Source organism: Hyaena hyaena, unplaced genomic scaffold (genome assembly GCF_003009895.1).
Source record: "Hyaena hyaena isolate Hyena2069 unplaced genomic scaffold, ASM300989v1 scaffold_86, whole genome shotgun sequence".
Taxonomy (NCBI): Eukaryota; Metazoa; Chordata; class Mammalia; order Carnivora; family Hyaenidae; genus Hyaena; species Hyaena hyaena.
The window spans coordinates 1,315,614-1,831,716 of record NW_024080721.1 but is presented as its reverse complement, the minus strand read 5'-3'; the positions used below and the strand labels follow the sequence as shown (position 1 = coordinate 1,831,716).

The 516,103-nt window shown below is 47.1% G+C and overlaps 8 protein-coding genes, 2 non-coding genes and 1 pseudogene across 15 annotated transcripts in view; 9 read left to right on the top strand and 2 right to left on the bottom strand.

Annotated features, from left to right (window-relative positions):
- Positions 1-26,625: 26,625 nt before the first annotated feature.
- Positions 26,626-30,862, bottom strand: NPPC (natriuretic peptide C). Its single transcript, XM_039234571.1, has 3 exons — positions 30,677-30,862; positions 29,944-30,239; positions 26,626-26,735 (listed from the first exon to the last, which is right to left on the bottom strand). Exons 1-2 carry the CDS (start codon positions 30,764-30,766, stop codon positions 29,964-29,966), a joined length of 366 nt encoding a protein of 121 aa, XP_039090502.1. The 5' UTR covers positions 30,767-30,862; the 3' UTR covers positions 26,626-26,735; positions 29,944-29,963.
- Positions 30,863-69,345: 38,483 nt separating this feature from the next.
- DIS3L2 (DIS3 like 3'-5' exoribonuclease 2) lies at positions 69,346-418,169 on the top strand. Its single transcript, XM_039234582.1, has 21 exons — positions 69,346-69,385; positions 124,345-124,493; positions 125,024-125,181; positions 133,049-133,102; positions 139,626-139,727; positions 195,121-195,355; positions 228,261-228,361; positions 233,107-233,354; positions 250,717-250,890; positions 281,577-281,656; positions 309,537-309,649; positions 322,715-322,822; positions 342,075-342,308; positions 375,395-375,474; positions 408,960-409,143; positions 409,721-409,807; positions 412,405-412,552; positions 412,905-413,035; positions 413,208-413,312; positions 414,686-414,787; positions 415,267-418,169. Exons 2-21 carry the CDS (start codon positions 124,442-124,444, stop codon positions 415,375-415,377), a joined length of 2,607 nt encoding a protein of 868 aa, XP_039090513.1. The 5' UTR covers positions 69,346-69,385; positions 124,345-124,441; the 3' UTR covers positions 415,378-418,169.
- LOC120233389 lies at positions 94,020-94,152 on the top strand (annotated as a pseudogene).
- LOC120233388 lies at positions 163,082-163,299 on the top strand. Its single transcript, XR_005528803.1, has one exon. It is a non-coding gene; the product is annotated as a small nucleolar RNA U3 (small nucleolar RNA).
- LOC120233397 lies at positions 272,929-273,031 on the top strand. Its single transcript, XR_005528809.1, has one exon. It is a non-coding gene; the product is annotated as a U6 spliceosomal RNA (small nuclear RNA).
- Positions 418,170-428,780: 10,611 nt separating the features above from the next.
- On the top strand, positions 428,781-431,661 carry ALPI (alkaline phosphatase, intestinal). Its single transcript, XM_039234562.1, has 11 exons — positions 428,781-428,850; positions 428,934-429,050; positions 429,142-429,257; positions 429,458-429,632; positions 429,711-429,883; positions 430,124-430,258; positions 430,345-430,417; positions 430,537-430,671; positions 430,744-430,935; positions 431,160-431,279; positions 431,390-431,661. The coding sequence occupies exons 1-11, from the start codon at positions 428,781-428,783 to the stop codon at positions 431,659-431,661; spliced, it is 1,578 nt and encodes a 525-aa protein (XP_039090493.1).
- Positions 431,662-441,764: 10,103 nt separating this feature from the next.
- Positions 441,765-450,621, bottom strand: ECEL1 (endothelin converting enzyme like 1). The gene is made up of 18 exons (XM_039234552.1): positions 450,601-450,621; positions 448,528-449,417; positions 447,860-447,928; positions 447,642-447,752; positions 447,471-447,563; positions 447,172-447,296; positions 446,263-446,485; positions 445,701-445,799; positions 445,403-445,477; positions 445,111-445,214; positions 444,745-444,803; positions 444,622-444,673; positions 443,773-443,840; positions 443,465-443,589; positions 443,108-443,173; positions 442,616-442,711; positions 442,313-442,389; positions 441,765-442,194 (listed from the first exon to the last, which is right to left on the bottom strand). Exons 2-18 carry the CDS (start codon positions 449,314-449,316, stop codon positions 442,095-442,097), a joined length of 2,331 nt encoding a protein of 776 aa, XP_039090483.1. The 5' UTR covers positions 449,317-449,417; positions 450,601-450,621; the 3' UTR covers positions 441,765-442,094.
- A 29,441-nt stretch (positions 450,622-480,062) lies between these two features.
- On the top strand, positions 480,063-485,202 carry PRSS56 (serine protease 56). Its single transcript, XM_039234570.1, has 13 exons — positions 480,063-480,171; positions 480,780-480,917; positions 481,323-481,370; positions 481,488-481,677; positions 482,026-482,125; positions 482,214-482,373; positions 482,618-482,760; positions 483,006-483,168; positions 483,354-483,530; positions 483,616-483,780; positions 483,863-483,925; positions 484,248-484,354; positions 484,738-485,202. Exons 1-13 carry the CDS (start codon positions 480,063-480,065, stop codon positions 485,020-485,022), a joined length of 1,848 nt encoding a protein of 615 aa, XP_039090501.1. The 3' UTR covers positions 485,023-485,202.
- Positions 485,203-485,733: 531 nt separating this feature from the next.
- Positions 485,734-492,137, top strand: CHRND (cholinergic receptor nicotinic delta subunit). Of its 4 annotated transcripts, XM_039234587.1 has the most exons (12): positions 485,734-485,785; positions 486,045-486,190; positions 486,489-486,533; positions 487,041-487,150; positions 487,257-487,412; positions 487,617-487,726; positions 488,660-488,860; positions 489,679-489,790; positions 489,925-490,039; positions 490,857-491,061; positions 491,153-491,271; positions 491,955-492,137. In XM_039234587.1, exons 1-12 carry the CDS (start codon positions 485,734-485,736, stop codon positions 492,135-492,137), a joined length of 1,554 nt encoding a protein of 517 aa, XP_039090518.1. The 4 variants fall into 4 exon arrangements, with proteins under 4 accessions (XP_039090518.1, XP_039090519.1, XP_039090520.1 ...); XM_039234588.1 differs by lacking the exon at positions 486,489-486,533; XM_039234589.1 differs by lacking the exons at positions 485,734-485,785; positions 486,045-486,190; positions 486,489-486,533 and having other exon boundaries at positions 487,069-487,136.
- A 4,952-nt stretch (positions 492,138-497,089) lies between these two features.
- On the top strand, positions 497,090-502,424 carry CHRNG (cholinergic receptor nicotinic gamma subunit). Its single transcript, XM_039234580.1, has 12 exons — positions 497,090-497,144; positions 497,342-497,481; positions 497,742-497,786; positions 497,948-498,057; positions 498,555-498,710; positions 499,506-499,603; positions 499,898-500,098; positions 500,282-500,396; positions 500,609-500,723; positions 501,441-501,657; positions 501,866-501,999; positions 502,251-502,424. Exons 1-12 carry the CDS (start codon positions 497,090-497,092, stop codon positions 502,422-502,424), a joined length of 1,560 nt encoding a protein of 519 aa, XP_039090511.1.
- Positions 502,425-504,278: 1,854 nt separating this feature from the next.
- EIF4E2 (eukaryotic translation initiation factor 4E family member 2) overlaps positions 504,279-516,103 on the top strand; it is a 29,543-nt gene continuing 17,718 nt past the window's right edge. For all 3 annotated transcript variants that reach the window (XR_005528791.1, XM_039234481.1, XM_039234480.1), the window contains exons 1-3: positions 504,279-504,375; positions 510,528-510,642; positions 511,923-512,057. Coding sequence is in view for 2 of the 3 variants with exons in the window: in XM_039234481.1 (XP_039090412.1) it covers positions 504,356-504,375; positions 510,528-510,642; positions 511,923-512,057 (270 nt within the window). In the remaining variant the exon portion in view is untranslated. The remainder of the gene's footprint in view (positions 504,376-510,527; positions 510,643-511,922; positions 512,058-516,103) is intronic.

Here is a 516,103-nt window from a genome sequence, read left to right as displayed (position 1 = left end):
GATTCGGAGCCTGGAGCTGCTTCAGATTCTGTGTCTCCCTCTCTCTCTGCTCCTCCCCCGCTCACGCTCTGTCCCTCTCTGCCTCTCCAAAATGAATAAGCGTTAAAAAAAAAAAAAGATGATCTGGGGCTTCCCTGCCAGGTTTCACCACTGCCTAAGGAGGCCCACCTGCTGTGATTTGCTTCTTAGTTTCTTTCTTTTTTTTTTTTTTAATGTTTATTCATTTTTGAGAGACAGAATATGAGCAAGGAAGGGGCAGCGAGAGAGGGAGGTACAGAATCAGAAGCAGGCTCCAGGCCCTGAGCTGTCAGCACAGAGCCCCACATGGGGCTTGAACTCGCCAACCGAGAGATCCCAGCCGAACACTCAACCTACTGAGTCACCCATACGCCCCTCTCAATTTAGGTGTCTGGAAGGGAATCTGACTGGCCTAATTCATTTCCACTCACCTTTCATGCCAGACATTCATAGGTCAGATGCCCACCCCAGCCAATCAGCTGTGGCCAGGGCAGTACAGAATACCACTACCTTAGGAAGGACAGAAGGGACAAAGGGGGTGGGTAGTCCCTGCTGCTCCTGGGATAGACCATGGGGTACCGTCCCCTATTTTGCCCAAAGTCATACAGCTGCATGTCAGAGGCAAGATACAAATCCAAGTCTGTTCATGCCAAAGCCACTTAACCATCACCCCTTTGTTCTACATTCACCTGTCAAAGGCAGAGGTGGGAGACGCAGGAAGGTGGGAAGGAATTCCTTGGCCAGGACTAAAATACACCCAGTGTGGTGGAAATGGAGCGATCCCTCCTACGGTAGATACATTTACAACCCTCCTATCAAGAACAGTTATCAAGCCCTTAAACCAAAAAACCCCTCACACGGCAGGATAATGCAAGAAAAGAAGCCAATAAATCATTACCCCAATTTTTGAAAAATGGCGTGAACTGCATATTAAAAAGTCAAGGGAATGGGGTGAGGTCATCTTCAAATGGCAGAGGGCTCCTCAGATGAGAGCCAGCTGTGCTTGGGCTCCACACCTGGCTGCACACACGGGCCAGTCCGCGTGACAGCAGACAAGCTGGGAACAGACTAGAATCCATCCCAGGAACCCACAGGAAATGCAAGTCCCTCGCCAGGTAGGAGCCGAAGTAGGAACGCGAGGACATTAGCAGCCGTTTCGACTCTCCACACGGTTCAACACTTCAGAGAAATCCTCCAGGGGTTTTAAAGCTTTCCACCCTTGTGTTTTATTTTAGGAATTTTAAAAACCGCCTTCTTCCACCCAGTCTCTTTCTCCTCCTCGGGCCTCATGATGACTTCCTGTTGCAGGCACCTGCAAAATAGCCCCAGTTTCCCCCCGATTAAGACCTCTATTTGTCCTGAGTCCCTCCCGCAAGCTCCGTACCCCGGGCATCCTCTCTGAAGGATGGTTCATGAAAGGATTAAATGATTCCAACGAAGACGACTCTACTCGGGTTTAGATCCTGATTCTAATTTTCACCCACCTAGTGAGCTAGCATCTATGCCTTGGTTTTCTCCTTTATAGAATGGGAATAAATACAGTAATCACCCAGTAAGGATTGTTGTGGGGATTATATGAGATGATTTATGTTAATTATTGGAAGAGTGCCCAGCACACAGTAACTGCTCTGTGAATATTAACTATTTTTACTCTGAAGTAGAAGATAGGAGAGGAGTTAAATGGCATTTTTTGGGATAACAAACCTTAGCCATATTGGCCATTCCAGAGAAAGGCACAGAAAGGAATGCCATGGGGCTACCTGCTCTGGGGCTTAGGCTGTCCACACCGGCATCCCTGTGTGGGTCTGGGTCCCCTCCAAACATCATGGCTGAGAGTCATTCTATGAACTGTTGTCTTTCTACCACTGCAATGATAGATTTTTCAGTGCCCTTCCGTCCATTTGTCATGGGTACTTGTTTATGGCCACCCCATATCCATTTCCCTTGATCTCTTTGGGGGGAGAACACCCCTGTCCCACTGGTGCAGTCTTTGGGAAGCAGTAGAGCAGGAAGTTCCCAAACGGATTGCTGGAGAAACCAACGAGGTCTTCAGATGCCATCACAGAACTCAGACTGCCCGTGACTCCTTGGGTCATAGGATCTGTGCTCCATCCATCAGACTCTCTGGGGCTCTGAGATACGAGGACAAGCAGAGGAGCCCAGGGCAGAAAAGAGTCAATGTTGGCTCATTGCAGGTGCACTGCCACCCTGCCCCCTGCTGTTTTCGAGCTTGTGTCTTTTGCTTTCCCATCAGCCTTCTGAGTTATCTGATAGCCTTCCTGTATGCTTCTTTCTGGCCAGACTCACAGACTCCCTTGTTTGCAGTCAGAGACCTCCAACACTCATTTGCTGAATTTCACTCATTGAGAGCTGTTCGGTTTCACAGCTCTGACAGATTGAAGGTATGAAGGCCACTATTGGTTTCAAAATAGCTCCTGACCCATGAATTGGAATCCAGATTGAAGGTTGGTGGAATGATAAAAAGGTCACAGAATTTAGTTTGTATTCTGATTCTTGTTAGTCTGCTCAGAATATGTAGCAGTGATCTCTCGGGCCTGCTCTCTTTCTAAAACGTTCCATATGTCACATAATCTTGGTTAGGAATCATTGGACCTGGGATTGGCATAGTGTAGAAAACTGGCCCATGGAACAGGAATCAAATGTACAACCTTGCTTATCAACACCAGAATCTCCTTACCACCTAGCTTTTTTCTTTCTTAACACTCTGCAAACTCACTCCCCCACCTTGCCACTCAAGGTCTGCCCTCCTATATGCTCGTCTCATGGTCTCCAGCCTCTGGTCTGCACCACTACCAAATCCATCATGCTTGTGGCTGTTGGAATCGTCTGAGCGTCGAAGACTCATGATGCCTGGAGCTGGAGAAGATCTTGAAAAGCAGCCAGAAAAACCATTTTATGTGGAAGAGGGGGGCATTGAGGGTCTTTAATACTAAATGCCTTGTAGATTTGGGGTTAGAGTCCAGGACCCCAGACCTTATTCATCACTCCTATTATACCACATGGCCACTTGTGAACCAGGAGCTAAAGTTGCTGAAGAAGTTAGTCGGTGCTGGTGGTAACCAAATCATTGTTTCCAGACTTACATCCATGCTCTTGCTTTGAGGTGCTGAGTTGCCTTCCACTAGAGTAAGCAAAGTGTATTTCTCCGCTCGGTGAATGTTGGGCTTGGCAAAGGGACCTGCTCTGACAATTGGAATCTGAGCAGAAGTGACAGGTATTCCAGTTCCAAAGAGCATGTGTGATGCTACCCACCTCTCTTACCCTTTCTGCTGTTCACCACAGGAAGAATATACATCAGGTGACCGTGTCAGGAGACACGGGAGGAAACTAAATGGAACCCAGAGCCTGAAGTAGAGCTGTTTCAGACAACCTGCAGATCTATGAATGTGAAATAGATGATTGCTGCTCTAAGCCACTTGGGTTTCTGAGTTCATTTGTTACCCAGCACGACTCACCAGGAACCTTCCTGATAAACTGTTCTCAAGCTCAAAGGATGAGCAGAGTGTGAAGAGCATGCATGGCTCCAGACAACTGTAAGCTGTTGCCCAAATAGACTTCTTGAGTTACCCCTGTTCCCCAGTGCCTGATAACGAAGTCCACTCTCCTTGGCTCGGCAGTGAAGGTTCTTCCCCCGCTGCAACCAATACTTCAACCCCATGTCCCTCTTCTTCCCTTCCACTTGGTTCCTTTCCCTAACCTTCCGTTCCACATGCACCCCATGCACATTCCTACCCCCAACTCCTCTACTCCACCTAGTTAAGTCCTAGACTTTATGAAGACACTCAACCCAGGACCATTATCCCTCCTCTCTCCCAACACAGATCATCAGCGACAGCAGAGAGCTCAGTGACGCGTCCGCACTCTCACCCACTCTCCCCCACCCTGGTGCCCCACCCTGGCCCCCTATCCTGTGTCTGCCCTCCGTCTGTGTTAGAAGTAGTGTCTGGCACAGCCCTACTTGCTCCTAACCCAGACTCTTTGACATGCGGTCCCGGTAGTCCCGTGTCACCCCCAAGCCACCTCCGGGCACTCTCCATGGTCCATCCTCATGCTAACAGGACCTAGGGGACTCTTGATACAGAGAAGAGGATAATGGAAGCCAAGGGAAAAAGACCTCACAGGGTGACTGAGACAAAGAGAAGAGACCAAGCAGCCATCGGGCTTTGGCAAGACTGACTTGGATGGCAGACCGTTTGTTAACTGAACCTGAGAACCTGCTGAAGAAAGCCTGATAAAGCCCCAGTAACCTTGACACCTGGGGCTGGCTTGAAGCTCATGAAGGCCCTTCCATCCCTGGCAGGTGGACCTCAAGAAGTCAGTGTGTTCAAAGGATGGGGGGGGGGGGGGCGGCGAGATAACCTGCCGGACAACAGCAAAAGAAAGTAGCCACCTGTGTTTTTTTGCCCAATGGTTCACTGAACATATTTTACCAACTGACACTTTTCCTAACTGGCAAGAGTGGTTTAGACGTGGATCACTCAAATCACGGAGGGAGTCCTTTCTGAGGCCAGTGCAGTTGCTGCTGCCCTGACTCAGAACCAAAACCACCACCGGAAAACCTGAACACGCAAGACCACGGTCTCCAATTTAGTTAAGAGAACCTGCAGCCCTCGGGGCCGAAGCCAGAGAATGTGCCGGAGGAGAGTTTTATTGCAGGGGCCTGAATTTAACCAGCTGGAGCTCTCTTTAAACAATCATCCTATTCATATATTTAAAATAAATTGTGCATCTTTTAGCAAGCCGTCAGCGTTTCATTATGAAGATGGAAGACGGAACAGAGTGTTCCTGGCCGGATTGTTCCCAGAGCCCTAGGCTCCTTTTCAGGACTTCTCAGCATGTGGTAAAGACATTTATTAAGGTAACTGTGCTTCAGGCCTGACAGATTGGAGGCCCACATACCTACACGGCAAGCATCTGCCAGCCAACAGAGTGGCGCAGAGTGAAACCTTTCCGAAGTGATGTCACATCTCCTGATGTTCTACCAGACTCCTGGAGGGAGCGACACAGTTAGAGACAGAAGGGAGGTGTCAGAACGCCCAATGGATTTACCAAAATCTCTTGCTAAGAGATACTAAGACACTGCCCAGAGCTACGGTAATTAAAATAGCGTGAAATGCGGGCTCCTGGGTGGCTCGGTTGGTTAAGTGTCCAACTCTTGATCTTGGCTCAGGTCACGGTCTCACGGTTCGTGGGATCAAACCCTGAGTCAGGCTCTGTGTTGACAGCACGGAGCCTGTTTGGGATTCTCTCTTTCTCCCTGAGCCCCTCCCCCACTCTCATGTGCTGCACTGTCTCTTGCACTATACTGTCTCTCAAAATAAATAAATAAACTTTAAAGTTAAATTAAAAAAATGAAATAGCATGAAATATTTAATAAAGAATTTCTCAAAAATAGATTTGGAGGTACATGGGACATCAACATATATTAAAGGGGGAAAAAGGAGCTCATTCCTTGAAAGGATCAACAGATGATGAAACTTTCTGGCAAGTTTTGCAAAGAAAAAGTGCATATAATTAGGCATGAATATGGAGGAATAACCCTTGAGGCAGCCCCTGCTACTAAAACCTGATAGATCAGCACAAAAAGATAATATGGATCAATCTCTCTTCTGAATGTTGATATAAAATCTTAAATAAAATATTAGCAAATCTGATTCATCAGCATTTCAAGTCAGTTCTATTACAGGAGTGCAATAGTATTTAAAAATTTTTGAAATTTGGTCTTGTAATTTATTACATTAATAGGATAAAAGTAAAAAAAACACCTTATACATAATTATTGCCAGTGCCTCTCAAACTTTAACACGTGTAAGAACTCCCTGAAGCCCCTGTAGAAATGCAGGTTCCAATTCAGTACGTGTGGGGTGGGGCTGAGTGAGTGCTTTTCTAACAAGCTCCTGGACGGCGCCCATGCTGGTGGTTTAAGGATGCACTTTTAGTACAAGAAACGTGGAATCTCAAGTTGCGGACTGCCTGAATCTCAATCTGCATTTTATTAAGATTACCTGGCGATTTTTATGCAGGTTAAAGTTTGAGAAGCAGGGGCACCTGGGTGGCTCAGTCGGTGAAGCCAGTGTGAAGCCAATACCGCGAGCCGCTGACCAAAGTAAATGCTGAAAAGACACCAGATATAATTCAACATCCATTTCTTACCAAAATGCTGGGAAGTCTAAAAACAGGAGTGTGAGTCCTTAGCATGGTTGAAAGTATTTATCAGAGACCAACAGCCAACCCTGTATTTTAAGGATAAAACAGAAGCGACCTCATTACATCAAGAACAAAACGGAAATGCTCTCTATCATAGCAACTATTCAAAAGCTCTAGATGTTTCAGATGATTAAATTTGGTTAAAAAAAGGAAGTTGAGGATAAATTGAAAGATAAAAGACAAACCATGATATGTCCAGATAATATGATTATCTACCTAAAAAATAAAATCAGCTTAACAGAATATTAAAACAATAAGAAACCGGGGCACCTGTTAATCTATGACAGATAGATTATGTACTTAAATATAAAAATAAATCTATCAAAAAAGGAAAGTATAGGTAAACTATTTCAAAATCTTAAAGTCAGAGAGCTCTCTTTAAGCACTGATCAAAAGCCAATGCATCCATATATATGTTTACATATATATATATATACCTTTATCAATATCTGTCTGTCTGTCTATCAATATATATAAGAAAAGATTGATAAGCTTGACCTAAATAAAAATCTAAAAATGTCTGCCTGGCAAATAAAATCACCTGGGAAAGATAACTACCGCCTACATGACAGATAAGGAATAAATATGTTAAATAGATAAGCAAAACTACTGAAAATCAATTAATAGGCAAATACCCAAAAGGAAAATAGACAAAGAGTAAGAAAAGATCATTCACCAAGGCAGAAATACAAACGACCGATAAATGTAAGCAGTGGGGTATAGGAAACACAAGTGATAATTAGCTATCTGAGCAACTTTTGCTTATCTGGTTGACTTTTTAAAAATTAAGATTTAAAAGTTAAGATACTCATAACCAGGTGCCCATACATATTTCTTAGGATAACGTAGTTTTGCATGGTGTTTTACAAAATGCTCTCATATGTGATCCCACTTGACCTTCCTGGCAACTGCGTGAAGCCAGAGGGTGAGATGTTATATTAATTTTACAAATGAAGAGTCCTGGGTTCAGTGAACTTTCTTTCTTGAGATCACAGAGATAATAAATGGTAAAATCAGGGGTTAACTTGTGTTTTTCTGAATTTTTATTACACCATGGTTTTCTTGGAGCCAATTTGGTTTGCTTTTTTCCCCTATGAATTTCCATCAGTTCAAAGGTTTCAGGATTATTAGTGCAAATATATTATGCCCTCATTTCAGGGAAGATAAATGTACTGCCATTGGGATCTCCAATTTTTTTTTTTTTTTTTTAGAGAGAGAGAGAGTGCACAAGCCAGGGAGGGGCAGAGGGAGACAGAGACTCTTAAGCAGGCTCCACACTGAGGCTCGGGACACAAGGGATTGATTCCACAACCCTGGGATCATGACCTGAGCCACAATCAAGAGTCAGATGCTCAACTGACTGAGCCATCCAGGCACCCCTCCAATCTTGTTTCTTTAAAAAAATTTTTTTAATGTTTATTTTTGAGAGAGATACAGAGCACCAGCAAGGGAGGAGCAGAGAGAGAGGGGGAGACACAGAATCTGAAGCAGGCTCCAGGCTCTGAGCTGTCAGCACAGAGTCCGATGCAGGGATCTAAACCACAAAGCAGGAGATCATGACCTGAGCTGAAGTCAGACGCTTAACCAACTGGGCCCCCCAGGTGCCCTTTGTTTCTTAATAAAACATTAAATCCATTTAAGGGAAGGCAAAATTGATAGATGAATTATCTTTAAAAGAATGTGGAAATGACTGCATTCTATTCTTCTTTAGTATTGTAAGGAAGGTGTGAGATGTATCACCAAAGGTATTTTAATGTATTTTAAAAATCTGTAAAAATGGATCAGTTAACTAGTTATTTCACTCCCTCCACAAATACGTAGTAAGTGGTTACTATGTGACAGGACATTCCTTGATTCTGGGAATGCAGGGACCAGCATGATGGGCAAAGAGCTGAAATTCTAAATTTATTTTTAATGTTTGATAAAATAATGTTTGTCCTAGTTCAAGTCTAAAATATAATGACTGTGCTGCTGATGTTTTAAATTACCCAAATAGCATAAAGGTACATAATTTAATAAACACACATTGCAGTTTAGAGTAACTACTGTCTTTGCCTGCAAATTAAATTTAGAATTATAGGAATGTCAGGGTACCGTGTTAGAGCCTAAGTTTGTATTTTGTTCCTCTTATTCTTAAGAAGCTGCCAGGAAAACCTCCATGGATTCGGTGACAGCGGTCCCTCCTCACCTTAGGAGAACGGGAAGGATGCCTGCCCCCCGCCTGAGTTTGTAAGGAGAGGGGCAATACAAGAGCGCTCTGATCTCGGACGAGGGAACGTGACAATGGGCAAAGTGGCCGTGACCAGACCCTCTTGTTACAAAGGTTAAAAGAAAAAATCCGACCAACCCCTTGGAGAACCCTGAGAGAAACTGAGGGCTTAGTTGTAGGGCTTCTGGGAGATCCGCTTCAGAACAACTCAGGGCCCCCTGGGTCGGCTCCTCGCCCCGCCCCCCGGGGGTGTGGTCACATTTGTGCCCCAGCCGGCGGCCTGCCTGGGGGTGGGGCGTGGGGCGGGGCAGAGTCGGTACTCGGTTCTTGCCCTCTGTGCCGGGTCCAGCCAGCAGGTCCCCGCCGCCCCCCCCTTCCCCCGCCCGCTGCTGGGGACAAGATGCTCCCCAAGCTCCCTGAACAGCAGCGGTCAGCCCAGATCATACCCTGGCGCTTAAGGGTTTGGGGGATCACACAGAGGAGACACACAGAGAGGGGTGGGGACCCCGACATCTGTCCCCAGCATGGGGGCATGGCAGGGAGCTGGGAGGAAGCTGGTCACCTCGTGATTTAAAATATCGTATTTTTGGGGGCGACTGTGTGGCTCAGTAGGTTAAGCCCCCGACTCCTGATTTCAGCTCAGGTCATGACCTCAGGACTTCCTGAGTTCGAGCCCCACATCTGGCTCTGTGCTGACAGTGCAGAACCTGCTTGGGATTCTCTTTCTCTCTCTCTCTCTGCCCCTCCCCTGCTCATGCTCGCTCTCTCTCTCTCTCAAAATTAATTAAGTCAATAAATAAAACTCAAAAAATAAAATAAATAAAAAAAGTTCACTTCACTTTTTGAAGTGAACACTATTTTTTGGCTCAAGTAAGGTGAAAAGCTGTGTGACACACCAAGAATTTGATAAACTTTTCCCACCCGTGTACAAGCACACACGAGCGTGGCACGTCCGCGTCAGGTGGGGGATGTCTCTCGGCCACCCTGGGGCCCTTGGCACGCCCTGGGCAGTCCTGCGTGGGACTCTGCAGCATCGAGCGCTTTCCCCAAGCCACTGCTGAGTGTGGACTCTGCTCTGGAGACCAGGATCAAAGTGTGCAGCTCAGGCCTTTAGCTTCCATCCCCCCAACGCCCACCCACAAGGAGGAGGATTTACATCTTAGCGAAAACAACTTCAAACGGACCCTTTGATGCAGATGGTGTAGGGGTCCCTCCTCCTCCTCCTCTGCTGGCTTGGCCGGCCCTCTGGCCCTGGGCCAATCCCCACCCCCAGCTTCTCTGGCCCTCTCTCTCCATCCTCTCTCTCGTTGTCTCCCTTGTCTCTGACCCACCAGCACAGCCAGCCCTGATGACTCAGTGTTTGTCCCCGTCCACGTTCTCGCCTCTCCCCGACCACATGTCAAGGTGTTTTTCTGCACAAAGATGGCTCCTCCCCCAAGAGGGTTTCTGCTGCCAGCTGGTAAGCCAAGACCAAGTTCACTTCCTCTCACCTCATGTTGAACCTCTGCGTCAGGAAGTGCAACCCGACAAGTCCGAGCTACTTGATATCAGTCATTTGTCTCATAGCCACTGATGAGACGCAAACTATTTTGCACAGCCCTCTGGAGATGCACTTGGAATTTTGCATGTGTGCTTTTAAAAGGATTTATTTTTAAGTGACCTCTACACCCAGCGTGGGGCTCGAAGTCACAACCCTGAAATCACCAGTTGCGTGCTCTACCGACTGAGCCAGCCAGGCACCCTTGGAGTTTGTTAATGATGGGTTACTTCAGAGGTTGTAAATCAAGAACAACAACAAACCCTTAAAATTCTATGGTGAACTGTGCACTTCAAGTGGAGAATTGCATGATATGTGAATTAAATCTCATAAAGCTGTTACAAAAACTTAAAAGTCCTGTGGCAGCTCTGAAATGTTCCCTCTCGGGCAGCCAGGCTGTCAAGGCGTATTAGTTTTCTAGTGCCGCTGGAACGAGTTACTGAAACTTTGTGGCTTAAAACCACACAGATTTACCGTTCAGCTCAGTAGAAGTCCCACATGGGTCTCACTGGGCTCCAATCAAAGTGTTGGCATGGTGGCCGTCCCTTCTGGAGGCTGCAGGCGAAAATCTGTTTCCTGGCTTTTCCAGCTTCTAGAAGATGGTGCCCACATTGTCCTTGACTCATGACCCCCTTCTGCCTTGAAAGCCCTCAGTGCTCACCTCTGTGCTTTTCCTGTGTGGTCATATCTCCCTCCGGGTGACTCGTCTCCCGCCCTCCTCCATCTTTAAGTCCCCTGGTGATGACACTGAGCACACCACATAACCCAGGATCATGTCCCCATTTCAAGGTCTGTACCCTTGAGGTGTGATGACATCTGCAAAGTCTCCTTTGCCTTCTAAGGTGAAAGGCTTCCAGGTTCTGGAGTTAGGACGTGGGCTTCTTTAAGGAGGTCACTGTTCTGCCTCCCAGACATGGTTAGATTGCTGAGCAAATCTGGAAATGATGGGAGAGTCTGGCACCGTCTATAACCACCACCACCCATCTCCAAAAGCAGCCTGTGGCATTTGAGACACAGATCTTGGTGAGGGCTTGTGAGTCATTTCACAGGCAAGTCCAGAGCTCTTCCAAGCAGATCTCACAGTTACCCGGGACACCTGGGGGCAGGCAGGGCCAGGCTTAGTGGCCCAACCCGGCCTGGGGGACAGTGAGGGTTTTCCGGGACCCACGAGGGGCATGCGGGCAATGGGCAAGCTCAGCCCCGGCCTCCTGATGTGCCCTCCAGTGCCCTAGGGGCTCATCTTGTGGGTCACTGGGCCCCAGCAGGAACCTGTGGGCAGGAACCATGTGCATAGGGAGGCTTTCAGCTGGTTGGCAGGGTTGGGGGGTGGCTGGACCCCACTCGCAGGGCTACTTGGCAAAGTCACCCAGTGCTCTACCTTCATGACTACTGTCTGGGGGGGAGGCCAGAACCTCCAGGTTTCTGGGCAGGAAAGCGCGCTGCTGGGATTGAGAACAGGGTGTCAGTCTGGGGCTGGCGCAGCCGGGGCAGGGCCCCAGCAGGTGAACCCGCTTTTACAGACTAGCCTCCTGGAGGCCCAGGGGTCTTCCCTGCCCTGGTCAGGGCCCGGCCCTCATCACCAGGAGGCCCACGTCTTGGGCATCAGCCAGTGCAGGACCCTCATCTCCCCAGTCTCAGTGGAAGGAGAGAGATTGTCTATGGTGTCCCGGTGAGAAGGTGGGGGATTGGAGAAAGTTCCATCAGTTGGCCACCTTGAGGCCCTCCAGTGGTTCCGTCCTCCAGGGGCACAGTCCCCGCTGCACTAGCACCTCCCTCTGGTCACGCAGTGTGGAGCACTCCGCAGTAGGTGCTGCCCCTTCTCAAGTGCCTCCAGCTGCTGCAGGAAGGGGCAGGCAGCCATGTGCAGAGCTCAGATGGGTTCTGTCTGCTGCAGCCCAAGGCAGAGCCAGCCACACGGAGCCTGACCATGGCAAGGCCCAACCCTGGGGACCCGGGGGAATTGTACCCCAGGCCCACCCAGCTGCTGGGACACTCCCTTTGTCTGCCCAGCCCCCACTGGGAGGGTGAATCCTGCCCCACGGCAACCAAGTGCAAGTGGTCCTCATGGGGATGGGATGCCAGCATCGCAAGACCCTGGACTCTAGCCACAGTCAGGGGGCCTGAGGTGGGTCCTTGACCCCAGCTAGGCCAAATGGGGTCCATCCCTGGGATTTTCCCTTCAGAGTGCTCCTTCGCCCCCCCCCCCCGCCCCCCAGTTCCTCTCTGATGGTAATGCTGGGAGGTGAGAGGTGTGAGAACTGCCAAGATCATGATTCTAGCGGGTTGGAGAGAAACTGGCCGACCCTTAGAGAAAGAGAGTTGATGCAGAGGAAGTGCCTATGGCCTTAGCAATGCTGATTCTACCCCACCCCCACAGCCTGTTTTTCCCCTGGTCCGGGAGGTCTCCCGAGTTCTTTCTGCAAAGCCAGAGGGAGCTGAGGGTCTGTTTCCTCATCTGCAGCCCCAAACCTAATCAATCAGCAGACAAGCAGGGCAGGGGCTGGGCCCAGGTCTCAAGAGCTCTTGGAAGAGCAGGGGGAGCAGATGAGAGCAACGGCCTGGGGTTGTAAGAGAAGAGGGGTCTGGAGCCCCCAGGCAGAGGATGAGATCACCAGCCTAGAGGGACAGGTGGCTCCTCCCGGACTCAAGCCTGTCTGGGGAGCCCCCACTGCAGGGTCCAGGCACAACCCTCCTGGTGGGGCCTTTGATGGAAGGCAATTAAAAAGGCAAAGAAGGGGGCACCTGGGTGGCTCGCGGTTCGTGGGTTCAAGCCCCGCGTTGGGCTCTGTGCTGACTGCCAGCTCAGAGCCTGGAGCCTGTTTCAGTCTGTGACTCCCTCTCTTTCTGACCCTCCCCAGCTCACGCTGTCTCTCTCTCTCTCCTAGAAATAATAAATAAATTAAAAAAAAATAAATAAAAAGGCAAAGAAGGGCCCAGGCTCTGAAGTGCCCAGTTCCAACTTTGCGGAAGTAGGCTTGCCTGCGTCTCTTGGGAGGGCACTGTGGCAACCGTTCTCCAACAACTCACGTGCTTTAGGTCTTTTGGTTTTGCTAAAAACAAACCCAAAAATTATAACCTCATTACAAAAATTTGGAACCAACAAAAAAGCCACCCATAAACTACTGTAGGAAAATGCTTGTTTTATTTATTTATTTTTTAAAAAATTTTTTAATGTTTTATTTATTTCTGAAAGAGAGAGAGAGAGACAGCATGAGCAGGGGAGGGTCAGAGAGAGAGGGAGACACAGAATCTGAAACAGGCTCCAGGCTCTGAGCTGTCAGCACAGAGCCCGATGCGGGGCCTGAACCCATGAACCGTGAGATCATGACCTGAGCCAAAGTCAGACGCTTAATCGACTGAGCCACCCAGACGCCCCAGAAAATGCTTGTTTTCATTAATAGGAAGTATGCGAGAAGCAAGGAGTTGGGGTGGACAAACCTAAACGGGTGATTCTCAGTGTGGCCCCAGGAGCAGCAGCCCCAGAGGCAGTAGCATCTGGGAAACGTGTTAGAAATGCTCATTCCCAGGCCCCACCTGGAACCTTCCACTTTAGAAACTGGGATGGGGGCCCAACCTGCCTTGTTAGTCCATCTCCTGAGCTGTAGTCTGGGAATCACTCACTGCAGCTTTGGCAACCCTATGCAGTCCTGCTACTTTCCCACCAGAGGGCACCAGTGGGCCGTGGTTTCCTTCTAGCCAGCTTTTCATTTCCTAAAGACCAAACTAGCAAGAATATTAAAGATCCCATCAGACTTTTTTTTTTTTTTTTAATAAAGAATGACTGAAGCTATGTCGGGAATTATTGGGTAACCTTAAGTGTCACCTTGTTTGGAGCAAATTGTACAGTCGTTCTACCCTTGCTTAACTGAGGACCCTGAGTATTTTGGTGGAGGTAGAACTTATTTGATAGTCTTGGTTTGCTTGGAACATTAAGACATATAAAAGCATGGGGGTCAGCACCAAAGATTACCTCTTAATAAAAGTTTACATTCTATAAAAAGCAGGACACAGCTGCACCATGGCCGGTTCCCTCCTTTTGCATCTCTTGCGGGCCCTGACTTCTTACCTCCACTGCAGGGTCTCCTGGGCTGAGCGCCTGGCTGTCACCTGGCCCTCCCCTCCCTCTGGTTACCTATTTTTTGGTCGTTTTCCACTCAGCTGTACTGAGGTACAGTTTACATAGAAGTGTACTCACTCGTTGGCGGTGTTCGATAGTTCAATGAATTTTGAAAAATATAGCCACCACCCTATTGATTTTTTTAAAAATGAAACTTACAGCAGACTTCATTATTTGCTTCTCCTTCCACTCCCCCTTCAAACACAGGGTTGGGCTGTGGCTTTAGCACCAAAGGGACTTTGAACTCACCTTCAGAACATTGCAATTCAGGCAGGGAAGGCTGTCTTGGTCATGTCCTGAGGGCCTTCCCGAAGGACAGGGGCCCAGGAACGACTCAGTGGATCCAGCTTCCTGCTGCCACTCTGGAGCGCTGGACTTTCTTCTTCATGGCCCTGAGTTCTGTTTTCTTCCTTCCTTCCTTTCTTTTTTTTTTTTTTTAACTTTTTTTTAAATGTTTATTTATTTTTGAGAGCAGAGAGACAGAGCGCAAGTTGGGGAGGGGCAGAGAGAGAGGCAGAATCAAAGCAGGCTCCAGTCTCTGAGCTGTCAGCACAGAACCCGATGCAGGGCTTGAACTCACCAACCCCTGAGATCATGACCTGAGCCGAAGTCAGACATGCAGCTGACTGAGCCACCCAGGTGCCCCTTGAGTTCCCTTTTCTGAGAGCAAGTCATACCTCAGCGGTCCCTTTGAGCACATTGGAAGGCCCTCAGATGCCTTCCTGGTAAAGCTGGGCTGCTCTCTCTGTTCACAGGGCTTTGTAGGGGGTTTAATAGGAGATACATTTTATTTATTTAAAGTTTTAAATTTAATTCCAGTTAGTAATATACAGTGTTATATTAGTTTCAAGTGTACAGTATAGTACATTCCATACATCACCCGGTGCTCATTACGACAAGCCTGTTCCTTAATCCCCATCACCCCTCCCTCCCCCATCCCCTTACCTCTGATAACTATCAGTTTGTCCTCTATAAATAAGAGTCTGTTTCTTGATTTGTCTCTCTCTCATTTTTTTCCTTTGCTTGTTTGCTTTGTTTCTTAAATTTCACATATAAGTGAAATCATATGTTATTTGTCTTTCTCTGACCGACTTATTTCACTTAACATTATACTCTCTAAGCTCCATCCATGTCATTGCAAATGGCAAGATTTCATTCTTTCTTATGGCTGAATAATATATGCATATATATATTTCACATCTTTTTAAAAAATGTTTTTAATGTTTATTTATTTTTGAGAGAGACAGACAGAACCTGAGTGGGGGAGAGACAGACTCCAGGCTCTGGGCTGTCAGCACTGAGTCCGACGTGGGGCTTCAACTCACAAACCATGAGATCATGACCTGAGCCAAAGTCGGATGCCTAATTGACTGAGCCACCCAGGTGCCCCTATTCCTCATCTTCTTTATCCATTCAGCTCTCGACGATGTGGGCTGCTTCCATATCTTGGCTGCTGTAAATAATCCTGCTATAAACACAGGGGTGCATGGATCCCTTTGAATTAGTGTTCTCGAATTCTTTGGGTAAATACCCAGTAGTGCAATTGCTGGATCATAAGGCAGTTCTGTTTTTTACTTTTTGAGGACCCTCCATGCTGTTTCCCACAGTGTCTGCACCAGGTTGCATTCCCACCAACAGTGCAGGCGGGTTCCTTTTTCTCCGCATTCTAGCTAACACTTGTTGTTTCTTGTGTGTTGTCGCTTTTAGCCATGCCGACAGGTGGGAGGTAATAGCTCATTGTAGTTTGCATAGGAGGTACATTTTAAAAGACAGATTGGATTTTCAGAACTGGCAAAAGCCATTTCCATTAACTTATGTGTTTTTTAAACTTGCTTATAACTGAGCAGTTATCCAGGGCTTGGCTGTAAACATGATGATTTATTCATTGGACAAATATTTATTGAGCACTTACCGTGTCTTAGAGTCTAGACGCTAGACTTTCGGTATAAACAAGACAAAATCTTGCCCTATGAAATTTACATCCTAGTGGGAAAAGCAAGCACTAAACAAAGACGCACGTAATATAAATGTCAGAGGCAGAACAAAGCAGGACACGAGGGTGGCCAGGGTGTGGGACACTATTGTGAAAGGTATTGCAGATAAGATGATCAGGGAAGGCCCATCTGAGCGGCTGGCATTTGAGCAGAGACCTGAGTAAGCGAACGCACCACGGACACCTGGGGCCACGGTATTCTGTCCAGACTGAGCAAACGACAGGTGCAGAGCCCTGGGGTGGGACTGGTTATCAGGCTTATACACGGAGAAGAGAGGGAGGGAACCAGCTGCATGGAGCCCCACTAGGATTCTCTGCTGACTGTGCGGTGTGAATGCAGATGGTGAGCAAGCTGGGAGCAGAAGTCTGGCCAGGTGTGGTCAGGGTGTTCCTGGAAGGCAGGGTTGCTAGAATTTGCTTCTGTGCTGGGCGAGTTAACACACCTCTGCCCAGATGATTTCAGGTGCCTTCTTTAAAATTCTGTTTCTATGTAATATGTGTTTGCTTACAATAATTACAACCCAGGGAAGACTATAGCTTTGCGGCGCCTGGTGGGCTCAGTTGGAAAAGCATGCAAGTCTTGATCTCAGCATTGTGAGATCGAGCCCCATGTTGGGTGTAGAGACCACTAAGAAAACAAGTACATAAAAACTTAGAAAGAAAAGAGTATAGCTTCAAATTCACCCCTGTATTCAATGCACTTTGCCAAAGGAGCCCATGCACATTTTATTGTTCTTCTTACCATTTATTATTAACTGTGCCAACAGCTAAGACATTATTAGGGCAATCAATCTTCTCCAGAGTCCCCTGAATTAGATATTATCCCCATTTAGCAGATAAGAAACTGAGGCTCAGAGGGGCAAAGAAATTTTTTAACCACACATATCCTAAGATGTTTGTCTTAACTGCAAAGGGTCAGAGAGACTTCCCTGTCACAGGAAAAGACCACAGAGTGGGAACATTGCCCGAGGACAGATGGAAGCAGTGAGCCAGGGAATATGGACTTTGTAGGATCATAAAGGAAGTCTTAAAACTTCAACGGTGGCAGTGTCACAGATTGAACAGCCATTTCTGTTGCTTTTGGGCAGAGATGTGCAGGGGGGAAGCCCAGGGCTGAGAAAGGGCACTTCCTAGGGGCATCTCTCCTTTCTCACTGCCTTAGATGAGAGTACTCACTGCCCGAGTACTCTGTTTCTGAGACCGTCCCACGGGTTACGACAAAAGCCAGCACCCCTGGGCCAGCCTCCCCAGTTTCACTTGCTGATAACAGAATGTGGCCTGTTCACGGCCCCCCTGGCCCTTCTGTGAGCAGCCCCCCAGAGTCACTCCAGGGGACTCACCCACAAGAGTTAGCCTACCTCCCATCCGCAGGGAGCAGTGCCCGAGCCTTCAGCTTGCCTTTGGCTTCCACAAACTTTGGTCAAGCATCTAGAACATTCCAGTAAGTGGACTAGATATTGGGAACATCAAAACAAGAAAGACCCCATGGTTGCCAAAGAACTTGCCATCACAGAGCATTTTGGCTCTGCCCAAATGGGATTACTTTTATGGACCTGGGAGCTGATGACCTCTCTGGTCATCTCGTATTAGAAGGTGACAAGAACGAATACCTTTGTTCTTTGCTGAACGAGGAAGAGAGAGTTTTGGGGGAGTGCAGAGGAGTTGGGTGGCTTGTAAGGATAAGAGATAAGGACAGACATACAGTGTGCTGAGGAAGGAGGTGGCCTGGGGACGTCTGCCACCCCCCACCTCTGCCCCTCCTCCACCCACGTGGACTGAGTTCAAGGCCCAGAGGCCAGAACGCCTTCCCGTAGCAGCCAAAAGAGCAGCGCATGGAGACGGTGGATTTGGCCCAGCAGCATCACTTAGGGACACGGAGCCCCCTCTAGAGTCCCCAGCTCTAGACACAGGCGCCCGGAGAGCACGTGTGCCCAGCAGAACAGCATCTCTGGGGGGACATCTCAGAAACCTTGAGATCATGACCTGAGATGAAATCAAGAGTCAAGACACCTAACAGACTGAGCCACCCAGGCGCCCCCAATCTTACAGTTCTGTTAATACGGAAGTGCTTGTATTTAATGCACAATAAGCACCACCTAAGTGTTCACTGCTGGGGTGCGTGAGCTCACAAGGAGGTGGACCCTGGGCAGCTCGCTCGGCAGCCGCCCTGCCGCACAGTGTCCCGCTCTGTGCCTCCAGGACGCTGCTGCTGCGCGTCGCAGGCCTCGCCACCGCGCACACCCAGAAGTCACGCCAGTCCTGGGTCTCCAGCGTCCTGGAAGCACGTGCAAACTGAGCCCACAGACCCAATGACCTGAGCACCAAGCCGGGAGAGGGGGTCCTGTTGTCCCTCCCGGGCCTCAGGGATCAAGGCGCGGCGGGGGTCCCATCTCACCCTGAGCACTCGAGCCTGGAGGCCGTGCCCAATCCGCACGGGCTGCACAGGGCACCTCGATGCCCCGCCCCTCTCGCCTGCGCTCTGCTCAGCCTTGTCCGCCTTCATCTCAAGGGAGCCCTTGATCTTTCCGGAGCTGTGGCGCCCCCTGGTGTCCACCCAGGTGCGGGGCGCCTTCTCTGACCACCGGGGCACCTGGAAGCTTGCGGTGTCCGGCGCGCATCCGAAGGCCTCGCGGGGCTGCCGGCGGATTAAACCAAGGGGGCGAAGGCCTCCGAGAGAGGCCTTGGCGAGCCGGCCAGCCCGGGAGATGACAAGTCTGTCCCGCTCCGGATCGGCAGTCCCTCGGCCAGGCGAGCGGGGCGCAGCGCGGGCCTGCAGGACGGGAAGGGGTGCAAACTCCGGGCCGAACGGCACCCTGTGCTGCCCGGAATGAGGCGCAAACCCCAAACCACCCTGCGCACGCGCACACACCCGCACCACAACGTACACACAGCAACACCCCCCAACAGACCTACACACACACACACACCACAGACACACAACATACACACCCCAACACCTCCCAACAGACCTAAACACACGCACCACATACACACACACACCATTCACCCACACACCAACACCCCCCAACAGACCTACACACACACCACATACACACACACACCATACAACCAACCCCCCAACAGATCAACATACGCACACCACACACACTACACACACACCCCCCCCATACACACACCCAACACCTCCAACATATAACACATACACAAACACACAGCACACATACTGCAGACACACACACCACACAACATACACACCACACCCCCCACCATACACTCCCCTAACATGCATACACACACACAACATGCACACACACCTAACAATCCCCCAACACATACACATAGCATACACATCACATGCTCCCCCATACCATACGCCCCCTAATACACACACACCATACACACACCCCACTCCCCACACTCCTCTTGCACAATATATGCCATACATTCTCGCAACATGCACACACACCACACACACACCATACACACACACACCACACCATACACACCCCAAATGCAATGTACATACACATGCCACACATACTGTATACACACCACACAGCACCCCCACGTGTACATACAGACACCATACACCCCCCCAGAAAATACACACACACACACACACCATACACACCATACATCTCCACGCACAATATACACACGCCATACGCACACTGCACAGACACAGACACACACCATACACATTATACACCTTCCCAAACAGCACACCATACATACCACACACAATGCCACACCCCACACACACAACATACACACACCATACACCCCTGCACAACATGCATACACCCACAACATACACACACACCACCACACACCACCACACACTACACACACACCAATGCACACCCCACACACATGCCATACACACCATATATGCACACCACACCCCCACCACACAACATACACACATATCATATACCCCCCACAGCACACACACGCACATACACTCCACACCCCACATGCAGCACACACACTCACCATACACACATGCGCACACACACTCACCATACACATATGCGCACATACACTCTGTACCCTGGGGCTGAAATTCAAACCACAGGCCTGCAGGAGGGGCCCCTGCCACAGCTGAAATGGGCCAGCAGTGGGCAGAGAAGCCAGCCCTGGGGGAAGAGATAGTGTGCAGTGCGACCCCAGCTGGGGAAGAGGGCTAGGGTCCAAGGTCTCAATATCTGATGGCAGTGGGCAGCAGACAAAAACCTGAAGGAATTTTGGAGAGAGGATGTTTTGGTGGTTTTAATGGTCCAGTTGAGGAAAGTGCTCTAAGACTATGTTAGTGGAGACCCAGAAAGGGCAGAGGAAGCCAGGGGAAAAGCAAATGGGCTAAATTCTTGGTCTCTCTTATGAAGGAGCCTCAAGTTATTGTTTGTGATTTTGATTTTGATAATAATATAAATGTGGGCTTAATAATTTTCATGAAAAACTAAATGGATCCACTAACAGAATTAAAAACAGGATGTCTGCTTTGCAAATCGTTGCAGAAGATAAAGGCAAGCACAACAATCTACAGAAAAAAAATTAAACATAAAGGAACAAAAAATTAAAGAACCTTAAAAACACAAAGTCAAAATCCAGATGAAGAGCTTGGCTCAAGAATAAGCCATACTGAGGGGCACCTGGGTGGCTTAGTCGGTTAAGCGTCCGACTTTCCCTTAGGTCATGATCTCGCGGTTCGTGGGTTCGGGCCCCGCGTCGGGCTCTGTGCTGACTGCCAGCTCAGAGCCTGGAGCCTGTTTCAGTCTGTGACTCCCTCTCTCTCTGACCCTCCCCTGCTCACGCTGTCTCTCTCTCCTGGAAATAAATAAAACATTAAAAAAAAAATTAAAAAAAAAAAAAGAATAAGCCATACTGACAGTGAATGTGAACAATCTTGTTTCTTTACGAAATGCAAGATGTCTCAAATTACAAATATTTAACCTAAAACTTGATGAACACACCTACATTAAAAAAAAATACACAGCGGGGCGCCTGGGTGGCTTAGTCGGTTAAGCGTCCGACTTTCGCTTAGGTCATGATCTCGCGGTTCGAGCCCCGCGTCGGGCTCTGTGCTGACTGCCAGCTCAGAGCCTGGAGCCAATTTCAGAGTCTATATCTCCCTCTCTCTCTGACCCTCCCCTGCTCACACTGTCTCTCTCTCTCTCCTAGAAATAAATAAAAAATATTAAAAAAATATATATACAGCATGGGAAAGAACCAAAGCTTGAGCAGAGATGTCAAGCATAAATTAAAATAAAGTAGGACATGGGGCGCCTGGGTGGCTCAGTCGGTTAAGTGTCCGACTTCAGCTCAGGTCATAATCTCCCAGTCCAGTGGGTTCGAGCCCCGCGTCGGGCTCTGTGCTGACAGTTCAGTGCCTGGAGCCTGCTTTGGATTCTGTGTCTCCCTCTTTCTCCGCCCCTCCCCTGCTTGTGCTCTCTCTTTCTCTCTCTCTCTTCCTCAAAAATAAACATTAAAATTAAAAAAAAAATAAAGTAGGACTGATGATGTTTCTATCAGATAAAACAATGTAGGAGGAAGTACAGGGCACACACGACGGAGCCCTTTACGGGGTGACCACTCGTGGTGCGAGCTCGCTCCTGGCCACAGCTGTGGGTCTCCTCCATTCTCCCATTCTCCGCACGAAGGAGGATCTTTGAAGTAAGGCATGGCTGCGGGACTTGCTTTGGCCAATTAAATGTGAATATAAGTTTCTAGCATCACCTCCTGGTAGCAGTCCTTGCTAGTGTGACCCCTAGCCAGCTGCTTGGGCCGCCTCTCCATGGAGGAAGCATGCCTGGATCTGGAGGGGCCCCCTCAGCTGCTGTTTGGTGAGGGGCTGCCCTGGAGGGCTGCCCGGACCCACAGCGGGCTTTGCACAAGCAGGAAATACATCTTTATTTTAAGCCGCTGAGATCTGGGGGTGGTTTGTTACCACAGCATAACCTCACATATCCTAACACATATCCTAATACTGAACCTTTTTTCACTAAATAAATAACAACTATTTAACTCTTAAAACCCCAGGATAAGGGGCGCCTGGGTGGCATAGTCCGTTAAGCTTCTGACTCCTGATTTTGGCTCAGGTCAGGAGCTCCTGGTTCAGGAGATTGAGCCCTGAGTAGGGCTCCGCGCTGATAGTGTGGAGACTGCTTGGGCTTCTCTCTCTCTCCCTCTCTCTGCTCCTCCTTTGTGCGCTCTCTCTTTCTCTCACACAAAATAAACTTTGAAAGAATCCTTAAGGATAAATAGAACAAACCCAATTACAGTGTATTTTCCCAGCATCATTATTAGTCTTCAGTAAATCAATAGGGGGTTAGAGGATTTGAATAGAGTAATATCAAAAGCAAATCAGACAATGGGTATCTGGGTGGCTCAGTTCATTAAGCCCAACTTTGGCTCAGGTCATGATCTTGATCTCATGGTTTGTGAGTCTGAGCCCTGTGTGGGGCTCTGTGCAGATGGCTCAGAGCAGAGCCTGGAGCCTGCTTCGGATTCTGTATCTCCCTCTCTCTCTCTGCCCCTCCCCTGGTCATGCTCTCTATCTCTCTCTCAGATAAACAAACAAACAAACAAACAAACATTTTTTAAAAAAAGCAAAATGGACTAAATGCTTACAGAATTTCAAATGGTGCAAACATATTCATCTTCGTAAAGTATTCATGAACTTTTACAAAATTGATTAAAACATAGGAATGAATAATTTAATAAACCAGAAAGTATATAAGCATGGAGTCTAGCCTCAATCAAACTAAAGTTAATATAAATTAAGGAAAAAATTAAATCCCACTTGGGATTATCAGGGGAAAAACATCAAGTCAACAGACTACAGAGAAGATAAAAGTAAGAATGACATATATCAAAATCTTGGGATATGAATGCAACCATACTCAGAAATAAATGTTCAATCACAAATTTAGAAAAGTACAGAGAAGTGTTAAGGAAACCAATATGAATAACATTATTAAGTAAAAAGTACACAAGCAAAAATATACAGACTCGAAAATAGCAAAAGGGGTGCCTGGGTGGCTTAGTTAAGCATCCGAATTTTGATTTCGGTTCAGGTCACGATCACACAGTTCATGGGTTTGAGCCCCTTGTTTGGCTCTGTGCTGATCATGTGGAGCTTGGGATTCTCTGTCTCCCTCTCTCTCTGCCTCTTCGTTTTCTCTCTCCCTCTCTCTCTCAAAAATAAATAAATTAAAAAAAAAAGAAAATAGCAAAATAATGGAATTAATTAAGAGCCTGCATCCTGGTCTCATGAAAAAGGGAAAAACATTAATGAAATAGATGACTTTCTGCTCCTCACAAATCGGAATACTTTGCTGGCAAACAGTTCCAGGCTCCAAAGCTCTTTCTGGGTGGGGGGAGGGGGCACAGGACTTACAGGAGGGTACAGACGACGACCCAGACTCACGGCAGGTCAAAGTGACTGCAGACGGTGTGATGCCAGAATCTGGAAGAATCAGGAAGGACTGATCTTAATAAGGTGCCAGAGAGAAACACTCCCCAGCCTCGGCCTAGGGACTGAGGCACCAGCAAGAGACGGGAGCGGGGAGGGGAGAGAGGAGTTGGGCTATTTCTCCCCTTATTTCTCCCTGTTTTGGCAACATGTCCTACACTGTGGCGCAGCTCCTGCACCCCTCCGCCCAGCTCCGGCGCGGGGACAGCTTCCCCCCTGCATCCCAGGGGAGAAACCGGCTTCCCAGTGGGTCTGTGGTGGCATCAGCCGCACCTCTGTGAACAGTCCCTTCAGTGAAATATCTTCGTGTGGACTGAGCTAGATTCCATTTCTTTAATTAGATAGATAGATAGAGAGAGAGAGAGAGAGAGAGAATCCCAAGCAGGCTCCATGCTCAGCACGGAGCCCGCCATGGGGCTGGATCCCACGACCCCGGGGTCATGACCTAAGCTGACATCAGGAGTCAGGTGCTCAGCTACTGAGCCACCCAGGTGCCCCATCAAATTCCATTTCTGATGGGACCCTCTGGCTGTGGCTCCCGCCTTCCTCAGACTGCCCCTGACCACCTGCCTGGGCTCTGAGCCTGTGCAGACGTTGTGGCCTCTCTGGTCACCCACAGACACGCCGCTGCTCCTGTGCAGCCCATTTTGGGCATCGCTGTCCCAGAAGGACCTCCCACGTCTTGCGTGGTGGTGGGGGGAGGGTAGACCCCTGGAACCACGTGCCTGGCAGAAGTCCAGCTTCCGTCACCTTCACCCCGCCCCAGCTGCCGTGCCAGCCCCGCGGGGGAGAGAAGCGCCAGGCTCCCCAGGCAGCGTGGGGCGTGATGTGCTCATGGCGAGGGAGGAGGCCGACACAAGACCAGAGGACTGGACGCTCTTGGGTAAAAACCACCTGAGGAATCTCTGAAAGTTTCCAAGCGTTTCCTGTTATTTGCGGAATACGCGTCAATTCTTCATGGTTTTTCAGCAGAAATTCCTTGCCAGGGTGACACGTCCTTGTCACTGCTGAGGAAGCAGCCACCGGACTTCAGGCTCGGATGGCAAAGGAGGACTGGCTCTCTAGCAACATCCGAAGCCAAAAGGTTGAGGCCCTGGCTTCCACCTGGTGGGGATTGACGTTGTCAAGAGTCGTGAGAATTAGCCGGCTAATTCATGGAGTCAGAGCTCCTTGGTAGGATAGCGTGCGTAGCTTGGGCTCGAGGGTCCTGGTGGCCCTGGGTTACTGGTACCCCACATACTCTCCCCGGGGAAGCCCTTTAGCTTGGTGACCCCCCTGAATTCCAGAAGGCCCCATCCTCACACCTTTGGGCTTTGGGGGGATGTGCCTGCCTCACCAGTGGCAGAGCCCGCAGCGTACCCCCTGCCTTCCTGCTCCCCTGCCTCTGCAGCCCCCTTCAGCGTCCCCTGGCATGGGTCTGCAGATGCGCAGTGAACTGAGGCACTGGTGACGCCCGAGTGCTGGGACCCCTCACGTCCCTGACATGGGCATCTGAGTTCTGAGCCACACAAGTCGATTCAGGCCAAGGAAGAAAGCCGTGCCCTGACCAGTGAGCCCAAGGAAGGGTTCCTCGCCGTCCCCTGGGGCAGAGGCGGAGGTTGAAGGCAGGTCCCCAGCTGGGATCTGTCTTAAAAGCAGTTTTCTCACGTGGGCGAGGTCACTGTGTGGGCCTGAGAACTTGTTGCTGGAGGGAAGAAAGGCCATGGAGCTCACAGGCCAGCAGAAAGGCCGGGTACCCTGGCCACCTTCCCCACATACCAGGCCTGCTGACCCCATGACCTCGGGGCCACACTGCTCCCGACTCCCCTAAGCAGGGTCCAGGCCACCTGGTGTAACCAGCCCGATAGGCTCTTTTTGTCCCTGCTTTCACCAGACAGGACAGAAGACAGACGGGGGCAAGTTGCACCAGAGTGCCACCATACCAAGGATGGGGTGAGATTCTCTGGGAATTACTTTACTTTCCTGCATGTTTCAGGAAAAAGATTCTAAATATTCATGCTTTAACATACAGGCTCCATGGGGCAGAGGGATCATAATTGTTAGCAGCTTCAAGTGAAAAGAAAAACCACACCCCCTGGCAAAGCACAGCTCGCCGTGCAGATAGGAGAGCTAACGCCTTCTGGTTCTCTCTGGGGGCCTTGGCCGCAGGTCTCTGTTGACCATGACATTCAATATGAGATAACAGCTATACACCGTATGCTTGCGTGCGCTCAGGTTCACGAGGTAACCTGAGCAATTCTGCAAGATATACGGAAACCTAAATGTCCCCAGAACAGAAGGGAAGTTTCCCGTTCTTTCTCTCCTGTGGTCACAGAAAGGAGGAGGAATAGAATTACAGGACCCTCGGTCAGCTAAATTCAATTTTAATTTAATTCATGGCATCTGACTTCCCAGCTGTGAAGTGCTCTGACCAGAGCTTCCCGTCTGGCTGACCTGCAAAGACAAAATCCACACAGCAAGTCCTATCCTGCCCGGGGGAGACTCAGAGTCAGGTGATCAGGGGGCCGGGGGCTGGCGGGGGGGAGAGGGGGACAGAAGTCTGTACTTTGAGCAAGGTCCCCAGGGGAATCTGATACAAATAAATCCGGAATCAGGAACCTGGCTGTTAGATCTATTTAGAGGCCAAAGCCTTGTCTTCACATCCTCCCTCTTAGACTAATTTCTGAAAAATAAATGTAGTAAGTAAATAAAGACAGTTTTCAAGACGTTCATGGAATGACTTTTTTTTTTATATTTTTCAACTAGTTAAGACAAAAACATTACAATGATTGACTTCTTTCATTTAGTTACATAAATAAAATTTTTATAAATATCTCTTTATAAACAATATAAATAGCTTTACAACATAAATACATTTATGCATGACATGAATTTACAAACAGCAATGTTTTACAGCTGGTTTTGTCAGTCTCTTAAAAACTGTCCCTTGTCATCACGTGGGTGTAGGTGTGTGTGTTTCATGTATATAATATATATATAATATATAACTTTTTATTTTTCATTTTCAAAAAAAAAACAAACAATAAAATCATACCCCTCTTCCCAAATAATAATAAAACAGCTGGTGTTGTGTATTCCCAGTACCAGGAAAAAAAAAAAAGAAAGGAAATGTAAAAGCCACATTGCGTTGGATGCTTCCAGATGCTGTGAGGCTGATGACCAAGAATGACCTCAGCAAAACGGAGCAAGTTCCCGATCCTGAAACACAGAGGGGACACGGGATGCTTAGTTCTGGCCCCTTAGCTGAGAAGGCCCAGGAGCCTGCAGGACAGTCCCTTTCCACAGCGTCATGAAGCAAGGTCAAGGCCGTCCTATGAAGGGAAAGGGGTCCCTCTCTGGCCCTCGCCTCCTGCTGTGTCCTTGGCACGTCCTGCCCCAGAATGTCTGCCAGCCCTCCTTCCCCCCAAGTCTACCTGCAGGCCTTACCCTTGGCACTGGTGAGACACAATGAGGGAAAGAGAGTGGAGATGCCCTTCTCCCTCTTCTGCTACAACACAAACCCTCAGTCAGGTGCCCGCCTCGGCTTTCTGTGTCTGCCTGACAGTGGTGGGGACGGGGAGACAGACATCTGAGGAGCTGGGAATTCTGGGCTCAAATCCCAACTCTGACATTCACTTCCTGGATGGCCCTGGAGAGCTTTGAGTATCGCTTTCCTCATCCATAAAATGGGATAATAGCCACCTCCCAGGGCCAGCTTTAAGATTCAACAGGGGGCCACACGTTGGGCACCGGCAGAGTGTCTGGATCACAGCTGCCACTCATTAAAGAGCACTTCCTTCTCCAGCTGGCTTCACCTCAGAAAAGGTCTGCTTCGGATGCAGAGGGAGCGGGGTGGGGGTGGGGGTTCTCATGCCAGTCCTGGGGCAATGAGTGGTTTGCCGGGCAGAGTCCTTTGAGGAGGGCTCTACCAGCTCTCAGCTAGTGGGCATGTAGGTGCTCTGGAGCCCGAGGGAGGAGCCCTCCTGAGGTGGTGCAGTGCCCTCCCACAGGACAGCACATGCAGAGGGACCCTGGGCTTCAACGCTTGATGAACTGTCCCTCCACTCCCGTCTCTGGCCGCCCCATGTGTTTAAACAGATGATAGATATCTGTGATGTCCCTGGGGCTCCTGGGCAAGGCGTTCATTCAGGCATCGGCCACACCCCATCTCTGTCATTAGAATTTCATAAACAAGACTATAACCATCAGCGACAGTCATTATGGAGGCTGCTTAGAGGCAAAGTCAACTCCTGGGTGCAGAAATGGCCACAGCTTGGGACGAGTTTTCATTAACATGAAAAATCTCAGCTGTCTTTCTCTTCTAAGTGGAGACAGTGAGACACTCTGAGCATCTCCACTAGGGGCTGCAGGCAACAGGCAGAATGCCTTCTCCTGAGGGTGTAGGGGGACAGTGGGGCTGAGAAGGTTAAGGGTGTTGGAGGTGGTTGTGCAGCTCAAGGACAGAACTTCAGGAGGTTGACACACTTCAGCCTAGTCATGGGGGCTAAGAAGTCCTAGCAATCTGGCCTCCTGCCCAGCACCTCCCCACCCACTGGGCCATCACCAGGTACCCCCCCCCCCGACAGCCACACCCAAGAACAAGGAGCCCAGGGGGAGGTGCTTCCCAGGCACTTTCCAGGCCCTCTTCCTCGTTTCGTCTCCTGCCAACCCACTGGATAACATCTGTTTAGATTTGAGAGTTTGAGCTTGGTGCTTAAATCACAATGTGAACTGAAAATGTGAGGCTTGTGGCTCCATGTCTTCCCTGTTTAGACAGGAAAGATGAGAGCAAAACCATTTCAGTGGAAGCTAGTAGAGGCTGGGCCCCAGGTGCTAGAATGATCTTTCCCTGTGCAGGGGGGAATCAAGACCTCAGACAAAAGAAGACCTTGCTGAAATGGGGAGGAGCACACAGCTCCGTCAAGTCCGGCCACACGGAAAGAAAACCCTGCTAAGACCCAGGGCAGGTGCAAGAGGAGTGGCCCCAAGCTGCGTGGGACATGATCTCTGGCCATTGACAAACATTTTTAAGAGACTCTTTGGGGGTGCTGTGGGTCCCAGATCACCTTAGGTTGGCACCTGGCTCTCAAGTTGCTCATGAGTTAATCTGGAAGAGGTAAATAGGTTCCTAAGCTACCATGTCTCAGGTGAAAAAGCGTTCTGTGCTGTGAAAATGGCTTAGGCAATGTGTTGGATGTTTTCAAAGAGGGGCGCTCTCGTTGCCCTTTGGAGGAAGACAGTGTGGACACTGACAAGGCTTCTTGGGTGAGAGAGCAGCCTCCCCATGGCTTGGAGTGGGGGGTGGGACAGACAGTTTGTGGGACCCGGAATGGTACCAGCCAGGCTGCAGGGAAAGGCTGGAAACCAGCAGGAGTAGATCCCAAAGTACTTGAATGTCAATTTCAGAGGCGGGCTCTGTTTTTCCCTGGGAACTGATGAGCAACAGGAAGCGGAGTGGGGAGAGGGAGAGGATCTCTGCAACATTGCCAGGATGCAGCACCAGGCAGGGGCTGAAGGTAGCACAGCGGGTTTCCAGCCCTAAAGAGGGGTAAGGACACAACGCCAGAAATGTTGGGGACGTGGGGAGGTTGGTGAGGAGCTCACTTTGGGACATGGGTTCAGATGGGGGCATCATCATCATAATAATTTTAGTCTTTTTCCCTGCTCTAAAATAGTGCCACAAACATTGAGTTTATTGAGTTTCCTTCCCGAAGTCACGCAGGCAGCAAGCAGCATCAGGACCCTGGACAGACCAGTTTGCTCACAGTCAGGCTTAGAGAAAGGACAAGAATCAGAACGCCCTGGGGTGAAAGGACGACCCGGTGATACCAACAGAGGACTATTCTGTCTACAGGCCTATAGGACCATATAGTCTGTCCTACTTTAGGGACAACGGTCCTAGGAAGCCGCCCTGACTCCTGGGCTGCCTGGTGCCTGAGCACCGTGGTACAGTGGCTGGCAGATAAACTTAACTCTGCGCTTGTGTGTCTGTCGTCTGCTCCCACAACCCCCTGACTCCCCTCAACGTGCCCAACGGCGAACTGGGTCCAGGGCTGCTGCTTTGCTTCGGGTCCCGGTGTGGCCAGGACCCCACCGAGCTGTCTCAGCTTCTCTAAAGGAAGCTAGAAGGGTTCATCCCGACCTGGCCAAAATGCCCTGACCACTTTATCCCTCACTTTTTTCACGTGTAAAATGGGACGATAAATAGGGGTGGGGGCAAACGCCTCGCGCGCGCGCGCGCACTGGATCTGGTGCCAGGATCGCCTGGCTCTCCTCCAAAGGTCGGCTGGGAGGCGGGCCGATCCCGGCGCCAGGGGATCGGAGAAGAACCCACCTGCGGGCGGGGGGTTCCGGCTGGGGTCTGGCGGGCGCCGCGGGGGAGCTGGGCGTGTACAAACTCCGGGCGCCCCGGGTGGGTGGTACTCACCGCCGCCAGGGGTCGCCGCACTAACATCCCAAGCCGCTCATGGAGCCGATCCGGTCCAGCTTGAGGCCGAAGCAGCCCCTGGACAGGATCTTCTTCTTGCCTCCCTTCTGTTTGCGCCCGTTGGAGCTCTCGCTCAGAAGGCGGACCAACACCGTCCGCGACCTGGTGTCCGCGCGCAGGTCCTGAAGTCGCGACCGGTTGGCGCCGCCACCGCCGGTAGTTTTGTCGCTCCTCCTCAGACCGCCGCCCGCAGCCTGGGACTCGGCCAGCTCTTCTCCCGGCGTAGTTCGCGGGACCTGTCCGAAGGGAAGGGCGGGCAGGTGAACGGCCGCCCGACGGCCGCGCGAGGTACGTTGCGCGACCCCTGAGGCCCCAGCCCCGCGGCGCGCCCGCCAGCGCGACTGGTCCCTTCGGAGCCCTGACGCGCCCGCATCCACCTGCCACGCAGCCGCCGCTGTCCGCTCCTGCCCGGAGCCCCTTGCCCTCCCCTCCTTTGCCCTCTGACCGACTGGCCACATTGGGGCAGGGGCTCGGCATCTGTCGAGGGTCTCCCGAAGCTGGGGACGTAGACCCCCTGAGTCGGTTTCGAGGGCTTTCCGGCACTCACCCACGCACGTCTCAGAGCAGAGGGCCGCTTTCCCACCCTCTGCTCCCCGCTGTGCTCCGCGTCCTCCGAGGGCCCCAGCCCTCCCGCGGTCCCTCACAGCCTCGATGGCCATGCACTAGCACCCACCTTCGCTGGCGCCCCGGGCTTGGCTTCAGAGGGCCGGAGCGAGAGTAGCGTGAGCAGCAGGGCGCAGGCCAGCAGCTGGGAGAGGTGCATGGTGCCGGCAGGGTCGAGCGGCGCAGACCCGCAGCAGCGAGGGCGCACGGGGCCGGCGGGCAGACGGGCAGGCGAGCGCCGAGCAGGCTGCGGCGTGGGCGCGAGTCCCAGTGCTGCGCGGCGCCGGCTGGGTGCGCTCTGAGCCCGCGGCTCCGCTCGCGCCTTTATAATCCAACCTGCCGCTGATGTCATCCTCCCGCCCACTCGGCCGCCCCGGCCAATGGCACGCGCGCCGAGGTCCGGGAGGGGGCCGCGGGGGCTCCCCCTTTGCCCCAACCTACATCCCACCCCCCGAGGGATCCCGCTGCACCGCCAGCCCTCTCCCGCTGCACCCGCGGCTGCAAAGCGGCGCGCACAGGGAACTCCATTTGCAGCGAGCGCGTGCCAGGCATGCCAAGCGTCGGCGCTCCCAGTGCCCTGCGCGCACGCTTGGACCTCAACACACGCGCTCTCCCTAGAAGGAATCAGTTTCCCTCTTTGCAGGTGGAGAGACAGGCTCAGAAGAATTAAGTCGTTCGTCCAAAGCCACAGTTCCCAGAAAGTGGGCACAGCCCGAAATCCACGCAGATCGATGTCTTGTTGCCAAACTCTTTCCTGGGCACCAGACAGGCTCAGGCCTGGGGCTGCGGCTCCACCTTTCGCCTACTCGGGAGTTCAGATTGCACCAAAGTCTTTTTCAAGTTGGGGAGGCAGAGGATGGGGCGGAGGTCGGGGCGGGAGGCGCAGGAAGAGCGAGGTTTGCCGGGGGCCGCAGGGGGGAGCGCAAGTCCTACACTGGACAGTGAGAGCTTTTTTTTTTTTTGCCTGAGGGTGTGTTTGAGAGTGAACCGCGAACGACGGTGGCTAAGAGGGCCGAGATACTGGTGCCGGCGTGCGCAAGTAGCATCCCTGTATCGGTCACCGTGGCTCTAAGCTCGCGCTTAGCGTGGGCCTGCCGCGCGGAACCGCCCGAAGTGTGACCCGGCGGAGAGCTTCCTTGTGCGCTCACGGGCGCGCACCTGGCGCTGTCTGCACCCACGCGAGGAACCGCAGGGCGAGCATGTTCTCTCGCTGTCCTGTGCACCTGCACCGGCTGGGGAGAGAGCTTAACTAGCCTGGAGCCCTGTCTGGCTTCCGTGAGCAGTGACAGTTGATTGTCTTTGCCTTTTCAGACTTCGTTAGGTCTCTGCCGAAGCTGTAGCGACAAAGCCATGTATACTCGCCGCTCAGAACTCCCTCTCCTTGGGGAGGGTGTGTTGGTTCCTCGGACTCTGAGGAATCCCTTTGGGATGAGCAGCAGAGGCAGGGAGCTGGGCACCTCAAGAACTGAGTGAAGCGTAGGACTGTATGATTCCCAAGCCACCCGCAGGACTCTGTTGGAGAGCAGAGAACAGGTGCGTGGGGGTTGTCCCTAGGCATGAAGACCACAGCCACATGCAGGTGCCTGGAGGAGTCTTTTCAGGGAGAGGAAACTGTGCCTCAGGCAGAGGGTGACGGCAGTTAGGAAGGGCAGGGGGAGGGGGTGCCTGGGTGACTCAGTCGGTTCAGCATCCGACTCTTGATTTTGGCTCAGGTCATGATTACCGGTTCATGAGTTTGAGCCCGGAATCAGGCTCTGCGCTGACAATGCAGAGCCTGCTTGAGGTTCTCTTTCCCTCTCTCTCTGACCCTCCCCTGCTCGCATTCTCTCTTTTAAAAATAAACATTAAAAAAATAATGAGGGCAGAGGGAAAATCCGGTGCCATGTGGATGGCTCCCAGAGTCCATCTTGTGCCTAGAGGCAGAGACAATAGCACCACCATTGTTTCAAGCTCCCCTTCCCACCTGGCACTCTGAAACTGCACACCCACTGAGCCCAAGTTCCCCTTGTTTAGGAAATAACTGACAATGGGCCCTGAGTTTGGGATAGCAGAATTTCTGAGTCTAAAAGAGGATCCAGATGTCCAATGACAGGACATCTTTTGGGAGTTCTGGTGAGTTGATTCACCACGTCCATGCAGGCCCCCACCCCCACCCCCTGCCGAGTGCTGCTCCGTGGTACCATAGAGTGGCACCACTCTTTCAGTCGAGGAGTAAGGAAGAGGAGCCGGAAGGAGGAAGAGGGAGGGATTTCCAGGTGAGTGATGGAAGTCCTCTCTCCTCTTTGGCAACTGATCAAAGTGTAATGTTACCAATCTGGAACTTGCTTCATTTATACATATTTAAGGAGCTGAGCAGATTGAGTCTAGAGCCAGTCACTGAGCTCATTTCCAGGGGACAGCAGCTACCTCCTCTGAAACCCCTTATTAAGGACAGGTTGGAAGCTTCTGGTGCGCCTTGGTCACCTCCTTCTGTCTGAATGTCTGTTCTTCAGGCTGCTTCTTCCTGTCTTTTGTGTCCCTTGGATGTACTTAGTGACAGCTGGGTAACTATCTAAGTCTCCCCACTCTTTGGGCATTGAGACTATTTTAAATAAATGGACCCCACCCAACCCCACCCCAGTGTGTACAGAGCCAACACCCTGGACTCTAATTCTCCTATTCAGAAGTGGAATCTTCTGGTGAGCCCTCACTTTTGACCGCTGGGGCAGACCAGATCCTGGAAGAGTTACCTGCAGAGTTAGGCTTCCCTGGGGTGGGCTGTGGAGCCGCTCCTGCTTAGCTGGGGTCTGGGAGGTGGCGTGGATAGAAGCTGGACGACTAGGCTGGAGAAACTTCAAGAAAGGAGGTAGTCAGCATGAGACTGCCTTGGGCTCCTCCCGCAGCAAGCTGCAGAGGACGCTCTCTCCCTCTTGGGTCTAGAATGGGGACTCAGGTCCCTCCTTCCTGCTTTTCCCTCATGAGGGTCTGCTTGTTTCTGCTCTGGCCCAGGGGCCAGGCCTGGGAAAGCTGGACAGCGAGCAGCTGAACGGGAGCTGTTGGTGGCAGTTTGTGGAATGCTCAGTGTGAAGACTCCTGATGGCGAAGGACAGAGAAAAAGCCACTGGGCCTTGGGAGTCTGAGGGTTCTGTAGGGAATCCTATCATGTGTCATTTATGCCCCCACGGATTCCCTAAGTGTCCACTGAGCACCCAGGTAGCCTGTGGATTTGCATCCCTGCAGGGAAGGAGTCCAGGAAACAGACACTAGGTTTGTAGGCTGAAAACGACCACGGTGGGGAGGGAGGGCAGCTCTGCCAGCTTGGGCTAGCTGGGTGGGCTTCCTGGAGGGGAACAGTCTGTGCAGAGCAGGTGGTGGCGGGGGGGATGGGGGAGACCCAGCAGGTAGGAGGACAGACAGGATAAGGAAGGAAACCTGCAAGGAGAGCAGCCCTTCAGGCTAACCATGTAGTGCGCCCATACTTAGAGGTATATAGCGACCTCGCCAAAGGGAGACAGGACAGCAGGAGGGCAGCCTGTGACCCCGCATGCCCAGACTGGGGGGGCGGGTGGAGGAGGGAGGGGACTTCAGGTAAGAGTATCCAGAGGAGACGGGCTTGGGAGAGAGGCAAGTCAGCCAAGGGAGGGGCTTGTCTGGCAAGGGTGAGGACGGAAAGCAAGCTTGGGGTGCATGAAAGGGGAGGCAGAGGGAGAGTGGTCAGTTGTGGGGAGGCACAGAGAGGGGGCAGGGGTTCGGGAACGCCAAACCCCAGGCATCAGAGAGTCACCCTCTCCTCCCTCCTGGGCCTCTGCAAGAAAGATGGGGAGAGGGAGAGAAAAGACTCCCTTCCTGTGGGCCCCTTTTTTCCTTTTTTTCCTCCACGAAGGCAAGGCGAGACCCTTGCACAGAGGGCGCCCTTCCTTGGAACGGTTGGTGTCCCCTCTGCTAGCAGGACCTGATGGAACATGAAAGGGGCCTTGATGAATATTCCTCCAGTGACACAGGCACACAAGGGCTTATTTGAGGCTGGGAAGGAGTGATTAAGACCAGATTGCCCAGGGGGTGGGAACTAGCTCCCTGCGGAACAGCGCCCCCTCCTGGCCCCCGGGGCAAAGCGGGAGGATTCTCAGGCACACAGAGGAAGGGAGGGATCCTCAGCAGCCCATCTGTTTTCTCTGCAGTTATTTCATCCCAGGGGCCTCCTTCCAGCTGCATAACTTCCCAGGGAGGACACTGAACAGGCGGCGAACAGATCTTACGGAGGCCGGGCAGGGAAATGTCAGCGGGACCCCGGCCAAGTCCCATCACTGCTCTGGGCCTTAAGTTTCACCACCTGTAATTGCAAAAAAGCCGTCCTTACCTCCTGGACGGGGGCAGAGTGAATCAGGAGGCCTGACTAGAGGCTTCCAACCGCGAGACAAAGGCAGGGCGAGTAGCTGGAGCAGAAGGGGAATCTGAATGTCACTTGCACTCCTGGGGAGGAGGCAGAGGACACTGTCCCTGAGATTCCTCAGAACCGTCTGGTGGGGGGACCCACAGAGGACAGACAGACCAAAGCTTGGCCCGGTCTTCTGGAGCTTCGTGCCTCTTCCAGGAGGCCTGCACCTAAAGGATCTGGCTTTAGGAGAAGAGCTGGAGGCCAAGGAAGAGTCATCCATCCTTCCTGGGCCAGAAATTCCAGGAAAGCTTAACCTAATGGTGCCATGAGGTCTTCGTCTGGCCCCAGGACACCCCCACCTGATGAGCCAGCTGCCCTCCTCCTTCTTTCCCAGGGGCCTTGCCAGCACCTGCTCCAGATGGCCTCCAAGCCCACTGTCCTACGCAAGCTCATGACGTCAAAGTTTATCCCTCCTTTTTTTTTTTCCCCTTTTCAAAAATAAAAGACAGATAGCCTCAAAAGAGAGGCTCAGTTCCCTTGGGGAGGGGGGACAACTGCTCCCCAAGTGGCTTTTAACAAGCAGGCGAGGGAGTAGAGGCTGAGGTCTAAACCCTGAGAAAGTGAGGAGGGAGATGAGGGCGAGGGGCCCTCTGAGCCGAAGGCGGTTCAGCATCCTGACCTCGGCATGGAGTGAGCACCAGATGTTTCCAGAGGGGACAGTTCTGCTGCCAGGCTCTGTGTCCTGGAGACCGGGCTTGTCTTGGCTGGGCTCTGGTAAAATGTTGATCACACAGAGCTTTGCCAAACAGTCAGAGCTCCTTGCTGCTGTGGGGGGTCCCTACAGTGAGCTCACCTTCTTGGGGTATGCCTGGAGGAGGCTGTCTACTGTCTGGTCTTGGAGATTGTGTTTCAGGTTTGTTGGAGTCCACAGTCTTCAGGGCCGGAGGCTTTTCCGTGTGGGTAGAAGGGGCCCCAGTGTCTTACAGAAGACTCTTGGCACCTTCACGAAGGGATTATGGGATTGGTCTATCAGGATTCAGGGCCACCAGTCAGCTCAGGGAGCCCCGTCTTTGGGTTTCCCGAGCCTGCAAGTCCTCTGTGGATTTCTGCCCCCAGAGTGTGTGATCATCAACCACTTTCTGGTGAGCAGTTTCTAAACTGCAAATGACCAGAAACACTAGTCAGAGAGAGACACGACCAAGCCAGATGCTAACGAGGGGTTGGAGGGAACATGCTTCTTGCAACCTGGCCCCCCTCCCCAGAGATTGGAAAATACTTTTAAGCTCAAGCCCCGCCACCCTAAAAAAGCCTGAAGTCCGGGGTGCCTGGGCAGCTCAGTCGGTTAAGTGTCCAATTTCAGCTCAGGTCATGATCTTGCAGTCTGTGAGTTTGAGTCCCACGTCGGGCTCTGTGCTGACAGCTCAGAGCCTGGAGCCTGCTTCAGATTCTGTGTCTCCCTCTCTCTCTGCCCCTCCCCAGCTCACACTCTGTCTCTCTCTCATTAATTTATTATTAATGTTTTAATAAATAAACATTAAGAATAATTAAAAAACCCCCAAAGCCCATACATTGGAAGCCACCCTTGTGCCTGTGTGAATTGTTTCTGGGCCCTGTGTGCAACAGCACATGACAAACCTTTTCTCCTGGATTGCCCAGCAGGGTCCCTCTGTCTCAGTGCAGGATGGGCAAGGAGAGGCTCCTTCCCCCCCAAATGAGGCCGGCTTTGCCTCATAGGTGAAATAGCAGAAGGGAGGAGGCTCTAGTGTAGAGTTAGGTAGGGTTCAGAACTTCCAATCAAACAGGTGATTCAGGATCTTGTGCTCCAAGGAGGTGGTAAGGAGGGGAGGCAGTCTCTGTGTACTGGACACATATCAGTGATATATCAGTGATTTTTGGCTGCCTGGTTTCTCGGCCTCCTGGGAGAAGCTGAAATCCCAAGTGCTTGTTTGCCTACTAGCAGGTGTACATGGGTGCATGACCTGGATGCCCTGGGTTTGAAATTGGGAGCCATCGTCTCAGAGAAGCCAACGCCATGCAGAATGCCCTTAGTCACACCCAAGAGGGCATGGTGGGTGGCGGCGATAGTATCCCCTGTCCTGTGTCAGGGTTGTAATTGACTCAGTGTTATCATAAAAGTTGATGGTCAGGAGCTTTGCAGAAGACCTCAACAGACCGACTGCAGCTTGACTGGTCCTGGATGAGCTGTTTCCAAAGTCTTCTCAGCCCGCCCAATGCCTTTAATCAATCCCTCTTCTTTACCTAGTCAGCCCATTTCTGTCACTTGCAAGAAAGCATCCTGATCAATCCCCAGGGCAACCCATGCCTTTGGCGCCCACTACTGGACCTCTGACCCTTCTTTCCTGGAATAAGCAGTCTGCCGGAGCCCTGCTGCTCCCAGACAGCCCCTGACGTGAGGGTGAGGACGTCTGGGGGCATCGGGTCTTCCTCATGCACCTTCAGCGATGGATAGAAAGACAAGGGGGACAATATTTGGAGAAGCAAACTGTGTGGGTGGACTGAGTGGTTCTTCTAAGGAAATAACAAAGCAAACCATCAGGACGATGTGCAAGGATTGGACCCAGGCTAACTGTGTTGGTCATGTTGTCTCGAAAAATCAGGTTGTGAATTACTGTAAGGGATGATTGAAAATATTACACTGACTTTGTAGAATGAGTTCCTGATCCTAGCTCACAGCCCACTGAGGGAGAGTTCAGTTTGGTAAAATGAAGGTGACATATCGCTCATACGTATTACTAAATTAAGCAAATCTTTTTAACTTCAGCACCTTCTTACCCCATTAAATCCAAATGTGTTTCGCAGGAAGAATAGGTTTCGCGGAACTAAGAGAAGCACGGTGTGGTGAGTGATGTGTGATGAGGAAATCCAGAAAGTTGGGTAGTAGCCGGGCCAGGAATGGAGGCAGAGGGGCTGGGAGACAGGGTGCCTGGCTTCAGAGAACAGTGCCCGGACCCAGCAGCCCAGACAGTGGGGTCCTGCCCCTTCCTATTAAGTTCCCTGAGGGAACTTGGACTTGGAGGGATTGGGCATCAGAGTCTGGACATCCTGGCCCCGCACCTCCAGCAACTAGACCCTCCCTGGATCTTGGCCACACCACCTTCTCTTTGTCTCCTTGAAGTTTCACGTAGTGTGGACCAGACTAGGGTGGCATGGCTGGGACTGCTCAGTGAGAACCTTCCGGGAGGTGAGCTCATAGAGAAGGGTGTGTGACAGTTGGGACTGGTTTCTGAGCCCTGCTGAGGCGCCAGAGGCTCCAGGGCAGGCTAGTTTCTAGTGGAAGGACCCGGCAGGATCTGAAACGACACGGGATGGCCTGGGACTCTTCTCGTGTGATGAACCTTCTGAGTGCGGGGGCTCTCCCGGGGCCTGTCAGTCCCCACAGACTTCTCTTCCGGTTCAGCTCAGTCAACAGGGTCCCAGCCTGAGTCCCGCGCCCCCTGCATCTGTCACTGTCACAGCCTTAATGCCACCATCTGTCAGCTTTGTGAGGAACTCCTGTGTCTACCTCAGTAGAATCTCAGTTCCTTGGCAGGAGCTTAATAAATGCACAGGGATGTAAGGCCAGCACTGTGCTCGGCCTGGCGGGGGACAGCAGGGACAGAGATAGCCTCTGCCTTCACAGCAGGAAGGTGCTGGCAAAGCTACCAGCAGCTTCTTCTTGTGGAGAGCGATGGGGCCCCCCACCGGCTGTGTGGCCTCCCGTCACCACCCTGCGGGCCCAGCAGGCCGCTCAGGCCTACAGGGTGAGTCATGAGGATCCCGCCTGGGAACGAGCGCCTCTGCCTCCTGCGACGACATCTGCTGAGGGGAACAGCTGTCTCCACCCCGTGCTGAGTGGGCTCCCGTGGGAATGTGGTGCGCAGCACACAGCCAAACGGACACAGGTCCTCGGCCACTCGTGGCCATTTTCTGTGTGTGTGTGTGGGGAGGGTGTTCAGAGTTCTAGAGCCTTTGTCTGTCAGCAGTCGTTTCTCTGGGACCACCCCGTCCCCTCATCGCATTCTTGCCTTCTTCAGTTTCAGGGAGGTCTGGAAAGGATGGGGCCAGGCTGGTTGGGGACACTGGTTTGGAGGTGTCGCAGCATCAGGAAACCAGACCCGTCCTCGGGGGAAGAGGGGACAGCATGGATTAGGTGGTCTGAGGCCTCAGCTGGCTGGGACGCGGTTCTGAAAGTGCAGGCGTGACGTTCACAGGAAAAAGTGGGTGGTCGTTCTCTTTTCAGTTGTCCCTGAGAGAAAGGCCGCGAAGGTCCCCTTGTACCCCCAGCAGCAGGAGGCTCGGTACACGGGGGGCCTTCATGTCTGAGGCTGAGTGTACGCACCAGCTCCCACTCACCTGAGAAAACTTCCCTCACCCCGGCAGGAGCCTCCGATTCTGCCTCTGGGTGGGGATCCTCACAGCTTCCGGCCTCCCCCCCCTTTCCTCTGGCTGACCCCCACCTGCGAGCCAGCGCCTGCGCCCGGGCTGCTGCTGAGTCTGGGACCCAGGCAGAAACAAGACAGTGGCTCAGACATGGGCAGGGCCTGGAGCCCAGGTGGGGTCTGTCTGGTCACAGTGGCTGAGCAGTTCCCAGACCAAGGCGAGGGGGGGACAGGGGCCGCGCCGGGGTGGGAGAGCTCCGTCAAGCCCCCCCCCCCCCCGACTTCTGCTGACCTCACACAATTCTCTGCTCTGTGTGGAACCACCGGGCGGGAGTCAGGGCAGCGCCCCGTCTCTCGGAGGCACAAAGCAGGGGCAGGGCAGGAGGCTGGGAAAGGAATTGTCTCTGGCAGTTATCTGACCCGGGGAGGACTTGCCCAGCAACGATGAGCTCATGGGCACAAGCACGGAGCGGGGTGGTGACAGGAAAGGAATGGCAAATGCTTGCTGGAGACCTGGAGGTGTGGGGCTTTCACATGAGCTCATGCGATAAGAGGCTCCCCAGGCCTCGCCAGGCCAGGACCCCGCCGGCAGCTGTGTCCCACGGGAGGCGCTCCTGTGGCTGGCCCCTCCGGCCTCTGCCCCCCGCACCGCCCCCCACCCCCCCCGCACCCATGCTCTCACTTGCTTGGAAACCTCAGGCTGAGGCCTAGGAATCAGGCCTCGAGGTGGCATGGGCAGCTTCGGGCTTAATTTGGGTGGAGTGACAAACATTCTCTTTTAAATCCATGTGTGTGTGTGTGAGTGTGTATAGTGTATTCACCCAATGTTGCAGCGCAAGAGCAACAGAAATGTCAAACCAACAGCAACATGTTTAAATACCTCACCATCTGCCTGGTGCTTTCCTGTTTTCAGATCCTCCTGGGAAAATGTGTGCCTAGTCGGAATCTAAGAGAACATATAATATCTTGTGATCAACTTTTTCATGCAACGTTATTTTGTATCACTTTTTCCCTGGAGCTGGAGAGCCTGCGTTGGAAGTCGGAATCGGTCACAGTCAGGATTTGGGCTGTTTAAGTGCTCAGTGTATGCAAATTATACAGGTAAAAACACCTCCAGGCAAATTGTTTTTCTCTTCCTTTCCTCTCTTCCTTCCCTCCTTTTTCTCTCTCCTTTCCTTCCTTCTGCCTCTCCCCTCCCAGCTCTCTCTCCCTTCTCTCTTCCCCTCCTCTTTTCTTTCTTTAATCAGAGGAATTGCTAGTTGGATTTGATGGTGTGAGTGATCTGTGGTTGGGTAGCTCTGGGTCAGCTCTGGGCCAGTGGTACGTACAGAGGGAATTCTTTTCCAGCTCTGCTGCTAATGCCGCAGCTTTGTATGTGCCCAAGACCCTCAGAGTTGCCTTACGTGGTCTTCCTCTAATTTCTAAGGGCTTTCAAAAATATTCTGATCAGTTGTTAAATATGTTTATGTGGTTATTACTTTTCCTTTATACCGTGAAGTGTTCTTTCACTCCATTGCTTTTCTTCATGGTTACATACAGATGTTTACAAATTTAAAAAATGTATTTTAAGGTTGTCTGGGTGGCTCAGTAGGTTGAGTGTCCGATTTTGGCTCAGGTGATGATCTCACAGTTTGTGGGTTCAAGCCCCACGTCGGGCTCTGTGCTGACAGCTCAGAGCCTGGAACCTGCTTCAGATTCTGTCTCTCTTTCTCTCTCTCCCCCTTCCCTGCTTATGCATGCATACGCATGCACACGCATGCTCTCTTTTAAAAATAAATAAACTTAAAAAAAATCTAAAAAATGTATTTTATTCTCATAGCTTCCCATACTTTTTGTTATTAAATGCTTGGGCGGTTCCTTCACTCAGATCTTTCTTCCCAGGGGCCATCTGTTCAGAAGGTGCCACAGTGCTCACCCAGTACCCAGCCTGGAAAAATCCACTGCAGAAGCTAAAAGTGGGCACCACAAAGTGGCTTTGAGTCCTGTGAATTTTTACCTACATCAGGTAGGAACACAGATAGGAAACTGAGCTCAGAGAGTCAAGCATTTGAGTAAGCACCTCAGGCGGACCGAAACTCAGAGGTCTGTCTGCTCTGAAACCCACACTCTGTCCTGACACCCGACACCCATGTCTCAGTAGATTGAGTGAGCCTACGCTTTTCTATTTTTCTGTTGTGGGTTTTTTTCTTTTTTTTTTTTTGGTCTTCAAGTGGTTGTGTGTGAATATGTGCCTGTGAATATCTAACTTTAACCTGTCTGGAATGTTCTGTGGTGAATGGTATGAGTAAGGATTTGCTATTCATGTGCCATTATTATCCTCCATTTCCCATATGGATGTAGTGATAATTACTTCTTTCCTCATTTAAAAATTTTCACTTGATTTGTCATATGTTATATTAAAATGTATTTGTTATAGATCAGATGTATGTATATTTGTTCAAAATATGTTCTACCATAAAGGTTTAAAAGTTTTTTTAAATGGTTATTTATTTTTGAGAGAGAGAGAGAGAGAGAGCACGTGCAAAAATGGGGGAGGGGCAGAGAGAGAAGGAGACACAGAATATGAGGCAGGCACTGAGCTGTCAGCCCTGTGAACTGTAAGACCGTGATCTGAGCCAAAGTCGGACACTTAACTGACTGAGCCACTCAGGTGCTCTTACCATAAAGTTTTGACAACTGCTATATATGTTCTGTAGACTGGTAGGTATTTTCCCGGTTTTGTCTTAAAATAAAGAAAGTTAGGGTGCCTGGGTGGCTCCAACGGTTAAGCGTCCAACTCTTGATCTCAGCTCAGGTCATGATCTCACAGTTCACGAGTTCGAGCTCTGCATTTGGCTCTGTGCTGATGGTGCAGAGCCTGCCTGGGTTTTTCTCTCCTTCTCTCTGCCCCTCCCCTCTTTGCGCTCTTTCTCAAAAAAAAAAAACCAAAAAAAAACCCTTAAAAATAAATAAGTAAATTTCCTGAACAATTGTTTTTCCATACAAGTGTTATTATTACTTTAAAACTTCTGTGAGATTAATTTTAATTTTAATTGGTTGTATTTTATTTTCATTAGAACTTTTCTTATGGATTTTTAATTTTATTGCTTTGTGATCCGAGAATAGAACTTCTATTTTTGGGATTTGGATTTTACTGAGATGTTCATTGTACCTGAATATATATTATTTTTATAAATATTTCGTGGGCCTTTAAAACTAGGGCTATTCTTTGTAAGATAAAGAATTTAATACGTGAAATTTTATTAACTAATTTTTCTGTGTACTTTTTATTTTTTGGCAACTGATTTGTAATATATAATAGAAGTAGATAAACCTCTCATTATTTGATAAATGTCTCATTTTTTAAAGTTTATTTATTTATTTTTGAGAGAATGAGAGAGAGAGAGAGAAGAAGGAGCAAAGAGAGAAGGAGAGCCATTATTCCAAGCAGGCTCCCCGCCATCAGCACGGAGCATGATACAGGGCTTGAACTCATGAACTGTGAGATCATGACCTGAGCTGAAATCAAGAGTTGGATGCCTTACTGACTGAGCCACCCAGGTGCCCTGAGAAATGATGTTTCAATACTCAATTTGCCATTACTGTTTGCTCTGCCCTGCTCAGTAGCCCCTTCTCTGGAGAACTCTCTTACACTCCAACCCTGTGGTTTTATTGGGGTGTGCCCATCTCAATGACCTATTTCTTTGATCATAGACATGGGCACATGTTTCAGATCTCACCAAACCGAGGCCCCTTAATCTGTTAATGGCAGAAACTCAACTCAAACTATGAGGAACCTTATCGTTTGCATAACTGGAAAGTGTAAAGAGGGGAATGCTATTGGCTGATCATAACCAGGTACGGTGATTCAAATGAGGGCAAGCCTATTTCTCCCATAACTCATCTCTGCCTCTGTGTAGAGAACATATTCTCCCCTACCGCAGGGCATCTTTCTCCACGTGTCAGGGGATGGAGGCGAGGAGGGGAATGCCCTCAGATATCTTCTTTCAATGTCTAGACAGGATCTTTTTTTAAATGTTTATTTATTTTTGAATTAAGAGAGAGAGAGAGAGAGCATGAGCAGAGGAGGTGCAGAGAGGGGGAGGGGAGACAGAGGATCTGAAGCAGGCTCTGCGGTGACAACAAAGAGCCCGATGTGGACCTTGAACTCACAAACCATGAGATCATGACCTGCACAGAAGTCAAAGGCTCAGCCGACTGAGCCACCCAGGCGTCCCTAGACTGGATCTTGCAGAAGGACCAGCTGGTCCTGTTTCATTTGTGTCCCCGGTCACTGTGGCCAGGAAGATGGTTTTTCATGGCTTGGCCAGTGTTAGTTCAAGTGCTTGTCTCTGGGATCTAGAGTTGAGCATGGGGACTGACAGCCTTAGTAGAACCTCAGGGAATGAGGACAGAACGGGCCTCCAGCAGCAATTACTGTTACCAGAGGGAGGAGAGAAAGGGGTTCTGGGAACTGAAGAACAGCAGTTGTCTGTAACACAGTGCATTTCCCTGGTCGTACGATTGATTCAGGGATCAGCACGTGACCCAAGTCAAGCCCAGGGATTTTTTTCCCCCCTACCTGGAACTGACAAGAAAGAAAACTCCTTCCCGTCGTACATCAGGTGGTCAGCCTAGAGCTGCCTGTGGGCACTCTCTGGGCTCTGTCACCGCAGCCAGGTGACCCCAGGAAGTAGCCGTGCAGAAAGCAATTCGGTGCCGTCCAACTCAGGGGCTGGGGCCGGATTGACTCCCCAGGGTCACATGCCTCTGAACGGTCCCCAAGCATTGTAATATTTTTTTGAAAATAAGAAAGTTTTTATTTTATTCCACCTTAGAAAAAGAAAATAGATTTTTTCTTTTTTTTTTTTTTTAAATTTTTTTGTGTTATTTATTTTTGAGACAGAGAGAGACAGAACATGAGTAGGGGAGAGACAGAGAAAGGGAAACACAGAATCTGAAACAGGCTCCAGGCTCTGAGCTGTCAGCACAGAACCCGATGTGGGGCTCAAACCCACAAGCGTGAGATCATGACCTGAGCTGAAGTCGAATGATTAACCAACTGAACCACCCAGGCGCCCCGAGAGTAGATTTTTTCTGAGTACTATGGACACTGTGCTGTATTACCAAGTCAATATGCCAAGATTTTTCATGTTAAGTAAGACAAGGTTGACCAGAAAATTCTTGAAATCTTTTTTCTTGTCCATTTCCTGAATTATTCAAAAAAATATAAAATATTACATGATGATTAAAACACAGACAATATAAAAGATACAAATGGATGTGAAGGAGAAGACCACCTCTAAGCCCACCACTTAGAGATATATGGAAATATATCCATCCATATATTTTTCTATGTATAGGAACACATAAAGGTATATATATATTTTAATAATAAAATGCTGGGGCGCCTGGTGGCTCAGTCAGTTGAGCGTCTGACTCTTGGTTTTGGCTCAGGTCATGATCTCACGGTTCATGGGTTCAAGCCCCACACCAGGTTCCTTGATGACAGTGAGGAGCTTGCTTGGGATTCTCTCTTCCTCTCTCTCTGCCCCTTCCCTGCTTTCTCTCCCTCTCTTTCTGTCAAAATAAATCAGTAAAAACCCCTAAAAAATAATAAAATGCTATTGGATTGTAACACAGCTTTGTAGCCTCTGTTTCTAGTTACCCGCAAGTCTTGAGTATTTTTTGTGTGCCTTGTGTTGTCCCGAACACCTTGCACAGATTGGCTCATGTGATCTTCCCACCCCTTCCTCCAGCACAACTATTTATAGGTTTGTGCCACCGTTTTCCATGGCGTGCTAGTGTATGGAGGTCTCATCATCTATGCAGTCACTTCTTTACTGATGGACTTGAAGGTTGTTTCCACTTTTTACTATTAAAAATGTAATAACAGGACCACAGATGAGCTTAGAGCTTGCAGTATATCGTAGTTATCTTAATGGGGCTGGAGAATCAGACCCCATTCCAGTAAGTGGGGGTGGCGGGGCTGCCCCTGCAGTGACTGGGAGTTTCCACTGTCAGCTGCCCTGGGGCAGGAAGTGAAGAAGAATGGAGAGGGTGGTGGAAAAACGTTCTCTCTCTGGAACTGATGGTTGGGTCAGTTGGGCCATAAGGAGAGGCCTAGGGTGGCTGCTGGGAGAGGTGATGATTGTCTCTGGCCAGAAGGAAGTAGGTGTTTCCCAGGGAGGGACCCTGGGCTGTTTATGCTCTGCTTGCCGGCCGGTCTCCAGCACCTGCGGAGAGCCTGGCCTTTGCTCTGCTGGGGGAATTAAGAGGATGTGCTGGTAACCATGTTCTGGATGGAGCAGCCAAGGGAGACGGTGGAGTCCCTTCCCTCAAGGCCAGATCAGGGGTAACAGGAGCATTGCTAAGTCAACAGGTATCCATTTATGAAGGCTTCTGAGACATATGGACAGACTGCTCTCCAAAAAGTGCTAGTGCTTGCACTCTTCCCACCCCCATGTGAGAAGCAGTGTGAGAGGCCTTACTCACACTGGGCGTTACAGCCTTTTTCACCTTGGCTCATCTAGTAGGTGAGGTGAGACACCCCATGGGTTCTGCGGTGACAGTGCTGTGTGTGTGTGGTTTGCTTTTTCCTCCTTTTTCCCTTTTCTTCTTTTTAAATATTTCCCTTGGTTACCAGTGAGGTTGAACATCCTCTCATGAGGTCACTGGCCACTTGCAAAGCTTGGGCAATCACCATTTCATCTCCATTGCACATTTTCTATGGGAGTATTCGTTTATTCTTAATTGGTTGGTGAGAGTTATTCATTCACTGGGAACATTATCCCTTGGCTTCTCACATGTCAAAATGCTGTTTCTCAGTTTCTGCTTTGACTTTTAAATCCATGTCAATAGTAGCATGTGGAAATATCACATTTTTATATAGTCAAACCCATCATATTTTTGAATGTTTTCTTGCTTTGGTGTCGTTTTTAGAAAGGCCTACCACTTCACTTCCCAAGATTGAATATGCATCGCCTATTTTTTTCCCCGAGGACTTTTATGGAGTTGTGTATGGGTTGGTACATGTGTACATTTTTTATAACTAGAATTCTATATTAAAATGTGAGGTGTTGAGGTAGAGGTCCAGCTTTATTTTCTTTAAGTTTATTTATTTATTTTTGAGTGAGAGAGAGAGAGAGAGAGAGAGAGAGAGAGGGAGAGGGAGCAGGGGAGAGGCAGAGAGAGAGAGGAAGAGAGAGAATCTCAAGTAGGCTCCATGCTTTCAGAGCAGAGCCTGACGCAGGGCTCAGTCTCATGAACCATGAGATCGTGACTCGAGCCAAAATCAAGAGTCGAATGCTTAACCGACTGAGCCACCCAGGTGCCCCTCAGCTTTATTTTTTAACATGAAAAAAAACTTAAAGCAGGTATTACCAATCACCTACTACAACCATTAATGCATTCAATCTGTGGGTTGCCTTTGGGAGATGTGAGTAACCAGCTTATCCAGAAAGTGATATCAAGTTATTAAAATACAACTTAATGAAAACAGAGGGAAGAATTCAATGGCTTTTTCCTACCTGAGCTTATCTGATCAACGAGTCCCTTTATAATCAAAACAGCCTGGACCAGGAAATGTAGAGTTAAGGCACCAACCTCAGATCTGTCTCAGAACTGTGCTCTTCCTTGAGCACATGGGGCTCAAACCTTCACTGATCCTGTTCCTGGAGCCCAAAGTCAAGGAGAAGATGATAAACAGTCTTATGCACCTTATGCACAGAGTGTTGAGGACTCTGAGTGGCCAAGTGATTTGAGAGCCCCATTGCTCACAGAGGTCCGAACTTGGGTAGCAGTGCGGATTTGCTCTGCCACGCTAACACACGAGAAATGCCGCAGTTTTCTATTTTTCTAAGTCAGATTAAATGTGACTCAGTCTTCAGCTGCCTTATTGGTAGGATGGTCAATATCATTTTGAGGAGCTACTTCTCTGCCCTAGAATTCCCCAAGAATCTTGGGGGGCAGTTGGAGTCAGGTTCATGGCAACTCAGAAGGATTTACCTGGGAGGATTTAGTGAAGACTACTGTCACAAGCACAGTGTGATGGCACACACACACACGCACACACGGGTTGTGTCTTTCTACAATGTCAGCCTTATTCAATCATAAAGCAAGGTTAACATGATCATAAGCAGGTTCAGGATTCTCAGCGCAAGGACTCTGTGTGTCACTTGGCTTCTTACACGTCACACAAAGCAAAGCCCAGTACAAAGTCATGCAACAAACATGATACAAGGGTCAGGAAGTTAACAAACCAAACTCAATGTCAGTCTGTGAGTGCGCTGTTGAGACGGGCCTCTCCCCTCTGGGTCAGCTCGGGTGAGTGCAGCTTATTCCAAGCAGCGGAGACTCTGTTCGGTTCAGAGACCAATCAGGCAGAGGCTTTGGCAGCCGTTTTGAGGTGGGCAGACGTGAAAGGGTGAGCATCTAGAAAGTCCTATGGTTTTCTGCAAAAACCCTCCCATTTTAAAGGAGTTTAATCAGTCCTGGGCCTTTGCACACCTCTTCTTGTTCCGGTGGTTATCAGTTTTGGGTGTCGTCAGTCTGTGCTGGTTTCCAAGATATCTGGTCTTAGGGGCAACGCCCTTGGCTGCTTGCATCACTGCTTGACACAAGTCGCCACCGTTTGATGTGAGCGACTCCATTTTGCTCTCTCCAACTAACCCCAAGGTAGGGATTGAGCACTGGGGCATGAAAGATGGGCTTTTCTTTCTTTCTTTCTTTTGAAGTTTATTTACTTGCTTTGAGAGAGAGAGAGAGAGAGAATGCACGCATGAGCAGGATCAGGGGAGGGGCAGAGAGAGAGGGGGACAGGGAATCCCAAGCCAGCTCTGCACTGTCAGCGCAGAGCCTGACACAGGGTTCGAACTCAAAAACCGTGAGATCCTGACCTGAGCTGAAACCAAGAGTCGGACACTTAACCAACAGAGCCACCCAGGCGCCCCCAAAAGATGTGCCTTTCAACAGTACTTTTGATGCAGTTTTGGAGCAGTGGGGTCCAGAGCTGACAGCCAAGAAAGCTTGAGACACCTTTGGTGCAAAAGGTTATTTTATTAAATCACAGGACAGGACCCGAGGGCAGAAAGCGCTGCACTGGGGTTATGTGGAGTGGCTGATTATATACTAAGGAGATGAGGGGAGGGGGTAAAGAAAAAGGGAGGTTTCCAAAAGGACTTTCATATGCTAAAAAGGACTCATAAGATACTGGAGGCCTTGCTATTGTTGAGCTAAATTTATCTTTCCCTCTAGAGAGACGTTAACATTAAGTCTGGACAGTTGGAGTCTCTGGGAGGAATGCTTTACTCCCCTGTCTCAAGTAGTTATCGATGGGCTGCAGGGCTTAAAGAAATGTAATATTACTTACATTTTCTTCTTGCCTTTGCTCCCCACATCACTATGGAGGGGAGGGTGATGTTAGGGCTCCAGAAAAGGGCCATAGGTTTCTGGAGATTGCCTTTTTCCTTGTAAATCATTACAACAGTTGCAAATTGATGGAAACTTCTGTCCTACAAGACTGTGATCTCTAAGAGTTAACCATTTGTTTTTCCCTTTCCTTTTTGCTTCCGCAACCGGGAGTGTCTGAGGAATGTCACACGGATCCCACCCCGGCGGCGGTGGGGGGTGGGGGGGTGGAGAAGTGGGGGGGGATGGATTGTTAGCTTGTGCTTTGTCCTCAGCTTGCCTTTGGGTCCCTCATCACCTTTGTTTTTTTTAAGTTTTAAAAAATGTTTTATTTATTTCTGAGAGAGAGAGAGAGAGAGTGAGCATGAGCAGGGGAGGGTCAGAGAGAGAGGGAGACCCAAAATCTGAAACAGGCTCCAGGTTCTGAGCTGGCAGTCAGCACAGAGCCCAAAGCGGGGCTCGAACCCACGAACCGTGAGATCATGACCTGAGCCCAAGTCGGAGGCTTAACCGACTGAGCCACCCAGGCGCTCCTCCCTCATCACCTTTAACCACTCAAAACAGCCACACTGGCACAACTATGGCCAAGTAGGGCAGAGAATAAGCAAAATGGATTTGGGGGGTGAGAGGACAGATGGCGGATAACCAGAATAGGGACTTACGGGCGTCCTGGAAGGAACCCCTAGGCTGTGGAAACACGGGCTTCCTGACCCCAGTCTAGGGAACTGAATACTCCGGGCAGGAGCTCACGCCCACCTGGTGATCAGCCAAGCCCGTGGGGACCACAGGCTGGCGTAGGGGGCATGGTCATGTGTGACCAGGCACTAACTCCACAGGAGCTGTGGTTCTGAGGCCCAGCCGGAGCTGTGCTGTGGCCCGACCTGCAGCTGTGATGCGGGGCTGGAGTGGTGGTATTCAGAGCTGACAGCCAAGAAAGAGTGCTTGTGACGTCTTTGGTGCAAGGAGGTGATTTTATTAAAGCATGGGCGCAGGGACAGGACCCCTGGGCAGAAAGAACTGCACTAGGGTTGTGATGGGTGACTCATTATACACCTTCTGGTTGGGAGGAGGTTAGGGACAGCGTAAGTCTCTAAGGTATTTTGGAAGCAAGGTTTCCACGACCTTGAAGGGCTGGCTGCTGTTAGGAAAAGGTCATTTACTAGTTTAGTGACACCTCAGTCATGATGAGATGCTTCAGATGTATAGCAGTGGGCCCTAAGCTTGGAGTATGATTGCCAGCCTATATCTTGGGGGTGGGGCGTAGGGATAAAGGACGTTTCCAAAGGAATTTTGATATGTTAAGGTAGCCTTACAGGACCCTGGAGGTTGGAATGTCATCGGAGAGGGAGCTGAGCTCCTAGAGGAATGTCACTCTGCCTGTTTTCAAGGATTTGTCAGTGGGCTGTAAACAGTGAGGAAAATTTTCATTCGCCTTTGTTTCCCGCATCAGCTACATCGTGGCCAGCAGAGCCACTGAGCTGGGTCTACTTCGGAAATCAGAGTAGCAGGGCTGGGGCCTGCAACACCAGCCAGGGAGGCCTCGGGGCAGGAGGCCCCAAATTGAGCAGCCTTCCTGCTGAAAAGGCAGGGACATCCCAGAGTCCAGAGTAGGGGTCACGGGCACAAATGTAAATGTGATCTGACTTGTTTGTCAAACAGGTGAAGTTTATGACTTTCCCATTACATTGCTTTTTTTTTAATCTTTTTTTTTTTTTTAGGTTTTATTTATTTCTGAGAGAGAGAGAGAGAGAGACACCATGAGCAGGGGAGGGTCAGAGAGAGAGGGAGATAAAGAATCTGAAACAGCCTCCAGGCTCTGAACTAGCTGTCAGCACAGAGCCCAATGTGGGGCTCAAACCCACGAGCCGTGAGATCATGACCTTAGGCAAAGTCGGAGGCTTAACCGACTGAGCCACACAGGCTCTCCTACATTGTTTTTGATATTGTGAAAAATAATCAGTGTTTCTCAGGGGAAGAAATAGGAATGGATTCATGAAATCTAAAAACTTACCTCCATTGAAATTAAAGAAAACCTGAGGAAGTGAAAGCCTTTAGAAAATTCACCTTATCTCTCTGAGAGCTGTGAGGTTAGCGAATTACAAGAGCCCTCCTCACGTTACTGTCCTTATGGTAAAGAGAGCTTCCATCCAGATTTGCATTAGAAGTCAATGCCTAGAAGGGCTTTCATTCCTGGAAGGGATAAATTCACTTGAAAGGTGGCAATATTTATTCAATAAAGAGCCTCGAGTTTGCTGAAAATGGTTTAATGCTTTCTTTCAAATCCCATAGTAAAGGCGAACATGAAAATAAATTTAGTGTCATGCTTATTCTAAGGATCTGACCTAAGGGTCAGTAAATACAATGGATTGAAGATTATAATAAATAAGCTTAAATACACAGGCAGTTGTTATCTGTTGGAAAGAGAGTAAGAGTTTTAAAACAGCTTTTTGAGATGTAATGTGTACATCAATCAATCCACCCATTTAAAATGTAGATTTCTGGGGCGTCTGGGTGGCTTAGTCGGTTAAGCGTCCGACCGTTCGCTTAGGTCATGATCTCGCGGTTCGTGGGTTCGAGCCCCGCGTCGGGCTCTGTGCTGACTGCCAGCTCAGAGCCTGGAGCCTGTTTCAGTCTGTGACTCCCTCTCTGTCTGACCCTCCCCTGCTCACGTTGTCTCTCTCTCTCTCTCCTAGAAATAAATAAAACATTAAAAAAATTAAAAAAAATAAAATAAAATGTAGATTTCTGGCACCTGGATGGCTCAGTTGGTTGAGTGTCCGACTCTTGATTTTGGTTCGGGTCATAATCTCATGGTTTGTGAGATTGAGACCTATGTTGGGCTCCACATTGACTGCATGGATCCTGCTTGGGATTCTCTCTCTCTCTCTCTCTCCCTCTCTCTCTGCCCCTCCCCCTGCTTGCTCTCTGTCTTTCTGTGTCTCTCTCTCAAAATAAGTAAATAAACAAATATGGAAAAAAATAAATAAAATGCAGAATCCAATGGCTTTTAGTATATTCAGAGCTGTGCTACCATCACCATAATCCATTTTAATACATTTCATCACCCTGAACCCCTCACTCCCGCCCTGAACCATCAACCTTCCATCCCTCTGTGCCCTCCAAGGCCAGGCAACCACCAAATTTTGTATCTGTAGATTGGCATTTTATATAAATGGAATCAGACAATACGTGGCCCTGTGTGTCTGCCTTCTTAACATAATGTTTTTAAGACTCAGTCATATTGTAGCATATATCAGTACTTTGGCTTTATTTTTTTTATAGCTACATAATATTCCATTGTATGTATACACCACATTTTGTTTATCCATTCATCGGTTGGTGGACATTTGGGTTGCTTCCATTTTTTTGGCTATTATGAATAATCCTACTATGAATATATGTGTATACATTTGGGCGTCAATATATGTTTTCATTTTCTTAAGTGTATACTTAGGAGTGGAATTGCTGGGTCATATGGTAACTCGATGTTTAACTTTTTGAGGAACTGGCAGGCAGTATTTCAAACCACTTGCAGCGTACATTCCCACCAACAGGGCTGAGGGCTCTGATTAACCCACATCATTACCAACACTTGTTATTGTCTGTCTTTTTAATTATTGCCATTCTAGTGGGTGTGAAGAAAGTAAGAGGTCTTTAAATAATACAAATCTTGTAAAAGCTAAACAGCGTTGTGGATGATATCAGATTATTTTTCATAATAATATATTTAACTGCAATTAGTGTAGCTATGTACATAGAATATGCCACCGTTAATAGTTTATTCCCTTGTAGGCTAAACATATTTTATTCTTTATATTTTCTCTATCTGTACTACAAGCAAACTATTAAGACTACAATTGTAAGCTTGCCCCAATTTAATAAAATATCATAAATTACACATAGTAGAATCTAAATGAGAGATTTTACCATGTGTAATTTCATGATGCTCTTTTATTATCACGTTTTACAGTGAAAATATCCCTACAGATCTTACAGAGGTCTCCAGTGCAGACACCAGTGAAGACTAAGGGTGGGGAGAACAGACGGAAGAGTTTGTCATATTGGATATTTATTTATTTATTTATTTTATTAAAAAAATTTTAATGTTTATTTTTCAGAGAGAGAGAGACAGAGACAGAGCATGAGTGGGGGAAGGGGCAGAGAGAGAGGGAGACGCAGAATCCAAAGCAGGCTCCAGGCTCTGAGCTGTCAGCACAGAGCCCAACGTGGGGCTCGAACCGTGAGCTGTGAGATCACGACCTGAGCCAAAGTCGGACATTTAACCAACTGAGCCACGTAGGCACCCCTATCGTATTGGATATTTAAACAAATAATGCTTATATAGAACAGGTACTGTTCCCAAAGACACCAGTGATTAACGCATACAGTAGCTATTTTCACCGCTTTTTCATAGATAAGGAAATTGAGACACTGCAAGGTTGAGTAACTTGTTCAGTGTCACAAAGCTAAGGATAACAGAACCAGGATCCAAATTCAGGATCTAGTTCCTGAGTTTGTACCCATTAATAAAATATCTGTCATGTATTTGGGAGGTTGACAAAGGAGTGTCAAATGTTTACTGAAACTATCTGGTAAACCAAGCCCTCTCATCAAACTGGGATAAGCAATCTTCCAAGGATCATCCAAAACCTGGCCAAACTGATGCTGAGGATACGCAATGGCGCCAATGAGACAGAGGAAGCAATCATGAGTTTAGAGCAAAAGTGAGACGGTGTCTGACTGCTTCCCACCCTGTTTTTTACATCTCTCCAGGAGCAGCTTGCCTGTTGGCTTGGGCTGCCTGGTAGCTTTTCAAGAACTTATCTTATATATTCAGATGAAAGAGTGTTTAATTTACCGTAGCCCATCTATTGGTAAGAGGTGAGAGATGAAATATCCCCCTTGAGTTGTGCCCAGAAGGGTCAGTTCCTAATAGAATTTGAAAGTAGTTTCACTTCTTCAGCCTCCCCTCTCACCAGTTCTGCCCCAAAGGTGGTTTGCAGTGAGGACAGCTCTGCCAAGGGTGGAAATGGACCTATGTGTTGTGGGGGAGAAAGGAGGAGCTTGGACCAGAGAACGATCATCAAGGATGTGGGAAGCAGGAGTGCCGAAGCATCAGAAAGTCAAGGATGCTCCCCCAGGATAGAAATAAGAGGGAAATCAGCTTTCCCCCTAAGCACCACCTCACGCCCAGACTTGTCCTCTACCATACCCTTCAGGACCATCCATTGTGCTTGCAATATTTTGCAAAGAATGGTTGATTATGATTAGTCTATCTGGATTTTGAAAAGCGTCCCGGAGTGTTCAGCGACTCTAATATAAGATCGCAGGAATATTTATGTGCTTTTTATTTCACTACATTCAACTTTTGAAAATTAACATGGTTGGTTTTTCTGGAATTTATTTGGGTTTAAAATGAAGAAAACAACTATTTTTCCCCAGTGGGTAGCCAGGTGCCCCAATACCATTACTGAGTTTGGTTGCACATTTGTGAAATTTTCCCCCCACCAAATTGTACTTCCATTTTTCTCATGCCGAATTCTCATATGTGGTTACAGAAGGTTTGGGGGTATTCTATTGTGTTGTCTGCTTATTTCTGACCATACTGTTTTAATTCACTATAGTTTTTAAATATGTTTTAATATTTAGTAGGGCATATCACTCTGAAGACACTCTTCTTTTTCAAGATTTTCTTTACCTCTTTTTTCATATTTATTTTCCAGAAGAACTTTAGAATATTTTATCCAAATTCCCCAATTATCCTGCTATGAGTTTATGGAGTTATATTGGATTTGCCCATAAATGTAAAAAAAAAAGTGCCATCTTTTCAATATTGAGTTTTCCTACCCAAGAATGAGGTACATCTTTCCATTTTCCATTAAAGTTTCCACATATAGGTCCTACACATCTTTATTAAGTTATTCCTGGATTTGTACAGGTTTTGTGGCTGTAATAAATGGAATTTTAAAAATGTTATTTCCTTACTGAGAATTTTTAAAAATTATTATATTTTATTGGTTTTTGTTGACACAGAAATAAAACTGTTAATGTTTACATATTAATTTAATTTTATTTATTTTTTAATATTTATTTTTGAGAGAGAGGGAGATTGCATGTGTGTACATGAGCGAACAGGGGAGGGGAAAAGAGTGGGAGACAGAATCTGAAACAGGCTCTGTGCTCATAGCAGGCAGCCCGACACGGGGCTTGAACTCACAACACGCAAGAGCGTGACCTGAACCAAAGTTGGACGCTTAACCAACTGAGCCTCCCAGGTGCCCCTGTTTATATATTAACTTTAAACTTGTACTAATAACTAGATATTCTTATTGAGTTCATACTTGTTAATTCTGAAACAGATTGTCTTGTTTGTTTTTAAATTTTGCGTTGTTTTGTTTTTTGTTTGTTTTTGAACGGCACCGCACCGCTCTTCAGAAGGTGCTCTCCCTTGAAAAGATAGTTGCAAATGACATATCAGATAAAGGGTTAATATCCAGAATCTATAAGGAACTCACCAAACTACACGCCCGAAAAACAAACAACTCAGTGAAGAAATGGGCAGAAGACATGAACAGACACTTCTCCAAAGAGGACATCCAGATGGCCAACAGACACATGAAACGATGCTCAGCATCCCTCCTCATCAGGGAAATACAAATCAAAACCACACTGAGATACCACCTCACGCCAGTCAGAGTGGCTAAAATGAGCAAATCAGAGAACTCTAGATGCTGGCGAGGATGTGGAGAAACGGGCACCCTCCTACACTGTTGGTGGGAATGTAAACTGGTACAGCCCCTCTGGAAAACAGTGTGGAGGTTCCTCAGGAAACTAACAATAGAACTCCCTTATGACCCAGCAATAGCACTGCTAGGAATTTACCCAAGGGATACAGAAATGCTGAGGCATAGGAGCACATGTACCCCAATGTTCATAGCAGCACTCTCCACAATAGCTAAAACATGGAAAGAGCCTAAGTGTCCATCAACAGATGAATGGATCAAGAAGATGTGGTTTATCTATACCATGGAATACTACATGGCAATGAGAAACAATGAAATCTGGCCATGTGTAGCAACATGGATGGACCTTGAGGGTGTTATGCTGAGCGAAATAAGTCAGGCAGAGAAGGACAAATATCATATGTTTGCACGTATAGGAGGATTAGGAGGAACTTGACGGAGGACCAAGGGGGAGAACAAGGGTGGAAATGGTGGGGGAAAGGGAGAGAGGCAAACCATGAGAGACTCTTGAATGCTGACAAAAACTGAGGACTGATGGATGTGGGGGGGAGGGGGGGATGGGCATGGAGGAGGGCACTTTGGGGATGAGCACTGAGTGTTATGTGGAAACTAATTTGACAATAAACTATTTGTAAAAAAAAAAATAAAAAAAAATAAAAAAAAATAAAAAACATGACTCTCATAAAAAAAAAAGAAGGTGCCCTCCCTTGAGTGTCCTTTGTGTGTTGTGTGTTGGGTTTTCATGGCATGCAGTAAATCACTGGTAAATAATGACAATTGGTCTCCTGTTTTCCAGTTCTTGTTATTGAGTTTAATGAAATGACCACTTAAAGGAAATATAAGAGTAGCCCTGTACCAAAAAAAAATTAAAAAAATTAAAACCAAATAGCTTCCTCTTGGCAAGTACCTGTAAAAATCCCATTAACAATAGCTGTGTAAAAAATTAAACAAAATTTAATGTTATGGGACAAAAAGAAGCACTTGACTAAATGTGAAGAGCTATACATGTGTCTCCATAGGAAGGTTTACTATGATAAAGACCTCGATTCTCCCCACAGTAGTTCATAAATTTGACATGATCCCGAACAAAATTTCAATGATCTTGGCTGCTGTTCCATTCTTGAACAGTAAACATTAATGAGGTAAAATGGACAGGAAATTGTTTACAGCAAGAATTACAGAAAACATTACTATTACACTTCAATAAGAGATCTTACAAATTATTTGGATTGAGGCTTTGTTAGAGTATTGGTTAAAGGCATGAAAAAACAACATATTCAGAAGGATATACATTTATAGCATACTTGAGAAGTCAAAACATCACCAGTAATCATAGAGATGTAGTTAAAACATAAATAAAGCACTATTTTCTTTTTTTTTAAGTTTATTTATTTATTTTGAGAGAGAAACAGAGTGTGTGAGTGGGGGAAGGGTAGGGGGCTCTGAGAGAGAGAGAGAGAGAGAGAGAGAGAGAGAAAATCCCAAACAGGCTCCGCACTGTCAGCCCAGAGCCTGACGCAGGGCTCAAACCCACTACCCATGAGATCATAATCTGAGCCGAAATCAAGAGTTGGAAGCTTAACTGACTAAGCTACCCAGGCAACTCTAAAGCACTGTTTTCAATCACTAAAATAGTTTTTCTTTAAAAGTATAATACCCAATTCTGACAAAGTTATAGTGAAATTGATATATATTGCTTTAGGGCAGCATTAGATTGAAAGAATATACATTTGGAGTATGTATTGGATATTTATCAATTGTCATAAAAATGTTTATAGTGTTTGGTTGAGGAATCTCAAGTTACTTAGTATATTTTGTCTAAGAAAATTATCCAAAAGGAGCATAACTAAACATACGAAAATGTTACTGCACCATTTATGATGCTTAAACGCTGAATAAAATTGTTGTACATAAACATATTCAAATTAATACAGTCTTTTAAATTAATAAAGATAATTTTTCAAAGAAATAATTTAACTCAGGTGCAGAGATTTAGTTGCATAGATGTTTATTAAACATCGTTTATGATAAAAGTTTGGAAATACTCTATATTTCTAACAGTATGGTGTAATTTTGGTCGAATACCTAATGGAAAATTCATAATGTTTATTTAAATTGTTCCTAGAGGATTATATGTGTCCACACACTGATACATATTTTCAAGTTTTTGAAGTGAAAAAGTTACAAGACAATTATAAAGTATTTTCCATTTGGAAGACTCATACTTTTCAATTTCAAAACTTACTATAAAGCTACAGTAATCACAACAGTCTGGCACTGGCTTGAATTTAGACTTATAGAGCAGTGGACTAGAATTGAGAGCCCAGAAACAAATCCATATGTCTATGGTCAATTGATTTTGACAAGGGTGCCAAGATCATTCAGTGAAAAAAGAACAGTATTTTTTTTTCTTAAACATTTTTAAAAAATGTTTTATTTATTTCTGAGAGAGAGAGAGAGAGTGAGAGAGAGAGAGAGAGAGAGAGAGAGAGACAGTGTGAGCAGGGGAGGGTCAGAGAGAGAGGGAGACACAGAATCTGAAGCAGGCTCCAGGCTCTGAGCTAGCTGTCAGCACAGAGCCCGATGTGGGGCTTGAACCCACGAAGTGTGAGATCATGACCTGAGCCGAAGTCGGCCGTTTAACCGACTGAGCCACCCAGGCGCCCCAAGAACAGTCTTTTTAACAAATGGTGCCGGGACACAGGATAACCACGGGCAAAAGAGTGAAGTTAGATCTCTATCTCACTCCATCTACAAAAATTGCCCTCAAATAGATCAAAGATTTACATGTGAGTGCTAAAACACAGAAGAAAACATATGTATAAATCTTTGTGACCTTGGATTAGGCACCAGTTTCAGACATATGACACCTATAGCACAAGCAACCAAAGAATAAATAGATAATTTGGACATCATCAAAATTAAAACATTTTTTTTTGCATCAGAGGTTATTAATAAAATAGTAAAAATCCAACCCACTACATGGGAGAAAATACTTGGAAATCACATATTTGATAGGGGCCTAGTATCCAGAATATATAAAGAATTCTTACAATTCAATGGTAAAAAAAAGACAAGCCAATTTAACAAAAAGGGCAACAGACTTGAATAGACATTTCTCTAAAAAGACATAAAAAAGGCCAATAGCACATGAAAATATGCTCACTGTCACTAGCTATTAGGGAAATGCAAATTAAAATTACAAGTACAATGAGACGCCATTTTACTAGATATCACTCCACTAGGGTGGGTGTAATAAAAACAAAAGTGGAAATATAAAATGACGTCAAGTTCGTAGAGAAATCTGAACCCTCATACATTGCTGGTGGGAATGTAGAATGGTGAAGTTACCACATAACGCAGCCCACATGACCCAGCAATTCCACTTCTATGTATATACCCCCAAACAATTGAAAACACGTTTGTGCAAAAACTTGAACTGGAATGTTCACAGCTGCATTTGTCATAATGGCCAAAATGTGGAAACAACCCAGGTGTTTATCAATTGCTGAACAGATAAACAAAATGTGGATATACATACAATGGGATATTATTTGTCCATAAAAAAGAATTAAGTACTAATTCGTGCTACAATACGCGTGAATCCAAAAACATGCTAAGTGAAAGCCAGTGACAAGGGACCAAAGGACATTCTTCTTATATGAAATATCCAGAATAGGGAAATCCATGGAGACAGAAAATTGGTAGTTACCTAGGGCTGGGAGGAGAGGAGGGAAATGGGCAGTGACAGCTAATCACTGGGGTTTCCTTCTGGTGTGATGAAATGTTCTAAACTGATTTTGGTGATGATTGAACAACATTGTTGTTCAATGGTACTAAAACCAGTGAACTATACACTTTAAAATGGTGAATTAGATGTTATTTGAATTACAGTTGACCTTTATTTTTTTTTAATGTTTTATTTATTCCTGACAAAGACAGACACAGGATGAGCGGGGGAGGGTCAGAGAGAGAGGGAGACACAGAATTTGAAGCAGGCTCCAGGCTCTGGGCTAGCTGTGAGCAGAGAGCCTGACATGGGGCTCGAACCCACAAACTGTGAGATCATGACCTGAGCCAAAGTCGGACGTTTAACTGACTGAGCCACCCAGGCGCCCCTACAGTTGACCTTTAAACAACATGGGTTTGAACTATGTGGGTCCACTTATACACAGATTTTTTTTTTTTATAAATGTAACACATATGTATGGTAAATGCATTTTTGCTTATGATTTTCTTAATAATCTTTTTTTCCCTCAGGGCACCTGGGTGGCTCAGGTGTTCAAGTATTCAACTTTTGATCTTGGCTCAGCTCATGATCTCATGGTTCATCAGCTGTTAGTGCAGAGCCTGCTTGGGATTCCCTCTCTCCCTCTCTTTCTATCTCTCCTGCACACACACACATACACATATGCTCTCTCTCTCTCTTTCAAAATAAATAAACTTAAAAAATAATTTTTCCTCTTACGTTACTGTAAGAATGCAGTATATAATGCATATGACCTACAAAAACCGTGTTAATTGACTGTTTATGTATTGGTAAGACATCTGGTTAAGAGTAGGCTGTTAGTAGTAAAATTTTGGGGGTGTCAAAAGTTACATGCAGATTTTCGACTGCATGAGGAATTAGTGCCCCAAGCTCCACGTTGTTCAAGGTCAATTGTCTATCTCATATTAAAAATTTCAAGAAAGAATATTCCAATTCAAATCCAAGTGTCTATCTACCTCTCTGTCTATCCCTAGGTGGTAGAATTACACATACATTTTTAGTTGCTTCTTCATAATCAAATATACTATCGGGGTGCCTGGGTGGGTCAGTAAGATGAGAGTCCGACTATTGAATTTGGCACAGGTCATGATCCCAGGGGTGTGGGATTGAGCCCTGAGACAGGCTCTGTGCTGAGTGTGGAGCCTGCTTAAGATTCTCTCTCTCACTCTCTCTCTCACTCTGCCCCTCTTCCCTGCTCTCATGTGCCTCTCTCTCTTAAAAAAGTGTTATCTAAGTTATTTCCAATGAACATTTATAATTTTTATAATAAAGTGAATAAGAGAAAACTCTAAAATAAACATGGAAAATAAAATAAAACTTATAAACGGAATGTGAATTAGTTGCACATTCTACAACTGCAATATGAGTATATAGCACTAGTCCTGAAAAATAGAATAAAATGAAAATAATTGTGCAAAAGTAAAATTATGTATGAAGTAAATTTTTTGTAAACTTTTTTCAGTATTTATAATCTTTATCTCTACAAATAGAGGGAAATGATCATATTTCCCTCACAAAATTAATTTGACTTTTATTTATTTGATATTGAAAGTGTTAATGACAACATTATCAACTAGTTTCTTTTTCTAAAGATTTACTTATTCATTCTATGATAAATTTTCCATGTTTCTTTTTTCTTAATAAAATTTCTACATGTTTATGTTTGAGAGACAGAGTGCAGGTGGGGGAAGAGCAGAGAGAGAGGGAGATACAGAATCCAAAGCAGGCTCCAGGCTCTGAGCTGTCAGCACAGAACTCAAAGAGGGGCTTGAATTCACGAGCCGTGAGATTAAAACCTGGGACGAAGTCAGACGCTTAACCAACTGAGCCACCCAGGGGCCCCAAATTTTCCATGTTTCTTCCTTGAACTTTCCCTTTTGCTAATCTTTCCCTGTTACTCTGAGTTTTCTTTCCTTCTTGTGTAAGTTGTATTCAAAATTGTAAACTTTCGGGGCACCTGGGTGGCTTAGTCGGTTAAGCGTCCGACTTTCGCTTGGGTCATGATCTCGCGGTTCGTGGGTTCGAGCCTCGCGTCGGGCTCTGTGCTGACTGCCAGCTCAGAGCCTGGAGCCTGTTTCAGTCTGTGACTCCCTCTCTNNNNGCGTCGGGCTCTGTGCTGACTGCCAGCTCAGAGCCTGGAGCCTGTTTCAGTCTGTGACTCCCTCTCTCTCTGACCCTCCCCTGCTCACGCTGTCTCTCTCTCTCTCCTAGAAATAAATAAAACATTAAAAAAAAATAAAAAAAAACAAAAACAAAAACAAAATTGTAAACTTCCTTTAATGTTTAAAACTCAATAGACTTTAACTTTGAAAAATATTTCCTAACAATTGAAACTTTTTGGTGTTTTCTCATTTTTGCATTTTGTTTCTCTTACATTTTCTTGGGTATTTAATTGGCTATCCAGTAGGATAGCCAAATATAGTCTGCAAATATATTTTGCAGAAATTAGTTAATTTCTTATCTCAGTGTTACAGAGTAAGCAGATACTCTCTTATTTTCTAATTTACTTGATTTCGTATTTATTGCTTTTCCCTTTTGAATTTGCTACCTATATCCTTAAAAAATTTAGGTGTAAATTTAGTTTATTTTTTCCTTTTTCCTTCTTATTTGCATAGGCATGAGAGATACAAAAGTTCTTCCAATACATCTTTAACTGTGTAAATGGTATCTTTTTTTTTTTTTTAAAGTAATGTCCCCATATTTGGCGTTGCTTTTTTCAACTCAGTTGATCCATCACAGAGTCTTTCTTCCATTCTTGCCTGGTCATGTGCATACAAGGCAGCGCATTGGCTTTTTCTTCAATTTTATTGTATGGAAGTCTGAGAAAATATGTGTAAAATCTTTGTGTATCTCTTGTGAATATCTTTATCTTCAAAATTACAATTAATTTTTGTGAAAGCTTAATGTACCTTTGAGAAAGCTTGCTACTTCCCAATTTTTCCTCTTTGGATCAGTGCCTCCAATCACCTCCTTCTGTAGAAGAAATGGAGGCCCCCGAGGTGCAGAGACTTGCCCATGATCTCTCAGTGGGGCTGGGGCAGAGCTTGTGTTAGCGGCCAATGAATGGAGCATTGTGGAGAGTTTATGCCAACGTGCTCCGACAACACCCTTCCCCTGCCGGTGCCCCATTCTGTGAAAAGCTACAGGGCAGGGCTGCCTGAGGCCAAGCGGCTTGTCTTGTGCGCATACCCTCTCCCTGCAGCCTCCCTTCCTTACACTGCATCATACTGACTTGTCGTTGGGCTTCTCTTTGGCCTTGCCTGAAGAGGGGATTGTTTCCTAGGATGCTGCCTTCTTATGGAAACAGACCTCCAGTGGGTCCGGCCATGGGTGTTCTGGGCATGCCCAGGTATGCCAGAATCCTGGGATGAACATAACTTAGTCAAGCTGGGACCCGCTACACTTGCTTTTGTGCAAGCATGATTTATCTGAGCCAGGCTCTTAAATTATTCTATCTCCCCTTTCTTTAAATGTATTTTTAAAAAAGATTCATAGGTGTGAATTTTGTCTTTTTAATCCAGTGTATGATGCTATTTTTTTAAATAGGAGAATTTAGTCCATTTACATGTAATCTTATAATTATCATAATTGTGTTATTCTGTATTTTTCTCAGTTAATAAAATTCTTTGTTTTCTCTTTAGTTTAATTAAGATTTCTATTGGAGGCCGTTTTTTATTCATTTAAGTGAGATGAGATTTTTCACAATTTTCTGAATAACCCAATGTCTTAGTGTTTTACTATGTTTTCACTTACCCAACAAAAAGCAGACTGTGCTCATTTCTTTTGTTCTAATTCAAAACTATTTTTTCTTAAAAAACCTGTTTTTCTTTCTTATAGAATTTTTTTTTTTTTTTTTTTGATCATTCACTCCCCTCCAAGTCCTCCTTAGTCAAATCCTCTTGCTTTGGTTTTGGCATTCTGAAATGTTTTACCTCCAGTTAAATATTTTTAATTAAAAAAACTTTTTAAAAATTTTAAATAGAGAGGGAGCATGAGCAGGGAAGAAGGATAGAGGGAGAGAGAAAGAATCTTAAGCAGACTCCATGCTCAGTATGGAGCCTAATGTGGGGCTGGGTCCCACCACCCTGGGATCATGACTTGAGCTGAAATCGAGAGTCCGATGCTCAATTGACTGAGCTACACTGGTGCCCCTCCAGTTAAATTATTTATTTATTTATGATTACTAATCTACTTTTATGAGAAAGAGAGAACAACCTGGGGAGGGAAGACAGAGAAGGAGAGAGAATTCCAAGTAGGCTCCATGCTGGTAGTGCAGAGCCCGATGCGGGGCTTGAACCCCATGAACTAGGAGATCATGACCTGAGCTGAAACCAAGAGTTGGAGGCTTAACTGACTGAGTCACCCAGGTGCCCCCAGTTAAATATTTTAAAATATGATTATCACATTTTATGAAAACTATACTTTATATCCCTGCTTTTCAGACTGGCTATATATCTGTGTAGATAGGCTATGCACTGCATAGGATTATCATTTCTCTCTGCCTATATATCCTTCATTGAAATTTGCCCCCCTTTCCTTCAATAAGTGGATCCCCCCGCACACACACTTACACTGATCCCCCTAAGGAAGGTATGGACCTGAATAGCCATAATTGTACTGAATAAGCCTTTTTCCCTGGGTCAGCTGATTGGCTCCCATGGACCCCAACCCAATTCATAGGCTGGCCTTAGCCAATCACCTGTTTTCTCTCTATACTTCTAAAATGAAGAGACCCATTCAACATTGGGCGCTGGCAAGGGTAAACAGACTTACCTTTCATTGCAATTGTTCCTCACCCACCCCAAACACACACACAAATGCAGAGCAAACCCATCCCTCCCCTCCAGCACATGACTCCTTGGAGGAGACATTATCTTGGAAAAAAAATTGGGTTCTGTTGAAAGAGAGAGTGCCAAAAGAGAAGTTTGGTAGGCTTCAGCATTTGCTACAGCAGGAAGAAATAAAGCTATCTCTGTCAGGACCATCATACACAAGATACTTAGTTGTTTTACCCTCCTAAGAGTGACTACTATTTAGGATAACCTCTTATCAAATGATAATATTAATGAACATGTATTTAGTATGTGCCAGGCAATGCTTTAAGTGCTTTACATGTATGGACTCATTTAAATTTCCTATCAACCTTATAAGGTGGTACTATAATTACTCACTTTCTAGAAGTAGGGAAACCTCAACGGAGAGCTTGAGTAACTTGCCTAAGGTCACATAGTGAGTAACTGAAGGAGTTGGATTTGAATCCAGCAGTTCGATTCCTGTTGTCTTAAGTGGTATGACGCACTGCTGTTGTAATGGAATTACCGGCTTCATGTGAGGCTGGTATCTGGCAGGGGGTGAGGTGCAGAAGAGTAAAGTATTGTCCTATAAAGCCCTCAGTCTGCAGTGAGTTCTCCAACAAAACAAAGGTATACACATTCTGGGTTTAATGAGTTTAAATGCCATTCTTTTTCTTTTAAAGTGTAATAATTGTTAGATGCCATTTATGGCTGCTGAGATAGATTTGTGATTAAAAGAGAGAGTTCAAAATTTGAAAAAAGATGGAAGATCAGAGAAAGAAAAGATCAAAATAGGAGGATGAGAGAGTATAAAAATTAAGACAAGTTTAAAGCTGAAGATGTGGGGAATAAAAACTTGGAATGAATAACACTGTAAACAAGAAGTTTCCAAAATTCACACTTTTTTTTTTAATGTTTATTATTTTTGAGAGAGAGAGAGGAAGGGAGAGAGAGAGAGAAAAGGCAGGGAAGGGGCAGAGAAAGAGAGGGAGACACAGAATCTGAAGCAGGCTCCGTGCTCTGTGCTGACAGCTCAGAGCCCAACGTGGGGCTCGAACCCATGAATCGTGAGATCATTGACCTGAGCCGAAGTCGGCTGCTTAACTGACTGAGCCCCCAGGTGCCTCTAAAATTCATACTTTTAGTAACATATGTTAAATAAAAAATAAAAGAGCAAAGAACTAGAAAATATAAAATAAATAAATCTAAAAAAGTTAAGAATAACATGTTGGTAAATCCTGATGAAGTAAAATGGTTAGAAGTGTCTGAAAAGATGAAATTTTAAACAGGGGCCAGAAGGTAAGAGAGAAATTAAGGTAAAGGCTAAGAGTCATAAGGCAACAAGTGGGAATGATCTAGAAGGATTTACATTTAAATAGTTAAGAGAAAAATAATGCCATATAGAGGGAAAAGAAAAATGTACTATTTTTTAAAACTAAGTTTAAAGCGAGGCAAGAACAAAAACAGATTTTAATCAGACAAGGATTGCAAGTGGGAGAGTGTAGTCTGGGCAGGGCTAATTGCTGGTATTGAGGAGGCCAAGATCAATTGATATGGTCAGGATGAGACATATTTTCTGTTCACCCATTATGCTCTCAGCTGGCAGTCTATTGTCTGCACAGATAAAGGTGAGGTTCGTGGCACATGATTCCATCCCATCAAGGAAGGACTTTTGGGTCCTTCCAAAGTCATACCCCCAGGCCAGCAAAGCCTTCTTCACTTTGGTCCTTGGAATATGTTCAATTCTACCTTAGTTTTTCCTCTAACATATTTAATAGTCTTTTTGTTATCTTTTAGTTCATTCAAGCTGAGATTCACATGTGAAAGGCAATCAAAGCAGGTTGTTGTTGAATGGATTTATTCCATCTTATTTCCTTGAAGTTCTTGTGGTGGTTGGTTATTATATTGTTTGTTCTCTCTCTCTCTCTCTCTCTCTCTCTCCCCCCCCCCCACACACACACACATCTTTATCACCTAGCTTCGTTTTTGATGTTCTAAATACTTCTTACTGATGCGAGTTGCTTTGTTATTTACTCCTTTCAGCATAATTGGTGGCAGTAGAATTAGGTGGGGGAACAAGACAATTTACAGGACTTATTCTTGGATTGGGCTATTAGGGTGAGGGTATGGTGGTGAGGGACAGTGGAGTCACAGATGATTCCTGGGTGTCTGGTATCTGCCTTTGTGACTGAGTGGATATTAGTACAGAAGAAGATCAAGTTGGGGATGGTGGTGGTTAAGAATCAGGGTCAGGCTCGATCTGGGAAACTCTGGGGCACTGTAGCTGCCTATAATTCCTGAACCCCCAGAAGGCTTGGATTTCATAATAGACCCAATCCCTCCCAATGCCAGCACGGGATTCTTCTGGAGGTAGCAGAAGGCTCACTTCATATACCAACAGGGCATGGTAACCCTGGTCCTTTGTTCATATTCTGGGCATTCCTGAAAGCATTTTGCTTCATTAATTGGCTATCCATCAGCCAGCGACCAAAGTCAGACAAAGCTCATCACCTGGAACCTTTCATGCCAACACCATTCTGGAAGTACAGGGTTCACCCACAACCTCCTGCAGTTCTCTAAAAATATTCCTTTCATAGCAATGATAAGTTTCCATCTCTTGAAGCACCACTGAAATCTCCTGGAGCCCCAGCCAGGTTGAGCCTGATGAATCACCTTGGACCTTCAACAGAATACAGTTCTTTAGAACTGATACTCTATTCAAGGCTGTCAGGAGAATACAGGAATAGATTTTATCTTTTATACTTTATGGATTTGGGGCTTTTTCTTTTTTTTTTTTTAAATTTTTTTAATGTTTTATTTATTTCTAGGAGAGAGAGAGAGACAGCGTGAGCAGGGGAGGGTCAGAGAGAGAGGGAGTCACAGACGGAAACAGGCTCCAGGCTCTGAGCTGGCAGTCAGCACAGAGCCCGATGCGGGGCTCGAACCCACAAACCGCGAGATCATGACCTAAGCGAAAGTCGGACGCTTAACCGACTAAGCCACCCAGGCGCCCCTAATTTGGGGCTTTTTCTATATCACAAGTTGACTTTATCCCTTCTGCTCACATAATAATGGATTTAGCTTCTTTTTATCAAATTGTAACCATTTTGTGGTCCTGCCTTGCTTATGTTACACCTAGTGTCCCTTGGCTGATATTTTGGGTGTTCCTAAACTTTTCAGCCACACATTTCAAATTTCATGGTTTACTTCCATGGATGGCTGGTCACATCCATTGTGGATAGACTTACAGTCTCTTCGAGAAGAATATTTCTCTTCTGGGTAAGCTTGTTGTAATACTTGATATAAAGAGAATGTACTGGTTCTGGACTGGAGGTATGCTTGTGGGGCAAGCCTTTCATCCTTTCCTTTGGCCCACGTGAGGAAGCCCAGAGCTCATTCTACCTAGATGATGGTCACCCAGCCCTGTAGACTTCACACAGGCTGATACCACACTTTCTGCCGGCTGTCCCCAAATGGGATCTGTCTGTGGAACTTATGTACAATAATTGTCCTTTGCCCTTGTCCTTGCTCTTCTATTTCTGCTTCTTCTTTTTTTAAATGTTTATTTATTTTTGAGAGAGAGAGAGAGCGTGCTAACAGGGGAGGGGCAGAGACAGAGGGAGACACAGAATCCAAAGCAGGCTCCAGGCTCTGAGCTGTCAGCACAGAGCACAGTGATGAGGCTCGAACCCACACACTCAAGAGATCATGATTTGAGCCAAAGTCAGATGCTTAACCGACTGAGCCACCCAGGCTGCTTCTAATATTTTTGGTTTCCTTGGCTTCATCTCCCATTTCTGGCTCTGAAACCACAGCTTTTACGTTATCAGTACTTTGTTCTTTTCCTTTTCTGGGTCTTCTCATCCCTGGCTCCATTGGGGCTCCTCCCACCCATTGAATCCTTTGCCATCCTCTGCTTCCTCCCCCTGCTGGGCTTCTTCCATCATCTACAGTTTGAATAGACAAGTTTCGCCTACATCACAGTTTGGTGGAGGATTCAGACCTGTGTGAACATTAAAATTCAAAGGCTCATGGGTTCACATTCTTTAAACAGTGATTGAGGGTTTTCTTTGTGGCGAGCACTGGAGACACAAGATTAAATTAATATTTCCCATCTTCAAGAACTTCAGGTATTAGAAGAATCCTGAAATTAACAAATACTTTAAAAACATTAAGGCATTCAGGAACAATTTAATGTATTTCTTTTCCTTGCCTTAATGTGGAGCATATGGTGGTGGACTCCTTCACCACCCAGTTTCAAGCCACTGTCACTTTGACACCCTATTCCTGAACTTTGACTTTTTATGGTCAACACTAGGCGCCTGATCTCCACAGCATCTGACACTGGTGTCCACCTCCTTACTGGAATTCTTTCCTCTCCCACGGTCTTCTCAGTAGTCCTTCAACCATTCTTTTTTAAAAAAAAAATATATTTTATTTCTAAGTAATCTCTACATCCAAAGTGGGGCTCAAACTTACAACCCCTAGATCAAGAGTCACACGCTCTGCGGACTAAGCCAGCTAGGTACCCCCTTCAAGGAACATTCTGAGTGCTCTTTGGAGGTTCCCTTTCTTTTGTTCACAACTACAATGTTGATGCTTTCTAGGCTCCATCCTTTCTTCTCTACACACTTCCCTGGGCAGGCCACACTGACCTTTCCGTCCGTTTCTCAACTGAGCCCACTCTTTTACCTGAAACACGCCTCGCTACCCTCGTACTTGTTTGAAGTCCGCTTTTCCCCACCCGTGCGGGGGTAGGCTCCCACAGCTTCGCATACTCCGCGCTCCCACCAGTCTGCATTCGAGGGGGGTTGAGGAGGCCGGCGGGGAGGGGGGTCAGGGACCGCGCCTGGATTGCCCACCTCTTCATCTCCAGTGTCAGCCCAGCCCCGGCCCGTGAGCAGGTGTCCAACAACCAAGAGTCTAGAAAATGAAAGAATGAGTGAAGCCCTGCGCCAGGAAAGGACGGCCGTGGCTCCATCCGGGGGGCCTAGAAGCAGGGCGAGAACCCGGGCTGGGGGTGGTGTGGGGGGTCCCGAGCAGGGGCGGGAGGGCGCCTGGAGGGGTCTGGCTCTGGAGAAGGGGGTCGAGGCCGCCAGGGTCGCCCAGCTAGAGCCACCAGCTACAGCTCATCGACCCCACGGGGCGGGGCCACAGAAGTCGCGTTGGCCCTTGGCCAACTCTGCCACCTCCGCCGCAGACGAACCACCGTCTCTGCCGCGCTCTCGCTGCGCGCGGCGCTCTTGGCCCCCTCCGGCCACCGTTGCTTTCTACACGGCGGCGCCCCTGACCCGGAAGAGCATTCTCCTTAGCAACTGCGGGACCGCGGCGGCGGCAGCCTCCCGGGAGCTACGGTGAGGCCTCCCCGCCCCCGCCCCGCGCGCCCCACCTTGACCCCTTCCCTGGACCGGCCCCGGGCCTGGCCTGCCAGGTGCCCGCAGCGCTTAGCGGAGCACTTGCGGCGGCGGCGGCCCCGGGCGAGCGCCCTCCGCCTCTGGCATCGCTCCCCGGCTGCGGGTCGCCCCTGCCCACCACACGCCCCCCGCTCCCGGCCGACCCGGCCTGTCAGGCCCGGCTCCTCGCGCCGGGTCCCGCCGGCCCTTCCTCGTAGCCCCTTTCGGGGCGCGGATGAGAAAACCAAAATTAAACAGAGCCTGTTGCCGTAGAGAGGACGCTCCCCCAGGCTCGGGTCACCTGTGGACGCGTTCTCCTGGGTCCACATACCGATGTTTGGGACTGGCAGGGATGGAACACTTGGGGAGCCTTGAATGGCAGCCACTTAATCAGAATGCTTGATGTTTGCCTGCTGCTTTGCGCTTTCCAAAGTCATGTCTTTTATCTGCTTGGTTGATCGTGGAGACTCATGTAATTGAACATTTTTCAACTGGTCGTTTCCCGGGGATTAGGGTTCCTGTTTTTAGTGATGTGCGGTTAGTATTATGTAGCTTAGATTTTGTGCCTTCCGATTTTCTCTCCCCGGGACTGATTAAGTTTGGGAAAAATTTCAAGGAATTTTGCTACGTTGAAGAAAGTAGGGGCAGGTGTTGTCAATACCTCTGATTTACATTTGAAAAGACACAGTGATACTGAGCACCTCCCTTTATTAAGTTTGTAGGTGTGGTTCTAAGAAAACTCTAAACCGTATTTGAACATTGTTGGGTAACTACTTTATATTGAATGATGATATGGGCGCCTGGGGTGGCTCAGTCGGTTTTGAGTGTCTGACGTCAGCTCAGGTCATGATCTCAAGGTTGGTGGGTTCGAGCCCCACATTCGCCTTTGTGCTGACAGGAACCTGGAGTCCGCTTCACATTCTGTGTCCCGTCTCTTTCTGCAACGCCCTCAAAAAGAAATAAACGTTAATGATGATAGAGTTAAAACAGGCACACGAACAATTTTTGGGAATGACATTTGGGAATAAAAGTGCAGGAATTTCTATACCAAAATCCATTAATCAATGCGCTATAGTAAGTATTTAACAAGTACCCACAGTGTTCTATGTACGTGAAAGGATGTAAACTAAGAGACTGCACATTAAATTGTTGGGAAAACTATAAAATAGCATTTGCTTAAATACAAAGTCAGAGGGAGGAGAATCAGTACGGGCTGGAGTTTTCTGTAATATGTTTATGGATTATATCTCTAAAATATAGATACAGTTTGTATTTGTATTGGAGGGGACAGGAAATCTTAAATAGTTTGTTATGTTAAGCATCTGGGAAATAGTCCCACGCGTGACATTTTGTAGTCCTTATTTAAAGCTCTATGGTCACTTAATTCTGTTTCACTCTTCGTACAAATCAGTATGGTATTTTTTTTTTTCTGTTTGAGATCTAAATGAATATGGTTACTTCCAGGAGGCTTTGCCACCTAAGGGATTCATTCCTTTGCTTCTGTGATGGTCTTACTTTTATATGAGACACCACAGTTTTCAGCCGAGTTAGTAACTAGTTCATATGTACTTAAGAGTCTTGTGAAATGTTGCTCTTAATATTTGACAGGTATTTCTAGAGTGCTTCCTATGCAGCAGGCACTGTATCAAAAAATACCAAAAACAGGTTATTCAACAAGGAGTAGTTCTGCTTTATCTATTCTGTGTGTGTGTGTGTGTGTGTGTGTGTGTGTGTGTTCATATGTTTTACCCATCAGCCTTTGGTGCTCAGCATTTGCCTAGGGATATAGAAGGGCCAGAGAAGGGGGCACCTGGTTGGCTCCGTCAGTTAAGCATCCGACTTCGGCTCGTCATGATCTCACAGTTCGTGGGTTCGAGCCCCACATTGGGCTCCGTGCTGAGCCTGGAGTCTGCTTCAGATTCTGTGTCTCCCTCTCTCTCTCTGACCCTCCCTTGCTCACGCTGTCTCTTTCTCTCAGAAATAAAGAAAACATTAAAAAAAAAAAAAAAAAGAAGGGCCAGAGAAGTTTATATAGGCACTGAATTAACTTTTTTTCCTCTTAAGAGTTGAGTAGGGATTTTAGGTTCAGTGCTTTGGACATCCTCCAAAGATTCATTAAGGAGACCTCTTACAGTGTTTCATTGCTTTCTTGTAGTATAGTTTCAGTGCCCATTTATTTACTTTTCTAACAAGTATTTGAGTGCCTATTTGGTATGTTGTGCTTGTGTTGGAAATGGGGGAGAGTAAATGCATCCGTGGCTCCTGTCTTCAGCAGATGATACCAAATAGTCACACGAATGTGAAACTGCAGCTATTTTTTTCTTTTTTCTTTTTTTGACTTAAGGCAGTCACAGGAACTACGTTTGAACTAAGATCTGAAGAATGCACAGGAAGGGAAGAGTGTTCCAGTCAGCGCAAACAGCTCGGGCAAAGATAGTAGAATTCATGGGGAGGCCTGGGAACTTGGGGGACAGCTCTATGTAGAGGACAGGAAGACTGTTGGAAGAATCTGACGGGAGAGGGGGCTGGAGAGGTGGGCCCCAGGGCCTAGTAAGCAGGTGGAGGACTTTTTCTTACCTTTGGAATAAAGAGAAGCCTCTATACAGTTTTACTTAGAGACTTTGCCTGGATTGCAGGTGGGGATGACTCTGTTAGATTGTGTTTCCACAGCCTGCTTTGTATTTCTATCTTTGCTTAGTATCTGTATTGTCTTCTCTTTCCTCATTTCCTCAGTGTGCTCCCTCAGCATCATTATTGTTGGAGAAGCTTCCATGTCCTACCGGAGAGATGTGTCCACTCTTTTTCCCCCTTAATTGGGAGAAAAGGAATTTTAGGGATTAGTATTGGACACTAGAAGTCAGTTGATTTGAAATATTTTTGCATCAGTATGACTCTTAGGGCACTAACTTCTGTGACCTGATTCTTTTTAATTGTAGCAATAAAAACATGTAATATAAAACTTACACTCTTAAACCATTTTTAAGTATACAGTTCAGTGATGTTAACTGTATTTACACTGTTGTGTAACAGGTCACTGGGGCTTTTTTATCTTGGAAAACTAAAACTCTGTACCCAATGAACATCTTCCTGTTTCTTCCCCCTGCACCCCCCCCCCCCCAAGCTCAAGGTACAATTGAGTTTTATTGCTCTAAATGTTTTTTGAAAGAATCATATTTGTACCACATTTTGTAGTGCTCATCTCAGAATGCCTTCAGATCAGTTGATTTTCAGTATTGGACTGGAAATAATTTTGAGACAGTTCCATATTTTAAGTACAGAAAAGCATAACTAAGCATTTTCTTGGGTGGAGGTTTGTAAACTTTTATTTGCCGTTTTCCCAGTTTACCCTAGACTTCATATTCGTGTAGTGTTGTATAACTAGGCTTATAGAATCCAGTTTTTAGAATGACCATTGAACCTTCAGAAAGTGTTTTTTTTTTTTTTTTTTACTTTAAATGGGAAGTTGCTGTGAAAAGTGAAGTTCATTTTCATTGAAATACTACTGAGCACATGCACAAAGCAGACGGTGGGCCTGGAATGGTTCTGTAGACCCTCTGAGGTCCAGCTGTCTGTGCGATTACTGGTGACATCAGGGAGACAGCCAGAATTCTTGTCATCTTTATTAGATGAGGGGTAGTGGTGGAACTGCAGAGAAGCTCCTTTTTTTCCACATCAGGGGAGATAGAAGGATTTGACGAGAACTTTTCAGATAGCATTTTATTTGAACCATAGCAAGAACTTGATGTCCCAGCATTGCAATTATGTGATTAACTCTCATGTTGAGACTGAAAATGGTTGGGTTTAGTCAACTGTTAGTCTGAAGAAACCTACTTTTCTATTTTTTTTTCCCTATGATGGTAAAATTTACTATCTTAACCATTTTTAAATGTTTGGTGGTATTAAATACATTCATAATGTACAAACATCACCACCATCCATCTCCATAACTGTATTTCATCTCATAAAACTGAAACTCTATTCCTGTTAAACGACTCCTTAGTTTTTCCTCTCTCCAGCCTCTGGCAACTACTATTCTACCTCTGTCTCTATGATTTTGGGCACTCCCTTGAGTACCTCAGAAGTGGAATCATATGGTATTTTTTTTTGTGACTGCCTTATTTCATTTAGCATAATATTCTTTTATTTATTTATTAATAAAGAGATTAATTAATAAGAGAGATATATATAGAGAGAGCAAACAAGAGAGAAGCAGAGAGAGACACACACAGAATCTGAAGCAGGCTCCAGGCTCTGAGCTGTCAGCACAGAGCCTGATTCAGGGCTTGAATCCACAAACTGCATGATCATGACCTGAGCCGAAGTCAGATGCTCAACTGACTGAGCCACCCAGGATCCCCAATTTATTAAAATTTTTTTAGTGTTTATTTATTTTTGAGAGAGAGAGAGATACAGAGCGTGAGCACGGTAGGGGCAGAGAGAGAGGGAGACAGAATCTGAAGCAGGCTCCAGGCTCTGAGTTGTTAGCACAGAGTCTGATGCTGGGCTTGAACTCAAACCACTAGATCATGACCTGAGTCCAAGTCAGACACTTAACCGACTGAGCCACCCAGGTGGCCCAGAATATCCTCCTTTTTAAAGGCTGAATAATATTCCATTTTATGGATATACCACATTTTGCCTATTCATTCATCTATTGATGAACACTTGGGTTGTTTCCGCGGTTTAGCTGTTGTGAATGATGCTGGTATGAACATCGGTGTACCATCCAACTACTTTAGATTCCTTTCTTACATCCCCGTACAGCTTCCTCTGGGATGCACTAATGTTGGCAGACAAGAAACGGTGTTCATACCGGCAGGGATGGACTTTAACGGGGGCACAAAGTACAGTGAAAATGTCACTGGTGAAATCACCTGGGACTGATAAGGGCTGACAGAGATACCCTGCCTCAGAAAAATGCCTTCTTTTTTTTTCTAATGTTTTTTTAAAAAAAGTTATTTCTGAGAGAGTGAGAGAGAGCGAGAGAGCGAGCGAGTGCGAGCGCTTGAAAAGGGGAGGGTCAGAGAGAGAGGGAGACACAGAATCTGAAACAGGCTCCAGGCTCTGAGCTAGCTGTCAGCACAGAGTCTGACGCGGGGCTCGAACCCACAAACTGAGATCATGACCTGAGCCGTAGTCAGACGCTTAACCGACTGGGCCACCCAGGCGCCCCAGAAAAATACCTTCTAATTAGAAAGTAAGAGGAAGGGGGTTATCATTTGTGGAACCCCCTCCCCTCCTATGTGTCAAATAATTCATACGCATTATGTCATTTAATACCAGTTGTTGTCCAATGAGAAACATGATTTGACCCTTGAACTGACAAGAAAATTGAGGCTCAGAGAGTTTACTTAAGTTGTAAGGCGCTATGTGTTAGGACCAAAGTATGGACCCATGTCTGACTCCAAAGCCCACATTCCTTCCATGACACCGCGTTGTGCTGCGTCTATAAATCATGTCCCAGTATCAGCATCAATGGTGGGCATGAGAATATCAACATGAATGCTACAGGGACTATAAAGAAGAGGGCGAGTAATGAAGTAGGCTGATACAGCAGGAAGTTTTAAACGTCTTTTCAGTGAAGAAAAGTATTGTTATCTGCTGGACTGGAGAGTGTGGGTGACCAAACCGCCAGGAGGCAGACAGTCATATGATGCTAACTGAGGAACTCTGCTCTTGAGGTTCTGAGCAGGCTTCCTTTAATGAAATTGGATTGTTTCTAACTCTCAGTAGACTTTGATGAGGAAGAGAGGTTTGCAGTGATTGCCTAGGTGCTGAGGGATTCAGAGAGAAACCTCAGACATTTCTCTTTAACTTCTCATTTAGAGAGCATTTCTCCTCATGGAAATAGTTGCTTCTTTGCCACATGGTTAGTTTTAATCCATTTTAAAGGATTGAATATGAAACTACAGCAGCAGTTATGATACCAGGGAGGCGATAATAGCACATTGTTATTTTTGTTTAATCCTACTTAAAAGCAGCGGTTTACGTGGTTTATTGTTCTTTTTAGTTCCTTTAAGTTAAAAAAAATTTTTTTTTTACATTTATTTATTGTTGAGAGAGAGACACACACAGCACGAACAGGGGAGGGGCAGAGAGAGAAGGAAACCCAGAATCTGAAGCAGGCTCCAGGCTCTGAGCTGTAAGCACAGAGCTCAATGTGGCTCCTGAACCCACGAACCGTGAGATCATGACTTGAGCTAAAGTCGAACGCTCAACTGACTGAGCCACCCAGGTTCAAGTTTTTTTTAAAAGAAAAAATATTTGAGTTGTTCAAGCTCTTTTGCTACAATAAGCATTTGTTTTCTTTATGATTTACTGAATTTTGCCAGTTTAAATCAGTCTTTCTTAATAGTTTAGATATAAGGATGACCTACGAATTTTATGACTAAAATGCACATTATTAACAGGGAATAATTTTACATGAATGAATTAGGGCCCAATTTGTATGTAAAGGATTGTTGATTACTAGTTAAGAGTATATTTTTTAAAAGCTGATTCATTGAGGAATAATTGTCATATTACAAGCTTGTAATATGTGTACAGTTTAAATTAAAAAAAATTTTAAATTAAATTTTAAATCAAAAAATTTTTAAATGTTTTTAAGTAATCTTTATACCCAGTGTGGGGCTTGAACTCACAACCCTGAGATCAAGAGTCGCACACTTCACTGAGCCAGTCAGGTGCCCCCAGTTTGTTAAGTTTTGACATATGTATATACTTATCACAAATAAGATAGTGAATATATCCATCACCCCCCAGAGCTTTCCTCATATCCCTGGCTCCTTGGTCTTCATCCCAGATAACCACTGACCTTTCTGTCATTACATATTAATTTCCATTTCCTAGGATTTCCTATAATTTTACATAAATGGAATCATATAGCATGTAGTTACGCTTCTTTCACTCAGCATAATTATTTTGAGATTCATTCGTGTTTTTTAGTATATCAGTAGTTGAATCCTCTTTCATGCCTAGTAATATTCCTTTGTGTAGATGTATCACAGTTTACTAATTCATTTATTGATGGACATACTGATTGTTTCCAATTAAAAAAAATTTTTTTTCATGTTTTTATTTCTGAGAGAGAGAGAGAGAGAGAGAGGCAACGTGAGCAGGGGAGGGTGAGAGAGAGAGGGAGACACAGAATCTGAAGCAGGCTCCAGGCTCTGAGCTGTCAGCATAGAGCCCGACTCAGGGCTTAAACCCACAAACCGTGAGATCATGACCTGAGCCGAAGTCAGATGCTTATCTGACTGAGCCACCCAGGGGCACCATCAAATTTTTTTTTTTTTAAAGTGTTTTATTTATTTCTGAGAGAGAGAGACAGCATGAGCAGGGGAGGGTCAGAGAGAGAGGGGGAGACACAGAATCTGAAACAGGCTCCAGGCTCTGAAGTAGCTGTCAGGACAGAGCACAACGCGGGGCTTGAACCCACGAACTGTGAGATCATGATCTGAGCTGAAGTCGGATGCTTAACCAACTGAGCCACCCAGGCTCAAATGGCCCCTCAAATTTTTAATTGGTAACAAAGAAGGTGACTATGAAAATTTGTTTACAAGTCTTTGTGGCAACATATACTTTTATTTCTCTCTTTTTTTAAAAAAAATTAATGTTTATTTTTGAGAGAGACACAGAGTGTGAGTGGTGGAGGGGCAGAGAGAGAGAGGGAGACACAATCCAAAGGAGGCTTCAGACTCCGAGCTGTCAGCGCAGAGCCCGATGCAGGGCTCGAACTCACAAACCGTGAGATTATGACCTGAGCTGAAGTCAGACGCTTAACTCAATGAGCCCCCCAAGCGTCCCTATTTCTCTTTATATGATATGCTTCACTTTGAAAGAAATTGTCAAAACTTCCAATATTTTGTATTCCCACCAGCAGTGTATAAGAGGTCGACTCCTCCCTTGGGGCACCTGAGTGGCTCAGTTGGTTAAGCGTCTGGCTCTTGATTTTGGCTCAGGTCATGATCTCATTGCTTGTGGGATTGATCCCTGTGTTGGGCTTGGCGCTGGCCATGGAGCCTGCTTAAGATTCTCTCTCCTCTCTCTCTGTCTCTGTCTCTGTCTCTGTCTCTCTCTCGCTCTCCCCCCCACCTGTCTTCTGCTCCCCTGCTCTTGCACACTGTCTTTCTTAAAATAAATAAACTTAAAAAAAAAAGTTCACTCCCTCCACATTCTGTTAACACTTGGTATGGCCAGTTTTTTTTTTTTTTTTTTTTTTTAACTTAAGACATTCTAATAGATGTGTAGTGATAGCTCATTGGGTCTAGATTTGTATTTCTCTAATGACTGGTGATGTTGAGTGTCTTTTCATGAACTATTTGCTATCCACATAGATTCTTTGGTGAAGTGTCTGTTTTTATTTTTTTATTTTTGTTTTTTAAAGTTTATTTATTTTGGCAGGAGGAAGGGCAGAGAGAGAGGGAGAGAGAGAATCCCAAGCAGGCTCCACTCTGTTAGCATAGAGCCTGATGCGGGGCTCGAACTCACAAACCATGAGATCATGGCCCTAGGCAAGATTAAGAGTCAGATGCTTAACCCACTGAGTCACCCAGGAGCCCTATTTTTTTTTTTTTTTTTTTAATGTTTATTTTGCTGAGAATGGAGAGCCTGACATCGGGCTCAAATCCACAAACCATGAGAGCATGACCTGAGCTGAAGTCTGATGCTTAACTGATTGAGCCACCGAGGCCCCCCTAGTGAAGTGTCTGTTTAAATCTTTTGCCCATTTTTTAATTGGGTTCTGTGTTTTCTTATTACTGAATTTTAGAAGTTCTTCATATATTCTGGATGTAAGTTCTTTTTCATCCATAGCATTTGCAGATATTGTTCCTTGTCTTTTTTTATTCTCTTAACAGTGTCTTTTGAAGAGCCAAAGTTCTTAATTTTGATAAAGTCCAAATTATAATTTTTTTTTGTTGTTTTTGTTGCTTTATCTAAAACTCTTTTCCAGTTTAATATCACGGAAACATTCTCCTATGTTTTAGGAGTTTGTAAGTTATAGATTTAGATCTATGATCCACTTTGAGGTTTAAATTTTTTTAAATGTTTTATTTATTTTTGAGGAAGTGTATGTATTGCATGTGCAAGCAGGGGAGGGGCAGAGAGCAAGGGAGACGGAGAATCCGAGGCAAGCTCCAGGCTCCAAGCTGTTGGTGCAGAGTCTGGTGGGGCTCGAACTCATGAACTGTGAGACCATGACCTAAACTGAAGTTGGCTGCTTAACCATCTGAGCCACCCAGCTGTCCCTGGAGTTATATTTATGGATAGTACAAAGTATGGATTAAAGTTTGTTTTCTTATAGTCTTTTTTTTGAAATTTAAATTCGAGTTAGTTAATACAGTGTAGTATTGGTTTCAGGAGTCCAACTCCTGATTCATGACTTCTGTATAACGTCCAGTGCTAATCCCAACAAGTGCCCATCACCCATTTGGCCCATCCTTCCATCCCCTTACCCTCTAGCAACCCTCAGCTTGTTCTCTGTATTTAAGAGTCTCTTATGGGGGCGCCTGGGTGGCCCATTAGGTTAAGCGTCCGACTTTGGCTCTGGTCATGAACTTATGGTTCGTGAGTTGAAGCCCCACATTGGGCTCTGTGCTGACAGCTCAGAGCCTGGAGCTTGTTTCAGATTCTTTGTCTCCCGCTGTCTCTGCCCCTCCCCTGCTCCTGCTCTGTCTCTCAAAAAGAAATAAACATTAGGGGCGCCTGGGTGGCTTAGTCGGTTAAGCGTCCGACTTTCGCTTAGGTCATGATCTCGCGGTTCGTGGGTTCGAGCCCCGCGTCGGGCTCTGTGCTGACTGCCAGCTCAGAGCCTGGAGCCTGTTTCAGTCTGTGACTCCCTCTCTCTCTGACCCTCCCCTGCTCATGCTGTCTCTCTCTCTCTCTCTCTCCTAGAAATAAATAAAACATAAAAAAAAAATTTAAAAAAAAAAAAAGAAATAAACATTAAAACTAAATTTAAAAAGAAAAAAAAAGAGTATCTTATGGTTTGTCTCCCTCTGTTTTTATCTCTTTTTCCTTTCCCTTCCCCTATGTTCATCTGTTGTGTTTCTTAAATTCCACATATGAGTGAAATCATGATATTTGTCTTTCTCTGACTTACTCAGTGTAATACGCTCTAGTTCCGTCTACATTGTTGCAAATGGCAAGATTTCATTCTTTTTGATCACTGGGTAATGTTCCTATATATATACATATACCACATCTTTCTCCATTCATCTGTTGATGGACATTTGGCCTCTTTCCATAATTTGGCTATTGTTGATAGCACTTCTGTAAACATTGGGGTGCATGTGCCCCCTTTAAATCAGCATTTTTTTTTTATTAAATATTTTTATTTATTTCTAGGAGAGAGAGAGAGAGACAGCGTGATCAGGGGAGGGTCAGAGAGAGAGGGAGTCACAGACTGAAACAGGCTCCAGGCTCTGAGCTGGCAGTCAGCACAGAGCCCGACGCGGGGCTCGAACCCACGAACCGCGAGATCATGACCTAAGCGAAAGTCGGACGCTTAACCGACTAAGCCACCCAGGCGCCCCAAATCATCATTTTTATATCCTTTGGATAAATACCTAGTAGTGCAATTGCTGGGTTGTAGAATTGTTCTATTTTTAAGTTTTTGAAGACCCTCCATAGTATTTTCCAGAGTGGCTGTACCAGTTTGCATTCCCACCAGCCGTGCAAAAGTGTTCCTCTTTCTCCACATCTTCCCTGGCATCTGTTGTTGCCCGAGTCGTCCATTTTAGCCATTAACATTCATTATTTACGTATAGAATCCAATTGTTCTAGAATCATATGTTGAAAAGACTATTCCTTCACTAAATTGCCTTCTACATAGGTTGAGAATCTACTTATCTATGTGTTCTATTTCTGGACTCTCTTTTCTGTTCCATTGATCTATTTGTCTTGATGCCAATACTACATTGATTCGATTACTATAATTTTATAATAAGACTTGAAGTAAACTTTGGTGTTCTTTTTCCAGATTTTGGCTCTGTAAGGTCTTTTTTCATTTCTATATTAATTTTAGAATCAGCTTGTCAACTTTTCCAGAAAGTCTGCTTGAGAATTTGAGATTGTATTGTATTCAAAGATAAGTTGGAGGAGAATTACCTCTTAATGTTGTGTCTTCCATCTCATGAACATGCTACAGTCTCCATTTATTGAGATTTTATTTAATTTCTCTCAGTAATACTTTGTAGTTTCGCTGTGCAAATCTTGTACATCTTTTATCATCTCTACATATTTCATATATTCTTTAAAAAATTTATTTTAAATGTTTATTTATTTTTGAGAGAGAGAGAGATAGAGTGCAAGCAGGAGAGGGGCAGAGAGAGACAGAGACACAGAATCCAATGCAGGCTCCAGGCTCTGAGGTGTCAGCACAGAGCCCGATGTGGGGCTCAAACCCACAAACCACGAGATCATGACCTGAGCTGAAGTTGGACACTCAACGGACTGAGCCACCCAGGTGCCCCTCATATATATTTTCTAATTATTTTTTAAATTGAAGTATACTTGACAAAATGTTACATTAGTTTCAGGTGTACAGCATAGCATATTTCATAGTTTTTGATGCTACTGAGATGATGGTTTTTCAAATTTGTATTTTTGACTGTTGGTCCTTATAGAAATATGTTTGATTTTTGTACATTGATCTTCTCTGTTAACTCAGCTTATTCCTGTGGCTCTTTTTGCAGATTCCGTTGCATTTTTTACATAAAGATTATGTCATCTGTGAATACATTTTACTTCTTTTCTAATCTTTTTCTTTTTTTTTTTCTTACTGCATTGCCTGTAATTCCCAGTATAGTGTTAAATAGAAGTGATGAGAGCAGATGTATTTGTCTTGTTGTGATCTTAGGAAGAAAGTACTCAGTCTTTCACCGTTAGGTATGATAATAGCTGTAGACTTTTTTTTTTAAATGTTTATTTATTTTTGATAGGGCGCAAGCAGGGAAAGGGCGGGGGTGGGGGAGGGGTGGACAGAGGATCCAGAGCGGGCTCTGTGCTGACAGCAGCGAGCCCATTGTGGAGCCGTGAGATCATGACTTGCTCTGCTGTAGACTTTTTATGCATGCTCTTTGCCAGAGAGGAAATTTCCTTCTATTCCTAGAAGTTTTACTGAGAAGTTTTTTTTTTTCTTCCAGAAATGGAGTTGGATTTTGTCAAATGCTTTTTCTGAATCTTTTGAGATGATCATGTGGTTCTTCAATTTTAGTTTAATATGGTGAATGTTGATTTTCAAATACCAAAACTAACATTGCATTCTTGAAATAAACTCTACTTAGTCCTGGTGTATTATTCTTTTTTTTTTTTACATTGTTGGAATTGATTTCCTAAAGTTCTGTTAAAAAATTTTGCATCTATGGTTCTGACAGATATTGGTTTGAGATGTTTTTTCTTGTAATATCTTTGAATTTGTTTTGGTATCAGAGTAATGCTGGTACCTTGGGATGAATTGGGAAGTATTCCTTTTTCTTTAATTTTCTGAAATAGTTTGCATCTATTCTTTTCTTTCTGCCTTAAGGACGTCCTTTGATGTTTCTGGTAATGTAGACTTGGTGGTGATGATTATTTTAGCTTTCACATGTTTGAAGAAATTTGTATTTTTCTTTGGTTTTGAAAGATATATTTGCTACATAAAGAATTCTAGATTGACAGTTTTTTCCCATTGGTGTTGTAAGGATTTTGACTCACTGTCTTCTACCTTGCTTGTTTCTGACAAGAGATCGATATCCTTATCTCTGTTTCTCTGTACTTTATTTTTTAAAAAAAAATTTAATGTTTATTTTTGAGAGACAGGAGAGAGAGCGCAAGCAGGGGAGGGGTAGAGAGAGAGGGAGACACAGAATCTGAGGCAGGCTCCAGGCTCTGACCTGTCAGCACAGAGCCCGATGCAGGGCTCGAACCCACAAACCATGAGATCATGACCTGAGCCGAAGTCAGACGCTTAACCGACTGAGCCACCCAGGCGCCCCATCAAATTTTTAATTGGTAACAAAGAAGGTGACTGTGAAAATTTGTATACAAGTCTTTGTGGCAACATATACTTTTATTTCTCTCTTTTTAAATAATTTTTTAATGTTTATTTTTGAGAGAGACACAGAGTGTGAGTGGTGGAGGGGCAGAGAGAGGGAGGGAGACACAATCCGAAGCAGGCTCCAGACTCCAAGCTGTCAGCGCAGAGCCCGATGCAGGGCTCGAACTCACAAACCGTGAGATCATGACCTGAGCTGAAGTCAGACGTTTAACTCAATGAGCCCCCCAAGCGCCCCTATTTCTCTTTATATGATATGCTTCACTTTGAAAGAAATTGTCAAAACTTCCAAGTACTATTTTGTATTCCCACCAGCAGTCCACATGCTTCTGACACAGGGATGGTGTCTTTAAAAAATTTTTTCTTTTGCATAGTACAGTCTTGCACATAATTCACAGGTATTGATTGATTCATAACATCTTACTATAGTACCATTAATTATACTTTATTACCACTTGTGATTGCATTGCTTATTGTATAAGAAGTCTCAAATCCTGTGTTCATAAAATTCCTTCCAGACAAGTCAGCATACTTTATGCTAATTCATTTATTGATAGTCTCAGCAGTCAGCTTACTATATGTAAAGAATATCCCACTTCCTTAGGCATCCAGAATCCTGCTTCAACTTAAGGGTCATTGTGTAATGTTGTACTGTTCCAGTGCAAGGAATGCTCAGACGATAGTGTTGTGGGCAGAGCTTGGGCCTGATTATCTGGGGCTTTTTCACTTCTGGCTGGGAGGGAGGAGTACATGCACTATTGCCCTTTAACTCACAACTGCCCGCTACGTGCAGAGTTGCCTCTGACGCTGCAGGTGTTCAACCAGGCTCACTCTCATCTTTGTTCAGTATCTCAATCAAGAGCTGAAGTTTCAACCAGGGTTTCATTGAATTTCAATCAATTCAAAACTAATTAAGGGAAAGCTATCTTACGGTTCAAATGATATCATTCTTGCAGTGCTTTTCACTTTCTTTGAAACCTTTTTACTCTTGAGTATGGCAAACACCGTCTTTGCTGGAGCTCCCTGAAGTGATTGCTGGTGGTTCTCAGTGAATTTGATCTAAGTGCATTGCCCTTTACTGTAAACTCTCCCTACCCCCAAAAATCTCCTTTTTTTTTTTTTTTTTTTTTTTTTTTTAGAGTTTACTTATTTGAGAGAGAGTGAGCAAGTCAGTGGGACAGAGAGAGAAAGAATCAGAAGTAGGCTTTTGCATTTGTAAGTGTCGTGTCCCATGTGGGGCTTGATTTCAGGAACCTCAAGATCATGACCCGAGCCAAAATCAAGAGTACACAGCTTAACTAACTGAGCCACTCAGACGCCCCTAAATCTCCTTATTAATGCAACTTTAGAAGAAGAGGAAAATCAAGGGTTTTGCTAACTCCTCCTAGGTGTCTGCTTAGAAGGACAACAAAATAGAGCAGATTTTCAGTGGTCAACATTGAATCTAGAATTAAAAGACTATATCTTTATGTGCAGTCTTTAGTCATCTTTGTTTTACTTTTTAAATTTGAGTCTGGTTGATGCAATTTGACATTAGTTTCAAGTGTACAACATAGTGATTCGATTTCTTTATATACGTTATGCTATGCTCCCCACAAGGGTAGCTGCCGTCTGTCACCATACAAAGCTGCTACAAGATCACTGGCTATATGCTGTTCCTGTTTATTTCCCACATGGTTCATTTTTTTAAAAAAATTATGATCTTTTGTTAGATACTGAGAAGTTATAAAATAACATGCACAACATGTGTAAGGTGTACAGAATAATAGGACAGTGAATACCCATGGAACCTACCATGCAGCGCAGGAAAAAGTTGTCATGTCATTGAAGATCAGCATTCCTGTTTTTAACACCACTTCTTTTCTTTTTCAGAGGTAACCTGAGTTCTGTATTTTCTTTATACTTGGGTCACTTCATTTGTATCCTTTTTTTTTTTTTTTTTTTTTTTTGCTAGCATAGGACAGAATCCCAGTCACCTTTATTTGTGGTCCCACAATTCCATCTGATCCCCAGCAGGTGAACTAAAGTCCTCTGATGAGATCACAGTAAACACAGAGCTCAAGTCTCATCTGCCTCAATCTCTTGTCTTTCACTGCCTCAGTCTCTCATCTTGGAAAACTAGAATTCCATGGAGTCCCTGCTTTCTCTCCTCTGGTGTGAACATCGTTTATATCCTTAAACCATTACTTAATTTCACATATTTTTGAAGTTTGTAGAATGGAAACACAGTGCAGATATTTTTCAGTGATTTGCTTCTCCCTAGTACATTATGTGTGTCTGCTTTGGTCACATTTTGCAAATAATTAATCCTGGGCTGCTGTACTTAGGAGCATAATTTTCTTCCTTCCTTCCTTCCTTCCTTCCTTCCTTCCTTCCTTCCTTCCTTTCTTTCTTTCTTTCTTTCTTTCTTTCTTTCTTTCTTTCCCTCCCTTCCTTCCTTCCTTCCTTCCTTCCTTCCTTCCTTCCTTCCTTCCTTCCTTCCTTCCTTCCTAAGAGAGAGAGAATGTGTGTAAGTGACTGAGAGTGAACAGAGAGAGAGAGAGAGAAAATGAGAGAATCCCAGGAGGGGCTGAGGGAGAGAGAGAGAGAGAGAAACGGGGTTTACCCTAAGCAGGCCTCAGGCTCATCCAGTGCGGGCATGAGCTCACCTGAAGTGGGGCTTGAGCTCACAAACCGTGACATCATGATCTGAGCCAAAGTCAGGTGCTTAACGACTGAGTCACCCAGGGTGCCCCATAATTTTATTTCTTAATAATTTTCCTCACTAGTCTCATAAAGAATAAGATTCATATGTTTCTGCCTTTTAGGAAAAAAAGAAGAGAATGCTTTCTGACTGGATAAAAATAACTTTAGGGTGATCAATCTCCAGGCACTCCATAACCCATTTCTCAGGGCCATACCTTAGTGACTGGGTAGAAGTCCTTGAAGGTGGCCCATTTTTCCTATCTTTCCCCCTTATAGTTTACTTTGGGCAGCCTGGACACTCCCCATTTTTAAAGGAGGTATGGTTTTGGGTTTCTTTGTTATCCTGACTGCACATAAGAGTCACTTGGGGGAGATTTTATACCCATACCCAGGCCAAAGACCAGTTAAACTTGAATTTTTTTTTTGTGACTGCTCCTGTCTTTTGCCTGTTCTTTTTTTTTTTTTTTTTAAACTTTGTTTGAATTGGTTTACTTCTTTCATATTGATTTGTAGGTCTTGACATCTTGACATATTCTGACATATTCTGTATATTAATCCTTGAATTCTTAAATGTTGTAGATATTTTCTCTCAGTCTGTTGTTTGGTCTTTATGGTTTCTTTTGGTAGACAGAAGTTTTTAATGTTCAATACTTGAGTCTTTTCCTCTATGGGGTTTTTTTTTTTTTTTTGTCTTAACTAAGAAGACTTTCTTCTTCTTCTTTTTAGTGTTTATTTTGAGAGAGCATGTGAGTGGAGAGAAGCAGAGAGAGAGGGAGAGAAGAATCCCAAGCAGGTTCTGCCCTATGAAGGCAGGCTTGGTGTATGGCTTGATCCATGAGATCAAGAACAAATCTTTTCTTGTTACTCTTTGTTTACAAACATTTCTCATCATTCTGTGCATTTTCCTCTTCTATTTGATACTTAAAAGTTTTCTTTTGCTGATGTGAAATTCATATTGTAAAATCAGTCATTCTAAAGTGAACAATTCAGTGGCATTTAGTACATTCACAGTGTTGTCCTACCACCACTTGTGTCTAATTCCAAAAGTCCAGCACCTGCTAAGTGGTTGCTGCCTGTTCTTCCCTCTCCCTGTCCCCTAGCAGCTACCACTCTCTGTGTGTCTCTCTGCACTTCCCTATTCTGGATATTTCATATACATGGAATCTCATGTGGCCTTGTGTCTGGCTTCTTTAACTTAGTATAATGTTTTTGAGATTCATCCATGTTGTAGCATGGGCTCATTTCTTCGAATAAAACTCATTATGTATGGCTAGAAAAAGTATTCCACTATGCATACACCACAGTTTATTTATATCCATTGATGGACATTTGGGTTGTTTCTACCTTTTGGCTATTGTGAATAGTGCTGCTATGAATGTTATGTGTATGAGTATTTGCTTGGATAATTATTTTCAACTCTTTTGGGTATATACCTAGAGTTGGAGTTGCTGGATCATATGGTCATTAACTTTTTGAGGAACTTCCAAACTGTTTTCCATGGTGACTAAACCATTTTACATATCCACGAGTAATTTATGAAAGTTCCAATTTCTCCATATCCTTGCCAATATTTGTTATGTTTTGTTTTGTGTTTTGTTTTGTTACAGCTTTCCTAGTGAGTATGAAGGAAACTTCACTGTGGTTTGATTTACATTTTTTTGACGGCTTATGGTGTTGAACATGTTTTCATGAATTTGTTGGTCATGAATATATCTTCTTTGGAATAATAGCTATTCATATCTTTTGCCTTTTTTCTTCCATTTGATGTTAAAACGAGATTGTCAATTCCTATAAAAAAATCATGATTTGAGTTTGTGATTACATTGTAATTTTTTGGCTAATTTACAGCTAACATCTTTATAATGTGTCTTTGGTCAAGAGCAGGTTTTGTTTATTTGTTTAGGTCTTTTATGTTTTTTAAAATTTTTTAATGTTTATTTACTTTTGAGTCCAAGAGAGAGTGAGCGAGCAGAGTGTGAGTGGGGGAGGGGCAGAGAGAGAGGGAGACACAGAATCCGAAGCAGGCTCCAGGCTCTGAGCTGTCAGCACAGAGTCTGATGTGGGTCTCAAACCCACGAACTGTGAGATCATGACCTGAGCTGAAGTCGGATGCTTAAACCAGCTGAACCACTCAGGTGCCTCAGGTGTCTTTTGTGTTTTTAAAAATGATTTTAAAATTTACTTTAGATCTTAAATCTCTCTTATTAATTTTATCCAAAGGCATTTTGTGATTTTAGTTACTTAGAATTGATGTTTTTCTCTCTCATGTTTTAATTTTTTTATTTATTTAAGATAAGAGATTTCACTCCTTTATTATTTTTGAGAGAATGAGAGCATGTACACAAAAGTGGGGGAGGGACAGGAGGAGAGAGAAAGAGAGAATCTTAAGCCGACTCCATGCCCAACATGGAGCCCAGTGCGGGCTCAATTTCACAATCCTGAGATCAAGACCTGAGGCAAAAAACAAGGGCTGGCTGATCTACCCAGGTACCCTTCAAGCATCATTTTTTTTTAAAGTTTATTTATTTATTTTTAGAGAGAGTGTGTGCCTGTGTGTGTGAGGGAAGGGCGGGGGGTGGGGAGGGGGGAGAATCCCAACCAGGCTGTATGCTGTTAGGGTGGAGCCCAACTCATGGATTGATTTTGTGAACTGTGAGATCATGACCTGATCCGAAATCAAGAGTAGGAGGCTTAACTGAGCCACTCAGTTGCCCTGCCAAAGCATCTTTCTTTTTTTTTTTTAATTATTAAAAATTTATTATTGAGAGACAGAGTGTGAGCAGGAGAGGGGTAGAGGGAAGGGGAGACAGAGAATCTGAAGCAGGCTCCAGGCTCTTGGCTGTCAGCACAGAACCTGATGCAGGGTTCAAACTCACAAACTGCGAGATCATGACCTGAGCTGAAGTCGGCTGCTTAACTGATTGAGCCCCCCCCCCCCCCCCAGGTGCCCCAGCCAAAGCATCTTTTAATGATAATCATTGGCAAACTCATTTGAAACCATAATTGAAAAGCAAGCTTTATTTTTTCTTTTAATGTCTTCAGACTTTAATCTGTTTTTGTTTAACAGTTTATACTCTGTATTTCGATTCACATCCTTTTCTTGGAATTTTTATTTGAGATCATTGGAGAGGACTTGTCAGTGAACCTCATGAGCCCTGGTTAGAGTCACTCACCAGTCACTAGTGTTTTTCACTGGTTTTACATGTTTTGTCAAATGTAGCATATACCATTCTTTCATCTGGTGAAAGTTTCCTGCTTTTTATATTTTCATTCTTAATTCATCACATGTCTGTTGAGTTCTGCCACCTGCCACTCCTGTTCTAGGCACTGTGGTTGCAGTGATGACACGGCTCCTGTCCTGGAGCTTTGAGAGGACATTAGGGATAGTCATGTGTGCAGAGAGATGAACAGGACCATTTCAGCAGTGGTAGGTGTAATGAAGAAGTAGGAAAACGGTGCTGGGCTGGAGGGAGACTGGGGAGCCTTATTTAGACCAGGGTTTCTCAGCCTCGGCAGTATGGACGGTCTGGACTGGGTAATTCTCTCGTGGGAAAGAGGGCTGTGCTGTGCAGTGTGAGGTGTTGAGCGGTACCTGGGGCCTCTACCCTGCAGATGCCCTAGGACCCTCCTCAGTTGTGACAGTCAGAAATGTCTTTAGATAGTCTCACATGTCCCTGGAGGGAAGGGGCAGAAATGCCCCCATTTGAGAGCACTAGTTTTTAGTTCGGGTGGTCGGAGAAGGCTTTGTTTTGGGAGAAGATTTCTTTCTGATTCAGATATGAATTTCATAGAATGATGAGATTCTGTTCTATACCCTTGTTCAGCCAGTTGGATCTTTTACAGGTCAGCCTGAATTTACACAGTGAATTAGATGTTTAGACATTAAAACGGTCCCTCTCATTTCACAGATGACATCCTGAGATTACCGGAGGTGATTTCTCTAACGTTATGTTTAGTAGTCTTACCCACACCTGCATCCTTGCCAGTGTGGTTGTGACTATTTGCACGCAAGTTAAGAAAAGAGTGGTGTTGTTCAGTCCAATTCTAGAAGTTTCGTGCATTGCTTCTTAGACTTTAGTGAACACCAGAAGGGCCAGGAGAGCTTGTTAATACAGGACCCCACTCTTAGAGATTCTGATTCAGTTTGTCTGTGGTGAGGCCTGGTGGTTTGGTTTTAACCAGCTCCCAGCTGCTGCTGCGGTGGTCTGTGCTTTGAGTGGCGCTGACCATACGTCCCACATAACGTCTGGGAAACCCTGGTTGAAGGATTAGTAATGAGCCTTTGGGGAACATGGTTTCTTCATTTGTTTTTCATGTTGGCCTTTTTACTTCATTTAAGTCAAACTTGGAATCTTTTCCCTGCATCATCTGTCACAAGGAAAGTCTTTTAAATGTTGATTGTGTTGGAGGTGACACAACTGAGATGTTCTAAACTGCAATCGTATACGTAATTTGAGGGATTTTTACCTATTGAAGCTATGAAGGGACACTTTCTATGTGATCGATTTATCTCGTATAGAGAAATGAAAACAATATTGGAAACATTTGTCAAAATGAGAAATTCTCTGGTATAGGTTTACCTGTATGAGGAGGCATTCATATTCAGTTCCTGGGCTGGTGATTACAGAATGTGTGCAGTTCCACAGGAATAGGTTCTGGAAAGGTGGGTGGATGTTCTTAGGCCATACTGAAGTCTCTGCTTAGCGTCTCCTCTTAAACCATTGAACCAACTTGATTTATGATAAAGCATAGTTATTTTTTTTAATCAATAAGCCTGAATAGACCCTGTCTTATTATTGCTGACTAAAGATACATGTGTGCATATATATGTATTGTTGTTTGGTTACAAAAGTGATTCATATTTTTGTAATAAACAAACACTTAAATGTTATTAAAACGCATGCTTTAAAGTGAAAATCCTCAGTAATCCTGCTTTCTAAAGAGAATTGTTATGAATGTGGTGTATCTAAATCGGTTTCATCTGTCACACGAGGAGAGGCAAACTTGGTTAAAAAGATGGTTTGATGCTACCCTGTTGGCATTTGTAAGATGGCGAGCTGTCATCCTTCATCTGTAGACCAGAGCCTGCACCTAAGAATTTAATTCAGTGCTGTTCCCGGAATGAAAATGTTGCAAGAAAGTTGAAAATTTTTTTAAACATAAAAAATATTGGTAAAAGATATTCTTCTCTTCTTGAAAAGTGTATGTCATTCTTTCCTCCTCTAATACGATAGGTTCCATGCTCTTTAAGTACTAGGGAAATTGATTTTGCAGTCTTTGCTTCCCCTGCCTTTTATTGTTATTTTTGCTGCCTTTTTTTTTTAAAATTTTTAATGTTTTATTTATTTCTAGGAGAGAGAGAGAGACAGCGTGAGCAGGGGAGGGTCACAGAGAGAGGGAGTCACAGACTGAAACAGGCTCCAGGCTCTGAGCTGGTAGTCAGCACAGAGCCCGACGTGTGGCTCGAACCCACGAACCGCGAGATCATGACCTAAGCGAAAGTCAGACGCTTAACCGACTAAGCCACCCAGGCGCCCCTGTTATTTTTGTTTCTTAACGGAAGGTATTTCTTGCATATTGAAGACCTGGAGCTTAACAGAAGTACTTCCTTTTTTTTTTTCTTTTTTTTTTTTTTATAAGTACTTTTTTTTTTTTAAAGAGTGAAAAACTGCCTTGGCTTTTACATAGAATATGTGGCACAAGATATACTGGAGGAAATGGATTGGGCTGGTAGTCTTTTGGTTTTTCTTAGTTTTTTAAAATGTTTGTTTATTTTTGAGAGAGAGTGTGAGAGAACACGAGTGGGGGAGGGGCAGAGAGAAAGGGGGACGGAGGATCCAAAGCAGGCTCTGTGCTGGGAGCCTGCTGTGGGGCTCGAACTCACCAACTACGAGATTATGACCTGAATTAAAATCGAACACTAAACTGACTGAGTGACCCAGGTACCCCCTGATAGTGGTTTAGACCCAGCTCCAGTTTGAAAGGGGGGCTAATGTGAGAGGTCTTGGCTAAAAATGGATGGATTAATGTGTGTCTGCTTTGAGTGAGTTTCACTGAGAACTTGGAATTCTTGGGAGAGAGTAGCCTCATGAAAACGAGAGATGGTCCTGAGGACTGCAGAAGAACGCACACTTAGTCTCTCAGGACTGACTAACAGTATTCTAGCATCTAGCAAGATGGAGCTTCCGAGCTGGAAGAAACCTTAGATCCTCATCCCTTATAACTGACTTAGTTTGGGGCAGAGTATTTAAGGCCCTGGGGGACTGGAAAACATTTCTGAATCTACTTTCTAGCTTTTGCCTTCTAAAGTAAAAGGTGGACAAGAGACCAAGACACAGCAAATCAGAAACAAATATGGTGCTCAGTGGGGAGAAATGGAGAACATGTTTGGAGAAGCTTAGTAGAAACACGTAGTCAGGGGCACCTGGGTGGCTCCGTTGGTTGAGTGTTGGACTTCAGCTCAGGTCGTGATCTCACAGTTCGTGGGTTGGAGCCCCGCGTTGGGCTCTGTGCTGACAGCTTGGAGCCTTGTACCCTGCTTCAGATTCTGTGTCTCCCTTTCTTTCTCCCCCTCCCCTGTACATGTTCTGTTTCTCTCTCTCTCTCTCTCTCAAAAATAAACATTAAAAAAAATTAAAAGAAAACACATAGTCATTATATTCCTGGGACAATTTTTAAATATTTAAACAATAATTATATGTAACTTAGATGAAGAATGAAAAAACAGAATGTTCTTTATTACACAAAGTTTTCTAATTGAATATTATTAGTAAGATATAATAAAAAGGCTATTAATTTTTATATATTATATTTGGATATTATATACTACTGAACTCATTCTACTACTTTTTTAGTTGATTGTATTGGATTTTCTTAGTAGCAAGGATTTCATTTATCTCTTTTTTTTTTTTTTATAATTGTATTCTTTTTTTTTTAATGTTTTTTTATTTTATTTTATTTATTTCTAGGAGAGAGATAGAGACAGCATGAGCAGGGGAGGGTCAGAGAGAGAGGGAGTCACAGACTGAAACAGGCTCCAGGCTCTGAGCTGGCAGTCAGCACAGAGCCCGACGCGGGGCTCGAACCCACGAACCGCGAGATCATGACCTAAGCGAAAGTCGGACGCTTAACCGACTAAGCCACCCAGGCGCCCCCATTTATCTCTTTTTTAATTATTTACGTGGCCTTGTTGTTTACAGTAATGACCCAGTGCCTTTAGAATGATACTAAATAACACTTAATAGCTGGCATCCTTTTCCTGCTTGTAAACTTAATAGGAAGGCTTCTAGTGCTTTATCACTGTTCATAAGTTATTTTCTGTTGCTATTTTTTGTTTTAACTTTTTTCCTTTTTAAACTTTATTTTTAAAACTCATAGATTCACGCGCAGTTGTAAGTAATATTACAGAGAGGTCCTGTGTATACTTCACCCATTTTCCTCTTGTGTAACTGTAATATCACAGCTAGAAAACTGATGTCAGTACAATCCACCCATCTTATTTTGATTTCATCAGTTTTATTTGTACTGATGCGTGTGTGTATTTAGTTCTATCACATCTGTAGATTTGTGTGACCACCAGGGCAGTCAAGATACAAAGTAGTTCCTTCACAAGAATCTCTAGTGCTATCCTTTCATAGCTACAGCCATCTCCCTCCTTCTCTGTGTTCTTTCTGTTTTTTTTTTTTTGTTTTTTGTTTTTTTTTTAAGTTTCGAGAGACAGAATCAGTGGGGAAGAGGCAGAGAGAGAGGAGGACAGAGGATCCGAAGTGGGCTCTGTGCTGACAGCAGAGAGCCCGATGTGGGACTTGAACTCATGAACTGTTAGATCATGGTCTGAGCCAAAGTTGGATGCTTAACTGACCAAACCACCCACGTGCCCCTTCCCTCTCTGCCTTCTTAACCTTTGTCAACCATGACACTCTTTTCTGTCTCTAATTTTGCCATTTCAAGAATACTGTAAATGGAATCCTACAGTGTATAACTTCTGAAGATTGCTTCACCCAACATAATTTCCTTACGATTTGTCCAGGTTATTGTCTGTATCAATAGTTCCTTCTTGTCATTGGTATTACATGGCATGAATACGGCACCTTGTTTCACTGTTTTCAGCTGAGGGACATCTGGGTTGTTTTCAGTTTTTGGCTATTATGCATAAAGTTGCTATGAACATTCATAAACAGGTTTTTGTGGAATGCAAGTTTTCATTTCTCTGGGATGTACACCCAAGAGTGCATATGCCCTTGCTTAGATTCACTTGTTATTAACATTTTGTTTCCTTTATAACTTGTATTCATTCTCTTTCTGCCAACACAGAAAAGTTATTAGAATTGATACAACTTTGGTCATATCTGCCATCTATTACAGGGTTTTCAGTTGATCCTGTAATGCGTCTTTTAGTGTCTTTTCCTCTTCTAGCACAGGAGCATGGATTACACATGGCATTTCCTTGTCATGTTTCCTTTGTCCCCTTCAATCTGCAATACTTCTTTTAGTCTTTCTTTGTCTTCTATGAAACTGATATTTTTGAAGATTAGTGTCCTCTTTTTTTTTAAAGGATGTTCCTTGTTTGTTTTGTTTTGATGTTTCCTCATGATTAAATTCAAGTTGTGTGTTATTCTTGGCCTGAGTACCACATAAGAGGTGTTGTTTCCTTGAGAAATACATCTTATCGCATTAGAAAAATTTCTTTTTAGCTCTAGGTTTACCAAGAAGTCTTAATTAAGAATGGATGTTGGTGGGGTGCCTCAGTGGCTAAGTTGGCTAAGTGTCTGTCTCTTTATCTCAGCTCAGGTTTTGATCTCAGGGTTGTAGCTTCAGGCCCACACCTTGGGTGTGGAGCCTAGTTAAAAGGAAAAAAAAAAAGAATGGGTGTTGGGTGCATATTGTTAGAGCTTGGAGTTGAGGCCACTGGCTGGCGAATGGACTCACAAATGTAGGTGATGTGCTACATGAGAGACTCAGGTCTCTAGCTCAGTGAATGGAGTTTGATTGTAATCTTGTGACAAGTGAAAAAAAAAAAAGGGTGTTGGATTTGATTAATGCCTTTTGGCCTCTATCTTCATGATGATTTGGTTCTATTACATTATTTTACTAATGAATATGTTAACAGATTTCATGATTTGAATCACGTTAGAATAAACATTCTATATCATGTGTTCATGTTACATAATTTTTAGAATTTAATGTTGGATTTAATTTTTTAATTTTTAATTTTGGGTTTTGCATTTATGTTTATAATAAAAATTCTATAGTTCTGTGTGTGAAAGAGTGTGTGTGTGTGCACGTGTGCACGCGCACTATCTTTGTCAGGTTTGGTATCAGGATTATTTAGTCTCATGGAATAAGTCAAAAAGCTTAAATAACATTGAAATTCCTTGTCTCTACAATAGCTTTGACCTGGTGCATTTGGGGGAGTGTGTGAATCTTTGGCAGTGCTTTCTGGTTTCTTCTCTGATTAAAGATCTTTTGAGGTTTATGCCGTTTTTAAGTTATGTTCCTGTTCTGCTTCCCATCGCTGTTAGAATAAAGACTCAGGCTCTGCATTTGAGGTCATGTTCTCTTCATCCTGCGTAAGTGTTGTCACTCTTCTTTTATTTCTTCACTTACTAGAACTAGAAACCTCTGAATCCTCCCAGATTTCTCCTCTCCGTATGCTCATACCAAGTCTTACCAGTTCTGTTCTTTTTTTTTAAATGTTTATTTTTGAGAGAGAGAGAGAGAGAGAGAGAGAGATACTGGAGGGACACAGAGAGAGAGGGAAACACAGAATCAGAAGCAGGCTCCAGGTTCTGAGCTGTCAGCATGGAGCCTGATGTGGGGCTCGAACTCATGGACCACAAGGTCATGACCTGAGCCAAAGTCAGATGCTTAATCGACTGAGCCACCCAGGCGCCCCCCAGTTCTCTTCTTAATTTGCATTTTTTTCCTTAATTTGCATTTTGAACCTGTCTCCTTTTTCCATCCCTACTGCTACCCGGACCCTTCTAGTTGTCTTAACAGGTTTTTCAGTCTCCAGTCTCTCCTTCAAATCAGCCTCTGAACTGCCACAGGCAGGGTAACAGGCAGATCTGATCAGGTTAGGTCCCTGCTCAGAATTCTCTGGTGATTCCGGGGCAGAGCTTAACCCCAGTGCTTCTGACTTGGGTACAAGACTTCTTTTACCTATCTCGGTTTTCCGACTTCTAGTTTCCATCGGTGCCCCAGCAGTCCTCGTTACCCAGCATTTCTCTGCCCAAGTTTTTCACTGTTTGCCCTCTGACCCTCATGCTTTTCACTGCTTGCCCCCTGACCCTTATGCTTTTCACTGTTTGCCCCCTGACCCTTTGCTCAGCCTGGTGCTTTCCTCTCTCTCCTTGAGTGTTTCTCACAAGCCTTCTTCTGTGAAGCCCTCCCTGAGGGGACTTCTTCATCACGAGAATTTACCAGCTCCTGTCCATGCAGCTACCTTACTTTTGCCCTTTTGTGACTGAAGTTCTATTCTATTGAAACTGTTTTTTACATGTCTTTTTCTGTTATGTCCTGTGAGCTTTTTAAGGGCAGAAACTGTGTCTTCAACTTTGCATGTTGTGTTAGCACAGTGCTTGGCTTTACAGATTCTCAGATGTTTGTTGAATGAGTGCCAACTATATTTAGAAGATTGTGAGAAAACTAATTTGATTGAAGTGGAAGGTTATACTAGGAGTAGGGAAGTTGATCAGCTGGGATTGGACAACAGATTATGAAGCAACTTAAATGTTTAGCTAAGGATTTTAGATTTTGTCTTTCGTTAGCAAGAGGGGCAGAGGAAGGAGACAGGAGAAGGTAAGGTCATTTATTACTGTTGTGCTACAGAGAGGGATTTTTTGGCCTTTCTTAGTGTGGGTGCTGGTTTTCCAAATAAATAAAGATTGCTGCCATGTAAAATAAACGACCTTAGATTAATAATAGCAAATGCTTTTTGAGTGCTTACTGTCAGGCACTGTTGTGAGAACTTTACCTATGTTACCTCATTTAGTACTCAAGATAGCTCTACGAGGTAGCTTTTGTTATTGCCTCTTTGAATGTTTATTTATTTTTGAGAGAGAGAGAGCGAGAGAGAGAGCGAGATGGCGAGCAGGGTAGGGGCAGAGAGAGAGGGAGACCCAGAATCCAAAGCAGGCTCCAGGCTCTGAGTTGTCAGCAGAGCCTGTTGTGGGGCTTGAACTCATGAACCATGAGATCCTGACCTGAGCCACAGTTGGATGCTCAACCGACTGAACCACCCAGGTGGCCCTGTTATTGCCTCTTTTAGATAGTGAGACTGAGGCACAGAGATGTTAAGTAACATGTCTACAGCCACAGCTTCTCGGTGGCAGAATTAGGATTCAAACCTGGGCATTTTGGCTACAGAAGCCTCTTAACCACTGAGCTCTGCTGTCTTTCATTAAACTTATGGCCTACTGGGTAGCATTTAGCCTTCTCGAAGCTGGCATCTTAGCCTTGCAACTAAGGACCACCAAAACTGTTTTCTATATTAGTGGACATAAGCAAGTATTATTTGAGTTATTTTATAGTAGATAATCCATTTTGTGGTGACTTGAAATGTTTTGTCTGTTGCCTCAAGTGGAAGCTAAAATTGAGCTAAAAGGAAAATGTTAAATATTTGAAATGAAGTTTTTTATTTTTTATTTTTTTATTAGAGAGAGAGAGAGAGCAAGCAGGGGAGAGGGGCAGAGGGAGAGAGAGATAATCTTAAGCAGACTCCATGCTCAGTGCGAAGCCCAACATAGGGCTCCATATCTTGACCCTGGGATCATGACCTGAGCCAAAGTTGGACGCTTAACCGACTGAACCACCCAGGTGCCCCCGAAATGAAGTTTTGAACAGCACTAGCTTATTGTCTTAAATTAGAAATGAGAGTTTAGAGAAAACCCTGTTAAATTGTCTGGCCCATATTGTTCAGGCCAGGTAAGGGTCGTTTCTTCCATTATATTCTTCAGTCCTTGGTCTAGTGTTTGTTAGTTGTCTCATAGAAATAGCTCCACTATTCCTGAAGAAAGGCAGTTTTCTAATCTCTGATCTGAGAGTTTTTCTTTTAATTAATTAGATGTGGAGATTAAATATGCTTTATTCCAAGTTTCTTTTAAGGTCACCACCATCTGAGGTAATACAGAATACATGAATATGTGTTCGCCAAGATTACAGTTGCTGTGGGAATCATAATTTCAGATTTCCTCACATCTGGATTAGTGAAATTTGCACAAAGTCTCTGTATGAATATATTTTATGTGCATCTGGAGGTAGCAAAATCTTAGTGATGTAGCTTCCCCATAAATGAAAAATTGAACATTGGCAGTCTGGAGTTTTAAAATAATCCTAAGATTTTGAACTCTGCCTGGAGCCAGTGTCCTGCACTGGGCTCCTCTGCTCAGAAGGCTTGCATCACCACTGGGAACTGGAGCTCTGGACTGGAAGGGGAGGGCCGGCCTCTCTCCCTGGGGCTGGTAGACCTCAGGTTTGTTTTGTGTCCCTGAGAAGCAGGGTCTCCGGTGCTGTGTTTTTGAGTTCTGGTTTGGAAGCAGCAGGGAAAAGAAATGCTGCAGGTCTCAGTTGTGTTTTTGGGAATTCTTTTGGGTATTCGTTTTCTTGGATTGTCTTACTTTTCCTACCTGAAGTTCATAACTCTTAAGTCCCTGCTGATGCCCGTGCGGGTGGTAGAGGTTTCCACTTCCGGGTGGAAAGTGTAGAATTTTGAAAAGCCACAAATCCTGGAGTCACCATCTTTCAAACTCACATTGAATCATGTGAAGATGAACCATAATTTCCCTACGGAAAGGAAGACTAACATCAGTTTGTCTTGGGAGGCCTCTTTCAGGTCCCCTAGTACAGGGCGATGAGCTGACAGAGCAGATTCAAAATGGGCAAGTTGGCTTCGGGTCATTGAAGTTTCCCTATCTTTCCATCTGTGGTCCGGATTTGGTCTTCGTCTTTTTGCCATTTGGAATTTGGTGTCATTCCTCCAGATGCCTTGAATAATGCTTGGATTCTTCTTTGTGATTTTGAGGGGACAGTACAACTGCTTGTGATTTTGCACGTCTTCCTGTGGGAGTGTCTGCAGTTCATGGCAAGGGCCGTGGGCCGTCCGCAGGAGCATGGTCCCTAGCGAGGCCTTACCTTGCTTGAGGCTCAAAGAGTCTGTAGGTAGGAAACTCCAGATGTTTGTGGCTGCAGCCCTGAGAGTAGGCATTTCCCAAGAAGAAAGTAATGATATAACTGACAGATTTTTTAAAAATGAGGAGTTAACACAGAAGCCAGGTTGATACTAATCTCTTGTGTAAAATGAAAAAAAAAAGTTTTCATGAAAGCCAACATTTTATTTGACATGATATGAACCTAGGGAAAACTACTTTCAATTCTTGTGTATGTTAGTCATTCTGTTCATTTGATTATAGATTCTGAAAGTTACATATTTTTTGAAATTGCCGTGGTAAAATTGGCCATGTGGGTAAGCTTTGAAGCTCCTTTTCCCTTGTCTTATTAATTTTGAGATTAGTGTTTGTGGGTAGATAATGGCTTTGATTACCATTTAAATTATGCATAAAGCTGGTGGATGCGGTATATTCTCAGCTTTATTGTTAAGTAGCTCTTCTGTATCACAGCATGGAATTTGGATTACACTTGTATGATAACCTTGTTCCATACGATTTATGCTTTATGTAAGTAAAGGCCTTACATGATAATAGTAGTTATTACTGAATTGCTTGCTGAATAGAATATTTTGCTATTTATGACCTATAATTTAGGCTTCTTAAAAGGAAATTTAAAAAGTCTTTCCATGTGCTTCAGTATAATTTAGTATATACATGTGCTCGTGGGGGGTATGAAGTGTAGGCACATATGTGTGTAGGAGTAGATGACATAACATTGTTTATTGGTAATTGTTGAATTTGACTGGTAAGCATGCATTTATTCACCCATTCTACTTTGTATGTGTATTTAAATTTCTAAAATGAAAAGATAAAGAACCTCCCCCAAAAATAATGAAGAAAAGACTGTCTTTGATAGCACGGACTAGGAATTAATGCAGTACATGTCATGACTTCTCATACCTTCTAGGGTGGCTTTTTCAGTGCTGCTGAAGTACTGCCCTGAACTACTTCACGGGAGAGAATATTATTTTATTCACTGTTTGCCCAAATTACTGATCACGGCAGAGATATTCCAATGTGACTGCTCATACGTTATGAAAAAAGAAGTGTTTTATTTTTTTTTTTAGATACTTTCTTTTGCTATTTGATTTAGAGTATGAACTCTGACGCAAGTGGGTACCTTCCTCCACTTTTTTTAGATTCTGATTTCTTTAAAAAAAGGAAGTTTTTATTTGGTCCCTATTCTTTTAGATTTCATAAGTTTCTCTGTCTGTTCCTTCCTCACTAGATGAAAAGAGATTTCTTCTTGTTTCTAAAGGTACTTGTGTTTGATTTGAGCCTTTTGCTACTCTGTCTAAAATTTGTCTCCAAAGTTTGTACACTTATCCCCAAAGAGAATAGAATAAATATCAGAGAGCTGAAAGTGAGAATTGGTATGAAAGTCTTTAAAGCGTAATCTTATTTGTAATCTTACTTGTTCCAATTCGGTAATTCTGTATATGACTTTAATCATAGTAACGAAATATGGGAAAGAAACATGAGATTGACTTTATAATATAATTCTGTACAAAGTACACATGACAAATGAAGCAGTTTCCATCTCCTAATATTTTGGGGTCTTACTTGGTAGCAAAGCTTATATTTGAGAAGAGCCTGGGTTGATCTTTTTTGATTTTGGGTATGTATGCTGTCTCATTGCATATGTTATCTTTGTTGTGTTATTTATGACCAGAACTCTGGTACTTTGACGGCATCAAGATGATTTTGTCGTTATTAGGCAGGGAGATGATACTTAGATCCATTCTAGCAATATCCTTAATGTACTTCCTGCCCTTACTGATGCATTCCTGTATATTATCAAGATGTGAAAATTATTAAACTCCAGAATTCACATAAATCTTATAATAGGCACCAAAATTCTAGTGTTACATGGATTTATAAAAGCACTTCATAAACAGGAGAAAGATAGTTCAATTATCTTTAAGGGTTTTCTTATATTCTGGAATATGGGGAAATGTTGTATAGTGTTTTGAAGACAACTATTATTATTATTTTTTAAAAACTTAGAGTTGAGAAACATTACATAGGCTTTTCATGCTTTTTCATTAGTGTCAAAGCATATTACCAAACTCTATCTTTTCGATTCCCCATTGTGACATTAGGTCCTAACAAATTATCATTGTGTTATCCAGAACATTCATTCTATATTGTAGGCCACTGTGTAGAAATAGGCATAAGACGTAGGTCCTGCTCTTAAATAAATACAGCTGTTGAAGAGTAACGGGGCATCTTTTTTAATTCATTCAGTGAACATTTCCTGGGGGCCTACTGTGTGCCAGCCCTCCTAGGCACTGTATATGGGGGTGAACCAGCAGACAAGTCCCCACAGTTTTGGAGCTTACATTCTAGGATCTTAAATACTTAACATGCTGAATGATGTAGTTGTTCAGGGCTTTATAAAGGAGTTATTACTTTGTTCTAATATGGTTAGGAAAGGCTGTATTGAGGGTCAGGACAGGAGCTAGACAGTAGGATGTTCATTCCTGTGTGTATTCTGTGGAACCTGCTGTATAGGATTTTGTGGTGAAATAAATGTGGAAAACATAGTACGCTATGGGATTACAGAGAACGGATCCCAAGACCTAGAGAATTTAGGTGGGTTTACAGAAGGAAAAGATAGGGAATTTGAGCTGTTTTTTAATGGGTAAATTAAAAAAAATTTTTTTAATTACATTTTTTTATTTTTGAGAGACAGAGAGAGGCAGAGCACAAGTAGGGGAGGGGCAGAGAGAAAGGGAGACACAGAATCCAAAGCAGTCTCCGGGCTCTGAGCTGTCAGCACAGAGCCTGGCGCGGGGCTCGAATCCACGAACCGTGAGATCATGACCTGGGCCAAAGTTGGATGCTTAATGGACTGAGCCATCTAGGCGCCCCTTTAATGGGTAAAAATTTAAGAGTGAGGTTAAAGTGGAGGAGGAGTGAATTGCGTAAGCTTGAGGAGTACAAGAAATATTTGGGGCAGAATTAGTCAAAATGTACCCATCTAGCCTCCCCTTTCTCTCCTCGCAGAAGCTGTCATTTATCTTTGGCCCCCCTTCTCAATTCTTCTTTCCTATCAGTTTCTTTCCACTCAGGTTTCCCCTTTAATGAAAAAGATAGCAACAACAAGTGGAAGCCCTATTTTTTTATTTCACCACTCCCTCTTCACAGCCAGGTTTCACAGAAGAATCTCCTGAATTCATTAGTTCCGTGTTCTTCCTGCCTATTAATACCTCAGCTTATTCCTATTTGTTTGTTATTTCCATCCTTTACTAAAAACAGCTCTCACCCCGCTCCCGGGACATCCATGCTGCCACGTCTGATGAACACTCAATTCCTAATTCACTTCTAGTGGCGTACGAATTTCTTGCCCACTACCTCTTGAAATCTTGATTCTTTTTTTTTTTTTTTTAAATATTTTTATTTTATTTCTAGGATAGAGAGAGACAGTGTGAACAGGGGAGGGTCAGAGAGAGAGGGAGACACAGACTCTGAAACAGGCTCCAGGCTCTGAGCTTGCAGTCATCACATTGCCTGACGTTGGGCTTGAACCCACTAACCGTGAGATCATGACCTTAGCGAAAGTCGGACGCTTAACCGACTAAGCCACCCAGGCGCCCCTTGAAATCTTGATTCTTGACATCACACCCTCCTGAGTGTTCTCTTACACCCCCTTTAGAGGAGGCCACTCCTTCTCTATCTGGCGATTGTCTTCTCCCTGCCTTTTGAACTTTGAGGCTCCTCATGTCTCATCCTAGGCTCCTTCTCTTTTTCTCGCTGCTTTTTCCCTTGGCAGATCTTGGTTGTGTTCATGACTTCAATTACTGTTTATTCTCTGGTGACTCCCAGATTTGACTTCAGCCCAGAGGTTGTCAGAGCTCCTGACTTAGATATCTAGCTGCCTGTTCGATATCATCCGTTGGTGTTGCAGTCTCCTCATACTCAGCTCGTCCAGTACTGGGCTGATGAGGTCTACTTGTCTACCCCAGTCCAGTAACCTTGTCCCAGTGAATGTCACCATCATCCATTCAACTGTATAAGCCAGAAAACATGAAGTTATCCTTGATCATCCTTCCTGTCACTCGCCATGTCCAATCCATCATGTTTTGTTGTTCTGGCCTCTTTTAATGTTTCTCGATTGAAATTTCTTGATCTTAGTACCATCATTTTTTACATGGTGTGATCAGATACCCACCACACTGGGGGCCCCATTCCTTCTTGCCCCCGTATCTCCAATCCATTTTCTACTCTGAAGCTAGAGGGATCTTATCAGAATGTAATTCTGATCATGTCACCTTCCTGATTGAAATACTTCAGTACCTCCCCCTTTTTGTAAGATAAAAACCCAAAGTTCTTCATATATCCTGAAAGTTCTAGCATAGGGTGGCCCCTGCTTTCATTCCAACTTGACCTTACCTCACTTCCCCCTTTTCTCTGAGTGATAGCCACGTTCCTCGAGTGGGTTACATGCCCTCTCACTCCAGGATATACATTTCAGTTTGAAATTACACATCAGTTTGTATAATTGTCTGATTAACATCTTTCTCTACCCTAAACTAAGCTTATGAAAGGAAGAATTGAGTCTCTTTTTCTTTTCCATTGTATTCCTTAGGGCCGTGCATAGTACCTGGTCCAGTGTAGGAGCTCAGTACATTTTTGTTAAGTGAGGGACTGAATGAACAAGTGAATGTTTCATTCAACATGAGAATTCATGAGAGGATGTGTGAAGTGACACAAAAGTAGCAAGTAATGTTAGCAGATGCTGAAGAATCTTTGGAGACAGTGGCATGAGAATTAAGGAGGGTGATGACATGTTTGTAACCATACATTAGAAAGGGTCGGCTGGCTGTGGGATTCAGGATAGGAAGCAGGAGGGGCTTTTAGCTGTCAGTTTAGGAGAGGGGTAGTATGGACCAGTACTAGAACAATGCCAGAGGGACTGTCACATGTTTGAGAGTGGAGAATGAGAGCAATGTGGTCTGATGGATTGCGGCAGATGGCTTTCGGTGACAGCTTGCAGTGAATTTCACTATTTCAATCTCTTAAATTCAGCATTTCGTTTTTCTTTGGGAAGTGGTAGAATTTTTCACAAAATTTATTGAGCAGTTATTTAGCAGGAACTTTGCTAGGCTTTGGGATTGCAGAAATGAATAAAATATATATGTTTAAAGATTTTATTTTTAAGTAATCTCTACACCCATCATGGAGCTCAAACCCACAACCCCAAGACCAAGAGTCACATGTTCACCAACTGAGCCAGCCAGGTGCTCCAAATATTTCCTAATCTAAGTCTCTTAATTATGCTTTCTGGCATAATGGTTTTTAAATTTTGACTAAAACTATAAACCTAAATTTCACTAAGGGTTAATACTTTGTAAATTAAAGAAGCGATTGGGAGCTAGAGTTCAAGATGATGGAATAATAACCTTGGTCTAAAACATGAGACGGTCTTTTTTCTTTATCGGTAACCCTTGATTGATGCCGGGAGCCCCAGAATTACCTCAGAGGGTCTGAAACTCTTCAAGTTTAATTCCCTGGAGATTCTCACCATGATCCTAAAATGATAGGTTGTAGGTGTCCAGCCAGTCTCTTTCATTTAAATGAAATAATTATTTACATAAGTCCCTCCTACCTGTCCACTTTACTTCTTAAGGATAAAACAGAACTGAGATTCCAGAGATTCTAATGACTCTTTTTGGTCTTTTGTTCTAACATTCAGCAGGTTGAGTAAAAATTTCTTAACTCATCATTCAGCTGTGTCAATGACCAGGTCCTAGATGGATTTTTTTTTCTTGATGGATTATGCTTTTGTGTCATGTCTGAGATCTCTTTCTCTAATCTTTTTTAAAATATAATTTTTTTAATTTTTATTTTTTAAAGTAAGCTTTATGTCAACTGTGGGGCTTGACCTCTGACCCTGAGACTGAGAGTCATGTGCCCTACGGACTGAGCCAACCAGGCGCACCTCTTTACCTAATCTTAGGTCATAACGTTTTCCTCTTATGTTCTCTTCTAAACATTTTATAGGTTTATGTTAGCTCCATTGGAAATTAATTTTTGTATAAGATCTGAGGTTTAGGTCAGGGTTTATTTTTTGTCTATTTATGTCCAATTGTTGCCGCACCGTTGATTGAAAAGGCTGCCTTTCCTCCCTTGAATTGCCTTTGTACCTCTGTCAAACACTCGCTGGACATACTCGTATGGGTCTGTTACTGGATTCTTGGTGTGTGTGTCAAACACCACACCATCTTGGTCTCTTTTGCTGGATAGCTTAAAATTGGGTGGTGGGCTTCCTCTAATTTTTTCCATTATTTTAGTTATTCTAGTTCTTTTGCATTTCCATATAAATTTTAAGGTAAGCTTGTCTGCATCTACAAGAAACCTTGGGATCTGATAGGAATTGTGTTGAATTTAAAGATAAATTTGGGGGGTGGCTGGGTGGCTCAGTCAGTTAAATGTCCGATGACTTCAGCTCAGGTCATGACCTTACGGTTTGTGAGTTCGAGCCCCGTGTCAGACTCTGTGCTGACAGCTCAGAGCCTGGAGCCTGCTCGGATTCTGTGTCTGTCTGCCCGTGCCCCTCCCCCATTTGCCCTCTGTCTCTCTCTCTCAAAAGTAAACATTAAAAAGCTTTAAAAAATAAAGATAAATTTGGGTCATAATCTAGTAGTATGGCTATCTTAACACTTTAGGTGAAATGTAGTAACTTTACCACCATTTAGGACCCTTTATCCTCCCTACTTTATAATTAGTTGTCTTAAATATTTCTTTTACATACACTGGGAACCATATCAGACAATATTATATATTCTTACTTTTAGCCATCTGCTGTAATCACGGAGAAAGATAGGCTAGTGCATTTATGTATAAAGTTACCTGCCAACATTAGTTACTTTTTACTTCTGCAAGTTCTATTTAATTCTTTTAACCTTTGTCTTTTAGTAAGCTCTTTTTACTTGTTTTTATTTTTTCTTTTCTTTTTACACATTATAGTTTTAAAATGTTATGTATTTGTCATTTTTATGACCTGAAATTATTTTGCTTCGCATTTTGCAGTGTTTTCTTTTTGACTCTCAAACGTGATGGCTCTCTTCCTCCAGCTCTCTTCCTCATAGGTTTTGTAAGCACTTACCAGGCTTTCGAGTACTGGAATATTCTGAAGTGCATGATTCTGCAAGAATGTTTTGGTTCAGGGGTGCCTGGGTGGCTTAGTCGGTTAAGCCTCCGACTTTTGCTTGGGTCATGATCTCGCGGTTCGTGGGTTCGAGCCCCGCGTTGGGCTCTGTGCTGACTGCCAGCTCAGAGCCTGGAGCCTGTTTCAGTCTGTGAGTCCCTCTCTCTCTGACCCTCCCGTGCTCATGCTGTCTCTCTCTCTCTCTCTCCTAGAAATAAATAAAAATATTAAAAAAAAAAAAAAGAATGTTTTGGTTCGGCTAGCGCCTTGGGATACTGTCAGCCTAGTATCTCACTTTCAGTTAGTGTTTGTGCTTGGGCTTAGCTACCCCTACAAGCCCCCATTTTCCATCTCTAGGGGGGACTCACCTGTGGTTCCAGCTGGAGCCCAGGGCAGCACACAATTTCTTGATGCTTTTCTTCACTGTAGGTGCGTTATTTTCTAGCCTAACTTTTCACTGAATTGATGGCCCTTAAAGAGTCTTGATTGTTTTTCAGGAGGCTAACTTCTATATGTCTACATTACATAACGTCAGAGCCTTATTTCCTGCCCCCCCCTGCAGCTTTAAACTACCAGCCTCCTGGCACTTACACCATGGTGTGTTCCCAGGGACTCTGTAGCTGCAGCTTCTATGTGTTCTGGTTTCTAGCTCTCACTTGAACTTTAGCTTCTGGAGATTTTCTTTCCTTTCTTGAGAGCTCAACTGTGCTCTCAAGAAGTTGGTAATATTTTGTTTAGCAGTTGTAATAATTCTCTTTCAAAAGAGTTTTCAGAAAAATGACTCTACCGTATTACCAGAAATAGAAGTTTCTGGAACACCATTAGATTAGACACATCACTAGATTATAGATTGTTGGGTTAGGGACCCATTCCTGGTTCCTTCAGAATTGGTCACCTGAGGCCGAAGGTACTTGCCTTCTTTAAAAGGAAGGAGTACAGGCATGTTTAGCCCGCCTGCCGTGTCTGCTAAGGAAGTAGTCTCATGAAGTGGGGGAATGTTCAGCTCTGTCAAGTGCGAGGTCAAATGAGATCAATACTGAACGTTGAGAGTAGGATTTCACAATCAAAAAATCTTTGCCAGAGCAGTCTCCAGGGATTGGAGGGGGAAGAAGCCTATTGTGTTTTTTAATCTCTGGGAGGATGGTCCTTGGTCTAGGCAATTCCCAATTTTTTTTCTTCTCAGAGTGACTTGCTGCTTAACCATATGTGGCTGTTTATTTTATATTCTCTTATTTTCCTTCTCTCTGGGTTCTAGCCCTGCCTTAGGTAGATTAGCTTGGTCACAGAAACTTAACTCAGCCATGGAGTGTATCTAGTGATTAGGAGTATCCTTAAAGCTTTCATTTATGTCTCCTTAAATGAAATGGTCAGAACACAGAACTGAAAAGGTAAGAGCTGAGCTGGTGTAGTAAAGTCAGAGAAAGAAGATAGGAGATATTGCCACTTTTAACATGAAGTTTCTAAAAATTACAAAAAATTTCAAATATACAAAAACTAGAAAGAGTAGTTTATCAACCCCTGTTTACCCATTTCCTCAAATCAATAATTTTTGCACATTTGCCTCATTCATTCCTTTTTAAATTTTTCTTCTGAAATATTTTAAAGAAACCCTTGACATCATTTTTTGTACAATACATATATATACATACATATGCTATGCAATAATGAAATTTTCCATACAGTCATAATGCCATTATCATACCTAATACAAAACTGACAATTCTTTGGTATCATCTCCTATACTGAGAGTATTAATTAGGCATTTTATTGTATTTATTTTTTAAAAAATGTTTGTTTTGAGAGAGAAAGAGGGTATGTGCGGTGGTGGGGGGGGGGGAGCGCAGAGAGAGGGAGAGAGAATCCCAAGGAGGCTCAGCGCTGTCAGTCCAAGAATGTGAGATCATGACCTGAGCAGAAATCAGGAGCCTGACGCTTAACTGACTTAGCCACCCAGGTGCCCTTAATGAGGATGAGGCCTTTTAAAGTCGCTTCTTTGAATATGCTGAGATTGTTTCTCCTTTGTTAATTTTGCATTTGTCATCCCCTCTGCCAAGAAGGCTCTACTCTGAGCACTTCCCATGTGGACATCTCATTTGGATCTTAGCTCCAGTATCACCTCAATAGAGGATTTTCCTAATCACCGGAGCTAAAGTGGCGTCACTATCTCATCGCTCTGTCTTACTGCCGTGGTGGGCTGCTTGTCTCCACTGCCCCTAGATTGTGCCTTGTTTAGTTGTGCTTACTTGTGGGCCTTCTCCACCCCTGAGGTTGTAAATACCGTGGAAGTAGGGACCTTGCTCTGTGCCGAGAACTGAAGAGTGTATAGCGCTACGTGGAGTAATGAAGCACGTTTTCAGAAACAGGTCAGCTATTAGAATAATAGGAGAAGATTCCAAAATCTTCATATTTTATAACTATTATCTCTTCCTACAACTGATTCTTATTCCAGAACTTTTCTTTTCTCAAGAGCTTTAACCAACAGCTGTGTTTGCAGAAAGTGCTGGGTTGTTGTCCCTGTCAGGACATTTAATCTTTTAAATCCTCAAAATATTTTGTAAAATATAAGTGAGTAAAGGCACTGCTGACCTGTTGAGAGGCAGTGTTTTTACTGACATAACTCTCATTTGAGATCACTTTATTTGAGCTTGCAGCTAATAAATCTGTTTTGGCCCATATGAAACAGGATGGAGTGATCTTGTAGCCCACATGTCCTTTAACTGATCATTTGAGTTTATTTAGGACATCATTTGTAAAGGATGTTAGGGGGTGTTTTGTAGTTTTATTATCAATTGTTGTGAATATTCTTTAGCATGAGAAAAAGTGTAACTTAATAAACAGATGTGATAGTATAATTAAAGACTGGATTTCTTTTGAAAACATAATTTCAGACCTATAGTAAAGGTGCAAGAATCGTAGAAAGAATTATTCTGTCCTCTTTACCAGATTCCTCAGGGTTAACATTTTACCACACTTACTTTAACATCCCTCTTCACTTGCCTTTTTTTTTTTTTTTTTTAGCTGAGAGTGAGTTGCAGACACTCAAAGGCAATTCTCTTTTATGACCATTGTGTAGTGATCAAAATAAGGAAATTAACATTGACATAATGCCATTAACTAATCTATAGTTCTTATTCAAGTATCTTCAAGCTTCCTAATCATGTGCTTTATATGAAACAAAAATCCTGATCACAAGTTGCATGGAGTTATTATGTGTCTTTATTCTCCTTTAATCTGGAAGAGTCCTTTCATGAATAATATTTTTGAAGATTATAGGCCAGTTGCTTTGTAGCAAGTCCCTCAATTTGGGTTTTACTGGTATTTTACGAGGGACATGTTTTTCTTAACGTATCTTATCAGGAGGCCTATGATGTTGATTTGTCCCATTGCTGGTGTTGACTTTGATCAGTTGGTTAAGTTGGTCTGTTAGATATCTCCACTGTAAAGATGTACTTTTCCTCTTTGTATTTAATAACTGTCTTTGAATAGTTTGAGATGATTTAATACCCTATTACTCCTTGAACTTTCACTTACTAGTTTTAGCATCCATTGATGAATCTAGTGAATTAGGATGATGATGATTGTTCGTGGTAATTTTTTAATTCCATTGTTTTTTTCTACATTTATTAAAATATTGGGATTCTGATGTAAGGAAGAGAGCTTTCCCTTTATTTGTTTTTTTCTATCAGTGTGAACTCATGGATTCTTATTTTACTTAATGGGTTATAAACCATTATCGTAAAATTTCTGCTAGTGAAATTGTCATATATTTGGTCAATAGGAGGCTTTTCAACGAGTCCTGTGAACTTCTGACATGTACCATTATTTTTGGGTGTGTCTTTACTTTCTGGAACAAGAAGATATTCTATCTAGGCCAGGGCTTGGCAAACTTTTACTGTAAGTGGCCAGATAGTAAATATTTTTGGCTTTGAGGGCTATATAGTCTCTGTTGCAACTACTTAACTCCACCCTCCGCAGGAAAGCAGCTATAGGCAATTTGTAAATGAATGCGTTTGGCTATGTTCTGATAAAACTTTATTTAGAAAGACAGGTACCTGACTGAATTTGGCCTTTAGGTTGTAGTTTGCCAACCCCTCTTCTAGACTCTTACTGTACCTCCTCCACTCCAGTCTCAGAATTGGCCATTTTTCTAAGGAGTCTGGTTTCTTTTAGCAGTGAATGTTATTTAGAAACTGACATCTAGGCTCATTGCTACTAGAATTATTGATTTTAGGCCCTCTTAGAGGACAGAGCTGGATAACACAAGAATATATACATGTACATACTTGTATGCATTTGTGTATGTGTATTTCTGTGTTTATCTCTATATATTATAAATCATTATTTGTAGTGATATTTCCAATTCCATTTCAATACCACAGGGTTTATTTTAACCTTTCTACTTATATTTACAATATACTTACTTATATTTAGATTATATTTATAATATATTCACTTACCTATCAAATCCTAGAATATATAGAAAGTAGTTTTAGGGTTGCTAACCTAAAACTGTGAAAAACTTATTAATTAGACTTTAATTTTTATTTGTATTTCTTATTTGTCTTTAACCTAAGGGTTTAGTTAAATACTATGCTCAAGAGTTATTTGGGTTAGTTCTTCCCTCATTCCTTTAGTATGTTGTTGTGCCTCTCACTTTAAATATAGTTAGGATAATTTGTTTTTGTTTACATTGCATTTTGGGCTATTTCTCCTATTCTTATTTTATGTTGACTTTTTGCATATGTGGAACACAAACGTGGCTTCAAACGTCAACATACAGGGGCGCCTGGGTGGCTTAGTCGGTTAAGCGTCTGACTTTCACTTAGGTAATGATCTTGCGGTTTGTGGGTTCGAGCCCCGCGTCGGGCTCTGTGCTGACTGTCAGCTCAGAGCCTGGAGCCTGCTTCAGATTCTGTGTCTCCCTCTCTCTCTGACCCTCCCCTGCTCACTCTGTCTCTCTCTCTCTCTCATAGAAATAAATAAAACATTAAAAAAAAAAATTCAAACGTCAACACTAAAGTATTACTTCCCATTCATTTCTTTTCCCAGTTTTCACCCTGATAAGCTGTCCTATAATTAATTCACAAGCTCCAGAGTTGATCAAAGTATAATACTTCTGTGTGGTGGAGTGACTGGCCTCAGCTGAATCAAGTTTCTGGAGCACAAGAAGGAACTTTATCTGGTTATGGTGAAGTCAAGCCAAGAACAAGAAACCAGTCTCAATCAGGCAATCTGTGTTGGGTTAAAAAGACAATAAGTACTTTGGTAGTAGAGATCTTGGTGATACCAATCTGTCTCTTGATACTTCTCTGATGTAAACTCTTGTCCTCCAGTCTAGAGGTTGACCTCTGTGCTTGATGCACAATTGTCATTCTGGGGTCTCCCTTCTCTGTCATCTTGGAAATTACTTATGTATGTGTACTTTTTTTTTTTTTTTTTTTTTTACTGTGTTCCCTTCTCATTGTATCCCCTTTCTCGTTTTACTATGTCATTTTGGTCAAGCATATATTTTAGTAGCTTCATAAGAAGGAACATATGACATTTTTTTAGATGGACTTCTGAAAATGTCTTTATTCTACCACCTTGCTTGATTATTAGTTTGCATATAGAATTCCAGGGTAGAAACAGATTTCCTTAAATTGTTTTTGCTACTTTATCGAGGTATAATTTACTTAAGTATTTCTTATGCTTAACATTTCTTCCTGAAGATCTAGTTTTTGCTCTGCTGTCCTTTCCTTTTATCCTGAAGAACTTCCTTTTGTGTTACCTGTAGTGCTGTTCTGCTGGTAATGGGTTTTCTTGGTTCTCCTTTATCTGAAAAATGCCTTTATCTTGCTTTCATTCCTGAAGTACATTTGTAGTGTAGATAGAATTCTGGATTGATCGTTTTCCCTTTCAACTCTTTAAAGATGTTGTTCCACTGTCCTCTGGATACCTTGAAAGAAGATCATAGGTAATGATAAGAAATCTAGTGCCATTGAAAATGTTTCCCTCTATGTAGTTTATCATTTTCTTCTCGCTGCTTTAGATTTTGACTTTATCTTTGGTTTTCAGCAATAAAGTTTTCTAGATCTAGTTTTCTTTGAACTTTTCCTCTTTGGGGTTAATTGAGCTTCTTGAGTTTATATATTTGTCTTTCATAAAATCTAGGATGTTTTTGGTCAATATTTATTTTATTTTTTTGACTCATTTTTTGTCTTCTGGGATTCCATTTACCCATATGTTTGATTTTTTTTTGATAAAATAAGCCTTAAGTCCATAAGCGTTCATCTTTTTGTTCAATCTTTTTTCTCTCTTTTTCATGTTATATAATTTGTATTGATAAAGTTTAAGCCACTGACTCCTCACTCTTATATCTTTATTTTGCTATAGAGCTCATACACTGAATTATTTTATTTCAGATATTATATTTTTCCATTTAATGTTTCCATTTTTTAAAATTATGTTTTTAGTGTTTATTTATTTTTGAGAGAGAGATAGAGTGCAAGAGGGGGAGGGGCAGATAGAGAGGGAGAAACAGAATCCAAAGCAGGATCCAGGCTCCCAGCTGTCAGCACAAAGCCTGATGCAGGCCTTGAACCCACCAACTGTGAGATCATGACTGGAGCCAAAGTCGAATGCTTAACTGACTGAGCCACCCAGGTGCTCCTAACATTTCTGTTTTTATTTATTTATTTATTTTTTTTTCTAACATTTCTGTTTTTAAAGGAAATTTTTATTTCTCTGTTGTGATTTTCTATCTTTTTAGTCATTCAAGTGTCTTTTCCTTTTCTTCAGTGAGCAGTTATCATAGCTGGTTTAAAGTCCTCCTCTGTTAATTTTAACCTCTGAGTCATTGTAAGGTTGGTATCTGTTAATTTTTTTCACTTTAGAATGGCCAAATTTTCTGGGTTCTTTGTATGTCAAATAATTTTGGGTTGTATCTTGGATATACTTAATAGTAATTTGTGAAGACTCTGAATTCTGTTAAATTCCACTGAATAATGTAGATTTTTAAAAAATTTCTTATTTTTTTCAACAAGTGTTTCTTTTTAATGTTTATTTTTGAAAGAGAGAGAGAGAGTACGTGCATGAGCATGGAAGGAGCAAAGAGAGGGAATGAGGATCTGAAGTGGGCTCTGCACTGAGAGCAGCAGGCCTGATGTATGGCTTGAACTCACCAACCGTGAGATCATGACCTAAGCTGAAGTCGGACACTCAACTGACTGAGCCACTGAGGTGCCTCATGATTTTTAAAAATTCCATTGGCAGTTAGCCTCAGATCCCATTAGGCTCAAACTGTAAGTCTTGTCTCCTATAAGTTCATATTTAGTTCATTTTTTTAAGCTTTTATGATGTTGTATTGGGTCTGTCGCCCACATCTACAGTGTTAAGGGGTCAGCCTGAGACTTGTACAATGTTTATAAGAATTAGGGGAATCCCTCTTCAGCTCTCTCCTATTCTAGATTGCTCTTGGCAACCAGCTGTGGTTGCTCAGGCTCTTTTCCCTTTCTTCTGGCTGGACAGTCTGTAGGATTTCTCTTGAGGTTTTAGTTGCCTGTGTTGCCCACTCATCTGTGACCATGTCCTGCTCTTAGGACCAAGCAGTAACCACCGCCCCCCCCCCCCAAAAAAAACCCAAACCAAAAAACCAAAAACCAAACACATGAAACTCACCATGGTGCCAGTCATGTCTCCAGATTTCTATTTCTCCTAATAATCTATTTATTTTGTTTACTCTTCAAAATCGAATCTTCAGGTAGTTTTTGTTTGTTCATTCTTCCTTTATTTCTTTTCTATTTTCTTTCTTTTCCTTCTTTCCTTCTTCCTTCCTTCCTTCCCCTCCTCCCTCCCTCCTTCCCCTCCTCCCTCCCTCCTTCCCCTCCTCCCTCCCTCCTTCCCCTCTTCCCTCCCCGTAATTTATAGTTATTAATTCAGTTTGTTTTTAAGTCATTTTTTAAGGCTTTGATGCCAAGCCTGGGCTTTCCCATCTTATCATTTTCATCAGAAAAATGATATTGAAAAAAACCTTAAGTAAGAAAGGAGACCTGAAAAATGGATGTGTTAGTCAGAGTTCTCTAGAGAAACACAACACATAAGATATAGATATAGGAAGATGTTTATTGTAGGGATTGGCCCATGCAATCATGGAAGCTGAGAAGTTACACAGTCTGCTGTCTGCAAGCTGAAGACCCTGGGAAGGTGGCACGTAATTCATTCTGAGTCTGAAGGTCTGAGAACCTTCAGAGCCAGTGATATAGGTCTGTGAACCTTCAGAGCCAATGATGTAGCTTTCAGTCCAGTCTGAAGGTCTGAGAACTGAGAGTGCTGAAAACACAATATCCATGTCCCAGCTCCAGTCATCAGACCACAGGGGCCAAATTCATCTTTCCTTGGCCTTTTTGTTCTTTTCAGGCCCTCAACAGATTGGATGATGCCTACCCACATTGAGGAGGGTCAACAGCTTTATTGAATCCATCAGTTCAAATGCTAATTTCACTCAGATGCCCTCACAGACACACCCTGAAATAATGTTTATTATTATTATTTAATGTTTATTTTTGAGAGAGAGAGAGGGAGGGAGGGAGGGGCCGAGTGTGAGTGGGGGAAGGACAGAGAGAGAGGGGGTCACAGAATCTGAAACAGGCTCCAAGCTCTGAGCTTGAACTCAACGAACAGCCAAGATCATGACCTGAGCCAAGGTCGATGCTTAACAGACTGAGCCACCCAGGTGCCACAGCACATCCTGAAATAATGTGTAGCCAAATATCTGGAAACTCTGTAATGCAGCCATGTTGACACATAAAATTAACCATTACAATAGATTAGATTACAGGGTTGTAGTGAGGAACCCTGAAGTGTTTTGAAAACGCACTTCATAAAATACCTCCTATATGAAATATGGATCAAAGAGAAGAAATTAGTGGTTGAGAGACCTGTTAAGAAATTATTGTAATCTTAGGGCTACACTGTTGGAGCAATCTGATTTCAGTCAGTGCCAGTCAAGTTGGAAAGGAGAGAATCTATTTAGGACACATTTTGAAGGCAGAAGTGATGGAATTTGGTAATAGAGTATTAGTAATGGGGTGAAAGAGATTAGATGACTACTGTTTGCTGCCCAGGGATGATATGATGTCATGAATCTGGATGTAGTAAGTATGCAGGCAGAAAATCTAGTTTGAGGAGAATAATAACGTGAATTAGAAACATGTTGCATTCGAAGTGCTTGCCAATATTAATGAGCAGGAAGTTGGAAAGTTAAAGAAGAGCTTTGGAGAGCAGGGCCAGAGATGTAGATTTAAAATTCTTTAATAGAGAAGTGAGATGAGGCTTAAGAATAGAATCTTACAAATGGCAGAAATTTGAGGGGTAAGTGAAAGAAGAAGAGTCAGCAAGAAAATTTGAGAACTGCCGAGAGAAAGGAGCCAGGAGACTGTGGTGTCTGGAAGGGTCAAGGGAGAAGAGCTTGTAGCCCAGGGGTATGGTCAGTCACATCCTGTTCTGGAGGGGCTAGGAAAAGTTAACTGAGAGTGTGCAATTATTTTAGTAATGAAGCTTTTCCTTCTTAGAAATACTGACAGCCTTATTTCATTGTCATATTCCAAGGAGGTTTAAAAAGTATGTCATGGGGAGATAGAGTGATGAGTCTAGATCACGTTTTTAAACTGTGGCAGATGGGAGTGAGAGAAACGGAATGGTAGCTGGTAGCTGGAAGTGAATAGGAGGAGAACAGGAGTAGGCCCTTAGCTGGGCTCAGTGCTGCTGTGGAGGCAGCTATGGAGAGGACAGTGATCGAGGTAAAGTTCTTGAGTAGATAGATAAAAATAAGGGTGAAGAACACAAATTGAGGTAGGTTGTAAACATGTAGGGGCCGTTCTAATTTTCATACAGGAAAAGAGGAAAGGATAGATGAAATTAGGGAGAGTTTTCATCAGAGAGAAGAGTGAGTCCTATAGAAGGGAGTTGAGAATTTTAGGCATTGACTGAAAAAGAGGGAGTTAAGGGCGAGTTATGCCACTTGCAGTTATGGCATAGAACATAACTGGAAACTAGCCTCCTGACAACAGTTAGAAAAGGTGTCTTATGCCCATCACCAAAAAAATATCTGTTGAAGGTATTTGAGAGGTAGTAAGAGAATGAGGGGCGCCTGGGTAGCTCAGTCAGTTAAGTGTCCGACTTCAGCTCAGGTCATGATCTCTCACGAGGTTTGTGAGTTCAAGCCCCGTGTCAGGCTCTGTGCTGACAGCTCAGAGCCTGGAGCCTGCTTCTGATTCTGTGTCTCTCTCTCTTTCTGTTCCTCCCCTGCTCACACACACTCTCTCTCAAAAATAAACAATAAAAAAAAGACATTCTTTAAAAAAAATAAGAGAGTGAATATATAGGAAGAATAAAGGTTTAGGGAGATAAGGCTGCTATTTGGGGTTGTCTCTTATGAATGCTTACTAGTTTTTAGAGGGATCAACTAAAAGCCTAAGAAGCTGAAAAACTGAGCAATGCACTTGATATTCTCTTAGGGCTAGAGAGATAGGGTTTGGAATTCTGGCCCTGCTAATGTGAGGAATGTGTGGCCTTGGTGAACCACTCATAGTTGGTCTTGGGATCTTGAAGGGCTACAATCTGCAGGTAAGGAACTGGGTGTAGATAGACCCTCACAGAAACTGTGTCTCCACTTTGAATACATTGAAACCCTGAGAGCAGATTGAGGTAATTTATTGTATTTGTCACAGGTGCTTTGCAGAAGCAAATGAAAATCTGTTTGGAAGATGGTAATATTATGTGAGGCCTCAAATTATCACTATAGAAATTTTGCAAATATAATGTTTAGACCATAGTAGAAAGCGCAAATGATGAAACAACATTAACAAAATCAAATAGAAGCAACAGAAGATAGTAGCAGATCCATTGGGGCCTCTGTTATTGGGTTTTCAGGAGCAACTTTAATATAGTTATGCTTCCCTTGTTCACAGGTATAAAAGACAAGGTTTACCATTTTTAGCAGAGAGCTGGAAACTTAAATGAAAAAGGAAAACCTAAACTTGAAAGCATAATAATTGAAACTTAATGGGTAAGTTTCACAGACTCATTAGAGTCTGATAGAGTCTGAGTAGAGTCTGATAGAGCTGATAGAGAATCAGTGAAGTAGAAGAATTACTGAAAAGATTGAAGGAGACATAGAAACACTGAAAGGTCAGAAGTGTGTAATTGGAGTTTCACACAAAGAGTTGAGAGAGAATGGGGCAGAAGGGATATGGGACAAGACTGGCTGAAATCTTTCCATAACTGATAAAAGCTATCAAATAATAGGTTATTGCTAAAACCAAGCAGGATTAAAAAAATCTGTATCTTAGCATATTGTCATAAACTGGTGGAAAACCAAAGATGAAGAGAAAAATTCCAAAAACTGCTGTAGCTGGGGAGAAGGAATAGTATACTGTCAAAGAATAAAAAAAAATTAGACTAATGGCTGACTTCTTAACAGAAACATTGAAGGCCAGAAGACGATGGAGTGTTATCTTCAAATTACTGAGAGAATAACTGACAAACTAGAACTAAAACCTGTGGAATTTTCCTACAAGAATAAGGATAATATTCAAATGTTTCAGACCTGACAGGTACTTATATAAATGCTCAAAAGGGGCACTTGAGTGGCTGAGTCAGTTAATGGCTCAGGTCATGATCTTGCAGTTCATGGGTTTAAGCCCTGTATTGGGCTCTGTGCTGACAGCTCAGAGCCTGGAACCTGCTTCAGATTCTGTGTCTCCCCCTCTCTCTCTGCCCCTCTCCTGCTCATGCTCTGTCTGTCTGTTTCTTTCTCTCTTTCACAAATGAATGAACACGAAAAAGAATTTTTAAATGCTCAAAAGACGCATGGCTTGTGGCTACCATACTAGACAGCACAGATATTGAAAATTTCCATAATTTCAGAAAGGACGGCACTGCTTTTTTGTATTAAGAAAATCACAAGGATATTTTGAACAACATTCTTTCCCCTCACAAAGGGAAATTTAGATGAAATTGATACATTTCTAGAAAGATACAAATTACTAAGATTGAAGAAATTTAAAAATCCAAATTATTCTATATGTTAAGACAGTATTTTTTCTTACGGTATCTTTTTTAACCTTTGGTATCAGGGATAATACTGTCCTCAAAGAATGAGCTGGGAAATATTTTCTTTGTTTTCTAGAAGAGTTTGTAATAAAGAAATACTATTATTTTTACTTTCAGTGTTTGGTCGAATTTGCCTGAGCTTCTTTATTGGAAGATTTAAAATTACTAATTCAATTTCTTGTTGTATGTCTGTTTAAGTTTTCTATTTTTTCTTAGGTCAGCTCTTGTAATTTGTGTCTTTCTAGGAATTTGTCCATTTCATTTCAGTTACCTAGTTGGCCTAAGTTTGTTTATTGTATTTCCTTATAATCCTTTTCTGTAAGATTGGTAGAGAGGTCCCCTCTTTCACTCCTGTTTTGTGGTCAACCTGTAGAGGTGGATTGGACTGCTTCCCAATTAGTAGGATGTTTATTGATTGCACCCTATATAACAGAATTTGAGAGAAAACTTACTCACCTAAGAGATTCCTAGGCAGAGTTGGGTACATATAGACATGTCTGGCATGGCTTGAGTGAGGCAGGAGTGGGTTAGTCCTTTATAATTTTGGCTCTGATAGAGAAGTTCCTGTGTGTAGACTAGGATTTGTGAAATTCGAAATTCCCCCTGGGGTCAAAGTTTGGAGGGGGACATGAACTGTCTTATCAAGCTGTACAAATGTGTCAGAGGGGAAAGAGGAGGTAAGGCTTAAAAGAAGTCAATAGTCAAACATCAACAAATGGAGCCAGGCTCTTTATCACAAGTCTTTAAGTTGGATTTTGTAAAAATAATTTTACTTCATATTTCTTTTCTTCCTTTCTTCATATTGGATCATCATGATCATTTTTATTTTCGGTTTTTTTGATTCTTTTTATGCCAACTTAAATCTGCTATTGAACCCTCCTAGTGAATTTTTTATTTCAGTCTTTCAACTTGGAATTTCTTTTTTTAAAAAAACAATTTACATCCATTGATATCTTCTACTTGATGAGTCACTGTCATCATACTTTGTAAGTGGTTTTTTTTTTTTTTTTTTAGTTCCTTGAACATATTTATAATCTATGCTGTGAGGTTTCTGTTGCCTAAGTCTGAAATCTAGGATCCCTTACAGACATTTTTTATTGAAACTGTCTGTCTCCCTTTTCCATTTTTTGCCTGTTAAAATTTTTTTTATTGAAACCTGGACATTTTTGATAATATATTCTGCACTCTGATTCCTTTCCCCCCAGGGCTGGTTGTTCTCTATGCTTAATGACTGACCTGAACTCATTCTTTGCAGTCTGCGTCTCCCACAGTAGGTGGCTGCTCACATCTCTCCTAGTGCATCCTTTCTTGTTTTTTTTTTTTTTTTTTTTTTTAATTTTTTGATGTTTCTTACTTATTTCTGTGTGAGAGAGAGAGAGACAGCATGAACAGGGGAGGGTCAGAGAGAGAGGGAGACGCAGAATCTGAAACAGGCTCCAGGCTCTGAGCTAGCTGTTTGCACAGAGCCTGACGCGGGACTCGAACCCACGAACCGTGAGATCATGACCTGAGCCAAAGTTGGACGCTTAACCGATTGAGCCACCCAGGCCCCCGCTTCCTTTCTTGTTTTTAAGTCTGACTTTCTTGCTGTTGCCCTGGCGTCAGGATATCTTAATGGTCAGCCTATGATTGCTCAGAGGTTGTGTTTAAATTCTCCGAAACAGTGAGGCCCCATCCTTTGCTGGTTCTCAAGAGACTTGGGGGAATGCATTCAAAGTTCAGGCAGTTTACAAGTCAGTCCGGGATTTTGCTGTCTGCATTTGCAAGGTGCGCATTCATCTAGGGATCACTTGCCCTTTAATTTCTTTCCTGCATGTTTAAAGTCCTGTGCGTGCACATAGCAGGAAAAAGGAGATTTTTGTCAAGGCCTACTTTGATCGTCTCATTTCTAATTCTCCCTGTTAAATTTCTGGTTGGTTTCCTGATCTGTTGCTTGCCCTAACTAGTGTTGCAAATTCAGGCTAGTTGTGATATTGGCCTCCCTGATTTTTTGTGTGCCTGGAATCATTATTGTTTTTGAAAATGCCCCTGGGCATGGAATTATTCTTGCTGTGCTCAGTGAAGTTTAGCTACCTCTGGCTAAGCTCGGCTGCCAGTCTCCACAGCTCGCTCTGCCCTGATGGGACTTCCATACCAAGGGGTTGGGAATAGGTGGGGATGGTGGGAACTCCAGGTTAAACCACCACACACTTCCCTTGTTCTTACCGAGATTCAGTAGATTTTCTTGAATAAACACTTCTTAAGTTTTTTGTATGTCTTTGGCCAATATCCAGATCCTTCAATAGTTGGTTTTGATAATTTTATTTGCTTTTATTGTTATTTTTTGTTCTGGGGATAATATTTGTCTCATTCCTTATTCAGCCTTTCTGGGCATTATTTCCCCTGCTTTCTCTCTCTTTGCCTCTGTCCCTGTTTGTCTCATTTTTAAACACTTAAGTTTTATTCAAACTGAATTTTATTTCAGAACATGTTGTAAGGTAGCACTGTATTGGCAATTTGGGTACTAGTGTCTTCATGCAACTTGTTGATTATTTCGTGTGTTTCCCAGTTATTTGCAATGTAAATTGTTTATTTCTCTAATTTCAGTGAAACTTATTTTAAATTTATTATTATTTTTTGCTTTATTCCATCAATAATGTTCTCTTTCCTTTGTTTTTACCATGTCTCGCTTTCTGTTGGCTCTATCTCAGCTTCTGAATAGGCTGAACCTTTTCTCTCTTTAAACTTTAATTGTATCTCCTTGGCTTTCCTTGATTGCCCAGGTTCATGGATTTCATCTGCTCTCGCTCATCAGGCCTGAGATATAGGGTAAGGCAAGTATGATGCCCAGGCACAAACATTTCAGGAGTCTCTCTCGAAGTCCTGCAGGTACAGGGTTGGTACTTGCATGACTTTTCTTTTATGAATTTTGCATCCTAGGTACCTGGCTTGCCTCGCCCTAGTCCTGACTCCCACTACTTAAATTTCTTATTAGTGTATATTCATTGCAAGTTGGTTTCTGTTCCACATAGGCTTCATTTATTTAAATTTTGGGCACCTGTTCTGTATTGTGCATTGTGCTAGGTTTGGGGAATATGTAGGGTCTCAAGACACCCCTTCTTTCACCCAGGTGATTTCTTCAGATTTACTTGTTCTCAAGTCTAGTGCCTTTTTCTCCATTCCTCTTCATTCCTGCCTTTTTGTTCCATGTGACATTATTGACCATTACTGCCTATTCATCCTACCATCTGCTCAACTCTTCAGAATGTGCAGCTATTGCCATGATAAGACACCCTCTCAAGAAACCAGTGGGCCTTTGGGCAGTACATCAAGTGTCCCTCATTCTGAAAGCTGGTGAGGATTAGAAATTGACTTGTGCTTTCAATGTGTTAAGGTAGGGGTGCCCAGGATTTCTCTTGGGTAAATGGACTTTTATACCCATGTTGCTGGGAAGATTGCTTGTTCATTCATCTTCTGCTTAGTATCTTCTCTATTTGGAATCTTTCCATCTCCTTCCAGTCCTTTGATCAAATCAAAGCTTGCCTTTGATTCTCTGCCCAGCTATCTGGCTTTCTCTTGCCAACCTGAAACTCTTGTTTCCTGGGTCCTGTGTTCTTTTCCTATTATTATTATTTTTAAGTAGGCTTTACGCCCAGTGCAGAGCCCAAAGTGGGGTTTGAACTCACGACCCTGAGATCATGAGTTGGACAGTTAACCAACTGAACCACTCAGGCACCCCATCTTTTCCTATTCTTTGCTCACTCTTTAGTGTAATTTCCCTAAGTGACCCCCCCCCCCCCCCGTTTGGTGTTCTCACTGCTAATTCATGAAAATAAACTCATCCACTCATTTAAGGAGTGCATAATAAGCACATATTCTAAATCCCAGGTAACATGGGAGTCAGTAGGGTTATAGCAATGAACCCAACCGAACATTCCTTGTCCTCTTGAACTAGAGAGACAAGCTAGGTATACATCACAACAACCAGGATGTTTGCTGTGAAGGAAAGTTACAGATGTAGCTGACCTTGGGACATTTGAGTTGAGATCTCTGTCTTCATTTCACCCAGTTGACAGTAACTTCCCTTAATTTTGAACTCTTGCCTGCATCAGGACTTGATTTTTTGTACCCCATTTTTAATTCTGGCTTTTGCTTTTGTGTTGTCTTTTTCTTGCTTGCAGCTTGCCCCCAGCCCTTCTTCACCTTACCCAAGGCTGCCATGAATCGTATTCTTAGTAGTGGTTGCAAACCGAGATCGTTAACTTGTTCTCCTTTGGAAGTTATTTTCTCCCTTGTTTTCTTAACATTTGGCTCTGTTGGTTCTTTTCCTACATCTTTGTTAGCTTTTTGGTTATATATTTCTGCTTCTTAGTTATATTTTCTACTTCTTATTCTTTGCATTTCCTAAAAGTTGCCCTAACCCAGATTTTGTCCTGGGCCCCTTCTGGTACCAGTTTACCCTTTCTTGGCCATCTTGTCCATTCTAGAAACTCTGGGTTACCATTTTTATGCAAATAGATGACCAATTTATCTAAGTTATGCTCTAATTTTCCAAGTATTTGGGGTAGGGGTATATACATAGAGGTACATATTTCCATGTGTATAGGTATACATGGAGGCATGTCTTCATGTAGTGATATATAATACCCTAAGTAGAATTCATTATCTTCTCTAACTTAGTGACATTATGATTTCCTGGTCTCCTTGCTCGAAATCTCGAACAGTTGTCACCACTTTCGTGCTCCTGAGACTTCCATTCTGCCGGGTTGCTAAGCAGTGCCAGTTTGTCCTGGGTGATGCTGTGTCATGGGGTTCTTCTTTTCAGTGTGTGCTTGTTCAACTCTAGTTCAGGCCTTCCTTCCTTTCTCCCGAGTCTGTTCTGGTTCTTTCCTAAGGTGCAGCTGCTGCTATCTTTCCTAGCCCAAGAAGACTCTGAATCTTGTGCCGGGTTCATTTTTCCTGAAACACAATTCTGATCTGTTGTTCTTCTCTTCTGATCATCCATGCTTCAGAAATTCCCTACCGCCTTTGAAAAGGGCTGCTTTTCTAAACCTTCCAACTTGTTTTATTTTCCTTGCCACTGTCTCCCTTCATATAGATTGGATTCTACCCACATGGAATTAATGTTGTAAGAAATGCTTGTGTTTTCCTGTTTGTGTCTCTATTTTGCTTCCTTTTGCCAGCAGCATACTTTTCTCACATTCTCGGTTCTTAAGACCTTAACATCTTCTCTGAAGCTCTCTGATTTCCTGACTTGGAGATACTTTGCTTCGTCCATCATACATATATTTACCCATACTTAAAAAAATGTAGTGCTTATCATTTCCCAACTTGTATTATTTCAATATGATTTTGATAAATCTAATTAGCTTTTGTATTCTTCACTGTGCCTAGTACAGTACATTGCAGAAGTATTTGTTGAATTGATGAGTGGATGAATGCATTCTGAATTAAACCATCAGACAGTCTGGCCTCCTTTGTGTGTCCTTCCCATTACCTTGTTGTTTATCTAAGACCATCTGCTTCTCTCCCTTTTGTAATTTTTTTTACTTTATCCTTGAATCTCTTCATGTATTGCTAAGTGGCCTATTACCCTTTGTAGCTTCTCTTTTCCTGAGTTAGTATTACTTTCACTTTAAAGAAAAATTAGGTCATTTCAGTGAAGGATGTGTGTGGGAAATTTACAGGAAATGGAAGCTAGTGTTGAGAATGACATCTTGATCCATTTTATGGGAAAGAAGCCTACCCACCAGGATTTTGGAAATTTGCAAGTAAAGGCTTAAATCTCTGGGCTGGTGGCCAGCTGAGAGGAGAAAGTAGAAGTTGTGATGATGTGTTCAGTATCCAGGTGGAAAGCCAGGGGCCAGCTCCAGGGCCCTGGATTCCAGTCCACTGATCCAAGCAGCTGCCTTATATTCCTCAGAAGCAGCTGCCTGAGCTTTTGGTCAGATGATTGGTTTGAAGTGATGTCAGGTAAGAGTAAGGAAATAGATGTCTAACTACAGTATTGCCATTTTTTGAAAGCCAGTGAACCACCTGGGGTCCCTTGGATAGTTTTGGATATCCTGTTGTGGTAGTGAATTTGGGTTTTTGCTGATGAATTCCAAAGAATATTTACTTGGTTTCATAAAGGAACGTCATTTGTCCAATAGTAAGTGCTTAGGAAATGCTGCATCTTTTGAGCCCTAGTTTAGTACCTGTTTCATTATAGCCTTAAGACTCCTAGATTTTTATACGTGTTTCTTCAAAATTATATTCCCTCCTGCTCTTGTCCATTTCAAAAGCTGAAAGGAACTGCAGAACTCTTTTTTTTTTTAAATTTTAAAAATGTTTATTTATTTTTGAGAGAGAGAGAAAGAGAGGGCACGCACATGCACGCATGCAAGTGAGGGAGGGGCAGAGAGAGAGAGAGAGGGAGACACAGACTCTGAAGCAGGCTCCAGGCTCTGTGCTGTCAGCACAGAGCTGGACGCGGGGCTTGAACTCCCTGACCCCGAGATCATGACCTGAGCCGAAGTCAGATGCTTGACCGACTGAGCCACCCAGGCGCCCCGGAACTGCAGAACTTTTTAATTTCTGCCTCATTGCCCTGCGTGTGGAGGTTTTCAGTTGAAGTGGCCCTAACAAGCAGTTACCCTGAGAAGAAACTCAGGACAGATGGTGTGGTTGTCCCACTGCCTAGGAGAAAGTGAAACCTGGACCCAGGAGGGGCCCCACATTGTTTTTAATGATTCATGTACTAAATGTCCGAGAGCACAGAGGAGGCCCCAGGTTAATTGCTCTTTAGCCACCCGTGTCTCTTTGCTTTCAGCTAGTGGCACCTGAGCTACTCAAGACTGGAAGAACTCTGAGCTGAGCAGTGGAGGGCCCCCTGGATCTGCAGAGAAGAGGCGACCTTGGAACCAGTAATGAGCCATCCTGACTGCAGGCTGAACCTCCGGTCCCTGGGGACTCCCAGAGGTAGCAGAAGGAAGATGGAGTCTACTCTAGCAACTGGGGCCCTGAAATAAAATACAAATGGAATGGAATTCAGGGTGGGGCTCAGGCCTGAGGGGGACTATAATTCTTTTGGTGACTTGTTAAATATTCTTTTGTCTTATTTATTCTCGAATTAAGTGTGGTTTCTTGTTGTCTTAATTTATTGTTGTATTGAGTAAGGCTGTTCACAGTTTCCTCCAGAAAAGTGACAATCTCTTAGGAATTCCTATTTTAAAAAAGTTTGTGTCTATAAACAGCAAAGCATATTGAGCCCATTATTCAGATTATGTTCCATGCACGTTGTAGTGCTGACTTACAACTCAAGTCTCATCTGTGTACATTTTACTCATGTTTCCTAATCCGTTCATTCTTTTTTTTACTGTTGGAAATCATTATCAGAGCATTTCATTCTTTTTATTGGTCTTCTAAATAAAAAGGTAAAATATCTCCACTTTTAAAAATACAGAGATGTTTCGTTGAGGAAAGAGTTGACTGCTGCCTCATGTTTCTAGGTGTGTCCTCTGTGGTCGGCCCACATGGTGTTGGTGCTTCGCCAGGTGACAAAAAGGCAAAGAACAAGTCCGTACGAGGGAAGAAAAAGAGCATATTTGAAACCTACATGTCCAAGGAGGATGTTTCAGAAGGCTTGAAGAGAGGAACACTTATCCAGGTGCTTAAAACGTACTAGCTGGCTGTTCCTTGACTATGTGGAATCAGGAGTCATCTATTACTCATTAAACTGTTTATTATTCTGCATTGTGTGCTTGAGGGAAATGATGAGCTCGCAGGTACAGGACTTCCCCTTCTTACCCCTACAGGGCAGTTAGAGGTGGTCAGCTTCACAAGACAGACAGAGTGCTCTGAGATCTGAGTGGAAGGGGCCGTTACTTCCAGTTAGGGCTGTCTAGGAATATTTTATTGGAAGGGATATATATTTGGGCCAGGCCATGAAGTGATGCAGTTTGAATAAATGAAGATAAAGAGAAAGCACTTTATAGATGGAGAGATCAGTGTGAGCCACTCAGACAGAAGTGGCAAATAGGGTTGGGCTCCAAGAAACATTGGTAGTTCGGTTTGCTTGGAGCACATGCATGCTAAATGTTGGAGAATAGGGTTGAAAAGGATATGGTAAACAGCAGCAGACAATATTTGTTGAGTGCTTTGTAGTTTACAAAATACTTTTACAAACTGGTTCAGTGGTTTGGCTCAGCAAATGTTTGTTGAGCCCACATTGCGGGCCGTGAACAGTTCATAGTTAGGAGTGTGCCTCATGGGTACGCTCGAGATGAAAGCGGATGAGATTGTCTTTCTGTTCTTTGAGCACCTGGTCCAGGGTGGACAGGCAATCATGTGAACGGATGATTTGGGGATAAATGGTAAGTGCTCAAATAAAAGTGTTACCAAGGTGTATGGAAGGATGTTAGGGGGAAACTGGGAGACTGTAGGAGGTGACTTCTTGATGGATATTGAAGGGTGACTAGTTTGGGCCTATTGTGTGAGTGATCTGTGTGTGGGAAGGAGGTATGGAGAGGCAGGGGCATTGATGAAAACATGAACTTGTGAATCAGTATGGAATAAAGCAGCTTAGGTCTCCTTAGGCATGAAATATGAGGCAGGAAATAGGTAAGATGGAGAGGGAGGCAGGACCACATATTTGAATGAAGTCTATTTTATAAGTTTTGGATTGGTACAGAGGTACTGCGGTGTGTTACCCGGCTCACTTGAAGATGTTGATTGTGTTCCATTTTCTCTCATTCTGATAGCCCACCTTCTACATTTGTGGCTTTGGCCACAATGAAGATCCAGCCAATGAACAGATACTATCATCTTCCTTTCCTTTTTAATCACCTTTTCTTTTTCTTATTTATCTGTATTCAAGTGCATATAAGATTATCATAGACTCTTTTTTTCATCATAGCCTTTTGAATCCATTCTCCCCACCACAATTTCTTTGTCCATTCATCCATCAGCGGACACTTAGGTTGTTTTCATAGCTTGTCTGTTGTAAATAATGCTGTAGTGAACATGGGGTGTGCTTATCTTTTGGAGCATTTTCGTTGACTCTTGAATGGAAAATTTTTTAACAAATAAATGATCTCTATGATTTTAGAGGTATTATTGACCTTTTGTTGTAAACTTCCCTTGGATTTCTTTGACAAGGCCTCTCAGAGTTGAAGCTGCGTTTGGACATTTGTCCGTTCATAATCCATTCATTTGCTGTTTATCGTTCAATCCACATACTGAACTCTACGTTATCTACAAGTTTCTTGGCCTTCATCTTGTTTCATGTAGGCCTCTTTGTGCCTTTTCTCATTTTCACCTCCTGCCATTCTCCTCCAGGTACATGTGGCTCTATTTACCCTGATCTTTAAGACTTTTCCTGTAAAAACTCTGCTCTTTGTTTTTTCTGTGACCCTGTACACATTGTTCCTAGTGCTTGGAATGAATGCTTCTTCCATTATCTTGATGTAATTGTACTTGACCTTTAAGTCCCTACCTAAATGTTACCCCCTTTGAGAAGCCTTATTTTAATTCTCCAAGCAGAATTGGCCATGACTATTTCCTGAAACTGACTTTGTTGTTTACCCTTTATTCTAAACTTATTATCATTTCTTGGTATTTATGTTTCCTCAAATAGGCCATTCATTTCCTTGTGGGTAGGGTTGTATCCTATTCCCACAAATTAGCCTGGTGCGTGGCATTTGACTGATGCATAATAAGTTTATATTGAGTAAATATTTATTTACTGAGGATAAAGTAAATAAAGGATCAAGGCACTGTCTTTTGAAGAAGAGTGAGGGAAACTCAGTTGTTATAACTTAGAAGAAAAATTGCTTATAATTTTGGTTATAGAATTTATAGAGATACGGTGAGGAAAATATTCTATAATGATATGGTTTTTGCTCCTTCCTATTAATTTTTCCTGTTGAAGCAATGCTTTGCTGATTTTAAAACAAAGCAAAAAGCTGATCAATATAACAACTCTCTTTCCCAGGAGTTTGTAAATGATTCCTCCTGGCTTGTGACATCATGAGACTGTGCAGCCAGAACCTCCCTCCGCAGATGAGAACAGTTGTTCTTTGCAGATGGGAGAGGAATGGGTTCCAGATATGAGGTCACTGTGTGAAATATACAACACTGTAAATAAGATTTTCATAGGCAGGGAAACAGTCCATCTGCTTTCTGATACGAGGTTAATGCGTGCCAGCCTTGATGGTAAGATAAAAAGCTAGACAAGAAAAGCTGTTTGAATGCTGTTGGAGAAAATTAAACTTATTAGATATACTTGTAAGTATTTGTTAACTTTTGTATTCAAATTTAAGTATATCGTGACATCCCTTTTTTTCTTCCTATCCAGAGAAGAAACTTTTTTTTTTTTTAATGTTTTATTTATTTCTAGGAGAGAGAGAGAGAGAGACAGCATGAGCAGGGGAGGGTCAGAGAGAGAGGGAGACACAGACTCTGAAACAGGCTCCAGGCTCTGAGCTGGCTGTCAGCACAGAGCCCGATGTGGGGCTCAAACCCACGAACCGCGAGATCATGACCTAAGTGAAAGTCGGACGCTTAACCAACTAAGCCACCCAGGCGCCCCAAGAGGAAACTTTTATTGATATTTTAAAATAGGAGTAGGATAATATTTTTATTTTGTTTTCAATACTTTGAACAATAATTTGACATTTCATTGGTGTTTTGCCCTATGTGAGGATGAGGAGTCCCCAGTGACCAAAGGAATCTCTTCTTTGTATTTGAACTGACCAGCAGTAACACATGATCATGTACATGTAGTTTTGAAAATTTGTTGTTATAAACAAGTTTTCATGTCATACATATGTCCTTTCTCCATAGGTATGGGAGTAGGAGATGATTATAGGAGATGTTGGGAGAAACGAGAGTATGGGATAGACAGGACTGGAGGGGACTTTGGTTTGGGATGATGACCAGAGTGACACTGGGTATGATGGTAGACTTGGCTGGTTTCCTGATCTCAAACGATGCTTAGGCTGTAGGTGGTTCAGGTTGGTCCTCCAGAGCAGGCTGAGGCATGATGTCAGAATTCCCCCTAAAATAGAACATTGGTGTAAAGTTGTTATTGGACTTTGGAAGAATTCCTAGTCCAGGAAGAGAGGACAGGATGGGTTAGTTTCTAGGACCATCATTTGTTAAGAGTGAAATCAGCTGGAGAATGTTAGGGTATGAATTAAAAAAGAACAGAGGTGACATTACAATGGACTGACCAGTCATTTAGAAGGCACAGATGATCATAACATTACTTCCAGGGCTGGTGGGAGAGCTTCAACTCTGCAGACATTCATTAATGAGCTCATGTTTCTTGACTGCCTACTAAGTGCCAGGCATATACCAGTGAGTGATATAGATCATTTATGGCGGGGAGACAGGCAAACACAGCTAAAGACATAAAGTGGATATTACAGCCTGTGCTGAGTACTACTAGGGAAGTAAGAAAGATAAGAAAGAAGAATTAGGGAGAGCCACTTTGTATGAGATGGTTAGGCCACTCTGAACAGGTGATTTCTGAGCTGAGATGTGTCGGGTGAAAATGGGCCAGGTATCAGGGAGACTAGGCAAAGAACATTGTAGGAAGAAAGACCAGGTAGTGGAAAAATGGCAGGCAGAAAAAGGCTTGGTGTTTTTAAGGAATATGAAGGGAGCTGTTAGACGTAGCGAGCGAAGGAATTACGATATGGGAATAAGTCAGGCAGCTGCCACAGGTAGGTTGTACTGGAGAGTTGGATTTTATTACAACTGAAGGATTTCAGTAGGGAGAGGGGATGATTTACCTTATACTTTAAAAACATCTCTATGGCATTTGTGAGGTGAACAGACTCGAGTGGGAGCTGGGCGGCCCTGTAGAAGGCCAGCAGAGTGAAGGGCATGAAAATACGGGTGGTGGCCGTGAGGATGATGGAGGAGTAGAGCCGGACCTGGTAGGATGCTGATGGCTTGAATGTGAAGCTGAAGCCAAAGGAGGAATAAGGCACAGTTCCTAAGCTTTGAATTGGGCAACTAGATGGACAGTTTGTCCCTTCATTGCGATAGGGAAGGCTGGGGGTTGGAATGTGGTGCCAGAGTGTTGGGGGAAGGGAGCAGGTGGCATAAATGAGTGGAGAGGCCCTGGTGATGACCGTGGCAAACAGAGAGGGAGTCTGAGGCAGTTACAAGCGAGGGCTCTGGAACCAGACTGGTTGGGCTTGGATGTGGTGTGCAGGTGGACGCCTCTCAGTACCTGGTGTTCTCATTTGTAGGAAGGAGGGCAGTGGTACCTACCTCATAGACTTGATTGGAGGATTAACTTAGTTGATAGATATAGAGTTCTTAAAACAGTATATAACATGTATAAGTGTTATTTGAGATATTTTTTGTGGCTATAGGAGAAACCTTTGTTTTTCAACTCAGGTGGTTGCTGCCATGGAGGGTTAGCTGATTTTTCAAGGAAATGTGGAAATACATATTTATGTGTGAAATTCCTTTGCTTTACGTATTCTCAAACATCCTGTAAGCCAAATAAAACATTTTTTGTGATTGCCAAGTTAGGTTAGCCCAGTTGTGTGATTTTTTAAAAAAAAATATTTTTATTTATTTCTAGGAGAGAGAGAGACAGCGTGAGCAGGGGAGGGTCAGAGAGAGAGGGAGACACAGACTCTGAAACAGGCTCCAGGCTCTGAGCTGACAGTCAGCACAGAGCCCGACGCGGGGCTCGAACCCACGAACCGTGAGATCATGACCTAAGCGAAAGTCAGACGCTTAACCGACTAAGCCACCCAGGCGCCCCTGTGTGATATTTTTTATACAGTAATATTCAGCCCCTTGGGTGCAGGCATGGAGAAGGTAGGTAGTTGGGGTGGACTGAGAGTGAGGACTTGCTAGTTGGATAGGAGAGGGAGAAGGGACCCAGGGCTCAGGATTTGCCAGGGCAGGAGATAATGAATGACAGGCCATGGCAACTAGGTGGCCAAGGAAGGGACTTAACACAGCGTGGAGACAAAATATGGTCAAGTCCATAGGTTGGAACTCTTAGTGAAGATAGGGAATTGTCGAAATGGGTTATTTACCTTAAGTGATGTGGAAGGGTAGAAGATTGTGATCAGAAAGTGTGATATTTGAGTTTTCATGTTTAGAGTTGGCATCATTAGCAATGATGCCAGGAGATGGCAGTGAACATGGGGGAGAGTGGGTAGGGTGGGTGGAGGAAAGGGTGGCTGGGGTGACTGACTAGCGCTGTCTGGTCAACCACATGGATGTGAAGTTCCATAAATGTTTATAGGAATGGGGGTGCAGACCTACGAGTCAAAGCATTAGTGAATCAGGGATACGGTCAGAAGGTTTAAAGATGATAGCACTGAGGAAGTATATGTAAAAGGAGCTAATGATATGATCTTCAGAGGTTCTTGGTTTTGATCAAGAATGGAGGAAAAAATAATTTTAAAGCTCAATGGGGAAGCAGGGGGCAAACATTCTTCTTCTGATCCATGAGATACATGGGATAGGAGAGATAAAATAGACTCCTTTTGAGAGCACATCAAGGGAAGTGATCATATCAGGGACAGCTAGGTTTCAGTTAAATCAAGGAGCACAGGAGCATTCAGAGAGAGATGGAGCATCGTAGGAGCCTCACTGACCAAGTGCCAGGCCTAGGAAAGGGTTAAGGAGGAAGATGAGTGATGAGGGGTTGGGTAAATTAGGTGATGGTCATAAAAATGTGGAAATGGAAGTCCTGGACTTTTGCAGGTGAGTAAGACAAAGACAAAAGTATTCTTTTGCTAGAAGAATAGCAATTGAGGGGGAAAAAAACCCCAAAACAAACATTTGATGAGAAAGCAATGCTTGGAATCAGAAAATGAGTCTTTAAAAAATTTAACTTCAGTGAATGGACTTTATTTAGGGTCTTCCCCTCATTAGACACTATACTTTATGAGGGCAAAGACTGTATTACTCTCCAGCATGTCCTCATCTCCTAGCACAATGCCTGTCATGCTAGTCTTCAGGAAATTTTGTTGAGCGAATGGTTGAAAATTTAGGATAAATGTAGTAAGCCTTTTATCTCCCTCCTCCAACAAGAAACAGCTGTTCTAGAAGTGAAATTGCAGTGACGTTCGTGAAAAGGAACTGGCCCCAGAGAGCTTTGCCCGCCTTGTCTCCTGCCCCCTCCATCTCTTATGCTGAACAGAGTTACAGCATGGAGGGAAAAGAGTATTTGGCTTCTTAAGCACTCTTGCTTATGTGGTGTTCTTTGCCTGTATTTCCCTTCTGGTTTATCTGCGAGTTTTTCTCCTCTATCAACGACTGGGTCAGACACTGTCTCTGGAGCCTTTCCTAATGCCCCCAGCTGAGAGTAAGCTGTGCCCTTACTCAGGGTGTTCTTCATAGTTTACTTCAGAAACGGACTGAGCTTGGTCACCACACTCTCTCTGGTGTGTGTCTCCGGGTCTTGAACGTTGCCAGTATGCAATAAGTCTTGAATTAAGTCCACTCAGGATGTTAACAATAGTATAAATTGTGACATGGGAATTTGTAAGTTAAACATTTAAACATGGTGCACCAGGGGAGGGAAGGACTATTTTCTACTCTATTTTATGCTCTCACTATTTGGTTAATTAATGTATCTTTGAGTCTTTCAACATTTTACGGGGAAATATTATTTAAAACACTTTCTCAAGACACCCTTGGAGTCTGGCTCTTAGGAAAATAACCGCCTCTCTCCATGCGTTCCAGTGGCCTTCAAATGCAGCTGGAACCTTGGGAGGGTTACAGCTTCCTGCAAGAGCCTAAAATACTGAACTGCTATTGAAGGCAGCCCCCACGTGCACCCCTGTGCGCAAATAGCAGCAGACCCTGATTTGGTGCTGGAATAACATGAAGTTGAAGGCAGACTGGGTGGCCTGGCTGTTGGAGCCAGGATTCCCATTTACATTAAAAGCTGGTTCTGGACCATTTTGAATTATTGACTCATTCGGCTCTGCAGAAGGGCCAGACTGAAAAAATACGCATCTGGTCTCTCAGATTGTATCTAAGTATCTAAGTATCCAGGTTGGAAGTCAACCTGTGTCACTTTGAAAGTTGTCAAAGAAACAAGCAAACGTGGCAAGGTCTCCGTGAATAAAAAAGGCCATTATATAGTGAGACGTAATCCCCACATAACCTTGTTCGTAACCGACAGAGCCACCCAGGCACCCCATCCTTGTTCTTAAAGTAAAGGTTTCAATGTGAAGACTAACGTCCGTCCCGTGCACGTAAAATCCCTGCTCTGCTGCTCCCCGCCAGGGCTTGCTGCTTCTCCCCTCGGCCAGTTCACAGCAAGGTGCCCGCGTGAGCTTTCAGTTTTCGATGGAACCTTGTGTTCCACACATTGGTATAAATCACGTTTCACGCATTTAATGAATGGTTCTCAGATGCCTGAATCGTTTCCTAGATCGAGCTGTTTAATTCATTTAAAAACTTTTTATTGGAGAATAACATACCTATGGAAAAATTCTAAGTGTATAACTAGATTTTCACAGATTTTATTTTTTATTTTAAAGGGTGTATTGAGAATTAATCCAAAGAAGTTTCATGAAGCCTTCATTCCTTCCCCGGTAAGTTCAATGACTTTATAATAAACTTAACGTCACATTTAATTTTTTAGATATGTTCGGAAACTGAAATATATTCTAACTAAAAAGTGGAGTAGTAAAACAAAATCAAGGATGGGCAAGGATTTGTTTCAAATTTAAATAAGCAAAATTGCCTTTGGCTAACAACCGCTTCTGCCAGTCTTAAACCCACACTGCAAGTAAAGGGGTGGCCTTTGTTGCTAGGGCTGCAGGGAGAAGCTGAACCCACACAGACACCCACCAGTGTTTGCAGTTGGACACCCTTGGTTCATGGCTTAAAAGGATTTATGGGTTTTTCTGCTGATTTAAGTTAATCTTTCCTAAACAAATATGCTATCTACTTTCTATCTGCTGCATGAGCTAATTTGCAAACATGTCCAAAAATAATGTGTAATGTTTTTTTTCTTTTTGGTCAGAGTTTCTCACTTCACTTTTATGCAAGTGATAGGACTTGGTATAAGGCTCTTCACCGCTGGGTCTTTTATACCCTTTCTTCCGTTCATGACTCATTTTAACAGGCTCTCTCCTGTTAAGGGAAGTTCACTCTGACATGTAGTTAGCAGGAGGTCTCCGGATAAGGCTTGAGTATACAAAGCTGGGAGAGCAAGACTCTCAAATTCCTGATGTGACTTTTCCAGTCTGCCATAAATAGATAGCCATAGAATTATAGATTTTTTTAAAAAGTTTATTTTGTGTGTGTGTGTGAGAGACAGAGAGAGAGAGACTGAGTGTGTGTGTGTGTGTGTGTGCATGTGTGTGTGTGAGAGAGAGAGAGAGAGAGAGAGCATGAGCTGGGTAGAGGGGAGGAGGGAGAGGAGAAACCCAAGCAGGCTCTGTGCTGTCAACGTGGAGCCGGTTGCGGGGCTCAGTCCCATAAACCATGAGATTATGGCCTGAGCCAAATCAAGAGTTGGATGCTCAACCGACTGAGCCATTCAGGTACCCCCAATTATAGATGTTTAAATGGTGGAAGAGAGCATAGGAATAAATTTGAGCTTATTGATGAGAGAATGGAATACACTATATATATATATAAAATTATATATATAATATATATATTATATTATATATATAAATATAATTATGTAATATATAATATATTATATAATTATATATAATATTTTGGTTAACATATTTCCATGATGTTAAATGACAAGTTTAGTGAGAATACAAGTTCAGTCATGTGCTTCACAGGTGGCAGCGGCGTCACAGTAACTTTTAAGACCCATTCCCAAGCTGAGTTTAGTTCTTTTTTTTCTTGCCCTACAGAAGCCAAGGATTCATTTGTTTCTCAAGTTCATTCTTACCCCTTGGATTGGATAAAAAGTATCACTGGCATGTTACATTGTTCTCTCTGAATCCTATTCTGTTCCTGTGACGGAAAGTGCTATATATGCCAACCCTGGAACTTTGACTGTCTAACTGAGGGTCAGCTTTGCCATAGTAACTTAGCTGCGGCAGTAGGTTTACCATTCAGTGGAGACACTGTTTACGTGGTGTTAAGATTCCCAAGTTTGCTCATAAGATGAAAATCACATTCAGTAATCATAAAAATTACCGGTGAAATCTCTTAGGAATATATCATGTTGGAGACAGATAATCTCTCAGTAAGTCCATCATAACTAGCATATTCTCTACATTAGAAAAAGTGACCATTTATTTGTTGGCATACCAGTTGAAGGAGCTTGATTTTAATAGGGGCCCTGGTGTATGAAAACATGGGCTTTTAAGCATGAGAATCATACCCTGTGCAGTAAGGAGTTCATCCTGAGAGATACCTGGGAGCTGAGCAGATTATAAATCTCCCATCTCACTGAAGTGAAGCTGACTGCTCACTGAAGTTTGCTGTCATCGATTGGAATGTTAAGGGGAGCTACACAGAGTCTTTTGAAAATTTTACTGCTTATTTTCTTTCTTCTCTGAGTGCACAGTATTGAATTTCCCTGAGTTGGATCCCTGTTAGGCTGGTTCCTAAGAAATGAAGGGCCCAGAACAAGAGTACAAATGGAGGCATGCATACTTTATATTAAATATTTAAAAGTATAAATCAAACTAGCAAACTGTTAACTAAATGCACTCATGACAAATTAAATATATTTCTTGCCAAATACACCTCTATGTACTTGGGTTCAAATGTAGAATTCTCAGACTCCTTAGAGCTCCATGCTGAAATGTGACTACATGGAGAGGGTCCCCCTCTGGCCTGCCCCTCTTCTCTTCCCAGTCCTGGCTCCCTGTCCCCTCTTTGCTGCCCACCCACCTCCCCCATCAGTGAAGGCCCTTGCGTGCACCTATGTGAGCATCTTATTATATCCCACGTGTCCAAATTCTGCCCACATGCCTTGGAAATACCTGCGCTTTAGTCACCTCTCAAGACCAGTGGGTGCCACAGGGGACTGTGGTAGGCCTTCGGGCAGACAGACCTGGGGAAGATGGCTGTGTATGCCCTGGAAGTGGACTTGGGGCTGATTACCCCAGGGATGCTCATCCATTTGGCCCTGAGAATTCCCTGCTTATGGGGAGGCATGTGACTGGAGAAGGGCCGGAGGAGAGGTCCTCTAAACCATGGGGCCTCGTTAGGGTCCTATAATTTCAATTCATATGACTTAAATTTGCAAATGATGTGTTCCCACAGGTTAATCTGGCTTGTTAAAGGAAGCTAAGGAGCAAAAGTGATTGAAGTTTCAAAAGGCCAGTTGTTTCCTACTTGAAATTGTATTCTTGGCATGTCCTATTAAGAATCTTGTAGATAGTTTTGATATTAGAATTGGCTTATTTGTATGCCTCTTTTAGTCTCCTATTTGGCACTAATGGAGTAGTAATGTTGTCCCGGAGGGTGAAAAAATGCTAAATGGTTCACCTTTAAGTAACTAAGAACTGGCTGCAAAAGCTCTCTTAAGGCCTAGTTGTAAGTTTTGGTTGTAGACACCGGAACAGTCCTGCATTCTAGTTTTTTGGTTTTTTTGGTCAGTTTCAGTGTTTAGAGGCATTGTCAAAAGCACTGAGGAGGGAGATAGTGGAGGTAATAAACTGCATGTAGATCAACCCCACAACCACCACTCGTCTGGATTTGTGAGCACACGTAGCTTATGTCCATGTCCCGTGTGAACTTTTATGAACCAGAAGAATGCTTGCAGGTGGATTAGGAGGAGGATGTCAGAACCAGGGCCTGAATGCTACTGTCCCCGGCTGTAGCATGGAGAGTAAAGGCAGGAATTGATACTAACAAAGACATAGCCCCTGCTCTGACAATAGGAAATTGACAGATTTCCTTGTTTGTGAAATTAGGTGTGGATATTAGATAGTCTAATGTTTCTTACAACTTAAAAATTATAAATTCTAATTTAAAATTTAAAAATCTCCAAAAAAGTTTTTGGAGATAAGAAAAATACACTAGATTTGATTATTTAGGTTCTTACTAACTTTAAAAACTCTCAGTTGTGAACTTACACAATGTCATTTGCTATGTTAAAATATCTACTTAAGTCAATAGGCTCAGAACAGTAATTCATCATTACTTGGTTTTAATGAAGTACTTCATTTTGGGGGATGTTGACATAGGTTCATGATAATTTCTACTGATAGAAAGTTGATTTTCATTTTATTTTGACAAAGCCAAACTATGTGGGAAAAGTCACTTATATGTGTACCTGCCAGTCTCCTGGGGTTCTCAGTAAAAGTAAGATACAGAGTTAGAATAAAACCAGGTGACTTTCAAGCAAACCAAGATAAATTGGTATTCTTGAAATGCCTCTTTATTCTATTTGGAATAGGATACTAAATCCAAATAGGATATCCAAATAGGATAAAGAAGAGAAATGGACTAGATTTAGAAACTTGGCTTTTTACAAATAATATAAACTCCCTTCTGAATAAGTTGGTGTAAAGAAGTTTTATAACTTTTTTTGTGCATCTTGTCATGGGAGGACATTTGTGGAATTTATTTGGTCCAGAAGGACTATTACATCAATAGGGAATGCTCTTGTGTTGTCCTCCCCCCTCCAAAGTCTCCTAAGTATTTTTTAAAAAAAATGTTTATTAGAGAGAAAGAGAGGGAGAGAAAACATGTACGTGCATGCATGCAACCAGGGGAGGGGCAGAGAGAAGGGGGTACAGAGAACCTGAAGCAGGCTCCATGCTGATAGCACAGAACCTGATTCGGGGCTTGAACTTGCAAACTGGAAGATCATAACCTGAGCCAAAGTCAGATGATTAACTGACTGAACTACCCATGCTCCTCTCCTAAGTATTTACGTAGATTATCCCCAGATCCCTTTGTATTTCCTCTGGAGTTGTTCATTAGCCAGTTTCCCCCGCTCCCCATTTTTTCTGCGGGTGGGTGGGTAGAACTAGTCTTTGGGATTCAATTAAAGAGCTGAACTTTTTGGCCTTTAAAAGTAGTCAAGTGGGGGTGGGGGAAGGGGTGTGCCTGGGTGGCTCCATCTGTTAAGCGCCCTCCTCAGCTCTGTGTTGATATGACAGCTCAGAGCTTGGAGCCTGCTTCGGCTTCTGTGTCTCCCTCTCTCTCTGCCCCCTCCCCCTTCCTCAAAAATAAACAAATGTTAAAAAAAATTTTTTTTAAGTAAGCAAGTAGGATGAATCAAACTTTTAATATTGAGCTGTTCCTAAGTTTACTGTCTTTAAAATAAGAGGTTCTACAATAGGTATAGGATTCTGTAAGAGCTGAGTAGTGATGCAATACCTGTAGATTTGTCTATTGTTTGAGGTTTTTTTTTTTTTTTTGGTATATTGTCTGCTTTTCTTGGTTTCTTGGGATGGGTTATGGCAATACCGGTATCTTACCATCTTAAATCTTTGTGCGCTAAGGGTGGTATACCTGCTTATGGAAGAGGCGTTTCACTCCATGTGTTTTGACACATGATCACGGGTTGGGATGCCCTCTAGACAGCTGTCTCTGTCCGGAGCAAGGTGGAGAGATCCTGGTGCTCTGTGAACTGCAGAAGGCAGCAGTGGTGATGATGGGCCACACTTTAGTTGCTCACTTTCTGTTTTCTGGTCGCCTCTTCCTTGTATCTCTGAGAAGCTCCACATGAGGTTAGCTGCAGTAATTCTGTCTTTGTGGCTAACACGGTAGCTGTACCTCAGGGACTAGGGTGGGTCAGGTTTGGCAACCTGTGTAGACCACAGCTGTGAGCCCATGGCCAGACTGCAAATTGAACAGAAAAGCTGTTCTAAAAGCTCTCTGATGGCTTGTAATTGGAAACTGAAAAATGCTGAGTGCTTAGGGTCCTGTTTTTGGTGACGGTGGGGCTGCTTGGGTGAATTTGGAATGCTCATTTCAATTGTAGCTAAAATGTTACAGCAATCCCCTTTAGTCTGTTGAGTGTTAAATCTTATCTAATCAAATGTATCTATTAGAAAATTTTGAGTGGTGGGTTTTCTTTGCCTGTTTGCTCTTATTTCCTTTAAGAAAAATGAGTATTTTATTTCTCTCTTATTTTCTGAAAAGAAGCACTGAGTATAAACCTTAGAAGGATAAAAGGATAAGAGTACATGTTTGCATGTTTGTTGATGAAACATTTTGAAAATAATTTTTTTTCATGGACCCTTACTGCTGAAGGAGTGGTTTTCCTTAGCTCTCTTTTCCATTTAAGTGTTTTTTGCAAGGTAATTTGGCTTACTAGGAAGACTCTGGCCTCTCTTTGATACCTGGGGAGTTCACTAGGGCTTCACCGCTTTAAATGGGTTATTTGTAAGCCGGTGGTTGAGGACTTGGGTGTTCTGTGCCTTGTGTTCACAGGGGGTGGGGGTGGGGGGTCCAAGTTCACCCTGCTCCTTAGTCAGACAGGTGGAGGGGTGTGAGAACACTCATGTCCTTTTCCTTTTCTTCTTTGACTTCTACTTAGGTCTCCATCAAACCAACCATACTTTGCTTTCTCTGCCACTTGCCAGGGAGGGGGAGTGTGGGGTAAGGGGGGGAAGGAGGGGTGAGGGAGGAGTATGAATTTGCTGGTTCCTTCCTTAGTGAGCCCAATTCCTAGAGCTGCTTGCTGCTCCTGCAACACCAAGAAAACCAACTGGGGGATTATATTTTGTTTGTTCTTCTGTTTGCCTGCAAATTTTCTACCTTTAACCCTTTTTTGATACTTAAAAAAATTCAGTTAGTGTAGAAAAGGTATCATCATGCTTTATTTTATTTAAAATGAGAAAGAATCACTTACTCCTTTCTCATTCCAATATTGAAAGCATGCAGCCTTGATTTTTTGCATTATGTATTTTTGTTTGGTTTGGGTCTGCCTATGGGAGTTTTTCTCTCCTATATTTAACAAAATGTTTTTTTAACATTCTGCTACCCTGCTCTTATGTGTTCATCCCCATTTCTGCTAGTTCCAAAGACTGATTTCCCACTAGGCCTGTTTGTGGCTGTGTACTAGTGTTCTCATTGAGTCAGTGGACAGTTTGTAGAGTTCACAGTTTTTAAACCAAGGAAGTAATTTTTGGTTCCGAGCCTTGGTAAGGTGATTGTTTTCTCTTTCCAACCTAGGATGGTGATCGAGACATTTTTATTGATGGTGTTGTTGCTCGTAATAGAGCCTTGAATGGGGATCTGGTGGTCGTGAAGCTGCTTCCAGAGGAGCAGTGGAAGGTAAGTTAAAATTTCCTTTTCTAATAATAGAGTACTCAGGGCCTTTTCGTTCCATGGCGTATCAGAGAGACATCAGAAGCTGAAGCCGTCATGACTCCTCAGGTCCTGTGGTTGCCTCAGAAGCAGGCCGTGGAATGCTGGGAACTTAGAAGCATTTGGTGGGCAGACAGCTAATGATTTGAATTGTTCTCCTTGCCCCCTCCCTTGTGATCTGTCTTCCCTGTCATATGCCTTGCGTTGGTTTCTGGTAATTTTTAGGACAGAGTAAAAGCTTGCAGGACGCCTTCAAACCTGACATGTATTATTTTCCTACATTTAATACTGGGAGAACTGGAAAGACACAGCCGTGGGGATGGTGGCAGTTTTCATGCATTCTTGCTGCCTCTATGGGAGAACTCAGGCAACACATACCTAGTTCTGTAAGGTCCAGTTGGGTGATTGGGCTACCTTTGGCAGACAAAAATAGACTCTTTTTATAAAACAGAGATCTGGTGGCAGAAATGTTTTTAACATGAGAATATTCTGGGTTTCATTCTCCATATATGTCTGTCAATTGAAAAGAAAGGTGTGGTTTTTGACTATTATTTTATTTTTTTATTAAGATTTTTAAATGTTTATTTTTGAGAGACAGAGACAGAATGTGAGCAGGGGAGGGGCAGAGAGACACACAGAATCCAAAGCAGGCTCTAGGCTCTGAGCTGTCAGTGGAGAGCCTGACATGGGGCTTGAACCCACGAACTGTGAGATCATGACCTGAGCCGAAGTCATACGCTGAACAGACTGAGCCACCCAGGCACCCCTTGACTATTATTTTAAGTAAGAGTCAGGCACTGGAATGACTCATAGTAGCAGTTTCTTGGAATTGTCATGTAGAACTGGCAACTTGTGTGTCTAAGTCTAGCTTTTTCTTTGTAGCATTTATTCATATCATCTTTTATTTGGCTCAGTTCATTGATATTGAGGAATGTGGTGTTGTCTTCATTGAGTGGTACTATAGATAGGGAATAATAGAGTGGACTTTTTAGGCTACTTGGGTTTGAATTCCATTTCTGCAACTCATCTGTATAACTTTGGGTGAATTATATAACCTCTCTGTGCCTCAAATGCTGCGTCTGTAAAATGGGAATAATTATAGTACCTACTTCATAGGTTTGTCATGAGGATTAAATGAGAATACATGTAAGAATCTTAGAATGGTGCCTAACTCACGGTAGCAGCTCAAGAAATGTTGGTTTTTATTATTAGCTTTTCCAGAAATGGGGATAGACTACTTTATCTCAGAGCTTTATTGAGAAATAAATTAAATTTGTTTTTATCTGGCAGGGCTAGAGTAACTGAGTTAGACCTATATGCCAGGGATTTGTAGGGTGTAGGGATGGTTGTGATCATGATAGACCTAGTTATTTGTTTATTTTTTAGTCTTTTTTATATGTTTTTATTCCGTTTTGAGAGACAGAGACAGAGTGTGATCAGGGGAGGGGTGGGGTGTGGGGGAAGATACAGAATCTGAAGCAGACTCCAGGCTCCAAGCTCTCAGCACAGAGCCTGATGTGGGGCTCGAACTCATGAGCCGTGAGATCATGACTTGAGGTCAGCTGCTTAACTGACTGAGCCACCCAGGCACTCCATGATAGACATAGAGCTTTCAGTCTGTTGGGGAGTGCAGGGAGAGACAGATACTCAGAATTCACAGATTTAAGGATAATTATAATTAATGCTGTGAAGTTAAGTGCAGAGTATTTTATGAGAGTCAGTTACCCTAGCCCCGGTCCCCCAGCCCACCCCCAGTTGCCGCCAGTTATGGTAGTAGTCTCCTCCCTTGATTCTCCAAAAGCACAGCTAAGAGTTGGTTCTAGGTCCTAGGAACACAGATTAATTTAGGCCACTTCCTCTTTTCTGGAAAGTGTCGTCTAGCACAATGTTGATCATATCTAAGAAGACAAGAGGAGTGCATGAGCACCTGGTCAAGCTAAAGGAAGTATTCCTGGAAGTCATTTGAGAGAGTAAAGAGGCAGAATTAGAGTGAAGATGATCTGAAGAAGGAACAAGAAAGATGGTGGTTTCCTTTAACTTAAGGAGTGAGAATGGGCAGAATAGAAAGAGATAGAAGAGTAGTTAGCAAATTGAGTGAGTCTAGAGCTGACCAGAACAGGTGTGAGGTGTTGACTGGTTGAAGAATAGGAATGGAGAGCATATAGGAGGGCACCTGTTCAGCTCTACAGAGATGCATGAGGCTGATTAAGCAAGAGCAAGACCAAGTTTCCTGGGATCCTTCCTACCTTGGCCTCAGCGGGGGATGGCTAAAAAACCCAAACATATGAATATATAAGTTGGTTGCATTATTTTCTCTGTTTTTTACCTCCTTTGTATTTAAGACTAGCAGGCACAGCCTTTCCTGGTACTGTCTCAACCACTTTTGCTTTGGACAGGAAGCCTAGGAAGATGAGAGTAGGTTGGAGATGAAGGTGTTTGTTGTTGTCAAGTTCTAGAAGGACAGCTTAGGACTTGGGGATTCTTACTTTTGCCCTTGGTGCCTTTGCTTCTTTCTAGACAAAAACCTATACCTTCTTTAGGACTTATCCAGCAAAGTTGTGTTTTTTCCCAAGAGGCCTAAGTTTGCGATTTAGTAATTTCTCGGTCACTGGAGCTAGTTAAGCAGATAAGATTTTACTCAAATTCTTGTAGTGTTCTCACAGCCAATATTTTCAGGCTACATAGACACAGCTTGTTGTTTTTCTATTTTACAGTCAATATCTAAAGGCAGAAGAGATTAAGGGCCAGTTGGGAGTTTTAAGCCAGAGAGTGACATAGTCTTACTTAGCCAAAAATCACCCTGGCTGCTATTTGGAGAATGGAATGCAATGGGGGCAGTTGTGCATTGGTGTGGCCAGTCAGGAGGTGTATGCTGGGCTATGAGAATGAAGGTGGTGAGAAGTAGACATACATTTTGAAAGTAGAGCTGATGGGACTTGAAGATAGATTTGAAGAGTAGGGTTAGTGAAAGAGTGAAAGCAGGAAATGAAGGATTAAGATTCTGGTTTAAGCAAAATGGGAGAATATGATGTCATTAATATGAAATGAGGAATAGTAGGGATGAACATGTTTGGGTCCAAATATTATTAGTTCTGCTTGGCCATGTTAAGTTTTAATTTCTTTTCAGACATGTTAATAGAGATGTTGAGAATATATGGAGGCATAGATGGTTCATTACTCATAAATTCTACTAAATTAAGGAAGAAATAATCCCGATTCTACACAGACACTTCCAGAACATGCAAGAGGAGGAAACCTTTTCCAACTTCTGAGAAGACAGCATTGTCTTAATATCAAAACCAGGAAAAAACATTGTAAGCGAAGAAAGCTATAGACTAGTAAGTAGTCCTCACAAACATGGTTTAAAAAGTCCTCAACAAAATATTAGCAAATAGAATCCAACAACATATTATAGTAAAAAGATAGTAAAAGGATAATACAACAAGAGCAAATGGGGTTTATCTCAGGAATGCAAAGTTAATATTTTGTTGCTTTTAATATTTGAAAAGCAATTTCATGTAATTCACCATATTAACAGACCAAACTTACCATATTTCAGCCGAATGCCATCATTTCAATAGATACAGAAAATACAATTGACAGAAGTCCGCAACCATTCATAATAAAAATCACAGCAAACTAGAAATAAAAGAGTACTTCCTCAATTTGACAAAGAACATCTAGGAGATACTTATAACAAACACCATTCTTAGTAAGGTGAAAGACTAAATGCTTTTCCACCAATATTGGGAACGAGGTAAGAATGACCCTTCTCATCCCTTTCATTCAACACTGGACTGGAGTTTCTAGCCAGTGCAGTAAATCAGTAGGGAAAAAAAGCATTCAGATTGGAAAGGAAGTAGTAAAACTGTCTTTAATCTCAGACTATATTGTTTTCTATGTATAAAATCCTAAGGAATCTACAAAAAGCTGCTAGAAGTAGCAAGTGAGATTAGGTTGAAGGACAGAAGGTTGGTATAAATAGTTGTGCTTCTACATATTAACAATGAGAAATTGGAAATTTAAAAATTTATTAAAGTGTCTTTTTAATAGGATCAAAATTATGATATACTTAGGGAAAAATTTGACCAAAGATGTATAAGACATATACACTAATACTATAAACATCCCTGAGAAAAATTACATAAGGCCTCAGTAAATGGTGAAAAATAGCATGCTCATGCCTTAAAAGACTCGGTATTGTCAATGGAATAGAATAGAGAACTCAGATTTGGACCCAAAAGTGTACAGCCAACTAATCTTTGACAAAACAGGAAAGAATATCCAGTGGAAAAAAGACAGCCTCTTTAACAGATGGTGCTGGGAGAACTGGACAGCAACATGCAGAAGAATGAAACTAGATCTATTTCTCACACCATACACAAAAATAAACTCAAAATGGATAAAGGACCAAAATGTGAGACAGGAAACCATCAAAACCCTAGAGGAAAAAGCAGGAAACAACCTCCTTGACCTCCACCGCAGCAACTTCTTACTTGACACATCCCCCAAAACAAGGGAATCAAGAGCAAAAATAAACGATTGGGACCTCATCAAGATTAAAAGCTTCTGCACGGCAAAGGAAACAATCCATTAAACTAATCGACAACCCATGGAATGGGAAAAGATAGTTGCAAATGATATATCAGATAAAGGGCTAGTATCCAAAATCTATAAGGAACTCACCAAACTCCACACCTGAATAACAAACAATCCAGTGAAGAAATTGGCAGAAGACATGAACAGACACTTCTCCAAAGAGGACATCCAGATGGCCAACAGACACATGAAACGATGCTCAGCATTCCTCCTCATCAGGGAAATACAAATCAAAACCACACTGAGATACCACCTCATGCCAGTCAGAGTGGCTAAAATGAGCAAATCAGAGGACTCTAGTTGCTGGCGAGGATGTGGAGAAACGGGCACCCTCCTACACTGTTGGTGGGAATGTAAACTGGTACAGCCCCTCTGGAAAACAGTGTGGAGGCTCCTCAAAAAATTAACAACAGAACTCCCGTATGACCCAGCAATAGCATTGCTAGGAATTTACCCAAGGGATACAGGAGTGCTGATGCACAGGGGCACATGTACCCCAGTGTTCATAGCAGCGCTCTCAACAATAGCCAAAACGTGGAAAGAGCCTAAGTGTCCATCAATGGACGAATGGATCAAGAAGATGTGGTTTATCTATACCCTGGAATACTACATGGCAATGAGAAAGAATGAAATCTGGCCATGTGTAGCAACATGGATGGACCTTGAGGGTGTTATGCTGAGCGAAATAAGTCAGGCAGAGAAGGACAGATACCATATATTTGCATGTATAGGTGGATTAGGGGGAACTTAATGGAGGACAGTGGGGGAGAAGAAGGGGAAAAATAGTGGGGGGGAGGAAGGGAGGCAAGCCATGAGAGACTCTTGAATGCTGAGAACAAACTGAGGACAAATAGGGTTGGGGGAGGGGAAGGAGGGTGATGGGCATGGAGGAGGGCACTTATGGGGATGAGCACTGGGTGGTATATGGAAACCAGTTTGACAATAAACTGTTTAAAAAAAAAAGACTCGGTATTGTTGAGATACTAATTCTATTAAATTTTAGTATATGTGCTGCTGAAGCGAGCACGATACTAACTCTATTCAGATTGATAGATGGATTAATCATAATCCCAAAGAAAATTGTAGCAGGCTTCTTTATAGAAGTTAACAAATCAGTTTGTAATATATAACAATCAGTTTGTTATATAAAATATAGCTGATTTTACGATTTATATAGCTGTGCAAAGGACCTAGGATAGCCAAAACAAGGAAGAACAAAATTGGAGGCTGTATATCACCTGATGTCAAGATTTACTATAAAGCTCTGATAATCAAGACTATGGGGTAATGTCAAGATAGACATATAGATCAATGGAACAGAGTAGAGAGTCTTGAAATAGACCCATACATATATGATTAATTGATTTTCTACAAAGGTGCCAAAGTAATTTGCTGCTATTCAACAAATGTGCTATTACAATTGTATAGCCATATGAAAAATATAATGAACTTTGACCCTTACCTTGTAACGTATACAGAAATTAACTTGAAATAGATGGTAGATATAAATGTTTGTGTAAAAAGTATAAACTTTCTATAAGAAAAAGGGGAAATTTTGAGTGATCTTAGATTTAACAAATACGTCTTAAATATGAAACATAAAAGAAATAAATCAATAAATTAGACTTTATTAAAATTATCAACTTTTTTGGCAAACCATGAGAGACTCTTGAATGCTAAGAACAAACTGAGGACTGATGGGTGGCGGGGGAGGGGGAAGATGGGCATGGAGGAGGGCACTTGTGGGGGATGCGCACTGGGTGTTATATGGAAACCAACTTGACAATAAACTATTTGTTAAAAAAAAAAAAAGAAACATAAAAAAACATAAAAAAAATATATATAACCAGTGATTGCAAATGGAGTGTAAGATGAACAAAGTGTTAAATGGCTAAGCATTTTTTTTAAAGAACTAAAAACTAGAAACTAGAATTTAATAATAAACTACCAAAATGTAAAAAAAATTATAACCTTTTTCTCCTTAATAAACAGTTATAAAAAGGTAAAACATTTATCTGACCAAAGATTTTTATTATCTAGACTCTAAAGAACTCTTTTAGTCAATAACAGGTAACCTATTTAAAAACTGTATTAAAGATTTGAAGAGATACTTTACCAAATAAGATATATATGGATAGCAAATAAGCATAGGAAAAGATGCTTGACACAGTCATTAAGAAAATACAAATTAAAAACACAAGATACAACTATAAAACCACTAGATTGGCTGCTGTTAAAAAATCAGACCATAACCAGTGTTGGCAAGGACATGGAGCAGCTGGAACTCTCATGCACTGCCGGTGGGAATATAAAGTGGTGTAGTCACTTTGGAACACAGTTTGACACTTTCTTAAAAAGTTAAGTGTATGCCTAACATGACCCTGCCATTCCATTCCATTCCTGGGTATTTACCTTGGAGAAATGAAGGCATTTATCTACATAAAGACTTGTATATGAGTTCATAGATACTTTTTTGGTAATAGCCCCAAATTGGAAACAGCTCAAATTCCAAAGGCATGAAAAGCAATTTTGCTATGCCTCTTCAACAAATACAAGTCAGCAGTTAAAAAAAAATCAATGAAATATTGATACATATTCACTGATACATGTAGCAACTTAGATGAATCTCAAAAGAAATTATGATGGATGAAAAGAAGCTAAGCAAAAAAGAATACACCCTGTATGAGTCCATTTATATAAAAGTCTAGAAAATACAAACTAATTTGTATGGACAAAAGGCAGATCATTGGTTGCTTGGGGCAGGAGTAAGAGAGATGGATTACCAAGGGGCCTCAAGGGAGCTTTGGGAGTGATGGACATGTTCATTGTCTTGATGGGATAGTTTCATAATTGTGTATGTATGTCAAGGCCAATCAGTTTGTGCACTTTAAACCTATATAGTTGTTTTTTTATTATTTTAGAGAAAGAGTGAGTGGGGGAGAAGGGTAGAGGGAGGGAGAGAGAGAATCTTTTATTTATTTATTTATTTATTTATTTTTACAAGTAGTTTATTGTCAAATTAGTTTCCACATAACACTCAGTGCTCATCCCCAAAGTGCCCTCCTCCATGCCCATCCCCCCTCCCCCCCACATCCATCAGTCCTCAGTTTTTGTCAGCATTCAAGAGTCTCTCATGGTTTGCCTCTCTCCCTTTCCCCCACCATTTCCGCCCTTGTTCTCCCCCTTGTTCCTCCGTCAAGTTCCTCCTAATCCTCCTATACGTACAAACATATGATATTTGTCCTTCTCTGCCTGACTTATTTCGCTCAGCATAACACCCTCAAGGTCCATCCATGTTGCTACACATGGCCAGATTTCATTGTTTCTCATTGCCATGTAGTATTCCATGGTATAGATAAACCACATCTTCTTGATCCATTCATCTGTTGATGGACACTTAGGCTGGGAGAGAGAGAATCTTAAGCAACCTGTGGAGCCTGACGTGGGGCTCGATCCCCTGACCCTGGGATCATGACCTGAGCCAAAATCAAGAGTCGGATGCTCAACCGACTGAGCCACCCACGTGCCCCTAAATATATGCAGTTTATTGTATGTCAGTTATACCTCAATAAAGCCATAAAAAAATAACTGAAAATGAAGAAACAAACAAACAAGGTATTTAGACAAATGAGCTTGGAGCTCCAGGGAAAGGTTGAAGCTAGAGATGTAAATTTGGGAGTCATCAGCATATATGTGATGTCAAATCTGAGGTAGTGGATGAGATAACTTAAGGAGTGTAGCTAAAGAAAAGAAGGCTGAGTGTGGAGTTTCTGGGTAAGCCAGTATTTAGAGGCCAGCTGAGGAGACTGGAGAGACCCGTGCCCCTGTACAAGGAAGGGGAGGGGGGTCATTTTCATCTGTGTCTAAAACAGAAATCAATGAAATTGAAAACAAAAACAGTAAAATATTGGTTCTGTAATAAAATCAATAAATCAATAAACCTCAAGTACAACTGACAAAAATAAAAAGTCACAGTCACTGATATCAGGAATGGAATAGGGAATACCACATATTGCAAACATTGAAAAGATACTTTTTGAAAAACAAAACAAAAACAAAAATTTCAGCTGCTCTTGGTTTAGAGAACAGGCTGATGCAGAGGGGCAGAGGCCCAGTGAAATGGGGGTCAGCAAACTCAGGCTTTCATGGCCATAAGGTCTGCTCAAATCTAGCTAGGCATTTTTTTGATCTACTGGATCCTGAGCCCTCTCTTTATTAATAGCATCCTCAGGAGCAGGGATTGGTGTGGATACAGAGAAAAGCCTAGACTGGCGAGGAGGACCCTTTGAGTTGCTGGTAGTAGATTAAGGGAAATGACCGAGACACCGCCGTCTTCAGCTTTCAGAAATGCAGAGGAGGGTGCAGGCTTCCTTGCCTGCTCCTTTTCCGTGGAGCTCCTAAGGGTCTTCACGAGTGACTGCCTGGCAATTGCTTTTTATATGAAAGTCAGCCCCACGAGGTATGTCTCTTCGGCCTCATTACTTAGGATATTTCATAGCTTCCCATTCTGAAGCGGGAAGCCTTGCTGGCTGTAGCCCACCGGTGACAGTGGTTGGTGACAGGGTCAGACTAGAGAGAAGAGAATATTCAGACTGTCCTCAGGCATCCCTGACATGTACAATATAAACATCTCAAAGCATACTGGCCAATTGTATTACAGGTTTGTTAGTACAAAAGCATATTGTTGTCAGAGGAATCTGTAGTCAATGGTGTGAGCAAATGTGAATTAATTGGATTATTCATCTTTGCTTCTTTATGCTTGTTGTGCTCACCCCCTCTTGGGTATGTAAACTACAGGGCCTTTGGGGCTTTAGAAAAAGCAACAATTCTTTTAGCTGTAGTAGTAAATAGTCAATTTATTTCACAGCATGTTTTTTGGCAAAATAGAGAGCTGTTAAAGAATCAAGCTGTGAGGCAATCATAAAAAATAATTCGCTCTTATATAACAATTTTAATTTTAGAATTCTTCCACATTAGTAATATAGATATGTATTTTTTATTACAGACATCTAACGAAGGATAGTTGAGGGACAAAAGTTGACTTTGTCAATTGGGACATTAAGTGACTTGTTTAGGAACTGGAAGTTTTTGGCAGGACCAGGGAGCAGAATCCAGATCTCATGACTTTTAGCTTATTGCTCTTATAGGGCTTCTTTTTTCTTTTGTGTGAGTGTGTGTATGTGCGTGTGTATTTTTCTAGGCTGAGGGTTTGTGGTTTTCCTCAGATTTTCAAAGTGGAGGAGACATGTCCTCCACACGATTAGGAGCTATTTCACAGACCCTGATGATTCTGGCCGGAACTTGCAGGGCGCATGTCGGCTTCTCATCCCACACCCACCCTGTTCCGTGCTACATCCTGGAGGTACGGTCTGGAAAAGGTCCCAGTCTTCGCCGTTACGGAGCTTGTAGGCTGGATGGGGTGGGGCTGGGAACAACCGTAGTATGGTTTGCAAAATAGAAAGAGGACTACATGTCATTATGGGGCAGCAAACTCTTATGAGAGAACTGGAGAAGGTTTCCTAGAGGAGGTTACATCTGCACTAAGATTTGAAGATGGGATAGGGCGTCTGGGTGGCTCAGTGGGTTAAGCGTCTGACTTCCCCTTAGGTCATGATCTCATGGTTCATAGGTTTGAGCCCCACATCGGGCTCTGTGCTGACAACTCAGAGCCTGGAGCCTGCTTTGGATTCTCTCTCTCTCTCTCTCTCTCTCTCTCTCTCTCTCTCTCTCTGTCTCTGTCTCTATCTCTCTGCCCCTCCCCTGTTCGTACTCTGTCTGTCTTTCTCTCTCTCAGAAATAAACTTTAAAAAAAATTAAAAGAAAAATCAGATGGATAGGGAGAAGAGAGGTTTTGTTTTGTTTTAGGATGAGAATGGGTTGAGAATGATTTGGCAAGAGAGAATTGTGAAAATTTCCACTTTCAGGGAGGAACATGTAGAGTAAGGCTCTCTGTCCCTGCTGTGCCATCAGCCGAGTGTGGCCCCTCCCAGCTCTCCTAGACACTGGTAAAAAAAAGTTCTCCAGCCCCTGCCCTCCAGGAAGACCAACAGCCTTGTGGGTCCCCCCTCAGCCCCCCATTTTAAGTTTATTTATTTTGAGAGAGAAAGAAAGGGAGCGGGGGAGAGGGAAAGGCAAAGAGAGAGGGAGAGAACGGATCCCGATCAGGCTTTGCACTGTCAACACAGAGCCTGATGTGGGACTCAAACCCACAAACCACAAGATCATGACCGGAGCTGAAATCAAGAGTTGAATGCTTAACCAGCTGAGCCATCCAAGCGCCCCTGGCCTTGCTTGGCCCCTTTTGCGGAAGCCCTACGGATACCTCTCTGCTCTGTAAATGCTCCCTTTGCCATTTATTTGATCTTTGCCCTGCCTCTTGCATTCTCTTTTCTTTTCCATTTCCTCTCTTTGTCCCATTAAGTTCATCTCCCATAATCATTAAACAACTTTGTCCTTCCTCTTTTTTGTTAACTATAATAAGTTTACCCTATTATTTTCCTTCTTTTAATAGCCTACTATAGTACATCACAAATATATAAACCCTGTGGACACTGGGTGATTGTTAACTTTATAGGGCTTACTCTGTACCAGGAACTGTATTTAATGCATCATACCATTTTTTAGTCTGCTACTGTCTCTATCCCAGTTTTGTGAATGAGAATCTTGAGTCTTAGCTTGTACATTTTACTTATTTAGGGAATGTATGACTAGAGAATGGCAGTTGGGATTCGGATTCACATCTCTTCATTTCATGATCTCATTGCTATTTATTATTTCAGAGATAAAAAGAAGAGAGTTATTGAATCTATAGATAGAAATTGTCAAGTATCATGAAAATGAGCATAAATCCAGGAAATAGTAATATATACCTTAGCATTAGGTGGTGTCTTGAGTTACCATCGTGGGTAAAGAGGATAATTATATCAATTGAAATGACCCAAGGCCAGGGCGCCTGGGTGGCTTAGTCGGTTAAGCGTCCGACTTTAGCTTGGGTCATGATCTCACGGTTCGTGGGTTCGAGCCCCGCGTCGGGCTCTGTGCTGACTGCCAGCTCGGAGCCTGGAGCCTGTTTCAGAGTCTGTGACTCTCTCTCTCTCTGACCCTCCCCTGCTCACGCTGTCTCTCTCTCTCTCCTAGAAATAAATAAAAAACATTAAAAAAAAATTAAAAAAAGAAATGACCCAAGGCCTAGTGTTAATTCTTAGAAAACAGCTGCTTTAGAAAAAATTAATTAGAATTCTAGTGGTTCTATCTTCAGACTAGAGCGGCGTGATAGCTTCTCAGGGCATTATAAAGGCAGGTATTGGAAATGTGTCATAACCTTACCAGACATCTGCTCTGGATAGTGGATCAGATGTTGAGAGAGCTGACCCAATTACAAAGTTAACTCAAGAGCTATAGCCTGCTGAACAAGGGATTCCAGACTCAGCTGTCATCCTGACCTGGCAGTAGATAACAAATTCTTGGGGCATGTGGCATAGGTGTTCAGAAGGCAGGTAGGCAGTTTTCATGGGAGAGGTAGGTCCTCTGGGGCTTTGGGACGGGGCCTAATTTCAGAGATATAGGACTCTCTTAATACAAACAGACTGGTAGAGGCACCCGCTGGGCTGGAGTCAAGGATGATATTTGCTAGCCATGCTAGGAGACTTGGCTAGAGCAGTATTGGGAGCAAGAACCAAAGCAGGAGACCAGCAAACCCTGAGAGTCAGAATTCTAGGCCTTTTTTTTTTTTTTTTTGGTTGCACCAAAGGAGATTTGGGAGCCCAGAATTAAGTTCTGGTATCTTGGATCTGGGAGGTGGGTTACAAGCTAAGGCCTCTTAGAGGAGGAGCCAAAGCTGTTTGAATGGTGCCTACCTTGCATGTGAACTAGGGTGAGCAGGTTAGTTGATGCAGCCATAGTGAGTGACCCAGGGAAAATCAGAGTAAGGAGGAGGGCAAGAGCATATTAAAATTAGACTGTTTCACAGGGGGGAACAGAAGCTGATTAGCTAAAGAGTCAAGGGTAGATTTCAGATGAAATTTCTACTAACTCAAAATTAGCTTCTATGGGGGCGCCCGGGTGGCTTAGTCAGTTAAGCGTCCGACTTTCGCTCAGGTCATGATCTCGCGGTTCGTGGGTTCGGGCCCCGCGTCGGGCTCTGTGCTGACTGCCAGCTCGGAGCCTGGAGCCTGTTTCAGTCTGTTACTCCCTCTCTCTCTGACCCTCCTCTGCTCATGCTGTCTCTCTCTCTCTCCTAGAAATAAATAAAAAAAAACATTAAAAAAAATTAGCTTCTATATGTTTGTCTGAATACTTAAAACTATAGTAAGAAAGGCTGGAATCAATTTGATTATATTGACAGCCACTGGAAAACTATAATGCTATTCGTTTATCTCTTAGGCATTTGTTGAGAGCACTTAAACCAGACAAAGAGGATACAGTTGGAATAAATCAATTAAGCACTTTGTCAGTGAAGTCTTTTTCTCTTGGGACAGGATTATTTCACTTAATTTACAGCAGAGCAGAGTCTATACATGAATTAAGGAGGGTGGGGAAGCAGGGATAATTATTCTATACTTCCTAACATGTCTGTTACACAGTTACTAAGAAAACTTATTCTTATGCAAAGATACTTACACTTTAGCAAAGGAATAATAGAAGTACAGATGGTATTTTAGAAGAGATTGGCACAGAAAGAAAGAAATAGTGAGTTTGAAAGAATAAAGGAAGCGATGATAGGAGTTACTACTCTTGTTCTAAATTAAACAAACAACAAAAAAATCAAAGTGCACATTTAATCCCTAATTTTCAGTGGCTGTTCCAAACCTTCTTATGGTCACATGAAATTGGTCTCATACAGTAAATTGTTTCCTTTGACAACTAACTTTTCCTTCAAGTGATTGTTTTAAAGTTTTGTCTTCCAAGTTCTTCTTTAAATATGCATCCATCATACTAGATTATACTTAATCCAATCTCTTATATAACCACTATCATTTTGGATTGTTCTCAATTCCAGTGGAATTCGGATTTCTTAGAACTGTTTGGTTTCCTGGCCTGTATGGCAGGTCTGAAAAAGACTTGGAAGGTACTTAATGATGGAGGGCAAGGTCTTTGGAGCCTCCACCCATAGCAGTATGGTAGGTAAGGTATATCTACTACCATGATCAGATTTTCCCAAAATTGTTATATACACAAACCTATTTTTAACAATCATTTTTTCTTCCTCATTATTGCCAGCTCTGGGATCAAATACTTCAGGTTCTTGCCTGCTCTAAACATGCCTTCAGATCTCCGTAATTCAAATTGAAATGTCTGAAATAAGGAATGTATCATTTAAGGATAGGGTAGCTTATTTGTGCTGGGAAACTCCCAATTAATATTTCAGGATTATTTGCTAGAAAACTAATCAAGTCCTCTGAAACTCCATGGAGATGGTTTGGTGAAATTCACGTTCACTTTATGGAATGAATTTATGTAGATAAGGGACTTTTAGCAATGCTGGCACATTGTAAGTGCTTAAGAAATGTCAGCTATTACTCTTATTCTTCCTTGAAGTGAAGACAGAGAGCCATTGTTTGGCCAAGAGCACGTAATAACTGAAATTTGCTATTCCCAGCTCTTGAATTTACCACTGATAATGTTTATTTACAGTAGACGTAAAATGTTGATGTGAAATGTGGGGGCCTCACTGTGCATTCCTTTGAAGGATCTAAACTGCCGGAAAGTTGTGGTAGCTAAGGTCATACCATGGAACAATATTGTTTATTTTGTACCCGCGCTGTTTGCCCATCAAGATCATCTAGGGTCGTGCCTTGTATTATCTTCACCCCAGAGCCCAGGCTGAATGAAATAGCTGCTAACAGGAGTATTCCCCTTTTCTGTGGCAGAAGCAAACAGAGCTTTGAACATTTAAAATGTCCTTGCCCAGAAATGACTACATCAGTTCTACTCACACCTCATTGGCCAGAATGAGTCACCTGACCCTCCTCAACCACTTGTCATCCTGACAAGTGTCCGCAAGTAGGGATAGCAGCTTAAATGTGGTGAATTGCATTAACGACTGTCCCACTGAATTAATTTGATTGATCATATGTTGCATTCTTGACTAGCCGTCTGAAAAGTGTATGCCACTGGTCATTATGGAGATCAGTCAGCAGCTTCTGTATTACTTGCTACAAATCTATCCCCAGTAATGAAGGAAGAATTCACAAATACCTGAAGGATCAAGATGGTCTTTAAGATCACCTTTAGTTATATAATTTTGCTTGAAAGTACAATGTGTGATGGAAAGTAAGTTTGCTGATCTCTGAATCAAGCTAACAATGGTACAGTTTTTGTATATGAAAGGCAAGGAAGTTATGTTTTAAGGAAATGTACTGGTATCCATGTGGTAATATTTGTAAACCATACAGTATTTATTATCATAAGCAGTGTTGTGATACTGTTGCTTGCTACTGCTATGTTAAATTTTTCAGTTTTTATTTTAAAATTTTCAATAGATTTATCCCATGTTTTCTGGAAACTAGTAATGATTTAAGGCATATACATAACTATATTATAAATGTAGGCAACTAGGGAGGGGGACATGGTAGATTTGGAAAATCACAGATATTTTAGTGTTTTGGAGCTTGAAACGTAAGATAGGGATTTAACATGGCAGGAGACAAGGCCAGGCTGTTAGATGATGGGTGGGTGGGGTCATGTCATAAAAGGTCTTCATGCTAGTAAAGGAGTTCAGCTATTATCATACAGGCATTGGGGAGCTTGAAGGAGGTTAAGAAAGGGTAGTGATTCAAGAATAAAAAAGACGTAGGGACGATGACAGCTGTAGTTGTTTTGATGTGAGAAAAACTGGACTTAAATATAGCATCTCGGGTTGAGTTTCTCAGAGGCGGAGCCTGAGGTTTCTGGTCCACGTAGTCTATCTTTGTGAAGATTTCTGAAATACATCAAATTACTTAAAACTTACTTAGTAAAAACACAGACCAAATGTTAGCATTTGAGAACAGTTTACTGAGAATGAACTAGATTGAATACTCGAAGAAGTTGGGTCTGGCTGGTAAGAGAGTGAAGTGAGGGGTGCCTGGGTGGCTTAGTCGGTTGGGCGTCCAACTTTGGCTCAGGTTATGATCTCATGGTTCGTGAGTTTGAGCCCTGTGTCGAGCTCTGTGCTGACAGCTCGGAGCCTGGAGCCTGCTTCAGATTCTGTGTCTCCCTCTCTGTCTCTGCTCCTCCCCCACTCACACTCTGTCTCTGTCTCTCTCTCAAAAATAAGGATTAAAAAAAAAATTAAAAGAGAGTGAAGCGATAATGCAGCACACAGAACTGAGGTGGAGACAGGTACCTGCTCTCTTGGAAACCAGATCAGGTTTTAGGAGCAAATGCATTGGGGACAGTTGGAGAGATGTCCTGATGGTTAATTTTTGGGTAGCATTTTAGAACCTGAGTCGGTAAACTTCTGTATAAGCCAGAGAGTAAATGTTTGAGAGTAAATGTTTTAGGCTTTGCCGTCCATAGGTTTCTGTCACAACCTCTCAACTCTGCCTCTGTAGCCTGAAAACAGCTGTATTCCAGTAAAACTTCATGAACAAAAACAACTGGGTTTGGCCTACGAAAAGTAGTTTGTGGACCCCAGTTCTAGAGGCCCACGTAGGCCTCGTGAAGGCCCTTGCCCCGCCTGCTGTAGCAAGCACTGCAGGCGCCTCAACAGGGGCCCCTTGTTCTTAGTCTTTTTTTTTTTTTTTAATGTTTTATTTATTTCTAGGAGAGAGAGAGAGAGACAGCGTGAGCAGGGGAGGGTCAGAGAGAGAGGGAATCACAGACTGAAACAGGCTCCAGGCTCTGAGCTGGCAGTCAGCACAGAGCCCGACACGGGGCTCGAACCCACGACCCGTGAGATCATGACCTAAGCGAAAGTCGGATGCTTAACCGACTAAGCCACCCAGGCGCCCCTCCTCGTTCTTAGTCTTAAACAGTGTGACCTCTGTGCTGGGAACGGTCTTCCAATTTTGACTCTATCTCAATAATTCCAGCTTTTAGTTTTTGAGCGTTTTGTTTTTTAGGCAGAAAATTCTTTTTTTTAAATTTTTTTTATTTTCTAATGTTTTATTTCTTTCTTTCTTTTTTTTTTTTTTTTTACAAATAGTTTATTGTCAAATTAGTTTCCACATAACACTCAGTGCTCATCCCCAAAGTGCCCTCCTCCATGCCCCTCCCCCCTCCCCCCCACATCCATCAGTCCTCAGTTTTTGTCAGCATTCAAGAGTCTCTCATGGTTTGCCTCTCTCCCTTTCCCCCACCATTTCCCCCCTTCTTCTCCCCCTTGTTCCTCCGTCAAGTTCCTCCTAATCCTCCTATACGTGCAAACATATGATATTTGTCCTTCTCTGCCTGACTTATTTCGCTCAGCATAACACCCTCAAGGTCCATCCATGTTGCTACACATGGCCAGATTTCATTCTTTCTCATTGCCATGTAGTATTCCATGGTATAGATAAACCACATCTTCTTGATCCATTCATCTGTTGATGGACACTTAGGCTCTTTCCATGTTTTAGCTATTGTGGAGAGTGCTGCTATGAACATTGGGGTACATGTGCTCCTATGCCTCAGCATTTCTGTATCCCTTGGGTACATTCCTAGCAGTGCTATTGCTGGGTCATAGGGGAGTTCTATTGTTAGTTTCCTGAGGAACCTCCACACTGTTTTCCAGAGGGGCTGTACCAGTTTACATTCCCACCAACAGTGTAGGAGGGTGCCCGTTTCTCCACATCCTCGCCAGCATCTCGAGTTCTCTGATTTGCTCATTTTAGCCACTCTGACTGGTGTGAGGTGGTATCTCAGTGTGGTTTTGATTTGTATTTCCCTGATGAGGAGGGATGCTGAGCATCGTTTCATGTGTCTGTTGGCCATCTGGATGTCCTCTTTGGAGAAGTGTCTGTTCATGTCTTCTGCCCATTTCTTCACTGGGTTGTTTGTTTTTCGGGCGTGTAGTTTGGTGAGTTCCTTATAGATTCTGGATATTAACCCTTTATCTGATATGTCATTTGCAACTATCATTTCCCATTCCGTTGGTTGCCTATTAATTTTCTGGGTTGTTTCCTTGGCTGTGCAGAAGCTTTTAATCTTGATGAGGTCCCAACAGTTTATTTTTGCTCTTGATTCCCTTGCTTTTGGGGATGTGTCAAGTAAGAAGTTGCTGCGGTGGAGGTCAAAGAGGCTGTTTCCTGCTTTCTCCTCTAGGGTTTTGATAGTTTCCTGTCTCACGTTCAGGTCCTTTATCCATTTTGAGTTGATTTTTGTGCATGGTGTGAGAAAATGATCTAGTTTCATTCTTCTGCATGTTGCTGTCCAGTTCTCCCAGCACCATCTGTTAAAAAGGCTGTCTTTTTTCCATTGGATATTCTTTCCTGCTTTGTCAAAGATCGGTTGGCTGTATACTTTTGGGTCCACTTCTGAGTTCTCAATTCTGTTCCATTGGTCTATGTGTCTGTTTTTGTGCCAATACCATACTGTCTTGATGATGACAGCTTTGTAGTAGAGGCTGAAGTCTGGGATGGTGATACCTCCCGTTTTGGTTTTATTTTTCAGTATTACTTTGGCTATTCGGGGTCTTTTGTGGTTCCATACAAATTTTTGGATAGTTTGTTCTAGTTTTGAGAAGTATGCTGGTACAATTTTGATTGGAATTGCATTGAATGTGTAGAGTGCTTTAGGTAGTAATGACATCTTAACTATATTTATTCTTCCGATCCATGAGCATGGAATGTTTTTCCATTTCTTTGTGTCTTCTTCAATTTCCTTCATAAGTTTTCTATAGTTTTCATCATACAGATCTCTTGTATCCTTGATTAGGTTTATTCCGAGGTATTTTATGGTTTTTTGTGCAATTGTGAATGGGATCAGTTTCTTGATTTCTCTTTCTGTTGCTTCATTTTTGGTGTATAAAAATGCAACTGATTTCTGTACGTTGATTTTGTACCCTGCAACTTGGCTGAATTCTTGGATCAGTTCTTGTAGGCTTCTGGTGGAGTCTGTAGGGTTTTCGATGTAGAGTATCATGTCATCTGCGAAGAGTGAAAGTTTGACTTCCTCTTTGCCAATTCTGATGTTTAGGCAGAAAATTCTAAAGAGTCTTTATAACTCCATGGGTTCTTGGAAGTTAGTTGCCTGAATTCTGTGTTTTTTTTTTTTTCTTGGAGTTATTCTCTCTAATAATATGTGTGAACACTGTTTGCTATTAAGAGTTTGATGTGTGTTTATCATAGTTATAGTTCCTTTTTGATCAAGTTAGAAATAGATCCTGCAGAGTAAGATCTAAGTAATATCCTTAGAAGCAGAAAAAGCTGGGGAGCACACTGTCCTCCATAACGGGCTGGCATGTCTGTCTCTCTCCATAATGCATTTCCTCATCCAGTGTCCCCAGGCCCTACCTTTATGCTTTGGGCCTTTTTTGCCATTTGGTTGAGCGGTGGATAGCGTCAGTTGGTGCCTACAGTGAGCAGAGAAAAGATAAGTGGTTCTCCACTCAGAACTTTTTAGCGTCAAACCTAGCCCATTTGTGTCACTGGAAGAATTGTCAGGGATACAGGACATAGTAGAGGATGGCAGTAGTAGGTCAGATAAAGGTCAATGTTTGAGGCAGGTGACAAAGATCAGTTCAAAGGGTTGAGTATAAGGCTGTAAATGGGCAGTGAGTTGATGGTCAGGAACCAAGGAGATTTCTAATGGGTAGGAACACAGAATGAACAATTGAGGTAAATGGTTTAGAATATATATGGTCTGTCAGCATGGGTGGGTCCTTCACTCATACAACTCCTCCATCAGGGTTTTGTTTTTGTTTTTTTAAGTTTATTTATTTTGAGAGAGAGAGTTCGTGCAAGTGGGGGAGGGGCAGAGAGATTAAGAGAGAGAGAGAGAGAGAGAGAGGAAGAGAAGAGAGAGAATCCCAAGCAGGCTTTGAGCTGCCAGTGCAGAGCCTGATGCAGGGTTCAAACTCATGAAACTGTGAGATCATGACCTGAGCCGAAACTAAGAATGGGACGTTTTACCGACTGAGCCCCTCAGGCGCCCCCTCCATCAAGGTTTTGACGAGTGCTTGTTATGAGTCAGGCAACACGCTATGCCTTAGGAACGTGGTGTGGGATAAGATAGGCAGGATCTGGTTCTAAACCACATAACGTAGACTATGACTTGAGAGCCCGTTTTTTCAGTTCTCCCAAAGGTGGTACTTAAATAGTGCCATTCTAGGTTCCAAGTAGAGACGTTTCTTCCTTATGTATAGTGGGTGCCTTACTGTATAAGGGCTTGATTTTTTGGGGGAGCTTGGGCTGAGACAGTCAGGTGGGGCAGTACAGAGCGGTGAGTGCAGCCATGGGGTCCCGGAGCACCTGTGAGTGCACAGTAGGGACACCCTGCAAGCCTGGGGGTGGGGTGCGTCAAAGAATGTTTTAGGAAATACATTTCTGGAGGAAATGAAGTCTGAATGTAAAGTAAGTTTGAACTAGAAGGCTTGATGGAAGGGAGAGCTGGGGCTGCTCTAAATCCTGAAAGTTGTTTATTAGAGCGGGAGTGGAGGCTGTGAGGGAAGAGGGGCGGCTGCAGACGAGACCTCGTCACCCTTGTCAGAGGTTCCTGTTCGTTGGGTGCTGCAGAGACCAGCCATCAGCCATGGAGTTGAACACCCGGATCTCGCCGTATGAAGCAAGGACGAGCCTGGATACCGTTGGAATCCTTGGTGCACAGTCACTTCTTTTTCTGGAACCATCCGCGGAGTGAGGTCTTGTTGTTTGTAATGCCCTGTGATGGAGTGTCTTCGGTCTGTAAAGACCTTAGTCTCAGGTCCTTTGGGGTAAGATGGAGTTGGCTTTTGACAGTGAGGAGCTTGGGCCTTGCAGCCCCTGGGTGTACTGGCTCTGGGCCTCGGCCTGTCCTCTCCAGGGCGTACTGGTGTTGGATGTGGCCTTCCTTCTGGATCCTTGCAGCTCCGAGTGTGTTATGTAGCAGCAGCATTGCAGAATCTCAGGCTGTACCCCAAGGCCCACTGAAGAAGAATCTGTTTTGCTTTTAGTTCCTTTTTTTAAATTCATGTATCATTAACATACGGTGTTACATTAGAGTCAGGTGTACAATATAATGATTCAAAAATTCTATAAATTTCTCAACACTCATCCAGATAGCTGTACTCTTTTTCCCTTTATCTGTCTCATCCATTTTCTCACTCAGTTCCTTTCTGGCAGCCACCAGTGTGAATAGTCTGTGTTTTAACAAGATCCCCAAGTGATTTGTATGAACTTTAAATTTTGAGAAGCACTGATGGTGGAAAATTAAGTAATTAACTCTTTCTTTTAAAATAAAAACTGCTTTAGCACAGTAGAGAAAGGAGGAACATATATATGTCATGACTCTATTATAGCTAGTCCTGGGGGAGAGTCGTGAGTGCAGCGTAACTTGTCGGGACTCCAGAGATTTGTGGGAGTAATGATTTCCTTATTTAGCAGAATTAGACACTGGCCACCTTCCCCCTGATCTCTGTCTCTCTGTCTCTCTCTCTCATACACACACACACACACACACACTTCCCTTCTCCGTTTAGCTAGCAAATGAAGGACTGAAAGATTCTTCTTATAGGTGAAGTTGGAAAAAACTTAATTAGTTTATTGAAAAAAGATTTCAGTCTTTTAAAATTTTGTTTAAATGTTTATTTTTGAGAGAGAGAAAGAGAGAGATGAGTGCAAGCAGAGGAGGAACACAGAGAAAGAGGGAGACACAGAATCTGAAGCAGGCTCCAGGCTCTGAGCTGTCAGCACAGAGCCTGATGTGGGGCTTGAAGTCACAAACCACGAGATCATGACCTGCACCAAAGTTGGGCGCTTAACTGACTACGGCACCCAGGTTCCCTGATTTCAGACTTCATCTGAAGTTGTTTTCATTCTAGTAAGTGTCATGTAATCCACTTCCTCTCTCATTTTTAGAAGATTTTTTTAAGAAGATGATTTTTATATCAAGTTAAAATAATCATATCATTTCCACTAATCTTCAGTTTCATTAATTTTTTTTCCTTAAGGAATTACCTCTTAGACTGTGTTTAATACATGTTCATTTTGAGGAAGGTTTTCTTTTTTTTTTTTATTAAAGCTTTTTTTTAAAAATTTTTTTAATGTTTTATTTATTTCTAGGAGAGAGAGAGAGAGACAGCGTGAGCAGGGGAGGGTCAGAGAGAGAGGGAGTCACAGACTGAAACAGGCTCCAGGCTCCAAGCTGGCAGTCAGCACAGAGCCCGATGCGGGGCTCGAACCCACGAACCGCGAGATCATGACCTAAGCGAAAGTCGGACGCCCAACCGACTAAGCCACCCAGGCGCCCCTTGAGGAAGGTTTTCAATTTCTTTTTTCCTAACCCACCGTTTGAGACCTGCCTTTAATAGTTTGCAACATGTTAGTCTTTTTTGCAAAAGTAAACTTACAGGATGTTTTATTTGCATTTTTAAAATTTTGTATCTTGAAACAGTCCACAGTATGAAAAACCTTCTCATAACGGGAGCATTTTTACTTTTTCCTTTTCCCCTGTGCTATCATAGTGTCATATGCTATTGCGTCAGATGAGATTTTAAAGGAAAAGAATAATATAGCTGGAAGGGTTAAGAACTAGAAGAAGCAAATCTAAACAAAGGCAGTCTGAAACTGTTTAAATGTTTATATTTGGGGTTTATCAAAAGGATATATTGTTCTTTAATAAATAGCGTACCCATGTTACAAAAATGATTTATTATTTATATTGGAATTATCCTTTAATTCTGACATTTACTTTGGTGAGAGGTTAGATTATGCCAAACATGATTAAATTAATGATTTTACTGAGATAAAATTCTCATTTTAATAATTTTATTTTTTTTAATTTTTAAAACCACTTTAAAGAGTGCAGTCTGGTGATTTAAAAATATTCACAATGTTATATCACCATGATCTAATTCCAGAACATTTTCATCATACTGCAAAGAAACTTTATCCTCATTAAACATTCACTTCTATCCCCTTCCCTTCCAGACCCTCAGAACCACTACTAGACTTCTTTCTGTCTCCACAGATTACTGTGTTCTGGACAGTTCTTGTAAATGGAATCCTACAGTATTTCTCCATTTGTGTTTGGGTTCTTCACTTAGTGTGTTTTTAAGATTCATCCATATTAGAGCATTTATCAATTCTTTATTCCCTTTTTATGACTAAATAATATACTACTGTACGAAGGGGCTACATTTTATCTTTTTATCAACTGATGGACACTTGGATTGTTTACACTTTTTGGCTATTATGAATAATGCTGCTATGAACATTCATGAACAAGTTTTTGTGTGAATCCAGGTTTTGGTTCTCTTGGTTGTATACCTGAGTAGAATTATTGGGTCATGTGGGGATTCCATATTTAGTAAAAATTGATTTTTGTAATGTATCACCAAAATAACTGTCCCTAAGCTTTTTTGATTCAAAAGGAATTAGTCTTGTGAATATATACACAATTTTGGCCCTGCAGTGTCCTGTGTTCTTTGATATTTTGTCCATTGTATGCGCAGTATATGAAGTCTCTTGCTTCTGTTCCTTTTCACATGCATGTCCTTATTTTGGCCATTTCAAAATGGTGCTCCTCTGTTATCTAGCCCATGAATTGATGACCCTTTGCTTTATTGTTTTGTGAGTTATTTCTGGAACATCAAAAGTTCCCTTTTATAAAATGTTGTGCATGGGAAGACTATGCGTTCAGTAGTTTGGTACTAGAGAAGTTTCCTTGAATGTGGAGAGTACCGAAACCACGAGGGTTGGGTGCAGTGCCCTCTCCTGAGTGAGCAGCCGGCTCTGCATGTTGCTTCTGAAGCTGTTGGCCATTGATGATCCTTTTTCTCTTCCTGATGATCGTTTTTCTCTTCCTTTTGAAGAGTGAGGGGAAAAGTTGCCATCTGAGTGGGAAAGAAGGAAAAATAATACTGTGGGCACTTACTGAGTTGTATATGCCCAGGCTGTTTTTGTTGCTGTTGTTGAAGGAAGTTATATATTATAGTTTTTGTTGTTGTTGAGATAGTATGTTGTTGAATGTTGTATGGGAAGTACATTTACTTCATTACCTAATTCAAGTACTATTGTCCTCTTAGCATTTTGTGTCATTGTTACTTGATTTTCAAAATGCCTTTATACAAAGAGTGTACAATGTTCATATTATGTGTGTGTGGTTTAGTATTATGAGCTTTTATTTACTATAAACATTATCTTAGTTCATTACTAAGATTTTTAAACACAAATTAATGTACTCAGAAAGTGATTGAGGGGCACCTGGGTGGCTCAGTCAGTTAAGCGTCTGACTTCGGCTCAGGTTATGATCTCATGGTTTGTGAGTTTGAGCCCCACGTCAGGCTCTGTGCTGACAGCTAGCTCAGAACCTGGAGCCTGTTTCGAATTCTGTGTCTCCCTCTCTCTCTGACCCTCCCCTGCTCATGCTGTCTCTCTCTCTCTCAGAAATAAATATTTTTAAAAAGTGATTGAATAAATCATCACTTTTTAAGTACTGCCTAATGTTTCATTGGGTGGATATTTTTTTATTTTTAAAAACTTTTAACATTTATGAATTGTTTAGAGATAGAGTGAGAGCAAGAGAGGGGCAGAAAGAGAAGGAGACAAAGAATCCAAAGCAGTCTCCAGACTCTGAGAAGATTTTTCAAATGGCAATCTGTATACTACCAGGTCATACCCATCCTTTAGTTAAATAATGAAATCCATTCAGTAAAAGGCTTTGCCTTATTTCTTTAATTTTTACCATTTGTTTTCCATCCATCCTTTGATCTTGTTGATGCACTGAATGTTGGTTTGATCATCTTCAATATTAGCTGTTTCTTCTAAGTGTGTTATCTCTGTGTTTGGCACTTTGTATTGGGCATGATTTCAGTTCTCTGGTGGGTACAGAAGCCCAAGGCTGAATCTATACTCCAAACTCAGGGACAGGGCTGTGTTTTCCTAAGTGTATAAATCCCTGTTTCCTGCATACTCTTCTATTATGCTTCTGTTTGACCCCTCTTCCTTTATAGCCAGAGTCTTTTTGGACCCACTGCCTCTTTCTTGACAGTGGTCTGGATTCTTCAGTTTGGCTTCTAATCTACCATTCTAGTATAGTTCTTTTTAGGGGTGCCTGGGTGTCTCCTTGGTTAAGCGTCTGACTCTTGATCTCAGCTCAGGTCATGATTTCACAGTTTGTGAGATTGAGCCCCGTGTTGGGCTCTGAGCTGACAGTGTGGAGTCTGTATGGGATTCTTTCTCCCTCTCTTTCTGCCCCTCCCCTGCTTACTCTGTCTCTCAAAATAAATAAACTTAAAAAAAATTAGACTTGTTCTTTTCATGGTCATCACTAATTTCCTATCCATTTTCTTTCTTTTTTAAAAATAGTTTATTGCCAAGTTGGTTTCCATATAACACCCAGTGCTCATCCCCACAAGTGCCCTCCTCCATGCCCATCACTCCCCTCCCCCCACCCCCATCAGCCCTTAGTTTGTTCTCAGCATTCAAGAGTCTCTCATGGCTTGCCTCCCTCCCTCTCCCCCACTATTTTTCCCTTCTTCTCCCCCATGGTCCTCCGTTAAGTTCCTCCTAATTCTCCTGTATGTGCAAACATATGGTATCTGTCCTTCTCTGTCTATACAATGGAATACTCCATTTTCATTGATCATTTTCTTTTCATTTTTCTTGAGCTTCTAGGTGATTTAAGACTACTGATTTCCATCCACTTTGTGATAATGCCCCATTAGCTCTGTGGCCCAGTTCTGTTTCTTTCCTTGGTTTGTTCTTTCTTAGTTGATTTCTCTTTCCTCCATCTAGTTGTAGACCTTTCCCAATCTCCTGTCCTGAGCCATCTTTTCTTTTCTTATACACTGTCCAAAAGAGGCCTCTATGTTCATTCAGAGTTTAAACTGGCACTTCTCTTTGGGTGATTTCCACCATCTGTTCATTTACCCAACAGTTTTTCATTGGTCACTTTGTGCCTGGCACTGGCCTAGGGCCCAGGAGAGCAAATCTGACTGCCCAAGATCAGATCTGTAAACAGAGCAGCCATGTGCTAGCTGATATATTCCTTCCAGGGATTTGAAGACCGATGGCCAGATCTCACAGGAGGATAGAAGACAGCTTGGCCTCAGGGAACTGATGTAAATTTCTTAAAATGGATGACATTTGAATTTCAGTTTGAGAGAAGAGTTTGTCAAATGAAAATTCAGGGGAGGGAAGAATATTTTAGGCAAAGGAACTATATTATAGGCATGTATGCCTCCCAGGTTTAAGCTGGTGAGGGCAAGAATTGTGTCTTATTTATGTTTATTTTCATGGCATCTGAGAAAGAACGTGAGCTTTTCAAGTCAGATTGGGGTCCACATTCTAGACACTTTATTTACTGGCTTTAAGGTTTAGGGGCCTTGTGTGTAAATGGAAGGAAGTTTTTTGACAAGGATTAATGAGCTACAAGCACCCAAAATAGTGTCTAGAAGTAGGTGTTTTTTTGTTTTTGTTTTTTTAAAATTTAATTAAATTATTTATTTTTAGATCGCTTATTGTCAAGTTAGTTTCCATATAACACCCAGTGCTCATCCCCACAAGTACCCTCCTCCATGCCGATCACCCCCCTTCCCCTCCCCCCATACCCATCAGTCCTCAGTTCTCAACATTCAAGAGTCTCTCATGGTTTGCCTCCCTCCCTCTCCCCCCTATTTCCCCCCTTCTTCTCCCCCACGGTTGGAAGTAGGTTTTTTTTTTTTTTTAATTTCTTAAATTTTATTTGAGAGACAGAGAGAGACAGCGTGAGCAGGGGAGGGGCAGAGAGAAAGGGAGACACAGAATTTGAAGCAGGCTCCAAGCTCCGAGCTGTCAGCACAGAGCCCGGCGCGGGGCTCGAGCCCACGAACTGTGAGATCATGACCTAAGCTGAAGTTGGATGCCCAACCGACTGAGCCCCCCAGCCACCCCGAAAGTAGGTGTTCTTAAAGTGTGAATTTCATCCTTGTGTTTTCCTGTCCTTGCATCTAGTGGCCATAATTGACATGCGGTAGTTGGGGAATAAATATTTGTTGAACAATTTCATAGTTTCCAAACAACATAAGAAAAATGATCTTTTGGGGTGCCGGGGGGTGGCTCAGTCAATTAAGCTCAGGTCATGATCTCATCGCTCATGAGTTCGAGCCCCACATCAGGCTCTGCGCTGACAGCTCAGAGCCTGGAGCCCATTTCAGAGTCCTTGTCTCTCTCTCTGTCCCTCCCCTGCTCATACTCTGTCTCTCTCTCTCTCAAAAATAAGCATTAAACAAAATTTTTTTAAAAAGAAAAAAAGAAAAATGATCTTTTGATGTAAAATATTATGAGTAAAAAGCACAGGGTAAATTTACTAAACTGAGTGGTCTTTCAGAGCAAAAACTTATTTTCTTAAGAGCTAACTTTAATTGGAAGAGAAAATACAGCATTGAATCAAGTCAGGTTTGCTGGATGTTCACACATGGGAACTTGATATAATTTCCCCCCTGAATATCAAAAATGGACTGTGTTGACTATAAATGTCTTATTAATATTCATAGATTTTTAAAAATTTGTTTTCGTCTTAATTTCTTTTGGTTTTAAATAAGTATGGTTGTTGATTTTAATTGTTCCAGAATAGTCTGTTTTTTCCTAGAGGCCCAAGATGCTATAGCTCACCTGTTTTTCAGTTACTATTAGCTTAGACTAGAGTCTTTTAGCTCTTTGTTACCAATTCCATTCGTATTCTTTTGTGTGACATAAAGGCCTTCCATGACCTGCCCTTTGCCCTCTTGGGCAACCCTCGGTGTAACCTTAGCTGGGGCACCACAGAAGGGAGGTCTTTGAAAAGGCACCATACAGCTGCCTGTCTATGTTTTCTTTTCACACACATTGTTTCATTTGCTTGCAGTGGTCCGCTTGTGTCTCTTTTTTTCTCCCTCACAAGGGTTGTTGCCACTGGAAGGGTTTTCCTTTGTGTCTCCACAGTTGTTACTCAAGGTTGCTGTTTTGCTTAGTTGAAAAACCTTCAGACGTTTCTCACCCACATTATAGAGCCCTTTCTTCTTATTTCCGTTCACATTCCAGTGGTATTTGATGTTTTTTTCTGGGTATTGTATGTGTTGCTTCTTATGAATGACTCCTGCTGTACCATGTTAAAAATGGCAGCTAGCATTTCTTGAGCACCTGTTCTGTGAGAGGGACTCTTCTAGGTCCTTTGTAAGTACCGCCTATTATAGGTGTGGGTTGCTTTGCAAGATGGGCTGAACTGTATTACTTCTTTTTCATTGTTCATGTACTCATTTCTAAATAGGCCAGAGCATATTTATTTAATTCCTGAGGGGGCGAGGTCTGGCAACAGATGAAAAGCCAGTCCCTGAATCATAAAATTCTTGAATTTGAGGTTTTGTTCATACTCCCATCTTTCAAGGTACTGCTTTTAAGGCTGTATGGAAGTTAGAAAATATATTAGTGTCAGTTTTATTACTAAATTATTTAAAAAATTGTTTAAAAATATTATTAATAATAAACAAAAGCAAAGAAAGTACTATGTCAGTTTTCTCTTAATTCATTGCTGTGATGATTTATTCAACAAATATTATTTTGGAGTCTGTGGTACAGCAGATAAGGGAATAATACATCCTGAATATAACAGACAGTGGGGTGCCCTCATGGAACATATAGAAAGTTTAGGTCATCTGTTAGGCCTGAATGGATTCAAGAAGTCTTATTTTCAAAACCTGTTTTTGTTTCTTTGTTGAGAACCATAACGAACATCGTAACATTTGGAAACTACTTTAACAAATAGCCAGAGTGCTTTTTAACTTTTTCTAATTTGAAAGAAAAATTATCTTCTTTTAGCAGAAAATAAGTCCTCTCCTTAGCTAAGTTCTTTTGGAGAAAGAGATATTTGCAGTGTTATTTTTGTCTTAGAATTAGTAAGTTAAATGACTTTCCTAAACTCATTCATTTTAAAATAATTTGACATTTTTTTTGAGGTCCAAAGTTAATTAAAGAATGAATCACTGTTTATTTCACTTCCCTTTCTTCCATTTTGCCTTGAAGCTTTCCACCGATAGCTGTTATTTCTTAGAAGCAGCATTGAGCATTCCTCACAAGGAAGCAATGCCCTTCCTCACTCCCTGTTCTCCAGGCCATCATCCTAAATCTCTAATGTGGGTTGAGACACAGAATGTACACCTGTGCCTGTATGCATTGCTGGGAAGATTTTTCGAGGATTTGGAAGGTACCTGCAAGTAGAGGACCCAGGATTAGTAGAGGAAAAAAATCCAAGAAAAATAAAATTCACATAAACATGTATATGGAAGACCATCTATAATATGGGTGCTGCTCAAGTACATTTCATAAGTAACATGAACTCTTGACTAATTATTGAATTATAGTTCACTTATTGTATGTATTTTGTATTCCACAGTAAAAGTGTTTGGCTGACGGTATGTACTTAAAAAAGGTAGAAAAATCCATCCTCAAATCATCTCACATTTCTTTCTCTCTTTTTTTTTTAATATTTTTATTTCTAGGAGAGAGAGAGAGAGAGAGAGAGACAGCGTGAGCAGGGGAGGGTCAGAGAGAGAGGGAGATACAGATTCTGAAATAGGCTCCAGGCTCTGAGCTCGGAGTCAGCACAGAGCCTGATGCGGGGCTCGAACCCACGAACCGCGAGATCATGACCTAATAGAAAGTCGGACGCTTAACCGACTAAGCCACCCAGGAGCCCCTCATCTCACATTTCTAATTGCATCAGCATGATCTGTTCCCATTCTACCTGCTAAAAGAAAAGTGAATCTTCTTTGGAAGAAGGGAATCTTTTCTAGAGCTCTTACAATTTGCATTGACATTATTTAGCATTTAATAAAAAATCATCATGGATGACAAATGATCAAAAACCTAGAATAAAAAAAAACAGTAGAAACACGCTCACAGGTAATTTAGATTTTGGTGTAATAGGAAACTGATTTTAAAAAACTGAGCTGGAGCGCCTGGATGGGTCAGTCAGTTAACGTGTCCAGTTTTTGACTTTAGCTCTGGTCATGATCTTACGGTTCATGAGTTTGAGCCCCGCATTGGGCTCTGTGCTCACATTGCAGAGGCTGTTTGGTTTTCTCTGTTTCCCTCTCTCTCTGCTTTTGTCTCTCTTTCTCTCTCTCTCTCAAGGATAAATAAACTTAAAATAAAATAGCTGAGCCAGTATGCTCAAGAGAATAGATGACAAGATGGAGAATTTCACCAGAGAACTGTTACCTATAGAAAGATAATGGATAGGAATTCTAGAACTGAAAAATAATAGAGACTGATTTATTCACTACATATGGTTTGCTAAAATTAGATACTACAGAAGAGGGGATTAGTAGACTGGAAAATAGTTCAGTAAAACAGACTGAGGCTTGGAGAAAATAAAAGGATAGAAAATACAGGAATGAGCATAAAAACGTATTACACACAAAGAAAACATCTTACATTTGTATAGTTTGAGCTAAAGAGGAAAGGAAAGAGAAAATGAGACTCAAATATATTTTAAGAGACAACAGCCAAGAATTTCCCAAACTGCATAAAAGATGTCAGGCCACAGATTTGAGAAGCTCAAGAGAGCCCAAATAGGATTAATGCACAGCAGATCATATGTAGGCATATTATAGTAAAACTTACAAAAACCAAAGAGAAAACTCTTGACAAGAGATTAGGAAAAAAAATATCTCTTCAAAGGAACAACAGCTGACTTTTCAAATGAGTCTGATGGAAGCCATCAGAGGATGATAGAATGATATCTTTTAAAGTACAGAAAGAAGATAACTGCCAACCTAGGTATCTGTCTATACCCAAAGTATTTTTCAAAAGTAAAGGCCAAATTTAGTTGTAGTAGACACATTTCTTGAAATACACAAGAAGAAATAGAAAACCTGAATAATTTTTTATCTAGTAAAGAAATTGAGTCTTTTAGTTTTAGCTTTTTTTTTTTAATGTTTATTTTTTGAGAGAGAAAGAGAGTGTGAGCAGGGGAGGAGCAGAGAGAGAGGGAGACACAGAATTTGAAGCAGGCTCCAGGGCCTGCACTGTCAGCACAGAGCCCAACATGAGGCTCGAACTCATGAGCTGTGAGATCATGACCTGAGCTAAAGTCAGACGCTTAACTGACTGAGCCACCCAAGTGCCCCTGTTTTGTTTTGTTTTGTTTTGTTTTTTTAAGCAAGGAAAACTCCAGGGTCAAATGGCTTTACAAGTGAATGCTTTCAAATATTTAAGAAAGTAAGATAGCATCAATCTTACAAAACTATTTAGAGAATAGAAAAATGTTTTATGAGGACCACATATCCTAGCTCTTAAATCTGACAATGTCATATAAGAAAATTACAGGAAAATTTCTCTCATGAACAGAGATGTAGTTATTCTAAATAGATGATAGGAAATTGAATCTATAGATATATAGAAACAATAATAATATTAGAGGGGCACCTGGTTGGGTCAGTAAGTTAAGCCTCTGACTCTTTATTTTAAAAATTTGTTTTCTACATTTATTTATTTTTGAGAGACAGAGCATGAACAGGGGAGGGGGAGAGAGAGGAGACACAGAATCCAAAGCAGGCCCCAGTCTCTGAGCAAGCATTCAGGATAGATCCTGATGCTGGGCTTAAACCTACAAACCGTGAGATCATGACCTGAGCCGAAGTCAGACACTTCACCCATTGAGCCACCCAGGCACCCCAACATCGGATTTTGACTCAGGTCATGATTTCACAGTTTGTGAGATTGAGCCCTGTGTCACGCTGCATGCTGGCAGTGCGCAGCCTGCTTGGGATACTCTCTGTCTCCCTCTCTCTGTCCTCCCCTGCTTGCGTGCTCTCTCACTCTCAAATAAACTTAAAAAAAAAAAAAAAAAGTGTTGGAACCAAATGGGATTTATCCCAGGAATGCAAAATTGGCTTACTAAACTCTGTTAATAGAGAAGGTGATGGTCCAAGGGCACAAAATTTCTAGTGTGTAAGATAAGTTCTGGAGATCTGCTGTGCAGCATAGCTCCTGAAGCTACCAGTGCTGTATTGTATACTTTAATTTGCTAAGAGGATTGATCTTATGTTAAGTGTTCTGACCACACAAATGAAGTAAAATAAAGAAGGTGGGAGAAAACCTGGAGTATGTCTATGACCTTGATGGTAGTGGTCATGGTTTCATGGATGTGTACTTATCCCCTAAATCATTGAGTTAGATATGTTGCATATGTACAGCTTTTTACATGTCAATCATATCTCAATAAAGTGCTTAAAATGGGAAAAACTCAATATAATGAACCACATTCACAGAATAAAGGAAAAAAGTCATATGATTACCTCAGTATTTACAGAAAACCATATGGTAAAATTCAATACCCATTTCTGTTAAAAATTCTCAGCAGACTAGTAGGAGAAGAAAGAAACCCCTTTAATCTGATAAAGGCTTTTTTTCCCCCCAAAAAACCAACCCTACAAAACATCACAATTAATATTCAAATAGTCAAAGTTTTCCTTTCTATGTTGAGAATGAAAGAAAAATGCTGACTATCACCACTTCCATTCCACGTTGTACCAGAGGTTATAGTCAGTAATAAAGCATGGAAAAAAAAGTGTAAGGATTGGAAAGGAAGACGGTGATCTTTATTCATGTTCAGATTACTTGACTGGACACATCGAAAACCCCAAAGAATGAAGGTTGCTACCTACAAAGTCAGCCTCCAAAAATTATTTGAATTCTTATAATCAACAACAAACCAATGATGATTTAAAAATGGTACCCTTTTATTAGCATAGAAAAACAGATACTTTAGGATAAATATGGTGGGAGATGTTTAAGAAAGACCTCAACATTAAAGACTACATAACATTATTGATAGAAGTTAAAGATGCCCTAGCTAAATGTTCATGACCTGTAAGACTCGGTATGGTGAAAATGTTAGCTCTTTCCAAATTGATCTATAGGTTGAACACAGTCCTAGCAAGCATTTTCATGTGTGGCAACTGGTTCTTAGTATAGATATTATTAACCAAGATAATTTTGATGAACCGAAGCTGGAGTTCTTATGGTACACAACTAAATTGCAAAGGACTGACAATGCTGAGAATTGGGAAGGAAAGACGGTGGTCTTTATTTATTTATTCATGGTAAAGGAAGTGGAACTCCCATACTCTACCCATGGGAATGTCGATCAGAGTAGCCACTATAGGCAACTGTGTGGCATTGTCTGCTAAAGCTACAGATGCTCTGTGACCCAGAAGTGCCATTCCTAGGTATATGCTCAACAGAAATGGCTTCATTTGTGCACCAAAAAACATGTTCAAGAATCTTTAAAGCAACATAATTTAATAATAATAATTTAAATAGCCCAAACAAGAAGCTACCCAGATCTTATTTGGCAAAGGTAAAGGAGGAATTTTTGCAGATGTTATTAAAGTCTTTGATCAATTGACTTTGAGTCAATTATAGGGCTGACCTCCTCAGGTGAGCCATTTAAAAGAAGATCTAGAGGTCAGAGATGCTCTCCTGTTGGCCTTAAAGAAGCAAGCTGCCATGTGTTCTATGGTTGCAAGTAAATGAGTTTTGCCAATAATGAAGGACTCAAGCTTATAAGAGGACTTTGATCCTTAAACCATGGATGTTGACAGCAGCCCCAGGCAACACCTTGATGGCAGCCTTGTAAGGTCCTTTAGCACAGGGCCCAGCTAGCCCATGCCTCTGGATACCTGACCCCCAGAAACATGGATCTTGTTTTAGGCTGCTAACTTTGTGGTGAGGTTGTAGGCAGCATACACTGAAACACTGTTCTTCATCTTTGTACCAGTTACGTGTGTGTGTGTGTGTGTGTCTGTGTTTACTTTGTGAGACTTTATCATATTATGCATTTATGATTTATGTACTTTGCTGTATATATGTAAAAATGAATTATATTCAATAAAAGTGTTCATTTTAAAACAAAATTAATAGCATTCTCTGCATTATCTTTGACTGGTATACAAATATAGTCAAGTAATTATGTTTTCTTTGTACTGATCCAGTTGAACACAAGAAGATTTGGTCATGAAATTAACTTAAATATTCCTTTCCATTAGTGAACTCATCTTCTGTTCTTCCTCTCTTATTGCTGTCACTTAGATGTACATTTTTCCCCAGTTGTTTCACTCTGAGTGTCAGACTCTTAAAGCTGGAGATGTAACGATTTTCCAGTCTGATTTCCTATATTTTTTCCATGTTTTGAAATTTGAAGATAATGGACATATAGCATTATATCAGTTTCAGGTGTGCAACATGATTTGATATTGTATGTATTTGTGAAATCATCACTGCAAACAGTCTAGCTGACATCCATCACCTTACATAGGTACACAGCTTGTTTTTCTTCTAAAGAGGACTTAAAATGTATTTTTAGTAATTTTTGAATATGCAGTACAGTATTATCAACTATGGTCACCACACTGTATGTTATATCTCCATGACTTGTTTATTTTATAACTGGAGGTTTGTACCTTTGACCCCTTCATCCAACCGTTGCCTCTACCAACCACCAATCTGGTCTCTATGAGCTCGGGGAGTGTGTGTGTGTGTGTGTGTGTGTGTGTGTGTGTGTGTTTAAATTCCACAAATAGAGGAACCTGGGTGGCCCAGTCAGTGAGGCATGTGATTCTTGATTTTGGCTCATGAATATCTCATGGTTCATGGGATCAAGCCCCATGTTGGGGTCTGCACTGACATTGTGGAGCCTGCTTGAGTTGTATGAATTATTCGTATATTTTGAATATTAATCCCTTATCAGGTGTATGATTTGCAAATATTTTCTCCCATTCAGTAGGTTGACTTTTCAACCTACTTTTTGTGGGCAATTTCCTTTGCCATGCAGAAGCTTTTTAGTTTGTAGTCCCACTTTATTTTTGCTTTTGTTGTTTTCGATTTTTGGAGTCATATCCAAAAAATCATCACCAGAACTTATATAAGGAGCGTACTGCCTATGTTTTCTTCTAGGAGTTTTATGGTTTTAGGTCTTATATTCAAGTCTGAATCCATTTTGAGTTAATTTTTGTGTATGGTGTAAGATAGTAGTCTAGTTTCATTTTCTTGCATGTGGCTGTTCAGTTTTCCCAGTATCATTAATTGAAGAAACTGTCCTTTTCCCAGCGTATGTTCTTGGTTTCTTTGTCATAAATTAACTGACCATACATGTAGGAGTTTATTTCTGGGCTCTCTGGTCTGTTCCATTGATCTGTGTGTCTGGGTTTTTTTTTCTTACTTGATGTACAGTTAACTTACTAATTTCAGATGGACAACAGTGATTTAACAATTATATACAGTATGAAATAATAATAAATGTAGTTACCATCTGTCACCACTCAGTTATTACAATATTTTTGACTGTACGCCCCAGGCTATACTTTTTATCTGTGTGACTTATTTTATAACTGGAAGTTTGTAACTCTAGATCCCCTTCACCTATTTCACCTATATATACCCCTGCCCATCTCCTGTCTGGCAACCACTAGTTTGCTTCTGTATTTATGAGTCTGTTTCTCTTTTTGTTATTGTTTGTTTGTTACTTTATTTTGTTTTTTTAGATTCCACATATGAGTGAAGTCATAAGGTATTTGTCTTTCTCTGACTTATTTCACTTGGCATAATAGCCTCTAGATCCATCCATGTTGTTGCAAATGGCAAGACTTCATTTATGTGTCTGTTTCTATGTTAGTACCGTACTGCTTTGATGACTAGAGTTTCAAAATCAGGGAGCATGATGCCTTCAGCTTTGTTCTTTGTCAAGATTGCTTTGGCTGTGTAGGGTTTTTCTAGTTCCATATACATTTTAGGATTGGTTGTCGTATTTCTGTGAAAAATGCCATTTGAATTAAAAAAATTTTTAATGTTTATTTTTGAGAGAGAGAGAGCGAGCAGGGGAGGAGTAGAGAGGGAGGGAGACACAGAATCCGAAGCAGGCTCCAGGCTCTGAGCTGTCAGCACAAAGGCGATGCAGGTCTCGAACTCATGAACCTGTGAGATCATGACCTGAGCTGAAGTCATATGCATAACCGACTGAGCCACCCAAGTGCCCCTTGAATTTTTTAAACTTTAATTCCAGTGTGTTTATGTACAATACAGTGATTGAACAGTTCTGTTCAATACATGACTCTGTGCTCATCACTAGAAGTGTCCTCTTAATCCCCTTCACTTATTTCACCCATTTATTTAAGAGTCTGTTTTTTGGTTTATCTCATACTTTTCTTTGTTCATTTGTTTCTTAAATTCCACCTGTGGGTGAAATCATATAGTATTTGTCTTTGACTGACTTATTTCACTTATTTTTACACTCTCTAGATCCATTCGTGTTCTTGCAAATGGCAAGATTTCATTCTGTTTCTATGGTTAAGTAATATTACGTTGTATGTGTATATATATATATATATATACATATATATATATATAGGGATGCATATATCTTTTTGAATTAGTGTTTTCATATTCTTTAGATAAATACTCAGGAGTGGAATTACTGGGTTATAAGTCATTCTGTTTGTAACTTTTTGAAGAACCTCCAGACTTTTCCACAGTGGCTGCACCAGTTTGTGTTCCCACCAATGGTGCACCAGGGTTCCTTTTTCTCCACATTCTCACCAACACTTGTTTCTTGTGTTTTTGATGTTAGCCTCCCGTTCTGACAGGTGGGAGGTGATATCTCGTTGTAGCTTTGATTTGCATTTCCCTGATGATGAGTGATATTGAGCATCTTTTCAGGGGTCAGCCATTTGTATGTCTTCTTTGGAAAAATGTCTGTTTATGACTTTTGCCATTTTTAATTGGATTATTTGTTTTTTGTGTGTTGAGTTGTAGAAGTTCTTTATATATATTAGATATTAACACTTTATCAGATATGTCATTTGCGAATCTTTTTTTCCATTCAGTAGGTTGTATTTTAATTTTATTGATTATTTACTTTGCTGTGCAGCAGCTTTTTATTTTGATGTAGTCCCAATAGTTTATTTTTAAAATGCCATTGGAATTTTGATAGGGATTGCATTATGAATCTGTGGATTGCTTTGGATAGTGGACATTTTAATAATAATAATTCTTCTAATTCATAAACACCAATTATCATTCTAATTTTGTCATCTTCATTTTCTTTCATCAGTGTTATACAGTTTTTAGTGTACAGGTCTTTCACCTCCTTGGTTTAAATTTATTCCTAGGTACATTGTTCTTTTTGATGCAGTTATAAATGGGATTATTGTCTTAATTTCTCTTTCTGATAGTTTATTATTAATTTATAGAAACAAACCAGATTTTTGTATATTAATCTTGTATCCTGCAACTTCACTGAATTCATTTATTAGTTCTAGGAGGTTTTTGGTGGGATCTTTAGGGTTTCATATATAAAATATGTAATCTGCAAATAGAGACAGCTTTACTTCTTCCTTTCCAGTTTGGATGCTTTTTAATTAATTCTTTTTTTTGCCAAATTTCTCTGGTTAGGACTTCCGATACTATATTGAATGAAAGTAGCAGGGTGACCATCCTTGTCTGGTTCCTGGTCTTAGAGGAAAAGCATTAAACTTTTCACCACTGAGTATGATGTCATCTGTGGGCTTGTCATATATGGCCTTTACTATATTGTTCCCTCTATACTTCACTGGGAGTTTTTTTATCACACATGGATGTTGAATTTTGTCAAATGCTTTCTCTTTGTCTCTTGAAATGATCATATGATTTAAAAAAATTTTTTTAATGTTTTATTTATTTCTGAGAGACAGAGAAGACAGCGTGAGCAGGGGAGGGTCAGAGAGAGAGGGAGACAAAGAATCCGAAGCAGGCTCCAGGCTCTGAGCTAGCTGTCAGCACAGAGCCTGACACGGGGCTCGAACCCATGAGCGGTGAGATCATGACCTGAGCCGAAGTCAGATGCCCAACCGACTGAGCCACCCAGGCTCCCCAAATGATCATATGATTTTTATCCTTTATTTTGTCAGTGTGGTATATAACTTAAATCTTATTTTAAAGATGATGAAACTGGAACATGTTTCAAGTTAGAAGTAATGTGACATGCTTCCAGCTAAGTATTGAACATCAAAGTCAGTACCTCCATTCTTTTTTTTTTTTTTTTTTTAATGTTTTATTTCTAGGAGAGAGAGAGAGACAGCGTGAGCAGGGGAGGGCCAGAGAGAGAGGGAGTCACAGATTGAAACAGGCTCCAGGCTCTGAGCTGGCAGTCAGCACAGAGCCCGACGCGGGGCTCGAACCCACGAACCGCGAGATCATGACCTAAGTGAAAGTCGGACGCTTAACCGACTAAGCCACCCAGGCGCCCCAGTACCTCCATTCTTAAGGGCTCTAGTTCTATGTCCATTTCCTCATATCGCAGACGTTTTGGAATCCAGAGGGTATAAGTGCATGTTGTTAAGTTGTTATGTTTTGGGTGCAGTTTGGGTTGGGATGAAGGGTGTTGAGAGTGGGTGACTTTATCTGGTTCTAAATAGAACTATATAGGAGCACGTGGGTGGCTCAGTCGGTTAAGTGTCCAACTTCGGCTCAGGTCATGATCTCACAGTCCATGGGTTTGAGCTCCGGGTCGGGCTCTGTGCTGACAGCTCAGAGCCTGGAGCCTGCTTCAGATTCTGTGTCTCCTTGTCTTTCTGCCCCTCCCCCACTTGCTCTCTCTGTCTCTCAAAATAAAAAAAATAAAGACATAAAAAAAATCTACATAGAGCTATATATAGAATGATATTGACATAGTAGGAGGTGCAGGGGAGAAATTAATTTAATTACAAATGTTTACTGCACCTATCTTTATGCTGTACACTGGGATGGCCTTGCCACACATTTTCTTTGATTTGGGTATCTACTTCCTGGAAATGGCTTCCTACTGTTTCAAGTATTCTAAGGCTTTCCTGTGGCGTACAGCCTTCCTCTTCCCTGAATTGATATGAAATTAGAGTGTGTTCTTTCTTATTCTGCATGTGGAAAGAGGACCTGGACTCCGTCTGTGTATGGGTGAATGGATGTAAAGCCAGTTTGAAATCATTCGTTGACCACATATAATCTTTGGGGTAAAGCAGCGACACATTGAGATACTGGCTAAATGGTTCAAGAAAGCATTTGCAAAATTAAGTGTAATAGTTACGGCAGGTAAATGCATATAAACGTGTTCGATCCATAAAACATTTTCATTCATGCCTGTTTTTTTAAAAATAGCTTTATAACTTATGACTTTTTCTTTTTTACATCTCTGATCCTGAGTTCATAGTATTGTATTTTGGAAAAGTTAGAAATATTAAATAGTGCTTCTTGGGTAAAACATCTGTCAGTATTTCCATTATAAAATAAAATTTTATAGGGTTTAGAAGTCAGCTGTAAAAATTTGCTCTTGGCTGATACTTTGTATACAAAAATTTCTGCCCAGGATAATTTTCAGAAGAATTTTTTAGTGGCATGAACTGTGAGGTTATATGGCTGAACTAGCTTACATAGAATTCGGTTTTTATGCTTCTATCAAGGTAGGGCAAAGATGACAGCTTTTAAAGTGATTCAAATAAAACAATACGAAAATTTTATTTCCAGCCTTGTGCTCCTAGAAAATTGTTGGTTAAAAAAAATTACTCTGCCATTGTTTAAAAAAATATTACTCTGCCATCAGAAGACTCACCACTGGCTTAAGTATCAAAAATAATACCACCAAACCCAGCATAAGCCCAAAATTTAAATGACTTCAGAATAACTCTCTCTCTCTTTTTTTTTTTTTTTTGGTTTTAAGTCTTTTTTTAAATTCCAATTAGTTAACGTATAGTGTAATATTGGTTTCAGGAGTAACAGTTAGTGATTCACACATGTAACACACCCAGTACTCATCACAGCAGGTGCCTTCCTTTTTTTTTTTTTTTTTAGTAGTTTATTGTCAAGTTGGTTTCCATATAACACCCAGTGCTCATCCCCATAGGTGCCCTCCTTAATACCCATCCCCCGTTTAGCCCATCTCCTTGCCCACCTGCCTCCATCAACTCTCAGTTTGTTTTCTATAGGTAAGAGTCTCTTATGGTTTGCCACCTTCTCTTTTTTCTTTTTTCCGCCCTTCTCTTATGTTGATCTGTTTTGTTTCTTCAGAATATCTCTTTTAAGACCAGATTTTAGCATCTGATTTTGAAAGCAGTATCTGGGGCTGCTCATTCTGTAACCCCGGAGAGATTCTTTTGGGCCCCTCTTGTTGAAATACAGCTGTTTGCTACCTGGGCTTAGCTGTCAGCAAAGCAAGGAAGGAAGTGCTAATGGGAAAGCAAAGACTTGTGTCTTGAATGACTGGAGACCTACCCAGTGCAGCTGGAGAACTTCTTGTTAATGTAACTTTGTTCCTAAAGCTTTGGGCAGGTCTTCACCTGAAAAGAAGAACCACCACAGTGTTGACAAACTCCTTGCTCTTTTATGGTACTGTGAACACACACTCACACACAGCTCTGTACTTTACAGCTTGTGGCCAGGTTTCTTTTTATATTCTTTTCTACTTCTTCAAAGTTAAATCTCATAAGTAGATTACCTCCAGGGATAATTTCATATATGGCAACCCAGACAGGTCTGAGAGTTCACAGTAGCTTCCTCTGTTGTGTCAGCTTCTGAACCAAAGAAGTGTAGTTCACGTGCATAGAGCTCACAGGGGATATTTGAGGCATTGTTGGTTTGACATGAAACAAGACTTTATATGAAATATAAATTGGAAATGACACTGGGTTATATACGGTTGCTCAGAAATACAGTCTTCATGGTAGGGAAGGAGCTACTTCATTAGTGATCCCCCCCCCCCCCCCGCACCATTACAAAATAATGCTCATGCTGCAGGCCATACTTAGGGCCAACCAAAGTAACACAACAACAACAACCCTTTAGTTTTTGCTCTTCAAGCATACAACTTCCTTAGACAAATCTGTTTTTAAAGTCAAGCCAATGTTTATTCAGATATCTGCTAAATTTGCCTTAGATTCTTAGAGTCTTCTCACCCACCTTCTGGGCACTCTAGCTCGGAGTGCTGAGGTAGAAGAAAGTCCGCCTTGGTTTCAGGGATTGAGACATGTTGCTTCCTCTGGGGTCATCTCTGCTGAGAAGCCACTTCTGTATCCTTGCCTGGTCCGTTTCATTATAGGGAGAGACAGGCATTCCTGCTGTCACAACCCACTGGTGTGGAAGGGACACTGGATGTCTTAAACGAACAGAAGGGCACTGCCATACTATTGAGCAAATGTTTAAATTCACAGTTTCTGAAAAGTGGCTATGTAGATGCTCTTTGGGAAAGAGCAGATTATGTAATTTCTCAGAGGAATAATCAGTTATTATCATTACTTTATTCCAGTTGCTCCAGATTTGGCCAGCAGAAGCCCCTCAAGTTGGCTCCTGTGTCATGTTGACATGTCCTCATTCCTTCTTTGAACATTTCTTTGTTTTCTGGAGATGTTCCAGCCTCGTCTTGCCCTGCTTGTTGTTTTCTAAGAGGCCCTCATTCCTTGTAGTAGAGAAATCCAGATGCCCCCAAGCTCTCTGTGAACAGAACTAGGAAATATGTGTATGTACTCCTTCCTTCCTCTCTGTCTGACTGTCTGCCTACCTACCTACCTATCTTAAAAACTGACTTCACGATGATAGCTCCAGCACCACAGGGTTCATTATAGTTTCCTCCTTTCTGTAGTTGTGACTCCTTCTCATAGTGAGAAATATAGTTCTTCTTGTCGACATTGTATTTACTTTGTCGCTTATCCTGTTTGTAACCAGTAGGCTCATATTACTGGCCTGCTATTCCATTAGGTCACCCTTCTTGCTTAGGCTTCAATTCCTGTGAGCTCCTGCCTCTTCCTCACTCAGGCCCTGATGCTCCACTGTTTTACCGTATTATTTTTGAGCGTGGATCCTTTGAAGGTTGGGAGTTCTCACTTTTCGACATGGAGTCCCATAGCCAATTGATCAGTGGCAGCTCTACTTGTGTTTAGAGTGTTACATCATGTTACATTGATATCTGTCTTGATGGCTGTCTTTCTTTTTCTAAAGCATCATGTTGAGAAAAAAGAAATTCTGCATTTGTTCTTATACTCGAGTGCATTTCAGAGGACATCTGGAGGACGGTCATGCCTTTCTCTGGCAAGAAAGCTTCATCTTCCTTATGGATTTTGTGTATGTGTTTGTGTGCTGGTGGAAGTGGGTGGGGGGTTCTTCAGAAGCTTCCAGCTCCAGCCATACTTGTCTCCTTGCTGTTCCTCAGACATGCCTACTTCTGGGCCTTTTTCTACACCATCTTTTTCATTGGTGTCATCCTTTTAACCCGTGTTGTTACCACCATCTTTCTTTCCTTTTTTTTTAATAGTTTATTGTCAAGTTGGTTTCCATGTAACACCCAGTGCTCATCCCCACAAGTGCCCTCCTCCGTGCCCATCGCCCCCCTTCCGCTCCTCCCACCCCCATCACTCCTCAGTTTGTTCTCAGCATTCAAGAGTCTCTCATGGTTTGCCTCCCTCCCTCTCCCCCACTATTTTCCCCCCCTTCTTCTCCTCCACGGTCCTCCGTTAAGTTCCTCCTAATCCTCCTATACGTGCAAACATATAGTAGCTGTCCTTCTCTGCCTGACTTATTTCGCTCAGCATAACACCCTCAGGGTCCATCCATGTTGCTACCCAGGCCAGATTTCACTCTTTCTCATTGCCATGTAGTATTCCATCGTATAGATAAACCACTTCTTCTTGATCCATTTGTCAGTTGATGGACACTTAGGTTCTTTCCATGTTTTGGCTGTTGTTGAGAGTGCTGCTATGAACATTGGGGTACATATGCCCCTATGTATCAGCACTCCTGTATCCCTTGGGTAAATTCCCAGCAGTGCTATTGCTGGGTCATAGGGGAGCTCTATTGTTAATTTTTTGAGGAACCTCCACACTGTTTTCCAGAGGGGCTGCACCAGTTTACATTCCCACCAACCGTGTAGGAGGGTGCCCATTTCTCCACATCCTCGCCAGCATCCGGAGTCCTCTGATTTGCTCATTTTAGCCACACTGACTGGTGTGAGGTGGTATCTCAGTGCGTATTGTTACCACCATCTTTCATATGCCCTTCCTTGGTCATCTCAGCAGGAAGCAGCCATTCTTTCCACTGCCCAGAGCTTAAGCCATTTGAATGAAGTTTGCTTTTGGTTACAGATATTTTGGGATGTGCCTTGTGGGTCCTACTTATTTCTGGGTATCAGTAGCCTGGTACTAGTGATGATATTTTTGAGTGTTTTATTAACTATTAAGTGTCACCTCATTGTAAGGAGGGATTATTTAATGCCTAACAGATGCCTTTCAACATTGTAAGATTTTGATAAGTGTTTATTGGATTTCAAATTTTGGTGGAATGAAAAATATTTGGTATCATCATTTGATAATCTTGGTTCATACTATCCATGTTTTAATTGGATTTTTGCTCCCTTGTGTGTATAGATGCTGAACTTATTTGGATTGGGTACAAAAGAGATTTATTTGGTTCACATATTTACATAGAGTAAAATTCTCCCTTTTTAGCATTTGGCTCTATGAATTTTAAAAGCTGTATAGATTTGTGTAACCTCTACCACAGTCAGGATAGAAAACAGTCCCATCATACCCCAGATTCCCTTGCATCCTTTTTTAGTCTGTACTTCCTTTCACCCCTCAGTCCTTACCAATCACTAATCTGTCTTATGTCCCTGTGGGTTTGCCTTTTGTAGAATGTCATATAAATGGAATTATTTTGAGTCTGGCCTTTTTCTATTAGCATATTGCTGTTGAGATCCATCCATGTTGTTTAATGTGTTGACTAGTATTCTACTATATAGATGCCCCAGGGTTTGTTTATGTGTCTGTCAGTTGAAGGACACTTGGATTATTTTCATTTTTTTTACTTTTAATAATAAGACGTCTGTGACCACTGCTATATCTGTCTTTGTATGGACATAGGTTTTTATTCCTCTTGGTTAAATAGCCGTAAGTGGAATTGCTGCATCATATGGTAGGCATCTGTTTATAAGAACCCATGAAGCTGTTTTACAGGGCTGTTGTACCATATTTTACTCCCATTAAAAATGTATGAGAGAGCCAGTTTCTCCACTTCCTCACCAGGACATAGTAATATAATTTTAAACCATTACAGTGGTTGTATAAGAATGTTCACTTTTTGTTGTGGTGGTTGCTCTTTTTTTTTTTTTTTAAGCTTATTTATTTTAAATTTTATTTTTATTTATTTTTTTTATTTCTAGGAGAGAGGGAGAGAGAGAGAGAGAGACAGCGTGAGCAGGGGAGGGTCAGAGAGAGAGGGAGACACAGACTCTGAAATAAGCTCCAGGCTCTGAGCTGACAGTCAGCACAGAGCCCGATGCGGGGCTCGAACTCACGACCTGCGAGATCATGACCTAAGCGAAAGTCGGACGCTTAACCGACTAAGCCACCCAGGCGCCCCTTAAGCTTATTTATTTTAGGAGATAGAAAACGAGTGTGAGGAGGGGAGGGGCAGAGTCGGGTGGCGGTGGGGGCAAGGATCCCAACCAGGTTCTATGCCACCAGCACAGAGCCCTGTGTGGGGCTCAAACCCATGAACCATGAGATCATTACCTTAACTGACTGAGCCAGGTGTCCTGTTTGCTCTCTTTTGTTTTGCATTTCCTGATGACAAAATGATGCTGAACATTTGTTGGTGTGTACTCATTGGACCTTCATATATATATAATCTTTTCTGAAGTATCTATGCAAGTCTTTTACCCATTTCTTAAATTGGTTTGTTTTTGTATTAATGAATTATAAGACTTATTTGTGTAATATGGATGAAAGTCCTTTGATATACACTTATATGTATGTGTTATTTATATGTACATACAACTACATATATTTGTCTAGTTATTTCATAGTTTTTTGTTAAAATATCTGTAATTGAGGATTTGTTTATTTCTCCCTTTACTTTTTGTTAGTTTTTGCTTCATCAGACTTGAGGTATTTTTAATAGGTGCATATATATTTACAATCATTATGTCTTACTAATGCACTGACTCTTTTTTTAACTTAGTTTTTTAATGTTTTATTTATTTTTTGAGAGAGTATAAGCAGAGGAGGGACAAAGAGAGAGGCAGACAGAGGATCTGAAGTGGGCTCTGCTCTGACAGCAGCGAGTTCAGTGTGGAGCTTGAACTCACAAACTGTGAGATCATGACCTGAGCCAAAATCGGACACTCAACCAACTGAGCCATTCAGATGTCCCTGCACTGACTCTTTTATTAACACAAAATATTCCTCTTTGACCCCTTTAACACTTTCTTAAAAAATTGAATCTGATATTAATATAGCTACTCCAATTTTATGAGAATGTTTTCAAAGATTGGAAATGATGGGGAACATTGCATGCTGATATTAGAAAGATTTATCATAGAGAGGGAGTAAGAAATGAAATGGAGGGGCGCCTGGGTGGCTCAGTCGGTTGAGCGTTCGACTTCGGCTCAGGTCATGATTTCACGGTTCATGGGTTCAAGCCCTGCGTCAGGCTCTGTGCTGACAGCCAGCTCATAGCCTGGTACCTGTTCAGGATTCTGTGTCTCCCTCTCTCTCTGACCCTCCCCTGCTCAGGCTGTCTCTCTCTCTCTCTCAGAAATAAATAAAAACATTAAAAAAATAAATAAAAAATAAAAGAAATGAAATGGAGGTGGGCATTACCAAGTAAGCAAAGCTATCAAGGCAAGAAATAGTATCCAGAGCTAGATTACTCTTATCTGTGGCTTCAGGGGTAAAGAAGGAAAGGAGAGTTGCAGATATGAGTAGATTTTTAGAGTTGGCTATAACCTCACATTTATTTTAAAAATCTAGCAATAGTTCATAGTGGGCCCGCAACCACTAATCAAAGAAATGTGGTTTCAGTTTTCATTATCAGTGTATGAAGGTGGTAGTTCAGATGTTGGCTGACTTTTCAGATGACTGTGGTTAATCTCGTAGTAAATTGTCTGTAGGAACATCATTAGGTTCTTGGATTGTACCCCTTACATTAATGTTCTGAATCTTCCTTGTCCTGCTGAAAAACTTGCATCATATACCGTGGTTTTCTGAAATGGCCTACAAATTGGGCTTGTTTTTCAGTGAGGGCCAGGATATTAAAGGATGTTGAAGATGTGAAATCCACTTGGCTGGAGATTGGTGTGATATGAAGGAATCTGAGGTCAGATACTGCAGCTGCCTGTATACATGTAAAAAGTTTAAATACAAATCATCTTTATTTGACATATGCTCTATATTCTTGACCGTGTTTAAACTTTTTAGGGTATTTTCTTTCCTGAATTATGTTACATCCCTACTTTGATTTCACATCAAAAATGGTTATGATTCTAAAATAGAAATGATCTTTGATTCAGGGAAATAGTTGGAAATTATATCAGTAGACTTCTGTGAATAAATACAGATAATTGTCTTTGAAAAGAGCCCTACTTTGAGCATTTCTAAGGATACTGTAGCTTTGTTTTTTATGAGGATTGAAAAAATGGTCGCATTCCTCCAGATACAGGGATGTATCAGTCTAGCTCACCTCCTTGCCCTAGTGATTGACGAATGGGACATGCAACCCAAAATCAACCCCAGCAGAGTGAGTAATCCTGGGACTTTTTTGCAGAGCGCCTGCATAAGAATTTCTCCCTTTTCCCCCTCTGGGGTCTCTAAGAGGATAAGATATAATTGTGAAGCTACTGGAACCCTTACACTATGAGGAGGAGGCTGCCCTGGTAAAGGAGCCAGCATTGACAGAATCCGAGCTGGGACACATATACCCATTCTCTTTCTCTCGCTCTCTTTGTCACAAATACCAGATGAACCTTTCAGTCTGATCAGGTGGACTCGATTATATAAACTAATAAGTTACTTAAAAAGAGCCAGTTGTTAAAAAACAATTCAAATTGTTTTTTTTTCTGTCTCTTGTAGCTAATCTAGTCATTATTAATGCATTGAATATGTTTTCAACACTTAAAAAGTCCAGTAAAGATTGAGATTCAAAAGAAAGCAACCACTATGTACAGAGCTACTTGTATATGTATACACTCTTTTACTAAATTTCAGTGATTATCTCTTCCTTCCATGGACTCTGTTCCTGCAAAGTCTTTCATCCAGTTCTTCTATCTCAGGAATTCTTCCCTAGGGTCCGTTTCCCAGATTTGCTTCTATCCAGCTTCTTGCCTGACTTTTCTTTATTTGTTCCTGAGCTTCAGAACTTGATGTGATTTTCTGCCAAAATCTTTTCCCTATCTCGTTGTTCACTTCTGGCATCAAAATATTTAATACTTTGCTTACTGAGATTACTCTAGTTGGATTCTGCTGTGTTTTGTGAACTATGTCTCCTTTAAGGTGAAGCATACTTGCTTCTTCCTCACCTGGGTGACTAGGTGCAGAGGCTTGGTTATACCAGGGTTAGGTTGTGGTTGGTTAATTGCTTGTGGTGGCCATGCAGAAGAGGAGAGAGGGTACATGTTATAGGACATCCATAATACTGTTTCAAGTCCCATTATCTTTTAGGAGCAGTGTCCAGGGACCCTAAACCCTGACTTGTTAGACCTTTGCACCCTTCCTTTCCCACAGTCCAAGCCCGGTCTGCACAGCCTGATCTGTTCCTTACCAGATCCAGGTCATTTCTGCAAGAGCCCCTTTTCCTTCTTTACTTAAAACATTACAAACAAAATTGAACCATTTTTAAAGAGAGTTATATAGTTTTCCTTACTGCAGTCACAGATAAGTAAAAAGAGGGAGACAGATCCTGCTATTCTAAGTTGCTTGAAATCTGTTTTTGAGTTGGTGCGATCTAAGCTAGGAAAGAGTTTGCAGTGGCCTGTGAATGGTATATAATGGAAGGAATTGGCAGGTAAGATTATAATGGTCAAATGCTCCTGAGTGGCTCAGTTGGTTGAGCATCTGACTCTTAATTTTGGCTCAGGTCATGATCTCATGGTTCCTCGGATCGAGCCCCGTGTCAGGCTGTGCTCTGTCAGTGCTGATGACATGGAACCTGCTTGGGATCCTCTCTCACCTCCCCTCTCTTTGCCCCTCCCCCAATCACATGTGCATGTATACTCTCTCAAAATAAATAAACTTTAAAAAAGAATAGTCAAAAAAGGTCAGTGGAGGGGCACCTGGGTGGCTTAGTTGGTTAAGTGTCCAGCTCCGGCTCATGTCATGATCTCGCAGTTCTTGAGTTCGAGCCCTGTGTTGGGCTTTGTAATGACAGCTCAGAGCCTGGAGCCTGCTTTGGATATTGTGTCTCCCTCTCTCTGCCCCTTGCCCGCTCACACTCTATCTTTCTTTCTTCCTCTCTCTCGAAAGTAAATAAACATAAAAAAAGAAAAAAAGGTCAGTGGACATTCAAAAAGTCTTTGAATGATAAGCCCCAAAACAGAATTAGTTTCTCTAGGGAAGAGAAATTCATGGGAAATTTTTAAGCAATAAGGTAATTTAATCAGATTTTTTTAGTTCTGGAAATTTGCAGGCTGAAGCATGAGAATACCAGGGAATTTGTGGAGATATAAGAGCACTTTTAAAAAGGCAAGTGAAGGATTTGTTTCAGCAGTTAGGAAGAGTCAAGTATGGTGGTTGACTGAAACACAGACCCTCCCTGATCCCATACCCCTATCCCATGATCCCTCTTCCTTGAGTTTGCAAGGCCTGAAATAAAGTGGTAATGGTGTTGGAAAGAAAAAGAACAGGAAAGGGGAATGCTTTGAGGAGAAGGATGAAAGTGGTTTTTGAAGTTTTGAGTGTAAGGTAATAGTAGCACATTAAGATGGGGATCATGTTGGAGGCATTATGTTAGTTTCCATGTTAGTTACCATGTTAAGTGCTGGGAATATAACAGTGAGCAAACAGGCAACATCCTTGCCTTTGGGGAGCTTGTGTTTTCCTGGGAAAGACATAATAATGTAAATAAAACACTATGTGTAGCATGCTCAATAGTGGTAAGTACTAAAGGGGAAAATAAATAAGGAAGAGAGATACATGTTTTGGGGATGGGGTTGAGATTTTAAACAGGGCAACCAAAGAGAAGGTGACTGAGTGAGAAGGGAAGGAAGTGAGGGAGCTATCTTGGCGAACAGCAACTATGTACCTACTGTGTTCAAGGAATGGCAAAGAGCTGAGGCTGAGAATAGTTGGAGATGAGGTCAGACGGATCATGGGATATGGATCAGGGAGGGCCTGTGTTTCAGTCAGTATTTGAGTTTTAGCTGTGATAGAGGTGGAAAGATTTAGAGGATTTAGAGCAGAAAATTTAACATGATATGACGTACATTTCATAGACTCACTCTGCTGTGTTGGGAATCAGACTGAAAGGGTGCGAAAGTAGAAGCAGGGAGACCCCTTACGAGGGTGTTGTCTATATTCAGGTGAGAGATGATGGAACCTGAACTAGGGTGGTGGCCATGGTGGCCACAAAGATAGAATTGATAGGATGAGCTAACAGATTGGTGGTGGTGGTGGTGGTGGTATATGTGTGTGTGTGAGAGAGAGAGAGAGAGGGAGGGAGAGAGGAGGGGGTGGGGAGAAGGCAGGGAGGGAGTGAAGGGAGGAGGAATTGATTGACTGATAAAGGTAACAAGATTTTTGGCCTGAGTAACCAGTAGGATGGAAATAGTTGGTTCTGTTCTGTTAACTAAATAAAAAGGTACTTTTGAATGAACCACCTCAGGCAAACAAAGTTCCCAGTAACACATATGCCTTTAAGAATGTTTGTAATATGTCTTTAAAATGATACGTCTCTGGTCATATTTTATAATGAAAGAAGCTTATTGGCAAGCCTTGTCAAGAACTCCCTGTGGAAATATCAATTGCTTTTCTTGGCTCCAAGGTATTTCCTGAACAGTGTATTATCCTGTGTCCCAAGTGTGCCATTAAGGGATTTGAAAGTTTGTTTAAACATGTGTGGCAAGTGAGTGCTGTCACTTAAGCCCAGCCAGAGGAGCCAAAACGTGAAAAGCAGCTTCTAGGTGGACTTTGTGACATGTGTGAGCTCTGAGTCGGAGGCTCAGGTAGGAGGATAGGTAGGGCGTTCCGTCCTGTGCTCAGAGCCTGCAGCTGGCCCTGTCGTAAACAGCCCCTTTGGCAGAAATGGCCTATAGACATAGGTATATGTAGATCTTTTGGAAAAGCTCCATTATAGCAAGTTGATAGCAACCCTCTGCCCTGGGGGAGTGTAGTAGAATTTATTAGCTTGGAATAGAATTTTCCAGTGCTAATATGGACTTGTTCTTTTTAGAAGAGGTGACATAGCACTTTTCCAAGATGGCTTTTATGTTTAAGGAAGGGTTTTTCTCTCTCAGTAAACAGGCAAACTATGAAATGTTTCATGCTTGGAGTTTGGGTAGGCCAGCATGATGAAAATGTTGCTTGGCATTTTTATCTAGGATTCTGCTGGAATTGTTTTGTTACAGGAATTCTTTCTGTTCCCAGTTTTGAAATACATTATATTAGTTATAAAAAGAAGGGAAAGAAACATCTAATCAATATCAAACAGTTTGTGAAGTGACTAGTTTCTTGATTCTGGCGAGTTTGAGTTGCACTTTGCAGTTGATGTAATTTATAGCTCAGTACAGAGGATTTCCACCTCCTTTTGAAGAGATGGATTGGTACTTTTACAACTTTGCAGCAATCAGGAAATGCCCCTGGAGGCTATGTCCCGATCTGGGCCTTTTCTCTCTCTCTCTTTTTTTCTTAAATAGTTTATTGTCAAGTAGGTTTCCATATAACACCCAGTGCTCATCCCCACAAGTGCCCTCCTCCATGCCCATCACCCCCCTTCCCTCTCCCTCACCCCTGATGCATCAGCCCTCAGTTTGTCTTTAGCATTCAAGAGTCTCTCATGGGTTGCCTCCCACCTTCTCCCCCACTATTTTTCCCCTTCTCCTCCCCCATGGTCCTCCGTTAAGTTCCTCCTAATCTACCTATATGGGCAAACATATGGTATCTGTCCTTCTCTGCCTGACTCGCTCAGCCCAACACCCTCAAGTTCCTTCCATGTTGTGTTGCTACAAATGGCCAGATTTCATTCTTTCTCATTGCCATGTAGTATTCCATTGTATAGATAAACCACATCTTCTTGATCCATTTGTCAGTTGATGGACACTTAGGCTCTTTCCGTGTTTTGGCTATTGTTGAGAGTGGGCTGGTTCAATGTTCACAAATCAATCAATGTGATACATCACATTAACAAAAGAAAAGATAAAAACCATATGATCCTGTCGATAGATGTAGAAAAAGCATTTGACAAAATACAGCATCACTTCTTAATAAAGACCCTGGAGAAAGATGGGATAGAAAGAACTTACTTAAACATCATAAAAGCCATCTATGAGAAGCCCTTAGCTAACATCATCCTCAATGGGGAAAAACTGAGAGCTTTTTCCCTGAGATCAGGAACATAACAGGGATGTCCACTCTCACCACTGTTGTTTAACATAGCACTGGAAGTCCTAGCATCAGCCATCAGACAACAAAAGGAAATAAAAGGCATCAGAATTGGCAAAGAAGTCAAACTTTCACTTTTTGCAGACCACATGATACTCTACATAGAAAATCCAACAGACTCCACCAGAAGCCTACTAGAACCGATCCATGAGATCAGCAAAGTTGCAGGGTACAAAATCAAGGTACAGAAATTGGTTGCATTTTTATACACCAACAATGAAGCAGCAGAAAGAGAAATCAAGAAACTGGTCCCATTCACAATTGCACAAAAAACCATAAAATGCCTAGGAATAAACCTAGCCTTTTCTCTTTTTTATCAGGCATTCACAATTTTTCTTGCTGCAACTGTTGTTTTCAGATTGGGGAATGGTGAGCTTTATGGTTACATTTGAGTTTACATTGAAACTGGAGTTGTAAGATGGATTGATTGAAAAAGAGTGTGCACAAGCAGGGGAGGGGCAGAGGGAGAGGGAGAGAGAATCTTAAGCAGGCTCTACGCTCAGTGCAGAGCCTGACGCGGGGCTCCATCTCACAACTGTGAGGTCACGACCTAAGCCAAAATCAATGAGTCAGGTGCTTAATCCATGGAGCCACCCAAGTGCCCCAAAACTGGAGCTGTAATTGAGATATGAAGGCTTAGAATTATTTACGTTTTTAAAATGTTTATTCATTTTTTAAATGTTTTTATTTATTTCTGAGGGAGAGAAAGAGACAGCGTGAGCAGGGGAGGGTCAGAGATAGAGGGAGAGGTACAGAATCTGAAACTGGCTCCAGGCTCTGAGCTAGCTGTCAGCACAGGGCCCGATGCGGGGCTCCAACCCACAAACCGTGAGATTATGACCTGAGCCGAAGTCGGACGCTCAGCCGACTGAGCCACCCAGGTGCCCCTGTTTATTCATTTTTGAGAGCGAGAGGGAGAGCACAAGTTGGGGAGGAGCAGAGAGAGAGGGAGACAGAGGATCTGAAGCTGGCTCTGTGTTGACAGCAAAGAGAGCTGGATGCGGGGCTCAGACTCATGAATTGTGAGATCATAAGCTGAACAGAAGTTGGATGCTTAGCCAACAGAGCCACCCAGGCATCACTAGAATTGTTTTAGAAAAGTACATTTACTTTAATGTCTTCCAATTTTATTCCTTTTCATTTATGTCTGTATTTGTATTTGTTTCTGATGGAGATTAAGTTTCAACTGTGGTAAAGTAACTGGTGACTTTTTCCTAGTTCCAGACAGTGTTAATGGAGGGCAGTACGGTATCATGTAGTGTCATGGAGATAGGCACCGGAATTTAGCTGGTTCTTGCTGCTTGGTAGTCATTTTATTCATTTCTTGTCATTTTTTTTTAAGAATACTTCTTTTATAATTGATTTAAGTCTTTCTCATTCTCTTCAGAAGAGAAGGAAACCAATATTTATTGAGCATGCTTTTTAAATTTATTTTATTTAGTATAATTTATTGTCAGATGGCTTCCATACAACACCCAGTGCCCATCCCAACAAGCACTTTCCCCAATTGAGCATGTCTCCCTCTCTCTCTGACCCTCCCCTGCTCACGCTGTCTCTCTCATTCTCTCAGAAATAAATAAAAACAAAAAAAGTTTTTAAATAATTTTTTTTAATGTTTATATTTTGAGAGAGAGAGAGAACTTGCGCATAAGCAGGGGAGGGGCAGAGAGAGAGAGAGAGAGAGAGGGAGACACAGAATCCGAGGCAGGCCCCAGGCTCTGAGCTGTCAGCACAGAGCCCAATGTGGAGTTTGAACCCACAGACTGCGAGATCATGACCTGAACCGAAGTTGGAGGGCTTAACAGCCTGAGCCACCCAGGCGCCCTGACCTTTTTTTTTTTTTTTTAAGAACATATTTCTATTCTTTTGTGTACTGGCATAACAAAATAGAATGAAAATACTTCAAAATACAGCATATTAATTGATATTTTTATTACACAGTTTTGAGTGACTTGATTTATAAAGTCCTGCTTCTGTAGGACATTTTTGATTCAGTAACTCAGAAGTAAATTTAGTGCCTAAAATACTAATTCTTGAATGTAGCTAATCTAAACCATGGAGATTATCATAAAGTCAGCTGGGCTCTGGTTTTAAAATGTGCTATACAATCAGACTTGCCTTACTCTAGTTACTGCTTTCCCCTGATCTCCTCTTCACATTGACTTCTATTTGAACCATTTATATTTGAGCAAAGCATAATTCTTAATAGCAGAATAATGGCGATTACAGAATTATTATATTTTACACACACACACTCACACACACAAGCATACAGGGAAAGACTACTTTTCATTGTAGGATAGTTAAGCATTCAAATTTGGTAATATCAGAATTCTGATTCCCCTTATAAGATTTTCTTCATGGCCTGTGGGAACCAAATCCTTTGTCAAGCCATTAGTGGCAGGAATAAATACATAATGGAAACTAAAAGCCTGGACCCTTCACTTAACATCATTCCAGAAGACTGTTACCTGCAAGTCTAACTCTAGCAAGCCAGTCATTCTCTTTCAGCCCTAGCCCCACCTCTTCTCTCTGAGAGAAGTTATGTATGAGAATGGTGTAGAAAAAAAAGGGATCAGTGATCCTGTTGTAGCCACTATACTTTAGACACAGAGTGTGTGTGCACACCTCCTCCCTGGGCTTTGGGCTATTCCGACAGTGTTCAAGGTCTGTACATTTTTCAAGCACGGTCAGGGGCAGATCTTCCTAATTGTTATTGAATTTGCCAGGCACAGTTAAGGAAATTGACTAAGTTTGCTGATTTGAGTGATGTCAAATTCTTTTTCTCCTCTAACCTGTCAGCGAATTCTGTTTTTTGAATGGTCAAAGTTGGGTCAGGTATGAAAACCGGACTTATGTGACAAGCAGAGCTGGGTTTATGATTTGCATATTAATTTAAAGATGTTACTATGGCTTTACTTTTATGTTCTTACGCAGGTAGGGGCCTGAGGGGATCTTTTTAGAGATATTTGGCCTAGCCAGCTGAATTTTTTTCTTTTACTATCAAGGAAAGAGAACTTTCAGACTTCTCATAATGAAATAATGAATAGATGAATGAATGAAAAAATGAGTAGATGATTGAATGACTCTGACAAGAGTCAAAACATGGCAAGAGTTGAAAGAAAATTTCATTAAATATATTCAGAAATTGGGAATCAAGAAAATGCTGTTAAAAGGCACAATTTTACTCTGGAAAATTAACTATTGTTTACAAATTTTTCTGTTACCACATTTTCTTGAAGTCACTTTTTAAAAAACTTGGGAATATATTCTTAGAATCTTTATTGTGATTGTGAATACCTTTGTAGTATTTTTATTTTCTGGCTAAATATAATATTCATTATTTGGGGATGGTAATGTTAATTGGAATCTGTGACATTAAAATGTTTTGGGAAAGATTTCTTTTAATAACTTTCCCTGCCTTGTGTAAGACAGAGATCCCTTATTAATATGATCTTTGTGTGGTCTGATTCAGATGTTAATCTGGCTTGTTGAAGGCAGGCGTCTAACTTGAAACTTTAACCTGAGAAAAATATTAGACCTCTCAAATATAAACACAGAGAAATTGCTACAGAAATCCATAGGAGCTTTAGAAATCAAAGTACTAACATATGACTGTTATGCGACAAGTTTATTAAGTGGATTAGTATCTGCACTCTTCTTCTGTTTGCTTTACTCTTTTTCTTTCTTTGAAAATATTTTTCATATTATATAATGCTTCATTCTCAATGCTATAAATATCCATCAGTTGTGTGCTTTCTCTACTGATTTCAAGCCTCAAAATGGAGAACTAAGAGTTTACATTTTTCATGAGACCATTTGTAAACTCTTATTTACACTTAATTTTTTTTTTTTTTCCCATTTCATCTTACATTCTTGTGGTTTCATTTGGGCGCGCAGTAGCATACTGTGTTGAGTTCTTTTATCACCTCTGAAGGCACTCATTGATCCCTTGTGATGAAGCCGTGTGAAGCGGCATAGTCCTTGTGGTATTCAGGGCCTCTGGGGAGAGGAGATGAAAATGTACATCAGAAAAATGAGGAGTGGCTCTGGCATTAATCTTGCGCATCTTGAGGAGCTGAGTGTCACCCTGGCACTGCTGAATTGATCATTTCCATAAGATAGGCCGTGTACCTGGAAAATATTCTTTTTCAGGCTATATGGTGAGCGTCCATTGCTTGAGCTTCTGAATGTGCAGTTTTTTTCCTTTGGAAAGAAAAATGAAAAAAGAAAAATCTGTTATTTCCCTCCAGTGATTTAGCAGAACTTTTCTATTTTCTTCAGGTAATTAAACCAGAGAGCAATGACAAAGAAACAGAAGGTACCGATGAATTAGATCTCCCTGAAGAGCCCTTTGGAAGCCATCTCCCGCAGCAGTCCGTGAAAGGCTATAATGACAGTCCTGATGTCATTATAGAGGCTCAGTTTGATGACAGCGACTCAGAAGATGGACATGGCAACACACAGAATGTCCTGGTTGATGGTGTTAAGAAACTCTCAGTTTGTGTTCATGACAAAGGTGAGTCCTGGATTGCTGCCTGACATGTTATTTTACACTAACCTGAGTGTTTTAAGTATCGGGATTCTCTCTGTGCTTCACACCTAATTACGTGGTACAGTTGGGACCTTCCCAATTTCTAACCAGTGGCAGCTTTTAGGAAAGGGGGATCTGTGACAGCTTCTTGCTGCTGGTTCCTGTGGTCAGCTGTCTTTTCCTAATGGGTCTTGGGTTGTGTTGATAGCCAACCTTGACATTTCCTGTGATGAGCCCAGTCCACCCCTGTGGCTCATATGAACAGAATTAAACTGATCTTTCAAATCCAAAAAAGCACTTCATTTTACCTGTCATTTTGCTTTAACTCAGTATCTTTTATTTTTATATTATTTTTTTAAATTTTCAGTGTTTAGTTTTGAAAGAGAGACAGAGTGCAAGTGGGGGAGGGGCAAAGAAAGAGGGAGACACAGAGTCCGAAGCAGGCTCCAGGCTCTGAGCTATAAGCACAGAGCCTGATGCAGGGCTGGAACTCATGAGCCATGAGATCATGATCTGAGCCGAAGTCAGACGCTCACCCGGCTGAGCCACCCAGGCACCCCAACTCAGTGGGTCTTTTAAATGATATTTTAAAAGATATTTTTGTCATTGGTAGTGAGAATGGACCACCTTAAATTTGATAAAGTAGATTATATTTACACAGTGTTTTGATTGTAAACCTTGAAGAAAGCCAGTCTTATTGTCTCTAATCAAAATCCAAGCCATGTGTCCTCTGGAGGCTGAAGAAAGCAGTTGCAAATACGCGGGGGGAGAGCTATGACCAAGGGCCCTAGCTGACCACACGCTGGGAAACTTAACGGGAAGGTAGCCCCCAAATTGGAATATTTTGCTGTAGAGATGTCTAAGACATTTTAAATACAGGGAGTATTTTTCCCAGCCAAATTGAATTTTATCTATACTATGAAATGGAAACGATTGACCTGGCTAGGCCGACTAGATTATGAGTTGTTGTTGGTGTCTTGTTTTGTTTTGGTTTTTATCAGGAAGAGGTTTCTGGCACAGTCCCCTTGAAAGGCTAGAAGACATGCCAGCATATTACTAAAAGAGGATGTTTTGCGGACACCTGGTGATAGGGCCTGGTGAGCAGATCTCACTGACACCCTGAAGTAAGCTGGAGGTGATTTCAGGAAGTGACTGCATAAGGATCACCCTGTTTCTTCACTGCTGATGAGGTAGTGACCTGGGGTGGTGAGCGTTTTCTGAAAACATGCCTAGCTTTTTGGTGCCAAGTACTGCTCATTCAGAAGGACTTTCCAACTGTGAAATTCCTTTTAAATGAAGAGAGTCCTGCAGTGGCCCACCAGGTACACTGACCTGAGGCACCCCGGTTGTTTCATGGCTTTCCTGGTTAACTAGTGATTTCCTGTTTGAGACCCAGCCAACTTTGGTGAGAAGTTCTTCCTCGAGATTCATTCTTCTGATGTTTTTTCTTTCTTCCTTTAAAAGCAGTTGGATACTGTGACCCTCTTCTGAGAGTGCATTTATATAGTGATGGCGTCAGTACTGTGAGTCATGTCCTCTGTATGAGAAGAAAGGGAAATAACCAGGACTCTAGATAGCCAGATTCTCCATCAACAAGATCACCAAGGGAGAGAGATACTTGCAGGGCAAGGCCAGGCAAAGGAGCACTTCAAAACTTATTTAGTATTTGGTCCAAAACTGCTTCATGGAAACCTAGCTCTGGTGATTGGACCTGGCAGACCTCAGGAGCCTCTTTTCCCCTGGGCTCCAAGTTGAAGGGAGAAGATGCCTTGATTTCTTATTAGTGGTTCATACCAGTACAAGGGTGAGAAAGTATTGGTGGATGGGAATGATGACAGAATTGATGTCAGGGTAGATGAAACTTTGTTTGGGAAATTCTAATGCCAGACTTGCTCTTGATTTGTCCTCTGTTGTAGTTTCCCTCCTTCTCTCTTACAAGTAAATATCACTGAACCCTTTACATGTCTACTGTATGCATGTTTTTTCCTTACTCTTTTTATGGTTTTTCTGTCTTTTTCTGTCTTCCTTACTAGGCCTGACTGAGGGAATGGACTTAATTCTTCCCACAGTGTGTGGTACAAATTTTTCTTTCCTGCTAGCCTCTAAATAGAGAGTTTGTGAAACCACATGGCTGTTTCTTATTTCTTGCCCTCTTGATATTTAGGAAAATGGCAATTTGTTCTTTTAAAAAAATAACGGTGTTTTTTAGGATATTTCAACCAGCTTCTCTTCTCTGGATAACATAAAATCTGGTTACAGTTGGAATGTTAGTACTTTTTGCACCATTTAAGGTTTTGAAATTTGTTATTGAAACAAACCATAACCTTAAGAACATTATAAACTTTTCCTAAGACTTCTAGAAAGGTTCTTTGCTTTGTGCGTAATTGCAAAGGGTTATTAATCCCAGTTCACACTTGTGTTCCAAAGAGTGTTTTTTATTTATTTTTAATACCATGTTTCTTTTACCTAAAGGACACGTTGTCTATTGCATGTGTCCACATTGTATATCCCTGTTTGCCCAGGAAACTTTCCTGTCTTTACTGTAACTACCAGTTTCTCTGGTAAGTGAGCAGATAGCCTGGGGATCTGCCACAAGCGTCTGTTGTTGCGTGAAGAGAAAAGTTTCTCTGGGCACCTCAGACCTAACCAGTAGTTTCTTCTAGGAAGACAGCACTGAGCACATCATCCTCAGCCCCTGAGGGAGAGAACAGGCCAATGAGCTGGGCCCCTTTTATAGGTCCAGCCCCACGGGCTCCCATGGCTGAGCCTTTGCCACTTTCCAGACAGTAGCACTGTTGTCGGCACAGAAACCTGCCACCTGGATAGAGACATTACAACCCAAAGAAATTTTCCTTGTTGTCACCTATCTGGGTAATGGTTGTCTGGTTAGCAAACTCCAAAGGATAAAAATCATGATGCCCAACTGATGCCATAGCTCTGCGTCTTTCATCCTCAGGAATTTCAAGAGCAGTTTTGGCCTCTGAATCTTGGGGATCATGACCTCATCAGGTTGTGATGCACATTTCCTGTTCTCTGTCCTAGCTGGGTCTGCCAGAGATCATGTTCAGTTTTCTGGTTTGGAGACAAGCCTCTACCAGTATCCTGATGACTGAACATGGGCTTGAATGTGGAGCTGGTGACCCTTTCACTGTCTCCTATCTCCTGGCCGCCTCCATCTCTTTTCTGAAGGAAGAATCTGCATGGAATCCTTGATGTCTTCTGAGAGCTGAATCTTACTTCTCCTTCTGGGGCCTGCCCAAGTCACCTTCGGGATCAGGATGAGACCTTTTTTTTTTCTTTTCCTCACTTAAGGTTCGTCTCCTTCCAATGACATGCCTGTTCAGTGCCTATGTTTAAGTTCCCTTCCCTTGGATGAAAAGTGACTGTATTTCCCTTTGGGTAAGAAAAGCAGACCCATATGATTATTCTCTTGCGGTATTTCTTGGTTATTTAAATCCCAAGAACACATTCTTCCGACTTTTCTTTGTCTGAGCTAAATTTCTTCTGTTTCCAGGTTCTGAGATCACATCTTCCCTAAGTGATAATTAGTACAACTCAAAGACAGTCAGGTTTAGGGGCGCCTGGATGGCTTAGTCGGTTAAGCGTCCGACTTTCGCTTAGGTCATGATCTCGCGGTTCGTGGGTTCGAGCCCCTCGTCGGGCTCTGTGCTGACTGCCAGCTCAGAGCCTGGAGCCAATTTCAGAGTCTGTATCTCCCTCTCTCTCTGACCCTCCCCTGCTCACGCTGTCTCTCTCTCTCTCCTAGAAAAAAAAAAAAAAAAAGACAGGTTTAGTTCAGAAATTATATTAAAAATTAAATATATTATGATTTCCTATCAACCACAATTTGGGACAGTGTTTTGAAAGCTCATTTTAAAAAAAGGTAAAGCCATGTCCAGACCTGTGTTAGAAGGGTACAGAGGAATTTTGGCTTCTGTGTCTTTTAGACTGAATCAATGGACAGTGCAATCCTATCAGGTGTGATTCAGGTAGAGGTATTTGGTCAGGATCTAGATTGTCTCAGGCCCAAATCCTGTGCTAGACTAGCCATTCCTCCCTATGAAGTCCCCAAAAGAAATATATGCACAAAGGATATATATTCTACAAGGCAGCGGAGGAGCAGTTCTTTATTAATTGAGGTTTTGACCCAAGCCAGAATGATTCCAGCAGTCTATACCTCCACCAGCAGTGCCTGAGGCTTCTTGTATCTTCTTATTCCTGCCAACAGCCAGAATTATCCAGCTTTCTAGTTTTTGTAGTCTAGACTAATTCTGTAAATTTCCCTTTTATATCATTTGCCTATTGTTCTATCAGGGTTACTGTTCTCTTGTTGATTTGCAGGAATTTCTTTTTTTTTTTTTTTTACAAATAGTTTATTGTCAAATTTGTTTCCATATAACACCCAGTGCTCATTCCTACAAGTGCCTTCCTTCCTCCATGCCCATCCCCCCCCCCCGCCGCCACATCCATCAGTCCTCAGTTTTTGTCAGCATTCAAGAGTCTCTCATGGTTTGCCTCTCTCCCTTTCCCCTACCATTTCCCCCCTTCTTCTCCCCCATGTTCCTCAGTTAAGTTCCTCCTAATCCTCCTATATGTGCAAACATATGATATTTGTCGATTTGCAGGAATTTCTGTACTATTCACTATAATAATCCATTTCTACTTTTGGCATTACAAATATCTTCTGCCATTCTGTCATTTAGTCATTTCTCCACTAACCTTGTCATGTCTTTTATTGAACAAAAACCCTTAATTTTAATGGGATAGAATTAATTGTGTATTTTATAGGTTTTTAAGTTTTTCCCTATTCTTAGTTCAAATAGATATTCTCCAGTATAATCTTTCTTTTTTTAACTGCATAGTTTTGTCTTTTGCTTGACTTTGTAATGTGGATTCTTTGTTTTTTGAGATTATTACCTGGTTTCTTTCCAAATCTATTTCTGATATTGAACCATCCTAAGAATTGAAAGATGTTCTTGAATTCTTGGATAAATCCTGTTTAGTCTCAATGTATTATGATTTTTTAAATATACTGTTGGATTTACTTAGGTAATATTTAGGGCAGAATTTTTCTATAATGTTAAGTAGATCTATCATTTTGTTGTCATCTGATTTTTAGAATCAAGAGTATGTTGCTTCATGAAATGTTCTGGTCAGTTTTTGGCTTTCTTATTTTTCCAAAACAGGTTGCGTAGGATGGGAACTCTGTAAAATTTGGTAGAACTCCTTGTAGAGTTGTTCGCACCTGCTGTTTTTCAGAAGGCAAGATCTTTGCTCGTTTCATCTCTTTTATACTGACTGGTTGGTTCAACTTCTCTCTTTGTTTTTGTGCCAAGTTTGGCATAATTTAATGGGAATTTATCTTTTTGAATTTATTACCCTACAGATAATCCTGATACTCTTTAATAGTTCTTAATTATTTAAGAAAACTTGTTGTGCCTGTACTTTTGCCTCCCTTTTCATTCTGTATTTTGATTTTGAATCTTCTTTCTTTTTTTCTTGGTAACTCTTTTTTTTTTTTAACGTTTCTTTATTTTGAGAGAGAGCGAATGTGAGTAGGGGAGGGAGAGAGAGAATCAGAAGCAGGCTCCGCGCACTGTCAGTGGAGAGCCTGATATGGGGCTCAGTGTCACAAACTGGGATATCATAACCTGAGCTGAAAGCAAGAGTCTGCCGCTTAAGCAAATGAGTCAGGTCCCCCTTTCCTGGTAATTCTTGCTTGCCAAAGATCTATCTTATTAATCTTTTCAAGGAACATGCTTTTTGGTTGTCTTCTTTTTCTTTGTTTATTGTTGATGATGCTATTCTGTATATCATTGATACTTGTCCTTATCTTTGTTATTTATTTAGTGAAGCTTATTGAGAGAGAGAATGCGAGTGAATGGGGGAGAGGCAGAGGAAGAGAGAGACTCCCAAGCAACGTGAGGTTCTGTCTCATGAGCTGTGAGATCATGACCTGAGCCAAAACCAAGAGTTGGACACTTAACCAACTTAGCCAACCAGGGAGCCCTTATCTTTGTTATTTAATTCTTTATTTTAGGGGTTTGCTTTTTTGCCCTTCTCCTAACTTCTTGAGTTAAATACTTAGCTTATTACTTTTAATCTTTCTTGTTTCCTTTGAAATGTTTTCAAAGCTATAAATTTCCCCCCAAATACTTCTTTAGCTGTATTCCAAAGATTTTGATATACAGTATTTTTATTATTAGTTAGTTCTAAGTATTTAATTTCCTTATAAGTTGTTCTTTAACTAGATTGTGGCTTGGTATATTTTGAAGTTGTATTGTTAGGGGTGTTATGTGTATATTAAGATATACCTGGGGGCGCCTGGGTGGCTTAGTCAGTTAAGCGTCCGACTTTCGCTTAGGTCATGATCTCGCGGTTCGTGGGTTCGAGCCCCGTGTCGGCCTCTGTGCTGACTGCCAGCTCAGAGCCTGGAGCCTGTTTCAGTCTGTGACTCCCTCTCTCTCTGACCCTCCCCTGCTCACACTGTCTCTCTCTCTCTCTCTCCTAGAAGTAAATAAAACATTAAAAAAAAAAAGATATACCCTGATATATATTTGTATATATGCATACCGATATTGTATTTACACATAATAATCACAGTCACTGATACTAATTGAGTATTTACTATGTGCTAGACCCTACCTAAGTACAGTCAGGGGTTGGGGCACTGAACTCCCATGTAGTCAAAAATCCACATTCAACTTTTGACTTCCCCAAAACTCAACTGTTAATAGCCTACTATTGACTGGAAGCTTTACTGATAACATAAGCAGTTGATTAATGCATATTTTGTATATTTATTAGATATTCTTTTCTTAAATAAAGTAAGCTAGAGGAAGAAAATGTTATTGAGAAAATCAAAAGGAAGAAATACATTTACATTATTATATGTATTTATTGAAAAAAATCCAGGTATAAGTGGATCCAAGCTGTTCAAATGTTCAAGGGTCCACTATATTTTATAATTAATCCTCATTATGTTCAATTATTTTTTCTTACAACATACTTAGCACCTGTTTCAGGAATATTAATAGTATTTATCTCAGAGATACATGTAGCTTTTTATTTCCAGAGCATAGGGATAATAGACCGTTGGTAAGTATCCTGTAGAAGAATCCCCCAGTAGCTTTCTAAAAAATATCAGTGTTTGGACACCACCCCAGGCATTCTGATTCTAGCTGATCTGGCATGTTTAAAAAGCTTTCCAGAGAGTCCAGCACTCTGCCATGTAGCCACGATTGAACGGTTCTAGACTTCTCCTCTTAACTGTTATGCTGTATATTCCTCCTCATAGCTACCAGTACTCAAAGCACAGATTAAACATTTCATGGTGGCTCAATCCTCGGTAGAATAATTTGATTCAGTCCAGGATTATCAGTAGGTATTAAAATCATTCTCTTATGCTGAGAACAAACTGAGGACTGATGGGTGTGTGTGTGGGGGGGGAGATGGGCATGGAGGAGGGCACTTGTGAGGATGAGCACTGGGTATTATATGGAAACCAACTTGACAATAAACTATTTGTAAAAAAAAATTTTTTTAAATTAAAAAAAAAGAACTAAGTAGCAGAGTCAGTGAAAAAAAAATCATTCTCTTTTTCTTGTATAACTTACCTTCAGGTATTTTATATTCTTTTTTTTTTTAATTTTTTTTTTAATGTTTTATTTATTTCTAGGAGAGAGAGAGACAGCGTGAGCAGGGAAGGGTCAGAGAGAGAGGGAGTCACAGACTGAAACAGGCTCCAGGCTCTGAGCTGGCAGTCAGCACAGAGCCCGACGCGGGGCTTGAACCCCACGAACCGCGAGATCATGACCTAAGCGAAAGTCGGACGCTTAACCGACTAAGCCACCCAGGCGCCCCTTGGTATTTTATATTCTATGTCTCTTTGACCTGGCATGGAGCAGGCGTGATATAGCGGTAGCCTGGGACGGTGGAAAGGGTAGTGGACTTCGGAGTAAGGTAAGCAAGGTTGTAGTCTCCACTCTACTTCTGAAATAAAGGAGTCAGGCAAAATTATGCCAGAAGTTCCGTCTAGCTAAAAAGCTCTGTGATGAAATATGTTTTCTGTAATATTAAGGATTTAGTCAGTGAGGTTGTGATGAGTTATGGGAAGAAATGGTTTTGGAGGTCCTTCCATTAGTGCCTGCCCGGTCTCAAAACCATCACAGCCTGTGCCACTTACCTTTGCCATTGGTGTAGCCAGCCATCCAGCACTTACGGAGTGATGAGGATGCTCCCGAGGCTCTGCTGAGCACACGCCTGACCAAGGTGAAAGGATGGAGAATGCACACCTCCATCCGTCTCAAGGATTTTCACCAAAAGCCTGCCAAGTGCCAGTCACTTTCTGTAGTGCTTGGGGAGCTCTTCAGGGAGTAGCTTCCTGTAGACGCCTACTGCTCCTCTTCACCCCCTCACCCCTGTTTTCCCAACAGCTGACTCCAGAGCCGCTTTGTTTGACTGTGGGAAGGTTAATGCTGATTGCACTAATGTGGATGAATTGCTCGCTGTTTATGTCTTTCTGCCTTACTGCACAGCAAGTTGTACTCTTGTCTGTGTATCAGATCATTTCTATTTTGAGTTTTCATTAAAGTATTTGTGCCTATCTCATCTCTGCTGTGTTGCTCACCGAGCACAGCAACTCTAGGGTCTCTGGGCTGACTGCTGCCCTGTTCTCATCTTTTTTTTTTTTTTTTTTTTTTTTTTTAATTTTTAATGTTTTATTTATTTCTGAGAGAGAGAGAGACCGCATGAGCAGGGGAGGGTCAGAGAGAGANTGAGAGAGAGAGAGACCGCATGAGCAGGGGAGGGTCAGAGAGAGAAAGAGGGAGACACAGAATCCGCAACAGGCTCCAGGCTCTGAGCTAGCCGTCAGCACAGAGCCCGATGCGAGGCTCAAACCCACGAACTGTGAGATCATGACCCGAGCCGAAGTTGGACACTTAACCAACTGAGCCCCCCAGGCGCCCCTGCCCTGTTCTCATCTTGTACTGTCCTTCAGAGCATATGAGCTGCAGAAAGAAAGTGCTTGATCAGCTCCCCACATTCTGCAAGTCCACCTCTTCACCATAGACTGTCCTTTAGCAGGTATGATGTGGGAGTCAGAAGCACTGCAGAGCCTAAAAAATATGACTGCAGCCTATTTAGAAGATTTGGTAGTTCATCCTTACTGTCGACATGAAATTGGATGCTTTTCAGCTTCTATTTTGTGTGCTAATAGCGCAGAGCCTGATGTGGGGCTCAATCTCACGAACTGTAAGATCATGCATGACCTGAGCTAAAATCAAGAGTCGGACACCTAACCAACTGAGCTACCCAAGCGCCCCAGGAACTCTTTTAAGTCAATAAGAGACAACCTATTTAAAAACTGTATTAAAGATTTGAAGAGGTACTTTGCTAAATAAGATATATGGATAGCAAATCAGCATAGGAATAGATGCTTGACATAGTCATTAAGAAAATACAAATTAAAAAGCATAAGATACAACTATAAAACCACTAGATTGGTTGACATTGAAAAGACTGACCATAAGGGGCTCCTGCATCCAGCTTTGGCTCACATCATGATCTTGGAGTTCGTGGGTTCGAACCCCACATTAGGTTCTCTGCTGTCATTGTGGAGCCTACTTCGGATCCTCTTGTCTCCCTTTGTCTCTCTCCTACTCACATAAGTGTATGGCTCTCTCTCTCTCTGTCTCAAAAAATATATAAATAAATAAATGATTTCATTAAAAAAAAAAAAGAAAAGAAAAAGAAGAAGACTGACCATAACCAGTGTTGGCAAGGACATGGACCAGCTGGAACTCCCATGCACTGCTGGTGGGAATATAAAATAGTATAGTCACTTTGGAACACAGTTTGACAATTTATTTATTTATTTTTCTTTGTTTTTTTTCTTTTAATTTTATAGTTTATTGTCAAGTTGGTTTATATGTAACACCCAGTGCTCATACCAACAAGTGCCCTCCTCCATGCCCATCACCCCCCCTTCCCCTCCCCCCAACCCCCATCAGCCTTCAGTTTTTTCTCGGCATTCAAGAGTCTCTCATGGTTTGCCTCCCTCCCTCTCCCCAATTATTTTTCCCCTTCTTCTCCCGCTTCGTCCTCTGTTAACTTCCTCCTAATCCACCTATATAGGCAAACATATGGGACAATTTCTTTAAAAGGTAACCATGCAGCTAGCATACACATTCCATTCCTGGATATTTACCTTTGAGAAATGAAGGCCTTTGTCTACATAAAGACTTGTATATGAGTTCATAGCTGTTGTTGTTGTTGTTGTTGTTGTTGTTAATAGCCCCAAATTGAAATAGCCCAAATATCCAAAGGCACGAAAACCAATTTTGCTATACCTGTTCGAATACAACTCAGCAGTTAAAAAAAAAAATCAGTGGACTGTTGATACGTGCAGCAGCATATATGAATCTCAAATTATGATGAATGGAAGAAACTAAGCAAAAAAGAATACACTTTGTAAGAGTCCATTCATATAAAACTCTAGAAAATATAAACTAATTTGTATGGACAAAAGGCAGATCATTGGTTGCCTGAGGCAGAAGTAGGAGAGATGGATTACCAAGGGGCCCAAAGGGAGCTTTGGGAGTGATAGACATGTTCATTATCTTGATGGGATAGTTTTGAATTGTGTATATACGTCAAGGCCAATCAATTTGTGCACTTTAAATCTATGTAGTTTTTTGAATTATTATTTTAGAAGAGAGAGCTGGGGAGAGGGGCAGAAGGAAAGAGAATCTTAAGCAGGCTTCATGCTCAGCACAGAGTCTGATGTGGGGCTCAATCCCCCAACCCTGGGACTCAACCGACTGTGCCACCCATGTGCCCCTGTTTACTTATTTCTAGTTGTGTTTCTCTGCACATTTAAGAAGAATTTCACATTTCATAATGATTTGTTGGATGTTAATGAAGTTAATGAGTTTATAGTAGATATAATCACAGTGGAAATACTGAGAAAGAAGTGGAATTAACCTCTAAAATGTACTTGTTTATACTTTCACATATTGGAAAATTCTAGAAAACACTTTAAAAAAACCCATAAGCACACATTCTGTTAGTCATTAGAGCAAGGGTTAGCCAAGGTGTTCTGTAGAGGGCCATACAGTAAATGTTTTCAGAGCTGGGACCACATACACAGGCACGACGTGAACGCACATGGCTGGACCTGGCTTCGTTGCTGATCCCTGCTTTACATCAGGACAGAGTGAGAATGAAACGAACAAATAATGTCTTAGTATTATTTTGAGAAGAGTTTTGATCTTATGGACCTTCTGACACAGTCTCAAACCATATTTGGAGAACCGCTGGCTTAAACTGTTGGAATTGATAGTTGCTGAACAGGACTGTAGTGTGTTTTAATTATTTTTTACTGTTAGAAAATTCACTAGTTAGTTCCTTGTTTTAAGTGGTTATTGAATTGGTCTATTCCCTTGTTTTTTTTCCTGTGGGGTACTAATTATAATAATTCAGGCCAAAATCTATTGTCTCAATCCTTTTCTCAGTTGTGGGGTATTTTGTGGGGACAGTTTGTGCCCTATTCTGCTGTTTTTACTGTATCCTGGTCTATGTACATCTTAATTTATCACACCCATTCATATTGTGAATTACGTGATCTTAGGTCCTCTTCATAAGCTTAATAGTTTATATCTAGCATTTTCTTACACATTTCTCATTAGAAAAAACTTGAGTATTTTGTATTTTTTGGTATTAATTTGAAAGGACATTTTTTTCTAGCATTTTCCTCCAGGTAATCATTGGTATATTAAAAAAACCTCTTTGGGATGTTATAGTGTGTGTGTGTGTGTGTGTGTGTGTGTGTGTGTGTGTGTGTAACTGGAAACCTTAACGAGTGCTCTTATTATTTCTAATGATTTTTTAGTTGGTTGTTTTCATTTTGTAGCTACGAAATAGGCTTTACATGCAAATAATAATTTGCACCTTCCTTTCTAATTTTGTGCTTCTTCTTTATTACCTCATTTCGCTGGCCATTGCTTTAAGAACTGTATTACATAATAGTGGTGATTGCCTTCTTCTGGACTTTAATGGAAATGCTTTCAGTATTACAGCCTCCAGCACAGTGCTGGTTGTTGGCTTGGGACCAAGTTAACCAAGTGTCCTCTTTCTTTTTTACTAAAAGTTTCTGTTGGGAATGGGTACTGACTTTTTCTTTTTCAAGTGCGTTTTGAGCTTTTTTCAAGATAATGTTTTTCCTTTGGCTTATTTACTTACCGTAAAATGTTGAATAATTCTGGCATCCATCATGTGACCATGCCCCTCATTTGGTCATGGTATATAGCATGTTTTAACATGTGGCTCAATTCTCTTTGGTAAGAATTTGTGATTTTGGGATTTTTTTTTGGTGCAAAATGTGAGATTGGTCTGTGGTTTCTTTTTATTGTACTGTTTTTGTTGTTTTGGTATTAGGCTCTGTTAACTTTGTAGGAAGAATTGGGGAGCCTTTTTCTTAGTGCTTTGGAGCAATTAAAACAGCATTGAGAATGATCAAATTTTCTCGATGATTGAAACGTTTAAAGAACTCCTACTTGAAACATGGGCTAGGGTTTCTTTAGCTGGCAGCTTCTCTGCCTCTGATGACTATTGGTTTCGGTAGGGATTTTTTCCTGTTCTTGCATTAATTTTGATAATTCGTATTTTCCAGGAAAATCACATATTTTAACCACATCTTCTAAAATAGTAGAATCGAGTTGTACACAGTCTTTTCATTTCAATTTTGTTTGCACCTATTATCATAACCTCTTTCATTTTTCCCTTCATTTTGAAATTTCACCAGCTAGTGACCTGTTTAATTTTTAATAGAAATTTATTTTTACTGTTTTTATTTATTGTAAGTAACCAATTTTATTTTTATTGCTAAGGATATTCTGTTAGACATGTTAAAATCCGAGGTGATCATGTGTAGTTGGAAGTGCAAGTTGAAGTTCATGACAGAAGTTTGAACTGGAATTGTAATTTAAAGAGTCACTGACATGTAGTTAGTTTCTAGAAGAGCTACTGTGTTCTCCTTGTCTTCTAACCCTGGGCTCTCCTTCTTGAAAGCCATAAATATTGTTTATCAAACTATCCTTTGTCCTCAAGTCTCTGTAATAAGCAGAAACTCTTGTGGGTTAAAAAAAAATGTGTGTATATGGTAAAATATATATAGAATAAAGCTTACCATTTTAACCATTTTTAAAAATACAATTCAGTTGCATTAATTGCATTCATGATTTTGTGCAACCATTACCACCATCTATTCCAAAACTTTTTCATTATCCTAACCAGAACTCTAGAACTGTGGAGCCCTAACTCTTCATTTCTCCCACCCCAGCCCCTGATAACCACTAATCTTGTTCCTCTCTGCAAATTTGTCTATTCTTGATATTTCATAAAAGTAGGATCATATACTATTTCTCTTTTGTGTGTGTCTTATTTCCTTTAGCATAATGTTTTCATAGTTCATTCATGTTGTAGCATGTATCAGAATGTCAGTCCTTTTTATGCCTGAATAATATTTCATTATATTGTGTGTACCACATTTTGTTTATCCATGAATACTTGATTGTTTCCACCTTTTGGCTATTGAAGAGTGGATAATGCTAAAATGATCATTGGTACTCAAGGATCTGTGTGCCTGTTTTTAATTTACTTGGACTTAGGAGTAGAATTGCTTTCATGTTGTAATTCTCTATTTAGCTGTTTGAGGAATGTGGGCTTTTAAAAATTTATTTATTTTGAGGGAGAGGGAGAGGGAGAGAGAAAGAGAGAGAGAGAGAGAGAGAGAGAGGGAGAGAGGGGATCCCAAGCAAGTTGTGCATCATCAGCACAGAGCCCAATGCGGGGCTCAAACTCATGAACTGTGACATCATGACCTGAGCTGAAGTCAGATGCTTAAACAACTGAGACACCCACCCAGGTGTCCCACTGTAGGGTTTTTTGAAAGATTTTTTTTTTTGTAATTAAATACATGGTGACTAGAAGGGTTAATAAAAATAGAAAATCATGATGAATTATAAGAAATCTTGAAGTAATAATAATTACATCTGTTATTTATTGAAATATAATTGGAACTTGTCCAATTCTTTCACTGGCTTGTCCTTTACTTCCTCCTCTTCCCATTTTTTATCATGCAGTCCCTCCTACCTACGTGCTTCATTTCTTTTTGACATCTCAGCAGGCGTAGGGGGCTTGGGTTTTAGAACATTACAAGTAATTTATTTTACAGACTCTACTCTGCCCCAGTCCATCCCTTATAGCACCTCTAATAGACATGCCTGTTGTCCTTCTTGCTCTTTTAACACAAATTTATTACAATAGAAATTTATATAAAAAGAAATAATCTATAATAAACTTTGTTCATTCTTTTATCTGAAAATAGGAGTTTTCCACAAGTCTAACATGTCCGCCACTGTGTGTGCCTGCCCTTCTCAGTGGAGGTTGAGTGAAGACTTGAGGGCCTCTGGAGTCACCTTCCTAATGGCTCCTCTAGAACCCTTTTCAGTATGGTGCTCCTGATTCTGTTGCTTGCTGTCCACTTCTGGCTTTATACTTGGCTTCCTGGACTATTTAATAATCCACTTTTCTTGGGCTTACTGGTAATGAAAAGGGAAGGTCAACAGCTTTTTGCAGTGGTATCATTTTCTCCTTATTTAAGGTCCCTTGCTCGCTAGATTTCAGTGACCCTTAGAATCTTTCTTTCTAGACCATCCACTCATCCCCGTATCTGGTACTTTCCAGATCATACCAGTCTATGCTAGTGACAAGGGTTATATCTGTTTACAGTCACATTACCATAGAAATCATAGAATTCTGGGCCTGTGTGGGTCCTACAAGATTGTGTGCTCTTCTTGACATGTGATACAGTCTACCCATAGGGGCTTTCAGTGGAGCACTCACCTTATGTATACATATTTCATAGCACTAAGTGAAAACAGTGAATTTGCTTTCAGTAAGATTCCAACGTCAGCCTCACTTGTGGTACAAATGATACCAGCCCACTATGGTAACATTGACTTTTCTCACTGATCGGAAGCTCTAATTAACAGATATGGTTTTGATAAAACAACAACAGAATAGCAAATTAATTTTCAATATAGTTAAGTTACTAAAAATACTTCCAAGTGTGAGATCCTGGGCAAAAATCAATTTTAAAAAATGTGCTATAAAAAAATCTGCTGTGATTAAAAGGTTAGAAACAACTGATCTAGTTCATTCCTTTTGTTTTACAGACGAGGAAACTGAGGCTCAGAGAAGTTACTTGGCTTGTCCAGTGTCCCACAGGAAGTTAGTGAGTTCATGAAAGAAAACTACCTTGTACTTACAATAACAACAGACAATTTCTAATTACGGATCATATTATTTAAAGAGCAAAGCATACCAGACCAGTTTAATTTCTTCCTATAAGAATATGTTGGACATTGTTCATTGCCCACCTAATGTCCATTTCCCTTTTTCCCTTTCCCACATGTATCCAGCTTTTCATCTGTTCCTTCCCCAGATTCCTTGTACAGTGAGTGAAGGTGACCCCAGCTGCCAACCCGAGTCTCACTTGCCTTATACCAGTTGCTTGGTGTGCTTGCTTACCTTCTGCCAATTGAACTTTCTGCAGAATTGGAAATGTTCCAATTTGCACTGTCTAGCACTGCAGCCACTGGCCGCCTGTGGTTCTTGTCCATTTGACATGTTAGTCAAATGTTAGTTACTGAGAAACTGAATTTTTAATTGTATTGAATTTTAATTAATTTTATTTTAAGTAGCTCCATGTGGTTCATGGTTACTGTATTGGACATTGTAGCTTCATACCATTTCCTCTTCCCAAGGCACATGACCTCAGCAGTCTAATTGGGGTGACTTCTGCTTGAGTTCTGGGATATAAGTAGTTTCCTGATGGACATTTATCCCTAATTGCTCCTGGCAGCTATTCTATGACTTGATAATCAGCATTGTGAATAGAAGAATGGAGAACTAGAAAAAAATCTGGGCCCCACCACCATTTGTGAGCCCTTCATCAGCTGGCCCTGAACCCTGACCTTCCTCTGGACTTGCAGGTGCAGGAGCCACTGATCTGTATCAGTGGTTTCTGTTGAATGTTCTGCCATCTCACCCAAGAGTGTCCAAGCAAATACAGAGGGCATTATATGCTGGGCATTATGCTATCTGCTGCGGAAAAAAGATGATCAAAGGATAAAATCTAGATGCTTGTCCTTGAGGTGAAATTAGTTTATAAGAGGAGTTATAGGTAACAGATATGTGTTCTGGGTCTTACCTGCCTTAGTCCCCTTAAATGGGGGATTGCCTTTCCTAAAGTGGTGAATACGATCTGCCCCTGTCCTCAGTGAACTAGTGAACTCCTGGTCCCCTTAAATGGGGGATTGCCTTTCCTAAAGTGGTGAATACGATCTGCCCCTGTCCTCAGTGAACTAGTGAACTCCTGACCCAAGGATCTTCAACATATTGACTGGCCAGTAACCAGTTAGATTTTTTTCTCCACAGCTTGAGGACTCTGGGGCAAATATGTGACATGGAGTGAAGATTGGAGACAATCATTAGGGAACAGAGGCTGCTAGTAACTACAGACCGTGCACATAGAGAAGAGGAACAGATTTGCAGAGAGAGGGAAGGACCATTCAGAGAAGAAAGTGTAGAAGGTAGAAGGAGGAGGGATGGAGGGAAAAAAAGCAGTTTATTCTCTGGACCTTGAAGGATGAGTAAACTTTGCCAGGTGAAGAACAGCAAAAAATATTCTTAGTATGAACAGAGTCACAGAAGTGGATGGTAGGTAGAGTAATGTCTCTTGTGGGAATAGTGCAGGGTACCTGGTTGGCAGTCTGGAGAGAAGGCAGGAAAAACTAGACTGTGGTGGAATTTTCCCAGCTATCTGTGGATGCTAAGAGACCGAGGTACTGGAGACTCATCCAAGGTTGTTAAGGAAAGGAGACTATTAGGAAGAGGGGAGAAATTGGGGCATGGCATGGGATCAGTTAACACTTGAGATCATACTTGAAGACCTGACTGAGCAGTGGCAGCTGGAATGGAGAAGAAGGGCTAGGTTACTGAGGTATTTCAGAACTAGAATTGGCAAAGTTAGATGACAGATCAGATATGGGACCTGAGGCAGAGGAGCTTTCAAGAAATGAGATTCACCTGATATCTAGTTTAGTAACTGCATGAATACGTACAATCTTACATGAGAAAAATAAGACCAGTGGTGAGAGGGCCTGTGAATCCAGTTTCTGATCACATGTTGAATTTGATTTATATGAAGGTCATTCAGGTCATGACATCCAGCAGGCATTTGGAAATGGAAGTGTAGATCCAGAGGAGGGATGGTGAGAGTTATAGGTCTGAACAGTGTCATCAGTTGGAGCTATGGAAAATTGACAAGATTATCAAGTAGCTGGCCCCACAGTTGGAATTACTGGAAGTAGTCCTTGGCCTATAAAGTCCAGCCACAAGTTAGGAGATGCAAAAAAATCAGGGACAGGGTTAAGGGTTGGGAAGTAACCCTTGAGAGCTTGTACAAGACCTAACAGAAAAGCATGTGGAACTGGGGTGCCTGGGTGGCTCAGTCAGATAAGCGTCTAACTTCGGGTCACGTCTTGATCTCTTAGTTCATGAGTTTGAGTCCTGTGTCAGGCTCTGTCCTGACAGCACAGAGCCTGGAGCCTGCCTTGAGTTCTCTCTCCCTCTCTCCACCCCTCCTCTGCTCATGCTCTGTCTCTTTCTCTCTCTCAAAAATAAACATTAAAAAAGAAAAGAAAAGAAAAGCATATGGAAGTAAGAGGGAAGTGATGAGTATTTTTTAAATGAAGGGTGCCTCTCTTTCCTTAGTGAGTTTCAAATGATTAAGATGATTTGTATTTAAAAAGACTAATTCTCACAATTATTTAAGATCAGCCTTTATTCATGGAGGGCCTCTTTCTTTTGCATTTCAATGAATTGAAAGAGAAAAATTCAACTTGATATTTATTGAACTGGGGAACAGAATCAGTTATAGACGGGGACTGATGATGTCTTCATCTCTACTTCCCTATTCCTGGAACACTGGATGCTATTGTCTGAGTTTTGTGGTCTTTAGACTCTGAGAAGGGAAGGCCCACTCAAGTAGATCTTCCCAGTTCATCCCTTTGGCCAGCATATGCCAAGTTTATTCAGTTGTGTAATGAAGTCTTTTTGTAACTTAGCATTTGACCTGCTTCCTTAAGGTTTCTGATCCTTTTTGTTTTGGTAGAGACCCTTTCGTTGCCACTACACAGAATTACATGCCTACAGGTCCATCTTACTGGGATTGATTTCCCCTTTGGATCATTCTAAATAATACCCTCTCTCCATTGAGAACTATCAACTAGGTTTTTTAAAGTCATGCAGCAACATGTCAGGGGAAATCTTTGCCTAATAGAGTAGTGGTGGCTCTAATCTGTTGAGATTTACAAAAAGCTGTTGAAGATTCCAACTAAGCCTGTTGGAAAACAAAACTGGGACATGTGGCTCTGGATGGGGAGAGAGAACTGACAGTTGTCCTACTCTGGGTATAGAATGTCCACCATTAAAGACAGATCTTCTTTAACATCTTATAGGAGAAGATTGTCCCTGGTTTTCAGATATTGCTTTAAAAAAAAAAGCAAAGTCAAAAGTGAATGAGTCACCCCATCCCTGTACGTGGAGCCAGCCTCCTAGCCCTGTACACCCTTGCACTAGCCCCTGGAGGGAAAGCTCAGCTACACCATAAAGTCTCTCACCTCTGCTCCCAGTTAGCTGACCCCATTTGGCCAGTCCCCTCAGCTCTGATTCATTTACTTGAGCAGAAGGGGCAATAAAGGAGGAAGTTGGTAGGCTTGGCCTTGGCTCTGACGTTCTTTTTGACCCTTCTATTTCAAAGCCCCTTTGATACCAGCTTCTGCAGTTTAGGCTGTTAGCATTCTTGACTCTGCAGTCCACCTGGGTCTCACTGCACCTGCTATTCCAGGTACAAATACTCCTTGGGCTCACTCTGGTCCACTGGGGTCAGGATCCAAACCTGTTAGGCCTGTTGGCATCTTTACCAGTGAAGGGGGAGTCCAACACAATGTGGCAACGCTCTTGGTAGGAAAAAAAAAAAGAAACTGAGCAAGAGGTTTTGTTAGTCATTCTGGCCTCAGTGCTTCATTTTCCTTTTATGTTAACTAACTAACTAAGACCTTTATAGTAAATACTTGCCTTGACTTCATATGTTCTTGCATAGATCAAATGAGTTCATGGAAAGGAAAGTATCTTAAAAAGGAGAAAGCATAGCATTTCTTTATAGGCATTTCCAAACCCATTTTTTTTTTTTGAAACCTGTTGTCTCTTGAAACAATAAATGTCCAGTCAGTCTTCGTGCAGAGGCTACCAGATCACATGTCAGTGATGACCTCTAATGGCTCTCTGGCTCTTCTTGCCCGCCAGGGGTCTCCTGCCTGCCTCTCCAGCTTATGTTCCTGCAGCTACCACTCAGACCTTACGTCCAGCCGAGCTGGGCCCTGTATTGGTCCAAAATACTCTCTGCCCTCCTCTGCCTTTGTGCATCTGTGTCCACTCTTTTTTTTTTTTTTTTTTTGCCATGAATGCCTCCTAATTCTCCATCTCCTATGAAAATCATCCCTCCAATCTTCAAATATCAACTGTCATTTTACATGTGTATTAATCATCTATTGCTGTACAATAAATTGCCACAAACTTAGTGGCTTAAAGTAACATTTATTATCTTGCATTTTCTGTGGGTCAGTGTAACATCATAAGAAATCTATATATTTGACCTGTGGCTCCAGTTCCTGACACAGAGCTCCTAAAACCCTGGGAATTTCCTGAGGATAGGGGTGCTAAGAACATCTTTTGTTCTAATATTTGGTCTCTGACCCTGGTTCCTGACACAAAGCTCCTGAATCCCTTGGAATTTCCTGAGGGAGAGGAGTATCTATTGTTCCACAAAGTGGCTCTTGGTGGACCCTTGGATAGCTTCAGGATGGGGGCTGGTTACCCAGAAGACCAAGCCATGATTAGAAAGTTGAAATTTTCAGCCCTACCCGCCATCCTCTAGGGAGCGGAGAAGGGCTGGCAACTGAGTAATAATTGATCGTGCCTATGTGATGAGGCCCTCATTAAAAAACCTTCTGAACTTACAGGGTTTGGGTTAGTGAATGCATCTCCATGCTGAGAAGGTGGTGTACCCTACTCCACAGGAACAAAAATTCCTACGCTCTGGATCCTTTCCGACCTCACTCTGTGTACCTCTTCATCTGGCTGTTCATCTGTATCCCTTATTATATTTTTTGTACTAAGCCAGTAAATGTACATTAAGTGTTACCCTTAGTTCTGTAAGCCATTATAGCAAATTATTGAACCTGAGGAGTGGGTCGTGGGAATCCCCCCCCCAATATGTAGCCAACTCAGAAGTGTGGGTAACCTAGAGACCCACTACATACATTTGGTGTCTGAAGTTGGGGGCAGGCTTGTGGGATTGAGCCCTTAACCTGTGAGGTCTGTACTAACCCTAGTGTCTGAATTGAATTAAATTGTAGGACACCCAGAGAATTAGGGAATTGTTTGGTGTGAGAAACCCATACATTTGGTGCCCAAGGTGTGGTGAGTATAGGATACAAGGTTCCTGTTTAGTCAGGAATCTGTATCTCGTTAGATATATGGCTTAGTTCTGTCCTCTGCTTCAGAGTTTCCCCGCAAGGCCATAATCAAGGTGTCACTCAACTGAAGGCTAAGCTTCTGTGGTTGTTGGCTATATTCAGTTCCTTGTGGGCTCTTGGGATGAAGATCTCAGTTCCTTGCTGGTTGCTGGCCAGAGGCTGCCTCAGCTCCTTGCTGCATGGGCCTCTTTATGTGGCGGCTAGCTTCATTGGATCCAGTAAGGGAGGGAGAGTGCTAATAATGGAAGATACAGTCTTATGTAACCTAATCACTGAAGTGACATTCCAGCATCTTTGCCATATTCTGTTGGTTAGAAGGAAGATACAGGCCCTTCCCACACTCAGGGAGGGGATTGTACAAAGATGTGCAGTCCAGGAGGTGTGAGGATCAGTGGGGCCCTTCTTAGAGTACACTCACTGCAAGACATTTCCTCCGTTACTTATTTCTTCCAACTAAATGTGTGACGTTCCCTTCTGTGACTCCTCTTCATAGCTGCTTTGTTTTTCAGTCTGTATTCCTTCACTTATCTTATTATGGTTGAATATTTTCTTTTCTTCCCTTATGTGACTGTTTTTGCTCATCTTTCATCCCCTTGCAGCTATTGAGAACAGAGTCTTGTATTAAGCAAAAGCTCTGCAAAAGACCTCTTTTTTTCCTTCTTTGAAACTGATGAAGGTCCAAGGTCACACTCCTGCTTAACACCTGAGTCCTTTTTGTCCACGGCAGCCACACGCGATCCATTATAAAACCTTCAGATTCGCCAGTTTGGCATCAAAAGCAATGACTCATTCATGTCTCTATAACCTGACTGGGGTGATCCACATTAGGCTGATTTGCATTTAGAGTTAGAGCTTGTTACCTTATTAAGGAGAAACAGTTTTCCATCAGAGATGCTTCAAACATTAGCTGTTTTTCAGTGGTGCATTGTTCTGTTTCCTAGGCGGCCTGATAGATTTCAGTTAATGATGCCGTCTATAAAGCCCAACTTCTTCTTCAAACCGTTTTCTTTTGCCTATTAATGATCACTTTGTGGTCATGCTTTTTTTAGGTCACAGCAAGTGAATTGATAAAGAAGACTGGCTCTTAGAGCAGCAGCATTTTAATTCTTTCCCTTTTGCCCAGGCAGTGGGCTGGATCTTATTATTCCCGTTGGAGATATTCAGTAGGATGAAATATCTCAGGTGCTTTAAGAGGCTTGGAGCATAAGAGAGAGAGAATATATGTTTGGTATATGTGGACTGAAGACTCAGCACACAGCAAGACTCCTCTAGTCTAGCTTCCCATGTTTGAGGCCCGTCTCCACTTAACCCTGCAAGGTAGCTTAGCACCTTTTCATTTTTTGAAGTTTTGTTAGACCTTAGAGGTCAAGTAAATAAAGATCAGTTTGACTTTACTGATCCAGTAGACACTGTGTTTCTCGTGTTGAACTGGTCACATCATAATCAGATGGAAAGGTTGTCCCCTTTAAGAAAAACTCAGATGGAAGTCAGCTTAAACTTGGAGGAATCATCTGTCTGCTGGGAAAGATGCAGAATTAGTAAGTTAAAGCCAGCTACATTGTGTGCCTACATTTGGGTCTTTGGGGAGCCATGAGGCTAAAAGCCAATTAAAGCTTTAGTAGAGAGAAATTCAAAAGTAGTTTCTCCTGGGCAAGAGAAAGATTTGGAGCAGAGAGTACTTGGGGAAAAGCGGGAGAGTGCTGATGATGTAATTAATACAGTTCACAGCTGGGAATGGGAATCCGTGCTGAGCCCCATCTGAGAAGACGGCCCTGTGAGGAACTCAGGTTTCGGCTCCAACTCGGGAACCTGAAGGCATCTGTGTGGTCAGCCTGATGAGAAGGGTGACCAAGTCCTGCTGTGATAAGCACCTCTTTTCTTAGTCTCTCACCAGTTTATGGGTGAGAACAATACAGAAAAATTGGTGGTGAAGGGATTTTCCCTCTTAATGCTTGAGTGTTAATTTTCTTTTCGTTCATCTGTTCATCCTTTTACGCTTACTTTGTTAAGTCCTTCCTTCCCCAGCCTCAGCCCATCTGTCTGCGAGTACGCAGACATTATCATCTAACTGATGTTCCCAGCCTCTACCCCAGGATGTAGAACCATATCTCCAGCTTAGGTAGAGGATATTGTCATAATTATGTCCCATTGCCATCCCAGACTCAAAAATTGCCCCAAACAGAGTAGATTGACTTCTCCCAGTATCTGATCACTTGGGCAGATCTCTCAAAAATCATGTTTTCTTTTCTGCTTCCATTTCCATCAATCCTGCGAGGATCCTGAAGATTGTGTGGCATCGTGGGAAGAGCGTGAGGTGCCAGCATTCATGAGACTTAGGTTGGAATCCTGCCCTTGCCTCTTCCCGGCTGGTATCCATGGGCAAGCCCATTATTTGATCTTTGTGAGCCTTATCTCTCTTCTGTCTGCAATTGGCATAATACCCGCCTACCTCATTGGATTATGGGAGAATACTAAATGTGGTGGTGTATGTAAATCACCTCGCACAGTGTCAGATGTGTGCAGTAGGTGCTTAATAGCTAATTCCTAGTTTTATTTTGAATGCACAGAGCACAGTGCCTGGCATGTTCAGCACCACTGTTTGGGGATGCCATTTGCATTTGATCCTCCCCTGGAATTGTGGAGCCCAGCTTGGAATATAATGGGTATCCTCCACTTCCTCTAGCCCTTTTCGGCAGAGGAGTTTGGCTTACCTGTCTCAGAGAAAACAAAAGTTGCCCCCTCTAGGGTCCCCCTCAGCTTTCGGCCGCCACATTTACAAATGGCTTGTCCCATCCATTTACAGAGAAGGTGGCATCTCTGTCTTGCTGACTGAAGCTGCCTGAAGCTAATCTTTTTCCCTGGGTTCTGGATCCCATCCCTTCCTGCCCAGGGCCCCCTCCTGTTCCTAATTGTGGCCTTTTCTACCACACCTTCTGTAGTGGTTCCTTCCCATCAGCAATTAACTGTGACCAAGACTCCCTTATCTTAAAAAAGTAAAATAACAACCGTGCTGTAATTTCTCTCTACCCCTGCAGCCACCACCCTGTATTATTCCACTCCTTCATGGTCAGACTTCCGGAGCCTAGTCCACACCCTCATCTTCTCAGTTTACCTTTCATTCAGTTCCCCACACACAGCGTCCTGACTTCACAGTGTTTCCTTCTTTCAAATTAGTCTCACTGGGGTTGCCTGTGACTTTGTTACTAAGGCCACTCTGCTGATCATCCTTTCCCTGTTAAAATGCTTGATTCTGCTTTTTGTTTTTGTTTTGCTTCTCATCCCACAGGAGCCTGACTTTTCTCCCACTTCCCTGACCATACCTCAGGGTCCTTGTAGGCTTTCTACTTCTGCTTTCTCAAATATTGGTGTTTCTCCCTGCTTTGACCCCTCTGATTTGACACCGTTTCTGAGGATGCCAGCACACTTATCCATTTGTCCTCTGTGCACAGGGGACGTTCTCATTTCTGTCTCCAGCCCAGACTACTCTCAGGCATCAGATCACCTAAGACTCACTAAGTGCTAACTGAACTTCTCTCTCCTGGTTGCCTGCGGATGCTCTTCCTATGGTGGCTCACGGCCCATTTGTCTGTAGGGAGGCTTGTACACTTCAGTGTGAGTCAGAATCAGAACCCCCTGGGGAGCTTGTTCCAACAGACTGCTGCCCCGCCCCCCTGCCCCCAGGTCCTGAGTCAGTAGGTCTGGGCGGGGCCTGAGAACTTGCATTTCCCAGTGTTCCCGGGTGATGCTGATGCTGCGGGTCAGGGACCTCTACTCTGGGAACTTCTGTTTATGGCATTAAAGCAGCTTTTCCCATTTCTTTTTTAAAAATGTTTTATTTATTTTTGAGAGAGAGACAGCATGAGCAGGGGAGGGGCAGAGAGAGAGAGGGAGTCACAGAATCCGAAGCAGGCTCCAGGCTCTGAGCTGTCAGCACAGAGCCCAACTCAGGGCTCTAACTCTGAACTGTGAGATCATGACCTGAGCCGAAGTCAGACGCTTAACCGACTGAGCCACCCAGGCGCCCCACTTTTTCCCATTTCTTAACTCTACCCCATATGACCTCCCTCCCTCAGCTCCCCACTAACATCCAAGTAATCATGTCAGTCTTGCCTTTTAAGTACCTCTTGATGTGGAACCCTCGATCCCCTCTGCCACTAGTCTGATTTATTGTAGTAACCTGCTAACAACTGACTTTTCCATCTCCAATCTCACTTCTAAATCTGCTCCCTACACAGCAACCAGCGTGAGCCTCTTAAAGTGTAAGTCATGTTAGTCCCCTGCCTACTCTTTTCTATCGCTCTTCATTGCCTTTGGGATAAATCCACACTTCCTCCTGTTGACCTGGCCTCTGCCTACCTGCATAGCACCAGCTCTTATTTTCCCTTACTGCACATGGAAGGCGCCAAGCATACGGAAAAGTATGTGTAATTTAAATATATATTATATAGCAATTAGCGTGTGCGTACTGTATTCTAGCCACTATAGCACTTTTACACGCATTAATTTCATTTAATTTTCCCATTAGCCCTATAGATTGGTTACATTTTACAGAGGAAATGTGACCTATTTTGTAATATTGTCATCGTCCTGTCCACCAGTCATGTTCAGTCTGTTGTGCCCAGGACAGCAGGGTTGTATTCACTCCAAACTCATTGCAAGCAAGAGCCAATAAGAATACTAATAATATCATCAACAACACCGTATTAATAATAGCTAACATTTAACAGTTTTTGTTATTGTACTTTGTGCCAGGGCACTACCTATAAACATAAATCATGTAAACTATTCCTGATTTACTAAGGAGGAAATTCAGAAAGACGGAGTCACCTGTTCAAAGCCACATAATTCAAGGTCACAGGACTTAAGTTTGAATTTAGGTCTTGTGACTTCAAAGCTCATGCTTTTAACTACTCTATCATCCGTATGGGTGGAAGCAGTAAAATTATATGGAGAGCTGTTTATCACTTGGCATCAATGTCTATCTATAACTGAATTATAAAAATTTTGGCAACCCTCCCCTCCTCATTGGAACCCACCCACACGTACCTATCTTTTTTTCCAGATCTCATTCAACTGTGGTGGCTGGACTTGGAGGCATAATGGGTCCTGGCTCACCCTCTACTAACCATCTCCTTGAATGAACCCTGGGATAAGTTACTTCATACCTTTCAACTGCTGATTACTGTTCTCTCAATATCAAAATAGTAATACTTCCCTTGTGGAGTTGCGAGAAAAAAAAAATGTGAGAGTACCTGCCTCTTCTCTCATCCCTTGTGCTTCTGCCTTATGTAACATTGGGGCACTGTCGCAGGAGCTTCCTCACTGTCTCCCTGTTGTGTTTCCTGCATAGATCACCACTGCCCCCTCCCCTCTTCTCACCCCATCAGTGTCCCCAACTATGGCCACACTGCCACCTGAAAAATACTTGTAAAATACAAATCATGGAGAGTTCCTGTTAATAGTAATGATGGGCTGTTATTAAGACACACCTCTGCCCACTGAACAAAACTAAAAATATTTGCATAAAGTGAAAAAAAACCCAAAACTTAGAGCATTAAAGAGCTAACAAGCATTGCCGGGTTAAAACTGGAATGGGGAACCCAGGCAGTAATTGCAGATTTGACCAGCAGTCCTGGAGAGCAAATAAAGCAGCTGGGGGTCTCACAAGAAGCTGGGACATCAAAGGGCTACACCATGTGGATGAAGGTAGACCTGAAATGCCCCAGCTCACAGGTGGAATTAAAGCCCGGCTTCAAGCTACCTGGGTCAACCAAGGAATGTCCAGTCTTGACTTGGCTTAAAGGCTGGTATGGTTGCAGGTATCTGGCAAAATCAAGTGGAAATTCTTTCCAAAGGAAGGTTTCTTCAACCTAGGCCTTCTATTATTCAGTGATCATTACATAAATATAACCAGGCACCTAAGGAAACCATACTCCAGTGGCAAGAACCATCAACAACCATCAACAATAGAAACAGTCCTTCATAAATGTCAACAGATAGTGGAGTCATCACCATCTGTAAAAAACTACAGTATTTAAAGAAATAAAAGATAAGCTTGAACATATCTACAAAAAAGTAGGAAACCATGAAATGTAGTCATTTGAAAAGAAACCTAATAAAAATTCTAGATGTAAACATAACTATAATGAAGTTAACTCAGCGGATGAGGAAAAGTGTAGTGTTTTTGATTACATGGTTTAAAGGACAGTGCCTCAATGGACAAACCTAACAGAAGACAGGATAAAGCTGAAGAGAAAATTAACAAAGTGGAAGACAGTAAGAAAAAATTATCCAGAGTTTAACATGGAGAGACAAATAGAAAACACAGAGGAGAAAGGTCTAAATAAATTAAATTAGAACCCAAGAAAGAGATGAGTGAAAAAAAATAAGCAAAATGAAATTTAAAAGTAATGGCTGAAATTTTCCATAACAGGTGAGATACCAAATCACAGATTTAAGATGACCAGTGATTGCAAGTAAAATTTTTTAAAAATTCAACCTTAGGTACATCAAGAAGAACTACCAACGAAAACCAAGGGCAAAGAGAAAATCACAAAAGCAGCTAGAGAAAATGACAGAGTTGCTTCAAAGGAGCAACAGACTGACCATTGACCCCTCATCAAATATAACTCTAATAATATTATTGTCACAAATTTCAATAGCTTTCCACTCCTATAACATAAAATACATACTTTTCAGCATGTCACATAAGACCTTCCGTCGTCTGATTCCTGCAACTTGTGTAGACACATAGAAATTCCTCCTTCTTAATTCATTCTTGATTGTGTGCCTTTGCACATGTTCCTCTTCCTTTCTGGAATGCTCCCTATGCCAGTCCATCTAACTAGCTCCTACTCAGTCTTGCCAGTTTTGGCTTATAGGTTTACTGTCAAACTGCCTGGCTCCCTTCTCACTGCCTTTGGGCACACTGCTTACCAGTAGTCACCAGCACCATGTACTTTCACTGTTTGAATCTTTGTCGCATTTCTAGCATATGAGCTCTCAGAGAAGAGAGACAGGGCCATTTGCAGTGCCTGATACTCCGCAGATGTTCAATACCTTCAGTGAGTTGACTCCAGCATTTCAGTTGGTTCCGGCCCCTTAAATATCTTGATGTAGTTTTTCATGGCTCTTCCCATGATGCTCTGATTCCTACTCGTATGGAGAACTGGTCACCACAGTCAGCACCGGGATCCCTGCCAGCTGGCGACAGACTCTGCCTCCTCATCACTCCCATGTCCTTGATGAAACTAAAATAACAGTACCCATTCTACCTGTAGTATGAAGTTGTGGTGTGAAGCAAATGAGGTGATGTGTGTGAATGTCCCGTGAAAACTGCCGCCACGCAGTTCATTAGCTTTATTTCAGAGTGAGAGACTTGGTTGGGCTGGAGTTTGTGAAGAAGGGAACTCATTGGTGCCCCTGAGCTTTGGCTTGGCCAGAACTGGATTGAGGTCCTAGGATGGCCATCAGCGTTAGGCCTGGAAAACTTGCAGCATGGCAAGTGACTAAAACATGGGTGCTTCCTCGCCCCTGGGAGGACTTGTGCTGCCGTTTCTGTGTTTCCCTGGCCGGGGGGGGGGGGGGGGGGGGGGGGGGGAGGGCGGGCACATGAAATAAGTTTCCCTGGTTGTTTGATTTTGAGAGATCTGAAGGGAAATATTTTTATATTTCATGCATATCACAGTTTTCACTGGGTTCTTGTTGAAAATAGTAAATTTCTGTGGCCCTTCATCAAGAGATGACAAAAGGCTGGGTCTGCCAGTTTGTCTCTCGTTTAATTGGATACATTGAAACTCCTTTTGCCCAATTCCTTGCCTTCTTCTTCACATTGTCCCCACTTGGCATTATAGTTCAGTCATCTTAAACCTTTTGGTGTGTTTGTAAAACATTAACTATCATCAGACTTGTCAGTTTGTTGTGTATGTATGAGAAGACCAAATCAGGGCCATCAGGGTCTGCACTTGATAGATGTAAGTGGCAATGTCAGCCCCACCAAACCATGGCATTTTACTTCTTAAATGTTTATAGAAGCTTCAGATAATCTGTAGGAAGAGATTAGGACTTTTCTTCTTAGAGTATTTCTTGGGGGATATAATGAGTAGTTGCTTATATTAGTGTAGTGTATCTATTTCCTAGAAAATTCTTTTAGATGAAGAATTTTGGTAGTAGTCACTAGTTTCTAGAAGTTTTTGAACTAGAAGGGACCACAGAATGTATGGGCCACCTTGGCCTTCAGTATGGCAAAACTGAAGACTGTTGGAGATGCAAAACCTTTACCCTTGTGAGGACAACCAGCCTGTCCTAGTCTAGTAGCTTCTTCATGGAGTTTGATTGCTCTGTCAAACCATTTTTCCTGATATTCAATCAAAATCTCTTTTAAGTCCACTTTTCATATACTAAGTCATCCATGGTGATGGAGACACACTTAGCCTCATCCTTCTCGGACACTTCGCTCCAATCTCGCCTCTGTTTACTCTCACTGCCACTGTCTAATTCACATTCTGATTGTGTCTCACCTAGACTGCAGCCCCAGCTTCCTAAGATCTTTGCTGCTATTGTCTTTACATTCAATGGTGCTTCCAAATTCGTAGCCCTGAAATGTATGTGTCCCATACCTTTATAATGCTTTACAGGCTAGTGTCCAGGCTTGTCAGTTTCATGACCTGGACAGTATGTTAGACAGTATTTCTGTTGAGAATGGCATTAAATCCTAAAACATCAGTGGCTTAAACAAGAAATTTATTTCTATTTCATATAAAAGAAGACCAGAAGTAGGCAGGCTGGGGCTCTGGAGCTCATTACACAGTCTTCAGCTCATTCTGTTGTGCTGCTCTACAGAGTAGAAAGCACCTATGGCCTCTGGGACCAAGGTGAGCGCTTGGGGTTCAGCTGTCACATCCACATTCCAGCCAGCAAGAAGGAAGACTGGGCCTCCATCCTTTAAGGATACTTCCTGGAAGTCACTTACTCGCAGCACTTTAACCTCCATTTTATTCGTCAAAACTTAGACATGTACACCATATTTAGTTGCAAGAAGCCTGAAAAATGTAGTCTTTTAACTAGTTTACCCGGCTAAAAATTGGAGTCCTGGTTGCCAGAGAAGAAGAGACTAGATCATGGGCAGTAACTAAAATGTCTGCCATAAGACCTTTCTGCCAGCCCTGTTCCTCTCCCCACTCCAGAGCCTTCTCACCTAGCCCTGGTGTCTTCAACCTGCCGATGACTACAATAAATCTCTTACTAGTCCTTTACCTGCCAGGCTCTTTCACAGCTCTGGACTTTTAACCTGCAATGCCCTTTAACATTCTCCTCTCTCAGAACATCTATACATCCTTCAAGCCCAGGTTACTCCTCAGTGAATCTTTCTTATCTCCAGTGACAACACAGTCCTTATCACTGGAGCCATGTGGCAGTGGAAGAGCTTTATGAACTTAGTAGTTGAATAGACTTGGGTTCAATCTCTTCTCCCCAGCTTGGCCTGGAAAGTATAAATGTGGACGGTCTCAGCGTTTAAACCGTGTTTGAAGCCACAGCGCAGACGTCTCTTTTTGAGTTCCAGACGTTTATATTGAAAAGCTTACTCAACATCATCATTTGAAGGTTTCCTTGGTGGCCTCAAATAGAAACACCTTTGAAGTAGAACTCGTGATGTTTGCCCCCTCCTCTAGTCTTTCCTGGACCAGTAATGGCGTCTCTATCAGTGCAGCTGCAGATGTCACAAAGCTGGAAATAATCCTTCACTTCTCATAGCTAATGATATCTGATGACCACCAAAATCTATTTGTTCAACTCCAAAATATGTCTTATGTTGTTCTTTTTAATTCCGTCTGCAGTGCCTACTTCGTACCATGCTCGCATGTCTGGACTTCTGTGGTAGCTCTTCACTGGCCTTCCTAACTCCACTCTTGGCTTGCTGGAACGGCGCTTTGGGCAGTGTCATCTTGTACAAAATCCTTAGCCAGTGTCCCATGGTATTTAGGATTCAATTCAGGATGCTTAAATCCTACAAGACCCCAGCTGACTTGACTCTTGCTACCTCTCATTCCCGTCCCTTGCCATGCCCTTCCTCCTGCTTACTCTGCTCTGGCTCTGTGGTTTTCTTTCTGTTCCCTGTTTGTGCCAGAACTTCCCATCTCTGCCTACTCCCAAGTGCCATTTCCCACCTGGATATTCTGTCCCTTTCTTCACTCCTGTACACACCATCCTCAGGTCTCCGCTTAAATGTCACTGCCACACAGGGCCTTTCCCTGACCCCTTTATCTAAATTGCGTATTGAGAGGATTCTTCCTCTTTGGAACTATTCTTTCCTTCTTAGCCTTCATCACAACTTATAACTTTATATTTATTGAGTGGTTATTTATTGAACATCACTCACACAGTAAAGTAAATGTTCTGTAAGGGCTGGAACCATATTTCTTTTATTCAGTACTGAATCCATACTGCCCATTGCTCAATAAATACACATGGAACAAATGAATAAACGAAGAATCTTGTGATTAAACAATGTGGTTGATTCCCTCATTAAACTGACAACTTTGCTATTTAGCGTCGCAAGATGTAGTTGTTGGAAACCTATTAAGGTGATTCACCTTCAAACCTGGCATTGTGTCTCTTCACATTTGTTGAATGTATCTGTGATGCTCTCCTGCAGGGCTATAAACTTCAGTTTAATTTATTAGCATGCATCTTTGAACAAAGCTTTATTTCTGTCAGGATATCCTTATGAACACAGAACCTGAAAAGGACATGTTCAGGTGTGGTATCTGAAAATCATGATTGGGCTCACTTCCATGGCTTGCCTCCTTCCTCTGGATGCAACCTGGCCTAACCTTTGGAACAGAAGACTTGCTTGTTGTTGGGATAGAATCTAAAGCAACAGTCATTTTAAGTTGGAAGCATCAGCGACCGTAACAGAAGGCTGCATGCCCGGGACTGGGGCTGCCTTAGCAATCCCCTCACTACCCTGTCTTGATCGCCAACTCTCGAGACTGGAAACTCAGGTGGCAGATACCTCGGCAGAGCGTGCTGACTCACTGGTAACCCCAGCCTCCTAACCTTTCCTGAAGGACCTTGTTCTGCAAAACACATTGGCAAGATACCTTATGGAACAGATCAACAACTTGTATGTGGTTTTTTTCTCCCCAAGAATAAAAAGATATTGTCCTGGAAGCAGCTAATGATCTTGTAATTCTGAGCTATGGTCTAAAATAAAAGATGAATGTCCTCTTTTACTGATGGACAGGGTGATCCACAATGGGAAAGTTTTCGTTTGTTTTTTTCTTTTTTAGAAAACAAGGAGCATTCTACTTTCAGTGGGCACTATGGTAGGTATATTTCAACATAGATGGAAAAGCAAACAGTCGATCATTCTTAAGCCCCAGTAGGTCAGATCATGTCAGTGTTTCCAGGGTACACCCAGAATGGTAAAAATTGGCCTTAAGTTGAGCCTTTGCTGAGAACCAGCCAGCCCTGAAAAGGATTTATTTATTTATTTTGGCCTTGATAATGTCTAAATGATAAGTGCAAGTCCCTCTTAGCTGTCTGGAGTGGGTCCCACATGAATTGGTTGTGACCCCTAGAATCCAGAAACTCCAGTATAGTTGGATAAGAATATTTAGTGAGGGAACTTGAAAGTAACACATGAACATACAAGATATTAAATGTTCAGAAGTGTGTAATTTGCTGCATTTGTTCATAAGTGGTTTTAATAGTTCTGGTACAGAGCCTAACTCTCTCTCTTTATTGGGGAGATGTGGTTTCAGTTTCTTGGGTGAATGTGCATTTTATAAGTTCTAAAGAAAGGATGTTAAACATTAAAAGACTTTAAATACTTTACTCTTTATTTAATGTCACTAAGAAAAGCCAGGAAAATTAGGGTTGGCTTATTTATTTATTTATTTAATAAATATAATCTATTTTCCACCATTTTGTTTGTTATGGCTTAACATAGCTTGATGTTCTCCACTTGTATGACACTTAGCATATGAATAACATTAAATAGATCAAATGTGGCCTGCTGAGTAGGAGCATTCATGCAGGTTGGTGATGTGATTGACCTTAGCTAAGACCCTTAACCACTATGGGCCTGGGGTTCCTTTTCTGTAAAATGAATAGTTGAGAGTAAATGGTGACCTGAATTTAAAAATCTCCTGAGTCTGTACGCCTAATAGATATGCATCTGACTGATTCCTCTTCTCTTTTTCCCCCTCTTCTTGATGTAGGCAAAGAAGATGCTGATGCGCCAGTCACAAAAGATGAGAGTGCCTCCATGTCACAGGACACAAGAGCTTTATCAGAGAAGTCGCTGCAAAGATCAGCAAAGGTCATTGCAGACAGATTTTCTGCGCTTGTGCAAATGACTGTCACCTGTGCTACCTGTCAAAGGTCTCTCATGCGATTCAGTTAGGACTCTAGGTGGTCAGTTAATCCGAGAAGTCAATGGAAGCAAGGAGTCCTAAAACGCTAATATTTTTTTATAACTTGAAGTATATACATATATGTTGATTTGTTTGTGTTTGGATGAAGGTCCAAAGTCTTCTCTTTGTGTGTGGGAATGTTTATTGAAGTTTTGCATTATCTTTTTCTGCTTAAACCACACTTATAATATGACATCTTTGATTTCCACTTTGGGTTATGTAAAATGGAGTGAGAATTTAGGCTCTAGTGAAGCAATAGGAATGTGGACTCCTTCTAGATTCTTAGTTTTTTGTTTTATTTTTTTTTTGTTGTCATGTCCATATCTCATTCAAAAGCAAGTTTTTAATGTCTTTTTTAGTTTTCCCCAAGTATGTAATTTAGTTATTATAGGCATACAAAATTTGCTTTGTATCCTGTCTTTGTTGCTTTGCATAATTCAATTTTGTTTTTCAACTGTATAGCTAGTGGCATATTCAGATATGGTATCAGACACAGCCGCCCCAGCTATGCAGATAGCTCGGGAAGATGTGGTTCAGCGAGTGGAGTAAGCATGAGGCTTTCTCTACCAGAGACACCCTTCAGCATGTTTAACCTGCTCTGGTGGTATTGCCACTCAATCTAGCAAATTGGTTAGGATGGTACTTCTTGCATAGTGACTTGAGGAAATTTCTAAATTATATCACATATACGTTAACCCTCAACTGCCTGTCCAGTTATTTTAATAAGCATTTTGAATACAAACTGTATACCAGGCAGCATACTAGGTAATGAAGGGAAAGCCTGTGGGATGGATCTGGCTTACAGACTTGTGTTCTGTTTGACCTGTGCAGCGTTTAAAAATTCTCACTAAGTAGCTTACTAAAAAAAATCAGACTTCTGGCTTCTCTTGACAAAACAAAACATCCGGCAACACTGGGCCACGTTCTTACATGACTTTAGTTGGAGCTGAGTACGGGCAACCCTCTGTAGATGGAACTTGTGTTCTGCAATTTGCTGCTGCCCCCCAATGGTACCCTCTCTCTTTCTGGGTTGGTTTGTTTTTTGGGATAGTTTCTTAGTGAATTAAATCTAAAATCGTAGGGCAAAACAGCACTTGTCTGCAAAACTTACTTGCTGTGGTCAAGTCATTTCCACTGCAGCTGATGTATGAATCACGAGTCATGTCAAACTGCCTCCTACACTTCTCCTGCTGTCAGATATTAAAACAAGAAGCAAGGACTTCTAGTTCAGACAAGATGGCATAGACTTGTTTCTCCTTGCTCTTTCCCACCAGGATAACTATAAACCCTGGAAAATAACAAGAGGCAACCATAGATGAATTCTGAAAGGTGAAGAGAGGAAGGCAGGGTAGGTAGGGCCTCAAAGACTAGAGGAACAACATGGCAGCAGAGAACCTCTCCACCAACAGGAGACCGGGCCCAGTGTTTCTGGATCCAACCTGGCAACAGAAGGTGGCTCCAGGCAGACTCGGTCCTCACTCAGATCTAGCAGGAGTCCCTCCAGCAGCCCCAGGCAATCCTGGCGCTACTTGCAAGAGGGATTGACTGGGAGCCTTGCTGACATTAAGTGGGCAGGAGAAAGGCTCCCCTTTCCTGCCACAGCTGAGACTTCTCTCCCCGACCCAAGACACACCAGACATCGGGGTGGCTCTGGTAGCGGGGATCCTGCCAAAGAAGTGGCACAGCCCCGGAAGCCTCTTTGTCCCTTTGTGCCTGAGATTTCCCTCCTCCCTGCCCCCCATCCCGAAGTAGCAGATGGTGAGAGAACACCTTTAGGGGAGACCCTCCTGCATCAGGGTGTGGTCCAGGAAACCTTATCCTCATTTATCGCAGGGGTCTGAGACACCCGTTTCCTACCCAGAGACACTGGGCAGTCAGGTGGCACTGGTAATGGGGGTCCTACCACAATAAAAACCTTAAATGGGAAGTTTCTTTGTCTACATGGACATGGATTAGGATTTGTTCTTAATCCATATTAGAGAGACCAGGTGGCCAGCCCTGAGGAAGTTCTTTCCATGCCCTCAGGCAGTACCAGCAGAGACCGGCGGGAGCCCCAGAGGCTCCATGTCAACCAAACATATCAAAGTAGTACTGCAGAGTCTCTGAAAATCAAACTGTCATTGGAACTACAGCCCACAAATGTAGTCCAGGCCCCCTATGCTTGTGACACCGAGACACAGTGGCCTGCCTTCTAAAAGATTTAAGTAAGACCCTGAATCTCCTCTTATAAAATCTGAAAGGTCCCGGATACAACAGAAAATCATTCATTACACCAAGAACTAGGACATTATCACATGAGTGAGGAGATGTTACTGTTCTCTGACAGTGATTTTAAATATGCTTCAACAAACAATTAGAAATTCTCTTGAAGCAAATGAGAAAATAGAGAATCTCAGCAAAGAAATAGAAGTTATAAAAAAGAACCAAATGGAAATTACAAAACTAAAAGATACACTAACAGAAATAAAATACTTGCAGGATGGACTCAATAGGAAAGTAGCATAAAATTAGTTAACTTGAGAACAGATCAGTAGAATTTACCCAATATGAACAAACAGAAAATAGGCTGGAAAAAAAAATTAACAGAGCTTCTGGAAGTTGTGGGGCAGTACAGTAGATTCAGCATTCAAATAATTGGAGTCCTTGAAGGAGAGGATCACCAAGAGAATGGGGCTTAGAGATTGTGCTGACTGGGAACAGGTAAAAAAAAAAAAAAAAAAAAAATTAGAGATTTTGAGATCAGAGCAACAGTTGTATAACGTGAATATGTAATGGTATCCATCTGTATCATTGTAATTCTCTTCTGACGGACTCAATAGCTTGTGTGTTTTTTTTTAAAATATTTTTATTTATTTCTAGGGGAGAGAGAGAGAGATAGCGTGAGCAGGGGAGGGTCAGAGAGAGAGGGAGATACAGACTCTGAAACAGGCTCCAGGCTCTGAGCTGGCAGTCAGCACAGAGCCCGACGCGGGGCTCGAACCCACGAACCGCGAGATCATGACCGAAGTGAAAGTCGGACGCTTAACCGACTAAGCCACCCAGGCGCCCCTCAATAGCTTGTGTTTAAGTAGAGAAGAGCAGTGGCTGAACTGTCCCAGAATTGAGGATATTTTAGAGCACGTGCAGTGGAAGGGCAAGAGGGGTGAGGCATCTTGTGACGGTGGTGAGAGGACTAGAAGTGACAGAACATGATGTGTCCCTCTGAGGTAGGAAGGGACTCAGGCCTGAGAAGTAGCAAACAGACGCAGAGGACGGGTTAGAGTCAAGGCACCGGTAGTCATGATGTGGTGAGGAAGCCATGAAGGGGCACAGAAGAAGGGAACTGGATGACAGTTGGGATTGGATCAGTCCCAGAGGGTGCTGAGGCCATGAGCATGAGTTGCTAGAACCAAATGGAAGGGAAGGCCACCAGCACTGAAGAGATACAGAGGCTGTAAGGACAAGATCTTGGCTGAGTCATTCCCCTGGAAATGTAAGCCAGATATTGCAGAGTAACTAGGAGGTCCATGGATGACAGCAACAAGAAGGGGACAGCCTGGACCATAAAAGGATGCAGCTGTCTGCACGAGGCAAGAAGAGTAAATGGTCTGGATGTGCCCGTGCCGCATGGGAAGACACCCATACCTCATTCGGGGCTGTGTGGAGAAGGAGCGACCTTTGTCCAACGGGCCTGGGGCAGACAGCGTCCTGGTGACAGAGAAGCGCATACGAGGAGCAGGTCAGGGACTCTTGACAGAGGGCACAAGAGCTTGTTCAAAACAGAATGGTGTTTTCCAAGGGGGAAGGAAGAGTTAGGAGAACACAGAGCCTACTGGGGGATTGAGACTGGACAAGAGGACAGGTGCCTTGTGGGGCGGCAGCCGGGTGTGCCTGGGGCAGAGGAGCGGCACACTGGCTGGTTGGAGGTTCTGCCTAGACAGGCTGAGTGCCCTCATGGAGTCAGAGACGGGAACAAGAGCAACCATCCGCACAGCGGTGTCTGCACCTTTGCTCAGGGGTCAAAGTGGGATGCTGGCAAGTACTTCCAGTGAAGAGGCCGAAGTGCGGAGTGTCTGTGCGGGGTAGGGGCGGCACTTCAGGAAGAACTCCCCGGGGAGGGGGAGGGGATCTGCTTTCTTAAAGACTTCTCTCTTGGTGGAAAGAGTCTGTCCTTGTAGTGATGTGGTAGCCTGAATCGTTGCCTGAGTGAGTGGGTTTAATGTTGGAAAGAAGGAAGGTTTAAAGGTTTCCAGCCTCAAAAGGCATACTAAAGACCAGTTCCTTGTTTGTGTTTAAAAACATTTTTAAAAAGCAACTGCTGTGTCATTCGTGTGGGAAAAATGAAATGCAGAGCAATTACTTGGGGCCTTATTTCCCTGCCGAAGTCTTCCCACTGTCCTTAGGAGATGGGTCTTTGTTATGAAAACACTTCCATTGAATTCATCCCTGTGTTGCATAGTTTTCGTTGGATAAGTATGCTCACTGGATACTTAAGTTGCTGCACGTTAAATGTGGATTACTTAGTCATGGAGCATCACCAAGAGGTGCTTCATTTGGACCTAGAAAAACTGCAGGCTCAGCTAGTTGACCAGATAATATCCTGCTGACTTCTCCCAGCTATTATCCAGTCCTGTAGATAAACAGCATTTGACTATATCTTTGGTGTTTTCAGGTGGTTTACATCTTGGACAAAAAACACTCCCGAGCAGCAACGGGCTTTCTCAAACTCTTGGCTGATAAGAACAGTGAACTGTTTAGGAAATACGCCCTGTTTTCTCCCTCGGACCACCGAGTGCCTAGAATTTATGTGCCTCTCAAGGACTGTCCCCAGGACTTTGTGACCCGGCCTAAAGATTATGCCAACACGCTGTTCATCTGCCGCATTGTGGACTGGAAGGAGGACAGCAATTTTGCCCTGGGGTAGGTGACCTTTGGCAAGAAAAACCACAGATCGCAGACGGATGTCGGTTTAGGTAGCCTTTCGGTAAACTTTTTTGTGTACTTTAATTATTATTTCTTTATTAAAACATGGGTACTTGGCATATTTGGGTCCTAAGTTTTCAGAAATTGCTCTTAGCTACCCCCTTGACTGGTCACCTGTAGGTTCCTTGAATTGCCAGGCAGTTTGGGACATAAATTGTAAGTGCGTTCTGAGCTTCTCCTTATTTCCTATTATGTCATGAATCCTTGTGAACTCCAAGGAATTTATTGCATCAAACAATCAGACAACTCCTTTTAGACGCTAGTGTTAAAATATGCAAAATTCCAGGCATTTCGGAGGACCTCATTCTCCCATGCTTTCAAATACAAATATGAAGGTATATTTTAATGATGTGCTTTTTTGGTATTGATCCTTCAGAGGTTTTACTTAGGGCAGCAAAAACTAAATTACCTGACTGTAAGTAGGAAAGGGTACCCTACTTTCACGGAAGCGGTCAGAACCCAATCTAACTTAACTATAGAGTACGTAGTCATAGCTCATCATGGTAGCCACTTGAGCAGTTTTGATCTGAAGAAATTGCTGGACCCAGCTGTCTAATCAAATGTGACACCTGTTTTCTTATAATTATATCCATTTTGAGAGAAAAACAATAATAAATTTTAGCTATATTTTTAGCCCTTTATTATGGATGGTGTCCAGTTTATGTTTCACACAAAATAAAAATAAAGGTGTACAAGCTAGAAAAGTTTATTCTTATACTTACTTTTAAGCCGTTTTGGTGATTTGCTTGTTAAGTTATCTGAGAAAGCCCTTCTGAGAATGTCCTGTGATTGTGAGTACCAACACTGAATGCATGGCCGCAAGGTACTGCTTTTATTGGATTTGTTCTATACTTAGCCTCTTAGGCCTGGCAAAGTAAGGCGGATCAGATCTGTGTGTTACACCTCATGCCACTTAAGAAATTACTGTCCTGTGCCACTTTTTCAGTGATATGAAGACCAATGTGATTTATATGATCTCAGAGGCACTCGGGAACAATTCCACTTTCTTTTTTTTTGCTTTCAAGTGGAGAGATTGCAGTATAATTTTTATGGCCAACACATTCCAAAAGTGACATCAACCCCTTGAGTCCTAACTAGTCCTTCTCTGAGGCTTGCCAGTTTCTCACCATCAACTCAGGCCTGATAATGGCTGTGCCACCTGGCCCCTGTTGATTGTGCCTGCCGCCCTCTGCCTGGCAGTGAAAAGGGAAGACATCACATCACAGCAGGAAGTCCAGCCTTGTCTTTTATCTGCCTTTTTGTCATATCCCATTGTGTATACTTGATTGGACTACTTCCTTAGTTATCGAGTTGTATGGGTGTAGTCAAGAAATCTTCATGATGTGAGTTTTTTTATTGCTGGAATCACCTTACAGGGTCTTTTTTCACAGCTGAGCATTACTTCATCAAGAACTCTTTCCTTGTGGGCAAATTACAACAACTGAAAAAGGAGTCAAGCAGCGAGACTATTTGCTGAATCTAAAGAAAGAACATTTTAAAATAATAGCCATATATTAATCATGTACTTCTCAAAATAAAAATATACTTAGATGGAAACCAGCACTAATTTTTCTCTGCCTTCCTCGTATGAAGACGTTAGAATTTATCATTAGGTAAATATGCCTTTTAAGATCTTTGTGAAGAAGAGAAAATTTATCTTAATAAAGAAAGAAAATGTAGGTTTTCATGACAAAGTCCTCAGATGACTTCTGTCTCCTGAGGGGTGCAGGCCACAGCTGTTGAGCCTGTTGGGGGTCGCCTTTGCCATTTTGTTCTATCAGCTACTGATCTTTAGGAATGGAGGTCACTGCTGCCCAGTCAGAACATGCTGTTCTAGGATGGCCTGTCTTTCCTCTTTCATCTTTGCCAAGTTTTAACCAGGAGTGTGAAGGTAGTACTTGCTGTGGATGTGAGTGTCTGTGGTTAGCTTCCCCAGAAACTCTGCCTACAAACTGAGGTGAGCCAAAGCGGCTTCCTTCTGAATGTCTTCCCTGCCCCTGCTCTCTGCTCATAAAAGTTTTGAACTTCTTCTCTCTCTGTAACTGCTACCAATTATTTAAGTCCAAAGTCATTTACTTCTTCTGCACTTCAGTTCATGAGACAGATATTGATCAATTATGTGTAAGTCACTATGTGAGAAAGGCAAAGGCAAACAAGGTACAGTTCTTTTATTCAAGGAAAGTATAGCCTAATGCAGAAGGATTTGTATGTAAATGTCATAGGGTTAATTTGATTCTAAGAAAAGGAATCCAACTTGAGCTAATTTAAATAAAAGTGGAAATTAGTGTGAAAAACTCGTGGTTCTCCTAAAACCAAGAGCAGGAAATGGAGGCAGGCCTCATGAGGATCTCAGAACTAACAAGGTGGCACAGGAATCACAGCTTCTCTCTCAATGACCCTGACAGGTCCAGCCACCACATGGTATCTTTTCTGTACCCCTTTCTGCCCATGAGCTGGATTGTTCTGCAGCTCTCCCCACAGCAGCCAGCCTGTCAACATGGCCCCCAAGTGGTACTGCCAGTCTTCTGCAGGTCACATACTGAAGTCTAGGTCATGATACAGAATTTCTAGGGTAGAAAAATCTTATTGGTCTAGCCTGAGACAGTTATTTGCCCTGATCAGTAGTTTTAACCAGAGGTAGTGGTCCAAGGTCCCATGGCCCACCGTCCAATGGGGAGGGACTATGTGGGACTTGAATCTCTGGGAATAAGTGTGGATAAAGTAAACAGACTGAATGGCCTGTCTCTTTTACCTCTAGCTATAGTATGAAGCAGAATATGGGAATAAAGTTGTTTTCTGGAAGTTTAGAGTAGGCGGGTGAAGGGAGAAATCTAGGATTGTTTCTGGGAGAACGGAAGCCCCTTTGCTGAAAGATCGCTCCACCTGAGAGTCGGGAGTGGACCAGCGGGGACGCGACTGAAAGCAAGCAGTCATCACAGACTATCGTGTTAACACAGGAGACGGGGAGAACCTGAAGTAAATGGGTTGCAGGGAAGGAAGCTAAAGGAGTGAAAAAATTCAGGGGAACTGAGGGTCCTGACCGATTAGAAATGGGGCATGAATGAGAAGGACAGAACTGTGGATGAACTTGCAGACCTCTGACTTGAGTGTTGCTGGGGAGACGATGATGGTGTTTACCCACAGTGCACTGCGAGCAGCCTCAGCTCCTACCATGCTCTTCTCCTTTGCCTCATTGCTTGCTGTTTCCCAAGCTGGCTGTGTGTGTTCGTAGCTCCAGACTCTTGCACACCACACTTCCCTTCCCAGCAGTGCCCTTCTCCTCTCCCTGCTGTTTATTTAGAGAAATAACTCCACTTTTAAACTTAACTCCGTTGTGTACTTGAAAAATGTTCCCTGATTCCACCCCCCTGGGTGCCCCCATAGTTTGTAATACTCCTCTTATTGTTGCTGTGGCCTGTTTGGATTGTAATTGCTTATGTAAGTTTTTACTTGACCATGAGTTCCTTTAGGACAAGGATACTCAGTGAACATTTGCTGGCTGGTTCAATGGCCTTAAGGAGGCCATCAATCTTGGTGCCCCCTTCCGTGTAAGCATCGCGTTTCTGGCGCCCCTCGTTCCACTTCGGTGCCTCCTGTGAGGGGCAGCCCGAAGACTGTTAGGGTACTGGAGACCTTTGGGTGTTAGAAAGTTATTTTTCATCTTGTTCTCAGAACTGTCACGAGAGATCTCAGTTCAGCTTTGTTTACTTCTGTACATCACATCTACCACATTTTCGGGACTCTTCATCCTATAATGCTAGCAAAAACCTGAAGGTAATCATTCTTAGTGAACCCTTGCTGGCTTTTAGGGATCACTGCTTTTTGTTATGCATCACAACATATTTAATACTTTTCCTATTTAGTACTAGGCTTTTGTCCAGGATACTTAAAAAGCCACAGTGGCTTCCTCGCTGGAATGAGTTGTAATTATGTAATCAGATTTACAGTTTTAAGAGCTTCCTAACCCTCTTAAATCATCTTTCCCTTTAGAAACTCCTGCAGTGGAATTCATGCCTATATTTTCTCAGACCTTTGTGAAATCTGCTGTCCTAAAGTCTAGAGTTCGTAGTCACAGCCTTCCCGTCCAGGGTGTCATAGCATGGAGATATTGTCATGGTTTGTCATGGTTTCTTCTTCTTGAATATCTAAGGATAAATCTTGAAGAAAATGGAAACGTTGTAGAGCAGCTACTGTGAGGAACATGGTAGTGTTTCTTGGCAGCACTTTAGACTAACTGAACATATGTAACTTGAGTTGACCTAGAGTAAATAGACATATTTATATTATTTGCTCTAGCAAAGTTTGGTAGCTTTAAGGGACAGGGAGAAGGAAAAATAAACAAGTCAGTGCAGGTATAGCAGGATTGGGAAATTTAGGGTTGAACTTGGGATTGTCTAGGCTTAGTGGGAGGCTGTTGAAATAGAGAAATAGACAAGGAGTCACAGTGCTGTTCACTTTAATGAGAGTGAAGGACAGCAGCTTCCATTGGAGAGAGTGGCTGGGTGAGATGAAGGGAGGGAAAGGAAGTTCTGATTGGTGACACATGAGGAGGAGGAAGCAGTTGGTCAGAGAGACGGGTGATCTGTTCTGGTATCTTCATCTTCCAGCTTTGACCAGTAAAGTGCCAATTCAAAGCTAGAAACATGTATTTATTGACTGTTGGAAACAAATATACTTTACCTTAACATCCCATTCAGTTTTGATAGATACTAAATTTCTTAATGAAGTTGATCTAAATTAGGGAGGTGGTCGTTAAATTATATTAAAATGTATTTAGTAAGAAAAAGAGGTAGTAACTAGGTTGTTAGAAAAAAAACCCAGAAGAAATTAGTTTCATTGAGGCATAGCCTAGAAGATTAGCAAATTGAAAAAGAGCTCTGTCTAATCTTTCCCTCTGTGCAAAAGGAGTACTTCACCTTATCAAGAGTATGTTCTTTATCTGAAGACTCTTCTGAAGAAGAGGCTGAGTTACATAATCCAATGAACTTGAAACTCAGACTTTATAAGTCCTTTTTGGGGTGGGGGTGCAGTATGGCTTAATGCAAGTCAGGCTGAGGAAGGGGCTCTTTAATTGTCTGACTGTTGGGCTCCACCTGGTGGCCTCTAAGGTTCATTTTTGGAAGAAGCCAGGTCTTAGCATTGAGCGCATCCTGGTCAGAGCGGAGCAAAAGTAAAAGGGATGGAGGCCAGTGGTTCTGAGCCAGGCTTTGGTTACCAGATTGTTCTTTCCCTCGCACCCTGTGCAGTCATTAACACTTCTAACATGGTTGTCAGCTTCCGCCTCAACTTCTAGTGCCTCTTCTTGAAAATACTATTTTAAAGTAGGAGAGAACCTTCGCTACCGTCAGCCTTCTCTTCAAGTCCTTAAATGCTTTTGTCCTCCTCTTTGCTCCCTTCACGTTGACATTTGGCTCTTCAGTCTCAAGCCTAAGGGCCTTCCCTAAAATCATGTGGTATTTTTGAGCCTTTCTTCTGTTCCACATTCCGTTGTCTGTTTTCACTGATCTGCCCATATTCCTAAAGTCCCCATTCCTTACTTGCTGCTTTCTTCTGTGTCATGTTGATGAGCCAGGAAAATGGAAAGTAACATGTGCTCTTCTCCTGATTATAAAAAATAATATATAACAGGGGCTCCTGGGTGGCTTAGTCGGTTAAGCGTCGACTTTCGCTTAGGTCATGATCTCGCGGTTCGTGGGTTCGAGCCCCGCATTGGGCTCTGTGCTGACTGCCAGCTCAGAGCCTGGAGCCTGTTTCAGTCTGTGACTCCCTCTCTCTCTGACCCTCCCCTGCTCACGCTGTCTCTCTATCTCTCTCCTAGAAATAAATAAAACATAAAAAAAAATAATAATAATATATAACATATACAGCCAGAGACACCGTGTATTTGCCACACTTTTCTTTCTGTGTGATGTTGCTGAACTTCTGGGCTCAGGTGCAGCTGCTGTTTGATGGTCCTCCATGTGCACGTTCTCAGGGATCTGATACCATTGTACCTGTTTGAGTGGGGTTCCTAACAAGGGCATAAGAGCATTTATTTGGGGGATAATCGCTACAAGACTATATGGCTTGTCCTCCTGTGTATGGCTTAGTTTTAAGGCTAAAATTTTATAAGCATATGTGGTAGAGAAAGGAGGTTGAATGGTTAAGGACACTAATGTTGACTGTTAAGTGTTTCTATTTTCTTCAAGGCAGAGAGGCCAATTTGAGGGACTTTCTGGCTTAATTCCTTATATGTATAGCTGGTCCCTTACCTCAGTAAGTTTTTCACTTGTACATGACCTGGACCTCGTGCTTATTTATGTAAAATATTTGCATACACACATAACCCCTACCTATTAACTACAGGAATTTAGGAATATTGTTTCAGTACTGTCCCAATTAATTTTATAGTAGGCCCCAGTTGTAATATCTCTGATTGTGAATGGGAACAGTATCTGTGGAGGAACCTGGTGAGTGAGAAGTATTGAGGTGGCAATCCTTATAAATAACTCTAATGAGGGGCGCCTGGGTGGCTCAGTCAGTTAGCCACCTGACTTTGACTCGGCTCATGAGCTCACGGTTTGTGAGTTCAAGCCCCGCTTCAGGCTCTGTGCTGACAGCTCAGACCCTGGGGCCTGACCCTTCCCTGCTCGCACTCTGTCTCTCTCTCTCAAAAATAAATAAACGTTAAAAAAAAATTTTTTTAAATAAATTACTCTATTGAGGAAAGCTTTCTATCTCAAAACTATTTATTGTAATGTCAAAATTAGAAAAAAAATTTAATTTTTTTGAAAGACATCCATATTGTATATTTACTATTGAAATTATTTAAAACATGAACCACTGAAAGTAAAAAAATTCTAGAATTTCACCCCCAGAAATAATCACTGTTAAGGGTTTGGTGTATATTTGTCTAAAGTACTGTTTTTAAAATATTTGTTAACATTCATTGTAAAGTATGTTTCACAGATAAAAGTATATATGTAACACTTACGTGATTTTTGAATTTTCATATTAAAACCAACCCATGAATTCAGTACCCAGATTACAAGGTATATCACAACATTTTTGAAGCATCCTATGATCCTCTCTATCCTATCCACTAGTTTTTTCCCCAAGAGGTAGCCACTTTCTCAGACATGCTAGTTAACATGCAGTTTTCTTTATAATTTACCTATATTTATTATCCTTAAAAGTATTAGTTTTGCTTGTTCCTAAACCTAACCAAAAATACCATGCTACATACATTCTTCTGTGACTTGCTTTTTTTATTTAATGTTTCTAAAATATATTCATTATTTCATTCATTTTAATTTGTAATATTTCCATTTCCCGAAATATACTACAGTTTATCTAGCAATGAATATTTGGGTTTGACTGAAGTTTTGCCCTTAGAAATAATACTCCTATGAACATTCCAGTGCTTACTAACGAAAGTTTCTTTAGACTCTACTTAAGAGTGAAATTGTCACATCACATCCTTGTGCTTGTTAAACTTAACGACTTTGTAGCCAAACCATTTTCCAAAATGGCTTTGCCCATTTTTAGTCCTAGTGGTAAGAGTTTCCATTGCTTTACACTCTTATCAATGCTGGATATAGCTAGATTCTTCCACTTTTGCCTTATAAGAGAGTATAAAATGGTATCTTATTATCCTAATTTATATTTTCCAAATTACTGATGAGATTGAGCATCTTTTCATATTTATGGTCATTATGTTTTCTCTTCTAGAAAATATCTTCATATCTTTTTTTTTCCCCACAGTTAAGCTTTTGTTGGGATAAATTTACAGAAATTGCAAAAATGGTACATAGTTCCTATATACTTTTACGCAGCTTCTCCTTATGGTTAGCATCTTACATTACCATAAAATATTTATGAAAGCCTAGAAATTAATATTGGTATGGTTGGTAACATTGGCATACTTAATTAAAGTATAGAATTTATTCACATCTTACAAAGTTTTCCACTAACATCCTTTTCCTGTTTGAGAAACTGGTCCAGAATCCTATATTAGTTGTCATGTTGCTGTAGTTCTTCCAGTTTGTGGCAATTTGTCAGCCTTGTCTTTTATGGCCTTGGCACTTTGGATTTTGTAGTGTTTTTCAGTTTGGCTTGTCTAATGTTTTCTCATGAGTAGACTGAGATTAAGTATTATTGGGAAAGATAACACAGAGGCAGGTGTGTCATATCAGGGACTACATGTCAGTATGTATTACTGGTGATGTTAACCTTGATCTTTTGGCTAAGGAAGTACCTGCCAGAATTCTTACTGTTTTTCCCTTGTATTTGGGGGCAGATTTTTTTGAGACTATCCAATTAAACTTTAACCCACTCATTTTATTTAGTATTCTTTTTTTATTGGGCTGTTATTTTGGAGTTAAAAAATATTCTAGGAAGTAATCTTTTTAATAGTTACTGGTAGGGAAAATGTCTTCTCCACAGTTTATGACTTCTTTTTTCATGTTACTAATGTTAAGTTCTGAAGAACAGGCATTTTAAATTTCATTTTCCAACTTTTTGGTGCTGATGTATATAATTGCACTTAACTTTTGTGTATTAATCCTGTATCCAGCCATCTTGCTGAATCCTCTTATTAATTCTAATAACTTGGACATAGTTTCCTTTGGAATTTCTGTGCAGATAATCATCATTGGTAAGTAATAACAAGTTTCTTCCATTCTAATCCCTATAACTTTTATTTCTTTTTCTTATCTTCCTAAACTGGCAACTTACTATTGGAGAGAAGATATCTTCCACACTAATAAGTGATGAAAGCGCAATTTTGAATGAAAGCAATAGTAGCTGGCATTTTTTTCTTTTTCCTGATATTTTTGAAATGATAATAGTTTTGCTAATGTGGCAGCTAGTTATTAAAGGACTCAAGATACCTAAGTGCATGTCTTTGGGTTTTATTTGTTTTTACTGTCTTCAGTGTTCTTAGTTTTCCTTTGGAGTTTCAAGGAGAAATAGATGCCCTTTTTCCAGGCTCTAAAACATTAATTCATTTATTTTATTCACTAAACCATCATCTTTTAGTCACTTAAGATGAATAAGTCTCTGTGTAAGATATGGAAATAATGCTTATTCACTTTAGGATGATCCTTTTCATCTGCTGGTAAGTACCTAAAGCACCATGACGCAGTTAGAAAGTGGCATGTGCCAGAAAGGAGATCTAACCAAAGGACAGTGATAGCATTGAGCAGAGAGATTTGCTCCGGGGGACAGGGTGGCTTTCTGGCCCTGCTGCTACTTTCTCTGAAGGTGAAATGAACTTGGTTTATGTTTTATAGGCCTGCTTCACATGGAAGCCATAAAGGGAGTGCCTTTACGATAGAAATATATTGCTTAAGGAAGGAGCTACTTGTAGTATTTTTATGCTCTAGAACCAATAGTACCTTGTCAGTATTTAGTGAATACCTGCAAGATATATGATGTGAACAGTCCTGAAACTTTATTTTTTATATAATAAGAGTATTACATTAATCGTTGCAGAATGAAGGAAGAGAAGGAGAAGTTTGCTTCTCCTGGAAGATATTTTAAAATATTTTATATTAGTTAGGATGCTTTTAGCACCAGGTGATGGAAACCCCTGACCAAAAGTGATTTAAATGTTAAGGGAACATATTATTTTATATAATTGGGAATCCGGAGGTTGTTGCCGGCCCCAGTGCCCAGTACAGTCAGTGCCTTGGTTATGTTATCAGGTTCCCCTTTGTTGTCTTCGGTGGCCCATGGCAGTGAAGAGTGCTGCCAGCATGGTCAGACTGCATGCTCTCTAGATCACGCACAGCAGGGAAGGGGGAAAGCCTGTCCACCAGCCATGATACTGATAACCGTCTCCAGGGGAACCACACCTGGTTCCATTAGAATAATTAAGCTCTGCCTCTGGAGCTGAAAATGAGATGATCCCTGTATGAAAAAGATTAGGTTTCTGCTAAAAAGGAGGAAGAGGGGGAATGAAGGTTGGGGAGGCAACCAGTACTGAGCATTACAGGTTTTTATTAGACTATAATAAATGTTTCTATACTTTTTAAATGTTAAAAAAAGTTACAATATTAAATATTATGAGAAAAAAGTCACTCATAATCCTTCCTTTCTAAAATAATTAACGCCATTTTTAGCTGTTTCCTATCAATCCTTTGATAAATGTTTTTACGTAGTTAAATTATACTATACCTTTGTATATTTCTTTTTTTTGTTTTATGTCTACATTTTCAAAATTCTTTTTCTAAAATGTGTAATAAACAATTGAACAGAAATGTCATGGTTTAGTGTATCATTTACCTATTATTGAAATCTGGATTATTTCTTTTACTCCTTTATTCAGTTTTTTGAAATAAACTTTGTTTTTAGAACAGTTTTAGATTTATAAAAAAATTGTTAAAGATACTACAGAGAGTTCTTATAGTTCTTATATACCCCTGGACCTAGTTTCCCTATTTTTAACATATTAGTGTAATACATTTGTTACAGTGAATGAGCCCAGTGCTGATACCAATATTAACTGACATCCATACTTGTACTCGGAAATCCTTGATTTTTAAAAACTAGATGTCCTTTTTCTGTTCCAGGATACCTATACGTGTATTTGTTGTCTCCTTAGTGTCCTCTTAGCTATGAATTTCAACATTATTTTTGAAAAACACTTTTTTTTAGTTTTTTTTTTAATGTTTATTTTTGAGAGAGAGGCAGAGTGGAAGCTGGAGAGGAGCAGAGAGAAAGGGAGACACAGAGTCCAAAGCAGGCTCCAGATTCTGAGCTGGCAGCACAGAGCCCCACATGGGCCCAAATCCACGAACTATGAGATCATGACCTGAGCTTAACCAACTGAGCCACCCAGGCACCCCTTGAAGGACATATTTTAATGGAGAATAAGCTCAAGTGTGGGTTTTAAAAGAATCGGCCAGACATTTTGCTGCAGCTTTGAACCATAGTTGTCCAAAAACAGCTGTTGCCATCTCTTAAGACAATGAAGAGAAGACATAAACTGCTTAGAAAGCTGTAATATTGGAACTATAACATGTGAAAGGGAATTTTACTTGCAGTATTTCATCTTAAGTAAAATTTACACCAAAATTAAAAAATGAAAACAAACCCTTCTGTAAGACAAATAGGCAATGTATGTAAGTCAGTTCCCTAGTATGTATGGTTCTGTTTAGATCCTAACAGATCTGGTTTATAGGGTGACAGCAGAATTTACAAGTAATAGCATAAGATTCTTTCTGGGACGTCTAAAGCCCAAATGCATGAGCACTTTCAGCATGCTGACCAGTTAGATTTTTATCTCCTGCGAGCTATCCAGGCTCTGCTGCTGTCAATTATATCTCCAATGGAAATGTATAATAAATTTATTTAAATAAGGTACTTGAGAAATGTCCTCTGGAACTTAGTAAAATAAATGTTAATTACTACTAATAGAAACTTGGAGTCAATGATCATATTTGGAAGCAATAACCAAAATATAATTTTGTCTTTATGAGCCATATTGTAATTTAGGAAACAAATCAAGATTCTTTGGATTCAAAATATAGTCTAGTGAAAAATTTTGCCAGAACAGAAAGCACCAGTAAAATTAAATAAGACAACTTTTTTTCATTAAATTTCAGTTAACATTCAGTGACTGATATGACTTGTTCTGACAATTAATATTAAGACCATCTTCACCAGCTTACTTTTGTCCTCCTTCCATTTCACCATCCCGCCCCCACGGAGGTGGATTCAGCACTCAGCACTAGTCTTCTTTTCTAAAAATTTCTTTATTTCTTGGTAGGCCATAGTTCTTCATCTAGTAGTTTTTCAGAAGGGGTTTATGAGAACTATATTCTCTGAGTTCTTGCATTTAGAAATCTTCAGCTTCAAACTCCAGTAACTTCACTAGGCTATGTTTTGATGCTGATTTTCTGTATTAGTTTTTTCTGGGTCATGGCATATACTTTCTGTGTGTGAAATTTCTTTTATTTCAGGAAAGTTGTCTTAATGACGTCATCGAAAATGTTTTCTATCCCATATATCTATTTCTTAACATTCAAGAATACCACTTATTCCAACATTGGATCTCCTTCATCTGCCTTTCATATCTATCTGTTTTCTCTGTAATCTTTTAAAAACTCTTTGTACTTTCCAGTTTCGTCTTCCTCACTTCTCTTAAGCTTTTTCTCAATGAACCTTATTCTTTCTGGAGTCAGTTCTTCATTAGTTACCTCCTTCCTGTATGACCTTCATCTTTGGAGTGGTTTTATTTTTCTTCTCTACTTATTTTCTAGGTGTGAAGCACTAGGACTTTTAATTTCCTTTTGTAAAATTAATGTTTTTAGTATGCCCTTGAACCTTTACTTTGAGAGCTTTCCTTAGAGTGGTGATATATTCTTGTGAAAATCTTTGGTCAAGATACTGATTTCTGTGGCCACATACTTACAGAATATGTTTATCTTCTGCCATTTCTTTACCTTGTTTCTTTCTTCCTGTTGACATGCAGTATTTTTTTTTTTTTGGTGGAATGTCTGGAATGTGTCCTTTGCATCTGTAAATAATAAGGTCTTCCCAGATTTTAGTACTATATTTTAAAAGTTGGATATTATAAAATGCCTTTTGTTTAAACGTTTAGGCCGTTTCCCACTTCAGGCATAAGATAATCATTTTTGACCATTCTAAAATCACCAGGTAAGAGTCGGGTGGCCAGTGTGTTTTAAATCTGGATCAGAGAGACCGTTACTGATGCTTTCACCACATAGAAAAATGTGTTTCTTTTCATTGTAGTTTCATCCTCTACAGTCTCTGTTTGATCTATCTCATTGGTCAGACTTCCCCCAGAAACTACGTATGCTATCTGATTTTATGTATAATTAATTATTTTATGTGATTTCTGATACATTAGGGTGGAATTGTGTGAAATTGTGTTTTACAGGTAAATGGTCAAATATATTGGCAGTTTCATGTCTCATCATAATCTGTAATTAACTTCTCTGTGTTATTACTCACCATTCTTGAATCTTTACTTCTGAGTCATCCCTCAACTGGCTTGAATTGCAAATATGTTTTTTTTCCAGGAAATGGGTAGTATACTTTGTGCCTTGTTTTATCAGTTGGGAATCTTAGCTTCCAATTCAGAGGAACCATGACTATAGCCCCAGCAATATTAAAATCTCTCAGTTGTAGAGGTGAGTATTTTGGGAGTGGGTCTTATGATATTGAAAGGCCCCACTCCTCCCATGCACTCTTGGTTCCCAGACCATGTGCTTGACTCTAGGATACTAAGAGCACCGTTATATCCTAGAGGATAGCACTCCAGCCTCATAAGGCGTTGCCTTCCAATTTAGTTCAATTAGTACACTATTACATCATTCTAATCCGTGAATTTAATGGGCTTTGTTACTTCTAGAAGACTAAATCCTCAATTACGAACAGCAGCGTTGAGTAATACAATAGTTTAAAAGACAATTTGGTAAATCTATGGATTGTGTTTCTATAAGCAAGATGGGTGGACCAAATGAAGGTAACAAACCCAAATCCGGAATTAGTGCTTCTTTTAATGGAGAGAAGTGACTGCCCTTTCGCAGAAGAGCTCAGCAAACTCAGTCTGCGATCAAGTAGTTGGTGGGTCTTCTTGCTGTGGTTTTGAATCGGAGGCTCAGAGCTGGCTGCTGCTGGCAAACTGGCCTCCTGCAGATGTGGCAGTCAAGTCAACATCAGTGAGAGGAAGTTCGTGCTGTGGAGCTAATTTTCTGCTGCTTTGTGTACCTTGTTTTTGTTCCCATTGAGCATGCACTGCATTGGTTGGGGAAGGAGGTTCGTTGACGTTCTTGGGACAGATTGTCCTGCCTCCATAGTGGAAGTCTGGCTGCGCATTCTTATGGAAAACAAATAGTCATACACTGGGCTCATTTCAGTAGGCCCATTTGATGCACATGTCTCTTCTCCAGATGTCCTTGTCACCAGTGCTCCTAATATTTCTTCTTTCAGGTCCCTATCCATCTGGCTAAACTTATAGCAGCTGCTCATCAGGCCATGTTTCTTCAGCCAAAGTAGACCCTGGATATATTGCTTGAAGTTCTGCTCACAGGGAGAGAGTTTCTGCTCTGCTGTCTTTTCAGAGACCACCCCTTAGAATGGATATAACCCTATCATAGTCCACTTATGATTCATGACAATGGAAGGTCAGTTGGAACTAGGCATCCAACTGTGTGTGTGTGTGTGTGTGTGTGTGTGTGTGTGTGTGTGTGTGTGTGTGTAGAGAAAGAGTGGCCTCTTCTCTGAGTCTTATTCTTTGTGATTAGTACCCCCATGTTTCACATAAGAGACTTTGTGAGTCCCTGAATTCAATGATGTAATAATTTACTGCCCTTGGAATTTTCCCCCCTACTTATACTGGCAGCTGCAAGAGATTCAAAATACTTGACTGAGGGACTCCTGGATGGCCCAGTAGGTTAAGTGTCTGCCTTCAGCTCAGGTCATGATCTTGTGGTTCGTGAGTTCTAACCCCACATTGGGCTCTCTACTGTCCACGCAGAGCCCACTTCAGATCCTCTGTCCCCTCCTCTCTCTGCCTCTGTCTCTCTCAAAAAAAAAAAGAATTAAAAAACAAAAACAGAATACCTATTTGATATACATAGGAAGTCCCTGAGGTTTCAGCTTAGCCTGGAATCAAGGATGTAGAGGCTGAACATGTAACTCTTTGTTTACATCCGTTTTTCAGGTTCTTCAAGCCTCTCACTTTCTGTGAGCTCTTTGATGTCTTTTCAATAAACTCCTTTTTCAATCAGTTAGTTTCTTGTGCTTGCAACCAAGAACCCAGACAGTTAAAGGCATTAATTTTAGGAGATGAATGTAGAAAACAGAACCTGAGCAACCTATGAGAATAATAGATGAGTTAGAAGTAACTCAGATCTCATTAATTTCCAGAATGTCCTTCAAACTTCAAAGGCAGTGACAACAGGTTCCTTAAATCCTCAATAGGAATTTCATTCTAGTGAACACAGGTAATAATGCAGTCATCTTGAAAATTAATGAGACTTAAGTCTTTAACTGTTTAGATCCTTCTGTTTATTTTTAAGTAAGCTCTACACCCAATGTGGGGCTTAAACGGTCAACCCTTAAATCAAAAGTTCCATCCTCCACTGACGGAGCCAGCCAAGAGCCCCATGTCTAGATTCTTTAAAAAATTTTTTTTCAATGTTTATTTTTGAGACAGAGAGAGATTGAATTTTAAGAATTTTAAGTCTGTGTTCATGAGGGATATTGACCTCATGAATCCTTTGTCTGATTTTGGTTTCAAGGTAAGGCTGGCTTCATGAAACCAGTTAGAAAGTGTTCCATCCTCATCCATATTCTGAAATAGTTTGTATGGAATTGGTATTCATTCTTTCTTAATGCTGTACATGGTGGCATTTGCCAGTGATGCTATCTGGGCCTGGAGTTTTCTTTGTAGGAAGGTTTTAAAATATGAATTCAGTTTTTAAAATACATGTAAGAGTATTAGGTATTGGTTTCAGTTTGAATAATCTTAGGCAGTTTGTGTCTGTCAAGGAATATATCCATTCCATGCAAGTTGTTGAATGTATTGGCTTAAAGTCATTCATAATTCTCTTATCCTTTTAATGCTTGTAGGAGCTATTTGATGTTTCCTCTTTCATTCCTGATACTGCTAACTTGGGTCTTTCCTTCTTTTTCTTGATTAGCCTCACTAGAAACTAATCTATTTTCTTTTCAAAGAATCAACTTTTGATTTTATTGGTTTTCTTTATTCTTCATTTTCTGTCCAGTGATTCTCATTTCTTAATTATTTTCTTCCTTCTGCTTACCTGGGATCTAATTTGCTTTTCTTTTTACAATTTTTTAAAGATAGAAGCTTAGATCACTGATATGACACATTTCTTCTCTTCTGATATGAGCATTTATTTAAAACATAAATTTCCCTCAAAGCAATGCTTTGGCTGCTTCTCACAAATATTGATATAATGCATTTTATTCATTTTGAAATATCTTCTTATATTCTTTGTGTTTCTCATTTAGCCCACTGGTTGTTTAATTTCCAAATATTTATGGATCTTCCTGATAGCTTTCTGTATTTTTGCCCTCATATTTTTGCAGTCTTTGGCTTTTTGGTATGCTTTCTGGGAGATCACCGCCTAAGTCAGAGAACATGGCACTGATCTGAGCCCATGTTGTATGTGAGCAGCCTACAGACTGCCTCGAACCTATGCTGGTAGGCGGCTGTATGTGTCAATTATGGGCTTGTTTCTCTTGGCTGGCACGTGAGAGGTGGGGCCAGCCCTTCTGCCATCGCTGCCCTATTCCAGTAGCAAGCCTGAAGGTGGGAATTTATTAAAAGTCTACGTATGAGGGCACCACATCCCCAGTCTCTCCCTTTACTACCTAAGAACTCTGACAGCCAGGCATCTACCCTTATACAGGACACAGAATCATCTTCAAAAAAATAGAATGGCTCCAGAGAAAGCTCTAATGCCAGGGCCAAACTCCTTGCAAGAAAACTATCTTATTTCCTATTGACTATCTGTATTCAACATGTCACTGAAGGCTTGTGGTCTGAACGTAGCATGCCAATACTTATGAGAATTGAGCGCTCTCAGTTTTGTTATATTTATAGATGACTCACAGATGAAGAGTGATATTTGCCTTCTGACGGGTGGAACCCTACCCATAGCATCAGAACTATGCTATTACATGCAATCTTGCTTTTAATGGCCCAGCACCCAAAATGCAAATGGTAGTTTGCCAAATGACCAGATTGTAGACAATTTTAACTTTCTTCTTAGTGCATTTCTGTATTTTCTAACTTCTCTACAGTGAACATATATTACTTGTGTGTTCAGATGAAAATATTTTAATATGTTAAGGTAAAAATTATAATTGTGAAAAAAATATAAGTGTCAGATCCAATCTAGTGAGCATGGCTTAAAGTGTAGGTGCTATGAAACTAAAGACTTAGCAGTAAACTGAGCTAATCAGATCTATCTCTAAAAGTGTTTACAAGAGAAGTAATTGACAAAAGCTTTTAACGATACCAATTTGACTTTTTCGTGAAAAACAATTGCAAGAGGCCCAAGAAAGACCATCTGGCCCAACTCCCCACATCAGAATTCCTGAGGAAAGTTAAAATTATACTGTAGTCAGGGATTTAACAGGATAAGAGTATCACTGTCTCTTCTCCTTGGCCCCCTACTCGCCGGTGATGGTGTTCTTGCAGGAGAAAGGACAGGAGTTTTGAAGATTTTCCTACTACCTTCTTTTTTAGAGAACAAACGATGCCTATGATCCATTTATTCACTAATGCAGTTGTTCCTCTTTGTCCCGTCCGCAGGCAGCTGGCTAAGAGTCTTGGGCAGGCTGGTGAAATCGAGCCTGAAACAGAAGGAATACTAACAGAGTATGGTGTGGATTTCTCTGATTTTTCTTCAGAAGTCCTAGACTGTCTCCCTCAACGCCTCCCCTGGACAATTCCACCAGAGGAATTCAGCAAGAGAAGAGATTTAAGGTAAATATCCGAAGCTCTTTAAGAACAACACATTTCTACCTATCTTCAAACTTAACTTTCTTAGGGACGAGGCTCAGATATTGCCATCTTTCTACCAGCATTCAAGTTCAGTTCTATTGAGAATTAAATGCTCTGTACCAAGTATTGCAAATTATGGTGCGCAAGATAAATCACTGCCTGTTTATGTACGGCTAGCCCATGAGCTAAGAATGGTTTTCATAATTTTAAGTAATTGGAAAAACTCAAAAAGAAAAATAATCTTTAATGAAAATTATATGAAATTCAAATTTTAGCATCCATTAAGTTGTGTTGGAACACAGCCATGCTGTTGTTTCTATGGCTGTCGTTTCGCACAACAACATTAGGGTCGAATAATTGCAACAAAGACCATATGGTGTGCAAAGGGCTCTCTGGCCCTTTCGAGAAAAAGTGTGCTCGTCTCTCTTCTAGACCATTCTAATTTCAACAGATACAGTTGCCATCTTTTTTTTCTCCTTGTTATGCCCATAGATCTGGTTGAATAAAGACAGCGTTATCTGGTCAGAAGTACCTTCCTTTAAATGGGCCTCTTCAGGCACAGAGCAAAGGATTCAAAGCTTCTGTGCTTGGAGCTTCATTTTAAAGCTTTACTTTTAGGTCTGGAATTTGTTGGAAAGTACTTTTGTGGTATTTTTATAACAACATCTTCTTTGAAGATGTTTCTTCATTGTGGGATGTTAGTTCTTTTCTGATATTTCTCTTCAGAATTTGGTTTCAGTACTGGCATTCATTTTGGATGCCACATGGAGATATTAGAACCAAGAAACTTTTCATACAGCGCACTGAGGCGGTGGAAGGGTTTTCGCTAAGGTCATCCCATGTCAGAGTCTTTTCCACCACACTCGCTCACTTCATGCGGCTGAACTTACGATACCTTCGCCCTTGCTGCCTGTGACTCCCCCTCGTTTGAGAATCCTCCTTCTCTGCCCCCTCTTGCTCTTGTATCTTTTAGGAATGTACTGCCTTTTTTTCTTCTCTTGCCAAACATAGGCAAGGAAAAGGAGATGGCAATCCCCTTTCCTACTCATTAGTAGCTCTGATGGAACACACTTTATATTTGAAGTCACTTAACTGAAGTTACCGTCCTGGCTTTCGGCAGTAACCACCTGTCACGGAACTCCCACTGGTCAGCTATCTCCTCATGAGCTCTGAGATCTTGGGTCGAAACCTTACCCTCTCTGAACCTCCTTTTTCTCATATACAAATTGAAGGGCTTGTTTTCTGAGCTCTTTTCCTAAACCTAGGAGTCTGTAAAAAATTTTTACTAAGAAGGAATGTCTGAACTGTGTTGTTCGCACTGTAGGTCAGCGTAGTGTTTCTGCAGTAACTATCAACATTTGAAACGTACCTACCCTTTCACCCAAAAACTTGACTTCCAGGAAACCATCCTACTCAAAGAAGTGTGCAAGGAAAGATGTATAAGAATGTTCATTGCTGCTCTGTTGTGAAAGTGACATTGCCCATACTTTGTCCCTCAACAAAGGAATGGTTAAATAATGTATGTCAACAAGACGGCATGAAGCTGCCATCCTGAAGCTACCATCAAGGAGCTTGATCCACTGGACTGTCCTAAAAGGATGGCCATAATATCTTGTCAGGTATATTATATAAAAATGCTCTCCAAGTGTATATACACATGCATATACATATCCGTACATATAAAAATATATACGCATCAATACAGGTCTGGAAGGAAATACATCAAACTGTTGGGAGTGATTATCCTGTGTGGACTCGGTCGAATAGCTGGTGGTAGGGAGGCAGTATTTTACTTCATTTTGCAAATTGCTCTATTTTCAAATTACTTTTTAAAATAACGTTTATAGGAGCGCCTGGGTGGCTTAGTCAGTTAAGCGTCCGACTTTCACTTAGGTCATGATCTCGCGGTTCGTGGGTTCGAGCCCCGCGTCGGGCTCTGTGCTGACTGCCAGCTCAGAGCCTGGAGCCTGTTTCAGTCTGTGACTCCCTGTCTCTCTGACCCTCCCCTGCTCACGCTGTCTCTCTCTCTCTCTCCTAGAAATAAATAAAAAATATTTTAAATAAAATAAAATAAAATAACGTTTATATCTTTTAAAAATTATAAATGGGAATATCGGAAAAGAGAGGCGCTCAGTCTCTTCTAGCCGGATTCCTAGCTGATGGATAAATAATAAGACACTTCAGCAGGCAGCCCTTCCAGTGCATTCTCTGTTCCCTCTCTTGGCTCCACCTCGCCTTTTTCGTTGGCCCCCGTTGCCTTCTGGTTTAGACCTCAGAGCAGGAGGCCTTCGTGTGCACAAGACCTCTGTGAAAATATGCCCATGTGTTCTCTGAGGGTCCCAAAGGTCCTGGGAGGCCACAGGGTGCCCCCTGCTATGAGCATAGCAACAGAGATTTTCTTTTTTAAATCTACTTACACCTTCCAACACTTTCTCCTTGCCTATTATCTCTAGGATTATGTTTCTAAAATTAAAATCTGATTTATTTTACTCCTTGGGCTTAAAATCTTTCAACTGCTTCCTGATACCTATAGTAGTAATCTCTAAACTTTTTTGAACATGCATTCCCAATAATGTTTATGTCTTTATTTTTAAATCACAAGTGTATTTACTACCTTGTTAATTTATCATGTACATTATGTACATAAAAGTGGAAAAGCAAGAATAAAAGAAATTCTGAAGATATTTTTATTTTAGTTTAAAAAGGTGTAGAACACTGTTTACTTTAAAAAGGTATAGAACACTTCACATTAATAATTTTACTTTTGGTGAGAGCAGTGTGATTGAAATTCTTTGTTATTTTTTTCAATTTTTGTTTTCACAGCCTGATATAGAAACACAAAGGTCTGATTATAAGTTCAGTGTATTCTGATACTTAGTTTTAGATTTAATGGTTATCAGAACTGAAAAAGATGCCTCAGAAGAAGTGAGTTGAACTTAACTAAATCGTAATTTATGCTCATTTTTTAGTCCTATTCACCAATTCTATTCAGAAATATAATCCCGCTGTAAATTTTCATCTTTTATGATGTGTGTTAGGTCTGTGAACTGATTTAAAGGTGCTACATGTTTTTAGATTTTTTTTAAATGGGTTCATAATCTTTGGTTATTCTTTAGTTAGCATCTATAAAAACTAGTTAGAAATTTCTGTCACGAAGTTTAAGTGTATAGATATGAGTAGTTTTGCAGCTTATACTCTAAGATAATTTTTAGGCCCCCAAATTGTATAACATGTCAAACACCCTTCTTAAAAATGTGGTCTTCAAAATATGAGCTTCTTATTTTATTTTCGTTCAGAAATCAATCACTTTTTTCTTATTGTTAAGACGCCACTTTTACTTTGAAGGAACAGATTTAGTGTGTTTACTTTTCCCTAAGGACCTGCTGGGTAACATATGATTGACAGTCATTGTTTTGAAATCATAATGTGACTGATGATGAATTTGTATTGGGAGCAGAAGAAATGTCAACTTTGCTATTTTCATGGTGTTAGTAGAACTAGTATAGTTGAGCATTACCTTTAGTCTGTGCATCTTTGTAATACTCTTTTTTAACCACTTGCCTATTTTGTAAGGATTAGTTTAGCTAAAACTAGGTAATTTCCATAAATCCATGTATGGGGCAAAGGCAAATACCCACTGATCACAGCTGGCTGAAAGCATAGGAAGTAATGAGAATGCCAGTGTCCTTGCCTCTGTGTTGTGGAGCACCAGCTCTTTCATCTGCACACCCCACTTGTCACCTAACCCACTTACCTTGTGAGGGCACCAGGGTTAACTCTTCACATATTTATGCAGTCATAGTTAACTTCTTAAGTTTTACAATAGAAGATAAACATAAAGAGAAGTCCACTGTATGTGGAAGTGTTTTGATCTGACTACCTCTTCCTCCTCATTGGTCTTATGATAGATGTATTCAATTTTTCAACCAACAGATGTTAATTGAATACCATTCATGGACAGTGGGGATTCCGTATTTGGATGGAGTTGTGACAGAGGGACGAGGTCCTGGGCACAAGAGTTTGTAGTACTATGGTTTCTTCTGCTCAGAGGTGCAGTGCCTTCGAAGAGGTTTTTAATCAAAATTAATTTTCCTAGGAATGTCAGAGGAATTCGTAGTGAGTCCCAGCACCCTCTAAAAACTGTGTGCTTTGAATAAACTAATGCATATTCTGTAAACTAAGTAAAACCTTGTCTTTTTCCCTTTTCTGTCTTCTGTATACAACTATTGATATATATTATTTTTACATGTGTACATGAAACATATGCCAAGTACTAAGTTAGTTACTGGAAATACAAAGACAAGCGAGGCCCAATTCTTGTTCTTGAGGAATTTACTCTTTCTCGGGGAGACAGATTTACCCTCCGATAAATTACAGTGGAGTATATAGCAAGTGCCGTAACATCAGCATGAGCAGGCTGCCAAGGGCCTTGGTGCTTGAGCTGAGATCTGGAAAGTGAGCAGGCATAGAGGGAACTAGAGTGACCAAAGCAGTCTTCCTTCAGTGATAGGCTGTGGCTACAGAAAAGGTGACACCTTCCTCTAAGACTCCAGACCCTTCTGTAGACGGACTCACAGCTCCAATGGTTTTGACAGCTTCCTGACCCCTTCTGCTCGGCCACCCTGCCATGGAGCCCGCAGTGCTCCTCTGGCGGTAGCTACGTAAGGACTTCTACATACCCGTTTAGGTTTGGTATTTGAACAATTATATTTGGAACAGAAAAGTTCCATCAATCTTTAAACCTCATAATCCAATTATGTCAGTAAAATTCCAGTTTTTTAGTCCAGTGGAATTGGGGTAATATTTTGCAAACTGAAGTTGAGAGAAATAGTGTTTATTTTGAAAAGAAAAATGGTTGGTTAGCAATTTTCAAGAAGGAAGGCTGGTGTGAACTCCGAGGGGTGATCTGGCCCTTCTGATCAGGAGCACCGTTTTTCTGGACCTTGAGCTCCAGTCTCTGGAGAATCCCTGCTTGCATGGCCTAGACCTGCAGCTCTCTTCAGCAGGGCATCTGAGGTTAAAAAAGAAAAGAAAGGAAAAGAGAAAAGCAAGCGACACCAATACTACAGGCCTTTGGGGATCAAAAAGAGAGTGTATCCAAGGCAACTGCTTAAAGGGGGTTGCACCAGAAGCCCAAGAAACCCCAAGGTTATTTCTGAGACTGGCTCCAATTATTGCTAATTTCATTCTTATTATTTTGTTTCCTTTGTTGCTAAACTGGAATAGGAAACCAAAGCTTAAAAGCTCAATTAAAGTGGAAAATGGAAACCTAAATATTGGAGGGGGAAAATACCACGCTAAACTGATTTTTGTATTTTTCCTATAGTTAGTAATATTGTGGAAGTTTGGATCACATCACTTTTCGGTAAAATCTCAGCTTCCTTGAAGTGGAGGTAGTATCTATCGCTCTTCCCAGGAGAACTTGTGGAGATCTATTTCTTTACTATCCCCTCAATAAAAAGGGTGCCCAGTGACCTCCACTGGACCATTACAAATGTGAAACTTGGCACTTAAAATTGCTTGCTCTAAATTTTCCAATTGCTTTCTCTTTTTTTTTTTTTTTTCCATTTAATGTCCTTCTGCCAACTAGTGATTTTATTATTATAAACAGGACATTGTATTCACTTTTAAGAAGAAATATGAAGCTGGAGGTAAAATTACAAACTGCAGCTTCTCGGCTGCCAAAATAGAAAAGAGTGAGCTAAAAATACTGAGCGCAGAAAGGGTGCTGTGGCGAGAAATATTGAAATATCTTCAAGATGGAACCGTTCCAAAGAGCCAGACATTTCCTTTCACTCCAGGTAAAACCAACCTTGAAATAGCTACTTGAAAGGAGAGACATATAAAAACTAACCTCTTTCAGGTCAACCCTTTTGTGGGAAAGCTTTCAAACATAACTAACATTCAATGACTAATGATCTTGCTGTTTATCAGGAAGTCCAGTACGATTAAATTGCCATTTAGAAAAGGTTCCTCTGGTGAGGGAGTGTGGCAGCAGAGAAGGAGTACCAGAAGTGAGGCCCAGCTCTCCTGAGAACCAGCGGGGTGACCTTGAACAGATTAGTTAAATTTGGGGAGACGAAGCGAGAGAGCACTTTCATCCTTTGTAAAATGGATTATTTGATCAGGTTAGGATTTTCAAATAAGTATGGGTAGATTGTGAGTCCTTTGGAGCTTTAATAGGCTGTCATGGAGTAAAAGGGTTCTGTGGCCAAATATTTTTAGAAAACAGTGGGGCAGTAGGTTTCTTAGGCCTTTTTCTCGTGAATCATCTCGTGGGCCTAGTGGTCCTCAGACCGCGCGCCGAAATTGTTAAACCAAATATTTCAAAATGTCCTCGCTCTGATGGAGTGTGATTCTGTGTTTGAGATGTCCGTTTGGAGTTGTTCGCAATCATCTCATCCTTGCATTTGAAAGAGGTGGTATTCCATTGGTGACCGGCCGCCACAGTTATCTGACAGATACAGTGACTGTGCCTCCTTGTCAGCTACACAGAGAATCCAAGGATCGTGCTTTAAGTCTTAGCTCTTCATTGCCATGGGAATCCCTTCTCTCCTTACCTGGAGCAAGATTAAATTGTTCTACATTAAACAGAGCAAGATTAAATTGTTCTACATTAAACAGGGAAGCTGTCATTGTCATTTGAAACTACTGGCAATGTTATTCCCTTCATGTAAATCCCAATTTACTCTTTATGAAATTACAAGTAGCTCATAGACAATAACAAAGGTGAATGGATCCTAATGCTTCTACAGAGTAGTGGCTTTTCAGAGCTCTCTGCTCAGCCAATCCTGCTGATGTTACTCTCACCTCTCTTCACTTTTTAATGCTGACAAGGATTTTAAAGCAACCTTTATGAAAATACTTTAACAAATGATTATGAATTCTCTTGAAACAAATTTTAAAAATCTCAATAAAGAAATTTTTTAGAAGAACCAAATGAAAAATATCAAAGTAAGAAATACTGTCATCAAAAACAAAACAAAACAAAATCTATCCAGAGTTCAATAGTAGATTAGAGATCATAGGATAGAATTAGTGAACTTGAAGACAGATCAAAAGAATTTACCTAGTATGAGCAAGAAGGATTTATGTGATAATAACAGAAGAGCTAACCTTTGTATCATTGGAGTCCCAGAATGAGAGGAGAGAGCAAATGGAATGGGGGATGTATTCAAAGAAGTAATGGCTGATAACTCCCCAAATTTGGCCAAGGATAAGCCTTCAGTAAGCTGAGTGGACCCCTATAAAGAAAAACACACTCTTCCTGTGTGTTCTCTACTTTCAGTCCTTGACTACAACACTGCCTCACTTCTCATACTAGAAGTGTGGGTTTTCAATCCCATAAACACCTCTGTGGCACCAGCTGGACATCCTACAATTGCACTCAATTCTGACACTGTCAACCTCGAGATAGTATCAGATCCCATAGGCTAAGGGCTCAATCCCATGCAGACTGCCCCCTCCAACTTCAAATGCCAGTTACAAGTCCAGCTTGTTACCTGTGCTTCTGGCCAGCAGGACATAAATTGAGGATTCCTAGGCCCCTTCCTCGGGTTCGATTAATTTGCTAGTGTAGCTCACAGAACCCAGTCAGGGAGACAGTTTACTTACTAGGTTACTAGTTTCTTGTAAAAGAATAGAACTCTGACACATCTAGATGAAAGAGATGCATAGGGCGAGGTACGAGGGAACGTGGCATGGAGCCTCCATGCTCTCTCTGGACACACTGTCCTCCGGGCACGGCACCCACATACACCAACCTGGATGCTCTCTAACCCTGTGCTTTAAAGGTTTTTATGGAGGCTCCGTAGACATGACTGATTAAATCATTGGCCAATAGTGAATGAACTCACTATCTGCCCTCCCCCCTTCCCCCAACCCCCGCCCTCCACCCCTGCCCTTGAAGTTGGAAGTGGGGCTGAAAGTTCCAGCCCTCTGATCACAGGGTGGTTGACACCTCTGATAACCAGCCCCCATGCTTAAATGCTTTCCAGAAGTTATCTCATTGACATAAATTCGGGTGTGGTTGAAAGGGATTTGTTATGGATATCAAAAGACACCTTTATTGCTCTTATCATTTAGGAAATTCCAAGCATTTTAGGAGCTCTGTGCCCAAAACAGGGATAAAGACCAAATTTGTATTTCTTATTATAAATCACAACATCACAACCCCAAGCAGTATAAACCCAAAGGAGCTGATGCCAAGACACATCATACTTCACCTTCTAAAACCTGAATACAAAGAAACAATCTTTGAAGCAGAGTGAAATGATGTATTACTTTTAAGAGAACACCAATTCAGATGGTAATCGTTTCTCATTGGAATCCATGGAGGCCAGAAGAAAGTGGCAGGTTTCTCAAGTACTGAAAGAAGAGAACTGTCAACCACGACTTCTATTTCCATCAAAAATATCCTTCAGAGATGAAGAGGAAATAAAAACATTTTGAGACAAAGGAAAGCTAAGAGAATTTGTTGGTAGTCAGTATACCCTGAAGGCATGACTGAAGAAAGTTCTCTAAACAGAAAGGAAATGATAGCATAAGATGGCTTGGAATTTACAGAATGGAAAGATGAATATAAGAATGGGTAAAAAATGGGGGCAAATAGCATGAACTGTCCTCATGAGTTTCTTAAGTCATATTTGGTGGTTGAAATAAAAGTTCTAGCACTGAATAATGGAGAGCTCAAAATGTGTGGAATATTTAGAATGTAGAGAAGGTAAAGGAGCCTAAGTGGAATGCAGGTTTCTGTACCTCACTTGAAGTAGTAAGAGGTTGATACAGTCGCCCTGTAGCTTATGTGTATTGTGGTACCTGTAACAACCACTAAGAAAACTACACAGAGTGATACCTTCATAAACAGTCAAGAAGGAATAAACAAAACAAAATAAACCCTGTAACGAGAAAGAGAGGAAACAAAACAAAATGTAAAAATGGCAACTCAATCCATGACATAATAATAATTGCCCTTAATGTAAATTGCCTGAAAACACCAATTAAAAGGCCGAGATTGGTGAGATGGATAAAAAAGCATGATCCAGGGGTGCCCGGGTGGCTCAGTTGGTTAATCGTTAGTTAACCTCAGTTGTTAAGCTGTGCTGACAGCTCGGAGCCTGGAGCCTGCTTCAGATTCTGTGTCTCCCTCTCTCTCTGCCCCTCCCCTGATCATGCTTTCTCTCTCTCTCTCTCTCTCTCAAAAATAAACATCTAAAAAATTTTTAAAAAGCATGATCCAGTAATTAGACTTCTAAACAAACTCATTTTGAATACAGTGACATAGGTGGGTTTAAAGTAAAGTGATAAAAAATGATATACTGTGCAAATATCAGTTTTTAAAAAGCAAGAGTAGCTGTATTTTTATCAAATAGAATAGACTTCAGTGTGAAGAAAATTACTGGAGACAAAGAGAGACATAATGTTAAAAGGATCATTCATTCCATCAGGAAGATGTAGTGGTCTAAAATGTGTATGTACCATGCAACAAAGCCACTTTGGAGAACATTTTGGCAGTTTCTCAAAGGGTTAAACGTAGAGTTTATGACCCAGTAATTTGATTCCCATAGAATGGAAAACATAGCCACACAAAAATTTGTACACAAATTTTATAGCAGCCTTATCTATAATAGCCAAAAAATGGAAACAATCCAAATGTCCATCATCTGATAAAGGAATAAACAATATGCGGTATATCCATGCATTGGACTATTACCTGGCCATAACAAGGAATGAAGTACTGATACGTGCCGCAGCATGGAAGAACCTTCAAAACATTACACCAGACGGAAGAAGCTGGATATAAAAGGCCATGGAGTATATGATGAGAAAGTCAATTAGTGGTTGCTAGGGCCTCCAGGGAAGGGGGAACATGGAATTACTCTTAATGGGTATGGAGTTTCTCCTTGGGGTGATGAACATGTTATAGGATTAGGTCATGGAAAAGATCACACAACCCCTGCAGAGACTAAAAACCTGCAAAAAAAAAAAAATTTACCTGCATTGTAAATTTTATTTATTTATTTATTTACTTATTTATTTATTTACTTTTTAGCTAGCAGTAGTTGCACTTTGGATAAACCTCACTGGTACTGCCAATGGCACAAAGATTGAATAGTACACTTTAAAAGGGTGATTTTATAGTACGTGAATTCTATCTCTAAAACTTTTGTGAAAAATCAATACATGTAACCTGTCATATAAACAGAGTAAAACATAAACCCTATCTTGTCAGTTATTACAGAAGCAATATTAGAAAAAGTCCCAACACACACATATGCTAAAAACTCTTCAGCAGATTAGGAAAAGAGAAGACCGTCAACTTGATAGAGTATGTACGGAAAACTAGAAGGGATAGTTTAATGAAACAGAATAGAAAACCCAGAACTAGAGCCACACAAACATGCCCTATTAATATTTGACAAGGAGCAAAAGCAATTCAGTGGAAGAAGAGTAGCCTTTTCGATAACTGGTGTTGGAGGAATTGGGTGTGCATAGGCAAATAAATTAACCTTGACCTAAACCTCATGCCTTATGCAAAAATTAACTCAAAATGGATCATGGACTTAAATATAAAATGTGGAACTGTAAAACTTTTAGAGAAAAGAGCATAGGGATGCCTGTGTGACTCAGTTAAGTGTCCGACTTCGGCTCATGTCATGATCTCATAGTTTGTGGGTTCGAGCTCTGTGTCAGGCTCTGAGTTGACAGCTCAGAGCCTGGAGTCTGCTTCAGATTCTGTCTCCCTCTCTCTCTGTCCCTCCCCCACTGGTGTTTTCTCTCTCTCTCTCTCTCTCTCGCTCTCAAAAAATAGAAATAAACATTAAAAAAAAGAGCATAAGATACGTGATACAAGACTAGGTAAAGAGTTCTTAGGCTAGACACAAAAAGCACAGCCTATATAAGTAAAGATTGATAAATTGGTTCTCATCAAAATTAAAACCTTTTTGTCTGTGAAAGACTCTGTTAAGAGGATGAAAAGACAAACTAGCCTAGGAGAAAATATTTGCAAACCACACATCCCACAAAGGACTGTATCTACAATGCATAAAGCTCAATAATATAGGGGCTCCTGGATGGCTCAGTTGGTTGAGCGTCCGACTTCGGCTCAGGTCATGATCTCGCGGTTCGTGGGTTCGAGTCCCGCATTGGGCTCTGTGCTGACAGCTCAGAGCCTGGAGCCTGTCTTCAGATTCTGTGTCTCCCTTTCTCTCTGACCCTCCCCTGCTCACGCTGCTTCTCTCTCTCTCTCTCAAAAGTAAATAAAACATTAAAACAAATTTTTTTTAAGAAAAGCTCAATAATAAAAAAGCAGTCCAGGTAGAAAATGGGCACATGACATGTACTTGAAGAGGATATACAGAAGGCAGATGAGCACATAAAAAGATGTTTAACATGATTAGCCATTAGAAAATGCAGATTAAGTCCACAGTGAAACCTCAGTACATGCCAGTCAGAATGGCTAAAATAAAAGGAAAGAGCAAAGTTGGTGACATGCTGTGAGCAGTAAGTACCGAATGCTGGTGATGATGTGGAGGAAGCAGATCATTCACACGCCGCTGGTGGAAATGTAAAATGGCACAGCCACTCTGCAAACACTTTGACAGCTTCTTTAAAAAACTAAACACAACCGCCATACAACCTGGTAATTGCATTCCCGGGCATTTATCCCAGAGAAATAAAAACTCACAGTTCACACAGAAACTTGCACACGCATTTTCATAGCAGCATTACTCATAACAGCCCCAAACTGGAAGCCACCCTGCTGTCTTAACACAGGTGCTTGGTTAAACAGCCACAGTACATCCATATCATGGAATGATCCTCAGCAATAAAGAGGAATGAACTATTGATAACATGCAGCAGCTTGCATGAACCTTCAGGAAATTATGATGAGTGAAAAAAGCCAATCTGCAGTGTTACATCTGTATGATTCTGTTGTGTAACACTTTATTATTTTTTTTAACATTTATTTATTTTTGAGAAAGAGAGACACAGAGCATGAGCTGGGGAGGGGCAGAGAGAGAGGGAGACACAGAATCTGAAACAGGCTCCAGGCTCCGATCTGTCAGCACAGAGCCCAACGTGGGGCTCGAACCCACGAACCACGAGATCATGACCTGAGCCGAAGTTGGACACTTATCCGACTGAGCCACCCAGGCGCCCCTGTTGTGTAACATTTTAGAACTGGAGAATGGATTTCTATTGCACAGACTGAGGGAGGCCCAGCAGGGGGGAATTAGGTAGGGAGGATTGTTATTAAAAGACGAGGGATCCTTGGGATAATGGAAGTGTTGAGTCCCTTGTTGGAGGGGCTGCTTACATGAACCTACAGTGCAATAAAATTGTGTGGGACATAATGAGCCCAAGTGATAATAGGGAATCTCAGTAAGGTAGGTGCATTGTGTCAATGTCAATACCCCGGTTTTGATACTATATTATAGTTTTGTACGATTTTGCCACTGGAAATTGGGTAAAAGGTAGATAGCATCTTTATTACTTCTTATCACTGTATGTTAATCAACAATTATCTCAAAATAAAAGGTTCAAATTGAAATAATAGGCACCCAGTGAACACAGCTGAGAAGGTAATTTATTTTGCATGAGAAAGCTGTAAAGCCAGGTAACTTTTTTAACTTGGCCTTGAAGGATGAATAGGATTTCCGTAGGCTTTCGTCTTACTATTGGAAAAACAAAAACAAAAACAAAACGAAGAAAAGAAAAAGAAAAAGCAGCTAACACGGTTCCTGACATTCTCAAGAAGACCTCTCAGTAGGAAGAATAAGCCTGTAAGTCCCTTGAACTGTGTCAGTATCCATCCTTAAGCCAAAATGAAATTCAGGAAAACCTGAGATTGTGAAATAGAGGGCAAGAACAAAATGCTTAGATGAGGAAAGACATGTAAAATTTGGGTACCAGAAGACCATGTCCAAGGGGCAGAAAGAGAAGCAAGCCTTGCACTCAGGAATGAGGTCTGGGCTGCAGATACTTGTTTTCAGCGCATAAAAGTAGTAGTCAGAGCCACCCTAGAGAGTGGCTAGACCTAATGAGCATGCGCCTGAATGGGAAAGGGGGCCGGTGGTGGACTGTGAGGAGCCCAGCACTTAAAGATGGAAGCTTCGTAGGAAAAGGTAGGGTTGGGGGGTGCATGAAGGAGGGTATTTAAAGAGTTAAAAGGCAAAGGCCAGGCTGGTGACAGGTTCCAAGCAAGGGTGAGCCACACTGTGCTCTGCTGCAGTGCTGTCAGCTGGGCAAAGCCCGGGGCAGAAGTCACTGCATTTAGCCATCAGATGGTTTTCTTCGTCTCTTGGGTATCTCATGCGTTGTGCAGGGAGTGATGAGAGCCTGAGAAGACTGTGGCCAGCAGAGGAGAAGAAGGGGGGTGAAGAAGTGAGGATGCGAAGTCTAAACATCTCTTTTAAGGAGTTTATGGCGCAGAGGAGGTGAGAGGGAGCTTGACTGAAGCTCGGGAAGCTAAGGCGTCTTTGAGATTGAGAATTTGAGCTTGCTGGCAGGCAACGGGGAAGGAGCCGGCAGAGGACATACACATTTTTGGACTCCTCTTCGGAAATTGCCTTCAGAGCCTAAGGCACATTTTCAACAATGGCAAATCTTCATCTTTTGAGAGTGGATTTGATTTTTGGAAACAGCCAAGTCAGTTTAGAGCCAAGGGTGGTAAATCAAGGGGGTGCTCAAGCTGGATAACGCAACTTCAAAAAAAAATTAAGTATAATTATAAAGTAGTAAAACTCATTTTCTTGTGAAGCTCATGAATTGGCTTAGAAGGTAGTTAAAGAATTCCAGAACCCTTTCCAGCAGTTGTGGCGTGATGCGAGTAAGCGTATGGAGTCCCTTTGTGACTTGCACAGGACACCAACGTGTGCGTGGAAGTCCTGTTATGTGTGTGAAGAAATTGGCCTTGTGACATTATATTTACTCTCAGTGAAAGTAAAGTTTCCCATAATCTTTTTGCCTGAGAGGTGACTTAGTGGAATTACACCAACGTTTGTATATGGGAGAATCAAGAGTTTCAAATTGTGATTGTTTAAACAGTTCTCCTGTGGTCTTACAGATGTAATTAGAATTCCTAGGATAGGAGTGTTCCCACAAGCATAATAATACTTTAAATGTGTGTTCAATTACCCTTTTCTATAGTCATATTTAATCGTCTCTTTTTGAAACGGAGTTACTTTGAAAATATTAAATCGCTAGCATAATCTCGACTGTCAGGCAGACCCGAGGCAGTGCCGGGCACGTGGCGGGTAGTCACCTAGTGTCCCTCTCCTGTCTTCTCTGCCTTGGGGCTTGATACCCACCAGAAGACTCACCAAAAGAAAGATCAGTTTCCCTAGAAGTAGATCATCTCCATTAATGTTTAGCCAAAAATATCCGGGATAAGGAAGACTAACGTGTGTAAAAGTTTGAAGTTTTCACTTAGCTTTGTTGTTTAATGTGGCAAAGGTACATATACCAACAAATATAATTTATTGAATGTTTCTTTTATACTTTTATATATGTAGTATCTCATTTAATTATTTTATGCTTTATATATTACTTTAATTATTGAAAGAAGCCTGAGAAATAATTATCCCTATTTTACAGATGAAGAAACTGGGGCTCAGGCAAGTGTAATCACTTGCTCAAAGTCACATGCTGAGAGGCGCTGAGCTGTGACTTGAGTTCAGGTCCACAGTCTAGGAAGCTCTTACCCACCATCCTCCTGTGTCTGCATCTTAAACCCACGCTCTTGATAAACATGAAACACAAAAGTCAACCCGAACATCACATCAATCAAAAAGGCTGCACCCTTTCCTTCCCCGGTACTGAGAAAAAAGAAGTTAGAACCTTCTTCAAATCCCTACTGGCCAAGAAATGTGAGAGCATTGTACTTAGTGTAATTTCAATGACAAAGGCAGTCTCTTTTTTTAATTGATTTGTTTTTGAGATAGAAACGTGGTATTAATATTCTGCCGTGCCCTCTCTCTGCCTCCTGAGGCCTGAGGACACTCCCAGCGCCCCCAGGAGTGGGCTGTACGGAAGCACTGAGTGTCACAGCCTGTCAGGGCTTGTTAGCAGGAAAGCACCGGAGAGAGCCATGACAAGTTAGCCATTCTAGGAAACTTTCCACAGCTGTTGCATTAATTAAGACTTTTTTTGGTCCCAAATAACAGAAACCACTGGAGCTCGCTTAAGCAGAAAGGGGAATTTGTTTTAAGGATCCTGTGGTGACTCCCAGAATCCAAGGGCAGGGAACCAGGGACTGAATGAAGTAAGGCAGGAAACCCAGAAAGGCTTCTTTATTCCTCCACCTCTGTCCTGCTTCTACACATGTGCTTCCTCCTCCCCTGCCTCGGACTAACCTCTTCTGCTTCCTGTTCCTCAGTGGAGGGCTGCTGCCCAACAGTTACCAGTCACCCTGAGGGAGCCGGTCTCTCTCTTCCCCCGCCTTCTCTCCTCACACACCTTCCTCCTGGCCTCCCTCTCCCTTTCTCTGTCCCAACTCCGCATTCTAGGGTGGGCTCAGTTTGCCCCTGTTTGGGTTACGCGCTGGTTTAGGAGAGAGAGAGAGCAGGACAGGAAACAGTCTTACACAGCGGTGCGCCCTCCTAGTTTATGCGTGGTGTCACTCATTTTTCTGTGCCAGGAGTTTGAAGGGTTTAAATGACCTTGATATCCCAGGGGTGAAACACAGGCACATAGGTTTCGAGACAAATTTAGTTTGAGTCATCACTTCCTCTGCCACTGTACTAGGGATGTATTTTTGGACGAATTACTTAACTCCTCTGAGCCTTACTTTCCTTTACAAGTTAAAAGAGATGTATAGGCACCAGCTTTCTCATGAGGCTGTGGCAGGGATTAGATGTAATAACATATATAATACTTAGTACAGGGTCTAGCCTACTTTATGCTTTATAAAATAGTGTCTGTTCTTTCTTTCTGATGAAGATTAAGGCACAGTGCCTTACCAAAGAGATCTTGGAGTCATTATGTAGATTAAAAATTTCAAACTACCTTCTCTCAGATTCTGTTCTTCCTTACCCAGTTTTCCTGTCTTCTTATCTACCCTTGCTATCAGCATATTCATAATCAAAAGGACTTTGGTTCTAAATGTAGAAAATTCTCTGGGGCCATGTTCCTAGGCCATGGCTGGAGGTACCAAGGCATCACCTGAAGTGTATTCTATTCACAGATAGGTTGGTGCTTCTGGTAAAGGGACTGGAGGGTGAAAGCCATTTATGGCTCTGCCACAGCCTCAGCTTATTTTCCAGGGGTTTGGAGTTGAAGTAGCCCAATTAAAGATTCAATACAGTAAATATTTATTTTCACTACTATTTGCAAGACCTTGAAATAGATACTGTTGGATTTAAAAAGTACGTAATTGAAACCATCCTTTCCTTTAAAGAGAATAGTCTGGAAGAAGAGATGATGAGTCTATACAGATCACTCATTTGGGATGGTTAGCAGAACTGGTCTACTAAGGCCCCATGTTGATGAAGTTAAATCATCTTAAGTGAGAATGGGAAAGTTTGAAGCCAGTTCATGGAGGACGTTGAATGCCAAGCTGAGGAGTGTTGTGTCGGCATGGCTGGAAGCCAGTGAAGGTTTTTGAGAAAGAGTAGACCTTCCCCCTGGTAGCCAACTGCTAACAGATGAACAGCTGAAGAGGAGAGGAGACTGGAGTCCAGTTGGGGAGAGCTGCTTCAGTAGGAAAGGAAGTTGGGATGATGAATTCGGGGCCAGTCCCAGGCTTGGTAGGGACCTGGTGGTAAGGATTGGGCTGAGACCCCGGGAGTACGCTGGGAGGCTTGAACCCTGGAAGCGCAGGTAGAGGTGTAGACTGCAGATGGAGACCCCATCTCCTGTAGATGGGACCGGATTAGAGAAGGAGCACTGTGCACTCTGCTCCGTTCTAGTGCCTAGGAGTGCTTGCTGGGACAGGAGTGCTGCCTCGACAGCTTGACTTGCCCTGCTTCCGTCAAAACTTGGGAGTTTGGGGTTTTTAAAATTTTTTTAATTTAATTATTTTTGAGAAAGGAAAACTAGACAGATTTCAGCATCTTATTATAGGAAGTTTCCAGGAGCAAACTAATTATGAACACATTTTTGCCTCAAAATATTAAATATTTAATATTAAAATCAGCCAGAAGTCATTATCAGCCTGCCTTTTTTATAAAAACTGTAGAATGAGCTCCATGAACAATGAAACAGAATTTTGGCCCAAAATGAATATTTAAAATACATACAAGGCTGGACTTGGCTTTTCCCCATTAATGAGAAGAAGGAATTTCTGCTTTTTTTGCTGTTAAAAGTTACGAAAGTTCTACTCGTGTTGACCAAAGTAACAATATCATCCATGGTCATCCTAAAACATAACTGAAATTTATTTTGGCATTTTTGTTTGATATGTTTGTGCTATTATTTTCAGAAATGCTTGTATGTATCTCTTAAATAAGTCTTTCACCTCACTAAACAGACTCTAGTAAAGGTTCTCAGTATTTTACCCAACTGTGCGAGGTCTGTTCGGGCCCATTCATGGTGCTTTAGTCTTCCTCTTAATAAAAAACAATCATTTGGGGAATACATTTTCCAGGCAGTTCCCCTGCCTCCCGGGGAAAATATTTTGGCCTCCCAGTGACCATAGGATTCAAAGACTTGACAGGGAAGCCCTAGAATTCTTGAGGAGCCAGGCCTTTGAAAGATTCATTGTTGTGGACTCTCCCTTTGAAAGAGACCACTTTATCTTGCTCCTAAACGTCTATAGGACAGACATAGCACTTTCTGAAAGGAAACTCTGGGTAACGTAGAAGGACAAACGTATGGAGGTAATCCACTATGGGCAGTGTGTAATTTGAAGAATGATAGTTCCATTTTTATGGTTGCCATAACAATCACACAGTTGTGCAAAAAGTGTGCGCAGCTTTTATAGAAGGGAGCTGGCACCATTGTGGTGGTTCTTCTCATATCAGAACAACTGTTTGCAGATCTGAAAAATAGGGGTGGCTTAACCCTTCCCCAGTTAGCGCAGCATGTTCCCTGAGAAGGCTCTTTGGAGCTCTGGGACTGTTGAAATGTATTCACCACTTACATTTGCATTTTAGCCTGATAAATGGATTGAGAATTAAGGATGATGATCCTCTCAACAGCAGGTTCTGAATTCCTAACTTGGGAATTCAAAGGATGAGAAAAAAAATACTGTTCCTCAAATAGAAATCTCGGAGAGATGTCTAGACATAGTTAATTCCTTGACTTTGTAACTATTCTTAATTGTGGCCACTAGAATTTAAATCCGTTAAATACTGGCCTTTACCCCGTTGTGTTTAAGTCTTTGATAAAGTCATATTAAAATTTGCTTCCAATTTCTGTTTTATTTTTACATGTTAACTGTGTCTCTTCTAGAAATTGCAAAACCAATGTAAAAGTATAGCGTATTTGAGTGAAAATATATCCATGCATATTCTTTCTTTGGCTACTTTTTCCTATTTTTGTATGCCCTTTTCAAAAGAAAGTACTTGGGACATGGCTTTTTCTGACATACTGAGAGTTATCTACTTTCAGTAAACTTGATATCAGAACTCAGTATGTGACTTTTCAGGTTAAGGGTGAAAAACCATCATATTTGGATTTGGTTCCTAAAAGTGAATTCATTGTAACTTAGTCAACCTTAGAGAAACTTTTTGTGAAAGAAATTTGGGGTATATATTACTTCAGCCAAAATGCTTCTGAGGTGTTTAGCTCTTAAGATAAAGTATGGAACTAAGGGCGATGAGAAGAGATGTCCACTTCCATTGAAATGGAGCTTCTCCATCTACTTCACTTCTTTTAACACTTTCTCTTGAATTCCTGTCCCATAAAATCAAAACTTTAATCCTGTGACCTTCGGTAAGTTACTTAATCTCTCTGAGCCTCAGTTTCCCCATGTACAAAATAAGAACAAAAATAATACCCACCATTATTATAATTCTGTCCTCTCATAAGGTGATTTCTAGGAAATAGAGAAAAGTGTTGTTGTTTTTTTTTAATGTTTTTATTTCTGAGAGCGAGCGAGAGAGACAGTGTCAGGGGAGGGGCAGAGAGAGAGGGAGATGCAGAATCCGAAACAGGCTCCAGGCTCTGAGCTGGCTGTCAGCACAGAGCCCGAGGCGGGGTTCGAACCCACAAACCGTGAAATCATGACCTGAGCCGAAGTCGGACGCTTAACCAACTGAGCCACCCAGGCACCCCAAGAAGAGTGTTTTTTTAAAGACAGCCAGATCCCCCATTATGTTGAAGCCCTCTAATGCATTTACACTCTGTGAAGGTTTTGTACATTTTATAGAATTTTTTATGCTTAAATTTTTAACACCCTATTTAGAGCCTTCTAGATTTGATCCCTCTGTGAGAGCATTTTCTGGAAGTTTATTACTATTTCATTTTGTCTGATTTCAAAACTTAATTTGTATTAACCAGTATTCTCATACCGTGTTTTTAACCCCGATCGGATATTTTAAATCTGGATTATAGGAAATCCTGCTAGCAGAGGTATAAGGAGAAAGAGAGCTGTTCAGAGAGAGAGCTTTGGATAGAGAGACTTTCTGGGCCCAGTGGACTCAGCTGCTCTCCTTGCTCCCTTAGGCACGCAGACCTAGATTTGAGACTTCTTGGACAGAAAGTGAAAGAGTGCAGAGGCCACCCCATCCCTGCTCTACATATAAACTCTCTCAGTTGAGTTGTGCCCAATTGTCCCATCCCTTCGGGTAAACTAACTTGGTGGATTCTGGGCCTTTGCACAAGCTTGTTTGTCCAAGTCTTTCTTCCTCCACTCTAACCCATGGCTCGCTTCCTCACCTCCTTCAGGTCATCTTCAAATGTCTTCATCTCATTGGGACCTACCCTGGCTATCCTAATTGTAATCATAACTTCCAGTGTGCTTCCCTACTCTGTTCTAATTTTTCTTTCCTTCTCCTTCCTTCCTTCCTTCCTTCCTTCCTTCCTTCCTTCCTTCCTTCCTTCCTTCCTTCCTTCCTCTCTTTGCACAGCACTTAATTACAATACTGTTTCTTTTCTGTCTCCTCCCCCACTATAATATAAATGGGTAGGAATCTTTGTTCTTAAATGTGTCCCAACCACCTAAAATGGTAGATGCCCGGTAAATACTGAATGAAGGAATTTTGGCCTTCTTTCTCTTGACCTCTGATACTTTCTTTATATTGATATTCCCACTGGTTCTTACCAATTTGATTAGTTCTTGACACAAGATAAGTGAAAGTTATTATAAAAACAACTGCAGTTACACATTTCGAGTAAGAAACCATTTAGAGTAAGAAAGAGATGGGTCTATTTCCTGGGGAAAGTTATGTTTGAAGGGCTGCATGGTGAAAGAGAGAGCCAGCTAATTCTTTGTGGCTACAAATAGCTGAATTATGAAGTTTTTCAGAATTAGATGTCAATTCAGCATGTGAAAGTACTTTCTGATAGTCAGAGCTCTCTAAATTGAAAGGCCAGCCTAATGAGGAAATAAACTTTACTACCTTCACATCCTTCAAGATGTGAGTTGATCAGTTTGATTGACTTTTTTGGTTTAGAGTCATTTGAGGGATAAAATTTGGACTAGGGTGACCTCTAAGGAACTTCCAGTCGTGATTATTCTATGATTCTGCTCTCTGAGCCAATAAGGAATAATTTCCAGGATTTATTGTTCAGCAAAAAAAGCAAGTTGCAAAAGAGTTGATAATATTCATCTGTTTGTGTAAGCACGAAGAGAAAATAAGGAAAAATAATATCAAAGAAAAGCAGAAACACTGAAAGGATAAATCAGACTATGATAATAATAGTCACCTCCAGGGGGCACGTGGGGCCAAGGTAGAAGGTAGAGAGGAGGGTAAGACTTTTGTGAGTACACTTGATCTTTGAACCATTTAAATGTTTTAAATGTTCAACAATAAAATGAAATCAAATCTAAAAAGAGATAAAAGCAAGACGTCTAAAGTTGATGTAGAACAAAGTCAAGCGGTTCTAAATGTGTACTAAATGCATAGCATCCCCACATACAGGAAAAAGAATTCAGAGAACTTTCGGCACCGTACTTTTGAGCACTCTGTGTACTTTTAGTGACTGTATTCTAAGGATAAAACTCCAAATAAATCTTAATAGACTCTTTGTTGCTAGTGCTGTTTGCATTATGATTCTGTAACTATTTTGAATATTGAGGCCATTGGGAGCTGAGGCTCATAGTGGGAGAATGAAGGTATAAATGTGGAATGGGAGAAGACGAGGAAGAATGCTGTCGTGTTAGATGCCAGTTGGAGTGTCGGTATGAGCTCATGATTTTTAAACAGTATGTTAGGTTCAACCACATGAAATTGCCAATTTTTAGGCCACAACTAGTCAGATCTTAGCAATTTCTCCTATTTAGTTCAGTATTTTCTAATTCTGCTTACTAAAAGGGCCTAGAAGCCAAGATACCCCAGTAGCAATGAACACAGCAGTCTAATATGCCATATTGGTTTCTAAGTATCATTCACTCCCTGCCAAAAGGAATTAGGGCTCCTTAGGGAATTGGATGATTATTAGTCTGGGACAGGAAATGTATAAGGTGAGACTGAAACTTATGCTATGCCAAAAAGCATAGAAGCGCTCAAAGATTTATTTTTTTTATTTTTTAATATTTATTTATTTTGGGGAGAGTGGAAGCAGAGGAGGGGACAGAGAGAGGGGACAGAGGATCTGAAGTGGGCTCTGCACTGACAGGCTCACAGCCGTGAGCCCAATGGGGGGCTCATACTCCCAAATCGTGAGATCATGACCTGAATTTCTGAGGTTGGATGCTCAACTGACTGAGCCACCCAGGTGCCCAAAAGCGCTGAAAGATTTATTAGGGACACATACCACAGAGACACAGAAGATCACTTGAGAAAGCTCCCACTAACCTGATTTGGGACAATTTGAGTATCAGAAAGAACAGTAATTGGTAGTAGATTATAATACCTTGAGTTTCAAAAAGAAAAATCAGTGACTCTGTAATAATACTCAAAAACAAACTTTCGGGCGCTCACTCAGGCAGCACATATGCTAACATTGGAACAATACAGAGAAATTTCGCACGGCCCCTGTGCAAAGATGACATACAAATTCATGAAAAACAAACTTTGGAGGCACAGCAGGAGAAGCTCTTGGCAGAAGAGAGCCAACTAATAAATGTATTTATAGGATATGAAAAGCACCATTTTATAACTTACAGAGTTACACTGATTTGGGCAAAGATCACCAGTAGATGCTAAAAGCATTGCTTGAAAGTTTCTTTGAGAACAGGTTATTCACATTATCTAAAAGCCATATTCCACAGATTATTTGTTAAATACAGAGTAAAAGGTAACCTTAAGCTAGAAAGATCAGTCTGTTAGCATCTTAACCAAGTAATCAAACCTGGCAGCCTGACAGTTTGTGCCTTCTGAAGGAATGCAGTAAGAAGTACACACTACCACCCATGCAGTGTTCAAGCCAGAATATTCCTCCTGCATCCCTTTGAGACTTAAATCTGAATTTCTGTTTAGGAAATTCAGAGAAGATTAATTTTGCTGCATTTGATTTCCTCCTGTCCCTTCCTTTCTTTACCTTCTGTGAGGAAACAAGCTGCTGAATCCAGGACATAAGACATTCTCCAAGACATCTGGCTCGGACTCTTCAAAAAACAGCAATGTTATATTTAAAAAAAAAAAAAAAGGACTCTTTTACATTAAACGGACCAAAGAGACACAACCACCAAATACTAGGTATAAACCTTGATTAGATCCTACATCAGGAGGAAAACAAAGAGCTAAAGAAACTTTGGAGGGACAATTTAAATACGATCTGTAAATTAGTCTTGTCTGTGGTAAAAATATTGTGGTTGTGTAGAAGAATGCCCTTATTCTTACAAAATGCATACAAAAGTGTGGAGGGGTAATCATCTCTGCAACGTAAGTTTAAATAGTCCAGGTGTAAAAAAAAAAAAAATCTAGATATATGCAGGGGGGGTGGAGAGAGGAGAAAGTAAAGCAAATATGACCAAGCATTGAGGTTTGATGAATATTGGTGAGAAGTACATGGACGTTCATTTTACTTTTCTTTCAACTTTCCTGAAAGTTGAACATGCTTCAAAATGGAAACTGAAGGGAAGAAAGTTAATTTTAGCACATTCTTTCAGTTGAAACCATGGCCTTCCTGACCCACGCTAGAGTCCCTGGCTCCCAGGGTTCTGGCTGGCCTTACCCCATGGCCTCTGCTCCAGAGTGTTGGCTGCTGAAGTAAAAAAAGAGGCACAGAATGATGAGAGTTTCCATGGGTAAGTGACTGTAACAGGGAAGACCCTTTCAGTGGACTCTGATTCAGCCCCATCCTATCTCTGTCCTTTAGAAAGTAACCTAATAACTATGTTAACTTGGTCTGGAATTTTGCTAGAGCCTGAGGTAGACCTTCTGTGGGCCCTAGATTAAAAACCCATGGTCACGTAAAAAGAGCCTGCTCAGGCTATTGCATCATTCCTTCCTGCTCACTCTGTGGCCTCAGATATGTCACTTCATCACCAGTGGGGCAAAGAGGGACAGATGGACCAAGGTCTCTTCTTGCTTTAAATAGACCTTAGTCTTTTTCGGTTCTGAAAAATCTGAGATTTGTGTCAGACTTTCTAGCATCTGTTGTGGTGGTAGGGCTGAGCATTAACATTTCCACAGCTGCCGTCAGGAAAAAATAAAAGGCCCAGACCTGCTACACCAAGAGGGGCAGGCCTAGGTTTGCCCTAGGTCGGCCCATCCCTGAGGAAAGTAGATCGAAATGGAAGCTCGTGAATTCATGAATTCGGCACCTCACGTGACTGGACCTCCCAGCGGCCATCTGGCTGGGCTCTCCACCTGGCACGGCACGGGTGAGCACGCCAGCCGTGTCGTTACTTTTCCTGCCGTCGTTACCTGAAATTTCCTGATTTCTATATAAACTCTGGTACCACCTTACCTAAGAAAGCGTTGGTGTAAAGATTTTAGTCCTTAGCCTCGTAAGGTCATTTCTTAAAGTTTTCCTGTTCCTTTCCACCCCGCCACCACCAATGCCCCCTGTCCCTTGCAGCAGAATTGCCTGCTAGCAAGCAGGCACGCTGAGAGCTGCGGACGGAGGAGGCCTCCATAAATGTTGTTAGTCTGGACATGGTCCCTGAACCGCAGTTTGTAAAACACTGTTTTATGAGAAAAGAAGATGGGACGAAGACAGAAAAGGACACCCTCGGAAACAATAACACTGTGGTGCGACCACAGGGTTGCACGCCAGGAGGTCATGAGTTCTAATCCTAAATGTATTTCCCAAGACGCAGTGGCAAAGTCGAATGGAAAAGCGCTAAAGAAGAGCCCTCTGGCCACTTTCTCAGTCACTTGTCCATCAGCTATTCATTACGTGTGTGTGTGCCTTCGCTGTGCTGGAGGAGATAGAGACCCGGTCCGGAGCCAGGCCTCGGGGAGCTCCCAGCCTTGTCACCGCAAGAAGACCTGTCCCTCGGTACCCACCAGCATGCTGGGGACCCCGGCCAGTGCCGTGGGGGAGGGGCAGGGGGGCCGGCGTGGGCAGGACAGCAGAGGAGAAGCCCTCTTCACTCTGTGGAGCCACAGAGGTTCGCTGGAAATTAGATGGCTCCAGAGCCGGTCCTTTTAAAGCTAGGGAGGCCTTAGGCACTGGAGCCTGGCGGGTGAGTGTCCCATGTTCAGGGCAGCACAGTGTTTCAGAGAGCAGAGGGTATAGAGGAAAGTCTGGCACGTAAGGCCCGTGTCGGGACTGTGCAAACTAACTGGAAGAATACAGGTTGGGGCCTGATCACAAAAGGCTGTGCATTCTAAGCTGAATTTCCGTTTGACTCAGGAAGGAGTTGATAAAGGTTCTTGGCCAGACGCATGCTTAGAGGTGATTAATCTGGCAACACCCATGACCTTCGGGAGAGCAGTTTCTGTGACATGGTAGGGGCCGTGGCCCAAGTCCAGCGAGGTGAGCGGTGACAGCATGGGGACAGAATGTTGCTGTGGAGACTAGGCAGCTGCCTCCAGTGCCAGGGAGGCAGAGGTGCTGGTTCCTTGCCGGGGAAGGCAGGGGCGAGGGAGGAGCGTGTGAGTGACAGAGGAACAGAAATTCTTCCTATGGTTCTGTTATTTCCTGGGATTCTGGGCAAGGTCCTAAGGGATTAGAGAAGCTTTTTAGTTACTTTTCATGTGTTCTTTTCCTGGACCAGTGACTTTGAGGAGGACAGTCTTAGAAGTTTTCTGTCACTTTAAAAAGTTCTACTAAGCCCCTCAGTCACGTGCCTTCAGAAATTCTGGTTACATAACGTTGCTCTGAATTGGAATTCTGCAGCCTCATGAACTGGAGTCTCATTCTTTCCCTCCCCCACCTGGCACTGTGTTGCCTGTGGGTCAGGATTAGCTTCTTTCTAACCATTGTTGCGGAACTCTTTAAATATTTGGTCCCACAGGTTCGAAAAGCTGGCAGGCCAGGCTGCTCCCTGCAGGTTGTGAGACCAAAGCCTTCCAGAAAAGGAGCCAGTAAAATCCCAAGCATGTTAACAGAGTGTGGCAGCTGCACGGTGCGCACCCCGGCGGGGCTGAGGCCGCAGCTCCCAGCCTCCGTGGCCCTGTGGCCCGCGACCAGGTGGAGCCCTCGGGCACCACATCACGGCCGATTTGTCAGCGTGGCGACGACAACAGATTAAATCTCTGGCTCGCAGCGCTGAGGACTGGGGTGTGTCAGGGTCACTCGCTGTTCCCTTGCTTCTCCCAACTTTCCATAGTGAGGGAGCAAGTGTGGAGCCCCCGGCTACGGTACAAAGACTTGTGGGGAGCTCGCCAGGCTTTGCTCTGTCTAGAAGCTCCTTCTCTTAGTAGCCCGTATTGAGGGTCTTTTCTTCCAGCATCCCCTTCAAGGTGATTCTGAAGTGTTGTAACCTCTCATCTGGGTGTACTTAGACCCTGCTTTTTAAAAAGAAGTTGTCTAAGGTAGCTAACAGGTATGCATGTAATGTAGTCAAATTTTTTTAAATTCAGATACAAGGCAAAAAGAATATAGAAGTGGGATAAGTAGTCGCAGCCAGGATAAAGCTTAGTTCACAAAGTTCAGACTACAAATAAGATCCTTCTGAGGCAGGTCACCATAGTTTTCTGGGTTTCCTAGCAGCCCAAGCAAAAAGGGAAACTTAAAAGGATAAAGTTCACGTGTCTGTAAGATACAAACAGAGCCTTAGTTCGGGAGGGGAGGAATGGGTCCTTGCCCCGTATAAACTTCCCCCAGAAGCACTCAGAAAAGGGGCCGAGTATTCAGATGGACAAGGCCCTCATCAGCTTCCCTGCAGTGAATAGCATAGCCATCGTGTTGACTTGTTGCCGTGGCCCTTGGGGTAGGCTCGTTGACAAGGCTCCATCTGGGACAAGGACTCTGCAGGAAGCCTGTGCAGCATCCAGTTCATCACTTCTCAAAGAGCAGTCTCCTGGGGCACCTGTCACTTCTGGGAGATGTTCTCCCACAAAAAAAAAAAAAGAAAAAAAGCCCAGATCACATAAATGTGATAAGAACTGTGGGACAGCAGCATATTAAAGGCTGTAAGAAGTCCTGCAATTAAGAAATTGGCCCAGCATTCCCCAAACGGATTTAATCATCAGGCCTTTAAACAAACAAACAAAAACTGGGGCGCCTGGGTGGCTCAGTCAGTTAAGCATCTGACTTCGGCTCAGGTCATGATCTCACGGTTTGTGGGTTTGAGCCCCGCATCGTGCTCTGTGCTGACAGCTCAGAGCCTAGAGCCTGCTTCAAATTCTGTGCCTCCCTCTCTCTCTGCCCCTCCCCTGCTCATGCTCTGTCTCTCTCTGTTTCTTAATAATAAATAAATGTTAAGAAAAAAAACCTTTAAAAACAAACAAACAAACAAACACTTAGTTGGCACACTGGGGCACATTGATCCAAAACAAAGGTCAGCAAACTTTCTGTCAAGGGCCAGGTAAATACGTTGAGCATACAGACTCTGTCCTAACTATTCAGCTCTGCCATTGTGTCCAGAAAGTGTGGCTATGTTCCCATGAAGCTTCATTTATGAATACTGAAATTTGAATTTCATGTAATTTCCCATGTCATGAGGTAATATTCTTTTGGGTTTTTTTCTCCCCAAACCATTTAAAAAGGTACAAACCATTCTTGTCTCACAGATCATTCAAACACAGGTGGCAAGCCCTTTTTGGTCTGTGGCTGTGGTTTGTTCTCCTTTGATCTAGGATGATGTTTGAGTGGTGTGTCTGCAGCAAGCTGTCCTGACCACCCTGACCACCGTTCTTCAGAGTTGTTTTAATTTAGACTTTTATGTTTCTGGTTTAGGAGCAGATTTAAAAAAAAAAGAAAAGAAAAGTAGTAGAGAGTTGGCTTGAGTATTTACAGGCTAATCTAAAATTTTCCTCAGAAACAGTTAGTGGGTCCTCTTAAACAAGACATTTACAAATTGCAGTTGAAGCCCCAAAGTTTTACTCTGTCACATATGCCTACATCATTTTGACACTGAAATGTTTTAGTGACCATTACTCATTCATTCATTGAAATAAAAGTCAAACACTCTGAGACACTTAATTTTAAGAAAACATTACTTCCTTTTCAACAATCTAAGTAAACCAGTAAACTGTGGCCTCAAGCTAACAGTGTTCTTTTTGATTTTTGACTAGAGGGACATTCTTTCAGCTTCTTATGATGTCATTAAGGAAGAAGGATCAAAACATTCCCACCTCCAAGTCTGACATTTTACTTTCAGTTCAGCAAGTATTTATTGAGTACTCAGTATATGTATATACTATGTATAAAGCATTTTGCTAGCTTTTATGGGGGATACAAAAGGAACAACAAACAGTTTCTTCTTTACCTTGTGATTCAAGTTCAAGATCCTTGCCAATTTAGAGCCCATCACTTTGATACTAGGATTAATTTCACCCCCCTGTCTCTTCCTGTTAGCAAGTGTGCATTCATTCATTCGACAAATGGTTGTGAGTTGCAGCCTGTTTGTAGCCCTGGAACATGGCCTTTAGGGAGCTTCCTTTCCAGAGGAGAGCTGTGTTTCTCTTTTTATCTGGCACTGTGCCATAAGTACATCTTTTATGTGATAGAACAGAAATTATTCCTCTGTATCCCGAGGCCTCCACATTTATATTCCTCACACTGCGTGCACCTCTTCTTGAACTGTTCAGTGAGAAGAGTAGATGTCCTGATACGCCACTCTTCCTGGGTCTGTGCTCTAAGTGCTCTAGTTCCTTCTACCTGAGTGGCACCTACCCCTGCCCACCCTCTACTCTTAGTTACCAGTGAGTTCATAGTTTTACCTGATGCATAATTTTTAAGTTATTGGCTATATTTTGCAATACAGGTCTACAGGTTTGCTAAACATCTTTATAAGCAATATTTTTTTAATGCCTTATTTTATTTTGAGAGACAGAGACAGAGAGCGAGCGGGGGAGGGGCAGAGAGAGAGGGAGACACAGAATCTGAAGCAGGCTCCAGGCTCTGAGCTGTCAGCACATCATAAACTGAGCCAAAGTCGGACGCTTAACCAATTGAGCCACCCAGGCACCCCTATAAGCAATATTATGTGTGTATTTTCTGATTGGGGGAGACTACAGTGCTAATTTTTTCCATTTATAAAAATAATACTTAGTTGCAGTGAAAATTTTGAAAAAATGAGTAATTCTGGCACCTGCTCATCAACTTTATTAATAACGCATATTCTTTCCTTGATTCAAAAATCATATTTAAAGTTTTTAATTAGTAACAGTAAAGCTGACCTTTATTAGTTGTGCAGTTATATGAGTTTTTTTTTTTTAATGTTTTTATTTATTTCTAGGAGAGAGAGAGACAGCGTGAGGAGGGGAGGGTCAGAGAGAGAGGGAGTCACAGACTGAAACAGGCTCCAGGCTCTGAGCTGGCAGTCAGCACAGAGCCCGACGCGGGGCTCGAACCCACGAACTGTGAGATCATGACCTAAGCGAAAGTCGGACGCTTAACCGACTAAGCCACCCAGGCGCCCCTGAGTTTTAAGACCCGTATGGATTCGTGTCACCACCATGACAGTCAAGATTCCAGAAAGCTCTCTTCCCCCGGAACAAGCACTCGCAGCCCCTGGAAACCACTGATCTGCTGTCGTATAATTTTGTCTAGAAATAGAATTACTTATATAAATGCATGAGAATGGCATTTTTAACTTAGTATAGTAACTTTGAGATTCACCAAGTTATTAGGCATATGAGTTATTTGTTCCTTTTTATTGCTAGGTAGTATTTATTCCCTTGTAGAGCTGTACCACAGCTTGGTTATATATATATTATTTTTAGAGTCTCTCTCTCTCTTCTCTCTTTTTTAAAAACATTTTGACATTTCTCATATCCTGAAATACATTAAAATCAACATTAATACGGTGGGGGGATTTTGTTTCCCTAAAAACGTATTGCTGAATTGCAGGTGCATGTGAGAATCACTAGCGTCCTAGCATCACGCTGCTGCCGGGCGAGGGATCACAGTGGGCTGTGAGGGTGATTCGGAGTGAGGGAAAAGAGCAAGAAGGGTACAGAGGAAGGAAGGCCCTGAGAACTTTGCAGGCCGGTGGCCAGAGCCAGCTTTGCAGCCTCTCAGGGCTTTGAGGACATTGTGAGCAGAGGAGTGACCCAAGGAAAGAAGTCTCTGCCAACCAGGCCCATCTGATGGTAGCGAGTACGAGGATGCTCCCCGTCCTCAGAGCTGGTGCATCCGGAGGAAGCGGGGACATGGCAGCAGTGGCCCAGCTAGTACGGGAGGACACGAGGGGAGAGCGTGGGAAGAGTCCAGAGGCAGCAGAGGGCGCCAGCTAGAGAGCCTGTGTGGGGAGGGCAGGAGGTTGGAGGACAGACTGCTCCAACCATAGGTACTGACACGCTCCGACTGGAGAGCTGGGTAAGGCATGTTATTTGGGAAACTCTGAAGCAAAATGAGAGGGTCTCAGCTCTTCAGAGAATTAAGAGTGAGATCTGCATAGGGGTGCCGTGTGAAGATAAGTGGACAGAGGGCATCCTTGATTCTGTGAGCTTGGGCGAAGTCCGATTATTCCATGGAAACCAACTGATTAGGGCCCTTTCCAAGTATAGTTGCATTACGGCTACCTGTATGGGCCAAAGATTTTTTTTTTTAAAACTTATTCTTAGATCCTATCCCCTTTGTCACAACAAGTCAGGTGATTTGTAGTTTGGCAAATCCTACTTTGGTGAGATAGAAGAAGGAACAGTAAGTCATCCTCCCAAAGACAGGTTCCCACTAGCCACTGAGGAAGAGGGAGGCAAAAATAGGGACTACCACTGGAGAGTAATTTACCAAAGGGACTGGCTCCTTGTGGTGGAAAACTCTTTCTGGAAAGCCTCATCCAGCAAGCCACCTCACTCTACCTGCTCACACCTTTCTTGCTCAGGCCCAGGGTACCAGTTGACAGAGTGAAAGAAGACGACCCTTGGAGACAAGATGGAGTCTTGGTAGCTTCCCCCGCTTGTCTCTCTCTTCTCAGAGAGCCACGACAGAAGTTACTGGTCCCTTTGCCTACCATTTGCATATTTGCAAAGTAACTGTTCTTTAAAACTCTAGGACAGGAGGGTAAAGGCTTTGGTATCTGTCGCATTGCTAATTACATCTTCAATCTTTCCTAGGAAAGACTGTATCTTCACCATTGACCCATCAACTGCCCGTGACCTCGATGATGCCCTCTCCTGCAAGCCACTTGCTGATGGTAGGATGGAAATTTCTAGACCTTTCTGGGTAGCGGGCAGTCTGCATGTCTTTGTGGCCATTCTGGCCACCTCGTACTTCCCAGGCAGTATAATGTGCAAGGTTGGGTTTGTTTGTTCCTGAACTTGCCCCTGAGGCTTGCCCAGCATGAGACCTAAAGATTGTGTTCCTGTGGTGACTTTGACAAGGGTGAACACAAGAAAGGTCCTCTGGCTGGGATCCTTCTGGGCCTCCGTGGAGGCAGCGATGAGAGCAGAGGAATTTCTCCCAGGCCTTGGCCCTCCGGGAGGGTCCAGTTCAGGTGTAGGGTGTTAGAGAAGAAAGCCTTAAACTCTTCTTAGGAGAAGCATTGGGTTCTTTACCTGAATTTACCAACAGATTGGGATGACTTGGGAGTGTTCTCCAAAGGCGTCCTCAGCAGCAGGTAGCGGGAGCGCCTTCCCTGACAGTGCCCTCAAGACCTGCCCTGGTGAAGCCTGTGCCATACCTGCAGGTGTTCATCTTCCCAGCAGATTGTGAAAGGTGGCTGGGAGCTAAGCAGGAAGAGTGGGATTTGAAGCTAGTGGTCTTGGACAACTACAGTAGGGCGGAAGGGAAAGTGTGTGGAGTGTGAGACGGGCAAACCCTCTCAGGCCTGCTCCAGTGTCCCCTCCCCGACCATGTGCTGCATATAGTCTTTAGTTACTTCTGGGCCCCCTCTAGGATGATGTTTAGGTGCTGCTTTGGCTTTAGTCATTCTTGGATCTGGCTTTGGCTCCATCATGGGCTTCGATGGCTTGCCGATGATGGGTATCCACGCTTGTGGTTTCAGTCTGTTGAAACCTCCTTCAGGCTCCAGAGTGTTGATGGCTGAGCGGCGTAGTCTTTTAAAACATTGCAGAGGTGTTCATATAGTTCATTAATGCCAAACTCCATAGGTCCAGTGTGTGACCACTTCTCTACTAGTGTAGGCTGTGGAGATTAGCAGAGAGAAGGCAGAGAGACAGAAAACATCATTACCTAAAAATGCTTTTATCTTCTTTTAGTGGGAGTCCTCCTTGAAACTAACCGGAGGCAAGATTGCTCAGTATTTTCAACTGAAGAAAATTGAAAGGAAGATAGAACAAAAAAAAGAAAAGTTGCCATAGAAATTTTGGAGCAATTACATATTTTTAAAATCCAGAATGTAAGCAGCCTACTTTAAAAAACACATACTGAGTCGATTTCTCATCTTCTGAGCAATATTTGCTGAGTGCAAAGGCTTGAACATATTGCTCTCTGTGAGCTCCACTCCCCTAAACTCCAGGGTGAAAAGTGTCCCCAGGAAGCAGGAAGCCGGGTGACAGTGGACCTCACTTCCTGTATTTCCCTTCTCCCCAGGTTCACAGCCCTGCTCTGTAGCCTAATGCTTGAAAAGAGTTGTTTCCTCTATTGTGTCCACTTTTATGGTTGTTAATGGCCGAAGGGTAGGTCCAGTACCTGATACTGCATCTCGGCTGGCCTGGCTAGTATTCTCCTTAGAGGGACACCAGGGAGCGTCACGTGTCCTGCCCCACTCACTCCACACACTACTGACTATGCCTCCTGTCTAGGGGAGCTGATGACCAGCACAGATTTTCCATGGGGAAGTGGGAGAAGGTAGGGCAACAAAAGCAGATTGGGGACAAATTGTACGCATTTATACATTTCCAACCAAAGAACGTTCTTTGTAAGACAACTGAAAACCAATTGTTTTCAATCTTGTGGTCAAGGAGAGCAGTCAAAATAAGGAAAATAATTCACCGGTACAAGATGAAGGAGGAGGAGAGGAAGTAGAGGCAGAGAAGCATCGTAATCACTTAGGGAAACAGATAATAAATTGGACTGGAGTTGGTGGCAGTATGAAGGAGGGTGGGGAGGGCAGATGTGAGGAAGGGGTAATGACAGAAAAATCAATGGAAATGGACATTGGAGTTGAGGGAGAGGAGTCCGAGATGGAGCCAAAGTTTCAACATGGATGGTGGGGAGATGGAATTTACTAGTTAGAAACCAGGAGGGCATGCGGACAAGCTGGCTGGGGAGAGGTTGTGTCTACATGAGTTGCCTGTCTGGTGAGACCCATTTATCTAAGCACATCTTTTTCAGAGAGGCCGGGTACAAATAAGCTGAATGCATGCAGTCCATATAACTACATACACAGCGAGCCCTGAAGAAAAGCCGACAATGCACCAAAGTGCAAACAGCAACTTTTTTAGGATAATGGGATCCTAAGTGTTTTTTTGGTCTTTTTTCTCTGGTTTCCAAATTTTTATAATGGGGTAATAATAGCTTTATAATGAAAAAAATTTTGTAATAAAAAAAAATTATGAGGTGCCAGAAATCACAGGCTGCCCAGTAGCGCACTGCACCAGGTGATCAGATACCTTCCATCTGCTTAGTTATTCTCACATTCCAGAGGAGTAATTAACATCCGGTCATTTGGCAGAGCAGCAGAAAAGGGACATGGAAAAGGAGTCAGAGAAGACTCTGAAAAGGCCAGGGTTGGTCAGTCAAGCGTTTTTATGGTGGCACTTCTACAGTTGGCCTTGGTGACAGCGGTTTCTGCCAAAGCTATTTATCCAGGGAGATGAAAAGTGAAAGTCAATTCCAGTTTGGATTGGGGTGAGGTTGGCTAAGTTCAGGTTCCGTTAGTTACCAGTTCATGTCAGTTTTTGCTTAGAGGAAAAAATGTTTAATGTTTCAAGAAGCAAATAATGTTTTCTGGCCATATTTACATCATCTATAACCATTTTTCTTTAAAGAAAGTATAGAGGTCAGACTTTCCTTTGGTCCTATTGAAATCTCTGAATGACTGTTCTGTGCCAGTGAAACATACCGACGGACGTAACTCACTTTAGTCCTCACTGTCCCATTCTGTCAAGTTCAGATGTCCCCTTGGGACTTGTTGCCAGTATCTCCAATAGGTGTGAGACTTAGACCCTTCAGCCTGCAGTTAAATTCTGCAGAAAGGCAGTGACACCCGCTCTCTGGTGTGTTGGGGTTGTGCTGGCAGGCTGATGAGGAGGTGCCCCCTACCCTCAAGGAATCTCTGCTCTGGAAAGGATTCTCCAGTCATCTAGTCTGCAAATGCCCCACCTCCTGGAGCCTATAAATACATTTGAGTGGAACATTCCCATGGGCATCACCCAGCCCACTAACTTTAACGCGGAGCCATTCACTTCTGCTCAAGAAAATACTGATTAACGCAAGTGAGTAAGAGTGGCGTTATATCGATAACCCCAGAATCTGAAGACAGTAAATCACACCCTCCCTCGTTTTATTACTGTAACAGATCACTTGCAACGCACCTCACAGTTGACCTCACCACTCAAGTGCGGGAATGCCACAGTTGTCACATCACCCTCTGGTTTTCACATTACCTCCACAGCATCCACTTATTGAATATCCAGATCGCATTTTAACTCTACCTTTCAGGAGGCCCATTTGGCCTTAAGATTGCCTGACTGTTAGGAAATCCTTCCTGGTAATGGTCTAGAAATATTACTGTCTTCCTGCAGTTTTCTTTGATCCTGGGATCCTTTGATCCCATCTGTACCTGTTGGAGTCCACAGAACAAGTCTTGCCTGTCACGTGACCACGCCCGAGGCACTAGCAGCAGCTGTCATGTCGGTCTGTGGCACAACTTCTCAGCTAAGCATCATTTTCAGAGGGCGTAGGGTACACACGTATACATATTCTCCCCACGTGCTGTCGTGTGTAAAGTTTGAGCCCGTTTCCCAGGTCATGGAGGCCCTTCTGCCTTGATGAGGTCTGAGGTATGTGGCAGCCTGTATCCAGATTTCTCCATGGCCATCAGATCCCAGCCAGTTCTCCTTACTGGGCTGACCCAAGTCCAGAGTAACAGCCACCTGTTCTCTTCAGTTACACAAGCCTTCTTGCTTCACTTTAGTCTCAAGAGGAAATTGTTAGGCAGGACCTTTACTCAGCTTAGCCGACTCGGGCTCCCACCAGACCCTGCAGGGAGTTGATGTTCACTGCCCCTCTCACAGCTGGTTTTCCCAGTGTTTTATCCTCTAATGAGCGCTCTGCCTTTGGACGTGGCAGGATTATCCTAGGCAGGCCTTAGAAATGAAGGATTTGGGCTAGGGAGGGGGGACTGGGGAATGACTGCTAATGGGTTTGGGCGTTCTTTTTGGGGTGATAAAAATGTTCTGAAGTTAGATGGGTGATAGTTGCACAGCTCTCAGTATACCAGAAACCCCTGGGGGAAGCGAGTGAGTGGATGAATGAATAGGAATAAACAAACAAACCAACCCATTCCTCCTTGAGGTTTTCTGGGGAGTTGGCACCTGACCACAACTTAGCAGAGGGCTGGAGGGAATGCCTGGGCTGGGTACCCACAGTCACGTCCCTTGCGCCTGTCTCTCCCCTTTCTGCTTTCGTCTCTGAACCATGAAATTCCCGCTTAAGGAGCACACCCTCTATTCAGCCACCCGCTCACCTTTCCCGTCCCCACAGAGCACAGCCACCTGATTCAAAGCAGGATCTTACCTACTGCCCAGGTATAAGAAAATGCTCAGATGCACAGACATCCTCCCCCCTGAGGGAGCTCGGGAATGCAGGTTACCGACTTTGCTGTAGGGGGCGCCAGTCTTCTGGCTTGGTTTGCCTCCATTGCCTTCCTGGTTGCATGGTTTTCCCTTCTCTGAGGAGGAAGGACTAGAGAACTGTGTCTCAGTAAGGGAATAGGAACGAGAGACTAGAAGCAAAGCCTGTGAGAATTTCATAGAATTCCTAAACTCTGTACCTTCCCTGTGTGGTTATATTTGTCACCTGCTGGAGAGTTTCTTGTTAGGACGAATGCCTTCGCAGGCAGTACGGAAGCAGGAGCTGGAGAGACCGTACCCCTGTATTCCAGGCTTCGGCCAGAGAACCTGACCAGTAGAATGGGTGGTAGTCGTTTTAGACAGCGAACTGCCGACAGGACGTCTCTGGGAAGGAACAGAGAGCACGGAAGTCCTGGAGCTCGTGCGTGAGCGTCCAGGCGAATCCCAGCAACCAGGCCAGACCCCCCCACCCCCAGGCTCCGTTCTCCCCTCTGGGCACATCTCAGCACATCTCGCCAGTCACTCCCCTCAGCCCTTTACATTTCTCTGTGGTCTGGCTTCCTCCTCTCTGTGCGCAAACTTCAGTCTTCTTCATCCTACAAAACCTTTCCTCAGCTCTGTTCCACTTCCAGAACTTTCACCTGCTCGTGTCCATCAGGACATCTTGAAAGAGTCGTCTGAGCCGGCTGCTGATACTTCCCCAGTTCCCATTTGTCCCTTGTTCCCTTTGCAACAGGGCTTCAGGAAGTTCAACGAAACAGGTTGTCCCTGACCTCAGGTCACCCAACATCTGGGCAGCTCTTTGCTCTTCCTTCTTGAAACCCTCTCTTCCCTGGACTCAGAGGGCCCTGCTTGTCTTGGTTCTCGTTTTTGGACTGCTTTTGTCTGGGTACTTTTTTAGCCCTTCTTTCTCTGCCTGTCTCCTCCCGAGTGTCTGCAGAGCTTCCAGACCATTCCATCACCCCATGCTCCTTGTCCTTGCGTTTGTGGTCCCTTCGGCCCGCAGCCCTGCTCCCCAGGAGAGCTGTGTGGCTGACTCGATATTTGACTGGTCGCTTTCTCAGTAAGGCCCTGCTTGCCTTTCTGCCTCTCATTCACCCCGCCCCCACCCCCTCTCCTTTCCTACTGGATCTCTTTCCCCACCACTCCGTCACCCACTGTTGACTTGCTAATCTTGGCTCTGCCTGCCTGCCCGCCATTCACCGTCACAGACGCCGGGCTCAGAGTAGGCGCTCGCTCGGTGAATCTGTGCGGGTGTTTGCGGGCACTTGAGGGGAAGGGCCTTCCAGGCAGAGGGAAGAGTGTATGCAAAGCCCCAGGTGACAGGTGGAGCCACGCAGAGCTTGGAATGCTGGGAGCGAGAGGTTCAGGTGGGGTGGTAATCGCAGAGAAAGCAAGGAGGAGACCATGAATTCCTTTGCGGGCCCTGCCGGAAAGTTTCGATTTTGCGGAGAAGACAGCATTCTGACGTGGAGAGCAGTAGCCTCTGTTCATTCAAGAAACAAGACCAAGGACCACGCTCCACGCTCTGTGCTAGATGTTTTACTTGACCAGCTTCCTGTCCTCTCTAGGTTAATATCAAGTAATATTGAATAAGCAAATGCGGGAATGACCCATAGTTTATGGGGGCAGGGTGGGGGGACAGACAGTAACATTTTAACCTAGACTTGAGAATAAACAGGGGTGAGCCGGACAAAGAGTGGGGAGAAAGAACATTTCAGGTTAAGGGAACGGAGTGTGTGGAGGCTCTGAGGCACGAAGACTTTGGTCTTGAAAGGAACCAAAAAGTCGATGTGGCCGAAACACGGGGGGAGGAAGCTGTGAGGTATTCGGGGAAAGGGGCGTGCGGGCTCTGGGAAGGAGTTTTGTCCTGAGGGCAGTGGTGAGTCTCAAGCAGGAGAGAGTCAGGATCCAACTTGCGAGAGAGAGATCCGTCTGGCAGCGGTGAGGAGGCTGGATTAGAGCAGTGGCATTAAAATGGTGTAGGTAAGACGCGGCGAGGGCCCAACCACGGCTGGGGCTGCGCAGCCAGAACTGGAGGGAGGCATCAGCCAGGACGGGTGATCGGGGCAGGGCTTGGGGTCTGGGCAGCCGCAGGAGCCTCTTCACTGGTCTCCCAGGTCTGCCCTTTCCTTCCCGTGTGTTGAAGTCAAGGCAGTCCTTACGAAACGTCCATCCCATAGGATCATTCCCCTGCCTCACTCCCTCCGAGGTTCCTGTCGCACTAAGGATGAAAACCCAGGTCTTCACCCTGACTGACCACTGACTGTAACCCTCTCTCCACACAGTCCCTCTCTTCCTTGCTCCGCTCCAGCCACATGGCCTCTGTGTTGTCCCTCAACCGTGCCAGGCTGCTCCGGCCTCAGCATTTCTGCACTTACTCTTCCCTCTGTCCGGATCCCGTTTCTCCAGGTCGTTCCCTGCTCTTAGGTTCTGCTCAAATGTCATCTCAGGGAGGCCCTTCCTGACCACCCCTGTCACCAGTCTTGTCTACACCGCCGCCTTCTTGATTTTCTTTAAGGCGCTTGTGTGGGTCTGTACCATTGGACAGAAATCTTTTTTTTTTTTTTTGCGTCCCAATAAAACCTTATTAAAAAAAAACATGAGGCAGGCCATATTGGGGTGCCCAGCATATAGATTTGCCTATTCCCCCAAATTGGAGGGAAATCTTTATGAGAGCAAGGACATCGTTTTGTCCACTGTTGACCCCTCAGTGCCCAGAGCAGTGCGTGTTATATGTTCGGCACGCATACAGATGTTTGTTGAGTGAATGAATGGATGAGTTAATAAACTTTTGATATTGGAAGTAAGAGAAGAATCTAGAATGTCATCTAAGCTTGTAGCGTGGGCATGGGCACTGGGTGGAAGGTAATGGCCTTCAATAGGAAATATTGAGGGGGGCTGGTTTTGGGGGGAAAGGTGGTACGTTCCAGTCAGCACAGGTTGAGTCTGCAGTCCCTGGGAGGCAGCCAGGTAGAATACCCAGGGGACAGGGAACAGGAGTGGGCTGGAGATGGGATCTGGGAGCCTTCAGTGCGTGAGCCTGGGACAGGTGAACCAGGAGAAGTCAGACTGAGAGGAAGACCGGCCTGAGCCCTGGGAGAGGGGCCCAACAGAGTAACTGCCAGGAGGAGGCTGTGGGGACTGGAGGCAAACAGGGAAGAGAGAGGAGACAGGCAGAGCAGGCAAAATGGCGGAGAGTCACAAAGGATGCAGGAGAGCCACACAGAAGAGAACCCTAAACGCCTTTGGGTTTGGCAAGTGAGATACTGTTGATGACCTTGGTGAAACTACTGTCAGTGGCTTCCAGGAGGGGAAGCCATGCTGTGGCTGGTGGAGGACAGAGTGGGAAACAGGAGTGGAGACTGCTTTCTTGGGGAGGCTTGGCTGCAAAAGGTACCAGAGGCAGGGAGGGCAGGGTCAAAGGAGGCTTTTTCTTTGTTTTAAGATGGAATTGATTTTTAACGTGTTTCTGTATTGGGAGACAAGGGACTTTGGAGAAGGAAAAATGGAAAATATAGGAAAGAGAGGAGTTGGTTACTTTCCAAGGCCTTGGAGAAGAAGGTGGGAGTGATTCAGAGTGTAAGTGCCAAGTGAGGCCAAGCATGGATGGCGAACACTTCTTGCTTTGAGATCGAGAGGACTAAGGCACTTGCCTGATAAGGTCCCTTTTAACTGGGAGAGGAAGTAGAGCCCTGCTGAGGGCCCGGGGTGCAGGGAAGGGGTTTGTAGGGCTGTGGGGGGGGGGGGCACAGAGAAAAGGGTACAGGAGGGAGCTGACAGCGATCCCATCGCACAGAGCATTGCGGAGTTGGAACACTCCCGGGTCCAGGTGATTTTCTTCAGTGATCCTCAGCCCCCAGGGGAAGGGGGAAGTTGCAGAGGTGCAAATTTGGGGGTTTGCTGGGAGGGAGAGCATGACAGGCACCAGGACAAGGCTGCGAGGACCTTGCTTCCCTGCGAACCTGTTTCTTCTCTGTCCCTTCCTTTTAGAAAGACATCATCTGCCACCTGGTCAACCAGAGTTTCTTTTTTTGAAGGAATCCCGGAATCACACTTGATTCCCCTTCTTCTCCGCACCGTTGTCATAGCCTTTTCAATACTTTCCTTCCCTCCTCCCTGTCTACCTTCCACCTTCCACCGAGCTATCTTTTCTATTATGTACATACAGAACCAGATCAGATTACTTTTCTGCTTGAAAATCTCTTTGTACCTATGGGTAAGATCCTCACTATTTTTAGTAGAGCTTCGCTATCCAAGTTCTTTAAGATCAGTTGCCAGCGCCTCCTCTCCCACCTTCCCCACCTCCCAACATGCATGTATGTACACACGCACACACACACCGCGCACAGCATGCATGTACGCACACGCCCCTAGTAATGACAGCCACTCTGGGCTCTGCATCACCACTGCCTCTGAGCCTGCCCTTTGCCCTCTGCCCAGAATGCCTGGCCTCCCTGCCTACTTCTGTGTTGGACTTCGACAGCGAGATAGAACTTTTCTTTCTTCCCGGTAGAGTGAATTATTCCTAGCCTATTAGCACATTTTCTTCATGTCTTTCATGCAGCCATAAACACCAGCATCTCTGGATTTAATTCCCCTTTTTGCTTGCTTCCTAAGGACAGGGCATTCCTTGGATACCTCTGTATCCAGAGTACCATGCATGGTTCCCTGTATTCGGTCTAGTCAATCTAAGCAAGCAACCTGTTGTATACTTTCCATGTTCTTTTTCTATTTGTTACCTTGCCCTTTGTATTTTCAGTATACATCTTGCCTTAGGTTTGTGAGTTGCCCATGGGCTTATATGCTGACATTTAAGCCACGTCCACGTGCTCTCTTTAAAACAAGTCTGTTTCTTTGGAATTAGGTGTACCTTTCCACCGTCATAATCAAGTCTTTCAGTCTATCTTGTCGCATCTCATTGGTGCTGTGAGATCACTGAATTACATCTTGTGTTTGTTTGTGACATTTGTTCCTCCAGCTCTGTAAGTTGGCATTTGTGAGGCTCCACTTCCCCGTCTTCTGTTGTGTGAGTCTCCTGCCTGGCCCACGCTGCTCCCTCAGTTCATACCTGTAGGCTCCATGGCAACTTGTTTCATGGTGTTACTTTGTCATCTCTCTCTATCTCTCCCCTGTCTGTATCCTGGCTACTTCCACATTCAGTGCATACTAACTTCCTGAATGAACCGTAACATGATAGCAAACAAGCAAACAGAAAAAAAAGTTTGTGATACAAAAGCCAGAATTTTTTTTCTTTAATTTTATTGGCAAACAGGCTTTCTAGTTAAGAAAAGGCTTTTTGGGGCGCCTAGGTGGTTCAGTCAGTTAAGCATCCGACTTCAGCTCAGGCCATGATCTCGCGGTCTGTGAGTTTGAGCCCCACGTCAGGCTCTTTGCTGACAGCTCAGAGCCTGGAGCCTGCTTCCAGTTCTGTGTCTCCCCCTCTCTCTGCCCCTTCCCTGCTCATGCTCTGTCTCTCAATAATAAATAAATGTTTAAAAAAGTTTTTTAAGAAGTCATCTGCAGTAGCAATCTGTTCATCCATCAATTTGGAGAAATACAAAGTTGGTATCAGTTAAATCTTAATGGTATGTTGAGACATTAGGAATGGGAAATAAATAAGTTTGTTTTTAATTCCACTCTCTTGGGAATGTTCAGAAGTTCCATGTATTTGGAGATAACACTAAGGTAATACCAGAACATAGAAGTCAGGTGACATTTTGAAATGAAATAATTTATCTGCAGAATTCCCTCTTGCTCGGAGATCTGTGAAACATCAGATAAAATCTGCCATTTTAGTTTGCGTAAGGCTGAAACAGAACATGTCACAGTGATTTTAATCTCTTTAGGGTCACAGGTGCCTTTATGAATCTCATGATAGCAATAGACTCTCTTTTCAGGAAAATGCACATACGCTTTGTATATACAATATCTGCATATCACATTTTTCATCATATTGTAGAACAAGTAGCCTGAAAAACCCTTCTTGGTTAAAACTCTTTAAAACAATGCATCTTTTAAAAATGAATGGCTAAGCTGGCCAAGAGCAGATAACCAAAGAAGGGCATGTGTGCTAAAGTAGCTAACTTAATGGTATCTTCTGATGCCTATGACCTGGATAGTTTGCTCAGGGCCTGAGGTAACACTGTTGCGTGGTCCATAAAATCCCAAGCCAGTTAGTTTAGCACAGTACCACGTAGGCAGCACTTCTAGAAACCAGGCAGAATCATAAGCATATGCTTTTCGTGGGTGCCTGGGTGGCTCAGTCGATTGAGCGTACAGCTTCCCCTCAGGTCATGGTTTCTCGGTTTGTGAGTTTGAGTTTGAGCCCCGCGTTGGGCTCTGTGCTGACAGCTCAGAGCCTGGAGCTGCTTCAGATTCTGTGTCTCTGTCTCTCTCTGCCCCTCCCCTGCTCACACTCTGTCTCTGTCTCTCAAAAATAAACATTAAAAAAATAATAAATAAGTTGTTAAAAAAAGAGGTAGCTTTTTTATTAATATTTGGTAAATAAATTTTCAGATAGAAAACATTACTAAATGTAAAGAGAGTCACTAAATGATGTTAGAAGAGTCACTTCATTGGGAAAATGTCTAAATATTTATTACTAAATATTACAGCTTCAAAATATATAAAATAACAGTTGACAGGAATACAAGAAGAAATTGATAAATCCATCTTCATAGTGAGTTAATTTAATAGACCTTTCCCAGGAAATAATAGTTAAAACAGACCAGAAATTCATTCAAACTATAGAAAATTTGAATAGCACAGTTAACAGGCTAGCTCTAATGACCATATCTAGAATATTGTACCCATAAATGAAAATTATGCATTGCTCTCAAATACACAGAAAACATGAAAAATGATTTTGTGTTAAGTAGTTGAGCATGTTTTTAAAAGTTATACACATCATTTCTTGGGTTACAGTGAAGTTAAATGAGAAATAAATACAGAAACACTTTTAACTTAAAAATACAATACATTTGAAAATTTTCAATACCTTCTAAGATCCATGGCCAGATGAATGGCATAAATCTAAGTACACCTGATGTGTTCCTATTAATGCTTGATGGAATAGTTAGTTACCTACCTCCTCAGGGCTGAGTTTACTTACCTTCCGCACAGAATACAAAATGCTCCCTTACATATCAGCCAAGGGTTTCTACCCTGACTACTTTCCTCACATCATCTAGGAGCTCCCTAACTCTGAAATACGGCCATACTGACCTACAGGCTACCCACCAGAGAGCCAAGAATTGCTTGAAAGCTTTTACTACCAAGAGACCAGCAAAAAGGAAACTGCCTTCTCCCATAAAAGAAACTCAGAGTTCCTAGGTTAGCATTAGGGAAAGGATTCCCAGATGGGGAGATAGCTGGATCACATGGATATTCACCCCTTGGACATCCACTTCCTTATTCCTAATCACTCTTCCCCTCTGCTCACTGACTTGAAGAGCTGACAGAACTCATTACCAATTTGGTTCAAGTATGGTCCCCATAATCCTTTGCTTAGTGCCTCAAGCACAACTGAAACTAGACTTTAACTTTTCAATAGGAGTTTCCTGAAGGCTAGAAGACAGCTAAAGGAAGACCGGCAGAGAGTAACACAGAGCATCAGGAAGTGGCTTGCTTTGCACTGCTCCCAGATCCAGGCCCACCTGGGTCCCGACCCGACCCCGCACTGTGAGCATCATCCAGGCACTCACACCTCAACCTCTGCCCTTTGAAAGTCTCCCCCTAAGAGGTTCTGGAAAGAGGCCTTGGGCTTGCTTCTTTCACTGTGCATTCATTTCTCATCTGAGGGCTTGCCCCTTCCCGTGAACAGCATCGCTGGGGACATCCATTCCCTCAAGGGAAGAACATGCCAGGCCTTGCTCCGCAGGCCCCAGCCTGAGACCTGTCTTCTCAGTGCAGTGTGGCGGGGTGGCGCAGGGGCCAGAGCGGGCCGTCTGGTGGGAGACCTCATCCGCTGCTTCTCCTGTGGCACCTGCAGCACCCAGCCCTGAGAGGACTAAAGCCTTACACACACTGTGCTCCGCACAGGATTTTTACCTTGCCTAGCAATCCGCAGCTCTGGCTGGGCCCCGCCTTCTACCCCATGCCCTCACAACACACACACACACACACACACACACACATACACACACACACACACACACACACACACACCATTCACAGGGATCCAAGGCTCCTGTCACATGGGTCATTTGGTGGGGGAATAAGCCTTACAATCAGAACCTAACTTCAAGCACTGTGGAGAAAACATCGTAGCTTTTTGCTGTGTGAACCTGCTACGGCTCCATCCCTACCCTGCCAAGGCTCCGTCCCTGGCCTCCATCACAGGAGGGCCCAGACAGTCAGATGGACATACAGAGACAAAAGTCCAGTATCTTCTCCTGAGGCCCTGGGGAGGCGGCCTGGCACAGGTCGGCTCTCTCAGTACCGGACCACTCCTCCCAGCCATTCTGCTCACCTTGAATTGTCTTTCTCAGCTTTGTCGCTGAAGCTCTTGCAGCTGTGTTCCCATTTCAGCTTTCCCTAGCCTTTGGCAATTTGACTTTAGCGCAGACAGAATGCTTTAAACCCCTGGATTCAGGCCCGCCCCTCCCCCCTTCTCTTACCACATCGCTTCTACCTGGTTCGTCCACTGCAGTGAGCTGGACCTGAAGTGCCGTGTTTCAAGGGACTCAGGTCCTTCCTGAATACTGAGCACTGTACTGTACAAACAACTCAGACTTAATTACGAACGTTTAATCCATTCGCTGGAAACAAATGGCGCATGCAGCTGAAAAATAAGATCTACAGGGAGTATTTAATTTAACCAAAAAACCCCCAAAACTCCTCTGTTTAAAATCTGTTCCTTGTGTTCTAGAAGAGAACCCTTGATAACTTTTCCATAGATTTCGGAAAAGAAAAAAATTCCATGTCAGGGCACCCTTCTACTTGGCTGCGTTCCCGGGTGTGTCTCTGACATCTGCGTCTTGCCTGGCATTTCCAGAGCCCTTATTCCTACCCTCCTCTTCTCTATGAAGCCACTTCCCATCTCGGTTTTGAAACTGATTTTTTTTCCTCTCGCAATCTCTTATGTCAGAGGGCCTCCTGACCTCAGGCAAATCCCAGATAATCCAAGTACTTGATCTCAGACACAAACCCTATTTTCAGAGTATGGCCCTTGATAGTGATCTTGGGAAGAGAAATGGAAAATTCTGTAGAACTGTCAATTCATGAAGAAAATACGTGTCTTCTCCACACATCCGGTGTATTGATGAGTGAATAATTTTAACTCTCCGTGTTGTATGATCATTTTTTACTGAATCATACCTTGACTCAAAAAATCCAAGTAACTGAATAATCGTGCGAGGCCTCTGGCATGGAAGTGGGCTTCTGGGATGCTTGCCAATGAGTTCCTGTTTTGAGGACACAGAATCTAAGTGGAAAGATTAAGTGGAGAGACAGCTCCACCCCTCTAAGGCTTATTCCTATGTTCCATTCAAATCTTGCTAGCCTGATTTCTGTGGGGTCTGGGCTTTGGAAATTCTCTTCTTTCATGGATGTCTCAGTGCACCTTGTTAAACCAAATTTGGATTGCGGCCTGTTCATCTGCTTCCAGCTCTGCTGATTGGTTCCAGTTTCCTTGCTCATTAAAGCCAAGATAATCTGGCACCCACCAGTCAGGCATCCTCAAGTATCTGGCACCAAGGTAAACTTGGAAGCCAGTTCAGGAGTCTCAGTGTTCCAACACACTCATTGCATGATGAGAGGCAGTTGCGGGATACCAGAAAGAGCACTGGAATAGGAGCAGCAGAGCTGGGCTCTTGTCTTGTCTTTGCCTTTACTGCATCATGTACGTTCGGGCATGTCCGTGGTTTCTCTGAAATTCTCCTTCTTAAGCTAGTCTTTGGACTAGACAGTGTTTCAGGTGTCTTCCAGTTCCAAAATTCTGAGTCTCTGAAAAGCTAAAGGAACAAAGCTCCATTTGTGCCTGTCGTTGCAAAAACACAACCTCACTTTAAAGATATTAGCAGTAACTGCCTGAAGTTGTTTGTGCTCCTGATGCTTTTCCACACAAGCAGATGGGATGACAACAAAATGGGAAGAGACACAGTCCATGTTCCAGAGGGATATGCCTCACATTTCCCGGTCTGTAAGGTGCGAATAATAATGCCTAATTTAAACTTGCTGAGAAGATTAAATGAGATAGTCCCTGGCGATTAGAACTGGGCCAGACAAAAAGTAAGTGCTCGGTAAAAGCTATTATTAATATAAAATGGAAATATTAACATTGAGATGCAATTTTAGTGAGGTTACACAGAAATAACAAATATCCAGTTCCTGTTCAGGAGTCAAGGTGGAAATCGAATGGAGAATCCAGAAACAGATCCATACAAGTATGATCACCTGGTTTTCAACAGAGGTCCCTGCGGTCTATAGAGGATTGTTTTATCAAGAAAGGATGGTTTTATCAATATGTGATGGTGGATCCATTGGGTATCCATATAGGAAAAAAGTGAAATTTGGCTCCCACATCACACTTTCTGTAAAAGTCAACTCCACGTGCTTCACAGATCTAAGTGTAAATGGTAAAACATACATTTCTAGAAGATACGATAGAAGGATAACCTCATGATCCTGGGATAAACAAAGACTGCTTCAGTGGGACACAGAAAGCATTACCCTTAAAGGAAAAAGGGAATAAATTAGCTTTCATTAAATGTAAGAAGTTCTGCCTATCAAACGACACCATGAAAATAAAGCAAAGGCGAGCCACAGAGAAGAATGCATTTGTAATAACATATGGCCAGCAAAGGACTCCTATTGAGAATATGTAAGGAGTTCCACAGGCATTTTATAAAACAGATAGCCAGTGGTCCAAAACGTCTGAAAAGTGCTTAATATCAGTAGTCCACAGGGAAAATGGAAATTGAAACCACAGTGAGTTACTACTGTGTCCCTCCCAGAATAGCTAATTTTTTTTTAAAAGACAATGATGCCAAACGTTAATGGGGATGTGAAGCAATTAGAACTCTCATACACCGAGCAGGAGTGGAAGTTGGTACAACCACTTTGGAAAGCAGTTGTCCAGTGTGTAATAGAACTGAGTAGATTCACACTTAGGAGCCAGCAGTTTCCTTGTTAGCATATATTCCACAGAAATGAGTACGTACGGGCAAGAATACGTAATAATGTAAGCATTATTTATGATAGCGAAACACTGAAGACAACCCAAATGTCCAGAAGTTTCTGGAATTCTGGTTATGTTCTGTTTTTTGAACTGAGGAGTGATCGCCTAAGTGTATTCACCTTGTAAAAATTGATTGAGCTATATACTTATGGTTTGTCTAATTTATGTATTTTATGCCTCAATAAAAAGTTTATTTTAAGAAGCGAAGGGGCATATAAAAAAAGTAGAAACAACCCAATCTCTGTCAACTCATGAAGAGTAAAGAGATGTGGTATTTCCTTACAGTGGAATTTTATTCAGTCATAAAAAGAAATGAAGTACTGGCACATGCTACAACATGGAAAGACCTGGAAAACATTGTTAGGTGAAAGAAGACAATCACAAAGAACCACGTACCGATCCATTTATATGAGAGGTCCAGAAGAAGCACAGAGACAGAGTAGATTAGAGGGCGCCGAGGGCTGGGAAGGTTGGGGCAAGATAGAAAGTGGGTGACAACAGATAGGCGGTTTTCTTTGGGGAAGGATGAAATAGTCTCAGATCGACTGCAGTGATGGGTGCACAACTGTACATATACTAAAAACCATTAAACTGTACACTTTAGATGCTTGAATTGTATCGTATGTGAATTCCATCTCAATAGAACTGCTGTGAAACAGAAAGTCAAAGGTACTGATAATCGTGGAATGGTTAAAACCCCTTAGGAAAAGGCTAGAACGAGGGGCAGATTGGTAAGCACATTGATATTAGAGTCCAACAGTGTTCTAATCCAGGCTAGTCATCATTGGGCAAGTCATCTAACCTCTCTGAGCCTGAATGTCTTCACCTATAAAACATAAAAGTTGTTTTAATGTATATTTATTTATTTTGAGAGAGAGAGAAATCATGGTGGGGGGGGGCGGCAGAGAGAGAGGGAGAGAGAAAATCCCTAGCAGGCTCCTGTGCTATAAGTGCAGAGCCGATGCAAGGGTCAGTCCCACAAACCATGAGATCATGACCTGAGCCAAAATCAAGAGTCAGATGCTTAACTGACTGACCTATCCAGCTGCCCCTAAAACACACAAATTAATAATACCTACCACATAGAACTTTTGTGCAGTCAGTTAATTTAATCAAGGAATGTTTGAATATCTTTTATGTGTGAGGCCCAGTGGATGATAACTGTGATTATAATTAGCCAGGAGGTTTTGATCTGAACGGTCTTAACTCCATTTTGGTGGCAGAAGTAACAAGTAAATTTCAGAGTATGTCCTGAGGACTGACACTTTTGCCCTACCCTGCCGCCTCAGCATCTATTGAAAAATATAAAAGATATTCATATTAATGACCCTGTTATTAATATTGAATTGTATTCTGCTATATTAGGAAAAGAAAATGTGTAATATATTTATAGAGGATTTCCATCCAGAAGTGTTAAAGCCATAAAGGATTAATGATTAAAGCATTGGCATTCAGTTACCTAGAAAATTTATCAATTCAAACACTTCATGTGAAAACTGTAATTGATAGATGGCTAGTTCAGAAACTGAAAATGACCATTGGTTGCAGGGGTTTTTTTCAATGAATATTCACTGTCCCCATAAAAGTCACTTTTGGTTATGTTGGAAATCATACTCTCTTCTGCCTATTTGTCTTAGAGTGTGCGCTCTGCAGAGTAAATGTTTGATTCTTTAAAAACTAGTACAGTGAGAGCACTTGAAGCCTTACAGGGGTTAAGAACAGAGCAATTGGCAATTAGTCAGATACCTGAAACTCAGGAGCAAATCCCGTAAAGTAGTGGTTAAAGGCTTAGGTCTGGGAGCTAGACCTTGATACAAGGTATCTAACTTCCTTGGGCCTCGGGTTCCTCATATGTAGGAAGAGATCGGTTTTTGCAGCATTGTGAGGATTACATGAATTAATACAAAGTGCTCTAGAAAGGAAGCAGTGAGTGTGCTATTTTTACAGGGCAATCAGTAAGGTGAATGCCTATCATAAGCAGTCATAAATTACGGATATAATTTCTTATTAATTTTCGAGAAGCCTTGGGGAATCAGAGAACATTTCTCTCCATCATGCAAAAGAGATGAATGAAACTGAGTAGTTAGATCCAAAAAGAGCTAATTTGATATGGTGGGAAAAAATAACAAGAACCTTAAACGGCTTCTCCAGAATGAGAGAAAAAAGCCATTAAGGGGTTTTGTCACAGGACATAAAGCTTTTAAAAGCTTTAGCTTCTCAAAGTTCAAGGTGAATATGAAAGTTCCTTTGATTTCCGCTGAAAGGTAGGCTGAGGTCGGATTAAGCAGTTGTTGGGAACAGTTACACTTAGCAAATAAGCATTTAAATACACATAGATGTTTGCAAAACTTGTTCGAAAATGGCACATTTCTTTTAAATGTGCCTATTAGAGACCAGTAATTGTTTTGTAGAGAGGTTTTTTGTTTTTTGTTTTTTGTTTTTTTTTTAAAGAAAAACTCACAAAGGGGTGTGAAAATATGCTGAGATCTGGCTTTCGGAAGTGCGTCTGTGGGAAATCAGTCGGCTGGGATCGCACACCCCCTGCCTGATGCCACGGCCTGGAGAAGGGGTAGGTGCTCTGTGCTCGCCCTGCACAGACGTTGGTCCTGTAAAGTGACGGCAAAAGCCACAGGCTGCTGTAAACTGGAGTCCCATTTCTGGCTTGAAAATAGTTGTTTCTTGTTTAGAAGGAGCGTGCCTACTCGTGCTGCTTCATTTACTGAGCTCACCTCTAACAGAACTGGCCTGCGAAGTGCTTTCTTCACCCTTATCCGCCAGGAGACGTGGCAGGTGACCTGCCACCACTCACTGCCCCCTGCCTAGGCCAGCCCGTGGCGCTTTCTCTTGCTGTGCGGTGGGGAGTCCACGATCAGGAGGTGGCGGAGTGGGGACAGAGCATTATGTGGGTGCGTTTTTATTTAGAAAGGGACGGGAAGAAGGAAGGGAGCAGAAGGGAACGGGAGGGACGGGAAGAAGGAAGGGAACAGAAGGGAATGGGAGGGAGGGAGGGAGGAACTGTTAAACAATCCATTTATGATAGAAATATTAGAATTTACATATAAGCAAAAAGAAAAATGTCTAATTCTCCTACTCAGAGAAAACCATTGTTACCATCTTGATATATTTCTTCCCAGACATTTTTAAGCCAGGTTTGCATTTTTTTATTTTATACTTTTTATCTGTATTGCTTTTCCAGCCTTTGAAAGCTGGAAACATTACAAATGTGTATAATGAAGCAAGAAATAGTCCCCATATCCTCAACCTCCAGAAATCATCACTGGGGACCTTTCAATTCTGCTTCGGCAAGTAACCCTCTCCTGCCTCTATTGGCTTGTCCTTCTCTTAAAACTTTAGCTCGTTTTACTTAACTGGGTTTTTCCCTTTTAAACTTTTTTCTTCCCTTGGCTTCAGCCCCTGCAAACTTTTTTTTTTTTTTTAACTTTTGGATAGAGAATTTTGAACATGCACAAAAGTAGACAAGAGTATAATGAAACTCCTTGTTCCCATCACGCAACCCTGGCAACCTTGAAACCATGCCCACTTCATCCCAGTCACACCCCAGCCCACCCCACCCCCACTCCCACCCTTACTTATTTGCACCTGCTAACTTCGTAATTGCCTTCAGAGGTCCTTCTCGGCCCCTCTGACCCCACCTTCTTTTGGCATGGAGGAAGGGCCACACGCCTGCCCTCCTGCACCCAGAGCTTTGCACGAGCCTGTGCTCCACGCTCTGTCCCAGGCCTGACCGGCTGACCTGGGCTTTCCCCACTCACTTCTGAAAAGCCTGGAAATTCCCAGACGTCGGGTGTGCCAGCCTCCCATGTTCGGCTCCGCATTCTCTTTCCTGTTAATGAAGGAGGCCATTGCTCAAATCATTTGGAAGGGGAAATGTGGAATTTACTACCTGGGTGTTCCTCTTCCATGCTGTTCATATAAATTTAAACTTAGATTCCTGAGAATTAGATTGGACATGACAAAAATTGCAGTGTGGGCAGTTTAGCTGAGTACTTGCAGATTGATAGAGCCCTTTGTAATAATGAAGGAAAAAGACTCTCGAAGCTGCTTAGTCCCAAAAGGTGAGCTCACCACTGAAGGAGTTTGCAACTGAAGGTCCTCATTAACCCTTTGCTGGATGGTAAGAGGAAAAGTAAAAGAGACAGCATGCAGACTCTTCAAACCCTGGCCCCCAAGAGGGGTTGAGAAATCCTTTTTTTTTTTTCTTTTTTTTTTTTTGTGAGAAATCCTTTTGTACAGCCCCCTCCTCATACACGGGGACCTTGCGTTGCATTCACATTTACTTGTCCAGAATTTTTTCACTTTGACTCCTTTTAAGTTTATGAAATACCCTCAAACTGTTGCCACGTCATGGCCATGGAATGCTGCCATGGCTTGCTGTTCCAGGGGTCAACGCTTGTGTTGGATTACGTAACCAGATGCCGCACAGAACTGGAAGACGTCAGAGTTAGAGTCGTCTCTTACCCAATCAGTGTTTTCACCAAGGTGAGAGGGAAATCTGCTTGCCCCAACTAAAAGATGGACTTTACTGTGTGGCTACAAGGTGATCCAAGCCCAATTGCTCCTCAGCTGTGAATCTGTCTCTAAAATGCAACGGGCCAGGGGGCCTGGGGGACTCAGTCGGTTAAGTGTCCGACTTCAGCTCAGGTCATGATCTCGCGGTTTGTGGGTTAGAGCCCCGTGTCAGGCTCTGTGCTGACGGCTAGCTCAGAGCCTGGGGCCTGTTTCGGATTCTGTGTCTCCCGCCTCTGACCCTCCCCTGCTCACACTGTCTCTATCTCTCTCTCTCAAAAATAAATAAAAAACGTTAAAAAAAATTAAAATGCAACGGGCCTAACTAAGGCCAGGGCCTGCATCCTACCCAAGCATGCTGCCCCGAAGGAGGCCCTTCACTGCTGGGGAAGTCTAGACAGCAGAAAGTCCCTTGCTGTCTGTTCTGTTTGTTGGATTGCCCTTTCTGAGCTTTCAGAGCACAGTTTTCTATTGCTCTTAAGACTCCTGTTGTTGGGAAGACTGACCACAGGGGCAAGAGGGTGGCCCGAGCAAGAGCATCCTTTTCCCGTCACGTAGGCTGGATGGAGGCCAGTCTGTGCGATGGGAAACGCAGTGTCTGTTGCATCCATCGATGTAACAGGTTATGGTTACATCCTTGTAGGTTATGCTTCTTTTCATCCTCTGTGTTTGTTTACCAAGCGTATTACATCCCTGAAGGACTGATTCAATTAGTTTGCCTGGCAGCACCACTCCTAAGAGTTCTTCACTCCTTTTCAGTTCAGTCTGACCTTAGACCGCATTCGCAGAACCGTGATACGCAGAAGCAAGAGGTAACAAAATGAGAGAGTGATGGTGGTATGTTCACTTCTCTGCTGGAAACTGTCCGGTGATTTCCCACAGCACTTGAAATAAAATCTGATTGTTCATCCGGGCCCAGCAGGCCATCTCTCGTCAGGGTCCCATCCACCTCACTGGCCACTAGAAGGTTCCAGGTGTCCCCTTCTTTCTCTACCTTCAACACAGCCAGTTTGCTGCCACCTTTGACCCTTTGCTCTGGTTATTCTGCCTGCCATGCGCTCCCCCATGCCATCATGTGACATGGCCCTTTTTAGACACACAGGCCTCCATTTATTTCCTCCTAGAGATCTTTCTGAACTAAACCTGAGGTGGACCCCAGGCATTCTCATCACCTCAGCCTGTTTTATTTTCTTCACAGTCCTTTTTACTGTCTTAAGTTATCTTACCGTGTATTTGCTTGCTTGTTGTCTTTCTCTCCGCACTAGAATGAATGCTCCCTAAGAGAAGGGACCTTATCAGTTTTGAGTGCTTGTGTGTCCCCAGTGCCTAGAAACATACCTGCCACGTAGTAGAAGCGTAGTAAGTATCTGTTGAGTGGCTAATTGAATGAATGAAGGTGATTATTAGGAGGATGCCTAGGATTATGAGGGGACTCAAAGCCAAGCCATGTGGTAATTTAGCTTGAAGGAGAGAAGATCCAGGGGGCCGCATGCTATCTGAATATTTCGAAGCCAGTGCCAAACCAAAAGCAGAGCCCAGTCCTGCTGGAAGAGATCTCCCACTGCACTCATTTCTCTCAGCCACGTTGCTGTCTTCTAAGAGCTGGGCTTGTTCTGGACAGCCCATGGGGTAGAACCAGGCCAAAAAGTAGAAGCTGTAGGAAGACGTATTTTGGCTTTGAAGGGGGAGAAGATTGTGTCATTGCCATCCGAGGATGGAGCAGACTCTGCTGAGAAGTAGTGATTTCTGAGTCACCTGAGGTACGCAGGCATAGGGTGGTCTCACTCTGGGAAGACTTGGTGTGGGGAGGACTCTGCACAGTTAGACCAGGCAGCGTTTATGACCCCTTTCAACCCAGAGTCGCAATGGGTCTGCCCTATATTTTTGTCATTTCCTTATTCGTTCAGTAAACATCAGACACTGACTATGTGCTCGGCCCTTTCCCTGCCCTTCGTGCCGATGACAGAGGGTGGGGGAGATGTCTCATGACCGACTTCGGGAAGTGGTGTTGAGCCCTGGTTGGGGGGTGGGGGGCACATGGAGAGTGTCATGCTGTAGGAGACACAGAAGAAGGAGTGAGCCTGGCCTTGGTCATGAAGGGAGTAGGCTTTATGCACTAGCCTGCGGGACCGGCAGAAGCTGTCAGGAAGAGACAGGGGGACAGGGAGATTTGTATTTGGGAAAGAGTTATCTTCAGTGTGGAAAATGGGTTTGACAGATGTCAGGGACAGCAACAAGGAGGTTGTTAGATCTTCCTTCAAAGGAAAAACGGTGGCCCTGACCACAGTGTGGATGGTGGGAAGAAGAGAGACTGGCCCATTTAAGGGAAAGTGTTCAGAGTGAGTGATTGAGATAGTTTCTTTTAGGTTTAGGCAGTGATGGTGCCCCCTTTCATTTAGGGAGCATGATCCCACTTCCTGGGATGGAGAGCGGAGGAAGAGACATGGGGACTGTCAGAGGTGTGAGTGTGAGGTGCCTGTGAGACGGCTAAGAGGCATGTCAGTCTGGAGCTCAGAGAAGTCCAGGCTGGTGGCACAGAATCAGGAGACCAGAGCACAGAGATGATGCTTGAACTCCTTGGAATGGCTGAGACAGTCCGAGGAGAAAGTAGAATTGACAGAGAAGGCAGCACAGGCAGAGCTTGGAGGCATGCCACCGTGTAAGGGGCAGGAGAGGAGGAGGAGCCTGAGAAGGAGCAGTCACACTGGCAGACACGCCCAGAGCCCAGGGAGTGCGTGTCAAGGAAGGAGACATCACTAGGTCTCAGATGCCCTGTAAGGTGAGGCCAAGTCAGGCCTAAAAAGTTTTGTGTTTCACAAACCAAAGGCCATTAGTGACCCAGACAAAAGCAGTTACTTTTTTGCTTGTGAGGTACATTTGGCAGTGTTGTTGCCCGACATTCTGGATCAAAAGAAGTGTCAGGAAGAGCCTCTGGGTCAGGAAGGGCATCTGTCACCACTGTTTGGTCTTAGCAGTGGGTAAAAGGGACTTCAAGTGACCCAGGCCTGGAAGGCCCTGGTCTCACTCCTCAGGGAGGTAGTCTGATACATCCCTGCCCGTAGTAGACACAGCCCTTTCAGGTACCGAGGACAGTGACTCTGCTGCCAGCCAAGGTAGACCGACTATAAACTAGAATCTTAGAAAGGAGTGGCTGGATCTTAAGGACTCACAGTCAAATGGAACTGGACTTGATGGCCTAGTAATTGGGCTACTAGGTTACTAGAGCTGGGCTCTGCTGCCGACGGTGAAGGGGAGTGACAGTGGGAACCAGAAGAGACTACAGGGACAGGATGTGGCTGCAGGCAAGGCCAAGGAGAGTCCCCAGCAGGCCTTCTGGGTCCATGGCCAAGAGTGGCTTCTGTTGAATCTCTCTAGAGATGGGGAGAGATTTTGATCTGTGACCCCACTGAGATGAAAAATTGAGTTGTATCGTCTTGGAGTTTAGGGGGCCAGGGGTGATCAAAAGGAGCAAAGACTCTGAAGCTGGTTTTGAATGCAGGCATTATTACTAGGCAGATAACCTTGGACAAGTGACTTGGAACCTCTCTGAGGCTCAGATGATTCATCCGTGAAATACAGTTTATGTGCCTGTGTCAAAGTTAGGTCAGTGTATGTGGAGCCCCTGGCACAAAGTAGGCGTGAAACAGTCACTACTACTGTCCTTATTATTATTAGAAAACATTTTTTAACATTTATTCATTTTTGAGAGACAGAGTATGAGTGGGGGAGAGGGGCAAGGAGAGAGGGGGAGACACAAAATCTGAAGCAGGCTCCAGGCTTTGAAATGTCAGCACAGAGCCCGACACGGGGCTCGAACTCATGGACCATGAGATCATGACCTGAGCCGAAGTCAGACGCTTAACCAAATTACTATCAGGCGCCTCTCCTTATTATCATTTTTATGATTGTCATTGTCAGTATGTGTTCATATAGTTGTTACTGACTCCAGAGCACTTTCACATGTTCTCACTGTAGTAGCAGCGGACTTTAGCTCCACTTGTCCCCATATAGAAGGATGTGTAACCTTCCTCTGTCATAGTGCTGGTAATACACTGTCACCACATTGTTGTATCTGCCAACCCACGAGACCGTGAGCACCTTAAACAGAGGAATCACCTCTCATGGATGTCCGGAGCCAGAGTAAACCAGAGGCTTCATTTCTGTGTATCATGGATCCTTGTGAGGAAGCACTTTCTGATGACAGGAGCTCTTCAGAAATAGAGTATTGAGCTCCCCCGCCCCTTGAGGACATGCCAGGGGCCACTGAGCAGGGATGCTGTTGAAAGAGGCTGATCTGGCTGGGAGGCTGGCTTAGACAAGGTGGTTTTTAAGCCCCTGCTTTGGGTGCTCTTTGTGATTTACCCGGATGCAGCACTTGTGATGTCCTCTCTGCCACATTCCACATGGGACACCACTGAGCAAAGCGGGCCTGGCATGGCCAGCCTCGGGGACTTGGCCTCCCTCTGCTTCCCCAGCTCTTCAAAACCATCAGGGCTTCCCTGAGCCCCCCTAGGTGAAAACTTCTAATGTAAAGAAAAATTTTAAAGAATATTTTTATATGGAAGACAATATTCTTTTAAAAATATCAAATGGGTCCTAAATGGTTTGGCAGCGTATACTACAGAAGGTTCTGGATTTGTGTTTTCTCTTTCATGGAATAAAGACTGCAGTGCCACTACCTCAAAAGTTCTGCAAGTTCACACTATGTAAATATATGTAATAAAATATTTACTTAGCGTTTCCACAAAAAAGGTCCAAAGGAGAGAATAAGAGAGCTTCTTTTTGCTGGTCTTAGAGGCTCTGCTGGGAATTCTGAGTGAAATTTAAGCCTCCAGAATATGTTTTGATTGGCCTGCTTCATGTTTTATCTCCTGTAATGAACTCTTTGTCAGTTTGTCAATTTTGACTAAGGACAGAAAGTTCATGTGTAGTAACAACACACAGGCCGAATTTAAAATTATGGCTTCTATCATGATGTAATAATCCTCTCTTTTCCTTTAGTCAATATTTACCTGTTAGGCCAATATGTTATAATTCTGACTTCAAAAGAAGACACTTTATTTTACCTTCCCCAAGTGTTGGTTTTAGATACTTGTAATATCCAAACTGGAAATTGAGCCGTCTGAGTCTCTTGGCCACGTTCTCTTAGGGTTGAGTTCCTCGATCATCACAGGGCAGGTGTCCTTGCTCTCTGTGACCCAACAGCACAGCTGCGTGGCTCTCAGAGTGAGGCCGCTGAACTCTGAGCCACACCAGTTTCTCTTTCCAGACAGCCCTCTCCTCTGTGGGAATTAGGTCTGTTATATTATCCCACAGCAGCCGGGGGCTCTTAGACAGACTTAGCTTTTCCCTCATGTACTGATGCTGCAGGCATGGGTGGAAAGACCCGACGAATGCCCCATAGGAGGGTGGTCCCTGAGTGTGAGGCAGATGAGGAAGGGGGACTCTTAAATTCTCTCCTTTCCCTGAACCCCTTATTTCAACCACCCCATGCTTAAACAATTTTCCATTTTAAAAATCTAAGGGAAGAAGTGTCTCCCCCAGCGAAGAAGAAACAGAAGGACTATAAATAGCTCCAAAATGTGCAGATAAAATGTGTGACACTTTCAGACTGATTGTCTAGGTAGCCAAAGGAGCAAGTAGCAATGTGCTTGGAAGCTCTTCTGAGTCAACTGGGTATCAGTCAGGACTCTTCCTGTGAGTCATAACTGAAAGGGAGCTGATTGATTCATGAACTGCCAAGTCCACAGGTAGACTAGTTTCAAGTTCGGCTCGATCCTGTACTTCAAATGAGGTCATCGTGATTCTCCCTTCATTTCCTAGACCTCTTGTTTTCTGTATTGGCATGATTGTGTGGCAAAGATGTTTCCTTGGCAGCCCCAGACTTAACGACACTCCTCACTGTCTGGCGTCCCAGAGAGAGATCCATTTCCTGAAGATCCTCCGAACAAGGATGGGTATAGTAGAATTATATCACACATACATTTAAATTTAAGCAAATTAGGGGCTCATGGGTGGCTCAGACAGCTGGAAGTCCAACTCTTGGTTTCAGCTCAGGTCAGGTTCTCATGGTTCGTGAGATGGAACTCTGCATTGGGCTCTGCGCTGAGAATGGAGCCTGTTTAAGATTCTCTCCCTTTGCCCCTCTCCCCCTGCCATCTCTCCCTCTGTCTCTCATTATTTAATTTACTAATTAATGCAAATTCACCTTTGTGTTGATGCCATCAGTGTGCCTCTGTCTGCCCGTGATGCGCTCGTCATCCTTTCTGTCCATTTTCATATGCGTGTATGTGTGTGTGTGTGATCACATATCCTGTCTGTGAGAGAGAACTTATGGGATGTTCAACAGTAAATCTTAAATTTATAACCTGACTATCCCCTCAGCCTACTTTAGGCGTAACCCCTCCAGCCTACACCATCTGGCCATCTCTCCATTTGAACTATAGGGAAGGCAGGAACTGCTGAAAAGCAGCTGTACCAGGAGGGGAAAAGGCAGTTCCGAAAGGGGGGAAACATAGGTCTTTTACCAGAAGGGAAAAGACAACAGGCAGAGAGGCCAGTTACTGATTCTTCCACCCGCCCAGTATTTATAGAGTGCCTGTGATTTGCCAGGCATCCTTTCAGGTGTCGTGCCTACGCCAGTGAACTTGACACAGAGGCTCTGCCTTGCTGGGGCTCACACCGTAGGGAGGGAGGGAGGGAGGCAGCAAATCGGTACGCCAATAAAGACATGCCATGGGGTCTGGCAGAGATGAGTGCTCTGACAGAAAGACCCTGGAAGTCATGTTCATATATGGATCAAGTACTTAGAGCAGGTAGAAGAAACAGAGGGCAGAGAATCTCTTCTTGTTCTGGGGTTCTCTGTCAGTTGATCCTTATAAGGCAAGAAGGATTTTGATAGGCAGATCCTGTTGAGATGATCCCAAACATAAGAAAAAACATGAGCCAAGCAAACCTCTCAGTGGGATGAGGTAAGATATGTTCTGGGACTAGAAAGAGGTTTCCCATGGCAGCTGCATAACGGAGATGTGGAGGGGGTGCTGGAGGGCCCGGTGAGGCAGATTGGGGTGAGACCGAGTGAGGACATGACTTACAGGCTAAGGAGTGGCATCACCAGATCCATGGCCGAGAAGATGCCAGGCAACAGTGTGCAGGCCTAGGTGAGAAGGGGCAGAATCAAGGCAGGAAGGCCAGGTGTAGATCTCAGCATAAAGGCTGTGATCAGAATGGACAGGAAGAGCAGAGAATTCAGAGGCAGGGTCCACAGGATTCGTGGACTCATTTCCAGTAACCTGAAAGGGCTTGTTCCCCATCCCAAATGAGCCTTCTTTGGCAAAGACAAGAGGTCTTGAGAAATGGGAAACGTCTCGCGAAAATGGTTAAGGTTGTTTCTTGGGGACACAGATCTCGCCATCTCACTATACAGTGAGGACAAGAACCGTGCAAATCACCGGGGGCAAGCAGATTGCCCAGCAGGACTGGAAACGGGGGCCCGCACCTCAGAGCCCGTGGCCTCTGCGGGTGCCATGCATTCTTGAGAAGGATTCCCGGGAGGGATGGCTCTCGCTTTCCGTACCACGCTGATCAGCCTTCTTCTGTGTTTACAGGCAACTTTGAAGTGGGGGTTCATATTGCTGACGTCAGTTACTTCGTTCCTGAGGGGTCCCCTCTGGATAAAGTGGCTGCTGAGAGAGCCACAAGTGTCTACTTGGTTCAGAAGGTAAGCACCAGTCCCCAGTCCCCTGGATTGAGACTCATTCTGCTTAGTCTGCTTCCTTTGTTTCTCCTTTCTTTAAAAAAAAAAAAAAAATCAGGAACAGCCATCTTATCCGAGCATCTTTTCTCACATCCAATGAGGTCTTTAAAAAAAATGGTTTTCTTTGGAAAAGTGCTTGCCCTCTGCAGCTGCATGTTTTCCTTCCGTGTTCAAGAAGAGCCACACCAAGGAGACACCAGGGCCGGACACAGGTGCTCACCCGAGGTTCCAGGGCAGCCCTGCCTCCCACGTAACTCAGACCAGTGCCCATGTTCGGAAGGAAATGAGGAAAAGTAACTGCCTTCAGACTCTGGTTCCAAAGCAGGTCTCACCAGACTCAGCCCACATGAGCCACAGTTTTTGTTTGTTTTTTTTTTTAACTTAGCCACATGCACTCATTTCTGTAATGTCTACGGCACTGTCACACTAGAGCGGAGAAAGGGATGAAAACGCCTTCTGAGAAAGTTTCATCCCCTGACCTGCCCTTGACAAGATAATCTGGAGTCTCAGAGCTAGAAAAGCATTTCATGGAAGAAGGTACACAGATGACAAAAAAGCACATGAAAAGATGCTCCTCAACATTCGATATTAGGAAATGTAAACTCAAATAACAGGGTGGTGCCACCGAAAACAAACACAAAGAACCAGGCACTATTCAGCGCCCGTCACTAGGGTGAGCAAGTAAATGTTGGTGGAGTCACACAGTAGGACTCTAGATTGCCAACTGCAATCTAGAGAAACAAGGTGAGGGAAACCAGGCACAAGAGTACGCAGTGTATGGGTCTGTTTGTATAAAGTTCAAAGACGGGCAGAGTGAACAGAAGTCAGGGTAGTGGTTGCCCTTGAGAAAAGAGGGCCCAGGTAGTGGGAGACTGCTGCTGACTCCTGCTCTGGGCACCGAGCTTTCAGTTAGCGAAAACACACAGACTTAGATTTTCCGACTTGTGCACTTGTGTGTGTGTGTGTGTGAGAGAGAGAGAGAGAGAGAGAGAGAGAGATATTTAAAGTGTTTTCATTTTGAAGCTTTTGTGGGGATGACTTTCACTCCACTCTGGCTCCTTCTAGCAAAGGTATCCAGCTTACTCAGACCAAGGAACAGCATCAAAAGCCAGGTCCCTCACTCACAGCTTGGCCCTCCTGAGAACACAGCTCTGATATTTGTACGTTGTTTACACTTAATATAACCTCAGGTTGGAGACATCCTATGAATACCCCCTGCCTAAAACTGCAGTTGGCCAAATCTGGCCTTGGGTTGGCCCAAGGCCTCTTAGGGAAAGGGAGATAAGCCTCCAGAACCCCTTACACCTACAAAACTATAATGTTAGGATGGAAAGCGAAGCAGAAGTGGCAATCTCGTAGACTTTAAAGACCACGTAAAGTGAATAATGTGAATTGTTCTCTCCACGTAGAAAAGTTTAACTCTGTTCTTTAGATTCAAATATTTATGAGTTCAAGCCACAATTAGAAGTCCTTCGTCCAAGCAGGTGGCTTTCTCTTATCTAGCTGTTGCATTCTCCTTTTATAATGAGGAATTATGTGTCCAAAACCAAAAATGGAAAAATAAAATTGGGTTAAATAACTAAGTACATTTCCTTTCCTATTCTCTTTGCTTTGGTTTTGTGATTGTCACAGTTCTAGAATTTCTCTTCGGGACTGCAGAGTTGGGGCTCTGATGCTGAGCTCTCAAAGTGGGGAGCAGAGTGCATGAAGGGCCCATGTGCCCCTGAGTGGCCGCGGGCCCTGCCGCCCGGCTCGGCCCCCAGCTTGGCGGGAGCGGGCAGCGCCTGCCCACAACCTTGGACAGCAGCTGTGTGTTCTGATTCCTTTGAACCACGACTCTGACCTTTCTTCCTACTCATTTTTGTTTCTTGAAGGACTGTGTCCAGGAACTTTTCTACTGTTTTCACTTTACTTTGCCTATAAAGGTCTTCTTAAAAGCTGGATGAGCTGCTTTCCTCTTCCTCCAGATTCTCTGCTTTCTCATTTGGCAGAATTTCTCCCAGCTTCATCAAATGGGGGCAGAGGGGTGTGCAGTGGGGGAGGGGGCCGGGCGATTTCCCATCTGTAGGGAATGTGGCGCCAGTTTCTCTTTATTTGGTGCTACTGGCTTAGAAGTAACTGACATTAGAGTTACAGGCCAAGCTTGATATGGGGGATTATTCCATAGATTAGAAATATACAATAAAACAGATTTTAGGTCCAAATACCATATTACTGTCTTTACAATGAAATCCTTTTTTGGGGATTTTACTCACAGTGTTCAGTGTTGGGTTACTCTCATTAACAACAGGGCATGCTCAGGAAGATATATAAATTGAAATACTGTCCATTTACGTTTCACGAAAAAACACTCTTTTTGACAAAAATCAGGCATCTGTCCATTAGGGGACACCTGTCTAACTGACTTTGGGCCTGTCCTTCTCAGAAGGACGTGACATCTACCCAGCAAATGTCTCCTGGCTGTCTTCCCTGAGAGGGAACTACAATGAAATTGTAAAATGTAAGATGATTTTTTAAAATAAGTGAATTAAGTTTTAAAAGTAAAAGAACCCCTAAACAGTTGAAACCTAAAGCTGAATTGTCTGCCCGTTGGCCGGAGCACTGGTGTTATTTTAGGTGTGAAACAGCTCAAATGAAAGTTCGCCCATAAATCTCTACACTATTTTATTGGTGCTGCTTTATAATAGAGATCAAAGATTGGGACTGGAAGCCTGTCTTAACGTGGAATCCAAAGAGTTTTAAGATGTTCCTTTCTGACCCCAGCAGGTTGTCCGAGTGTTGATGCTTTGTTAATGTCAAACTGTGCAGCAAAGAGTTGATCAAATTCGGAGTTCGTGGAAGTGTCGATATGAAAAAGGAAACTCTTTCAACAGAGATGTTGGCTGGCAGATACCCATTCCCTTTAGGCTGTTGCAGCGTGTGAGTGGGGGGCCAGCTGCACCTTCCTGCTGAAACCTCGAAGTCCTCAGAGAAGAGGAGAAAAACTCCCTAAGTTCCCAGGCTCCCACAGCCAATGGGCTCTTGAGGGTGTGAGGGAGTTTGGGAGCCAACAGAGACCTGGGCTGGAAGGGTCAGAGGACCCCCCTGCGGCCCCTCCTCGGCTGGGTCGCTAACATCTGGCTCCCTTGAGCCTTGGAAGCCCTCTGCCTCTGCTAGTCCCTCCTGTTCCTCTTTGTGTGAATGATTGATTCTTCCCCTCTGTGGCCCTTTCCGTTGGTCACAGGGCTGTCCTGGCTAACCCGTTGCTGAACTTGGCCAGCCCGCCTGCTGTGGCTTTAGCAGATGTTTCTGCTCTCTGAGGCTAATATAAGATTTTATAGTCTTGATGGTACCCCCACCCAGCTGCCTTGGGCAATGGCATATTTACCCAAATGATCAATTTCTCTGAAGTCTCCCAAGCCCTAGTCCAGGATGCTTAGAAAGTCAGTGTCCTGTCACCATGTCCCTTTTTTCCGTGACCAGCTTTTAAACTCTGCCCTGACTCAACTTTAACGCTGGCCCGAAGGGTGCTTACAGAGCCTCAGCACCCTGTAAGTCCCTCTCCCTTGCCGATGCCTGCAGTGCTTTGGGTCTTCATCCAGTTGGTGTTTGTTGAGGCCCAGCTGTGTGCCAGGTGCCAGGTGTGTAAAGATGAGGGAGATGCGGGGCCCGGCCTGGGGCAAGTCAGAGGAGGCGGGCACGCAACAGGCGCGTACAGGACCCCGGGCCACTGGCAGTGACAGAAGTAGTCCCAAGGTGAGGAGCACCGGGGAGGACAGAGAAGTCGTACCTGCCTGGGCTGGTGGTAGGAGAGGAGCTTCCATAAGAGCCGAGATGACTCACAACAGAATTCAGTTTTGAGCAGTGTTTCAAATTTTGAGTCGAAAATTTCGAGGTAGACACCTGGGTGGAGAGGGCATTCCAGGCAGTGGCTCCATAAGGAACAGTATGCAGTTTGGAAGTTCTGGAGCATAAATCGCAGGAGGGGCCAAAAGCTGAAGTTGTAAAGAGAGGCCTGTGAGGCAAGCTGAGGAGCGCGGACTTCACCTTGAGGGCAAGCAGGGAAGGGACACGGTCTCCTTTGCTTCGGGTAGAACATCGCGTTAGCAGCTGTGTGGTTGAAGAATAGCGAGGCCAGAGGCAGGACAGCTGTTATCAGTACCAGAGCCCTTTGCCTCAGCCGTGGCCCCTTGAGGCTTTGAATAACTGCCCCAAAGTAGACGGGGAGTTTTGCTCATAGAATTTTCGGAGAGTTTACCCACATGCTGGGGTCGAGCTGGACTCCAGGAGCAGTCGAGCAATAGATGTCTTCGGCCTGGTGCTAACACAGGCATCCTGAGCAAGGAGCGCCCAGCCGTATCCCCTCCCTATCCAGGAACCCATATCACACGGCAGAGGGTGGGACTCGGCACACGGCAAGTCGACTTCCCCCTGTTGTCTCTGCTTTCTCCTTGGAGATAGAGGCCCTCCACCAGCTTCTCAGAGCTTTTGGCCACCGTTGACCCTTGGCCACTGAACACAGAGACAGGGGGTTCAGGCTTTGCTGGAGACTTCTCTGCCCCATTGCAGGTGTTTGGACCCTCCCTTATTAGCAGGACAAGCAAAAAATCAAACTGCCGAATTCATTTCATCAGCTATTGGCGAGGTAAAGACCATGTTTTCCTATTGTAAACGGGTTTGCAAATCATCACTGGGTAGAATAGAGTAAGAAGATGCAGAAGGATGGAGGATCATAAGGAAACCTTATCCAGAATAATTTCCACTCCCAAACTCTGCTGTCAGCTTAGGAGACTATTTGAATATAACCCAAGAGAGATGAATGTGTCCACACTTGAACAGTGGAAGACAGGGAGGAGAGAAGACTCATTTAAGAGAGATTTAGATGTAAAACCTACAGATTCTGCATGCCGATTGGTTGTGGCGGCAGGAGGAGAGTGGAGAAATCGCAAGATAACACCCAGTTGTGTTCTGTGGGAGGGGTATGTGTGTGTGGTTTTGTTGTTGTTTGCTTGCTTGTTTAACTGGTAACAGGGTGCTGCTGCTCTTGCCAGAGATAGAAAATACAGTCATAGCAACAGGTGCAGGGAGGACAACACGGAACTTTGTCTTCTTCGTGCGAAGTTTGAGGTGTGCGTAGGACATTCATACCAAGGAGTCTAGAGTGCAGCATCATGAAGGGATCTGGAGTTACCAGCAGAGGCAGGGCTGGAAATGCAGTGCGGATGAGACTCGTGTGTCGGTGGGAGTGCAGCCCCAGGAGTGAGGGAAGTCCCGGGGAGCACGCGCAGGGAGAGAAGGAAGAGGGGCAGAGGGCGAGAGCACTAACGTTTAAGGAGCCAGCCAAGGAAAGGGTCCTGGAAGGAGCGACGTGGTGGGAGTCAGAGCATCCGCTAGCTCTGCGTTTCAAAAGACACACGTACCTGTAACACACATTTTACCTGACGTGTGGTCATCTACACGTGCGTGCGCAGAAAGAACACAAAGGTTCTGTAACATGTTAGCACTGTTTAATCCTAAGGCACGGAGCCTCACAACCCTCATGGTTTGGTTTGTTACCGCCTAAAATTTCCACCATGACCATGTAAGTTTTATAATTTAAAAATGTCCTATTGAGTGGAGAAGTGAGAGGAAATGAAGATAGGAAGCCTGAACTATTTTGAGAACCTTAGTGACGCAAAGGGGGACCCCCAGAGCGGGAGGCCCACACTGGGAAGGAGAGGCACACCTTATTTATGGTCCACGGGAAAGACAGAGGGTAGAAGATAATTGAGAAGTGCTTTGGTGGAGAGGGGGTGGGTCCAAGCCCACACAGGGGGCCAGGCCTTGCACAGCAAGGACACTTGTGAGCTATCAGAGGACTGAGGTGCACATGCAAAGCAGAGGAGGGATGTTGGGAGAAAGAGGCCAGAGGAAGGGGCTGGAAGGATGCACGGGTGGGGTGGAGTCTGATGATCTCTGTTTTCTCTGTGCAGAAAAGTTGAAGGTTTCTCCTGAGAGTGAGGGAGAGGGCAGCTAGGTAGGAGATTGGAGGAGAGTTATGAGAGTCTTGGAATGGAGTCCAAGGGCCTGGAGGAAAGGACCAGCCCCAGACAAAGGGTAAGAGCTGAGCCTGGCTTGTGATAACCGTCACACGGTCCGGTGATTGTCACTGCTCAGCTGTGAGTTGTAAACACAGGAAAAGCAGATTGTAAGACTGTGGGGGCTGTAGAGTTGGGACAGTGAAAGTGGGGGAGTTTGAGAACTTTGAGGGACTTCTCCATGGGGTCCGTACCTTGGAGTGAAGCTAATGAGGACAAAACAGACTCGGAGGCAGTCCGGGGCCCCGGGGTGGCATAAGTGGTCGCATGCTGCTAATGACAGCTAGCCGTTTCTCAACCCCCGGAGAGACCTTTCTTCTCTTTTCCACTTGTTCATTGTGCTCTGCACTCATCACCCCTGCCTGGGAGGTTGTCCAGGTACTGTGGCAGATGTCACAGAGCTGACAGCACGCATAGACCACAGGCTCTTGTCCAGGCGGGGCTTCCCTGAGATAACAGGACTTGGATTGAGGCCTCGGCTTATTGAGAGCGGCTGCCTGTCTCTCCGGCCCTCCTCCCGTGGGGATCCCTTCTGTGCTGTGGACTTGACACGTGTGTCATGGGCCATGGGGTGCATTGCCAGTGACCCCGGCAGAAATCAGGCCAGGGTGTGCCAAACCACACGTGCGATTGTAATATCTTCTTCATCCCTTCGCCTTTGAAAGAGAAATAACCATCTATTTACAAAACTACATGGACGTAAAGACTTTTCTTTGAATACCATCTGAATTCTGCCCCAAGATCTGGTGAAAGTTTCTTAAAAGGAATGCCCTTTAAAAAATTAAGATAATGACACTACCTGGAAATGTTTTCACATTTAGCTTCTTCATGAACACTTAGGTTCTTTGGCATCTGAATATTAAAATGTTATCCTCTGTATAAGAAAAAAAAGATACAGGGGCGCCTGGGTGGCTTAGTCGGCTAAGCGTCCGACTTTCGCTTAGGTCATGATCTTGTGGTTCATGGGTTCGAGCCCTGCGTCGGGCTCTGTGCTGACTGCCAGCTCAGAGCCTGGAGCCTGTTTCAGATTCTGTATCTTCCTCTCTCTTTGACCCTCCCCTGCTCACGCTGTCTCTCTCTCTCTCCTAGAAATAAATAAAAATATTAAAAAAAAGAAAAAAAAGATACAAAGCAGTGTTTATAACCTGGGCGGCCACTGAGTGTGCCAGTAGTTTTTTTTTTTTTATGTTTTATTTATTTATTTATTTTTAATTTTTTTTTAATGCTTTATTTCTAGGAGAGAGAGAGAGAGAGACAGCGTGAGCAGGGGAGGGTCAGAGAGAGAGGGAGTGACAGACTCTGAAACAGGCTCCAGGCTCTGAGCTGGCAGAGCCCGACGCGGGGCTTGAACCCACGAACCGCGAGATCATGACCTAAGCGAAAGTCGGACGCTTAACCGACTAAGCCACCCAGGCGCCCCAATGTTTTATTTATTTCTGAGAGAGACAGCGTGAACAGGGAAGGTCAGAGAGAGAGGGAGACACAGAATCTGAAGTAGCCTACAGGCTCTGAGCTAGCTGTCAGCACAGAGCCCAATGCGGGGCTCGAACCCACGAACCATGAGATCATGACCTGAGCCGAAGTCAAACACTCAACCGACTGAGCCACCCACACACCCCTTAGAAGAGAATAGTCGAAACAGTTTATCTTCTACTTAAAATACTAGCTGTCTATGAAATTCTTGTGTCAAAGTGTTTAAATAGAAGTCCACCATGGATTCCATAAAATGGTTAATGTGATGCAATAAATAGTAAAGAATAAGTGATTCATTCTCTGGGCAGAAGTCAGTCATTTGCAGACAAGGTGCCCACTGTGTGTCAGGTGCAAGACAGAGAGACAGGCACGAGAGCTGGTCCTTATTCCTGAAGATTCCAGGATGTGGTGGAAGGGAGGGGCACGGAAGTAATTAGGATGTGTTAAGAGCTGTGGAAGTGTCTAGGTATAGAGAGCTAGAATGGTGAGCAGGCCTGGCAGGTGAAGGGTGTGCAGTGCATGGACTCGCTGCAAGGGAAGGCTGAGTTGGGTGATCGAAGGACCTGGAAGACCGTGGGATGGCAGACTTGTATTGAGCATCTTCAGTATTATTTTGCCAGTAAGAAAACTGAGGTTCAGAATTCTGCCAGTTTGCCCAAGAGGTACAGGAGGTGATGGGCCCAGGATTAGACTTCAAGTCCGTGGGTCTTCAAATTCTTTACTCTTTCCTGCATCGTGCTGCTGATGAACATGGACTTCACTCTATTGTTTACTGATCTTTAGACTTTTTTTTTTTAGTGATAAAGGCCTTTTTTTTTGCAAATAAATCTTAACCCTAAACTCTAATATATAAGAACAGATCAGGTTGTATTTCATTAGCTTAAATTTCTTTCAGATTTAAACGTGTAAGGCTTATGAGGTCAACTCAAGAAAGCAGTGGCTTTTAGGTTTTCTGTTTTTTTGTTTTAAAAAATTTTTTTAATGTTTTATTTATTTCTGAGAGAGAAAGAGAGACAGCATGAGCAGGGGAGAGTCAGAGAGAGAGGGAGACACAGAATCCGAAACAGGCTCCAGGCTCTGAGCTGTCAGCACAGAGCCCAATGTGGGGCTTGAACCCACGAATCATGAGATCATGACCTGAGCCCAAGTCAACCGCTTAACCGACTGAGGCAACCAGGCGCCCCTGTTTTTAATAAGCTTTTATTTTGCAATAATTTTAGACTTAACAGAAAAGTTGCAAAGACAGTACAAAGAGGTCCCACTTCCCAGTTCACCCAGCATTAACGTGTAATATTACCCTAGGACATTTGTCATAACTAATAAGCTGATATCGGGAAATGACTGTTAACTAAAATCCATACTTTATTTGGATCTCATCAGCTTTTCCACTAACGTCTTTTTTCAGCTTCAGTCCAGGAAACCACACTGCATTTAACCACAATGACTTTCTTTTGACAGACACTAAAGCACAAAGTCAGGAATTGCTTTACATCCTCATACACTCAGCTTTGTAATTTAAAGTAAGATAGCACCTTGAGCACTTGAAAGAAACACCTGTATGTGTAAAGAGGTATAAGCTCTGGACTGGGCATGCTGGGCGAGCAGCTTACCACCAGAATACAATTGGCATCATCATCAGGTCATGCGAGGCAGAGAAGAATCCCAGAATGCACACTCGACAAATTTGCCTTAGTCTATTTTAGCTCGGGCCGTCATACAATACACTATACCCGGCGGCTTAAACAACAGGCATTTTATGTGTTCACAGTTCTGGCAAGTAGAGGTCCTAGATGAAGGTCCTGACCAGTCTGGTTCTCAGTGAGGACTCTTCCTGGCTTGTGGATGGCTGTGTCCTCAAAGGGCCCTTTTTCTGTGTCTGTGTAGGGCAGGGAGGGGAGCGTTACCTCTCCCTGTCGGATCAGAGCTGCACCCTTATGACTTCATTTAACCTTAATTACTTCCTCAAGCCCCTATGTCCAGTGCAGGGATACTGAGGGCTAGGGCTTCCCCGTAGGAATTTGGAGGCGCAGGGGGACAGTTCAATCCATGGCGTAATCCAAAAGCTGAAATGATGGGAAATCTTTACAGTCTTGTGCCAAGACAGTGTGGCATTGAGACTTTCTCCACTTCGCACCTGTATGTGTGCGGGTGAAGATGTATTCTTTTGTAAAGCACTTGATACCTGCCAGACAGTGTTAAATATGAAGACCGTATTTTAACACCCATTAAATAAGTTAAAGAAAATGTAGTGTCCTCTGAACAGGTGGTATAAAAGCAGCATCAAGAAAAAAACATCAAACATCAAAAAAAAAAAGCTGTTACCAAAACTTTTCAGGTGGTCATTAGATTTTTACATAGGTGTTTAAAAAAAATGCTGCATCATTCAGAATAATGCCAAGTAATGCCATATAGTTATTGTTTGTTATTGGTGTGGGCCATGAGCTCTAGAATTTACTTTCCCATACCAAAGGTTATTTACTGTGTTGAAACAGGATATAGGTACCATCACTTCACAGAGTAAGAAACCACGGGGATCTATTTTGCTTTTGCTGACAAAGAAACTTACCCAGATGACTTCACCTCAACTAGTGCATACTTTCCTCTCTCGCCTACTCCTCCTCCATTACTTTGCCGCAGGCTCCCCGCATAGCCTGTGCTCAACGCTGCCAGCTTGTGGGATAAGGGCTCCTGCTGTGGCCGGTTTAGTTTGCGAGGGGAGTGCATGATGATCAAGAAAAGTGTGGAAGGAAGAATAGATTTAAAGGGAGGAGAGAGCGAGTCTGAAGTGTCTTCAAGAGAGCCAGGGAGAGATACTGTCTTTATCTTTAAAACTTTAGAGAAAACAAGTAGCATTCTGGGATAGATGTGAAGTCATCATTTTAAAGTAAGTTGAGGGGCGCCTGGGTGGCTTAGTCGGTTAAGCGTCCGACTTTCGCTTAGGTCATGATCTTGCGGTTCGTGGGTTCGAGCCCCGTGTCGGGCTCTGTGCTGACTGCCAGCTCAGAGCCTGTAGCCTGTTTCAGTCTGTGACTCCCTCTCTCTCTGACCCTCCCCTGCTCACGCTGTCTCCCTCTCTCTCTCTCCTAGAAATAAATAAAACATTAAAAAAAAAAATTTTTTAAGTAAGTTGAAAAGAATTTTTTTTTTTAATTAAAGAAGGTATACCACTGGATCAATTTATTATGGACTAGAAGATCAATAAAGGGAAGAAATAATTTGGGCTTAAAACACTGCAAAATGAGTGACTGGTTAATCATAGTGTTCTCCTAGGAAACCTGTGATATTTTGTTGGAGTATCCTGTTAATGTTCCGACCTGAGATTTGGTCAGCTGTGATATTTCTGATCACTAAAGCATCAATTCTGCCATTTTATTTTGATGAGACCCCATCATGAGTTTACACTCAGCCCTTGGGTTCTTTTATTTTTCCCAGATTTATTGACAAGTCATTGATAAATATAATTGTATATTTTCAAAGCATACAGTATGATGATGTGGTACACGTGTGCTTGTGAAATGACTGGTGAGATGAAGATAATGAATACATGTGTCACCTCACACAGTTAGGTCTTTTGTGTATGTGGTGAGAATGCTTAAGATTTACTGTCAGCAAATTTCAAGTGTACAACACCCTGTTATTAAATGTAGTCTCCGTGCTGTACCTTAAGATCCTCAGAACTTATTCATCTTGTAACTGAAAGTATGTGCCACTTGGCCTGTATCTCCCCATTCTTCTCCCCTCACCCCCGCCCCAGCCACTGCCATGTAAGTGATACCAGACGGTATTTGAGATCCCATCCGACTTATTTCATGTAATATAGTACCCTCCCAGGTTCGTTCATGCTGTCCCAGATGGCGAGATTTCCTGCTTTTTTATGGATAGTGATATGACGCAGTGTATGTGTAGGTACACGTTTTCTTTACCTTTCCTCTGTCAGCAGACACGTAGGTTGTTGCCATGTCTTACGATTGTGATAGTGCTGCAGTGAGCATGGGAACACAGATATCTCTTCCAAGTACTGATCCCATGTCCTTGGCATATATACCCAGAAGTGGGATTGCGGGATCAAATGGTGATTCTGTTTTTAATGTTTCGAGAGACCTCTGTACTAATTTTCCATTACAGCTATCCCAATTTAGATCCCCCCTCAATAATGTGTAAGTGTTCTCTTTTCTCCACATCCTCACCACCATTTGTTAATTTCTTGTCTTTTTGGTAATAGCCATCCAAACAGATGTGAGATGATTTAGAAATTAAAAAAACCATCCCACTTACAACTGTATCAAAAACAATAAAATACTTAGGACTACATTTAATCAGGGGGTAAAAGACCTGCGCAGCGAAGACCGTAAGGCATCAATGAAAGAGATTGATGAAGGCACAAATAAGTGTAAAAACAGATATCTTGTGTTCTTGGATTGGGAGAATGAATATTGTTAAAATGCCCCTACGACCCAAAGTTGTCTACAGATTCAATGTAATCTCTATCAAAATTCCAATAGCATTTTTCACAAAAAAATAGAAAAATCTAGGCTCAAATTAATATAGAACCACAAAGGACTGTGACTAGCTAAAGCTATCTTGAGACAGGAAACAAGCTTCAGGCATTACACTTGTGATTTCAAACTATGTTACAAAGTATAATTATCAAAACAGTAAGGTACTGGCATAAAAACAGACACATAGGCCAACAGAACAGAGTACACAGCTTGGAAATAAACCCATGTACATAAAGGCCATGTACATGTGGTCAATTAGTCTTTGACAAAGGGGCCAAGAACATACAGGGGGGAAAGTCTCTTCAATAAATGGTGCTGGGAAAACTGACAGCCACATGCAAAGGATGTGGACACTGGACACTATCTTACACTATACACAAAAACTAACTTGAATTAGGGACGCCTGGTGGCTCAGTCAGTTAAGCATCCAACTCCTGGTTTTGACTCATGTAATGATCTCGTGGTTCATGAGTTTGAGGCCGACATCAGACTCTGCTAACAGCATGAATTCTCTGTCTCCTTCTCTCCCTGCCCCTCCCCTGCTCGCTTGCTCTCTCTCTCTCTCTGTCACTCTCAAAAATAAATAAACTTTAAAACAATTAACTGGAATTAAAGACTTGAGTGTAAGACCTTGGGTTCTTAATTACGTAGTTCAACTGGAACAGTATATCACAAAGTCCAGGTCACGCTTGGGTCCGGAGCTCCAGTGCAGAATGTCGTAAACCGTAGGCACTCTTCATTGTTGTAACGTAGCGTTTCCCTGTTACCAATTCTTCTCCCCTGTCCAGTTCACACTCCCGTCTCTCTGGAGCCTCTTGGAAAGTGTGCCAGACAGCACGGTCCTTCTGTGGGCTTCAGAGGGCAGCACAGCCTCCATCTTCAGCTTGCTCTGGGATGCTGAAGCTGTTCCCCCAAACCCTGTCCATGGGGTGGCCCCCGAGCCTGGCTGCCTCCTGCAGATGCGAGGGGAAGGTGCTCACGGGCCTGTTCTCTGCTTGCAGGTTGTCCCCATGCTTCCCAGGCTTCTGTGCGAGGAGCTGTGCAGCCTCCATCCCATGACCGACAAGCTGACCTTCTCTGTGATCTGGACACTCACCCCGGAGGGCAAGGTAACAGCTTACGCGTGTGACCGGTTTGTTTGGCGTGTCCCTGCGAATCACCCACCACATGCCTGGTGCCCAGTGGAGTCCCACAGTGGTGGGGGGAGGGCCCTGCGTGGGAGATCACCACAGACCAGAACAGAAAAGAGCCCCCTGGCTCAGAAGACCTGTCCATTCGTTTAGAAGTCCAGACCGACCCTAAGCAGTTAGAAACAGGTTATTTCTCTCTTATCTTATATCAAATGAAAGAAGGAATTGTGTAAACAAAGTCACGGCAGAGTCTTAGTGCAGGAGATGAGGAGTAAAGGAAGGTGCGTGCGGACTGGGAGCGGCAGAAGGGGCCTCCTGAGCTACAGTTGGGAGAGCAGGCCCTGTTGGAAGGAGGACGCCAGGGGAAAGGGTTGTGTTTGGGGAGGTGACATGGAATCAAACTGTGGGGACCCTCAAATGCCAGTCACATATGAATTCTGGGTGTTAGGTTTCCTCTGAAGTGTCATGAGAAAGGTGCCATTTTGGAAAGATTAGCACCGCATCATCATGCAAGTAACCTGGTAGCTGGAAGGTGAATTAAATTGGCACAAAGCGATGCCACAATCAAGGCCCAAAGTGATGAAACTATGGACCAAGCACAGAAAGAAGAATGTCAGCAGGCACTCCCTAAGGTGGGGAATAAATGAAATGGATTAAATGGAAAATAACTCCAGGAAAAACTAGTCTTCTCCCCGCAAACAAACAACCCTAAACATCTAAAAATAAGGTCATGATTAAGTAACAAACAGCTCTGATTCAGTGGAATGTTCTGCAGTTACTAAAGCTGTTACAGAGACCATGTAAGAGCAGAGGAAATGTTTATGCTGTAATATTAAATGGAAGTAAAAAGAAGATATTTAATTATAAAGAGGTTCCAAATAAAGATGGAGGATCAAATACCCACATTTACTTTCATTCCCTCCCAAAACCTCACTAAAACAACAGTGAGGAGATTTTTTTTAAGACATAAACCCACAAGGACAAAGAGAATGGGAGAGCAGACAACAGCAACAAAACTTTGGAAGTGGGATGGAGATGGATGAGTGGTAACTGACTTAGCAGTCCTGAGAAAGCTGAATCTCGAGCCAACAATTGAGAAAGCCAAGAAACAACTCGGTTTTGCACAGCTGAACCCTAAAGAAATTCAGAAATTGACAGCCCCAGGCAACTCCACAATGCCGAGGAGAGGTGGGTGAAGAGGAGACTAATTGTATTGGTTGAAAGTTCATTTAGAAAGATTGGCCCTCCCATAACTTGGAAGAAGAACAGAAATTTCTTCTCTGGTGAGGATAAAGTTAAGGATGTCTGAACCAGGGACACCAAGCACTCGGCATGGTAGTGGTCGTTTGGGACAGGTTGGTTGAGTGCTGGCATCCTGAATGTTAAAAATCCCAGCTTTCTTTTCCAACTGAACCCAGAATTCTGGTCACCAAGCCTTTTACTCTTGAGTCAGGAGATAAGAAACTCTTTTCTTGAGGAATCTGAGTGTGAAGATGTAAGGATAATTACCTCAGGGGCTTCCTAACCAACAGCTCAGTTGCATCTCCCTGTAGGGAAGCTGAGAGCCAGTAAACTCCATCAACACAAGCAGAGCTTCTTAGAATTTCACTAAAAATCAGCATTTTACTATTTCACTTTCACATATGAAGGGACATCCAAGGGGCGCCTGGTTGGCTGAGTCAGGGGAGCATATGACTCTTGATCTTGGGGTCATGTGTTCAAGCCTCACGTTGGGCATAGAGCTTACTTAAAAAAGAGAAACAATCAAAACTAAAAAGCATCTAGCATGAAATAGAAAAACCAAAGCAAACAAACAGAAAAAAGCAACTAGGACAAAACAGACTATACAGGGAAAAGAAACTATCATTTATATCTCTAGAAAAATTTTTAAAGAAATTATAAGATCTAGATTCTTTAAAAAAGAAACAGGGGAGCAGGGAGGAAGAGCTCATGGAAATTTAAAACATGATAGAAGAAATAAAGAAGACTCAAAATTCTGGTTGGCAGATAGAGTTAGGGAGTTGTCCCAGAAAGAGATAGAACAAGTAAGAAAATTAGAGGACTCGTCCAGGATATCCAGTATCTCTCTGTTCAATGAACATTCCAGAAATAGGGAACAATCGAAAAAGGGAGAAGAAATGATCAACAAAATCCCTCAAGGAAATGCCCCTTTCCTGCAGGATTTGACTTTCCAGATTGAGAGAACCCAGTGCCCAGCACTGTGGTGGATACACATCATCTCCAGACCACATCATCATAAAATCTCAGAACACAAAGGACAAAGGAAAGATCCTCTTGGCTTCTAAGAAGGAAAAAAAGTCACATACTGTAGTTCAGAACTAAGAATAACTTAAGACTATTCTGTTATAACCCTGGAAGTTAGATGGTAATGAAACAAAGCTTTCTAATTTCTGAGAGACTATGATTTTAATGCTAAAATTCTGTACCCAGCTAAGCTATCAAAAAAATGTGTGAATCGGAAAGGACATTTTCAGGACACTTGGGTGGCTTAGTCAATTGAGCGTCCAACTTCAACTCAGGTCATGATCACACCTTTCATCAGTTCAAGCCCCACATAGAGCTCTCTGCTGCCAACAACATAGAGCCCACTTCAGAGCCTCTCTCACTGCCCCTCCCCTGCTCAAGCTCGAGTGTGTATTCTCTCTCTCTCTGTCTCTCTCTCTCTGTCTCTCTCTCTCTCTCTCTCTCTGTCTCTTTCTCTGTCTCTTTCTCTCTCAAAAATAAATAAGCATTTAAAAAAAGGGAAAGAACATTTTCAGATATGCAAGGCCTCAAAAAAAATGTACCTCTCATATACCCTTTCTCAGGAAGCTACCAAAAGATGTGTTTTACCAGAATGAAAGCGTAAAATCAGGAAGGAGGAAGACCTAGTATTCAGGGAGCAAATAAACCAACCCAGGAAAGCAATGAAAGAATCACCTAGATCACAGGTTGGGAAACTTTTTCCGTAAAGGACAGGATAGTACTTTTTTCTTCTTCTTCAGTTTTTAGGCTATTTGGTCTCTGTCACAACCACTCAGCTCTACCATTATGCCATTGTAGTGCAAAAGTAGACAATATGACAATACATAAGTGAAAGAGGGTGGCTGTGTTCCAGTAAAACTTTACTTAAAAACAGATGGCAGGCTGGATGTGGCCCACAGGCCACAATTTTCTGTGCATGATGGTGAAGAAGGCCCCTCGGGCACCAGCTCACATAGGTATAAAAGACAACCAGACCGGCCTCGACTGCCACAGTGCAGAAGGCTTAAGAGACAGGGTCTTCGAGAAAATGAAATAAATAAAAGATCCATATATCTGAATTTTTTGAGAGATGATTTAGACAAGCACTTGTAGAACTTTTTGGTCTGAGGACTTATTCCACCAAAAAAATCTTCAGTGACCTCAAAATGCTTGTGTTCATGTGGATTGCCACTGCTTAGCCTGTTAAAAATTAAAACTACTAAAATTTTTAAATATATACTTATTTAAATTAAAGTAATAATAAGCCTAATTCATTATGTTACTGTAAATAACATTTCATGAAAAATAACTCTATTTTCTAAAAATTAGAAGAATTTCATATTTTCATAAATCTTCTTCACAACTGTATTAAGAAAGGCATTAAACCAGCTTCTCATATGTGCCTTAATAGTCAATCTTTTGGCGTCAGTTATGTTGGTTGAATTATGTATGTGAAGAAAATCCAGCTTCAAACAGATGCATAGCTGGAAAAGAAAGGTGTGTTTATTTATGAGAGAGAAGGGGCAGCGGAAAGAGAATCTTAAGTGGGTTCCACGCCCAGCTCGGAGGCTCCATCTCACAAACCTTGAGATCGTGACCTGAAATGAAATCAAGAGTTGGACGCTTAACCGACTGAGCCATTCAGGTGCCCCAAAAGCTTTTTCAGGTAATTGTGGAGATTTGTCCTTCCATGACACCAGAATTTGACAGTTTCTTAAAACTTAGTTCCATTCTAAATCTGAGACCGTATCTGCTAGGGACTATATTCTGCACGCCTGAAACTCAACATGTTGAAGCTCTGGTGTCCCAGTGTGCATCTGGAGGTAGAGCCTACAAGGAGATAATTAAGGTTAAATGAGGTCATGGGGTGGGGGGGCTGATCTGGTAGAATTAATGTGTTTATAAGAAGAGACCAGAGAGCTTGCCCTTTCTCCCCGATGTGAGGACACAGTGAGAAGGGTGGTCATCCTCAAGCCAGAAAGAGCCTCTCTCACCATGAACCGAGTTTGCTGGCACCTTGATCTTGTCCTTTCCAGCCTCTAGAACTGTGAGAAAGCAGTGTCTGCTGTTTAAGCCACCCATACTGGGGTATGCTGTTACGACAGCCCTAGTGGACTCATACAGTATCAATTAAACCTTTCTTACTTACATTAAAATCTGTCTTACATTTTATTTTTTTAAATGTTTTTGAGAGAGAGAGAGTAGGAGAGGGGCAGAGAGCAAGAGAGATAGAGGAGATCCAAAGCATCTCTGCTATGACAGCGGAGAGCCCGACGTGAGGCTCAAACCCACGAACCACGAGATCGTGATCTGAGCCAAAGTTGGACACTTGACTGACTTAGCCACCCAGGTGCCCCAGTCTTACACATTAAACGGACCTTTTACCTAAACAATGCTTTTTTTTTTTATCATGCATTTAGAAAGTTTAGATCATTTAGAAAATACTGGCTCATTATGCTGATCTTCTACATGTGAATATATTTCATTATATGATACCCAAAAAATCACATTGGTTAATATCACTACTGATCTTAGACAGGTCTTTAAGTATTAGGAAACGTGTATCATGTGTCAGATACAAGGTTTCCAAAATTCTCATTTTTGTGAAAGCTCGGATTTTATCGTGGGCAGTAAATAATATCAGTTGTTTTTCTTGAAGTGCCAAATAACCATAGTTTGAATATTATGTGTTCCTTCAAGTAAAAATGGTGTTCTGTAAAAAAAGCAATCAGTTTAGCTTACAGCTCAGTTATACAAATGCTTTTCCTCAAGACAACCATCAGCTTTCTGTGAAGAAAACAAGGACTCGAGGATTAAGACAGAGTAAAACTCATAACTGTACCACGTCATCAAGAACATTCTTACCCACGTCATCAAAAGCATTGAAACATTCTCAAGCCAGCTAGACTTTCTGTTGCTGAGACTGAGGCGGTGAAGGGTACCCCGGCACCTGATACATTTGTGGCCATTTCCTGATTCATGTGGAGGCAGCCGCAGTCCCTCCCCACCCCACCCCCCACCCCCACGTGCTTCTGTGCCGGGTGTAAATGTCAGCACAGGAGAAAGGGCAGATAATGCCTTAGAGTTTATTATTATGAACATAGCATTGGTCTCATGGGTCCTTGCAAGGGTCTCAGAGACCCCCAGCAGTCCACAGACCCTACTTTAAGAACCACTGTTTTATTGATTTGCTTTTCTTTCATAGTTTATTGTCAAGTGTATTAGTTTCCATATAAAGATTTCATTCTTTCTCATTGCCATGTAGTATTCCATGGTATAGATAAACCACATCTTCTTGATCCATTCGTCCGTTGATGGACAGTTAGGCTCTTTCCATGTTTTGGCTATTGTTGAGAGTGCTGCTATGAACATTGGGGTCCATGTGCCCCTATGCATCAGCATTTCTGTATCCCTTGGGTAAATTCCTAGCAGTGCTATTGCTGGGTCATAGGGGAATTCTATTGTTAATTTTTTGAGGAACCTCCACACTGTTTTCCAAAGGGGCTGCACCAGTTTACATTCCCACCAACAGTGTAGGGGGGTACCCGTTTCTCCACATCCTCACCAGCATCTAGAGTCCTCTGATTTGTTCATTTTAGCCACTCTGACCGGCGTGAGGTGGTATCTCAGTGTGGTTTTGATTTGTATTTCCCTGATGATGAGTGATGCTGAGCATCGTTTCATTAAGAACCACTGTTTTAGACAGTTGGTGGGACGTTTGGAGTAGATTAATATACATAGTATACAGAAAAACCGAGCAAATTAAAACAAGGCAGCTATTAATTCTGGTGAAAATAGAAGTTTGTGTAAGAAAGAAAAGTAACAGTATGTATACATAACCACAATAGTTCATTCTGATAGTGATGATGTAAGCATTGGGAGGGCGAGGACCAGGAGCAGTTCTGGGGGTTTGGCTGGAGAAAGAGAGCACATGAGGAAAGAAAACTAGATTCTCTTCTTCTATAGTGAAAGGTTTTGAATAACACCTAAAATTTAAAAATTAAGAAGTAGCCATCAGGCAGGCTAGATAGTAATATGGAAGTAAGTACCAAAATAACCTGCTAAAATTCGTGAAAGTGGTTACCCCTGAGGAAGGGTAGCAGAAAGAAAGAGACAAAGGCCTGCTGGTTTTCACAACAAGCCTTTAACACAATTTGTCTGCTTGAAATATGGATACTTTAACTTCTCAATTTTTATCTTGAAAGATTTCAAATAGACATGAAAGTAAAGAAAATAGCATAATAAACCCACCCTCCCCATCTCCCAGATTCAACTACTGACAACCTTTTTTTCTTTTTGCCAAAGTATTTTAAAACAAACCAGAGACATCATGTCATTTCACTCCTATTTTGATACATGACTAAACATTTTAGATATTTTCTTATATAACAACGGTGCTGTTAGCACACCTAACAGTTAATACCAATGCCTAGGTGTCCTCCACGACCCAGCCCATAATTACATTTCCCAGATGGTCTCCAACCGATTTGTCGGAATGGGAAGCAAAACAAGTTACACATGTTATGTTTGGTTTTTACAACTCCTGAATATCTGATAAAAAGTTCCTTTTTGAGAGTCAAGAAGCAGATATTATCTGAAATACAAAGAAGGAATTGTGAAGACAGTATGCCAGCAATCATATTTCAGTGGGGGTGGGAACATGCATGGGGAAAAAAATGAATGGAAAAAGACCAGAAGGAAATAAAATAGGATGCCAGCAGTGGTTGTATTTGGGTAGTAAGGGTATGAGTAATTTTTTCTCCTTTTTTGTATTTTCTAATGTTTTTTTGAAAACATGTATTTGTCTTATATTTTTATAAATGCTTATTTTTGCAAAAGTTTAAATAGAAAATAAAAGCCCATAGAAGAAAGCTAACCTGAGTCAACAGAAAAGAACTTTGAATCTGAATTATGCCTGCCAGCATCAAACCCAAGAAATAAAATGCTGCCTGATCTAATGAGCTACTAAAATATGAGGGTCATAAAGGGAGCACTCGAAAGAGGCAAACTCTGAACACTGCATCCGTCTTTAAGGTTTCTGTTGGAGGCACTGTCTAGTGAGCAATCCTTCTGGCATTTGAAGGCTGGAGAGCAGGTTTGAAGTAGGCACGGGGTCCAGGAGGGTGTGCTGGGCCTCCATCAGACCAAGCCAAGTAGGAAGTACGAGGATTTGGACGAGGGACAGTCATGGGGCAAGAGCCACTGGCTGCACCCTACACAGACCAAGAGACCACATGGTGGGTGGGCCTGGTGGGTTGGTTGTCTCGGGATGTAATTTCACGTGAGCATCTCTTACTCGCAGTCAAGATGCATGAAATGAGATGTCAGATGCCAGACTCATGTCTGAGAGAGGGGGCTTGCTCAAGACCCTGGCAAGGAAAGCCCAAGTTATTTGGGGATGAGGGGGGCATGGAGCAGGCAGGTGGGAGGGTCAGGGAGCCAGAGGGGGCCGTTGAGGAGGGAGGTGGCCCTGCATCAAGAATCCAAGTGAATGAGGAGGAGAGCAGTTGAAGCCTGAGGCCAGATTTGTACGTGGCTTGAGGGTGATGGCTTCGACATAGAAGGAGTCAGAGCAGGGCCACCAGCATCATGCCACCGCTACTACAACTGGCTGCCAGTGTCACCTGGAGATGAAGTGCTGGAGTTTCTGTAGTCTACTACAGTGTCTTACTTTCCGGAGCAGGCACGATCAGCTATCAAAATGCTATTCCAACTTCCTTAAAACAGCCACTAATTGTTTTAATGGCCGCTAGAAAATCCTGGTCCTATATGCTTTCATTGAGCCAATGCCCAGATTTTTAAGTCAGTAAACCCTGAAGGGTCTATTTTTGGCCTACTTCCACATATTTGTGGTGAGAGCGTTGTTCTCTGATGTAGACATTTGTGATTTTATACTGACATAGGGAAACAAAGCCAGCTAGATCTTGTGCTTTGTAAGATCCGATTCCGGTACCACGAAATCCACTGTGACCCTGTGAGACCAGTGGCCACACTCTCTCCTTAACACCTCCGGCACTTCTCTTTCACTTGGTACTAAGGCCCTACGGAGCCAAGGCCATGTCCTATGTGCCGTGCTCATCGGAGACCTCTTAGTTTGAAGTCACCTTTGTAAAAAAATCCCAACGTTACACTTTAAGGAGGTCACAAGCAATGAATCGGACTTGATTACTGAGTCCCTAGACCGGAGAGCCATGAAATCACAGGGTCAAAGGTCGCAGGGTCTCACACCTGCTGTAGCCGTCCTCAGCTCCCACCACATCCCAGCAAGATGGCGGGAGTGGGCTCCCCAAGTTGCTTTTTCAGCTTCAGTCAGTGGCAGCCTCATTTCCCTGTTTCTGCAGGCCAAAACCCATAAGGTCGTTATTGACTTTGGTCTTTCTCTCACCCTTCACATCCAGTCTACCAATAAATCACCTCAGCTTCGCCTTCTAACTGCCTCCAGAATCTGCCCCTTCCTTACCACTGGGAGCACTGTGACAGTGCTGGGGCCAAGCTACCACCCCCACCTGGACGGCCACGGCCTCGTAATGCTTCTCCTGGCTTCTGCTGCCCCACTTCCTCTTCTCTTTACACAACAGTCAGAGGGAGCCTTCTAAGTCAGCAATTAGGTCTTGTCTCTCCTTTTTAGAGACTCTCCAGTCTCTCAGAATAAAATCTAAAAGTCTTTACAATGGAATTTTCCCCCCTGTAATTTTCTCCCTGTCCTCTCTGCTAGAAATGCATGAACTGCAAAGTCATCTCGGGACTGGAGTCTCTTCTCATTTCCTGGAGCATCTTTGGTCAGTGAGCATCTTGGCTCACTTTGCTTTTATCATCAAGCTGACCTCTCTGCTAGGTAGCAGCTCCCCACCCCAGCTTCCGTGAGCTGGCTTCAGTTGAGGTCTGACTTCCCTAACTGCCATCCTAGAATGTCCATCCGGTCTCTGCCCATTCCCAGTAGTTCTAGAAAAATCTGTCCAGGCCCTGCTTCATTTAGAACGTTGGACATCGTGGGAGAACCATGGCGTCTCCGAGTTCCGGCTGCCACTCAGGAATCCTTTTATTTACTACTAATATAGCTGTTTCAAACCTTTCTCCGTGGCCCCAGGCTTCCACTGTGCCTTCCGCTCCTCTTCCCTTCAAGATCTACCATTCCCCCAGGTGACTTTCCATTCTCCCTGGAAACCTGCTCAAGTCCCCCCCCCACCACCACCACCACCCAAAGAGTCACAGTCCCTCTCTGCCTTCCCTCACCCTTTCCCTTCTCTCCATGAGTAAAACATGTGCCCATTCCAACCTGGGTTTCAGCCCAGTGTTGTCTAGGTCTTCTAATGGCACCCTCTGAGCCACTTGCACTCTCAGTCCCGAGCTTGCTTCACATCTGCCTGAGGGCTAACAGCTCCCCCTTTGCAGAGCATCTCTCATCAGTCCTCTCTTCCGTTTCCATAGTCACCACCACTGCGCAAGTCCTTGCCATCCTCCCCTAGGATGTTGGGAGAAGACTGTTCATGGCTCTCCATTCTATTTCCCCAGTGCGATTAGATGACTTTCCAGAAGGTGAATCTGGTCCCTTTACCCTATTGCTCGCCATCCTCACAGCATGATAGCAGGTTAGGATTACCCCCTCCAAAAGTCCAGTCTCCAGAGCATGACATGCAAAGACCCCACCAGGTCTTCCCCCATTTTGTGACCATCTGCTGCCCATCCTCCAAGCCCCTTACCTCTGTTCTTGCCACTGAAGGCTTTGTTTGACCCAAAAATTGCCATGCTTCTGAGACTTCGCATGTGCTTTCCCCTCTTCCTAGAACGTCCTTCCCCACATCTCGCCCAGTAGCAATCCTTCTTACCTCTGAGTCCGTCCACAATGCCACTTCCTCCATGAACGTGTTATTAGCCCTCCCTTCACTCATTAAGTGAAGAATCATTAACTATTTACTCTGTTTGGAAATTACTCAAGGTATTGAAGATACGGAACTAAACATGCACCAAAATACAAACGTACAAACGGTAGTCATCTCCTTATGGCGCGTTTATGGGAGACTTTTTTTCTTCCCATTTCCCACCTGTACTTTTTTCAGTTTTCTACAATTAATGTGTATTCCCACTGTAGTGAGCAAAAAGTAAGAATTCTTTGAGATTTGTTTGTCCTGTTTTATTTGTGATAAGCAGGTAAGAGGTACTAGAATGTGTTTGTAGACCATATGGGAAGGCGAATAGAAAGGAGGGGTTGAAGAGGAGGAAAGACGGAACAGGTGTTTGGACCGGGTCACAAAGCCAGAAGGCTCAGGACCCAAATCTCAGCCCAGGACTTGGCCCTCAGGAGGAGGAGAGGGTCACCGGCACTCCCAGCCTGGAGAGGGTGAAGAGTGGGGACCCCGCTGCAGTCTGGGAAGCTGAGCAGACAGGGGGACCCCCCACCTTCCCTCAGAATCCCTCCCCCCATCTCTCCACCCCTACACCATCTCTCCACCCCTGCAGCGCCCGACCCCTGCACTTTGGAGCCATTTGTGCATAGATCTGCTGTCCTACCAGATTTTAATATCATCGTCAGCAGAGCCCACTCTTAAGTTTTTAATCTCCTTCCCACACAGCACGGTGCCATGGGTGCTCAAACACAATTTCCGAAAGCAAATCGCATCACCTGTCTTCAGCTTTTTGTTGACTTGATCTGCTGAACTGGACTGGTGTCCCTTTAGTGGGGTGCTTTTATCTACGGCAGCCTCCTCAGCACTCTGGAGCTGTGTCCTGGGAGCTGAGGCCGGCTTTCCAGGGCTGTCGCAGGGAAAGGTGTGCTGCCTGCTTCCCCGTGACGCCCCCTCCGCGGGCTCTCACCCCCCTGCTCTCCACCCTCACCGCGCCGCTGCCACAGCAGCTGCTACTCAGGGGAATCCTGTGCAACTTGACAAAGAAAATGGGGTGCCCTTCCTGGGCCATTGTGGCGTCTGCAGCGGGCTCACAGGCCCGAGACTCATGCGCAGTGTCCTGAAACTTGGGGCTTCGGTTAATGATAAAGAAACTCCTTGTTGGGTTTTGTGTTTTATCTCAGACCCTGCAGTGGAAATCTTGCCCAAGGAGCTCCCAGTGAGAGACAATGGCTTCAAAGGCTGATTCCGAGAATAATAGAAAAGTTCCGAGAATATCCATCTTTAGTCCTTTGCAGAGGCAGGGGCAGAAGTGTTTTATTTCAGGCCTGTGGAGACAGCTCGGGACCAGAGGAGCCTTTGGAAAAACTCTGCTGTGTTCTTGGGCCCTTCGTGTCCCAGTTTGCTAATGAGGGCACCAGGCAATTAGAGGCTTACCTAAGGTCACTTCAGGGGAAGAGCAGACTAAACTGTGAGCATCGATTTTGCTGTGAATCCTTGGGATTAAAATAAGAATTCAAAACAAAATATTTTTAGGAAAAAAAAAAAAGAAATTTGAAAGACATTTATCATTTATAAGGCTGTCATACAAAGAGCTAAAAATTATTTTTAATCAGCTTCTCTGCTGCATTTTGATGTTGTTAACAGCGTATTTGATTTAAATCCAAAGATTTGAGCCCTCAGGCTATTAAACAGCATAAGGGGTCCCTGTGTTAGATATCTTTAAAAGGACCTCTGTTGTTGAGAAATGGGCCAGGTTCGTCTTGTTGAAAGGCTGGAGCCGAATGAATGAACCTCGGTGGCTTTAGAAATGTGTTATTTAGTATTTCCTGGGTCTGTCTGAACCCAGGCCTCAGAAGCCTTCCTGCCTTGCTCTCCTACACTTTCTTCCCTCTCCCCCCACCTCCAGCTTCCTTCCCACACAGCCCTTGGGCCTCCCAGCGGGTCCACCGCCCCTGCCCACCCCCATGCAACTGTCTGAGGTAAAGGGAACACTTTCAAGGACTGCTCAGGCGCGGTGCCCTCCTCCTCTGTCATAGGAATGGAATTCTTGTCTCCTAACCACATCCGGGCCTGCAGGCGCTTCTCACGTTCCTGCCATTTCCTAGGTTTGTGAGGCAAACCCTTGAGGAAGTTTCCTTGTTTCCCTCCTCTTAGGCTTAGAAGTTTAGACAGCTGCCTCCCCATCAAGATGGGAAGGGGCCCAATTATAGTCTGGGGTCAATAGACTCGGCTGATGGCAGGAGCCTTGAGACAGTAGAGGAGAGCACAGTTTTCTCAGGCTTGTTTTCTATAAAATAAATCTTGCAGAAAAGCCTAGCACATAAACAAACTGCTTTATAAACCAAAACAGGCTAGCAGACTCACAGCCCTCTGCTGCCCAGGCTTCCTCCTCACCCTTGGCAAAGGTCTCTCTGGTCAGCCCAGAGCGGCCTCAGAGACTCTCCACATGGTACAAGACGTAGCTGGGTCTAAATAAATTATGTTGCTGACTCTGCTCTCTTACTTACTCTTTAATCCTCCCATGGTCTTCTTGACTCTTTGAGAGGTGACCTGGGCCTCACTCAGTCACAGTGAGGTCCCCTGCTTGCTCCTCAGCCAGCTGCCAGTCACCCTGTGCCCACTGCAGTCACTAGCACCTTCTATCCCAGTCGCCGTCTGCCCTTCCTTGCTGCCTTTGAGCCCCTCCTCTTTCTGCCCCGTTCCTTTTCACACATGTTCTTGGCACCTTTGACTTCTCTCGCCTCCGTGCTGTGCCCCCCCCCACCCCTGGTCACCCCAAACAGCCTGCTTTTTGTTCCAGTCAGGAGAATGTTTTTTTCGTGATAAGCTTTTTGAACCAAATACTTTACTTGCAGAAGCCTAGAGCTGCTGCAGAAGTGATTTTGTATCTAATTCCTTAAAATTACAAATTCGCCTCATCAGTGGGTCTTTTTTTTTTTTTTTTTTAATTTAAATTGTAGTCAGTTACATACAGCGCAGTATGGGCATCAGGAGTAAAATTCAGTAATTCCTCACTTACATACAATGCCAAGTACTCATCATAACAAGTTCCTTCCTTAGGAAGGAAGGACCATCACCCATCTAGTTCATCCCCGCCCCCCATCACCCCATCAACCCCCAGTTTGTTCTCTGTCATTAAGAGTCTCTTATGGTTCATTTCCCTCTCTCCCCTCCCCCCCGCCCCGTTTCCCATATGTTCATCTGTTTTTCTTAAATTCCACATAGGAGTGAAATCATGTGGTATTTATCTTTCTCTGACTGACCTGTATCACTTAGCATTAATACATTCTAGCTCCATTGACATTGTTGCAAATGGCAGGATTTCATTCTTTTTGATGACCAAATAATATTCTATCGTGTATAAATACCACCTCTTCTTTATCCATCAGACACATCATGACGTTCAACATCTTTGGCAGTTTTTCGAATCAGAGATTTCTTTCTTATAAGGAGGCACTGCCATTTTTTCTGAAAATAAATTTTAAAATAGATTTAAATGGAAATGAACAATTTTCAAAGGGTAGGTTTCCTCACAATTTTGTATCTGTAAAATATAAAACGTTGAGATGTTTTGGAGGCATATTTCGTTTCCTTTACTTCACTGTCTCAGCTGAAGTAGAATATATTCCGCTGAAATATAATAAAAATAATACTAAATGTTGACTCATAAATATTGAGACCCGGATCCAGTCTTGGTTGCCACTTAGGAGTTTATGTGACTTTTCACAAACTGCCAGCCTCTTTTCTCAACTGTAAAATGGGCTCAACACCGCACTCCAGCTAGATGTGCTTGAGATATTCTCCAAGGTAGTAGGGGCCAGAGCCCTCTGCCCCCAGATAGGGCTGGTGCTCTCAGGCGCTGGGCTCTTTCCTGGCTTACCTGGTGCCAGAAAGTAGGCGTGAAGGATAAAGTATTGGCATCTTTCTTCTTCTTCTTCTTCTTCTTCTTCCTCTTCTTCTTCTTCTTCTTCTTCTTCTTCTTCTTCTTCTTCTTCTTCTTCTTCTTCCTCCTCCTCCTCCTCCTCCTCCTCCTCCTCCTCCCCTCCTCCCCCTCCTCCCCCCTCCCCCTCCTTCCTCCTTCCCCTCCTCCCCCTCCTCCCTCCTCCTTCCTTCTCCTTCTTCCATGTATTACTTTTATTTATTTCATTTATTTTATGAATATAATTTATTGTCAAATTGGCTTATGTACAACACCCAGTGCTCATCCCAACAAGTGCCCTCCTCCATGCCCATCACCCATTTTCCCCTCACCCCCACTCCCATCCACCCTCAGCTTGTTCTCTGTATTTAAGAGTCTCTGTTTGCACCTTTCTAACCAGGTTGTTTTCAGCCGTATGCCTTCCGTGGGTGTTGGCACGGTATTTAATCTGACATTTAAACAGTACTGTCCTAGAGTGTGGGGGGGAAACTTGCAGCCTGCAGAAAGGGAGCGACCCAAATCCTGTGATTAAGCAAAAGAAAGAAGGACATGATCTTCCTTCTGAAAGAGTTTTGTTTATGAAGCTCCTCGTGGCTTTTTTACTTTTTCCATGAAAAACTCTTTGTCCTTTTGTCTTCTGCCATTGGCCACGGTTGTGGACAGGGCGTTGATGTGAATACAGTTTCCAAATTGGAAATTAATGAGGTGTTTCATCCAAAGAAACCTTTCTCCGGTCCGGTAGGCGCGCTGCCCTGCGCACCCCACCCCCACCCCCACGTGGGTCTTTGCCTTCCTGCCGCCCGTGACCACACAGCAGCAGTGGGCACCCTGGCTTCTCAGCTCCCTCCCCAGTGCTGTCCTGGCCGAAGAATTTTTAATCTGTGTATCAGGTATGCTTCCCACAGTCACTGGACTGTGTCCAAGCAGGATAGGTTGGGCCTGCCTGAGGCCACTGTCACCGGGCCACAAAGTTCTTAATGGCTCTTCAGAGCTGGCCCTCCAGCCCTTTGTGTATTCAGAAAGGAGGCTGGTGCACGTTTCCTAGGATACAGGGCATGAAGGGGTGGGATGCTCAAGTAAGGTGAGAGCACTCCAGGAAACTTCTCGTCAGCGCCGCGGTCTTAGCCATGATGGGGTTCGAGTGTGCCTCTCATTGGCTGATAAGGAACAGGCTAAGGAGCAGAGGTGCCCATCAGGGGAAAGGGGGCTCAAACTAACTGAGATGGTGCAGCTAGTGTGTTGTTCTCGAGCTCTGGTAAGGAGTGGTGGACTTGTGATTCTGCCGTGCTACAGATCATAAGTTTTAAGGATGAAAAGGATGAAAAGTGGCCTCTAGTCAGAGCTCAGCACTTTAATCAGATGGTTCCGAAGGAGAAGCAAAGATCCGTTTAGAGTAAGGGTGTATGGGCGTGGGGTTGGCATGGTGTCTAGGAACCTTGTAGAACTTACTGCAAAGTTTTGTACATAAATATTTCAAAGGAGAAGTCCTGGAACTTTCATTAGGTTTTTAAAAGCACTTCTTGACCCACTAGTCTACATGGAAACAGACAACCAGTCAAGGTGATTTGAATCCCCCTGACCTGTGTGTGGTGGTCACCCCTACAAGCACGCTGTGGTTTCCTGTGTCCTCTAGGGAAAAGGGACCCAGACCCCAGGAGGCCAGATGTCCTACGACTGGAATGTCTGAGGGAATCTGTGAAACTCCCTGTGGGGTGTGTGAAGGAGAGGTGTGGAAGCGAAGGGAAGGGAAAGTTCCCCCAGGCGTGCTGAAGACAGACCGTCAAGCAAACTGTTGACACATAGAGGAGGAAGACTGACTGGGTTTGGAGTGAAATGGAGAAAAGGAAACAAGCTGAATCTCCAGGGGAAATCTTTGTGACCACAAGAATGAATAGGCCATGGCCCTGTCATTCTAGAGGAGGTTGGAGCAACTCCATTAGTGGGGAATTTTCAGGAAATGTGGATATAATAGAAGGACAAGCATGGGCTAACCTTGAAAGGGGCTCTTCTGGAGACCTGCACGCACTCCTTCCCCACCGGGACTGTGGGACAATACCAAGAACTGGCTCTTTCATTTCTTTTGCATTCGGCACACTCAGACACCTCCTGAGAGCCAAATTCAGGACCTACTTGCTGCGGCAGAAAAGTCATGAGCACAGTATTTGAATCACTTATATTTTTGGATAGGAGTGGTTCTCAGAACAATCCAGAAAGTATAGTTTGAGGATTTTTTTTTTAAAGAAAATTAAAGTCTAATATTATAGGTCCAAGATTCTATAATAAGGCTCTTTGCACTGAATCACGGAAAAATGAGAGTAGTTGTAGTCATTCTCTTCCTGTGCTTCTTGTCTGCCATTTTAAAAGTATTGGTTCTTGTTCATAGCAACACTCTCCACAATAGCCAAAACATGGAAAGAGCCTAAGTGTCCATCAACTGACGAATGGATCAAGAAGATGTGGTTTATCTATAGGATGGAATACTACATGGCAATGAGAAACAATGAAATCTGGCCATGTGTAGCCACATGGATGGACCTTGAGGGTGTTATGCTGAGCGAAATAAGTCAGGCAGAGAAGGACAAATATCATATGTTTGCACGTATAGGAGGATTAGGAGGAACTTGACGGAGGACCGTGGGGGAGAAGAAGGGCGGAAATGGTGGGGGAAAGGGAGAGAGGCAAACCATGAGAGACTCTTGAATGCTGACAAAAACTGAGTACTGATGGATGTGGGGGGGAGGGGGGGATGGGCACGGAGGAGGACACTCGTGGGGATGAGCACTGGGTGTTATGTGGAAACTAATTTGACAATAAACTATTTGTAAAAAATAAATAAATAAAAGTATTGGTTCTTCCTTCAGGGGAAGGCTAGGGTGTCAGAGGGGTCTCCCTCGCCTTCCAGGGTACTGGCTGTGTTCCTTAAACGCCTTTTGGTGTGTACAGCTCCTATGCGCTGGGCTCTCCCCTTTCCCCCTGGGAATACCTGTGGATCCTTCAGATGGCCTTTTTTCAGGAAGCACCTCTCTGAGGTTGTGAACAGAATGGTTTGGCTGATGAAAAGGAAGGCAGAGGGGCTGAGAGCTTCCGCTACTGATTGGAGCTCCCACTCCCCAAGCCCCCTCTGCCTCTCAGTACTTCTGGCCTTCCCTTGCTCATGAATTCCTTCCCCACAGTTATTTGTCTCAGAGCTTTTCTGCTTCCTCCATGCCCCTGAGCACCCCCCAGCCCTCCCTCATCCTTTGCCTTATACCCCATGGGTTGGGGCTGGCTGATGTCAATGCTCTCACTTCCCCACTTCTTCCCCCCAGAATTGCCTCTCTCGCCTCCCCTTTCCCTCCTGCTTCCTCTCCAGGCCACTCGTTCTCTTTCATCGACAAGTTGCCTCCACGTGGCCCCGGGATCCATTCATTCCTTTTGTACTGGTTTCTCCCCCTCACCCCAGAAACGCAGCCTGCCTCCTGGGAGCGGCCATCCACACTCGTTGCGTTGCCTCCACTACCAGCTGTGTTCCTATCCTTAACCCAAAGCTTCCCAAACTTCTTCACACAGGGGAGATGTTGCTGTTTGGCACAAGAGCCGTGCGTACCAGGCTGATGGGGAGTGGGCTCCGGCTGTCCCGAGGGTGGGAGGAGCCACTGTGGCCGCATCTCCCAAATCCATTCCTAGCACAAGGCCTGAAATCTTTGCAGTTTGACTCTGCCTCCCATCCCACCTCATACCTTCCTCTGCTTGTGCTCTTCCTAAAGATCACCAGTAAGCAAATGCTAAGGGCAAAGACTTTTTCTTTGTTTTCATCTTCCTTGACATGCAAGTGGCCTTTGACACTCACTCGTGGTTAAGAGCTGAGACTACGGCAGCGCTGCTATGGCTCAGTTCCTGGCTGTGCCTTTTCCAGCGTTTGACCTCAGACAGGCTACTTAATGTGTCTGTGCCTCAGTGTCATTCTGCAAATGAGGATAATAAAACCTACATCACGGGGTCGCCGTGTGAGTTAAATGGCTTCTCTGTGGGAAGGTTCTTATCTCACTGTAAATGCTATACAAGTGTCTGTTGTGGCTTTTGAGTGCCCCTTTCCCAAAGCCCCTTTCTTCTAACATTGGAACCTCCTATTTTCTTCCTGTGTCTTTGAGCTCTCTTGTTTTTTGTTTTCGTTCTCCACATTCTCTTTTTCTCCCCTAAACTGGAGAAGGTAGTAGAGAATGCAGCCTTGACTCTCACTTGCCCTTTCTTTCTTGGACCTTCCCACCAATGCCGCCAACTCCCCACCTGTAGACTAGTCACCTCCTCGGGTCTCAGACCCACACCCCGACAGCCTGCCATGTTGCCCACCGTCTGGGTCTCCTCCCTGTGCCTCAGACTCAGGAGTCCCAAAAGTAGTTTAACGTTTCTTTTATTTTTGTTTTAAAAGCAATAGATGGCACATCATAGAAAACACAGACAAATTTAAAGGATAAAATTTAAAGGATAAAATACAGTAATCCCCCCGCAGCGAGCACCGCCACTAAACTTGGGTGTGTCTTCAAGCCCAGTGGGTCTCAGCCCGGGGCCGAGTCTCCCCAGGGGGGTGCTTGGCTGTGTCTGGAGATACTTGTGGTTGTCAACTTTGGGTCGCAGGAGGGGCTACTGGCCTCTATCTGGCGGAGTCCAGGGATATCACCAGACACTCTGGTGCGCAGGACAGGCCCCCACAACAAAGAATCAGTCCACTCCGTGGTGCTGAGGTTGAGAACCCCATTCTGGACATTAATACTCCAAATAGAATAAGTTGAAATTACTTTTTCTTTCTACCTCCACTCTGCTTCTCCGCTTGTGCTCTCTTTCAGTGACCCCCCCACCTTCTCCTTCACCCCATACCTGATCCATTACAAGCCCACAGCTTCCCCATCTGTCACATCTTCAGCATCTCTTCTCCCCCATCCGGTTTTGGTGTTGATGACCGCTCACCCAAACTAAGGAAAGGGCACTCCAGCAGGCCCTCTGCCTTGAGTCTCCCCCGCTTGGCCTGGTGCCACCCATGTGCTTGCTGACTTTCTGTTGGCCTCCACTGCCTGTGAAGTCCATGCCTCAGAGTCCAAGCTCCCTGCGGGCAGCAGCTTCCATGCCATCCTGAGCACCAAGTCAGGGCCTGACCAATCTCTGTAGAATGTGTTTGGACAAATGGTTGCATGAAAGAAAAACCTGAAATAAATCTTCTTCATGATTCCCTTACAATCTGTCTTTGCAGATCCTTGGTGAATGGTTTGGTCGGACCATCATTCGCTCCTGCACCAAACTGAGCTACGAGCATGCACAGAGCATGATTGAAAGCCCGACTAAGAAAATTCCCGAGAAGGAGCTGCCCCCCATCTCCCCGGAGCACACCAGTGAGGAGGTACACCAGGCTGTGTTGCATCTCCACAGAATCGCAAAGGAGTTACGCAAACAGCGGTTTGTGGACGGCGCACTGCGTCTGGATCAAGTCAGTCACTTCTCTTTTCTTTTCTTTTTTTGGTTTTTTGGTTTATTGTTTTTTTGGTTTTTTGGTGCAACCAACAGATTTGATGTGTGCTCGAACCCAGTGTGCATGAGATTCAGCATGGCAGTCTTGGGACCTTCCTTTCTCTCTTCCCCAGTCACAGCACTAAACCATTGTTCTCCGAGGCAGGCAGGGACTACCTCTCTCCCACCCTCCAAACTCCACAGACACACGAGACCCACTAACATAAGCCAAGTCAAAAGGATCATGTCTGGGTGGGTGGCCCTGTGACCAGAACTCCCAGCTGGTCCTTCCTGATAAGCCTATACCCAATATTTGAGCCTTATCTCAATTTCTACCTCAAATCCCTCTGAATGGAGTTGAGAACAGGAAACATGGAAGTTTAGAAAGTAGTTGACCAGTATCTGATCATGAGGCTTAGAAAAAAAGATATTTCTTCTGATCCCTCGTCTTCCAAAAAGAGTTATACATTTATAATTCTGGATTAATATTTGAAGAAGCAGAGAGCTGAGGAGACTGTGGAATGTTGATCTCTGGAGAAAATGATGGCCCAGAATGGTACTAATGCTCTTTGAGTATCACAGCCATGCCGGTGGCCCTCTGGGACGTAGGCAGCTGTCACTCAAACTTGGTCACATTTCCAAGTCCATTTCTATGTGCAGCAACTCTTAAGACCTAGGCATTCTTTCCTCATTAGTTGTCAGTACATTAGAGAGGAGAGCTTGTGTTCCGTGTATCAATTTTTTTTCTCATTTGTATTTCTTACCCTAACCCCCAAGAACTGCTCTCCTTGCCTGGTCCCTGTGTGCTTGGGAAGTCTCTGGGTGTATGAAAAATGAGTTGAGTGGCAGGATTGGCCTATGGAGAGCACTGGCAAGAGCCCAGCCTCACGGAGACGTCTTTCCCTGAGTGCTCCATCTTCGAGAGATCTCAAAAGCCTTGGTTTCCAACTGAAGACATTTCATTCCACCCTTTGTGATAAATGTCACTAATGCTTCTCAGCGGGCGTTGCGAAGTCACTGCCCTGGGCCCAGGAATAAGTTAGCAGCATTTCAGGCAACTGGACAGTCTGGTTTGCCCATGCTGGATGGATCTTCTGGAGCTGTCATGCCCCCGGCCTGGGCTCAGGCACCCTGAGCAGACCTGTCTGCTCACAAATGCTGATGGGCAGACTGTAGCGAGAGTGGCCGCTGGCACAGACAGCCGAGCCGATAGAAGAGGGACCAAAGGCACAGGAGAAGATAGAATATCTCCTTTTCTTCAGTGAAATCCTTTGTGGGGGTGTGAACACACCCCAGTTCTCACTCACCAGTGGCTGCCTGGTTGTCAAATCCCAGGATGCTTTTCAATTCTTGCTTCCTAGGCTTCTGTTCTGCATTTGTCCCTTCGAAGCTCACCTCCCATTCTCTGCTTCTCTTTGTACATCTCCGCTAATGTCCTGGGTCCCTTTGCAGAAGCCTCTTCCTCTCCTGTCCCCTATAGGGTTCCCATTCCCTAGGATGGACCCCACCCTCTATTTCTCTCTATCCACACTCCCTTCCTGAATGAATGCTCTACTCTTAGGATTGTAACTGCTGACTGGTTGCTGGTGATGCCAAAATCCGTCTCTCTAGCCCCGCCCTCCTTCTCAAGATCTAGACAGGCCTCTCCACCTGCCTTCTTGAACTTTTCACCTGGGTGCCCCGTGGTCACATCTGCCAGCGCTCATCATTTCTTCTGCAGGACACCTTGATCAGCACCCATGGCATGCTGCGCAGCCTGGCTAATGCTCCCTCCTTCCTCTACACCCACCACGGCCATCATGTGTGTCAAGATCATTCCTATTTGCTCCCAAACCTGATTGTGCCAGGTGTGTGTGTTGTTGTAATTATGCAGTTTAGTTTAACTGAATCAAATAAGGTATGCTGGTCAAATAAGAGCATTAAAAAAAGCTTTTGTTTCTTTGAGATCTAAAATTGAAAAGATTCAGTGAAGATGAATCTTTAAAAACTCTGCTGTTGGGGTGTGACGACTCTAAAAGAATAGGGGGGAAAATCATAAAATTCAGGAAGAATTCTGTACTCAGATAGCTTTACAGATGTCTAAATTCTCCCTCTCTTTTAAAGAAACAAAAACTATACATTATAGACAATGAATTATGAGTGTAATTTATTCAGAAAAAAGTGTAGAAATCCAGTTAGCAACCGCTTTTAAAAAGCTTTTATTTTTAAAAATGAATGAGTGCACATTTATATAAATTAAGTTAAAACAAGGGGGTGCCTGGCTTAGAGTATGCATCTCTTGATCATAGAGTCATGAGTTCAAGCCCCCTATTGGGCATGGAGCCTACTTAAAAATATTTTTTTAATTTCTAAAAAAATTAAATTCAGTTAAAATAAATGTTTAGTTCAGATAGATATCGTTTGTAGGATTCCCCACTTTAGCCAGCTCCTAGAATAATTTAGCAACTACTGCTTCAAGCACATCAAATGAGATGTTACAACATTTTGGAGATCCTACCCTATCAGATTGTTTCGACGTTTGATTGGATTAAATACATGAAATACTCTATAACTATGAAAGATCACTGTTAGGTGATCTCAGCTCACATTGTGATCCTAGGGGTATGGTAGTCAAGGGAGAAGAATGATCACAGATTACTGATTGATCCTGACTGATCTCTTGGCATCCCTTAGAATCGGAATTTTATTGCTGAAAATCACCTTAGATATCTCCATCTCATTGGCCCTCGCAATGTATAACTTAGGAAGCTGATGCCCCTCCCAGAGGTTCGATGCAAGTTGCAAGCTAAGTCTTTGTTCCATTTTCCTCCACTTAAACCATGCTGACTTAAGAGAGAAAAGCTTTCCTTCAAAGTAAGAAGGGGAAAAAAAAAGCCCTCAAAAGTCCTAATTAGGTTCCAGTTAATTAAGGTTTGAAAATAATGGATGTACATCCTTGGAGTTGATGCCTTGGTTCCCCAGAAAACAAGTTGTGTGGACCACAGCTTTAGAAGAAGCAGCACATCAGCCTCCCTCAGCAAGGGACACTGGCGAGGTCCTTCATAACTCAGTGAGACGGCCCTATTCAGGAGTCCCACATTTGTCCTCTGGTGCCCACTGCCTGCATTTGCCCTCGTGAAAACCCATTTTTCCTCAGTGCTTTTGGCATAGCCTGCTGTTTGGAGTTTCTCTCTGATGCTTTGTTCGTCTTGTTTTACCATGTCCACATTTTTGGTGGCAGTCCTAAAAAAATATGCCCTTTTACACTAGCCTCAATTAGAGAGACTCTGTGAGAGGGGCCACCGTCCGTGTCACACAGTATGCCCTTGAATGCATAATAAATCTGCTAAGGCAGCAGTTTTACCTTTCCAAGAAATCAGTTTGTCATATGACCTTCAGAATAAGTGAGGTGGAGGATTCTAGGATAGTGCCTGTTTGTTCGGTCAGGGACAGACTGGCGCGGAGGCTGTAGTAACCATAGCAGTGCAGGCCTACTTGACCACTGGGTGATTGCAGCCGGCAGTGTAGGCCGGAGCTGCCTCACCCATATCTCCGATAGTCTGGGCTGGCTCCAGCCCCCGGGGGGACCACCCGCTCAAATCTTGTCTGCTTACCCGAGTGTGCTATCAAATATGAGCAAGTTCGATATGTGCTATGACGCGGAACAGATTGGCAAGCACTGCCTTAGAGGTCAGATTACTTGCCTCAAATGTCCCTTTTACCTAGAGCTTGAACCTGGTTCTAGAGAGGTGATAGCTGCGTGAAGTGACATTCCTTTGTTTCACTGCCGAAAAAGCAAATGCAGATGCATTCTTTGTGCTTTTTGGAGGAGTTGAATAGTATCCCTTCCAGGTGGTTCCTTCCCATCCTCATATTTCCTGCTGTCAAGTTTGTTCTAGACTTTAACTCGGATTCTTGTTTTATTCTTGATCATGTATGTCCTCTGTTTCTTAAAAGGGGGCCCCAGTGTTTTTGTGTTTATCATAAAAGTAACCATTATGGTTGGTAATCATATGCACATCTTGAATTCTGAGGAAGCGGAACTGTGAGAAGCCCGCCCTCCTCGCTCTGGTGTTTGCTCCGTGACCCAGGCTGGTCCTACAGGCCGGGAGTTTGTGCAGAGCTCTGGCGCTTCTGTTGATGCAGACACAAAGCCTGCCCCCAGGCAGCCTCCCCTCCTGAGAGGCAGATGATTCTGCCCATGATGTGACAAGGCTTCAGGCTCCTGTTCGAGTCTGGGCCTTCGTGGTCACCTTAACGAAAGGATAGCAAAGGAGGGTAGCGGAGTGGTAAATAGAACCGTCGAACAAAAACACCTCCGGGAATATTGATTACTTTTAGGAAACTACAGCTTTCTGGGGCTTTCTCTCCAGCCCAACATCCCTCAGGCAGGACATAGTACTTCAGAGAGAGCCCACCCTGTACCAGCTTCTTTGAGAAGCCAGCATGATGGCCTGCAAGAAACTGGGCCACTTCTGGGGCCCCCAGCAGGTGCGCAGAGATGTGATCAGCTCCTAGTGAGCTGTTGACTTTCTGAGTTTAGAGAAAGTGGTGGTGCAGAAGAGTTTATATCTCCCTCTTAGGCGATGCCTCCAGACCAAAGGAGCCTTTACTAAATTCTCAGCTATATCTTCTATGACCCCCTCCTGGCATGATTTTAAGCCCAAACATCAGGCAGTTTCTCTGGACTTGATTATAAAGATAAACTTGTTAGTAAAATAGGTTTTGGATACCATGGGTCCCACGCTGCTGTGTATGCTATTCTGGATGCCCTTGGCCTAGCCCAGCCATTAAGTTGGGGGTCAGCAGACTTTCCATAAAGGGCCAAATAGTCACTACTTTAGGCTTTGTAGAGGAGCCACAGACGAAACACATGAGCGGGGCTGTGTGCCGATAAAACCTGAAGGACACTGGAATTTAAATGGCGTGGAATCTTCATGTCACAAAATAGCATTCTTCCTTTGATTATTTTCCAATCATTTAAATATGTAAAAACCCTCTTTAGCTCACAAGCCATTCGAGAGCAGGTAGAAGGCTAGGTTTGGCCCACGGTCCGTAGCTTGCTGACCCCCTGCTTACGTGAAACTCAGCTCTGCGCCCCAGACAGCTCATCCCAGCTGCATGGGGAACCTGGGCGAGGTAATGGAGAAGGGCTGTGCTAAGTTAGCTCTCGGGTGGTTTCATGCAATTAAGGAAATTATTCCTTTGATTAGTACCACGTTTAGCAGGTCTAATTGGAGGAATGAATCAGTTTAGCACCAGTTCCCTTACCCTAGTTACAGTCATATAGCTTTAATTAGCCAGAAGCAAAAAGAGCAGCGGCTCTCATTTCCCACCTCTGCTTGACACCTCTTCGCAGCAGGGCCTCATCCCCAGCCCACCTGCGGCGGTGCTGTCTCCTCCAACTCGCAGGGCGGGGCCGCTTGAGGCAAAACAGAGGAAGCTCATAAGCCACCAGAGACATGACAAGGGCCTGACCTGAGAGAGAGGCCACGGGGCAAGAGAAAAATCACAGACCCAAGAGAGGAAGGAACATCGCGAGCCTTGACAAATGGACAGTCTTGAAGAGATGTGAGGGAGAATGGAAGAATCAGGTTCCTGGTTTGGGCACGTAGCTTATACAGCACAATGGACTCACCAGGACACGCCTGGATGGAAGAGTTGAGAAGAAAGATAACCACTTCTTTTTAGGGTCTGTTGAGTTTGAGAGGCCCACTGGAGAGAGACAGATAGAAATGTAAAGTGAGCCTATGGGCGTAGGAGCTCAGAGGTCAGCCGGTAAGATTGGCCTAGAGGTAACCATCCGGTTCAGGAGCATTTAAATGGTCCCTAAGCTGTCTGGGAATGAGCTCTAGGGCGGACGCTCTGGAACGAGCAGGCCTGTGGCACTAGGTCGGTAGGAGGGTGAGAAACGCTTGTGGCCCAGGTCTTAGGCGGTCTTCTCTGATCCCCTCTTCTCCCTAGAAAGGAGTCTTCACAGCAGATTATAAAGGCATAAGTAAATTCCTTTATCTATAAAGAAGTATTTAAGTATATTCTAGCATCATAAAATTTAGAATATATAACAGTGTGAAGAAATCAAAACGACCTATAACTCTATCACCCAGAAAGAGCCACTGCTAATATTTTGTCATATTATATATCTCATTATGAATATCCTCCCTAACGCTTCATGGCAAGAGGGAGGAGTGGTTAGCATAACATACATATAATTTTTATATTATGCCTTTTAATATTATAGAATGAGTTTTTCTCATGTCATTCAAAATTCTTCTAAACCACTTTAATGGCTATGTAATATTTCATCATATTAAATGATCTGGAACACTCAACCATGCTGCAGTTGTGGATATTTAGATTACAATTTTATTGTACAATAAATAATAATGCCATAGCCCCCTTGTGTTCATAAGTCTTTGCTCTGATCTCTGATTATTTCCTTAGGACAGTCCTCAAAGTATGCTGATAGGTCACAGGTACAGACATACTTAAGAATCTTCTGGGTGGCTCATTCGGTTAAGCATCTGACTCTGGATTTCTGCTCAGGTCATGATCTCACACCGTTGATGAGGTTGAGCCCCGCATGGGGCTCTGCACTGACATTGTGAAGCCTGCTTGGGATTCTCTCTCTCCCTTTCTCTGCTCCTCCCCTGCTCGCTCGCTCTCTTGCTCTCTCTCTCTGTCTCTCTCTCTCTCTCAAAATAAATAAACTTTAAAAAAAATAAAAAGAACCTTCAAACATTGCCACATTCCCTTCCAGAAAGGTTATACCAACTTCTCCTTCCAATAGCCTATGAATACTAACACCTATTGTCGAACTGTCAGGAGCTCTCTATGTGGGGAGTGTGTCTGTCTGTCTGTCTCTGCCTCTTTCCCTCTGTCTCTCAAAGTTTTGTCTAGGTCTCCTGAAATGTCCCAGTGGCTGTGATTTTGGGTTATTCTTTCATCTTTCCCTGTTTATTTTATTTTTATGAGGTCTTAGGTACATTGACTTTTCCTACTTGCATTAGCCATTATAAAAAATACTCCTAAGAGTCCTAAGATTTAAAATGACCAAGAGAGGTGGTTGAAAGCATCTTGTTAACCCCTTGCTGAGGCTCAGATAGGGAGCAACCTCCCTCCCCAAACTGAGGCCCCTCTTCTCATTAGAATCAGGAAAGAAACCCATCCTTTTTGAAATGGTTCTGAGAATCATTGTTGCACTTTTAGATACTCAGAGAACATTTATAACTTGACGAGCTTTATTTGTGGCTCTCCCCTCCTATGTATGATAGCTTTGGGTTGACCTGATGTGAATATTATGAGGAAATCCAATTGGATTAAGACTACAGAGCACAGAGTGGCTCTCTGTAATCTATACTACCATAAGAATTGCTACACTTCTCTCGACTCTTGGTTTTGGCTCAGGTCAAGACCTCGAGGTTTATGAGTTCAAGCCCTACATAGGGCTCTGCACTGACAGCTTGGAGCCTGCTTGGGATTCTCTCTCTCCTCTCTGTCTGCCCCTCCCCTATTCACATGCTCTGTCTGTCTCTCTCTCTCAAAATAAATAAGTAAACTTAATAAAATTTGCTATGCTTCTCTTTAAGGTAGTAATAAAGAGTACAGGAAGGTTTCTACCAGAAGTTCAGGTTTCTGTTTAAATGTGGACAGATGCACATTATTTCAGCCATGGAGACAATTCTAGAATTAGTAAGGCTTAAAGAACATCAGCCTGTCAATTTATCCCCTGTTTTTCCCAGTGACCACTTTCATACTAATTATATTAGTGAAATCTTCATTTAGATGTATCTGGCTCATTTATAATAAATCTATAGCTAAGAATCTGTGCTCCTTTGAACGAGCCAGCATCCAGGCCAACCCACACGGCCTCTGTGGAGCAGAGGAGAGCAACAAGGTGAATGGGCCACAGCCTCAGGCCTCAGGGAGACCCAGGAGCACAGGGAGTCCTGGTCATTCCAGAGAAGGAGAGAGAGGATCAGATGGCACTCTAATTTAATACAGAATCACGGACAACAATCCAGGCTTATGCATCCCAACACATGAACAAGAGACAGACCTGAAAACTTGACCTAGTTGTATCGAAGTAACACTAATTACAGCCACTGTGGGAGCTGAGCCCTCTCTGTGCCTTGTTAACATACACATAAAAACTGACATATATCATTAAGTGTCAGAGTGACTGTGCCGAGCAGCCTGTTATTAAAACCCCAAACTCTCTATGTGCTCATCCTTCCTTTAGGCATGTCACATAGTCATTTACTCATAATTTGCAAAAATTAGAAGGAAATGTGGGTAGTATTATTCTGGAAGTTATTAAAAATACAGACTCAGACATGATCTTGGACCCTCACTGGGCAGATATTTCTTAAGTTCCTGTTGTGTTACAAGTACTGCTCACAGCCCTATAAAGGAGTCTTAGACAGTGGAAGATGAACTTTCTACCTTCAGGTTGCACATTGAACTTGAGAACTCTGTGTACTTACAAGAACCCCAATAAGATAAAAGCAAGGGCATAGTCTGCTGTCACGGGCTGAAGGAATAGGTTATTAGGTAGGATGGGATTCATACGAGAAGGCTAGCTCAGCAAGGGGAGCCCTGACTCGCACGGCCAGGAAGGGCATAGCTGGCGAGGAAGAGCTGAAAGGCATGGGGCGCCCACCCTGTTGAGACTTTGTGGATATATCCCACCGCGCTGCTCTCTCCTCTGCATTCTGAATCCACTGAGAAATAGACACACAAGTTAGACTGAGATCGAGATCACCTACTACTGATAAAGTTTGGATTAGAGAAGGCAGCTTGAGCAGGTTCCAGCATTTGGAACAACCCAGAAGCTGATGTTACAGAAAGAAACTCTGGTTGGAGTGATTAGAGGGAGCAGAAGGTAGCCAGAGACAGAGATGTGCCCCCGACCAGACTGGGCACCCCAGGGATGGTCCTAGTGTGACCTTCACTACTCGGTGCCCTCCAGTGCCCATAGGACGTTCCGAGGCAGTGACTGCTACGAGGACCAATAGCTGATGCTTCTGCACTTGGTCTGAGTGGCCAGAACAGATCCTCAGCAGAACCCTGAGGACTGCACTTTATAGAACTTCATAAAGTGAACTTGGCTCTTACCCCACTTCTAGAAGCTTTTTCACTTGTCTGCTGCTTCTTTGTGCTTGCCTCTATCTAGGCTCATTTCTTAAAGAGGGAAAAGCACACCCAGGCCCCCTAAAAGCTGTCTCCGTTTCCAGGAACCTGAAGATTGAACCTCCAATCCCACTGCATTGGCCCGCCCATCCTCCCTCCCACGTAGGGCTCTCTTAGCACTTTGTTTATGACTGCCACGTGTCTTGATCACATTGTCACACCGCTTTGTCGTTTTCCATTTTCTTCCCTGTCTCCTTCTCTAAGACAATGACTTCCTTAAGGAAAAGGACAGTGCCTTGTTCATCTTGGGATCTCTGGCCCCTGCCCAGTGCTTGTTTGTAACCGGGTGCTTCAAGGTCTCGAAGCATCTCTGTACTCATTGGTTTTTTAAAAAGATGATAGTGGTTGTGATCTTGGAGAGGGGCTATAGCTCTAGAAGAAAGGCGTGCTTATGTAAGAGAATTAAATGCACAGTATAAATCAGAGAGGTTTCCTCCCCTTTTGCATAAAAGGGTTAGGCGTTTGATTCCTTGCCAATGCACCCAGGATTTAGAACAGGGTGTAATGAGGACTTTCTCAGGGTGGAGCTGCCTGGACAGGTGTGAAGAGGTAGGAAGCTTCGGTGCCCCGGGGGGCTGGCAATGCTCCTGAGGTACCCTGTTCCCCTCTGTGTCCTCAGACCAAGCTGTGCCCCTCGGGGAGCCTGGCAGAAGAGGCCCTCCAGGAGAAGGCAGGGACCCCCAGTGTGTGGCCCTGTAAACAGAGGCATTCAGGACCCGGCTTGCCAGCATGGAAGGGGGCAGGGCACCAGATCCCCCCGCTGCCTTCCGCAGATTTCCGTCTGGAGTGAGCTCACATCAGCCGCTGCACCCTACCTGCATGACAAGATGGGAATGGTCTGTATGCCATGATGAGACCCCCACCCCCCCCAGTCTGTAATCCCCCTGTGAATTCTGGTCAGAGCCTGGTCTTGCTTCTCATGGACATGGTTTGCACAAGACAGAGGTTCAGTGTCAGTTGCTGCCGGGCTGTCGGAGAAGAGTAGGTCCCTCACATCACAGTTGGAATTGAGAGTTTCCCAGATGACTCAGACTTAAGTCCCTTGCATTGCCAGGGGGCAGAGAAGGGAAGCAAAGGGCTCTCACGCTGACAAGATGATATATAAGAAACTTCTGGGGGTCAAGCAGGGGAGTGGCCAGTGCCCCTCGTTCCTGTCCGAGATGCAAGCCTTTCAGCTTCCAGGCCTCTTTGTCTTTTGGGCACTTGTACTCATGATTCGGAAGTGCTCGGACTCTCCCTCTTCTGTTCACAGGCCATTCTGCACGTCCTCACCCTGCCCCCGTGTCACACCCCACGTCACTCGAATGTGAGCCAAACAGCTACATATGAGATGTGGAAGCCTCTGACGTTAGTAAAACCTGCACTGGGGAAAGGGAACCCTTGCAGCTGATCCTTGGATTTTACCGTGACCGAGTCCCAGGGCGGGCCCAGTCGATTTGGGTTTCCATGGTTCAAGGAGCCGGGGGCTCTGCTCCTACCCGCTGACTGTCCTGAACTCCGCTGCCAGATTGAGTTCCCCCAGACTCTGCCTTCACCTTGTCACTCAAGGACCTGCAGCCTCCTGAAACCAATTTCAGGGACCAGTAATGTTTCCATAAATATTCCAGGACAAGATAGAAGACTGCTAGGTTTTAATTTTGCCAAACGAGGATATTGTCTTAAAAAGCTAGTTACCATCTGGGGCACCCAAGTGGCTCACCTGGTTAAGCAGCCCAACTCTTGCTTTTAGCTCAGGTGATTATCTCATGGTTCGTGAGTTTGAGCCCCACAGTGGGCTCTGTGCTCCCTGCACGGAACCTGCCTCAGATCCTCTGTCTCCCTCTTTCTGGCCCTCTCCTACTCGTTCTCTCTCTCTCTCTCTCTCTCTTTTTTTTTTTTAACATTTATTTATTATCGAGAAACAGAGCCAGAGCATGAGCAGGGGAGGCACAGAGAGAGGGGGAGACACAGAATCCAAAGCAGGCTCCGGGCTCTGAGCTATCAGCACAGAGCCCAACGCAGGGCTCAAATCCACGAGTGGTGAGATCATGACCTGAGCCAAAGTCGGATGCTTAACCGACTGAGCCACCCAGGCGCCCCATCTCTCTCTCTCAAAAATAAAAAAACATTAAGAAAAACATCTATTTATAAGCTAGTTACCATCTATTGTCATGATTTTATTTTTTTAATGTTTTTTAAATTTATTACTGAGAGAGAGAGGGCAGGGGAAGGTCAGAGAGAGGGAGACAGAAACTGAAGCAGGCCATAGGCTCTGAGCTGTCAGCACAGAGTCCAACACGGGGCTCGAACCCACGAACTGTGAGATCATGACCTGAGCCGAAGTCAGATGCTTAACCGACTGAGCTACCCAGGTGCCCCCTATTGTCATGATTTTATAAATGAAAACATTGTAGCACCAAAACGAAGGAAAGGCGTATTTTAGAGCATAAAGCAGTCCTCTCTCTCCATTGACTTGGTTCAGCTTTGTGGAAAACCTGTTTCCTTTTGTTAATCACAGACCAGCCTTTGAGAATGACTGGATTGCTCCAGCAGCTCCAGGTGCCTCACAGCCTGTGTTTGATGTTCCCTGCATCCCCCCAGCCCATCCTCCTGACTCAGCCTCCCTGTTCTTGCACAGCCTGGGCCTCACCTGCCGCCTCCAGCCCCACACACCACCCCCTTCCTCCAGAAGCCTCTCCAAATGGGCTGCTTCTTCTTGAGGCACCTGATACAGGACTTCCGGGCTTTTCATTCCTTTCGTGTCGTAGTTTTACTTCTTTATTACCCTCCTCTCCCTCCCGGTCTGCATTCTTGAATATCAGCTGCGTAGAAGGCAGACACATGGCTGCAAATTCTCACCCTTCCGTCCGCGGCCCTGGTACAGAACAGGCATCCTGAAAGCAGTCCAGAGCACTCTGAACGTCACCTGAGGTCAGCAGGTGTTCATTTTATGTAAAGTCTAGAACTTGAAGATACAGTCCCATTATTCCTCAAGAAATTCCCACGTTTTTAAAGAATAGTATTACTATAACACAGTTTGTTTTGTTTTGTAACCCTTCTTCTATTCCCATCTTAAATGGCATGTGGCAGATACTTTTATTTGGTCTTTTCGTTTTTGTTTTTGAGAGAGAGACTGTGCACACGCACCAGCACAAGCAGGGGAGGAGCAGAGGGGGAGAGAGAATCCCAGGCAGGATCCACGCTCAGCACAGAGCCCATGAGATTATGACCTGAGCCGAAATCAAGAGTCAGACACTTAACCAGCTGAGCCTCCCAGGCGCCCCGGCATTTTTAAACTAAAGAGAATTTAAGAGCTTTTAAAGGTGTTTTGTAACTTTATCTCTTTTGACTGATCTTTTTAATTTCCCACACATTTTTTTTCAGATCTACCAGGTACAAGTACTGTGCTAGGTATTGGGGAGAAAGAGAAGAGAGCATAGTCCCAGCTTTCCGTGTCCCAGCCCTCAGAGTAGCTGACCATCTCGGGGAGGATGTAGAGGAGGGGGATGCAAAGGAAAAGCCTGGATAACAGGCCATGTTGAGTTTGTGTGGAGATGGCCGCTTAGGTGTTTTATAGGAGAACATTAGTTATGGTTGGAAGGGGCCACTTTAAAAGTCGATTAGAACAAGGCCAATCTCCTTTTAAAAGTTTTCTCCTGTACAAAATAGAAATTAGCAATTTGCTATAAGAAAAACACTGGAAATGCTGAAAATAAATTAGAATGATTGAACTGCCCCTTGAATTGTGACCCCCCTGGGATAAAGGAAATCTGCCAGAGTGGAAGGAAATGAGTACAGACCCGAAGGGCAACACCCAGGGAGGGAGGCCCAGCAGGTTTCTTATCTGCTTGTCAGCATTAAATTGGCCCGCTCCTAAATAAGAAAGTTTGCTAATGAATAACAGTCTACTGGGTTTGAAGTACATTTGAACAGGGAGCCCTTAGGGGCTCTGAGAATACAGGCTTGGCCATGGGGCAGCTGGAAACTGATTTGCTACAATCAGTTTCCTTCTGTAAATAACAAGGAGCTGTCCCCTTCTGCTCCCCGGCCAAGGGCCGGCACCAAGCTGGAAGTCTTGCCTGCCTCCCTGGCTGGCCTTCAGGGACGCGCTTCTGAGCTGCTCCGTTCCCTCCGCATGCCCGGCCATCCAGCTTCCTGGCCTGGATTCCCAACTCCTCACTGCCGAAGACTTCCCGGCCCCTGTGGAGATCTGTCCTGCTTGCCCATAGGCCTAGCTCTGAACTCCTTCTTGGGGCACACTTCTGCTGTAGACTGCCCCTGGCCCAGGTTCCACGGTCTGGTGCCCACCAGCCACGGGCCACTGAGGAGTTACAGAACAGACCCTGCACCAGACCACCTGGGTTCTTGCACTTCGCTGCGTGACTTTGTTTTCTGTACCTCAGTTTCCTAAGGTAATAATGAGTAAAATGAGATAATGTATCCCTGAGATCATCATAAAATGGAGACAGTGTGGGGGCACCTGGCTGGCCCAGTTGGTAGAGCACATGAGTCTTGATCTCAGGGTTGTAAGATCAAACCCCACTTTGGGTGTAGAGATTACTTAAAAAAAAAAAAAAAAAGTACGGAGATAATGTTCCTGAGACAACCGTTGGTAAAATGGAGATAATAGTACCTGTGCCGTGGGGGTATCACTAGGTTAGTGACCTGTACCCATGAAACCCTTAGAACAGTGCCTGAGGCATGACTCCAAATGGCAGTTGGGCCATGTGGCCAGATGCTGAGAAAGACCCAATTCTGTCCTCACAGAAGAGCCGCCTCCAGCAGGGCTCCAGGGGGGCAGTGGGGGCCGCCAGGAGCCATGGCCTGGAAACACTCCCCCAGCATTGGTTAGGAGAGAAATGCAAATGAAAACCATTCAGGAATTACCACTACATGTTAACATGGCTAAAAACAGGAGGGAACAGCCCTCCACGATGTGGTTACAGGCCGGCTGCTCTTAGTTTTCGCTGTTGTAAATAACACTGCAGTTAATATTCTGCATAAAACTCAAAGACCACTTTGGGTGGTTTCTTTAGGAATACGTTCCTGGAATGACTGGATTGAAGGGAATTAACTTTTTTTCTATGATGCTTTTCTGGATTAACTTTTACTTTATTATAAAAGTAATACGTATTTGTCTTACTGCAATTTAGAAATGACACGGAAAGCCAGTATGGGCATAGGTCAGCCATCACCTCGTAATAACATTTTTCTATGTATCGTTCTTAAAGCTTTTGATACAGACTGACAGATAACTTTCCAGAAAGGTTATACTCATTTAGGCCTTTTTCAGGGAACAATAGCGTATTGTCAACTGCCTCTCACCAAGCTGAGAGTTTGTGGGTTTTATTTAATCTTCGTTAATATGATCAGTTGAAAATGGTGTTTTATTATTGTTTTGACTTGCATTTGTTTTACTGCCTGTGGGTGTGATCCACTCCTGAGTCCTCTCTGCCATGTCTATGGAAGGGCAGATTTTATATACAATCACCGGGACCTCCTAACAACCTTTAGCACTAGACCTACCAGCCACATTTTTAGCCAAGAATTACTTTCTTTTCCCTCATCAGGTATAATGTACATACAGTAAAATTCCCTCTTTTTTCAGTTCTATCACCCCAGAAAATGTCTACTTCCCCCTTTGTAGTCATGCCCTCTCCCCTACCCTCAGCCCCTGGTAGCCACTGATCTGTTTTCTGTCCCTGTTGTTCTGCCTTTTCCAGAATGTTCTACAGATGGAACCATACAGTTGGTAGCTTTTTGAGTCTAGCTGTTCTCACTTAGCATGACGCATGTGCAGTTCACCCTTGTGGTTATGCGTACCGGTGGCTGTTCCCTTTTGTTACAGAGCAGTATTCCATGATGTTGTGGGTGGCTCACTGTTTGTTTATCCACTTACCAGTTGAAGGTTATTTGGGTTGTTTCCAACTTGGGCCAATTACAGAATGATGGTGCCATAAACACTGACGGGCTTTAGTGTGACGGTTAAGTTTTCATTTCACTGTAAATGCCTAGAAGGGAGAATTGCTAGGTCATGTGGCAAGTGTATATTTAACTTTATTTAAAAAAAAAAAAAAAAAACCTGCCAAACTGTTTTCCAGGGGAGCTATACCACTCACCAACAAGGCATGAGAGCCCTAGTGTCTTTACATGCTTACCAGCACTAAATATTGTCAGTTTTTATTTGATTATTTTGTTTTGTTTTTAGCCATGTTAATATGTAGTGGTAATTCATGAATGGTTTTCATTTGCATTTCTCTCCTAACCAATGATGTAAAACATTTTTTTTTCACGTGCATATCTGCTGTTTGCATGTCTTTTGCGAGGAAGTGCCTGTTCATATCTTTCACCCATTTTTTAATTGGGCTATTTGGTTTTTTATTGCCAAGTTTTGAGAGTTCTCATATTTTGGCCATAAATCCTCTATCAGGTATGTGATTCACAAATGTTTTATCCAGGTGTTTGGCTTGTCTCTGCATTCTCTCATTTTTTCACTCTCTCTGTCTTGTCTTTTCATACTCTTTCAAAGAGCAGAAATTGTAAATTTTGATAAAGTCCAGTGTATCAGATTTTTTATCTTTTATGGATTTTGCTTTTGGTATACTATCTGAGAAATGTTTGCCTACTCCAAGGTTGTAAAGATTTTTTCCTGTTTCTTCTGGAAATTGTATAAGTTTTAGGATTTGCATTTAGGTTCTCCTTTCTTTTTCAAACACTTACTTCCTGGGCCCAGAAGTTTTTTTGAAAGCAGTTCCTGCAATTGAGCACATTCAGGAAGGGGTCCTCCTGAGAGCCTTGCCAGGCATGGTGCCCTCTAAGAACTATCTGGAAAGGAAGTGTGGGCATCAAGGAGCTTCCTTGGGAGTGGCTTTTAAACAAAGATGAGGCTTCTCTGGTTTAAGATTTGCCATAAAAGCGAAGATTGTATCTTTTTAAAGGAGGGTAGAGATGATGGGAGAAAAATCTCCAAACTTTCTAGATAAATCCTTTTGACTGCCGCACAAAGTCAGGATGGCAAATGGTGCCAAGCATAGGACTTTGTCGATTACATGCAAACACCCATGTCAGTGAGTCACCCAATCATGCTTTAATCTCATAACCCAGAGGCTTTTAAAAATTATAGTCAACAAGGCAGCTTGCTAGTTATGGCTGCCATTGGAATTGGCTTTTCCTTAGAACAGCTGGTGTGTAATTTAGTGGGAAGAAAGCCTAATGTGGGTGAGAGGCCAAGGACTGCTTGCTTGGGAAGGATGTGCAGCTAACATTTGATAGAAATCTGTGAAATGACCAACCGTGGCCAAGCAAAGTAGAGGCCTGCCATCTTTTATCCATGGGAAAATACACTGCAGCAGAAGCATTCAGAAAACAACACTGATTGGCAACTTGGTATCAGTCACTGCAAGATAGGTAAAATGTGGCCCTGTCTCCAAGAAATGCATGGTTCAGAGTGTGCTCTGTACTGGGTTATAGAATCTGGGAGAAGATTCCTGTTCTAGCAAAGGAGAGCAGCTGAGTCTAGGCTGTTCCAGGCAGAGCAGCACAGGGGTTTGGTATGTTCTGGGAGGTACAGGCCATTGGCGTGGCCGGTCCTGGGAAGGGCTCACCATGGCAGTGGGAGACACTATTGAAGATGTCACCAGGGCCAAGGTTGGAGGACCTTTTTTCCTCTGCCCTGAAATACGAGTGCTTTCTTGAATTCGTCATGGTATCGTTGAAGCATTTCACGTATGGGAGTGATGGGATGGGATTTTCTTTTTAGAAAGATCTCTCTGGCAGCTCTATAGAGAATGACTTGGAAGATAGCAAGGTGGACATCAATCAAGCCAGTTGGATGGCTGCAGCAGGAATCCACATGAGGCTCTCTGAGGTCACACAGCTGACAGATGAGAAAGATACTGAGAGGGTGGAATCAGACCCAAAAAAGGGAAAGGGTACATCTAGATACGCCTGGGTTTCTGTCTGGGGAGCCAGGTGGTTGTGGAGGGCCCCCACCACACTGGAAGGAAAAGCAGACATCAGCTGGGGACGCCCCTGAGCTTGAGGCGCTTTGGACCATCTTGTTACACAAGTGGTCCCCACTCCACCCCCCACCACATTCTTCCTCTGTTCAAGGTAAGGAGGTGATCCTGGAAGCCCCAGAAGCTCGTGTGCCTTCCACAGCACAGTAGGCAGGGCTGGAACCACAGGAAGCCTGGCGAGCACACACGGGCCTTGGGGAGCGGCAGGGCTCACCATCCCGGCTTCCGACCCCCGCCCGACCCCCGCCCGGAGCCTAGACGCCACCCTGGGGCTTCCCCTCAGCTCGAAGCTGGAAGAAAGCAGCCCTCGTTAGCTCTTGTCTCCCCTCCCTCCCTCCTCACCTCCTCTCTCTTCCCAGCTGAGCCCTTCTCATTTGTTTAAAAAAAAAAAAAAAAGTGAATTCACTCCCAGTCCCTTTGAAACCCAACGTGTCAGTGATAGATGAGGCAGTATTCTTTAACTTCAAAGGAGAAAAAGTGAGTGAGTGAATGCAGGCCAGGGGAGTTGAAAAGTCCAAGGGAACAGGAGACACATGGGGCGACCCCCCCATCAGGAGGAGCGCCCTGGATCCCACCCCTGCTGGTGCCACGCAGAGCCACAGACAATGCCACTTTCAGTAAATCATGCAGGATCCTGAATACCCGTTTTTGTCCATTTTCAATGGGCCTCGGGCATATTGCTTAACATATAGCCAGCCATTTGTGCCGGGTTCCCAGCTACTCAAAGGCTCAAAGTCGAGTGCTCTCTCAACTATATAATGGGGTCTTTGCATATGTGATTTTGGGGGGAGATTTTTTTTTGGATTTCCATAGCTTGTCAAAGTAAGGGTGACCCTGTGGGTAGTGTGGGCCATTGACCCCCATCACACATCCAGCCTTTGAGTGATGCTGAGCTTTGTGGGGTATCCATGCGGCACCTAATTCAATCACGCACCGACCCCTGCCTCTCCCTGGCATCCTCCTCCTCTGTGCTCAGCGTGCTGCCGGGGGCCTCCGCACAAACCCCGGCTGGCCTCTGGAGGCATTCTGTGCTAGACAGAGAGCTCTTGGCCATCTGTCCCACTTTCAGAACTCGACCCCCTAGTGAATCTGGCACGGGGAGTGGCCGCTTGTGCTCAGGAGGGTGTGTGCCTGAAGGTGCCTGTTGGAAGCGCCTTTTAAAAGTCCCCAGTTGTTTCCGCAGTGGAGTCTTGGGAAGCAAAGGGAAGCATGACCTGGGGTCGTTTAAGGGCTGGCGTGGTCACTTCCTTAATCGTCTGTGACCGTTAAGAGCCTGATTTTCTATAAAGAGGCACAGAGGCGTCCTTGGCTTGTTATTAATAATAACAAACAGCTAGAATTTATGGCGTGCCTGCTGTTTGCCAAGTGCTTTCACACGTTACCTCATGTAATCCTTAAACCTTCTACCCATTGTGACAGACGAGGAAACTGAGATCTGGGTTAGGTGATTAGTCAAAAGTCAAATAGCTAGAGGCGGCAGAGTAAGAATAGAAACTTTCGTTATTCTGCTTCTTTCCTCCTGTTGTTTGTCGTCTTATGTTCTTCTACACATCAAATAAATGGGTCAAGTCATACTCTTAGGATAACTTTGAAAAGCTGTTTTAAAATACCATATGATTCCATTTCTGTAACCTTCTGGAAACGACAAAATTACAGAGTAGGAGAACAGGGTGGTGTTGTTGCCAAGAGGTTGGGGTGGTGGGGGAAGGTGGCGTGGTGAGGGGACAGTTGTGTATCCAGGTGGCAGTGGCACTTCCACAAACCTACAGCATGACCTGATGACACGGAACTAGGCGCGTGTGTGGCGCCAGCGTGTGCTTCCTGGGCCTGATCCGGCATTCTGGTGGTGTGAGCCGTGACCTTCAGTGAGAAATGGGTGAAGAGTACACAGGACCACTCCGCGCTGTCTTTGCACTTTCTGTAAATCTGTAATGATCTCAAAACAAACAAAGAAGTGAGTTATTGATTCACCTGTGAGGTACACCAGCATCGCCCAGGGAAGGGCCAGGCGTCAGCTCGGGGGCTGCTTGCTGTCAGAAAGCAGCACACGTCAGAGAGCCACCGGTGGCCTCGGAGGGGGCGCAGACCGGAAGAGGGGCCAGGGGTTCGCCTCTGTCAGATGTCATCCGGGAACATCCTGAACTGAGAGTCGGGGCCCCGGGCTTGTGTCTCACGGCTGCAGCTTTGTGACCTGGGGCTTCCCAGCTCCCGGGAGCCTCCGTGCCCCCCTCTCCCCCACTCTGAAGCAGGAACAGCAGCAGCACCCACCCTCTGAGGTTGGGAGACTCCAGGGAGAGAACACATTAATGTGCTTATTAGCACAGAAAAGACTTAGAGAAAGCCCAGTAGATTCTGACCATTTTTGTTACCATCATCAGTATTGTTTTATCTGTTCCCAGGTTGTACCCTCCACTTTGTAGTCAGACCAACCTCATTCATATTCACAGAACAGCGCCCCCGATGTGGGGCTCGAACTCACAGTCCTGAAATCAAAAGTCGCACGCTCTACCAAGTGAGCCAGCCAGACACCCTCAGAACAGTACATCTTAATTCTTACTTCTCTGGTTGTGGTCATTTATTCCTTTAATAGTAGTTTGTTGAGTACCTGTTTCGCCGAAGGCTAGTAGACACTAGGAATATGGTGATGGATGTGACCCTTGAGCTAGGAAAGCTCAAGTTCCTGGGTTTTTTTTCCCACTACCTGGAATTTCTACCTAATGCTTTACAAGCGCTCTCTGTCCTGCCAGCCCCACATCAGGCCTCGGGTACTCCACGCAGGCCACTCTACCAGCTCCTTCTCTGAGCTCCGACAGCCCTGGAGCGGTGTGGCTCAGTCGTCTCTGCCAACCCAGACTACCCTTTTTCCCCTAGGCTTTCGTGTGCCTGGCACAGTGCCGAGCAGCACAGGGACCCTGGCTTGACAGGTGTTTGCTCACAGACTTGTGAAATGGAAGGCCAGACAGAATGCAGAGAGTACCTCTTCTGAGGCTTGGATTTCCCAGAGGAAGTCATGGAGAGAGGCCCGTGACTTAAATAACAAAAATTGACTAAATGAGTCCCCAGCCCATTTCTTCAATAGCAGAGGCCCTATATTAATCTTAGATTTCATTGTTGTTGCCTTGTTTTTCTCTCTTTATTCCTGCTGTCTGGTATTTTGACCAGCCAACTGGTGTGGGGGAGCCCTTGACTCTATGATCTTATTACTAACTAGCTCTGTGACTGAGCATGTCAACCAGAGGGCAGGTGCATTGGACTGAAAAAGCAGAGCCGGCCTCTCTCTCTCCCTCGCCCGCTCACTTGAGTGGTCCCACCCCGGCTGCCTCTCCCTCCAGCCCAGCTTCTCCCCCCAAAAGTGGCAGCTCCATTTGCTCAGCCTCTCAGTCTGGCTTCTTGTCTTCAATTCCATTGGACAGAGGGGGGATCCCTCACCTTGTTCTTCAGTAATGCCTCTGCCAGCGAGCCTTGGAAGACTGACACTCGGAACGCCATTTACTGTCCTGCATCTGCTAGGATCTAGAGGAGAGAAGTAAATTGTTGGAGCCCCTGGCATCCAGCACAGCGCCCTGTTGGTGAGAGAAGAAATCATAGCAAGCGTGGCCCAGTGGAAGTGCACACTCTAGTTAGGTAGGAATGGGGTTCCGCTCCGGGGTCGCCATCTGCTGATTTGTGTGCTGCCCGACTTTGGGTAGGCAGGTTGCCTGACGTCTCTGAGCTTTAGTTTCCTCGCCTTTAAATAGGGAGTTGGTAGCACCTGCGCACATGAAGGTCTTGGCACCATGTCTGGTCGCCTACGGAAGCTGCTACTCCTGCTAACGGCCGGGCCCCCGCTCACCTAGAAATCAGTCAGTAAAGGCTTGGGGGGCAGCCGGGGCGGGGGAACCACAGAGTCATCACTGGAATTTCTCTCCTGGAGCTTCCAGTCTCGTTGGGACGCTATGATAGTTAAATATACAGCTAAAGACATGTTCCAACTTGAGAAGAAATGAGAAGAATCGGACCATGATAGAAGCAATTTTCTTGTATCCGGACCGTCAGAAGCCAGCCCAGAGCCGCACTCTAGCAGGTCGTTGCGGCCTCTTCCTCTCCAGAGCAGAGATTAGCAGACAAGTTGTTGCCGGTGCAGGGGTGCTGGGTAGCCCCCACGGCGAGGCATGTCTGCCAGCCCGGCAGGGCCAGGGAGGGGTAGACTGGCCTCCCCGCCTGCTCTCTCAGTGGAAAGCAGCCCAGGGAGCCCGGGCTCCAGAGAATAGCAGTCAGGGCTCTCGTGTGATGGCAAAGCCCATGTCAGCGCGGCTCCGGGGCACCTGGACTGCGGAGGGAGGAGGGGTGGGGGACCTGGTGAGGCTTTGAAGCACCACACCCTTCCTCTGAGTGGCTTCCCAGATTCTCCTCCAGTGAAGGAAGTGACCCCTACTGCTGTGGAAACCCCTTGGGGTCAATAGTGATCACATTTGGAACGGTCGGGGCCCAGAGCTTGTTCCAGGGCACCATCAGTCGTCACAAGATAGAACCCCAGGTCTTGTGGCAGCAGGAACCTTGATGACTATTTGTCACAAGGAGGTGCTGTTCTGGTGTGTTTTTCCTCATTTAATGTTCATGAAAAACCGATGAGATTGGTACGAGCATTGTCCCCATTCTACAGAGGAGGAAACTGAGGTACAAACCGGTAAAGTAACCCCCTTGAGGGAATAGAGCTCATGGGAAGGAAAAAAAAACCAGCCAGCCTGAGGAGGCTGTTCTCTTCCCGACTGTGCAGCCGGCCTCCCGGTGTGGGTAGTTGTTGATCGGTCCACAGGTTCACAAGTACGGTGACCTCCTTCCTGGTCCCATGAAGCGCACGCCCCAGGCAGGAGGGTCTCAGCACAAGCTCAAACTCTTAGAAGTGCTGGGAAGAGTGCTCGTCCAGTCTGATGGGCAGGAAGTTGGAGCAGAGGACCCCCAAGGTGCCTGCAGACTGTGAGAGCCTCTGCCCCGAGTGAGGATATACTCAGGCCAGAGGGAAAACCACCATCTACTTCATGAAAATGCTCCCCTAAGATTATTGTGAAACTTATTTTTGTAACATTTAACATCATGTGTAGTTTCTTAAATGATTTTCAACTACGTGAGATTGTCCAAGGATTCTCTGTTACCAAAGCTGATTTTTCAGTTAGTGAGCCAAATAGAAAGTCTGTCCATTTTCCTCCTTCCTGGATCGTGGCCCTTCCTAGTACCCTCCACTGACCTCTGTCCTTTTTTTTTTTTTTCCTTTGGTCTTTACATTTTATCTTGGGACAAACTTCTTTCGGTACTTACTTTTCTTCAAACTTCACAACACCCTGTTTTTATCCCAGTTAGAATGGCATCAATTAAATATGTTGCTTATAAATAAAATAGCTAGGACACAATGATTATCTTGGATGAGAGTAGGAATTTCACATAACCACAGGTAGAGGCTTCCTAGATGTCCCTTCCAGATTGTTCTGAACAGTCCAGTAAGTGTTGTCAAATCAACAGGCGTTCTGTGCCTGGATGGTGGCGGTGGTCGGTGATTCTTCTGCTGGGGGGTGCTCAGTCCTCTGCTGCAGACTGAAGCTATCTTGCAGGAACCAGGGGGAATGACAGATTGGCTGCCCCAGGACCAAAAAGGACCTTAGAATGTTTTCCTAGAGTATGGTGTCCAGATACTTGGCTTTGTCTGGGAGGAAGGAAGCAGAATTAACGTGGAATCAAGTCATGAACTTTGACAGTTGCTCTTGGCTACACAGCACAGCCGTGGGCGGGAGGATGTTTTACTGCCACTTGTCTCTCGTTAAACCATCTAACGGGGCACCTGCTGGGCTCAGTGAGTTAGGCATCTGACTTCAGATCAGGTCATGATCTCACAGGTCGTGAGTTCAAGCCCCGCATCAGGCTCTCTGCTGTCAGTGCACGGCTCACTTCGGATCCTCTGTCCCCACTCTCTCTCTGCCCTTCCCCTACTTGCATTCTCTCTCTGTCTCTGTCTCTCTTTCAAAAATAAGTAAAAACATTTTTTTAAAAATCTAAATATATGAGCACTAGTCCTTCTGAAATCTTCAGAGCATCTCTTCTCCCAGACAGAGCAGGGATTTATTTATTATGGGTACTTTATTCTAGTAAACCTACAACGTATCTCATGTTCATCCATAAAACAGAACACAAGGATGACATAAATGAACTCAGCTCCATTTTACAGGCGGAAAGGTTAAGGCCGGTAGAACCCTACCCCTACCCGGAGTCTACGAGAGAACAGAGACGAGGCCAGAGCTGCTGGCTCCCAGCTTGGGGTTATATAACTCCCCGACTCCTCAAGTCCCTGGAAACTGAGGCCAATTCCCTGGAAGATCATTCTGTTCTCTCCTGTTTTTTCAAGAATAGAGCCAGCTTGATCACTGGCTCTGAGGATTGTATGAGAATGTCCCGTTTTCTCTCTTCCATGAACTGAATGTCTACCATCATGATCATTGTTTAATCAGGTTATATTGGAACCTGCCTGGATCCCATATGTTTATATTTGTTTGGCTTATATTTCGAAGACCCTTATTTTATTTGTGTAGACCGTCCTCAGTTTCCAAAAAGTATTTGAAAAGACAAAGGAAATAAATAAGAGAGATGAATACAATAGGAACACAAAACCACAACCACAGAAAGGAGGCAGAAGTGATGACATCTGTTGGGTGAGCATAGTTCCTGTGACTGGGCATCACAGTGTCTGACTTCAGCATCAGAAAAGCAGCAGCCCTGCTCTGCGGGAGGCAAGGGGCCCTGAGAATCACCTGCAGTGCTCCGGTTGGGAGCAGACGGCTGCACCCCCCTGCCTCTGGCGCGTGTCACACACGCGGACTTGCTCACCACGCTTCACAGTCACTGTCTCCATATCGCTCAGAAGTTGAAGGAGCAAACCCTTGGCCCAGTGACTGGGTGAGGGCTGACTGGCAAAGCTAGGGCACGGGAGTCCCGTTCTGCTGACGGAGGTGCTGGTGTCACCCACGAGTAAAGGCAGAGGGGGCGCGGGGCAGGGGCCACCAGAGCTCTACCGCCCTGGCCTTGCTGGCGGCCAATGACAAAGCCCCCAGAAGAGGAGGCAGCATGACAGGCAGGCAGGAGAAGCCGGGGTTTTCCTCTCCTGCGACAGGCTCGTTCACCGAAGCAAACCTAGGCTGACCCGAGCAGCATGGGCTCCTGACAGAAGAGCAGCCTTCCCTCTGGTTGACCGGAGTTGTGCAGACAGTTTTCCTTCTGACAAGTAAAACCTCAGCGTTGAAGAATCCTCATCCTGTCATTTTTAACCTTAATGAGAGTAGAACGAGCCCCTGGCACGAGGTGCGGTGGAGTCAGGAGAAGTGGCCTTAAGTGAAAGCACAGCTGTGGGGTTTACAGACTGCGCTGCAGGGAGGCGGCCTCCAGCGGGGCGGCCAGCCTCACCGTAGACTTTCCAACACTAATGAATCGGGAACTCCATGCTGAACAGGATTTAGTTTGATGGGTCCCTGTGCCAGCAGATGGATGTATTTTTCTTGAAAGCCCAAGGTGCCAGAAGTCTCCATGATTACGTTACTGGAGCAAGGTTCTTTTTTTGTGGTTTGGGAAGTTGAGCGTCAGGACTGCAGGATCCTCTTGCTCTTTCTCACTCTTATTTTTTCCAGGTCAGAACCAGAGCTTGGGGTGGGGAGGAAAATCCTGCTGAATGAGCAAGTTCTTTCTTAAAAAGCTCTCTCCAAGTCCAAAAAGACTTCAGTGGACTTAGGAGAAAGAAACTTAATCCATGGCCACAGAATCGTTGTGAACCAAGGGGAAGCCAAGTCCACAGCATCTTTGTCTTATAAAAGAAAGCAAAGAGGAGATGGAAAAAAAGAAATAATGCTTAGGAGATCCAAGCCAAACAAGAACTAAAGAAGAAAAACTAAAGATCATCTCGGAGAATGTGAAGATTTCCTTCTAATAAGATTTTTCAATGACAAAACTGAGGCTCAGGTAGAAGTGACTGCCGCCCGCTGAAAGGGCCGTACGCGGCATGCCCGCACGTTGGACCTGTGTTGGGATTTGCCACTTCCGGCTTCGGGTGGAGTTGGATACCCTGCAAGGCCAGTGGGCCGTGAGGGGAAGAGCTGACCATGCAGCGGCTGGAGGCTTCCCAGGCTGGTCCTTGACCTGCGTTTGAACCTTGGTCCTAATAGCTAGCAGATTGAAGGAGGCTCACAGGCCTCCCGGAGAACCCATGTTGGTTTGAACTCAAGCTGTCCTGGCTCAGGGACCAGCGCTCTGCTGTTTGTTACCAGCTACCTCCCTTACGACACCCCCGTGAGGGGACCCTGGAGCCTGACTCCCGGGTTCCCTGCTCGGGCCCAAAGCAGCCTGCAGGTCACAATCTGGGCCATGGTCAGAGACCTCTGGTTGCCCATCAGAGGTCATTTTGAAGCTATTGGGGCCAAAATAGGCAACTTCTAAACCTCTTAATGTTTGTTTGTTTGTTTGTTTTGTTTTTTTGTTTTGTTTTTTGCCTTCCCAAGGTCGGGCCAGGCATTTTCAAAAGCACCAGAAGCTCTGAGCTGGGATCTTCCTTAGCTGATGGAGTTTAATGCCAAGTGGCCCGTGCATAATGTTCTCCAGGAGCATGGCTTTTGGGAACCTTGCACCCGAGCAGATTGAAGCTTGATTGCTCGCTAGCCAAGGGGAACGTCTGGACTGCCACCTCTAGCCACCCTTTTCTGTCCTGTTCCATTATTCTTTTTCAGTCATTCTCATGAATGTAATCTGGCCCATTGACTCCACTGGGCTGGCATACAAAATAAGGTCCCATTTCCTTGAACTGTCACAAGTGGCTCCATGGACCCCTCTGCTGCTAAGCCTGGGGCATTCCTTCCTCGCTGGGGAGGTTTATATGGTCCTAAACCTGTCACTCTTACTATTTCCTTGCCACCTGCGGGGAGAAGGGCCCGGCCGCCACCCTCCCCGTTACCATTCCCCACCCCCAAAGCCAGAGGGACTGAGGAGGACCTCTCGAAGGCCCAGCTACCCTGACGGGCCTGTGGCCCACATTCCCGTGGCGAATGAGGGAGGACTGTTCTCTCCCGGCAGCCCTAGCCCCTCCCTCATCACCCACACTGCCAGTTTCCTGAGGCCCCGCCTGGATTGGGGCGGGGGGCTGCGTCCAAAGGGGTCCTAGCAGGAGTCTCATACTCCCGCTGCCCAGCACCTGCCCTCCTCTTTGATGTAGCCTGAGCCCCTGGAAGTAAAAGGCTCTTCCATTTCCTGCCCAAGGGAGATTGGCCTGGTCTTTGTCCAGAGGAAAGCCTAGCCTCTAACTAGACGCACTGAAAGGCCTTTTTCCTCTGCTGTGGAGGCCGACGGAGTGACCTCCTTACTGCCTTTCGGGCTTCCCTCTCTCCTCACCCAGTACCAGGAATGTGGTGCAATTGGAAACTGTCCTCTCGGGCAAAGGTGGGCTAGCAGCAGCTGCCTCCGGAAAAGGGGAAGATGGACCCTGTGAAGTGTCGTCGTGACGGTCACTCCAAACTGAGCGACTCCACGGTGGGTCCCTGCCATCTTGACGTGACCTGTAGGCCTGCCTGTTGCCTTGCTGTGCCTGGCTCATAGGATGTAGTAAACATCCCCGAGAGAGGGACTGTGTGCGTCTTCAAAGGCACAGATGAAATGGGAGCACCTGGGCACCAAGGGGATTGGAGCCGATGCTTCTCATCTGGGGACAGCTACTGAGGCGTGCAGATGTGAGGCAGAATTTGTTCACCGAAGTAAGAGGACGCGAGACAAACTCAGGGTGACTGAGACTCTGGCTGTAAGTTGGGTGACTGGACAGTTGTTAATAGGTAAACAGAATGCTCCGAGTCTCTCTCGGCGAGTCAGCTCGGTGACATGCGTTGAGCACCTGTGGTGGCCGCTGATGAGGGCCCTGAGCGCCAGGGGTACCTGGTGAAGCTCTCCACCCTGCGCCCTTGCACTCGCTGGGCCGAGAGGCCCTGCTTCCAGTTACCAGAGGGAATATGAGAGACTGACTTTCACAGAGAGAAGCTCAGAGGATGTGTGGGGTCTCACTGGCATAGGCAGAAAGGGCGCTCCTAGAAGCAGTCACGGCACAAGGAGGGGCCAGAGGTGTGAAGGTACATGGCGTGACCCAGGCTCGCACAGTGAGCACTACAGCATGAGAGAAGTGCGTGGAATTCTGCAGCAGGAGTGGAGGGGGTGGGAGCACCCTTCCCTGTTCACGCTCCTGTTTCTCCCTGAAGACTCCTATCACCTACCCGGAGGTCCTCCCCTGTTGGCATCTTGTCCTCAGCACATGCCCCCCGCACCACCCCTCTGTTACAGTCCCTTTTTGTTCATGTGAGCAACCAACCCCCAGAGAGCCCAGGCTGTTTAATTCATTTTTATACCTGTGGCAAATAGACAGCAGGAAGCCATCAAAGGTATTTAAAGAGGGAAGTGTCATCAGGCCTGTGTTTTAGAAAGATAACTCAGCACATTGTGGAGAATGGAACCAAGAAGTGGGTAGACATCTACTGTGTCTGGCAGTAGATGGGGTGCCCGGGGGGCTCAGTCGGTTGAGCGTCTGAGTTCAGCTCAGCTCATGATCTCCTGTTTGTGAGTTAGAGCCCCGCATCAGGCTCTGTGCAGACAGCTCGGAGCCTGCTTCGGATTCCGTTGTCTCCCTCTCTCTGCCCTTCCCCCAACCCTCAAAAAATGAATAAACACTGAAAAAAAAAATTTTAGCGAACAGTAGAGGTCTGGAAGGCCAGCAGAGACCCAACACGGCTCAGTCAAGGCTCTGACTCTGCTCTTCTGCAGGTCTCTAAAGTCAGCTTCATCTGTGAGTTGGCTTCATTCTTAGGCTGGTAACAAGCTCCTTGCAACAGCTCTGGCCACTCAAGCCCAGAAGCACTCAGCATAAACATCCCCTCTTCTCTCATTGGCTTCCATTAGGTCACATGTCTATTCCTGAGCCAATTCCTAGGGAATTCCAATTCCAGGAAATGCTATGCACTGATTGGCTTGGGTTCCTGATCTGTTACTGAAAGGTGTATGTGATTAGCTTAGAACCATCAGGCCCAGCCCTGGAAACTGGATCGACCTCTCCCTGGATTCCCTGGACTGAATGGGAGAGTAACGAGCTGAACAAATCTAGGGTATCACTGGGAAGGAGGAAATGACTGCCGGACATGCACCTAGGTCTGCCGCATAGGCCAGTTGGACCCATTCATTTGTGTACTGAACCTTGCACATAGTAGGTACCTACAAACACACCTACACACCCATGTTGACACACTTTGTGGATTCGTTTGGGAAATGTATTCTCGTCCTGGGTGAATTTCAGACCTCTCACAGAGGACCTTTTCACCCCAACCTCCGACTCTCCATTCCTTGACTTCAACTCATATGTTGAGATTGACTGCCCATCTCCAGGGTCAGACGCAGCTTCCTCTCTGACTGCAGTCTCCTGTGTTCCCCACTCCCTCTTGCACTGACTCTTACAATTCCTCTCCTTGACCTCATGGACACTCAGGAAGCCAGTGTTGTCCAGCGGTTAGCAACGTGGATCACACTTTAGCTCTGCGACTTACTGGCTAATTTGGGCTAAATACTTGAAACTCCTCTGTAACATATGGATAGGAGCCAACCTCCCAGGGCTGTTTCAATAGAGGATTAAGGACTGAGAACACGCTCAATAAATATTAGCTTCATACAAGACATCTGTCACCAGGATCTTTCTGTTTGCTTCCAATCAGCCCCTTTCATTTTTATTTCTTGCCTGTTCCCCCTGAGAGTCTCTGGCGCTGCTGTTGCCAATATCGTATCTCTGCTCCCCGCTCCATTATTCTTCCCTCAAAGCTTCCTGGCAAATGCTCAGCTTTGGACCAACCTACCTTTCTTCATGCCAGTGTCTAAGTTGCTAGAAAAAAAAATCAACATCTGGGCAGATGGTTGCTACAGTAACTCCAGTTCCTGTGGCCTCAGCTGGACCGTTAATGCTCCCTGGCAATCCTCGTGCTCTTCCCTGGTCAACAGTTTTTCCTGTTCTCCAAAGAAATGGTTTCAAGCCTTCATCGATCGCCTCCAACCTCTTTTCCTTCCCTCACCAAAGCCTCCATTCCTTGAGGACAATTTGACCTCCTCATTCTCAGAAAAGACAAAAAATCAGACTGGAACATTCTAAACTACCACCATCCCCCATCCAGCTCCCCCACCCCACCCAGTCCAGATATACCTGCATCCCTGCCCAGCCTTCCCTACCGCTACAGTGGAGAAAGGGTCTTCCACTTGGACGTTGGCTTCCAGTCCTTCCTGTTGTCTCAGACACCTTGACATTTTAGTGATCTCCATCTCCCCTTTGTCTTTGAGCCCTCCCTGTGGAGTGCGTCTTTTCTGTGTGCACTTCAGCAAGCCTGCTCTCGAACAGCACGCTCTCCTTTAAGCCCTCATCCTTTTGTCCTGTCCTGTTCCACTCCTTTCACCTTGACCCTTGCCCACCACCATCCGATTTGCTGAAAGAGTCACATGCACTCCTGATCCCTACTTCCTCACCTTCTACTCATTTCTCACCCCATCACACCCTGATCTCTGCCCCCACCACTCTGCTGAGGGTCCTTGTTGCTAAATACAGTGGATTTTTTTGTTTTGTGTGTTTGCTCCTCTCTTACTTGACCTCTTAAAAGGATTTAATGCTGCTGACCGCTCCCTCAAGGCATGTTCCCCTCTGGGCTCAAACCGTAACTCAGAACTCCATGGCCACTCCTTCTTAGTCTCCATTGCCCAGCTCTGAAATACAGCTGTTCTATCAAAGACCGACCTCATTTTTACTCTACATACTCTCGTAGGACATTCTCATTCACACCAATGGCTTTAGTCACCATCTTAGTTATTACTTAGAGGCTTCCGAATTTGTATCTCCAGATGAATCTTGCCAACAAAGTTCAGAATTATTTATACAAGCTGCCTACTGTTCATCTCCACTGAGATGCCTCTTAGACACCTTAAAATCAACACTCCCAAACTGAATTCAAGCTTTCCTTCCAAACTTGCCATTCTTCTTGTCACAGCGCATAACAGCACCATCTGCCCTGTGCCCAAGGCAGAGCACCTTCAACATTATCTTTGACACCTCCCTCTCTGGCAGGCTTTCCATCCAGACCATTACTGAGTCCTGTAATTCTGGTGAGGTGGAAAGAGCGTGGGCTTTAGCTGAAATTCTCATTGTGGTTTGGACAAATTACTTAACCTTTCTTAGCCTCAAGTTCCTCCCCTGTAAAAAGGAAATTGTAATACCTAATTCAGATGTTTGTGGTCAGGGTAAAGGAGAGCATTTATTTGGTAGGTATTCAATAAATCGGAGTTCTCCATTCAGTAAATATGAGCGCTCTCCTATCCCATCCCTTTCTCCCCCTCCTCATCACCACCTCTGCTTACTCACCTAAGTGTTAAATTGGTATTCACATAATTTCTTGACCTCAAGAATCCCCCAGAATGAAATTTCCCACTATTCCTAAAAACTACAGCTTCTGTCTCATCATAGTTACCGTAAAGAATTTGGAAAATGCAAAGAAAGGAAAGGAACACTGTTGCCATTTTCCTTCCAGTCTTTCTTCTATGTGACCTTTGTTCTGTTTTTACATCATTTTCTTGATATTTAATCAAGTATGCATCCTGCTTTTTTCAGATATTTTCCCAGATGAATAAGAATTCTTCACAGCTGCTATTCTGCACGTGACTATATGGTGTAATTTACTTAACCACTCTGCTTTTGCTTGTCTTTTAGACTTTCTGGTAAATGATACTGAACGGTTTTACAAAAAACTTTCCTCTTATATTTATGATAGTTTTTCTAAGTCATACAGTCTTAAATCACTGAATCAAAGAATTTGAGCATTTCTAAGCAGTGCAGTCTTTGAAATGGACTAAATGAATATAGGACTGGCCTCTGCTACAAAGAGGAAAGTAAAGAGAAAACGGTATAGTTAATAGATTTTTTTTTTTTTAAACTTCTGTTCTACTGAAAGAGGGCTGGGAAGATCCAAGCAGTGCTCTGTAGGGAAAACATGCCTTTGACTTGACGTTCCTGGCTTCATGATGGCGAAGAAGGGCTTGTTTCTGTTTTTGTATTTTCATCTGGGTCAGTAAGAGGACAGGCCATTCCTACAAGCTTGTTTCCCTCTAAGGAAGAGAAAAATCATCCAGCATCTAATGATGCAGATCTGTGTTAACAGCCTTGCAGTTAAAAAAAAAAAAAAAAAAAAAAAAAAGTTATAATAATGTACCCTCCTAATGTGCAGTTAGTTTTAGTTAAAATTTCCCTGGCGCTTTAAAAACCCAGTAAATTTGTAAATCTAGTAATTGGCTCGAGGCGTAAAAATGCTAAACCCGCCACATCCCAGCTTGGCTCTAGCAGGACGCACACAACTGCCCTGAGCTCTGGCTTCCCGGCGACACAGACTGAGCTGTGCACCTGAGCACTCCCCTCCGGAATCCGGAAAGAAGCCAAGTCCTCATTACCAGCTCCTCGTTCCTGGTCATCCCTGATCAGAGAACGCTGCTGAGTGCCTCAAAGTTAACATGTCCAAAGTCAAACCTGTGGCTTCCTAGTCACCCCCAGATTCAGCCATGGAACAGTCACCTGCCTGAGTGATGGTTCAAATCAAAAGCTTGAACTGTCCTTGACCTCTTCTTTTCCAACCCCACCCCTCCCCAACACAGAATCCTACATCGCCTGTCAACTCCCCTTCTTGAAACTAACTTCTTTTTTTTTTTTTAAGTTTATTTATTTATTTATTTATTTTTGAGACAGGGAGAGAGAGAGCAGGGTAGGGCAGAGAGAGAGAGGAAGAGAGAGAATCCCAGCAGGCTCCATGCTGTCAGTGCAGAGCCCAACCCGGGGCTCGATCTCCCAAACTGTGAGATCATGACCTGAGCTGAGATCAGGAGTCGGACGCTTAACCGACTAAGCCACCCAGGCACCCCTGAGGTAGATTCTTAAATGGTCCATTTCTCTCTCCCTCTTGGGCCCCCTCCCTGACCCTTTCGCCCCAGCCCCCATCAGTGCTCTCTCGCACTGCTGGGTAACCCCCTATGGGGCTCCTGCTTCTGCACCCTACCCTACAGCCTGCTCTCTACACAGTAGCCAGAGGGATCTTTAAAACTGAATTTTGATCATGTCACCCACCCATTCCTTACCAAAGGCTTATTATGAATTATGAAGGTAATTCTAAGGTGGCCGACGAGGTTCTGCATGTCCTGCCCTGGCCTCCCTCACCAGCATCACTGCCCACCACGTCCCCTGTGCCTACTGGCTTCTGGCTCACCAGCCACCCTTCAGCGCCTGGACTCCTGCGTCGGGGCCTCTGCACATGCCGTGCTCTCTGCCAGCAAGAATGTTCTTTTCTCCCCGTCCTCCACCCCCATAATCTAGTTAACTCCCTCCTCCTTCCCTCATTCCCAGTCTAGTTCATGTTATTTACTTTTGTAGAAATGTGGGAGTCTTCTTCCTGATTCAGAGAATCTATATTAATTGGAAGCTTTGTATTCATTCATTCACTCATTCGTGTGGATTGATTATCTATCTGTCTTCTCTACCATGAAGGAGGCCCCTCTCTGCCTCTCTTCACTGATCTTTCCCCATTGGCTAGCTCAGTGTCTGGCACCAAGTAAGTGCTTAATAAATTATTGGTTACCTGCAAAATGAATTAAGTAGAGTCCAGCAGCAGCCCTCACTGATGACAGTGTCCCGTAAGGCACGGCTCTTCCCAGAGATGGCAGGCCTCGAATCTCCATGACATGTCAGATGGAGGGAATGTGATTTTGCTTGATTTTTTTTTCTTTTTCATTTCAGCTGTCAGAATGAATAAAACATGCTGCCTAGACTTAATTGTTTTTTGCTTCTCTCTCTCTCCAGCTAAAGCTTGCTTTCACTCTGGATCACGAGACCGGATTGCCTCAAGGATGTCACATCTACGAGTACCGCGACAGCAACAAGTAAGCCGCTCGGGGGAAGGAGGGTCACCTCACTGTCCTAGAGAGGCAGTGCCTTGCGGCTGGCTTACACTGGGCCGCTCCTACAAAGGGATTGTCAGGAAGAGAATCACACCTTGGGGGACTCTACTGGAAAATAGCTGGCACAAAAGTGTATCTCCTGTAAAAGCTGTCAAGCTCCTAAAGACGGGAGCTGAAGGGCTTGTAGGGGATGTGCTAGACGTTTATGGAAAAGCAGACCTTCCTTCCCAGGCTCCAGCTTTCCTCTCCCACCCCCCACCCCCACTCACTCTCCAATGATGTGCTTGCTAATTTGGTTCACGGTGTGACTTTGGCTTTTGCTGTGGTTCCGTCCACATAAGTGGATAGGTTTTATTGTGTTAGCCTACCCTGTGAATTTTAAAATTGGGGGATTTCTGGGTCCCTACAGAGATCTAAGTTGGGGATCTTATTATTAGCAAGGTGGCACCCGGCATATTTTTACAGCACCTCTCCACTTCCCCGCAGACTGCCTCCCTGACCATGTAGTTTTGTCTGTGAGACGGGGAAAGTGGTGGCGAGTACCCGATGATGACAATGACAGTGATGACGACAGACAGTGACGGCAGCTACCAGCGAGCACCCACTTCCCATGCGTCAGGCACACTACTGCAGATATTACATCATCCCTTTCCATCCTCATAGCAACTGGAAGAGGTCTCGTTCCTTGTTATCATTGTCGTATTGCAGAGGCTGAAGTCTAGGGAACATAACTTGCTCATGGGCACGCGCCACAGCTGTGTGAGGAAGAGTCAGCACGATCACACTGAGTCCAGGAAGGGAACAGACGAAGAGTTGTCCCACATTGCTGCTTTTGGAAACCCTAGTCAATGGCAAGAACAGTCTCAACCTGGACTCGAGGGCTAATTGTTTAAATATCTAGGCTATTTAATTTTACCCAATGGAAGGAATTGAACGGGCATATGCCAGTGGAACTATACTTTCCATTCCAGAAGAGAAGCTTGGGTCTTCCTGAAGAAGACTCCCTCTCTTATGGGTGGAAAATGGGTTACCGGGTGCCTTCATGACCAACTCTCTGTTCGCGTTGCTGTCAAGGCATTATTCTTGCTTGTGATTTATCTTTAGAGGATGCCACCCCCTCAGTTCCTACCAAGTTCATCATTTAGGAAAGGTTGACCAAGCACTTTCTACCCCACCGTTTGCCATCCTGGATGGCAGTTTCTGGAGTCCTAGGGTTTCTAGGCCATTTTGTCAGAAATACCATCACAGCTTTTCACAGTGGTTCATTCATCAGAGAAGTGGGGCTGGGCTTCTCGGGTCCAGGGACTGGTGGGGACAACTGAAATGAGCCCCTTGGTGGCAGGTGTGAGCGTCGCCGGGGAGTAAGAGAAATGTCAGCCATACGCTGCTGTCCATGCCAGCCTGTGCCCCCCGGGCCGGTGCTTGCTGGGTGGCAGCCTCGTCCATGCACACCCATCTCTTGGCCCAGAAGATTCACAGACTCCGCTTCTGGCCTGACTTCCTCCTCTTTGGGAAAAAGATTGGCAGCATTTTTGTCCAGCAGGAGGATGACACTGGCCTTCCTTCCTTTAAGGTCATGTCTTAGCAACTCAAAGGTGCATTGACAGCCACAACTGTGGGAGTGTTTGGAGCAGAGAGGAGAAAATGGCCTAGTTCTGTTTCTTGGCCTAATCCCCAACTCCTAGCATATTTTCAGAGTCAACATGAAAGAGGAGAATTTAGGGGGTGTAAATATTGATCAGCTTTGGCCCCCTGAGATGTGTAAAAGAAAGCATTTGTGTAGGAAAGCAGATAGCAGCCATGACCCAGGGAACTGTGGCCATCAAATGTCTAGCGACGCCTCTCTGCGAGTCTGTCCGGTTTGTCTTGGAGGCAGTCTGAGGGGTTCATTCTCAATTTGTGGACAAATCTCTTAAGGTCTCAGCCTCCGGTTCTGTTGAGAACAGTGGAACTAATGATACCTTCTGCCATAACTGGGGGAATGATCGTCCTGGGGCCTGGAATGACATGGTAAAGACATCATCACAGCCTGTCATATAAAGTGGCCACAGGAAGTGTCAATTGCCTCTCCTCCCCAAACAGAAAGTATATGTCATGACTTCCATCCTGTTCTCTTTTCCCAGTGCCAGCAGGGCCGCGTCCACGAGCTGTGGCTACAGTTAACAGAGTACTGGGTAGGGAAGGGGCTGGCGCACATGTCTTTGACAGCCCTCGGCTCTGTGCAACGCACTCTGTCTAAAGTCAGACTCCTCTCCCCATGCGTGATTTGTGAGTTGAAGCATGTAGAATCCCATGTAGAACTTGACTGTGACTTTCTCCTCTCCCCTAGGCCCTGCCCTGTGTTTCTCTGTTCACTTTTAGCGTCATTTCCCCTAGAGTGCCTCAATCCCGCTGTTGGCATAACAGTGGTGTTCAGGAAGTGAGGATATTTCGCCCCACGCCCTGAGGGGCCCATGTTGCCTCAGGCAGTAACATGAAGGCTAGAGCAGCAGAGAGATGAGGTGCTGTATGTGAAAGAAATTAGCTTGGTGTCTGGAGATTTGTTTGGTACAATTAATTATTGAAACTACTACTTCTATGTGGGAATGCCCCACAGTATAATTCATAGTCATTTTAGTATTCCTCTCTGCCAAATTCAGTCTGTCTGTGAAAAAGGCGCTGTGAGTCTGGAGGCTGTAGGACATTTCTCCCCGTGGTATTTCCTTTCAAATGGAGCAGCCCTGGGGCACCTGGGTGGCTCGGTCGGTTTAACATCCGACTCTTGATTCTGGCTCTGATCGTGATCTCACGGTTCAGTTCATGAGATGGAGCCCCACGTTGGGCTCCGCACAGTGCAGAGCCTGCCTGGGATTCTCTCTCCCTCTCTGTCTCTCTCTCCACCCCTCCCCTGCTCGCTTGTACTCATGTTCTCTCTCTCAAAATAAATACATAAACATTTAAAAAAAAATTTTTTAATGGAGTGGCCCTTGAAAATAAGCACTCTGCTTTTATTTTCTCTGGACACTCTTATCAGCCTCCTTCTCTGGAACATCCTGGTAGCCCCAATCTGGGGCTTGATGTCATCCCGTTCTCCATCTGCATAAAGGGACTCATACTTGCCACGGGACTCCAAGGAGGACAGGCCCTGAGACTTGTCCATATCTGGCCAGACTTGGACCCTGCTTCTTCTTGAGCTGCAGGGCATAGTTCTCATAAACATTCCCAAAGCTCCGAGGTTATCAGGAAAAAGAAGCTGTCCTATTGTGCCTGAGGTTAGATGAGTAAAGCTCTTCACTCAGATTATCCCATCAACCTCCCAGAAGCTGTTCAAAGCTGCCCCTAAGAGGTGTGAAGCCTCCCCTCCATCCTCCATCCTGACCCCCACAGGTGCTACCAGTCACCACTATGGACCTGAGGACCACCTTCTTTTTTCCTGTTGCAGAAAGTTTCACTGCCTTTAATATGCAATCCAGTGAATCCGGGACTGATTGGCAGTTGTGTTTCTCAAACTGGGGTTTGGAGGTCTTTTCACGGAACAGAACAGACCCAAAAGGGCGCATAAGTGCTTCATGAGAGCTCAGTTATGCATTCCTTAGGCCCCTGCTGCATACCACGTGTAGTGCTAGGCACCAGGCACGAACGGGGTGACTTGGTCCTGCCCCACCACCTCGAGGGGTTTGTGTAAGCAGCAGACCGCATGGCAGCCCCACCAGTGATGGGCAGGGGGTGGTTAGTCAAGTGCTGTGGGACTTCGGAGCACCACACAGGTGCCTGTCTCCTTTGCAGCTTTTTGTTCTGGTCGCTTTTGAGACCTTATTTTTGTCTTCGGGGTTCCGCAGTTTTACTGCGTTCAGTCTAAGAGTAGATTGGTCTTTACTGTGTTGCTGGGGATTCAGTGTCATTCTTTCCATTCAGGAACTCTTCTCTGCTATCTCCTTGATTCTCTCCAGCCTCTCCTTCTAGAACTCGGGTGAGAAGCCTGCCATATTATTCTGTCTTTCCTCTCTTTTTCACATCTCCTTTTCTGCCAGTGCTGTATTCTGGCACTTCTCGAAAACATCCGTGAGTTTACCAGTCTCCTTGTAGCTCTTCATAATCAGCCATTTAAGACGCCTTCCAAATTCGGTTTCATTTTTATTTTTAATTTTTAGAAATTCTATTCAGAGCTTTTAAAAATCAGCCTGTTGTGGGGCGCCTGGGTGGCTCAGTCGGTTAAGCGTCCGACTTTCGCTTAGGTCATGATCTCGCGGTTCGTGGGTTCGAGCCCCGCGTCGGGCTCTGTGTTGACTGCCAGCTCAGAGCCTGGAGCCTGTTTCAGCCTGTGACTCCCTCTCTCTGACCCTCTCCTGCTCACGCTGTCTCTCTCTCTCTCTCCTAGAAATAAATAAAACATAAAAAAATTAAAAAAAAAAATCAGCCTGTTGTTTTTTATTTTTTGTTTTTTAGTATCCTAGGTTTTATTATGGTTTCTGTGCCTTTCATCTCTTCATTTGTTTATCCTTATTGCCTCTTTCAAGTATTCGATTATTTCTAGTTTTAAGGGTACTGATTCTCCCACACGTTGGGTCTGAAGCCTCACCTTCATGATGGTTCGTGGTGGTGTTTCATTCTGTATCAGGAGACTGTCTTAAGCAGGGGTTGTTTCCAATGTGGGAACCGATGGGCCATGGATGTGTGTTTTCATCACTTTGGCATTTGTTCTGCCAGGACCCCGAGTTCCAGAGGCCCGGCCAGTTTGGTGTGAACCTCTTGGCTCAGGGTTCCCAGAGCCTGGGTGGTGTGTATACAGCCTCCTCACCCACAAGCAGTGCAGGCTTGGGGTCTCCTTCCTGCAGACAAACCTCTGCCCCACACCACACGCAGATGTTCCTCTCTTCCTGGGCCCTGTTTCATGACCAGTAGCCCTTTCTGGATCCCTGGCCTTTTTTTTTTTTTTTTTTTTTTACAAATAGTTTATACCCATCTCCCCCTCTTCCCCACCACTCCCACCAGTCTTCAATTTGTTCTCAGCATTCAAGAGTCTTTCATGGTTTGCCTGTCTCCCTCTCCCCAACTATTTCCCCCCTTCTTCTCCCCCACGGTCCTCCGTTAAGTTTCTCCTAATCCTCCTATACGTGCAAACATATGGTATTTGTCCTTCTCTGCCTGAATTATTTCGCTCAGCATAACACCCTCAAGGTCCATCCATGTTGCTACACATGGCCGGATTTCATTCTTTCTCATGCCATGTAGTATTCCATCGTGTAGATAAACCACATCTTCTTGATCCATTCGTCTGCTGATGGACACTTAGGCTCTTTCCATGTTTTGGCTATTGTTGAAAGTGCTGCTGTGAACATTGGGGTCCATGTGCCCCTATGCATCAGCATTTCTGTATCCCTGGGGTAAATTCCTAGCACTGCTATTACTGGGTCATAGGAGAGTTCTATTGTTAATTTTTTGAGGAACCTCCACACTGTTTTCCAAAGGGGCTGCACCAGTTTGCATTCCCACCAACAGTGTAGGAGGGTGCCCGTTTCTCCACTGGATCCCTGGCCTTCTGCAAGGCTCTCAGTTCCAGGTCCCTGACCTGGTCTTCCACCTCCTGTGGGCCATAAAATCCCAGCTCCTATAACTATACCAGGGTTTGGTAATCCCAGCCTCAGTTGCCATGATAAAGGTTCTGGCTTTGACTTTGTGTCCTCAGGTACCTGGGAATTTTCCCGTGATTCTCTCATGCTTAGTTTTATATTTGAATTATTCTCATATATTCCATCCATCATTTGTCTGTGTTTGTGGTGGGAATGAGGCCCACATCAGTTCAGGCTACCATCTTGTCAGAACCAAAAGTCTGAATGAACTTTCTAAAACGTGAATCTGAGTACTCATTCAGCAAGGATTTTGAGAGCTTCTGCTAGGTACCAGTATAGTAATGGCCCCTGAGGCTACAGAGTTGAACGGACACTCACATGACCCTCAGAGGCTCATGGCCTCGTGGAAGGGGCTGAGCCTCCATCACCAGCAAGATAGCTGTGCCATCGGGCACTTGCCTGCTCCAGCGTGCCCTATACCCCACCTCGACCAGGCCACCTCGCATCTCTCGTGCAATAGGCCTCTGCGACCACGCTGTTCCTTTTTTCTAGAACCCCACTCTTTCCCACAGCCCTTTTCCCACTCATCTGGGGAACCTCTCTCTCTCCTTCCACTCTCAGCTCAGTATCACTTGTTCCGTGAAGCTGTCCCAGCCCTAACAACCATCACTAAAGGCTGAGGCCAATGTCCCTTCTCCCTGGTCCCACGCCTCACTCATCTGGTTCCACTTCAGCATCCAGCACAGTCCAGTACGGCTCAGGCACTGGTCTGAACGCCTCCACTGGGCTGGGTCCTTGTAAGGGCGGGGCCTTGTTTTGCTTGTTTCAGTGCCCCCATCACTTAGCCCAGTACCTGGCAGCATTCTTGATGAAGAGAGTCAGGGGGCGGGGTGGGGGGGGACACCTAACAGTCTTTTCGAGAAGGAACCTGGATACGAGGAAGTCAAATCTCTTTCCAGCCTTTGTGTTTTTATCTGTTGTAGGATTAGGATAAGGATAAATTACTCATGACATCAGAGAAAACTGATCTTATCGGATAACTGTCTTATTGGATAGTTTGTGAATTCTGAAGAACTAACATGTAGACGAAAAGCTGCAAAAATTTGATTTAACTCTGTAAATATAATAGATTATAGTTACTTACATCAACTGCCTCCATTTTTTGCTTGGATGGTGAGGCAGTCATAATTATGAAGAGCATTAACTATGCCAGACCCTTTGCCCATGGCCTCCCGGGGGTCTGATCTGTGCAGCATGGTGGTGGTAGGAGTTACCAGCCCCTAAATGCCCACAAATCACCAGCTCGGGGCTCTGGGCACACTTGGGTTGTTTTTAGTTCCAAAACCACTCAAGACGGATCTTATTTTCATAATTTTACAGATTTTAAAAAAAGAGAGGGGGGCGTTAAATTGCTCAAGGTCACACTGTGGTCAAGAGCAGAGCCTGCATTTTACCCCAGTGCTAGGCCGATTCCATGGCGCATGCTGTGCCTTCACACCACCTGCCTTTCTCTCTACAACATAAATCTTGGGGGGCAGGGGGATCCGGTTCTAGCCTCTCCTTGGCAGATATGCCCTAGACGCTCTCGTTCTGGGAAGTTCTGGGATTTCCCATCCCTGCGGACCCCGGAGGAGTGGAGACTGGTCTGACAGAAGGAACTCCTGACTTGTCACCACAGTTCTGAGTTTGGCCAGTCATTCTCCAGGGCAGGTCATTGCCCCTGTGGGACGCAGCCTCCCCATTAGGAACATGAAGATGACGGCACATCTCAGGGTTGGGGGAGAGCAGGATGAGGTGACGCGTGAATGTGTATGTGTAAACAGTTATCGGGCACAGTGTTCACCCTTGTACCCGCCTGCGCAGCTCATGCCCTGGGCCCTGGCAGACCCGGGCTGTCGCTTTGTGGTGCCCTCTCCTCCCCGTGGCTCAGCCTTGACACCCACAGCCAGTGGGACAGCTTAGTTTGCTAATCTAATGAAACTAAATCTTCTGTTTTTCCTCACTAGCTAGATGACTCACTTTGGCACCTTGAAACCCGTATCAGATAGCCACCACCTAGAGGTGCCCAGGGAAGCTTCCCCGCAGGAGTGCTTTTCCTCAGCTGAAGAGGGACAGCAGCGCTGCCGCCTTCCAGAAGGGAGGGCAACGCTGGTCCTTGCATCCTCTGCTCCTGCCCCCCGTGGGCACCTCATCACTCAGGCCACTGGCCTTTCTGGCAACAGCCAGGGCCGAGGCAGGACCCCAGGACCCTTGCCGGCCCACCTGGCTGCTTTCCCCCCAGCCCCGTAACACACAGTACTTTCTGGACCTGAGGGCCCCCTGACATGCTGGCCTGCCCGGGGGGACCGGCCTGCCCAGCATCCTCACTCTCCCGACACTCTCCGCAGTCAGGGCGGACCCGGCGGGCAGAGTCAGCGCCACGCTGAGAGTCTCTTTCTACTGTCTTGTTTTCATCATGGAGGACATGCCGGGACAGCTCAGGTCCACTGACCAGTAGCCTCCCAGACAAGATGAAGGTGTGAGAAACATACAGGGAGTTGGAGGAGGGGAAGGAAAGGAGGGCCGGCAGGCAGAGGCTCACCCGGCCAGTGGAGCAGCCTGAGCTGCTGCTGTGTATTGGAGGAATCTCAGACCCCATGGGAGCCGTCCTGCCCTGTGACCCCTGCTGCGCTCGGTGTGACCTGGGCCTTCTCGTGGCAGCCCCAGCCCAGCCCGCGCACTGCACAGATCTGCCTCCGCCCCCCATGGTGGGGAGCAACTCCCCCCGTGGCTCCCGCAGGCCTCTCTTCCCAAGGAGGCACTTACGCAGGAGAAACGGGTGGTACAAGCTGCCTCCATTACCGGAGTGGGACTTGGGGCCCCCGCTGGCCCCCCCATTCTCCCCCACCGTCCCTACCAAATTCTTCTCACCCCTCGGCAGGTCTTGGCAGCTTAGCTGGTGGTTTGACCCAAACCTGCATCGTGAGGCTTCTGAGCCCTTGGCTGTCGTATCCTCGTCGAGCCAGCGTTGGCACATACGTCTGTACGTCTGTTCACAGTGGGGCGAGGGAGCACCAGGAAGTCCCCAGAGCTCCGCACACCCCCTTGCCTGCCCCTCCTCCAATCTGGGTGGATTATCCCTCCCTTCCCCGCCACCCCCCTGACATGACCGCCCCTCTTATCTGCTGGCCCCTGCACACTGTCTAAAGAGTCCTGGCAGGAGCTGCCCCTGGGGGTTCAGAGGGGCCCAGGCCTCGTTACCCCTGACCTCCAGAGCCTCAGGCCCCATCGTCCCGATGAGTGTTAATGAGCCCAGCTCTGCGATTGCCTCCCCTGCTGTCCTCTCTGGTCTACAGAGGAATGCCACCAACAAACTCCTTAGTGATCTGGCGTCCCCATCACCGGTGCGGTGCTGGGGACCCTGCTAAAGGAGTGTCGCACAGGCGCTCCTGTGGAACGTGGGCCCCCCTGGGTCTTCTGCGCGGCCCCTTCCCTCAGCCTCTCTCTTCCTTCCCCTGCTGTTGCCAGGGCAGTCCATGCCTTTCCACGTCATTCAGGACCACCCCAGGAGCAAGTGTGACCCACCCCCTGGGGTCTTTGCCAAGGTACTAAATTACACTCCCATGAAATACCCCAAGTCCGTGAAGGCTTGTTCATCTTCTCTTATCTCCTGGCCCCTTTGGTCAAGCCCTTCAAATCCTGCTGGCTAATTCTTACTCTTCGTGTATAATCTCTTTCCTCCCTTATCAGGCCCAGTACATCCGTCATCCCAGCATTTAATCCGAGTCAGGGGCCTAGCAGCCCGGAAAGAGAGTAGGACACACTCCCGGGGAGAGAGGAGGACCCCTGCGTGTCTTCCAGCACGGGGCCATTGCTAGCTTCCGAGGGAAGAGTGGGCCACCTTTTTGCCAGCTGCCAAAGAGGCCCCTCTGGCTGTTCCACTACACCTTTAACTGCTTGTTGAGGGCACTCAGTCTGTCATTGTCCTTGTGCTGGGCATCAGCACACCTCAGTCACCAGCCCACTTCACAGTCCTGGTAGGCACCACATCTCCCAGGCTTTCAAATGCTTAAGTTGACACAAAGTCAAGCAAAAGCTTTTTTTCAGGTCACCATTGGCAACTCTGTGAGCAGTCGGGCTGCCATTTTGTGCCAGGCACTCTCCATGCCCCATACAGCACTCAGAAGAGCAACCCCTTTGCCTGCCCGGTAATGAGTAAGCAGTCCCCAGACTCTCTCTTTCGGTCTGTTTTCCCACGCCCACTGCAGTACCGCTCGTGTTAGTTCCGATCTGCCGACAAACAGGTGCCAGGGCAGCATTGGTAGGAGGAAAGAAGGCAGGAGAGGGCAGGAAGGGAGTCTTCAGACCTCCACGCAGGTCCGACCCCCCATGGGGGAGGGGGAGAGAGAAGGGCGCCTAGGGAGAGTCTCGGGCTGCAGCTGGGTCTATGCCAAGTCACCAAGCTGGAGTCGCTGGGTTGGAGGAGTCACAGCTACAGGCTGGCAGCAGCCCACGGGAAGCGGGGCTCAGCACCAGTGCAGTGGTGGGTTCGGGGCGGCTGCAGCCCAGCTATAAGGCAACTTGTGCTCTTGTGGCAGGAGGTCTGAGAGGCGCCTCTTCACAGCTGCCACATTGGGGCAGGCGAGAGAGCAGGGGCTCCTGGCTAAAACGCCGAGCCGAATTCATTTCCCTCTGCTGGGGTCTGGTTCTCTTCCTTCGCCTCAAATCAGCAGAGGGGGTATTTCCCAGCAGCCCTGACAACTTCAAACCAACACCAACACTTCCCAGTGCCTTGGAAATGACACTTTGTGTCTGCACCTTGGACCCGATGCCAGTTCCTCAGGCTAAGCTGTGACATTACCTGAGAGACCCCAGACCTCCCACCAACACTGCCCACTCTGACTGAAGAAAGCCTTTCTTGTTCCCCTGAAGCCCTCAGTTAGGAGAAAGGGGAGCTGGAAATTGAGGGAGAGGAGGGAGGTTGGAGGTGTTGTAACCAGAGGGGAGTGCCAGGAGTGACCTCATGGGCACAGGCCCGCAGCTGTAGCATGCACGCTGGAGTTGGCCTTGCCCAGTGCAGGTGTGAGCTCACCGTTTCCCATCACGGCCTTCAGGGTCAGGCATGCGCGCGACGCAGGTGTAGCTTCTGCTTAAGCTGCTGTCATCGAGATGGTGATGGGTGGGGGATGGCTTCTCTCCCTTCCACACCATGCAGAGAGGTGGCGGGTGGCTCGCCTGTCCCTCCCGCCACCTCCCTCCACAGAGCAACGACACCCTGGATGTCAAAGTGCAGCGTTCGTTTGACTTCAGACTTCCCTACAGAAATGGAAGGCAGGATGAACACTCCATTTTACTGAGAGGGAAACCGATTCCCTGAGCGGGGACCTGCCCAAGGTCAAGCTATAAACAAGGGGTAGAGCCGGCAGCCTTCCCCCGGGGATACCACCTCGGCCACGTGATGCATGGCCAAGGCAGGACCTGGAGCAGCTTCACAGAGTGATGCTGGACCATCCTCGGGTCCATGGCGGTGAGCAAGGCCTTGGTCAGTGTGCCTGCCTCCTGGCCTGCTTATATTACCCCTGGGTTACGGTCACCCCATCTCCCACAGATGTAATGCAACCCACAGGTGGCCAGGACAGGGAGAAGCTCATAATCAGCTGTGGTGAGTCAGCACCCTTTCTTCAGCTACTGAGAGAGCTGGGGAGGCAGGGAGCCTGATGTCCTGCTTTAGAGGATTGCATTGCCTGAGCAGAGGTTTCCCATGCTACTGGGCCAGGGTGCTCAGCCCTGATAGAAATCACTCGCTCCCTGGTTCATGCTGGCTGTCTAAGACCAGAACTGATCAGAGTGAGAAAAGGTGGGAGCCAGCCACAGTGGGGAGATTGCGCAGACCTGGTCGCGTGCACGTGCACACGCTAATCCATTTCTCAATGTGGAGGGGGACTTAATATCCACTCCGCTGGTTTCATCCACCATGGCACACTGGAAATAGTAAAAATAGATTTTTTACAATAAATTCACTTGTGAAACTTTTTTTGGAACTATGGCGTGCATACGAAGTGGACTCAAATCGTGTTAACCTGGATCAGAGGAGCATTAGAAATGAGCAACCCCACGTAAGCATTACACAAGTCAAGAAATTGAACATTTCAGGACCTGGGAGCTCCCGCCTGCCCTCCTCTCCTCCCAAAAGGAATCCACATCATAACTTCCAATGCTGTAGATTCGTTTAGCCTGGCCTTGAACTTTGTATGAATGGAATCGTTGAGTATACTCTCCTCCGTGTCTGGTTTTTCCTTTCAGCATTATGTTTGTGAGAATTCCTCTTTGTTGCCTCATCTAGCGTGTCCTTGCATTTTCATCGCTGGAAGACTTTACTTTGTATGAATCCATCACGAGTTGTCAGTCTGTGTGAATTCAGTCAATGTTGGGTTGTTTCCATTCGGGGTTATTATAAATCATTCTGCTTGTACATGTTTTCAGTGATTACACGCATGCATTTCTCTTGAGGATATACCTACGAGTAAAGGTGCTGAATCACAGAAAAAACAGCCCCTTTAGTGGACACTGCCAGACAGTTTTCCCAAGTGGCCACACCCGTTTAACACACTAGCAGTGAACCAGATTTCACGTTTATCGGCCGTTCAGCAGAGCGCCTTTCCAAACTCCATGCCTATTTTTCTACTGGGTTTTCTGTTTTTCTTGTTGATTTATTGTTGTCTATTTGGATTATGAGTCCTTTGTTGGTTATACATGTTGCAAATACCTTCTACTAAGTAACTGCTCTTATAATCTCCGTGCTGAAATTTAGTGAACGTTTCAATATCGTTCAACATAGCAATCTTTTTCTTTATTGTTAATTCTTTTACATCCTATTTAAGAAACCTGTATCAAAAGACTTACTTGTATTGGGGTTCTCCAGGGAACCAGAATCAATATATTATATTCCTACTTATATCAATATATTTATATTGATACTGATATAAAATGAGATTTGTTATGAAGAATGAGCTATGTGATAGTGGAGACGGGGAAGGCCCGTGATCTGCCATCTACTAGCTGGAGCACGGGGAAAACTGGTGGTAACCTAGTGGAGTCCGAAGGTCTGAAAGCCAGGAAAGTCAATGGTGTCCATTCCAGCCTGAGGACAGGAGAAGAGATAAGATGCCCTCCTCAAGCAGGGGGGCAAGGCATAAATTCCTCCTTCCTCTGCCTTTTGTTCTATTCACCCCTGCACAGGTGGGAGGGTGGTCTGTTTTACTGACTCCAGTGACTCAGATGCGTATAAACATGCCAGAAACACCCTCATGGACAGGCTAGAAATAATGTTTAAGCTGGGCGTTCCCCGGCCAGTCAAGTTGACACAAAATTCGCCATCAGAATTTCCCTGCATTGCTTTCTAGAAGCTCTGTGGCGTTACCCTCTCTAATGTGGCGTTTGACCTCTCTAATGTAATCAGAATTGGTTTTTGAATATGGTATGGGAAGTTTCATTTTCCCCACGTGTTTATCTAATTGACCCAGCATCTTTCATTGAAAAGACTTTCCCCACTGACCCACAGCGCCACTCTTGTCAGAAGCAGAGGATCCATAAACGCACGGGTCAGTTTCTGCACTTGGTTTCATTTCACGGATGTGAACCTCTACTCTTGTGCCAGTGCCACCCCGTCTTCATTATTGCACCTTGGGTAAAAGTCTTGCTTTTCAGTAGAGCCAGACATTCCACCTTGTCCTCTTCTATGAAGGCCCCCGGGCTGTTCTTGGCCCTTTCCATTTCCACGTAAATGTTAGAATCCAATTGCCAGCTGCCACACGCAGGCACATGAACTTGTCGGGATTTGTACTGAGATGCTTCGCATCCACAAATCCACTGGGGATTTTACGGTACTTTTAAGATACCGAGTCTTCTACTCCACAAACGTGGTATATCCTGTTCTTTATATCTTCTTTCATTTTTCTCAATATTGTCTTATAATTTTCCATGTAGAAGTCTTACTCATCTTGCATTAGGTTACTCCTAGGTCTTTGATATTTGTCAGTGGTTTAAATGTTTTTTATAAATTTCCTTTTTTCCTTGTTGCTGATGTATGGAAGTACGACTTATTTGTATTGACCCCGTACCCAGTGGTCTTGCTAAATTTATTACTAAACCTGAGTAATTTGTTTATAAATCCTTTTTTATTTTTTATATACCCATTCATGTCATCCACAAGTAGTGACAGTTTTACTTTTCCTTCCTGATTCTCATACCATGTATTTTTTTTCTTACATTATTGCACTGTACCGTGTTTCATGGAAGTCATGATAGCAGGTGTCCATGCCTTGACCCTGGTCTCAGAGAGAGGAGTTTTTCTGTTTTTCTGTAATATAACTTATTGTCAGATTGGCTAACATATAGTGTGTAAAGTGTGCTCTTGGTTTTGGGGGTAGATTCCTGTGGTTCGTCGCTTACATACAACACCCAGTGCACCCAACAAGTGCCCTCCTCCATGCCCATCACCCATTCTCCCCTCTCTCCCACCCCCCATCCACCCTCAGTTAGTTCTCTGTATTTAAGTCTCTGATGGTTTGCCTCCCTCCCTCTCTGTTTGTAACTATTTTTCCCCTTCCTTTCCCCCATGGTCTTCTGTTAAGTTTTCAGAGAGTCTTTACCACAGACTCACCAGAGATTGTGAAAACTCACACTGCAATTCCCTTTAGTACACATTTGATTTTCCTTTTCCCCTAGAGGAGCCTTCAGTTTGGAAATACTTCTAGGTTTAAAATGTGGCAGTGGTGGTCTGGAGGCCAGGAGCTAGGTGAAGGGAGCAGAGACTCAATGTTTGCCGCAAGACCACGTCTCGTTTTAACTTTGCGAGGAAAGTTTTGCCTGGTCCATTTTACAGAAGGACCCACCGCTGACCAGGGACGCAAACAGATGCGTCAGACCCAAAGCCCGGGCTGTTGTTACCTCTCCCACTTTGCCTGGTAGAATACTGAATGTGAAACCCCCGAGGTCACAAAAATAGCACTTCTGTCACAGATTTCCAAGAGAAGCATGCTTACACCACCTCACAGGGATATTTAACATCTTTTCTTTCTGCTTCTCTGAATCTTGTCACATCACTGCCATCTGCCCCATCTCTCCTTTCTCCGACCTCCGTTGCCACGAACGCAAACTGGGTCAGCCGGGAGTCTCACACTGACAGGCGCCCTCCCTGCTTGCCCGAGACCCTGAGGGCTGCAGGTGTCCTCAGCCACCTGGTGGAGCCACCCAGCAGGCCCAGGCCTTCCCTGGCTTCTGCCACGTGAGCTCTTGTCCAATGCCAGGGGATGGGAGGTGGGGACCGAGGCCTTTCCTCCCGGTCAGGCAGCTCGGCTTGTGGGGTCAAACTGCCTGCTGAAGCCCTTTACGAAGTGTCAGCCATCCCAATTTGAGGACTGCAAATCTCACACAGAGACGTAGAATCTTTCTCTGCTCAGATGTGCAGAGAGCGAGGAAGAGAGCAGGGAGGGTAGAGACCCAAAGCCAAACTGGCCCCGGGGCTGGCAAGGGCTCCCTGGGCCCAGCCTGCTCAATGCGAGTGCCCCCGTTATTCTCACACCCCTCCTTTACGCCCAAATAAGTACCAAGAATGATCCACGAGATCTCCCCACAAGACAGAAAATTCTAGGACACCAAGAACTCTCGAAACTACTTTGAAACTCTCCAAGACCTCATAAAAGAGAGTAAATGTTCCTGTGGTTGATTTAACACAGGGTTACATTAAGCAAACAGCCTTTTCTCCTTCTTGAGTTCAGTGTCCTTTGTACAACTCTGCCTTTCCCTGTACTCCCCGTCCGCCGCGGACTTCAGCCTCTCCATACTCAGAGGCCTGTGGGGCCGCCGCCGTCCAGTGTGACTGGGGGCCCTGCAGTGGTTGTTTTTCCAAATGCCTTCTAGCATGTGGTGACACGCTATGACCCGGAACAGGGACTTAGCATATTTGTTTTCTCTGCATCCATACCTTTTTCAGAATTCTCTAGCACAACTTGGGTCTCCTTCTCTGCATCCCTGGAGAGAAGACTGCCCTTTCACCTCTAAGGCAAGCTTTTTGAGCTGATAGCTCAACCGGGCAGTTTTTAAACCCAAGGAGGCCAGTCCCTTTCCAAGACTTCAGGGGGTTCTAGAAGAGGCTGGTGATGTGCAGGCCAGTCCCCGGTTTGATGAAGAGGCCCACTTAGTCCCTGGCACGTGGCACATGACCTCCAGCTCCCACCGTGCTACTCTGCCGCACCCGACTCTAGGGCACCTCTGGGCACTTAGAGTAGCAAGTGTGTCTGCATAAACACCTTCTCCTGGGTCCACGGAAGTCCAGAGCCCAGGCCCAGGCCGCAGAGGCCTGAGATCCTCTCAGGGAGGTTAGCCCCTAAAGAAACCAAGCCACAGGATTGCACGCTGGCTCCGAGCCTACAGAAAGGTGCCCATGGCTGTCGCCTCCTGCAGCTGCCTGGCAGGTAACCAGAACGTGCTTGGCTTGCTCAGCTCTTGGCGGTGCTCTCCATGGGGAAGTGCTCCTGATCTGTCTTCACTGCCACTCCCCAGCTCTCCAGGGCTTTGTGGCTTTTTCTCGGCGGTTGGGCAGGAAGCTTCCAGAGCCTGAAGGACTTGCTGTGCTTGACGACAAAGGCCATCAACTGATATAAATCACTTAGAGGCTGCTGCACTTATTGAAGAGGAATTGAACATGATTTATGCTCCCTTCTGAGCACACTGCTCCTGTGGCGGGTGCCCAGGTGAGGAAAGATCTAACAGAGTGACTTAGAGCAAGGTCCCAGCTCCTGGCCATTGAGGCATGTGACGGGAAGTGGCCAATTGCTCCGAGAAGCCAGCCCAGCATGGCCTCACTGAGACCCAGATCGCACCCCCCTCTCTGACCAGGACCTGCCCCCGGGCCAACCTCATGTGACCCCACGTCTGCCCCAAGGACCTGCTGGGCGCTGCCGGGCCAGGCTCCAGGTGGAAGATGAGCGAGACATGGTATCGGCCCCCAAAGTCCAGGACGGTCATGGGGGGTGAGTACCAGCCAGGAGAGCAGGCTGCCATGGCAGAGGACGTGGCGCATTTCCTGGGGGTGAGGACCTCACTCGCATCAGCCTGTGATGGGCTGCAAGGAGCACTGGGCAGTGAGGCAGGGGCACCACACACACCTTCTATGAATGCGCGGGTGTGGCTCTCTGTGTCCCGGGAGCCATGTCACACTGCACGTCTGGGGTGTCTTCCCATTGGGATGTGACACAGCTGTGTTCTTTTAGATAAGTACCTTAATGTGTGAGCAGTCTGGAGCCCAAGGGTCTAGTCTATAGAACTGTGTTTTCACCTGGAAAGAGATTTGCCCTTGCAAACACCAAAAGTTGGTTTTATTTGTTACACCTGCTGTTCACTTTAATAATGTTAACTGCACGTAAACAGGGCCCTTTCTAATGGCGTGGGATTGCCCACCATGTTTATATTGTGATACAAAAGTGCTTTCCTTGGGGTCTGCCACACTGCGCAGTACCCTTTTCCGCCACACTGAGTGCCCCAAGTGCCGCGTGCTGTCACTCAGCCTTACTGATCCCCGCCCCATCTGCCTGTGTCAGGCAGGGCAGGTTGTCACCTCAGTGCTGCCCAGAAGAGTGAGGCCCCGTGGGGGTGTGGGATCAGGGTGCTGAGTCGAGTGGTTAGAAGTGTCATTCAAATAGAGGGAAGGCTCTGGGTGGGGAGCACAGGGGGAATCCCCGTGAGCCGCGTTGGACGCCGGGCTCCAGCCCCTGTGTCGGCCACTCACAGGCTCTGTCGCTTGTTTCCCGGTTCTGCCCCGTGCCCTGAATACTCAAGGTCGCGTGCGGTTGGGTCCCAGATTAAGCATGATGATGTTGTGCTTTTAAAATCAGGCATGAACTGAATTATTTGGTGCACCTGTCCCGTTAGGGGCTCTGCCTCACTGCCAGCCACCCTCCGGTTTCATCTCAGGGAGTTTGCTCTCATACTTCTTCAGTGTTCATGAAACACCAGGGAACAGGTCACCGGCTTTTGAGTCATAAATATTCTAAAAAAACCATTCAATTCCTCAGTGTTCTGTTCCTGAAGGTGAAGGAATCCTTCACTCCTCTGAGCCTTTTTTCTGGCGTATTTTCCAACTAGTGGTGTCATCAAACTTGCCTCTTATGTCGATTATGTGCCTGCTGGTCTTCTCAGATCCAGTACTCGGTTGTGACCCCAGGAGGCAGCTTCTGCCTCTGGCTTCATGACCCATGAACTCCTTGCAAATGGGATGGGAAAGTTCTTAGGGGTAGAGGGAGGGGGTGCCTGTGAAACCGCCTTACTCAGCCCTCTGAGGGACCCACTGCCCCCAGTGCTAAGAGCACTGCTGTGCGAGCCCCAGGGACCAACCAGCTTAGGACTCTAAGAAACTTCTGATGGGGGGTGGGGTGTGTGTGTGTTCCTCTTCCGTGGCCAGGGGCAACGACACCCTCTCTGCCCAGCAAACACTGCATGACTATCTCTGTGAAGCACGCTGTTCCTGCTCTTCCCCCACCCTCGTGTTCTGTGTCCCTAACATTTCTTTTTTTGAGTGACGCCAGACTCTTGTCACCTTAAGGTTTTCATGGTAATAATCATTAATATTATGGAGTTCTTAACAGCATGCCAGGCCCTGAGAGAGTTTCTCTCTTCTGATCCTCACAAGAGACGCTCTGTGGGGTCGGTAGTGGAGGCCAGAGAGGTTAACCTGCCTAAAGTTGACCAGGCGGCACGTGGACGACTCCTGCCTTTACCTTTCGACTTTAACAGGCAAGGGGAGGCTGTTGCTGCTGCTGTGCCCGGTTAGAAGCAAAGCCGCCCGCCCACACCCAGGCCAGCACATCAGAGCCAGATAAAGATGGGCCAGAGCAGGGGGGCCCCAGGAACTGTCAGGAAACCGGTGTATTCAGAGTCATGTTGCGTGCCAGGCAGTCATGTCCTACTAGCGTGCGAGCAGGGGTCCCAAGGCCTGCCCATGTGCGTCGTGGCTTATAGAACCAGTTCCCAGTGTTTTCAGCCCGGACCTAGACACCTTCCCTTTGCTTAGCCAGCAGACTGTATTGGACACCTGCTAGGGTCCGCTGGGGAAGACAGGCATCTCAAACCACACTCTTGAGCCGTGACAGAGGCCATGACAGAGTGCGCAAAGGGTGCGAAGAGCGGGCTCCCGGTGACGTGTGCACTCCGTGTGGGAAAGGGCATGCTGCTGGGTCCTGTGATATTGGGGTGTCCATGTGGGAGGCCCTGCAGGGTGTATGGTCTGGTGAAGCCCAGCCCACACATGGGGGCGGGCAGGTTCTCGAGAGTGGGGGACAGGAGCCAGGGGAGGAGAGGCTGGCCAGGCCCCGGTGACCTGGTTCATCAGGGCTGCGTCCTCTCTTGCCAGGCTTCAGTGGAATGAGAGGCTTACAGATAGAAGGAGAAGGGTTGTGCCCACCCTACCCCGGACGCCTCTCCGGTATCCCCAGGAGATCTAGCACGGGGCTGGGTTTCTTCTGTCCCCAGCCGGTGCATGCAGTGGCCATGCCGCCTCCGCAGAACCCTCAGCGCTGGGGGTAGGCATAGCTTGCCTGGGCACTCAGCAGGGTAAGAGCCACTGCTCCCGGCAGGGCTGGCCACGGCCCTTCCCAGCAGACAGCCGTGGAGCGAGGGGCAGTGCCCAGTCTCTGTGAGGCTGGCACAAGAACCTCTGCGATCTGCACACTGCCCGCAAGGATGACCCGGTGGACGTAGCGCCCGGTGTCTGCTGTTGCCAATGACCATGAAGCAGTGATAGCAGCAGGACACAAATGTGATGTACAAGGAACGGGGCTTGAGTTTCACAGAGATTTGTGGACTATACGTGGACAGGCATGACACCACTAATCAGGGAGCACAGTCACTACCCCCTCCCCCACCCCGCCCCGCCGCTAGCTGCAAGGAGAGACAAGAGGCCTGGTCATGGGGAGGTCATGGCCTGGTCATGGGGAGGCAGCTGCAGCCAGGGAACTGCGTGGGCTTTGGGCAGCGCCTCCTCCCAGATGGGGACGGTCCGGCTGAGGCCAGGGAGGCCTAGGAAGAGCAGTTCTCACCCTGAGAGAGGCCTAAATGGGGCAGACTGGTCCTCCCAGTCATGAATGGCTGCCCAGGCCTGGCCTAAGCTACCTGTGAGGAAGTTCCCAGAAGGCCATGCTGACACAGAGATCTGATCAGCATCCCAGGCCCCCAAGTTTTTTAGAGCGTCTCCCAGTCCTGGATAAACAGGGCTCCCCAAGATGGACTCAGGAACATGAGGCCATTGGGTGCAGTCAGGCTTCGACATCTGCTGGCCTCACCGTCTGACTTACCGCTGACCCGGCTTACCTGGCGGGATAAAGGGCCTAACGCAAATTGTTCTGGCCTTGGGTCTCAGGTCAAGTTGAGGGTAGCACCCGGAAAAGGCTGAAGTCTCGCACAGCCTGTATCTGAGAGCTTTCATTGGCCCAGAGACAGAGGGTAGATGGGGAGGAAACCCAGCAGTTGCCTTGCCGGCCCCCACCCCCTTCATAGGGAGAGCGGTGCCTCAGTGTCCCCTGAAGGTTGCCCTGGCAGAGACACTGTAATGCTGGGGAAGCCCAGAGGCTCCGGACAGGAACATATCCATTTAAACCACTCTGAGCCTAGTTCATAAAACAGTGGGTCAATATTTTAAAAGTCGCTTAGCACATGAGGCCCATGAGGCTCTCTGCCAGACTCAACATACCACATCCCAGTGGCTGATAAGACAAGTGTTAGTTCAGTGGAAACAGCCCGGAGGGGAGAGATTTTCTTTTATTCTGCTTGGTTTCATATTTAGAGTGAGGCAGGCTGCCTTTGGACAAGAGTGTTCATTTGTCAGGTGACCAGCAAATGAGCCCTGGCCACACCATCACCCTGTGTCGGATCTAAGCAATAACCACCTACAGGCAGGCAGGAGTGCATTAGAGTAGATTCAGGGTGTCTCATTAGGCTGGCGGAAGTCATCTTAGGTTCTGTCTGCCAAGCTCACGCACGGCTGTCCTGGGGAATGGGGGAGCTGAAGGGAAGCTGCGGGAGCTGTAACCCACCCCCAGGCCCTCCTGCTGTCTCTCCTTCCACCTCCAAAGACAGGCCTCGTTCTCCCCTCCTCGCTCTCTCTGGAGCACCCAGCCATTCACGCCTCTGAAATGCCTCATTTGTTCCCTAAGCATTTTATTAGTGCTTACATGTGCCCTTGGCCATGGGATATAGAGACGGGGGAGGCCTGGTCCCCAAACAGGAAGACCAGCCTCAGTGAAGACGGTTGCAAAAACTCAGAGCCTTGAAAACTCAGGTGCGACTGAGCGGAGACGCACTAAGGCGTGGCCGGCAGAGGGCGCATCGCAGGAGCCTAGGAGCCATCCCAGAGCCTGGGTGCCCGGCGCCCATGCGCCTGTGCCTTGGTGGGGGAGCCAAAGGAGCCAGAGCCTGTGATGCTAGAAGCCACATCTCCCGCAGGGCCCAGCGCCTCCGAGGTCCCAGACTACAGTCCGACTGGCCAAGGGACTGACCAACAAGACTGTTGGAGACTTTTCTGCCTGTATGGAACTCACCACGGTAGGCACGGCAAGTGCCTGAACTCTTTGCCCAACTCACAGTTCATTGTGAAAATACTCTCTTGGGACAGACTAGAAAGGCTTGTAGGAGGCTTGCCAAGTGGCGGCTCCCGAGCCAGCCTCTCAGAGCGGGGCGTCTGAGGGTCAGGGTGGCCCTGGCACTGCAGGGAATGCTCGGTCCCGCCTTCGGAACCAGCGCCCAGCGCACTTCGGTGGCAGTGGGGCAGGGACATTAGCAAAAAGGAGGTTGCAGATGAAATAGGCGGAACCTTTGAGCCTTTAGTTAGTGACCGGGGGTGGGGGGTGGGGACCAGGGGGGCTAAAGCAGTGGAAACAGATGTTCTCATCCAGTGCCAACACTGAGACACAGGAGGGGGCCTGCGCCCCGCTACAGATGGGAGGAAGCATTTCCTTGGGGAAACTGGTGATGTGCAGGTAATTCCAGCTCCTGCCCTTTGTCCCCCTGAGCAGGAAAGAGGCAGAGGCCAAGCCAGGGCTGTAAATAAGACTTCCAAGGTTATAGAAATGTCCCAGCCGAGCCAGGCCTGCAGGTGGCCACACGTGTGGCCCTGCCCAGTGTCCCTTGGGACACGGGCACGCAGCAGCCCTGGGCAGAGGCTCCATCCCTCCGAGGTTGCTGGGGAGGCAGAACACCAGGCCAGGATGAGTGACCTTGGCTCTGTGGCTGCTACAACCCTTACTGAAGGGAGAGGAAGCCCTTGACAGTGAGGAAGAAGGACTGTAGACCACCACCGCTTGCTGTTCCTCCCCCCTCCCCCCGTACCAGTGTGGCCTCGGGGCAGGATCTGGACTGAGTCCCCACTGTCAGCAGAGCCCTCGTTCCAGCACTGCCAAGGGAACCCCGCTGCCCGATCCTCAGGGGGCAGGTGACACAGGATGACCTGAGGAAAGGGCAGTGGGCGGAGCATATGTGTCCTTGGTCTGTGAGCTTGGAGGAGTCACTTAGCCTGTCTGAGCTTCCCTTTGCTCAGATGAGCAATGAGGGGTCTAGGACTTGTGAAAACAGCATAGAGCACCACAGAAATAGGAGGTATTGGTCTTGCATCGATAATTGCAGAAAAAAACATCCATTTGGAGAGTGATTACTGTATGCCTGGTACTACCGTAGGCCCTGGGGATTAAGGTAAACAGAGCCGTGTGAGCCAGCCAGAGAGAGAAGCTGGTGTGGACAGGCATGAGTGGCCCGTGAGGAGTTGGGGGTAGAATGTGCAGGAGCCAGCGCAAGGCTGAGGTGTGAGCGTAGGATTTGTGCCCACTGAGAGCTAAGAGGCATAATGGAGCCCTGGGCCCCTGCCTGGGCTGGAGAGAGCAGAGGACCCGCAGACCTGTGGTCCTGCCCTGGCCCCGGCAGCCTTAAGCATTAAAGGCTGGAAGCTCTGGCTCCAGGACGACCCTCAGGTCTAGACCCTTGGGTCAAAAAGCTTTTATAAGATGTATTGTCTTTGAGGAAGCCGATGTCACCCACAGGCCTGGCTGGGATCGTGGCTCACGCCCGGCTTTTCTCACAAGGCATAAAAGCGTGCTCAGGTGTTGAGGAATCCACCCAACAGGTGCCACTTAAGAGGCTCGAACTCCCGCACAGCGTGCCCAGGCGGTGTCCCGTGGCGGTGTCACAGTCAGGTCACCCCAGTCACGTCCCCATGCTAGTGCACATCCTCACTGTGTTCTCTACCTGCCCCTCTTCCCCACAGCTCCCGGCCGGGCACACACAGGAGGTTGGCATGACCGGGGCTCGGCGGATGGGGGCAGATTGCCGCACCCAGGGAGAGGGGCAGCCCGTGGGCCGCTCGCAGCACCCGCCACAAGCCCCCCAGCTGAGCCCCCACAAGCCTTGAATCCCTGGGCAGCCCACCCAGGTAGCCCCCCCCCCCCCCCGCCGCTTCTGTGGGCCTTGATGGCCAGGGTGCATGGGGACATTGAAACAGATTCTCTCTTCAAGGCTGAGGAGCCTTTAGCTTACCTAAAGACCCAGATTCCCGATTTGCTCATTCTAGAAAACCCTCTTCTCCTGAACACATTACCGTTTCCTCCACTTGCACCAGGCAGGCCTGGGCCTCAGCTACCCCAGCAGTTCTTTGCACCTGCACGCTGGGGCCAGAGGACAGACTTTGGAGTCAAAAAGGCCGCACTCTGGTCCTGTGCATAGAAAGCCCTGCCTGAGAACAGCAGTGGTTCTGATTTCCTCATAGCCTTTAGCGGTGCGTGGCTCAGGCGGTGGCCCTGCTCCAGGGAAGCTGCCCCCAGCAGCGGTGAGGCCAACAGGCTCTGTGAGGAGGGGAGGGGAGCATGCTGTAACTTGGGGAAGCAAAGTGGGCTGAGTTCGCAGGAACAGGTGTCTCATCCTTCCTTATCGAGTTGTCTTTTGCTATGTGCTTGGAGGGGGGTGGGGAACACCTGTGCATTCTGGAATACCCTTCTTTCCCAAATACCTTTGTGCCCAAAGCCTAACTGTGAAATAAAAGCCCATCCCTGCCAATGTCAGTGATGAGCAGGCTGGCCCCCACTTAATCCCTTGTCCAAAGCTGCAGAGCCGGGCCCCATAGTTGGGTGGGGGCATGAAGGGGACAGCAAAGCTTCTGGGGGCCCCACGGTGGCTCCTGAAGGTGGCCAGGCCCCTGTGCATCTTGGCCACACCTCCCCTGGTCAGTGGTTCTAACTCCAGTTGGGCAGCAGCCAGCAGTGGAGAGAGGCATGTGTGTCAGCACCACTGCGTGGCCGGCAGGCCCTAAGTCCCCGGCCGCGCGGGCCGCGGGCACACTCCGCCACCTGGCCCCACTCAGGGGAAGTGTCCTGCCCTGAGCACCGGCCCTGCACCTCTGTGAGCAGTCCTGTTGGGAAGGGAGCAAGGCTTCTTGGCTAGCTTTACACTGACAGAGGGCTTTCTGCCTGTCACCCCAGCGCCCCAGCAAACCCCCATCCCCTCCCTGCCACAGCCACTGGGCCTCCCTTTGGCAGGACCCAAAGGCCCATGATCCGGACGCCTGGCCCCTGGAGACTTCCTCCTTAGCTAGAAAAACACGCGGCTGAACCGTGCCTCGCCGCAGCTGGGCCCCACCCGCTGAACCTATAGGAAGGCCCTGGAGTGGATTCAGCCTCACAGAGGAGGAAACCTGGCTCCGGCCTCACCCGCAGGGCCTGTTATGTCTGGCTCCAGAGGCCTTCTCCTCTGGGGTTTTCCATGCCTGTGAACTAGGCCCCATTCATTTCCCTGTGGTTTCATGGGAATGTCCAAGACACTCAGCAGGTCGCAGCAAGCCCAGGAGGAGAGGGGTCAGCGAGAGGCCCCAGCAGTGACGCGTGGTTGGCCCCATGGCCGCAGCACCATCCACTCCGCTGCTCGCCGCAGGGTGCCCGGCCGGCTGTGGGTGGGCGCCCATCACTCAGCCTGCTGCCCACCCCCCCACCCCCCGACAGCTCTGCCTGTAGCTGTCTCTCTGGGCCTCCACCTTCCAGCTCACAGCCCGGCCGAGGAGAGAGCCACAGCAGAGTTCTATTTGAGCTTCCCTTCCCCGGCAGCTTCGCCTCAGCACCCGTCCAACGCCGGCCCATCCCACCGCGGCTCCCGGGGCCCTCGCTGTTTCCCACCACCCTACACCCGATTTGAGGCCGCTGGGACAGCAGCAGGTCCCCGCCAGGGTGGCTGCCTTCCCCCGCCCGCAGAGCAGGGGAGAAGGGGCCATGCTCGGGCTGCAGCTCTTGTGAGAGGCCGGCAGCACCTTCACGGCCACAGCAGGGCCCGAGGGCTCCCAGGCCTGTGATGAGCTTGCGCCCAACTGGGGAAAATCTGGTCTTCGGGAGAAATGATGTGAAACTGGCTGGGAGCAATCCTTATCAAATTTCCAAGTTAGCGGTTTTCACCAGGCACTAATGGAACCGTCTCTGTGAGTGGCCTGATTCCATCTGCAGGAGGTTCCCACAGAGTCGTGACAAGGACCCTGGTGGCCAAGGGCAGAAGAGGCTGTTCTAGTCTCTCACTCGCTTTTGGTCTTTGAAAGCTGATGCATTTTCAGGTTTGGGTAACAGCCATGCCACTCTGCCCTGGCAGCCCGGCTCCCCGGGCGTTCCCAAAGCCACTTTCTGAGTGTTCTGGGTATGGAAGGGGTGGGGTGAGCTGCTCATCTGGTTTAGCTGGTAAAATGCATCTGGAAACGGAACCTTTTGCCAAGGCAGGGTTGAGAGGGTGAGGGCAGAGGAGCTGGGGGCCCAAGGGCAAGGGCCGGGAGTCCGGCCTGCCTGTCAGCACCAAGCCTGAGCTCGGGAGAGACCCTGCCACCCGGACCAAGCTCCCTCTGCTCATCTCAATGGGCTAAGCTCTAAGGGAGGGAGAGCAGGCAGCTGACCTCGGGTCTGGACTGTGCCTGCCTCTGCTGCAGGGCAGAGACCCGCCTCCCCCACTCTTTGTTGACTTGATGGATACGGGCCTTTCCCTTCTCCCTGGGCCTTGTCAAGGTGCCCACTCTTTGTTGACCTGATGGATACGGGCCTTTCCCTTCTCTCCTTTGCCCAGTGGACTTACAAAGACGGTTTCAGGGACGGTGTCCCCGTGCCAGCGCTCCGAGGTTACCCAGCTGCTCTTCACACAGGGGCCTCTTGTGTTCTGGGGCTGCCGGTTACCACATGCCCTCCCGGAGCGCTCAGGACAAGAGCCGGGCAGTGTGGGGTCCCTCTCCGCTCCTCCCCTGCCCGGCTGTGGCCCTGGGCAAGACCCTTCCTCTCCAGGCCGCTGGAGCTCCAGGCTGCTGTAAGGAAGCAGCTCGCCCCTTCCTGCAGGGACCGACGCTGTGCAGGGGCCCTCCCCAGGGCCCTCCATAAGTAGAGGGCGGCTAGGACGAGCCTCCTCCTCTCCACCCAAACCAAGTGGCCCGGCGTCCCCTCCTGGGAGCTCACAGCACCCAGGGGACATCAGACTTCTTCCCTGGACAGCCCTTCCTCCTCCCCAAATGCAGCCTGCTCACGTACTCACCCTCAGGTGCTCCCTCGCTATTAGCTCCTTTGCCTCTGAAAACACAGGCAGAGCAATCTCTTGGATACTTCAAGCAGCCATCAGAAAGCGTCACAGAGGCCCTCACCCTCCCTTCACGCTAGCCCTTGCCTCCTTCACTAATAAACATACTGAGTGTCGTCTACGTTTGACAGCCTCCCTCACTCTTTAAGCTTTGGTTTTCTGAATCTGTTTCCCCCGTTCCCCCAGCCCCGCCGTCTTCACAGCATTTGCCCCGCAGACCACTGCACACAGGACCTCATTCCCCCTCCCAGGCCACCCCGCCAGCTCCTTCCCTCTTGCCCTCTGTGCCCCGGGACAGCCTCGCCCACTCCCAGAGCCTCGCCTTGTGTGCATCTCAGACTCCAGCACGACCTGCCCTTTCTTGCTGCCTCTGGTCCCTGTGCTCCCCTTCACCATGATCTTCACGCCTGTCCTTCGTCTCGCAGCCTCCGCGGCCCCCCAGAGAAGCGCCAGTGCTGGAGCCTGGCACCCCAGGCCCCTGCCGGCCTCCCCCTGCAGCACAGCCCTCCTCCCCCTCCCCTCGGTTCCTTGCTCTCCAAGCATGGCTGATGCTTTTCTAGATATGTTTTGCCTCCACACCTTTACTGTTTCATCCCTTTCACATAAAGTAGTTCCCTCCTTGCCGTCTCTAGGAGTTGATCTGCCCACAAGGCTCTCTGGTGGCAGCAGGGCGTCGAGGTCACACAGGCCCGTTTGCGAATCAGCTGTGGGACATGGAGCCAGTCACCTTTCGTTTTTGCTCTGTAAGCGCCCCTCGCACAGAAAGGGATAGAAACCCCTCCCGGGGCTGCAGGGGACTCGAAGGGCCGGCACGTCCACACCTGGGCTAGATGAGGCCCCTCACAGGCACTTTAGGAGTGTCTCTCCTTCTCCGGCCACACGCAGGGCGCAACCAGGCCGCAGCAGCAACTCGGCAAAGAGGTGAGGGCAAGTAAGAGAGCAAACAAACAAATAGCCGGCTCTAGCTGGGGAGGCTTACCGGGAGGCTTCCCGCTCGGGTTGTCGGTAAATGACCACGCCGCGGCCTCAAAGTGCAGGGTGCCGCTCCGCAGACGGGGTGGGGAAGCCAGGAGGCTGTTGCTGCTTGCGCCGCCTTGTTCAGGGGAAGGGACTCTGTCCAGCCCTTTTCTGAGAGCTGTAACTTGTGGACGACTCTCGGCAGCAAAGTGTCAGGGGTCATGCGTGAGGGCTGTGTGCCCAAGCAGAACAGGGCATGGTGGCAGGGACCCAGCCGTCCCAACTCCCAAATGGGCCCGTCCTGGGAACCTGCACAGATTTGTGGAGTGCCTGCACTGAGCCAGGCCCCATGCCGGGGCCAGTGTAGACAGTGTTGGGCCGAGGAGGGGAAATACGGTGTTGATTGGAGGCAGTCACAGCAATGTGAGCAAAATGCTGGGATGGGACCCCCAGGAAGCACATAGGGCTCGCGCCCCATGCTGCCCCCCAGGAAGAAGAGAGGAGAGGAGGTCAGCATATCAGCCAAGAGCACAACAGTGCAGTGAGACAGAAGAGGGAAGAGCCACAGAACTCAGCACAGCTACATTTGGGGGGCAGAAGGTAGGAGAAGAAAGAGGCGATTCTGGGCTCACCAGAAAAGCCTGGTAAACCTCCTTTACCAGGAGGTGGACTGTCCCATGGTAGCTGCTGAAGGGCTGCAGGCAGCAGTGGGGCGTGATCAGCTGTGCCTTCCAGAAAAAATGCCCCACTTGGGGCATAAAGAAGTATGGGGCGCCTGGATGGCTCAGTCGGTTAAGTATCCAACTTTGGCTCAGGTCATGATCTCACAGCTCACAAGTTCAAGCCCCACCTGCAGTTCTGTGCTGACAGCTCAGAGCTTGGAGCCTGCTTGGGGTTCTGTCTCTCTCTCTCTCTCTCTCTCTCTCTCTCTGTCTCTGCCCCTCCCCCACTCATGCTCTGTCTCTCTCTCAAAAATTAAAAATTAAAAAAACATTAAAAATTTAAAAAAGAAAAAAAAGGAAACAGCAGGATGTGACTGGAAGGAGGGAGGCCGGTTGGTCACCGCTGGAGGCCTGGCAAAGGGGGTAGCTTTGGGGCAGAAGGGCAGCGGGGACCTCCGGAATCCTGCTGTATGTTCAGCCCAAACCCTGGTCTGGGTACACGCAGCCAGTCACACATGCAGCGTGCACAAGAACAGTGTCCTATCTCATGTCGTATCTCATTAAGGCCAAGCGCTTATATATGGCATCTCCATTTGTCAGGTAAATAAATTGAGATTCAGAGAGGTTTAAAAATGTATCTGAAGTCCCACAGCTCGTGAGGGGCAAAGCTGGAAGCCAAGGCAAACTGCCGGTGACTGTCGCCTCCTCTCCATGTGGCCTGGCCTCTGCACATGGAGCAGGGAAGGAAGCGGGGTGAGCAGCGGAGGGGTGAAGAGCGGGAGCCTCACACACACCGCCACCCTCCCCGTCCCCCTGCAGGGCTTCTCGGCCACAGACACATCCAGCCCCCTAAGCAACAAAGCCAAGCCGGACGAGCAGAGGAGCGTTCAGTCCAGTCCCTGGTTGGTCAGGAACGGGCAGCCTTCCTCTGGGAGGGCAGGTGGTTTAGCCCATCTCTCACCTAGCCCCTGCGTGACCGCTGCCAGGTAGAGCATCCTTTCCCAGACATATCCCTCCAGCTGTGACCCAAGTTCAATCATCAGTAAGCAGTAAATGCTACGTCTAATAGCTCCTTGTTGTTCTGATGCACATTAGCATCATAAAGGCAAAGGGAGGTACGTCCCATAGTAAAAACATCAAATGCAATCCCCCCCCCCACATTTCCTACATATTAGTACTTCTTTCTCTAAGTAACAGTAACACACTTTGGGAAACACTGGTGTCCACTGTGTGAGGAGTGTGTAGACTTGTGAGTAGATTGCTGATAGCCTTTTCCTGCCCTCCATAGCAGCTCATCATCATGGGGATGAGAAGCCTCTCACCTGCCCTTCTGCCCACTCCCCCCGCCCCCTGCCCCACGCCCAGCACCTGGAAGCCCAGAGCACAGGCAGGTGGGGTCCTGAGCATGAGTGCCGATGAGCTGCATCCTGGCGCGGCCCCCAGCTGGCCGTCACAGACCCCCCTCGAGCCCTCCAGAGCTGCGGGCCCCCGGTGGTCCTGGGCTCCGCGTGCTCAGCAGATGCCAGGACTGGAACCGAGGCCCCATCTCCAAGGGCTTGGCTTGCTGTTCTGGAAGGCAATCCTGGCTGGTGGCCATTCCTGAGCCCCCATTTAGAGCAGCTGCCAGGAAGTTGCTGACTTCCAGCCCCCTCCCCTGCCCGCCGCCCAGCTCTCATGCCTGTGCCGAACTGGAGCAGGAGGGGGGATGGGCTCTGACCAGGGCAGGTACCCAGGTCCGGAAGCAGAGCCTGAGGCCCCGGCGGCATGCAGGCCTCCCTCCCCACCTCCCAGACTCCAGCGGAGTGTGGCGTTTGCTCGCAGGGGCACATCTTGACCACCCGGAACAGCTCTGCCTGCTGGGCATGGACATGCAGCACTGGCCCCCGACGGGGGAAGGAGATCAGGGGGAAGGGATGCTTGCTGACAGGCCAGCTGTCCACGTTCCTCTTCTGATCTCCCTGCCTTCCCTCAGAGCACAAGCCTTCAGCCCCCTTGGCTGAGGAGTGGGAGCCCAAAGACCCCTGGACCGTGGGCCACAGGACTGCAGTTTATAAACTAAGGCTGTTTGCTGCCCAGAAGTTCCTGGGTTCTAAGCCGCTCCTGCCACGTCCCAGGTCCTGTGGAAGAAAGATGCTAGGGGGCCCCCTGCTGGCCGATACATGGAACTGACCCATGGTGGGGTAGGGGGCAACCTGTTGAGCCCAGTGAGGGGACCCTTTGCAGGCCTCAGATGAGAGCGGAGACAGCCCCCTGGCCCACCCCCAGTACCTGCCAGCCCAGTTCTCCCTCCTTGCTCCCTGGCCCGTCTTTTGACAATAAACTCTGAACTCAGTGGAATCCAGCTGCCGGCCACTTCGCATTTCCTTGGCCTTCCTGTTCCCACACTCCCCTGGGGAGCGTCCTCGCGCAGCACCGTGCCCCTCCCAACCACCCCGGGACTTGACTGCCACGGTGCCCCAGGCCCCGCTTCTGCCACCTGGTCCTCGCAATTTGCATCTTCTCTCTACCCCTCTGTCCCCCACCTGCTGGTATAAGAAGGATGTTGAGGACAGGGTGTGAGGAAATGGTCCCTGCCGCCATCCTAGAACACTAATGAGCCGTGGCATCACCCGGGGAGTCTGGGCTTATTGCTGCTACACCACCTTCCAGTTTGGTGACATTGACGTGTTTCTGGGATGAATGCTTGATATCAGCAAACGGTCATGGAGAGAGTTCCACGGGCTGCCCTCTTAACTCCTGCCTCCCTGCCGTGAGGGACGGACAGAGACACTCAGGGAGAAATGAGCCCCTGGGAGGGACCACAGGACCTGTCCAAGGTCAGCCTCTGCATCTCAAGCTTTGCCAGACTGTCTTCTCTCAAGGTTAACAAGAGCACACTTGTGTTTCTCCCACCAGCTTCAGGCGACCCGTGGGACTGTGCTGGGGGTGTCCAGGGAGGACAAGCAGTGGGGTCGCTGGAGAAGCAGCTTGACTTGGCTCTTTTGTCACTGCCTGGGGCTCTGGGCAATCGGCTCCACCCTCCCTATCCCTTCCTTCGTATTCTTGTCCTTACTTGAGACCATGAAGGATGAGGCAGGAGAGCCGCTGCAGAAAGTGGGAGCAGGAGCAAGGTGGAGGCACCCCACGCATTCAGTTCCCGAGAGGTGGGAGTCAGGTGGAGGGGACAGGCTGGAGCGCCACTGCCTGCGGGACTCAGCACTCCTAGCCTGCAGCCTGACCAAAACCCTGCTATGGGGCCATGCTGCCCCCTGCTGGCCACATGGGCAAAACACAGCCCAGGGTCAGCCCCAAGGTTATAGAGGTGTTCCCTCTTCACCCAAACTTGCAGCTGGGCTGGAGACTGTGGGGCTCCAGGGAACAGGCCATGTGCCCCCGCCCACAAGGATTCTCAGTCTACACGGGGAGGCAGGTCTAGAACCGCCTGGCACACGGTAGTGTTTGCTGAGTGAACAGATGAATGAATGAAGGTATGCATCTGAAGCATTTAGGTGCTGATGGTCCCTAGTATCAGACCAAGAACAGACAATAAATCAAATCAGAAATTTATTGAGCAGGAACTGAGACTTCTCTTGGGTTGACAAGATCCAAATAGGAAAATCAAGTACGAAGAGTGAAAGAGCGCTAGACTATGACACAGGGGACCATAGAACAGCCTGGCTCTTGTTGCCAGGTGGCTAGTGGGCAGTAGGTACCCAGGGGGATGATGGAGAAGGCCTTCAGCCTGGGCCTTCAGGGAAGGTGAGGAAAAGGCAAATAAGGGGGGACAGATGGCGGGGTGAAACTCGCAGGGCAGACCGCAGACAGGCCGTTTGGTGTGGAAGGTGGGGAGGGAGGAAAGCACTCCCTGTGGCTCAAGGCCGATGATGTGCCAGGCCCAGGGTCTGCCCTTAGGACACATGTTACTTCCTCTGATTGGCACAACCGCTGTGTGAAGCAGGTGCTTCTACCCCTATTCTGCAGTTGAGAAAAAGGAGGCTCAGGAAAGGTCTGTGAGTTGTGCAGGGCCCTCCCTGCAACAAGAACATCGATCCAGGATTCAGACATCCCTCCACTCGGGAGATGGTGGTTGGGTTCAGGTGCCTGACCTCAAAGGTTTTTCAGCAGGAAGTGACATGCACAAGGACAAGTGGGGGGGGGGGCGGTGCAGAATGGTCACTTGAATGGCTGTTACTGCACAGTAGGGTAGAAACTCCTCATTCCACATGTAGGGTTTCCTTCATGTACAAGGGCCAGCTGAGGCCTGATTCTTCAGTCCTACACCTGAGCTGGGTCCCTACCCCACGGCAGGCCAGTCCGGAGTCCTCCCCACAGAGGAGGGGCTAGGACTGCAGGCTTGGGTGGGCCTCCTCCCAAGGCCCAGATCTGACCCAGTTCCCTCTGGTGGTGCCGCCGCCAGAGGGCCGTTTCCACAGCCCCTCTTCCTTGTAGAGAGGGCCTCTGGGAGAGATAGGGACAGCCTGGCACACCAGAGCTACACTTTGGCCCCGGCAGGCCCAGTCTGGGAGGAGGGGCTCTGTCAGCTCATGCTCATTCTCCACCCCCGGCCCCCATCACTGGCTGCTTCTCTTTCCAAGAGCTTGGCGAGGCGACGAGGCTAACCCTGAAGCACTACCCACACCTCCAGGAAGAGGAAGTTCATCTCCGGCTCTGGCTGCTCGCTGCCAGGGCTACCGGCACTCGCTTACTCCCTGACCTCTTCTGCCTCCGCAGGAGGAGCACAGGCTTGACATGCCACTTGGAGGCCCAGATTAAAGGCGGGGAGAGAGCTCCCTAAACTGAGCGAGGCTTTCCCCATACAGCACACCCTGGCTGCAATGGCCGCAGCTTGCCCGAGCCCCCTTTACAGAGGTTTCAGCTCTTGTACGTGTGTGTGTGTGTGTGTGTGTGTGTGTGTGTGTGTGTGTGTGTGAGAGAGAGAGAGAGAGAGAGAGAGAGAGATCTTATGCCACAGGAGCCCTAGTGCAGGAGCAGCATAGGGCCTCCTGCCCCAGCTGGGGGTGCTGGGGGTGCTGACCTCAGGGCTGTGTGATCCAGCTTCCCACGTTGCCTGACTCTTTCAGCCCCTGTCAGCCCCCGCTCTCCTCCCTGGCTCCTTGGTGTGCCTTTGTCTCTTGAAGCCATATCTGTCAATACTTGTTCATTCTAATTACACTTTAACTCTGGGATTTGAACACCTCGACAGCAAGTTCGCCTCGCCCCAGGATGGGTAATCCCTCTTGCTGTCTGTGACTCTCCTGTTCATCCTCAGAAACCCCCATCTCCCCAGGGGGAGAAGGGAGCCCTGGGTCTGCTGCCACCTTCCACACACCCCCAGGAAGCCCTCTGTGTTCTCACGGCACACCTGGGCTCCTTGTTTCCTTCCAGCTGGTGATGCCCCTGAGTGTTCTAGAAGGCTAGTTGTTCAGCAGAGCTTCTTCCGGTCACGTGGGGCGCTGGGGTCCCAGACACTGGGGTACAGCAGAGAATAAGACAGCGCCATCCCCCGTCTAATAGGTGAGGTGGTGCACAACCTCACACACAAGTAGAGAAGACTGGTACAGACTGGCTTGCACAGAGCGGGGCCTGAGCAGGGGACCGAGACCGGGAGGCGGGTCAGTGTGTCTAGGCTGAGACTGAAGGGTACGTGAGAGCCCACCCACAGAGAGCCTGGGAAAGGAGAGGAGCCACAACCCCTGACCCCTGCCGGTTCCCCCCACTGCAGGCTCGTGGAGGAGTTCATGCTCCTGGCCAACATGGCAGTGGCCCACAGGACCCACCGCGCCTTCCCTGAGCGGGCCCTGCTGCGCCGGCACCCCCCGCCCCAGACCAAGATGCTCAATGACCTCATGGAATTCTGTGACCAGATGGGGCTGCCCATGGACTTCAGCTCTGCCGGGGCCCTCAATGTGAGTGCCAGGAGTGCAGGGGAAGGGGGGACTCGAGGGGGGAAGGCCTCCAGGTCACAGAGGCCCAGGCCATGGGCCATGCTCCCCACCAGAAGCAGGCCAAGGGAAGCGAGTCAACACTCACCTACCAATGGGCAGGGATCCTGTGGCCAGCGATGGGCAGGGCTTGGGCCCAGAAACTTTCAGTCAGGGGCTGATTGGAAGCCAGAGAATGTTTTTTATGGTAAGTAGTGTCAATGTTCTCTGCCAGGAGCTATGCCTTATGGGGCTCGGGAACCCGTGGCTTCAGCTCTGATCCCACGGGAGGGAGGCTGTTCCCATCTGTGCTCTAAGCCTGGGGTAGGCAGAGAGGTGCCTTAGGTCAGACAACTGGAAACCAGTCTCTCCATCCAGCCTACAAGGCATGAAAGGACTGACCTCAGAGCAGCACATGGGCTGGGGGCTCTGGCCATGTGAGCAGGGTTGAGTCCCTCAGCATACCCTTCCCCCCCAGAGCCAGGTCTCAGATGGTCAGAGGGTGACAGGGGCCCCAGAGCCTCCCCAGGCTTGACTGTGTATCACATGGATTTGCTTCTAGAAAAGTCTGACCAAAACATTTGGAGATGACAAGTACTCGCTGGCCCGGAAGGAGGTGCTCACCAACATGTGCTCCCGGCCTATGCAGGTAAGGAGGGGCCTGGTCCCCATCCTCCCTCCTCTCTTAGGAGCATCCATGACCTCCACACACAGAGGGACTAAGGGTGGGAGGGGGGAGGACCCTGAGGCAGCACCTAGGACAGGTGAGCCCTGGGCTCCTGAGCTTGATCCGCCTCCTACACAGACTTGTCTGCTTCATCTGCTCAAGGACGGCTTCCATGGGCCGGTTAAAGGCCTGGCTTGAGCTGCAAGGTCCCCCCATTTGGTATCTGGGGCTCTGTTTCCTAGCAGAAGGCAGGGACTCACCACAGGGCACACACTAAGCCTTCAGTGCCCAGTTGCCGCAGAGCAGACCAGCTTGGGGAAGGGAATCAGCAGCTCAGTTGGGCGGGCACCCTGGAGGGGAGTGACTGGCTCCTGCAGCATCCCACCGTGGCTTCTGGACCCCAGGCAGAATTGTCTCCCTCTCACCAGCTAGTGGAGGAGGATTGAGGCCGTGGGCCTGTGTCTGCAGGCGGTGTGACAGTTGGCAGCCTGGGAGGTAGATAGTGAGCTTGCTCTGTCCCTGTGGCAGATGCAAGCGTCTTGGGAAGGAGCCACCACACCAACCTGTCAGGTCAGTGGGACCCACAGATACAAATGGTGCCAGCTCGGGGCCCCCATCTGGCCGAGGGGCAGTGACAAACCATTTTTCAGGGGCTCAGTCACTGCAGATTCAATCTGTTTGCAAGAACCAGGTCACCTCAGCTTGGCCACAGCCGATTTATTTTCTGACAGTCATATTTTCTGCCAGGAATGGAGTCATCCGGCCCTGTGTGGGCCTGGCTGCCTTTCCCCTGCCCCCCAGTCACAAGTGTCTGCCCCCACCAAGCCCCTTAAAGCCACGCAGAGGGGCAGGTGCGCCTGTGGCTGAGGGGCTCGATGTCACTCTGCCCTCCAGTTACTCTGAGATACGGTAGCCCCCAGGTCCCAAGATCTACCTGTCTCGACTGTGCCATGACAGCTAATTGGGCTCCCGTTCCTGCCCCCAGCCTCTGGAAGGCATCCACCTCCAAGGTCAAACTAGCCTTGGAGCTCCACGGAAAGGAGCCCTCCTTTCCCCAGGTCATCTGGGCCGCCGCCGAGAACAACGCCCAGACATGGCTCGGAGTGGAGGTTGCTCCCACCTCCCCCGGGGCCTTGCCCTGAACATAACCCAGGCCCCAGCAGGAGCTGGAGGGGAAAAGGACTCAGGGAGCTGAGCAGGTTATCACCAGCTGGGCCCTGAACTCCAGAGCCAACGCAACAGAGTAACTGGTTCCGCTGCCATTTGGCCGAGCACGCGGGCGGGTGCATGTGAACAGGGAGCAAGCGAGTGAACACACAAGGGTGTGACTTTGGCCCTGGATGCGGAGCCTGTTCTCTTGCTCCCAGGCAGCAGCGGCGTCCTTGATTCCCAGCCCCAGGAGCTCGGGGACCACCGGGCAAGCAGCTGCAGGGACTGTGGCCAGAGCTCCCAGGGGGCAGAGCCCCTATGGGCCTGGAGCTGTTGGCTGGGCCCCTCAAGAAACTCGGCCTCTCTTCAGGCACCCCAGTCATCACCCCCCCCGCCCCCCCGCAAGAGGGCCTTTTGAACTCAGACTTCTGAGTCTTGGCACCAGGACAGCCTGTCAGGGATAAGAAGGGCTGAGGCTGGCGGCTGGCAAACCTCTCCCTCCCTTGGCTGGTGCAGGGTTGAGTATGGGGGGCACGGAGGTGCCAGGGTGCAAGCATCACTTCTAGCAGGACAGGGATCGGGGCTAAGGGGCCTGAGGTCTGTCACAGCCAAAGACTAGGCCTGGGCCACAGAGGAGGAGCCAGGCGCCCACAGCCCATTTCACTCTATGCGGGGAGTAGTGTCCCGGGCCTTCTCTCCTACTTCCTGTTCCACCCAGGTCGGGGGGGGGGGGGGAAGTGGGCTGCGTGTCCTTGCAGAGCCCTGCAGCTTGCCTAGCATCTGCTGGTGGCTCCACGGGACATCTGTGGCCCCTTGCCCAGCATGGCCACAGGCCTCCCCTTCTCCCTGTTCCACGGTAGCTGCCTGTTCCCATCCCGCGGTGGGGCACCTCAGAAACAGCTCCCCTCTTGTTGCTGGCGGTAACAGCCCCTAAAACCCAGCAACGGCCGAGGGGGAGGAGATCCTCCCAAGCTGCCCTCAGACTTCAGCAGGTGGGCCACCCTCCCCAGTGCCTGGGTGGCCCGTCCCACAGGGCTCCGAGGGAAGGGGCCATCTAGCATCCTGAGGTTTCCCAGCCTCCCCCTTGGCCCCACAGAGGCGGGGTGGGCCCCTCATGGTGCTCTTTGGCCTGTTCTGTGCGCTGCCACCCCGAGGGGTCCGGGCAATGCAGGGCAAGCCCCACATTCGTCTTCAGCAGGAGAGGGGCCTGGGCACCCCGTGGCTCTGCACAGCCTCGCGGCATCCACATCAGTCCCCTTACAGAGAATGGCCGCTGGCCTCCTTGGGCCTGTGGTCGGCCACCTGCAGCCTAGCAGGCTGTCTACTCTGAAACAGCCCATTGTGAGGCTCTGAACGTGACGGCCTTGCAGGGCAAACCCAGCCCTGACCCGGCCTGGCCAGGGTCTAAGTCTCGCCCCCCCACCCCCCAGATGGCACTGTACTTCTGCTCGGGGGTGCTGCAGGACCGGGCTCAGTTCCGGCACTACGCTCTCAACGTGCCGCTCTACACCCACTTCACGTCCCCCATCCGCCGCTTTGCGGACGTGGTGGTGCACCGCCTCCTGGCCGCCACTCTCGGTAAGACGCAGCACTGGGGGTCGTGAGGGCTTGTGCCCCCGAGTGAGTCCCCAGCAGCCAGAGGCCACGCTGCATGGCTCTACGTACAGGCTCCAAGGGGCAGACGGCTGGAGCAGCCGGGGAGCCTGGGCCTGGAAACACCACCTCCGTGAGCATGCTGGGGGCGGCTGCAGGGGGCTCATTAGAATCCTATACAAAAGCCGGGGCTCGAGGGCCCTAAGCGTGGCTGCCCACCTTCTCAGCCCTCCGGAGCTGGGCAGCAGGAAGGCCCCACCTTGCCTGGGCCGGGAGCATCGTGCTGCCTGTCACCCAGCTGTGGCAGGCACACACACCACGCCCACCCTCTTCCCAGGCTACAGGGAGCTGCCGGACCTGGAACCCGACGCCCTGCAAAAGCAGGCCGACCACTGCAACGACCGCCGCATGGCGTCCAAGCGCGTTCAGGAGCTCAGCACCGGCCTCTTCTTTGCCATCCTCGTGAAGGTGAGGCCGCCGGCCTGACACTCCCTCCCCCGCCTCCCCCCAGCCCTCCTCCTGGGCACCTGTTCACAAGGAGCCCTTAAGGAGCTCAGGGGCCTTCGGCAGCTGGGGTGCCCCCCCCCCGGGGTGATACCATGTCCCGTGGCCAGGCCTTGGCTAGAGCCCTGTCGTGCAGGAAAGCGGCCCCCTGGAGTCAGAAGCCATGGTGCTAGGCGTCCTGAACCAAGCCTTCGACGTGCTGGTGCTGCGCTACGGGGTGCAGAAGCGTATCTACTGTAACGTGAGTACCCGCGGCCACCCAGGCCAGGGTGAGGGGCCTTCCGGGCAGGCAGAGGCCAGCTCTGCGGCACTGAGGCACGTCCACTGTGACCTGGGAGCCAGCACCTCGTGGCTTCTGTTGAAAGCCCTCCCTCCCCTCACATTTACACCGAGCTGCACACTGTTTTCACCTGCTTGTCCCCCATCCCTCTGCTGGGGTCACCTCCATATTTCCCTGGTATCTGGCAAGGGTTCCTGGCCCAGGGACAGCCCCGATAGACACACAAGCGTGGAGGATGGGCCAGGGCCCTTGCTGTCCTCGTGTGCACTGGAGAACACACCACACTCACCGTGCGGTGGCAGAGCATATACACCCCCTGCCAGCTGCCGCCACCCGGTGCCGGTGCCAAGTGAGCGCACTTGATGAGCCACGCCCAGGCACCCAGCCGCACCCGCCTGCGATGAGGGACTGCCTCAGACCGCCTGCCCAGAGTCAGACTTGGGCCTCTTCCCCAAGGACCAGGCCACCAGAGAACGGGCCCCTCCCTGTTGGGTGCAGGGCAGCAGAGTACACATGCTTGGGCGGTGGATTTCCTTACAGGAATGTGAAGGAAGGAAAGATGAGAGAGTGGGGCCATGGCTACTCTGGAAGAGGCCAGCCCTTGCCTTGGGCCCTGCCCTGTGTGATGACTTATTCAGGGTTCTTTCCAAGGGTACTTGGTGCCTGTGCTGACACCATCTGAGGAACCTGGTTCAGCTGACCTTGTGGTTAGCAGGTCACTGCCTGGCCCCTGCCCCTGGCTTTGACTTTCCTGACATCCAGAACACTTTGGGGAGTGCAGAGCCCTGCACATCAAGTAGAATAAGCATGGAATTAATACATTATGGAGCAAAGTGGAAGAGACGGAATGGAGTCCAGCTGGAATCAATCAGGGCTTTTGCCCTGAAGTTCATTGAGCAAGACAAGAGTTCAGGTCTAGGTCATCAGACAGATTTGGTCTGCAGACAACCCAGCCCTCAGCCTGTGTTAACAGACCCAGCACCCCCAGGGGGCAGCACCCCTCTAGCCTTGGGTTCCCCGGTCCCCCTTGGGCCTCAAGTAGACAGCCCCTGCCACTCAGCACTCCGTCACCTGCAAATCCTGCCTTAATAGAAGATGGCCTGGCAGGGCCTCCCGAAAGCCGGCCAGAAGCAAGAGGCCAAGGTGAGGGGGGTGGTCAGTAGTCAAAGGTCAAGCCACCAGCTGCGGGGAGTGGGGGCAAGGAGCTCCTTCAAAGGCCAAAGGCAGGCGTAGGCGAGGAGCTGCCTCCAGGCAGTGGAGAGCCTTTCGGGGTCAAAGGTTAGGAGGTGGCACACAGAGCTTGCACCCCACAACACAGGTGTGTGTACCCCCAGGCACTGCCCCTGCGGTCCCACCACTTCCAAAGGGTGGGCAAGAAGCCGGAGCTCACGCTTGTCTGGGAGCCTCAGGACCTGGAGCAGGAGCCAGTGAAGCAGGTCAGCACCTGGGGTGGGCCGGCTTTTCCAGAACACTGCTGCGGGCCCGCCCACCCCTCAGCTCAGCCTCTTGGGGCACCCCTGCCCTGCCTGCCCCACCCGTCCCTCCTGCATCCCCACCCCTGCCCTCAAGCGCTCAAGCTCCCCGTGGGGTTTCAGCTTCTCCCTGCGAGACCGCACAGCTCACCCACGTTACCTCCTCTGGGCCACAGCTTTCTGGCACTGCCTTCCCTGCCTTGGGGACCCACTGAGGGGAGAGGGGAGGGCCCTGCCTATCCCTCTAAAGCAGGGTGTTCACTTTTGGGTCAGTCCCTGAGCAGGCTCAGCTCACAGATGGGCAGACAGAGGCCTAGAGGGGCAGGGCGAGCGGTCCTGGGGCCCAGCTAGATGAACAGCGCCTTGCCCCGCCTGTCCCCCGGGGCCCCCCTGGCCCCTCACGGCCCGTTCGGGTCACCACACTGGGCTCTGCTCCGCTGCAGGTCATCAGCGTCTTCAGCCTGGTGGAGGTGGTGCTGCAGGCGGAGACCACGGCCCTCAAGTACAGCGCCCTCCTGAAGCGGCCGGGCCCGCAGGATGAGGAGGAAGCCTGACAGACGGTGGCCCCCAGCCCCGCCACACCCCACGCACACAACTGTCCCACCCGCTGGCTTTTAGGAATAGGACCTTTTGACACCAAAGGGGATTTTTAATTTGGTTTTTAACAACTCAGGGTTTTTGTTTTTATTTCTTCATTTTGTTTTATTTTGGCAGCTCAGTTTTTAAATGAACTGGAGAGGAGATGGTGGGGCTGGACGGAAGGCTGAGGCCTCGCTGGTGCTTACCCAGAGCAGAGCAGGACCCGGTCCTCCTGGGAGGCCAGCCCCTCTTCTGCCAGGCCACCCACTGCCTTCCCCTGCCCAGGAAGCCGGGGGGGTTCAGCAAATCAGTGTCATGGAATAAAATCAAGTGAATTGCTGTCTGGTGTGTGGGGCACCACCAGGAGACCAGGGCAGCAGGGTGCCCCTTGGGCCCAGGACAAGGGACCTGGCTCAGGCTCCACCCCTCACAGCCGAGCTGAGGTCGCCACCCTCCGGAACCTTCTGTCAGTTCCAGGATGATTCACAGAGCTGGCCACATGTCCTGCTGATGCCAGGGCCTCATTCTGGCTGATTAGAAACGTAATTAGTATGCAAGACAGCAAGCTCAGCTATCAACCCTGCCGCTAGTGGCTGTGTCCGTCCCTGCCCCCACCACTTCCTCTGCCTGCTGGCCTCAGGGTGGGGCGCATGGGCCCTATAATCCCCCGCCCAGACCCTAGGCCAGAGCTCTGAGTAGCCCCATCCATACCCCCTTGGTTCAGGCTGGCCCCTCAGTACCTCCAGGGCCAGTCCCAAACCCCAGCAGCGCTGAGGGGTCAGGGGGACTGAGGGGCCCCGGCCTGCCAGAGGGGAGGGGAGCCCTCAGACTGGCCTTCCCCACCAGGGCTGGGAAACGGATGCCTGGTGCCTCCATCCTGGCCTAGTCACCTGCCCGGCATCGTCCTGAGCACCCACCAGTGGCATCATCCTCGGGGACCCAGGGACAGAGGTGGAGGGCCACTGGGCAGTGCTGTCTCCCCAGCTGGCTGCCCCCGGCCCGCACTCCTTTCCCACCTAACTAGGGACCCACAGGTCGGCTTCCCCGGGAGCCGCCAGGAACGGAGGTGAAAACCACGGTGCCCGGGTCCTGGGTCCACCATGCCGTTCCCTCTGGTGTCAGCGTCAAGCCCATTAGCTCTGGTGGCAATGAATTTTCTTCAAAGCGGAATTCAATACAACAGCCTGTAGAGGGCCTGGCGGGAACTGGAGGGCCCTTGGTGCCGCTGCCTTTGTCCGCCAGCAGGCCACGGCCCCTCCTGCGTCCAGCACTGGGCGGGGTGTCAGAGGGGAATGAAGGACACCGTTCAGTTCCTTTATTCCTCCTCCAGCACCCTAGCCAGCCTTCCCGGTGTCCCGGAGGCCACCACCCACTCTCTGTTCCTGTCCCCAGAATCTTCTCCGGCAACCAAGTATCTGGAAGGGAAGATAGGTGAGGGTCTGGTGGTTTGGCATTTGGATGAGGAGATTTCTGGATGTTTCCTGTCCTGGGCACCCGGACAGAGCCCAAGTCCCCCTCCCCTCGGCTGAGGAGGAGCAGCTCCATTCTCCCCTGGTGCTGTCCCCGGCCAGCCATGGAGCCTGGGAGCTGGGAGCAGGGCAGAGCCCCAGGGAGTGGCACCCCTCCGGAAGCGGTGTGTCAGGGCAGTCAAGCAGCTTGGACTCAGGCCGGATCCCCCTCCCGTGGCTCCAGTGCGCCTCCCCCTCAGCCCTGGAGGAGCATAGCCGGGTTGGTCAGCAAGGAAGATCTTGGCTCCCAGGACTCGCGTGGGAGGCAGAGGCGGGTCTCGCCCTGATGCACCCTAGAGCCATGGGGGCCACTGCAGCCCCAGCCCACCCCCACTCCATTTGACAGAAGTGGGAACTGTACCCAGCAAGGAAGCAGGTCTCCGGCCAGGACCAGGCCTCAGGCACCTGCCGGCCGCTACACCCCCACTGTGGTGCCCGTGGGCCCAGAGGAGGCGGCCCGGCACCCTCCCCAAGTCACTGGAGTCCATCTCATCCCCTCCCCCAGTCCACAGGGCCCTGGCCGAAGTCCACAGAGGGGGCCACCCCTTCCGCGTCCCCACGTGATGGAGCTGTTGACAACAAGATGACCAGGCACAAACCTCATCAGAAAGGAAGACTCGCTCACCCCGTGGGCTGCTCCAGAGCCCCTGCATGCCAGCTCAGGCCTGTCCTGCTCCCAGGACCACCTCGGTCACCACATGGACGGAGACGTAATGCAAATAATGTCCCTGGGGCACAAGGTTCTAGCAGAGTTCCGAGGCTGGAGAGCGTATTCCCAGCCACGAGGGGACAGTAGCCAGAAGACAACACGTGGGCCCCACACGGGTGAAGAAACTGAGACTTGAAGGTATCTGACTTAACCTTGAGCTGTGAAGGTCAAGGTCATTAGGATCGGAGAGCGCTGAGAGGATGTGCAGGAAGATGCTGGGACAGGAGACTGCATGGCCCTCGAGCTGGCCAGGGAGGCTGCACCCATCTGAGGGCCACGTGGGGCCCCTGAGGGGTTCTGACCACAGCTGTGCCACGAAAGGGCCTCTGTGCCTTCACTCAGTCAGCCATGTGGTCTCGGGGCTGCCGTCCGAAGAGGACTCGTGTCACTAGCGCGCCAGGTGGTGGTGACGCCATGAAGGTAAAGCAGGGAAGGGAGGGCGAGTGTGGGCAGAGCCTCAGGGAGCAGCCTGCTGGCTGTTTGCAGGTGCAGACCCTGAGGTCCAGGGCCATCTGGGAGGGAGTGGGAGGCCGGAGCGCAGGAGAGCCAGCGAGCTGGGACAGTGAGGACTTTCCTCGTGGTGGGGGATGGAGGGTGGGGGGAGGATAAGGGGCACAAACCAGCTTCTCTGCTGAGAACAGAGCTGGGGTGGGGGAGAGGCATCAGTACAGAGCCTGGGGCCAGGGCTGGAGGGTGTGGGGCGCAGCAGTAGGGGTAGCGGCCGGCCGTAGGTAGAGGCGGGAATGTCGTGCTGGGCCCTGAAGTGCTGGACAGTGGCGCTCTGGCGGGAAGTCCTCGGCACGCAGCCCCAACTGGAAGCTGGGGGGGCTCAGCACTGAAAATCCAGGGTTGGCGCAAGGAGACTGGGAGGGAGGAGCCAGAGAGAGAGGGGTCCTTGAGGCTTCAGGGAGGCTCCTGTCTCTTGATTAACAAAGGAAAAGAAACCCAACAGCAGAGTGGCTCTGGGAGGAAGGGAACTGGTAGGAAGATTGGATGTGAACTAGCAGAGGAGGGCGGGAAAAGCCCACCGTGGGGGAGGCAGGGTTGCATCACGCCTCCAGGTCACCTTGGGTGCCTTTGTCTGCCTTCTCTGTTGCCGCTTCCTTTCTTCCCGGTGTAAATCACTTCCTCCACCGTGACCTTTTGGAAGCATGAGCTTCTGTATCTTGCAGCCCACCCTCTTGGAGAGAAACTGACACCCTCTCCCCAGTTAGAGAGACCCCAGGAAAGAATGGGATCGGCCCCATTGCTGCCCACCCCAGGCCCTTCAGGGAGCCGTCTGTCACGTCTGTCATGGTACAGAGCTCAGAGCTCCTGGCGTCCCTGGCAGTTGGTAGGGATGAACAGGAAGCTGGGGAGCGGGTCCCAGGAAGAGGTTACATCACTGGGGAGACGTGGCACCAGATGCCCACTGCAGCTGCCGCAAGCACAGAGTGACGGGCCGCAGGATGGGAAGCAGGAGGCCAGGTTGGAGGGGCTGTGATAACCCAGGCGCGGTGAAGGCCTGAGAGGGAGCAAAGCCCAGATACCGGGACAGAGCTGGCGCTGGCAGGTGCCGGAATCAGGGGCAACCATGGGCTCCAACAGAGGTGGCAGGGAGGAGCGCCCTGGGGGCGTGGGGCAGAGGAGGGGTGGGGACAGCGGAAGCCAGAGGTTGCATTCCTTCTGGGGACCAGAGAGACTCAAGTGCTGCTGCTGCTGCTGCTGCTGGGAGTTGAGAGCAGGCGGCGGAGTCATACAGTGCGTTGGGACGCGCGAAGGGTGGGAAGCAGCGTCCGCACAGCAGCCGAGACAGAAGCACCGTACGTGTCCGCCAGCACAGGAATGGATAAAGATGTGTTGCACACATGCCGTGGAATACTATTCAGCCATGAGAGAGGACATCCTGCCAGCTGTGACATGGGTGAATCTGGGTGACATCATGCCTAGTGAAATGTGCCAGGCACGAGACAAATACGTGTTCTCACTTCTATGTGGAGTCTAAAATCATCAAATTTGTAAAAGCAGAGCAGAACACTGGTTTCCAGGGCCAGCCAGGGCAGGGAGGAAGAATGGGGAGATGTTGGTCCAAGGGTGCAAAGTCTCAGTTGTAAGATAAACAAGTTCCCGGGACCTCATGTACAGCATGGTGATACAGTTAACAGTGCCGTGTAGTGTGCTCGGAAGCTGCTAAGAGGGTAGATCTTCAGTGTTCTCGCCACAGAGAGAAAATGATCACTATGAGGTGATAGATATGTTAATGAACTTGATCGTGGTGGTCATTTCACCTTGTATACATATTATCAAAACATCAAGTTGTACATCTCAAATGTATACAATTCCTATTTGTCAATTATACCTCAGTGAAGCTGCTAAATAAACAAGTGAATACAAATGGCGTCTGTGTGCCTCCCCCTTAAATCTGGATAGGCTCAGCAGCTGCTGATATGCAGAAATGTGGCAGGAATGACCCTGTGCCCACCTCGAGGCCCATGCCTCAGGGAGCTGTCAGCTTCTAGTCCTGTTCTTCTGGAACCCGGCTGCCATGTTGTGGGAAGCTCAAGCAGCCCTCGTGGGAATGAGCTGGTTAATCAGCCATAGGAGGGAGCCACCTTGGAGGTGAATCCCACACATCCCATCCCGTCACCCCAGCTGAGGTCCCAGAGACCAGGTACCCACTGTCCCCTCCAGGCCCTGCCCAGATTGCAGATCTGTGATCAAATAAATGCTGTTTAAAGTAGTTTGGGGATGGGTGTTACACCACCATAGATGCTGAGAACAGAATATCAATAGAATACGCCTGTAGAGCTTAAAATTGAAAAATGAAGAAGTGATTGAGAAATGTGGTAAATGTCAACATAAAAAGCCAAGAGGGGAAGGTGGCTGCTTCCGAGATGGGAAAATGGACGGAGAGAGATGGGGAACTGTTTTTGTTTTGTTGTAACAAACCTTACAGATCTATTTGATAGTTTAAAACTATATTCACGTTTAACTTGGATAAGAATAAACACCAAAACAGACCCCCCCCCCGAAGAAAAACAACAACAACACTTTTTCCTTAGCAAGAATGGACCTACAGATTGGTTTAAAAGGCTTTTTGCACATTCAGCAGCAGGGATGTTAAACAGCCCATCATTCCAGTCACTAAGATAAAATTCCTGCCGGACAGGTGGCCTGATACTCCCAGTAAATTCAAATGCCACCTAAGTCTTCTACTAAAGACTCAGGTGGCAGCCTGGGTCGCAGCAGGTCCCGGTTGCCTCAGTGGGCCTGTTAGCTCCATGTCTGAGCCAAGGCCAGGGCGTCCAGGTTGAGAAACTAGGCCCTGAGCAAGCCAGCCAGGAAGCCACCATGCTGTCCTGTTGGCGGGGGGGGGGGGGGGGGGGGGGGGGGGGGGGGGGGGGGCGGTGCAGAAATGCTGAGAAAGCGGCTGGCCCTGCACAGCAGCTCTGCAAGAGGGCTGACCTTGGGCCCTGGCTGGGCACCGACCACAGACACCCAGTGCAAAGGTCAAATCACAGATTTCAGGGTCAAGTAGAGTTGAGAGGGGCTTAGAAGCAGGTGAAAGATGTGAGCCCTGGTGACTGGAAGGAGGAGAAATGTACCTTTCACAGCAACAAAGATTCTGGGGATGGGGGGAGGGTACATTAAGCACTTGGAATGATGCCTTTGAATTTGCACATTACTGAGGTTACAGATTTAAAACCTGTAAGATAATTTCTTTGAACCTTCTCTTTTTATGAGTTTTTATGGTTTGGGGATTTTTTTTAATATATAGAAAGCAATTTTAGGGGGGAAATCCATTTAAATCATCTATTTTACTTAAAGTTGTTTACCTCAAACAGTTTTGTGAATCGTGTTGCATTCTTTAATGTCCACAGATTGTTCATTGCTCAGTTCTGGAAAGCGTTTAGCTAAATGTTGAAGAAGCAACAGAAACGGAGGTGCAGGACCGAACAAGAAGCAAAACGCCTGCTTTCGTATATTTCACCGTACTAGATTTTCCAGCGAACCAAGTGCTCTTGGAATGAGCCGGTCCTCCTGGTTCTTAGGATGCAAAACTCACTTACGGTGCTGCATACAGTTAGAGGAGTAAGCTTTCTCTCCCTCTCATTGCACATCCACGACCAAACCACCTGTCAGCCATGGAGGCGTCTTTCCTGCGTCACCCTAAGAAGAATGACCTTGAGCCGTGGCTCAAGGAACAGCCACCTGCCAGCCCGCCCCTGCCCTTGCTGCTGCTGCTGCCACAGGGCAGAGGAGAGGTCTGGCCTCGCCCACTCAGCCAGCCCACTCCTGTACCCCCACCCCGGGGCAGGCGGAGCCCCTGGGGAACTGTATGGGAGGGGGAGGCGGGGTATGGTGATGTTTCCTGCCCTGCTGGTGGATGGTGCCCTTATCTGCACCCCACCCCACCCCCACAAATATGTGACCCAAGTTCCCCCATAGAAGGGCTGTGCCTAGATATTCCTCCCACCCAGGCAGATGGAATGGCCCAGAAGGAGGCCTTGCCTACACAGACCTTAATTAGGAAACTTTTAATACTCGTTTTCTAGGAATAAGCCACTTTGTCTGACACTTGGCCTGTCGGCTCTCAAACACTGTTAGCTTTAATAACGTGCAGGACCTGACCTGCCTTTTCTCAAAGGTTAGGGTTTCGCCTCCCTCCTCCCCACCTCCAGAACTGCCTCTGTCTCACGGCCCTGCACTCAAAGACATCAGTACCAGTTATTGTTTCCATTTCCCAGATGAGGAAGTAAAGGTTTGGGCGAGCTGAAGTACCGAAGGACCCCCATACCAGGTGGTGGAGACCCGACCTGGCCCCGACTCGCTGTGGTTGGAGTCTTCGGTCTTTGCCAACCTGGGGGTCTGTAATGTGGCTTATTCTTTATCCGCTGAACACCTTTTTGCTGTCATCCGTGTGAAGAAGCTGTCAGAGCAGGAGGAGAAAGGGAGCTCTGGGGAAGACCGGAGCGGGGAGCTGGCGGAAACGGGATCTGGGGAGGGGCTGTTGGGAGGGGCATCGCAGCCAGGGAGCCAGCAAGGAGGGCAAGCACCAAGGAGAGGCCAGAGACCTCCGGCCCAAGTGCAGAAAGCCACACAATGTGCCAGAGTCCCTCCGCCACCGTGATCACCATCTTTCCTGGGCCAGCGGCTCCATGACCTGCCTCTGCCTTGCCCCCCGCCCCCCGACTCCACCACCACCCCCTCCATCGGCACCCTGGAGGCTGATCTCAGCCCAGCTCCCCCTCCTCTTCACGCCCTCCCCCAGCTCCCCGAAGGCCGGCCTGGCACCAATCCTCCCGCCTGTCAATGGGGGTTGCATCCAGGCTTCTCTGCTGCCCGGCACCCCCAGCATCCCTTCCTGCTGCTGTCGAGGCGGGTCTGCCACCGCTCAGGGCAACCTCAGTTCTTCCCTTGGGACAGTGTCCAGGAATATCGCTCAGTTCACGTAGCCCCGCCCACCGCCTCTGAACAGGAAGCCCCTCACTGATTGGGTCTGATTCGACTCATCTAGGTCTCCGGGGTTCACTTACAATGTGGTCAGTGCTCAAGAGATTCACTGAATAAAATCATCTCCTCTAAACAAAGAGTAGCTGCCCAGCTTCTGGTTTGTGCCACCAGGACCTCACTGAGACCTTGAGTCAGCGTGGTGAGGACAGCAGCAATGGCACCATGAGCATCTGAGGCCTTCATACTTCCTCCTGAGCCTCAGTTTCCAAGGCTGATATAATGGGCTCCATCTAGTAACAGTTGCCTTCCGGGGCCTTCCTTTGGGCATTGCAACCCCTCTCTGACCCCAGACACCAAGCTGCCGCTGACCCGTGTGCAGGTCAAAGCTCCCAGCACGAGGGCAAGTGACTTGGTACGATGTAATCCCTGGGGTTCCCGAGTGTACCCCAGCATGGTACAGGCCTTAGATGCACTCAGTTTCGCTGAGCCCCAGAACATACCTCGGCAAACTTTTCCCCTCCGTGGTCCTGTGGATGCCCCCAAGGTCTGTGCTGTCTCTGGTTCCTTCCAAAGGCCCTCAGGGCCCAAAGTGGCCCCTGCTGGGGCTGCTCTCCAATCAGTGCCAGTCTGCTCCTGGGGAAGGGCAGAGCTAAGTCTCTCGAACCTGCAACAGGGCCAAAGACACAAACCACCCTGCAAAGAGAGGCAAGGGGCTTCTCCCTCCCCTGCTGCCAGTGCTTTCCATGTGACCCCCCCCACAAGAACTCTCTCATCGAGCCCGTGACCCTGGCCATGCCCCCTGCCCTCAGCTGAGTGTTCCTGGTCCATCAGCTCCCCAGGCCACGATGCAGCCAATTGCTCCGTGAGCAGCATGGTCCCCGTGACTTTCTTGAGGGGCCCATGCTCAGGCCAGGGGGAGGGGCAGGCAGGCCAGCCCCCTCTCCTGCCCCAGAACTGCAAGGGGAAGACCTGGCCAGAGAGGGGGACACGTCATCAGAAACACAGGGACGGTCACACACCGCCACTGTGGCTAGGAGGGGCTGAGATAACACCTCTGCCCCCCGTTGCTCACCCAGGGCCCTCCCCCCTGCCTGCTAGACCCCCAGGTGGCTTCAGGCTTGGAGGTCTGCCCGTGGAAAGAAGGCAAAATACAACTTGTGTTTGCTTCTGGCATCCCAGCCTGAATGGGGACACTCCTACTATTTCTGCAGCGCTGGTGGGAGGCTTGAATGGGAGAAACTGACCCCTAGAAAGAGATGCCTCCATTTCCCCCAAAGTGTTCCCCACCATGTTCAGGGGTGTTGTCTTTTGGTGACGGATGGTCGTTCCCAGCTCCGCCCATGCTTCCCCAAGTGGCAGGGCCATCACTACATTTCCTAGGGGGGCAGGAGGCAGGAAGGAGCCATTGTTCCGTAGGGCGGCAGCGGCTGCTAGAGACTGGGCGGGCTCGGCCTCCCCCTCAGTGCCTGTCTGCACGCTGCGCTGGGTGCCGGACACAGCCTGAACAGCCTCCATGGTAGATGAGGACAACGGTGGTGGGTGCCAGGGCTCCAGCTGGGGCCCCACAGGGCAGGCCCTTCCTCCCCAGGGAGCAGACACACCAGGACAACCAGACTGCCGGCTGCACAGAGCGAGGCATCCTTCAGCCTGAGCTAACAATTACCCAAGAGGCATTATCCCCCCCCCTTTTTTTAATGTTTATTTATTTGAGAGAGAGAGAGGAGAGAGAGGGCACTAGTGTGGGAGGGGCAGATGAGAGAGAATCCCAAGTAGGCGGCATGTAGACAGCTCAGAGCCAGACACAGGGCTCAATCTCCCAAACTATGAGATCATGACCTGAGCTGAAATTAAGAGTCGGATGCTTGACCAACTGCGCCACTCAGGCGCCCCAAGAGGCATCATATGTCTTACTCCGCAGCAGAAAGACCAGAAGGAGCCTGCTGCCTGCTGACTTGTAAGCCTGGGCCCCAGAGGAAGGACTGTAACCGGATGTCATCACAGTTAGGTGACTCAGGCCCAAAGGTGCCTCCCTACGTGGCCTCCCTGGTGGCCCCGTGCAGCCAGTCATAGCTGCAGGCTTCAAATATGACAAGCATGCTTTGTTTTTTTTTTTTTTGTTTTTTTTTTTTATTTTTTACAAATAGTTTATTGTCAAATTAGTTTCTACATAACACTCAGTGCTCATCCCCAAAGTGCCCTCCTCCATGCCCATCCCCCCCTCCCCCCCACATCCATCAGTCCTCAGTTTTTGTCAGCATTCAAGAGTCTCTCATGGTTTGCCTCTCTCCCTTTCCCCCACCATTTCCGCCCTTCTTCTCCCGCTTGTTCCACCGTCAAGTTCCTCCTAATCCTCCTATACGTGCAAACATACGATATTTGTCCTTCTCTGCCTGACTTATTTCGCTCAGCATAACACCCTCAAGGTCCATCCATGTTGCTACACATGGCCAGATGTCATTGTTTCTCATTGCCATGTAGTATTCCATGGTATAGATAAACCACATCTTCTTGATCCATTCATCTGTTGATGGACACTTAGGCTCTTTCCATGTTTTAGCTATTGTGGAGAGTAAGCATGCTTTGTTGATATGTGCTGTATGCTTGGTCTCCAGTCCCCCTCAGGCACGTGGCAAAATTCACAAGAAACCAGAGCTGATCACAAATGTGACTACCTAATGTCATAGAAAGGGCTTACGGTCCCCGTCCCTGGTGGTTATTACAAAGAAATGAAAACGTATGTTCCCCAAAAAACCTGAATGAATATTCACAGCGGCTTTATTTATAATAGCCAAGACTGGAGTCAGCCCAGTGTCTGTCCTTGGACATGTGAATGAGGAAACACTGTGGTCAACCCATCCCACAGAATGCACTCAGTGATACAAAGGAGTCATTGATATGACTTGATACAATATGCTTGGATGGATCTCCAGGGAACTATCCTGGGTGGAAAAAAAACAAAGCCAACCCCAAAAGACTATATGATTCCATCTATGTAACTTATTTTGTTCCGGAACCTGGTCTGGATCACCCAGCGGAAGAACCAAGCAGCACTCGGAGATCTTGGAAGGCAAGAGGTTTATTTCACACGATGTGCTCAGAGGAGATCACTCGTCTGAGTCCCGAGCTTGAGGATGGGAGGACAATTTATAGTCTGTTACTTCCGCATTGCACATTAGTAGTCATTTGGCGCATGCGGCAAGCGTACAGGAAGAACCCAGAAGGGGAGCTTTGGGGTGGGGACTAGAATTCCCCATCAGTCCTGTTCACCATCTTATAAAATCATTTTTTCCCCATCAATTTGAGATGACAACAGTTTAGAAATGCAGGAGAAGGGTTTGGGACTGAGCAGGGGTGTGGGAGGGAGGTACGGGTGGTTATAAAGGGATCTGTTCCAATCTGCGGGGTTGGGGCTTTTCTGTATGTTAACTGTAGTGCTGTTTACATGAACCCATGCACGTGACAAGACAGCATGGAAGCCACATGCCCACACAAAGGCGTACACGTAAAACGGGAACTCCGAAGAGGAATCTGAAAGTCTGTGACTTGTACCAGTGGGCGAAATCGGGCAGCATCCCAGGGTTTCTCCGTATTATTTCTTACAACTGCATGTGAGTCTACAGTTACGTCAACAATTCCGATTGAAAAAGGGGGTGGGGAATTCACTGGAAGGAAGACTAATCTTGGAATAACACACCTTTCACCTACAGCCTGGTAAAAAGAACCAATTAATTAATTAGGGACCTGCCCAGGGATTAGTCTCCCCTGACCTTTAGCCAAGAATTTCCCTAGCACAGCAAGAGGGTGCAGGGGACAGAAGGAGCTCCAGGGACACTTCAGAGGCCAGGAAGGATGTGTCCCAAGGCGATATCTCTCCTCAGATGTAGCGGACAGCCAGGTCAGTGTGGACGAGGCCCCCAGGAAAGCCCTTGCTTGAGAGGTGGGGACTGGGCAGGGAGATGCTGGCAGCCAGGACAGTCACCTTGGTTTTGGGGCTTAGGTAGTGAGGAGGCCAGAGCGCAAAACGGAGCTACCGTGGTCCGCTGGGGTGGGTGGAGCTGGCAGGAAGGTTTTTCTTCTCCAAAAAAAGAAAAAAAATTTTTTAAGGTTTATTTATTTTTGACAGAGAGAGAGAGAGAGAGAGAGAATGCTCACGTAAGTGAGGGAGGGCCACAGAGAGAGGCGGACCGAGGATCCAAAGCGGGCTCTGAGCAGACAGCATCAAGCTAGATGCGGGGCTCAAACCGACTGAGCCACCCAGGCGCTCCCCATATTTTTTAAAATTGGGGTGAAAAGCACAGCACAGAATTCACTGTTGTGACCACCTCTGGTAAGTGTCCGGTTCGGCAGAGCGAGGCGCGTGCACACTGTTGTACGGCGGCCCTGCAGACGGTTTTCACCTTCAAAACTGAAACCCTGTTCCCACGAAACACCTCCTCCCCTGGCCTCCTCCCCCTGGGCCCTGGCAACCAGTTCCTAGGCATCTGATGACTTTAGATGCCTCGTCTAAGTAGAATCACAGAGCGTTTGCCCTTCAGTGGCTGGCATGTTTCACGGAGCATCATCCACTGAGGGCTCTCCATGTTGCAGCGGGTGACAGGATCCCCTGCTTTTATAAGGCTGAGTAGAACCCCGTTATGTGGATGGACCCCATCTTGTTCATACGTTCATCTCGTGACAGACACCTGAGTTGCTTCCATCTCTTGGCTACTGTGAACAACACAGCTATGAACATGGCGGGGCAGATCTCTCTTCCAGACCTTGCTCTCAAATCTTCTGGAGAGACACCCAGACACGCAGTTGCTGGGTTGGAGGAATGTTTCTGAACCAGCCTGGTCACAGAAACCTCTTAGTTCCTTATCAGAAGCAACGTCTGTGGGTATGCACGGCCCATGGAAAGAAGTGACTCACCCCTGGGTTCTCTCTGCCTGTCCCGAGCAGAGGTCAGCCTCACACACCCTGGATCCCCACCCCTGCCTGCCCCACACACATGCCCACACACATGCCCCACAAGTCTGGCCAGTAACTGGACACACAGACAGGGTTCCACTCTGTCACCAACAGCCCCACCCTTTTCCACAGCACAAAGGACTCTGGGTCCAGGCCCCTGGGCACCCTCTGAGCCCGACGCCCTTCCCACCTGCCCCCACCAGTCCTGGTCGGAAGCCAGGCCACCCGAGAATGTCTCCTTCCCCATGTCTCGGGGCGTCCCGGCATCAGAAAGCCAAACCCGGACCCCTGGCCCGGGCGGCATGTGAGCGCCCCACCCCCCAGCCTGCCCGAAGCTGGCTTGCAGAGAGCACTGAACGAAGGAGTAACGATTCTCCCACAAGTGTATCTGAGCAAAGGATTGGGAGGGGCCCCTCACCCAAATGCTTCTCACCCAAAGGGGATGTGCCCCCTCACTCCCGCCCCGCTCTAGGGAGACAGCGGGGACCGCCTGTGCTGGACAGACCTGCCTTTTCCAGGACCCCGGTCCTGAGGCTTGCCCAGCCGCGCCCTGTCACTCCCCTTCTGCCAGCGTGACTTAAAGTCACAGGGCAGGGGCGGGGTCAAGGTGGCCACCGGGGACAATGGGAGGGACATGGAGTCTTTTACAACCAGGGACAAAGTTCTCCCCTGGCTTAAGCCCAAGCGGCTTGTCCTGAGGCTAGTACCCACGCTCTGGCCCCTCCCGGGCCCCAGCGTCCCCGGAGCCCTGGCCTCGCTGCCGTCCCACCGTCCCACAGGCATGCAGGGCGCCTGGCTGCTGCTCCTGCTGCTGGGCCTGAGGCCACAGCTGTCCCTCGGCACCATCCCAGGTAATGAGGCACCTCCCGGCTGGCCCCCCACCTATAGGACACTCCCCCAGTTCTGACCTGGCCTCCACTCTCCCCTTGGCCAGTTGAGGAGGAGGACCCGGCCTTCTGGAACCGCCAGGCAGCCCAGGCCCTGGACGCCGCGAAGGAACTGCAGCCCATCCAGACGGCTGCTAAGAACCTCATCCTCTTCTTGGGGGACGGTGAGTGTCAAGGCCTGTAAACCCCCCCCCCCCCCCCGCCGTGGCTCCCACCACCCTGGGGACTCAGGCCTGACGAGCTGTGCTCCTTCAGGGATGGGGGTGCCCACGGTCACAGCCACTCGGATCCTAAAGGGGCAGATTAATGGCAAACTGGGATGCGAGACGCCCCTGGCCATGGACCACTTTCCGTACGTGGCTCTGTCCAAGGTAAGGGCTGGGTGGCCTCGGGGTGCTCCCCCCCAGAGGGGTGTGGGGGGGCTCGGGAGTGTGGCAGGAGGGGAGGGCCCAGCAGGCCTGGAGCCCGAGTTCGGGCACCAGGACAGTGAGGGTGGGCCCCCAGGCCTAGGTGTCAGGATCTTGGCTGTCTGGCGGAGTCACAGGGGAGCTGAGAGTGTCTCTGTCCCCAGACATACAACGTGGACAGACAGGTGCCAGATAGCGCAGGCACAGCCACAGCCTACCTGTGCGGGGTCAAGGCCAACTACCAGACCATTGGTTTGAGCGCCGCAGCCCGCTTTAACCAGTGCAACACAACACGGGGCAACGAGGTCATCTCCGTGATGAACCGGGCCAAGAAAGCAGGTGGGCTTGGGGCCAGCTTCGTGGGCAGGGGCAGGAATCGAGGCCCCAGGGGCTCAGCCTGACCTCCGCCACCCTCAGGGAAGTCTGTGGGGTTGGTGACCACCACGAGAGTGCAGCACGCCTCACCCGCCGGCACCTACGCACATGTGGTGAACCGCAACTGGTACGCAGACGCCGACATGCCCGCCGAGGCGCGGAGGAAGGGATGCCAGGACATCGCCAGGCAGCTCGTCTTCAACATGGACATTGATGTGAGACGTGGCGGGCAAGCAGGGGGAGGGGGCGCGTCTCCACTGGCCACAGTCCCCTGGCAGCTTGAGTTCTGGAGCCCAGCAGGGTTCCCTGGAGCTTAGGGTGGGGGCCGAGGGGGTGGAGGAGGTACCACCCGGGACAGGCCACGCCCACAGGCCTGAAAGGTGCTAGGGGCTCTCTGAGGAGGGAGCGAAGGGCCAGCCGGCCCCAAGCCCACCTGCCTAATCCTTTGGCTACAGGTGATCCTGGGCGGAGGCCGGAAGTACATGTTTCCCAAGGGGACTCCAGACCCCGAGTACCCGAGCAATGCCACACAGGACGGGGTCAGGCTGGATGGGAGCAACCTGGTGCAGGAGTGGCAGGCTAAGCACCAGGTGATGGGGGCCCCTGGGTGCACGGGGCTCTCGAGGGACCGAGGATCAGAGGGCTATGGACTGAGGCCTGGCTCCACCCCTAGCAGGGTGCCCGGTACGTGTGGAACCGCACGGCACTCCTTCAGGCCTCCCAGGACCCCTCCGTGACGCGCCTCATGGGTAATGACACCGGCCACCCCCACATTCCTGCCCTGGCCCCCCCAGGTCCGCAGAGGGCCAAGCATCCGTGAAGATGTGCACACCCACTTACCCGTCACCACCGGCCCCCTTCCCCACAGGCCTCTTTGAGCCAGGAGACATGAAGTACGAGGCCCACCGAAACCATGACCAGGACCCATCCCTGATGGAGATGACCGAGGCGGCCCTGCACCTGCTGAGGAGGAACCCCCGGGGCTTCTACCTCTTTGTGGAGGGTGCGTGGCCGGCAGCCCCCTGCTGAGGGCGGAAGTGGGACTGGCTGGGCACCCTCCACCTTCCTCTCGCAGGAGGCCGCATCGACCACGGGCATCACGAAGGCACCGCCTATCTGGCCCTGACGGAGGCCGTCATGTTCGACTCTGCCATTGACAAGGCCGGCCAGATCACAAGCGAGAAGGACACACTGACCCTCGTCACCGCTGACCACTCTCACGTCTTCTCTTTCGGCGGCTACACGCTGCGAGGCAGCTCCATTTTCGGTAGGCCCAGGGAGCCTGCGGCGAGTCCTAAACGATGGGGCGGAAATTGCTCTGATTCTCCCTTCCCTCATCTGTCAAAAGGGGTAATGACAGCAACTGCCTTGTAGGGTTCTTGTGAGGATCAAGCCAGCAAGTAGGCCAACAAGTGCCTCGGTTTACTAGCCTTAGCACACGGGAGGCCCCTCGCTGTGGTCAGGGTGGTCACCGGGTCCCCCTCCCTGCAGGGCTGGCCCCCAGCAAAGCCAAAGACAACAAGAGGTACACCTCCATCCTTTATGGCAACGGCCCCGGGGGCTTCGAGCTCCTGAACAGCTCCCGGCCAGACGTCAACGACAGCCTGAGCCGTGAGTGCCACCGCCAGCTGGGCGGGCGGTCCGGAGGGGGGCAGGGAAGGGGGGAAACGAGGGCCCACGCGGCGGGGCCCTGAACCTCCCCCTTCCCCTCCCCCGCCCAGGGGACCCGTCATACCAGCAGCAGGCGGCGGTGCCCCTGGCGTCCGAGACGCACGGCGGTGAGGACGTGGTGGTGTTCGCGCGCGGCCCGCAGGCGCACCTGGTGCACGGCGTGCAGGAGCAGACCTTCGTGGCGCACGTCATGGCCTTCGCGGCCTGCCTGGAGCCCTACACCAACTGCGGCCTGCGGCCCTCTGCCGACGCCGCCGACGCCGCGGGCGCGCCGTGGCTGCCGCTGCTGGCCGCCGCGCTGCTGGGGCTGCTGCTGGCGTGACCGCGGCCCGCCCGCAGCCCCCAGCCCCAGGCCGCACCCCCGGGCCGCCGCCGCAGGCCCCGCCCCGCAGGCCTCCACCTGCGGGCGGCACACTCGCCTCAGCCCTGGCGCGCCCTGGAGGCTGCGGTCGCGGCCTTCCCGGGCACCCACGGGGCCCCTGGGCTCAGCTCCCACCCCTCAACCTCAGTGCCATGGTGAGCACGGGGCTCTGAGCGCCAGGTGCCGCCCGGCAGGTCGCCCCGCCTGAGGGGCAGGCGGGCACCGTATCCTAGAGCCCCCCCCCCCCCCACGTTTCTTCGCTGTGGTCTTCCTGGCACCGAGGACTCGGGCACGTCAGGGCTCCTGGAGAAGGCTGGCTTCCTGTCACCCCACAACTGGCCGGGGTAGCTCCAGGCACCCTGCTGGCTGAGGAGCCTGCCCTCCTCCAGGGGCGCCTCCTAGGGGGCCCCGCGGCTCTGTGACGCAGAGAGGAGATGGTGACACAGAATGGAGGGACTTGTCCCAAGACACTTAGCTACTGATGTTCACCCCCTCAGTGACCATGCTAGGCTGGGAGATCCAAGGAGCACGCGGGGCAGGCAGCCCCAGAGCAACACTTGCCGCCTCCAGGAAGCCATCTGGGTGCTGGGCCTAGATCTGTGAAGAGAGCAGACCCCTCCCCCCGTCCCCACCACCCCTTCTCCCCCCTCCCCTGCCCCGAGCCTCTATTCTACTGAGAAAGACAAAGCACTAATCAAATAAACTTATAATACAGTGCAATGCCGGTAGTGATATGTTCTAGAGGGAAAAATCATTACTGTGTCTGTGGGAGAGGGGATGGGGTGGATAGTTCAGATCTGGAGGTCAGGGAGGGGCTACCTGAGGAGCAGACAGTGGACCAAAGACAAGGAAGTGAGGGCTTGAGCAATGCAGACAGAACAGCTGTGCAAGGGCCCGGAGGCAGCAGTCAGCAAGTGCTGTTCCAGGCCACAAGCAAGACCAGAGTTGGGGTGGGTGGAGTTGGGGGTAAAACCCAAGGGATAAGAGATAGGAGCAGGCGGGTGGGGAGTTTGAACTTTATCCACCGTGTGGTATGTAAATTGGAAGGCTTTGAACAGGGGCATAATGTGACCTGACTCTTGGAAAATAACACTTTGATTATTTCAGGAATAAGAATCTTATTTGGGGACACCTGGGTGGCTCAGTCAGTTGAGCGTTTGACTCTTGATTTCGGCTTAGGTCATGATCTTGCGGTTCACGAGTTCGAGCCCCACACCGGGCTGTGCGCTGACATTGCAGAGCTTGCTTGGGATTCCCTCTCCCTCTCTCTCTGCCCTCCCCCTGCTTATGTACACGTGTGCTCCCTCCCTCCCTCTCTCTCTGTCAAAAATAAACATGAAAAAAATTTTAATTCAAGAGTAATTGACATACAATATTGTATTCATTTCAGATGTACAACACGGTGATTATAGATGTACAGTAAGAAATGGTCATGGTGAGCTAAGCTACCATCTGTCATCACACAGAATTGTCATCGTTCTTATTTACTAAAATCTTGGTTTCCCACTGTAAAACATCAATTTGAAGGCAGGGCCCCCAGGGCAGTTTATTTCAATTTTGGATTTTAGTGGCTGTCACAAAAATGTGGGAGCTGAATGGGACAAAGGCATCACTGGCTAGGCTTCCTAAATTATCATACTCATGTTGAAACTCCGTCCACCAATTATGCGAAGGCTTGATAAAAATCCAGCTGCTCTATTTCTGTCTTCCCTGTTGTCATTAGTTGGTCCTACAAGCCAGTGAGAAGGTGCTGCGTGTGTACACGTCATAAATGGGTTGCAAACCCCTTATTAAAACTCTACAGGTTTTGGGGCACCTGGCTGGCTCAGTCAGTACAGCATGTGACTCTTGATTTCAGGGTCATGAGTTCAAGCCCCATATTGGGGGTAGAGTTTACTTAAAAAAAATAAGATTAAAAAACTTTAAAACTCTACAGGTTTAAAAAACAGACTATTCTGGAATTAGTGGTAATGGTTGCACCATTTTGGGTTTTCTAGAAGCCACTGAATTGTCCACTTGAGAAGAGTGAATTTTACGGTAGGTAAACTGCATCTACATTTTTAAAAAACAGACAGCTCCCTGGAGCGCCTGGGTGGCTTAGTCGGTTAAGCGTCCAACTTTCGCTTAGGTCATGATCTCGCGGTTCGTGGGTTCGAGCCCCGCGTCGGGCTCTGTGCTGACTGCCAGCTCAGAGCCTGGAGCCTGTTTCAGACTGTGACTCCCTCTCTCTCTGACCCTCCCCTGCTCACGCTGTCTCTCTCTCTCTCCTAGAAATAAATAAAACATTTAAAAAAAAAAAAAAAAACAGACAGCTCCCAAGGTTTTGGGTTTTTTTCCCCTCACAGTGTAGGTTTTGTGGGTCAAACACATTGTTAGCCACAAAATCACAAAATCACAGATCCATGGAAATATTTTCAAACATTTGTTTTAACATCTTTCCCTGGAAGGGGCAGATGCGGGGAAGGTGAATCTGTTTTTCCAATCATTTTACTGGGTGCCTAAAACTGATAGCTCTCGTCTCCTCAAGAAATGTCAGCACCTCAGTCTTTAAGAAGGAGGGAAAGGTAGGAGGAAAGAAAAGAATTCACGACAGCCCTTTCTCCCCATTCTTGTGTGCCCTGGAAACTTTCCTGGTCACACCTGATCTTATTACCAAGGATCATAAAGATTCTGCTCTACTAGAACAACACCGATATTTTTTTTTAACTTTTTTAAAATGTTTATTGATTATTGAGAGAGAGAGAGAGAGAGAGAGCACGCACAAGTGAGGGAAGGGCAGAGAGGGAGGAAGAGGCAGAATCCAAAGCAGCTCCAGGCTCTGAGCTGTTGCCACAGAACCCGACAAGGGGCTGAGACTCAGATGTCTGGGCCGTGAGATCATGAGCTGAGCCGAGGTCAGAGGCTTATCTGACTGAGCCACCCAGGTGCCCAGACAACCTTGATTTTTTTTTTTTATTTTTAATGTTTTTTTATTTATTTTTGAGAGTCAGAGAGAGAGCGTGAGCAGGGGAGGGTCAGAAAGAAAGGTAGACACAGAATCCGAAGCAGGCTCCAGACTCTGAGCTGTCAGCACAGAGCCTGATGCAGGGCTCGAACCCACAAACTATGAGATCATGACCTGAGCCGAAGTTGGAAGCCCAACCAACTGAGCCACCCAGGCACCCCAGACAACGTTGATTTTTTTAAAGTTAACACCACGGAGGGCTCCTCCTGTGCCCTTGGGCTTCTAGTTCTTTCCTACAGTGGTTTGACTCGATAGGCCAGTGAGTGAGTTCGACAAGTACAGCTACCTCCACACTTTTTCCTCATCCAGAATCCTTTAAAAAATCCTTTCTCAGTAGCTGTTCATCAGCAGGTACATGACACTGCTTTTCCCATTTGCAATCGTTCTTATGAAACAAGGCATTCATCTATCTTCTCACTGTCTTTCCTTCCCACCCCCCACCCCCCCACACACACGCAAGTGGTTTGTGTATTTCTTTATTGGAACAGAACCCAAGCAAATACCTGAAGCTGAGATGTGTAAAAAACCACACAGCCAGCCTCCCACACCGGGTAATTTGGGCTAGCACTTCCCTCCAATCTGTGGTAGTGTTTTCTCTGCATCTTCTGACAGGATTTGCTGACAAAGAAATGCCTTTCGGTTCGTCGACAGATCATTTTCTGTTCATTGTTTCTGCCATTTTTACTGCAGCAGAAAAAAAATAAGTGTTTGCCTGGTGGTAGGTGTTTTTTGTCTCATGCTATTATGCAAGAAACTTTAAGAGAGCTTTCCAAATATTTATCATTGCTTAGGGAAATATCAGAAAAGTACTGAGTTGAAAAGCACATAACTTTAAACGTCGCTGGGAAAAGCATCGCGGGGGTTTGTCTCCACGTTCTGAAAGCTTCGTTTTTAAATACCTTGCTGTCCGTGAGGATTTCATGCTGTCATTGAATCGAGTCTCAAGGCGCCAGTCACTCGGGGCAAAGCTTCTCACCGGTAACGATGGGGGTGGAGCTGTTTCCAACTGTTTGGTTTTGTTTATTTTTTATATTTGGGGCTAATTTCCCAGCAGGTGGGCACCGCGGGTGACAACGAGCACATATCAGGAGAGAGAATGTGTCTCCTCCGAGGTTCCTTACCCCGTGTGGATTGTTGGGGTTATTTGCCATGTCTTTACAGGACGCTTTCGGAAGCTACTTGATTGTTGTGGAGGATTCATTTGTTTAAAACCAGATCACATTACCCCTAAATCCACTTGGGCAGACCTTCATCACAACCTGTGGGAAGTGAGCAAACGGGGAGGCAGGTATCTCTCCCAGGACACCCTCATTCTCTTCCGTGTTGGGGGTGGACACCCGCTGACAGGGTACAGGTACCAGCATGGGGCTGGATATTAAATAGGAACACACTGGGGCACCCACAGGGCTCAGTCGGTTAAGCGTCCAACTTCGGCTCAGGTCATGATCTCACGGTTCGTGGGTTCGAGCCCCATGTCGGGCTCCGTGCTGACAGCTCAGAGCCTGGAGCCTGTTTCTGATTCTGTGACTCCCTCTCTCTCTGACCCTCTCCTGTTTGTGTGCTCTCTCTCTCTCTCTCTCAGAAATAAATAAACATTAAAAAAGAAATATTTAAATATGAACATACTGCCTCCTGCTTTAGGGTGCTCCCTGCCCGGGGACGTGGCAAGTCCCCACAGGAGATAAAGCACGGGAGAGCCCAACACACCACAGACACTCGGGAGGCCTCAGACAGGATGCCAGATGTGCCCTTGTCCTGTCCTTGAGGCTGACATTACCATCTGAAGCTGTTAGCCAGCCCCCACCGCCCACCCCCCCATTCCAGAAACGGGTCTCCCCACCTGGTCAGCATCCACATGACAGGCTGTTGCCCCCCCATTCCTGCCTCCCGGCGGGGCCTCCAGACGCCTCCAGAAAGCTGTGCAGGGCTTTAAATCACATGCTCTGATCTGAAGTGGCCCCTGGGCCCGCCGACTCCAGCTGAACGGAGCTGCAGCCTTTGCTACCCGAACGCAGGCCCGGCCGGAGCGCTGACGACAGGCAGCCGGAGCTCCCCTTGGCGTAACCTTGTCGCTGGGGAAGCCCGGTCTGTGCCAACGTGCTGGGCACAGTGCCTAGGGACCAACTGCATGTCTCCTTAGCTGCCCCTGGGGGAGGAAACGGCCACCCTCCTCCCGGATCCCAAAAGGCAAGGCCGCCCACCGTCCACCCTCAACACCCTCAACCAGGGTGGGGTGGGGGGGATCCAAGCCCCCGCAGCCTGACCTTGCCCTTTCTTTGCTCACCAGCTTTGCACATTGTGCTCTCAGCCCCTCCCTCCCGGCCCTGGGCTCCTGCGGGGAGAGAGAAATGGGCACGTTCAGACCCCCCCATGCAGGTCCCCATCAGCTGTCCCTCCGATGTTTTGGTCCCGAAGGAAGGTGGGAGGGACTTTTTTATTATTATTTATGCAAACGATAGACAAGGAGAGATGTGGTGTAACAGCGCCATGTGACAGAGGCTCGGGGATTCGAGCTGCCTGCCGCGCAGTGAATCAGCCTGAGCAGCCACGGAGGCTCCCAGGCAGCCGGCTGCCTCCTCACTCCCCTCAGACCTGCTGAGCTCACGCCAGGCCGCTCAAAGGGACTGGGGCCCGAGGGAGGAAACGTGTGCCCAGGCAGCCCTCTGGGCACCTCCAGCCTGGCGTGGGGTGACCGGGAGGGCGAGAGGGGGAGCCCTGTGGCCGGAGTGGACACAGAACAGGGACCCTACTCAGGACACCGGGGGTGGAGTCCAGGTCATTAAAAAGGCCAGGTGAACGTGCAACGAGGTTTCCCCAAAGGAAAGGGGGCTTGGGATCTGGGGGTCCCCGTCCCTGGCGGCTTTGCAGGCGAGGCCGGTGACCCGGCGAATACTGCACAGGAGACGCTCTTCTCAGATCCGGACAGACTTGGCTCAGTGATGCGCCGTCCGAAATTGGGTAGCCCAGGCTCGCACAGAGGCTGCGGGACAGGGGAGGGGCAGCTGGACTGGTGCGCCCTGCCCACCCCCCACCCCCGCCCCATCCTGCTGCGGGGTGGCCCAAGGGGACAGTCACAGGGCTACAGACTGTGCGGGCAGGGGGAAGGGGAAATTGCTCTTTTTAATGAATCAAGTGGAAGTAGGTTTTCAGGCCAACTGGGGGGAGAGTGGAGACATCCAGAAGGGGAGAAGAGGGAGGAGGCACAGAAGGCGCCCCGCTGGCCCCCTAAACCTTCAGTAAAGTCTGTGACTCTACCCGGTTCCATGTGGGAGGTCCCTGGGGAAGGAAGGACTCAAGGAGCTGCCAGCATAGGGGGCACACGGGTGGGGAAGGAGGCATGAGAAGGAACCTGACCCCCCTGAGAACTATACCCCCAGACGTATTTGCATATGGAGGACCCTGGGCTTTCCAAACGGCTTTGGAATGGGAGCTCAAGCCATTCAAAAATATTGCATCTAGGGGCACCCAGGCGGCTCAGTCAGTTAAGTGTCCGACTCTTGATTTCGACTCAGGTCGTGGTCTCACAGTTTGTGGGATCAAGCCCCACGTCCGGCTGTGCGCTGGAGGTGTGGGGCCTACTTGAAAGTCTCTCTCTCTGCTCCTCCCCCGCTCGTGGTCTCTCTCTCTCTCTCAAAATAAATAAATGTTTACAAAATAAATAAAATAAAAATTTAAAAATATTGCATATAGGGCACCTCACAAGTGGGGGCCCCTCACCCCCCACCCCGGAGCACTGGGCATCTGTGTTCAGCACAGAAGCAGCCACAGGAAAGGCAGAAACTTTTTTTTTTAATGTTTTATTTATTTCAGAGAGAGAGAGAGAGAGCGTGAGCAGGGGAGGTTCAGACAGAGATGGAGACACGGAATCCAAAACAGGCTCCAGGCTCTGAGCCGTCAGCACAAAGCCTGATGCAGGGCTCGAACCCACGAACCGTGAGATCATGACCTGAACCAAAGTCGGGTGCTTAACCGACTGAGCCACCCCAGGCATCCCAGGAAAGGCAGACGCTGAATCTGGCTCCGCTGAGCTGTTTAGAAAGGCCTGGGGCTTATGGCTAGTCAGTGGCACCAGGCACCCTGTGCCCCTTCCTGGGTGCCACAGAAATTCCCTCTGAGACCCTAGGCAGAGAGGCTCGGGCACACCTCTCCAGCTGGCTCCTGGTCCTCCCCAGATCTGTACCAGCTGGCACCCATGGGGGCCCCAGACGGAGGGGGCTCCTGGCATCCTTGACCTGAGGTCTCTGGGTCGGACTGAGGCTGCTGGGGCAGCACTGGGCGGACCTAGGCGGGGGGGAGGGTAGGCTCACATCAATCCATCGCAGGCAGGCCGACGCCTCACACGCACCCCCGGGGCTGCCGATGATGCTCCTGGGACCCAGGGAGGGTGAGTCACTTGCCAAGGTCACCCAGCAGCGACCCCTGGGCTTGAGGCCTCCAAGGCACGGATGGCGGGACCAGAGCCGCACCAGGAAGCACGAGGCACTCGGCACACGGGCACGAGGTGGACGCCTGACGGTGAAACGCGGCCGTGAACTGTCGCAGCTCCTCCCTTCCCTGCTGGGACATGCTTAGCTGAAGACTGCCTTCTGTCACCGAGTGGGCTGTGCTCAGAGGACCCCCTCACCCCCGGGGGAAGGACGGGGCCAGCTCTACAACAGCTGCCCCAGGGCTACTGCAGGGGCCTTCTCGGCACTCACGGCCTTCCCTTAACACAAGGGAAACTGAGGCTGAGTGGGCAGCTGTGCTGACCTTGCTGGGCTCATCCGTCCCAGCCCAATCCATCAGCTACCCCCTCCGGGGAGCTGCTAGCACAGGGCCTGGCTGACCCCGGGGGGCCAGCACCTGACCACGTGTGTGGTTCCTAACAGGACGCTCAGACAGCTGGCACCCAGGATAGATGCCAGAGCGCCAGGGGACTCGGCGGCAGAGAGGTGCCCATGAGCTAACGTGTGCGGTGTGACCTTAGCCAGGGCCTGTGACTCCCATCGGTTTCCCTGTCTGTTAAAGAGTCTGTCCCTGTCACTCTGGCACCTCACAGGTTGCAGTGAGGATGCTCTGAGGGTCTGTCTGGAAAAGCGGTTTGGGAGCCAGTGGGGGACACACAATGAATGTCACATCTGTGCTGTGGCTCTGGCTTATGTAGCTGTGTCTGAAGTTCGTGGGCCCCATCCCAGCACCTGGACTCTGTCCCCAGGGTGCCCTTGGCTAGAGCTCCCTCTGGCCCGAGCGTCTCCCTCAGTTCTTCCTAAAGGAGTGAGAAGCCCCGAAGCCCCAGGTCGCATCCACATCTCCACCATTAGCCCAGCAAGGGACCTCGTGGCCTGGTGTCCCACAGTCCCGCCGGCGGCAGGGTGGGTGCTCCCTGGCTGGAATGCACCCTGGGCTTGGAGCCCGCACCCCCAGCCTGCAGCCAAGTCCCACCGGCTTCCCACTAGGCCAGCTTCCAGGCCAGGAGACTAGTCCTCTCCCGGGGGCCCACCATCCCCCACGTGCCCAAGCCCCTGGGGCTGCCTCAGCAGGACACAGATGGAGGGGGCGGCCCCACCCCTAGGCTCCGCCCACCCCAAGCCTCCCCTGAGCTGGATGGGAGACAGGAAGGCTTGGTCTTGGGCCGAGCTGGGGAACCTGAGGGCCACTAGGGTCCTGGGGGCAAAAGCCCTGGGCCTGGGGACTCCAATTCCCGGCAGGGTCCCAGGTCAGATGGACAGGCTGGGGCGTGGGGTGTGGAGGGTCCCAGACACCAGGCCCCACCAGCGGGTGGCAAGGAGAACTGTCCTGCGCCAGCCGCCAGAGGCGCACTGTGCCCGGCCCAGGGGGGAAGCGGCTTTAAGGGGAATTTAGGGGCAGGTCCATGACCACGGCTCCTAATCCTTGTGGGTCCCACCTCCGCGTTTGAGGGGCCCCTCTGCCCTGATTAGTGGGGCCTCTGCAGTCTCCTGAGGAGCCCCTGCCCCTTGGGGGACCTGGGCTCTTCCTATGCGGTCCTTCTAAGTTACAGCCTCTTCTCTGCAGAGCCCTCCGCGCCCTGCTCAGGCCCCATCAGCTGTGGCGCCTGCGTTTTCTGTCTCTCATTCCCTAAGGTTGGTGTGCCCGAGGCTCAGATAACAGGAACTTTTTAAATGTCACTCATGGCTGAGACGGGAACGGATGTTCTCTGAGCATGACAGGAGCTGGGCTGGCAAGAGATTCCCCACTGCAGAGGGACATGGGGACGGGCCACACAGCAGGCACTGCCCAGGGAGGGGCTGCCCCCTCTAGGCTGTCCCTAAAGTGAGAGACAGACCAGAGGAGGAAAGGCAGGAGGCTCACCGGTCCCCACCCAACACTGTGGACACCTGGATCCTCCAGTGGGGCTGTTTCATGTGACATTCTCCCTGCACCCCTACACGCTGTGCATGATGGGGCAACCCTCCCCCTTCCCCCTCCCACCAGCCCTCCCCCTTCTCTCTTCACCAGCTTCCACTTCCCCCTCCCCTTTCCACTATACCCCCTTTCCCTCCCACCAGCCTCCCTCTTCCCCCTCCCCTTCCACTAGCCCCCCCTCTTCCCCTCCCACCAGCCTCCCTCTTCCCCCTCCCACCATGGGCGGAGCCTAGGGCCTCCCTGCCAGCCCTGACAGCTCTTCTTTCTCATCCCTGGAGCCTCCCCACCAGACTGGAGAGCATGACTCAATGCTGCATAGACTGGCCCCTACCTCCATGTAAGTGTCTCATAGCTCCTCTTTCTCGGACATGCTGGGCCCAAGGCCTGGCCTGCAATGTCTACACTTTCAGGGGAAGTGAGTCCCAGTGTCATGCTGGAGTATAGACCAACGGGCTTGGTGTTCTGGCCCCCACGAGCTCGGTCTGGGGGCACCCCCTGAACTGGGCAGGAGCCTAAGCGGGACTGCAAGGGAGGAAGGGATGGGTGGTTGGTGGAAAAGACAGAAGAGCCGGGGAGGTGGGACAGGAAGGACAAGAAGGTCTTCTCTAGGGTCCCCCTTGGGCCAAGGGCCTGAGCTTCCCCACAGAGGGGCCCCTTCAGCCCCACCTGCTCTGGAGGCCCCTGACGAGCCCAAGACAACAGTACAGCAGTTTATTGACCAGACTTAGCAGCAAGAACAGAGTGAAGGTGGGGCTTGTACAATCCACCCTGGCCAGGGGGGTGGGCTCCTTAGAGCCAAGACTGGGGACCCCAGCATCGCTCCCCCATGGCCTCCCGGAGCCCGGCCTCATCCCTGCTCCGGGCCCCTCCGGAAGTGAGGGGTAGCGGGAAGGCCAGGTCCTGGGGGCCTTAAGAAGGTGGGGGGGCGCCCAGAGCAGACCAGTGCCGGGCCCATGCCTCCCCCGGCACTGGCAGGGGACGAGTTGTGCAGGGCGGGCAGCGAGGGTGTGCGGGCCGACGGCCAGGCTCACCACACAGAGCACTTGTGGGCAGGGTTCATGGGTGAGTCCTTGGGGCAATGGAAGGCCCGGCCAAACTCTTCGAACTGGGACACGCTGCCCAGCACCCTGGGGCAGGAGGAGAGACCCGGCAGGCGTGGGTTCCATATTCCCCAGCTGCCCCCTCCCATCCCCACCTGCTCCCACCACAGACACAGGGGAATGAGGCCCCGACAGGCAGGCCCACCTGTAGTGCTCAGGCGCATGCTTGTCGGTCAGCACCTGAAGGTACATGGACTGTGACCGCCGCTTGATGCACCAGTTCTGGGCCCCATGGGGGAAGCAGGGGGGAGGAGAGGGGAGATGAAGCCAAAGAGTCCACTGAGCAAACCCCTCAAACCAAGCCTTCCCCACCCCCGCCCAGCACACCAGGCCTTAAGGCTTCATCAGAACCCACGGGACCACTGCCTCTGAGGGGCGGCTGATGAGACAGGCTGACAGCTATGTCCCCACCCCTGCCCACTTCCCGCCTGGCCCCCACCGGGCCCACCTGGGCGAAGGCAATGAAGAAGAGCTGGTTGTGTGTGTACTTGAGCCGGTGTAGCGGGTGCTCCGGGCCGTGCTCCCGTACCCACTTCTGATAGGCCTGAGGGTGACAGTGTGGAGCTGCAGTGCCCATGGGACAGTGCGGTGACCTGACTCACCCTCCACCAGTCAGCCCCTCACCAGCCCCTGTTCTGCATACCACCCACCACACCGAGCCCCAGGCTCACTGCCTTCCACCTTTCCTGAGCTATGCTCCTTTCTGGGAAGGCTAACCCCAGGCAGCCCTCACCCCCTCCAGGCAGCCCTCCTTGGTCTCCCCGAAGGCAGCCTGGGAGTCCCTCCTTTTCTGTTGGACCCCATGCCAGTCACAGGCCCCGCCCCCACCCAGGCCAGAGCTCAATGTGATGGGGAGGTTGTGATGCCCATGTCCCTAGTTGACTCCTCCTTAGTTCCCATCCCTCCCACCAGAATGAAAGGCCAGACAGGGGTAGCTCACATAATAGGCCAACTTGAGGCCACCCATGTCCGCGATGTTCTCACCAAGTGTGTGCTTCCCATTCACCTGCCAAGAAGGGAAGGGGCCGGGGTCTGTCTGCCGCCCACCGGCCTTCCTCAGGCCTTGTCACCCTGGGCCCCCGCCCACCCTCCCCTTTCCTTTCCCAGAGGGTTTGGATGCGGCCCCGACCCCTTCGTGCCCCCTGTGAGGCCATGTAAACTCCCTCCTGCACCTACGTGCGTGTGCGTGCACACCCTGGGCATGTCAGCAGGGCCCTGGGCACACGTGAGCACATGTGGGCACACATGCTCCTCATCCACGCCCAGCCGGGCCCAAGGGGCAGCAGGGGGGTCTTACGCGCTGGTTGTAGACGGTGAAATTGTCATACAGGTGCACGATGCACTCCGCCTTGCGCAGGAAGCGGCTGTAGGAGGCCTCCGTCCACCAGTGCAGCAGGTTGCCTGAGCGATCATACTGGCCCCCTGGGGGCAGCGGGCAGAGCGGTGGAGACCGACTCTCATCCCCGAAGCTCCGTCTCCCACCCACCCACCGGCCAACGAGCACAGAGGGGCCGTAGGGTCTCAATCTGCCCATCGTCACCCTGCCCCCCCGCTGTCTGCTTTTCCCCTCCCCCGACACTCCCTCCAGCCACCCTCGGGCCTCACCCCAGTCGTCATAGCCGTGGGTCAGCTCATGTCCAATGATGGTCCCGATGCCCCCGTAGTTCAAAGACCTAGGCCCACGGCAGTGGCATCAGGCCCCGGCCTCACCCGCCCTCCGAGAGCTACACGCTGCTGCCGGGGCCCCAGTCAAGCCAGCGGTGGCCCAGGGAGGCCATAGTGGTGTCCTCACAGTCTTGGGGCACTCGTGCCTTAGAGTCCTCATACCGTATGTAAAAGGGCCCAACAATACCTTTGCAGCTGCTTTGCAGGAAATAACCTCTAATAGAGCTGGGACAGGGAAGAGATCAGGTTGGAGGAAGACACGAAGGAAACTGAGGCACCCCACCTTGGATTTGACCAGTTACCTCATCACTAGGGTCACTCCATTTTTGAAACACCTAAAGAAGCCTCCAACCAGGTAAGGGAGAACTCAGGACATTTAAAAGAAAGAAAAAGGGGCGCCTGGGTGGCTAAGTTGGTTAAGCATCCAACTTTGGCTCAGGTCATGATCTCACGGTTCGTGGGTTCAAGCCCCACATCGGGCTCTGTGCTGACAGCTAGCTCAGCCTAGAGCCTGTCTTCGGACTCTGTATCTCCCTCTCTCTCTGATCCTCCCCTGCTCACGCTGTCTCTCTCTCTCAAAAATAAATGAAAAAAACATTTTTAAAAATTATAAACAAAAAAGAAAGAAAAAAACCTACATATTTTTGTAAATAACCAAAGAGGAAGTGAGACTATGGAGCCCCAAGATCTGCAAGTATCATGACACCTGGGCCCAGCCCGGCTCAGGACAGTCTGAGCAGCTTTCATGCACCCAACAGACAAGGCTGCAGAGCTGGCTCAGGAACTCACTGTGGAAAGTCAGGGTCATAGAGCGTGGGCTGCAGAATACCTGCGGGGAACACTGCAGAGGGGGCGTGGTCAGCAGGAGAGGCCCCGCCTGCAGGCCCCGCCCCTTGTGGGACATCGCCTTACCCATCTGGTTCTTGTTGGGTAGATAGTAGGCATTGAGGGCCTGTGGTGGGAGGAGCCACCTGTGGGGAGGTGGAGGTCAGCTAGGGAGGCCTACGCTCCCACCTCCACCTCCCAGCCCCCTCCTCCTTAAAAGATACCTTAGTGACCCAGCCCCTGGCCATGTCCTGCGCCTCCTCCAGACTGAGCCCCGACCCTAACGACCCCCACCACCACTGGCGCAGGCCCCATGACTCCGGCACTAGCATGGCTTTGAGGTGGTGTGCCCGCACCCCACCCCCAGCCTCCTGGCCTTGGCTAAGGAGCCTCTCCCCATGGCACCTCCCTCCCTGCCCTCCCCCCGCCCCCAGCTCTGGGCCAGGCACGCACGTGGACTTGTCCACCTCCTGCCGGATCTTCTTGACTGAGAGCTGGATGCTGAAGCGGATGCTGTTCAGGATGTTCTTGAAGTAGGTCTTCTCGTGGACCTCAAACTGCACAGGGGACGGGCAGCGCTCAGTGGCAGGCCAGGGGTATGGCCAGGCCAGCGCTGTGCAGTCCCCATGTCCTCCCAGGGCCATGGCTCCTTCTCTTCGGTAGTGGTGGGCCCCCCTGGGGCTCTCCACCAAGGGCCTGGGGAAGCCCAGCTGGTCAGGCAGGACAGCGCCAGGGCCAGACCCACCTCGTACTCCTTGTCCACAGCCTCAGGTTTGAGCAGGAAGTCCGGGTAGCCCACCATCACCATCATGTACTGGAGCTGCGGGTGAGAGGGCGGCCAGGGCCTCAGGAGACAGCCCCCCACACACCCCCCAAGGGAGAAGCTGTAGTCTAGAGGCAGGGCTCAAGGACAGGGGAGACCAGACCAGACGATGCCAACTCCGCAAGGGACATCTCTGCCTCTTCTGTCACCCTGGGCTGGCACACAGTAGGCACTCCATAAGTGTTTGTGGAATCTACAGACGGGAAAGGGTGCACTTCACCTTGGCCCGAGCAGCTGCCTTGGTCTCAGCATCCATCCAGTCCAACTCCTCCAGGCGCCGGCCCAGGATGTACTTGATGTCTTCCACAAGCTGCTGCACCTGCAAGGCCAGGGCTCAGGGATCAAGGGCAGCCCAGGGGGCCTCAGCTCTGGGCCCCCAGCACCTGGCAGGAGGCGTACCACTGACTCAGGACCACTTCCCAGGCCCAAGGCTTGATCCTGAGCAGCAAGGGGGACCTTGGAGGCTGGGGTCCAGACTCTGCCCCATTGACAGAAAGCTCACAGCCTAGAGGCACATTCCTAAGGCCATGCCTACTGGGCCTGGCAGAGAAGGGTGGGCAGGAGCCGGAGGGCCAAGCTGTCCTGTAGCTGATAGATTAAGTAGGCTTCCTGGGGGAGGTGGCCTGGTGAGAAGTCTGGAGCTTCAGAGAGGGCTGAGCTAGGGCTCAGCCCAGTGCCCCTATCTGCAAGGGGGTATGTGGGGGCTCCCCATTCTCAGAGCGAGGCTGTGGGAGGACTCTACACCCTGCCCAACACCCGCACCCAAGCCAGGGCAGCCTGACCTTGGCCTTGCTGGCAGCTGAGAAGTGCTCATGTACAAAGAGAGCGCCGAGTGCCATGCCAAAGTGGCGGTTGGCCTGGCCCAGGCAGACACGGGCCAGCTCCTGTGGCTTGTCACTGCCCTCCATCTCACGTGCCAGCTCGTGCAGGGCCTCTCGGAATGGCGGTGACAGGTGCTCACTGAGGACCACCACTACACGCCACACCAGGTAGTTGTGCAGGATCCTGAGGGCCAGGGGAAACAGCGGGGTGTCCACACAGGCTCATGGGCAAGGGCCCCCCAAGGGCTCGGCGCCACCCCACTCCAGACCCCTCAGTCTGGGGTTGGACCCAGCACCCACACAGGGGTGGTGGTCACTCCAGGTACGTGGAGGCGGAAGCCAGAGCGGCCTGAGCCCCGGCCAGGGAAAAGCGCTGGGTGCACACGAAGCAGGACACACCTCTGGCCACTGAGAAGGGTGCCAGATGCCCACTTGCCATGTGGTAGGAGAGTGAGTGCTCGGGGTGACTGTCTGCCTCAGGACTGGCCTTGGGAGGCCTCTGCCCCTCCCCAAGGTGGGCAGAGACCAGGGAGGCACTCCCCGAGGTGGCCCTGGGGCAGCAGAATTGCACCCACACCTTCCCTTTCTGGAGTCCAGACTCAGTCAGCCTCACTCCCCCGGGATGAGGAGACGGCAGCTCAGGAAGTTCATCAGCCCTGTCCAGGGCCCAGAGAGCAGGCGGAAGAGCCACATCTGCGCCTGGGGATCTGGACTCCTATTCCAGTGCTCTTCACATGCCTCCCAGGTGTGGCCACCGGACAGAGGTGAAAATGGGAATTCAAAGCTCACCAAGCAAATACATCTGGGGTGTGGGGGAGGGACCTGGAGGGGCAGGTGGGGGGGGTAGGGGAGGGCGATCGGCAGCTGTACCTGCGGGGTGTGGAGCGGATGAGCTGGGACACCTGCTGCATGTAGTCTGTGGCCAGCAGCACCACCTCCTCATCCTCTGAGAAGTCCTCCTGGAAGATCTGGTCCAGCAGCCACTTCCACTGCAGCTGTGGGGCGCGGGTGGGGGACAGGAGGGCTGGCTGTGGCGGGGAGCTCAGAGGACGGGGAGGGAGTCCGGGAGGACCCAGGACTCCATGGCCCTGGCCTTGCCCCACCCTGGGGAGGGGACGGCGCTGGAGTCCCAGCACCAATGCCTCCCCTCCACAGTGGGCTGCACTCACGTGGGGGGTGATCTTCTGCAACTGCCCCAGGGTCACCTTGTTGTACATGGAGCTGACATCTCGCCGGAGGTCATCATACTCCGACACGGTGATCTGGGGGTAGGGATCGGAGTTGACAGGGCCCCACTGCTCGGTGCCCTCCCCTCGGCCCGTGGCAGCCCCCCTGCTCACGTTGGCCAGCCGCTGCTCCAGCTGAAGGATCTCCTGAGCCTTCTGCTCCACGGCATCCGCCCCCAGTAGGCTGAGCAGGCGCTCCATGAACACCCGGTATGCAGCCAGGATCTGCCGCAAGACGGGCCGTTTCAGGGATGGGCTTCCGAGCCAGGCCCTCGCCCACCCCTCCTGGAGCCCCAGGCCTTCCCTGCAACCCCACCCCATGCCCCCCACACCTTCTCACTCTCCTCATCCTGAGCTAAGTACAGGGTCCTCTCCGGCAGAGTGAGCCCGTCTTGGTCAATCTGGGCAGAGTGATGGGGTCAGAGATCAGAGGTCAACATGCCAGGTTCTTGCAAACAGACTGAGGTTCCATCCAAATGCCCAAACAGAGGACGCATCAGACACCTGCTGTCACAGGCCTCAGGAGCAGAACAAAGACATTACCCCTCCTACCACCCAGAGAAGCTGGTGGAAACCTCCACCCCTAATCAGTCTAGCCTGGAGATATGGGGGAGCGAAGGAAGACCCAGTCCCCCAACCCTTACTTCTATAAGCCTTCAACCTTCCCCACCTATGCGGGGCACTCGCGGGGCCCACCCTGAGAGTTGGGGCCGCCGTCATTCTGGGGCACCCGAGCCCGCCGGCACACCCCTGCTCGCGTGCTCTCACAGCCTGCCACAGGACTGGGAAACTGCGGCTCCCGCGGCTCCGCTAAGCACGGCAATTACTCGAGGGAAATTACTTGCGCCCTCCTCCCGCGCTATGCGGGTGCGCGCTCCCCTCCCCTTCCCCTCCGTCGCCTCAGGCATAGGTCGCCATGCGCTGGGGGCGCGCGTGCCCGGCCGCGGTGCCCCTGGTCGTGGGCTGCTGATGGGGTAACTGGGGAGGGGGACGCACTCACGCGGATGACGTAGCGCGAGGAGTTCCTGTCGTCCAGGCTGACCGTGAGCGAGAAGAGCGCGGCGGCGCTGTACACGCCCTGGGCCTTGTACAGCAGCCGGTTGAGGTCCCAGAGCGCCGTGGCCCCCGGGCGCTCGGCGGCGCCGCCCAGGTCCCACCCCCCGCAGTCCTCGATGACTTCGAGCATGGGCCGCGGGCCGAGCCGCTCGATCTCGCGCATGTCGAGGCACGAGCGGAAGAAGGCGCGCACCTTGCGCTGGGCCGCACCGCCCGGCCCACCCCCGGGCCGTGCCAGCAGGCGTCGCAGGCGCTCCTCGTTCTGCTCGCCGATGGCCGCGATGGTGCCGTAGGTGAGCTTGTCGTCGGGGATGGCGTGGCGCCGCAGCCAGCCACCGCACGCGAAGGAGTAGAAGTCCTGGCACGGGTCTATGCTGGCGTCCAAGTTGGCGGCCAGGAAGCGGGCGGCGCGCGCGAAGGCCTTGCGCTCGGGGCAGCCCTCGGAGCAGGCGCCGCCGCCGCCCACGGCGCCCGGGCCCAGGTACTTGAGCGCCAGCATGGCGGCCAGGATGGCGCAGAGGCCGGCGGCGAACACCAGCCCCGACAGCAGGCACACCTCGCGCCGGTTCCAGCGCGGCAGCCCCGCCCGGGCCCCGGTGGCGCTGCGCCCGGCTCCCAGCGGGAAGCCGGGGGGCAGCGAGGTCCCGCGCGCACCTCCCGCGCCGCACCGGCTCACGTATTTCACCTCCTGGAACTCGTCGTAATGCGCCGTCATCGAATATGGGGTCTCCATGGTGCCGCCGGGACCGCCACGCAGCCCTTGGCGATCTCAGCTACAGGATGCGCCGGACCGTCGGCCTCCTGGCGAACCTCCGCATGGCTCACGGGCTGCAGCTGCAGGAAGGGTAGACGCAGGTTCAGAGAGGCACTGGGCCCCCGACGGGGCCCACAGCGCGATTGGAGGGGCGCAGGCCTAGGTCCAGTGGCTGGAGACCACCCCAACCGCTAGCGGGCTTGGGGCCTGGCCTCCCTCGGCTTCTCAAGAATGAGTCAAGGGGAAGGCTCAGAGCGGCCACCACCTTCCGCACGCACAGTGTCCTCGTTTATTTAACTTAATACCTCTCCCACCGCAGACACGTGTCTGCCGCATATTTGGGAGGTCCCTGATCTAAAGTGGGGGAGCAGTGTGCACGGGGCCTGGCACATAGTAGGCCCTCAATGAAGAGCTGTTTGTCTTCTCTTTGCCTTACTTGTCTGCGACCCGCTACAGCCAAGGCCAGGTGGGGGAGGGGGAAAACAGAGAGAAAGGAGGTGCGGTCAAGGGCGCATCTACGCGGCCCCAGAAGCTGCACTGGAACTAGATGCTCAAGAAAGCGGCTAAAGAACCAAACTTTGTCCTCGCGGGTGTCCGTAGGGCCATCCCCAGCCCAGTCTATTCAATGCCCGTAATGCCACCAGCCCCTTTCCCAAGTGGTGCGCTCCAACCGGCCCCGCATCGGGGAGAAACCCCCGACGGCCTTAAGAAACTGGAACCGGTTCCGTCCCCCGACCCTCCGTCCCCGCCCTGGACCACTCCTGGCTTCAACAGGTTTTCCCCGGAACCCAAACTTGAGTGAAGTTTCACCCCCGGCGCGGAGCGAGCTGGCCCCGAGCGCCCCAGGCTCTGGGCGCGGAGCCTCGCCGCGCAGTCCGCGGAGCCGGAGAGCCGAGCCCGGGAGTCGCAGCCGCAGCCGGAGCCGGAGCCGCGAGGACGCAGACAAAGCCTGGAGGCTCCGCGCAGCGGCAGCGGCGGATGTGGCCGCGATGGTGGCCGCGGCGGCAGCGGACTCGGATGCCACTTACCCGGCAGGTGCGCGCCCGGGCCGAGCTGGAACTGAGCGGGTCGAGCCCGGGCCGGAGCCCGAGGCAGAGCTGGAGCGGAGCCGGGCAGGCGGGAGCTCTCTCCGTGCGCCCGCCGCCTCCTCTGCCGCCGCGCCGCGCAGCCCGCCGGCCCCGAGGGAGGGGGCGCGCCGGCGGCTCCACCCTCCTCCGCCCGCCCCCCGCGCCCCCTCCTTCTTCCACCCTTCATCCCAGCTACCTGTCAGCTCGGTGGCAGCTCGGGGGCGGGCACGGCGGCTGCGGGACGCGCTCCCGAAGGTCTTGCGCAGGCTCCGGGATCGGGGATTCCAGGTACAGCTGCGTCCCGGGAAGAGTGAGGGCGCCTGCTATTCCCAGGAAAGGGCTCCCCTTGGATCTGGTGCCCCCACTCCAGCCGGCCCGAAAAGGGCTCAAGCTGGAGATCAGGAGGTGCGTGGATTGTCCCAGCCGAACACACAGGACTGGAGACCGCCCAGGGAGAACTCCCGGAAAGACTGTGCGGTGTGCTGAAATAGCGCCTGCGCGCCCCTGGCAAGGTGCCGGGCACGGAGCAGGCTTCAATAAGTGGGCTTTCTGGTCTTCTCCCTTAGCCCTGTCCTTACCCAGCCCTCGCAGAAGGGCTCTGGGGGTTTGTTGCACATGCAACCAGGAAGGGCGCCTCAGGGCTGAGACTGCACCCTCCCCCCAAACCTTGGCTGGCCTCAGCCCCCACTGCTCTGGAAAGTCTCTGGCCAGGAAGAGAGAAACGGACTGGAGAGTAATGAATGCATGAGCCCCTCCCCGCTGAGGATGCGAGGAGGGGTAGGGGGTGCGTACCTGCTCTGCCCGGCAGCCTAGTCCTCAGACATAGGCCTCAGGCCCCTGCTTGTGGACTGATGGAGGAAAGGGACAGGCTGGGGGGGGGGGGGGCATCTACCACCTTCTTCCCACACAGCTTGCTTCTTTAATGTGGGACCTCCCTCCCACAGCCCCCAGCCCCTGAAGCAGGGCCCGCTTCTGCCTGGCTCACCATAGTACCCGCAGGGCTGTGTGGGGCGCAGGGAACTCGGGGCTTCTTGGTCCAGCGCTTACTGTTTCTGGAGTCTCTGCTTTCTCATTTCCTAGCCCGGGACCCCACAAGGCACCAGCGCTCCCAGGCCTGCCAGTTCCAGCCTGTAGGACTGGCCTAAACAGTGAGTCAGCCCACAACTGCCGGCCGTGGAGCCCCAGGTGATAAACCCCACAACAAGACAAGGGCTCAAAGGACCCATCACCCTGTCCCCTCTCTGGGGCTTTTCAGCGGCCTGGCTCCTGGGCCCCTGGGCTCCTGGGCCACAGTGACCACCTCTGTCCCCATGCCGCCTCTCCTGTGTCTGTCCATCTATCCGCCTCCATGCCACTGCTCTACACGCTCTCCGCCTCCACCTCCGGCCATCTCAGGGTCCTCCTCTGCCCCACACGTTCTTCTTGGGTCCAATTAATTCTACTGAGAAGAGGAGGAATTATGTAAAATGTGGTGATTCCATATGGGAGGAGGGGAGGGCAGGGCGGTGGCAAAGTGGCTCTTTGTGCTTTTAATCTGCATTTTTTCCCTCAACGTTCCGTCTCCAGGAGGATAATTTTCCAGCCTTTTCAGGCCCTGATTGGTATCATTTCTCCAGCAATGACAGCTTTTATTTTCCCTGAAATGAATGCCGTGAAATTTCCAAGAAATATAAAAATGGATATTGTCTCAGGGAGCCGACTCTCTTCCGACAGAAAGGCACAAAGGCAAACAAGCTTCCCTGGGGACCCTTGCTGTTCCAGCCACTAGGGGGTGGGGGACCCAAGCCCTCAGCCCCTCCTCCCTCCCAGGTCAGCTGTTGGACCCCTTCGTCTCCCATACTCCCAGCAGCCATTGATCTGTTCTTCCGCCTCCCCACTCTCGGCCGGGGCGGCCACCCTACCTGCCTGCCTCACTCCATCTTGCCTGCTCTGTTCGGCGCTCACCCCGCCCCCACAGGACACCCAGGACAACCCCAGCCCCTGAGCGAGGTAACCAGGGCCCACCAGAGTGGCCTGGATCGGGCCCATGAGCACACAGCCCTAGACCCTCTATACAGTCCACCAGTAAAGAGCGACCAGGCCTTTGTCCCTTTTCGGAAAGAGAAGCTGAGTGCAAGTTGGGGAGGACACCAGCGGTGTCAGAGCGCTCTCTCCTTGAGGCACCCAATTCCAGCGCTCCTCCACCCCACCCCCAATTGTCAAGGTGACCTCCTGACTGAGGAGCAAGAGAATGACAGGACACCACAGCACTCAGCCAAGCTCCAAGCCAGCCAGACAACTGGATGCCCAGCTTGAGGGCATGGGAAGTAGGAGCTGGGTGAGCATCCATCCCCCTCCGAGCCACCTCGGAGCATCCATCCCCCTCCAAGCCACCTCGGAGAGAGAAGGGCTCAAGGAGCAGAGGGGAGGGGTGTGGCTTGGTCCCCAAACCCTCACTTCAGCCTCTTCCCTGACCACAGACCAGACCCCAGCCCACTCCTCCTGGGTGGGCATCACCAGGTCTGGGTTCCGGGGAAGGGGCGAGAGCACCCCCACTCACAGGGGACCACGCTTCTCACACGAATGACACATCTGTTGAGCCTTCACTACGCGAGGGGTTAAATGCTTCACTGGGGGGGGGGGCGGGCAAGGGGCTCCCAACCTGAAGCCAGGCCTGGGTCCACCTGGAGCCCAGCCGTGATCAGAACCATTTTTGCACCCCTCTGGCCTGCACATATGTGGGGACAGACTGGGCCTGCCACTCCAGTGCGCAGGCCTAGGAGCCCCACGGAGGCTGAAGCCCCTACGCCTGCCTGTGCTCTGGGAGATGCCTCCCAGCCTCCACCCTGCCCACCCAGCTCCCCCTCCCCACCACAGACAGTTTAGCAGTGTCTTCTGTGTACTGGGAAACGCCCCCCAACCAGCTTCCTGTCCTCTGCCCAGCCTCCCAGTGCTCAGCCCATCTATTATTCACAGCACAGAATGGATTTTTAATTTGAGAAATGAAATGACTCTCCCAAGTGGCCGGGGTGGCAGGGAGGGGGCGGGGGAAGGCCAGAGCCTCTAGGCGGCCACCACAGTGCTGACTCAGACTCTTGCGGGAAACCTGGGCACCCACGCCAGACCTGGGGGACCCCAGAGGCCCACGCACCCCATCATCCAGCCTGTGCCTTCATTCTGCCCTGTCGCTGTGACTCCATGAGGTGACAGGGTGCCTGTCTTTCCTGTCTAAGCTCCCAGTAGGGTATCCTTTTGGCCAGAGAGTGGGGTAGGGAGGGCTGGACCCTGCACCCCACTTATTTCAGATATTTGGACCTCAAGGGTAGCTCTTGGGCTCTGTGGTCTGGTGCACCTCCTCCCCAGTCTGCCTGGCCCTCGTTAAGCTGGGCTCAAGAATCCCCCCGTGCAGACCCCTAGCCGAGCTTCTCTGCGAGGTCCCAACACCATGGCATGCCCACTCCAACCTGGACAGCTGCCCCAGCCTCCCCACCGGCCTCGGGCCCCCGGTGCCCCTCTCCACCTCTCATGATGGAATCACACACCTAGTGTGCCCGCAAGACCGTGACCTCTTCCCACCCTTCTCTGCCCTTCCTGCTCTGTCTCCCCACCTCCAACCTCTCTCTTCTTCTGGTCTCTCTGACCTAGTTTCATTTCCCAGAACTCAGCTGCCTCTCATGCACCCCAGGGTCTTAGCACTTGCTGTCCTGCTACTGAAACACTCTTCTCCCATCACCTCTTCCTTGGCCAGTTGCCACTCATCCTTCCTGGGATGTCAGCCTCTCTTGTCCGGTCAGGTGCTATGTCCGTGGGCGGGGGGCTTGCCCTCCCTGAGCCCCCACCACACTGCCTGCACCTGTCTCTGCTCCGTAGCCCAGAGCCCCGGTGGATGACCCACCTGATATGCCTGGAAAGCTCTCACAGAGCTGTGGTCGGCTCACAGGATGCCCGCCCCAGGCGAAGTATCTCCCAGGCCTTGCACCAGGCCCAGCGCCCCCACCTACAAACCTGCCCGGACTCTGAGATCCTCTGCGCACTTCTCCGTGGCCCTGGGACCCATCAGATGACAAGAGGGGGCCGTTCCTTCCCCTCCCCCACCCCAGTCTCCCACCACGTGGTAGACGTCTGTCCCACAATGCACAGACTCTTCTCTGGGGTCACCTACCAACCTCTGCATCCGTTTTGTTTTTCTTATAAGAAGTAAACACATACATTCTTGTTTTAAGAGATGTAACTTATACTGGCGGGTGGAAAGCAAATGTGAAATCTCGCCTTCACACTTGTCACCCTCCGAGGTCTCCCTCCCTCCCCCCCGCCCATAAGCCCTTCACTTCAGCATGAAGCATCAGGACCACACGGACATCACTATTTCTTTAAGTAAATGGGACACCACGCGATGTGCGGGTCAGCACCCTGCATCCCCTGCCCCCTTGCAGTCCTCAGGGTCAAGTCACCGCCAGAAGGACGCAGGTTGTCTAGGCCACACCTGTCTGGTCATCAGAGCCTGAGGCCTTCCTGGGTCCCCGGCTCTCACCCTTGCTCTGGATCCACCCTACCCTGCGAGCTCCCCCCCCTCCAGCTCCCCCACCCCAGGCCAGGAGGCGGTGCCCAGCTGGTGGCGCAGCCTCTGGCCGTACCTGCCCCCAGCACATGCCTGCCCCTGAGGCTCACTGTGCTCCACACCTAGCTCATCTTTAACTTCTCCTCCTCCTTCTGTGTATCAGGGAGAGTCGGGTCCCAGCCCTGGAAAGGCTTCTTGCGCCCTCCTCTCCTTCCCACCCATCCTGTCCCGGTTCTAGCCCTTAGTTCTCCCCTCCTGGAGGACGGTGGTGTCTTCCTTCTGCTTGCTCACCCAGGTGCTGCTGCGTCCTGCCCATTCCTGCCCCACACCCTCTGTGACCCCTCGTTGTGGCCTCCGGGACCTCCTCGGTCTGGCCTCAGACCCCCTTCCAGCCTCCTGGTTAGGGCTCCCCTAAATGTCCCTCCTCTTCAAGGGATTGAACCCCCACTTCTGTGCCTTTGTTCTAGCCACCTCCTCAGCCTGAGTTCCTCATCCCCAGCCCTCCCGTCCTTCGTCAGTCCCCTCTCCAGGACCCTGTAACGGTCCCCCTGGTGGGGCAGGTCCCTACCTGAGGGAGCCTGTCCAGGGGTCTCTCCTTGCCGGAGAGATCTGTGTCCCTACATGCCCAGCCTGGAACCTGGTGCCTGGACTGCGCTGGATGGAGCAGGTCTGTGCCCCGTTCTGGACAGACCTCCCAGTACTGTGGCTGGACACCCCCCATAATAAAACATGTGGACACCCTCCTAAGTGCCACGCTGTGTGCCAAGCAATCCATTGTCTTAGAAACCCCCTGGGGGCCCCATCCCTGACCCCAATTTACACGTGGGAAAATGACCAGAGAAGGAAAGAAAGTTGCTCCAGTTCACCCAGCTCACACGCCCTGAAGCTGACCTTTGAACCTGTCTGCTGCATTCAGTATCCTGGGGGCATGTACAGTACCAGCCGGGAGCTGAGGGGACAGGCAGGGCACTTAGAACCCGAGTGAAGGCCCAGCTGTGATCTCAGCCCAGGAACTGTGCGGGGTGGGAGGTGCTGAATCCGGCAGACCGGGCAGGTGGCTTTGCCCAGAGACCTCAGGGAGGACCTCAGGGCCTGCAGCCAGGCCCTTGGCCTCCCTTCCAGATGTCCCCACCTTCAGGGGCTCTTCCTGGATCTCCCTGTCTGAAGAACCCAGTTGTTTTCTGTCTGTTGTCCTGGGTACATCTTGTACTGGACTTGTCCCCACCTGACATTATCTTGTGACTTGGTATTCTCATGGTCTCTCTTCCTTAGCTCTGTGGGGACCCTGGATTTTTCCCATCACCCTGTCCTTGCCTGAGTGTCAAGACCTTGACCACAATGCAGTTGAGGGTAGAGGTCAGATTGACGGAGTCAAAGCGGAGTGGTGGCAGTGGGGGGCAGGGAGGAGAGGGGGTAGAGAGTCTGAGGCCTGTGGATCTCCGGTTCTGACAGCCAGACCCCTTGGGTTTACTGTTTGATGGACAGGCTATGACCGGGAACTTGGCTTCTACTACAAAATGCAAATAGGGGGCCTGAGTGGCTCAGTCGGTTAAGCATCTGACTCTTGATTTCAGTTCAGGTCATGATCTCACAGTTCGTGGGTTTGAGCCCTGCCTCAGGCTCCACACTGTCAGTGCAGAGCCTGCTTGGGATTCTCTCTCTCTCCCTCTCTCTCTGCCTCTCCTCTGTTCTCTTCTGTCTCTGTCTCTCTCTTTCTTTATGAAAATAAATAAACTTAAAAAAAAAAAAGATGCAAATAAAGCCACAAGTGTTTGGGGCATATAGGAAGGTGGACCCCAGAGCCTGGGGCACTCACTTCCTGTGAGGATCACCAGGGCCCCGGGACTGGGGGAAGGGGTGGGCTGGGGCTGGGCAGAGCCCAGAGAAGCCAGCTGGACCTGAAGGACCTCTTCCTTGCTTTGCAGGGTCACCGGGCCGAGCTCCCCTCCCCCAGCACTCCATCATCATTTCAAGTGATTGGAACTGAAGGGGATCGTTAGCTAATTAAAGCCGAGGCCACTAATTGCCCCCTTGTAGGAGAACAGGGCTGTGGAGGGAAGGAGACAGAGGGGCTCAGAGGGACGCAGGGAGGGGAGGGGGGCAGGCATAGGGCCCTGGCCCTGGGTAGGACCTCCCTGCAGACTGTTTTTAGAAGGGGGCACTGTCACTGTCACAGGCTCCCTGAAGTGGAATTGTGGGATAGAGGACAAGACTGCCTGAATCAGAGTGTTCATTGAGCACCTGCGTGTCGCGGGGACTCTCCATGCCCGCCTCTGCCTACTGCCAGCCACCCAGGGTCGTGGGCCGAGGCGGTGAGTGGCAAGAAGCCCCACAGACATCCTGTGGGTGCCGTGATAGGTCAGAGTTGAGGACAGCCAGCACAAGACCAGGGACCACACTCCGCCTCACAGAGACGCCAGCAGCTGGTGTACTTCCGCATGTGTGAGCCTCACCCGGGGCTGCCCAGAGCCCAGCACCAAGCTCCCCACCCACACCCACACCCGGTAGGATGTTCCAGGACCTTCCATGGGAACCACCAAAAGATGGTTATTAGTTTTCCATTGCTCTGTAACAAACTTCCACAAACATAGCAACTTAATGATCTCAGTTTGTGTCGGTCAGAAGTCCAGGTCCACAAGGCTGGGTCCTCTGCTCAGGGCCTCACCGGGCTGAAGTTGGAGGTGGTGGGGACTGGGCTTTCCTGGTGGCTCAGGCTTGTCTTCCAAGCTCACTGGTTGGGCCAGAATCTAATTCCTTTGGTGCAGAATCAAGGTGTCCCTTTTTTGGTGGCTGTCAGTCAGGGCTGTTCTCAGCAACTAGAAGTCACCTGCACCGGTTGCCTGGAGATGGCCAGCCCCTCCATCTCCAAAGTCATCAGTGGACAATCTCCTTGGCACTCAATCCTTGTCGTGCTTTGAATCTGTCTTCCTCTCCTCCACCAGCCAGAGAAACTCCTTTAAAGGACCCAAGTAAATAGGTCTAATAAGCTCCCTATTTTTTTTTTTTCCTGAGAGAGAGAGTATGAGCAGGGGAGGGTCAGAGAGAGAGGGAGACACAGAATCTGAAACAGGCTCCAGGCTCTGAGCTGTCAGCACAGAGCCCGATGCAGGGCTCGAACCCACAAACCATGAGATCATGACCTGAGCTAAAGTCGATGCTTAACCGACTGAGCCAGCCAGGTGCCCCAAAGCTCCCTATCTTCAGTTCAACTAATTGGGAATCTTAATTACAACTGCAAAACCCTGCCATAACAGTACCTGGATTTGTGTTGGCTTGCACGATCTGGAGAGTGTGTACACCAGGGGCCAGGAAAACTGGGGGACATCTTAGAATTCTGCCTCCCCCAAAGGACACAAGTCAAGGAGCAAAGGTAAAACTACTGGTAGCCGACATCCGGAAACGTCCTGGGCTTCAAGTGCTAATTTGTCTCCTTTAATCCTCCCAGAAATTCCGGGAGTAGATGCTACTATTATCCCCATTTTAGAGGCAGAAACTGAGGCCCTGGAGTCAGGCAACACTCGCAAAGCCACGCAGCTGGTAAGTGGCCAAGCCAGGACACTAGGGTAACACAGGATCTGATCCAGCCCTTACTGTGTGTTCTTGGGAAAGTGACTAACTTCTCCGGGTTCTGTGAAATGAAAGGTTCTGAAGCCCATTCCCCAGGAACTGGAAAGCCAGATCCCAAAGGCCCACAGGGGATCAGGGGTCCTGCCCCTCCTCAGCCAATGGGCAGGAGGTGTGCCTGACTGGCACCTGAGGCACCCAATGAGATGAGGTGGGGCTGGGGTCTCTGATGTCAGCCATCCAATTGCAGCCATTCTCGCTTCTGCAACCCATTGACATAATAGTCCCAGACACTGAGACTTATGGTTGCCAGGGGGCCCCTGACAGCCACAGGAGCCCCAAGATTAATGGCCAGGAAATTGCTGCTCACCCGAGTGGCCTGGACCCCTTAGAGCACAGAATAGGGGCTTTCAGATCTTTGGCCAGGGGTGAGTGTGTGTGTTGGGGGAGTGCCTCTCCCACCTCTAAACTGGCTCTCCCCTCTCAGCCGGCAGGCTCCTGTTGGCCACAGCTCTGGAGGGGGAGGGGACCACCGAGGAGGAGGTGGCAGCCCGATCCCCCCTCCCCATGAGAGAGACTAGCAGTCAGCCTTGGCGCAGGCCCCCCCAGAATCAGCCTCCCCCGCCCCCCGCCCCCGCCCCCATGCTTGAGCGGCCTCCCTCAGTAATGGGGCTTAATCATAACATGCATTAGCTAGGGCCTGCTGCCTGCAATTACCTCTTCAATCAGCCACCCACCACCACCGCCCCCAGCCCCAGGCCACCTGTGGGGACACCCCCCTCCCAAGCCCCTTCCCCAAATGCAGCACAGGTGCTGCAGTGATGGACGGAGAAGTGACTCCCCCCTCCCCCGGTAGCAGGGGTCTGGGAAGGGGGCGGCCATTGGACAGAGAGCTTCAGCTCAGGGTCACAGGCAATTATTTTAAAAGCCTGTTGAAAACTGTGCTACTTCCCCAGTGCAGAGGGCTCATCCTGAGGGTTGTGCTGCCCCAGGCTGCTGACACACTCACGTGCACACACAAGCAGTCACACACACACACACACACACACACACACAGATGGGCACGTACCCAGGGCACATGTGGACCCCAAAGATCTGGGTACTGGCTGTCTCCAAGGTGCAGATGCACAGGGAGGCCCCTCAGCCACTGGGGAGCTTCCCTGCACGGCTCCCCTCTGCCCTGTCCTAAGCAGAGACCCACTGGTGTCCTTTGGCCCCTCCACCCCCAACCTGGGGGCCAGGGGTTCTGAGCTCAATCAAAGGACTTCCTGTTCCTCCCTGCCTCAGAGCTGGGGTGGCGGCTGGAGAAAAAGGGGAGAAAGACCTGGCGGGGGCAGTGGAGGAGGGGACTGCTGTTGTGCCGTGATTCTCTCCAATTGCTGTTTTGCTGAGAGGTAATTAAAATCCCTTTTTATTTCACACATCAGAGCCCTCACCAGCCTGTGGAGAGGGCGCAGGGGGAGGCCAGGAGGTGGGGGCAGTAGAGGACCGGGCCTCCTGGCACAGGGAGGGGACAGGGAGGTGGCCCATCTGAGCCCAGGCTGCCAGCCCAGCCTGCCCGCCAAGAGGCCCTACCGCGGGAGCCTGCAGCCCAGCCCCTTCCACAGCCAGGGGGAGGCCAGCACCCGCGCAGCCCACTGGAGCCACCAGAGGCCCTAAGAATGAAGTCACAGACATCTCCAGACTGCCTCCTACATGCCAGGCATTGTGTTGAGCTTCCGAGTTACAGAACTGTTGCAAAAATTACTGCCCGGTGGAAACCACTGCCCTCCCACATGTTAGGGCAGTGATGAAGCTGAGACTCAGAGAGATCAAGAGCCAGCAAGCCCCCCAGCCTGTAGGTGCTGGAACTGGATTTGAACTGGTCTGACCCCAAACTCAGAAGCACTGTGTCAACCCGCCCACTCCAGGCCACATAACTGTCCCTGCCTGCAGAGCCCGCCTTGTTCCGCGGCTCTGCCTTGTCCTCCTCAGAGCCCTGGCCCAAAGCCCATGCACCTGTCCCATGCCTGCCACTCTGGACCCCATGGTCCCCTGGGGCAGGAGAGCCGGGGTTGACCCCGTCCCTCAGGACCTATGGACATGCTCCAGATCCCTGGCAGGGCCAAGAAGCCATGGCCACTCCAGAGCCCAACCCAGTGCCCCGCCTGTGTCAGGAGCAAGCCCCCCACCCCCGAGCTGGCCGGGGACATGGGCCAGCAGCAGCTGGGCCTCGCTGGGGGTGGCAGGTGAAAGCAGCTCCTCTCCACGCTGTACCCCCTTTCTCTCTGCCTGTTCTTTCCCTTCCCTTGGACCTGGAGTTGCATCACCCCGTCCTTTTCATCACCCCCTTCTCCACCCCATCCACACCACCATCACCACCCACCATCGTCGCCATCAGCATCATCACCGTCAGCTTCACTGTCATCATCACCATGTTCTCCAGATTTGCCATCATCGTCATCATCACCACCGTCACATCCATTTTCACTGAAATCGTCATCATCCTCACCACCATCACCACCACCATCACCATCCTCATCATCAGGTCCCTGCAGCCCTGCCTGATGTGTGTTGGGAGTTGGGGGGGGGGGGTGAGTGGGGGACTGCAGAGGAAGGACCAAAGGGGTCCCAAGACCCACTAGCAGGTGCCACAGCCTCTCAAGGGCAGGCATGGAGACCCCTGTGTCCATGTAGCTCAGCGCAGTGGCACATCTATATGCAAGTAGATGCAGAGGGGGAGGGAGGGAGGGCAGAGGCACAGAATAGGGGGCCCTTCTTGGGTCTGTGGAGTGAGGCAGGGGTGATCTCTGCTGCGTGGAGCAGCCAGGCCCAGGGATAGGGAAGGGTTTTATTCATCTTGTGTCCCCAGGGCGCAGTGCTGGCATTAGGAGGTACTTAACATTTAAGGGATGAAGGAATGAGTGAAAACATTTTCAAGATTAAAACTGTCCCTTAATAGGACATGGCCCCCATCACTAGAGCAATAGGATTAAAACCTCAGGCTCTGTGTCAGACTAATCTGGATTAAAAGCCAGAGCTGCCATTTCCTAGCTGTGAACAGGTCACTGGGCCGCTTTAAGCCTCAGTTTCCTTACCCAAAACTGGGGACAATGTTTCTATCTGAGATCCTGACCAAGGAGGTCAGCGAAGAGCCTGGTCTCACGACCAGGCCCCCAGCCTGGAGAATGGCTCTGGTGGGCAGGTCCTATCTAAGCACCCCCAGGAGGGAAGGCGAGAGCCAGCCAGAAGCCCCGAGCCTCTCTCCCCCACCCTCCTGCAGGCACCCAGCCCTCCCCACACCTCATTTCTCTCCACTGGGCATAGCTGATCCCAACAAGGCCAACTTTCTAGCCTGCTGCTCAGTGCAGTGAGACCCCCATGGCACAGGGCCAGGAGGTGGGCCAGAGGGCAGAGACTTCAGGAGCCAGGCTCCTGAGGTATTTGGGGGTCCCTGGGACACCGGGATGGGGGCTCCGTGGAAGCCAGTGGAATTTCAGACCAGACAGTAGGTCCTCTCCCTGAGGCACACTCAGCCACCTTGCTGCAGCCCTTTTTGTCTCTGGGCTCCATTTTCCTCTTCTGTAACATGGGCATGTTTACAGGGCCAACCTCTCAGGTATGTTGTGGTGCTGTGAAAGCTGCCGGCAGTAAGTCTGGCACAGAGTAGGGACACACACACACACACACACACACACACACGCAGCTGACCATTCCCTGGGCGTGGCTAGTGTCTCTGGGGAGCCCTGGAGCCCCCTCCCTCCGGCCCTCTGGGCACATCTGTGGCCGCGGTGCACACCGCTCCCCGCCCCTGTCAATGTTCCCTGCCAGCTAATGGGCCAATTTTTTAGCATTACAGAGATTTGGCCAATTTGGCAGCCCTGACAGAGAGGCGCAGAGAGTGAACAGTTGCCTGGGGGCGGGGCAGGGCGTGGAGGCAGGGAGGGCAGAGGAGAGGGCCTTGGGAAGGGGAAGGGGCGGTGGACAGCCCACCTCTCAGACTGCTCCCAGCCCACCAGGCCCCTCCAAGTCCTGGGCGAGTAGGGGGTGAAGCCAGAGGGCAGCGATGCACCTGATACACCGGCCCTGTCGCCCCCCCCCCTCCGGCCCCAGCACAGACCCTGTGCTAAGCACTTTGCATATATTTTATTTTAATCTTCCAATAACCCTATGAGGCCAGTTCTATTATTTCCTCCAGCCTTCCTGGTGTGGAACTCGGGCTCAGAGCTTGCTCAAGGTCACAAAGCCAGGAACTGATGGGGCTGAATGTGACTGAGGCTGAAAGCCAGGCCTTGTAACCATGACTGAGATCAGTTTTTAGCTAAAGTGGGAGAATTAGGCTAGGACACTTTTCCCCTACCCCATCCACGCCGCCCCCCCTCAACACACAACACACACACACACACACAAACTCCAGGAGTCTCAGACTCTCCAGGCTGCTGAAGATTCCTATCAGGTACCCATGGACCCTATATCTTTCCCCTCCTGGCTGAGGGTGCCTCAGCTCCAAGGCCCTTAGACTCAGTGTCTCTGTAGGGAGAGCCCCGAGCGCCACTAACTGCCGGGCATAGGCCAGGGTCCCAGCCCAGAGCCGGGCTCTCCCCTCCTGCCCAGTCTGTGGGCTGGGGTCCCCATGCCAGCTGTGGCTTCTGGAGCCCCTCTTGGGGTCAATGCCAGGCTGGAAGTGAGCATCAGCTGTGCCCTCCACCCCGCACTCTGGGCCCTTTGGGAGCAAGGAGGCAGATCTGCCAGAGAGGATCAGGAGGGGAGCGGAGGGGCAGGGGAGGGGACTGCCTCTGAGCAGGGGGAGGGGCTGCTGTGCTCTGTGCATTAAGCGATCAGAGAGCACAATATTTCATTGCCGGCAATCGCAGCCAAGACATCAACTACTTGGGGAGAGCAGCCTTAAAAGCCTTTTGATTTTATTTCTTCCACTTCATTTTTTTTTTCCTTTCCTTGCTGGTGTCCTTGACAATGCCTCCCTTCCCCCACTGCTGCCCCTTCCTCAAAGCCCTGCAGGAGCCCCTGGAGCCTGAGGAAAGGTGGAGGCCAGGGGCTAAGAGCCTGGGGACCTGTCAGAGTGCATGTGTGGACACATGTGTGTGCGTGTGTGGCTGGGATACTACTGAGACTCCCTGTGTCCCTGTGTGTGCTCCTGGGCACCACTGTGTGCCTGTCTGGAATCAGGCTCCTTGGGCATATACCCGTGTGTCCACGTAGGCCCTGTGTGCACTTGTGTGTGCACGCCTGGGTGTGTACGAACACGCGTGGACCTCACTGTGCACGCCCTCACCAGAAAGCGCCACCAGAGTAAGAGACATGGGGGCAGAGCCGGGGGGTGGGTGGCAAATTCAGAGGGCAAAGAGGAGTACGGCGGGGAGGAGGGGTGGAGGGGTCGCACTTAGGAGTCAGCCTAGTTGGGCCAAACCGTGGACCCAGTGGAGACCTCTGCGGCCCAGGGCGCCCCCCAGAGGAGTGGCGCAGGAAGATACAGGTGTGCACACCGCACGCGCCAGCAGGCACTCACCGCAGAGGCGGCAGATGGCCCGGTCACTGCGGGACTCCTGGCTGGGCGCCCATGACGTCAGCGGCCGCCCGTGACGTCACCGCCCCGCCCCCGCCCACGGGGAGCTCCGTCTCCGCCCCATGGCAGCCCGCGGGGAGTTGCACATCTGTCTTGTCGGGAATTAGTTAATTGAATCAAGCGCCCCGAGCTGCCGCAGCGACCTCGGCCTTGGCCCAGAAGGAGGCTGAGCTGCCTGGGGAGGGAGGGGGGTGGCGGGGAAGGCTCAGCGTGGAGGGCGGCGTGGGGGAGGGGGTCTACCTAGACTGGAGCGTTGACACCGAGCTCCCTCGGGAATATGGGGCAACGTCCGGCTCAGCCCCTGCCCCAACCCAGCGAGACCGGGACTGAGGGCCTGGCGCCAGCCGGTGGATCAGGCAGGCTGGGTGGGGTCCGGTCCTCAGGGCACAGGCCGGAGGGGTCTCTCCCTCCCCCGGACCGCCCTTGGCCCACCACACTCGGGCCGCAGGCTCCCCTCTCCTCGCCCCTGCTCCTCGAGCTTGACCCCTCCCTTCTACCCTCGCCTCCGAGCACCGGTGCCGAGAAACGGGGCACATTCCCGGGCCCGCGGGCGCACGGTCTCCCCACCCCGCCCTCCCGGAGAGCACGTCCGGGAGGCCGTGCCAGGCGCCGGAGAGATTTCCTCCCGCTCCGGAGCTCTGTCCTGTCCCCTCCGGGAGGAAGTTGGGGGGGGCCTCCGGGGACCTGTTCCGAGGTGTCCCTCCCTCCCTCTCCGCGCGCCTCCACCCTTACTCGCCCTCTCTCCCTTGGATGTGTCCAGAGCCTGGCTCTCAGAGTCGGGGCTTCAGCGCCAGCCCTGCCTCTTGTGAGTTTCTTGCCAGACTTGAGGACAGAACCTCTCTGAGCCCCAGTTTCCACAACTGACACTGGGCAATAATAAAAAGAACCTAGCTCGCTGGGTAAAATTAAACAATGCATGCAAAGGGCAAGGGCCATATCTGATTCCGGTGGCCGATGCACTGTAGTTTTATAAGGGGAGGGGGCAGAATTATCATGAGGGTGTGGCTTCTCTGGAAGAGTCCCTGGGCGCATACTTGATGAAAGAAAGCACCACACTGAGGCCTGTGGCCATCTCTAGGGCCAAGGAGTCTGGGTGGGCCCCCAGCCCGGTGAGGCCGGGGTCCTTCTTGACTGGGAGGCCCAGACACACTTGGCTCCCACCAGGACCCAGGCTTTACCTCCCTCTGCTCCCATCCAGGCCCCCTGGCCCTCATTAATTCCACACCTTGGCAGACCCCTTTGAGTTTCATGGGACTGTCAACTTTATCCTAAGTGCTTGATCCTTGAGCAGTGTCATTTCCATTTCACAGAAGGGAAACTAGAGGTTCAGAGAGGTTGAGTGACTTGCCAAAGACCGCACAGCTATGACATCACATAGCCAAAATGTGAACCCAAGTTCTCTGGCCTCAAATGTCAGCCACTCTCCGCTGCTCTGCCTCCCCCTCCGAGGACCACTCAGTTGCTAGGAGACAGCAAGCCAGTGGTTACTATGGGAACCCGGCTGATGTGGAAAGTGGAAAGAGTTAGTGTCCAGGCAGCAGTGGGAAGGCTCCAGGTGGGCTCCACAGCCCCTTCCTGCCCCTCCCATGAAGGTAGCACTTGGCTTTCAGCTCTGGGGTCTGCGTTCCAGGCAGCAGGTGCTCAGTGACAAGGCCAGAGAGAGGGATCATGAAAGGAGGTTACTCTCAACACAGGCCCCGGCCCAAGAGCCCTGGCGGAGGATGTGGCCCCAACGATGGAACTGAGGGGCAGACAGGCTGGGCCAGGGAGCCTCTCACCCCTTCTCCCCCCAAATGGCTATGGTCATACCAGCTCTGCCGAGGGCCGTGCAGAACTGAGCTGGTCCCAGGGAAGCCAGAAGAAGGGAGGGCAGGACCACAGCGGGGAACAGAGCCATGGGGTTGCTTTAAACCTGAACGAACACCTCAGTGTTCTCATCCGTAAGAGGGAGGTAACATTAGTCCCTCTGCCCCAGATACTGTGTTGAGAAAATGAACCAAGATACAAAGCACCATGACTGACAGCCTTCACTAGCTGTGTGGCATTGGGCAAGTCACTTAACCTCTCTGAGTCCCTATAAAACGGGATATTAATAGTACCTACCTCCTAGGGTTGTTGTAAGGATTACGTGAGTGAATCCAGGTAAAGGGCTTTGAACAGGGCTTTAAGGACTATAGATAGTGTGGGCTGTTCTATTTTTATACTAAAGGCTCAACAGCCCCCAGGGGGTAGAGGTCCCTCTGGACCCCAGGTCTTTTTTTTTTTCCTCTTCTTCTCTGAGGAGAAAAGCTCCCGTTATCCCTCATCCCTTGCTGGGCACTTTGAAGTGGATCAGAACCAAGAAACAGGACTCTCAGAGGCCTCAGACCTCCCCTACTCAAAGTTCAGGGACTCAGGGCCTGGGAGGCAGGGGTGGGAGGGAGGGAGAAGGCGGCGCTGGCAGCTAAATTTGTTCATCCTGACTGTCAGTCCCTTAATCTGATCCCCAAGGAACAACGCAGAGGCTTCACTCTGGATGACAAACGAGGAGGGGAGAGGCCTGCCCTGCCTGGACTCCGGGTGAGTAATGGCCTTGCATTAAGATATTAGGCCTGGACGAGAAGAAATGTGCTCTTGCTCCCTCTCTGCTCCAGTGAGGTTGGGAAGAGAGCTCGGGGAGGGGAGGGGGCTTCCTGAGAGCCAAGCCCTGGGAAGGCCGGGGTCTACTGAGGGGGTTTGAGAGAGGACCTGGGAAGTTGGGGGGGTGCACACAGAACAAGAGACAGATACAGCAGAGACAGAAGAGACAGGGGAGGGGGAGGGAGTCAGAGAGACAGGGATGGGAGGGGCTGAGAGAAGAAGAGAGGGACAGAGAGGGGAGAGGGACAGAGAGACAGATAAGGCCTTGGGGGGTGGTGTACAGAGAAGCGGGGATGCCACATGTCTCTCTACTTGATCTTGAGCCTCTGGGCTGGGGAGGCACTGGGTGGACATCCTACTGGCTGAGTCTAGGCGGCAGGGCCCCTGGCCACATGGACAGCACCTTTCCCTGGGCAGCCTGCTTCTTGGGGGAGAAGGGACCGGACCCCAGTGTTCCAGCCCCAAGCACCAGCGCTGCTTGAGGAGCCCCTTCCCCAGCCCCCATAACCTGGGCCCCATGATGCAGGGCTTGAGAATTGGAGGGACCCCTGCTGGGGAAGACAGATCCAGGCGCAGAGCAGAACTTAGCGACAGCGTGGCTCAGAGCTGTGGGACCCAGGGCACAATGGGGTGGAGACGGACCCAAGAGACCAGGGGGCAGCCTGTCCCTCTGTGCCTGTGTTCAGCCTCCCCTGGCACCCTTGGAGCTCTGCTCACATCTCAGCTCAGACGGCAGAGCTTGCCTGCCTGGAGTCAAACCCTGCCTCTACCCTTTCTGCTGTGTGCCCCCAGCAGGCTGTGTGACTGGGCTGGGCCTTACACGGTCTGTGTCTGCAAAGTGGGGTGATCAGGACCCCTACTGCAGGAAGCCTCTGTCAGGCAGCCCCGAGTCACGACCTGTAGGATGCCTAGAACAGCCCCTGGCACTTGCTAATGGCTCATCGAACTTCACAGATTACAGTTGTCTTATTTCCCCCGGGGCCCCAGCCAGGACTGTGTAAACGAGATGATACCTGCACCCCCTTTAATTCCTCAGAGGGGTCTCCCCAGTGGTCCCTGCCAGACCTGGGAATCATGGCTCACCTTGGCAAGCCATCAACCTCTCCGTGCCTCGATTTCTTCATCTGCAAAATGGGCGTACCATTAGGCTTAGTGAGGCTAGTGCGTGTAAGCACTTGATAAAGCCTGCAGCAGCATGGTTCAGATGGCCCAGCCCTCTGCTCCGAGGGTCTCCCTGACCTGGCGTGCACTTTTGCATGTTCACGTTCACATGCGTGCACACGAGTTGGAAAGCAGTGAAGATCTGGGAGCCTCCCAGAGGAGATGTGCAGACACATGAGGAGGTAAGGGAAGCCCCCAGTCCCAGGCCTAGGGGCCCGTGTGCCGGGGATTAGAGGTACGAAGCCCAGCACCCCACCCTCTGCGCCCCCTCCTTCCAACACCACCTTCACCCGCAGCCCTGGCTTCTGGTCCCACTCAGCCTCCCAGATGCCGCTCTCAGATGCTCTGCTCGATTTACTGCTCTGCCGTCATCATTTTGAAATTCTTAACAATTGTTAACAAGGGGCCCAGCAAATGATGCAGCTCGTCCTGCACTTTGCTCCCTAGGGATTCACAGGTGGGCAAAGCTGCCTTGGTCTGTGGCTTGAGCAGAGAGGGTGATTCAGAAAGCAGAGGGGCTGCCTTGGGATCAAGGCGTAAAGACCAAGGGAAGGGCAGAAACGCAGGGGGCCCACCTCAGTGAGCCCGCGAAGAACGCCAGGCAGAGCAGCGACGCCCTTTTGATGGGTGGGCGTGAGAGAGGGGGCTGGGGGAGAAGGGTGTCACCGTGGGAGCCGTGCTTCTGAAACCAGAGCCCCATTGGCTCGGGGGCCACTGGGCCGCCGCAGTCACCGAGCTCTTCCTCCCGTTGCCCCCAAACCTCCCCCCTGAAGCCTGGGTTCGAATCCCTCGTCCCAGATGTGCCACCCCTTGATTTTACTGAGCCCCCCAAAACCTCCTCGGGACCAGATCCAGGGCTTTTCTGTCCTTCAAGCCCTGCGTCCCTCACAGAGCACCACCAGGAGGCGCCCCGCACCTGCTCAGTCCTCCGGAGCCCGGGACGCCCGGCCCACCCGTCGGGAGGAGGGGCTCCCTCCCGCCCGCCTGCGGTGGGGGGAGAGCGGGGCTACCCGGAACCAGCGGGGCTTCGCAGAGCCAGGCACCCTTTCTCTCTCCGGAACCCCCATAGGGTGGCGAGTGTTCCGCCAGACCCTTCACGGTGCTGTTTCCCCCTCCCTCGGTCCGCGGCCCGCTGCTCCGGTCACTCCCCCAGGCCCCGCCCGGGGAGTCCTGGGCCTGCCTCGGAGTCCAGGCCTGGTTGGGGCCGCAAGTGCTGAGACCCCTCCCAGAAGGTCGGACGCATTAACTAACTGTCCCCAGACTTGGCTTGTTCAGAGCAGGCCAGCGCTGTGTCCCAGCTTGAGGGCGGTCCTGGAATTGGTACATTAAACTAGCTCCCTCCGCAGGGGTTTCCAGTTACTGAGATGCCCTCCAGGAGCCCTCTGCCCTCTGGGTAGAAACAAAGTCCCTAAAATATGGTTTTAAAAATATTTGTTGGCAGGAGATAATACATCCAATTGCTTCAAGCAATGCAAAGTAAAAAGGCTTCTTGCCATGCTGTCCCCAAGTGCCCAGTTTCCTCCCACATAACCCCAGGTGGCTACTTTTATTAATTTACTGTACAGTCTTCTAAAGAAAATAAAGATCTATGCTCTTATTTTTTCCTCCTTTCTAATACAAAGGGAAGCATGCTATGTGCACTGTTCTGTATTTTGTTTTCACTAAAATGTATCTTGACATTCTTTCCCTAACAATAGAGACTTTGTTCCTTTTTTACAGCTGCATAGTATTCCACTGTGTGGCTGCTCACAGCTTATTTAACTCTAGGCCTTTTCTGGATGAGTCTCTGGATTGTTGTCACTTTTCTTTGCTACCGTTAACAACGTTGCAGTGAACATCCGTGTACCTCCATTATTTCCTAAATGTGCTTTTGCACCTTTCCGTAGGGTAAAATGCCCTAAGTGAAGAATCAGTTGTGGAATAAGTGTGTTTGTCATTCGAGTAGGTATTTGGGCAAGTATTTCCAGTAGCCCCACATGGGGCTGTACCACTGAGCACCCCACGCAGTGACAAGACTTTCTCTGCCGCCTCACCAACAGAGCGTACCGTCAAGCTTTTGCATTTTTGCCAAGTCTCCTTGTGTCCGGTGCCCCCAGGAAGCCTGCCTTGACCTCCAGACTGTGGCCTCACCACTCATTTCCCCCCCAGCACTCTGGCCTTCTCCTTCACAGCACCTTGTACGGGTTTTTGTTTTTTTTTTTTTATGTTTTTTTATTTATTTCTGAGAGAGAGAGAGCATGAGCAGGGGAGGGTCAGAGAGAAAGGGAGACGCAGAATCTGAAACAGGCTCCAGGCTCTGAGCTGTCAGCACAGAGCCCGATGCGGGGCTCGAACCCACAAGCTGTGAGATCATGACCTGAGCCCAAGTCGGATGCTTAACCGGCTGAGCCACCCAGGTGCCCCGCACCTTGTGCGTTTGAAATGACTTACATATTATGTTATTTTCAGGGTTTGCCTATAAGCTCCATGCAGGCAGACACCGTACCCCAGTTCCCAGCACAGCATGGGCACCTCAGAGGTGCTAAATACCCCTTTGTTGGCTGGGATGGCCCCCTGTGAGCACCGGACGCGAGGAGGCACTTTGCCAGGGTGGCCTCAGCTGTGTCTCCCAACCACCTTATGAGGGAGGCCCAGAGACTGGTTCCACTGAGCAGACCAGGAGACTGAGGCTCAGACAGGAAGTGATTGGCTCAAGAACTCACAGCTGGCCAGTAGGGAAGTCCCTCCTCAGCCCTTGGCCCTCCTCCTGAGACCCTAGCTTTACTTTTTCCCTGCTCTGGCCCATGGGGACCCCCAATTTCCAGAAGCAGTCAGACCCAAGTTAGGGTGACTCCCAGCTCAGGATCAGCCACCTGCGGTGACACAGAGCCATGCTGGGAGCTGGCCTGAGCCCCTGGGGGCCTCGTCTGCCTGCAGGCTCAGCCCCTCTGCTTGGTGGCAATGCCAGGGCGACAGGGACCCCCGTGACTATGCAGCCATCGGAGCTCCTTCCCTGAGGCCCCACGGCAGCGCTGGCTTTGTGCCCGACTGTCACTCTGTTCCCCAGCGGCTCTTTGCGGCGGCTGCCTGCCTCCCTGCCTCCCATTAATCATGTGTGCAGGATTTATTTTCTTCAGCAATTTATTTCAGCAAATGCAATCTGGGTGTGCCCGCAGGTGGGCAGGATGCTCCGTTGCCGCCAGAGTCATGGCGCCCGGCTCTATTGTCGGGCTGGCAGGCATGATCCACCAACACTCCCCCCGCACCCCGCCACCGTCAGTCAGCAGGCCTGGCTGAGCCCTGGGGTGGACGTGAGGGCCCCCAGGGACCAGCCCACCCCCACATCACCATGACCTCAGCGTCTGAAGCAGCCTGGAAGGTTCAGCTTGCCCCACTTTCTCTACTGGGAAAGGCTAGCTGGCTGAAGGGGGGACAGGAGACGGGCCCCCAGTATCCCCACTCTGACACGGGCATTCAGAGGCATTTCCTTAGAACGCAGGTGGTGGCTCTTTTCAGCTTCCTGATCTGGGGAAGGAAGGAGTCCTCCCCTCCCTGAACCCCTCCTCCCTGGCACTGCTGGGCAACTGGGTCCCCATTCCTATGACAGTCACAGAGCCGCCCTGTCACCACACCTCTAACGCGCGTCCTCTGTCTTGGGTCCCCTTTGGTCACCCTTGGCCTCTTTCTCTAGGCTGTCAGCAGGAGGAGGCAGTCTGGGGCTGAGTAGCCCTGAGGCCGAACAGCAGCAGGGGTGGGGGCTGCTTTGTTATGGTCTCAGGTGCTGAGTTAGTGCCCCTGGTTGTCTGTCCACTGGTACGTAGCCTTGGAAGCAGAAAGGAAAGGACTGGGGGCAGCAGAGGTAGGGGCAATCCACCTGGTGCAGCCCCCACCCCTGCCTCCCACACCCCCATCCTGCCCCCAGCATCCTCAGGGCCACAGGCCTCAGCACCTGGGCACCTGCTTCCTCCCATAGTACCCTTAGGCCCAGCGCCCGGGCTGCAGATAATTCCTGCTGTCGCAAAGCCATTACCCTGCAAATGGGCCGCGCTTTAGCGTGTGTGTGTGTGTGTGTGTGTGTGTGTGTGTGTGCAGGAGAGGGGGCGGTTGCAGCAGGCAAAGCGCCTTGTTTATGCCTTACCGCCATAATTGTCTCAGGAGATTTACTGGCTCCACCTTCCGCAGGCCCCCTCCCCTCACCCCAGCCTCCAGTCCCCAAGCTGCCTGCCTCTGTGGGACCCCAGGCGATGGGACCTAGAGCTCCGTGCAGGGGGCGCAGGGGGATGTGCCCCACTGGAGTGTGGCTGGGGAGGGGCCCTGACACGTGTGCACTCCCCTTCTACTCCATGCCTGGTAGCTGTGCTCAGAAAGGAGAGGGTAGCTGAGGCACCCCTGACGTGGCCCTCCAGACCTCACGGTCCCTGGGGATGCAAGATGGATGCTCGAAGGACTCTGGTGTCAGGCATCGGGGCCTTGATTTCTCCTCTGCCTCCTCGCTCCAACTCCTCCTGGCCCCTGGTCTCCAATAGCTACCTTGTCTGCCCTTTGCAGACCTCACCCACTCCCAGATGTCATCACACCTGCTCCACCTTGTCCCCTCTGGGGCACAGCCAGGCCTCCTGAGGAGGGAGCCAAGCCCTCCACCCTTGCAAGAAGAGCCTGCCACCTTTGTGTCAAGCCCTGAGCAAATCCCAGCAGGCTGACACTCAGAAGGCACCTGTGGACTTGAGGAGGCAGAACTGGGCAGTGGTCAAGGGTGTGGCCTTCTACAGCAAGCAGGACTGCTTTTAGTCTCTGCTATTCTAGTTTCCATTGGTGTGGTCTTGGGCACACCACTCGGCTTCTCTGAGCCTCAGTGGCCTTATCTGTAGAATGGGTCTGATAACACCTCAAACTGTCATTATAAAGGTCATCGTAATACATTGAACCACATGAAATTGCCTATATTTGACCAATTTTTGACATTAATATTTATTGGATGAAACACTGCAGGCACAAACTTTGTATCATTGATAAGTTTCCTCCTTGTCCCCACGCGGTTCTTGTTACAGTCTTCATGTTTTGCATTTGTCTAAATGCTACCTGCTGGTATTAAAGAATTCAGGCGAGGCAAGGAAGCACAAAGAAGAAAGTAAACAACAAAACAAAATAAAAATAAATCTTCCTATCAGAAAAAAAGCTGTAATTAATGAATAACCACCATTTCCAGTAATCTCTTCTTGCATTGATGCGGATAAGACGTTTATAGAGATAAACTGATGGAAGTATTGCTATAAAGGGATCTGATTGAATATTTAAAATATAATGCATTAAATCCAATTTGGGTTTATCTTAACAGAAGAAAATAAACGGAAGTAACACTGAAGGAAACCACATGACTCCAGTAAATATCTCTTCATCAGAAAGACCATGTTTTCTAAAAAGATCATCTCATGGTAACAAAAAGATTTGAAAGCAACAAGAAAAAATTATTGATTAGGGAGAATCTATCATGTAGGAGGAGGAGAAATGTGAATGTTACAGTCGAAATCGAGGGCGTTAAATTAGCAAGTTTCAAAGAAACACAACTGACGGCAAAAGAGAGAAAAGGGAAGGAAACCGTATGGAGAGAAACCACAGGAAAGAAAGACAATAGACACGGAAGAGAGGAGACAGGCAGAACTGGGATGGGGGTTGCATTCTTTCCCTCACAAGGCTGAGCAGCGGTATGCAAAATTTTGCACCTTTTCAATTTAAAAGAAATTTGCCTAGACACCCTACTTCTCTAAAAACTTACATCATATTTAAATGGTTTTTAAAAAAAAGACAATTTCTGGTGTGTTGTAAATATTGACTTTTGTTTACTTAGAGAGAGGGAGAGCACGGGTGGGGAAGAGGGGCAGAAGGGGAGAGAGAGAGAGAGAGGGAGAGAGAAAGAAAGAATCTCAAGCAGGCTGCATGCTGGGCGGGGCTCAATCTCATGACCCTGGTATCATGACCTGAGCCAAAATCAAGAGTCAGAAGCTCAACTGACTGAGCCACCCAGGCACCCCTAATATCATCACTTGGGGGCTCACCAACCTCAGAGAGCCCCTCACGCAGGTTCTAGGATGTTCCCATTCTCAGAGCCTGCAGGGGGCAGCCCCTGCCTCAACACCCCCCACCCCAGGCAGCACCCTTGTCTCTCCCTCTTAAAGTCAAGTTCCACCCAGAGGGAGGGGGCAGCAACAGCAAGTAAAGCTGACAAGCTGAAGGAACCAAGCAATCCTTGAGGCCCCCCCACGAGGCCACAGGAGCCCCCTACACAGACACCCTCTAAGCATCAGGCCACACACAGCCTGGGGAGCCCCACCCCCACTGTATCCCTTTCTCTCTCTTGTTCTCTGGGATCCCGCATCTCCCTTGCTGACCTGTGGGATCAGGCCCTCTCTGCCCTCGCCATGTCCATGCAGGGAAATAGCATCCTATCAATCCCTGCACATTCACCAAGTGCTGATCTAGAGCAATGATGATAACCTCTGCCAGCCCTTTGCAGGAGGCCTAACAGGTGTTCTTTAATTCTCCCGGAGAGATGGCTGCTATTATCCCACTTCACAGATTGCGAATTTGAGGTTGAGAGAGGATGATGGGTATTAGTTTCCTGGAGCTGCCATCACTGGCTTAAAACAACAGAAATTTGTTCTCTCGCAGTCCTAGGGGCTAGACACCCAAAATCAAGGTGCCGGCAGGGAATGCCTGGGCAGCTCAGTCTGTTAAGCATCTGACTTGGTTTCGGCTCAGGTCACCATCTCATGATTGTGGGATGGAGCCCTGTATTGAGCTCCGGGCACCACGCTGGGCATGGGATTTTCTCTCTCCCTCTCTCTCTGCCCGTCCCCTGCTCATGCTCACTCTCTCTCTCGTTAGAATCTGCATCAGAATCTGGCTCGTGGCCACTTTTGTGCCTAGCAGACCACTTTGGATCATGGCTGTGGGTTACCCTAGTCTGCCCAGAGACACTGCCCCCAAAGGTGGCCTGCTAGCTGTTGGCTGAATCTCCCTCCTGCCCTTTTGCCCACTCCCTCAGCAGGGCCCAGGAGGTCAGGCGGGTCTGGGGTGGGTGGAGGGTGAGTACGTTGCGGCAGGAGGGTCTTGAGGAAGGAGGAAGGGAAGGTCATTCCCAGAGGACACGTATAGAGACCTAGGCAAGTGTGTGGGTCTCTCCCTCCCGTCTCCAGAGGCCCTGGGTCCCCCCACCATGCTCAGAACACAAAAGCAAGCTCTGCACCAGTGGGGAGGCTGCAGGGCTAGAGCTTCCTGACATGGACCTGCTGGAATTTTCCAGAAATGTCCAGAAAAGGTCCAAGGTTCTTTCCATCCCTCTTCTCAAAGTGGGAGCTTGGGGCTGAAGCTTTACCTGCAGCCGTGGGAGAGGTCAAGGTGGGGCGCCCGTGACCACGGGGGGTGTGGGTGAAGAAACCAGGGGCTGTGGATGCCACTAAAAGTCCCTGGTTTCTTCACCTACACCCTCATTCTGCCCCTCCTGCCCCTCAAAACAGGGCAGCCAATTGGAAAGAATGGGGAAGAGCAGATGGGGGAGGAGCCCAGCTCTGCCGGGGCCCAAGATCACCTACCAGCCCCCAGAGGATGTCGCCTGTCTCTCACACCTACGCTCCAGCAAGAAGGACAGCACTACGCAGACTGGACATGGGTGTGCAAGAAGGGGGCCCCAGCGCCTGCACGGGAAGGGCCGACAGGGGAGCAGGAGCCTTCAGGGCTGCTTGGGACAGATTGAGGTTCACATGCAGGAGGCAGGTGATTTGGCGCTGGAGCTGTAAGAGGGGCTAGTACGGATCATTCATTTTTTTCAGTCATTTCACAAATAGAGTATGTCAGGCTCTGTTCTAGGTGCTGGGGACACCACGGGGACGAGACGCAAAGCCCTGCTCCCTGCAGCAGACAGACAACAAATAACCGAGCTCACCACTGCAGCTGGCTCTAACCAGATTGTTGGGGAATCTCGACTCGTTGGGAAATAGACTTGAAATTGTTTCATTCTTGGGGCATCTGGGTGGCTCAGTCGTTGAGCATCCGACTTCAACTCAGGTCATGATCTCACAGTCTGTGGGTTCGAGCCCCTCATTGGGCTCTGTGCTGACGGCTAGCTCAGAGCCTGGAGGCTGTTTCAGATTCTGTGTCTCCCTCTCTATCTGACCCTCCCTGCTCATGCTGTCTCTCTCTCTCAGAAATAAATAAAACATTGAAAAAATTATTTTAAAAAAAAAAAGGAAATTGTTTCGTTCTTCCAGACACTGCCTTGGCTGTGCTGGGTGGAGGCTGCTTTCCTGTTGCGGGGGCAGCTCCCCGGCCGACATCGGGACAGATTCTGAGCCTTCTCCACCTGCCAGGTTATAATCCTCACTTTCTGGGCATGGTCCAGCGAAATCCCAGTGTCTCACTTGATGCAAAACTCTTCTCTCTTCCCTGTGCTGGGGGCAGGGAGTACGGGGGCGCTTTGGAAGCTCTATGATGGTGGGCAGGTGGGCAGAGTGCTCCCCTGGCCCTCAGTTCTCCGATGTTGGGTAGGGAGAGAGAGAGAGAGAGAGAGGCACCTGCTTCTGATGTGCCCGAGCCAAGGAGCCCCAGAACCCCAGCTCCTTCTCTGTGAGCAGTGCCAGGGGTCCAGCCTGTGGAGTGCTCGCTTGGGGCCCGCCCCGTGCTCAGCAAGGCCCCACGCTGGGTTTAACGTGCTGCTGCCATGGTCTCGAAATTCTTAACAACTGTTGAACAAGGGGCCCTGCATTTGCAGTTTGCGCCACGACCGTTACAAATTACGTGGCCAGTCCTGCCCGCCCACATATGCTTGTTACAGCCGCGGACCGTGGGTGGCACCGTGCCACACAGCACTCTGCCCCAAGTCCCCAAAAGCCTGAAGCCGCAGACTCAGCCACACTCCGGGCCAGCTCTCCGGGCTGTGGGCACATGTGAGACTGCCCTCTGTACATTCTGAGAGGGACCAGGAACCTCAGGGTGGAGGTGTCAGCCAGCCTCTCGTCGCTAAGCAGCCCCCTCCCCACTGTCCCTCCCCCAGGCCAGACAGCAGTGCTCTGGCTAAGCTGAGCTCCAATGGGACGCTGAAACGCCAGCCTGTCCCCCATGCCAGCTCCCCTGATTCCTGAACAAGGGATTCCTTCATTCTTCTGGGGACCCGGCCCCTCCTTCCAGCTCTGCTGCAGAAGTGAGGGAAGGTGCTCTCTCCCCCAGATCTGTGCTGGCCCCCAGCCTTCTCTCCTGTCCATGTGGGCAACGGCCTGTGGGTCTGACAGGGACCAGCCGTGAGCCCGGCCGTGACCAGGAGGTCTGGGAGGGTCTGCCACTCAACTAGCCTATGCGAGACCGAGCTCCTGGGGACAGGCAAGTCCCCGCCGGACAGCCCACAACAGAGCAGCAACTGCTCTGAATAAGGTGCCAGAGGGGATGTTGCAGAGAAGGGGTCGCACTGTGGGGACAGTGGCCATTCCACAGGAAAGGCTGAGGAGGACCAGTCGCCAATAATAAACCAAAAACAGTGCACGAAACGTGGGTTTTGACCTGGTTCTCAAGAAGCGGATGAAACTGACCAGACTTGGGGTGTACGGGAGGGGAGGAGGGGGCCCTGGCTGGGGGGGTGTGCGCAGAGGGAGGTGGGGGCGAGTGAATCACAATTCGCGCTGTAAGGCCCCTCATTTTCTTTGGCAGTGGCACTGGGGCAGGAGGGGCAGTAAAGAGACCAGCAGCTCCTGGCCTTTTTAGGCTTCCCACCTCCGTCCTGGAAGACCAGCAGGGGCAGAAGGGGTGGGGGGAGGTGGCTCAAAGGCTCCGGCCTGGCCCACCAAGTGGCAGAGGTACCCACGTGCCAAATGCAGAGGAGGCGCGCCCCGCCCTGTAGAATTCCCCAGTGGGAGCGGCCACAGGGGGCTCTGTCTTCAGAGGAGCTCAGGGCGGCCTGAAGTGTTGCCCAGGGACCTGTGAGGCTTTCCAACCACCTTCTCTGCTTTCTGGGGTCCCCACCTTGGTGGGTCTTTCTTGGAACCACAGATAATTCGCTTTGGACGCTTTCTCACACCTCTGTTTATGCTTCAAGTATAGGCTGTGTTGAGAGTTAACACTCTTTCTGCCAAGAATTTGGAGATGATGGATAAGAAAATAGATATCATATCCCCAGGGCACCTGGGTGGCTCGGTCGGCTGAGTGTCCGACCTCAGCTCAGGCCATGATCTAATGGTTGGTGAGTTCAAGCCCCACGTCGGTCGCGTTCTGTGCTGACAGCTCAGAGCCTGGAGACTGCTTTGGATTCTGTGTCTCCCTCTCTCTCTCTCTTCCCTTCCCCCACTCACGATCTGCCTCTCTCTTTCTCTCAAAAGTAAATAAACATTTTTTAAGTCAAAAAAAAAAGATAGATATCTCCTATCTAGACATACATCTTATTGAGATGGATAGATATTCTGATGAATATAAGTAATTTCCAACTTGATAATATTCACTCACAATACCCCGCACCCAGACACTATTTCATGGATTCCTGAACCAGAGGTACTGTCTTCGTGAGGTGCAGTGGTAACGGGGGAGGGAAAGGGCATGTACTGTGTGCTGGAATGGGGACCTGGGGAGCAGAAGGCAGGGGCCTCTGATTTGTACTGGGTGCTGGGTTCTGTGGTGTAAAGGCTCCCACAGTGGCTGGTTTCAAGCCACCAATGTGATGGCACCCGGTGCGGACCCGGGAAGAGACGTCAATGGTCAGCTCTCCAGAGCCAACATGAGCAACTTCAGCACAACACTGGGTGGGTGGCACCCTCCGATGGGGCTCCAGGGGGTGGCAACCTCTTTGCGGCTGGCGCCCAAGGTCGGAGGGGAGGAACCAAAATGTAGGGGCATCTCGGTGATCAAGGAGGAAGAGAGTTTCAGAGAGGAAGAAGAGGCCGTGCACGTTCTCTGCTGGCCAGTGGCATAGAAGGAAGAAGTTGAAGCGGCCGGATTTGGCTGCCCCCCTTCCCTGCATCTCACCCGTCACCCCTGGGACCCCTGGCTCAAGGCTATCTTTGCAGGTCTGGGGTTCTGTCTAATGAAGGGGGGCGGGTTCCCGTCAGAGGCCTGTCCACCTGCACAGGAGAAAGGGCTAGAGGAGAAAGGACAATGTGTTACAGGCACAGCGTCGTGACATAACCCAGAACTTGCTCTGGGAAGGCACCAGGCCTGCCAAAGTCACCCTGGGTCACCGGCATGCATTGGGGTGCCAAGATCCTTTTTCTTGGCTCCAGGACATTCTGTGGGGGCAGAAGGGCACCTCCTCTCTGCCCCAGGTGGAAGCTTGGTTCCAGGAGAGCTGCTCATTTGTGGCCCTTCCCGTGAGACTCCAGAAGATTCCCTCCTGCCAGATCAGGGTCATAGCGGCTGAGAACAATGCTGGTGAGGCTGAGCGAGCCCTGCGAAGGGGCAGGGGGTCTGAGAGAGCGTCAGAAGCTGCTGGGGCCGGTCCTACCCAAACTGGGTCTTCCCACCCCACTACCCCCAGTGCGGCAATTACGGCGTTAATTAGGGCGCTTTGATCATCTTTAGAAATGGCTACATCGGGGAGAGACTGCTGCCAAGCAATTAGGGGCACAGGAGCTGGGAGCTGGGGCACCTCCTCAGGGGGCAGGGCTGCCAAGGACCCTCACACACCCCCTGCCCTCCTCCCACGGGGAGTATCTGCCCCCAGCACAGGCCTAAACTCCTCGGGGAGTAGAGGCAGATGGGAATCCCCCCCTCCCATCAAGCCTCAGAGACAGGGCCAGCCCCTGCCCACCAGCCCCCCTCTGCCTGGCCCCCAGCCCAACCGTCAGCTCTTCTGGCCTGTCCAGTCCCCTTTGATGGAGCCGCAGAAACAAGGGCTCCTTTGAGAGAAGGGGGGCCTCAGAGCTGGGACCATGGGACTTCAAAGGTGAGGGTCGAGCCCCCTACCCCGATCCCTCCCCCAACCCTGGCCCCCCTCCCGAGTACCCCCCCAGTCTTTCCTCTATATAGCCCCCCAAGCTCCAGTCCCCTGTGGGCTCCCGGGAGTTAAGAGCCAGGTGAGGAACTGACTGAGGGAAGCTGGTGATTTTGATGTCCAAGAGCAGAGTCAGATGATCTGAAGGACAGGAATTCAGTGCTCGGGGGCAGAAAGGCAGGGGAGGCAGACGCCCGCCTGGGGATAAGCACCTGGAGGGCGGACCCCAAGGGGGAAGGAGGTCGGGGTCGCTAGCCCCAGCTCTTGGTCACCATGCTGCTGCCTGTGCTGCTGCTGCTGCTGCTGCTGCTGCCCTTCCCGGCCCCACCATCTGTCGGCGGGCACCCACTGTACACGCGCCTGCCCCCTAGCACCCTGCAAGGTGAGCTCGGGTTGCTCTGAGGGGGTCGCAGAGGTGGGAGGGGCACAGAAGAAGTGGGTCCGCGGCATGACCTTGCCACCTCCCCCCACTCACTGAGAACTTTGGCCCCTTCTGCCCACCCTGCTGGGAGAAGGGGACAGAAACAGGAGGCACAGGTGGGAGAGGGAGGGGAGAGGGGAGGGTGCCAAGGGAAGGGGGCCTGGCGAGCGTTGCCAAGGGGTGTGCTTTGGGGAAGCAGAACCCTTTGAGGAAGGGGTCCAGGCTGGCATCCCCTTGGCTATCTGGGCCCAAAGGTGGGCAACTCAACAGTTCTTTTGTCAAGGAGCCTGAGTTTTCTGATGTCTGTATCTTTGGGGTGCTGTTTCTCCTTCAAGGCTTTTAAGGAAAGTTCCTCTTCGAAGATTCCAGCCCCAGCTCAGTTCAAGTGGGTTGAGGCCCTGGGGCCGCTTGCTGGGAGTGCTGGCCGGGCCCTGGGGCTCTCTCCCCTCCCACAGTCGGCCTGGTCTCCTAGAGCCTGACCCGCACCCCCCTGTCTCCCAAGGCAGGCTTGGGGCTGGGGCCTGAGGTCCTTCCGCAGCCATGCACGATTGCTCCCTCTGTCCCAGCAGCTCTGTCAGCCCAGGGGACGAAAGCACTGCAGGCGGCCCAGAGGAGCGCCCAGTGGGCAATAGATCAAGTGGCAATGGAGATCCAGCACAGACTCCATGCGTGCAGAGGCTGCGTGAACCACACGGCCCCGTGCCCCGGTGAGCTCACACTGACGACCTGCGCCCCCCGTCCTGGCCACCCCACCCCACCCCTCCCCTCCAGACTGGACTCCCTCTCGGGGACAGAAACTAGGTGGGGCTGCAACAGAGACGACCCTCAGAAGGTCTCCCAAGCAGCAAGGGCACAGCGTGGGCGAGGCAGGAGGGACTGTCTGGGCTCATTTGGTGAACAGCGGGAAGTGTAAGGTTGCTGACGCGGACCCTGACTGCCGGGGGGGGGGGGGGGGGGGGGGGGGGGGGGGGGGGGGGGGGGGGGGGGGGGGGGGGGGGGGCGGGGGGGTGAGTAACAGAAGGGGAGCAGCAGGACAGAGAGAGGGCGCAGGCCCTGCCTGGGGTGCAGGAAGGTGGGAGGGTAGCAGTGAGACTCAGAGGTCTGTATCTCAGCAGGGCCTGGGCGTCCTAGGCCACAGCCTCAGGATCCAACTGAGCCAGGTAAGGCTGAAAGGGCTCGAGGGGGTTAGGGGGGGCAGGGCGATCCCTGGAGGGGCCTCGAGGGAGAGGGCGGCAAGGACTTGTCCCCCGTGATGGCTGCCGATGCCACCTTTCTAGGGCCGTGTGGTGAGAGGCACCGGAGCGCGGTCAACGTGACGCGTGCCCACGGCCGCATCGTCGGGGGTAGCGCCGCACCCCCCGGGGCCTGGCCCTGGCTGGTGAGGCTGCAACTCGGGGGGCAGCCTCTGTGCGGCGGCGTCCTGGTGGCGGCGTCCTGGGTACTCACCGCGGCGCACTGCTTCGCGGGGTACGTTCGGCCCCAGGCCCCTGACCAGCCCTGATCCCCAACGCTTGGTCCCACACTTCCGGGGTCGTCGGGCGGGCGACACGTGCGCGGGCCGGTCTCTGCTGCCCCCTGGCGGCCACCACCGCCCTGCGCAGCCTGGGAGCGGATATCAGGGGACCCACCACCCTCTCCGCTGGGGGCTCCTGGGGACCCCCGCCTCGCCCTGGCCCACCCTCCCTGCCCCGCGGGAAACAGCGGAGAAAGAGCCCGGCGTGCGGACTTGCTGGGTGGTGCCTGTGGGCGGAGGGCAGGGTCTCCAGGGGACCCGCTGCCCCTCGTCCTGCGTATCAGCCGCCGTTCGGCCCGCAGCGCCCAGAACGAGCTTCTGTGGACGGTGACGCTGGCTGAGGGGCCGCGGGGGGAGCAATCCGAGGAGGTGCCGGTGAACCGCATCTTGCCCCACCCCAAGGTGAGAGGACAGTCCCCAGGCTCTCCGAGTTGGGAACAGCGCCCCCACCCCACGCTTCATTGACATTGCGACGCCACCCCCTCCGCAGTTTGACCCGCGGACCTTCCACAACGACCTGGCCCTGGTGCAGCTGTGGACGCCGGTGAGCTGGGCAGGGGCGGTGCGCCCTGTGTGCCTGCCCCAGGGGCCCCGGGAGCCCCCCGCCGGCACGGCCTGCGCCATCGCGGGCTGGGGGGCCCTTTTCGAAGGTATGGGGCAGGCCCGGGCCTGGGTGAGCCGCGAGTGTGAGTGAGAAGAATGGGAGGCTGGCGTGATGGAGTTTGGGAAGGCCGGGGTGTAAGGAATCGGACTTCGTTCCTTCGCAAAATGCTGCCTAGTGTTGCAAACGGGGAGGAATCAAGGAGGGCGGGGGCGAGGGCGGGGGGGGGGCGGGGGACCCTGGAAGCGAGGCTCTTGCCCTGCAGGCCTGAGCCCTCCACCGCTTCCCTGTAGACGGGCCTGAGGCTGAGGCGGTCAGGGAGGCCCGAGTGCCCCTGCTCAGCGCTGACAGCTGCAGAAGGGCCCTGGGGCCCGAGCTGCACCCCAGCAGCATGCTCTGTGCCGGCTACCTGGCCGGGGGCATCGACTCGTGCCAGGTATGAGCCCTGATTGACCGGAGGGTGCTGAGTGGGCTGTTTCCCAGGGAGAGGACAGCCTCTTCCCTTCCACGGTCAGGCTGTCATTCAGCTTGTCTGAGCCTCTATGTTCTCATCGCTAAAATGGGTACAAGAGTAGTAACTCCCGGGGGGAACCCAAAGCTGCCTCACCCTGCCAAGTGTGAAGCTGGCGTATGAGGGGGCAGGTCAATGTAGTGCCCTCTCTTTTGACTCGGGTCCCGCAGGGTGACTCTGGAGGCCCCCTGACCTGTTCTGAGCCTGGCCCCCGCCCCAGGGAGGTCCTGTACGGGGTCACCTCCTGGGGGGACGGATGCGGAGAGCCAGGGAAGCCCGGAGTCTACACTCGAGTGGCCGTGTTCAGGGACTGGCTCCAGGAGCAGATGAGCGGTGAGCGCCCCATTCCTATTCCCCTCTCCCCGCAGTGAGCCGCCTGCAGCCCTGGAACAAGCCCGTCTTCACCCCACCCTCCCCCAGCCGCTTAGGGCGTCAAGAAAGCCTGTATCCCTTCAGGGGAGGGCTGCGGGGACAGAGCCCAAAGCCGGGGCTGAGACGGTCCCCGTCGACCCCCGCAGCAACCCCCTCCAGCCGGGAACCCAGCTGCAGGGAGCTTCTGGCCTGGGACCGACCCGGGGAGCCGCAGGCGGACGCCGCCCCGCCCTGCGCCTTCTACTCCCGCGTGTGCCCGGGGCCCGCGGTCGCCTGTGCGCGTCTGGCGCACCAGCAGTGCCTGCAGCGCCGGAAGCGATGCGGTCAGTCCAGTCCCCAGGGCGGGAGCGGGGCGCAGGGGGCCTGGCCCCCGTCTGACCTCCGCCCGGACCCTTGTCCCGCCCGCAGAGCTGCGCTCGCTGGCGCACACCCTCCTGGGCCTGCTACGGGGCGCTCAGGACCTGCTCGGCCCGAGCCCGGGAATGCGGCGCCTGGCCCCAGGCCTGGCTCGCCCCGCCCTGTCGCTCCTAGAGCCTCCCAGGCACCCTGCCCGCGAGCAGCGGCTGCACCCAGGTACGCCCGCGCCTCCGTATCCCAGCCCCCGCACCCCCACTGCGCGCGGCGGACGCGATCCCCTAACCCTGCGTCTCCCCAGGATCGCGGGCTGCAGGCACGCGGTTCCCGAAGCGGAGACCCGAGCAGCGCGAGGAAGCGAGCGGTAAGGACGCCCCCTGGCGGCCGTTGCCGGGAGAGTAGCATGCCCAAGGCAACCCTGCAGGGAGTCACCCACCCCAAGGGGCAACCAGCCGACTAACTCTCCTCACCCGCCCCCCCCCCGCAGTAGGGAAGATGACTCTTTGGGGGGACTTGTGGAGTTGGACCCCCCTCAATGGCAGCAGAGACCTCAGTTTCCCCATGTGTAGCATGCGAAGAAATCGGCCCACTGGGAGGCCATCCTGAGGCCCTGGTGGGAATCCCACTCCCAGCTCCTTGCTGGTGTCAGTTTTCTGTTATTCCCAGGACCTCTCCCCTTCTTTCAGGCTGCCCTGGGTTGGAGACGCTGCAACAGAAGCTGGCCACCCTTCAGGGCACCCATGCCTGGATCCTGCGAGTCCCGTCAGAGCACTTGGCCATGGACTTTCATGAGGTAGGCTCTCGGGCTTCCCACGGTCACTCACAGTGGCCTCAGAAGGCTGACCTGGGGCAGCCCTAGTAGGTGGGGGGGGCAGAAGGGGTACCCTCCACAGCAAGAGGGAGGACCCGCCCCCCCTGCAGCTTGGGGTGGAGGTGGGGGTGTTTTGGGAGAAAGGGATAGGGAGGGCAGCTATGTGGAAGCTGGGGTGCCGGGTGGGGTGGAGGGGAAGGTGCGGCGGACAGATGTGAGTGGAAGGGTATGTGAGTGTGTCCAAGTGAGCCAGAAGTGTGCGGGATTGGGGGCTGGGGAGGGGAGTGGGTCTGGGTGAGAGTTTCTGGGGGCCAGAAGGAGGGAGGCCCCGAGCGAGGCTGTGGGCCCCGATTCTCCTTCCACAGGTCCTGGCAGATCTGGGCTCCAAGACGCTGAGCGGCCTCTTCCGAGCCTGGGTGCGGGCGGGCTTGGGGGACCGGCACGTGGTCTTCGGCGGCCTGGTGGGCCTGGAGCCAGCCACAATGGCCCGCAGCCTCCCCCGGCTGCTGCTGCAGGCCTTGCACGCCTTGCGCTCGGCCGCCGTAGCAGAGGCAGCGGCACCCCAGACGGGTGCAAGGCAGAGTGGGGGGGCCAGAGAGGAAGGGGCAGTCCCCAAGAGCCCTCAGATTCCTTCAGCCAGGGGGCCATGAACCACATCTGGGCCCCTAACCCCGGGTCAGGACCTCCTGCTCCCAAGGGCTCCTCTGATGACAAACTGTCACAGCCAGAGTTGGCCGGGTGTGGGGGGCCAGGGGACCTGGGTCCGCGTGTCTTCCCTGATGTGCCGTCAGAAAATCGCAGCTACTTCAATAAACATTATTTATGATCTACAGAGATGACTCTGGAGCTTTCTTGGGATAAGAACCGGATGGGTGGGCATTAGACAGGGCCAGACAGGGCCCAGCGCCCAGAAGCAGTTGGCGGAGGTCACGGAGACGCTGGAGAGAGGCTGCTAAGCCCCCATCTCTTGTGCTCTTCTGCTCCGCCCCCCAAGAAACAGCAACAGCTGACCTGTCTGTCACCACTCCCCTGTGCGCGGCCGGCCAGCACTGCCCCAGTGTCCAGTCCCCTCTACCCGGCCCCCAGCCCCACTGCTAATTGCGGGGAATTCCAGTCTGGGATCTTTGCCTCACGTCCTTGGGCTCCGGCCCAGGAGCCAGTCCTTGTCCCCACCCCCGTGTCACCTGCCTTGGCTTTTCTACCCAGCAGCCATGCCCAGAGGTGTCAGATTGCGTTTCCGGCTGCCTCTTCCCTTTGCGCCCCCGCCCCCACCCTGCACCTGTCCCCTCTCCTACACACCCACACATTCCCCAGCCCTGTAGACTGGAGGGGCAGCCACAAGACCCAGCCGGAGGGACAGGATGGAGGGGCCGCTGTTAACGCTGGGGCTGCTGGCTGCCCTGGTCGTGTGCGGTAAGCGTGGGCATCACCCTGCCCTGAAGGGTCCCTCAGGACTTGCACCCAGGGTCCCTACTGCGTAGTCCCCGCCGACTCCTCCCACTGGCGCGCCCCCTTCCCCTGCATCCGGCCCAGCTCCCATCCCCCACTGCCATTTCTCCCTGGAGGGGCTGACCACCAGGACCCCTTCCTGGGGAGCGGTTGGGCCCCCTCCCTCCCCCATGACCCGGCAGGATGTCACGGCAGCCCCCTTCCCCGTCCTGTCCCTCCCCAGACAGCTGGGGCCTGAACGAGGAGGAGCGGCTGATTCGGCACCTGTTTGAAGAGAAAGGCTACAACAAAGAGCTCCGGCCTGTGGCTCACAAGGATGAGAGTGTGGAGATCTCGCTGGCCCTCACGCTCTCCAACCTCATCTCCCTGGTGAGGGGCCGCTCCGTGGCTGGGCTGGGGACCCGAGGGCAGGGGCAGCTTCCTGGAGGCCTGGCTGTCTCCTGGCCTGGGATGGCCACGGAGGAAGCTCAAGGTCCCAGCCTGGCCCGTGGTAGCCCCTCTCCCGGGGAAGCATGCTCCAGCGTTCTCCAAGTTCAGGGGCGCCCGCAGGCCTTGAGCTGCTGCCCCTTCCTCTCCGGCTGCAGCTCTGGGGGGTGGCGGCTGGTGAATGTGTGCAGGTGCAAGAGCGATGTGGGCCCTGGGGGACAGTCCTCTCGTGTGATTACAGAAAGAAGTTGAGGAGACCCTCACCACTAACGTGTGGATTGAGCACGTAAGGAGAGTACCCCACTCAGAGCGGGGGTGGGGGGTGGGGGGGTGCAGGGCCCGTCCTCCCCTGTGCTCCCTTCTGCTTAGGGATCTCCAGGAGGGAGGCCTCCTGGCCTCCAGAGGAGCTGGCTCCCACCCACAGGCCCAGCTGTCCTTCCCACCACCTTGTACAGCCACGAGCTCAGATAGAGACTTCCAGTGGATTGGGATTCTTTATCTACGGCAAAATTGTCAGAGTATTCTGATTTATTAGAAAACACTCTTCTGCCATCCATCAGAAGTTCATAATACAGACATAAATCTTCTATGTCCACAGTGAAATGCGCTCCCTTTGTTGTGCAGTATACATTCCACACAGCTGTACATGACAGACCTGAGTCCTAACTCTGTACCCACCTCCCCAAATCTCTTTCGTCACAGTTCCCAGACCCTATCCAGTCCTCCCCCAGGGAGGCGAGGAGAGCCTGGACAACAGCAGAGCCTACCGCTGAGGTACCTTTCGGGTTTGCAGGGCTGGACAGACCCCCGGCTGCAGTGGAATGCTGAAGAATTTGGAAATATCAGTGTCCTGCGCCTGCCCCCTGACATGCTGTGGCTCCCGGAGATTGTGCTGGAGAACAAGTTGAGCCACAACCCCGCCTGGCGTGCCCTCCTCCCTCTGCCTCCCCCAACTCTGCCAGCTCCAAGCTGGCTGGCATTCATGGTGGTCTTTGTCCTTGTCCCTCAGCAATGATGGCTCCTTCCAGATTTCCTATGCCTGCAACGTGCTCGTGGACCCATCAGGCTATGTGTACTGGCTGCCTCCCGCCATCTTCCGTTCCTCTTGCCCCATCTCTGTCACCTACTTCCCCTTCGACTGGCAGAACTGCTCCCTCAAGTTCAGGTGCACCCACTTCTCCAGCCACCCCTCCCCCCGGGGCACCCTGCCAGGGGCTGAGAGAGGTGCATGAAGCACCCTCGGTCCTGATGAGAGCTCCCCCATCCCCACAACGGTGCCTCTGACCATGAACCTCCTGTACTAGCCTTTCCGCCATCAGTGGCCGCGGCCAGGGGCTGAGGACCACCCTCTACCCACTGCCCTCCTCAGTTCACTCAAGTACACGGCCAAGGAGATCACTCTGAGTCTGAAGCAAGAGCAACAACAGGGCCGCTCCTATCCTGTGGAGTGGATCATCATCGACCCTGAGGGCTTCACAGGTGCTGAGAGTAGCGGCTGGTGGGTGGGCAGGCCCCTCAGACACACACCTGTGCATACAGTCACACCAACGCCTCCCCGCCAGGGAGGCACGTGTGCACACACACACCCGGAACGTGGACATACAGGCACACAGATGGGCAGATACATACCGACCCACAGAGAAACACGTGAGACATACTTACTGACACAAATCTAGAGCATTGAAAGGAAAGAAGGTCCAACTTGAGGGGATCATGTCCCAAAGGTAGAGACAGACGGGGGCCAGCGCCCCACCCCTTCCTCTGCCCAGGCCAGAAGACCCTCCTGGGTCTGGACAGGGTCCCTGGGGATGGACGTAGCTGACAAATGAGGGAGGTAATTAGTCTCCTGTTCCCACTAAACCCAGAGGTGTGGTTGGGGCTTTAGGGACCCATCATCCTAATGTTGTGTATGTCGCCCCCTACCGACTTCCCCCACTCCTATCTATGACCAGGCTCAGATCTTCTATGGGGCCCCCAGCACACACCCCTGTTCATCAGAGAAGACCTACATCACACTGGTCCCAGGGCGGCCACATCACCAGCGGTTTGGGGGCGGGGGCATTGGTCTTACTGTCGCTGAACCATTATCTCTAAGGCTCCTTATTTGAACCATATACAGCCTCAGCTTCTGTATTTTACACACACACACACACACACACACACACACACACAAAGAGCAACAACAACAATAATAATAAAAAAAAAAAACACTCCCAAAGGAAAATTTCCCCCTTGCAGATTGAAGCCCCCTTCCCAACCCTCAGGGAAAGACGCCCACCAACAGAACCTAAACCCTCCTCTGCATGTGCCCTTGTGCTGGCTCACTCCACCCAGAACCCCCCCGTCCTTCCCCACCACCATCCTGACCCCCTTGCCTGGCCTGACAGCAAGGTATCCTTCTGCCCTCCTCAGAGAACGGGGAGTGGGAGATAGTGCACCGGCCAGCCAGGATCAACGTGGACCCCAGTGTCCCGCTGGACAGTCCCGGCCACCAGGATGTCACCTTCTACCTCATCATCCGCCGCAAGCCCCTCTTCTACGTCATCAACATCCTGGTGCCTTGTGTGCTCATCTCCTTCATGATCAACCTGGTCTTCTACCTGCCGGCTGACAGTGAGCCTGAACCTGCCCCAGCTCCCGGGCCACGTGGGGCAGCCTCTCCCTGTCCCTGAGGGCATCTGCACATGAGCCTCCCCAGCCCTCCCCTCCCTCCTCCAGGAGCCACAGTGGGGTCACCACTCCCGGGGCTCTGTGCCCAGGGTCCAGGCATGGGGTGGGGGGCATGTGGCCAGCCAAGCGGAGGGTTTTGCGACCTGTCCAATACCCCCAAATGGACAGTCCCTCTTGGACCCTACTTCTGCTTCTCACAGCAGGCTTCCCAAGGACCCTAGGGAGAACCCCTAGACTGTCTCTCTGTCAGAGCAGAAACAGATCTGTCCTGGTCACCCTGTGTGATCATGGGGCTGGCACACAGAAGGCCATCCACTTTGAGCCAGTGGGTGGAGGACTAGGAGTTGGGGTATTATCAGTGCTGTGAGGATGTCCTGGAGCTTTCTGGGACATGCAGGATGGGACATGCAGCTCTGTGATGGGGGCAGGGGGTCCGTGGCAGGGAGCTGGCTAACAATGATGGCCAGTGTTCACTGAGCACCTGCCCAGTGCCTGGTGGAGTGATGAGCACTTAACACTCTCTCACTTTGTCCTCACACCATTTAGCATTTGAGAAAACTGAGGCACAGAGAGGTTAGGCTATTTGCCCAAGGCCACCCAGCCAGTAAGTGGCAGAGCTGGGATCTGAACCCAGCTGCTCTAGCTCCATAGCCCAGGATGTCAACCAAGGTACCATGGCATTGTGAATAGTGGTGAAGGGGCCACAGTGGGACCCGCTGGGGTCAAGACCAGAGGTAGCAGCTAAGTCCGGGCTCTCCCAGGTGGTGAGAAGACATCAATGGCCATCTCAGTGCTCCTGGCCCAGTCCGTCTTCCTGCTGCTCATCTCCAAGCGGCTGCCTGCCACGTCCATGGCCATCCCCCTCATCGGCAAGTGAGTGATGGCTATGCCACGCCGTGCTTCACCCGCCCCACCCTGCCTCACCCTACCCCACACCGATACCCCCCACCAAGACTCGCCTGGCCACGCCCTGCCCCGCGGGCTCCAGGCTGAGTGTGTGCCTACAGGTTCCTGCTCTTCGGCATGCTGCTGGTGACCATGGTCGTGGTGATCTGTGTCATCGTGCTCAACATCCACTTTCGCACACCCAGCACCCACGTGTTGTCTGAGGGGGTCAAGAAGGTGAGGGCTCTAGGCCAGTGGCTGGGCGTTGTCCAGCCGTCCCTCTAGGAGACTGTGCTCACTTAGGGGAGTGCCACCCTGCCGTGCAGAAGTGCCACGCACTGCCACCCACTCAGCGTGGACAGCTCTCCTAGCACACGGGGACTTGAAAGGAGCCAGGCACTAAAAAGCACAGGCTGCACACTTTGCTATCTCTGAAGTTCAAGGTCAGGCAACACCAGCCTTCAGTGATAGAAATCAGGATGGTGATTACCCCCGGGGTGGGTGGGAACTGATGGGAGGGGCCATGAGGGAACACTTCAGCGGTGTTTGTGTTTGGTCGCTCTCTCGTCTGATGGCGTTTACGCAGTTGAATGCGTCTGTAAAACTCCATCTGGCTCTACACTTAAGATTTGCTCAGTCTACTGGATGTGTGTTACACCCCAATTAAGAAGAAGGTGAGGAACGTGGGGACAGTGTCCCCAGGAGAATGGTGTCCTTGCCACTAGCTATTCTGGGATAGTTGAGGGTGCCTTAGCAACCTGTTTGGTCTTTAGCATTTTAAGAAGAGAGCTCAGCATTTGGGGTATTTTTCTTACTTTTTAGTTTTTCATATATAATTCATTCTCAACAAATGAGCTGTGCTTTGTGCTATGAATACTGAGGGATAGTTGGAAGCAACCTAAGTGTCCATCAGTGAAAGATCGGGGGAATGGATGACAGCGTCAGACCCTGGAGTACTTTGTGGCAGCCAGGAATTGAGTCACAGATGCTTGGATGTGTGAAGGTGGCCCATGTCCGTAAAATAGCCTTCCTGTGCCCCCCTGACCTGCTGCAGCTCTTCCTGGAGACCCTGCCCAAACTCCTACACATGTCCCGCCCCGCAGAGGATGGGCCCAGCCCGGGGGCCCTCGTCCGGAGGAGCAGCTCCCTGGGCTACATCTCTAAGGCTGAAGAGTACTTCTTGCTCAAGTCCCGAAGTGACCTCATGTTTGAGAAGCAGTCAGAGCGGCACGGGCTGGCCCGGCGCCTCACCACCACACGTAGGTCCCCGTGTGGCTTGGGAGCTTGGCCCGTTGGCGGGAGGCGGGCTGGGGCCAGGCCTCATGCCCACCTCTGGCCCGGTATCCACAGGCCGGCCCCCAGCAGGCTCCGAGCAAGCTCAAGAGGAGCTCTTCCGTGAGCTGAAGCCAGCTGTGGACGGAGCCAACTTCATCGTCAACCACATGAGGGACCAGAACAGTTACAATGAGGTGAGTAGCCACAGGATTGCCACACCTAGGGAGTCTCCTGTCTTAGGGGGCTCGGTCCCCACCTGAGACACACACCGACTTAGAGGAAGGAGTTCACAGTGGGTGCAGACTCCAGGCGCCCTGGGAGGGAGAGCCCGTACCTAGAACCCCAGAGCGGCACACTGGGCCAGGCACACAGCTCCCTTAGGGTCCCTTCTGTGTCCCGGCTGCCGACCATTTTTTCCGTGAGATTTTCCGTCCCTGCTCAATTCCAAGTCTGACACTCCAGACGTACTCAGACATTCCCAAGGCAGCCTTAGGTGGTTGTTCAATATCACACAACTTTTACAGCTGCTTTCTTGAGAAAGGGGCACCATTTTCCAGCTCATGTATGGGCTGGCTGGAGGGATGAAGAGAGAGGAGAGGGGATAATTTACTGTCCTGAGCCCCGTGAGAGAGGCCCCAGGCACCCTCAGCTCCTCTTCAGCCCCCGGAGCCCTCCAGCGGGGGGAGGAGGGACAGACAGAGACCTTGGCCTCAGGGGGGCCTGGGCCCCGCTGGGGACACACCAGCACATCCCATCCACCGGAGGCCACGCCCGCAGAGACACCCAGGCCGTGGCTGCGTCACCGGCCCCCGCGTGGGGCGTGGGGCTGTGGTTCGAGGCCCTCCCTCACCCCCTCTGTCTCTGCCCCCGTCCCCAGGAGAAGGACTGCTGGAACCGAGTGGCCCGTACAGTGGACCGACTCTGCCTGTTTGTGGTGACGCCCGTCATGGTGGTGGGCACGGCCTGCATCTTCCTGCAGGGCGCCTACAACCAGCCTCCGCCCCAGCCCTTCCCCGGGGACCCCTTCTCCTACCATGAGCACGATAAGCGCTTCATCTAGGGTAGGCCTGCCCTGCCCCGCTGGACCAGCTCCCAGATGGCTTCGGGTTCGGGGCGGGTGCGGTCGTGTGGACAGGGATGCCTGAGAGAGGACGAGCCCTTCCTGGGAAGGCCAGCGTCTGGCCCTGAGACTCGGGCCCAGCTGATCCTGCAAGGCCGGGGCAGGAAGAGCTGGGCTTTCCTGAGATTAAGGAAGGAAGGGAGAAGCCACGCTCGTCAACCCCGGTCCTCTGCAGCTAAAGCCAGGAGCCGCCGGGGAGGTCTGAGAGTGGACACCGCCTGGCGGTCAGAGCGGGGCAACGTGGGGGGAGGCTGGGGCTGGCTCCGGGGCCACGGAGGATGCCACTCAGGCTGGCCTTTTAGGACCCCTTCTGTGAGGAGTTAGAAAGGCAGAGGCCACTTCCTGCCTCCCCATCCCCCGGGTGGGAATAGAGCAGGTGGGATCCTGTGCCTTCACTTCCCTGCTCCTTCGCCACCCACCTCTCAGCACTCCTCAGCCTTCAGCTTATGGATCCCAGGTAGGGACACCTCCCTCTCCAGGCCTCCTAAGGAAGGGGGCTTTCAGCAGGGGCGGGGGCACCGGGGTTGCAAAATGGCCTTCCCTAGCCCTCTCTGCCTTGGTGACACTGTCTGGGTCCCTCAGGGAAGCCGAGGACCAGGGTGGAAGGGTCGGGCTCAGCGTCCACAAAGACCTGAGGTCAGCTTATCAACCTCAGGTCGTATGCACAATCCTAGCGCCCCAGAACTCAGCCCTCCCCCAAGAAGTGTCCCCTGTTGACACCTATTCTCCTCCCCAAAGTAGGGCTTCCATACAATATTTGGGACATACTTTTGCCAAAAATTATTCATTGTGTATCTGAAATTCAAATTTAACTGGGCATGCTGTATTTTTATTTGCTAACTTTGGCAAAAGAAGCCCCCCGCCAATTCTATCCCAAGAGCCACAGGCTGAGGCTGCAGATGCTGCCTGGGAGACATGATAGCCTACCTCCCAGATACCCCCGGTGGTCCCCGCCTCCAGCCACACCCTGCATAGCCTCCTCCCACCCTGTACCACGCTTGGTCTGTGTGACCAACAGAATGAGGGGGAAGTGATGGTGTGGCAGCTCTGAGATGAGGCTCTAGAAGACACTGCAGCCCTTCATTTGCTCCCACTCCATCACCCTCGCTTTCAGTTAGATCTCTCACCCTGGGGAAGCAGCTGGCATGGAGAGCAGCCCTGTGGAGAGGCCCACACGGCAAGGGACTGAAGCTCTCTGCCTGCAGCCACACGCGTGACCTTGGAAGTGGATCCTTCAGCCCCGGCGGGGCCTTCAGATGAGATCACAGCCCTGGTGAACATCTTGGGCACAGCCCCCTCGGTTCTTGAGCCAGAGCCACCCAGCTAAGCTGCTTCCGGATTCCTGATCCTCAGGAACTGTGTGGGCTAGCACATGTTTGCTGTTTTAAGAGACAAAGTTTTGGGGTGCTTTGTGACACCAGTGGGGTGATCTTGGGTGAGCCGCCCTCATCTGCTAGCTGTTTTCTCATCAATAAAATGTGTGTGTATAATAAGTCCTGTTTGTGAGGGGCTGTGAAAATAGAATTTGCTAGTAGGCATAAAGGTACTTACATGTGTCCTACAGATTTAAGGGGTGGTTAACTCATTCCTCAGTTGTGGGCCTGAGTCACAGGGGATGCGCCTGGTAGGGGGGCTGTGGGCAGACTGGAGCAAGCACAGAGGGCCCTGTTATTCATCTCCTGCATGGACACACTGAAGGTCTTCGCAGATCAACCCCTCTCCCTCAGAGGGAACTGGTGACCTCACAGGCCCAGGTAAACACAAGGTGAGATTTTTAGTCCTTCAGCGGAAATGAACAAAAGACAAGCCACTTAACAGCCAAACTGACCCTGGTTACTTCTGCCTTCCAATATAAACCGTACACAGATTCGAGGTACAAATCTTTAATTTTGTCCCTCTGGATAGGGAAAGTGGCTTGGACTTACACCCTTCAGATGAGCAGGAAGTCTGAGGCTTCCCTGGAATTGTCCTCCATGGGAGGGTCTCCCCATCTAAGCACCAGGAGGAGAGGCCCTGAATCAGAGCCCACAGCCACTGTCCTTGCTTCTCTCTGCCACACGATGGCACTGTCGGCAACCTCCAGGTGAAACCTCTGTGTCCCGCCCTGCTCAGGAGGGCAGCGAACCATCCAAAATGCCACACCCGACCAAGGGTGCCCCATGCAAGTGTCCCAGGGTCACAGAGGGATGCCCAATGGCACCCATTCCTCCAGCACTGCAGCCCCAGGGTGCTGTCAGCTCTGGTCCCCTCTGTAGGTGACAAGGACTCTTATCTCCTTCCTCCCCAGGAAGTCACCCCCACAAAGGGCAGCTTCCTGTAAAACCAAAGGATGTCCCTACTCACTTTCCCCAGGCCAGCAGGACTACGCAGCCCCCTGCAAACAGCGCTGAATCTGTTAGGGATGCACTGGGCTGCAAGGAGCAGAAACCCAAAGAACTGTGGTTCCAGCAAAGAAGGCTTCCTCTTTGTCATGTAATAAGACCCCAAGGCGGTGGTTGCCACACTGGCTCAGCTGTCCCACAAAGCTCCCAGGGCCCAGGCTCTGTGCTTTCTGCCCAGCGCTGCCTCCTCAGCATGTTGGCTTTGTGCCCATGCTTCTTGCCCATGTTGCAAGCTCACTGCCCCAGATCCACACTTCACACCTGTGTTCAAGCCAGGAAAGGGGCCGGCCACTTCTGAAGGCCTTTTATCAGGAAGCAAAGACTCTCTCCTGAAGACCCTTAGCCAACTGCTATAGACATCCCACAGACCAAGATGTTATCACACGGCCACCCTTAGCTGCAAGGGAGCCTGGGAGTTGAGCATTCCACTTTTCCAGCCTCCAGAATAGAAGGTGATAAAGAGGGAGTAGCTATTAGACACAAATGGTGTCTGCAGAAGATTTTCTCTTAATGGTTCCACACGGCCCCCCCCCCCCCACCTTGAGCCCCCTCAGGACAAAACCACCAGTTCCGCAGCTGACCCGTCCTCCTGGGAACATCAGGGAGAACTTGCCTCTCTCCCGCAGATGACAGAAGGCAAAAACACAGGAGTTGAAATCTCTTCATGCGTAGGGATATGGCATAATTCACACCAGAGGAAAGTCACGCTCCACAGTCTTCCTTTTCCCTCCCCGACGCTTGTAGAGAAGGGGAAAGGGAAAGTCAGAAATGTCAGAGCAACAGCCAGACCGCCACTGCCTGGGGCGGAGGGCTGGGAGGTGGTCAGTAGGTGGTCAGGAGCCATTAACGGTCTTGCCAAAGTGTGGTCTTGGGGGAGGGGGAGCAGAGACGGGGAGAGGTTCTGCTCTGCAAAACGGGTGAGGGAACTGAATCTGGGGAGGACCAAAGGGCGAACTTAGGGAGAAGGGCCACCTGGCTTTGTCACCTCCAGGGAAAGGGGGCTGCACGCCTGGATGCACCGTGAGAGCAATGCTTAAGGGCGGGGCCCAGAGCAAGACTGAACACAGGACACAAGCGGATGATCAGGGAAGGCAGGTGCCACCACCCCTGTCCCCCTGACCCCAGAGTCCTGGTGAGGACAGAGAGGAGGGATTTGTGGCTATGGAGGCTGGGGTCTGAGCCAACCTCACATGCGGATCTCCAAGGACAGAGAGTAGTGGGCTGATTTCCAGTTTACTGACACATGTTGAAATGCTGGCGACTTCATTTGTTTGTGGGGGAGGAGGCAGGTGGCACTTTTCCTCCTGCCCTCAGAGGCCTCCACCACCCTGTCCCCCAGGATGCCCAAGGGTGGGTAGCACTTATGCGAAGCTGCGTTCTTTGTCTTGCACACTTACTGGGACATCCTGACCTGTCTGCCTGGAATAGATGGTCAGAAGACAGGTGGCCTGAGCCCATGGTCATGGTCACAGCAGGCATCAGGGCCCTTGGCTCCTAGACCAGCCTCAGCCCCACCCTTCCCCCCCGACCTCAAACTACAAAGCAGATGGAGTGTGTTTTCTGGCCCTTCTGGGTCCCCTCATCTGACTCTCCAGGGGTCACAACCTTGATCTTGTCTGCCTGCCTTACTGAACCCTGAGTTCCTGTGAGCCGCTCAGGCTTATCCCTGCCTCCCTTGCAGTCCCCTGCTGCCTGCCTCGCCTTGTGCTGCCACATGCTGGGGACCCCCTTAGTCTGTGGATAACTTAAGAAATACTGAGGCCACACTGAGGAGCCCCTATTCAGGGGCTGTTCTGTTCCCAGGAGCCCCAAGCCCCAGATCTTCCTCAGCCCTCCTTCCTCCAAAGCTTACCAGGCCCATGTCCCATGCCTCAGAGCCTGGAAGGACCCTGAACTACCTGGATTTCAGGTACCTGAAGGACCCTGAAGACTACCCTAATTTGCATTAAGGTATCCAACCCCCCGGGGGACACAGTGCATCTCCTGGGTCTCAGGCTTACCCCCAGTGTCTTGGCCAGTGCAGTAACCCATGAAACTGTTAGGCTGGTGGGACATGTTTGTGTCCCCCCTGCGATGTCACAGAGAAGCTTGGGTACAGAACACCCCTCCAAACCTCCCCAAATCCTGGCTCCTGGAGGGAGCAGGAGGGAGCCCAATTCAGGGTGCTTCCTTGCCCTCTGCCTTCCTCCTAAAACTGTCTGTCCCTGGCTGTGCCTCCCCCCGCCCCCACCAGGGGCTGGGCCAGTGGAGTCAGAGAGTGGGGATGGGGGCTGAGCCATCTCTGTTGGGGCAGACGGGGCCCCTCTGTCCTCTCCCCAGCCCAGGTAACCTGAGCCTGGCATTTTGTCCATCTTGGAACAGCTGCTGGTGTTGTGGTCAGACAGCTGGTGGGGCCTGGCTGGCCCGGCCGGGCTGGCTGGGGTGGGACCATGGGCTGTTACATGAGACCCAGAGTCTACATCTCTCTACCCTGCGCTGCCGTCCCAGCCATCACTGTAGAGCTGCGGCACCATGCGCCGGGGCCAGGGCCCGCCGCTCCTCCTGCCGCTGCTGGCTGTCTGCCTGGGTGTGGACCAGAGGGGCAGGAGCCTGGGGAGGCCTGGAGCAGAGATCCAAGGCCTCGGGGGATGGCGGGTCAGGAGGGCTACTGAAGCCTGCCCTGCACCTCTAGTTCCCTACCTCTCCGCAGCGCACCCTCCTGTGACCCCCACCCCCTTTATGCCCCAAAGCCCCCGCGCCCAGGCTCACTGCTCTCCATTGCAGGAGCCCAGGGCCGGAACCAGGAAGAACGTCTGCTCGCGGACCTGATGCACAGCTACAACCCACACCTGAGGCCCGCGGAGCGCGATTCGGATGTGGTCAACGTCAGCCTGAAGCTCACCCTCACCAACCTCATCTCCCTGGTGAGCCACAGCCTGGAGGACAGTAGGGGAGGCGGAGGCCCAGCGACCCCGGCCCCTGGGACCTGCAGGGGAGAGGAAGGGGCTGGCTCTAGCAGCCAGGAGGGGGAAGGACTCCACAGGGGAGAGGCTGGGGAGCTGGAAAACTCCCGTGAAGGATGCCCACGAGGCTGGGGTCCCGTGGGGCCCAGTGGGGGTGTGTAGGGACTAACACCCAGAGACGGCAAGTGATGGGGGCTCAGTCCTCTGTTCTGAACCCCCAGAATGAGCGAGAGGAGGCCCTCACCACCAATGTCTGGATAGAGATGGTAAGAGGCTGCCCTGAAGTCCTTTACCCTGGGTCAGGGCCCCCACCCTGGGGTCCCAAGGCCCTTGGAGCTGCCTGCCTTCCCCTGCACCCTCCCTGCCTCTGCTGGGGAGGGGCTGACTCTGCGGGGGCAGGGGTCTGGCAACCCGGCTCGCCCTGCAGCAGTGGTGTGACTACCGCCTGCGCTGGGACCCACAAGACTATGAAGGCCTGTGGGTGCTGAGGGTGCCGTCCACCATGGTGTGGCGGCCGGACGTCGTGCTGGAGAACAAGTGAGGAGGAGAGCGGGCAGGGCTGGGGGACAAAATGACCCGAGGGCACAGCCCAGTAGGACAAGGGGGGCCCTGGGGAAAGGTGCAGGCCGGGCCGCCTTTTCGGGGGCCGGGAAATACTGGATGGGGCAGGTGCTGCTGAGGGTAGGGCCTGGCCAGCAGACCTGCTTCTCGATCTGGTTCCATCTCCTCTGGGCTCCGGCGTCTGCTGGGCTGCGGTCCTCCCTCTAATGTGGGGGTGAGGGCGGCTCCCATAGAAGCCCATAGAAGGGGCAGCTCCCATAGAAGGGTGATTAGGAGGTGGGGCGAGGAGGCCTGGGGCCGGGCGCGGTGGGGAGACTGCCGGTGGGGAGGTAGTGGACCCCGTGTGGCCGGGAAGGGCTGGTGTCCCCAGGCCCCATCCACGCAGGACACGGGCAGGCCTGGGGTGAGGGACTTGGCCGAGCCAGGGCTGCCGGGGACGTGAGCCCCAGCCTGGGGGCCTGGCCTGTGTGCAGCGTGGACGGCGTGTTCGAGGTGGCCCTCTACTGCAACGTGCTGGTGTCTCCTGATGGATGCGTCTACTGGCTGCCGCCCGCCATCTTCCGCTCCTCCTGCCCCGTCTCCGTCACCTACTTCCCCTTCGACTGGCAGAACTGCTCCCTTGTCTTCCAGTGAGGCCATTTACCGGGGCTGCGGGTGCAGATCTAGAGAGCTGCCCTACGAGGGGCCTGGCTGGGTGGGGATGCAAGGCCTCTCTCCAGGGGCGCGGCTCCAGCTCTCTGGGGCCACTGTGTCTGTCTCAGGCCCAGACACCTGAAGATGCCCACATCCCTCTTGTCTAAGCCGAAGTCCCCTCGCTCATCCTCCTTTGCTGCCTCAGTTTCCCTGCCTGTGCCCCAAGGGAGGAATCAATGACTGGGGCGGGTGGGCAAAAAGGCACACACATACCCATGAGGTGCCTGCGTGCACACACAAGCGCTGCCCACACACAATACACTACACCCCACGCCCCGTGGAGAGGTGGAGGCGCGCAATCTCCTCATCCAGAAATGAGGGAAAAGAGATCTGTGTCAGGGGGTTCCCCTATTTTAGAGGAGCAGTCTTTTTTACACGGAGGCCCTCCTTAACAAACAGACCTGAGAGGTACAGAGTGTTTTCTCTGTTCTAACCATTGGCCCCTCCTGACCTGGAGGCAGTGGAAGAGAGGAACAGAGTGGCCTTGGGCTATTAACATTAGTGACACGCACTGAGCTGCAGCCTCTTGGTCCTTCAAGACAACTTCCCTGACCTCCAGGGAGCCCAGGTCCCCTTCCGGGCCCCCATCTCATGGCCAAGTTTCTATGGAGAACTCGGGAATTCCTAGCTGTACTTTTTGAGACACTACAGCCCTCAGATGACTGTCTACATGACCTCATAGGTGGATCTACACATCCTCAAATGTTTCCCCCACCCTCCCCATCTCCCAGGTCCCAGACCTACAGCACCAATGAGATCAATCTGCAGCTGAGCCAGGAAGACGGTCAGACCATTGAGTGGATTTTCATCGACCCTGAGGCCTTCACGGGTAACCTCCTCCCAGGACCCCTGTTGAACCTGGCCTCCAGGGCAGGGCCAGACTCAGTCCAGATCCCCCTCCCATGTAACTCAAGATGAGAGCTAGAAGGAACCAGAAGAAGTTGATTTTTTAAAGACCCAACAAAGTTCCGCTTTCCCCATGACGATGTCTCAGGTTTTGGTGGGAGGAGGATCAGATATCCAATGTCCCCTGCTGCTTCTATCCCTCGGTGGCACTGCTTTGGGCCCCGCAGCCAGGTCACAGCCCGCGCTCCCAGCACTCACCCTGGCCTGCTGCCCGCAGAGAACGGGGAGTGGGCCATCCGGCACCGGCCGGCCAAGATGCTGCTGGACGTGGCGGCCCCTGCTGAGGAGGCGGGCCACCAGAAGGTGGTCTTCTACCTGCTCATCCAGCGCAAGCCCCTCTTCTACGTCATCAACATCATCGCGCCCTGCGTGCTCATCTCCTCAGTTGCCATTCTCATCTACTTCCTTCCTGCCAAGGGTACCTGGAGCCCGTGGGAGGGGAACTGTGGCCCCAGCCGGCAGCACAGGGACTAGCCAGAAGGGCACAGAGTGGCACCACACACAAGACCACCTGTCCCGGGGACCAGGAGTGGGGTGGGGGGGGGGTGCCCCATGCCAGGGAACTTGAGATCTGCCCTGAGGGTCTCTTGGTTATGGGCAGCGGGGGGCCAGAAGTGTACCGTCGCCATCAACGTGCTCCTGGCCCAGACTGTCTTCCTCTTCCTTGTGGCCAAGAAGGTGCCTGAGACCTCGCAGGCAGTGCCACTGATCAGCAAGTAAGGGTGACCCTCATGCCTACCACTCACCTCCCACCTTCCCTCCCTGAAACTCGGGGCACTACCCTTCTGCCACTCCCAGCCCCCACCCTGTCCTCAATGCCAACCCCTAACCCTAAGGGATCTGGGGGAATCAGCTGCTAAAGATGGGAGCATCTGGAGATGGAATGCCAGTGGGCTGGCCCCACCTCCCGCCTCCCTGACTCTGGCAGGTACCTGACCTTCCTCCTGGTGGTGACCATCCTCATTGTTGTGAATGCCGTTGTCGTGCTCAACGTGTCTTTGCGGTCCCCCCATACACACTCCATGGCCCGCAGGGTCCGAAAGGCAAGGCTGCTCTCTGCCCACTCCAGCATCCTCCTGTCCAGCCCACTCACATCTGTCTTCCTCTCCACCCCCTTCCCCTTCCCTACTCACCTGCCACATTGAGTAGCAAACCTCCCCTGCGTGTACCTTGAAGCATGCGCCCAGATGGATTAATAATAATAACGAGTGCTTGCTAGTGGCAGGTGCATTATGCATACTAACTCATTTGATCTCCATAAAACTCCAATGAGGTGGCTATTAGTACCACCTCTGTTTTGCAGATGATGAAACTGAGGCACAGAGAGGTTAATTAGCTCACCCAAGGTTGCATGGCTAGGAAGGCGAGGCACGTGTCTACCCAGGCCGCCTGGCTCCAGAGTCTGTGTGCTCTGCAGTCCACCCGCAGCAGCAGTCAGCTGGGACCCTTGCTGCGAATGCAGATTCTCAGGCCCACCTCAGGCGGCCTGGGCTGGAAGAGCGGGGAGGGGGGGGTGAGACCTGTGCACCAAGTACCTTGGTCATTCTGATGTGCACACAAGTTTGGGGACCTAGGCTCAGTGCCTGGCACAGAAGAGCCAAGCCGGTGTCAAGCCACTGTCCCTAAGGCGCTGCCTCTGGGCCCCTGGTAGCTTGAGCCCTCCGTGCCAACCTTCAGTCTTTGCTCTGGAGCCCAGCCTGGCTGCCCGCACGTCCAGGTCCGCTGGCTACGAAGCTAAGCCCCCCAGAACCTCTCCCCAGGTGTTCCTGCGGCTCTTGCCCCAGCTGTTGCGGATGCACGTCCGCCCACTGGTCCCAGTGGCTGTACAAGACACGGGGTGCCGGCTACAGAATGGCTCCTCCCCGGGATGGCCGATCCCCGGTGGGGAAGAGGCTGCTCTCTGCCTGCCTCGCAGTGAACTTCTCTTCCGGCAGCGGCAGCGCAACGGGCTGGTGAGGGCGGCGCTGGAGAAGCCAGGTGAGGCAGGAGGCATGACACTGGGGTCGCTCCTCCCCAGGGACCCCAGCCGGGGAGGGCTATCTGTTGGCCAAAGTGTCAGGCACAGCAGATGAGTTTTGGTAAGTATCCAGGCTGGGGAGAGAGACCCTAGGGTCGCTCAGGAGAGAATACCTTCTCAGACCATTTCTTCTCCACTCTATTCCCAAACTTTACCCTTTCTCAACAGAGAAAGGCCAGGAGCCAGGGCAGAGTCAAGAGTTGTGTGGCAGCCTGAAGCAGGCCGCCCCGGCCATCCAGGCCTGTGTGGACGCCTGCAACCTCATTGCCCTCGCCCGGCACCAGCAAAGTCACTTTGACAGTGTAAGGGGGGACTTGAGATGGGGGCAAGAGGCGTGGAGGGGCTATGGTAAGGCGGTGGGATGCAAAAAGCGGAACAGGGACCCTAGAAACAGGGGACTGCGGCAGAGGCCAGGTTCAGGCCTGGCAGTAGGTGAGAAGGACCCAAAGAAATGGAGAGTAAGAGGACTGCTGGATGGTCAAGGCAGGCACCGTGACCCGGGGAAGGCTTGGTGTTACTGCTGGTCATCCCACACGCTGCCTCCCACCCTCAGGGGAGCGAGGAGTGGTTCTTGGTGGGCCGCGTGCTGGACCGTGTCTGCTTCTTGGCCATGCTCTCCCTCTTTGTGTGTGGCACTGCCGGCATCTTCCTCATGGCCCACTACAACCAGGTGCCCCCTCTTCCTTTCCCCGGAGACCCCCGCTCCTACCTGCCTTCACCTGACTGAGCGAACCAACGGCCGCTAGCCCTGTGGAGTCTGATGGGCTGTGTTCTTCAGTGGCTGAGATCATGAGTGTGCTCTTTGGGAAGTGCCCTTCAGAGCCATGTGAGCCAACCGGCCCTGAGAAAAGCATGGGAAATAAAGAGACGAAGCTGAAGTTCTGGACTGGTTGAGAATGGCTGTGGGCAGGGTGTGCTGTTGGGATCAGCATTGGCGTAGTACTGGCTACCTAATCCTGGCAATCCCCTCACTCAGCAAAGTGTCAGCAACCCCCATCATTTCTGAAGCCCTCAGGACTCTTCATATGATGTCCCCAGCTAAGCAAGGTCCCATCCCTCTAGGCGTGTGACTCCTTTTCTTTTTACGAATTCCCACATGCTCCTAGAGGAAGGAAGTCAAAAGAGATGTGAAGAGCAGCAGGCAATGTTCTCTCAAAAGAATGGCAGCAGCCCACTCCTGCTTGCATCTCCCTCCTCTGTCTTCTGGGTGCGATGGGCACCCAGTACTCGCCTGCACCAGGGACCTTTCCATTCATATGCATTTTTAATCATTAATCACAGAAGATTTTATGAGTTAAGAGCTCTTCACGTCCTCATGGACAAGCAAGAGTCACTATTCCCCCATGTTTCAGATGGGCAAATTGGGGCCCAGAGCAAGAGGGACTTCTCAGAACACTGGTGGCTAAATAAAGTTTGGAGTCCAGAATTCCCAACCCAGTTCTAGACACTCCAAGAAAGATTTATTCCTCTGGAAAACAGACCCCTCTTCCTTCTCTTCTCAAAGGCCAGGGCATTTGCACTGGTGCCAAAGGTTGGTTAAGACAGGGAAGAGCTAGGCAGAGAGGCTGGGAGGTAACAGGGAACTGCTGGGCTTTGCCTTCTGAAAGGAGACCCTGACCAGCCTTGCTTGGCCCCACTTAGGAGACAAGATCGCCAGCCAAGGTCTTCCCGGGAGAGAGCCAAGGCCCTGGTCTGAGAGTACAGCTCCCGCCAGAGTTCTGATTGTGATGAGACAATTTTATCTGTAAATATGGGTACAGATTTCAGTTCCTATCTACCCTATCAGGTAGGGTACCCTATCTACCTCCTATCAGAGGACAAAGGTGCAGATCAAAGTGATTCAAAAATGGGAAAGTGTCACATGAAGACCTGACGATGGGACACTGTTGGGGGAGGGGAGGGGACCCCAGGAATAACCCCCCCTCTCCCAAGTACAGGGTTGCTGGCTTTGGTGCTCAACCACCAGCAAGTTCATTCCATTAACTCCAGGGTACATGCATGCTGCCCGTGTTATTTGGAACAGAGACTCAGATCCGGGAGGCAATTTGATGATGGGGGGCCCATCTGTGGTTCTCGTTAGCTCCTCGCACAACGAAGCAGAAATTAACAATACTACACTTGTTGAGGGTTGCTGTGTCTAGCGCCGGACACTGATCGTCCCGTCAGACCCCCACGGCAACACGAAGAGGCAGGTACTGTAATACAATATGGACAGTGCAGAAGAGGAAACAACCTCGGGGAAGTTAAAAGAGAGTCCAAGCTGGTGCAGCCCGCACTGGGCGTGGAGTCGGGGATTTGTACGAAGCAGGCAGTCCAGAGCCCGCAGCGTCGGCGACGCAGCTCTGCCTCTTCCTCCCAGCCGCCGCGGGAGGGGGATCGGGACGCTCCCTCGGACGGAAACGGTTTCCTTGGAGGCGCCAGGGGCTGGCGACAGGAACCCAGAGAGCGTGGGCGCCCGCAACCCGCAGGAGCCGCGGAGCCCCAGCCTCCGGGAAGCCGCCCAGGTCTGGCGTCCCGGGATACTGGCCCCACGCGGTCCCAGCGCGCAGACGTTCCGCTACGCGCTGCGCAGCCGGAAGTGGCCGGGCCCTAAGCGGGAGGGGACCCGGCGGACCGGAAGTCACTCCGTGAGGCAGTGGCGACGGCGGCGGTGAGAGGATGAACAACAAGTTCGACGCGTGAGTGGCGCGTGGCCGCCCCCCGGGGGCCCCTTCCCCCCAACCGTTCCCCGCGCCCACCCGCACCGGGGCTGGCGGCGGCGAAACTCCCAGGCGCCGGCCTCCCTCCCGGGCTTGGGCTGCGGGCCGCCCTGGCGGCCGGCGGGGAAGGAGAGAGGGGGCTGGGGAGGCGTGATGCAGGGGTCCCACAGGCTTCGGGGTCGTATGGACCGAGGGCGGAGCGCGGGGTCGCGGGGAGGAGGTGGCAGTGCCGCCCGGAAGGAGATTTGTGGACGCCCCGCCCCGGTGGGTGCAGGTTGCCAGCGGCGTGGAAGGGCGGAGACGGCGGCGGTTTGGGTGTTTCCGCAGCCTGGCCTCCTTGCCTCTGAATCCGGCTTTCCACACGCACACGCTCTAGCCTGGGCAGGTCACCTCGCCTCCCTGAGTCCGTTTTCCTCATCTGCAAAGTGGGGACGGTAACACAGTCCGGGTCGCAGAGTTGTATAGCTGCAGTGAGGTAACGTGGCCGTGACACCCAGCGGCTGCTCGGTTACGGAATTCTCAGCGTCTTCCTGAGGCTCCTTCCCGCTTCCTTTCTCCGCCCCCTTTTCCCTTCCAGCCCACCCCCCAGGAGCTGCTGTTCCCGTGCCCAACGAGCCTCCTTGTCATGGCCCCCTTCTCCCATTCCTGTATGTACCCTGTCTGGCCCCTCGGTCCAGCATCGAACAAGTGGAAACGCCAAAAAGGAAATGCATAGTATTTTTGCATGTTTCCCTCTAGCGATTGTATCTTGAGGTAGTTCTTAGCTCTCTGCCGGCCGGCTAGTAAATCTGATCTCCAGAGACCTGGGTCTCCAGCCCCAGACCCACCGGTTACCAGTTACTGGACAGTAGAAGAGGTACCCAGCCATTGTTATCTCAACCGCGTTGGTGGCTAGTGCCAAATCACACTCAGCAGGGTTTCAAGGTTCGTTGTTAATTGCTAAGAGTGAGGAATAAACGGAGCCACTGTTAATTTAGGTTGTGACCTGCTGCTGATGGGAAATTGGGCTTTTTCCAGGACAGTGAGTGTTGGTTTGCAAACTTAGGAGTCCTAGAGTCCAGCTCCTCAGGAATGTGTACAGGTTGCTGAGAAGTCTCTGCTACTTGGAAGAAGTCTTTGGCCAAACGTTTCCCCAGCCTGCTGCTTAGCTGTGCCCGTTTCAGTAGGAATGGCCGCTCTGCCCTCTGCTCCCCTGTTTGTACCCCTCATCTTAATCTCTGCAACACCTAACTCTAGATCTAAGTCCTCCCTCAGAGAAACTGTCTGCAAATCCTATACCCCTTCTTCCACTGAACTGAACAGGTCAAAATTTCATCTTGGGAAGATATTTTCTGGGTCATCTAACCCAGTTCTATCCAGATCATTTGTTTTTTGTTTTTAATTTTTTTAACGTTTTATTTATTTTTGAGAAAGAGAGACAGCGTGAGCAGGGGAGGGTCAGAGAGAGAGGGAGACACAGAATCCGAAGACAGGCTCCAGGCTCTGAGCTGTCAGCACAGAGCCCGACACGGGACTCGAACCAACAAACTGCGAGATCTGACCTGAGCAGAAGTCGGACACTTAACCGACTGAGCCCTCCAGGCGCCCCTATCCAGATCATTTGGATTTGGGGATCTGCAGTAAGCTAATTTAAATGGTAATAATGTGGGGCTCCTGGGTGGCTCATTCGGTTAGGTGTCTGACTCTTGGTCTCAGCTCAGGTCTTGATCTCAACGTTGTGAGTTCAAGCCCTGCACTGGGTGTGAAAACATACTTAAAAAAGAAAAAAGAATGGTAATACTGCTTTCCATAGGCATCTTGCTAGATACTTTCTGTATATTATTTCTGCTCCTAACAACCCTGCAAAGGAGATCATGGTATCTCCTTTTACTGATAGGAAAATGAGGCCCTCTGAGGTTAAGTAACTTGGACAAAAATGGGAAGGCCCATATGGTGGGACTCATACCCAGGTTTGTTGTTTAACCTTGGTGCAGGTACCTCTTGGCAAAAATTAACCTGGGTCATTTTCCATCCGTTCTAATTATTAACCGTTCCTTATAGTATGCCCAATTTTTAAACCTCTCTCTTCTAGCTGTGCAGGAAAAGAACCAAAGCTTTTGTTTATTTGAAATTAGCAGTTGGAGACCTCTCTTCTGCCCCTGGTTTTGTTTTTGTTTTTCATGTGAAAAGTCTGCAGTGTATTAAGTTTATTTAAATAATCTTTGGGGCGCCTGGGTGGCTTAGTTGGTTAAGTGTCCAACTTCAGCTCAGGTCATGATCTCACAGTTTGTGAGGTCAAGCCCCATATTGGATTCTGTGCTGACAGTCAGGTCCTGGACCCTGCTTCGGATTCTGTGTCTTCTCTCTGTGTGCCCCCTCCTCCCCACCTTCCCCCAGCTCATGCTCTCTCTATTGGAAATAAACATTAAAACATGAAAAAAAAAATCTTTGCACTCAGTGTGGGGCTTGAACCCATGGCCCCAAAACCAAGAGTCACGTGCTTCTCTGTCTGACTTAGCCAGCTGCCCCAAAAGTCTGCAGTTTTCAGACCATTGTTACATGTTTGGCTTTTAAGCTCTTCACCACATGGTTCCTAAGAACTGTTTCTAAGGTTCCAGTTTGCCAGCATCCCAAAAGTCCAGTGCCTGGAGCTGGGTACTGTAGTTTAAAGAGATAGGCTCAGGTTAAAGAAGAGCTCTAACCTCCCCTATTGTGTGGGCCCAACCTCTGTGAGTGTAACCTAGAACTATAATTGCACCCCACCCCCCACATTTATTAAGTCAGTTAGCTACATTGTAGTTGTTGCTATTGACATGTGAAACCCTAAGATGCTTTCACTGTTCCACAGTCCCAAACTGCATTGAACTTGGTTTTCAGATCTAGATGCCATACTTGATTTTGCCACTGTTCTCTCTTCACTTGCTTTTGGCCCATTCTTAAAGTATTGTTTGAATCTCCTGTTTGGTGCTCATATGATTCTGCCTTGTATTGCTTTGATTTTAGAAGTCCATTCAGTACACCTGTTTGTTTTCTGCTTCTTGTCTGATGCTAGACCTGTAAAGATGAGTTAGACCAAGTTCCTAGATCCACAAGGAATCAGTCTGCTTAGAGGGTATGAGGACATGCCTGGATGGAAGTTTGGTGAGCTGACTTGGAGCCACTTGGTCTGGACAGCCATAGATATGCTAATTGCTTGCCTGTGTCTGTGGAGCACAAATATTTAGTCCTGGTTGTATCTTGGCTCAAATCCAACTTCTGGTTGGGAAGAGTAGCCTCTGGAAGATAAGACGCAAGTCATTTGCCCTAAGTGGAGGCTAGTGGGCAGGGTGGTTGGTTAGCTCCACCCTCAAGGAATAACAATACAATATAAGATGAAGGTCTGTTAGGATTTCCTTTTACCATCTCCAGAGGGAGTCAGGAAGTGTGTCCCGGGATCGCAGCATTGTTTGTTCTTGAATGTAATTATTTTCACTATTTTTTTTTTCTGTTTCTTAGTGATTAGCAGCAAAACCATTAAAAAGAAAGGGACTTCTGCTTTTCTTGGGGCTAGTAAAATGAGAGATGCTGGGGTGACTTGAAGATTTAATGGGAAGGGACCCCCAAGGCCAGGAGCTGAGAGAAATGGTTTGAGTCCTGGCGTATCCTGTAAAGAAGAAAGTTAAGAGCTGTCTTGGGCCTGTGCAGTATAAAAACCTACGAGATGTTTTTGATCATGAGCCGGAACATTGGCTATGGCATCATAGCGGGGACAAGTACAAATATTTATATGGTGAGGTTCAGAAGAGGGGAGCCTGATCCAGCCTAGGCAGAGATTAGAAAATATTTTTAAGAGAAAGCGGCTCTCATCCTGAGTCCTAAAGGACAAGTTAAGCAGGGGAAGAGGGCCTCTCCAAGGTGGAACCACATGATGAGCATAACAGAGGGTGCGATCGGAGAACTCAGGTAGGTTGATAACACTAGAGTGGAACGAGTTTGTTGGGACCAGGCAGGAGGTGATATTGGCACATATACCCAGATCAGGACCTTTGTACCATGTTGAGGCCCAAGCGTGTATATCTGTCTTACCTCCTCGGTCAGGTCCTTGGGGACAGGCACTCTGTAGCATCTGATACACACAGTAAGTGGCTTGGTAGAATGTGGGACTGCACGCTATACAGGTTTCTTTTGGAAAGTTAAGCAAACCAACTCCAGTTTAATAAGGAGTATCATAAGCACAGATAATGTTTTCCCAGAAGTCTGGGGAGATGAGAAGTCTGTCATTGAGATGGCAGCCTCACAAACAGAACCACTTTTCTCTCCACTTTCTCTGCTCTATTCCCTTTCTCCCTACTGGCTTTCTTTGTATTTGCTCATTGTGTTTCCCTCGTGGTTTTTCTCATAAGGGCCCCATATGATTGCCCCAGCTCTTGAATCTGTGTGATCTTTCATGTCCAGGATAAAATACTGAGGAAGGAATGTACTCATAGTTTTGAACAAGACCATGATGTATTAGTTATTGGCCAGGCTGGGGGCTGCCCTTTGTTCAGGTGCCCTTCATAGTCAGGTCTTGACCAGGGTGAGGATGGGGACATTCATAGTGTGGCCCACCTGAATATATCCTACAGGTAGGACTGTGGAATGGGCAGAAGGTACACCTCAGCACATGGCTAGTTGGTGCATTCTAATATTTATCAAGTGCTTTTTAAGTGCTAGGTGCTGGAGATTTGTGGGCCAAAAAAAAGCAAAATGCTTTGCAACATGTTTCTGTAGGTATGTAAAGTAATATCATCATTTGAGCATTTCTAGTACCTTTCTTGAGAATTACCTAATTCCGTTTGGCTAGATAGTCATTTGGGCCAGAGGTGATTTCAGAGGAGATCCATAATAAGGTAATGGTCCAGCTCTAAACCAAATGGCATTCTTACTATCTTTGTGAATTCACCTTCTACTTCTCTTTTTGTCTGAATCCAGGGAAATTTTTTTTTCAAAGTTTATTTTTATTTATCTTGGGGGTGGGGAAGGAGGACAGAGAGAGAGGGACGGGGAGAGAGAGAATCCCAAGAGACTCTCAAGCAGGCTCCACGATGAGCTGAGCATGGGGCTCGATCTCACCACGGAGAGATCACGACCTGAGCCGATACGAAGAGTCGGACGCTTAACCGACTGAGCCAACCAGGTGCCCCTTCTGTGAACTTTAGATGTACCTGAAAGCCTGAGGTAGTTTCACTGCTTCTAGAAGGGTAGCACCTACTGTACGTTTGACCAGACTTACCAGGCAAAAAAACATTCATTCCTTCTTTCAGTTGTTTTTGTTTTTATTTAATATTGATTCAACATCCTGTGCTGTGTATTAGGGCAGCATCTTCTTTTCCTTAGTGCCGAAAATTGTTCAATGAGATCCATCCAATTAATAGGAAAAACAGACATGGGAGGAATGGCACCTTGAGCTGAGGGGTATTGTTTGCACATAGCACAGCTGTGGGACTATGGGTTGCTTTGGGAGATGGGAAGGAACAGAGGATGTCAGTAGGCAGGAGTCTGATTCTAGAGGATTTTATGTGTTATTGTACTTTATTCTCCAGGTGGGCATCAAGAGGCAAAAGACAGTTGACAGTTTTAAGTGTGGAAGTTAAATGATGAGATTTGCATTTAGAAAGATGCTTAGTGTCTATATGGAGGGTGGGTAGAGAGTGGAGAGGATTTGTGTCAGGGAGACCATTTAGGAATTTATTGTAATAACTAAGGCGACAGAGGAGGGCCTGAGCGAAAGCAGTGGCAGTGGGGAAGGATAGAAGAGATGGTTAGAAGAAGTGGCAAGAAAGAAAGGTTAAGTTTTTTAAACTTCATTTGAAATGCCAGAGCAGTTACATAATCCAGAAAGTCTTCTCATTATTGACTCATTACATTTGGCAAAGAAAACAATCCCTTAAACTGCTTGCCTTTTGCTTTTCGCCTATTAGAAAACTAGAAGACAGCATTTTTTTTTTTTTTTAATTCTTCCTACTTAACTTTCTACACTCCCTTGCCCTTCCCTCATCTCATGTACATATCATTGCCTGTATTTTGAGTGACTTGGGGTTGGTTATATGGTAGTTCATTTGACTTGGCAGCTTTGTTAAGTAAGCAAGAATCAGCTCAGTCGTCGCCTAATACTGTTTTACCTTCCCACTTAGATTGAAAGACGATGACAGTGGGGACCATGATCAGAATGAAGAAAACAGCACACAGAAAGATGGTGAGAAGGAAAAAACGGAACGAGACAAGGGTCAGGGCACCAGTAAGAGGAAGGTGAGTTTTGTGCTGTATAGATACAGTAGCCTTTGGACTTGAGACCCCGTTATCTTGTGGAATCTGTTTATGTGAAAGATACCAGATTAACTCGATGGTGCCCTATTTTGGAATATCTGCTTTTGTTCTCAAAAAATGATTGTTGAATCACTGGCGTTCATGTTGGGAGTTAGAACTTTTCCCTTGCCACATGATCTTGAGATCTTGTCTTGCTTTCCAGCATTCTCCCAGTATGAGAGATTAACCGTGGACCTGAACAAGACTGTTTGTTGCTTCATAAGCTGTTGCTGAGTATTTCAAATCCTACACATCCTTGAAATTTTAGACTCTTTAAGCAGTAATAATCTAAGCTGAAAGTGACTTGGAAAGGAGAAAATTTAGAGAATGAGAGATAGATGGATCGATTTCATGATATTAAAACATTTATTTCACAAGATCAAGTGTCATCCAGATATAAGCATTGTAGGTGGTAAAAGAACACAAAGGTGAATGAGACTGTGGAGCAAGGAGCTTACATTAAATAGTAGCACTAATAATAGCAGACACTGAGCACTTACTATGTGCCAGGCACTATGCTAAGCACTTCACATCTATTAAGTTAATCGATCCTCTCAGCAACTCTACGATATTATTTTCTTCATTTTGCATATAAGCAGTTGAGGCACATACAGGTTAAGCAGCTTGCCCAGGTCACTAGCCAATAAGTGATAGAGTGTCACAGGAGAGGCACTGGGAGTACTTGGCCTGGGAGTACTTGGATGAGATAAGATATAAACATAAATACTTGTGATAGAAAACAGAAAGTTAAAGAAGCAATAGAAAAATAGATAAAATGTTAGAGGAATTTAGAATCATTTAACCACTGAAGAAATTTACTGTGTAGGGAAACCTGGGTGGCTCAGTTAGTTAAGCATCTGACTTCGGCTCAGGTCATGCTCTCACAGTTTGTGGGTTCAAGCCCTGCGTCAAGCTCTGTGCTGACAGCTTAGAGCCTGGAGCCTGCTTCAGAGTCTGTCTCCCCCTCTCTTTGCCCCTCCCTCACTTACACTGTGTGTGTGTATGTGTGTGTGTGTGTGTGTGTGTCTGTCTGTCTGTCTGTCTGTTTGTCTCTCTCTCAAAAATAATTTACTGTGTAAGCAGAATCTTGGGCATATTGCATGCAGGTAATTGAAGATACAGCCTTTTTGTGGAGGTGGTAAGGGGTGACACTTGAAAATGTTTTCTCAATCTCAGATCATGTGAAAATTGCCCCAGATTAACACACTTTATTTAATTCGCAGGCTGTCGTCCCTGGGCCAGCAGAGCACCCGCTGCAGTACAACTATACCTTCTGGTACTCCAGAAGGACCCCCGGCCGCCCCACTAGCTCACAGAGCTATGAACAGAACATCAAACAGATTGGCACCTTTGCCTCCGTGAGTGCTTGCTGGTTTAATGTAGTGAGCCTTGCTGTTACATCTGTGCCTGTACTTCTATCATTGTGTCTGTTTACCTTCCTGGTAACCTGTTTAGTGTGTTTAGGGTTCCGCTTTCCTTATTTGACTGACTTGAGCCCCTAAGGTCAGATTTGTTCATCCTGAGATTTCTCATTAGACATCCATAGGTAACATACATAGGTATCGATAAGTATGTGAATTGTGGAATTGACCAAAAGTAGACAATACAAAAATATGGGTTTGTTTAAATAGATATATATTGAGTCCTTACTATATGCAAAGTGTCATGGGGATACAAAATTTTATGATACATTGTATATACTTTTATGAAGCTTGACAGTAAAGACAAGGGTAAAATTTGAAAGTTTCTCTTGTATTAAGAACGTCCCATTAACAGGGCATCTGGCTGGCTCAGTCAGTAAAGCATGGGACTCTTGATCTTGGAGGCAAAGAGCTTACTTTAAAAAAAAAAAAAAAAAAAAGAACCTCCCATTAGGATGGTTAGTAATTATGTATAAAGTAACATCTTTAAGTAACATCTTTTTCCTGTGTTCAGAAAGAAAGTTAAATCCTAATAATTGTTTTTGTAGATACTGTCTGAGATAGCCCAGCTCTGTCTTGTCTCCCTCACAGGCACCTAGGTTTCTGCAGCCTGAGCGTTATCTGCAACTAAAACCAGTTTTGTTCAACAAAAATTACCACGCATTTCCTGTGTGCTGTACATTTCCTCCCTGGGCAGAATCAAATGCAGAATTTGTTATTTTTTTAAAATTATTTTTTTTTTCCTATTTAAAATCTAGACACTGGAAAAGGGAACTATCACAGACAGTAAACATTACAATAAATTGGTAAAGAAGAAAGACACAGTTAATAGGCACTTGGTGTCATTTCCTTTGATCATTATGATAACCCTATGAGAGCAGTGATATTACCCATATTTAACAGCAAGCGAGGTAAGTGAGACTTGGGCTGAGTATCTGATCAAAGTGTCAAGTCAGCCATAATCTAAGTGGAGGATTCAATATTGAAACTCAGGTTGGGTAGCCTATAAAACCACATTCCAAAGCCCATACATACTCTGCCCCTCTTCCATGACACCAGAGTGCATGTCAGGTGTCTCTGACGTTTTTAATGTTGTTTAGTAGACAAACTGTTTATCCATTTATTACTATTCAGATGTGTGTATGTATCTGGTAATCAGGTTATCTGATTACTCTGCTGGTTTGATATAATTTCAGCCCAAAGCAAGGATCTTGTTTTAGTTAGCCCCTGCTCCCTTGTTATTATTATTTTTTTAAAGTAGGCTCCCTGCCCAACGTGGGGCTAAAACTCACAACCCTAAGCTGAAGAGTAACATGCTCCACTGACTGAGCCGGCCAGGTGTCCTCCCTGTGCTCCCTTATTACTGGTAAATGTAGGCTTTCTTGAAATACTAAAAAAAAAGCTTGTGCACTGGTACATATTTGGTTCAACAAATGTTTGTTGAATGAATTCACTAAGAATTCTGCAGTGTATTAATACCTTGCCCTTAGAGAAAGAAGTCCTGCCCAGGGATTTCTAATACAGGGAGACAGAAGTGCCATAAGGAAGGCATGGCTACAGTCCTCTGTAAGTTCAAAGGAAAGAAGGAATTAATTCCAACTTGGGGAAAGTGTCTTCAGAGGAGATGGGCTTAAAATTGAGCTTGAGGAGTGCCTGGCTGGCTCAGTCAGAAGAACATGCAACTCGACTTCCAGGCTGTGAGTTCAAGTCCCATGCATGTTGAGTGTAGAGGTTCCTACAAAAATAATAAAGTATATCTAAATAGAATTAAACTTACAAATTTGAAGAGGTGATACAAAAAGAAAGGAATTCTTGATAAAGGAAGCAGTAGAAATAAACTTTTGAAAATATCAGTGCCTTCCTGACATTCCTGAATCTATCACAAAAATGCTGATGACCCGCTCTGTGGGAATATTAGACATTACAGGGAAGGTAGCAGCTGTTACGTCATGAACAGCTGGACGAGCACTTGGAGGGTCAGTGAAGGCTACGTGGGGGAGGGGGACGTTTTCATTCAGGGTTCTGTTCCGTTACTTGGGGGGTAATTGTGAACATTTCTAGTGTTTTTCTTTTCCTCTTAAGAAAGGTATATGTGAATTCACCCAAGTTGTGCCCAGGGGGTTTTCTTTTTTCTTTCTTTCTTTTTCTTTTTTTCCTTTTTTGGTGTAAATTTTGAGTTGACTAGAGCAACATAATCAGCATTATCTGGAGTCACTGCCTTACCCAGACTCTGGATGTGTGATGACAGGATTTAAAGTTGTCTGTCATATAATTCAAGGCATTAGGAAATGCCGCCCAATATTAAATTCCTCACAGAGAAATAATCACATTGTGAAACCTTAATGAAATCCAAAGCAGTATTTCCCAGTGGTCCTTAATCCTAATATTTGACAATATTTAAAACTTTGGGGGTGCCTGGGTGGCTCAGTCGGTTAAGTGTCCAACTTCAGCTCAGGTCATGATCTCCCAGTTTGTGACTTCAAGCCCCATGTCAGGTTCTGTGCTGACAGCTCAGAGCCTGGAGCTTGCTTTGGATTCTGTGTCTCCCTCTCTCTGCCCCTTGCCTGCTCACACTCTATCTCTCTCTCTGTCAAAAATAAACATTAAAAAAAGGTTGTTTTTTTTTTTTTAAGAAAAAAAAGCAGTGCTTGATGAAGAAATTGGGGGTGGTTGTTATACTTTCTCCCTTACCTCCCCACCCCCAATTCTTAATCCACAGTGAGCCACAGGTTCTAGTGGGTGTATTTGTTTCTTTCCCCTGTGTCAGAGTGGGGAAACGTTACTGCTCATTGTGTGCATATGACCACTTATGATGCCTGATCACCGTATACAGTTCAACATAGCAGTTGTTAGATGAGAGCTTGCTTCAGAATCCTATGAGTGGCATTTCTTCCTGATTCTTTGTAACACTTCCGTGTTCCTCTTGTTTAGAGGAATTGAAGCAACAGCTATTTCATAAAGTGTAAGGTCTGTTTATCGTTAGTTGCTATCCAGAAGTATGAGCTGAATCTCTGTCTGCTAAGTACGCATTTGCAGCTCCTCCTCAGCAGTGTGTTGGCAAATTCCAGCTGTCTTCAGACTGCTCCCTGTTTCTTCCCTCCTCCTAAAGCGTGTCTCTTCACCAGCCAGTACTCTGTGGGTATCCTCTGTGGGTTACAGAGGACTAGGGAAGTAAGCAGGAATCGCTTGAGGAGTAGGAATATGCATGCATCTGATGGAGAAATTTATTTAGTTTTCTAACAGGATGGTGAAGGAGAGGCAAGGAGAAACCTAAATTTTCTAGCTAAGAAGAAAAACTTAAACCCCAAGTATAAGAGGCTAAGTTCTGTTTGATTTTGGCCCTCCTGGCCTTAGCAGCAGCCACCATGGTTTCGAGTAATGCATGTGGTAGATTCCATCACTTTTATACAGTAACCAAATGGAACTAAAATGTATGTGTTGTAGTTAATGCCAAATCTGCCAATGAACAGTCTTTGAGAAATGATCAAACTTGAGGTTATAAAATAAGTCATGGGGGGTGGCACCTGGGTGACCCAGTCAGCTAAGCATCTGATCTCATGGTTCGTGAGTTTGAGCCCCTCTTCGGGCTGTATCCTGACAGCTCAGAGCTTGGAGCCTGCTTCAGACTCTCTCTGTCTCTCTCTCTCTCTCTCTCTCTCTCTCTCTCTGTCTCTCTCTGTCCCTCCCCTGCTTGCACTCTATGTCTCCCTCTCTCTCTCAAAGATAAATAAACGTTAAAAAAAGAAGTCATCAGGATATGACATACAGCATGATGACTGTAGTTAATAATACTGTATTTTATTTAAAAAGTGACATAGTTTGGGGCATCTGGGTGGTTCAGCCGGTTAAGCAACCAACTCTTGATTTCAACTCGGGCCATGATCTCACAGTTCATGGGTTTGAGCCCTGCATCAGGCTCTGCACTGTGTCAGCATGGAGCCTGCTTTGAATTCTCTCTTCCTCTCTCTCTGCCCCTCCCCCAC

Bases quoted from the DNA above. Each gene is read 5' to 3' on its own strand.
- NPPC (XM_039234571.1), bottom strand. From the start codon at position 30,766: ATGCACCTCTCCCAGCTGCTGGCCTGCGCCCTGCTGCTCACGCTACTC. The intron at 30,240-30,676 runs GTGGGTGCTAGT...CCCTTCGGACAG, and splicing joins AGCCCGGGGCGCCAGCGAAG to GTCCCGCGAACTACGCCGGG.
- PRSS56 (XM_039234570.1), top strand. From the start codon at position 480,063: ATGCTGCTGCCTGTGCTGCTGCTGCTGCTGCTGCTGCTGCCCTTCCCG. The intron at 480,918-481,322 runs GTGAGCTCACAC...TCTGTATCTCAG, and splicing joins CCACACGGCCCCGTGCCCCG to CAGGGCCTGGGCGTCCTAGG. The intron at 483,169-483,353 runs GTGAGCGCCCCA...CGACCCCCGCAG, and splicing joins GCTCCAGGAGCAGATGAGCG to CAACCCCCTCCAGCCGGGAA.
- CHRNG (XM_039234580.1), top strand. From the start codon at position 497,090: ATGCGCCGGGGCCAGGGCCCGCCGCTCCTCCTGCCGCTGCTGGCTGTC. The intron at 497,145-497,341 runs GTGTGGACCAGA...TCTCCATTGCAG, and splicing joins GCTGCTGGCTGTCTGCCTGG to GAGCCCAGGGCCGGAACCAG. The intron at 498,711-499,505 runs GTGAGGCCATTT...CCCATCTCCCAG, and splicing joins AACTGCTCCCTTGTCTTCCA to GTCCCAGACCTACAGCACCA.
- ALPI (XM_039234562.1), top strand. From the start codon at position 428,781: ATGCAGGGCGCCTGGCTGCTGCTCCTGCTGCTGGGCCTGAGGCCACAG. The intron at 428,851-428,933 runs GTAATGAGGCAC...CCCCTTGGCCAG, and splicing joins GTCCCTCGGCACCATCCCAG to TTGAGGAGGAGGACCCGGCC. The intron at 429,884-430,123 runs GTGAGACGTGGC...CTTTGGCTACAG, and splicing joins TCTTCAACATGGACATTGAT to GTGATCCTGGGCGGAGGCCG.
- DIS3L2 (XM_039234582.1), top strand. From the start codon at position 124,442: ATGAGCCATCCTGACTGCAGGCTGAACCTCCGGTCCCTGGGGACTCCC. The intron at 281,657-309,536 runs GTAGGATGGAAA...CTGTGTTTACAG, and splicing joins CTGCAAGCCACTTGCTGATG to GCAACTTTGAAGTGGGGGTT. The intron at 413,036-413,207 runs GTGAGGCCGCCG...CCTGTCGTGCAG, and splicing joins TCTTTGCCATCCTCGTGAAG to GAAAGCGGCCCCCTGGAGTC.
- CHRND (XM_039234587.1), top strand. From the start codon at position 485,734: ATGGAGGGGCCGCTGTTAACGCTGGGGCTGCTGGCTGCCCTGGTCGTG. The intron at 486,534-487,040 runs GTAAGGAGAGTA...TCGGGTTTGCAG, and splicing joins CTAACGTGTGGATTGAGCAC to GGCTGGACAGACCCCCGGCT. The intron at 487,151-487,256 runs GTTGAGCCACAA...CTTGTCCCTCAG, and splicing joins GAGATTGTGCTGGAGAACAA to CAATGATGGCTCCTTCCAGA.
- ECEL1 (XM_039234552.1), bottom strand. From the start codon at position 449,316: ATGGAGACCCCATATTCGATGACGGCGCATTACGACGAGTTCCAGGAG. The intron at 443,590-443,772 runs GTGAGGCCCGAG...CGCTGCCCCCAG, and splicing joins CCACGGCTATGACGACTGGG to GGGGCCAGTATGATCGCTCA. The intron at 442,195-442,312 runs GTGGGCCTGCCT...CTCCTGCCCCAG, and splicing joins CATGCGCCTGAGCACTACAG to GGTGCTGGGCAGCGTGTCCC.